Source organism: Brachyistius frenatus, unplaced genomic scaffold (genome assembly GCF_029030835.1).
Source record: "Brachyistius frenatus isolate BFR_SWC_R1_liver_20210118 unplaced genomic scaffold, ASM2903083v1 Contig_16, whole genome shotgun sequence".
NCBI lineage: Eukaryota > Metazoa > Chordata > Actinopteri > Embiotocidae > Brachyistius > Brachyistius frenatus.
This window is the reverse complement of record NW_027210615.1, coordinates 1,430,899-1,972,558: the sequence shown is the minus strand read 5'-3', so window position 1 is coordinate 1,972,558 and position 541,660 is coordinate 1,430,899. Positions and strand designations below refer to the sequence as shown.

At 40.9% G+C, this 541,660-nt stretch overlaps 10 protein-coding genes and 2 long non-coding RNA genes across 28 annotated transcripts; 6 read left to right on the top strand and 6 right to left on the bottom strand.

Annotated features, from left to right (window-relative positions):
• The first annotated feature begins 33,938 nt into the window (after window positions 1–33,938).
• On the top strand, window positions 33,939–100,108 carry hdac7a (histone deacetylase 7a). Of its 7 annotated transcripts, XM_069693912.1 has the most exons (27): window positions 33,940–34,170; window positions 34,824–34,879; window positions 52,679–52,747; window positions 74,097–74,287; window positions 74,414–74,504; window positions 75,141–75,255; window positions 75,366–75,466; window positions 76,133–76,255; window positions 76,447–76,556; window positions 77,424–77,525; window positions 78,240–78,408; window positions 78,931–79,136; window positions 79,809–80,012; window positions 80,737–80,968; window positions 82,324–82,457; window positions 82,676–82,796; window positions 83,206–83,255; window positions 83,840–83,947; window positions 85,815–85,870; window positions 86,628–86,715; window positions 86,880–86,999; window positions 87,077–87,174; window positions 93,478–93,596; window positions 94,007–94,140; window positions 96,398–96,479; window positions 96,821–96,959; window positions 97,067–100,108. In XM_069693912.1, exons 4-27 carry the CDS (start codon window positions 74,141–74,143, stop codon window positions 97,107–97,109), a joined length of 2,892 nt encoding a protein of 963 aa, XP_069550013.1. In that variant the 5' UTR covers window positions 33,940–34,170; window positions 34,824–34,879; window positions 52,679–52,747; window positions 74,097–74,140; the 3' UTR covers window positions 97,110–100,108. The 7 variants fall into 7 exon arrangements, with proteins under 7 accessions (XP_069550009.1, XP_069550013.1, XP_069550008.1 ...); XM_069693908.1 differs by lacking the exon at window positions 34,824–34,879 and having other exon boundaries at window positions 33,939–34,170; window positions 78,267–78,408; XM_069693907.1 differs by lacking the exon at window positions 34,824–34,879.
• A 5,354-nt stretch (window positions 100,109–105,462) lies between these two features.
• LOC138618271 (twist-related protein 2-like) lies at window positions 105,463–106,866 on the bottom strand. The gene has a single exon (XM_069693889.1). It carries the CDS (start codon window positions 106,403–106,405, stop codon window positions 105,764–105,766), a length of 642 nt encoding a protein of 213 aa, XP_069549990.1. The 5' UTR covers window positions 106,406–106,866; the 3' UTR covers window positions 105,463–105,763.
• A 5,192-nt stretch (window positions 106,867–112,058) lies between these two features.
• Window positions 112,059–116,979, top strand: lrrc47 (leucine rich repeat containing 47). Its single transcript, XM_069693922.1, has 6 exons — window positions 112,059–112,838; window positions 113,287–113,748; window positions 113,848–113,964; window positions 114,115–114,230; window positions 114,665–114,767; window positions 114,942–116,979. Exons 1-6 carry the CDS (start codon window positions 112,269–112,271, stop codon window positions 115,110–115,112), a joined length of 1,539 nt encoding a protein of 512 aa, XP_069550023.1. The 5' UTR covers window positions 112,059–112,268; the 3' UTR covers window positions 115,113–116,979.
• A 657-nt stretch (window positions 116,980–117,636) lies between these two features.
• Window positions 117,637–120,540, bottom strand: LOC138618291 (L-rhamnose-binding lectin SML-like). Its single transcript, XM_069693934.1, has 9 exons — window positions 120,455–120,540; window positions 120,253–120,285; window positions 120,098–120,157; window positions 119,847–119,982; window positions 118,749–118,858; window positions 118,606–118,650; window positions 118,337–118,469; window positions 118,042–118,145; window positions 117,637–117,895 (listed from the first exon to the last, which is right to left on the bottom strand). Exons 1-9 carry the CDS (start codon window positions 120,483–120,485, stop codon window positions 117,867–117,869), a joined length of 681 nt encoding a protein of 226 aa, XP_069550035.1. The 5' UTR covers window positions 120,486–120,540; the 3' UTR covers window positions 117,637–117,866.
• A 1,317-nt stretch (window positions 120,541–121,857) lies between these two features.
• Window positions 121,858–126,264, bottom strand: casp9 (caspase 9, apoptosis-related cysteine peptidase). Of its 2 annotated transcripts, XM_069693927.1 has the most exons (11): window positions 126,168–126,264; window positions 125,890–126,034; window positions 124,767–124,977; window positions 124,544–124,627; window positions 124,400–124,461; window positions 124,118–124,294; window positions 123,946–124,035; window positions 123,362–123,509; window positions 123,074–123,262; window positions 122,876–122,985; window positions 121,858–122,788 (listed from the first exon to the last, which is right to left on the bottom strand). In XM_069693927.1, the coding sequence occupies exons 2-11, from the start codon at window positions 126,019–126,021 to the stop codon at window positions 122,684–122,686; spliced, it is 1,308 nt and encodes a 435-aa protein (XP_069550028.1). In that variant the 5' UTR covers window positions 126,022–126,034; window positions 126,168–126,264; the 3' UTR covers window positions 121,858–122,683. The 2 variants fall into 2 exon arrangements, with proteins under 2 accessions (XP_069550028.1, XP_069550029.1); XM_069693928.1 differs by having other exon boundaries at window positions 124,118–124,225; window positions 125,890–126,213.
• Window positions 126,265–126,444: 180 nt separating this feature from the next.
• Window positions 126,445–132,569, top strand: dnajc16 (DnaJ (Hsp40) homolog, subfamily C, member 16). The gene is made up of 14 exons (XM_069693918.1): window positions 126,445–127,175; window positions 127,255–127,321; window positions 127,486–127,810; window positions 127,910–128,094; window positions 128,237–128,341; window positions 128,432–128,590; window positions 128,760–128,890; window positions 129,020–129,203; window positions 129,404–129,583; window positions 129,962–130,038; window positions 130,172–130,252; window positions 130,381–130,470; window positions 130,562–130,732; window positions 130,824–132,569. Exons 1-14 carry the CDS (start codon window positions 127,003–127,005, stop codon window positions 131,269–131,271), a joined length of 2,376 nt encoding a protein of 791 aa, XP_069550019.1. The 5' UTR covers window positions 126,445–127,002; the 3' UTR covers window positions 131,272–132,569.
• A 6,356-nt stretch (window positions 132,570–138,925) lies between these two features.
• Window positions 138,926–251,971, bottom strand: mtcl2 (microtubule crosslinking factor 2). 2 transcript variants are annotated; one of them, XM_069693899.1, is made up of 25 exons: window positions 250,654–251,971; window positions 245,208–245,309; window positions 244,673–244,795; window positions 228,933–229,082; window positions 184,099–184,161; window positions 178,596–178,763; window positions 177,537–177,690; window positions 176,560–177,133; window positions 175,311–175,608; window positions 173,722–173,943; window positions 171,341–171,475; window positions 168,802–168,924; window positions 167,685–167,915; window positions 167,234–167,350; window positions 166,847–167,014; window positions 159,110–159,262; window positions 158,301–158,417; window positions 153,147–153,211; window positions 152,842–152,989; window positions 152,099–152,689; window positions 151,428–151,692; window positions 150,895–151,113; window positions 149,005–149,429; window positions 146,176–146,304; window positions 138,926–145,517 (listed from the first exon to the last, which is right to left on the bottom strand). In XM_069693899.1, the coding sequence occupies exons 1-25, from the start codon at window positions 251,647–251,649 to the stop codon at window positions 145,383–145,385; spliced, it is 5,871 nt and encodes a 1,956-aa protein (XP_069550000.1). In that variant the 5' UTR covers window positions 251,650–251,971; the 3' UTR covers window positions 138,926–145,382. The 2 variants fall into 2 exon arrangements, with proteins under 2 accessions (XP_069550000.1, XP_069550001.1); XM_069693900.1 differs by lacking the exon at window positions 146,176–146,304 and having other exon boundaries at window positions 250,654–251,970.
• LOC138618292 (uncharacterized) lies at window positions 219,911–224,077 on the bottom strand. The gene is made up of 2 exons (XR_011310712.1): window positions 220,831–224,077; window positions 219,911–220,748 (listed from the first exon to the last, which is right to left on the bottom strand). It is a non-coding gene; the product is annotated as an uncharacterized lncRNA (long non-coding RNA).
• LOC138618293 (uncharacterized) lies at window positions 251,513–259,698 on the top strand. The gene is made up of 3 exons (XR_011310713.1): window positions 251,513–251,604; window positions 251,910–252,124; window positions 258,664–259,698. It is a non-coding gene; the product is annotated as an uncharacterized lncRNA (long non-coding RNA).
• A 5,367-nt stretch (window positions 259,699–265,065) lies between these two features.
• LOC138618287 (oxysterol-binding protein-related protein 2-like) lies at window positions 265,066–288,056 on the top strand. Of its 2 annotated transcripts, none has more exons than XM_069693923.1 (14): window positions 265,066–265,150; window positions 274,924–275,277; window positions 277,506–277,632; window positions 278,462–278,537; window positions 278,996–279,130; window positions 279,740–279,837; window positions 279,952–280,134; window positions 280,287–280,394; window positions 280,850–280,939; window positions 281,380–281,500; window positions 281,919–282,044; window positions 282,421–282,544; window positions 282,984–283,074; window positions 283,993–288,056. In XM_069693923.1, the coding sequence occupies exons 2-14, from the start codon at window positions 275,241–275,243 to the stop codon at window positions 284,093–284,095; spliced, it is 1,419 nt and encodes a 472-aa protein (XP_069550024.1). In that variant the 5' UTR covers window positions 265,066–265,150; window positions 274,924–275,240; the 3' UTR covers window positions 284,096–288,056. The 2 variants fall into 2 exon arrangements, with proteins under 2 accessions (XP_069550024.1, XP_069550025.1); XM_069693924.1 differs by lacking the exon at window positions 265,066–265,150 and adding an exon at window positions 270,725–271,108.
• Window positions 288,057–290,211: 2,155 nt separating this feature from the next.
• bsna (bassoon presynaptic cytomatrix protein a) lies at window positions 290,212–452,696 on the bottom strand. Of its 5 annotated transcripts, XM_069693892.1 has the most exons (19): window positions 452,415–452,477; window positions 451,798–452,217; window positions 417,348–418,047; window positions 378,537–380,120; window positions 334,862–335,308; window positions 325,619–330,973; window positions 324,812–324,853; window positions 324,079–324,249; window positions 323,200–323,456; window positions 321,541–322,477; window positions 315,310–317,815; window positions 313,906–314,403; window positions 312,798–313,153; window positions 307,662–307,758; window positions 305,987–306,118; window positions 305,423–305,478; window positions 303,265–303,408; window positions 302,088–302,181; window positions 290,212–297,141 (listed from the first exon to the last, which is right to left on the bottom strand). In XM_069693892.1, the coding sequence occupies exons 2-16, from the start codon at window positions 451,983–451,985 to the stop codon at window positions 305,438–305,440; spliced, it is 13,311 nt and encodes a 4,436-aa protein (XP_069549993.1). In that variant the 5' UTR covers window positions 451,986–452,217; window positions 452,415–452,477; the 3' UTR covers window positions 290,212–297,141; window positions 302,088–302,181; window positions 303,265–303,408; window positions 305,423–305,437. The 5 variants fall into 5 exon arrangements, with proteins under 5 accessions (XP_069549993.1, XP_069549994.1, XP_069549997.1 ...); XM_069693893.1 differs by having other exon boundaries at window positions 307,662–307,755; window positions 451,798–452,696; XM_069693896.1 differs by having other exon boundaries at window positions 316,147–317,815; window positions 451,798–452,695.
• Window positions 452,697–472,677: 19,981 nt separating this feature from the next.
• Window positions 472,678–541,211, top strand: LOC138618278 (helicase ARIP4-like). Of its 4 annotated transcripts, XM_069693902.1 has the most exons (26): window positions 472,678–472,760; window positions 486,033–486,192; window positions 518,420–518,663; window positions 520,452–520,585; window positions 520,867–521,040; window positions 525,779–525,999; window positions 526,360–526,542; window positions 527,182–527,315; window positions 528,314–528,510; window positions 528,711–528,914; window positions 529,011–529,149; window positions 529,244–529,421; window positions 530,078–530,296; window positions 530,897–531,015; window positions 531,242–531,366; window positions 532,171–532,270; window positions 532,383–532,588; window positions 533,316–533,491; window positions 534,121–534,317; window positions 534,459–534,655; window positions 534,754–534,843; window positions 535,193–535,288; window positions 535,452–535,862; window positions 536,734–536,823; window positions 536,972–537,067; window positions 537,224–541,211. In XM_069693902.1, the coding sequence occupies exons 2-26, from the start codon at window positions 486,081–486,083 to the stop codon at window positions 538,324–538,326; spliced, it is 5,145 nt and encodes a 1,714-aa protein (XP_069550003.1). In that variant the 5' UTR covers window positions 472,678–472,760; window positions 486,033–486,080; the 3' UTR covers window positions 538,327–541,211. The 4 variants fall into 4 exon arrangements, with proteins under 4 accessions (XP_069550003.1, XP_069550006.1, XP_069550005.1 ...); XM_069693904.1 differs by lacking the exons at window positions 472,678–472,760; window positions 486,033–486,192 and adding an exon at window positions 501,210–501,297; XM_069693903.1 differs by lacking the exons at window positions 472,678–472,760; window positions 486,033–486,192 and adding an exon at window positions 503,080–503,313.
• The last annotated feature ends 449 nt before the right edge of the window (window positions 541,212–541,660 follow it).

Sequence of the window (541,660 nt, the reverse complement as noted above, 5' to 3'; positions counted from 1 at the left end):
TATTCCCTGTTCACAAGACAAAAGGGAATTTCTCAAAACAAGAATGTATGTATAATGGTATATGGATATAAAAGATATGTATAAGCTGATACATACATATATATATATCTATATATATATACATATATATAGATATATATATATGTATATATATATATATATATAGATATATATATATATACAAGAGAGCGAAACATGGTTGCTTCCATGGAAGTGTGTATAATGTAGAGGATTTGAAGGCCACTCCTCACTCAGGTGTGTATGTGTGTGTATATTTCATCTTTCAAAAGACAAATGTACACACGCGCACTGAGAAATGTGTGAGGAGTCCTTCTATTTTTGCGATATGTGTACAGTGTGTGAGAATATGGATGGACCACAAGGGGGTGTACGTACGGGCTCTGACTGGGGGTCTAGTGCAGGGAAGCGCTTTCTCTGTTGGATTTAGTCATTTTTGGACCCGTGAAGTTTGTAGTGACATAACACAACTTCATGTTTCGTGGATAGTGATTATCCCCCCCCCAAAAAAAAAAAAAAAAAAAAAAAAAAAAAAAAAAATTGTTCGGCTGGTTAGATTGCTGCTAAGACAGTTCGAGCTCGATAGTTGGACAGAAACCAACTACCAGCTGTTGCCTCAGGGAAAAGTTTGTCTGACGATGTTGTGTACTTGGTGTTTATGGTGTGTGTGGCGTAAGCTTACAATCATGAGACAGAGATTGTTTTTGAAGCTCTAGGCATCACTGTGATTTCTAATCATACTAAATAACAGCATAAGGAAGCTAAAGAGAAACTTTTTGAAATAATGATTACTTCAAGATTTTCATTCCTAAGCTCATCTGATCAATTCAAAACTTATGAAATGGCTCGCATGATTGTACAACCCATTAGAGGTCATCGTTAAAGCTCACATTAAATGGCTACATTTTTAGATACAGACTCATCTGTGTTAAAACATTGATTGATTAATATCAGCCTTAAGTTTAGGGTTATTTTCAGGGTTTCATACTACAGATGGTAGCAATATATAGTAGTTAAAAAAAATGTACAGCCTGTTTAGCAATCAGATCCTTCAGATGCTCTTAACGGTGGGGAAGACATACAAAGCATGAGAACTAACCTTTTTTTATATTCAACATAAAATCAAGCCTCATACCTTCCTTGTCACATATATATATCATTTTAACACCAGCCACATAAGCGAGGTTTAGGATATTAATTTTCAACATCACTACATATCATATCATATGTTTCTGTTGACAGGGTGCATGCTCACCCCTCATGCAGGCCTGGATCACCCCCTTGTGGACAAACTTTGTAAATACCACTTGCTAAATCTGTACATAGTTAGAGATTAATGTAGGTAAAAATACTAAGAGAATTCAATTGTTGATGGCAAGATGCTCTGGAGATACGATGCTATATGCAATTAGGAGATGAACTCTTAAGTTGTATTAGACTAGAATGGACAGAGGCGGCAGTTCTGGTCGAGTTACCGAGTTGTTTCTGGAGCACCGAGGATGACTGACGGGGTTTTGTGAAAGCTGATATTTTTGGCTGAATCTTTTGCCAGCCTTCATTGAGAAAATTTAAATTTGACCAAATTCATATCAACAAAATACTCATTTGAAGCAGTTTCACAGACTAACACAGCTAAACAAACATTAGGAAATAGCTTAGATTACATCAAACTGGCCACTTTAGTCCCTAACAAAAGGCCAGATTTGAAAATCGGATTTATTGTGACTACAAAAGCTTCATATGATGAACATTCCCAGTGGTAGTTGTGATGAGCATTCCAACTGGCTAAAACTTATGCCCGATATAAACACAGAACATCAGTGTGAACATCCTAAACCCTCCGGCAGCCTTTCGAAGGCAACCAAAAGCTCCGTACGTTCTCACCAGCAGGTGTCCCGTCTGTCCGTTCCAAGCTTATGGATGTATGTCTTTTCTCTCTCTTTCTAAAGTCAATCGATAAGCTTTTGACAATTATACAGTATATCCATAGTATTTTTCATTTTGGTGAACATCTGATTTTTTTTTTCTTTTATTATTTTGTTCTTTTCAAGATTGTCACTTGTAATGTATGTCAGAGTTTGCTGTCTAGCTAGCGCTTGGCTTGCTGCGCTGGAATGTTGTTTTAATGAAGCAAAGATGAGCAAAGTGGAGCCTTTTCCAAGTGCACATGAACAAGTTCTCCGACCCTTCGTCCTAGATTGCAAGAGGGTGAATACCAATTAGTGAATATCGTGGCTTCACTTTCTTGTTTGGTCAGGGAAGGGAAGGGACACTGGCACTCGTCCTCCTGCCTTTTTTTCTGACAGAAGGAAAGAGGACTTGTCAGTGCAGCTGTTTGACACCTGGAGCTCTAACCTCAAGGGAAAGAACGTACGACATGGAAAAGCAGTCCCCAGCTCTGTACAAAAACCATCTGCTTTTTCAGAAGCAGGATGTCAAACACACTCAAGTAATCATAAACTAACACTGCCTCAACTGACTGACACAGGATTTAGCCAATGGCAAACTGTTGCAGAAACAGCATGGGCGTGCCTCTTCATTCATCACCCAACCATCTAACCGCCTCTTCTTCTGCAATAGCCAATTTACAGCAGGACTACTCTTCATAGCTTTAACTAAGCAGCCAGTCAAGCTCTGCTTTGGAAAACTGCGGTGCACCAAGGGCTGATGGGAGTATTTGGGCTGTTTCTCAATCTCAAGGATGGGTCATTGTTGGGCTGCGTTTCTGCTCATCAAATCCCGCCGAAGGACATTTTCGATTTCAAGATCCTTTGAATTTCCACCAAGGATAGAGCCGTTTGTTCAGTGACTCTTCAAGGAGGCGTCAGGTGTCCGGGTGTCCTCTTCAATGACTCGCACTCCGAATAAAAGGACTCTAACGAAGCAGTATGTGGCGATAATGCTCATAATGATGACGCACTAACTCGTCTGTTCCGTCATGTGTTCTCTCAATGCCATGAAGGAGTCGTGCCTGTCCTCCGAAGGTCCCTGCCCCACCAAGGACGCATCCTTGAGCCCTCCTTGAGAAACAGCCGGAGGAACAGGACACGTCACTTCAGTGTGAAAATGACGAAGCAGAAATGGCTCCTCAGTCCTTCTTTTTGATCCAGGAAACCTTTGGATTGGACCTCGAGAGAGAGAGAGGACTGTGTAGGATCCGTACGGAAGGTCGTAGGAGATCAAGACGCCGTGACGTGCTGTACAGCAGAGTGTGCCGTGACTGACTGACATGTCACCTCTTAAATCCAAAGCGTGACATTATCTTTTCTCACTTCTCTGTCTCGCATTGCAGCTTTTAAAATTCAGATTTTTAAAACAATCATTGTTTGTTAAAGACTAGTTGTTGAAAGACTTTTTACATTCAACATCAACTTCTACATCATCTGTTTGAAAAGGGATGCAGGACAGGGTGACGGGGAGAGAGGCTGCTCAGGTTTAAGGGTCAAACATCACATATTTACCGTTGCTATGCTGCTTCTTATTTCTTCTGATGGTATTGTTGTTGTTTTTTTGTATAATCGCCATTATTGATGGTAAATCAATTTCAGCTTGTACGTGGAGAACATCATACCTGCGAGACAGATCTGGCTTACACTAATTGTTAACATTGAAGCTGATGCTAGTACAGGCCATTAAATGAACCCAAACAAACGCTGAAGTCTCCCCCCCCACCACCCTTCATCCCCTCAACCCAGGTCAGCAGCTCCACCTCAGTAGCCTTACTTACAGAAACCTCACTCAGCTGGAAACATGTAACAGATACCTCAATCATTTACAGGATTACTTTTTCACAATAGCCTTTAAGGGAACCAAACATGAACTCACGCCACACACACTACACTCAAGCAGACACACACCACAACTCTCTCCTCAGCAACCTTTGCAGTGTTCTGTTTTTATTTGATTTGATTTTTTTTTAACTATACAGTACACTAGTTGCCAGTTGTCGTCGTGTAAAGAAGGTTGTCCAGTAGATTCCTGTTGCCGGTAGGCCGGTCAGTATACGAGTGGATCCCAATGTTTCTCAACGTTAACTGTCACTCTTGTTTCTTTCTGCTGTCTCGCATTGTTCCTAATCTTCTGCCTCATCCTGTATTTTCTGTCTCTGTCGTCTCTCTCCGTCTCAGCAAACGGATGACGTGCCGCAAAGCTTTGGCACTGCGTTTAACCAAACATACTACCTCTCCCTTCCGCACATATATATATATATATATATATATATATATTTATACATATATAAATATATATATATAAATGTTTTATTTTTTTGGTCGCAGCATGATTGTTTAATATAAAACATCCATTTTTATTTTAACACTAATTTAGAAGGGTGTTTTTTTGTGTATATGTACAGTGTATTCCTTTTTCTTTTCTTTTTTTAATCTCTTTTCAAATGCTGGATGATTTTTTTTTTTTTTTTTTTTACCTCAAGTCTCTATATATGCCTACAAAATCTTAAAAGTCACTTAATCCGAGACCTCCTCAGCTCCACTTTCTCACTGACGTGTGTAACTGCATGTTAAAAACTTTGCATGGAAGTAAGCAGCTGAAAGTGCCCAAATTCTTTTGATTCTTTGATGTTTGACAGGAGACTGACAGTTTATATTATTCTAGCAGCCAAAAAGCATTTCATGTTTAGTTTTTATCTGGACAACTTGGATCTGTGGAACAAAGACGCAAGTCAGCTGTTGCTTCTTTTGCCCGAAGCGTAATTGACCATTTACGTAACAGCTCGATAATTGCGTGCGGTGATTTTGGGTTACGGATAGACCTGGTAGAAGCATCCAAAAGAAATCAGCGTTAGAAATGACTGAGAGACATGTTTGCTCTGTTTACACAAAACATGAATCTCCATAAACTTGGTTTATAAACTGTTTGTAGTGAGATTACGGCGTAGACACGCACACAAAAGAATAGCAGAGCCTTAAAGGAATTTTTTTTTTTTTTTTTAAATCAACTTATTTGCTTTCTTTGACAGAGTTAAATAAGGAGATTGATCTGTCCACAAGTTTAACAGCAACACGACATATGTACACTTTCAACAGACGAGATGAAGCATGTTAATTAGAGAGATTGAAAAGCGACGGTCAGCAGATCTTGTTACGTCAGGGCAAATGGAGTCGAGCTGCTTCCAGTCTTTACTCTTAAAGTAACCGTTTCCTGGATGGAGCTTCATATTTAGAACAAAAACATGGAAGTGGAACTCATTTTCTCATCCATCTGTTGACTAAAAAAAACAAAACAAATAAGCGCATTAACCAAATTGCTGGACAACTCCTTTGTAGCAAAGCAGTTCAAATGGCAAAGTAGTTGAACTTAGTGTCAGTCAGCAAAACACAAAGACTCTGCAAGCTTTATCAGGGAGGCGAATTCAATGCGTGCTAAGATTGAGACGATTCAACATCAGCAGTTTGTCTCATGCTTCAGTTTACTGACCCGTTTTCAAATACTTTGAAGCTGCTCGCCGTGTTTGTCTCCACAGACCTACGAGTTGTTTCCTTGGCTTTTCTTTTTTGTTTTGTTTGTTGTTGTTGTTTTTTTTTTTTGTAGTTTTAGGGCTGAATCTGTGCTCTCAATCAGGCTTTCAGCTTCACACAACTGTCCGGAGAAAAGGGATGGAGGTCCGAGAATTCACACCGACTCAGATAAGGGGAGTCGTAGTCCGACTTTGATAACTGCTCTGCCCTAACATCCAAAATGTAAAAAAAAATAGCAGACAAAGCCTGGAATTTAACACCCAACGCAGTGACCCTCAGTAAGCTCTTGTTTTCATATTGTTTTCTCTAGTTGTAGCTTTTCTCAAACGTCTGATAAAGAGTTTGCAACATTGGGATCCCATGTTAGGTATTGTACATCCAAATAGTGTTGTTGTTTTTTTTTTTTTAAATTTTCCTCTCTTTGTTCAGCGGCCAGCCAGGTCTCACACCGCCGCTGCTGCCCGGCACCCTCAGCCCTCTGCCGTCTTCTAACTCTGGTTCTGTCGGAATCTTTCGTTTATTTGCTGCTCTCACTCAGCTCACTCAGCAAAGCAGGCCTTTGAATGCAAATGCTGCGAACGACACACAAAGCCTTTACTGATCACTCTTGTACGATGCGAACTCACGAATCACGTTTCCGGTCGGTGCGCGTGGAAGTTTAACGCTCCTCCGAGCTTCACTCATTCCCATCAGCTGCTGTTGATGGAAAGTTCTGGGCAGATTTGGAAACCCGCAGTTTCATTTAGCTCTTATTTGGTATTCTAACGATGCGGCTTGTTTTGTCGCATCGGCATATTTCCTGTTCCGTGACCTTTTTGTGAAAAACGTAGATGCATTTTACTTAGGGAGCGTGACATCACCGACTCACAGCAGAAAGTCCTTTGAAACGGATATTAGGAAGCTTGTTATTAGTTTGCACTTAAATCTGCTATATTCTGAAAACTCAACTGAGAATCAACAGACTGAATATCGAATTTATTGGTGGAGATCTCAAACGGAGGCGCCGTCGCCCGTGTTTGAACCCGAGGGAGAGCCGGTCGACAGCGAGTCAGCTTCTCTTCTGTCGTGACGGACGGACGGTTTTCGTTCTGTCGCTCTGATCACATTTTCTCTGCTACCTCTTTAACTATGCGCTTATACTCATACACACGTGCACTTACAGCAACTGCCCTCGCAGGTTGAACACACTCTCATTGACTGAAGAGAAAAAAAAAGAAAAGACAAAGACAAAATGAACGCAGGACACACACCCGGACGAACACGCGCACACTCGTTGTGCACTTCTTTCTCCCTCACCAGCAGTTTTTTGCCAATGATGCACTTGTGTTTTTGTCTTTTAAATGCTCTGCAAAACGTAGAAACATTATTTGTCATCACCTTTTTGTTTTTCTTTTTTAAAGAAAAAAAACAACCTCTAATCTCTATAGAAACACCTGGATTAGCCAGGCGATTAGAAATAAATAGATTTTTAATTCATCCAGTACATTTAGAAACGTTACATGTCTTTTTAAAAAAAAAAACGGAAAAAAAACCCTAAATGCACATATTGCTCAGCTCAGTTGTACCTTGGTGTGCCTAGAACCCACAGCCTTATTTTGGGACAATTATCAGGGGTTATAAACCAGAATACAGGACGATCTGTATAAGACAGTTTCAGTAGCTGTTTTTTTCCTCTTTATATCCACACATTTGTTGGTTCCTCCAGTTGTTGTGTTGCTGTTACGAGTCAGCGGTAGCTTGCATGTGGGAGGTGCACGCCCTCACCGGGATGCGCAACGTTGTTGTGTTTCTGCTGGTTGTGATTCATTCCGACCTTTTATTTATTCCCCCCTTTTAAGTGAGCCTACCTGGTTGACAAAAAATATTTAATTAAGTGTTGCTAAATCTCTTGGCAAACAAGAGTCTAATGAAACTTTAAATGTAATTTAATTTGACTTAATTTAAGCTCATGTTTTAAGAGTGTCCAGCAGACCGTGACCTCCAGTAGCGTGACGTATTCTCATTAGTAGGAGAACAAAAGAAAAAAAACAAGCTTAAATCCTAGTCGATCTCAGCAGAGTCCCAAGATAAGTACCTTTACCTTCACACATGCGCACCACCATGCAGTAAAACTCACCAGACCTCAGTGCTTCTAGCAGAAATGAATCTTTTCAGAACACACAGTTGCCAGGACGTCGCTGTTGATGGCACCATCAACGGCCCGATAGAAAAAGAAATAATGTTTTACGTACAGTACTTTAACCAATGTCTCTCTTCATGGTCAAAATCACCGCCTGTTTTTTTTTTTTTTTTTTTTTTGTTCTCCTTCTCTTTGAAGTTGATCCATTGTACTTTGATTACATGCATTGTATGTAGTAAAATACTGATAATGTTTTTGGGGAAATCAGAAATAAAACAGCTGTACATAATGATGCAAAACACTCCCCCCCCCCCCCTTGTTCCTGTGTCTGCTTTAAGGTTGGTTGTGTTTTTTATGAATGGACACGTGGCGAGAGTGAGGCTAAAGGGTCGGCTCACCCAAATAGTAAAGACACATTTTATTTCTCAGGCATGTACTCAGTTGTACAACTGAAAACCTGTAGTTCTGTCCCAGGTTTTGAGATATCTATTATAATCATTTTGGGATGTTCACATGCCTTCAAAATATCCAACACCCGGATCACTTTCCAGAAAGAATGCCTGCACTCCTTTTAGTAATCCACAAATTTCATTGTAAGCAATGTTTTGGGACCAAATACAAATGTTCACACAGAGATCTGTGGCTTATTGGGACAAAATGGGAACACAAATATTTTCCAGGAACGACACATTGTTTTTGTATAAATATTTACTATGCTGTGAACAGCACAAGTCAACTTACTTTCACCTCAATTGTATTTTGAAAAATGTTTGAAAAAAATTTGTTTCAAGCCCAAAGTATAAAATAGGAATTTCTTCCAATTTTATTTCATAGTAACAAAATAACTAAGATGCTGAGGTGAAATGTATTGGCGTAAAAGTATATATTTTTTCAATTTAGGAAATGTATTGGAGTAAAAGTTCGAACAATACAAGAACTCAAGTACTGTATTACAGTATTAATACTGTTACATCAGATATCACTGATATTTAGTTTGATTTATTGTTAATTGTTTGTTTCCCCACAGACCTTCAGACTTTCCTTTTATTCTTAATTGCAAAGTAGATTACAGTCATTTCTACTCACTGAAGTGAGTTTTAGTGTTTAAAAGGTGCATGAACATTTCTGTGATCAATAGAGGGCGCTAAGATGCTGCTGTAGCCGTTAGACTTTTATAAGGTGCCACTGTGTGTGATAATATACTTGTATCGTAGTACATTATTATTTTTATTGCTTCTTTAAAGTCGCAAATTAAACAAGAATTCTTTAATTTCATATATATGTATTGTTTACAAGGGAACTTTCAAGTATAAACCAATCAGCATTTAGAATTACTGAGCAAAGTCAGTCGTATTTGAAGAACAAACTTGCAGAGTGATGCACTGTTCAGCAGAAAGTAACGTGGCTTTCTTCACATAAGAAAGCACTAATGTGAAGATATACTAAAAGCTGAAAGAATGGAGCTGCTGAAAGCACAAAAATGAAATACTACATTAAATATGTGCACAAATAGAAGACAGAGTAAACCTCGGTCTGGCAGCTACTCTGAACTGCAAAGCTCGATGCTCTTAGTCAGGCAGAATCCAGATGCTACAAATCCCCTTTCTTCTCAGTGAGTAATCTTAAATACGGTAAGTGAACATTATGTGTGTGTGTGTGTGTGTGTGTGTGTGTGTGTGTGTGTGTGTGTGTGTGTGTGTGTGCGCGCGCGCGCGTTCGTCCTTTTTCTATTATCCTAAGATTACACAGCCACATCTATGATTTGTTTATTTTTATACAAACACCACTTCCTGCGAAACGTACTATTGAGGTGAATTATTGTTGCTATCAAATATAACTACTTCTCATTTGAAATCAATATTTAAAATGAGAGGTAAAAACATGTCCAATGTCCAGTGCTGCGGGATCATAGATTAGATACAGATATAAATATAGAGCGTGAGGAGCCGGGGGAGGAGGGGGGGGGGTGACTGAGCGGTCGGGCTGCCTGTGATGAGAGTCATCCAAACATCATTAGGACAATCTCCTCCATGTGACCTCTGCAGGAGACGCTTGGCATGCAGATCTGTGGACATCTTGGAAAGAGACAAACAAGGAGGGTAGTGAGAGAGACAGAGCACATGATGGAGGGAGGAGCGAGAGGTGGAGGAGAAGAGGCTGTGACTCGGTATCTTTTAAAGTCGATCACTCTCGTGGCAGAAATCAGGCAAAGTTTTTGACTCCTATCAGTTCTCTCCTTTGTTTACGTTACTGACACAACTCCTCATGGTTGGACGACCGTGTTCTCAGGCTTGAAATAAACTACAACCGCCATGAATACTTCCACTATATTGCACTCATTGTGGTTTTTTTTTTATAATAACTGCTTCTCCCATATTAAGTTCTCTTCTGACCGCCAACCAGAAGCTAATGGCTCACTCTGCATCGTGTTGATTGGCTATTATCTCACTGGCTTTCACGGCTCATATAAAAAGAGTAACAGTTATGGATGAGATGGAGAAGCCTGGCGTCTCCAGTGTTTCTACAGTCACATTCCACCATAATTACTGCACCCAGCCGTGTTGGGAAACAGCTCTGACACATACAAAGACTCGCAATGGCATGAACAGGCACGCACACGCACACGCACACACACACACACACATAAACACACTCACACACATAAACACTTGTAAAATGTTTTCCATATCCCTGCTGGCCTTCCTCAGTCACATCATGCTCATGGTGACCTGTTCAGATGTTCTTTACTGGAATATTACTGTATGGCATAACAAAGTGACGAATCAGCTCTTTGGAAAAAAATATCATGACTCTGGCAAACTGGAAATTCAATTTATTCTGCTGAAATAGGCTGTGTAAAAAAAACACAAAAAAAAACATGACAGACATGACTGCAGCTTTCTTTAACCAATTTGGTGAAGCATTATTTTTGGATTTATTTAGAAATATACTTCTTAGTCGACAAGGAAGGGGCACGTTTATTTCCGAATTTGGTTTTGGTCGCGTTTGAAAAGTCTCATTTTATATTTTTAGTTCTGCCAAACAAATCACATAAAAAGACCTAAACCAACAGATGGTTCAGCGACGTCAAAGCGGCGTGTGATACGCCCATCAGTCCAGGACATGATACTGTGTCGCCTTTCGCCTCGCCCAGGCTTGAAAAGTACCTGTATATGTCAAGAAGGAGGAAGAACGAAGCGAAGAGGTCGGGGGTGGAACAAACACAGGACTTTCACTCAGACAACCGGCGTTCGAGTTCGTGAGAAAGCAAAAGTCAACCTGGATTTCTTTTAACGAACGTAAATAACATGCGTGACGGTATCTGTATAAGTTACGTAGCGCACGTTAAGTAACTTACGTGACCTGTAACATGACTAATTACTCATTTTAACCCAAACCATGAGCTTTTTGTGAACCTAACCGAGCCGTTTCTGGTGCCTAAACCTAGAAGTCTGGAAACCCTGTTGGCATTGACGTATGTCCAGCCACTCTGAAGGACAGACCGATCAGCTTTCAGTGGGGGTGGCTCAGTGAGATCGTGTTGAATTCAATCACTTCTTTTTCTTCGCCGGTAGAGTTTTAGCAAATGTTGGTCAATGCCAGTTGGTTAAAGTTGCTCATAGGTGCCATAATTCTGATGATGGTTGATTAAAACAAAAAAATGAAACAGTTTGGGGTCCGAGTTTGTTACAAAGCAATATTGGCCCCATTTATCGGTCCAGCCCCAGAAGGTAATCACCTCCAGTATTTCTTACTTGTCTCATTTCACGTCACCATTTCCCAGCACTGTGCAGCTTTTCCCAGCGGAGGAGGAGGGTTTTAGTGAATAAGATTCTTGTTCCTTCAGCCAAGTGTCCGACATTCACAGCTGTTGCGGCAGACAAATGTAGAAGGGGTTGAGTTTTCAGCATGACTTTTATGTTTATGCCTCAAGTTTCTCACAGTTAATCAGGCAGGTTCTTACACGGCCTGCCATCTTTACGCAATAAATGTAACATAGTGCTGAACGGAGCGGCCGCCCAGGTTCCCTCGCACATAACTCCACTCTCTGTGGGGAATGTGAAACTCGGGACTCTTGCTTGTCTTTGTCCCTCATGTATTTCCATCGGGTGATTCACAGCAAGAAATCGTGTCAGAAGAGCCGGTGGACATAAAAAACCAGCGTCCGTGCACCACAACCTGCACAATCGAGCTTTATCTCTTTGAAGGAGCAGAGCTTGACAGAAGGAAGAGTCCACGCGAAAGACGTCGCACGGAGCGTCGACTTCAGGAACTGCATTTGCTTGCGTCATTTAATTTGAATGACACTGACATTTGCTTCTTGAATATTTCACCGCAAAGCTTTCGTTTTTGTTTTGCTAATTGGAGGCAGTGTAGCTATCTGTCAACAAAACACACAGCATTAGCATTTCATTCAGCATCGCGTCCATGAGTCTTTTAGCTCTGATGTTGGTCTCCACCGACTCCTGAGAAAAAAAAACAATCTTCGTACTTAGCTGTTAAATGTTTCACCGTGTTGCCCAGCCGGTTGCTAACTTTTAGTTTCTCTCCCCGTCGGTGGGACGGGTGATGGAGTCCTACTTTGTTGCTGAGAACCGCTGCGACTGAAGGCAGAGTTGTCACGAGCAGCGGAAACATGAAACGGTAAACTGAAAGAGGCCAAAACACTCTGCAAAAGCTTGAGGGAAATTGCAGAGTCAGGTGACTTTTATCCAAACGTTCGTCGCGCCTGCTGTTAACGACACGATTAAAGTAGTGCAGCTTCGATGAGCAAAAAATATGTTGTCAAGATATTTTCTTCAAGACTCCGACGGTCGCCGTCATCCTGGAGAGAAAAATCGGCGCCGATCAAGAGCCTCCATGATGGCATCACGTGATTGATAAGAACATTAACGTCTCTGCACAGCGCTGCGTGTCTTTTGCGCCTGTGCATTTTAATTGCTGAATTGTTGCGCAGCATGTGGCGGTACGGATGGACCCAGTGGTGTGTTTCTATTTACACATCCTGTAGGTCACCTTTAACATTTGTATTCTGCAGATAGTGTAGCTTTAAGGAAATCCTCTCTGTTTCTATTCTCTTTCCTTTCCGAGCACTTGCAGTCGTTCCACGAACATAAGGTCACCGAGGACGGCATCTTTCTGTGTCGACGAGCTTTCACAAAACTTCTCCTCCTCTGAACTCACTCAGACTGTTTGTTGTCTTGATGTTATAGAGGTGAAATTGAAAGTTTTGGCGGTGGACTGTGTTTTGAATCAGCTGACTTTTTTTTCTTTTTTTTTTTTTTTGTAACAGGAGAGAGTAAAGAGAAAACAGGGAGAGAGGAAAATGAGATAGAAGGGTGGAAAATGAAGAGGAGGAGGAAGGGAAGGAGAGGAAGAGTCTAGCAAGAATACAAGGATCATAGAGGGAAAGAAAGAGGCTGAGGAAGAGGAGGGGAGGTGTCGGCTGAAAACAGGAGGGTGGGGTGTTTAAAACAAGAAGGATCATGGGGTTACGATGGGGTGGGGTGGGGGGGTTTGCGGTAACATTGCTGACGCACATGTGAAACATGGAGGGGAGGGAGGGATGGAAAGGAATCTCTGGTTGGGATCACCAAACCTCGAGACGAGGTCAGAAAGCCACTGGCGACATGACGCGCGCACGCACACACACACACACACACACACACACACACACACACACACACACACACACACACACACACACACACAGTGGAGTCAGGGTTGTACTAATACCAGTAATAATAGTACTTTAATGGGTGATAATCATCGATGGTGATGTGATCATGAAAACCGTGAGGAGCGATGGAGCAGAGTGGTTGAACCCAAGACCCCTTCTCTTTCTCTCACTCTCTAATACACACACACACACACACACACACACACACACACACACACACACACACACACACACACACACACACACACACACCTTTCCTCTCCGAAGACATGATTAGAAAGAGTCGAGTGTTGTGTTTTTTCTCTTCGACAGCCCGGACAGACAGTAATGTGTGTTTGTGTGTGTTTGCGCATGTTTGTGCGTGTTTGTGTGTACATTCATTCAGACGTTCACCAGTGTGTTGCATAGTTCATGTTTTGGCTGTTTGTGTTGCTGTGTTTGCCAGTTTCGCTGAACCTTTCAATGTAAATGTCTCGCATACACTGTTTTATGTTGAATATATTCTGTGTTCACACACAGGTGCAGACGCATATGAGTGTTTGTTTGCGTGTGAGAGACTCGACAAGTGTTTTCATTTTAGCCCGGGTATGTGAATCAGTGGATCTCTGTGTGTGTAAGTGAGGCAGATATAAAGTATGGTATGTATACAGGATATGCATGTGTGTGCGGCTGCCTGCTCATGTGTGTGTATGTTCTGGCCGGCCGGAGCGTGGGAATGTGGTGAAGGATTTCTGTGGTATTTTTAATGTTTGTTATTAAATATTACCACAAGGGACCACGACCAAACCCCAGACACTCCTCCTCTGCTCTTCCTCGTCCCTTTCTCTCTCTCTCTCTTCTTCCTCCTCCTCCTCAAATAACACTGAAACCAAAAACGACTCACCGCTTGGTTTGAATAAATCCGACACTTCAGGAAAAGGCCAAACTATGAAAAGGGGGAAAAGTCCAAATATCCAGGGTAACACAAGAAGGCGAAGCTACGAAGAAGTGAAGAAAAGCCATAAAAAACAGCAGGTGGAGACATTAGTGTGGGAATGATGAACAGATCAGTTCACTTAGAAGCTGTGAAGGAGAGATGGAGAGAGATCTGTTGTGATTAGTGTCCTTAATGCACTGATTGAGGCTGACAGTATGGATCTACTGGAAGGGATTAAATCACACAGTTCAGTTATGAAGACGGACGGGCCATTTCAGACACATCCTTTCAAATTCCCATTTATTCAGGAAGCTCCTGTTTGAGTAGCAATTAGCCAGTAATGTTGGTCAATAAATTGCTCTTTGATTTCATTTCAATGTGCAACCAAGCCTTTTGGTCCTTTTCACAATGTGGTTGTTCTACGTATTGTTTTTGTAATTTTGCATTTCTTTTTTGGCTGTTTTGCATCTCTTTGTGGGGGTTTTGGGCCCCATTTTGGTCATTTTGCATGTCTCTGTGATCGCTTTGCAGCCTTCGTGGTCGTTTTGCATCTCTTTGTAATCTTCGTGTTCCTCTTTTTAGTTATTTTCTGTGTCATTTCTGTTGTTTTGCATTTCTTTGTGGTTGTTTTGCGACTCCTCGTACTCGCTTTGCACCTCACATTTGTTGTTTCGTTCAATTCAGTTCAATTCAATTCTATTTGTATAGCGCCAAACACAGGTTATTTCATGGCATTTAACACATTCAAATCCTTACAGCAGAACTTTACACTATTATACAGAGAAACCCAACAATTCATGCCTATGTTTCAATGTCGTTTTGTTTTGTGCCTCATCTTTGTGTTTTTGTTGTCTTTTTTCTCTTAATCTTGTTGTTTTGCCTTTCATCTGAGTTGTTTTTCATCTTTTTTTTCTCCCAATTTCTCCTCATTTAGATTGTTTTGTATCTCCTTTTGGTCGATTTGTGTCTCCCTGTGTCATTTTAATCTGGGCTCATTTAGGATTTTATCTAATTTTAGTACATTATGTCATTATGATTATTACATGCATGTAAATCTCGTCAAAAGTCAGTTGTCGTTTAACCATGAAGACAAAAAACACTAACTAACACATTTGATCATTCGTTTTCCATTTTCTAAGCTGTTTGGTGAATGTAAAATTATTTTCTCTAAATTGCTCATGAAGTTGGACTATTTTCAGCCCCGTGAATCACAGACAGGGAGTCAAAGTCAGTCGAGAAACCAGACGGTCGGTGATGCTGTGTTGGTCCAGTTGCAGCCATAAGAACAGATGCAGGAGTACTGAGGAAAGTCTGAGTAGAAAACAGTTGGAGTGTTTATCTGATCTGCCCTCCTCCACACTTTTGATCTCTCTACATGATAGCTAACAATGTAATAGTTGTAGCTGAGGAGATGATCATCTTTCTCTTTTGTCCTTATCTATCCATCCTGAGACTGACTGAAAATTACAAGACTCTTTCTTTTTTTTCTGCACCCCCTGTGTGTAAGAAGAAAACCCTCTTCATGAAGATGAACATTTCATCAGCTGCGTCCGATTTTTACATTTGAAAGAGTTCCTGACATTGAAAAGTTTGTCCAACTCTTCATTCCTCTGCAGTTTGAAAGGTCTGGCATTAAAACGACATCATGCTCTTTTGTTAGGAGAGAGTAGTTCAAGTTTTGGGTGGAGCTAACAGATGGAGGGCTACATACCGTACAGTAAACATCTTTTTTTACTTACCGAATGCAGAACTCATTATTTTCTCTCTTTCTCCTCAGCAGATCTCTTCCATCCTTAAACTTTCTCACCATCTGAGTCCGCTGTCCTTACCGGGTGGTGTTTGTGTTCTTGTGGTGAAGTGTGAGGTTTATATCCAGTAAAGGCAGATATACAGCAGATCAGAGGTCATATAAACAGGAATTCAGAAATACACTGCAGGAGGGGTTATTTTTAGATTTGTATGATGACTTACATTTCTCTTCTGTTTTCCAGAAAGTGGCAATGGAAATCTTCCAATGACATGAGGTAACCTCTCTGCTTCTGGCAAAGTTCATCTCATTGGAAGATGCATTTTTGGGACATTGCAGGGGGGCTTTCTGTGTCATTATATAGTGCAGCAGTTTATTTTCCTTTATATGTGGTGATTTTTTTTCTTCACTTCAATATGAGGACATTTAAAGCATGTGATGCTCAGGATGTTTTCCACTGTTGAATCCACAAACCTTTGACAGAAGTCCCCACATTTCCCCATCAGCCCCTGCTTTCCTTTATTTTTATTTTTTTTATGTCACTCATTTCCATCTGTTCCCAACTTTCTCCCTTCCACTGTTTGTTCCCCTCATCTCCAACTCTGCCTCTCAGCTATCTTTCTTCTTTCTTTAAGAAGTATGTGAGAGCGCAATCACGGAGACTCCAAGCTTTTCCGCACAAGCAGCCAAATTTATCCTTGTGGTTTTTTCGCATGTTTATTTTGGGTTTTCTTGAGGGACGACATATCTGCGGGAAAACCAAACGGCCCGGAGCGGGTGCTTTCCCTCTGGGGATCATGGAGGCGCTGGTTAAAATAGGAAAGTCTTTTTTGGGGGGGGAAATGGAATTAAGGATTGGTGAGCAGCTCCCGTGGGTCCCCCTTCTGTAAAAAAAAAAAAAAAGGAAAAAAAACAACAAACCGGGAGACATCATCACTCATTTCTTTCTTTGTTTGTTTATTTTTGTATTCCTCTCTTTCCACTCCGCGGAGCATGAGAAAACAACAATTTGGGCCTTGTTTTAGACACAATAGAAAAACACCACTTCCATGTGTTGTTCGCCATTTTTAATATCACTGTAATTTCCCCGAGCAATTAGCACGGAAACATCACATAATTATACAAACAGTTTTATTTTCAACAGATTAAACAAATCACTGCGTCTCCACCCCCCTGTCTCCTCTTCACCCTCTCTGCTTCTAGTATGTAAATCTCTACTGAAGGGAGTATTAATCTCTGTCAACGCTTTCAGAAACTGTTCTGCACTTTCCCTCATGCCTCATTTTTTTTCTTTTCTTTTCTTTTCTTTTCTTGCATCTGAACTCGATGGCTATCATTGTAGGATGTGTGTGTGGGTTGGGAGGAATTCTGGGATAGGAAAAAAACCTCCTCCGCTCTGACTTCTTGGTTTGACCTGTGTTTAACGCGCTGTCTGCCACGGCGATCTGCTACTACCACTGCTGCGACTGATGCGGCATTCGTGGAAATTGTTGGTCTGCAGGGTGGGCGACCTGCTCAGATTGCATTAAGAGGGGAGATGGTGGGCGAGTAAATTGTTTTGCTCACCCGGATCTTTACTGCAGAAGCCCTCATAATATCTCTGGTTGCTGATGTTGGCCTCAATCCAGCAGCTGTCATTGATATGATGGAGCTTCCTCCCTGCAGAACCTTTGACCTTTGATGATTCATTCTTCAATTAAAGGCAGTGATGTGACTTTTTCATCTGGTGAAGTATGGAAGCTTGCCATGCCACGAAGCTGTCAACACACCAAAAAAATAAACTTATTACTCCGACTTTCAGTGGAGACTTTTAATGTCCTATGATGAGCTAAATCTAGCAGCTAAATACTGCAATTTGTCAACATGACAATCATCATTTTACATCTTATATCGTCCCCTGTCATGTACTTACCTAATTGTTATGTTCTCAACTGGAACAAGCATACCATGACTACAGAAACCTTAAAATACCAATCACTGTAAATTCTGACGTGACAATATCAGGCCGCTCAAAGACAGAAGAGGGTCAGATGAGTCATGATTCATCTGTGGAGCTTTTATTTTTTCAAATATTTGAGAACTATATCTTTTATATTTATCCAATGAGCCCTATCCAGATTTTACACAATTACAAGTTACAAGACACAGGAGTCTTCCCCACGTAAAAATAATGTCAGGTTATCTGAACAGAAAGCGTTTGTCACAAACTGGGGGTTTAAAGTGAATGGGGATTTAACTTAATTCATGAAAATGGGAAATGTTGGATCCAACATTACAGGAGTTTGACCCACATCCTGACTCAGGATATCTCATCCTCTTCTGTTTTGATTTTGATCATCATTGTCCTCAAACTTTATGATATTGGACTTTGAACCTGACAGCTTGAAATTTGCAAAGAAGAACAGCTGAAAATCCCCAAATCCAGGTGTGCCAGGCTCGATCTGCCATATCCTAGAAGAGTCGTGGCTGTAATCGCTGCCACAGATGCTTCAACTATTCTGAGCAAAATCCCTGAATGTTTATGTCAATGTCATATTTTAGTTTTCATTTTCAATAAATTAGCAAAAATGTCTCACATTCTGTTGCATTATGTTGCATTATTGGGTATTAAGTCTAAATTGACGAGGGGGAAACATAGGTTTAATCCCTTTTAGTAGAGGTGTGCAACATAACAGAGTGAAGGGGTCTGAACACTGTTTGAATTCACTGTAAATGTCATTAAAGTATGGATGGCTAAGCAGCTATGTCCATCTGTCTTCAGAAAGGGTAATATTGATGCAATAATTTCCCCCTGTCATCTTGTCCTGTCATAGCTGATAATATTTGCATGCGTATATGTGGATGTAAGAACAACAATTTAGTTGGAAGTAGAAAGGGGATGTCTGTGGGTGGCAGCTGTTCTTCTGCTGGCATCGGCAAATAGTGTTGTGATGCAGAGTGGAGATATGTGGTGAACTAAGTGTGATGCAGTGAAAACTGCGGCTTAACTGTGAAAACTTCAGGATTATAATCTTACTTTTAAGACGAGGGAAACAGCTCTCTCCAAAGGTTAAAAATAGCCCTAAATACCACAGAAGCACTAAATTATTGAAATATTAATATAATAATAGTTTTACATGAGTTCTGGTTCACTTTTCTTCAGCTCTGTGTCCACGTCAGCACTGACCGCAGCTTTCGTCACTCAGCCGGTTACTCGGGTGTGGCTGGGCCTCAGCAGGCTGCTGTCACCGTGACTAATAAGAAGCATCTGCACATACGCAAATATAAACAGATGTATGGACTACTTTATGATGCACTGGAACGCTAGCGTGCACAAAACTCCTTATAGAGGAGGCACGAGTGTTCGCAGGATAAATTCCATGTTCAAAACATTGTTTGGATCGTGTTTGATATACAAAGTGGTTGTGTGAAGGCTGCAGCAGTGATTGGAACCAGAAACCAGGAGAACGTAGAATCAAAACTCCCAGATTGAAGAATCATAGACCTTCATATGGTATGATACGAGCTTCATCAGCACACTTTGAGCGACAAATGGCTGGCTCAAAGGTTAAAAAGAAAAATCCTTTGTCTTGAAGTCACTGTCAGGTTACCAGGCAACCAGCAAACAAGTGAGCGGGAAGTCACTGTTCGCTGCCAAGAAACCATCTGGCACATTACCCCCTTTTATCCTTCAAATAGATAAACAAGATGCAATAAGTCAGTCAGTGAGCTTTAGATGCGCTGGTAGGCCATTTTCTAGTCTTTATGCAAAGCTAACCTAAATACCATTTCAATGGAGTCAGTCTTGTAATCTTGTTATCTAACTCTGTGCAACATTTCCAAAATGTTGAACTTTTCCTTTAATGAAGTTAAACAAACATTGGCCCAAAAACTGAAACAACATAGACTATCTTTTATGAAAATATGAGAAAAAAAAAAAAAAAGTCTTATGTGTTATAACACATAACAACCAAGCTTGCAACATGAACCGGAGAGGAATGAGACCCCACTTTGTATTTACCCAAGTATGTGAAGAAAGAAGCTAAAAGTCAAAGTGAAAATACCAGCAAATACCAAATCTAGCTAAACCAAACAATGACACACAGAGAAAAAGGGCACGAAGGGGGGAAGTTGGCTGGATGTCAGCAGGTGAACTGAATCAGACTGACGAGTCAACTCTGTCTCCTGCAAGAAAAAAAAAAACACGGAGGTGGTAAGCATCAACGTCAAGGACTCGTCATCACGTGAGACTTTTTTCTCAGAAGGCATTTTGAGGCATCACAGAGGGGAACACACAGGTCTAAATAATTTGAATGAATTGAACTGCATCCGTTTGAAAGGCCTGATATTATGACTGCTGGCTCGCTGTCACACTGTCAGGGCTCACTGGTGAGTCCTCGTTAATGTTATAAATAAAACCTGTGCTTTTCTGTCTGATGATGAAAATGAAGTAAATTTGACAGAAAAGCCTCCATTTCAGGTGCTTCAGGCCCACTGGATCAATTCATCTGAACAGTCAACATGGTGAGATACATTTGTCTGTAACCACTGTATAGACTACAGCATGTGTCGCTTTGTTCAGAATAGGAGCCTTTGGAAGTCGTCAGATTAGCTCATCCAAGATTTTTTTTTTACTTTATCAAAATAAAATGTGTATTCAAAGTTTCCCCAATCACTCTATAGGCTGTTTAGCTGTTTTCAACATCTTCAAAACAGAGTAGAGTGCATTCTTGGAGTTCCTTTTTTTTTGCAGGTCTAGACACATACACAGATATAAGCATAAAGAAGTATCCCGCCTCACCTGAGCAGACGATGTGTTTATAAAGGGGAAGTGGGCTTGTCACCTCAGCTGGAGCTACTGCTGGGTAGACAGAACGGTGTTGTGTCAATCAGATTTTGTATTGATCTAACTGCATCATATCATTTCTCTTTGGAAACAGACTGGATTTTGGTTTCCACCCAGTCTATGTTGGTCAAAAACTATGCAGATCCCACAATGCACCCTGCTCTAGAGGGTTGTAATTCGGTGTGTGTGTGTGTGTGTGTGTGTGTGTGTGTGTGTGTGTGTGTGTGTGTGTGTGTGTGTGTGTGTGTGTGTGTGTGTGTGTGTGTGTGTGTGTGTGTGTGTGTGTGTGTGTGTGTGTGTGTATAGTCACGGAGTCAAGGTCCCCCATCAAAGAGGAAATGACTTCACAAGACTCAACGGCCTCTGCAGCGCCTCAGGGGGAAGGCTGGTATGTGCACACACATGCACATACTACAAACCTATGCAAGCATGCATGAATGTGCACAACAGGCTTCACACACAAATGCACAATCGTGAGCGTTAAGATACAAGCAAACATACAAACAGCAGGCGCTCACATGCTTTAAATACACACCCTCTGGCCTGTCACCTCTGAGGTTGAGTGCTCGGTGTGTTGTTTATTTTAGCCAGCCTGTCTGAGAGTTAAAATTGGAATGTTTCAGCTACATAAAACACTTCCTGTTTTGACGACTCCCTCACCGAACTGCTCCCTCAGTTAAACAGTCCCAGAGCACCACGTAATGACAGTCTGACACACGGGAAAACTCTGTGTGTGTTTGTCTCTAAATAAACTGTGGACGCTCACTCATGGTTATGTGTTGCTGCACGTCCATGTGTCTGCTCGTTGATGGCGGTGGAGGTCTTGGTTTTGTTTGTGTTACATTATTGCTTCTCTGTCTGCATTTTTTTTTTTTTTTTTTTTTTTTAACGTACATGTGTTTCCAGAAGAACAGGAAGAAAGCATTGTGCTGCATTTGAAGTGTGCCTCAGGGCAGACACTTTTATGGCTCTGGACTCAGAGTCCCCCTTTTTAGTCAATTTTTCTTTAGCCACAGCTCAGGACTCACATTTGAGCTTCAGGTCAGACTCCTGTGGGGCACATAAATGGGTGTCTTGACTCAATAAAACAACGTTAAGTTTCTCCAGATGCATCTACTTAAAAAAATAACCTGTGCAGACTGCATCAGGCAAAATATTATGTTGTGCTCAGGGTCACCGTGATGAGCTGAGTGACTCGACACAGAAAAAGCACGTTACCCTGAGCACACACCCACCACCTCCTACAGGTTAGACGTAGTCCAGGTTCTGTAGCTGCGGTGTGCTGATCTGGAGAGCAAAGCTGCTCTTAATTGTTGTCATGTTTCTCGCGCATCGATCTGCATTTACACTAGGAAGTATGACAGTCACGTGTCCTGGCACATCAGTGTATGTCCTGATGTCACTGACATGTGAGATAAAACAGCACACGTGTATTGCTTTGCTGATCACTGGTTGCTCATGTGTTTAGCCCCTGAGTGGGGCAATCGTATGGTGGTCCTGAGAGCTTGATGCAATGCCAACATCTTTAACCAGACACCACGAACACAGCATTCAGAAAAACGTGAGAAAACACAACTAAATACAGAAACAAGCTGCAAATACACAAAATACATCGACGTATATAAGCTGCAAGTGGAGACGAAAACAGACATGTTTCCATTTCTGGTAGAGAGTGTGAGGGTTTAAGAATGGAGGTGTTGTTTTCTCTTCTTTTACTCCTGGTGAGAACTCTGGTAACTGCATTTTGAATCAATTGAAGCTATTTAATTTAATTTAGTTTAATTTATTAATCCAGATGGAGTTTGTCAAGTCGTTATGAAATTGTAGATGCACATGTTGTTTTCTGATCACTTCTTGTTGAGAAAACAGTCACATACAAGACCCATTTAATAACTGTCCTGCAGCTTCAAATGATTTCTTATGATCTTCCTCAGTTGATAAAACTCAGCTTTTAGGATGAAAAGTTGTTAAAAAAAAAATGGAAATGTGACCATCTACAGTTTCATAACAACTTGAAAACCTGTGAAGATTGTGTGATTATGGTTGGAAGCTCCGGAATAGCTTATTTAATGGACCTTGTGGTGAGAGAACATTTCATTAATATCACCAAACAAACGGTCGTCCAGCTTTCAGCTCCACCAAAGTAATCATTGCTCTCAGATTTATTAAGAACGCAAACCTCTTTTTGTGTAACGTTTGCAATCAAGCTGTTATCGTCCACTTGTCCCGTTGTTATGATTCAAAACAGATAATCGTCTAATGGCAGAAATCCTTGATCCAGATGTTTAATAGTGGGTTTTGGCGAAATCCCTCCCCCGTTCTCTGTTCAGATCTCTCCCGACTTCTGCAGACATTCTGCTGACAAACTAAAGAAAACCCAAACTCCTGCTGAGAGAAGTGAGCTGCTGCAGAGACGATTATGTCTCTACTCTGTGACATTATTGACATTTGGGTGAGTGAAATTACAGGTGTTTCAAACAACAAAGTACACGCACACACACACACGCGCACACACACACACACACACACACACACACACACACACACACACACACACACACACACACACACACACACACACACACACACCTCCCCCCACTCACTTTAAACCACAACCCCACCACTGAGACAAACCTACATACAGCCATGCACTATAGAGCTGCAGGCTGAGTTTGTGGTGCTGCTGCTAACTGTTCTCATGATCTGCATGTTTGAATCTGCACACACACATGCACACAACATGCAAGAAAACCCTTTTGAATGAACAGTTTATTCTCACCCACAACTTGCCTTTTAGTTATCTCTCTCTCTCTCTCACACACACACACACACACACACACACACACACACACACACACACACACACACACACACACACACACACACACACCTCGCTTTACAACATTTTCGCTCATCCAGGCCCTACACCCCCCCCCCCCACCACCACCACCACCACACCCTCACAGACACACACAAACATACACTCCCTCTTCCCTTTCCCTCCCTTGCTTCTAATCCCTGCAGCTGTTGCTCTTACTCACACTGCTGCCTCCTCCAGACAAAACCTCATCTGTGCATGAATGTGTGTGCACGTGTGTGTGTGTGTGTGTGTGTGTGTGTGTGTGTGTGTGTGTGTGTGTGTGTGTGTGTGTGTGTGTGTGTGTGTGCGTGTGCGTGTCTGTGTAAGTGTGTGTGTGTGTTTAGAGATACGAAAAGCTACATTCTGAACTAAGAAGGAGGAGGGACAGAAAGAGCGAGGGTGAGATGTGAATAAGAGGATGGGAGATGGGGAGAGGTGGAAGAAAAATCCCCCTCCAGTTTCCCCCCCTGAGAAAAAGCCTCCGTCTTCCCCGTCTCTCTCAGACCCATTGTGTTCCCTCTTCACCTCCTTCCTCCCTCCGTCCATCCACACATCCTCGGGGTTCTGCGTTCGGATATCACAAATCTATCAGCCACATCTGGCTCCATCGTGGATGTCAAGTGGAGAGTTGGCAGCGCACAGCTAATAGCTAAATATATAACAGGGATATTACATCTCTGAAAGACGGCTGTGGTTTGGACAGAGTTCATTTCAGTCATGTTGTAAGTCAGCAGTCTGATAAAGGAGATTTGTTTCCAAATTCAAGTTACAATGACATTCGAAAAAAAAAAAAAAAATTCTGCTCCACTTGTTTTTTCTTTTTTGGCTCAGAAATATAAAATTAAACAATCATATGTATTAAATTCTGACTAAATACAGTTGGCTGATCACAGCCAATGTCCCAACAGATGAAGACCCCCAGCACAGCTTTCTGTCAACCGATTGTCCTCTTTGAAGGGACACTCAGCTGATTTTATATGTCAGTGTTAATTTACAAGCCATGAGCAGTACTACTCATTCTACAGTTGTAAATTCTCCTCTGTGGCTCTGAAGGAGCTTTGCCATATTTGAAAAAATAACCCCTGAAAATGTGGGTACTCGATATCACAACATTTGCAAAAGACGGTGTGAGTTTCAAACTTGGGGTAACGGGACAAGGCATTAACAGGCAGAGAGAATCTGAAATAAGATGTTGTTTAGTTGCAGTAGGAGGAGTGTCGGATCCACAGTATTTGTAGCTTGACCCAAACAGACAAACACCATCTTCCGACAGAAGCTTTGCTTCAAAATCCGCCCTCATTCATTTGATTGACACCTTTCATGCTGATGGAGCAGTAGCTTCCACAGCACAGGGCTCTAGTGAAAAATAAACTTCTGCTGTAACACTATGTCATGTCAGTGTTGTAGCCAATCAAATACATGCAATCACCCATTCCTGACAGATTACTCTGTAACGTGATCACTGTATTCTGTTTACTTCATGAGGGTCTCAAAAGACAGAATCATTTCAAATGAACCGTCCAGAGGTGTAAAATCTTTTGTAATAATACTGCAACCCAGTGTTCGGTGTTTAAAAGTCCGATTGGCCGTCAAACACATCAATCTAATGTGCCTCTATCAACAGAGCCCCTCGTATGTTTTCAAAGCTGGGTCTGAATGCCAACTAAGACCCAATTTACAGCTGTTATTAATAACAATTTGTATTTCAATATCTTGTTTAGAAAAGGGAAAGGGGGCAGGTGAACCAGCGGTACAGCGAGCAAGCTACTTGACTTGCTCTGACTCCCCCCTGCAGAGTGGTGAATGTTAGCTGAGTTGGCCAGCTACCAAAAAGTAGCCATGGATGCTAATTTCCAGCTTCATCTGTCTCTGTAGAATATCCTGAAACTTTTCTGCAACTGACATAAAGACTGCCGAGTCTTCCAGCTACCCCTAACTGATATGCATGCTGAGATCCAATCACAATATGGACCAGATAAGGAAAAGGTTGACTAATGTCAGATCAGAAGCCAGATACAAATCGCACAATAAACCCAGGTATAAACAGCTTCTAAGAGTCAGTATATATCAGCCTTTGGCACTTTGATTTGGACCATTTTCAATCCCTCTTGTACATTTACTAACTTTATAGAAGTGAAATAGTAGTGCCCCTGTGACAGATGTTCTTGGAACATTAACCTCACAATGCACAAATCCTCTCTTTAGAGTTAAGTGTTGTAAGCTCCAAATTCACAAATCTACATCACATTGTGATCATCACTCAGCCAGCAAGTCTTTGGGCTTCGTCTGTGTTTGAAATAACTTCAAAACTATACTTCTTATCTCATAATCCAGCTGGTGAAACTGTCTAAAATCTACTGTCCATCTGGTTTTGTGGATGACTATAAAATGACAGACAGGCTCAATCTGTCATTGCATAATTTATCTGTAAAATCTCTCTTAAATCAGCCACAGGTGCTGTTACATAACAACGTGTCATTTCAATGGACTACATCAAATGTGTCAACCAGAGGTCTGATTCCACGTATGCTAATGAACAGTAAATCTTAGAGTATGCATACACATTAGTTTGTCCAGCTGGTTGACACTATAGTTAATGAATACTCAGTGATCAGTCAGCTGCTGGATGTCCTAAATGGGAAATTGTTGACATTATGGTGTTGTGTAATTTATTACGTGATGCTGAATATGAGCTTCCTTTTTTTGTGTGTATTTCTACACCCTTTCTTGTTCTTTTCTGAGCAGAAAACTTGGAAAAAAAACAAAACATTTTTTTTATATTGACAGTAATTTCTAACTTTTCTTTTTCCCTCTATGACTTTTATAAACAGTTTTAATGAGCTGGACAGAATGAACTGTCCGCACAGCGTCCATAAGGCTTGTATACATCACTGGCAGCATCACATACACACTGATGTTTGAATGAAACCAGGCTTTATTTACAGTCAGGTGAGGCCACAAAAACAAGCTGTAAAACACACTGAAATATGACTGTTGAAGCAGACCGTACAGTTTTAATGACATCCCACTGTTACCATCATGCTAATTGCGCCACAAGTCCAAATGGGGCTTTACTTTGAAGAACAGCATGTTTAATCCACATTTGTGAATATCAACATTATTCCCCGGGAGACAGCTCCTTCTTCATGATGTCATCATGTAATAAATCCTTGATATGCCTCATTAAAAGTTCATGAAGGAGCGTATGGCAAGGTGACAGCAGCAATGGGTGATTTGGACACATCCTTTGATTCATAACTCACTCTGTCAGTCAAACATTTACTGTCAGTGCAGCAGCTCAGCACTCCTGATGATCTCATACGTGTTATATGTTCAGAGCTGTGTGTGTGTGTGTGTGTGTGTGTGTGTGTGTGTGTGTGTGTGTGTGTGTGTGTGTGTGTGTGTGTGTGTGTGTGTGTGTGTGTGTGTGTGTGTGTGTGTGTGTGTGTGTGTGTGTGTGTGTGTGTGTGTGTGAGTGTGTGCCCAGTGTGGTTCACTAGCAATGAAGAAAAAGACATGACCCGTGTTAGAAAGCTGCTGCTTGAGAGGCCAGAACCGCTCCACTTTACCTCTGCAAGACACACACACAGACACACACATGCGGACACACACACACACACACACACACACACACACACACACACACACACACACACACACACACACACACACACACACCGAGTCCTCGCCACAGCCATTCAACGTGAAATCCCCCAACATATGGATGCTATAAATTCAAACAGACCTATAAATTATTGCGCAACACATTTAAGTTTTAAGTGGAACTGTTCATGCTCCTCTGGGATTGACACCGGTTTTTATAAGACGTTCAAACCATAATTCTTTCCAAAAAGACAGCTGGCATGTTAAATCGAGCATGATATTGACGACTCTGACATCAGGGCTCCAACAGCTCTGTTACAACTTCTGATAAGAGGTGAGAAGTGTGGGCTCACTGTTTCTGCTGAAGAAGAAAAATAAGCTTCGGAAATGTTATTCGTATGAATGAGTGCATGATATTCTGCACACAGGATTTTATTCTTTACTAATAACAGCCAAACTGAACCGTGCAGACATCATACCAAAACCTCAGCTGGCAGGGACAAGATATTAGATATTAGTACACTAAACATGGACGTAAAACTCATGAAAGAGGGTCAGAAATTCAAAACAATTCACCTTGCCAAAGTTTTTCAGGCAGGACTTCAGTTTAAGGCCCAACTTCCTAAATTATGCGGTCTTTCAGCAACTGCTAATAAAACAAGATGACAAAACAATGTGTGTTGCTCTGCGTTGGGTAGGAAGTGAGTGAGTGAGTGCTGGGAAGCCGGGGAGTATTGTATGACATCTAACACTAACATTCTTTAAGTAGGTCAAGTAGAGAAGTGATTCTCAGCCTTTTCCATAAACCTACTGATGTAATGCTGACCTACAAAACAGCAGCAGCTGCTGGGATCAGGGGTCTGGACCCCATCTTACCCCCTCCTTCCTGCTCCTGCTCCTGCTCCTGCTCCTCCTCCTCTTCCTCTTCCTCCTCCTGCTCCTCCTGCTGCTCCTCCTGCTGCTGCTCCTCCTCTTTCTTTTCTTTTCTTTTCTTTTCTTTTCTTTTCTTTTCTTTTCTTTTCTTTTCTTTTCTTTTCTTTTCTTTTCTTTTCTTTTCTTTTCTTTTCTTTTCTTTTCCATGTGTTACTTACATTTATATGCAGCTTAAATGTATCCACATCATTGCATCATTGCATAGCATCGTCTTAATCCCAACCTTGACCAATTTGTTTTAGTTGCCTGATCTTACTTGACCATAACCACAGCAGACTTTAAGTTGACTTCCACAGCTGCCCGGCAAACAAACATGGATTTGTTTGCCTTCAGGCTGACAGTGTTGACTGAAGTTATGACCATTAAAGATGTAAGAAAAATCTTGATTTTTATAGATATATAGTACTGGGCCATCTGGGTTTCATTGCAGGAGGTTGGAGAGGAAGTTGTCACCCCTTCATTTAATCACCAGCCGGACACCAGGCAGCAGGTAAGAAACTTTATCACCCTTGCTGGTAATTTTTTGACACACAATCTGATGTGCGCTTTTAGCGACCAAGATTCAGGTCCATGGTGAAAACACAAATGTGCGTGGACCAATAGTCACAAAAATTAGTGTAACACAAGTGCTGATGTTGATCAGGCGATAGAATTTCCCCCTGCTTCATGTGCATTACTGTGCTGCATTCTGTTCATGTGCAAGGTCTCTGAACCTTTTGATTACAAGTCATTTATAAAGGTTATACAGTAATAGTGAGGCTTTCAGGAAAATGAAACATCCAATAAAGGCACGAGTATCCCCTTTTAATATAAAAATTTTGTCCGTACAGGATGTATTGATAAATATAGCAACTATTTGACAAACACAAAAACAGACATCAGTAAAACACTATTCAAGTGAGCAGCCGTAAGTAACTCCACGGTTTCAACAAAGAGCACCTGGAATGACAGCATATAAACACACTGAACACCAATACGTTTTACACCATTGGTAAGCAAAAACTCAACAATGATTTCAACAACAAAAGTACCTTAAACACAAAGGAGAAAAGTTACATCACCTCTGAACTCTGCACAGCCATCATGTTGATTCAGTTAAGGGATTGAAGAGAATTCCAGCCCTGGAAACAGAGATCATGCAATTAACTTACGTAACAGTGTAACCAGTAACTATACATTCAAAGTCTGTATCACTTTGAGTTATACCACAATAATCATTTGGTCCACTGTTGGTATAATAATATTGATAGTGCAGCTTTAATTTGGCCTCTCAGGCAGCACTTACTGTGTCCCACCATCAAAAAGATTGCTGGTTTACTTTGAGTTTTTACATTTCTTTTGTATGCAGACCTGTTTTTTCTGAGCAGAACAACGAGCATGGTACAAACGGCAGTCGACAGAAAGGGACAAAATTTTGAACTTGAGACTTCCACATGCTCTCATTTCATAAAATTAGAAATTTCTGTCAAAATGAAGGCCTGACCTCGGCTCATTTTTGTCTCTCCTGTCCCAGTTTTCATCAGTGTGCCAAATCTGGTTTAATTTCTTTCCCCAGAACATTTTTAGCAACATTTTTAAGAGCACAGTTTTCTCCATCAGTGGCAACTCTACGTGATTGACTGACCGACTACTGCCAGTCAAGTACTGGAGGAACTTTATCATATCTTTATCTGCTAGGTATGGTGACCACGTTGATGAATATGGGAATATAATCTAAAAGTCTGGACATATACTGTATGAAGATTCACATTAACGCTGTGACTGACAAGCCGATCCATTGTGTCTGAATTGTTCCGAGCGCTCAGGCCTCAGCTTTGTGTTTCTTCTCCTGACAGCTGGACTGATTAGTGAGGCTTAGCAGACGAGGCTGGTAACCAAAACAGAGGAGGGGAGGTGGAAACACACAACACAGCGTGCTCGCTCAATTAATCACTGTGTACAAGCATCACACCCACATCTGGAGACATCTCTCCACATGTGTGTGCATGAGCAAGAGACAGAGTGAGAACGGGAGTTATGTCAGGGAGAGCGACAGAAAAGGTGTGTGTGTGTGTGTGTGTGTGTGTGTGTGTGTGTGTGTGTGTGTGTGTGTGTGTGTGTGTGTGTGTGTGTGTGTGTGTGTGTGTGTGTGTGTGTGTGTGTGTGTGTGTGTGTGTGTGTGTGTGTGGTTAAGTCAGTGAAGTTGCTGGTTGTATTCTCAGGAGTGATGTAGCCAAAGGTGGATGAGGCAATGTCACCTTGAGGAAATGGAAAGTAACATTTGTGCAGGTCTGCATTAATTCACAGTGTGTGTGTGTGTGTGTGTGTGTGTGTGTGTGTGTGTGTGTGTGTGTGTGTGTGTGTGTGTGTGTGTGTGTGTGTGTGTGTGTGTGTGTGTGTGTATACTCCAGATATGTAGCTACCCACCCCTCCAGAGGGACCTCACCCTTATATTCAGTCATTTTAATGACAAACACATTCTCTGCTCTTCGACACACACATACATACTTTCTTTGTATTCTTTAACACACACACACATTCACATTCACACACACTCTTTATATTTGCCATGTATTTGACAGTGACGCACAGCAGTGTTTTATTTGGCCGAAATGAGACTCAGATGTGTTGAACAAGTCCGATAAACAACCTGCAGCGAGCCAGCCGCTTCATCAGGCTGCGTTACAGAGTGAGTGGAGGAGCCTGCGGAACTGACCTCGCGCTTCAAATGAAAGCAAGGAGTTTTATTAAAGTATTGCATCCTGGGTTTACTGTGGGACCCAGGATTACATGTGTTCTGGTGGGACTTGCCAGAAACAGGTCTGCAACCTATTTTGAGCCCCTACCCTGAGATTAAGAGACCTTGGAGGGGAACGCAAGAGGCCAAATAACGTTTGAATCAACTGATTCTCATCATATAAAACCGATGGAGCTCTGCATTCTGCATCCACACACTAATCTGAGTGATTTTGACTTTTCTTTGGATGCTTTAACAGAAACGTCCACTGAGAGACCTCCAAAATGAGGCTCAGCTTTAATTAGTGTTTTGTGCTTTTACAACTGGACTGTGAGGTTATAAATTAAGAGCGTTGATGTCATCTAACAAAATACTTTGTTTTCATTCTCAGCTCATATGGCTTTCTATACTCTCCATACTTAACTTGCCTCAGAACAACTTAAATAAATGCAGCAGTGAAATCTCACTCAGTATATGTCGTTATATCTTTCAGTGGAAAAAACAGCTCGCAAACATGCAGCGTCACTTAATGAAGTATGAGTATGACATTGTCTCAGGTGGAAAACCTTGCAGGTAGCAGGTTGTGGCAGACGGTTGCATGATGTGATAGATCACTGCTATGGGTGTGATTCAACCATGAGGTGAGTGCTTAAAGCAAGGCTCCGCCTCCTTCAATTATCCAAAATTGGGGGGCTAATGAAGCGTTTTAAAGATAGATTAATTATATATTGCAAAGTAATTGTGAAATAAAAATAGTTTATTCATAATATGAACCAGCAGGCATGTAAACATTCATTAAAATAGCTGTCAAAATGTATTTCTATATGAATACGTGTTATTCCTGTGTTAAGGGAAGCGGTTTAAAGTGTGTTTTGGCAAACAGGTGGCCTGAAGCTGTTCTCTAAGTGTTCGTTTCCATGCTATACAGCTGTCTGATGGTGCATTAATGAGCAACTGGGAAGTTGGGAAGTTCAAACCCTCTGAGTAGCAAAATACACCTGAACGCCTGTCGAACAAGGAATATCCCACGAGGAAAGTTGTTTTGAGAGCTCAGTGAAGTAGGCCTGATTTCACTTGAGCTGGCAGGGTTTGTGGTCAAAAGTGTACACAGTTTTATCTTGGCTTTCCTGTCAAAACAGGGTTCAGAACTTGCGGTTCAGTGTCTTGCCCAAGGACACTTCAGCATGTAGACAGGAGGAGGTGATTTAACCAACAACCTCACGATTAGTTCGTAACCTGCTCGACCATCTGAGCCACAGCTGCCCCAATATAGCCATTAATACGAGCATTATTTGGATTTATGACCACATACTTTGAGTCAATCCCCAGCTGCACTTTGTGGTTTGTGCAAATGTTTACAGCAGCATGCTAACAAGCCAAACATCAATATCGTAAAGTTTGAATGCAGAGTTGAAGATCTGAAGTGAATGTCTGTTTCATTTATCACTACACTGCTTCAGCTTGTACAACTGACATTATCCTCCTCTACATCTTATTTCACCTGCTTGTCTTCCTCTGCTCCACTGCACCATGAGGAAGAGGAGAAGAAGCAGGTGATAAGAGTTAATAAAGCACCATTTGCTTTTGAGAACAAGCCTTAAATGGCTCTCATAAACAACACCTATGACTTGACATGGGGAGCGGCTGATCAGTGGTGTTTTAGGATTTATTATTTCCAACACCGAACAACTCTGTATTTTCTTTGTAATCCAGAGTTTGCAATTCTTTGGTATTAATCAATAACCCTGTCACCCCCAACAGCAGATCATTGCAGTCAGCTTTAAGTGCGCGCAGCTTGTTCTTTTCAACAATTGCTTAATCAGTTCCTCCTCCTGCACTCAGATACACACACACACAAACACACACCAAGGTTGACCCAGAGGGGAGGAAATTGAATTAGCGGAGTGTAATGCAGCTCCTTGTGTGTGTAATCAGTGCAGGCTCAGAATACAGGGCCATTGTGAGTTACTGTGGTCGGAGCCCGCAGAGCCAGCAACCCCTGGGGGAAGCTGCCCTTATCACTAGATATGATTACAACTGGGGGAATGTGTGTGTGTGTGTGTGTGTGTGTGTGTGTGTGTGTGTGTGTGTGTGTGTGTGTGTGTGTGTGTGTGTGTGTGTGTGTGTGTGTGTGTGTGTGTGTGTGTGGTGGTGAGATTTGTGTAGGAGTCATGACTGACTGGTTGCATAGGGAGTGTGTGATGGTGCACAAGTGACTGTAACTTCCAAAAAACTTCTAAAATGATGCACACAAAAAAAGCTGCAAAAAACGTTTGCATTTTTCCCCTCATGAGATGCAGTGATGCACTTTGGAATTTTTGCTTCCAGTGTTGCACCTACAAAAATAATCCCAGCAGTTTTGACATTCCTTGCCACTGACGCCTCTCATCTTTCTGGATCTGCTGTTTTTATATCCTGCAGTACAGCGACAACAAAAATATGTGTGCTTTTTCTGTCCATCGTTTCCACTATCATTGTTTGGCGCAGGCTGCAGGCTGTGTTTTCCACCGTAGATGTCATTGTTTTTCACTGTCTGTTAATTATTTTTGTGCACGGTATTTCGCCTCCTCCTGATATAGTGTTTCCTGCTATTGTCTTTTTCTACCAGGCTGGCTGCCTCTGGACTCCAGCCAGCTGGTCCCTCCTACCTTAAAATACACACACACAAACACACACACACACACACACACACACACACACACACACACACACACACACACACACACACACACACACACACACACACACACTGTAATACACATATCTATGACTGTGAACACACACACACACTGTGCTCTCCCTTCCTCCTCTTGGCTCTTGAGAGAAAACACAAGAACTCAGTGATACGGCAAACCAACTGTGTGTGTGTGTGTGTGTGTGTGTGTGTGTGTGTGTGTGTGTGTGTGTGTGTGTGTGTGTGTGTGTGTGTGTGTGTGTGTGTGTGTGTGTGTGTGTGTGTGTGTGTGAGGGAGGGAGAGAGTCCACCAGTCAGCTCAGAGGGGTTAATCTCTCTCTCTCTCTCTCTCTCTCTCTCTCTCTCTCTCTCTCTCTCTCTCTCTTCCTCAGTCTCTCCCTCCCTCTGTTGCCTTTTGTTGCGGCCCCTCACTTTCTCAACACTTGGAAAGAGGGAACTGATACTGAGCCTGTGTGTTTGTGTGTGTGTGTGTGTGTGTGTGTGTGTGTTGTTTGAGTGTCCTCACCGCTCTCTGGATTGAACTGTACGTGAACATGATTGATGGGACTTTGTGACACGCTGAATGTTCACAACACAGACTGGTAAGGCTCTGCTTGGGAAAGTTTCTTATTTAAAGTGTCTGTCTGTGTGTGTGTGTGTGTGTGTGTGTGTGTGTGTGTGTGTGTGTGTGTGTGTGTGTGTGTGTGTGTGTGTGTGTGTGTGTGTGTGTGTGTGTGTGTGTGTGTGTGTGTGTGTGTGAGGGAAATGCTATGACAGGTTATTTGTGAATGTGGTGTATGTGCCTCTGCTTGTTTTCATGTTTTTTTTTTAAGACATGTAAAGATACAAAGTTGCTGAATGTTTCTCAGTCACTCGCTGTCTTCCATTCCTGTTCTCCTCCGTGTCCCCTCTCTCTGCCCGGCCCAAGTTACTCAAGTTACCGGCTTCCTCCTGTTGTTATGAGCCCCGTGGTTTCTCTGCAGCTCTCTGAGGGCGCTCCCACGCTCTCTCAAAGAGAAAGAAAGGAAGGAAAACAGTGATAACTATTTCAGACCCACAAAAGAAGTGGGAGAAGCATGCTTGGTGCCCCCCCTCTCCCCTCCTTCCAAGTCTCTTCTCTGCATCTACATGCATGCTTTTGTCCCTTTAACACTGAGTTATTTGGAAAAATGTGACTCCCTCTTGCATGTCTATTTGGCTACTTTTTCTTTGTTTTTTTTGTTTTCTGGACAAAAGTTTTCTCTTTTCTCCCAAGGTGGTGGGGTGGCTGAGGTGGTGAGAAAATTGGAAACAGAGCCACCCACAGTGGAAGTGAGTCAGCCTGGCATTTAGTGGTGTGTTGACTTTGGAAATGGCAAGGATTGGGGGTGGCGGTGGTCCTGGGGACAGAAGAAGTTGTCAGAAAAAAAAAAAATAAAAACAGAAAGTATTGATTTGTTCATGTTTTCTTCTGAGGGTCCCAGAATCTCTGCAAAATTGCGGAAAAGAAAAGAAGAAGAAACTGGTGATTGAGAGGAGAGTAGTTAGAAGCCAGAGGCTGTTTATAAAGGGAGGGAGCGGTTTGTGTCCATCTGGGACAATCCCAAGTGCTGAAAGCTTCTCCACCCTGATCCCAATCACCCCCCCCCGCCCCCTCTGTCTTTCTCCTTGTCTCTCTCTGCTCCTTCAGAATAAAGTGCAAGTAGATACAATTTGATTGCAATCTGCAAAATGCATCCAACTTGTTGCATTTGTGCTTTTTACAGACATAAGCTGCTTCTGTCTTTTTCTTTTCCTGACAACCTCTGTCGCTCTCTGTCTTCATTCACTTTTCTGCTTGCCTGCAGCTCAACTGTATCTGTCAGCAGGCTACATGAAGTCGCCCCTAACAACCATTTAAGGGGATAGGGATGCTCCTCTTTACACCAACCCGTTGTCATGCCAGGGTGTCAAATACTGACGCTTTTGTCACAGCTCGCTGGCGTCTCATACACATGCAAGGTGGCACAAAAACTACAGCAACCAACAGTGACGTCACTCATTGGTTTGTGAATAGCCATCATGAAGCTTTGAGTTCAGATTTTGGCTATCTTGCTAGTCCTGAGCGATTTGGAGCCAGAAGTGACCATATTTGGACCAGCTGGGGGGGACTGAGCGGTGAATACGACTCGATCTGATTTGAAACCCAATGAAACTACATTTCCCCCCCCCCCCCATAGCCGTAACCTGACTGACCACAGAGACTGTCACTCAAACAGACACGGTGCCCAAAACACGGCTTTTTGGAGCCAACCTCTAGTGGCACTCGGTGGTTTTGCGTCTTAAGGCACTTCCACATTGGCCTCATTTTTCAGACCCAAAAGCTACGTCTGCTTTTATATACAGTCTATGGTTACATGAAGATCATGAATTTTACAAGTATTTTTATGCAAGTAACCAAATAAATGACATTATGTACTTTTAATACATTATGTTACGGAAATAACTTTCTTACATGGACTCAAACACCAGTCTGTGGGGTGAAAGTCCCATTAATCAATCCACCCACGAACTCCTACTTATGCTGACTTCGGTCTTTCTACTCTGTCCCATGACCTCCTTCTCTGACCTGGGTGGTCACCATGCTGACGCCAAAGGGCAACCTCTGCATATCTATCTGACGCCAACGACTTTGTCAAAACTGCATTATCTGAAAACCTGGGAATGTAAACACCAATAGGTTACTTTACACCAAGTGTCCACTTTAAGGCCTTCATGGCCAACAAAATATGAGATGTTTAATATTAACTACTATAAATTATAATATAAACTAGATATGGTCTCACCATAGCTGCTACTTTAATCTCCCGCAGTCCGACATGCAACCAAATGCCAATGATGTCACACATTGGGTGAAGTTCAGGGTGATTTTTCTCTTGGCTTGCATGGACCGCGATGTCATGTTTAATACTTTATAACCAAGTATGTGTTATAGAAAGCTTTAGCCTTCAATCAGTGCATGCCAAATGATGTTTCCTGGCAGTTGAGTAGCTGATATTAACTAGCAAGTAGTAGTCAAACACTGTTGTGTCTCCCAGTGGAGAGAGGATGGCAGCTGGCAAACAAAGCAGCCAAAGAGCTGAGATCATAAAGAAATCAATAACATCAATAACAAATGCACCACAAGCCTGTAGAAAACAGTTTACACATGTTCTCCCCCTCCTCATCAGCCTCTTTCTATAATTATTTATTCATTTCTTACTATTTTTTCCACAGAAACAAACACTTTAAACCCTGGTGGACACAGCTCTATCAGCCTCTTAAGGCCTCTCCCTTTGTCTAGCCTGCTTGACCTCCCTCCTGCTCCTCTTCCTCCTCCTCCTCCTCTTCCTCTTCCCCTTCCCTCCCTCCCCGTCTTCCTCCCTGCACGCTGCCTGTGTACCCAGCGATAAGGGGACAGCGACGGTAGCACTTCCTCTCGCCACAGGAAGCAGGAAGTGTTGATTTCCACTGCAGCCTCTCCAGGCAAACTCTGCACTTGGTCCGCTGGGATCCTCATCACATGCACGCTTAAATGCAAGCAGCACACATTCACAGACATGCAATGAAATCGGGACACAGGGACAGAAATGTGTTGTAAATGCAACCTGTCTGCTTACAATGACACCAGTTTACTTTGCAGCTGTGTCCACTGACTGAGTTTGATGGGAAAGCACCTGGTAAGCAGCCCACTTTGTATCTGCTTGACCCCGGGCTTGGCTCATAGGTCAGAGGATGATTACCTAATTATTTCTCTAATCACAGTGCATGTTTTGTTATCCCCGTCTTTGGCCACGAAGGCTATGGGTGGCGCTGTTGAGCTTAAGAAAACACAAACAACCATTCATCAGCTAATGGATTCCAGTTACACTGCAAGGTGGGAGGGCTGGGTGAGAGCGAGAGAGGGAGAGAAAGTGGTGGAAGAGAACAAGTTGGGCATGTCAGGGTAAGAATAAATACCTAGTTTCCGTTGTCAAATTAAGATTTTTATCACTATGCTCTTCTTTTCTTGTTTGAGGTTTGCAAATTTGTGAAGCCAAAGGAGTGACATCATGATAACTTGTCTTTTTCAGAGATTTGCTGAAACAATATCTACTTGAAACAAGGCTAAATATGTCAGTACATGGCAGCAGTGCTGAGAAAATTACACTTAATTTAGGAAAATATTGGCAAAACGCAATTTCCAGTTTTCCAAGATAGTATTAGGAGAATATATTTCTTAAGCGCATGACGCACATGGTCAGAAGAGTGAGTGGAATTGTGGTGAATGGTTAATTTTTAAAGATGGAGGGAATTGTACAAGTAAGTGGGAACTCTGAAAGTCAGAGAGAGCAAGTTAAAAGAAAACAAGGACAGTTCACTTTTTCATGTGTGTGTCTTGTGCTTACACATCATATACATTATAAACTCTTGTGAAATCCCTTTCTATTGTAGAAAAGTAGTAAGTGAAAAAAATACTGATCAAAAATGAAGGAAAATGGTGGTTGGAGACTTTTGTCACTGAACAAGGCGGCAATACATTTTATGTGAGGATATATTATTGATCAAATGTATTAGTGATCTGTGATTGTCGAGGCTTTTGAGATGATCAAAAAAATAACTACAATGTTTTCCAGCTGTATCATGCCAGTGTGTAATACAACCATCAGTCCACTGTCAGTGTCACGTTTTGCCTGAAAAGTGAAAAGTACACGCATGTAGGACCAACGTGAGAGAATGAGGATCTGTCATGGAGGCCATGTGATAAAGTACAAAGAGTGATCAATTCTGGGTAGTAACGAGGTTGGGGACAGATGGAGGAAACAAACAGTCCGTGAGAAAGTCAACAGGGAATTTCTTTAAGTTACGCAAGTTAGTTACTTAAAATAAAGTATTTAATTATTCACGTATGCAAAATTGCCCAATTTTATCCCAAACCACAATCTTTTCTGAAACATCCCAATGTAGTGTTTGGTGCCTCCACCACAGGCACCTTACTTGTCACACCTAGCCAATGCAAAACGTGACTTTGAAATGGTCCTCTAGTGGATTGATGGGTGTATTACACGTAATGGCCTGATAACGGCTGGGCAATCTGTTCTTGGGATATGAATTGATGTTAAGATGTAATAGTTAATTTGCATTTTAAGTAATAAGTCATACTGGTTTCACTTTTAGTTTTTCAGTGATGGATATGGATGATGACAGACTCCAAGGATGGAAATATTAAACATGAAAGGAATAAAGAGAAAAGGAGGGAAATGTGACACCTGTGAGTATGATTGAGGAGTTAGGAGGAAGAGAAAGCAAAGAGACCAGAGAAAAGCTTGAAAGCACACCAAGAGATTTGGGCAATGAGGAAACATTGGAGATGTTAGCCTAAACTACGGTTGGGTCAGGGGTCAAGAGGGGTGAGGAGGTCAGAACAGGCCCAGCAGCTCTACTTAGAACAGGATATCCTGCGAGGAAAAGCCATCTGTCTCTGGCTCGCTCTCTCGTTCTGTCTCTTAAATTCCCACAGCGGGCACAGCAGAGAAGAGAGGTATAACCTTTCACCGAAAAAGCCCAGAGAAAACACAAGTTCATCAGTCATCGGTGACAGACAGCAGATACACATTTCATCTTCTCCTTCTACTGACAAACGAAGAGTGTATAAAGTGGTTCACAGAGTAGCTGTGTGATGTGTTCCTGCCCGTCGCCTGTTGCTGTTTTCTTCCAGCAGGAGCTTCAGCAGCCAAGATCCATTTCCCTGCACGGATAATAAAGTTTATCTGACTGTACCTTATCTTGAGCGGACAGACAGTGTGGGAAAATTATGAATCACCCCCTCCTAACAACAACTGAGCCCTGGAAAAACACAGGTTTATCCTTATTTATCTGAAGTGCTGAAGTGTCACTGAGCAAGACAGTGAGCTCCTGCCAGCTCCAAGTTGCTGTACCCTCACCGAGCCTGAACCTCTGCCCACTTTTGGAAGGGAGTTACATAAGGATGGACAAATTGTCACATTATTATAGGCAAACAGATCAGTTGTGTATCAGATGTGTTTGTGTGCTAGAGAGCAAAGAGGATGCCCTTTGACCCTTTAAGTGACATGCTAACTCCTATAGTGACAAAAATGTTTAAGCTCTCATAAGAAAACACTTTTGTGGTCTGTCAAGACTGATCTTGGTTTTGTCGCTCCGAAGGTGTTGACATCTCACAGCCTGCTTCTTTGTCACACATTGGTATGAAACCAGCGAAGAGGGCCACTCAAAGCCTCAATAGGGCCCGGTGCAAAAACCCCTCCACCCACACACCATGTGTCAGTGCATACGTTAAACCTGCTCACTACTCTGAAGTGCACACATCAAAATTTAACCAACAACAATATAATCTCCTTAAATAAATATTAAAATAACAGAATACAGAAAATCGTCAGATGATTGATTTGCTCATGTGTTGAAAAGGCAACTAGGTGATTATATAGCAATTAGTGACCTTTTCTGATTCCTGAAGCACATGTAGTGGTTGTATAGCCAAGTATGTCTACACAGTAGTGACTTAATTCACAGAGACCTGTACTGCTGGAGCTGGCAAACTAACCGCTAAATCACTTTAGCAGTTGGCCCGGCTGACGGCCATCAGTCAGTCAGCTCCTGCAGGCGCTCTGTAAAAGGTTTCTGCTGTTTGTTTACTTTATCTTGGATGTTGCTCCCCATTGCACATCATGTCATTCAATAAAAGGCTACAGATTGGAAAATAAAGCTGACAACCTAGAGAGTTTGCTGACAGTCAATTAGCCAGCAAGTAAATCTACAAATCACTGTCGCTCCACTGGATTACATTGGATATGCTGCAAAATCATGTTGTTTTAAATATTGGTGTGACCAAACTCGAGGAATTATTTGTATTTGCCAAGTTAATTGCTGAGGTCTGGAAATGCAAACAAATTACAAAAAAAAATTATTACTGAATCGGTCTGTCCAATTTAAAACATTTTCACAGCCGCTGGTGTCTCAGAGATACATACAAGGTGCCTCAGGTTTAGACACCTTAAACTACATGGTTAGGTTTAGGAAATGATTATTGTTTGGGTTCAAACAGTGGTTCTCAACTGGTCGAAGCTTAGGACCCACAGTTTTCCAAAGTCAGCAATTCTCGACCCAAAGTTATGAACTTTTTGAGCCACTCATTTATTTCACAAAGCAGTAATAGACAGTCTTCATGCATTGTTAAAAACATTTCATATATACACATCAATTTAACGAAAGTGCAAATAGGGCCAAAAAAATAGAAATAAAAAAGCATTTATTTAATTTGAACCCTGTTTCCAAATGCTCGAGTGAGATCTAACCACCAATGTTACGACATTAGTTTTTGGTCAATACTGTCATGGCAATAATGGCGACATCATGGGAAATGTATGTTGTTCAAGATAAAAACTAAGCAGCAGAGGTTATGTAGAGTTCAAAATAAAATTTAGACTTTTGTTTTTCCCTTAACGTTTTTTTTACATGCATACATCCATGAACCAAACAAAATGGCTCATTTTTGAGTCACCAACCACCAGTATAGAACCAGTTAAAGTAGGTAATTTTGAATGTCATGTACGTTTCTTTATGTTTGTACATTAAATATTTGACGTTACAACAGTAATACGAAACATGTTTTTGCTTTTCTCACGGACTCAAATGCTAGTCATCCGACTAAAAAACCTGTGTTTGTTCCATCCTAGTTCCTCGCTATGCAATCTATCACTCTTTCTACTCAGTCACACGACCTCCTTCTTTGACCCTAAACCTAACCAAATTGCAACCTGGCCACATTTAACCCAAACCATGATCTTTTCCAAAGACTAACCACATGGTTTTTGGTGTCTCAACATAAGGCACCTTTGCACACATCTCTTAAACACTAATCACCTTCACAAAACAGCAGTGTTTAATGCCTTTGAAAGAAGAATGGCTGGTCAATCTGCCTTTTCTTGTGTTTTACCTCCAAGTGGTTTAAATCATCTGATTTGTTTTCAACTTATCTGGTTGTCTGAGCGCACTTTTCTTGCCCCCTCAGGCTTGTTACAGGGATGTCAATAAATTTCCAGCAGTCGCCTGTGCGAGGACGGTCTTATCATAACAGAAAGAGATGATGGTCAAAAACGAAGAAAATGAGGTCCATTTTACAATAAATCAGAATGATGCTTTAAACACACACTCAGTTGGCTTAATATAGCTCAGGACTGCAATTGTGTTTGTTTGAAAATCTCCAACTTTGCAGGATGACAGGTTTCTAAAAATGCCCAGTCAACAAGCTACTTGTGAGTCCATGTGACTTTTGTTTACGAGCCCTGCCTCTCTTGTAATTGGGCATCCTGAATCTAAACAAACTGACAAGGTTGCCATCATGGTTTGGAGCAAAGTTGAATATCCATGGGTGTGACAGAATCGTGAAAATGATGCAGGAGAACACGGCTGAGGAAGATCCACTTGCACGGCTGAATCCTGTCGGGGGTTATTTTATTTGATTCATATTCATTTTTCCAATAAAAAAAAAATACCAGAATTACTTTATCGTATTGTGCAATATTCTTCAGTATATATCTCACCGGCTCAGAGTGTCAGACAAACACACCAATTTCTACCGGCTAATTTTTCCCCTCCTGTGAGAAGCTTTATGTTTTCCCCTTGTTCAACAGTTCTGCCAAAATAGTCATTATTCTCTCCACACACTGAATCACATACTCTGATTTTCTCACATTCAAGCACACTCTTAAGTGGGTGATATTTTCCGTATGGGAGCATTAACTTATTTATTTTCCTACCGACGGTTTTACTGCAACACCAGCGACAGACATCGTGAGAGGGGAGAAGACGAGAGCGAGGCATTGAAAGTGAGAGATGGGGAACGAGTGTGTGTGCAGCTATTTTTGGCCTGTCTGGGTGTTTCCTACGCACACTCGCGCTTCTCAGGCTTGTTGTTGTTCAGAATGGTGGGTGTATTAAGGGTGAGTTTTGATTTGATTTGACTTCATGTTTTGAGGGTTAGTATGTGTGTGTGTATTTGTGTGTCCTCGGGATTTTCCTGCGGTTGCTATGGTTTTCTCGCTGTGTTTTAAACAACTTGCCATAACTCCAAACATCCTCAGGGTGTAAATGATCCTCTGCCCTTCATTATGCACTCTGCTTGCGCTGTCGCTGGGGTTGACCTCACTTCACTTCCAATTTAACCAGATCAAACATCCGAAAGAGACTCTTAATTCATTCAGACAAAGGATCTTTCAATTTAAGTTCTTATCTCCATCTTTGCTGTGATCTTTCTGCTTTATGCCTGTCAGAGAGCTGCAGTTCAACTTTCTGTGTGAACATGTATGATGATGTTTTGTGCTATGTGACCGATTGTTATGAGTAATATTCTTCAAGTGAGTGAAATGGATGATCAGTCATTGTACAGACCCCTGGAGAAAAAGTCTCTCTGCTTCTTTATTTTACCTGTGAACACTGGTTCGTGATGACTGCACACATGACACAGTTGCTCTGTTGTGGAAAACGTTTCTCAGCGATCCATTGTGTTTCAGAGGATTGCACATGTCACCAAGGCTTGGAAACGTGGAAACATTGTGAATGTGCTTGTGCATCTTTAAAGAAGTTACAGTCTGCTTAGGTATGTGGGATTGTGTCTTGTTTTGGTTTCCATTTATGATTACTCATGATACAGCTCGGTATGTGTCATACACCCATCAGTCGTTAGATGATACCTTGTCAGTGCCACGAATTGCCTCGTCTAGGCATAAAAAGTACACACATGTATTACCAGGGTCCAAAGAGGAGATCATGTGACACAGTATAAAACTTGATGTCAAAACCTGTGTCAAAAGGTAGTTTGGGGGCAGTTAGATTGGACAAACACAAAACTGTCACCCCAACAACCGTTGTATGAGTCTGTGAAACAAGGATTTCGTTGAAGTAATGTAAGGTACGTCCATAAAGTGATATATTTAAGGGCGTTAAGTAACTACGTAATGTTAGTTATGTAAAGTTAGCTATTTTTTTGTCTGAACTTGAGTCAACTTATTTTTGATGTCAAGGTGAGGCAAAACGTCACACAAGTATCCTGAAATGAACTGATGGATGTATTGGGGGCACAAGGTTGTCTGATATCTAATGTCATTATAAGTGATACGCTCTATGCTGTACTGAGCTTATTCATTTATGTTGGCTTGAAATATGCCAGAGTCATTTAAAGATGCAAACATTAATCGGTGTTATCAAAACAACCATAACTGACAAACAAATTGATTCTAAATAAAACTATTGCTTAAACAAACATTCTTAGTTTGTGTCAGGATTATAGACTATTATATATGGTGTACTTTACAGTAATGCTAAAATACACATTTGTCCAACAAACTCCAATAGAAAGATTGTAATCCTGTTGTGTTAGTCCTTTGCTGGCTGATTATTTTTGGTCTTTGTAAATTATTCAGGGCTACAACTAAAGAAGATTTCTTTTGTGATTCATCTGCTGATTGTTTTCTCAATTGTTTTTTGACATAAAATGTCATAAAAATGAAAATTTCAGTCACAATTTCCCAAGGTGACATCTTCGATACGTTTTGTTTTAATCAACCATTCAACTGCCCAAATATATCTCATTTCCTTTCCCATATGACAAAAGAAAATCCGCAAATTTTCACATTTAATAATCAAATGAATTGTCAAATTAGTTGCAAACTTATTTTCCTTTGCTCATTGATGAATCGTCATACCTCTAAAATGATTAACTGAATATAACTTAAATGTAGTTTAATGTAGTTAAGCAGCTACGGTCAGTTTTTTATATTCACAACTGATCTCATAACTATCTGTCTGAGAAAGGGGTTGCTTGTATTGATGAGCCCTTAGCTGTAGCAACTGTCTTGCTTGAGCTGCTGTATTGTCTGTCTACAACAGGGAGCGCAGTAAGTGTGATAAATTTGGTTCTAGAGACTAGAGATTTCCAAGTAATTCTGGTCTCACAGGAAATACACATTTCTGTACTGTAATAATGTTTTATTATGTTAAAACAGATGACAAAACTTCAGATCCTGGTCTTCTGTCAGTCTGTAGTCACTGAGGTTTGGTTTCATGGTGCATTACTGCTCTGTAGCTGTAGCTGTGTCTGTGAGTTCAGTCTCAGGGAGGCTAACTGTATAATTTTCTACCATCCCAGCACTGCATATTTGTTACTTTAAATAACCCTGTAGCCTCACGAAAGTATGTGTCTCGATCTCATGATGATCAACTGTGACCGCCACAAGACTGAGGCTGACTTTTACTGAAAGAGATGACACACATGGAGAAAGAATATTTTCTGTCAGATATTGCAGGTGTGAAATTTCCAGCACTGAGAATAGAAGCAAAGAGAATTCAGAAAATTTCCGAGTTTCGTTCAGTGCTGCAGCTCACCACACCCTGATGCTCTCTTTCACTCACGCACACAGACTCACACATGTAAACACTCATAGACTCATGGTTTTGTGCATACATGAATATCAACATGCAAAAAAATGCACACACAGATCTCAGTTTTTTGTTTTGTTTTTCCTTTCAAATACTTTCCAGCCTTTTTTTTTTTTATTTTCATCCTCTTTGTTCTTGTGTTTACTCAGCCCGCTAAAGATAATAAATCTTTTCCTCAGCGTTGACCCCCCCCCACCTCCTCATATTACTCCCTGCCTTCACTTTCCCTTCTCCCTCTTTCTGTCTTCATCTGTCTTCTCTGGATTCCCTGCACTCCTCCCTCCTCCTTCTCCTCCTCGGCTTTCCTTTCTTTCCCATCATTCTCCTCTGTTTCTCCCCCTCTCCTTCCTTTTTTTCTTCTGGTGCAGCATTCCTCGCATTCCTGTTGGCTTCTTAAGGGGAAGGACCCCGCTGGCAGACCAAGGCCAAACATTATTACAGTGCACTCAGCCTCTCGCTCTCTGTTTCTCTCATCCTATCCTCCTTTTTACTTATTTTACCTCTCCGTTCACGTCCTCTTTTTCTCTTTCTGACTTTCCTCCTCCTCACTGAATCGTTTCAATCCCTTCTGCTTCCACTCCTTCATTCCTTCTCTCTAAAACCTCTATCTCCGCTAATTTTCTTTTACAGATAGCGTCTGTTGGACTTTAACTGTGTTAAAATAGTTTACTGAGACCACTGTCTCTTTTAATTAGTGGAAATAAGGGTCATACCCTTCTGCGTTCTGTAAAACACGCTCATTCATGTTTATACAAGCACATGTGCTGTGTTTTTCTAACAATGACACATTGTCCGCACATGGCAGATAAAGAAGCAGACACACAAATGTGCACAGAGCTCAGCAGTCAGCCGATTCACTGCACACGCACATGCACACGTACACGCACATGCACACGCACACCCAAACAGCCAGGCAGTGAAATGTCTTTGGGTACATGGCAGATTAACTTGACTGTACAAATTGAAGTTACAAAATGTGGCCTGACAATCACATTTTGGTACCAAAAAAAGCACTAAGACTCATGGGTAATACCCAGCTGTAGTGACTGGATACAGCACCCTCCACCTACTGTTCGGCTTTGTGCAGTCTGATCATCACTCTGTGAGGATTTCACTTTAGCTTTGCACACTTTTTTGTTGTTGTTTTATGTGCAGGATCATTATGTTGTAGCAGGAGCACATCTCTGCAGGTGGGAGGTAACTTTCTAGCACACAGGGGACCACATCCTGCCTCATAAAGTACTGACAGCAAGGCTACTTACGTCAGACCGGCTGCTTTTAACCATGTCAGTATAATTTACAACTAAACGATGACTAATCATGTGTCTGAAAACTGATTTTGGTTCCATTATGTTTGCACTGAAGCCGAGGTTGATTCACATTTTCCATGCTGACCACAGTGACTTTATAACAGTGTTGTGTCCTTTAAATTTTAAGTAGACCTATGATTCTCCATAAGCCCTCATATATGTAAGGACTTTTGCAATATTTTGAAATGTATTTTTAGTTTAAAATCTGAATAATCAAAAGATAACACATTCAAACAGGAACTAGTTCTGTAAGAGAAAAATCTTTAAACTAAATGTTGTTTGTGAAAAATAACAACTGACCAGTGCCGGACCATGTGTGTGTGTGTGTGTGTGTGTGTGTGTGTGTGTGTGTGTGTGTGTGTGTATTCCTCTCCCCTTGTGGGCGGTTGCCTGCCGTGCTGCTTTTCTGTCACCCTGTGGTTTTGTTATTTTCAGCTTGAAACCGGATGTGATTCAGACTCCATGGTAGATTGTGTAATTGAATGGACTAACCACACACACACACACACACGCGCGCGCACACACACACACACACACACACACACACACACACACACACACACACACACACACACACACACACACACACACACACACACACACACACACACACACTCATATATGCTTGCATGCACAGACACATGCAAACACAAACACATACAAGACACAGACAACTCTCACACCCGGTTATATAGCCGTGTACACCCACACAGCCAGTGTTTCTGGGAACAGTGCTGGGTTCCCCCCTGTTCAAAGAGGCACCCGAGGGTGAGCGAGCGGACGATGGAGCTCCACCAGCAGAAGACACACTTCTTGGTTTCAGTATCGGTCTAAACATCAGTTGTTGACCTGGCTGACGGCGAGATCGGAAAAAAGGATAAAAGGCACACACGCTTGTGCTCAGTGGAAACAAAAAGACAGTTGAAAGTGGGGAAAAATGCATAAATGTCAGTTTCTGACTCAAAACATTCAAAAAATGTAAAAAAAAATGCAAAACAGGGAGTAGATAGGGATGAACTAAAGTAAAATGACAAAACATACATACCTATGACAGATATAGAAAAAAAAGGTTTTCTTTTAAAGATTACAATTATGACTAATTACAGCAGCTCTTTGTCTATACATTGTTTATTTTTTTAACCTGTTTTACATGTAAACATTAGCTTTTTAGTATAGAGATAGTCATTACTTAAAGTTCTGGGTTTTTCATCGAGGACATTAACTGATTTTTATGATACATAATGTAACTTTGTAGATAAACTTAGGACGAGGACTTCTGTATCAGGCTGACCACACTGGAGTGTATTTCATGTTAAAGGGTGTAAGTGACTCAATGTATGTCTGACTTTGGAGCAGAAAAACTGATAAGACGACGGTCCTGCGTCAGTAACGTATGTTCTGTAGGTGTAGTGTGTGTGTGTGTGTGTGTGTGTGTGTGTGTGTGTGTGTGTGTGTGTGTGTGTGTCTTTGAACACCCTGCACACAGACAGGATGCTTCACTTCCTCATGCACAGGCTCAGGGAGTCCTGTGCTAGGTGGTCCAATAACTGCACGTACAGATTTGAGCCCGCAGTGTCAGAAAATTGTTCATGATTGACTGTAAAAAGTAGGTGGTACAGCTGCAGTGAATTACAGTGTTCATTCTCATTTGATCTCCAGTCTATGATTATAACCAGGAATATAACCAATAATCATGAGCTTATAATTTGACATTTTTACTTCTACTGTAGAAGTCTAATTAACCTGGTTAAAGATTATGTCAGCATACAAAGGTGATAAATGCTGCTGTACTTTCTACCACATCTCCAGTTCTAGAGCAACTGTTGACAACTGATTTCAACCACGTTACCACGGAGCTTCCTCCTAATGTCTTCTGTTTAAAGGTTTTCAGTTATTTTATAGTCGTATAATTTGGGATCTTAACTGGCAGCATAGTAAGTTACTGGAAACCATTTACACCAGGTTAACTGTATAATCATTGTAAACTGTAGAATTTAAGCAATAATGTATTGATACTGTATTCATAATCACAATAACGGTATTGATTATATAAAATAAAAGACTGTTCTTTTAAGATACAACGTGTTGACAACAAGAAACACAATACTGTAAATTAGATCATAGTTAAAGATTACAATATCACTTAAGTATATTGTGTATTCCATATTTACTCCACAATTAGTAAATATACCGTTTTGCTGGGGTTTTTTGTTTAATAATTACTGCAGTAAGTAAAACAGTGAATTTTTTTCCCTCTTCATTTTCTAACCCATTGTCATATTAAAATGTGTAATACACACAAAAGGATACTGTGTCAATGTTACATTTTGTCCCCTTTAGGCACAAAACCTACTGGATTAGGGGTAGGGAAAAAATAAATAAATCCTGATTTGGGTTAAAATGAATATTACAAAAGTAACATTTCATATGTCAAATAACATACATGCCTTACATTACATGTGTTACATTAAATCTACATTGCCTTTTTGCTCTCTCATGGACTTAGACATCGGTCTCTCAGGTGAAAGTCCTGTGTTTGTTCCATCCAACCACCCAGATCTGATTCTTATGTGTACTTATCATTTTCTACATTTACTCACATGACCGCCTTCTTTGACCCGTCATACATGCGTCTATACTTTTCATGCCCAGGCGAGCCGAAACATCATCCTGACAGGTATTCTGGCGGACTGATGTGTATATTATAAGCTTTGGTGTGGTGCAGGGTGGTGGAAGGAAGATCTACTTTGAGCATTGAGCAACCATAATCTGGCTTTCCAGAGCTAATCAAATGGTTTTGTGTCGGACAGCACACTATAAGCATTAAACACTTAGTTTGCCAACAATATTCTATAATCTCAGATTCAGAGAAAAGGAAAATATAATACATTTATTTCCTCTGAGCCACATGAATCCAAATTTTAAATGTACAAATGTTTCCTCATTACATGAAAATATGATGCCTTAATTCTAGATTTGGTAACTGTTCTACTTTTGCACTGGGTTGCATTTGTGTTTCTTGCTTTTGCTCAGTTTGACACGGTTTTCCTCCCAAGTATCAGAAGGTAAAGTACATAAATCACTGTCATCTCATTCATCTGCGCACTGTGAGCAGGCCTAGCCACAGATTCATGGTAGGAAGATGTTAGGAGGCAGACCTGAGAAACTCATGTGACTAAAAAGAAAGTTTTATTCACAGTTTAATCAAAGAGGGTCACATGTATCACAAACATAAAGGAAACAAAGCAGTTCAACTGCAAAGGCTTCATTGAGGACAAGTCCGATCTACATCACATGCACACAGCGATGTTAAAAGACGTGTTGGAGGTGGTCTGGTTTCTATAGGCTGCAGGAAAAACCGTCTTCATCTCTTCATCTCTCAGCTCACTGAGGCTGTTTCATCTTCTGCCAATATTCATTTGCAATATTGAAAACTGATCTGCTTAAGAAACGCTGCAGAACATATTTACAGTGTAAACCGGCCACTAACACATGTTACAGTATACATGGGTTGGTTTGTTTCATAATAGACGTGTATTAGCTTGGACTCCATACTGATTACTCTTTAATCCTCCACCACATGAGCAAATCAGGTTCAGTTTTAATCCCACAGATTAGATTACAACTCCACATAGTTTGGGTCATTCAGTGAATTCAAAGTACTGTAGCAAGAAAAGATGTTTGGACAATCAGTTTAACAATATATGACTTTGTTATGAGGCCCTTGGCCCCTATTTCAAACATTTCCTGTACAGGCTTTTTCCTCTCATGTTGTTGGGGACATTAAAATACTGTTCAGGAGCCCTTTCAGAGTCTCAGCTTCAGCCCCCACTGCAGATTAATTAACAAGTATTCAGGGTGTGTTAAAAACATCTTTTTGTCAGTTTTGTTATGTACATATATTACTAATTAATGTAATATATATTAATGTATTTTACCCAGTGAATATTTTGCACAACGTATTTAAACTAATTGGTACTATTTTTTCTGTTGTTGTCTGTTTGCTCAGGATTACCTTGTATTTTGATAAAACTGCAGATGAAGCACTGCTGGCAGGAAATCAAAAGGAAAAAGGAAACCAAATTAGGTTCAAAAGATTTTTGTTTTCTGAGAAAATATTTGCAGTCTGTTTAGATATCCTTTATCTTATGCCAATTTCAATGGGCACGCTTCCAAAATAATAATTTGTTTAGTGCTACTTAGCTGTATTACACATTATGTTAATGATGCATGGCTGGAATCACAGATTTTCTTACATTAGACAAACAGTAAAGGGGTTAATAATCGGTTAATAATCTGAACAGGCACTTGAAAAGAAGATTCAGCTCTCACACTCGCTGTTTACCTTGTGTTACAACCTCTGGAATTAATACAAAGGACAAATCATTATGAGTAGTAATAGAATATAAATTGCAAGTCAGCACTGGAAGTTTCAGACTTCATTTTGGAGGGTCACATGTTTCATCCTGACAGAAAAAAAAAACAAAAAAACTTCAGGGTGAAACACTGTGTGGCTGTTTGTAATTTTGGAAACATTTACTCATGACATTTTTTTTTTTAAATATGAAGCATCAGCACAAACTACTTGAGAGTGCGGTGTATTAAAAAAAAAAAAAAAAAAAAAAAAAAGATAGGAAATAAAAGTCCGAGCACTCAAGAGCGTGAAAATGTAATCTGGCCACATTTTTCCGGGGAACCTTGAAGGGCCCCTGAAGGGTGTCAAGACCTCAGAACAGCATCACTCTGCTCGGTGCTTCAACAGCACTCAGTTTGGTGCCGTTTTTGACAGCAGATGGAGCCACAGTGTTGACTCCATTATTTAATTCGACACAAAGTCCCCACTATGGGAAAACAAAGTGACGACTGTTGGACAAATTGTGAGGAGCCAAGCGCGGCGCGTGCGTCCAGAGGGAGCGAGTCGGTGCATGAAAACAATAGTCCTGAAGGTCCGTGTGAAGTCGAGGCTATTTTTGGTGAGACCCGCCTCGCCTGCTATTTCTGTCAGCAGGGGAGCGGAGGGGAGGGAGCGGGACTTGAAGGGGGCCGGACTTTCTTTTCTGCAACTTGTCTCCGAGTAGTCTCTTTTCTGTTCCTCCTCTTCTGTGCTGGCGCGACTGACAACACCAGCGGATCTCTCCATCACCTCCCGTCGGGTTTGGGCTCTCTCGGATGAACGCGGACTCGTTTAGGGCCCCAAATATCGGCTCGATTTCAGCTGGATTTACCTTCAAGTGTTTGGACTGCTTCGAGAGGGTGTTAGTGTAGACTGGCTCTGTCTCTTAAAGGTAGGAAACACCGGTGGTGGTGGTGGTGGTGAAGTCGGAACAGCTGGAAGTTCGATATGTTCTTTACTTCTTCAATGTTGTGCTGTTTCTGTGGGAGTTTTGCATGGTTCAGGAATGACATTGCATGTTGAGCTACCTGCGCAAGTGTTTGCTCTGTTTTAAATGTATTTAATTTAATCACAAAAGTTGCACAAAAACGCGCAACTCTTAAAACTTAAAATTGGATTATTCCCTTCATCTTTTGTCTCTATAGAGATGATTTAGCGGTATTATTATGAAGAAGACATTTCTTCAACTCCCATAAAATCACTAAAAACTCTTCATAACAGACGATGTTCCTAGAGGGATAATATAGAAACAGAGCTGTGATGAAGCAGGAGAAAGTCACTGTATCGCAACGTTTAAAACAAATATCTCACTTTTGTCCGTCTTCTTTAACAGGAAAATAAATGTTTGGTTGAAACTGTTTGAGGTCTGTGAGGGACAAACACTTCTTATAAGTCATTTCTCAGATATGATTCCAATATTTTATTTATTTATTTATTTACTTTTGGTCCTTATGTTTGACCCTAGTGAGCTTTTTTTTTTTTTTTTTTACCCAGCTGAACAGAGTTTGGCTAGAAACAAGAGGAGACCGATTATTTAAAACTTTTTAAAATGCAGGTGCACTACGTTTCTACCACCGGTATTCACTCATTTGCACGTGTGTGTTTTGCAGTGGTACAAGCAGGGCTGCCACACACCTTTCTTTGATCTTTCTATCCAGATCTGGGTCAAATATCAGACCTGTGCATCTTACATCACAAGAGCAGCTCAGATTGTGACCAGCTGCACACATCAGGTGGTCAGATCTGCTAATGCAGACCTTACAAAAAAAAGCTTTTACTCAGCTACAACTGTTACCTGCTTATGTTGTGCTGCCAGCGGACAACGCAACGGTTTCTCATTTCGATTTTTGGGGCTGTCAGTTGCCAGTTTGACCTGTTTTTCATTTACTGTTGGTTCATATGAGTTGCAGTCCACTCATGTTTTTTTTCCTTGTTTTTTTCTGTTTGTCTCTGCAGATGGAATCAGCACCTCTGGGGGCATCATAAAGACTGACGTACAGGACAACATATTTCATACAGTGGCAGGTTGGACTTTTCACCTCTAAAGAAAATGTTCTAAATACCAACTTAATAAGTAGTTGTGTTGTGGTTTGGTAATATTTTACTTAAAGCTCTTACAGTTGGGCCGCAGCCGTCAGCGCTCAAACATTCATGTGGAAAAATGTTGCCAGTCTGCAGTCAACCCCCTTCTCCCCGGCATCTTGTCTGCTTAATATCATTTTTTTTTTTACAGCGTACACACACATTACACAGTTTGGGTGACAGCACTTTTTCCAGTGCGGCACTCGGAGTGATCTAAGCTGTTTGATTCTTTGAGAAGTGCAATAAAGTGCAGAACAGGTGTTGGCCTAGTTGGAAAACACGTAACCGGGCTTCGGCACGCTGTGTTTTTCATGTGTGGGTTTTAAAAATGTTTTTCTGCAGGTCATGCAGACATGGAGTTTATTATGTGTCAGGCTGTCCTACAAAAATGTGTGACAGTTAAATTTAACACGAGCTATTTGATGTTTTGTAACACTGCAAAAAAAAAAAAAAAAAATCTGATTGCAGTTATATTCCTAGTTAGAAAAAGTTCATTATCAGCTCTAATTAGTTGAGCAGGAAATGTAATAATCTGTGTCTGGTGTCAATATATAGTACGGTTGTCGGATTCACTTCACTTTTTTAAATTTCACTTCCACGATTGTGTAATTTCTCGTCGGTGCAGCGATCTCCTCGTTTTAAAAGCAATTATTGACACAAATGACGCAAACATGAGAAACGTGCAATTATCCAAATTAAATCTAATTCTGAATTTGTTCATGGTCAGATCGTGAAATTGCCAGCAGCACTGACCACCAGTATGGTGCAGGATGTGAACTCAGGCTAACCCGCATGCACTTACTTCAAGGAACACCTGACAATGACGGGCATGTTAGATTAGCCTGGGTGCGCCGACTGCGGCTCACAGCTTCAGTTTTCTTTGCTGTGAATACAGTCTGGAAACTCGGGTCGTATTTAGTGTTTGCTCAGCCACTCTGAAGGCCGAACCAGTTGTCTGCGGTTAACTGTGTGTGTCCCACACCTCCTTCACTATGAGCGCGGCGTTAATATTTTTCAACTCTCGCCGACTCGGAAAAAGTCGCAGAACGTTTCGCATTCACAGCAGAATACACGCTCAGCACCTTGTCAAGCTTCTGCCGTTCATTAAGACTTTCGTGGACGAGGGCAGTTGGTAGTTGCCGCGGTGGCGGAGTGTCGGCGGTTTAGGCGCATGCCGATTGGTTAAAATGAAACCGGGGTCTACGCCCAGTGGGATGGAACGACTGCAAACAATTCCCCAAAGAGACCAGACCCATATTCATGCAGTGAAATTGGGTCTGGATCGCACAAAGATAACGTGAGATCACTTTTCTTTATATTCAGCATCAAATTTCAACTTCATGGATAATATTTCTCCATTCTGCCTCCCTTCACTATGTAAGGAGAAGTGTTACCGTAACTCAACTCGTGCTGACTCACATGGGAAACGTAGTTTCTTTAACCTGAGATCAAACTGTATTTGATCCACTGCTCCACCCATCAGAAACGAGCCACCGGGCTGCTGCTGCTTTGTGTCCTGCCTTTTAGTTTAGATTAGCATTCTCCTCTGTGAAGCATGCCTGTGTGATCACACTGTGTAGGATTACAATGCATGACTCTCTGAATGGAAGCCGGCTCTCTCTGTGCCAGGCTCCGCTGACTGTATGCTAACCGAAAGGACCCACTATGTGCCCTGTGTATGTGTGTGGAAAAACCCAGTGAGGTCATGGCCGTTGCTGCAGAGTCTGGTTACATGTGTGTTGTCCATGCAGGGCAACTGACACTGGCTCGCTCTGCTTTTGTCTTCCTCTCTAATCCCTCTCTTTCCTCTCTCTCTTTCAGACACACACACACGCACACACGCACACGCACTGTATAACCTCTCTTTAAATCATTTTCACTGTCGAGCATTGTGCCCTTATGCCAGGCATTTCGGAAGCAGGAGATTGGTTAGCAATCTGAGGTGGCAGCAGTCTGGACCAGATGTGTAAAACATGTGAAACCACCATTTTAAAAGGAAGTGGAGCTCAAACAGCCCTTTAAACTACACATACTGTGATAATAGATCTGCAGGCCACCAGGATTACATCCCACTTGTTCTGTAGTATCCTGGTATCTCATTTTTGTACACACATGAAAAAGAAATCAACAAGTGGAAGAAGTTATATCAAATATCTCCTGTAGCAATTACCTGCAGAGATAATGTACAATGCAGACAGGTTGCACTCCACCATGAAAACTCATGTCTTAAATAAGAACTTCCACATGTTCACATCCCACATTTCAGTCCTTCCTTCCTCTCTGCACACTCTAGAAACGAGCTCCACACACAGACACAGTTAGTAGGGTGCTTTTGAAGTCCAGTGGCGCGTTTGTTATTTTTAGTTTACATTTACTTATTTAACAAGTCATAAAACAGTTATTGTTCTCCTCATGAGTGAAAGGAATCAGGTTGAGTTCAGTGTATTTAATCTTTTTAAATCCTTACAGTATGAGCAGATTTTTCTTTTCATGTGCAGAAAATTGAGACTTCAACACAGTTTTTCATTCTCTTTCTGTCCAATTTCTAAATATTTGTGTGTCTTTCGCTCTGTCCTCTCTGGTTTAATAAGCAGTGTAGGGAGAGACTTCAGGGACAGACAACAACAGGCATGATTGTAATCGCTGCATTGGAGATCACATATCCTCTTCCTGCTCGTGGTTTCCAAACACTTTGGTCAGCTGATCTGGGAGCTTTTATTTCTCCCTGCTACTGGTTCCTGTTGAATTGGAGAGCTGACAGAGGAACAGTTAAAGGAGGACACATACAGGGAAGAATAATTTTTATTAGTAATAACATTTTCATTAATTATTGCAATTATTTAATAGTCAATTGATTGTATTCTTAGTTCATTGATTAATTATTCTAGCCTAAAAAAAGTACAAATATTGTAAATAAAACTACCAATAACAATTTCCCGAAGCTGACAATGATACTTTTAAAATGCTTGTTTTGTCTAACCAACCGAAGATATTCAATTTAATATCTGACATAATTTGATTTGATACATTTTTATTATTGTCATGCATGAACAATATGTCCAACCCAAACAGGCTTACAAGGAACTTTTACTTACAACATTTGGAGCCAGAATAACAAAAATAATTTCCAGTGACTCCGAACCCCTAAATGATTCAGTAATGTTCACTTGAGGAGTCAAGGTACCAAAGTTAACTGAAAGCTTTCTTGGATCATTTGCAGCACAAGCACGAGTGTTGAAAGGTAACAGTCTGACGTTTCATCCCGAAGAGTCAGAATAGGTAATTCTATAGAATAGAATAGAATATAGAATAGGTAGGTACTACCGGCATTGAGTTAAAGAAGTTTGAACACAGTAAAGTAGGTTTTTATTTCCACCTACATTTTGTTTTCTTTTTTCCCGACAAATACCTGCAGATGACTGTAGCTGGGTTTTTAAAGTTTTTTTTCGAAGCCTGAGCAACAAAGGTAGCCAACTTTTTTTTTTTTACAACTTTTCTGTCATAATTAGTATCATAGAAGTTAAAACCAGCCAATTTTCATGCTTGAAAAACTGGAACCAGTGAATTTTTGGGCATTTTTGCTTAAAATCAACAACAATAATCAATCAGTTATGGACGTTACTTGTGTTAATCTCTCTCACTTCTTGACCCCATTTTAACATTTAATCAACAGGTTTCGTCTTCATTGAGTGCAGAGCTAATATATCACTGAACAACATACGAGAGCGGTGTCACCATGGTGCAGCTACTACACTCTATTCGACACTACACTGGGCCCCTTCTTGATTTTCCAGTGTGTGTGGAGTTTTTGTTCCCAGCAGCTGCTCCCAGAACAGAATTATTTGTAGTGATCAACAACCTGCAGATATATTATGGTGATTTTGAACTCCAGGGCCCGTTAAAGCCAAACTGCAGCGCAGACGCAAGCTGTGCGGTAGTCGTGGTGGTGATGGTAGTAATAGTAGGTGGCTATTTTTGACCTGCTGAACAAATGGCTCGATTGTTCTGCCTCTAGGTGCATGAAATCACTTGATATGTCAGGGGTAATGTTATATAATACTCTCTGAGGGGCCCCACATGACTGTGTGTGTGTGTGTGTGTGTGTTTGTGTGTGCGCATTTGTCTACTTTTCATTTCTTTTAATTCTGTATTTTTCTCTTTCTTTGTGACAGTCCGCATATATCTACCGTATTTAGTTGCAAATGGCACAGAGAGACTTTGTGTTAGTGTATGCGGTGTGACCCGAGGTAACATCGTCCTCAACGTTTTATTACTGTGTCAAATCAATTCATGTTGTATTAACCTTTGAGCTGAAGGCCTCTCGCTGTGGTCAGCTGGGTAGCTGCTCTGTTATTGGCCTCCAGCCGCAGCCTGTCTCAACCCCTCGGGATGTCTCCCTCTCTGACTCTCACCCTCACACAAGCACATACACGTAGACGCTCTTAATCCGGCTGAAATTTACTGAAGTTGATGGCATTTTTTTTTCTAAGGATTTATTCCTGTGGCATTTGGGGAGGAAAAACCTTACATTTTCACCTCGGTCCCACCCACCGCTCCAGACCAGAAGCTTTGGATCTAAAAAAGCAGTGACTTACATTTTACCGTGTGCCTCTATCAAAGCAAATTTGCATTTATTTAGGATCACAGCATGAGATCAAGGCACCTAAAACTATGAAAATGAACACTGAAGCCACTGATACTGAATAAATCAGATCAAATCCGTTTTTTTTGTTTTGGTCTTTTAAACTGTAGGCCTCAAATGGTCAATAGCTCTTTAAGGCCCTCTAACCAAACCTCATTCAGTAATAAGACAATTTTTGGTTCACCTAATGCAAAAACAGAACAAACATTTGTTACCAAAGATATTTATGTACTTATAAATTGAGACTTGTGTTTCACTGATGTCGATCTGTCAGGAGGACCCATCATCTTGCACATCGATGACACGACGGTCGGATATCTGATACTGTAAAAGACCAGTGTGGGCCACATATATTAGTCTGGCCTTAATCACAAGCTTTCCGAACCAGACTCCTCATTGTACTTTGATATCGTCTGACCTAAAGCGTAGCACCGAGTAATGATTCGGCTCACATGCACTCCAGATCACCGAGGTGACTGACACTGACCTCGGATCAGATAGCGTGTTGTGGGCGCAGATGTAACAGGATCTCCTCTCATCTGGATAGACTCCTGACTTTACATCTAGCTGGGTGTGTGTGTGTGTGTGTGTGTGTGTGTGTGTGTGTGTGTGTGTGTGTGTGTGTGTGTGTGTGTGTGTGTGTGTGTGTGTGTGTGTGTGTGTGTGTGTGTGTGTGTGATGAATTGTCTCCAGTGACGTTTACAGCTTCAGGCTGATTTCAACCACTCTATGTAGTGGAGGAGGCGAACGACATGATACATGTTTATTTAATGCGTCTGCACTGGGTCGGTGTGTCTGGGTGTGTGTAGCCGTCAGGGTGTTATGTGGAGACGGGTTTCTCAGAAACTTCTCTGAGATGTTCACACAGACGGTGCAGAAAACAGACAACAGTCCTGCACCAAAACTGGAAAGAGTTGCAATAATCTGTGCAAATCACAACATATTCTGGGTGGAATATGTTTCATATTATAAAGGGGAAGCATACTGATGCATAATTATATGCTTGATATATGATTTATGAGCAAAAACAACTTAGCTTCTTTAGCTAATGTCTATTGGAGGAAATTAAATACTCAACAAGTATAGCACTTAATTTGTTTGTGGTCTGAAACATTTGATAAACCAGTTCATTACTCACCACTTGCAGACATAAGTCGTATTTGTATCATCTGGATTGTGTAATTACAAATGAGCTGCAAGTAATGTTTGTCAGAATTTCATTTGTTAATTTTTTTGGAGATGAATTGTTTCTTCTACAATGATATTCAGTTTAGTATCATAGAAAACAAAGAAAACCAGCAAATATTCATATTTGAGCTGCTGAAACCAGACAAGAGAACCAGACCCATTTTGTCTTAAGAATATGACAAACAAACATGCAATAGACTTTTATTATCGACTGATTGTTTCACATCTTCAATTGTTTGTGGAGGAACAAGCTGTCTTCACAAATGTTTCAGGATGGATTTGGGTTCGTCCATGGTTGTGTTGATGTATGGATATTTTTGGTCTGTCTCTGTGTGTGTGTGTGTGTGTGTGTGTGTGTGTGTGTGTGTGTGTGTGTGTGTGTGTGTGTGTGTGTGTGTGTGTGTGTGTGTGTGTGTGTGTGTGTGTGTGTGTGTTCATCCCTGACCAGAGTGCAGAGCATGTGCAGGAATGTTAATGTCTTCTTCCTTTGTTGTCCGTGCAGACAGCCGAGTGTGACGGTGCATATTCATGAAGCCTTTTTCTGGAACATGTTAACTTTTGCCGAGATAAAAAAAAAAAAAAAAAAAAAAAAAAAAATGGAAAAGAAAGGAAGCAGAAAGAGTAAAGAAATACTGTGCTTCTATCTCTTCACTGCTTTTGCTTCTATTCCATTTCATCTTATTTTGTAGTTTGGAAACATGAAGCAAATAAGAACACGAAGTACGATTCGGATGTCAGAGTCCTGTCAGCAAATCCAGTTACACACACACACTGAGGTTCATTAATGTTTTGCAACTGCAACAGGAACCAAAGCTGTGTCTCTGTTAGCCGCTCTGGCAGTCTGCCACCTCAACAAGTTACGTTCACTCACAAAAATCTCCATGTGAGCAGGTCATGCAGTCAAGCGTTGCATCTCGAACTCTGTTATAAAACAAGTGAAAAAACATGTTGGTGTTATTTAGAGAACTAAAATAGAGAAGAGAAGATGTTTGGCTTTATAGACTGGCCATATTGCTGGCTTGCCATATATTTATTAGATGGTCTTTTTTTAAAAATTATTATTATTTTTTATCTGATGTTATTGACTTGATCCCATCTTGAATATTTCTCTCTTCATCCAGCAGAAAACATATTTAAAATTGTGTTTACTCTGGACTACGTTTTGACATCAGTTTGAGTCTGATCTTGCTGAGTTGAATCAAACTGTGTCCTGCCTGCAGGGTATTCAGAGGCTTCAGCAGGATAAGCACATATCTTCTGTCGTTCTTATCTGCAGAAGAGCCTTTGCTGTAGATTGTAGGTTTTCTGTAGCTACCAATCTCTCCACTGCGCTCTCTACCACTGGCTATCATTCACCATTGTTTTGCTGACTCACTGTTTTCACCACTGATAACCAGAAACCTCATTCAGTTCATTTAAAATAATATCCCTTTTAGTGTTGCAAAGTATTTGTGAGGAAAGACTAAAGTAAGAGATGTGTGGCATTAGCATTAATTTCCCTGATCCAGTCTTGTGTTTCTAAGTGAGGAGTGTGTGTATTCTGTGTTGTCGTGGCTTGTAATGATAAAGGTGGACTGAGATCTGTGTGACTGCGTGCGATGTGTGTTAGAAAAGATAAAGGGGGGGGGATCCCTTTGAGTGAGCTGCTGTTGAGTGGCTTTATCTGCTTTGGGAAATGTGGAGAATGCGTTTGATGTGAAGGAGAGCAGGAGTGTGTGTGATGGAGAAGGAGGAGGCTCAGACAGATGTGCTGCAGGATTGAAGAAAGATTGACACTTTGAATTTTTGGAAGATTAAGTTCCAAAGGGTTCTTGAAGGTCTTGACTTTTACATCTTGTGTCAGCTAACTCTCAGGGACTTTAAAATATATTGTATTTAGATCTGTGAGAGTGAAAGACACTTTTCCCTGTGAAGATCCCCAGAAAGGCTGACCAAGCAATCTAATTTAAATATTTTCTCGATGATGAAGGGTTTCCTCCTGTTGCTCTGGGAGTCGCCCAGTACAATCAGTGTTGCTGTTGGCTGCTGAGCAGCTGTATTATATCAGCTGGAGGAAGCATTGATTTGCTTAAGGGCATTTCCACAGTGCTCGTTTCTGTCAGTGTCCACATTCCTGATATGTGAAACATTCCTACAGCACAGCACTGAATGCCCTGCTGCCTCAGGACGTCTGCGTGTTACCAATCATGACCTCTGACCTTCTTTAAAGGACGGCAACACGAGAGAAAAAAAAAAAAAAAGACCCACAACAAGCATTGAAGTATCAGATCTTTGCATAGAACAGTGGCTGTTCTGAAACCCAATTGCTCTGAGAAGAGAATTCAGTTTTCATATAAGTTGAGTGTCGGGATATTCCATATGGCATCGTTCACAACAATATCACAGTGGTCTTTTATATGATTAGAAATAAATCCTGTCATGATAATGACAACGTTCCGATTTTTTGGACACAATGCTTAAAGTGGCTCAACAATGGAGGAAAAAAAGAGAGGAGAAAAAAAAGAGGAGTGACTTCAGTAGTTTAGAAGAGTTTAATTACAAAAGACCAGATGAACAACAAACCACAGTCAGATGTTAGTTCTTACTTAATATCTGAAGGCAAACTGTTACATTTATACTGACATGAAGAAATACAACACCGATTGTATTGCAATTGTATGTTCTTCAAATTAGTAATAAATTATGTTTCAGTATTTTGTCTGGTCATCAAGAATATTTGTATTATTTATTTAAGCCCATGTCGACCATCCCTAGTTTAGAATTTAAAAATCAATCTCTGTTTTTAAAAGATTAAACGATGGTGCATTCATGCAACACAAATAAATACTTGTTCCTCACCTTTGTTCTGATTGAGATGTTGCAGAGCCATCTTATCAGATCACTAAATCACCTGTCAGTCAAACAGAGTACTCATTTTCTTGTCTGTTCAGTCCCTGCTCATGCTACCCAGTTCTTCTGTTTGGTCCAAACAAAGCACCAACAAAATCGATCACTTTTCTTTGTGCCAGAAGATGGCTCAGAGTGATACCTCACCTGATTGTGTAAAACAGTAAAAGAAGAACTGCTGATGATCCGGCCTGAATGAGTTAGATCAGAGCAGTGCACAGCGATTGATCGAAGTAAAAGCATGTTGTGTTTCTGCGTGTTGCGTTCAGGCTGAGTGGGTCTCTCCGCCGTGTTGTTGTCTGTGCAGCAGAAAGCAGATTGACTGTCATTTGTCAAACAGGACAGCACACCTGGTGCCTCCTCTCTGACAGACGGGCGTTCACATAATGAATAAGCTGTTCTGCAGATTCCAGCTTCCAGATTCCAGCTTTGGGCGAATTGCAACACCTAGTCAAGCGAAAGATGACAGAGACACAATGAATGTTTATGTGTGCGTGACCTGAGTGTGAGTTTTGTAAATGCTATTTTGTTGGCATGCAGACCCGGTGGAATCCTAGAGCACCTGTTTGGATGAAGCAGAACAGGTTGTAATGACTTATTTAAATTCCTCTTTTACAACCTCACACAGCATTCATAAATCTCTCTGAGGATGAAGAAACAGTTGCCAAATTTAGAAACATGTAATTCTGGGAATGCAGCATTGTGGCTCGTGGTCACCTGTCGAACACGAGTGTTGTCCAGGTGTTTACCTCGACTGAAACTAAAGCACCACTTCAAGTTATTAAGACTCCATTACACTGTAAATGTCTTATTTATTGCCAAGAATATACACCCTTCTTTTGATTATTATGCCTGTGTTTATTTTAATCGAGGCAATGTCATTTTGTTTACCTCATCTGATAGAAGAAGGAGGAAAATTTCCTGTCCAGAAGAGGGTTTTTTTTTGCCAAAAGAATAAATAGCATTTCCTTTAACTTCCACATTTGCAGTTTTAAGTAAAATGTCAGAACAACTCTTAGATGCATTGTCACAAAAATGTTGTACAGACGTTCACATTCCTCAAGACAAATTGCCATAACCTATATTTTCTGCAACTTTTGCATCGAGTGCCGTCATCACAACTCACATTGCGTTTGTGAATTGTCGCGTTTAATGACTAATGACCTCCGAAGCTAATGAAAGCTGTGCTTTGTGTTTGGTGATAATTTTCAAACGTTAACTTGCCAAATTAAGATGATGAAAATGTTAAATGTTACACCTGCTAAATCATGAGCATGTTAGCAAGCTAATGTTAGCATTTAGCTCAAAACACTGCTGTGTAAATCGTCTCGAAGCCGCAAGGGTCCTTTTTGATCTATTATTTTACTAATGTTGCATAAACGTGTTGATTGCAGTGGTTACAAAAAGTCTTTTGAAGATCAGTACATTGTTAATCAGGTCATATTGTTTAAATTAAGAGAAATAATACATTATACAACTAACACATTATCCACACGTTTCTGACCTCACTATAACAGGTTAAAACCAACTGTATGGGGCTGGCAAATGAGATTCTGAGATAATCAATTATCAAAGTATAAAGTGGAGATAACACTTCATGAACTATTTGTGTACTTTGTGAAGTACTTATGAACTAAACATGACAGATGATTTTGAGCTGTGATTTTCTCTGTACATTATGAGAACATCAATCCGTCCTCTCGCATGATGTCTTCCAGAGACAGGTGGATGATTTAGTTGCCACTGGTGTCCTCACTTAACATGTCATGTTTTCAGTTAAGAGGGTCGTCCTCATCGTGCTGTCCTCGTAACGCATACGCACGCACGCACACACACACACACACACACACACACACACACACACACACACACAGCACAGGGTCATTATTAAACTTGTTGACAGCCACACACACTACCATTTACACTTGAACACTCAAGTATGCACCACCACCAGAGCAAGACCGTAAATATAGAAACAGTTTGGCGACGTGTAGGCAGGCGGGTCCACGCACGCACGCACGCACGCACGCACGCACGCACGCACGCACGCACACACACACACACACACACACACACACACACACACACACACACACACACACACACACACACACATATAAACCAGAGTCTGGCCAGCTGCTATGGGAAGAGGTTTTGAATGGGAGCAACAGCTGTGGATTCCTCAGGAAGAAGGAGGAAGAAAGAGAGGTAGGAGATAGAGAAGGGAGCGAGGGAGGGAGATACGTTGCAGATGAGGTTGCAGAGTGTCAGAGAGAGCAGGCGATGAAGAGAGACATCAGTGATTTATTTGTCTTCTTTTATCAACCAGATTTTGACACTTGAGTATGACTTTTTCATATAATGAAAAAATGTAAATACCATTGCAGAAAAATCCAGAGTTTCCTCCGTGCAGAAACACATGTGATCACGTACATATGTGATTTTGCACGTAGGAAAGTTAAAATGTGAAAACATGTTGAAATCACATGCTGCACATGTGCTGCACATGTATTTTGTCCATGGGAAACGTGTGATTTTGGAACATTTTCATGGTGTAATGTGTGAAGCCCGTCTAGTTTCCCATGTGAAACCTACTATTCCGTCATTGAAAGAAGAGGAAGGATTAGAAACTTGGTGTCATTACAAAATTTGAACTCCGGCATGGATCACAGTACCACTTTGCTGACTGTACTTGTCTACAAAACCCTTTTTTATTTTCCTTACAAAAACATAGTTCCGTCAATTATGCACACGTTTAATAAATATATCAGTTTTAGTAATTATCTATGTTTTTCAACGTTACACACAGTTCAGTCGTTGCTCTAAACTACAGAGAGAGAAGAGACACAGAAAACCATGTGATCCTAACTGTCAGTACCGGACTATTCATAGAGATCCTGTGTTGCACAAGGCTCAGTTAGCAACATCCTTCACCTTTTACTCCATTTGATTAATAATCACTGTTTTGTTCTTCACCAAACGTGTATTATGATTAAAGCTTTCATAATCGCTCCTTCAAACTTTGCAGCAAAAGTGCTTCACAGGAAGTGATGAGTTTTACAAATTCAGATGAACAGATCATTGTTTCAAACGAATGAAAGAAGAACTGGGTGGAATCAGCAGGTGTAACAATCGCCATTGTTTGAGCAGACAGAGAAAACAAACAGCACCACCCACAGAAACGAGAATGTCATCAAAAAGAAAATCCAATGAGTAAGATGTTAAATTGCTGCAACCAGGTTTGAGTAACAGGTGATCGCTCTCAGGAACACCACACCATTGCACTTCTCCAAAACTAAAATAAGCCTCTGGAGGATTGAAAAAGCAGAAACAATCACTTGAAATTACCCCTGCTGAGAGATAGTTTCTTCAATAGGCTGTTAAGAAATAATTATAACCAATTAAAACACGACCGTGTGCCAGGATCACTGCTGTGTGTATATAGAATAAATTACACTCCTCTCAATGTCATTACATGAACACTTTAAAGGAATAGTTTTATATTCTGGGAAAAACATTTGTGGGATGTCCTGAAATGTTAAAATATTCCTTTAATAGTGTGCAAAGAAAGACTGTCTGAGCCCAGTCAGTCCCACAAACTATTAAAATAGATGAAACACAACTTAACTGGGTTGTCAATAGCTGACTTAGTAGTTTTCCATGTTCCTATAATGGGTGTGTTTGTAAGCATGTGTGTGTTCGTTACATCAGCGTGTTGCCTTCAGGGCTGCTGTTAGTCATTAATCTGAGTTGTTAATGGATGTCAGAGCCGTCAGCTTCTCACTAATACGTATAGGAACAGTGATTTGGAAGTGGGTGTGTATTTGAGAAAGGGTGACGCTCAGAGGCTGCTTTGGTGTTGCTGACTCTTACGTGTGCCCTAACGGGAAACTTATTGGCCCAAGGGCACTGCGGCGGCAGCGTCACGACAACAGCACGGGGAGCAGAGGGGAGGAAATGGGAGTCTAAACTGAGCTCTCAAACAGGAAGCCACCCCGGTTCTCTCATTGTTTTTTTTTTTTTAACAGACTCAACTTCCTGCCTGCCCGACCGCCCTCCGTTACCATGGTTACGATCCCTGTTGTTTACAGGATGGGTTCTAATGATCCCACAGTGGCCAGAGCTAACAGCCATCACCGACCAAAGTGTGACACTGACATAGTATGAGGCGGAATTTGACGACATTGTTTCCTAATTTTGCCTTAATTGTCTCAAATACATTTCCAGGCAGAATTTGAAGCGTGTTAAGAACGCTTCAGAAAGGCGTTTCTGTCTGTCGCCTGTGCACACCCTGCTAAATGCTCACGTGCTCCCTACTGGCAAGGTGCAGCTACTGTGTGAATGAAACGATGAAATCAACAGTTTGGTCCTGGACAGTCAACAAATCGAGGCAGAGAGGGAGGGGAGGAGAAGAAAGAGAAGGAGTTAAAGAAAAAGAGGATGTGGCCGACAGTAAAAGATGACTGGAGGGGAGTGGAGCTCTCTGTCTAATTATAGATCCTGCTGTGAGCTGGCTGAGACAGAAGTGCTACTGGGCTTTTCACATAGCCGGATATTTACAAGACAAACCCGGGTATGTGCATTTGACTTTATTTGTAGTTTCCATGCGTGCACATGCACACACGGGTGTTTCTCTGGAGATGTATGAGATGTGAATGAATAGGAGGATGAAACTCCTTGGATGTGTGTTCATGTATGTGGCAAACTGTGATGATCAGCCTAGTTTGGCGATGAGATCGAAGGGCAGCAAGAGATTCTCAACTGTCTGTCCCTCTAATTCTGTGATAGTGTCCTGTGCTGCTACACTTGTTTGAACAGCAGCAACAACACAATGCAGAAGAGATGTGTGTTTGAGAGCTCGCTGAACTAATAGACTGCAGAGCTGGATGTTTATGGAAACTCAGTGAGGACTAAAGAAACTGGAACCATGGTGCATTATACATCAACCTTCCTTTGTTACTGTCACACACACACACACACACACACACACACACACACACACGAATACAGATGCTTACCCCTCTTAAACTTTTGTACTCTGTCTTATCTGGTATCGCTGCTGTTTTAGGTTTGTTAGCACATGCAGGTTTGTTATGTGTCTATAACTATTTGGAGATTATCTTACAAATGATATCAACTGACATATCCTATATTGACGAAGACTGCCAAAATATACGCCCTGAAGTGGCCATGTCTAACACAGGGCAACCACATTTTAACTTTGGTTTAGTCCCACAAACTTCTTATGATAAATTAAAAAACGTTACATGTTTGAACGTATGAATCTTTCCATCAGGTGTGGTTTTGAGGAGTATATATTACTTATTCATAAATAAGGCTATTGTAATACTATTGTACAAACTTACTTCTAAAATGTACAAGTGTGTGATTTCTCACCAGTAAATGGAAAAGATAACCTTTGTTAGTAAGTATTTCAAGTTACGTCAGCAGTGGAGTTAGATGTTTTTTTGACCACTGCTTCTTATGCATTTGCAATTTCACCTTGGACCTAAAAATGAGCAGAGAAATATCAAATTTTGTCTGAAATTTATAGGGAACAGAAAGAAATCGCAGGGAGCCAAATCTGGGAAGTATGGTTGGCGGGAAACGTTGATTGTGTTGTTGAGAAACTTCCATGTTTTGAACACGTCGTGATGTTGGAGCCCAAGTCCACTGTTCAGGTCATTTGCAGCAAATCTGTTGACAGTCTGACCCTGTGGGACAAATTCACATTGCACAACCCCACGAATGTCAAAGAAACCCCACCTGGTTGTGCTCCTGTCCTCATGCACCTTCCTCGGTCCTGGACGGTGACGTTCTTTCCATTCTAGACACATGAACTCAAACACCTCACACGGCTCATTGCTACATTGCTGTCGGCTTTCGAATGCATTTCAGGGGTCTCTGTTGCTGATGTTGCGACTTTGACACAAAATTGTCCACTCTGTTCAGATTCATGTTGAAATCACAAATGGCAAAATCTTTGTTAACCAGTAAAAAAAAAAAAAATCAGATTTAAGTGTAAATTAAAGTGCAAATCTCCAGACAATATTAAACAGTACATCCCAGAGATTTCCTATCTGTATTGCTCTGCCATAATAAAAGAGACAACTGCCTAGAGAGGAAGGTTTAAAATGCACTTTCAGCATATTTATTTTTGGTTTGCTCAATAAGGAAGTGAAAATAGTAAGATTTCAACAATATAATCATTCCAACTGTACAATGTAGTATCCATTTATTCAGCGAATTTCTAGTATTGATCTAAACTGCTGCTGTATAATATCAGCTCTCTGATTTACTCAACGAATATTTTACCAGAAGACAGAAATTCCTCTCAAAAACATTTCTGTATTCTGTCAAGCTGTGATCTCAAGAGCACATCCTGCCCCTTAATTGCTACTGCTGAGTCTTATTTAAAGTTTTGCATATGGTCAGACATCTCGCTTGCTTAAGAAAATCCAGCCTTCACCCCGCAGCTCCGGCCGTGCCTTCGTTTGCTTTAAATGAAACCGGAAACGACTTCTTTGGCAAAGAGCTGAAAAGACACGCTCTGAACTTGGATCAGTAACGACACAGTGATTTGTCAAATGTCACAAGTATGTGCAGTCATATTTGAACTGACACTCCCAGGAAGCAAATCACATGTGGATCTTTTTATTATGCACAGTGAGTCAAATAAATAATACAAAGAAGTGCCAGGAGAAGTGTTATATTTCTTTTGGTGCTCACAGCATCCAAAGAATCTTTTCAACCCACGTGCACACACACACACACACACACACACACACACACACACACACACACACACACACACACACACACACACACACACACACACACACACACACACACACACACACACACACACACACACACACACATAGAGATTATAAAAACACAGATGCCTTTCCAGAGAATAATAGAATAGAGTCAAGGAAAATTGCTTTTTTTTTCTCTCATCTGTGTCTTTTATTTGGGGTTTTTCCCCCTCTGATTTAACAACTCTGCTTCTGACTTTTACCTACATTAAAGGCCCTTCATTTGCATCAGTCTTTTTTTGTGTGTGTTCCTACAGCCTCACAGACACCCTGGCGTAATGACATTTATCTACTGAAAGAAGCTGTTGCCTCTAAAAGGTGTAGTGTGATTCAGACACACTCATGCATGCAGTACAGTCAGAAGAGAAGAACTATATTTGGACGTGTAACGAGACACAAAGTGGTAGCGTCTGCTCCGCTGATTGTTGACTTAGCACGGTGTGTCTATCACTAGTGGCACTATGCTGGCTGTCAGCTGTCTGTCGAGAAGCACTCCACTTATCTGCAGGTTGTCAAAGATTGCTGACCAACTCGCTTTTCTTGTCTTTTCACTTCTTTCGCCCTCTTTTTTTTGCATCAGCTTTCCAATTTTTTTTTCTTTTTTTGTTTTCTTTTCATGGTTTCTGCAGCTCGGAGTTATTGTCCTCTCTTTGTTTTTCAACATCTGTTCCCTCCATGAGAAGGTGTGCAGGGAGAAAGGGACAGAGGAAATTACAGAGAGAGAACTTTGTATATCCTTGTCTTACCTGTAAAACCAGTCCTGACTGAGCTGTACCCAAGTTCAGTATAAATGAATAGAAAGGGGAGGAATCAGGAGGAAGGGATTACCCACAATGCCAGGCTGTGGGATGGACTCTTTGTCTTGCTCGGTCAGTTACACACACACACACACACACACACACACACACACACACACACACACACACACACACACACACACACACACACACACACACACACACACACACACACACACACACACACACACACACACACACACACACACACACACATTTAATTTAGTCTGTATGGAGAACATGCAGCCTACCTACCAACCTAATCTGTTTGATTAATCAGCACATTCCCAACTGCTTCTATGAGCAGACAAACGGTATCATACTGCACCCGTGGTGATTTCCATAACGACACACTTGACTCTCCCACACACACTCACACTCACACAAAGTAAACGTCTATCGCCATTGTTTCAAGAGGATCTCGCGGTTTTGTATGCCGTCATTCAATCCAACAGAAAAACACATTTTGATCTCAAATAACTTAAAATTTTGGCAGCAGTAACATATTGGAGTTCTTTCCCGTTTACACACCCTGAACAGCTACTGTGGGCAACGCTCTGTTTTAGTAAAGATGACATCATGTTGTCTTCATTATGGAACATATCCTGTATGTGCATGCATCCTTTTATCTTAATCCCTTTATGGCAATCTGCCAAAAAACGATATACTCTATGTAACTATACAGGCAGTTCAAAAATAGTTTTGATATGATGTAAATTTTAACAGTAAAATAATCAAAATTAATTTTTTAGAGCCCAACGTGTTGTTGTCAAATTTTGTGTGAGACTAAAACAAACAGATTAACAAATATGAACAGAACTGGGACAGTTCGACCTAAATTAAATTGCAGTTTTAAAGTTTTAAAGTTTAAATTGCAGTCTGTTGCCGAGAATCCCAAAAGAAGTGCGGTGAATCTTGTGAACTGTAGGAGCAACAGAACAAAAACCACGTTGCTGTAAATCCTCCTCGTATTAGTACTGATTAAGTTTTAAACAGGGCATCTGTTTTCTTAATAGTTATTTGACTTCCCTGACAGTTCTGAGCTGTCTCAAAGCAAACGTATCATGTTACCTCCTGCTCCCAAATGGACCTATTGCTTAATTGTATGTTTCTACTTGGATGTGCATGCTTTGTGTGTTATTCTACTGCGTGCCTTCCCAGCTCTGTTCGCTGAGAAAAACTGTGCTATTTAAATGAAATCAACATACAATCACAACTCCACGGTAAAGATTAGTTTTTCTTCTCTGAGTACAACACGCAGATGTAATGAACTGTAATATAATATCAGCTTTTAAGAGAACTAAAAACACTCATAGTACTTGGAGAGGCCCAGGAGAGAGACTGTGGATGGATTAAATGTGGTTGCAGAAGTTTAGAGACAAAATCACGAAATGTTTTTGAGACTTAAAGTCATGTTCTGTACATGGAAGCTGTGTTATTTCCATTCATTCTAAAATACATTATGTATCCACTGGGTAGCAGAGTTAAAGGGATTAGTTTTTATTATTTAGAAAGGGAAGGTCACTTTTTCAAGCACTGCGGAAGTATCACTAAACATGGAGTAACCAACGAAGGGCTTCAAATGTTCTTAATTATTTAAAATAGATAAATGTTGATTACAGTTAGTAATAACAGTAAATGATCAGTACACACTCTTTAAAGGTTTGAGTTAGCAGGAATCAATTGGGAAATGTGTCTAATAATGTGATCACTGTTTGCAAAGACAGAAAATCAGGGAGTTAAACGTCAATAAAAGCCACTTTACTTCGCTGTCCTTTGAGAACGATTGATTTCTTTTGCTAAGTGGTTTTATACCAACGCTTCTTTAAAATCATAAACAAGTTTAGCAACATTTGGCACTGCTGCGAATTTTCTAAACTAAAATTGTCAGTGATAATGACACCATGAAGAAGTGGTTGGGCTCTCTTTGCTCTCAGAATACTCTAAATTACCTCCAAAGTATAAAATCAACAACAGCAAGTGTGTGTTTGCTATTTATAACCCATCGGAGGCAGGGAAAGTGAGAGACACTGGTGTTCCAGACTGTGTGTGTGTGTGTGTGTGTGTGTGTGTGTGTGTGTGTGTGTGTGTGTGTGTGTGTGTGTGTGTGTGTGTGTGTGTGTGTGTGTGTGTGTGTGTGTGTGTGTGTGTGTGTGTGTGTGTGTGTGTGTGTGTGTACTGTAGCAGCCTTTGTTTCCTTGTATAAGCATGTTCTCCTCGCCTTTTTCTCAGAATAATAACCTTGTTATTCCTTGCTGTCATTCCAAAGAATATGTGCAGTGTGTGTGTGTGTGTGTGTGTGTGTGTCTGTTTATGCGCAGTGTCAGTACTCCTCCTCCATATTAGGAGCTACAAATGCAGAGAGACAGTCTGAATGCCGACCATGGCTGGAATAACAGAAATCGCTTGGCAACACACACACACACACACACACACACACACACACACACACACACACACACACACACACACACACACACACACACACACACACACACACACACACACACACACACATTACTATATCACATTAACCCAAATAGAGATTCTAATGAGACCACAGTAAGTGGTGAGGATCCCAGTGTGTGTGTGTGTGTGTGTGTGTGCACAAACGTCAGCTTGTAGGAACAACACCAGCAACATACCCGTCTGTTCTATTCTATTCCCTTTCACCCATTTCCAGTGCTGTTGTTGGCGTCGGGCCGAGTCTTTCTGTGAGTGACATTTACTTCACACACTGCGGCCTGACATCTGAGCGCCAGGCGCAGCAGCACACAGATGATGTCACATGAAGTTATTTCAAGGCCGCCTGCTCTGTGGATATGTGTGTGTTTAAATTTTGGGTTTCTGCAATAGGTGTTGCTCCAACCTGTTTGTGCGTGCAGCTGTGTATGAGTGTGCCACTTGTAAAGGTGTGAAAATTGACATTATGTGTCTATATGTGCTCTGAAAGCTTGTTGGTGAATGTGTGTTTTTGTAAGTGTGTGCTAACATGCATGTGAATGTCTGTATGTGCTTACAGCTGTGTTTCTGTGTTAATGTGAGTCACTCTGCATTTTTTGGTGCCGTGTGTGTGTGTGTGTGTGTGTGTGTGTGTGTGTGTGTGTGTGTGTGTGTGTGTGTGTGTGTGTGTGTGTGTGTGTGTGTGTGTGTGTGCGCGCGCGCATGTGTGTCATAGACAGAAACCACCCCCAGCCTTTTCCCAAGCTGTTCCCTTCCTGGATCCTGTTTTTAGCACCGGATGAGGCAATATTTCCCATTGACTCGGCCATGCAATGCAAATAGCCCCAACAGCATGCAAAGAGCATGGAAATCCGTGTGTGTGTGTGTCTGTTTGTGTGTGTCTTCATATCGGGCAGACAAAAACAAGCTTAATATTTTATTCACTGTATGTGTTTTTTTTAGATGCAGGATGAGATACAATAAACTATGCAGCTGATATAAATGCACTGAAGGTGCTTTCACACCGACATTGTTTGTTTGGTCTGGACTTCTGAACTTTTCAGTTTGTTCCAAACCAACAAAGCAGGTGTGAAAGGCGCCTCGAACAATGGTCCGAACCACAGGATCAAAATTTGGTCAGACCAAAGGAGGTGGTCTCTGTCTGGTTCAAACGGAACTATGGTTACCGAACCGTGGTTCCGTTTGAACCGGACTGAAACCACCTTGTTTACAGTGTGAAAACACTTTTTGGATGGTTCGGACTTTTGGAGCAATCACAGAAAGTTGAGGCAGGCAAAAACACAACGAGATACAAAATAGAAAGACGGAAAAGAACCGGAATGAAAATAAAAATGAGTACTGGTAGCACATGAAGAGAGGAGGAGACAAAGCATTTAATTGTAATTTGGTCCAATAAAGAGATATCAAAACTCGACTTTGGAAAAATGCATAAATATGACAAAACTTTATTATTTTCTGAGTGAAAAAATAGGTTACTAATAGTAATCTCATAATAATAGTAGTGTTGTGGCAACAAGATAAATCTGTTTATACATTTTCCTCCATTTAAATGGAAAAAGATGACAACACGCTGATGTCAGACGCATGCCCATAAACAAATCAATCAGTGTCACAGAATCGCAATGCAAAACCAAAATTAGCTGAATCAAATGTGTAGAATTTAACAAAAAAAAAAGAACTTCAGTCCAGACATTCATGTGTGAAAAATGCTCAAAGTTGATTTCCACCCAGTGTCTGTGCATAAAACCAAGTCATTTAGTTTAGGTTTTTTTTTCCCTCTCTTTTGGGGTTCAGTATCCTGGATGGGGCTCCTTGGGGTGGTTGCTGAAGAGACTAACTCTCGTCCTTTTTACCCGACTAAATTATCTTAGTAAGGAAACAACACTCCTAGTTATGGATGCTTTTTAACTGTATGACAGACCACCTAATACACTATTATAAGCAGCCGGAGTAGTTAAGTCACACTCGGAAGGTTTAGCATCGTAAGAGTTTGAGACATAATATACACAATTTACATTTTGCACCACATAGGCCGACAGAAAATACAAATAACAGAAATTCCCATTGGCTATTTTAACATGGTTAATTTCTGTGCTCATTTTAGGAAATGTTATGGCCATAACAGTGAATTGATTTTTCATTGAGAAATTGTGAATTTAGTAAAAAAATTGTTTACTTAACTAACAAACATCTGAAAGTTTCAAATTGAAAATATGGTTTTCTTTCCTTCATGTAAACCAGATTAGTACAGTAAATGTATGATGTCAAATAGCTGACTTTATGTGAAACTGAATGTTCATGGTGATTTTTGCAATGCGGTTTACATCTGCAAAGAATCTGTCACATGAAAGCATAGTTTTACTTTTTACATGTCATCCCCCAAACATTTCATTTTGCTTTGGACTTCCCATAGAGCCGTTGGGATGTTGGGATGAAGTAAATTTACACCCCTCTCCTGTCCTCTCCTCTCTCTCCCTTCATCACCTCTCTTTTCCCAGACTCCTCGGTGGCAGTGCCGGTGTCGTGCGCCACCTTGTTTCCCATGGACCTCAGGGTGGGAGAGCGGGGGATGCGCCCTGGTTCGGACACGGCGCTCCTCACCCCGCTGCACCCGCCTTTACTCCTCTCCCCGTTCTCCCCACAACCCCGCACCTCCTTCTCCCAACAACAACTGCACCAGCAAATCCGGGTAAAGAATACAAACATATCATCTCTGTAAAGATTAAATGCAGTTTGTATTTTCTTACACACCGATCTTCTGTGACCATTTGCGTTATGTTGATATGATATAAATATGTGTGTGTTTGTGACGTAGTTTAATATGGAACAGAGGAGGCGAGAGCAGGAGCACCATGAGAAACAACAGGAGCTGCAGCAGCTAAAACACAAAGACAAGAGTCAACAAAGTGAGTCCACACACACACAAACACCAAAATGAAACTTCACCTTCTCTGACATGTTACTACAAGTTTCAATTAACATTTAACGTCATTTTTTTGCTGAGCTTTATATAAAACCATTTCCTCGTCTTTAAAAATAATTATGGCCCAGAGTGCCGATCGTGGTCAGAGAGGAAAGTCCCTGCAAAGAAACCCTATTCATCCGTGTTGAGCAGTGTTACTCCACTTTCAAAGGTGTTTGCTTTGAAATGAGAGCTAAATATAACCTGACAAGTGGAGGTCCAACACTGGAGTTAAATATAGTTGTGGGTCTGGGCACATAAAGTCACTGGGTCAATATTGACTCGATCACTCCTAGCACCTGCTGTCACCTCTGTGCGCACACACACGCAGAAATAGAAGCAAACAAATGACCTCACATACATACAAATGCATCCATGCATGTATGCATGTCATACATATTTGCAGAAATTCCCCACAGAATTGTCTAGTTGCCTTTATGACATGTTTTAGTATTAGTCACTGATTATGTCTGGGACAAATCTGAATACATTTTTGGCTGGGATTTTTCTTGGTTCTCCTTTCATGCTGTTGTAGTTAGTCCTTCTGTGTTTTTGACTGGTTAGTGTTGTTGATTGACAGGTGCAGTGGCGAGTTCCCTCGTGAAACAGAAACTCCAGGAGGTGATTCTTAAGAAGCAGAAACAGGCGGCGCTGGAGAGAACTAACTCTCTGACTGCACCTCCCGTACCATACAGGTGACACAACGTGCACACAACTCTAAAATCTAAAGTTCAAACATGTCCGATATGATTATTTACCCGGGTGGTTGAACATATATTTGTTTTTGTGTGTTGTGTTTTCACAGAAATCTTGTCCCAGACCCGAGTGTGTCCTCTCAGTCTGTCGTTTCATCTCCGTCACAGCCTCCGTCTGACGGGTCAGAAGGGACGCCGCTGCGCAGAGCAGGTAAAACATCGGACACCCACCGCACATTTTGGCTTTACGAAGCTGTAATGTTCAGGACAAATATGATGAGGTTGTAAATTCAAGATACTGTGATAAATTACATCATGTTGTGAAAATCCAAAGACAATTGCTGAATAGCTTACATGCAACTTTTTCCTCCAATGTGACTTCAGAGGAGAGCATTTTTTTGTTTGTTTTTATGGTTTACGGATTTCTTTTCACTCACTACTTTATGCAACAGTAATCATATTTACATTAATCTGCAGTGTTACACTATGTAACCTTTTATGATTTTGATTTGAAACTACTTACAGTAGATAAACAGACTTTTCTTCAAAGCTAGTCATGTATTTTGCCCACTTACATTTACTATAATCAGTAAGTCTGTCTCTAATACCTTTCAATCCCTTTAAAAGACAACTTTTTTTATGTTGTAATACCTAATGTCCATTCATAGGATTTTTTTCATTTGAGATTGTTAATGTTATTAGTTGCACTTGCGCTTTTTCTGCTACGAAATGTTAAAATGTTTGCTGTGAACAGCAAGATTTCATTACCTGCAAACAAGTTCCTTGTTGGATTATAATGGTCAGCAACAGCAGGAGGTTTTGTTTTTTTTACATAATCACAATAAGTAACACTCCTCATGTTGCTCCAATTTGTCAGCATCTGAACCCAATCTGAAGGTCAAACACAAGCTGAAGAAACACCTCAACACCCGCAAGAGTCCGCTCACCCGCAAAGAGAGTGCCCCGCCCACCATCAAACACAGAGTACCCGACGCGCTGGGTAACCTGACACACACACTAACGCAAAACACAACATAATAGTAATACATTATTGTTGCTTTAATCTTTGATTATTTCAGTGAATCAAACGGAGGATTTTATTCTTACTTGTGTGATAACATGTAGTGTAATTAGAATATAATCAAGATGCATAATCATATATAAACTCCCCCACTGCCTGTCTTTCCCCAGACTCGTCTCCAAGCAGCAGCAGCACTCCAGTTTCTGGCTGCAGCTCTCCGAATGACAGTCTGCCCAATGAGAACGGGCTGCTGCCATCTGCAGGCGGTCTCTCGCATGAGGTCAGCAAAGAAACACACAAATGCATTGTGTTGTTTAGTCCATTGTGACTACTTATAAAGGAAAACTACCCGAAACAACAATCTCATATAAGATTAGAGAAAGAAAGTAAAATACGCAATTTTTAACATCATACTAGTCGATGTGTGTCGACATTTTGAGACGTAACCTCTTTGATAGAAAACTGGTTTGGGCAAATACGTTATAGTAGTTAAGAAATCATGATGAAGTTGGATAGATAGAGAGAAAGATTTGAAAAAAACCAAAGTTGAAAAACAAAAATGCTTTGCCTTAGAGATAGAAAAACATTGAAATTTTAAACAACTAATCACAAGCTTTGATTGAAAAAAAAAAAAAAAACTAGTTTCATGTACATTGGCTTTGGCGAGATGCTGAGTAATGATTAAATGTTTAAATCCATGACACAAGAGTGTGGGAACACTGCTTGTCAGCTGTTTATACATAATTCATTTAATCACAGAAAGTCACAGACAACAGAGCAACCTCTGTCACACCTGCTGTGGATGTGTGACTCATTACTCCCCAGTGTCAAGACACCTCAGGATAAACACCAGCTTCGGTTTCATCAGACCATACTGGTTTACATTACTGTAGATTTAGATTTTGTAAACACTGACATTTTGGCAGAAAATATTAAGAGAACACAGTAAAGACAATTTGTGTTTCTACAGCTTAGCAAAAATCAAGGAGGGGTCTTTATTTCATGGAATTTCTCTTTTTCTCATAAAACAAAATTAAAGATTTTTAGTGGAGAATGTAGGTTAGAAAAGTGAATGGGTTATGAGCAAAATTATTTTTCAATATAAATGTATTATTTTTTTCATAGTAATTATGTTTGGCATTTCCAGGCCCAGAAGCTGCTGCTCAGAGATGGCACTCTGGCTAACTTCACCATCCAGAGTCCCTCCACTCTGCCCACCATCACACTTGGACTACCGGCCAACTCAAGGGTAAACACTGATTTGACTATGTTGACACAAAAGTTTGTGTTTTTTTTTAACACAGTGAGTGCAAAACTTAACCTTAAAAGTCCCAAATTGTATACATTCAGATCTCCATTTCTTTTTGATTATAAATTAGGTCAATGTGCCATTTAAATACTGTGAAAGAGTCAAAATGCTCAGTCCACAGAGATATGTACACAGCACAGCCTGTATTCAGCAACCACGCTGTTTGGATGTTCCATTTTGGACTTCTGTAGTTTGTGATATCACAAACTCACGCTCTTGTTATGTGTCCAGCCTGTTCTTGGTAGAGCTCCAGCATGAAGCTTAAGAGAGGAGATTTAAACTAAATTGAGAGGATATTTAGTACTTGTTAGTACACAAAAATATCTTATGGATTTCAAGACTGAATATAAAACACCAGAAAACTGTAAAATATGAGACCTTTAAAAGTTTGCGTCACCATGACTGGAAAATCTCAGTCAAATGAATGAATGCACATCAAATAAAGGAGGCATTGTTCTTAAAAATGCTGTTTCACTATGACATTAATACTTGTGAAATGTAAGTAGCTTGAGAGTTTTTATCATCAAAACTTAAATCATTTTGTGTCATGAAAACAGATCAACTTCTGTCGCCACACTAAATATAATTTATTATCATTGCTTAATGTCAGATAGCGTGTTTTCTTCAGCTACAAAGTTGTTGAACTGTGTGCAGGCTGAAGTAGAGCTGTCCTCTCTGAAGGTCGGCCGGGTTCCCGTGGTTACCGCCGGAGGCTCGCCAGTCTTTCTCCCCCTCAGCAGAGAGGATCAGGCCGGGATGAACCCTCACTTGCCTGTCATCATCCTGGAGCCCTCTGGACTGGTACACACTCCACTACTAACTGGTGAGATCCACACACACGGACACATACTTGTATCACTATATGTGCACTCAGGCATACTATGGGGCTAAAATCGCCACGATTTAGGATGTTAAAAGAAGTTGGCAAATTAACCCATATGCAGTACTTTCAACAACTTGAAGCCACTTTGTAAAGCAGTGGTTTTGTGACGGTATTGTCTGAAATGTCAGAGCACCATCCAGTGGCGACATTGAGAACATACTTCTTTTTTACATCTGCAAGTAAATTACTTTGTCGTTGGTACATTTAAATTCTTTTCATCCACCACCATATATTTTTCTTTCATTTTAGTGGCTTTTATATTTAGTCAAAGCAATAAATAACTTTACACCATCTTACACATACAAAACAATACAAATCAGTGTACAATGCAGCTCAGGGAAATTTGCATTTAAATTTGCATTTATTTATACTTATTTGTGTTTAAGCATAATGTGTCTGCACATTTCTTGGCCCACATATCGTATTTCTTTTGCTCCTCTTTTGACCCATTTCTCCCACCAGTTCCAGGCCTCGACTCTGTTCCGCTACAGTTTGCGCCCCAGTTAGACCACCTGTCTCCGGGAGGCGCTCATCCTCACAAGCCGCTGAGCAGAACGCGCTCTGAGCCTCTTCCCCAGAGCCCCCGCGCCCTTCACACACATCTGCTCCAACAACAGCACAACACACAGCTACTGGAGAGGCTCAAACAGCAGACTTACCTGGGCAAGGTATCACTACACTCTGATCTGTATTAGTAAAAATCCTCAGTAAAAGCGTTTCCATGTTGGTCTTTTGCGCTCATACGTGTGACTCCCTTATTTCTGATTGATGCTGGAAGTGGGGTGAGATTTGGACATAGAATTTTGAAAAGTCTTGCTTAAATGTGGAACTACTACTGATATTCAAAGCTTTCTTGAGATTCTTGTAGTTAACCTTCTTACCACAACAATCCCAAAGTGGATCAACAATCTTAGATCTTGACACTACAGTTTAAACATTGAAACGCTGTTAAATTTTTGCATAGAGATGTCTTTTCTCTGACATCAAGCTTCACCAGCTTTTGCTAATTATGACCTCAAAGGCAGGTTTTTCACTAAGCACCTCAAATTTACACTCATCTTACCCTCACTTGTTAAGTGCACCTCGTCTCGGTTCAATATTGTCCGAAAAAATGTGTAAGTTGTAGGTTACTGTTACATCTCATGAGAAACATCAGCACTAGATCAACAATGTGCTGAGGTGCTTCTCAATTCCTCTGTCTGTATTTTTTCTACAAGTTTTACTCCATCATGCTTTCATCTGAATCCGATTTTTGTGATAGTGGACTTATATTTATCTGCGTTTTGCAAAATTGTTTACTGTCTAATAAAGTTTGAATGTGTGTGTATGTCCATGTTCAGCTGATGTCCAAGCCCAGCGAGAAGCCCAGACTGCATCAGATCCCTTCTGAGGATATGGACTCAGAGGAAGGTGGTGGGTCATCACCCACGGAGCCGACCTATCACAGCAGAGTGAGGGCGGAGTCTCTGAGGGAGGCGGAGCCAACAGCATCCAAGACCCATGAAGAGCAAATAAACCTGCAACATGCACTCATACTCAACCAGGTAATTTAAGACACAAATACACACTCACACGCACAAAAAAGCAGGTTGATGGAATACAACAGGACTGTTCTTCATCCAACAGTCCGGTAGATGGCGTCCTAACTCTTGCACTGATATGATCCTAGTTGCTATTGCAGGGTTTTGTGGTTTAACAAGTACTCATTACAACAAAGTGGTTATTTCAGAACGTTATGATGACAGGGTGCATGTACTGTAAGCTGAGCTATTATTCGTTCAGAGAATTTGTCAGTCACTGATCAGACAAACCACATTGTCAGGAGTCAGGTCCGGTTAAAGGAAAAGTTAAAAGAATTTTTTTTTAAAAAGAGTAAAAAAAATGGCTTCCAGATTTAGCAGTATACTTGACACTGACTGATCTACATTGTTCTTCATGGTACGGATCAGGTCAGAATGGAAAAATGAAACAATCTCAGATTTTATTGATATTAGGCTGCTGGAGCGGGTTCTGTGACTTCCATCACATAAAATCAGGATAAAAAATACATCACTTCGATAGAAAGTTGTACAGCTGCGTACCATATGGATGACAATGCAGCTAAATGTTTCTGCTCCAGAGTTTCTAACATGTAACTTTGTCTTCTTTTGTCTTCATAATATTGAACAATAATATAATGTCTACTATGTATATATATACTATGTATATATATATATATATATATATATATGACTTAATATGACTCTCCATATGTGTCACTGCCACTAGTCGTTGCTATGGGAACAGCAGAAGCAGCTTCAACAGCTGCATCGACAAATGGAGACCCTGGCAGTGCCCATGTTACGCGTCAGCAGCGGTGCCGGGGTCGGGAGTGGTTTGGGTGTCCATCGGCCGCTGTCACGTACACAGTCTTCCCCAGCCTCCACCTCTCTCACCCTGCCTGAGAAACCCCTGAGCCTGGCCGCACAGGACTCCAGCAGCAAGCCGCGCTTCACCACGGGTGAGTCACACATGCTTTAACAGTATTATAATTTTCGGAACTACATTTCAAATACTGGGTGAGTTGGTGGCTCAGGCGTTATGACACTAATCGCAACCTCCATAGTCTCATTCCATAATTCATAAACTACCCCCAGAAATATTCATCCTATCGGAAAAGAAATACATTTCATAAACTCACAGCAGCAACAGGAGCACCATGTGCTGACCAGCAGTGGTAAATGTCTCGGATACGACAGGAATTACTGTCCATCTGAAGGGTACGTCACGGAAGGATGATTTTAAAATGTGAACAATAAATAAAGAAGAAACTTAGAAACAAAAGAGCAAATTCACAGTACAATTAAAGCTGTAATTGCAAAAATACTCTGTAGTTTGGTTAAAGGCAAGTATAAAACTGTATAGTTTAAACATTGTAATTTAACATTCTTGGCCCTGTGATGGACTGGCGATCTGTCCAGGGTGAACCCTGCCTTCGCCCAAAGTGAGCTGGGATAGGCTGCAGCCCCCCGTGACCCTGTTCAGGATAAAGCGGGTATAGATAATGGATGGATGGATGGAATTTAACATTCTGGGGAATAGGCTTATTTGCCTTGTTGTTGAGCGTTAGATGAGATAATTGGTGTCACTCTTATGTTGCAGGTGTCCACCGTACTCCATAAACTCGCTGGTCTTACCCAGTAATCATTTCTCTTGATGAAACCACAAATTGCTGATCGGCAGATTTTTAAACATTAGATGGAACTTGAGCAGCTGTTCCCTTACTGCTTTTCACCTGTGTGCGAAACTAAGCTAAGCTAAGATGATTGCTTGCTGTTTCTAGCTAGTGCACAGTCAAAAGAGTGGTACAAATCTTCTCATCTATCTCTCAGCTATTAAGCGGATACACTGATTTCTCAAAATGTCTATTGAGGGCCCAAAAACATTATTTTCGAGGTAGAACTGGGTTGGCAGTGACAGAGCATTTGTTAATCCACATTATTCCAAAAATTTCAGTCCTTGGGATCATAAGCAATTAAAGTCTGAAAAAACTTTGTAGGTGTTAGTCTAATACTTGTCTAATACGAAGCAAATTAAAGAAATGATTTTAATTTTCTGTCCCTGTCCTTCTCAGGCCTCTTGAAGGACTGAAGAACTGTAAAACAAAATAGAAACCTACCAACATAGAAATGTTTCTGTCTTGGAAAGTTATAAAGCAGATATAAGTGGCAATAAAACCCCAAATGCCATAACTATGTTGATTATAAACATATGAAAAATAAATACGTGTCCAGCTGCATAATTTGTATAAAATGTTGATGTAAATTATTTTGTGTGTGTGTGTGTGTGTGTGTGTGTGTGTGTGTGTGTGTGCAGGCCTAGTGTATGACTCTCAAATGCTAAAGCACCAATGTACGTGTGGAGATAACAGCAGTCACCCAGAGCATGCTGGGAGGATACAGAGCATCTGGTCCCGACTACAGGAGAGAGGACTGAGGGGACAGTGTGAGGTACAACACGCAACACACACACATGATACTGCATCAGTAATGTTGCTAGGGAGGTGCAAAATTTGCTAAGACACTGTATAAATTATCCATATGTATATGATTTCTAACATGATGTCCTGTTCCTGGCCCTCAAGGCTGCAATGTAGGTGTGTTTTGTCTCTTTCTGCCTAAAATATTCTATATAGAAATATTTGAAGAGATGTTATATCCCCATACAGAGTATTCGGGGTCGTAAAGCCACTCTGGAGGAGCTGCAGTCCGTCCATACAGAGCGCCATGTGTTGCTGTACGGCACCAACCCGCTGAACAGACTCAAACTGGACAACCGTAAACTGGCCGGTATGCCACTTCTCCGACTGACGGATTTATAAAACTATTTTTTCTGAGCCGAATCGTGATTTGAAAAGAATATCCAGTGATCCGGATTAAAAGTGATCAGGAAGAACAATAAAACCAGTGCTCCAATTGTTTTACAATTCTGACAGTAGTTTTGTCCTCGAATTATGTTAATTAAATTAAGAAGATATTGTAAATTTGTGATGGAGCTACATACAGCCGCATAACAAGAGTTCTCTCATGGTCTAAATAATGTAATTGTAGGCAGGTTATTCAAAGTAATCACAGTAGCTTTTTGTTTTTCTATTAGCCCTAATAGAATTTTTTTTATTATTCTAACAAACATAAGAAAAACTTGTTTTGTGTACATATTTTTTTAAATAAATGAAGGTTTGTGTTTCTATTGTTTCAGGAATCCTCTCTCAAAGGATGTTTGTGATGTTGCCATGCGGTGGTGTCGGGGTAAGAGCAAACACGCATCTCTATTTGTGTTCCTAATTCTCCTAAAGCTCTTAATGAATGCACCACAATCCACCACAATCACTGCACTGATGAAAGATGATACTGTTTCAAAGAAAAGCAACAAAGAGAAGCGCAAGAAAATGACAAGAAAGACAGAAATAAAGAAAGGATAATAAAGAGGGAAAGAGAGCTGGCTCGGCCCGATGCTAACGTTCGCCTGACAGTCCGTGTCGAACCATGACAAGTCAGACTAATGAGAACAACATGTCCGTGACCAGGGATGAAAGAAATGCCTCGGATTTCATTGTCCGAGCCAGATGGACAGCCATGCCAGTTTGTGAACAAACAGAGGACAGAAAAAAACAGAATGGAAAGGAAAATTACTGGCAAATATGGATCTGGCATTTAAGTGACATTTTTTTCTCTTTAGTAACATCCATGCAAGAAAGTTTTCTTTCACAGAGTTTGTTTTCGAGATAGCCAGGATTTACTGAGCAATAAAAATAAAAGATAATATCACATTTATGTGTAAGTGTGGATATGTTTGTTTTAATTCTCTTCATCATTCGTCTTTTGATTGACAGGTTGATAATGACACCATCTGGAATGAGTCGCACACCTCCACGGCGTCACGCATGGCGGCAGGCAGCGTCGTTGAGCTGTCGTTCAGAGTGGGCAAAGGAGAGCTAAAGGTAAGAAGCTAAACGCTGCAGTCATTCAATACTTGACGTGGTACAGTGTCAAAGACTCAGACACAAGAGGAACACAAACGTAATTTTCCCCAGGTCACGCAAGGTTAGAAATGAGGAAGTGAATAGATTTCGTTGTCTCAACTCCCAAGTTTTCATTCCTTTTTTTTTGCAGCTTTAGTTTAGATCACCTGCCTTAGTAGTAATCATGACATCATGACAACTGAGGCATTAACAAAACTGCTATGTAGTCAAAGTCTGGTGTGTCAAACTCTGGAATTGGTAACGGATACCCTTGAAATGCTTCGGAAAGCCTTTGTCAATGAAGCAATGAGGCGGGCGAGGTGTTTTGAGTGACATTCCTGTTTAAGAGTGTCAGAACGTCACTGTCCAAGAACGAGAAAGGCTCATCAGTTCAGGAATCAACACCGAGTTCTACTGTGACGTCTGAGGGAAAACAGTCAGTGCAAACGTCTCGAACTGTGACGCGATGGCACTTAGGTTCGTCAACATCAAAAGTTTCTCATCCTTCATCTCATCCATCAAATTTGATGTGCACTCTCTGCTCAAGTTTCAACTCCATGTTGAAATTGCAAATGCACTTTTACTCCTAGTCAAAAAAACCATATAGCAGAGGTGCTGATTTTTATCAAGCAACGCAAACGCTACAAAAACTTGAATGTAACTTACTCGAAAGTTATTGCTTCCTCATTGCTACATGTGCTGCGTACTATTCATGCCCAACAAGAATAAATTTTTTGATCACACCTCGTATGTCAGCAATAATGATGGATGTAATAAAGGTTACTATATAGTTATAATATTAGAAGGTATGGCTATCATGATGTCAGTAAGTCAAAACTTACACAATAAACAACAGCTTTGTAACTTTGGAGCTGGTAGCTTCTTTTTGGAGTGGTTGTTCCTATACGTTAAAGGTCAGAGAGAAACATCAACTTCAGGCAAATCAAAGTTCCTCCCCTGCCTAAGGACTCTCTAACCACTTCAAAGATGAATGAGTTTGAAGGAAGAATTTTCCTGTCTCACGGTGGGCTCAATTTTCTTCCTTTCCTCTTTGCAATTGTTAAAAGTCCAGAAATAAACATGAAATGATTCTCTTTTTTTGTTATTCTAAATGGTCAAATGTAAACATTAGTAAAAAGAATTTTGTGGCTGGCAAGTTTAATCCAAAAGGTTTTGACCTCCAACAAAACCCCAAAATAGCAAACAGAAATCACCGCTGCACTGCACCACAACCACAGTGGAACCACTCCAGTACCTCCATTCCAGAAACTATACATGTTGTAGGCAGTGTATACTATACATACTAATTTACAAGGCAACATAAGAAGTATCACAAAAAGCATCTGTTGTGGTCAAACATTGCCAGAACATATAATCATCTGGTGTGTTCATGAAATTTCTTCTGTTACGCTTTTAGTATTGTCATGTGGGATAATAACAATGATTCACAATGGTTGACCAGATTCACCTCATTGGTTTATAAAAACTGAGATTGAGCTTCAAACCAAATCAATGCAGGGATTCAGGGTTATTTAAATGGAAGAATGGAAACCTACTGTACATCTATAAACACAAGGAACACTGATGGAAGCAAACTTCATGCAAAGCAGGAAACAGCCACTCTTTCTGTTAGAGACCTTTCAGTCAACCTCAAAAAGACACATTGTGAATTTTGGCAGGGGGATTGTGCAAGTAAGCGGGAGGTTTCTTCATTCATGTGCTCTTAATCTTTTACATTCCCGTACATCATAAAAACCAGTAAAGTAGAAGGATTGTATTTTCTTAACTTTACACTTAGCTCATCACATTCAGTGAAACACTAACGGCATCTTCCTCTTCTACACAGAATGGCTTTGCTGTGGTCAGACCACCGGGGCATCACGCAGACCCCTCCAACCCAATGTAAGTGTGTGTGTGTGTGTGTGTGTGTGTGTGTGTGTGTGTGTGTGTGTGTGTGTGTGTGTGTGTGTGTGTGTGTGTGTGTGTGTGTGTGTGTGTGTGTGTGAGGCAGATGCTCAGCCTGACCACAGTTAGTTTTCCTATTCTTACTGTACTGTCAGCAGCTTCTCCGTGGAGGAAGACAAAGTGGACAAAATTCAGAAGATAGTGTTTTTTGAATTCGTGTTGTTTTTTGTTTTTTTTTGTACTCATCTATCCTGAAGATAATCCTGTACAGCCACTGTATTGTTCTCTGTTTTACATTTTTGGCATGAAGTACTGCACAAATGTGAGGTCTTTAAGAAAAGAAAAGTAAATATGTTTTCCAAAAAATATTTTAACGAATACTGTTCTTGGGGAGGATGGAAAAACATTTTAACATTAAAACATCACCTTCTCCCCCGGTACACATACTGCAGATTGTTTCAAGCATATTAAAGAGCTTGCTACATTTCTTCTGTCGATGCAGGCTGGTTGTGATCAGGTCTATGTTGGGCAATACCATCTGCTACAGGATTCCATGCCGGTTTTTGTCAGTGAAGCTAGTTCTTCAATACTCCGGATGTGTGTTTGGAGTCATTTTCATGCTGCAGGATGAGTTTAGGACCAGTCAGATGCCTCCTGATGTTACATGCCTATACTAAGAGACATTCAGTGTTTTTTTTTCGTTTCTATTAAAGTCTTCTGTCTTTAAACTTCACACTCTGTATGTGTCTATTAGGGGTTTCTGTTACTTCAACTCTGTGGCCATCGCTGCTAAGCAGCTCCAACACAAGCTCAGCGTCAGCAAGATCCTCATTGTTGACTGGGTAAGATGTCTTATTGACTCTGGACTCATACTACTGCTGATGTTTATATAAATAAGGAGCCACTGTGAGACTCCTGTCATACTTGTTTGTCCTCAGAGCATATCTGTGAATTTATTTCCTGTGGATCTTCTAATTATTCTATTAATAATTCATTGCCTGGTCAGGATGTTCACCATGGTAATGGCACCCAGGAGATCTTTTACAGCGACTCCAGCGTGCTCTACATCTCGCTTCATCGCTATGACGATGGCAACTTCTTTCCTGGCAGTGGGTCGCCAGCGGAGGTGAGTGACACCCAGGACACTTTGTATCCAATAGTACCACAAGAATTAAATCCAACTAAGTAAAGCTTTGGGTTTAGGTCGGTTCTGGAGCCGGTGAGGGCTTCAACGTGAATGTGGCGTGGACCGGAGGACTGGACCCACCGATGGGAGATGCTGAGTACCTCGCTGCATTCAGGTACAACCAACTCCTGCTCTGTTCAAACACAAGCTTACAGGACAAGCGAGATGGGTGACAAATTACTCTGTAGGGATGAACACTATCTCATGATGCAACAAAATCTATATTTCGTGGTTCAGCTGGGTTGAGATCTTGTTACCACGGTGAATATGATTATAATTCACGTGATTGTCACTCACCCTTAGTACTCTTTATGGAAGTATTTGCGTTCATTACACTACATTACGTTCTTTAAGTTGTTACTCGTCTGTCTATTAGTTCTCAGATTCAATTGGCTACATTAAAACAATGTTGTTGTTTTTTTTTAACCGTTTTGCCGTAGCTCCTTTTCCATGAAGAATAAAAACAATTCAAAGTGTTTAGAAAATGAGCAAAAACTATTTTTCTTTGTTTCAGCATGCTGTGGAAGTTAAAACATATTGAAAGTCTTTAATTCATGTTGAGGATGTGGAGTTTAAGGCAACAGTCAAAAAGTCTACAATAGTTTTCCCACCACCTGTGATCCAGTTCTGATTGATCCGGATAAGGATATTCAGTGCTGTAATCAAACAATTTCCTTTTCACTGAGCCACAACAAACACACTAGCTGATCAGAGACTCAGCTTCACATAGCCTCTGACGTACTTCTTACGTAATTAATAATCCTTGTCATTTGGGCAGCATGTGTCTGGCGCTCCCTGTTTCCAATAACCTCAGATGTTTTACAGTAAATGGTCTCCAGGTCTTGTGTTTGACAGATTGCGGAGCGTTACTTCCTGCTGGTGGGTTGGATAATTGTCACTGGTGGGTGTTTAGCACCAATAAAGTTTCAGTCGTGTGGGCTTTTTGGTTGTCTGGTGCATCCAACCCCAAGGAAACCGCACGGTTACTGGAAAAGGAGGCAGAGAGACGAGGTGGCAGACATAAGGGGGGGAAAACTGTGCACATGCACGCAAGCATGCATATGTTTATATACAGTACAAGCATGCAACTTCAAACATACTCAAGAATGCAAATTGCAAAAGACCTGCCACCTTCAGTATACAGTAACACAAGCTCCTTCTCTGTGTGATTTATTCTCATAATCCTGTTTATTAGGGAGACTAAGGAAAACTTCTTTGATGGTATTTAGCCAAACACTGATTCCCTGCTTGTTTCAGGACTGGCACTGTGTGCATGATCCTGACCTCTGACCTTTATATGGAGCAAAGCAGCAGAGAGACAGATTTAACAATGGTAATAATTCAAAGTGGGAGAGGGCGGGGGGGGGGGAGTGCACCCAGTACCCAGTGTGTTTGAGATTGAACAGAAAACATTGATGGCAGTAACACATTCAATTTTACCCAAATCTAATCTTTTACAATTTTTTATTTGCTATACAAGAGAAAATGTCAAATATTCATTAGCCATCTGTTTGTATGTTGTCCTATCAAATGAGCAAATGAGATTTGATAGCCAGATTTAGATATGACCTTTTCTATAATGTGTATATTGTGTGTATTGAATTGCCTAACATGACGTTTTCAGTTCTCTCCGCCCAAAATATAAAATCTAATTTGGCCCATGGTGGACTGGGTCATGCTGGCTTCATTGTTTGGTTTTCATGGTGAAAGACCTCCCCAAAGTTTTAGAAGTTTTAAGAGTTTCTGTGTGTTTGCAGTGAGAGAGAGGTTTGGACCTTCCAGAGCTTGATATCATAATGAAATACAGAAAATTACTGTTTAGTTTCAAATTTAAAAAAGGAAAATGTTTAAAACATTCTCCAAAGTCAACAGATTTCAGGAAAATAGAGAAGGACGTGCCGCCTCAAGTTCAATGGTAATAATGCCGGTCAAATGGCCGCGTATTCAAATGTGAACCTAATGTAAGTTGTGAGGAATTCTCTATTTGATTTAATCTGCCTGGATGCCCAGATGTTGAGAGTTCACCACTTTAAATCTATTCAGATAATTGTCTGCTCCGTTGTAGAAAATAATAATAATGCTGATGATATAAAGTCATACTGACGTTACGGTGTGAGCTGAGTCGGGATTGACAGATTCCAAGTGAATGCTAATAGAAATACATTTGTACCAATGCAGTAAAACAGAAAAACAGAACTTGCCTCCTGCACAGATGAAAAAGAAATGTGGATAGAAGAAGAAATTCAACAAAGATGGTTGTCAACGGAGGTTTTTGCAATTGCATGGTTAGTGTCTCAGCCACCTGGAAGACAGATGAATAGTGCAGTTTAATTGTGTAGCCCACTGACTAGGCCTAATATTTTACCAATCATCAACCCATTCAAAGTACAGCTGACTGATAGTGGATTTTTAGGGCCAAAACTAATACGATATTATAAATTGTTATCAATAAATTCTGATATTAGCCAATATTCATACGGTATATATACAGTACATGTAAACATACTTTGTGAAAAGATTCCTGAAATGTGGTTATGAAACACTGACATAATTTACTACTATAATTTGCGAGCTCGTTCATGCAGTCGACTCAAGCTGCTCTGCATCATGTAATATAATCATCAAAAACGAACACACCCTCCCAATTTTGATGATCTATTTAAGCTGTAAAAATTTCCCCTCTCACGCTTTCGCCCGCCAACGACACTGCTGCCCTGCGTCAAGACTGCCGCATACACGTTCAGCCCCACCCAACATCCACCTGCAGCCACAGGGAGGTTCAGTTATTAAGTCATCACTTTCCAATTCCTCCAAGTAATTACATCTACAGGGAGTGATAAGGCCAAAGCCGAGACGCCAAACTCGAACTATGTTCTGCTGCAGCAATAAATATTTCAAATGTGAAGTTGTCTGACTGAACTATAACAATTGTGAAACAAAGCCAGCTCGTATATCAGTTTGTCACTTTAGAAAAATATTTTAAAGCCTGTATGACCAGAAAAGAGCTGTTAATATATCTGTATGTTTAGAGAATAGGTTCAAAATAAGTAAATAACTGTGTTGCACTCACTGAAATCATTTTGAGCAGTTTTAAAAGAAAATGTCTCGTGAGGATTGCTATTATTATTATCATGATTAGCCTGTCGGTCTACATAATCTCTTTTAAGGCCCTAATGGGGAGGTTCTTTGCCTTAACTACTTAAAAAGAGCATTTTTCTTTTTATGAAGTAAAAATCTAAAAGACCCCCACCCATGGCTTGCACAAGTAATTAATAAAGTTTTCAAATGTCTGAAGGCTCTGCGGAAAAAAAACAAAGTGTGGAGGCTGTTTTATGGAATGCATTTTATGGGTTAAAGTTTGTGAGTGCTTCAGCTTCAGAGGGAGAGCTTTGTTGCATTTTCACCTTATCCTTCACTCTCACCCCCCTTATTTTCCATCACCCCAAACCCTCACCACCACCCAACACACACACACACACACACACACACACACACACACACACACACACACACACACACACACACACACACACACACACACACACACACACACACACACACACACACACATTCTCGCCCTCTTCCTGTCCTCCCTTGATTGATCTTTAATAAGCGTTCCCTCCTCTCCTCCGCCTCCCCTCCTTCCCTCCATCTTTCCATTAGTTTGTCTGCAGTTTCTCTCTCTGGGGGGACCGTGGCAGCTTTAATGGGTCTACAGGGGAGGTGGGGTTGGGTTTTGCGGTTGTGTGTGTGTGTGTGTGTGTGTGTGTGTGTGTGTGTGTGTGTGTGTGTGTGTGTGTGTGTGTGTGTGTGTGTGTGTGTGTGTGTGTGTGTGTGTGTGTGTGTGTGTGTGTGAGGCGTGTTTGCAAGCTCTTTCTTCATGTCCATATCGTGAAGATAACGTTTAGGCCTGCTTTATGGATTCTTTTGGTGAAACAAAACTTAACACCACCGACATGATGACAGATTACTTCCGCTACGTGAGTTGTATATGTCTTTATGTTGGACATTTGCAGGTATATGCTCATTCTGGAGCATGTTTGTGTGTTTTATCTCTGTGTATCCTCATCTTTGTCTATGAGCTCATGTTGTCCATCTGCATGCAGTCATGACAGCGCTATGTGTTTGGATATGGGCATGTGTGCTTACATATGTGTGTTTGTGTGTGGATGAAGGGGAGGGAGGGAGGTCTCCAAAGTCCCCAGGCAGAATAATGAAGGTAAATGGATCCCAGATGGACTGCTTTTCCTCTTCTCTCTGTGTTGTCAATGACGTGAAGAGAGTGACAAGCCTCTAATGGGAAACAGACTCAAACAGTGCGGGTTTGAACTTCGCCGACAGCAACAAGCCGCAGAGGCTAGCCTCCCTCCACCTCAGGACAGCACTGCTTTCTTCCAAATAACAATAGCATCAAGGACATTTTCATCTGTGCAGCTATTAGAGCTGACAGAACAATATGACTTTGTCGAGCAGACGTGTCTCACTCGAGGCTATGCAGCTTCTCCAACAGAGAAAACAATAGTCCTTTGTCAGCTCTGTTCAGCTGCTGAGTCTGGGATCAGCCAAACCTTGGTTTCACTTGTCATGTTAATGACTTCTTTTGATTGGATCATAAATATTTGTCATCTCCAGTAGACTGCCCAGTTTGGAAATGCCCAGTTTGAGTTGAAAACAGCTACATTTCACTAAATATTAGGGACAAACAGATTAAATAAATCCATGTTAGAGTTTGTCAGTGACTTATTAACCACTGAATCAACTGAGGTGTGGGCTGCAACTGCTTGTGAAAGTTCAATCTCTATGGACACTGTTAAAGTGTGCTTTTGTCCGGCTTCTTCAAAGTATGTATTTCCTTTTTAACCTGTGTTCAATACAATTTAACTTCCCCGTGATGTCTCAGTGGTGTTAATACAGCAATGCAGGGGACGCTTATATGAGTATATTAGTTGCTGTTTTACAGTTACTCCATGTTGACTGCAGACTTTTTGCACAATAAGAACCCCTGGTTTTTAACCTTGAACATGTCCATACTGTGTTTTATATACGCTAGAAGGTGTATCATGAGTGAAATAAGCAGTCAACACCGTGGCTGAGCATTTCCACTTTGGAACTGCAATGAATCAGACAGCCCAGGTTTAATTTGTCACATACCTATTGAACCAATCTCATCAACTTGCAGGATGGGGCTTTCTGAGCTGCAGACAAGCAGTGGAGGGGTGGATAGAGACAACACAGGGACTATTTGCATACTTATACATCCACGGGTACTGAATGAAGGCAAAGGTGCAGAGCTACATCTAAGCCGCTCTAAGGCATTAGAGTTTTTTTCTTAGGAAAAAAACGTGTAACTCTTCAGAGTTCACAATTGTACCTTGTGTAGGAACTCTCTCTTTCTGTGACTAGAAGAACACATACTGTGCACATGTAGGTGTGGCCAACTTTTTAGGTAATTTCGTGAACACAAATGCAAGTTCATCCGTGGTGCCGTGGTAAAGTATAGGAGAAATGGATAATTATGTGTGTTACAGTTGACTTCAATCATTGACAATTAAATCAGCTCCTCTACAACCGAGATACTCCCGCCAGTGGAGGAGGTAGCAGCCTCAACAGTCTCAGCTGGGAGTGTCACGGGTTTTGAGGGTGTCGAGGTGTTGCATTAGAAGATTGCCTACTGCGTAATGATGTGGACGAACTGCCTGATTCACATCCAATTTAATAGACCAGAGTCAGCCTGATTTTATTATATGATTAACTGAATCAGAAGGTTGCATTTAAACAAAATCTTGTTTTAATTATTTATATAAGTGAGATTAAATACATCGGACATCCACCAAACCTCTCTGGGATTTTAGATACTGTAGGTCTGTTCATGAGCACACCACTGAAAATTGTTTTGTACACAAGTGCATCTTTACTGACACATTGTAGTGCAGTGTAGGTTCATGTTTAGCTACGAAAACAGCAACTCCATGCAAGCACAGAAAAAAGCTCCCTGCACTTTACCATAATGCAAATTCACTTGAATCCGCACATAGAGCAGCTTTGCGCCGGAACCAAAATAGGACACTCTGTGTTATTCTGCGTTTGCAAGTTTCCTGCTATTTTTTTTAGTTTACTATATACTTAAGATGCAAATGTGCAAAAAATAAAAGACAATACACATGTAATTTAAATGGTTGGGTTACTTTAAAAGGTACGTTACAGCCAGTAGATCACACAAAACTGCAGTAGAGCAGTCATTACATGACAAAACACAGCAGTCATTTCATCTACATGAGTAGTAAAAAGAGAAAATACGATTTTACATTTGGGTTACCTTTTAAAGACTAGTTTCCATTTGAAGCCGGTAGGAGCCAGTAGAACCATCTCTTCCCAGTCCCTAGAAGTGACATTCGACTCTTTGTGTGTGTCCCAACAGGTCTGTTGTGATGCCCATCGCCCAGGAGTTCTCCCCGGACGTCGTTCTGGTGTCAGCTGGGTTCGATGCTGCTGAGGGAAACCCCGCACCGCTGGGAGGGTACAAGGTCTCCGCCAAATGTATGCACGGTTCTCCACCACAGACTGAACTGTCTGTCTTCCAATCTTTACCTCAACGGCTTGTTTTTAGCAAGAACTTTACTTTGGGGCCCTTTGGGGATTCTGAGATATTAATAGATTATTACAGCTCCTGTCAAGCATGGACCAAAGAGCAGGATTGTGCTGTCTTCCGTGCCCTACTTCATCACTGATGTAACCATAATTATAGTCATTAGTAGTTGGTACGTTGCTGTGGGAGGATCTAAATGGTAAAAATATATGTATGTTTTCATAGGATATTGGAAATTATAGCAAAACTCTCTTTGGTAAAGCCAGCCAGTGCTCTGATGATTGCAGCTCACCTGCCAAGCTTTACTGGTTTTTGCATGGTTCCTACTTCATGTGAACATTTTTGTGTGTGTGCACCACAGGTTTTGGCTTCCTTACTCGCCAGCTGATGTCTCTAGCAGGAGGTCGTCTGGTTTTGGCCCTTGAAGGAGGTCATGACCTCACAGCTATCTGTGACGCATCTGAAGCCTGCGTCAGTGCACTCCTGGGCAAACAGGTATGGCATACTGGGAAATGCAGTTCTTTTTAGATGTTTGTTTCCGGGTCACCCGACATTGAAAGCATTTATATTCAGTGCTGAAATTTTTTCCAGGGTGAGCGGAATACTTAGGACCCGAGCACCGATAGTGCGAAAGCCCTATTGTTATCCAAGAATTAATATTGTTTTCGTTCCTTATTTTTCTCCGCAAAGAACTGCATTTTTGGCAGCTTTATCATATTTAAAAACTCATGAAAGTTGGTACACCCATCTCTCCTGGCGAAAGATGTCGTATTTTAGTGGAGTCGCGAGTGGGCGTGGCCAAAGGGCTCGCTAGCGCCCCCTACACAGTTTCCCCGGCGGCTACATTTACCTACATGCACGAAATTCGGTGGACTTGTGTATCACACCGAGATGTACAAAAAAGTTACATTGCACCATTACGTCAACTCAACAGGAAGTCCGCCATTTTTATTTTAGTCGCCATTTTTGGCGATTCACACATGTTGTACTTTAACCAACTTCTACAAATGTTGTCAGACCGACTTGAAATTTATTCTGTGCACTCTTAACATGTTTGGAATTAAAAGTTATCATAAGAATTTGTTTTCGTTGATCGGTGTGCCCGTGGCGGCCAAAAAGTGACCTAAAAATTATTTTTGGGTCACTTTTTGCTAAAGTATGACTTTTTTTTTCATAATTTGGACAACATGCTAATGTATGATTTTTTTCTAAAGTCATGACAAAGGGGGGGATTAAAACCCTAATCTTCTTGCTGAGAGGCAACAATGCTAACCACTGCACCACCAATCTTCCCAGGAGTTAGACAGCATTATGACAAATCTTTGGCTCACTGCAACCTATAACTCCACCGTCCACAAATATGAATTCAAATGTGACCAAAATTGCCGCAGACATTCTTTGGATAGTAGATATACGTGTTTTCAAGGGGGTCTGCAGTGATATTAAATATCTTCCTGTAATGTTTAGTGTATGCAAAACTTTTTCTGTGGGTTTGCAGGTTTCGGGTTTGTGTTGTAAATGCAGTCATACTAATACCAAACCAAAGGTCAACAATAATACAAAACAAAAACTAAAATAAAAGTTGCCACTTGAGGCATACATGTCAGTTCAGAAAAAGTTCATACTCCTAAAAGTGATTAAAAAAAATTCATACTGTATGTGGTCCAAAATATTCAAAAAAAGGCATGTTGTCCAAAAAGTGACCCAAAATTATTTTTTGTATGTAGTATAGCCAGGGCGATGTCGCTAAGTTTGATGTTTCGCCGTGACACTGGAAGTTGATGTTTAAGGTCAAACGATGTTCGAAACTCGCGTCAGGCACCAACCTTCATGAGTTTTTGAAGATGTCAAAGCTGCCAAGAAGAATAAGGAACGAGATTGAGAATTTTTTTTAAATTGCAAGTGTGAATATGCAGATCCTCACGTCCTGCACGTCGGGGAGCCAGCCGCCCCGACCCGCTGGATCCCCGACGTGCACCGTGCAACGGCCCGCATATCAGTGCTTGCAGTTTTAATTAGGAACCAATGATTGGGTTTTGAAAGCTCCTGCACAACAAGCAGGGGAACGAAGCATGGACTAGTTCGGCCCGGTATCATGACAAAGCCTGTAATATACCTGTCAGTCCACTAGAGGATACCATGTCAGCGTCACATTTTGCCTTGCCTGGGCGTGAAAAGTATTGGCGTGTAAAACCAGGGTCATAGAAAGAAGTCATGAGACAAAGTACAAAGAATGATAAAGTCCTGGTAAGGAAGAGGTCGCGGGTGGTTGGATAAAACAAACACTTAAACCGTGGAGGTCAGCGTTCGAGTCCATGAGAAAGCAAAAGTCAACGTGGATTTGTCTTAAGTAACATAAGTAAGTTATGGACATGATGTAATGTGTTTAACTTGAGTAATGTCAAGTATGGAAAATTACTTATTTTAACCCAAATCCTAATCTTTTCCTAAACTTAAGCACATTGTTTTTCATGCTTAAACCGAAGGCCTCTTACTTTTCACGCCTAAGCGAGTAAAAGCGTGACCCTGACACGGTATTGTCTGGTGGACTGATGGGTGTATTACAAGCTTTGGTAAGATATCAGGTTGACTATTTACCCCATTTTTACTTTCAGTATTTATTGTTATTATACAGTAAAGTTGGTTTGGTTAACAGTGTTCTGCAGAACACTTGATATATCCTCTCAATCACTTCTTTACCAAGCATTTGAAAAAAATTAACTTTCTCCATGGCTGTGGCTCTTTTCTGCAGGACCAACTGCCAGAGGAAGTCCTCCTCCAGAAGCCCAACGCTAACGCAGTCCGCTCCCTGCAGACAGTCATACAGATACACAGTGAGCAGCACTAGTACCTCTTTCAAATGTTCTTTGTGGTTGTTTCATTAAAATGTCATTTAATCCTTTAATAAATCCCAATTGTCATGTTCATTTTCTTGTCCTCTCCCCTCTTATTGCTGTTGTAATCAACACTTGACCCTTGGATATGATATTAAAATCCAAACAAGGTCCAGATTAGTTTGGTATTTGCATTATAATATCAGTAACACATGTGTGTGTGTGTGTGTGTGTGTGTGTGTGTGTGTGTGTGTGTGTGTGTGTGTGTGTGTGTGTGTGTGTGTGTGTGTGTGTGTGTGTGTGTGTGTGTGTGTGTGTGTGTGTGTGTGTGTGTGTTGCAGGTCAGTACTGGCAGAATTTGAAGGCCTACAGTGGATTAGTGGGTCTGTCGTACCTGGCTGCTCAGAGTCGAGACTGTGAGGAAACAGATGCCGTCAATGCTTTGGCCTCCCTCTCTGTGGGAGTCCTTTCCAACAAGAGGTACAGCACTCATTCATTAACACACATGCAACCACTCTTTCACCCTACATATTGACACTAACGGTCCCAGATCTCCACTCATGTCTGTTTTTTACACTTTCCTCCAGCCTCTCCGATGAGCCAATGGAGCATGACAGCGACTCCATGTAGGCGACCCCAACCGATCAACCTCACGAAGCACACTTTCAGGAATTGGGCCCCACCCGTAGCCTCAGATCTCCTGCGCTGTCACGTGAACCTGAAGGGGACGGTTTTGAATGACACTGAGCCCCGCCCATTAGCCTTCTTCACACACACACAAACACCCACCAACACACGACGCGGAACCTCTACAGACCTGCCGTTACATGAGCACCTCAATGCTGGTCACCACTCGGCTGAAGCCAGCAGCACTACCTGCAGCTGAGAAACCTTGTGAAACCTCACCAAAGAGCAGTCCAAGTTAATAGACTTTTCACATCTCCTGACTGACAACGGACATTGTGTATGTGTGTGTGGGCGTGGGTGTGTGCTCAGAGGTCCACTGCCACAGCATCGTGACCACAAACTTTTTGTTCAGACGTGGAGTTCAGCTCTGATTCTTCTTGAAGCACTATGTACCAGCAGCTGTTTCGTTGCCTTAACTTTGCCTTAAAGACCGACATCGGGTTCCAGAAGGAGACTTTGGATTATAAATTCTTTGCTCTTTGGTCACATTGCTTCACGTATCAGAGGAAGCAAACGCCGACCAAACGGGATGGAAAAATGACATTGATTGAACCTACTGTATGACATCAGGCGAGAGCTTTTTACGCTTGATGGATAAAATGCAAAAATATCAAACAAAGAAGAAGTGGCCACATCATAAAGAACGAATATGAAAAAAAAGACGCCGAGATTGTCTGTTTTAATGATGTCATTACACAGTTTAACCACTAAAGAAAGACAACAAAGAACTAACCAAGAGGGGAATGGATGAAAAATGAAGACACAAAATGGACAACTGTGGTTTTGTATAAACAAAGAAAGGGTGATTGTCCTTTGTTGTTTTGTTGCACTGTTCATTCCATAATGTGAACCATGAGAAATTCCAAAGCTCTGGGAAAAAAAAAAAGAAAAGAATCCTCTCTGTACATTATTTAAATATTTTTTTTGAAGATTTGGATGAAATGGTGTTTGCTATATTTTTCCCACTCTTCATCAAAGATATGACTCAGCCTTAGGACATGTATGGGCAGCAAATACTGTAGAGTTTTCTATCAAATTAATCTGAAAAGTAGGCAAGATTTTAAGAGCGAGACTATCTTTTTCACTGCTGTTCAGTGTCTTAGACTCACACACATACACAAACCTACACACGTGTACAAAGCAGTGACGAACTATTGATGTACCACTAGTATTGAATATTGTATATTATTGTTTGTTATTATTGTTCATTCCGCCGCGGCGCCACTGAGGACCATTGTATTGTTCTATAGCAGCAATACTCTTAATGCACTTAACGGACACCACCCAAAGAAACCTGCCTTAAAACCGCCTGCTCTCAGCAATTGGACTGTGTGAAAGCAACACAAGGGACCAGTACGGACATGTCGCTTTTAAAAGACAAACGTTTGAACCTGTGGATTAAGGTGAACATCACATATGCAGTCTTTTGTATAGTGTTTGAGCTCAGTGACCTGGTCTGAATGTTCTCTTTATTATGAAATGAGTCAGTCTAATTAAAAAACTAACGCATTGTGTTTTGTTTGTTGCTGGAGAAGAACTTGAGTGTTGTTTTGTTTTTTTGTTTCATCTGAGACTCTTCTCTGTAATTGTTCTTAGTAGCAACTTTTCTTGTCATACAATCAGCCTAGACAACGCCACACTGCAGTCCATCCTCTGAGCTTGTATTTGAAGTAGACGTCCTGTTATTCCGGGGTTTTTAGCGCCCTGCTAACGGCGCATGTAAGGGCTCTGCATTCCAAAGGTTTCTTAGTTTGGAGGTTAGTGTGTAGCAAAATAAAGCTTGTGTCTTAGACAGGATGGACCAGTTTAGCTTTTGATTACCAGTACTAATGTTTTTAGATTAGGGCTGCAGATAGATGAGTCAAATTTGTCTAATTTGTCACCAAAAAAAGTACAAATCTCTGTTATTTTAGAATTGAAACACTAAACTCTCCTGGAACTGAAAACTAATTGACTAAGCAACTCCTTACAAGTTCATTCTCTATAATTTGATTGGCCTAACAGTGCGATATTATTTTCAACTCTTCTGGTCACATTTAAAGACAGTCAGATTTTAAATGGAGACACGTTGTGGTTTTTGTTTGAAAGATATTTGCTGAATTATCAGCATTCAGGTAGAAAACTACAGGAGTGTTTGTTTTAGTCCGACCCTGGGCATCGCCTGCCCAACAGAAGGCCTCAAAGCTTTTACCTTAAACAGAAAAACAGCAGATACCAAAATCTAAGATTTTTGTCGCTGCAGAGGTCCCACTGTTGTTGCAGTACCGCTCTATCCCAGCAGGAATTTCGGAGAAAATCTCTCTTCTTGTTGCTCATAGTATTCTCAGCAGCAAGTGATCGCATCCAAAACAATATGCTGTGTCTGTCTTATACAACATGCCCAGCAGGTGCATGTGGTGTCTATGAAGTAAATGTTGTCTGATGTGTGTGAGTGTGCGAGAGAACGTGTTTGTAATTGCATGTGCACTAGTACATAATGCTCATGTGTGTTATGTACATGCATTTACACACGTTAAAGTGTTTGTGTGTCTGTCAGATACTGTAAATGACCTCTCCTGTATTATATTCCCAGTGGCTGTTTTTTGTTTTTTTTGTCTCATGTAGAGGTCAGTATTGCCTCAACTCTTAATTCCCTTTATTACTTATGTAATTTGTACCTTCTTCTTAAAGCAAGACACTGTAAATAGAAACTCCACGACCAAAATACACGTCACATGTGCCTTGATGCATTGAGTAGTATGTGTATTGGTAACCTTTAACTAACTGGACTTACAGTAACTCTGTATCTCTTAACATGACATTGAAATCTTTGTTTCATTGCTACTCTTTATTATTTACTTGTGTTATTTTTCTTTTAAATTTCCTACCATGTGTATGTATAGAAAGATTGTCTATTTTGGACTTTTTGTCATTTCCTCTTGATTAAAAAAAAAAAAATTCCAGTATCAGTTTGTTTGTTTATGTTTTTATGTTTCCTTTTTGTCCAAACATCATTTATACAAAAGTAGCTCTTTGCATATAGTGTATTCGGGATATAAGTTAATGTTACACTGACATTAGTTACAATACTTTTATTCTGTTTTTGTCACAAGAGAGCAGGAGGAAGGACCCAAACACACAACTCAGACATAAGGATTCAAGACAAAAAAAAACTTTACTTAAAACTAAATGTTGCAAACAGAGTTCAGGCCATAAGGGGGAAAAAAACACGAGGGGAAAGGCAGAGTCCAAAACATAAGAGAAAACAGTCAAAGATAACCACTTGACGTAGTGATGATTTTTACTTTATAAACTGGTAACTTGGAGAGACTGAAGGGCAGTGATTGGCTGGCTGGGTGATTGTTAAGTGACAGCTGCAGCTGATTGGGGAACTGGGAGCAGGTGCGGTGGGTGAGGCAGGCAAGGGAGCAATTTTAGGGAGAGAGAGACAGGAGAAAGGAGGAGACACACAGGGGACCTCTGGAGGGTAAAGTGAGAGACATGTGGACAACAGTCTGGTAAATATTTCATTGAATTGGGAAAGTATAAAGGGATAAAAGGAAATTATAATATATTGCCTTTATAAAGCTAAAAAGTTGTTGCCTAAGAGTTACATGATCAAAATGAGTACAACTGCTGAGTGATAGGATGTGATTTACAGATACTCAAGTCAGCTTATTTACAGCCTATTTTCAAGCTAACGTGTGCAGAATCCAATATAATTGTTAGTTCAATGAATATTTTACACTTGAGATCTGATATTATTGTCAACTGTACAACGAACAACAAAAATTAAATGTATTAAGCAATATCTGACAGTTCAAGTGACAGTCATTGTCTTGCCTGTAGGAGACGGTTATTTGCTCATCTACTTTAACTTTTTTACAAGAAACTGTACATTTATATAATTCCAGCTGTACAGTAAATTGTACAGGAATCGTTTGAGGTTAAATGTAGCTCCTAACAGGCTGAGTTAGAAGAAGCTCTTAAAAATTGGTGCCAAAAGCATGGCTGCAGGTGACCTCATTTAATTGACCTGAGTGTCCTCATGAGTGTGTTCCAGGGAGCTGATTGTTTTCAGCCTCTAAGCTCACAGGTCTAAGTCTGGCTTTCCCCTGGGGCGCTGGTGTTTCTGGGCAGCGCTGGTGGTGGGGGCAGCGCTGGTGACTCATTGTGCCAGGGTTTCCCTGTAGGCTGGGTTGTAACACAAAGCCATCAAATACGGCTGCCTCACCTCAGACTTCATTCCACGCCGTTGGACCCAAATGTTGTGCTACAATGTCATTGAACAGTGCTTTTTAAGCATAACACCAACAACACAAAGATCCTGTTTGATGATGATTAACTATGGATTCAAGGGACACCTATTTGGGTAATTTCTATGTTTTTTTTTGCCATTTAATTACTTACTGGCTTTAGCTATATACCTTTAGTTAATTTTTTATAAAGTAATATTAAATGGACACACCATCATGATGGTGTGTAATATCATATTCATCTTTCCTAGCCACACCACATGACATTAATGTGGCACTGACCCCAGCTGTAAAATCTTTAGTGATCAGTGCAGCTCATCATCCACCCTGAGAAGACACCTGCTGAAAACCTGAGCCCACAGAACAGGCAAACTCCTCCGGTGTGAGTGGAGGACGTTTAATAAAGAGGTGGAGAGAATAGTCGAGGCCTTTTGGATAAGAGGTGAAATGTTTTCAAGAACCTCATGCAAAGAATTTGTGGACTGAACCTTTGAGCTGTATACAGTATTGTTTATATCATTGTTCATCCTACTTATTTCTTGACATGTTCAGTATATCAGATTACAAGTTCACCCAAGTTAAAATCAATTAAAGTTGCAGCTAAGCACTGAGGGTGATCATAAACATATTTAAGCCATATCAATGTCAAAATCTATCCGTTTCTGTTTGTTTCTATAAATCGTCAAGAAATTAGGATCCAAACCTCTATTTCGACTGCTACTAATTTGACTTTAGTAATCTTGTGTCGTCAGTTTTAAAAACGTACCAGGGACCTACGGTGTTTCACCAGACAGACATTGGCAGACCAAAGCTCATGTTTTTATTTCCATGTATGAGGTCTTATAATAATGAAGTGTAAATCAGTTGAGTCACTGCCAAACACATTTATTTTGTATAACTTGACATCATGAAATATGGCCAGTTTACAGTAGTGGAATGTATCCGAGTGCATTTCCTCAAATACTTGAGGTACTGTGCCGTACTCAAGTCACTTAATGTTACTTCAAAAAAAAATGTTAGGGAAATATTTGTACTTTTTACTGCACTACACTCATCCAATAGCTTTAGTGTCTGGTCACTTTAAAGGATTTTAATTTTCTCCATACAAAACAAATTAGTTGTTTATAAAATATGATTTCCTCCACAGAACTTGTCAAAAAATTAACTTCCCTTCTGCAACCAACAACAGTAAAATTCTCTCACATTAATTTATCAATAATTACTCATAAAACATAATTTCATATTTAGTACTTTTATTTTTTTAAGTATCTGTGCCTGATTAGTGCCTGATCCCACTTGAGTGTTGATAATTATTAGTGTAGTTTACTAGTAACATTTTCATTTCATTTTATGGTAATGGAGTATTGTTTTACAGTGTGTTTACTTAAAGTTAAAGTACCAATGCAGTGTCATGTATCAAAGCTTTGGGGATTTTACTCTTGCTTAAGTCCGATACAACCAAGGAAACCTGCAGGGCCCAGCTGCATAACTGAAAAGATACAGCTACAACTTATAGTTTAGGCCCAAACAGGCTATAAATATTCCCACAGCCCTTAATTGCACATTAACATGTTCTTCTTGGAGGAATTAACTGTTCCTGACTGACCAGGCAAAGGCACACAGACCTCGTTAAAGAAAACAGAGAGAGAGAGAGAGAGAGAGAGAGAGAGCGCAGGGGAAGGAGGGAGGAAGGGAAAACAAGAGAGACAGTTTAACAAGAGAAACAGGAGACAAAGAGGGTGTGGTGGCAGCATAAATCTTTGCAGCATTCATCATCCAGTTTTAGCAAAAACAACAATAACAACGTCCAGAAAAGGGTTCAAGATAGTTTTATTTTTCAGACAAATATGTGCGCAGTATGTATCGGCATCTTATTGTCCAGGGATTGTTCTGCCTGTGGTATTCATAATCAGTCATACTGCATCAGTGCCACTCATTTTTGTAAAGCATCACACTCTATGTAATTCAAGTAAATGCTCATAGAAAACAAAGTCTGACCAATCTCTGTCCAAGATTGAAGTCTTGCTTTGACAACAGAGTCTCCTACAGTAACAGCTTTGATATACATTGCCATAGTATGGAAAGAAAACAACACAAATCCTCTTCCAACTCGACTTGTATTGTTAATTTCTTCTTAATAAACAAGATCTCTCTGTTGGTTTAGTTAATCCTCTTTCGCTATGTCACGTGCATCCTGATCAAGTTGTCTTTAATACATTCTTAAATAGTAATTTTTATTCAAAAGTGTGTTATCGAAAGTTTTCTTTTTGAATCAAAGTCAATATGATTAAAGAGAGAGCAGAGATCGCAGTCACTTTACACAGCAGCTGGAAAGACGGAAAGCAGACATGTTACTGCGGCAACCACATATATTCATTGAGAGGTCATGGGGGTCAAAGTAGGCACATTTTAATGTGTTTCAACAAGAATGTCGGACAATTTAAAATAATTCCCAATTTCTGCATTCAAGTAACAAGGCCATTAAAGAGGCACTGACTAAAATTTGAATTACACATTTTCTAAAGTGCCACAGGAGGTAGAGAAGCCATTAAAAATGTTATCTTTCTTTAAAAAAACAGAATAAAAATGTCCCTTGCCCGATTAAGGCACTCTTGCTTCCCTCAATTTATATAGAAAATGCAGAGGGGCTGTTTTTTTTTTTTCTCTTTGTTGGCCCAGAACTGAATTCTTTTCAAATGTCAAGTGTCTTCTAACATGTCAGTGAAGTTTAGCCTTCGCAGACCACACTGTGCTGACTGTGGGGCTCAGTGAAAACCTTCATAAGTCTTCACAGGAGCTGGAAACATTAGCCACCTCCCTGGGACACTCTAATGATAGGTTGCTGGTCTTCGTGCATTTTGGCAATGAAGGAAGAAATGGTTTGTCATGGACATGTACTGGAACTCAACAGCATGTGGACCCCAGCGCAGGTGATGTTATTTACATGGTGTTAGTTCTCTTCCTTGTAAAACAAAAATCAAGAATACAAGAAAACGGTATATCATTTGGTAATGGTGTTGACTTATGAAAAAAAACTAGTACCCAATACATGTGGAGAGTGGGTTCGTGCGCAGCGCTACACCTATGCATATGTGCACATTTGTGTGTATAAATCAGCTCTCACCTCCTCCATCACTCCCAGTGGTTTATGGGAGCCCAGCGGGGAGCCACATCAGCCTCCCCTTTGATGGTGACACGCATGATTCATGGCTTTTAGAGACCGTTTGTTTTCATTACGCCTCCTCGTCAGCTCGCTGTAGCTGTATCACGGTTTCGTGCAACGCAAGCAAATTTGGGCCAGAATGAGAGGAAAGAATTTCAAGAGGAGAGTTTTTTTGGCACTCGAAGAAACAAAAGGGGCTTGGTTTTGGCATGAAGGGGAGAAACTTAAGGCAGGATGACGGCTGCCCACGGCTACTTTTTCCACTGTCGTTTTGGGTTCAGAGGTGGTCAGGGATTCATAAAATGTCAGTCTTGGAAAATTGGGTTTTGAAAGGGTATGGAAAAGTCAAAGGTCCAATATCTGCCGAAACATCCAATTTTGTCTTTCCAGCTCTGACTTTCCTTCTTCCTCTATAGTTGTTTATATATCATACAAAATCTTACACACGCGCTATCCCACGGCAGAAATAAACTTAATTAAAAACACTACATGTAACGTTTAAAAGTGGTTAAAAGTGTGCATACCTCTGATCGTGACGATGGTATTGATGACTACAATACTGATCTTGGTTAAGATGATAAAAACAAGGGTGGTGATGTTGAGGAGGAAACCAGCTGTCACGCTTCAAAACCTGAGAAAGCTGAAGGGTCAGAGGGCTCCGGCGCAGTGAGCCGGGCTGTCATGTGGAGGCAAAGTTAACCATCAGGTTGATGAACAGAATGAATGTTGAAAGAAGACCGGCTGTTTTTGTCTGTCACCTGTCCTGGCCTCCGTTCTGATCGATGTAAACACAATACACGTATAGTAAAAGCAGTCATACCTTGAGCACAATGTCCCTGTTGGTATGCATTTTTTGATTGCTACCATTGGCAACCATGAGCAGTAATATCTGGTTTTGACAAAGCAAAACAATGGAATCCAAATATCCATAGTTACATCTGATATGTGGCTTAATGACAACGAAAACTACGACTTTCGTGAGGCAGTGGTGGCTTGAAAATCAGCTGCATCCAATTGCTCATATAAAATTATCAACATCTCTTCTCGTCTAGTCTTTTCCATTGAGGCAAACAAATGGCCTTAACTGAGGAGTGAAATAGTGTGAGTCCATTGGTGAGCAGACACAGTTCAGACATCTCCTCAGCCAACCAAGTAAATAATATGTCCCTGTCATGAGGAATTCATTGTATATTTCAGGGCTAGTGACCAGCAGACATGGTTGACCAGGCCCCCTCCATCCTCCAGACAGAGAAGGCGTAGCTCAGTCTCTCATGGGCCAGGTAGTTACATCCAGCAAGCTTCGAGTCCATCTCGTCACTCTGCAGAACCTGGTACAGAAAGTCAATGTAGCGTGATGCCAACTTGAGAGTCTGAATCTTGCTCAGTTTGTCAGAAGGGAGCGTTGGGATTATTTTGCGAAGTGATGCGAAAGCATCGTTTAGAGATTGTGTCCGTTGGCGCTCTCGGATGTTGGCAATGACCCGCTGGCCGTGTGGGTCCTCAAGGGTTGAGAGACTTCCGGGACTAGGACCAGGGACAGGAGAAAGGGACGGGCCTGAGGAAGGTGGCCGATGCTGAGGACTCGTCTTGTGTTTTTTAGGTCCGGTTGTGGTGTAGATCTGGATGTCATCCCCCGGCTTGCCCTTGCCGTCGTCTGCTGATGTGGTAACTGTGGTAAGGTGGTCCTCCATTAGTGAGCCCATCTGCCGTTTGCGCCTGGTGACCCCCGGTGTTGCTACAACGACGGGACAGGCATTAGAAAGCGGTCTTCCCGTGTTCTCCTCGCTGGAAGCCACCCCTCCCTCAGGGTGGTCATCAGCACACTGCTCCTCCTCTCTCATGCTTGGCCACGTTTTTTTTCTGTCTTTTCTCTTCTTTGCGTGACTGTGTCCTTCACTCCTCTGAATTTCTCCAGTTTCCTACAATCTGTGCCTCTCTACTCCCCCTCTCCTTCTCACACAGCTTTCCTCTGATGTGTTTGTCTTCAGGAACTCCCTCTGCTCCGTCGTGCGGTTCTCTGACCTTCTGCTGTGTTCGTCTTCTTCTTCTTCTTCAACCAACTTTTTACATTATTACGTCCAAACATGCCAAGCAAAAATGGATGACTATCCAGCACTCGGTTTTGGATTGCCACTGTTTTTCTTCATCCACACATGGAAACCTGTCAAAGATGTCTCTGTCAGTGTTTGTACGACAAACCAGCAAACCGGACTGTTTTCATGTTCCCCTCCTGAAGCAGCATGTGAAACAACAGCAACCTGAATCGGACTTTTTAAAGGGGGGGAACGGTGACGCTTTCAGCTGCCCACCCATCTGACTCACTGATTGGTCCGAACGGCTGTTTTTTCTTGGCAGTTGAGGTTAAGACAACAGGAAGAACGGATTTTAAGTGATTGGTCCGATCAAAAGGGGATGAGGCGGAGACAAAGGTGCGTCGTACAGCCAACCAAATCGAACCGTTGTGACGTTTTGCTCCTTCTCCCAGAAGTTGCCCAAGTTTATGGGTTCCAGATTTCTTCCAAAGCCAGTTCCTACCATCCCCCCCTCTTTCTGCCTGATTCTATGTCATGTCTTCTCCTCTCCACAGTTCAGCACCGCCATCGGTTGCTTTCAATAATGTTCAGAGGAAGGAAAACAAAAAAAGACTGTGAATAAAAAAATAAATAAAAAAACTCCACAAATGTTTGTTTTTGATTTGAAAGTTGGACAAAGTTCATCTACTGTTTTTCTGCCACATGCTTGTTCTTTCTGCTAGAAAAATTGTGAAATCATTTTTTTCAACATATAACATTCCAGGCAGATGGAGTAATTGTTTGAGAATTTGAGGGAAATGATTTTTTTTTTTATGGTTTATTTTCTGTTGGGTAAAAAAAAAAAGAAGAATATTATTATATAACGGAGGCAAGTCTGCAATCATTATAGATAAATGATGAATAGAAATGGCTGTTTATGATACTTGCAAAAATAAATGTGAAAATACAATAACAGTCCTTTTACCATGATAGGGAAACTATAAGACAATAAGATGTCATCAGTATAGGCAAGTAATAAAAGACCAAAAAAAAAAGTGTCATTCATTAATTTAGAAAAATTAACTAATAGTAAAAGAATTTTCTCAAAGGGTTATTGTTTGTGAAACAACAAAGACTGTGTTTTATTTTACTGGCAGTAACTTGGCTGTAGTTTCTAAACTCAGATCTGGAGGGAGGAAAGAGCTGGCATTCAGTCAGCACTGCAGCACTGAGGTATAATCACAGCATTAAGGAAGGAATGAGTGCTGTGAATCAGGGGGAGGTCAGTGGGATGTTTTGTTACTTCATCCACTGCAGCTACAACAAGATCACACCTTGGTCCGGGTCCAACGTGGGCTTCGCTCTCCAGATTTTCTGGGTGAGCCTCCAGCATGGCCCACAGCCACACCCCCACAAGAGAAGAGTCTATTGTTAGCGTTTTGCGTGTCAGATTTGAGATGCTTCTCTGTGATGAGAACACTTTCTATCAAACTGGTTCTTGACAGGAACAGTTTAGACACAGATCTGGAACATCTCAAAGTCTCTCCACAGTCAACTGAAAGGTGGCTCGAGTCCACCATCAGAATAGAAGCCCCTATTGTCTAACCACAGATGATTTCACCTCTCTGATGCACACACCACTGCTCTGCCTTACTGTGTTGCTTTCTGCCACAACAATTTGTTCTCATATGTGTTTATATAACCAGTATTCAAACACATTTTCAAAGAAAAGTTGCCAGAGTCAGTGATGTCTTCATCCTCATGTCCTCCTCCTTCTATAACCTGTACAAATCTAATGGGACAAGCCTCCACACAGTGTCCACGTGTATCTACAGTGTAACGGAGTTGTGGTCGTCTGCCATTGTAAACCCATTATAGACTTAGATGCTACTAACAAGAGGTTGTGCTTCTCTATTGCTTCTCTAGTCTTTGTGCTTGATACAGACGCGTGGAGCTTTGATGCTGCAACACTGAATGGAAAAAAAGATGCTAGTCAAAGAGAAGGTGGTGACCAAATCTAAGGATAGATTCAAGATTCAGTTGTTTTTGATTTGACATAATTTTGTTTACAAAGACATTTTTATTTATTTATTTTGATTTTATACACTTTATTAATCCCCGAGACGAAATTTCCTCGCTACAGCAGGGGGGAGATGCTGCAACAGGCTGCCACTAGCGCGGCGCCAGGTAACCTGATCTGAGGTGCATGTTTTTGGATGATGGGAGGAAGCCGGAGAACCCGGAGAGAACCCACGCAAGCACAGGGAGAACATGCAAACTCCGCACAGAAAGGCCCAGGACCGGATTCGAATCCAGAACCTTTTTTGCTGTGAGGTGACAGTGCTAACCACTGCACCATCAAATGCCCATCTGCATTTGTCAGTAACTTGAAGAGCTTGCACTGATCCAACAGGTACACAGCCCACCTGACCAATGCAGTGACCTTAACTGCAGCTGCTGCCTGGTGTTACAACTGCAGTCGTATCTTTCTGTTTTGTAACCATGACAACTCACAATATAGGGGCCCAGGACAGAGCATGGTGCAGGGGAGTCATTCATTTCCCTCATGTTCCAACCAGCCACTCCTCTTTCCACTGCACGCATGCACCTGCAGCATCTGCCGTGCTGACCAATTTAACTGTTCATAGGAGTTTGTCGGAGCGGCCTTACATTTCTTTCGACCTGGTTTTCTTCTGTCTCCTGAAACTAAATTTAACTCTCTTCAACTTAACTCTATAAATAATGGTTAAATAAACAGATATAGGTCCCCTTCATGTGACATCTCAGCCACACCTTCCAATTTGTTAATAGGTCTAAAGTACACATTCTGTATTTGTGTTTGTATCACGTGCATGCAAATGAGCATGCAGTAATTTAATACTGATGCAAATTTCTGCAGGCTGCAGAAATATGCTACCAAATGAGAGGAAGAAGACTGCTTGTCCATGTAAATATGGATTTAAATAAGACTTGATTTGTAGGTTTTTTTTTTTTTTTTTTTTTTTAACTTCACACCCACGGATTCACCTGTTCCCCTTTCCCAGTCATTCCCTCATCATTTATATCAGCCGTTTCCATATGCTGCCTGACAGATTGTCAGCCTTTGCTTTTAAAAGTCTTCTAGCTGAAGTGAGTTTATGCCTGCCTGCTTAGGTACCGTAACCTCCCCCTGTCCTGGTAAGCTGTGGATTCTCATGTTGCATGAGAACTAAATTCACTTCTAATTTTGTCTGCTGGACTTAATTATAATGTGTTTATCAGACCTTTTTCCACAGAAAATTTTTTAAAAGACAGAAAACCACAACAATGAGCTGAACGATTTCACATCATCATGTTAGTCATTATGAATACAAAGAAATTGTAAGGGCCGCATGAATTTTGAAAATCTGTAGTTTGAAGAGAGTAACAGTTTCTCAAACGTTATATGACATAAGTAGGCATGTGGTCATACTGATCAAATTAATACTAAAACAATCAGTCCGGTGTTGAATGACTAGAAGTATTTACATCAGGATGTCTGAGTTAATGTAACAATCAAACTCTACACAATGCTTTCAATTGTTGTTGAAATTAGTGTCCATAAACACTCCTGAGCAGAGACCGCTGTCAAAGTGGCCGAATCCTTTTCATGTTCTCCTTAAAGAATCCGTCGTCTCTGTGGGTGAAGGGACACCTGTGATGGATCAATGCTATTTACATATCACAGCTCCACTGAAACTATTCCTTGCTTGCTAAAAAATAAATACCTGCGAGCCATAAGAGTGCTGGAAAATGGATATCAGCTCTTGATATAAACACACATTTATTGGGGCAAGGTAGTGAGGAGGAGGAGATCATGTTCACAATGCTTCGTCTTGTATGGGAAGGCCCCCCGGAGGCCGACTGTGTCTGGAAAGAGGGGGAAGAACGCCGGACCTTGTCTGTTTGAACTGCATGCTCAAATGAGGACTTAGCATAAATATTTCCACCAAGAGAAATGGGAGAATGTTATCACATGCAGAGCTTGTATATACACACACAGCTGGCACACACATGCTTGAAAATTCATGGGGTAACAATGTGGCATGCATTTAAACAGAAACAAAAGTGAATCTCATTCTCCACGTGACAGCTATAAAATTGCCCTGTATTTGAACAACTTGGTAGATTGTTTATCTAACATCCAAAATATGTCAAATTTTACTCAAGTACAAGTTCATATTTGTTGCAGGGCTTGAATTGGATTACACAGTGTGTGATCAGTATAGTTTCTTCTCGTGGCTAGACAAATGTATTGTACATTTTCCTACTGTGTTGTCTTGTTCCATTTTCGAGTAACAATTATAGTTTGTGGTCTAAACACGGTTGGCAACAGTTCTAAATGTAAAAAAAAAACACACAAAAAAACATTGCGAAATCACCCAACCCTGCAGGTTCCCTTCTGTTTCACACTATTTTAGCTTGTTCTAGCTCATTGTTTTGGTTTCATTTTGAAGTACAAATAGCCTATACTTACTTAAAACATGAATAAACCAATGAGGCAACAGTAAACTCAAACCACCGCAACCACTCCTCACAAGAAATCCCTTTACTCCTTAAACTCCTGGTCCTGTGTTCTTCTTCTGGGTACTTATCCAAGTGAAACTTAATAATTATGGCTCTGCGTTCTCTGAACCAGTTTTGGACACACATGCCCTATTTAAAAAAAACAAAACAACACACAGCGTTTTCCAAAAATGTACTTCCTATTAAAGATTTTTTTCCCCTGGAAATATTCATACAAAATTTAAGAAGCACGTCTCATTTGGTGTGTTTTATTTGTCCAGTATAGTGACACAGTTTGGCAGTTGTTCACTGGGTCACATGGACCTGGAAGCTATGGCAGAAAAATACAGATTTTTCCATAATATAAAATTGAGGAAGCACCAGATGTCAATATAGGTGTGTCTTATCTGTCCAGTGCACAATTTGGCATCAGTTTGGAGTCTATGAAAAAAAAAAATATTTTATTCAACTTTGTCAGGAAATGTCACGTTTTAAAATGTTCCATGTTCTATGTTGGAATAATAATTTAAAAAAAGTTCAATAAAGTTGAGTTAAAAAAAACCATCATCTATTCAAATATTTATCTAAATTAAATTAAATGCACATTAGCTATCAATACAGATGTGCTACATGAGACCAATTTACATCATTTCAACCAATCAAAATTCAGACGGAGGTATTGAAAATTATATAGTTTTTTTTTGTTTTATTTATTTGTTTGTTTGTTTGTTTGTCATTCAAACGCCGATTTATTGACAGTCAAGCAAGAGCGAGGTTAGCGAGCCGTCCTCTTACTGCCAGCTCTCGGTGAAGCTGCGTAACAACACGCCGCCGGATCAAGAGTGAATGTTTGTCGGATATCAAACATAAAAAAACCAAACTTCACTGGTGTCCAGCAGATGGCGATGCTCGACTGCTGTGAAGAGACTGTAAAGAACTGCGTCTCCACTTCTTCACTCTGAAATGCGTTAAAACGCGGAAAACGTGCAGTGCAACATGAAGGTTACATGAGCTGCACCACCATCGATGACGTCAGGTTTGTGTTATAATGACAAAAGTACGAATGGCGAAAAGAATATCCCCTTACTTTGAAAAAAAATGGAAACGGAAGTTGCGCATTTCGTCGTCCGGCGAGATCCACGCCAGCTGGTAGCTATCCCTCGCAAGCATGGATGACATGGAGATGTGGCCCGAAGTAGAGAAAGCAGCGACAGAGAAGAGACGCGAGCTGGTGTTACAGGGTCTTGTCGTTGACAAGAGGATCTGCTCCAACGGGGGACTCACTTCCTCCGTCTACTCCCTCCTGCTGCTGAACTACCTGGAAGTGAGCCAGTGCCCGAGTTTGACAGCGATCCACGAGGACGTCCAACATCTGACAAACCTCCAGAGCCTCATCCTGTGCAGGAACAAGCTCGCCTCCGTCCCCAATGTCATCGGCAAACTGAAGTCTCTGAAGGTCCTGGACCTCTCGGTCAACGACCTCAAAGTTTTACCGGAAGGGATCGCCGAGTTGAAGGAGCTGAACACGCTCAACGTGAGCTGCAACAGCCTGCAGGTCCTGCCGGAGGGACTCGCTCAGTGCGCCAAGCTCTCCTTCATCAACGTCTCCAAGAACCGCATCGCCGGGTTCCCAGCTGATCTCTTCTCCGAGCGGCTGGACCTGCTCAGCACCTTGGTGGCCTCCGACAACTTGGTCGAAGAGCTGAGTGGAGACATTCACAAGCTAGCAGCTATAAAGGTGAGCCGAACTTCAGCCACAAACATGTTGTTTGCTGTCAACAACTACACAAACCGAACCACGTTCATCCACTCACGTCACGTCATCGTCAAAGCGCGCATTGTCCTCCACGATGGGGATGTGTGTTAAAACAATATAATTCCTTGGAGCGCATCAAATATACACCGAATTTAAGAGAAGCTGTCACTATTTGGAGTATATATCTTAAATTGGAGTTTCCGAGGTGTCTTGCTTGCTAATATGCAATACAGCACTAAATTGTGAGAATTTCAAATGGAGTTTGGAGGTAACCTCAATGCCAGAGAGAGAATAAGATATCCACCCATGCCTGCTTAAGTAATTAATATCATGTTTTTTTCCTCACGTTACATTTTTAGTGTTTGGGGATTGCTGATGCTCAGACTCAGCTCCTGCACCCGGTTTTATCTTTTTCATCCTGTCTTTGTAGGTGCTGGATCTCTCTAACAACAAGCTGAATGAGATCCCCTCAGAACTGAGCGACTGCTCCAAGCTGAAGGAGATCAACTTCAAAGGCAACAAGCTGAACGACAAGCGTCTGGAGAAGATGGTCAACGGGTGCCAGACCAAATCCATCCTGGACTACCTCAGAGGGAAAGGAAGGAAGACGCAGGGAGAGGATGGAGGCGACGGTGACGGAGGACGGGGCGCCGACAAGAAAAAAAGGCAGCAGCAGAGGAAGAGGAAGGAGAAGACGGCAGACGAACAGGAGGAAGAGGACGAGCTGAACAAGATGGTGGTGAAGGTTCTCCACATTTCGGAAGCTCCCACTGAACTCACGGTCAAAGTGAGCGCAGAGGTGAAGGACGTTCGGCCGTACTTGGTGTGCTGCGTGGTCAGAGGCATGAGCCTGAAGCCCGGGAACGCTCTCAAACGGTTCCTGATGGCTCAGGTAAGATCAAAACCTCCACGCGGGCGTTAACGGTGTGAACTCGCGACACAACCGAGTGAGTAACATCGTCACCAAAAAGAGTCCCGTTTGTTTTTCTAGACGAAGCTCCATGATGACCTGTGTGGTAAAAGGACCATCGCAACCATTGCAACTCATGATGTGCAGCTTCTCAAAGGTCCCCTGGTGTACGGAGTCAAACCACCGACCCAGCTGAAGGTACGCTCTGTTGTTGAAGGGTTGATTACTTTCACACTGGTGTTGGTGTTTTGTTCCGCTCCCTCGGCGGTACGTTCTGTTTGTCGCTTATCTTTAACAAAAACAAAAAAAAACATCAAAATTTCACACAAATACTTTGGTGTGCGTTAGATTGTGGCGCTGGGTCGGAAGGAGATGACGGCCGTGGAGCTGGTGAGACACCTCCAGGTAGAGGCTGAGGAGCTGAGGAAGCAGAAGAAGAGGCAGAACGTCACCGGCCTCCACAAGTCAGTACTGCAGCTTTAACTTTGTCCCAGCAAAGATGTGAAAGGTCCCTTTTTGTTAACGGCGAGCCGAAGGACTTCGTGTTGAAGACGCATATTTACAGCTTTTCAAAACAACAGCATCGAGGAACACTTGACATTACAGCGATACTTATGTGAAACTTACTTGCTGGGTTTGAACACCTGAGGGCGGTATACGCATGTCAGACCGACAGCCTTAGTCTGATTACTGCAACTTCAAACAACAAACGATATCAACACGTTAACCTGAACACAGTAGCAAATCAAAGGCTCGCATTATTGATCTACTATTCTGACCTGACGAGCTATAAAAGCACATTTATTGCTGTTCTTTGTCGAGGTACATTTGCTTTAGACCTCTAACAGCATCGTTTCTGTCAATTACTCCTCCAGTTTTTGTTGTTGTTTTTTTACAGATACTTACAGCTTTTGCAAGGCAAGTCTCTCTATCCGTGCCTCGTGGACGCAGAGGGACATGTGATCTCATTCCCACCGATTACTAACAGTGAGAAAACCAAGGTGTGTGGAGGCATTTTCTTCCTGAATATTACAATTGTGTGCTGCCAAACAATAAGACATTTGACTCGCATATTAACTCGTGTTTTGTGCCATGTTTTCCTGATGCAGCCTGCTCTGTTTGTTGGCGTCTTTTCTTTATAAAGCAGAAATAACGACTTGATCTTTCTTGCACAGATTAAAAAGACGACCAAAGAGTTGTTCTTGGAGGTGACGAGTGCAACCAGCCTTCAGACCTGTAAAGATATTATGGATGCTCTGATTGTAGTAAGCCTTTCTTCATCTCTTTTTCTATGTTGTGTAAGAATAATTGTTGCGTATTACAGCTTGGAAAGTATCAGTAAATGATGTGAAACTGGTGCATGAAATACGTGGGTGGACTAAGAAGTGGTGAAACTGTTCCTGTAGTGCATGAACGTGCACGGAGCAGGTTGAAGCAATAACCTTTGTGAGTAAGTACTTTAATTCACGTTGATTGATTTAACATCAGCTCCTGACTGACACACGTTTTTGAGACCACTGCTATTGGCGTGTCTGCGAGTCCTCAATGCACCTGAAACTTGAGCTGAACGCGCGCAATAAAGTTTGTTTCAAACGTTCGGGAAACGGAAGGAAGCAGCAGGGAGCCAAATCCGAGGAGTAAGTCTGGTAGGAAGCAACGATTGTGTTGTCGCGGTGAGAAATGTTTTCAACGTGCTGCGAGCACGGAGTTTCATTTTGGAGATCCCAACTGTAGCATGAATGCCACAGCTCAGGTCATTTGCGCCAAGCGATTTCCCTCGAATGCTTCAGAACGTCGCAGTGGCGCTCGGTGTTGACGGTCTGAATTTATGGTTCACAACCGAGCGTCAAAGTAAACCCTCCTGGTTTGCTTCTGACCCGACTTTTTGAGTCATTGACTGACATTCTGCCCCTCTTGAAATTGACCCGACTCATTGCTTCATTGCTGTAGGCTCTCTGAAACATTTCAAGGGTCTCCGTTCCCGACTTCCCGAGATTGACATCAAATTGAATGCGTATCCTCTGCTCGTGTCCATGCAGAAATTGCCAATGTGCCCGAAACTGCCGTCACAAAAAAATGTGTGTTGACGTTGATCAAGTGGCGAAACTTACTCATGAAGGTGACCACTTCCTGCCGTTCTGTGCACATCTCAACTGTTCGTTCCACCTTCGTATCTTGTGATATTTTGTCCCGAGGGTGCCAGTAGAGGAAAAGCTCATGAAAAGTAAGGAACTCAGTAAATGTAATGGCTACATTTGCCAGCAAGTAAAACTTTCGCAATGATCTCGGCTCTACAGTAAAGATGCAGAGGTTTATTTGGATTCATCCTGGTGATCATACATTTGCACAGCTGACTTCGTGGTAGTGTGTTTAGTAGTTGATGAGACACAAAAGATTTGAACAGATGAATTGACATTGTAAAGTCAATGTCCTGCTGCCAGTACGGCCTGATCCCGATCCTGATCCCGATCCTGATCCTGATCCTGCACGGTCTGTTCAAGGGAAACGGCTTACCTCATTCAGTTTTAAATCCCCCGCAGTGTAAATGAATGTTTTGCTCGTTCGAGGCGTTTCATTACTTTTGCACCGTGGTGAGGATGATACTCTTGCAGAAGGTTTTCAGTTGGAACTAAGAGGTTTTGGGGAAGAGACAAAAAGAAGAAGTGCGCTCACCACAATGTTGCAAGTACACAGCCAGACCTGGTGCAGCTTTTCAAAATCACAGAATTGCTTCATTGCTCAAAGTACAAGACAGTCAGACTTCAGAGTTGATCCTTTAACTTGGGTTCTGCTTTAAAATTGCTCAACTTTATCCCAGTTGTTACCGTTCACTGCAGCTCAATAGCATTGACGTGTCCCAAATCCACATGACATACCGGGAATGTGACAAGGAAAGCTGGCTTTGGACACTATTTTCCTGAAATTAAACCCATAAGGAAATGAAGGAGCAGCTATATGCCACATGTTTACACTAGAGCTGCGGTTGAGACAGAGCCTGAAAGATTCAGGAAAACAATTAAAACGTGTGAAATCTTGAGAAGCAGCATCTCTTTAAAGTTGAATTGGAATTTGAGTGACCTTCCACATTCACAGGTTGATTGACGCCTGACATCAGTCATCAAGAGTATTACTTCCTGAATGTTTGTTGTTGTTTTTAGTATATTACCAGCTTTAACCACATACTACAACACTTGTTTATAACACGTTATTTTTTTTAAGTCCTTTCACTTCAGATGGTGCAGACATTTTTTTTTGAGTGTGTGATCACGACAACAACCAACAGCAGTTTGATTTTGGTAAAATCTCACATTGGTAATGTGTTGTTTACAGACATGAACTTTTCTGATCAATGTACAGATGTTTGAACCACGTGTAAGCTAACAGTTTGCTAAATCCTTCTGCTATTTCCTGGACAGTACATGAAGCCACTCATCATATACTGTAATAATATCCTTATATTGTGTCATAAACTGAAGACAACTGGTCATCAACCGTTTACTTGGACTAGTCCCTTGTATGTATTATTGGCAGATGTCTTTGAATATTTATCAACGGACAGTATTGCCTTTTTCCCTTTAAACACAATGTTGAATTAGGATTTAATAAACCTCACCTCTGAATTAATTGGTTGTATTTTTTATGTAATATTCTGCTGATTTGGGTTTTCTTAGTTCAGCCATTGTAGCTACAGCTGTTAATACTAATTACACACTTCTTCCTAACAAGCTGGAAACAAACAGCATTTCTTGCTGTACTGCAGAGGATTTTGTTTTCAGGTAAACCAAGACCTAAAAGCTTTTATATAAATGGTAAATTTGTCATGCTTATTATGTTTTGCATTCAATCTAAAAGAAGACTTGAGCGGTATGATTTATGCTTCACAAGTTATTTTATTCAATGGAAGGTGACATGTCAAAATCTGGGGCAAAATGATTGTTCATTCGGAAGTAAAACTTTTAAGGACAAGTTTGAGTCAAAATATTCTGTATGCGACAAGACATTTTTTACACTTTTATCATTTTGTCTATCGGCTAGAAAAGGGATACATTTATTTCATCATTTCATTCACGTTTGTGATATGACTGCAGTTCAGTGTGTGTTCAGTGAATGCCCTTGGGTGCCAAAGGATCTGCAAAAGAACAGAAAACATTATATTTAGAATATTTTGTTTGTAGCAGAGGTGTGCTAGAAACATTATGTGGACATGCTTTCTCTCTGCATCATACTATTTCTCCACATTAATTTTATGCACAGTTAGCGTGAACAGTTACTTACATTCACATACGTAAGCCACCTCCAGGGACTTGTATGTGCCACCACAGGGGTCTCCAAACACTGAGTTGCTGGCTCTGATAGTGCAGCTGTTTTTCCCATTACAGCTGTGGATGCACAGTGACATGAGTGAATACAGGCACATTAGAGCATATTTAAAGTCGTTATCAAAATAGCCAACAAGCAGAATTTTTGTTTTATTATTTTCATTTCTGTGTTTACGTTTCTATTTGACTGAGGGAACCTTACAAGAATTGCAATTCTCTCCCATGCCAATAGCAAAAAGGCCCCTGCTTACCTTTCAGCAACTTTGTTAGTGGGGCGTAAGCAGTGCACATTTTGAATCTGAGAGGCAGGCCGTTTGTAGGAGCAGGTGGTCATGTCTCGGCGTCCATAGTCAGCACCGTAGACAAATATAACCTGCCCTTCATCTGACAAAAAAAAGAAGGGGAAAAGGCATCGTCAACAAAAATAAAAAGTAGTTAAGGTTTGTAGAGGCTAGATTAAACATGTTATAATGCTATTATTTTTTTTCTATATTGAAAAATCTTTCATCTTTAATCTTACCACAATACAGATGGGCCAAAGAGTTCTCGCATGCAACGATCTGAACTGTCAAGATAACATGCATCACATTAGACATCTCACAGTCAAGTGTATCATTTTGCAGCTTTGCGTCACTTTTACTTTCATGCAGACATGTAACTGACTTGCTGGGAAGCAGGTGTAGTTGGTCTCCACATATTTGTAAATGCCTTGGCAGGGATCAGAGGTGCGAACCACGTTTGTGTTGAACTCACACACCCTCTTGCCATCACACCTGTGGAAATGAAAGTAGGACAAACAAAAGAAACATTAGAATTGTGACTAATGCTTAACTATACTATGATAAATTAATAATGAACATTATTATGCTAAACTAATGCTTAACTATACAATGATAAATTAATAATGAACATTATTATGCTAAACTAATGCTTAACTATACTATGATAAATTAATGATGAACGTTAGTATGCTAAACTAATGCTTAACTATACTATGATAAATTAATAATAAACATTATTATGCTAAACTAATGCTTAACTATACTATGATGAATTAATAATGGACATTATTATGCTAAACTAATGCTTAACTATACTATGATAAATTAATGATGAACATTAGTATGTTAAACCGTTTATATTCAGTCTATGAGGCTAAATTAACACTAAACATTAGTATGCAGTTGGCATACATTTAGCATATTACTGATAATATAGATTTAGTACACTAATGCGAAACATTAGTATGCTAAATGTTGCCATGGCTAAGTGGGCACATGCTGACATGTTAATAACATGTTAAACATTGTATGAGTATTTTAACATGCTAAAGTTATATTAGCGAGTTATATTGCAATTTGCTGGAACATCTTCAAGCACATAAACTGTGCTTATGCTGAGCTTGTCATAGCATGAGTATTATAATGGAACAATGGGAATATATAGCTTAATGTTATTTATCTTATTACAACACTCCATAGCTAAGGATGCTTACCTTGTAGACTACAAGTAGCCTACTGTGAAAAAGATATACTGTATTATGTCAACAGACTAAGGTCATGTTGGTCAATGCCAATGAATCAGGTGATGAGTTATAGTGGAGACTGTTGAGAGGAGAGGTTACTAACTTCATTCATTGTAAAGAACTTGTTTAACCTGAGACTAAAGTTAATCTTTTTTTAGTGACATTAAAACATTAACCTGACCGAGACACACTCCCAGCAGTATATGCTAATGTATTTATGTAAATATAATGAGTACCTCTTCTTGAGGACATCCACGGTGCCCCTTTGAGAGCACTTCGTATTGACCAGCTGGTTTGCAGGCCTACCCTCACTGCAGGTTGTACGGTCTGCACGTCCGTACAGTGCTGCCTGCACACTGATCACTCCAATATCTGTTGCACACCAAAGGAGAAAGAAAAGAACAAGAAGTTTATGATTTGTACTGAGGTAATACTTTAATGTCTCAACACATGTCTGTGAACACAGACTTAAAAACTTCAGTCATACCACAGCTCAGGCGTTGGACATTATTGTTGTCATCACAGGTGATCGCTCTCTCTGTGGAAACTAAAATGACAAATATTAAAGTATAAGTTAAAGTCTGTTTGTTCTGTATGTAAAAAAAAAAAAAAAAAAACAAGAATTCTCCTTCAGATATTTACCTGATGTTGTGAGCAAACAAGCTGTCACGAGCACTGGAGAAAAAAAAAACATCATTGTTAAATTGTGTTTTAACTGAATGAAAGTAAAACTCGTATGGTTTTGCTTTGAAACTTTCCTTGTTAATATTTATAATAATAAAATAAACAGCTCATGTAAATAAGGTGGACAAATTCTTGTTGTAATTATCAGTTGTGTACTCACCCAGCGAGGTGCAGAGTCTGAAGCAGAGCATGTTGTTGTTGAAGATCCAGACTTAAACTGATACTGGTTGGGACAAACACGCTGGTATTTATTCAGGCGGGTCAAGAATTGATCAATAGCGTGATGCTACAAAACTGATTTCCGTCTATCTATGAAAACAACTAGCATGCATTGTTCTAAAGGTGCAACAATGATGCAGGCAGACAATGACTATGACTAAGGGATGACGATGTGTTTTCAAAAGGAAAAGGCTTTTTCAGTAAGACGAGTTAGATGACAAATGACTTAAGGTGAATAGGAAGTATTTCTGACCTTTAAATGACAGCCTGCATTGCAAAACTGATAGCAAGGTATAAAGTTACAACATTGTGTTGCAGTAGTAACCCTTTTCAGAGGTGGTTTTTCCACAACCAATCTCTGAACAGTGCAATGAGTCTTTCATATGACTTGGAAATCAGATTTTCACCATCATATTTCTAAAATGTATTTCGTTGAAGGAAGTCTCCTCCCTGTCTGTAAGGTGTATAGACCCTGCAGAGTCTTGCCTCAGTTTTTTTTTTTTTAGGTTATGTGTTAACATAAACATGTGCTTCATTTGCTGTTGTTTGACAATGACACGCCCTGTGACTTGTTATTTTCCGTGCAGACTTTCTGGAGCATTCTTATGCATTTACTGTAATATTATTGTTGGACTTCCTGAAACACCCCAAATTACCAGACATTAAGAGTCACTGCAATGGACCTTAAACAAAGTAATATGTTACTAAATATCCCCACTGTGGGATTAATAAAGTCTAAGTCATTTCTGATCTGACAGGATTCTTAAAAGCTCTTGTGCACATTTATTTTGATTTTAATCCTATAATTATTACAAGTGTAAAATAATTTAATTCAATTTTATTTCAGTTTTAACCACCAAATGACATGATACATGCTGCTGAATTATTGTATTTTATCCTATTAGCCATGTCATAAGCATGGCTACAAACATTGATGTTAAACTTGCCAGACTGCGCTCTCATGTTAGAGAACTCAATTCATCTCTGGCTAGAACCAGTCAGTGAAATCCTGGCACCTCAACTTCTTCTGTTTCCCATGTGTAGCCCAAATAAGGGGTTGTTGTTTTTTTTTACTTCCAAGCCGTTCCCCGATACTGGAAATTCTTGTGAAACACCAATTTCCTGGAATCGAATCTGCTGCTTGTACCAAAACAATATAATTTATCACTATTGGGATGTCTGCTTGAGATCCTGTCCTCTCAGTACCTGGATTATAAAGACCATACAAGTTTAAATATGATTTACACAACACTGTTTCTGTTTTTTGGATTAAACACTCTCAGTGTATGCAAATACCTGCAGGTGTGTTATGATCAAAGTAAGTCCACCCATGGCTTCAGGGGATAGTATTGCCAGCTTTTGAAGAAATCATTTATTGTAGGCAAGTGCAACAGACCAGCCAAAGATATTAAACACTTCTGCTCTCACTAGAGGTCAACAACCTTCCTCCTAATGTACATGTACTTCTACAGGAGGAAACAGAGAGAGACATACAGGAGTTTTTCCTACTCCTTTAATTTAACTCCAATTGGTGTCTCACATCTTGTCAGTAGAAAGTCTGTCCTTGCCTCACAAAATACTATTTTGAACACAATCGGTATATTAAACAGACCTAAAAATCAAATTAGGTACAAACTGCAAAAAATGTTCACAGCACACATTCTGACTTGTCACAGCAGGGGAAGCACAGATTGATCCATTGGCTGTACCAGTAAGCTATGACAGTGACCCAGCACACATAAAAGCAATCCCCTAAGTGAAATGCAGCCATCATTAAACACCTGTGCTTTTCTTACTGTCACAAGTAAAAATGTCTGTGTAAAAAAGGTCTATTATGGGCCCCTGTGAGTGTCCAGCAGTAAATCTTGGAGTCCCAGGCTGTGTTGATTTTCTGCTTTTGACAGCTGCTACATGACAATAAAAAAGAAACCTGAACAAAGTGTTCACAGAATGGAAACATTTACATTCCAAGATATAGAAAAGTTGCCAACAATGAAAAACACAGTGAGACACTACGTACAGTAGGACATAATAATTTCATTATCAGCACAGTAAAGTTAAAATTCAAATTCACACACCTTGCAACTCCGCAGAAACACGATGGCAAAAAATACAGTTGTACTTTATGGCATTGAACTAAACTAAAAATCCCTGAGTGATTTTCTTTCCTCTATTTTTGGGTTTGAAAGTAGAGCAGTTTGCGGAGGAAGTTAAAAGAACCCGGCATTTGCTTGTAGAGCCCTTTTGCAGAGTTTTGGGAGACTTCCTGGTTAACCTGAAAACAAACGAGCACAGTCAATAATCCGACACGTCTCTGTTTAAGTAAAAAAGCTCTTTCGCTGGTATGATAAGAGAAGCTCACCATCATCAACATTCTGACCAAGTCTTCCGTGGCGGCGTTTTCCTCGAGAACACGGTCCATAGTCTCGACGTACCACGAGCCTGACTGGGTGTCTCTCCATGAAACGTAACCTGGATTTGTCACATTGACACAGAGGCATTAGGGACTCACTTATTATTTCATCAATATAAACAAATGCGCACAAAGCCACGAACACACCAGGGAAAGTGGAGTAGGACACCAGGATGTCACTCGGGGTGGGCAGCGTGACTCTGGCGTCCGGTTCGTCGGACATGCTCAGAGAGTCGCTGCTGGATGACATCGGAATGGCGTCCGTCTGGTCGTCCGCTCCGCCGATGGACGGTTCCACCTCATCAGGGGACACCTCGAAGCCTGTGTCTTTTTCACCTCGAGGGCAAAAGAAAAAAAAATTCCCTGTAAGACCCCTTTAAGTGCAATTTACACAAGACTTGTTATTTATTAAAAAGTTTAGTCAGCATTAATTACCTCCTCCACAGGCCTGGATGAAGAAAAGTTTGGGTTTGCCTTGTAAAGAAGGACAATGCTGGCCGTTGAGGTAGTTTGTGATGTTCTGAACTGGGACGTGCTGTCCGTCCACACCGTAGACGGCGCCAGGGAAGCGGTTGTGTCTCACCTGGGAAGATAAACATGAAACATGAATTTAAGGAGATCCAGAGTTGTTGTTTTTTAACTGTTCCCAATATTACAATCAATACATAGATCTTAGATGTATGTATTAATCTAAATGTTGCCATTTTTAAATCACAATTAAAAACATTTCTCGATATACTTTCATGATTTTTAATTGATTTAGAGAATTTCAAAATAAACTTTTACCAAGTTTTTATTCTTTTGTATGCATTTTATATTTCTTCTATATTCCCATCTCTTAATATCTCTCTTTTAATTACTATCTTTTTGATCTTGTGCTGTTTTATGATCATATTTACTGTATATCATATATGTATATTTGTCTTCTTTGATTTTATCAATGTGAGGCACTCTGAATTGCCCCTGTGTATGAAATTCGCTCTACAAATGCTTGCTATGTAGACTGGAAGAGGTCTTACATCGGTCCCGTGGGACAGCATGATAACCACACAGCAGTCGTACTGTGAGTGGTCCTTCTTTGACAGAGCTGAGAGTTCATGCTTGATTTGCTGAAATGCGGAGAGAACTATTAGGATTGTAATCTAACATGCAGTTTCAGTGGCAGACAGCAGCAGAGGACATGATCCTTACTCTTTGTTTCAGGTTTGTCTTGACTTCCACGATGAAGTTGAGCGCCTGGAATCTTCTCTCCAGCTTGTCACAGTCGATGTTGGAGCCCTTGCGGTTGCTGAGCTTGCTCTGAGGGTCAAAGTCCACGTTGTTTATGATGAGGCAGTGACCACACGGCATGGCATCCATTTTATAACTCTGACACACACACACACACAGTAAAAGGAAGCAGAGGAAGCGCCATGATGCAAATATACCAACTGGGATTTAACAGAGTCACTGGGTAAATGATAAATGACTTACCTGAATGCTATCCCGCCGTGTTCTGCCCTGTGCCCTCGTTCTTATGTTCTCCTTCTCAGGTGCTGTGGCATAAATATCAGTATATATTAAGCATTAAGAACTTACCAGACTGTTCATGATATTTACATGTACTGCAAAGCTTACATGGAGTTGGAGTAGTACTGGGCCTCTGTAACGGATAGACAGGGACGGCATCTTTGCTTTGCTTATCAACATCCATTGGAGAGGCTATTAAAGAAACAAAGCTCACATATATGAACAATGAATTATACAAACGTTTTTATGTTTATTATAAGACCAGAGATGTATCTTTCAAGACAATTGGGGCATTAACACTCATTAAATATATATGGTATGATACACTTACAAACTGGGAGAGGCTGGACAACAGGGCGGACAGGCTGAGTGGGTGTTGCAGGCTGCAGCTGAGCTGTTGGAGCTCCGTTCTGTAGGATCTCAGCCAAACTGTGCTGACCGGTCTCTTGAAGGCACTGCAGAAACAACGGAAAGGCCCGACTCCCGCGGGTCTCTAAGTCCCGGACCAACTGTCTGGCCTGGTCCCGTCTGGTCCCAGAGCTCTGAGAGGAGACAGATACAGGTGGCAGGTGTGCAAGGCTGGAATGTAACTAAATACATTTGCTCAAGTATGGTAATTTAATCATATTTGGAGATAGTAGTACTTGACAATTATCATCTGATGCTACTTTACATTTACTTCCTCTCCACATATTTTAGATGTAAATATTGTACTTTTTACTCCAATACATTTATTTTACAGCCTAAGTTACTTTTCAGATGAATATTTAAAAGAATGGATAGTATATTAAGCTTTTAAAATACAACACATTGTTTCAGGTTAAACCAGTGATGTCCAACCTATTTGGCCTCTGACCTCTTACAAAAATCAAAAATCAAAAACAAAGTGTAGTTGGGGTCACATTTCAGATGTCAATGAGTTGTTAACAGCTGCACCAAATAGGGATTCCCCCCCCCCCTCTAAACTTCTCACGTGGTTTCATTTCATTAAATGTGCAAATGATCCAATATATTAGCAAAAACTAAAGATTAGACAAAAAGTTAAAAAAAAAAAACTGACAAGTTATTTGTGTATCTTCCCTCTCCCAACAATCATCTGACAACCCCTCAGATGTATCTGCTGAGCCTGTAAATAAAACTAGCTCCACCTGAAGCAGTGATAGCAATAACATGCTGCTGACACACTGATTACTAATCACATGATGTCATAGGCTATATAAAGATGTGTCAGTCAGAGGGACTAAAACCAGTACTGTTACTTTAACACTTTAACTACATTTTGCTGCTGATACGTCTGTAGGGTTGGGGTTAGGGTCAAGTAGAAATATTTATTCATTTCCATTTCACCTTGCTGTATTGGTACTTTTACTAAAGTACAGGATCCGGATATTTCTTCCACAGCAGGTGTGTTTTTGTACATCCCCAAAAACCAGAGCTTCAGTGCAGTGACCCACCTTTATCTCATCGATCATGTCTTGGGTGAAAACTCCTTTTTCCAGAAGGCCATCACAGAGTTTTGATGGATCCAAGTCTCTCACCAGATTAGTCCTGTTTCGCTGCAGAATCTTCTTGTGTTTTTCCTCCATTGTCCATTCAACACTAACAAGTAAACGCGAGGGAGACACGGATTAATCATAAAAAGTCCCGACAAATTTTTGACACAATTACAGACTCAGTTCGTATCCCAAAATTTGCGTAACGATCCTTCAGTCTCGTAAAGGTGAAACGATACCTTGTTGATTCTTTTCCGCTTTCTTATTTTTTTTTTTTTTTTGCTCGGTTGCAGGAGACATTTCCTTGTTTACATCACCGCCGCCTGTGATTGGTCCGCCGGAGAGCACAGAGAAAAAAAGGAAAAAAACTAGGGTGCGTTTAATTTGTATCACTGCGTGTCGCTGGCCGGGCGGCCAGCGTTCGTTTATACACCCGCACTAAAAACGGCGGCGCGGTAAAAATTAAACCTAACGCGCAGAAAAGAGAAGCCGGAAACCGTCACAGGACACTCAATCTCCCGAAACGACTTTCGACACCGAGCGCCTCCCCCGCTACTCCCGCTCCGCGGCAGCAGGTTGTCAGCTCGTCGCTGAACGCACCCTCCGTATTTCGCTGTCGTTTCGCATTAGAGACCGACGAGGATCCGAAGAGGAGCGAAACCTTCGGCGCAGATGTGGCTGACCGCGTCCGCCTGATGCGACGGGGGCCGCGGGGGCTGTTGCGTTGAGACAGACGGAGCTGCTGTAGCAACGCCACTAACCCTGATAGGAAAAAACAAACAAACAAACAAACAAAAAGACTTGAGTGGACGTTTTAATCCTCGACCAAGATCCAACGTGTCAGCACGATGATGCGCTTCTAGCTTCTGTGGTTAGCGTAGTATAATGCTTTCCCCCCCCCCCCCCAGCATCTTTAGCCGCCCGGCTGTTTTCACCAGTGTCCCCATGATTAACGAGGCTAACGACATAATGGAGAAAATGCTGCCTCAGATAATCAAGCTTTCCACCATCCGCGTGAACCTCCTGAATCCACTTTAAGTCGCAGCTCCTCTGACGCGTTTAAAAGTAACTGTGATGCCAGGGTCAAAGATGTCTCTGCCACTGGCCGTAGTTGTGGTCCTCTCCGTGCTGCTGGCTGGACCGACCCACGCAGGGCCTGAGATGGACCCATACAAAATCTTAGGAGTAACCAGGAGTGCAAGCCAGGCTGAAATCAAGAAGGTCTACAAGCGTCTTGCAAAAGAGTGGTAAATATTGTCTCATGGGACCAACTTGATATTTAAACCCTCATTAAAACTGCCAACTAATGAGCTTGCTCTTCTCAAGGCATCCTGACAAAAACAAAAATCCAGGTGCTGAGGACATGTTTATCAAGATCACTAAATCTTATGAGGTCAGTCTTTTTTTTTAATTTTTTTTTAATTCTAATTTATTACTGTGTTGTGCGTATGTAATGCCAAACGTGTGGTATCCTGTGGTGTGTGTGTGTGTGTGTAGATGTAATCTGGTAATATATTTATGAGAGGAACATGTCTTCTATATTGATATTTGCTCCAGATCCTCTCCAGTGAGGACAAACGTGCCAATTACGACCGCTACGGGCAGACTGATGACACCCAGCCATACGGAAACGGTCGCTACGGCCCTCGCCACGACAGCTTTTACTTCGACGAGTCGTTCTTCAACTTCCCCTTCAACAGCAAGAACCACAGAGACTTCGCCGACAGCAAGTTCACGCTGCACTTTAACCAGTATGTCAACGACGTGGTGCCCGACAGCTACAAGAGGCCGTACCTGATCAAGATCACCTCCGACTGGTGCTTCAGCTGCATCCACATCGAGCCCGTCTGGAAGGAGGTGGTGCAGGAGATGGAGAATTTAGGTTTGGAAATAACTGTCCAAAATAATCCAGCGGCCCTGGCCTCTGTTAAAGTGCACAGTTCAGAAGTGTGGCGTGTTTGTGGATGTGCTCTCTTTGCAGGTGTTGGAATCGGTGTGGTAGATGTTGGCTATGAGAGGCGGTTAGCTAATCACCTCGGTGCTCACCGCACCCCGTCCATACTCGGAGTCATCAATGGAAAAGTGACGTTTTTCCATTATGCTGTCGCAAAGGAGCACCTGAGGCAGTTTGTAGAAGACCTTCTTCCTCAGAGACTCGTGGAGCGGGTAAATAAATGCATAAACATTCTCTTACATGCATGATTTAACATAGGAAAACAGGTTTTTCAGTGCGCACACACACAGGTGGACAGTTCGGCTGCATTCACCGAAACGAGTGAAGCGTTTCATATATTGTTTTATATTTCAGGTCACTGATAAAAACGACCTGCAGTTCTTGAACAGCTGGCACGAGCTCAACAAGCCACACGTGCTGCTGTTTGACCAAGTGCCCGTCGTTCCTCTGTTGTACAAAGTAGGTTCTTGAAATGTGCCTCAGGTGTTGCAGAAACTCACTGGATCACAAACATAAACCTGTCAATCATGTATATTTGTGTCCCTGCAGCTGACAGCTTTTGCTTATAAGGACTACTTGCAGTTCGGTTATGTGGACCAGGGCCTATCAGAGACCGCCAATCTGCAGAAACAGTTTAACATCAACACTTATGCTCCGACCATGCTGGTCTTCAAAGAGAACACGGACAAGCCTGCTGACATTATCCAGGTAAATCAGAGCATTATTCAGCCTCTGAGAATGGAGCGGTTCCATTTCTTTCCTAACGGATGTTATTTTTGCCGTGACCTCGTTGCACACACGTTAATTGAAACGTCTCCTCACCCCCCTTCTTTTTTTTTGTATGTATTTTTTTTTTTGTAATGTCGGTTCTCTGCAGGCCAAAGGAATGAAAAAGCAAATTATTGATGAGTTCATGTCAAACAACAAGTTCCTCCTCGCACCGCGGCTCGTCAATCAGAAGCTCTTCGATGAGCTCTGTCCTGTCAAGCAGTTTCATAGACGCAGGAAGTAAGAGAGCCTCAACTCGTACAACGGAAATATGAAACCAAACTGACCGCCCGGTTTTGTTCTAATTTCCACATCTCGTTGGAGGGATTTAAAGCTCGGTATTGACTGTAATGTCTCCCCTGCCCTCAGATACTGCGTCCTGCTGATGACGGGGGATGGAGAGACCTTTTCTCTGGGGAACCAGGCTTTCCTCTCCTTTGCCTCAACAAACACCAAGGATGTCGTGAGGTTTGCGTATGTTTACCAGCGGCTACAGCAACCACTTTGTGACATCCTCATGCGGAACAAGGACAGTGCACAGTCGCCACCACAGGTACACTCAACAATACAACAGCCAGTTTATTGGAGCATCTGGAGTGTGTGAGATCAACTTTTTTTTCTCTCCCCTTATTGCAGTGTGTAGTTTTAACTATCATGTCACTGTCCGTGGTTTTGTCAGTGTATTATCATTTTGTTCTTGTTATGTGTTATCTTTTCCTCATGTTGTTTGGATTCGTCATGTTGTGTGTGCAGGTGGTGATCCTGGAGAGGCGTAACGCTGCAGGGAAAGCTTTGTTCAAGCCGGTTACCGCCTGGAACGGCAGTGAGGAAGACAAGCAGCGTCTTGTGGAGGAGCTGGAGCGGCTTCAGAAGGACCCGTCCATCCTCGTCCATGACGCCATGCTGCCCGAACTCAACAACGAGTTTGCCTCTGTATGTTCTCAGAGTAAAAATTGCTTCGCTGCGCTGCAAGCTGTGCAGTTCATATTATTTTATCCAAGGTTCTTAAAGGAGCAGTTTGTAGGATTTTAGTGGCATCTAGTGGTGAGGTTGCCCCCTGCGTTTGGTCTGTCCCTTCTGGGCTTCTGTAGAAACACGGCGTACTCTTTGGAAAAGGACCTGCTTCCTGTGTTGACATGACGGCTTATTCTAAGGTAACAAAACCTGAATTTTTTTGGTTTCAGGTGATTGTGCACAAATTAAAACATGATTATATTCCAACAATAGATTCCTATAAATCCTACGTACTGCTCCTTTAAATACCAACTTTCAGTCCTGTTACTAAACTCTAGTAATACCTTCACTTTATAGATGTTTGTAATCCGATGGATCTATGCATCGTACGATTATCTCTCTGAAGTCATCGATGATATTCTGCATAACAACTGGTAGGTGTAACTGATGCTTCATTTTATATCTAGTCGAAGCAGTTCCAGTTTTAAATGGCTGCCTCCCACATGTTGTGGAAGAACACTGTAAACACGAGGTGTAAACACGGTGTGTGCTGCTGATGACTTGCAGGCGTGAGATGATGCCTCTTCTATCCCTCATCTTCTCTGCCTTGTTCATCTTGTTTGGGACTGTGGTCATCCAGGCCTTCAGGTTGGTTCATTTACTATGTTACAATATGACACGGTGTACAGAAAGCTAAAGGAAAAGCCAAGGGGGGAAAAAACAAAAAGCATAATTTCCCCTCTATGTCTTTGGGATTTTTCTGTGTGTGTTTGCAGCGACTCAAGTGAAGATAAGCAGACCAAACCGAAGGCAAAAGATGGAACAAAAGCAGAAAATGGGTCATCGGGGACTGGTAGTACTTCAAGGCAAGCAGCAGTGCATTTTTTTTATTTTTTTTTTTACAGCAAGATTTACCATTATGTTCTTAAGCTCTGTGTTTTTACCGTTAAACTGTAGTCGGCCTCCCAAGAAGAGTTTTGTGGAGGTGACAGAGCTGACGGACATCACCTACATTAGCAACCTGGTCAAGCTGAGGCCAGGACACATGAATATAGTGCTGGTGCTCACCGACGGCTCCAAAAACATCCTCCTTAGCAAGTTCGCCAAAGAGGTCTACTCCTTCACCGGGTAAAAGTCCATTATATTCGCTTCTGTGTGTCTATTAAACTCATATTTATAGATTTTTCAGTTGCATTCATTCTCGTCAATACTCTTCCAGGAGCCTGACGCTGCACTTCTCCTTCCTGAATATCGACAAGCACAGCGAGTGGATGAGCACACTGCTGGAGTACGCTCAGGACGCCATGCACATCGACGCTGACGAGGACGACGGGGGAAACCGCAAGATGGACTACACCGGCTACGTGCTGGCACTTAACGGACACAAAAAGTACCTGTGTCTGTTTAAGCCCGTCTACACCGGGGAAGACCTCGACAGCAAGTCGTCAGAGGACGAAGGGGGCACCTCAGGGGGCAGGTCGAGGTCCAGTTCCCGTGACGACCACCTGCCGCGGAAATCCAACCGATCCCGCAGCCTATCCACGCTGCAAATCCACCACAAACTGGACCGCCTGGGGTTGTGGATGGAGAGGCTCATGGAGGGCACTTTGCCTCGCTACTACATCCCGTCCTGGCCGGGACTAGACAAGATCACCCCCGGTAAATAGACGGAGGCGGATGGACGTAGTGTTTATCTACTGAACCGGTTTCGTTCAAATGGAAGTTAGGCTACAGCTGCCTTTTTTGCACTGGAGATATTGAATAGATTTCTTTTGAGTTGGGTCCATATTACAAACCTGGCTTTAGTCCAACTACAGGTCTTTTACCATACCTCTAACACTCATCGCATGCCGTTTTCAACTGCTGTTACTCTCATTTTATCCAGGCAAACGCTGCTGCTGCTACAGCCTTGTGAAGAGAAAACAAAAATCACTGTGGCCACCTGTACTCTCCTGCTTCCATCAGTTATATTCAGTCGTACTTAAAGAGGCGGGATGACAACCTTTGAGTCGGGTTACGGTCTGTCACAACTAGTTTGCAAGACCCGGGGATAATCACAAGACATAATTTTCAGTCTCTCCAGGAAGACGTTTATAGTGTTGTACACTTGAAAAATGCCACAAATGGTAGTGTGACAAATTGAATAAAGAAAACGGGAAAGAGGAGTTTGTGGCGTGACAGTCGGGTTGTCGGTTTTCGGAACGTTACGCAAAAAGTCACCGGAGGTTTTCCGAATCGATTCGACAAGCAGTTTGGACGGAGTATAACGCCTTCATCGATGAATACTGTGAATAGAGATGCATGAAACTGTCATTAAATGTCTTTGCCTTTTTATGCATCTCAGCTCATTTCATTTTCTTTTCGATTATTTCCTAAATGCTGACTCGTGTGCAATATAGCGGACTGCTGTCATGACGATGCCTTTTACCCCGGACCTTGAGGCATACTCAGTGTTCTTCCTCAATCATGAGGTTGCAGAAAAAGAAAACATTTCATTGTTACGTGGAAACTGTCCGGGCTGTGCTTTAAACTGTACTTCACTACAAACGGGAATTATTTTAGCAGCCTGGGTTTATTTTACAACCTCAGTTAGCCAGTAGCTTCATGTAGCAGAGAGGCCGTCCGTCTCATCTTCTGAATGTTTTCGTCGGCCATTTATCGGTGGATGCTTGCTTTGTTCTTTCATTTGTTTTGTCCACATTAAGTGTAAAAAAAAAAAAAAAAAAATGTCATCCATATTATTTTGTTGGTACTAAGTGACGTAAATATAATTGCATATAAGTATGTCATTTGAAAGATAAGCTGTTTGTTTTACATTAAATACCGTAGTTTTCAGAGGTTTCTTTTAGTTCCCTTTTTTTTTTATTGGTGTAAAAAAAAAATGTCTAAAACTGTAAGATGTTTCAGTTGGTCTTCGGTGGTGCATTTATCCTCTTGTTGGTTATAATAAAAGGCTTTATGTTTATTACCTGAATTGACACGTGATTTTAACCCAACACCTCTCAGTCATTTATAAGGGCTTTAAAAAAAAAAACCACTATTCATCAATAGGGACCATTTGTAACATCTCACCAAATCCCAGTTTCCATACTTCTTTAGCATTGCATCTAATCTTAACTGGAATTGACAGATTTGACTGATGAGATGTATTGAATTTATGTGTTTTGTATACCGTCTTAAAATCTGTGTTTGCGCACACCATAGGAACTGCAATAGAAAAGATTTTAAAGAAGGCAAAATATGGTTGTTTGCAGTCACCTGCTGTTTTGCAATTATGTCACCACTTCCCTCTACTTTACACTGAATACTGCATAATATTGTTTCTTCACATTTAGACTACAGAGTAGGTTTAGTGTTGTGAAACAGCCCAAACAAGGCTTTTAAGCATACATTGACACGTACAAGCCGCCTCCAGGTACTCGTAAATGTCAAGACAAGGGTCTCCAAACACCGAGCTGCTTTCTCTCACAGCCGAGTGGTTTTTCTCATTTCACCTGTGGATGCAGAGTGACGTGGGAGAACGGACTTCAATGTGCACTGACGCAGGAATGTAGGCGTAGTTGATCTGCAGGTATTTAAAGGTATCAGTTGTAAAGATGTTTGGTTCACATGCAGTCTTGTCATTACACCTGCATGTATAATAAAAGTAATTACCAGCATTGAGGAGAACAACAAAAATACAGCATTGCACTCAATGCCCAATAAGGAATTAGTATTTCCTATAAAACAGTGGTGGACGTGACATTCAGCTCCTTTTTGAGCTCAGTAACTGAAGACAGGGTCCGGCTGGGAATGCAGCATGAGGATTAATACATATTAACAGGGCTGGAGTTACATGCAGGTAAATAAATCTAAACTCCCATCAAGGGGAAAGTGGCTATAAGCCATGTCCAGGTGCAGGGCTGAGGATGAGCCAATGGCGAGACAGTGGTGGCAAAACACGGGTGGCAAAGTGGTATGGGGATATGGAAATCTGTCAGACCTGTGGAAGTCATCCAGTCGCTTTCCAGCAGGTGTTTATGCATTTCTGCATGCAAAAAGCGTGCAGATGTAATATCAGCCACGTGCCCTCTGACCACTCTGGAGCAACTACGAGCAACCTTACTACCGGTTTCTGTCCTCAAAGGGCAGGTTATTTCCTCCTCTTGAACCACAGTTTCTGTGGGACTAGAGGGAGGTGTGTAAGACGCCCAAGAGAGAAGGGCTGCAGTAATGCAGGCAGTACTGCAGTACATCATCCACAAGATGGCACCTCACCCTCAGGAGTCATGTAGAGCAGGGAGCAGACTCTTTTTGAGCAGGGTTGTGGTTTCTCTTCTTTTCTGTCTATCCTGTTATTGTGCGCAGGTATTTATAGATTTATGATTCATATTATTTTTTATGTAAATAGGCAAAATTTGGAGATCTGCATCAAGGATTCACTACGACACGTAAAGAGAGTGAAGCTTCTACTGACAGGAAAGCTGCTAACAGTCAACTGTACGTCCACTTTCAAGAGAGATTGCAATATTAACTTTAACTTCACCACAGGTGGAGATGAACTGTAATTTACATGGCATTATTTATTAGTATTTTACTGCATGAACAATTACATCAGTGACATGAATCGTTCCTTTGTGCCAATGACCCGTCATATCTTTCATGATGTTGTCACAAGTTCAATGATGCCCTGAAGATGTGCGGCCTCAATGACATCATCTGGTTTTGAAGATTTTTTTTTTTGATAGCATTGATTCATTTATATTTTAATCAAAAAACTGATGCATCCTGCTCAACATTTCTAAATTTTAAAGTTTGAAATCACAAAAGAACAACTTTAGACATCCTCAAAGGCTTGCTTTCCCTTGTACAATTGACAGTTGTTGGCTAATAAGCATCTTCTCAAACAACAGGTAATAAATGAACGACAAAAAAGATAACTCGTATTAAAAGATAAATTTACAGTATTTGTTTTGTTGCTCTAAGTGTAAACTGCTTGTTTTCTGGGCTAGAATATAAAATCATGACAGACATAGCAACAGTAACTGGGGGTGGGCCTTATCGTATGATCATTCTCGTCTCTTGCCACTCCCTCCCATGTATTGTTGTACTCACTGACCTCTGTTCATTGAGCGTCTGCTATCAATACGAGGTTTAAGGCCTCTCGTGTGTTTTCCTATCTGCTGGTTTAATTGTCTGGGAGAGAAAAACAGAGCAGTCACATGCAGTTGAGTGAGGAAACGTCAGAAGGGACAGGAAGCAAATTATTTTTCACCTGCTTTTATTTTGGAAGGGCTTTCCTTTAAATCTATGGTTACTTGAGCTGACTCTGGTATGAGGTCAGATGGTTGCGATTTTACTTGAGGTAATAATGACTTGACGATGGTAAGTGTGTGTTTCATGAAGGGAAAGTCACTCCCTTCCTCTCAGGGTAGATTTGGCATTTAACTATATGTGTAAGAGAGATGATGTGTGTGCGTGCCTACCAAAGTGAGGACATTTTGAAAGTCCTCTTTGAAGGGCCCTTTGAAGGGCTGTTTGAGAGTTCAGACTATTGGTTTTAGAGTTAAATTTAGAATTGGATTAAGGCTAGGGTCAGGATAGGGGCTGGGGAATGCGTTGTGTAAAGGAATATCCTCAAACAGATAGCTGCACAAATGTGTGTGTGTGTGTGTGTGTGTGTGTGTGTGTGTGTGTGTGTGTGTGTGTGTGTGTGTGTGTGTGTGTGTGTGTGTGTGTGTGTGTGTGTGTGTGTGTGTGTGTGTGTTTACAGCCATGTGAAGCTAACACATCAGACCAGGAAGTACAAATTAATCCTCAAATCAAAAGTAACAAACAGTTAAAAAACAACAACACACACCTAGCAAAGTTTCAAAACTCAACGCAAATGTAAGAAGATACAGTTCAAAATTGGTAACCAATGTTTTTGCCTCGCTCCTCCACTTACAATCTTTGTCACCTTTAACATTCCGTATAACTTTAATTAAATCATTCACCATCCCAGTCTCATAGATAAGACAGATACAGGAGAACAGCTTAGTGGCGGCTCTTAAGACCGTCTCATGCCTGCTCTAATACTGAACAATTTTTGCTGGGTTTAGACTGTGTGTGCGCACACACACACACACACACACACACACACACACACACACACACACACACACACACACACACACACACACACACACACACACACACACACACACACACACACACACACACACACACACACACACACACACACACACACACAGATCCATATCTTCAACCTCAGTGCCTCCTGAGTCTGACTCTGCAGTTATCAAGATGTCCCATGCTCCCAGACTTCAGTTAAATCCACTCATTATTCCGTCCAAAGCTTCCTCTGCTGGGTTTAAATCCTCAGGCAGAGTTCAGTTTTGAGACAGTAGTTAAGAAAAGATTAAAAAAATAAGTTAAGATGAAGTTAAAGGTATGTTTGCATAATGTACACCTCTTGTAATCCCACAGCCTGAGTTGGTTGAACTAACAGGGGTTGAAACAGCCCCGGAGTTAAAGCTACATTTTATTTGACTCCTGCGGAGGGATTTGAGCTGCAGTTGAATTGGCGACTGAAGAAAATCTATGGAATTAACTGAAGCAGAAAATGTGAAAGAACCACTAAATCTATATGTGTTGAAATATTAATGTGCCCCGATTGAGTTGTGTCTGCAGTTTGATGAGTAGATAGTAGTGGTTTGGGATTGGAAATTGATTTGTTTAATAAAGATCTTTGATCTTCAGATCACCTTCACATGGAAGTACTCCGTGTACAGAAAGAAAAATCATTGTGTAGATTGATCGAATCGATTTGAAAGCTAAACATTGGACTGTTAGCAAATAGTACTTTTACAAAATTGCAGGAGTGAGCTCAAAACATCCAGAGATAGCAGAGAGCCAGTGAGACTACAGCCAAGAGAAGAACAACAACTATGCAAGCATTAATAAATAATAGAGCAGAATATTGTTTTTTTTAGTTCGAGCATTGAGCTCTAATATAAATAATATAAATACTGAAATAAAAAGATACTTTTTCTTTCAAAAACATATTGCTCACTTGTGTATGGTTGTATTTTATTTTGGATGAAAGAAACTGACACAGTAATCTAGTCCTTAAATAAATTAGCCATTGAATAGCTCAAACTACTATTCCTTCTATTGAGTGTTCAGTCAAAACAGGAAGTGGTCCCTTTGTTTTGAAATGTTGCTATACTGAGGTCACTTCCTGTCTGCCCAGTAGGACTGCCAGCATCCTTTTTCAAGTTGTTTTTACTTTTATAAGACGTGTAGAAGAAGAAAGAGGGCGGTGGGGTGAATTCAAGAGAATGAGACAGATCAAGTATCTCAGTATCTCTGACGTAGAGCAGCAACAGCATTAGTTAATTAAAGTGACTTATGAAGAGTTCCCTCCACACGATTTTCCACTTGACATTTTTGGAAGATCACAGACAAAAGCACCAAATCAGCAAAATCAGCGTTCGCTCAGTGCTTACAAATCAGCACTCGATCGCTATGTGAACTTTTCAAAAAGAACGCGAGACATGGGGTGAGGGGAAATAAGACACATCAGGTGTGTCTTGTGAATTTTCTCAGACAGAATGTGTTGAAACCACTTTCTCCATCACAGCTTTTATGTTTCAAATAGTTCTAAAACAATAACGTGTCGCGAAACTCTTTCTTTAAGAAATAGTCGTTCAGTGCAGTATCATGCCTAAGAAAGAAGAAAAGCATCCTACGCTGGTATCACGCCATTTCCCACTGTGTCACTTGTGTGTATTTTTCTGACATAAATTTACTTTGAAGTCCAAACAAACTCGTCTGGGAATCCTCCGTGGGAAAGATATTGTTGTCACGTAGTGTAAAAACCTTCATGACTTCGAGATTCCCGATCACAAGACCGCAAATGTTAAAGGACTAAAAAAAAAAAAATATTTAGTGGAGTTTGTAATTCTCAGGAAGATGTACTTGTCTTTTGACAGTCATGCCTAACCCTAACTGAAATGATGAACATAGTAAATATTATACTTGATGACAGATTGTCATTGTGAACATGATAGCATGCTGATATTTACATTTTACTCAAAGCCCCTCCTCACTGGAGCCTCTCAGGGCCTCCACCATGGCTATGGACTCTTTGTTGATCCCATTGAGGAAAAACTCTCTTCTCCTATTACATTTTCTTTTCTTGTCTGTCCTTCAAACCTGTCGGCAGGCTTCAGAGTCCCTCTTCCCTCACTTTCCTCTGTTTTTGTGGTACAAATAATACATACAGCCCGAGGTTTCAGACGCTCTGCTGAATTAGATTGTTTCACATTGTTGAGGACCGTTATTCTTTCTGCTTTTCTCTTCCATTCCTTCGGGCTTTTTTCTCTCCATCTCATCCTTTTTAAATTTGACTTTCTTTCTCGTTTCCTTCCCACCAACCCAAATTTGTAAAACGTGCAGCCACTCTGAGCCATATGAGGATTTAAGACAAAGGGATAAAATGAATACGGCCTCATAGAAAACACTAGTCAAAAACTGAGTTGTTTAGTCTGCAGTTTTGGCGGCTTTACAGGGAACGGGAAGTTAGCTGCTGCCTAATTATTTTCGCTGTATAATTCAAGCTTTCATATTGTTTGTGTTCTCCAAAAGCTGCAACCCAACAAAACACCATCTGTCCACTCAAACCTAATCGGCTGGGACACTTCTTAAACCCTCCTGTATTCTCAGAGATGATAAGCACTTTCACAGCCGAAGCTTGTTGTGACATCATTTTATTCTTATCTGCGGGATGACATTTCTGTCACCAACAACCTTTCTGGGCAGTTATGACCAGGGCAGCATGTCAACATGAGTGGAGTTTACTCCTCGGGGGAAGCGAGCTGTGGATCAAACTTGATCTGATTGGAAAACTGACCATACTACGTCCCGCCCACCGGTAATGGAAACCTGACTGGACTGCAGGCCTGTCAATCAAACAGAAAATACGTTATTGTTCATGATGGTATTATTTTCAGATGGATGAGCAGGAAACTAATAACAAGGAGTGAATTTAGCTAACAAAACTGAAATAACTTGTACAAATCTTTATTAGTTGAATGGGAGTCTATGGAGCCGGAGACTTTTTGGAGCCAACCTCCAGTGGCACCATGTGGTATTGCAGCTTAAGGCACTTCTGAATCAGTCTGTGGATCCTACACACTGCTCCTTTAAAAGTCAGGCTGTTCCATACCTTGACAACCAGCAACTAATATTTGTGAATGAAAGACAGGAGAAAACCTGAGGACCAGAGGGAGGAGGAAAATCATCAAGTTCATATGTACACATGACAAGGAAACAAAATGACGTTAAAGTCCATCAAACATTTATTTGTGAATTCTATGACAAACAGGAGGCAGTTATAATAGGCCTAACTTGTTTTACAAGCTACATTGCTCAGAAAGAACAAAAAAAAATCCCAGACCCCTTTAAAAATCCACATGGATCAAATTGTCCCCTTACGTCTTTAATGTTTGCTGCCATTTTTTTGTTTTTCATCAGCTTCAAAATGCACCTATGTACAGAAGAAATGCTCAAGTGTGGTCTATAAAGGGAGAGAGCTACATACTTCCACAGCGACCTGGGTCAGATCAGCTGTTGACATTCAGCTTTTCTCAAAGAAACAAAAAGGACAGAGTACAAACCTTTTCTTTTCAAGTAGCATTACAAGGGGACACGTTTCCTTTACTGTGTACTCATTTTATTTAGCTTTCATTGCATTCTCCTTTAATTAAAGAATTAAGCGTTATCAAAAAAAGAGACGAGTAGGTTATATAAAGCGAATATACAGGCAGTCTCGAGGCAATAGTTTAGCTAACATTATGAACAGCTAAGAATTCATGTACATATTCCCAGCATGTAAATATCATGTGAATGGTATGGAAAGACATTAAAAAAAGCTGGGAATAATCACATTGCTTTGACAGGCTTAGAGACACACAGGGAACAATAAGACTCATGGTTTGTGCCATGCAACCTGTAAGAAGTCCTCTGTCATTGGCTGGTGATGTTGTGTGACCTGTCCAACTGTTTTGTTAGTCGCTGAAATGCCTGAAATGACGTATAACCTGAGGGGGGAGGAGCCAATGTGACACCTGACAGGCAGGTGGAAAGGCTGTGGAGACAACTAACCAATGACATCAGAGTCGAGGACAGATTTGACTGCGCCACTGTTTGGACTGTTATAGAAAATATGTGAATGGGTTGCAGTACAGGTGAGATGTATTTCCAGCTCTGATATGCCACAGCTTGTGTTTGTTTTAATAAAAACCAAGTATAGTAGCAAAAATAGGAAAATAAAATGTGTTATTATTACTGTTTAGAGCAATAAAGTCCAAATTACTTAACGTGTGCAAATCTGTGAAAACATGAAACCATATTCCCTCTTTTTTTGCATCCTCTAATGTTACATAAACGCAGCAACAGTAGCAATTTCAAACATATGGCTGAATCTTCATGTTGTCTATTGAATCATATCGACTAAAACACAGGCCTGTCCTTAAATGAGCAAAATCAGCACAAAAGCATTCAGCTACAATGTAAAATCTGGTCTGAAGTTTCACCCATTTGGAGGTCTGGTCACAAAACAAACTAATTTCTGAAGTTCATCTCGACACTAAAATCCCTTCTTGGCTTGCAATGCATTTAATAGAGCAACAACAGAAGATGAGTATAAACACAAATCAGTCTGCACCTACTGCAAAATGACAAATTAAGACATTTAATCTGAATTCCAGGAATTGGGCATCATCAAACAGTAAATTTGTAGTTGGAGCCAAATATTTGCAGAAAAATAAAAGTATTATTTAAGCCAAGACATCTTTGTAGAGGAAAGGCACTAAAGTGACCTTCTCATATACAGTAAGACTCAATGACAATGGGTCTGAGGCCCTAGTACACAGTCATCAAATATATTCCAATGATCTATTATTATAAGCCACAGATACATTAATAGTGCTCTATATAATTAGATGAGGTGTCTCAGTTTATTAAAAAGTGTAAGAGGTAGAACAGAATCCGGGTAAAGCCTCTATCTAGAATTTTCGTTCCATGCACATCATCAGAAACTTCATTAGAAAAAATCCCTACATTAAGGTCTCAACATTTAAATCATTATTTTTACACAGAAATTGTAATTGATCAAAATCATATAATATTTCAGCTAAATAATGACTTGTGCCTGTTATTTTGGAGGAGTTCTGTTTCTTTCCAGTTTTGAAACTAAAATTACATTCATTTTTCTGACATGTTCAACCGGTTACATCTTTGAATTTGAAACGGGAAGAAACGTTTTAAGGAAAGATTAAAGATTAACGGTTTATTATGACAGATTTTGTAGCCTCGAAGTGCTTCTGAAAAGCAGGAAAGGTGCCAAGTCTAATAATAGTGTATGACAAAAGTTTCTTTGAGGTTTCAGACTCTTCATCCTGGTGTGTAGTGGGAGAGACTGTGGGACGACTGACTTATTATTGGACTGTGGTCACTGCAGGCAGGACTTTGGCCCGCCTTGAAGCTCCAAGTTGGTCTGCCTGCGTAATACTCTGTGCTATGTATCAGTCAGGCTTATTTTACTGCACAAGATGTTTGGACCACAGTGAATCATTTTTCTCTTACCATGACTCTACTAATGTGTCTGATCTATTTCCAGTATAGGTAATAACATGGTGGCTCCTCTTGTTAACACGCAGTATAATTTGTGTTATGCACTTAAGGAGCCAAGATAATGGATAGTATTTGTCAAAAGTCGGAAGTGTGTTATTAACAGTCTTGATTATTTCAACCCCATGATTTGAAAAACAAAAAAAACAAACATGGATGCCTGCATGAAACTGTGTGTTGGGCCAGTTTTATTGACTTCATTGTGTTGGTATGGTGAAATTCAAACACCATGTTTTTGAAAATAAATTGTCTTCGGCTTGATGTTGGCTGCCCTGGTCATTGACCCATATCTGAATTGAGGTTTGATCAACTGTGCCAGACCTCCACACTAGAAACCCAAAAATACTCCACTGAAAACCTTTGTTTGAAATCTTGACGTTACCATGTAGCTGTAGCTAAACTGTAGCTAACTGTGAGCATGGAACAAAAACAGCACATTTAGCCACATTTTGGAAGATATAAAATTGCCAGAAACATTATAAGTGTGTGATATTTAAAATATAATGTTGCTATATTTTTCCAAGTAAAAAAAAAAAAGGCATTTGCACATACAGGTCACTAGTGGTAAATTAACAATTAGTTCGGAGTGACTGAGCTGACTCGAACAGAAGACGCTGTGAAGACTTGGCATCCTTGAACACGAGTTTTGACTTATTGAAACATTAATGTTCATGAACTTTATACCAAAAGCACCAGTATGTACTTGAAGTGTTTTCCTTTTCTTTTGTTGTTGTTAAATATACAAAATGTATTCTGATCCAGTTAATTCTCCAGATGTGTAATGTAGCTAAAGACCTTAATGGAAATGTCATGAAATGTAAAAGGGAATGGATTTTGTACTCAACCTTAATGGCCGTGCTTTTTGGGACACTTGGAATCATGAGGTTATTGGTTTTCTGTGGTGTAATTAATCAGATTGCTTTAAAACTACTTGTATTGTAGTTGTGAAAAAAAAAAAAAAAAAAAAAAAGCACAGTCTTGTCCTATGGCAATCAGGCCGGTAGCTTTTGAAGTGGTGACTGGTTTCATGCAGTTGGTTTTGTACCAGCAGTGAGGGCCACAGTGGAGACAGACAGCAGCATTTAGACTGTGGGTTTTCCTCAGGGTGTTATTTAAATACATCCACTGTTACTGTAATGCCCTATTTTAAACTGCTGAGTCATTAAATTGGGTGCAGAGACCGAGGAACGGTGGACTGCTACTCATACACAGTGGAAGAGACATATTAAAATAGACGGATAGATAGATGGGTAGATGCCTTGTTAAAAGGCAGCAATCCCACAGCAGACTATACTCCAAATAGCACCATGATAACTAAATAGAAAGAATAGAAACAGGCTAATATATCAGCAAAAAAATCCATAAAAAAACAAAAAACTAAACAAAAATAATTTACTTTCCAGAAATATAATATAACCCTTGATATAAAAAAAAAGTTAATATAGTGTATACAATAAACCCTCCTACACCTGTTCACCATTTTGCCCCTCCTTCACTGTGGTACAGTACTTTATAGAATCTTTAGTACTGCCTGATTGTAATTATGTGCATAAAAACAATCTTATTCATTTAAAAAAAAAAAAAAAAAAAAAAAAAGGCCTGCTGGGTTTGTGTGTGTTTTAAATAGAGTCCAGTTTTGGTGTGAGCTGACTAATAGGCGATCTAACAGGCACTTTGAATATCAGTTGATTGATTAGAAAGAGAGTGACATGGCAAACAAATGAGATAGGAGAACAAAAATGTAATAAAAACCCTTTCAAATATGATTGTTTTCAATTTACAGTATCTTTTTCTATGTTTTCTATAAACTAATAAGACTCTTTGCCCTGTTACATTTTTGTCAGTCCACATTTTTAGTCTTTAACTTCTTTACCAGATATTTCATATAGGTGTGCAGAAATCCTACTTAAAGACATTTTATATTTATCACTGACGGCAATTTAAAGCTGTATAATTTAGTAAATCAACCTGACAATAGTTTGAAAATATCATATTAAATACTTAAAACCTTTCATGAAATTCTTACTTGAAATAAGTAAAAACTTTCAGTGCTTTAACTCCTGACTGCAGATAGACAGCCACAGCTCTTCGCTTGTAAAGTTTAAAATGCTACATTTTCGTAGGGATCGCACAGTAGCTACGCCATCGGTGTAGTACTAAAACAGGAGAGACGTGTGTGAGAGCAGAGAGGGGTGATGAAAGAAGTTAAAGGTGAATATTATTAAACTGTCCAGGGGACGTTAACATCAATAAACCAGATGGCTGACAAGTGAGAAACTGAATGTACAAACCAAACACACAGATACACATCTGGCAAAGACTCAAACTCTGAATCTTTTCTCTAATTAAAGGAATAGATTGAATCCATTCTCTTTTAACACAGTTCTGAGTTTCTGGTCAATGGTACTAATTTCTCCAAAGATAAGAGTGTTAGCAGTTTGGCTGTGACTGCACTGTGTCATTGATTCTTTAGTCAACTCTTCTTATTTGAAATGTAGAGTGTAGGGATGCACATGATGGGCCATTATCATGTTTAACTTATCAAAACACTTCTTAACTTTGTAAATCAGATTTCAAAAGTTCAGTGTAGATGAACTTGATTTGCTGTCCTTCAAAAAACAAAAAGGGAATGCATTTGATGTGTTGGTTTTGCAAACTAGTGGCTGGAAACTTAAAAAGAAAACTGGTATAAGAAGAAAAAATAAAGATTATTAGTGCATCTCTATCCAGTGCCACGTGAACTCTGCAAGGGGCTCTGAGTTTGACTTTGCAATCAATCAGGAACTGTCCCCAATCAGCGTGCTGGAGGACTGTCGAATGTGTCTTCATCAGATCATCGCTAAAAGGTTTCAGGAGGAATCTTGACATCAGTGAAGCTCTATCTTCAAAAATATGAACAGGCTCTCTTTTGCCTACTGAAACAGATTCAAACCAAAATGATAATTGCAATCGGACTCTGGAGGATAACTTCTTTGAAGTAGGTGTTCATACATCAACAAGTTTTAAGTCACGGCTACAATACCACAAAATTTCCCCAAATTTGTGGCCAAAGTTCTTCTGGGATTGCAGGAGACTGTAAGGTCTAAACAGTTCAGGTTTACAAATCAATAACAATAGTAGGAGGTCTTCTCTGAGATCAGTTTCAGGGGTCCGTTACTGGAGTCCAGATCTGGTCACGCTGGGATACCCAACAGTCCTTGAGTTCTTCCTTTTGCGAACTAATAGGAGACACTGTAAACTAGTCCGCGACTGAAGTAGTTGTGTACTCAAGATGTGGCATTTTCAGATCCAGGTTGGAGACGCTCGCTGGAATGTTATTGTGCTATAATCAATCGAAAGCGGCGTAATTTCCCGGCACAGCATGTGTTTGTGACAAGGTTCAGAGAGAAACCATCTCTGGAGAAATCATGGGAGCGCTCCACCAGACGACATCTTGGAGACTAATGGTTTCAGAGCTGCAAATGCAACGTCAAGATCTTCTGAGCTGTGATGGATGTCTGCAGTAACACATGCACTTATTTCAATGCATACTCAAACAGGTGACTGCATCATTTCTTTGCACCTTAGATATCTGTAAATCCAACTGCTCGTTCAACAGCATGGTGTCAGGATGTCCTCACTGAGTTGGATCTTCAGTACAAGGCAGACCACTTGTAGTACCTGTTATTGTTCATGTTGGAGGTGTTTAGTAGTTCCAGTCTTGACATCATCGTTTTACTTGTTAGACTCTCCTCAGTTCATTGTTATTCTTGTTTAAGTGTGTGTCTGTGTTTTCTGTCCTGCTGGTAGTTTGGTTGGATCTGAGTTGGAGTTTTCGTCCTCCCTGTCCTTGGCATCAGAATGGTTCGGCCCAAGACAAGTCGGCGTTTATGAATGTGTGTGTGTGGCAGTAGGTTTGTGGGGCAGTGTGTGCAGTGTGCCATCAGTGTGTGTTATGTTTGGCAGTGCGCCTGTGTGGCAGGTTGTGGGTGTGTATGTACACTGGGTGATGTGAGAGTTGTGGGAAAGTGTCTTCATGGCAGTAGTGTTTGTGGAGAATCAGTATTGCTTTGTGTGTTTGTGTGTGTATCTTTGAATGTGTTGTGTGGCAGTAAAACTGTTGTCACTCGTTACAGGCTTCCACCTTCTCTTCTGTTGCTGCCGGAGACTCTTGTGGACGGTGCTTGCAGTGGCGAGTGGCGGCTCTCGATGGTCGGGCGAAGCAGGGAGACTGGGCAGCGCAGTCACAAGGTGCATCCTGGGAAAGAGAAATATGTCCTTTTTAGCCAAACATGCCGGTATAAATGGTCTTTTTTCATATATATTTCAAACATTTCTGGTTAAGCTTTAAGAACATACCACTGCAAGTTAAACTTCTAATATTTTATCTGACTGTCTGAAAATGCAAACATGGTTTTGCCATCATTCCAAGAAGTCGTGACCTTTTCTGAGAGATATTTTAAAAAAAATGGTTAAAGCGGGTGCTCTCATTATGATGATAATGAATTGGTTTGCTTTGCAAGAGAAACACACAAGAACACAAATCCTCGTCTGTGCCTGACCCAAAACAAATTTCACCTGATGTCTACGACAACTGCTTTCATAATGTATGTATTGTCAAGTCTGTTGTCTGTTGAAGACTTTTTCTACCAATCAGCATTATAACTAGGTTATGCTCCACAGGAAATCGTTTGAAGACGATCCATCCTACTGGGCGTAGAGCTTGGGTTAATCTTAACCAATTAGCATGTGCAAAAAACGGCTGACACTCTGCCTTCACTGCAACTATCTACCGTGTCAATCAAATAATTTTACCCTGACAACAGCGTATTTTTAAAATAAACGCCAGAAGCTTTAAGAGGCACTGAGCATTTGTTAATTGTTTTTCTGGTCACAAAGAGTTGAGAAATGTTTACACTGCGCTCGTCACTGTCACCAGCCGTCCAATCACAGTGAAGGAGGGGTGGTAGAAATGCGCTACACCGCTGATACTGGTTGCTGGTTGGTCCGCCAATCGTCAGCCCGCCAATCACCAGTCCGCCAGGCTACATTATAACAGCATTACAAAGAAACATTAAAACTGCAAGCAGTGATATGCGGGCCCTCGCGTGCTGCACGTCGGGGCCGCCGGCTCCCCGAGTTGCAGTTTAAATTTTTTTCTTGATCTCGTTCCTTATTCTTCTTTAAAAAATAATAATTTTTTTGGCGGCTTTAACATCTTCAAAAACTCATGAAAGTTGGTGCCTGATGCAAGTTTGGAGCATTGTTTGACCTTAAACATCAACTTCCTGTGTCATGGCGAAACATCAAACTTATCCGCGTCACCCTGGCTATACTATATACTATATACTCTATACTCTAAACTCTATACTATATACTATATACAAAAATGAATTTGGGGTCAAATGTTTTGGACGACATGCTATAGTATGACTTGTTTTGAATATTTCGGACGTCATAGTATGACTGGACGACGTACTTTGGATATTTTGGATGACTGTTTTTATCACTTTTTGGAGTATGACCTTTTTCTGAACTGACATGCATGCCTCAAGTTACTTCTCACTGTGAGGCAACTGCTCTAACCGATGGTTACTCGATGGTTGATGGTGATTCAACTTTTAGTGAAGTTGAAACATTTGGAGAAATTGAAAAAGGTTTGCATACACTACACATTACAAGTAGATATTTAATATCACTGCAGACCTCCTTGAAAACACGTATATCTACTATCCAAAGAATGTCTGCGGCAATTTTGGTCGCATTTGAATGAATATTTGTGGACGGTGGAGTTATAGGTTACAATGAGCCAAAGATTTGTCATAATGCAGAACCATTGCCTGGGAAGATTGCACTGCACCAGTGGTTAGCACTGTTGCCTCTCAGCTAGAAGGTTGGGGATTCGATTCCCCGCTTTGTTATGGCTTAAAAAAAAAAAAAAGTCATACTGCAGCATATCATCCAAATTATGAAAAAAAAAGAAAAGTCATACTACAGCAAAAAGTGACCTAAAAGTCATTTTTGGGTCTCTTTTTGGGCAACGTGCCATAGTATGACTTTTGGGTCATTTGTTGGCTGCCACGGGCACACCGATCGACAAAAACAAATTCTTATGATAACTTTTAATTCCAAACATGTTAAGAGGGCACAGACTAAATTTCAAGTCGGTCTGACAAAATTTGAAGGAGTCTGTTAAAGTACAACATGTGCGAATCGCCAAAAATGGCGACTAAATTCAAAATGGCGGACTTCCTGTTGACTTGACGTAATGGTGCGATGTAACTTTTTTGTACATCTAGGTATGACACACAAGTCCACCGAATTTCGTGCATGTAGGTAAATGTAGCCGCCAGGGCATCTCTTTAGGGGGCACTAGCGAGCCATTTGGCCACACCCACTCGCGACTCCACTAAAATACAAAATTTTTCGCCGGGAGAGATGGGTGTACCAACTTTCGTGAGTTTTTAAATATGATAAAGCCGCCAAAAATGCAGTTGTTTACGGAGAATCATAACAATCGCTTGAATAAGAATAGGGCCTTCGCACCATCGGGGCTCGGGCCCTAATAATGCACCGTTGATAGAAATGGATAACTTAATTTGATAATTTGATCACATTATGCTCCTGAACGTGGCCAAGACCAGAGAGATGGTGGTCGACTTCAGGAGGAAGACGACGGAACATCAACGCTGTCTACAAGAAGGGGATGAGTCGACTCTTTTTCTTGAGGAATCTCCGATCCTTCAATGTGTGCAGAAAGATGTTGGAGATGTTCTACCAGTCTGTTGTGGCCAGTGCTTTGTACTTCGCTGTGGTCTGCTGGGGGAGCAGCACTGGAGCCGGCGACACCAACAGACTTAACAAACTGGTCGGCTCCATCATCGGCTGCAAACTGGACAGCCTGGAAAAGGTGGTGAAGAGGAGGACGCTGAGGAAACTATTATCCATATTGGATAATCCTGACCACCCTCTCCACCACCTGCTGCAGGGACAGAGGAGCACTTTCTCCAATAGATTCCTCCAGCTCCGCTGTCACAAGGACAGATACAGGAGATCATTCCTGCCCACTGCAATAAGACTGTACAATAACTCACCTCTGGCAAAATCCATCACACAACAATAACACCGTTGTCTGTTTTTCTTGGTTTTTTTAAACATAAAAAAAACAAAAAACTTTGCACTATTGTTTAGTTAGTTTTAATTTAATTATTCTATTTTATTTTATTCTATTTTACTGTATATACTGTGCATTTTTATATTTAATATTTTTTACTGTTATTTTATTTCTTTCCTGTATCTATAAATGCTGCTGTAGCAAAAGAATTTCCCCTTGGGGATTAATAAAGTAACTGACTGACTGACTGACTGACTGACTGACTGTCTGTCTGTCTGTCTGTCTATCTATCTAAAATCTATCTAACTATCTATCTATCTATCTATCTATCTATCTATCTATCTATCTATCTATCTCTCTCTCTCTCTCTCTCTCTCTCTCTCTCTCTCTCTATCTATCTATCTATCTATCTATCTATCTATCTATCTATCTATCTATCTATCTATCTATCTATCTATCTATCTATCTATCTATCTATCTTAAAAATCTAAACTGTATAGAATGCTTTTGAAAAATCAATGGAAGAGTTGAAGAGTACTTTCAAATTTGTAAAATGGGCTTAAACAAGCAAAACTACTGGTATGGTCCGCGTAATTTAAAAAAAATAAAACTGCATTTCCATGGGTCTCACCTCAATCCCAGATCCTGCAGCGACGGCGTTGCTCATCGTTTCCTTCACTCCTCCCATGATGTTGACCATCTCCTCCCCAGCTGTCTGCCTCATAAACCTCTTATTGACAATCCTGGTCACGTTGTCATTGCCTCCACCCACCCCAGCCAGCGGGTTGAGCCCTCCGACTGACACACACTCCGGCTTGGGCTCATCCACACTACCGAGGGCCCCTAAGACAGCGAGACCTCCGAGGGAGTCTCTTTGCGCTCTCTCCCCGGGCAGGGTGAGTCCTCCCGGGCTGCGGCTGCTGCAGACATTCCTGATGAACTCCTGGACCAGGCCTCCGTACCGCTGAGAGCTGGGCTCAGACCCGCACACTGCCGCTACGGAGGGCTTTCCTGCCGCGGGAGGCTGCCGAGCTGGGCTGGCAGTCTGGCTGGCACCTGATGCAAAACAGGGATCAAAGGCGGCTATTACAATGGAGAGGACTGATTGAATCCTGGAGGCATGCTTGCACTGTGGAGTCAATGTTTGCAAAATGTAATTAACAGGACTTTGGGTGATGTCAATGCTAGTTTAGGGATTTGTCTCTTATGTCTCTTATGGTAGAAGTTTGTGTTCTCCCTTTTCCATCTGGTGATGATTCACAAGTCTTCAAACAAAACTTCAACCACCTGGGCACTGATAGTTATGTTTAAAAAAACACTCCACAGATAAACATAGAACGAATAACAGTCCCTCAAAACAGGCATTTTTTGCAGTTTCAAGTTCAGATGTGTTCCAGTGTGTTTCTGTGATTGAGTGACAGCAGCTGGCAGGCCGAGCCCTGGCATCAGCAGGAGAATGGGCAGTCAAAGTAAACAATTTTGCATTGCAGCACATAATGGAAAGAGTGTTTAATTACTGCTATTGAAGAGTAAAGGTTTGTCCACAGCTATGTTTTTTACATTGCCCGTCTTATGTGTCTGAAGGAATGGATACACTCCTATTCTCTGAGAATGTGCTGCTGGATGTTCAGCTAGCAAGACAGAAAGCCAAAGAAAGGCAAACAGTGACTTTTACAGGTATGTTCATATGTCTAATGTTCTGCAGCTTACTATCTGATTAGTTATGTAGCCTGTAAACTGACTTTTGCAGTTCACTTTTCTCTTGTGGATGTTTGCTCAGCTGCTTATTCAACAGCAAGACTATACCGGTTTAAACGGTCTCCCATGCAGTGGATGAGACCGTTCCCGAAGGTCCCAGAGGGAAGTTTCTGGAAGCAGCTCCTATTTAAAGAATTCACTGTGAGCAGACACAAACTTTCTCTGAACCTTTGCGATGAACCCAAATTCACAGAAACTAAGAAACAGATGCTGTGTACATTCTGATCAAAACGATTAAAAAAAAAACTTTTTCCCAGCAGAAATTTGGGCATTTCATTGCAGAGAATGCACATTGATCACATTAAAATGACTGCATTCCTTTTGGGTGAGCTTCAGGTTCCTGTTGCTGGACAAGTTGGCTCACTGTCATGGCCATCGTTAATGGCCTGTGCTTTTTCTGCTGTTTGTTGATGTCACCGAGCAACCAGCTGGCACACCTGCTACTAATTAGCTAGTGTTTCCTGACAGCACTATCCGTCCCGCATAATTTGGTTTTAAAGTAAAACCAAAAGTTGTAAATAGGAAATATGCCTCGGTCCTTTTTGTGCTTTGATTTACATTTTTTTTAATATTTCAGGGAATTTTTTAGAGTCAAAGAAAGAGAATTTGATCGATAATTTGATAATTACTTTCTCCTTTCGGCGAGAAAGGAGAAAGTAATTATCAAATTATCGATCAAATTCTCTTTCTGCAGCAAGGCGATAACATACTAATAAGTTAAAGAAAATTCTCCGTTACTCGTCAAACACATGCAGTTTCTTACCTAGGTCACCCCTCCAGAGCGACTCTGTGCTTCCGGCGTGCTCCACCACGCTGAAGAGGCTGGACAGGCCGTCGGTGAGGCCGCTCAGGACGGGGCTGTCCCTGGTGGTAGTGGAGCGAGCCCACGCCGAGCCGCCTCCACCACTGATGGGTCTCTGCTGGAGGCTCCACAGGCTGCGGTCCCTGGGGGACGACGTCCCATCCAGTCTGGAGGTGGAGCCTAAAAACAAAACAAAATTCAAATCAATTCAATTCAATTTTATTTATATAGCGCCAAATCACAACACAGGTTATTTCATGGCACTTAACACATTAAAGTCCTTACAGCAAGACTTTACAATATTATACAGAGAAACCCAACAATTCAACAATTCCCACATAAGCTAGAAGGAAAAAACTCCTCAAAACAAAACAAAACAAACAGTTAGATAGCTCACTCTTCAGAAAGTGTACATTGAAAATGAATGAAGTGGGTTAATAGAGCCATAACAACATAACCTGTATTAAAATAAATGCTTAAAATGTTTGTATTACCTGACGACACTCTGCGCTGTAATTTTGGTGATCCGTACTTGGGTGAGCAGCACGGCCTATCGATGCGACTGTGAACTTTATCCAGTGATGTCGATATCTGCCGAGTTCGGGCTGATGCCAACGAGGAGGTGGTTGTTGATGAGGCGCGAGGAGACCAGGGTTTCTGTAACCCCGCCCCTCTGCTGCTGGGAAGGGTCTCGGTTTGAAGCCCAATGCTCACGTATTGGGCTACAGTCTGTGTGGACCTGGAGGATACTCCGACCGCCTGGGTGGACAAATGGATGTGATGGAGGTTACATGTTTCAGAGAAGGATAACATACAGAGTGGAGCATGCTTTCTCTTGAAGCTACAGTAGGTCATCATGTATTAGTATATGGCAAAAATCTTCATATTATCATGTAGTAGACAAAATATTTTCTTAAAAGATGTAGCATCTGCCAGTTCATTTACATTATCTTAACTTGTTTCCAGTATGAATCAGCTTATTTAAAGACATTTTTTTTTTAACATTAGACAATTCTTGAAACTTTTAAATTGAATCTTATTAGCTCAAATACATTTCCCGTACTGGCATTTCCTTTTTTGCAAAAAACATAAAGCAAGCCAGTTAGGATTCAAAAATAGACCACACATACTTTATAGGATGGAGAATCATAAGAAGAAGCGTTACCTGACTCCCAGGCTCCTTGCTGGATTTCCTTTCCAGAGATGAAGAGCGAATGGCCTGCCGGACACAGTTGGTCATCTCCTTCATGTCGTCACTTAAATTTGCCGAAATCTCCCCGATCTCCAGGCCGTGGAAAGCAGACGAGGACGTCATCCCTTCAACCACACTGCTGGTTGAGCTGCTGACGCTGTTATTGATGACACTAGGCATAGAGCTGGTAAAGCAGCCGCTTCTGCTCTCCAGCAGCTCTCTGTGCTGTTTGGACAGAGAGCTCAGCCACTGCTCATAAGAAGAGAAGGAGGATGCAGGTTGTTGATGTTGAAGCTCCAAGGTTTCAACGCCAGTGTCCGAACCGTTCAGTCCCAGGGAGGAGCCCCCATTCTGGGTGTGCTGTAGCTCCCTGAACTCCTGGCTCCGTCTCTGATGCTCCATGCGTCGCACCGCGGGAGGGCTGTAGTAGATCCGGATGCCGGTGCGGTCTGGAGCAGTGTAGCTCCTCTGCACAAACTCCAGGTCCAGCTGTGATCCGACTAAGCTGCTGCAGGAGCCGCTGGGACCGTCCCAGGTTTTATAGGTGTCCGCGATCTCTGGGGTCTGGGACAAGAGACAAAAGTACAGAATCTTTGTCAACACATGAATGAATCCAGTCTTTGATTCACTAGTTTTCCAAAAGTGATGTCAATACATAGAGCATAATGGGATAATATTATACTATTAATGATTAAACATTTTAAATAACTTATAACCTCATTGGTCAGGTAGGTCCAGTTCTTCCTGGTGATGTCACCCAGCTCTGGCCGAATAAAAAGAGGCGGGTCTGCAAACTGTATTTTCTCCTCCCGATTGGCTGCTCCATTGACCTGCGCTCCCTCCAGCTCTAATGCGGATTTGATCCTGTTCACAAATAAGTTGATAAGAAAAGAGAAGTTATGGTTCAAGAGTAATGATGTACCAGTAATAAACTCACTAAACAAACTGAGTTTAGTTTTGAAAAAATACATTTTCTCTGTGTATTCAAACTAATGTAAATACCAGTGTTTTTAATTGTTACCTTAGTGATCCTGTTCCATTAGCAACGACTAAGTCTGCAGAGGATTCGCCACTCGATGGCTTCGACTGTGAGGACAAAAAAGCCACAGACTGTCAGTGAAAAGGAAATTACTGCTTCTCACAGCTTATTAGCATTTAAACGACCTGCATCATCTGGAGCAAATTGCTCCTGCAGCGTCCTTCGTTTCTACATTAATGTTTTTTCACACCATAGAAGACATCTACACATTCCTTTCTTTGCCAGCCACTTCCTCTGCAGCTGTTATGACAGGAGGAATGGGAGACTTGGTCTGGTGTAATATATCTGCGTGGAAACACACACACTCACACCCAGATGGTAATGCTGAGTCAGTGTGTTTCAAACTTGAAGCCATTTCCCCTCAGAGGAAAGAGGCAGAATGAGAAAGAGAGAGTGTGAGGAGGGATGAGGACATCTGCAGATAATGTGCTTATTTGTCCAGATGCACTGCTGGATTTTCGCTTTCACCTGCAGCTCAAGAACCAGACGGCCTGGATGTGTACCGTATACTGACAGAAAGATAAATACATACTACTTCAGTGCTTCCCAAACAGCGTAGTTATATATTAGGGGGCTAGTTCCTCCATCCATCATCATCCATCATCTTCCGCTTATCCAGGGTCGGGTCGCGGTGGCTGCAGGCCAAGCAAGCTGACCCAAACTTTCCTCTCCCCGCAACATCTTCCAGCTCATCCTGGCGGATCCCGAGGCGTTCCCAGGCCAGCCGGGAGATATAATCCCTCCAGCGTGTTCTGGGTCTTCCCCGGGGTCTCCTGCCAGTTGGGCGTGCCCGGAAAACCTCCAGAGGGAGGCGCCCAGGAGGCATCCTGATCAGATGCCTGAACCACCTCAGCTGACTCCTTTGGACGCGAAGGAGTAGCGCCTCAACTCGAAGTTCCCTCCTGATGTCCGAGCTCCTTACCCTATCTCTATAAGGATGAGCCCGGCCACCCTACGGAGGAAACTCATTTCGGCCGCTTGTAGCCGCGACCTCGTTCTTTCGGTCACGACCCAGAGCTCGTGACCATAGGTGAGGGTCGGAACGTAGATCGCCTGGTAAACTGAAATCTTCACCTTCCGGCTCAGCTCCCTCTTCACCAACACGGTCCGGTGCAGCACCTGTTGTACTGATGCAGCCGCACCGATCCGGCGGTCGATCTCCCGCTCCATCTTCCCCTCACTCGTGAACAAGACCCCGAGATAGTTAAACTCCTTCGCTTGAGACAGGCACTCCGTCCCCACCTGGAGGGGGCAATCCACCGGTTTCCAGCAGAGAACCATGGCATCAGATTTGGAGGCCTCATCCCCGCTGATTCACACTCGGCTGCAAACCGCCCCAGTGAGTGCTGGAGGTCGCGGTCCGAAGAGGCCAACAGGACCACATCATCTGCAAACAGCAGAGATGCGATCTGGTGACCCCCAAACCCGATGTTCTCCTCCCCCCGGCTGCGCCTAGATATCCTGTCCATGAAGGTCACAAACAGGATCGGTGACAAAGGACAGCCCTGGCGGAGGCCATCGCCCACTGGAAACAAGTCTGACTTATTGCAGAGAATACGAACACAGCTCCTACTGTGGCTGTACAGAGACCGGATGGCCCGTTGCAACGGGTCTGGCACCCCGTACTCCCGCAGCACCCCCCACAAAAATCCCCGGGGGACCCAGTCAAAAGCTTTCTCCAAGTCCACAAAACACATGTAGACTGGATGGGCAAACTCCCAGGACCCCTCCAGTAGTCTTGCGAGGGTAAAGAGCTGGTCCACTGTTCCATGACCGGGACGGAATCCGCACTGCTCCTCTTGAATCTGAGGTTCGACAAGCGGTCGACACCTCCTTTCCAGCACCGTGGCATAAGCTTTGCCTGGGAGGCTGCGTACTACGATACCCCGATAGTTGGAGCACACTCTCCGGTCCCCTTTTTTGAAAATGGGAACCACCACCCCGGTCTGCCAGTTCAATGGCACTGTTCCCAACCCCCATGTGACAGCCCAGCAATGTCCAGCGCCTTCAGCATCTCAGTCCCTGCTTTCCCTTCTTGAGTCGTCGGATGGTTTGCCGAATTTCCTTGACCGAAAGTCCTTCTCCATGGCCCCCCTAACTCCTCCCATGGCCCCCCCTAACTCCTCCCATGCCCAAGTTTTAGCACCTGTGACCACCATAGCTGCAGCCCTTCTGGCCTGCCGGTACCTCTCAGCTGCTTCAGGAGACCCCTGAGCCAACCAGGCCCGAAAGGCCTCCTTTTTCAGCTTGACAGCTTCCCTCAGTTCTCGGGTTGCCGCCAAGACAGGCACCGATGACCTTCCGACCACAACTCTTAGCAACCACATCCACAATAGAGGCTTTGAACATGGTCCCCTCAGACTCCATGTCCCCAACCTCCCTCGGTATGTGAGAAGTTCTTCCGGAGGTGAGAGTTGAAGATCTCACGGACAGACGTTTCCAATTTACCCTCACTACACATTTGGGCTTGCCAGGTCTTTCCAGCCGACTCCCCCATCATCTGATCCAACTCACCACCAGGTGGTGATCGGTTGACAGCTCTGCTACTCTATTCACCCGAATGTCCAAGACATACGGCCGCAGATCAAATGATACAACTACAAAGTTGATCATTGATCTCCGGCCTAAGGTGTTCTGGTACCAGGTACACTAATGAGCCACCTTATGCTCGAACATGGTGTTTGTTATGGCCAAACCATGACTAGCATAGAAGTCCAGTAACAAAACACCACTCAGGTTCAGATCGGGCAGGCTGTTCCTCCCAAACACCCCCTGCCAGGTTTCTCCGTCGTTGCCCACGAGCGTTGAAGTCTCCCAGGAGAACTAGAACCCAGGAGTCGGGAGGCGCCGCCCTTTCCAGGACTCCCCCCACCGACTCCAAGAAGGCTGGATACTGCGAACTGCCATTCGGTGCATAAGCACAAACAACAGTCAGAGTCTTCCTCCCTGCAACCCGCAGGCGCATGGAGGCGATCCTCTCATTCTCCAGGGAGAACTCCAACATATCGGCGCTCAGTCGGGGGCTCGTGAGTATCCCCACTCCCGCCTGGCGCCTCTCACCCTGGGAAACTCCAGAAAAGGATAAAGTGAGACCAGTTTGCCTTAGCTGATTCCCCGGACAACATAGCTCCCAGGATCACTGAGCCACTCAAGCCCCTCCACCATGTTAAGGTGGCGATTCACAGAGGGCTGGTTCCTCTTCAAATATATATTTTTTAAATAACACATATCTCAAATAAAGCATAATAAATTGCATGTTTACACCAAAGGTTTGCACATTTATATTGCACCCGTTTATCAATATCATTGATATTGTAATGTGCGCAAGTCATAAATACGTGCCCTTCAGTCGCACTAAAATACACTAGCAATCACTTCTCCTATAAGTACTTTTAGGTTTTGTAAATATAATTACAGGTGCTAAAGCAATCTATTTGCATTTCACCTCCCAGTATTTTGCATGTTCAAGTAGAAATGGCCAATATTACATATGCATTCGGGGCAAACACGCAAAATGGACACCGTGTGTTAAATTGCACATTTGAAAGATGCAATCGTCACTGCATGTCATTAGTAGAGCAGCTTGGAGATTTCTTTGTTGGTGAGGTGAAGTTGGCACGTGCTAACACACGCAGACCTTTACTAAATCAGGCTCTCAATGGTCTAACTCTGGTCAAACAGACTGAAAAATGCAGTTAAGTGTTACACTAACTGGCCTGATGGAGGCGCTATGATCAATCATCAGACGTCTTTGAAAGGTCCAACAGTATAAGACAAGCAGAGTGGAGAGTAGATAAGATTTGTTGGGGACAGAGCACAACACAGACACCTTCGGAGAAACTGAGACGAAGGCTGAGTGAATTTAAAAGATGACAAACTACTCCTGCCAAGTTTCCAAAGCAGGACACAGTTATTAAAGTGAGTGAGATGGGATCACAACAGAGAGGAAGGAAGGAAGAGGAGGGAGATGGATGAGAAGGGGGATGAAGGGAATGATTGGAAAGGAAAGACGGTGAGAAAGGAAGGACAAAGACACCCTCACACTGTAAACCTAAAAAAAGAAAAAAAAAGAAAAAAAAAGCAGAGAGAGAGGGATGATGGATGAGTCCTAACTGTGCCTCTGGGTCTGTATTCGTGTGTGTGTGTGTGTGTGTGTGTGTGTGTGCGTGTGTGTATTTTGAGGAAAAGACCTTTAATGACCACTGACGTAATCCCTCTTCATCCCTTGCTGACATGTTGCCGCAACTTGGCCGTGACTGCGCTGCTGTATAATCAGCAAATATGACTGTGTTTTTCCCAGCGAGCTCAGCTCAACCACAGTGAGGCAATTACACCAGCGAGGGCGCTCCTTACTCACATCATGGTATTAACAGCTGTGTGGTCACTGTTAGCGTCAACTTGAAAAAAGCTGCTGTGTTCAGAAGGAAAATATGTGTTGCTACAAGTACAGGTGAGAAGATCCAGGAAGCCCAGTTTGATTAACAGATCCAGATGTCTAAACGCTACACAGTGGTAGGGTTGCACGGCATTAAAATGTATGCTTATCATACCGTGTACAAGAGCTCATTACTGGTATTGAAAAAAATGCTAAAAAAGGAGATATGCGCCTGCGCGGTGCAACTCCTTTCCTCCTTCACTGCCTGTCAGACAAAGCAGTGGGCGCAACACACAAATGCCGCAGAGAAAGCAAAGCAAAAAGTGATTGAAAACAATATGGGATAACTATGGCTATCTTAAAATGAGGTTCTCTTTGAGGATGGATATCCAGTTTGCAATAAATGTGACGCAGAGTCTCCAACAACAAACATCTTCAAGAATCGCTCCGTGCAGATCAAAGTTATAACTTTAATGCCGAACAAATGACGTGCAATTGTTTAAAAAAACATTGATCATAAAATGCGCTATTGAAATAATATTTCACATCTTGGCTCCCAACTCCATCTTTTCCAGCTTGGGGTGCTGACATCACCTCGTTTAATGTGAAAGCAGTTCTCGTTGAGCTTTCACACACCTGCAGTAAACTGTCAACTTTGATTTGATATACCTTCGATGTCCTCCTTATCTCAGACGTACACCTTGATACACTTTGATTCAATCATCCCCCCCCCCCCCCCTCCCACCAGCCCCCCGCCATACCTTCCCCTGTTGTGTAGTGGCCTCTCTCAGCCTCTGCTCCCACTGAGCTCTCTCCTGGCTGAACCTCTCCAGCAGCTCCAGCTTCTCTCTGCCCCAGTTCCTGTCTCCGATCTGAAGCTGGTTGGTCCGCAGGTCAGTCAACGGGGAGAGACAGGACGAGATGAGACGAAAACATCAAAGGACGCGGAAACAAGATGGAGGTGATGTGCACATTGTCACCCGTGTAAAAAACCCAAACATAACAAGTGCTCATATTTTCAAATCTCTCCATCTACTTAAGCCAGCCATTTGAACCTGCAGTGTTGAACCTTGGCCAGTGAGAGTAATTCCAAAAACACTGAAGACGTCCTTCCATCATAGATTCGGACTACTCCATCGCTACTGTTGTGTCGGTTTTGATCAATTTGGTCCGATAACATTTGAAATGTTTTAAAATATTTTATACCCATTTAAGTTAGCATAGGACTAAACTGGAAGTTGGCTGTCAGATGTTTCTGTTGCGCACACCATGCTCATAGAGGATGACCAGTATGTATCCATCTAGCCAGCACGAGAGTAACTCACCAGACACCGGATTCATAGACTGTGATTACAGAGAGACTGACTGTGTCTGGCAGTGGTAGATTTAATCAGCTTGTATGAGCTCGTTTAGCAAGAGCTTGAATGTAATGGACATTCGTTTATATGTAAAAGTTCTTCTTGAGTCAATGTGTCTTCACAGTTTGTTCCATCCATGTAAACAGAGTCACAGGTTTGTCCTGTTACGTTCCAGCTCAACTTGATCCACACTCACTTACACACACATTTACCTGTTTAGTTAGGTCCATCACAGCTGCGTAGGAGTCAGCCAGGAGGTGCTGGTGCTCCTCACGTTCCCTCTTCAGCGCCACCTTCAGGTCTGGAGGGTCCAGTGCATCAGTGCAGGGAAGAGCCGTTGCTGTTTTGCCTGCTTTAGTCTCGAGCTGGAAGGTGAAAAGCACAGCAGTCATTATAAATTTTGCTCAAGTACAGAGATCTATACATTTGAATCTTTCTTTTTTCATTAAACTGAAAGTTTTATGAACTTTATCTTGTTTAAATCACCACTGTTTGATAAGGCAGTGTTTAGCAGTAGCAAAATGAACAATTACGGATAAGAAAATATCACAGTGTCACCAAACTTTTCATTTTTTTCAGTAACATTACATATTAAAAACAGTTTCCATCCAGCACTCCATCCTCGCTCATCTTCCATTCTGCTGCTCGGAAGCAACAACTCTGCTTTCTTTTCAGCTAAATTTAAAGTTTAGTTCTTCGAGTTCAGGTTTGAGTTGAAGTTCTTCTAATTGTGTTATCAGTGAAATCCGAGAGAGATTGAAGATCTTTAATTCAAATAAAAATAGCATAATTTCAGAATATAAACACCCTTGTATAAGAGATTAAACTAATAAAAGCTGTGCATTGAAATCTCCCTTAAGCCAAAAGACACAACCATTACTGGCAATTCCATCTTTTGGATAATAAAGTTAACTTTGAATTTAAAAATACACGAGTGTTATATGAGCATTTTTAGTGTTGGAGCTGAACCAGGTGATACATTTAACTGCTTTGTATTCTTTGCTTCATTAAATCTATGAATACGAACCACATTTCAATAAAAAAAAAGTCTATCTGCAAGATAAACTAGTAAAGTTTACCGTATGACCTTATTTGTTGAGCGTTTGTTTTGTCTTCAGTGTTTTGATAAAGAATGGTAATAAAACATCACACCAGATAAATAACAAAGTCATAAAACAATAATAGCATATTATGCAGGAAATACAATATGTCAGTAAAAATGCAATACAAAGTCATTAGATAATAATAATGGACTAAAACGTTCAACACTTCCCCTCATGAGAACAAGTATCCAGGTCAAAATGGTGGAAGTACTAAAGTAAAATCAAAATGTCTCCCATATTTTCAGTGCTGCCTGCAATTAACAGTATTTAGTCTCTCCACCAACAGTTTGTGTCTTTGAGTGTAAACAACGTAGGACATTCATCATGACTCCAGGTATGACTCATTCAACCACACAGATATTTATGATGGGAAGTCCCGGTGTCTCTGTGTGCTTCATCTTTCTGTTGCTGTTTTTCCTCTCTGAATGCCTCCCTGCTATACTTCCTGTCTCCCTCTGTGCTTCTCACCCTCTGTCTATCTGTCTCACCTCTTCTCTGTCTCCTTGCAGCTTTCACACCTTCTATTTTGAGCCCTCTCACCCTTTTTTCTTTTTTTTTCACTCTCCGTGAATCTGGCCTGCTGTCACAGAGCCTCTATGTGGGATCACTTAATTTTTTTATGAGCAGTTCTGCTTTTTTCTTTTTCTTCTGTCTGAGCCTCATAGTTCAGACAGCCAACAACACCGGGGCCATCAATCTGACAAACAGGCAAACGCACGCACACAACAGACCCATCAATCCCCTCTGCCTCTCTCAGTCTGGCTCTGTGGCGTCCGTTCTAATGCTAATGGGCCCGTCGGGCAGCCAATCATAGTGTAACACACGCACACTTAACCCAACTCCCGTCTCCAATAGCAACACGCTATTTCTCGCTCATGATGAAGAGGCCGTAATGAGCCCCTCGTCTTAACGAGGTTTACTGCTGAGGCGGTGACAGGGAGGCCGTTTCACTGGATGACTGCCGTTTATTGGTGGATCAGAACCGCCTGGTTCACGACTCGCTGCTCACAATTGAGCAAGTTCAATTACTTCAATTCAATCAACTAAAACTTTGAATATGAATGCAGACGGTGGATTTATTAATTAAGTTCTCCCAGAATAATCCCAGCAAGAGACTTAAGGTCCTGACTGTTGAAGAATCGTTTTGGCATAATACCAAAAACTCAGACCGGAAAGACATTTTTTACATTAATCGTGTGGCTTTCCAGTTAATTTCTTCAATAGAAAAGCAGCTGTTTATGGAAATCTAAATTTATAGAAATACAGCCGAGCGTTACTAACAACACAGTGGCAACGACCGCCTGTTAGACCCAGAGGGGTCTTTGAGCGGAGTCCACTTACCATCATCTATTGTTTTATTATCATCTTGGCAATCAGACAATCTCTATTCTGATATTTAAGTATTTCCACCACTATTATCGGTCTCTAGTGTAAACTGTTGTGTAGTTAAATATCAAATTAGCAACGCCTGCAGTCAGATTTCCTGTTTATTTGCTTTCATAAGTGCTGACTGCTTGCTGAGCTAGAGCCACTATATTGTTAATACAACAAACTATATAAATAACATGCAGACTCTACACTAGTTGGAGAATCATTTTCAACACTGAAACTACAAATTAGATTTAAAAAAAAGTAATCAATGTGTATTTAATCATATGTGTGATCGATTAAAAGATGTTTTGTTTAAATAACTTTGATATTAAAGTAGTTTCCTGTAATTTAGGGTTAAAATAACCCTAAATTTACTCACTATGATTCAGTGGTTTAAAAATAAAATAAGTCCAAGGGGAGGCAAGTAGGCCTACTTTAAATAGAAACAGTGCACTAGTGTACTGAACTTATCTCGAAACGAAAGGAAAAAAAATCCTCATCGATGGCTCACAGTGTAGCATGTGATGTTCTGAGCAGCATATTATTTGCCTGCAGCAGGTTTCCGCTTCAGGAAACATCACAGTTGATGTTATCTGTTATCTGTTACCTCAAACCAGCCATCAGATGGTAATCTAGGCCAAGCAGCAACCACAACGCTCCTGAGAGACAACCAGTGTGCCAGGTTTATAAATAAAAACAGTCTAGATATTATATAATACATGGAGATGATACATATGGAAATATAGTCATGTAAATAGCTGACTGCATTAATGCTGTGAATCTAAAACTGAAGCACTGAAGTTTCATTTCAATCCCGTCTTATTCTCAGCTTCTACTGAACGTTCTCTAATATGTTTAAGTAATCATAAACAAATATATCGTCCAAAGGGATCTTTTCATTATAAAATAAATATGTGTTAGTGTTCATGAAATCTTAGCTTTAAAAAAAAAAAAGATTCTCACCCAAAATTACAATAAATTCAGCAGCGATGAGAAACAACTGTATTCAGAAGCAGAGGTGTATTGCTGCTTGTGGACGGCACCTGTGGCACACAAGTGCACACATGGCACGCACAAGGTTATATTGTAGCTTCTGAGGGCATGTTAACACTATAGTGGCCAGTTTACAGGCAATAACCAATTTAATTTTCCATCAGTTGATTTTTTTTTAAAGTCAACAATAGGCTATAGGCTAATTGTGCTATTTTCAACAACAACAGGTTCTTCCAAATGTTGTAAATCGAAAGCCTTGTTACGAAAAGAAGGGTTTCTGTCTACTGATGCGCTAGAGGGCTTTTGATTTTAAATGAATATACAGGGAGCGTTGAGTTTGTTCGAAAGCAGTAACCTTAACAAGGCAATCGGTAGCGGACTGAAGTGAGGTTTCAAGTTGACATTGTAAATCACTGAATACACCCTAAATCTCAATATGACAACTTTGACTATTCCATTTTTTTTTATTGGACCATCAAGCGCTCTAAAAATGTAAATGAATTTCATCCAGATCAAGAGAACTGTGAACATATTGTGTCCTCACTTGGAGAAAAAAAAGAGGTGGAGCTTTGTCGCGTGCTCACAAACCACCAGACCTAAATTTAGGAGGAGAAAAAAAAAATTGATTTAGCGTTGACTTTCTCAACGTCTTCTGTCTTCTGTCAGCAGTCATTCAGATCATTATTTTTCATCACCTAAATGAACAGGATATATTATGTTCAGTAGTGACAGAGACCGTTGAACTGATTCTGCATTCTAAGCCAAGCTAAGCTAACTGTCTCGGGCATGTAGTGGAGTGATGTCAATACTTGCTGAAACGAAGCAAAAACATCCAATGCAACTCTTTCTACCAAATAGTTTTAGTTGCCTAAAAGCAACCAGCCCCTAACTGGAGAGGCGGCAGATCAGAAAACTGGATGGTTACGTGTTATTTTAAAGTAAACAAACAACTCCGTTTGTCTTTTACAACCCTGAGTCGCACTTGCATTTGAATTGCGCGTTGTTATTGTGTCAGTCGTCGTCCTGCCTTCGTGAGTAAACTGGATTGAACAGATGTGATGAATGAGCGATGAGATCTTCCAGCTGCTCGCTCTGTCATCACAGAGATGGCAGGTGTTTGTAACAGGTCAGGAAGGAGAAATGATTGAAAAAAAATAAATAAATAAGGAGGCAGTGTCGTCCTGCATGCTTTCGCAGATCTGGATATTGGTTCTACTTGAGTGACGGTGTTTGTTTATTAGGCTGAACGGGAGAGATCATTTCCCGTCAAGCTGTTTGACAGGTAGGACAGGGTTGGAAATTGAGTTGACTCATTCAATGAAGCAACAGCTGGTCTGTGACCACACACACACACACACACACACACACACACACACACACACACACACACACACACACACACACACACACACACACACACACACACACACACACACACACACACACACACACACACACACACCCCTAGGGCAAATTGATGACATACTTTACAGTGTGCGTTATTGGCAGAGGAGAGATTGGTTCCTGCTGTGGCATCTGGGCCAGAGTAACGCACACACACACACACACACACACACACACACACACACACACACACACACACACACACACACACACACACACACACACACACACACACACACACACACACACACACACACACACACACACACACACACACCTTACAGGTCAGGGAAGAGAATGAGGACATTAAAGTTTTGCACAGATGTGTGTGTTTGTGTTCAGATTGACGGAATATGTGATAAAGTGCCGAACAGTCAAACATCATAAATGACACTCAAACGTGCTCGGACGAGACGATGAATCACACGTTCATAAAAACCTGCAGCGACGCTACGTTTAGGAAAAGTAGAGCATCTTATTTGTTTGTGATGCAGCTCTCGCCTCCTATTGGCGATCAGAAGACAAATGATCTGGCACCGCAGCACGAGGCTCGAATCTCTCTGATCATGACGATGATTAATGACTCAGCGTTTTGTGTGCGTATCTTTGTGTATTCTTGCGTTTCTGTGCTGTTGGGAACCAAAGTAGCTCTCAGGGAATCCTCCACTGCGGGAACATTCACTGCTTCATATACTGTACATTTGTTGTGCTTCTCTCCACCAGTTGTTCTTTATTTCAAGTCCTCATTGCATGAGGTTTACTATGAAATGCGAGTCATCATGTGCAGGATGTCACAGATTCTTTTAAAAGATTATTTGAAAATGAGTGACGATTCGTAAATAACTTTAGGCACATGGAAAATATGTTTTACCAAATTATGACCAGGAGTTATATAGTAACTGTTCTATGCGGCCCTCAGTCCAAGTTCTGTCAGGTTAGGCTTACAGGAGGACATATGGCTGAAAAGCTCTACTTAAAAAGTATGGAAAAAAAGCATTTTCTGAGACATATTTTGGTGGTTAGACGGTAAAATATAATAAGATAGTAGATAAATATCCACTCAGGGACCAGAGATGAGTACACATGAAAAGACCTGTTTAATTGCCCAACATTTAAACCTCTCTTTTATCTCTCCTTCCTCCCTCTCACTGTCTCAATTACTGGGCGGTAACACACAGGCTGTGTTCCATCTCAGAGGCTGTTAATTAACACGGTTACCGCCTCGGCTGCTGTTATGAGACAGACAGATAGACAATGGGAGAGGAGGACACATTAAAACAATTACTCATTGCCTGTAGATGAGACGGAGAGACGGAGAGGGGATAACAGGTGTGGATGGACAAAGAAACCACTTGACAGATGGAGAGGTAGAAACTAAACCCGAAGGACGTTATCAGTTTAAAAAAAAAAAAAAAAGCACTTGTCAAAAAGACTAATGGACACTTCAGAGAAGAAACACCGCAAATTATTCACGTTTACTGTACGTGTCCCACCTGGTGTGCGATAACTGTCTGGCTACATGTAAGCAAGGCTGACAGACTTGATAGGTTCTTTTTTTTTTTTTTTTACCTCTCCGTAGTGAGTGTATGATGTGTTCCTGCATAGATTTATTGAGTGGGACATTCTGCCAACAATCAACAAAAATATAAATGCAACACTTTTGTATGATAAAAGATCTTCTTTGCACATGTAAGGTTTAATTCTGTCATCTACACTGTCTATGCGAAGTTGCTGTATATTGGCAGGAATTGGAGCACGCTGTCGTATCCATTGATTCAGAGAATCCCAAACATGCTCACTGGGTGACACGTCAGGTGAGCATGCAGACCAAGCAAGAAATGTTTGTAGCTTCTGGGAATTATGAACAGATCTTTGCAAGACGGAGTCGTGTATTATCATGCTCTAACATGAGGCGAGTGAACAGCATGACAAAAACACCTCAGGATCTGGTCACATTATCTTTATGCACTCAAATAGCCATCGATAAAATGCTCCCAACGAAGACGTTGTCCATAGCTCATGCCTGCCCATACCAAAATCCCACCGCCACCATGGGCTGCTCAGCAACACAACGCCATACGCCCTGCCATCTGCCCGGTACAGTGTGAACTTGGATATATCCATGAAGAGATGCCAGACGGAATCAAAAGGTGAGCATCGCTCAGGTCTGTTACAATGACGAATTGCAGTCAGGTCAAGACCTTCGAGGGACGACGGGCACTCAGATGAGCTGCCCTGAGACAGTTTCTGACAGTTTGAGCAGAAATCTGTCAGTTGTACAAACCAACTGTTGCATCAGCTGTCTGGGCGGCTGGTCTCAGACATTCTTGCAGATGAAACTGCCAGATGTGATGGTCCTGGTTACGCATGCCAATTGCACCGTCTCTTAAAACATGTGTCATTGTGCTGTGTGATAAAACTGCATATTTTGGAGTGAGTTTGTGACCAGCGCAATAATCCTGCTGTTTAATCAGCATCTGGGTGTGTCACATCTGTCAAGTGGATGGATTATTTGGGCAAAGTTGGAGTGTTCATTAACACGGATTTTAATAAATTTGTGGACACAATTTGAAAGAAATAAACCTTTTGTGTTCATAAAAGAAGTTTTAGATATTTTACTTCAACTCATAAAAAAAGGAGATTCAAAACAAAAGTGTTGAGTTTATATTTTTGCTTAGTGTAATATTCGCACTACATTATTTTTTTTCTCCCTGTCCTGAATAGTTCTGCTCCATTCTTTCAGGTTGAGGTACTGATTGCTGTCAACATCTGTCTAACTACATGCACAAGAAGAGGGCAAAGATATTAGATAATCTGTTTCCATTAATGGACAACATAGTGGTTAGAGAATAGGAAATAAAACAACTTTGATACAGTTTGTGTGCTGCTGTTTTCTTCATTCATTCTATCAATAAAACTCATTTCATATTTCAGTTGACTAACAGACTGAACCACAGTCCACTTTCAATGCAGCAAAAAAGCATGTCGGATGCAACAAAAGTACATTTTTTTCACTTCAGTTTAGTTAATTGTTTATTTGTTGAAGATATATTTACAGCAGTACTTTGTTCTCCTTACCTGTGTGACGAGGCTCTTAAGTTCGGTACGCTCCACTTCCCATGATGCTTTGGCCTTTGCGAACTGCTGGGTGAGTTCCTGCGATCCTTGTCTCTCTTGTCGTAACTCTCCGCTCAGATCCTGCAGCGCCACCCTCAGGTCCGCCAAAGTGCTGCTCACGGCGCTCGACTAAAGAGAATCACGGGTAAGTGTGTGTGTGTGTGTGTGTGTAGGTAGGTAGGTATTTACTTTATTAATCCCCGAGGGGAATTAATAGTGTGTGTGTGTGTGTGTGTGTGTGTGTGTGTGTGTGTGTGTGTGTGTGTGTGTGTGTGTGTGTGTGTGTGTGTGTGTGTGTGTGTGTGTGTGTGTGTGTGTGTGTGTGTAAAAGTGTGTCACTCTTCCTACCTTTATAGTTGGGCTGAGTGGCTGTTCGTCTGCAGAGCTCCTCTTGTCGGTTTGGTGGGTCGGGCTCGGCAGGTTCTCCTCCTCCAGCAGCAGGTAGAGGTCCTTCAGGCTGTTCATCTAAAGAACCAATCACAGCGGAGCATCACCTGTCACCTTTTATTTGTACTTTTCCCTGTTCCTGAGTTATGTACAGTTTATTTCACATTTATTTACATTTACATTTTGTATCATGGTTTGGCTGATTAAAAACCTGAGATCACGTAATCCAATGTATTTGAGTACAATGGAAGACAAACTTTGAGGCTTAAAAATCATTACCTAAACCAAAAATAGATCATTGATTTTGTATACACAGCCTAGCTGCATAGAGTATAAATCAATAGTTCTGGTCAAAATAAGGACATACTGACTCTCCCAGCTCTGAGACATTTCCCTTTCCATCATTTCGTACCTCCAATACGTCTTTCCACTCTGTGTCCTTCTTGCAGCCCAGCCTCCACTGTTTGAGGAAGCAGCGTAGTTTGAGGCTGAGCAGTAACAGGGCCTGTTTGAGATGCTGGGACTCCTGCACCAGCAGAGTCCTCTCCTGGCTCCACAGCTTCTGCTGAAGCCGAGCCTGCAGGCCTAAACTCTGCAGCTGGAAGTCCCGTCGGAGCAGAGCCTTCTGGTGTTCATCCTGCAGCTGAGAGGGGGAGACACAGAGAAACAGAGAAACAATCAGAGAAGACTTAAGGTCAAAAGTGTTTGCTTCTAATGCAAAGAAATCAAAGAGTGTGTTTCCTCTTAAAAATCCATGTTTAAGGAAAGTTGTTTTTTTTCTTTGAATTTAACCACAGTGCAATAAATTGAAGACAAAAGTCACCAACATTTAACCTCTAAAAACATAACATGAGTGTTGTTGAGGACAGGTAGTCATTTTGTAGATCCAGTCTATAAATATGACAACATGGCACACTTCGATCACCAACAAGAATATTTTTGGATTTCCAAACGCAAATTTGGACTTGCATTTGCATTTGAATGCCACCACTGCATCCTACTATCTTTATGCCTTCTCTCTCCCGTAGTTTTGTTTATTGTCTCCATGCAGTTCTCCTCGCTTGTGTAGTTCTGTGTTTTCTTTGCAGGTATCTCTGCAGCTGCATGTTTTTGGTCTGTGTTTACTTGGTCCCACATTCAGTTTACTGTCTCTTGTATCTTAATGTTGTTCTTTTCTCTCTGTGCTCTCCCACCAGTCGAGGCAGGTGGCTGCCAACCTCTGAGCCTGGTTCTATCTGAGGCCTTTTCTTGTTAAAAGCACATTTTTTCCTCCCAACTGATGCTCAAGGGTGAATTGTTGAAAGTGTTAGGTTCCTCTCTATGATGTTGTAAAGAATTTACTCTATTAAGTGCCTTGACATGACATATATTGTCATTTGGCAATATATAAATATATGACTCTAGACACGAAGGTACAAGAACACTGACTCTACAAATAAATAAAGAAAAAACAACATTAAATTGCTGTTTCAGTGTGTCTCTCAGTTTTGTTTAATAGTTTAATTTATCAACTTATGCTACAAACCGACCTGTGTGAGGTTGAGAGCAATTTCTATCTGAGCCTGCCTCTCTTTCTCCAGCTCCTCCTGAGTTCCTTGAAACGACTCCTCTGCTTCGGACAGCCAGGCCTGGAGGTCACTGGACTGGGTGGGCTGCGGGGGGGAGAACAAGGAGGATGAGGAGAGGATGAGTCAGGGGGGTCGGGGGGGGATACAGAAGGAAGGGGTTGGAGAGAACAACCAAGAATTGTGGAAGAGAAAGAAAGAGCAGTGGACAGGAAACATTTGTAGGAAACAAGGAGGAGGGAAAAGTACAAGAAAAAGGCAGAAAGAACTACATGTGAGAAGCACATTACATGGTCGTTTTGTGCTACATCACCCTTTAAAACACCCTTCAGCTGTGGCACACTACTGTACGTCCGCACACACACACACACACACACACACACACACACACACACACACACACACACACACACACACACACACACACACACACACACACACACACACACACACACACACACACACACACACACACACACACACACACACACACACACTTCATCTCATGCACTCTCCCATGCCTCATTTAGCTGCTGAGTGAGTGCGATCCATCAACTCACCACTGTACCATTAATGTCCTCTTTCACCCTCCACCGGGCTCAGCCTCTACCCTCCATCACCCTCCACCAGGAGCACCAACCGGCCACTCGCAGCCTCCACCGTCAGGCAGAAAAACTACTCTGACCTCTGTTTCATCATGACTCCCTGCTGTGAGAAGGTGGAGGCTGCTCGAGGAAAATGTGCAACGACAATAGAGACTGTTGTACAGGAGACAATATGTAAAGCATGAGTGTTTAAATGCACTCTAACTTATAGTCTGAGAATAATTTCATTCATAAGCTCATCAGGCTTTTATTCTCTTAAAAGAAACTAAGTAAGGGTTAAAGACGTTACAGTTTAAAGCCAAAAAAGGTGATTCTGTGTATTTAAGGCACTTTTCACAATCCCTTTGGCTGAGCATTAGACGAGATCATTTCCACTCTCATGGCTGCGTAATGACTGAGGAGCTAAAGGTCGGAGATGATTCGCTCAGCTTCTGGAAGACTGGAGGCGAGTCTGGCTCCTTCCAAACCTCAAAAATACACCCAAAGGCACCTCTAAAGCTCACAACTTAACATGTACAGTGTTTAAACAGAAGACTAACAAAAATATTTCACCATGCAGTTGTGGTTTTATCATTACTTAACCATGGATCGGTGAATAGACTGCTGTTTGTCCACATATATTTCTGGGTGAGCTACAAAAAAAACATTTAATATTGCGGAATATTGTGAACAGGAATATACTGAATACTGAGAGTGTGTATACACTGTGTGTGCGTGTTGCTGTGTCACTGCTCTGCTCTATCTACTGTATAACATTTGACTTTCACTTCTCTTTCATTCTATTTTCGTCTCCCTCTCTCCTTCACCCTCTTAGATTTGGATAAAGATGCAGACACACACTCGCACACGCACACGCACGCACACACACACACACACACACACACACACACACACAGCCCTCGTTGCTATGGAGACACACCAGCAAAAGGTCAACCAAACAAAGGTCTTTTTTTCCCATCAGTCCTACAGCTGATGGTGAAGTCACTGTTTGTTTAAGTTTGTTTCCAATATGTTTTTTCTTGCATGAGTTCATCATCCCTGTAACACACCAGGAACTTCAGGCTGCAGCTCATGCATGGTTTGTCATTGCACATGCAAATATTTGGATACATTATCCACATAATGTGAGCACACACAGTACAAAAGTACATTAGGGGCCTATTTTCAAGGGTGAAATTAGAGATTGTAAGAACCAGATTAAGTAAATGTTAATACTCAAAGTTAAATGTTACGAGTTTAGGCTAAAAGTTCAAGTTTATAGCTTCATTCTTGACTTTGGAAAAAGCAGTTTGACAAAAAAAATAAACAAACAACAACAAATCGCAACACAAGCTCAGTTTAACCAGCTTTTTCCAGAGATTTTAACTGCATGTCAGGACTTCCGGATAAGACTCAGTTACCATCAAAGCTGTCTTTGAAGCTGTTTCTACCATAAATATATGGAAAAGAAATGTTGTGCTTTTTGTTATTGACACCTTACAATAAAACCAATTATTGTTGATGTGGTTCAGCACCACGGACAGCGTTCTTTGCATCCGTGGTGCTATCAAATATGTACTTTCATTCTGAATGAATGTTTTGTGACACATACAAGTGGTTATTTGATTAATTATTAATACAAAACTGTCAGTTTAGTCCCCTTCACATTCACTGTTAGTTTCCTTTGGTACTTCAACTTCATGGACAGACTATAAAAGGAGCCAGTTGAACCTTTTTGTTCGTTACCCTGAATGCTTTTGCAGACCAGATAAGATAGAAATTTGATATTAAAACATTGGTTTTAGGCTAAAGTTGCATTCTGGTTGAGATATTGTGTTCGCTGTCTGCAGTGAGAAGGACTAAGGCTGAAACTTCTCTATGTTTGTGCCTGTTATGATGTTAATGATTGTGTGACTTACCACTGCATCATCTGTCGTCTCCTCTTCCTGTTCCAGCTGGCCGGTTTCCTGCTTTTGTGACTCGCTGCTGTCTGATTGGCTGTTCTCCTGTGTCTCATCTTTCACCTCAGGCTCTGATTGGTCCCTATAATCAGGCTGCTGCATGCATGCATGGGCAAGTTAATGAGGAAAGAAACAAAGAATAACAAAAAAAAAAGAGAATCATAGAGGAGAGAGGGAGAGATGGAGGAGAAGTTGTAGGACAAAAACAAAGTGTAGGAAATGATAGAAAACAGGACAGACAAACACAACAATAAGAAAAAACAATACAACCAAAATGGCGTCCATCCATGTGAGAACATTAGGATAACATGAAAAACAAAAAAAAGAACACAATAATGATTTATGGGCCTCACAAGACGAAGAAAAGGATGTAGAGGAAGAAGAGTTTGGTCAGAGAGGAAAATGACAGAGTGGAGAAAAGAAAGAAAAGGAGGATGGAGGGCAGAATGAACGGCTGGGGGGAAGAGGGGAAATGGAAACGAGAGGAGGACGGAGAGGGGAGAAAAGACGAGGTAAAAATGGGAGAGAGAGAGGAGGAGACAGAGAGGGGAGAAAATAGACAAATGGGAAGAGAAGGAGTAAGGCAGTTAGGATGAAAGGTCAGAGCGAAAGGAGCAATGGAGCAACAAGGTGAGGAAGAGGAGATGAGTGAAGCCAGGAGAGGAAGGAGCGAGGGATGTGAGGTGTGCAGGGGGAAGTTAGAGGAAGATAGGGAGGAGTTTTAAGGAAATGATGAAGATCAGGATGTGCAAGAAGTGAAGAGGAAGGAGGTTTGAAAGAGGGAAGTCAAGTGCAGAAATCGATCGGTTATGGTGCCCGTGCAGAGAGAAAGAGGGGAGGAAGAGGGGGAGGAGAGAGAGGGAGGAGAGGGGAGGACAGAGCGGAGAGGTGTTGGGACTCAGAACCGGCCTCTAATGGAGTCTAAACAATGTTTCACTTAAAATTACGGATAATTTCATCATAGATCAGAGTCGACGACACAGATTTTATAAGAAACAATTTTCTTTGTACACCAAATTCCAAAAATCTCAATCTTTAATTTATTATTAGGTCTTGAAAGGCTTATTTTTTTTAAAACAATGAATAGAAGTTTCTCTTTTTACAACATTAATAAAGAAAAAATTCTGGACCCTCTTTGGATTTTATGTTGTTTTTAAAAAATTTTTTTTTTATTAAATTGTATAAAAATAAGCCAATCGCGTCTGCTGATTCCAGTGTGTTTTTATAACCATATGGGTCTCATATTAAATTTGGTTTGGACCTTCATATAGTCTAAAATACACTAGATGCTCAGACTGAATCATAAGTCACTGACAATCAGCTACAACCCAACAATTTCCCAGAGGAGCACTTCAAATGAAAAATGTGATTTATGAAGCATGATTGGAAATCATTTTGGAGCGAGCTCACTGCCTCATCTGCTGCTTTAAGAAATCAGTTTGGACAACTCTCTCAATCATAACGTCAGGTGCATTCACACACAGCTTCCTTCCTCCACTTTGAACGCACGATGGTATCACACAATATAGACTTTTTTTTATTTCTGTTTTAAGACTCCAAATTTTGTGTTTTAGTGGAATTAGAACTACTATTATTTGGTAGTCAACTATTGGTGTGATGCTACAGAATCCACCTAATGAAATCTTGAACAGGGACGCCAAACGTTGCAATTGGCCAACTAAGATTGAATTATTATGCCAAAACCAGTTTAAACAAATGTAACAATGAATCAGAGAAGGAATGATCCGTATTGCTCAGTCAGACTGGATGTAAACCCAGATTTTATGAGGAATTGGCACATGTAAATAAATGGTACTTCATAAGTTCTTAATAATAGCCTCTCAAACAGGCTCCATTTGAGGCCTAAAGCAGCATCTAAACACAGGTTAGGAGGCAATCTAACAGCATGCAGAGGACACAGGTGGCATCACATGGAGAGGTTTCCACTGGCAGCTCAAATCTGACTTCACTGTTTAATATTCATGGTGGTTGTTTTGTCTTTGATCAACAGGGCTGGCATAATTTCAGGTTCATCTAGAGTAGAAACAGAACAGACAAAGGAGGTTTTTTTTGTTTTGTTCGATTGGTGATGAGTCAGATTTGAGCGTGCAGTGTAAATTCACTCTTCACTGTGAGGAGAAAACAAAGCAGCATGTTGAAATGGGATTGGGAGTGTTGGTCAGCCAAAATAATGGTTACAACAAAAACAGAGAAATAAACTAGGAAAAAAACACAACAAAAAAAACAGCAAATATAAAAGCATAAAAAAAGACTGATAATAAATGAAAGAGAAAGAGTGACAAGGAGTGAGGAAGAGGAGTGAGTTCTTTGTAGTTTACCTTCTCCTCTGCCCCGTTTTGTCCATCCTGGCTGTCTCTAGAGCAGGAGACGGAGGTCAGAGCAGACGTCCCCACCACCTGCGTGTCCCTCCCCCCTGCTGGGGGTTTACCCAGGCTGTCTACCCGCTCCACAAAGGCCTGCAGCTGGATGTGGAGGGCTTGAAGCCTGCTGGTCAGAGCACCAACCAGAGGACGGTCACCCAGATCAGACAGCTCTGAGATCTAGGGCACACACAAATAACAGAGATTATACTACAGTCAGGCATTTCTGGTCGTGTGTGGGAACGACTAGAGCTGATAAATGATGAGCTGCGGGGCTGCAACTGCAGGTGGCCGAACAATCAGTGCAAGAAAGAGAGCCAAATCAAAAGATGAACCATTTCTCACTGAGGCTATGATGTTCTTTATCCTTGTAGCTGGTGGTCACACAAAACAAATAAGACATCAACTTGGGCTCTTGTAAACTCACAGCATATCATTGTTCATATGCCAAACATCTATAATTAGTCATTTCTGTTTTTCTTGGTAATGGTTGGCTGTACTTGGAGATAATATTTTGGTAACCATGGTGATATGACTCAACCTGGGCCAGTCAGCATGTGTCTGTATATGTTACAAAAAAGTGGGCCCAGGTTGTAAATTTGAAACAATGTCCTCTCTATAAAAATGGAGTTGCTTACTGTAAGATTGCTGTTTCAGACAGTTATCAAATTTTTCAAGGGTGAAAATAAATGTTCACAGTCCTTCTCAGTCTCACAGTTGAAATTCAATTCCATTCCATTTTGCTTGAAGATCGAATGATCTCTAAAGTAGGTCATGTCAGAGAATCAATAAAAACAAATGAAACGATCAAATTTCTCATATTGACATTTAAGATGTTTTGACTCATTCGTGACATCAGCTTGAACCCTCGTTTTGATCCACTACTGTTTGCCTTCTTAAAGTTACTGCATTACGCGTTAATACAAACACAACACTTCTTCTATTTTTTTTCAAATTAAAAGCCCTCTAGTATTTTAGTAGACAGAAACTCTTCCTTTCTTAATTTTTACTGTGAAACATTTTGAAGTATGTGCTGTGACTGAAATCGGACTGGAAACAAAATACATTTTTGGGAAAATCAGGGCAGGTCTTTTAAGAGTTAATGCAGTTCAACTGGTAGATTGTAGTTAATTGTACTAGTAGTTAATGTTAGTTGCAGGTCTACTGTTATTGTACATTCATTAACAATATAGAAGTACATATTTTATATCCATCACTGCATGAGGAGTATAGACTATTACCATCACCTTCTAACAATCTCATGAGTCAGCAGCGATGTCTCTGCATCTTAAGGACACTTTTGTTTGCAGCAAATAAAGTTCAAACTATCTAAAAAATGCACTGGAAAAAGATTTAGTCGTCAGTGGTGTTGTAATGTATGCAATGTAATGTTTAACTAAATGATATGCACATCTTCAGGGTTTCAGTAGATTTCATGGATTGAAATGTGCCACACTGAATATATCCAATAAATTCTTTGAAAAAATGAGTCTTTGTGGAAAAAAAGGATTTCCTGAGACAGTTTGGTCCAAACACAGGACATGTACCTGGCTGGGAGGCTGAGGTTTCTCCAGGTCACATGGCTCTGCCGCCTCATTGCTGCAGACCTTGTGATAGATGGACGGGGAGGAGAGGCAGTTCGACTCGGGGGAGGTCAGGAGCTGTATCGCCGTGGAAACCAAGCGAGCCTGGTCCCTCATGGCCAGCAAGGCATCATGGTCCTTCTGCCCCAGGCACGCAGGGAGTGAAGTTGTTGCGTCAGCGTTGTCCTCGATCTTCTTTCTTTGTTCCTTGATCTCGAGAGTGTCGTTCTCACCTCCGACCGGCTCTTTGCGGTGAGGCGGACTAATGGAAAAACAGAGAGCTCTTTCACCACTTACTGTCGGCTTTAATAGTTGAGAATCTGACATTGATCCTGACCTGAAAGTCACGCAAACAGATATTTGAACATCTATGATAACTGTGTAAAATCCATTTGCTGAGGATGATTGTGTGATACCACTGAACAGCTCCAGAACAGCTTCTAAATGGACCATGAAGCCAGATTGTGTTGTCAGTCTCTGTTTCCAAGGTTAAGAATCGCCTTTCATTCTCAAGGTGCAGTAGTTCAAAGCTGATATGAAGTGAAAGCTTGAATGGCTTCTTCAGTCTGTATTACTGAGGGCTGAGGTTGCTGTTTAGGTTATAAGGTTCAGGTTTATGCAGTGTGGTTGAAACAAGCTCTTCTAATCTTTCATCATACTCTTGGATGTCTGGAGAAAAACTGGATGTGCAATTTTGTCCGCTGTGCCAGGAGGATGAATCCCTCTGACTGTGGTGGTTCCCTGACTTTTCCTCAAGTGCTGACAAGAGGTCAATATATGTGGGTTTTTTTAGTGAAAGATCTAAACTACTGAATGGATTGTCATGAAACATGGTGCAGACATTCCCCAAAGTATTCCAGAGAATTAATTCTACTCTTTTCATCATGATAGTGAGATATAAATATAATTTAGAAACCTGACCAAATTTTAGAGCCTGATCAATCTACCAGTCTATCACGGATAAATTGGTATTGGCATATTTGTTGGCTAATACGTATCAATATGGAATTTCTTTTTACAGAACTTAACGTAAAAAAAAAGTCTCACAAAATGCTTATTTCTTTGTCTATAAAACACAACTATGTGCAGTAACCCGGGAGGAAGAGATACGCTTCAAATGTGAATCTCTACTGACGACAAATCAAAAACTTGGTCCTCAGTTTCACCTTAAAATGTTCTTAAAGTGAACTGGAAAAAGAAAATATGAAATTACCTGCTGGGGAGGCACTCAGCCGAGTCTCCAGCCTCTGCATCTGTCTCAAGAGCCAGTCTTAATGAAGAGGAGGAGGAGGATGAGGAGGAAGGAGCATGATAGGATGCCAGATCACAGCGCTGCAGGTTGGACAGAAGCACACGGTTTTCATACTGCAGCTTCTTCACCTTCCCGCTCAGTTCTCCAATCTGCAGCCTTGCCAATCGGAGCTCCTCCTCCTGGGGAGGTGTGTCTGTGCTGATAAGCACCGCCCCTTCCTGTATAGAGTGCACTGGACTGTCATTGAGCAGCTCGTCCGTGAGCGACATCAATGAATTAGTTGACAGTGCGGATGCTGGCGGTGGGAGTTCAGATTTATAGCGGTTGATCTCGTTCATCAGGAGTTTGTTGTGTTCTTCCATCTCGATCAGAGACCTCCTCAGTAGCTCCGCCTCCTCCTCCACAAACTGGAGGTGTCTCTGGAGCTCCATGACGTTTTCAGATGAAGCTCCTCCCCCAAACACCATTGTCCCTCCTGTGAGGCCAAGCCCCGCCCCCAGACCACCACCATTACCGGTAAGGTCTTGAGGGCCATCTAGGGATAAAAAAATTTAAAAAAAGTGAGAGATCAAGCAGTGATTTTAAAACCAGTAGCTGTTTCATCTTCGATCTCTTTGCTATGCTGCACTTACTGGCTGCTCACAATCTTATAATTTGTCAAATGTAGCAATAATGCTAAGACACTTACAATTTATCCATGTCAGACAAGGGTTTAGCCGTTAAGGTAAATGTTGCTGCATCATAAAGATAAGGTAATTATTCACTGAGAAAGTCTGGTGTCAGTCAGACTCTCCGGGTGAATGTTAATCACAGTCTTTGCTAACCAAGAATTCCCAGGCAGTCATGCTGCCTGTTGATTTAAGATCATTTGCACTTTCACACAGAGGAGCTACACATCTCTAACAAATTAATCATGTTTGACGGATGACAAGAACTACCTTGCGGCCCCTTCATGTCGTCCATCTCGGCTCGGAGGCCCCTGTTCTCCACCTCCAGCTCCACAATGCGTCGACTCAGCAGGTTGGCCTCCTCCTCCACCAGCTTGAGGTGGACTCTGATCTCCGCCTCGCGGGTATGGGGGGAGTCAGCGACCTGCGGGGTGTCAAATAAAACAGACGTGAGGAGGAGGAGAGAAACATTTACTCACCACCTGTTCATTCTTTTAATGTTTAATAAACTGCTTTTATTTACTTGGAAGTGCTTCTATTTTCTTATTCCAAAATATGTCACTTCTTCATTCATGTTCAGACAGGACAACCTGTCATATTTATGACTCTGTTAATTGGAAAAACAATATTTTCCACATCATCACATATTTAAATGCTCATCATTAACACAAGTGACTGGAAAAACAATATTGTTACAACTGATACTATTATGGGAAAATCAGTGAGTCCATTCTGCTTGGTGAAATGTTTTAATACTTTGTTCTCTGAATCCAATAAAGACAGAAGTTGGCGCACAAAGTGTGATTTTTATTTTTATGAAGTGTTTGAGTGGTTTTTAAAACAATACAAACGCCCCTCTGCTGAGTTTTCCCATGCAATTTTCCCAGTGAAAATATGTGCCATTTGGGTTTTATATGGGAACAAAGGGTGTGGATACTTGACTAACCATAACCGCCATTATAACCAAATGACAGTCGTATACAGTGGGTTCAAAGGCTAAGAAAAGATGGAAAGTGTTTGTATGGGGCGACTCTTGTTCAATTTCAGCTGGATCGACACTCTACCCTGTATCAACCCTCTAAAAGGATAAATACTGTGGCTAGTGGATTTTTCCGCTCTAAATCAGGTGAAATCAAACTTCTCATCTTTCTCCTGCCTTCTCAGAGTTCGGGAGCATTTGATTCTTTTATACCTTTGTTTACTAGCCACTGTCTTGTCAGTGCTAAATTGCTCAGTATTCACTGTGTGACTTTGACAAAGTTGAAAAACTTCATGCTCCTGCAGAAAATTGCTCTTTAGTGAACAGCTTCGTCTTTCTGTCCCTCTCACCTCCTCCACGGTAAGCGAGGCGTTAACGTCCCCGTACAGCGACCTGTACTTGGCCAGCTCCTCCTTCATGGCGTCGCTGTCCTTCACAAGCTTCGTCAGCTTTTTGCACATCAGCGCTGATTCCTCTTTGGCAAAGTGGAGCTGACACTTCAGGTCTGAACTGTCCTCCTGCAGTGACGAGACAGAGTGAAAAGAGAGTGTTGAGGTGACAATGGTACAGAAAACTGCTGCATCACAGGGAGGCTGACATGTCAGGCAAAGGGCTCTTTATTATTACCTGAGTCATTAATTTTTTTTTTGTTCAGACAATTGGGGTGAACAGAGACAAAAGCGCCACACGTTCAACAACAAACTGCAATAAACATGTTCCTCTATGAACGATGCACGCTTCCTCTAAATCAGGGGTCTTCAACGTTTTTCAGGCCAAGGACCCCCAAACTGATAGAGAGATGGAGCAGGGACCCCATACTATATATATTGTATAAAATTGTGTTTTATATTAAACTGGAGGAGTGCAGGAGGCTTGGAGGGACATGTCCAGGCTAATCTAACTCTGTGAGTGAACCGGTGTCCAGCTTGAGAGAGCTCCTGTGTGTCGCTGAATGTGTGCATTTCTGACTGAAAGATAACATCTTCTGCCTCCATCTATCCATTTGCAACAATATGTTGGATTCATGTTAATGTGTATTTAAAGACATTTAAATTTGTGGGGAAAAAAATAGGATCTGACTGGTTAGCTGTGTTGGAGCGTGTCCTCACTTAGATCTTAATAATGTTTGAATATCTTTTAAATATTCATAATTTCCAAAGGTTTTGTGAAACTCATTTGGATTGAAGATACCGGCAGGCAAGTGAAGAGCCCCCTCAGTCCAAACAGTGTAAATATAAAAAATGGTATGACAATCCATCATACTGTATATCTACATTCATTAAAAATGTAACTAGCTGTGTTAATATGTTTTATGCACCACAGAAAATATATGAAAAAAAAAACATGATTAAACAAATGTTCCATTTTAGAAATATGCCAAAATTAAAATGGAAAAAGAAGGAAGGTGATTAAATGGAAAAACACTGAGACACAAAGACGCACAATATGACGAGTCACATCTAAACTGTCGCTCTCTGGTAAGGACACACAAAGAGGGGAGAGGGCACCTGTCAGTCTGTCCTGGGACAGAGGTTACACAGAGATGGACAGAGAGCCTGACAGGACAGATACACACAGAGTGAGTAAAAGCTGCAGACACACGGACAAATGCAGGAGAGCAGTGAGGACACACTCCAACGCAGCTGACCAGTCAGATCACTGCGAACCTGCGACCTTCACATCCGTCCAGACAGGCAACTGGACAACGTTAAAGGTGATGCATATGAGGATTGAATTCTGTTCTGATGTTCATAAATTCAAACCACAGCAAAGGTTTTTTGACATCCCCTTGGCCATCATAGCATGCACTAAACCGGTTTGCTCTCTGTTGGTTGGACACAAGCCACAGTCTATTACAGTGCTGCAACTCCACTGGGATGAATTGGCTTTTCATTCTATTTAAAATTGCCTTGAACTTAAGAAATAATGACAAAGCTCCATTTGACTAACTTGTGGCTTTTCAGCTACCAAATGGTGAGGTCAGAGTCATGCTGTGTTTGTTCCTTGTTTGGCTCTTTACAGGAAAAAAAAAAAGAGAAGCACAATGGAAACAGAAAAACAGCAGCAAACACACACATTAGTGGTCTGCCGCAGACAACGTTTTTCATCTGAAAAGAATATTCACTAACTCACTGGGATACAGTTTACACAACTGAGACTAAAAGTGGTTCACAAATGACGGAGCAAAAATGATTACAGTAGAAGAAGCTGTAACAGAGGCACATGCTGGCAACAAACAACAGCTATGGGATAAAGGTAAATGCTAAAACAGGACGCAACACAGTGTAACAGAGTCTGAAGGTACAGGTAGGTAGATCTTACGTGTTGGCATTAACAACCATAAGCTGCAGGTCATACATGACCAAGTAAGGCTGTAGTTTAAGAATTTAACTTTTAATTTGTGTGTATGTTTTCTGCCAAATAAGCAGAGCTAATATAATGTAATATTTGACTTACATTGATCAGGTGACCAGAAATACAACGAGAAATAAATGCTAACATTGGTCTGCGTAAACAGGCAACGGTTTTCTACTATGTTACCCAAAAAAACAACCTTTAAACGCGATAACTTCTTGTTTTAGCTTGTCATGGTGTTTTTTCTGCCCCCCAGTGGCCAAAAACCACTGGAAGCAGCTTTAAACTTGAAATCACAAAGGCTATGCTAACATTTACATCCCTTTTTTTTTTTTTAAGGAGCTGTGAAGACAGAACTTTATGTAACTAATTCTATAATAAACAAATTCACCTTTTCTCTTGAAGTCAAATGGTATTCATGAATGTATCTCTAATCTCAAACTACTGCTGACCTGAGATGACCCAGAGCAGCCATTCCTCAGAAGCAGCTCTGTGGCTCTATTTGTTTAACGGCCTGTGGAGCGATTCCAGCCGCACTGAGCGAGGCGAGGGCCAGCGAAGTTTACAGCCTTTTATGGTATGTGGCTTGGAAGAGGAGCCTGGGCTTGCCTTAGCAGCCAGAGAGCTGCTGGTGGAGAGCATTACCTTCGCCGCAAACACCTTCTGTGGTGCTATGTTAGTCCGCGAGGCATTTAATTTGTATCTGGATAATTTGTTGTTTTGGGCGACCCGAGCTCATGCAGTTCAGCAGCTCTTTCGGCAGTGTTTGAGCTCTTTTAGTGATTTGAAATATTTATTAGGGGACTTTGACTTTAAAAAAATCGAGGAAAATGTTCAGTAGTTCACACGAGAGACAGAATGAAGAGGAGGTAGAGATTTAAAATGTAATGATGAGACTCGAGCCGTAATTCTAATGTAAACAAAAAAGTTAGTATCCAAAGATTGGAGTAGGTACAAACACCTGCAGGACAAGATGGAGGGCAGAAGAGTAAAAGATGAGAGGGAATAAAGGAACTGCTGATCTATGTGCCTCAAACTCGACGCAGCCTGTTTGGACAGATACGTTCTAACCCCCTGAGGAAATAGGTCAAAGACGACAGGAGACTCGCATAGAGAACAGAGTCATGAGTTGTGAGGCAGAAACATATTTATCAAACATGCAAGATGTGTAGGTTGTGATCGGTGGAGCCAGACAACCTTGACAAGTCTCCTTTGAACTCAGTGTTGTGCTGTGAATCAGCTGTTTTGGGCTGAGATAGTGATAGTTAACCATTTCTGTACAGAAGCTGTTAACTGACATGTTAGCGATGTTTGGATTTTCTGGCCTGCTCATATAAATTAAATATTTATTTTGTCTTTTATTATTTAGATTTAATTGGTTCTGATTCTGCTTATAGATTCAAGTTCATATTAAATCTTCATTCTGGTTCTTTTCACAACAAAAAGACAACTAAAACATCCAGATACTGTAAGTCCATAAACACTTATTTGTCATAACATCTCACCATGAACACACTGAGTGATAGCTGTTTTAGTTCTGTAGCTGATTGTGTGACATTATGATGCATTCACATGGCATGCTTTACGATGTTAGGTGGATTTCCTGACGTAAACACTTGACATTATATTTATTAATTTGCAGGGATTTTTTTTTGGAGAAAATGAAATGTCCTGACGGGAAGTGATGGGTGAAATCAAAAAGCACACTTGTTACCAGATTTTATATTTGTTAGTCAGTACTAATATGTTTTACCTGCCTGATCGAGGGGAAATAACCGTCACAGTTTGCCCACAGTACGAGCGATTGCATTTCCAGAGAGATGACAGCTGCCCGAGGTGATGCCGACATGAAAAACTACACATCAACATGACATCTATTATCTATATTTCACACTTTTCACTGTTACTGTCAGCTGTGTCTGTGGATGTGATTATTAATAAATGGAAGTCGAAATATTCCAGGCATGACTGTCTTCGACTTCACTATCATAATTAAGAATATACTAAATTAAATAAAGCGGCCCCACATTATAATCTCTGATGAGTAAACTTTATTGATGCCTTTGGAGAAACTGCTTTTCCAGTTTTCCCTTCATCCTATATTTCTAGCTCCTTCTCCTTCTGCATGTGTCTCTATCTCTCTTCTCCCTCTCTCATTCCCTCCATAACTTAATTCTGCAGGTGTTTCAACCAACACATCCTCATACCAAAAGCTTTGAGTCTTGCATTTTGGCCCTTGCCATCTCTTTTTTGAGACGAGAGGGTGGAGCTGAAGAGGAGCAAAGGGTGGATGTGGCTGAGAACCCGCTCACCTATACCAGAAACCTGACCGCACTCCAGGTATGTCAATCAAACCAGACACGCCCCCAAACATAACCCAGTTTGAGGCCTCATAATAAAAAAAAGAAGGAGTATATTTAGCAAATGAGACCTTAATGACTTGTGGAAAATATGTACTGACTTAGTATATAATGACAGACGTTTGTAGCCGGCACCTAGTGGCCCTCAGTGGTAATACACTTTAAAGGCCTTCTACATTGGCTCCACTATTCAGACCTGGGGCCTACATCCATTTTTTTTATACAGTCTAAAATCCCAAAATAACATCTATAAGCGTTTTAAGCGCCCTCTTTAGGACCAACATATCCTCACCTCTTAATGACAGAAAAAGGTCATTTGACCAACATATTCAGCGAACAATAATACACTAGTGATTAACACTTTTGCTAAAGTTAAGGCACCAAAAGTTCTTGGTTAAATTGACAGAAAAAAATCATGTTTTGGTTTAAAATTACTACATTTGTTACTTAAGTTACATTTACGTGATGTCCATTAAAAGTCTATTAAATACATTCCAAATCCATTAAATAAGTCAACATTGACATTTGGTTTCACACGGGACATGAACAGTGGTCTCCTGGGTTAAAGTCTTCCCCTGACCTACATACCAACATGGACTTTGTCACTCTTTATAATGCATCACTTGACGAGCTCCATTGCTGCCATCATGATAACTACGACCACTAGAGGTCACAATAAATTTAATCATAGTTGTTTTAACACCTTTCAGCAATCAATCAGTGCTGTTGTTTTCAGTATGAGAACGGGCTCATTTTCACCTCAACTTATTCGTCCCTTAAATAACTCATATTCGCTTCCTGTGTGTGTGTGTGTGTGTGTGTGTGTGTGTGTGTGTGTGTGTGTGTGTGTGTGTGTGTGTGTGTGTGTGTGTGTGTGTGTGTGTGTGTGTGTGTGTTTGTTAGATCAATGTCATTCTTTCTGCAGGTTCAAATGTCTTTGTTTGCTGCAACAGCACTTTGTTTTTCTTATTGATTTGTTGATCCATCTGGAGGAACCCTCAGCAGCAGTGTGTGTGTGTGTGTGTGTGTGTGTGTGTGTGTGTGTGTGTGTGTGTGTGTGTGTGTGTGTGTGTGTGTGTGTGTGTGTGTGTGTGTGTGTGTGTGTGTGTGTGTGTGTGTGTGTGTTTGTTTGTGTTACCTGGGGTCCGAGCTTCTTGTCAGGTTTGTTGTTGGGTCGTGCTCCTCGTTTCTTTTGGGAGTTCTGCAAGAGAAACACACACAGAGATTCTCATTAGTGAGACGTGACACCACATCGACTGTGAGCTGTTTCAATACAATGAAGGAATTCAGTCAGAAACAAATAGGAGAGAGCAAAGAGACAACCTGCAGCGGAAAAGAAAAGTGGAATTTAAAGTTGTGCAAAAACAAATACACACCTGACATTTCCACTTTTGTCAACCAATTCATTTTTTGGTAGGCTATATTTTTTTCATGTCTATTTTTACAGACACTGGAGGCTAAAACAATTTTTTTACACCTCAAAAATGTCTTAATTTTTAATTTAAACCTTTAAAACCAACACGTCATTGTGTTTTCATGGACTGACTCGGGAGACATCCATCACAAGTGGTTGAAAATGTCACAAAGCGTAATTGACCACAAACCAGCCTGTGAGCTCACCTCCATCACATCTGAGCAGAGCCATAAACCCATCTCAGCTTCTGCAGACATCAAACTATAATGATATCTGGGAGGTTTTTCACACATTACGTCTGGCAAACAGGTCATCAAATTATTAAATCTTTTGGAGTGCAGGCAATTTTTCAGTTTTTCCGGATTTTGAAGTCCACACTAAGGAATTGCAGGTTTCCCTAGACATGTGTGAATCTTGACAGCCCTCACTAGTTTATACCTCTTTAAAGGAAGAGGTTGACATTTTGGGAAAGACCCTTATTCACTTTCTTGAGGAGAGCTAGACAAGATAATCAATACCACTTTCAAGTCAGTATAATGGATATGACACTGCAGCCAGGAGACTAATATCCCAGTTTAAAATGAAGAATAGGAAAGGTGAAAACAGCTTCCCTCAGCAAACCTGCCTGCTGGCACCTCTACAGCTAACTAACAACCTCATTACTGTATATTTCCTGCTAAAGCCGAACAAACACTGAGGTGTAAAAATGACAAGCTGTGTGAGGTTATGAGCAGGAATCTTGGTGACTTCCTATAAGCTCAGATAACCATCTGAGTCTTATGACTATTGACACACCTCATCTGGAGCAAACAGCCTATTTCCCAAAAGTACACCTGTACACAAGCTGCTTATTTTTGTTATGATGATCCATTCAGCAAATATATTTAAACTGCTTACATTCTCAATGTTTCCATGTCTGTTCACCATGGCTGTCATTAACAAGTAATATCATGAACTGGTCTTCTTGTTCATCTGTGTTTGATGAGCTCATAAGTATTTTCACAGCATAATATCCGGAGTATATTTGTTGGTGGAGACTCTATTGAATTCAATATTGAATTGGATAAAATGTTACATGTGCAGCAGGAGATGTGACACCTTAAATACACCACGGAAACAGACAGACAGGTCTGTCCCTCATTCCACAGCCATAACACGGAGACAAAAAAAGATTCAGTCACTATTTCATACAGCAGATTTTCTCTACCTCTAGAGCTGAGCCCAGGATGTCATTGCTGTGGTGATGTTGATCATTCCCATGGTGGTTTTAATCACCGTGGCAACATTGATAAGAGCGTGGAGTTACAGTGCAGCTGTGAGGTGGAGGTACAAGTGTGAGAACACACACACACACACACACACACACACACACACACACACACACACACACACACACACACACACACACACACACACACACACACACACACACACATACACACACACCATCATCCTCTGTTCATCTAACTATCGGCCTCGTGCATTAGACTCTCATAAATCATCATCTTTCCTTCTCTTTAGAACCAGGACCAATCATCACACACACACGCACACGCACACGCACACGCACACACAGACGCACACACAGACGCTGCGGTGCAAGTAGCTTAGCTCATCTGGCTCAGTCCGTTTCCATGGAAACAAGCTACTCTCTGCAATGAACCACTGACAACAAAAGAAATAATTGGAGGGATGGATGGAAGAAAGAGGTGAGAAAAGCCGACATCGGACATTTTTTTTTACATTTAAAATGTAAAACGGTTTCCTCAAAATGTAAATTTAATATGTTTGAAGCATCATCAAGCACTGATGAATGGTCTGAATAATCCCTCTTGTGTCCAGCTGTAATGCAGTGCAGCATCAGCATTAAAAGTATTTGCTTGTTTGTCACATTTTTCTTTCTTCTTTGTCACTCTTCCCTTCACACACCTTCACCTCTGTGAACCCCATCATCCTCTCTGCCCAACCATTCTTCCTCTCATCCCCCTCATCACTCTTTCCATTATTCCCCAACCTTTTCATTTTTCATCTCTCTCTCCTCCCCCTGTCCCAGTATCCTAACCCACTCTAAGACCAGTTTATCAGCATGCAAACAGTCAATGAGTGGCTCTAAACTCGCTGATCAATAGGCCTGTCTGATAATGGAACCATTGATCGAGGCTGGAGGTTGAACAGATGTCGGAACTGTCGGATCAGGCTTTCAGATGAGCAGCGTTCGGTTGCAGAGGGGGGAGGTTAAAATGGGAATCTGACCTCTTGACTTTGAATATCACACATCGTTTCATTTGCACGAGGGTTTTTTTTTTGACTCGCCAGCAGGAGGAAAAGTTTCCTAATGGTACAAGTTGAAAAGTTGAGTTCAAAATATTGGAAGTGATGTAAAAACACCTCCGAAGATTTAGAAGAAGACAAAACTGATGTGCAAGCAAAAAGGTCATATTTACCCATCCAGCAGACTCGATTGACACTCAGCTGTCTGAACCTCCACTGACGTGCTCTGACTGAGACGTTACATAATATACAATACAGTTTAAACTGGCAACTAGACACCTGAACACCCTGAACCACAAAATGCTGACACAGTTTGTCAGACGCTTTCTTAACCTGGCAACCATCAGCCTGAATGTGTCTGGGTTGCCTCGTATTATAGGTAACATCCGCTGGCGAAGAATTGCCTGAAGCATCAGTTTGACATCTGAAGTGGGGAACCACTGCTTGAATGTGGTAAAAAAAAAAAAAAAGGTATGAAGGATGATGTTTTTAGCTAAACTTTTTATTTTACGTTTACTGTTATTTAACACTGAGACTGAGCAGAGTTCACTCACACCTCTCCTCTGTCCTCCTGCTTCCCACTCGTCCTATTTATCAAATCAAAGCACGCATCAGATCCTTTATCACTTCTCATACTACTCGAATACGGCGCCCTATCCTCATTGTTCCTCTTGCTCGTCTCGCAGGCACCCACCACTATCCATAGACTGTATACAAAAGTGGACATAGCTTCCAGATCTAAAATGTGAGAACAATAATGAAGTACCTTAAAGTGTAATACCACTGAGGGCTGCTAGGGGTTGGCTCCAAAAAGGCCCTGGCTCCACAGACTCCCATTCAACTTTTCTCATGAAATACAAAGTCATTACATTTTTTTCCTGTTATCTTTCACTAAATTCCCTCCCTCTTATTAGTGTTCTGGTGGTCCATCTGAAAATAATCCAGTCATTATTTAGATATTATGCCTCAAAAGGTGGTGTTTTTGGGGGCGTTTCTGTTTGATTGACAGACCTGTGTTGCAGTCAGTTTTCCGCTTATGGGTGGGGCGTAGTGTCCTCTGGTTCCCATCAGATTGAGACAGATTCTCCGTTTGTGAGTCGTTTCTCTAAATTCTCTAAAAGACCTGCTTTTCTAGTTCAATTCTATTCCTCGGAAGCTAGACTAGAAATGTGAACTCCTCTTTCTCACTTTTTCAAAAGCGTGCTTGGAAACGTTCATGACTTTTTAATGTAAAGGCGCACACACACAGCGACCGGAGCCTGGTTCTCCTGTTTCTGAGCCCGCAGGTCTCCAGTTACACTGCAGATAAGATAACACGCTGACTTCCATGTTATCTGTTAACATATTCAACAGCTTCTCCACCACTCCTCCAGCTGCAGCATTTCAGGATTTCTTTCACAATAAACCACACTGCTGATTCTATACAGCAGTGATGCTGATGGACAGGGAGATGGATTGGTTGGGGTAAACAGAGGTAGAGAGGATGACAAAGGGAGGGAGAGGTAGAAAAAGAGACAAAAGTGACTGGCTGACTGAACCGGTGGATGGAGGGAAACGGATCAGCACAGAGGGACGGAGGAAGAGACGGTTAGTGACAGAGAGACAAACAACAATGACGGCAGAGTGAAAGACAGATATGTTGTCATTCCTCCGTCATGGATGAGGAGTCACAGCGGTGTGTGTGAACTGTCCTCCTTTCCATCCAATCTGATCTGCGGCTCAACCAACCGTGACACACCGAGCTACAGAGCAGACCGTGATCAAACACCCCGACAGGCCTGATGAAAGGAGGAGAGTTAGTGGAAAATGTTGCTGTGGCGGCGAGAGAAAGGACGGGGAAATCGAACACGTATGATGCAACTAAACAAAACCAAAAACTGTTGCAATGATTTGACCTCTGCAAAGGTTATAAAACTGCAAACATGGCGTCAATGAGGGTTAAATACTCTGAAAACAATGATGTAACTTAGAATGATGCCTTTATTCTAAGTAAGGACAGTAGTAGGTATTATTAAAAAATGGACAAAATGTGAAAATACAACTAAACAAACAACTAAAAACAGACTAAGAGGGAAGTAAAACTGTCCTGATACGACCAGAGACAAAATATGAAACCCACAGCTGTAAATACTTTTGATGAAAATATTCAAAACTGCATAATTGAGATGTTACTGGAGCCAAGTAGGTGGGTAACAGCCTGGAGCGGAAAAAACAAACGCTTTTTTTTTTTTTTTTTTACAGTGATGAGGTTTTCTGAAGAAATAGGTTTTAACAGCCTAGTCAGGTTACGGCCCGTCACGCAGGTTAACTGACAGAAGATGCGACTGCTCCCAGAGAATGAGAGCTAAAGAGAGAAGAAGCGGCACAGAAATCAGATTTGCTTTCAGTGTACAGACTCACCTGAATCAACCAAGCGTGAAACCCTGAGAGGAACACAGCCGAGAGGAAAAGACTTCTAGTTTGAAATGGACTGTAAGGACATGTTTCGAAGTGCTCTAGTAGCTCCCTTTTTCTCACCTTTATAAGCGGAAGGATACTTTTTGTGTCTTCTATGGATTTGATTTGATTTGATTTATTTTGCACAAATTAAAAATGCACAAGATTTTGCAAAATAAAAAAAAAATAAGTGCAGTGCAGGGAGAGGCAAAAAAACCCAGTGGGCTTATTTGAAGCCTCCACTCGATAATGTTACAAATTTACAGTCATAGAAAAATACAACGTTTACATAATAATATCCCCACATCAAATACATGGAAACAACAGAATATAGGTTACAACAATCACAGCAAAAACAATAAAGTCAATATAAAAGCAAAAAGATGTGTATATGTTGCAGTTACGAAACAGAAGTTAAATGATTTTTTTTTTTTTAGCACCTTATCAAGCATTTAATAGAGGAACAGATTTTTGTCAGATGGGTGAGGCCATTTCATAATTTGGTATCCCTGTATTGAAAATTGACCTCTGCAGGTGAGAGATTTAGATGGATGAAGATACTTGACGGGTAGAGTAAGAGTGAACCTGTGAATTTGCTTTAAAGTAAGTCTTAAAACTGTTTGGGAATATTTCCTTCATTTGAGTATATTTTATAAATAAAAATAACATTTGAAAAACATTTATATCATAAATGGTAAGAATCTGTAGTTTCTGAAATAGAAGGAGAGATGAACTATGTGAATCTGATTGGGTTGCAATCCTAACAAAACGTTTTTGGAGGATCAAGATTTTATAGAGGATTGTAGGAAAAGTGCTTGCCCAAACTATGTTACAATATGAGGGATACGGATACATTAGATTATAACATTGTGAAGACAGTTTGTGGTGACTAGATGATTAACCTTCTTTATTATACCAATGGATTTATAAATGTCTTTGCTAACCCAGTTTGTATGATCTCTCCAATTCAAATTCTCATCAACAAGGATTCCCAAAAATCTTGCTGACGACACTCAAGGCATCTCCACAGACTGTATTATAATTTTAGATGAATTAAAATTCATCTAAACATCTTGTTACTATTACTCTTTTACAATTTTTAACCATAACCTGCCTCTAGTGAGGGTTGCACAGGTGATATGATTTTTTTTTACCAATGAAGATGACAACATTGTATTTTTTAATATTCAAAGATAGGTTTATTTAATATAAACCATGTAGCGTAGGCAGTTAAACCGACATTAGCATCCTTAATCAGTGAACTGAAATTTGAATAAGAGAGAACTAGGGTTGTGTCATCGGCAAATATTATTGGAGAAAGGATATTTGAGACATTCGACAGATCATTACTATAGATTAAGCTGCGTTTCATTGTTTAGGGTTTTAAACTGAGTTTCCTATAAGGTAAAAGCCAGTTTGGACATTTTAGCAGGACACATGGCTGCTGTAGGGATCGGACTTGTGACCTGGGTTTCAAATTCACATCTGGCAGGTACTGAAGGCTGTTAAAGGACTTGTTCAACATTTTGTTACTATTTCTTTTACAATTTTTAACCATAACCTGCCTCTAGTGAGGGTTGCACAGGTGAGCACAGGTTTTACTGCAGGTCTCTGTACTGACACAGTGCTACCAGATCACAAAGATGTCAGCAAGCAACTTCCACTAAAAAACAAAAAGTGGCTCAATTCTGTTTGTGGACAAATTGAATGAGGATGTTGTTTTAGTAACTGTATTCTCTTATTTTATACGTCTTTAATTTTACTTTCTCCTTTAAAGCACTTTGAGCTGTACAATATAGTGTATTAGTAGCCATAAAGGATGGACGGCAGATACCGCTCACTGAATCTGCTCAATGTCATAATAAGACGTTATAGCATTTACTGAACTGTGCCATTATACGTACATTTGGTCACCTAGACACACAGCAGGGAAGGTTTACTTGGTTTTTAGTCCTTAAATTGACAAACTGTGGAGACGGTCTGCTGTGTGTTGGCAGGAGTTTCCAGCTGGGCAGATGTTGCTTTAACACAGATGATGCTGGGTAATTAATTGGCTATTAAGGGTGCTGCTGCAGAGGCTTTTCAACAGAATCAATCCTCTTAGAACTTTCAGAGGGAAAGTAAACAAGCAAATTTCCCCAAATTGTTGAACTACTCCTATAGTACCTGCCTGAAAACTCACCCACTGTGTTGGCTGGTGTATTTTCAAGATCATTATGTCATTTTTAGCACAGGTAACAACTTTTTGTGACATATAAAGCTTTTGTTTGTTTCACAGCTCCTAATATGTGTGAATGGAACAGTTAGTGTGTGAGCCAGCTGTGGCCTTTTGCTTTGCAATAACTCCAGCATTGACAATTGTGTTTTCCTGGGAATAGAAACACCACAGTTTAAGCTCCGTTGTCAATACAAGAACCACAGATTATTCTGAAGAAAGTAGCATTGTATTCTCAAAGGTCGGTAACAAAGTACTCTCTTGCTTACGTGGCTTTTTTTTTTTGGTGTCATTTTAGAAAATATTGGAGTCGGGAGAAAAAGTATTTAAAGTCGCTGAAATACTACAGCAAATAATTTCCTCTGAGGGCAGAAATGAGATCACATTGTTTGGATATTGACTGAAAGAGTGTCTTTTTAGGTGTACACATGGAAAATGTGCGGATTTCTGGCAAGAAAATTGATTTATTTGAAGTGTTCGATGCCATAGACACACACACACACACACACACACACACACACACACACACACACACACACACACACACACACACACACACACACACACACACACACACACACACACACACACACACACACACACACACACACACACACACACACACACACACACTGTCTCTCTCTTGCAGGCAGGAGATCAGTCTCAGCATGAAAGAACAGGACATTCACGTCTCATCATCACCACCAAATGCTCTGGAACAAAGATTCACCACTACGCAGCGCACAATGGGTTGCATAACAAGAGTGTGTGTCTGAGTGGGTCTGTGTATGTCTGTGTGTGTGTGTGTGTGTGTGTGTGTGTGTGTGTGTGTGTGTGTGTGTGTGTGTGTGTGTGTGTGTGTGTGTGTGTGTGTGTGTGTGTGTGTGTGTGTGTGTGTGAGATAAGACTGGGTGGTAGTAGAGAGAAATAGAAGAGTGACAAGGGGAGAGAAGGAGATAATTAGACAGCACTGTCCCCTCATGATGCAGCTAGCAAAGCAAATCAGAGCAGCAGAATAAGCATCCACAAATCAATAAATGAGCTCATTAACGAGGATGGAAAGGTACTAAATCTTATTTCTTTTATCTCTCTGTTTAGGGAAGATAATAAACAGCCTGCATTAATACAGAGATTTTTGTTGTTGTTGTTCAAATCTTGTCATTTACTGGATTCAACAATCTTGCAACGTCTCTTACAATTGTAAAAAAAAAAAAAAAAAAACCCAAATGTGTGCTTGTAACATTGTAAACAGATCCTAACATCCTATTTATTCTTAGTCACACTTGATAACTGCTTTGACTTAATTCCTTGGATGCAAACGTAGGGTTAAGCAGGTCTCCCCGGTTGTCTGCGGGCAGAGCAAAGCAGCTCGGAGCACAACGGAGCACAGCAGATAAGACGAGAAGCAACAGCAGCATTTTCCCCTAAAATCCCCAGTCTGCTCGGCTCATTACGACACACTCACACTGTTTCCACACTCTGCGGCGTCTCTCGCACTTTAACACACATTTTGTGAAAACACTATGACACCCTGCTCGTGCTGAATTGGGACATAATCAGCCTGCTTGCTGTCACACGCCTCAAGCATAAAGCCCCTTTGTCTGCCGCGTTGTTGTCCTCAAGCCTGGACTGAAGCCCAGAAATGAAATAAATCTCAGCATTTTTCTTACACTTAGACCATGATGGAGGTTTTATATGTTTTAATAAATAAAAATGTGCTTAACATCAGCAAAACCATTCCGCAAACAATGGTACTGTTTTTTTTTTTTTAAATGTATTTATTTTAATATTTTTCATTCACAGGCTTTTTAACTGAGTCTGCTATTTAAGAAATAAATGAAAGATTAATGAAAGACAACAGCTGGCTAAAACAGAAGAAAAATATATTTCAAAAATGAAAAACTGTGGGCATCTAAAAATGCTTCACACCGTAGAAATATTGTTTTCATTGAAGACATAAAACCTTTCACTGATTGAATTGGAGCACCTGTGCAGTCCCTCCAGGAAATTGCGATATTGCGATCACAATAATGAACACAAATTCAAACATTTGCGGGAGCTTGCAAATTTGCTAATTTCCAGCGATTTATTCTCAAAAAATGTCGTCAACAAAGACTACGCTGAAAGCATTACAGCATAAAGTAGTCTTTCCAAACAAAACTTGCTTTATTGACAAAAGAACTCCTCATTTATTGCAAGGCGCTGCTCCCTCTCCTCTCACCATCAAAACAAACTGCATGCTAGCTAACTGTAAAAAACGGAAGTGACTGAGTTTGTGGGAAATCTAGTCTTACAATGGGAATAAGGAATATATTAAAACATGGTTTTATAGACACTTGCGGAGAAGTGTGTTAGACACCTCCCGTTTTTGCATAGAGTAGGCCAATGTGTTGAAATAATCATTTTGACTTATTTGTTCAATCACTAGATGCTAAAATAAAGTATAGAGAAGGGATATGAAGTCAACAAACTGACTCAGCAATGTTATCTACAAAGTTATTTCAATTTAAAGTTTATAAGCAAGCACTGATGAGGTAGTAATTATATGAGCGCTAGTAAGACTGGAGATGCAAAACCTCTAGTACTTAATTAGGTAATGGCCTGTTGGATTTTTTTTTTTATGAATTTAACTTTCAATTTGCAACGATTGTTGTTTTCTTTATCTTTCAAAAGTTGAATATATTTTCATGAGGACGACAGTGATACTCCACCAGTAAAGTGTTTCAAGGAACACTACAGGACAGGACTGATCCACAAAAGCAAAACAGATCATCGCGACCTCCCAAACAACGAAAGAACACCATAAAAACGGAGAAGGGAAAAATATCAGTGGAGTGTTTAGGGCTGATTGAATTTTCCAAAACCATCAAACTGTTCGGCTCATTACACCCCAAGACACCCGGGTCCCATGACGGCAAATAACCTGTGCCTAATATGATTTAAACTGTCGTTCTTTCTGCATGATGCCACAAAACGGCCTTAATCGAAAAAAGGTTCTGAGAAAAACATCTCGAAACAAACATCTGTAACACCGCAGCTTTTTAATTTATTTATTGGTTGACGTCAGTTTGGACTTTCTGGTCAAACGTAAAACAAAGCTCCCTTTCTCTCGCTTACACACAAGCACTCACAGTTACTGTGTCCCATCTCTGCTTGTACACAGTTATCTCCTGTGTTCACAAGGAAGGCGTGAAGATGATGAAGAAGCAGAAGAAGAGCTGGAAATGAGGAAGAGAAACATCAGCCCTTACATGAGGAGAGAAAACTGAAGCTGATGAATGAACAACCTAAAAGTGACTTCATCATGCGCAGACACAGAGGTACATGGAGGAGGAGCAGACATGCTGACCGAAAAATATGAATCTACCCGTTTCTCTGCGGTGCCTCTGGTTGTCTGGGAGATAAGGTCACGACCCCGGCTGACTGGCACAAATGATACAAATCAGGTGTTTGTTGTTTTTCCCCATGGTGTCTAGCAGACATAAAAACCAGTGATGCTCAGAAGCCATGTTGTTCGTATTGATTACGTTCAGGTCAATAAAGTCTTGTGCACAAATATAGAATTTACAGTGTATTTATTATTAGTTCCAGGACACCTTCTAAAGCTTCTTATTTATTTTCCTGCTGCGATTGTTGCTTGATTGATTCTAATGCTGCAAATATTACTCTATAGAACAATATTCATCCGCTTGTCTGTGAATTTTGTTGATTAGAAACACTGGCATTGAAAGGAGCCAGTCCAATTCACAGTTTATTTTCTTGGTGTTTAGAAAACAAAGGAAATTCATGGCAGCAAATCAACCCAAAGGTTATGATTTGTACTTGCAATTGATCTTTTATGGCCTAAAACAGTATTCTTTATTCCCTCAGTAAATAAAAATGCAGCTTTCTTAATATACTGTGACACTTTTCTTTTCGTTTGTTGCAGTTACCAAGACCAAATGCACATGCCTTTTCACCACCTCTCCTGGATGGGGCTGTCAAACATTGGTGTTAATCAATCGACAGCAGGTTTTAATGAAAATCATATGCTGTGCAATATAAACGATCTAACCCACCTGAAGCCAAGCTGATACGCTCCCATCCGGCTCATATAACACTACAATGTGCAGGCCGTCCAGCTGCAGAAGCTCATCTTCTTATTTCCTCTTCTTATTCTAAATATGATTAAATGCACAGCTTTGCAATGTCTTTAAATGTTCCCACCGTATATATATTTTTGTATTTTCAGTTGTGCAAATGAACTCTGATATGATGTAACACAACAGTGATTCAGCTCACATCCTCTTGTGTGTATCAGTGGAGCTAAGGCCAATAGAGTGAACGGTCATTTAGCATTGCATTAGCATTGCATTAGCACAGCAACAAAGAGCTGCAAGACTGATATATGATGGATTTGATACTCTGCATGCAACACCAGACTGTACTGAAAAAAAACAAAAAAGAGCAGACTCCTTCTTTCCTGTTTACTTTGGCTCTTCACAGACAAACACACACACACTCTGAAATATGCAAACAAAGGATCAAGAATCAGGGAAGACCAGGATGCAAGGGGAGGAAGAGGGGGATGAGGAGGAGGAGGAGGAGTGTTGGAAGAGGGGGAGGAGGAGGAGGAGGAAGAATGGATCAATTTAAAAAAAAAAAAAAGAAAAAAGGAAAGGAGGAGCAGAGGATGGAGGATTTGTAGTTCTTTGTTACCAGAAGCACTGCTCAGTTCCAGCCACTTCTGTTAGAGAAAAGCTTGAGTGTATATCTGCCAATGTGTGTGCGTGTGTGTGAGTGTGTGTGTGTGTGTGTGTGTGTGTGTGTGTGTGTGTGTGTGTGTGTGTGTGTGTGTGTGTGTGTGTGTGTGTGTGTGTGTGTGTGTGTGTGTGTGTCTCCAGACACACTGCTTATTAAGGCAATGTGTTAGTAGGTGACCTTGCGCAAATGAACACCCTTCAAATGAATGCTTTGTATTGCTCTGAATAATTAATATGTGAGCGGTGTGTTTTGTGTGTTTAGCTGCAACATGGCTGTGCATGATACATATTCACCAAATGTTTGTGTGTGTTGAAGGATTTGTGTGTTTTTTTGAGTGCGCCTGGCGTTGTTGGAAGCTGAACAGAGCTACGTCTGCAAGAACTGTAAGAGGAAGACAGGGGTGTGTGTGTGTGTGTGTGTGTGTGTGTGTGTGTGTGTGTGTGTGTGTGTGTGTGTGTGTGTGTGTGTGTGTGTGTGTGTGTGTGTGTGTGTGTGTGTATCAGACATCAAACCTCAACACCAAATGCCTCGCTCACCTCCTTCCTGTCATTTGTCCTCAGGGTCCTATTGCCCCAAATCTTTCATTAAAAGGCTAATGGTCTAATTTAATGTACAAGGCAGCTAATTTCTGTTTGGCTGCAGCAGGTTTATTTCTATTATCATCTTTTCCTTCTGTGTGTAAGTGCAACTTCTCCCTATGCAATACTGAGACAGCTTTCCGTATGTTCTGAATGATATTTGATGAGTAAATACCTGAATATGAAGAATCTGTTGTATCAACAAAAACATAAAGGCTGCAAAGGCTCATGGGATGTAAAAATGGATTGAGTTGGGGCAGATTGCAGTGATAGAAAAGATGTGTGTTTTTTTTTTTAATACTTGGCGATACCAAACCGTAATAGAAAATTTCAGCAATTTCTTTTTGGGATTAGTTTTTACATTTGGTACAAAGTGTCAACGGTGAGGTCTGAAGTAAACACGAAACTGAGACAGACACATCACACTTTAATATTTGATTGTCTGACCTCCTCGAGCAAGCAAAGGATGCAGCATCCATTTACATCCTCCGTCCACCCCCCTCCCAACCAATGCCTCAGCAACCACCGACCATAATGTGTTGCCGTGGCGACGGCATTTGCAGCCTGTCGCCACTGCACCCCGTTGGCAACACATTAATGGAAAGACAGAGAGAGGAAAAGGAGGGGAGAAGTAAATGAGGAGAGGATAGAGGGAAGGATGAATGATAAGAGGGTCAGAGGTGAAGAGGAGGAGGGAAGGTGAGAAAAAAAAAAAAAAACGATGGAAGAAGAGAAAAGGAAAAGGAGGAGGACAGGAAGGAAGGTGATTTGAAGCAAATCAAAAAGAAAGAAGGTACAGGAAGCCCAGACCCTTACAGTGCTCTAAACACAAGGCAGACTCACCTCTTTAAATCCACAAACTAATCATGACTAATGACCACAGCTCCTTCAGCTGCCTGTCTCCTCTCGTCCTTCTTTATTTATTTTTATTTAGTAAGATCTTTCTTAATGAAATCATTTACAGGCCTCGTCTGAGTGCAATCAAGTGAACTCAATTTACATAAACCTCATCAACAGCAAACAGCATATTGTCACTGTATATCATATGTGTGTATCACAGCTGTGGCCTGATGCTGGGCTGTAAACAGCGGGCCTGATAGAAGCAAAGACTTCTGGGAAATTACTAAATTATCGCTCCAAAGCATTTCAGTGCATCCTCATACAAAATTTACAGGTTTAATAACATGTTAATGTTCGATATTTCTCACTAAACCGTAAACTCTGTAACTACAATCAAAGCATAAGGGAAATAACATAAAATAATAAGGATCTTATTGCAGGCTGTAAAATATTTCCCACCTACACTTCCTTTTCTTTTACAAATTTTTCTTCCAGTTCTTTCCTCTTTGCAGAGAGAAAACACAATATTCCTTTGTGCATATGTGTAAATAATGATGGTAGTTTGAATGCAGGGCAATGTGGAACGAGCATAAACATGATTTAGTGTTTAATATCACTGCATATGTTGTCGACATGGAAAACCTCTTCCCCCTCTGGTGCTGCATATTACCATTTTTGTAAATATGAGCTGAGCAAAAAGTCTCCAAAGATGATTCATGGGTTTTTTTAGTCTACATTTCTCAGTAACTGAGAAATATTGGCTGAAGGTTTTTGAAATCTTTTTGGGGAAAAAAATATGTTCACAACAACAATGTATCTTCATCAGTGTCACATATTAAGGTGTTGCTCGTTGGATTTTGGAGGTTTTACCAAGTGATTGCAAGTAAATGAGTGAAGATTAATGGGTTTGGTGTTTGGTATGGCTGCCGTGATGTTTGGAGTAGTTTTTAAGGGTGTAGCCCAGGGGATGTTGGCTGATGGCAAGAAGGATTTTGGGTAGCTGCTTGGGCAATTAAGAGTGGTTATCATGTGTATCATTTTGATTTGGCACTATATGAATAAAAATTAATTGAATTGAATTAAGCTGACATGCATACAGTCATACCAAAAATTACAACACAGGTATATTTTGGAAAGGTTTCAAAACTTAGATAACAAACTAAATTATGTTGGTCCAAATCATGATCTTTTCCTAAACCTAATCAAACTGGGACTGTTTCAAAACATTAACCAAATTTGTATTATTGTTAACTTGTTCGACAAATGTTCGGTACGCCTGTCGCTGGTACATTCTAATGGACAAATTACTTATTGTGTCGTTTAGGTGTGAGGATGTGTTGGCCCGACAGAAGCCATATAAAACACTCGTATGTGTTGTTTTGGAGTAAGTGTAAGGTGACCTCGTGTTGTATTTTTGCTCATGAAATGTAAACTTTTCCTCATACTGAGTCCACAACAACACATCACAACCAGTGATTTCGAGCCACATTATCGAGCCCAACAAAAGGCTAATGGCACAGATCAGACGGCCTGCTGGCCTCCATCCGATGGGAGCTCTTATTTGCTGCTGATAAAGGATTTAGCCTCCACGAGTTAAACCGTGACTGTAGTCTCTGTCTTAAAACCAGTTCATTCCCTCCTTCACACTTTTACAAAATAGATGGTGTAGAAAAACACTAGCTTTTAATATTCATATTGTACTGCACAATATGCAGCAATTAATTTTTGATTAGAGTGGCATTAAAAGAGAAGATAGAAATTTAACCAACACTTCAGTGCTCCAGTGAATAAATAAATAAACTTTTAAAAACAGGTTGTCTTTTGTCAAAGTGAGACACTGAGGACTGTGCAATTTTAATTCAATTTAAGAAACTGTCTTTTCTTTGCTTCTGATTCTGCCAGAAGATTTTAATAAACATTGCTATTAGGAACTTAAACAAAAGTGTACCTGCATTAGTGCAATTACAGTATATATCAATGAGTTATCTGTTGTAATGAAATGAACTTCATCTGCCTTCCAGGCAAACGGATTCCAATATTATATATATCTAGATATATATATATCTATATCTATATAGATATATATATATCTGAACCATCTAGAATTGACTGGCTCTTCAATATTATGTGTATATTTACCAATTTACCATCTCGCCTGGTCACACAAGGGTTAAACATCATCTTGCCCTCACCCTCCCTTTTTTTCTCACTTGCAGGCACCTGAGCTGCCAACGAGTGTCGCCTCACAGAGTCACAGAGAGAAACCATATGTGAACGAGAGCACAAAGACAAACACATACACGAGCTTGTCCACCAACACAGAAGGTCTCCATCTGGTATGTGTGACAGTGCAAACCACAAAACAGTGCCCTTTTTGATCCTATAAATAGAGAGCATCATCTGCAGTTAACACCTCCCTGCTCTCCTGCAGCCGCTCCCTCTGTCTCACTGTACACTTTATGTTTGAGACGAGAAGCGGCATCTAAGCAGGTAAAACCTGAAGTCAACCTTATGCTCATAACATTAGAGCCAGGAGGTCTGGGCTGTGGTGACAAGGAAGGAAGGAAGGAACCAAGAAGCCCCCAATCACGGCTGTCCCTGGTGCAGAAGCAAAACATTTTAATTTTTTTTTAAGAAAAGGCAAAGGACGGACATTAACCATAACTGAATAAAACTCGGCATTTTATTATGTATGCAGCTCTTGACTAGGAGGTAACACATATGCATGTGCAGTAGATACACTCACAAACACACACACACACACACACACACACACGCACACACGCACACACACACACACACACACACACACACACACACACACACACACACACACACACACACACACACACGCACGACCTCCATATGGCCAGTGGCTTCTAGATAAGCGTGCTTCACATCTTTAATTAGTCCGGATGTCTTGTCATGTGCAGTTTCACACATGACACACACAAAGTCAAAAGTGATAGCTAGTAGCATATCAGAGTGTACTGTGTGTGTGTGTGTGTGTGTGTGTGTGTGTGTGTGTGTGTGTGTGTGTGTGTGTGTGTGTGTGTGTGTGTGTGTGTGTGTGTGTGTGTGTGTGTGTGTGTGTGTGTGTGTGTGTGTGCTGAAGTGGAGCGTGTATGACAGGTTGACTGGGTTGTCCAGTAATTGGCGACGTGAACTGCATCAATTATGCCTGTGTGTGTGTGTGTGTGTGTGTGTGTGTGTGTGTGTGTGTGTGTGTGTGTGTGTGTGTGTGTGTGTGTGTGTGTGTGTGTGTGTGTGTGTGTGTGTGTGGTGTGTGGGTGTGTGTGTGTGTGTGTGGGGGGGTGTGGGTGGGTGTGTTTGCCTTCTTGTCACATTTAGTTGTGAAAAAAAGTCTGCTGGATAAACGAAACCTGTAAATATCACATTACAGTTACAACAGTGACATCATAGCTCAATGATGACAGGTGCGTTAAGTGTCGTGAAATATTAAACACTTGTATAGCCGTGGATGTAACCATGTGAGAGGAAAAATGAAAAATAATGACTGATATTAAATATGCTATTGAACGTGTGGCTCCTTCATATGTAATTTTTTTAGAAGCCAACAGGAAACCATTGTGTGTTCCGTGAAAGCAGACTAAGTGAAGCCCTTTGTGCTTTGAATAATAATAGCCGAACAAAGGCCGAGTCTGATGGACATGTCAGGGCTCTGGTGACCTTTAGGCGTGTCTGACAGTTCAAACACAGGAATGGAGACCGAGCACAGGCACCGCACGCGCGCAGGTGATATTAGCATGATTACCAAGAAGGACAAAGCTGCGACTATTAGCGACCTTTGGTGGCTTCTCAATCACTGTTTGCAGCTATTACAAACTTTCACTAAAGAAAGGCAGCATTTACAGGAGTAAATGTAAATTATGGGAAATAAAATAATTACCCTGTACCTGCCAAGTGGGACATGAGAAGCTTCATTTCACTCCCTAATCTAAGTGCTAATCAGACAATTACTGATTATCTTAGTTTAGCATAAAGATTGTAAATAAGGAACAACAGATTGCATGTTATCAAAACATAAAAACACCCATCAACAAGCTCTCTAATGATACTGTTGTCCCCTGGATGTCCAAGAGCGTATTTCTCCGATGGTATTTTTTTAATATTCACAATTTTTTCACAAAGGTTTTTTTTTATTTTTTTTACATATATATATATATATATAAAAAGAAAATAATTATCCTTTCAGTTCTTTTCTTTCTAAGCCACTAAGTCAAATTTGGAGGTAAATGAGATGCACTAACAAGCAAAAGCAACAGGATTCAACGTGCCTCTTGTTTTTAGAAGAATCCTCAAATGGGCACTTATGGCTCCAAAAAAACAAGATGGTGACGGCCAGAATACCAGACTCAAGGCCTCAAAATGTTAGTTCACAAACCAATAAAATTACAATCAATAAATAATAATATATTTTTTTTAAAAAGCACAATAAATGTACACACACTTAACAATATTGCATATTTGTCAAAGTTACACAAGAGGGAGAACCCAAAGGGCACAACCCGAATAAACACCTGAAGGGCAGAAAGACAAAAGACCAAAACCATGACAATACTTTCATACCAGCTCAGACACATCCCCCTGTAGTGTCAGAAATAAACACATGAACACAAAAGAGAAATTGTGAACACGTCTTGTCTTTCAGCCTCAGTGTTTACTCCCTCCATCTTTCCTCCTATCCTTCCTTCCATCACAGTCCTGTAATCCTGGGCACTCAGCTGCTGTGACAGGAAATCAAACAGAATATGACAGAATGATTGGAGCCTTGACCTCGCTGTCTGAGAAGAACACCATGCTGTGACCCCGCCTTGTCCTCCAATAATGAGTCTGCCTATGGGAGCAACTGCTCAGCATATATACAGGACTTTGTAATGTGAATATATTTTGCATTCAGTAAATTAATTTTAAAGTCAGACCTTCTTCACTCACACTGCATACACTTTTTACTTTTAATGGTACAAGAAAATCTGTCTGATTTACAAGCTTGGTTCTTTTCATTTCATTACTTTTGTCTTTATTAACACATTCAGCACACTCTGTTTTAGTAGGATATATTAAAATGAAGGTCCCCCCACACACATTATAGTCCTTTTTTTCTTCATGGCTCACAATGCTGCTGCCATGATTCAGTTTACCCATTATGATCATTAAAGACCTACTTTAACATATTCTTTGTTGCGCAGAATGCAAAAATGTAGGCTCTTCTCATTCTGCTCAACTTCCCCCAAACTCCAGACAGTGTACCTCAAGAGTAATGCACCAAATCACAGACAGAAAGCCTTCATCATTCCTGTGAGAATCATTAATGATGTTTGACATCGCGTGTATAATCACATCACAAACAGGAGTGGAAGTGAGGAGAACAAATGTTCTCCACATGGCGCAGTTTGACCTGGTTTGACCCAGTTCCAGGCTTTTGTGGCCTGATTGTTGTGGCTAAAGTGACTCACACAAATGCTAATGCAGGCACACAAACCAACACAGGCATTCAGATGTTAGAGCTGGGAGTTAAGGGATAAGCTTAATGTGCTTTTAAAAGGCCATCTTATCGACTCGCTGCCCAGCAGAAGTTATTACAAGGGAGTGGGATAGGTTGAGAACAGACAACATCCCCTGTAGCAGATAAGCAACTCTAATTAACAAGATCATCATGGTGCTGTTGTAGTTTTATTGTGTGGCTGTTAATGTCTGCAGAGCAGATTTTCCACATGTGGTAATAAAGTTTAGAGCTGCATGTAGATTTTAAGGGGGAGAAGAAAGGAGAGTGAAGGGAAGGAAAGACAAGGAAAGCGAAAGAGAGTAAGAAAGTGGAAGACTAGGAAAAAAAAAAAGCAAACATTGTAGAGAATGAGGTCAACTTATGATGTAATTCAAAACTAAAAGTAAGCAAGCTATTAAAACAAACCTATTCTTATGTAGCATAGAAAAAGAGATGTGTGATGCTGCGTTGAAATGTAACTCATGAGCTCTTGGTTAAAACGTTGGAAGCCGTGCGTACCGTATGCTCAGCGTTCAAGTGGTTAAGTCGTAAAAACACTGTTGCTTGGCAACATTGGCGGTGTCTAGAAGTCACAGAGGCTAACAATTTAGCAAGCTAACGGAGGGGGGGGGTAACGTAATTCAGGAAATTCAAAAAGCACAGAGGGAAAAGTCTGGAAGATCAACATGTTCCTCAGACGCAAGCTATTATCTAAGTTATGAAGACAAACTTTACATGAATAAAATTACAATATATTAGCTTAACATTCAACAAAAACTGAACTTCCATGGCCTCTGTTATATCCTTAAACATCAGCAAACATGTCAAAAATCGTGAACTCTGGGCTTATAGAACATTGAGAATACCACGAGGGGCCGTTTACTTGGACTCTTCTCACGCACACGTGCATACGACCCCATTTGAACGCAGCATGAAACAGCTACGAGTTGGAGGAAGAGCACGGCAGAAACACAAACACATGGATTTGTCATGTAAAATAACAACTAGTTCTAATGCTGTCAAAGAACAGCGTGTCCAAGTTTTACAGTAAGCAGATGATAAAAACACAATGATCTTTCTACCTTTAAATGAACTACAGGCTCAAGCTTGTACCAGCGGAGGGTTCTTAATCCCACAACCGTGCGCTCACTTGTTCCATTTAAAGGCCAGAGAGTGTCTCTCCATCTCTGTTGCAATAAATTACTCTGGTGAAGCCTCTGGCAGAGGTTCAGACCGCGGAAAGGAAAACACACACACATCGATATACACACTCACACGAAACCACCTCGTTCTGCTCCACTGCTTCGATCCAATCTGAGCCGGGACCAACTTGGAGGTAGCCATTAATTTTTGACCTCAGTTTGACAGAATAACATGAACACACTTTACTGAGCTCTCTGAAAACTGCAGACGGAATCCCTGCAGTGCTCCGAGGACCTTAAGATAACTCTGGGAGTGAAATTACCACCAAACGCCTGTAAATCTTTACACTAGCTGGCCTGTCCGCACTTAACACCTAATCTAATTTAACAGGCAGCCAACGATACTGCAGACTTCCTATTATGTTCGATAAACCTCAAAAGGCTAATGATTATATAAATATGTGAACCAGAAATCCCCTGATGTCAGGTCTTAAGGTGGTCGAGCCAGATGAAATTTCTTGCTACCCTTAAAAAGGATTATATTTCATTATAAGACGTGGTCAGACAATGAAGTAGTACAGCAAAATTAATCCTGTTTGTGTTCGTAAAAAAATGTATTCAGAGATTTGGTGACTATTTGCAAACTTTGTGTACAACTGCTCCCGAACTAACGAAGTAACCGAGCTGCTAACAACTCACGAGAGCCCTCCAAGTTTTTTGCCTTTTTATCTTAATACTGTGCTGTTTACTCCTTATATATGTATTTTATTGTCAGGGTTGTACATCACATGATTCAATAGAGGGTTGAATAACAGGACAATAAGTTTATGTTTCATAACTGTGCACAATTTCTCTTTTGTGAAGCAGTTTATACTCAACAGCAGAAGGTTCAAAATCAGCTGGAGGAGATCCCAGCTAACGCGCTACTACAGGTTCCTCCCTTCTGGACTCAAGTAGTCTGCTTCCTCGAAGGTTAGCATTGACAGGAAGACTGAAAACGTACAGGCCAAACTTCGTCAAAGTTAAACTCAACAGAAAACATTTGTTGAAGAAAATCAGAGGCTTTTCTATCTGGAAGGATTTCACTGCAAAATGTCATCATTTAAAACAGCGTTTATCAGGCTTTTAGGGTTGGTTTTGGTTTTTCAGATCAAAAAATAATTTTCTAATATGGAACAGCAGTCCTCTGACTCATTTCATTATCTTTACAGTTAATTTGATCTCAGCTAAAACCTTGAAAATGCTGATGATACAAAGAAATGATAATGCTAAATAAATCTTAGTTGAGGTGCAACATTTAATGTTTGCATATTTGCAAATGCAAATTTGCATAATGCATGCCGGTCATACCAACATGTTTTGGTGCTGGTGGATGCAGATCACCAGCATTCCAGCACCAAAACATGCTGGTATGACCAGCATGCATTATGCTGGTCATGCTGGTCACCAGTTTTGCTGGTCTATGCTGGTTCTTCTAGCAGGGCCATTCATCCATCATCTTCCGTTTATCGTGGTCAGGTTGTGGTAGCAGCAGGTCTAGCAAGTCAGCCCAGATTACCTCCTAAACTGTTCCAACAGAGTGATTTCCTTTTTCTTTTGTCATCAGTTTCAGTTATGAGTTTTTGTCACTGTGACACACATTTGTCTCTTCTTTGTTCTGTGGAGTGTAACCCCCACAGAAAGCGTAGCAACTCAGTGAGAAACCTACGGCAGTGGGCGTTTAATTGTAGAGTGTTTTGTAATTACGATCACATATGGTTTAAGTCCAGGCTTGTTCTGTTGCCATGGGCGATGTTTGTGCTAATTATGAGAAAGCCTATTTAGAGAGCATCCAGAGCCTATTTTAAAATAAGGCCATCAGAACATTTATAATCAGTCTGATATAATTAAAAGAAGGGTGACTTGTCATTTTTACAACTCCATTTTCTGCATTTTAGCATCAGCATCACAGATGCCTCCTCAGACTGGACTTTCATAGAAATAAGGCTAGGCTGCCTTGGAGGCAGTGAAAGTGCTTCTCTGCAGCAGACTGAGACCAGGTTAATGATCTGTGACAGTGAATATTGGCCACTTCACCAGTGATGGTCTGGCCTTGTGCACTGCAGTAATCTCATAATTCCCTCCTGTAGTTGTGCTAACAGCAAACCCTGGCGACAGAACATTCAGTGAAACATGGTGAGCAGGTGAATCGAGGAATTCACAAGGAGGATGTGTTCTGTTCTGTAGCTGGAGAGGACAAACCTTCAGTATACTGACCTTCACAATAGGACACTTTCAAAGATAGTTTTTTTTTGTTTTTGTTTTTGTTTTACATCCAGGCAATTTCACTTTGCTGGCAAACTGTGATGCTTCAAGAGGGCACTGTTTGAAAATGTATTTTGAAGTCCAGCCCAGAAAACCTACAAGAAGAAGGTGTCAGTAAAGTACATCCAATGAGCTCATGTTTGCCAACCAGAGCCACTGGTTCTTTATTCTTTACGGTCCAGGTTTCTTGGTTATGCTTCAAAGACAGTTTGTATTTTACCCTTACACAACCAATGGTTTTCAATGTTTTAGATTACTACATACTGTCTTTATTAGTATTTTTGCATTTTAATGTGCAGTTTCTATGAGGCAAAATCTATTTTTTTTTTTTTTATAGAATGGTAGTGGAGTTACCAGTAGGACACTTTTCTCTTTGACTTTTAAGTCAGCATGAAGCTGCTCTGGTTGATCCTGTTTATTGACACTGCAGGAAATTACCAAATCCATGTTTCCTTTCTTTTACAGTGTCAATATTTTGTTGCAACCTTTAGAAGCTTTAAATACAATGTTCTTTTGTTGAGTTAGTATCCAACTCAAACGACATTTTGCTGTAAAATAGACATATTCTGGTAAGGACAGAAACTAAATTGATAACTCTGGCAAGCTGGAGCTTAGAGCTCACTGCCTCTTGAACTTGTTGAGAAGCGCTACATATCCATTTCCAGACACCAAATGCCATTTATTGTTTACAGAACTCATCCCATAGCTTACTTAAATGGGTCCGGTATATAAACACAGCCAATGCAATCCCACCAATGTACATCTACTTCGTCCTTCAGCAAGGATCCAAACCACGACTGGTCATATGTAATTAATTACAATGAAATAAAGTCCCACCATTCCAAGATACCACAGTCCCTTTACCTGTTAATGAATTATTCTATTGGCTAAATCAATATCAAGTGGTCCTGGTCCCCTGATGAAATTGTGCTCTCTATAATGGTCCACTGGTGTCCTTTACCTTCACACAAAAGGACAAAGATAAATCTCTCTAACTGTAGGATTACAGAGTCACCTACTCCACTGAACATGTCTGTCCCCCACACCTCACACACCCCTCTCTTCATTCTTATATACCATCTTCTGTATTTCAATCACCACATGTCTGCCTCACACTTTCTTCTTCACCTGTATTTGTGTTTCCATACTCATCCCACCTTCATCTCACCTCTCTCTTCTGCTCTTCATGCTGGCCATGTTTTTCACATATCCTTCATTCTCTTTCCTGAAATCCACTGAATTTTACATCAAAACATTCTCAATTTCACTGTCTCTGCTCTCGTGTCTCATTTTATTTTCTGTCTACATCTTCATTCTGCTTTGTGAAGACTCTCATTTTGTTTTAATTCAGCTCAAACATTGGCAAAAAGCATTTGAGTATGGTAACTCAACTGATTCAACACAGCTGTAATGGGTATTAATGGGTAGGAATTAAGGATGCTGTAGCGTAAGTGTTCTAACATTGTTTAAATGATGATAGCTCACATATTCTGTCACATACCAGCTGGTACTGTTTGGATATTTGGTGTTTCATATAATTGCAAATAACTTATTTGCTTTCTTTCTGCCTCGGAGAAGATAATTAAGATGTCATGAAGATGTCTTTTTTTCCCACCATTGTCTCGTTGTGTGAAGCTGAGAATGTTTCATATCGGTTTTCTGTACAAGAATAGCTCCTACTTTTTATTTAGTCCTTGTTAGATCCACCAGATGTCCCAAAAACATGCTGACTTGTGGAAACTAAAATCAGACACACTGAGAAACAGTCCAACAGTCTTCGAGGTCAGGCTCCTGTTCCTTAACAGTGATGCCACTCATATTTTTATGGTTGCAGAGCCAATTAGCAACTTTTAAAACTTTCAGATGTCAATCAAATCAAAACACTTATTTCTACAAGAGGTGCACGTTATTGGATGTTTTGCTAATCTCCCACATGCTGATATTTTCCAACTCTTTTGGCTAAGCCAGGTTTTATAAAACATGCCATACTTGTTTTTATGCGACATTTTCTTTCAAACAAACTTGTATAATTCCTCCTATTTAAATAGTTTGGGATAATCCTGAGATTCAATTGCAAATAGCAACTTTGTTGCACTTAGCACCATTTAGGACACTTGATGTAAGACACGGTGTCCCTGGTCCGAGTCAAGCATCGAGGCAAGAAGCCATTATTGTTGTGCATCCGTAATTTGTATGACAGCGAGGGTGTCACATGAGAGTGCAAACAAATAACTTTCTGATCTTTTTATGACCCCATTTCACACTGACATTTAGCAAAACCACATGTTTTGGTGCTGCTGAATGAGTTCTTCATAACCTCTGATTCTTCTTAATAAAAGTTTTTCATTAACTTTCTGGCATTCATACATGTACTTGATATCAAGCTAACAATATTGTACAAGCAATATTGCAATGTAGCTCTGTCACTGTGCTAAAAAATTAAGTAAAACCATTATTTGAGGGAACCATCACAAAAAAAGAGTCTGACGCCGCTCTAAGCTTTAGGTTCAGAGGATGCTATCTGCGTTTGTTTGGTGAACATCATCCGCACTTGACCGCAGCATTTAGATTCAATTTAAATTCAAAGTGAGTTAGAATTCAGGACCAAGCTAGAAATACCTTCATGGAAATTAAATCTTGACTCTGTTACTGCACCACCTATGCAGTCAATTGAGTTTTTAAAATGCAGCCAGGAGCACCTCGTACCTCTTACTGTATATATCCAATTATCAGTCCCTCCTGCCCACTCTGCTATAGGTCAGGTCACGCAGTAACAGTTTCCTCCTTTTTCTCTCCACTCCTCTTTCTTGACCTCTTATTCCTCACCTCTCCTCCACAGTTGTCTGTTAGCACAACGATTCTGGAAGCCATTTTTCTCTTATGGAGGTTACGCAATCAGACCCCTCTACCACCATCACCAGGCCATCACATAATAATCCCTCTATTTCGATCTCTTTCAGCCCGTCAGTCAGTGTGTGATTACATTAGAGCTCCTCTTCTCTGCTCAGCAGAGCTCCAGATTCCCACAACGCCATTCTGCCCCATTAAACCAACCAGTGATTGTTTCTGCACTGGATGACTGGTTAAGGCTCTCCACTGCGCTGCAACTGAATTATCACATCCTCTGTCAGTGAAATAGAAGAAAGCCAGTGCCATGAAACAATTATAATAGCTTTCTGGCATCATGAAAATATAATACTGATTGTAATATCCGGAAGGTTACAATGCTTTTACTAAACAAGTGCATCAACGTGTCTTAGATATGCAGGAACTGATAGTTGTACATATAATACATAATTGTTTCCCTAAAGCACCTGATAAGTATACCTGACATACATTTAGAGATTATCTGTCTGAATGTAACTCGATCTGCTGGGGAAACCGAGGTCATTACGCTCGCCCACCTGTAGCCGAAACCTGGCTCCACCACAGGCATGTCAATCAAACAGACACGCCCCAAAAATGCCGCTTTTTGAGAACTAATACCTAATTAATGATGGAATTATTTTTAGATGGACGAGCAGAAAACTAATAAGAAGGAGTGACTTTAGCAAATGACACCCTTTGACTTGTGGAAAAAATATTGATTTTGTCAGAGTGGGAGTCTCTGAAGACGGAGTCTTTTTGGAGCCAGCCCCTAGTGGCACATGGCGGTATTACAATTTAAGGGTTTTCAGCAATGGCCTCACTTTTCAGACCTGGAAGCTACGTCTACTCTTATATAGTCTCCATACAGTCTATGGGTGGAACCCACATGGATCAAAAGTCCTAAAATGTGTTCTGGATTAAATTTGACCAGCTACTAAGCTCCGACGTCAACAGATCCGTCTCCATGACAACGATCAGATGAGCAAGACCTGCGATTTGACTGAAAGCTGATTCTAAATGGACACAATTTTCCTCCTTCCTTTCCCTTGAGTTGGGATAAACTACACTTACCACGTTTGAGAAATAACTTTCATGTTAAATTATTGGTCTCACGTAGAATCCCTTTCTTCTGTTGTCAACATGTGCATTTCCTCTAATTATTTTTTCAGTGCGTACTGTGTATTTTTTTACAAGTTCCTTTATCATTTGAACAATATCAATCTGACAAACAGGTTAAAGACCTGAGTCGGAAGATTGACAGGAAGCAGGGTGTAAAAACGCTCAGAAACAGTAAATGTTAACAAACATGTTTGAGGCTTCATGTGTGCCTCGAGGGATTACTTTTCTAGTCCCTGGAGACCATTTAATAACTACAAGTCATCAATATTATTCTATAACCTGACCAGAGAGAAATGTATTTTTTTATATTTCAGTCCAAACTACTGCTGCCACTGTCAACCTGAGGCCTACAAGGAGGTTTTAGACGGTGATAAATGTCTCTGAATCTAATCAGTATTGATCCATGTCCCGGTAAAGCACTCGGAGCACACTCACACACAAACACACACATAACGGGATCAGATTTCAAGTCAGGTTTCAAACCAAACCTGACATGCCGAGTGCAGCGTCATGCAGGCAGATAAAAACATTTGAGTCCATGACAGGTCTTCCTCCTGATCTGAACAGAAAAGACTGTCGCTACTGCTCATCATCTTTTATATATTTACATATATATTTATATATGGTCATCAGGCTGATCAGAGCACTTGTACATAAGCAGATAAAGTAAATACAGACAGTAATAGATAAAAACTAAGAACAGTAGTTTCCACTCAGGCTATAAGTGGTTAAAGTTAATAGTATGTCAACTTCATGTTAAACTTACCTGTATCATCTATATTGTATTGAGCAAGAGCACATTAATTCTACAGCTAATATTACTTGTAAGGCTGGAAAAAGTTTAATCAAACCAAATTGGCAATGTAGCATGGCACAGAAAAATATGAATCAGTGTTTAAAAGCTTAATATTAAAAGACTTTAAAAAAAAATCAGTGAGAGCAGCCATATGGACAGCATCTAAACTTTCATGTTGACTTTACACAAGATATTTACTTTTTCAGGTATCAATCTAAGAGGAAATGTGAGTCTCTGTTTGAGGAACATAAAAACTTAAAAATAGCACAGATATTTTCAGGACACAATAAACTGTTTAAAAATGGCAGCAGGCCAAGAATTTGTTATGTTTATCCGCTAAGTAAGTTTTTCTGGACTGATTATATTTTAATCAAATATTAAGAAAATAAGCAATAAAAAAGGAGCGTGAACAACATTTAATGTCCCTCCTTCTGTTGATCTGCTGCTCATTAGAGAAACAGTGCAGATTCTTACATTTTACAACAAATCAAATGAAATCCTCTGTACAACAAAGAGAGACAGACGGCACGTTAACAATAGTCTGTCTGCAGCAGAGGTTAGATTATTGTGCCGTACGATTGTGAAAAAGTTGTTTAGGCTGAACTTTTTCCTGCCACATGCTCGCACAGACACATCTCTCCAAAACTCTCCACTTAACAACAACACAGGGAAAGGCAACATTCGGTGATTGTGCTCCGTATAGCAGGAACAAACTTCCAGGAGATTAAACAGTTGTGATTCTGCTTAATCTGAAGCACATTGCACATTACATCCTGAACTTGCCTCTATTTCTTTCCTTCTTTTTTTTTTTCAATTTAAAAGACAATAAGGGGAAGAGTTGCGAGCGAGGTGGAGATGGGGAAATGAAAAATCGAGTGACAGAGAGAAAGAGGAGAGTCAGAGATGAGGAATGTACCAACCGGCCTGTCAAAACATGACAGAGCAGTACTGATCCACACTAATGAGCACACCACAATAGAAATACGGGACTGTGAATTATGCAACGCAGGCCTACGACTATGAAACAGTGACACTGAAATAGGAGATCATCTTTATCATCATTTAAATATTCTCTTTGCAACAGGCCCAAGGCATCATCTTAGGTTTCTCTATTGTGAAGTCACTGCAGGAAGCAGGAAATAATGAGGTGACAACTGGAGAGACCACACAAAGCTAAAACAATATGGACAAGTAGATACCACAGAGATTGGTGCAACCACAAAATGACAAATAACCACAAAGTAAAACAAAAAAAGGCAACTGATAAACTAGTATTTCATGTTCCTTTTGACGATATATCACTACCTTCTGCATCACATGGTTAAAAACTCCAAAGCTGGTAGCCTCAGTTACATTTAGCATATTTCATCACAGTTATGTGATCCCAAGATTAAGATGAAACTCAACAGTCAAACTAAACAAACGGTTCATGTAAAATATCCCAAACCAATCATTTAACAATACATGAATCAACACGTATCTATTAATTTAACAGTAATATGTCTAACCCTGTCATGTTTATCATTTTGTAAAACAAAACAACCCCATTTACCCCAGTTACATTATTTTCCCGCATTTGTTTTTTTTTTTTTTTTTTTTGCAGGGGAGGGGGCGGGGGGGGGGTAAATGATCAGTTTTTATAGTACAATGTTCTCTCCGTTTGGTTTACAGATGCTGTGGGACATCCCAGCAGCAGGGTAACCATAGCAACACACATGACACCGGCAGTGTAGCCATGGCAACGGCGGTGCAGCCAGACTAGCATCAGCGGGAGGTGCCAGCAACTCATTTTCCACGTCTCCACTTCCACATCACAACAAGAGACGGCAGCGCGGTGATGATGTCACCCAGCCTCGCTGTGGAACCAGGAAGGGGACAATGTGAAGAAGGAGGCAGAAGGATAGGGGGGAAAGAAATGGAGAGGAATGGAAGGGAACAGAGAGGAAGAGACGGAGAAGAAGGCTGCGGGAAAGGGAAGGATCTTTGGACTAAACACACACACACACACACACACACACACACACACACACACACACACACACACACACACACACACACACACACACACGTAACCCGACCCACATGTGTGTTTTACAAACGACCTGCCGCTGCAGCCCATGTTAATCTCCTCGCTGTGGTTTCATGCTGCTGAGCGACGTCAGTACCCAGCAGAGCTCACATTCATCATGCATCAACAATAAACCTTCACATCTATCATCCATTGTTAGCATATAAACCTCTCAACCACTGCCAATAAACACTAACAGGGTGAGACGAGAGGGGACTGCTTCTGGCAATTTAATAATCTGAGAGTGGTTTTATTACATTTTAACCTACAAGATATTTGTTCAGCTTTCTGTCATCTGTTTCCGCACTGCATTTCCCAGCTGTCAATCCCACCGTGTGGGCGGATCCATCAGTCTTTTTTTTGTGGATTTCTGCAGTAAAAGTTTTAACTCCTTTGGAGACTGAAGTGGTGTCTGCTCATGACAAACAAGTTACCAAGACGATGAAACTTTCACCGTGAACAGTTATTACTGTTCTCGGGAACTGTAGTTTGACAAAATAATAATTGGTGTGTGCGTCATTTCCAACAAAAAAAAGACAGCCAAAAATCAACCAGGCCGATGTTAGCTTATTGCAGATGAATCCGTATTGGTTTATATATCAGTCCATATCATGGCTGAGTAACGACCTTCCACACTTTAATGGCACCAACTGAATTTTTTTTCAGTAATATCTGGCCTTGAAAAATACTTTGTCACTGAATAGAAAATGTTGATACCTATGCTACATCCACACCAACATGTTTCCAGTTTAAAACACATCATTTTTTTTGTTTACGGCGTAGTAAATCTGATTGGTGTGTGAGTCAGCAGTTAACATACAGAGGTATGAAATGCCGTTATTAGTATCAAAAGTCCATAAATAACAAGAAATTGCAGCAGAGAAACCGAATTTAAAAACTGTGTCAATGTTGTCTTTGTTGGCTGATATTTTGTAATTTTAACTTCCAAACATTGTTTTCTGTGAGCCTGAGGAATCCAGTATTAGCTCTGCTGTACTTTAGTGACTTAATAACAACTGGGCAAATGCTTGTGACAACAAAACCTTTGCAATGCATTTGAAAAAAACGGGACAAAAGTCAACAAGTTCACCCTAAGAATATTTTGTTGAGTATCGTTGCCTGTGCTGGAGGACTTATGAGCTCAAAAGGATTCAAATCTATTGCTATTGGAAAGGCTGCTTCCTTCCACTATGTGTACGTTCATTTGAAGCATTGTTTTAAATGTCCTGCTGTAAAATGTATTGAACATTTTACTGATTCTTATTGTGGCAGATGAAATGATTATTTACGGCCTCGTTGTGGCAGACTGGAAATCGACAAGCATGTGATTTGAGCGCTTGTAGAATCTTTGGCCTGCATCTTCTCAGAACACTATCAAAAGACAAACCTTGTTCATATGTTATATCTTTTGCAGTTTATAATTTCAGTGGTGTCTGAGGGTGTTTGACACAGAACCATGAGTTGTTTCCTCATTCTAATTTAAAACATGAAAATCATCCCAATTGGTTTTTCAAGCTTCTCAAAGCACCTCGGTGATAATCAGAGTGGACAAAGAGGAAACATTGGGATTCTGTGCACCGCTCGTGTACATAGCTTAATACCTTTCACCTGTAATTTAGTTAGAGCTGCCAGTACAGCGAAGGAATACCAATGAACAACCACATCGAGGCCGCTTCATCGATCATCCATACAGCATAAAACTCTGTGCATCATAAATCACAGCAATCTCTGCCTCTTGTCTTGTCTAATTGGGAAGACAAAGTCAAGTGCAGCGCTTTAACAGGGAAATAAAAGCTGCACCAACCAAAACCTGATGAACACGTCACCTTGACTATAGAGAATTTCATCTTATAATCAAGAAATCTGGTACCTGTTCAATAAAGATCTAAGTGAAGAAAAACAAGACACCATATGAGTTTGAAGAATTTCACATTATGAAATTGTACAGGGAGTTATGCTGAAGCAGAAAGATACAAAATAAAAGAGTACATGATGTTCAGGTTTGTTCCCACAGCTCCATAACCAGAGGTGCTCATTGGGGAATGTGTGGCCTTTTCACTTAGCAAAGTGTGAAGCCATTACATTCAAAGGCACTATCCTTTTAAAAAATTGAAATGCCTTTATTGATTTGGCTGTGGGCGAGCTCGGCCGCCTCCAGCCGGTTTATCTTTCCGACAGTGAGAAACCACAAACAGGCTGAAGCTGCGGCACAGTCTGCTGAGCAGATTAACAATTTCCAAAGAGGTTTCATTCATGCGACACCGGAAACATTCGGAAATGTCACAGTGCAATTGTGTTTCTGCTCAAATCCATTTCAGCACAGAAGAAAATCAAACAAACATATGAAAAATGGTCTGGCTCCATAGGATGTAGTAACATTTGTGGAACATTTCAAGACTTCAATGTTATCACACAGCCAGTCAAAGTCTGTAAAGTGTACAGTGTCCTTACAGATTTAATTTTGCATAAAGAAGTTGAGCTTTAAATGTGTTAGGACGGGTCTTTAAACATCAACATGTTAGCATTGTTATTGTTAACACGTTAGCCAGCTGATCTACAGTTCGTCTGTAGACTCTTGTGATTCAATCAAATTGTCCACTCGTCCACGATATAATGGACTATTGAGTGACATTTGGGGTTTCCACATACTTTTCATCGAGCAAATAACCAATAAGATTCCCATTAGCCTTCAGTGGGAAGTAGCAATTGTTAACATGCTAATATGCCAAACTAAGATGATAAACATAGTTCACCTGTCATTCTGAATATCAGCATGTCAGCATTGTTTTTGTGAGCATGGGACAGTAGACACTTGTGCTTTAGTCAGATTTGGTCACTTGTCCACTACATAGTGGAGAATCCAATCACAGAGTTGGTCTTTTTACATCACGTAACCTTCCTGTGTTTCCTTGCTCTGCTTTATTTTACTTTTACTTTTATAGCCCATCTATATACATGTTAAACTGTCGTAATAGGAAAAGCAGGTGTTAGTAGTAGTAACATTAATGACTGCTCCCTTTTATTCAAGTGTCCCAGTGGACCATGGCAATGGGACAGTGAGTGAGCATGCACAATACCAGGAGCTGAAGCAGCTAAATCAAATCCAGCCATCATTGATTTTCACCTGTGCTCCTCTCACTGTGACACATCACAATGTCTCGCACACTGAAAACTGTTGTTCTACGTGTAACCGTCCTGTTTGAACACAATTGACACGGAGCATTTAATGAAAAGCTTTGTCAAAACCAGAGCTCTATAGAACCAAGACGGAGCCACCACTGTATACAGGTCCCAGGCCGCTACGCTGTAGCTGTCCCTTAGACAGCAGAGCCCGGGTACAGTAGCGGTATAATGGTCTGCTGAGCAGATCACCGCTGACATCAAGATGTTTAATTCATGTATAATTCATGAGCTGAGAGCTGCTCAGCGTCACACTCTGATGCAACACAGTTGGGAGGCTAACACACACAAACACACTTTCATATAAATTAAATATGGTTAACACACACACGCGCACACACACACACACACACATTAACATATACACAAAGGAAAAGGAGTGCCTAATGTAATCTTAAAGCTGGATCTATACAGTCCATATATGAGGCAATCAATACATCATCACAGGATGCAGACACAGTATATCCGTCTTTGTCTCTCTGTACGTGTGTGTGTGTGTGTGTGTGTGTGTGTGTGTGTGTGTGTGTGTGTGTGTGTGTGTGTGTGTGTGTGTGTGTGTGTGTGTGTGTGTGTGTGTGTGTGTGTGTGTGTGTGTGTGTGTGTGTGTGTGTGTGTGTGTGTGTGTGTGTGTGTGTGTGTGTGTGTGTGTGTTATCTCCAGACACAATGATTCCCCACAGAGACCAGAGAGGGACCTTTTCAGCGAACTCCAGTTTGTCCCCACAGGTGAGATAATCTGCACTCCAGTCGGCTGTAAACCTTTTAAAGGGTGAACGAGAGAGAGCGATGCAGCATCCCTCCTCCCCTCCATCATCCATCTGCTCTTGTCTTTCCCTCTGTTTGTCTACAGTGTCGTTGTCCTCCACCGACTGGCTCTTAGGTGTCTGTCCACGCGCTATTTTCTTTTCATCCTTCTGCTCTCAGGCCAAAGCTATCTCACCTCCACCCATTTCCATTTACCTGCCCTGTGGAGTCATACAGATGCACCGTCTCAAGCTTAAGAGTGCATTTACTCTCTATTTATGCAGGTAAACACTGAAGGTAGACAGTCAAAAGTAAGGTGAAATCCTGAAATGCTTCTCACGCTCAGCCAGGGATTTGGTTTCCATGGTAATGCCAGTCCTGCACAAATTAATCAAATATTCATTACAGTCCTAACTGTTCTTTTCTTACTGTGATCTATTGCAAAATGTCTGAGGAAAATCGGTGACAAAGTAAATCCAACTAGACTAAAAAGGGACATATTCTGCTATATTAATGGCAGGAGCATTACTATATGTATATAATATATATAACTAAAAACTAACTACACTATTTAACTAAGTCCTATGTTTAAGGGTTGCCTGTGACTGTTTCAATTCCTGCTTTGGGATTTCTGGAAGTAAATTTAACAAGCAATGAATTAGTCATTTGAAATCACAATATAAGAAATTCATTCACAGATAAGTTACATATTGTTATTGTTTTTGGTTTTTGTAATGTTGGATAAATAAATCAACTTATCAGTACTGGCCAACCACAAGTAATAAGATAATTTATGATCAAATCGTTATTTGACTGGCCCAGTTTGACTGGATGAATACAGACTTGTTTTGAGCTTTTCTATAAACTTCACTGATAATTGATCGAGCCCGATTTTCACCTTTTGATATTTGCAGACTAGTTTCCACTCATGGTGATAAAGTGATAGTATGCATCTCACAATAATCTGCCTGCTGCCGAGAAATGTGGGAAAAATTATATTTGACATTTTCCAACATTTGTGCAGCAGGTGATCGAGTCCTTGTAGGGCTGCTTGATAATGATGAAATGTCCTTATTGTTCATGTTTATGTTTTGTTATGTAAAATGAAAAGCTCTTCAGGTTGAGGAAAGTTGTAGGTTTTACTAAACATTTTCAAAGAAAGTTAAAATATTTGTGGTAAGATCAAATAACCCTCGCAGCGCCAACCGAGGTGACACTTCAGAGAGATGACCTGCCAAGTGGCGATGCAGCCGCTGCTCAGAGTAATTTACTGGTAATGCATTAGCACTCAAATAAGGTGTCCTGAAGTCAGAGGTGTCCATTTTACAGCAGCTTTTAATGGCAGTCTTTTAATGATCGGAACTACATGTCAGATGACATTTTTTTACGACCTCTGGCACATCACTCCTTATCTCTTTCTCTGTTTCTGCTGTCTCCAACCTATAAGCACGTCCTCCCATTGATTGGACAACAATTTTGACAATAAATTAATTTATATCAAATACTTTACTGGCCAAAGATGAAAATGGTTCCACCTTAAGTTTCAAGATCTACTTTTTTTTTTTTCTGCTTTAGATCTTTGTAACTGTATATTTTGGTTGTGGACTGTAAAAAAAGAAATCGCCTTTACGTAGTGTTTACGTCAATGTAAATCCAGTTTAAGCATGAGCAGAGTGACTGTGCAAATAAAAAAAAAAAGAAGCTTTTTGTGGTGTTTTCCCCCTGGTGATCTCCCTGCAGAGATGCTCCCTCTCTCATTTATCCAGCCTCCCTCCCAGTCCTCTCCTTGTGCCCTTTCCTCCTGTGTGCTCACAGTGTTATTGCTCCCCAATCTCCGTCACCGACTCGACCAGCTCTCTGCCCTTCAGTGCACGGGGTGTCTCATGTTACAGCTATCGAGGCATGAAATTACCTCTGCACCCCCTGTGGTCCCCTAAAAGATGTTCCACTGTTGACGCACAAAAATATTGGCAGTAAAGGAAGGGAACACGAGGCGGAGGCAGACACAATGCTAATCATCTGTTTATGAAAGCATCATAGCAAAGAGAAGATGTGTTAGCGGTGTTCATCCTCTGGGCTCATAGGTCGTTGTTGTAATGGAATCTAGCTGCTGGACTGCATTGTTTTACAAAGAGGTGGTTCTAGTAATACCTAGTCTACCATCATTCAGGGCAAAACAGGTAAAACCTCTGAGAAGCATTTAACAACGCATTGTTTTCTCTCCATTTAGCTGTTTATAGAAACCTTAAACAATAATCACAATTCTGCACATTAATATGAAAGAAGGAAATTAATTTTGTTTTTATTTTTTTAATCTCTGAGTGGATATGCAATACGCAGGGTCCAGCTGTGAGTCTGTGTGCTGTAGCAGTGATATATTATTCTGTGATTTGCCCTTGTACTATAATGTATGTGTGTGTGTGTGTGTGTGTGTGTGTGTGTGTGTGTGTGTGTGTGTGTGTGTGTGTGTGTGTGTGTGTGTGTGTGTGTGTGTGTGTGTGTGTGTGTGTGTGTGTACGTGTACGTGTCTATAAGGCCTTTGAGTTCCCAAAGGACTCTCCGCTCTCCTACATTACAGTTTGTGTGAATGTGCGAGTCCTATAATGTGTGTATCACATGAACAAGTACAAGTATACATCTCTCTCTCTCTCTCTCTCTGTGTGTGTGTGTGTGTGTGTGTGTGTGTGTGTGTGTGTGTGTGTGTGTGTGTGTGTGTGTGTGTGTGTGTGTGTGTGTGTGTGTGTGTGTGTGTGTGTGTGTGTGTGTGTGTGTGTGTGTGTGTGTGTGTGTGTGTGTGTGTGTGTGTGTGTGATTTCTGTCTGTCCCAGAGGTACCCGTGAAGCTCCCATCGACCCAGAAACCCTTCTGGCAAGATTCCCCTCATCTTCCCTGACTTCCCTCTCCTCTGCTCCTCCTCATTTTTCTTCCCATACATTTTTTCCACACGTCTTGTGTTGCTCTTCCTCCCCCATATCTACTCTATGCCCATGCCTCTTTCTTTGTCCACCCAGTTTTCGTGTCTTTTCAGTCCCCGGGCATTTCTCTAGAGGTATTTCTCTCCTTTCATGTTTGACTTCTTTCGTCCTTTTGCCATGCTCACAATCTGTTTCATTAAATCAACTCTCCTTTACCCTCATCGTCCCCTTTTTTTCCTGTTCATATTTCTCTTCTTCCGACACTATATCACATTTTTAAATCACAGCCTTATCTGTCATTTTCAACCTCAATCTGTTCCTTCTTTTGTTCCCTTTATCTCCCCCAAGTCCTCATTTTCTCACCTGTCTCTGTTCTTATTCTTCCTCTGTACTTTTTGTTTTCTCTCTGTATCTCCTCTCTTCACTATCTATTAATTTGCTTTTCTCTGTCTTTATCATTTTATGTGTTTGTTATGCTATAATAACTCAGTTACATCATGCAGCAGTCTGACACATGTAACTCGGTCCTCTCACTTGCAGCAAGGTTATAATGATCTGTCATTCTCTCTTCCCCACCAAAGTTCACTTCTCCTGGTTCTTCCTCCCTTTGAACCATAAAAGAAGAATAACTTCTTCATGTGTGTGTGTGTCTTCTCTAACACACACACACACACACACACACACACACACACACACACACACACACACACACACACACACACACACACACACACACACACACACACACACACACACACACACACACACACACATATTGTCCTGCCTCTTGTGTGGAGTGGGTTTGTTACGTGGCTGATTTCCCTCTCAGTTCTTCTAAGACCATCTTCACTCTCATCAATCACTGTGACCCAGATAAAGCTTAAACCCGGACCACTTTGATGCTCTGACCCATTTAACAACACTCATGTCCCTGCAGATAACATGCAGCTTTCATCGAGTCCCTGTTGGCCGGAGAAGGAGTGTGACAACCTGTTTGAAGCAGAAAAGTAAATATGGAAGAGAAAATAAAGGACCAGGCCATGATTGATTTACATTGTACCTTTCGGTTGAATTACATTACTGTGATAAGTCAGATGGGATGAAGTTGTTACTCCCACTTCTATCTAGTCCGGTCCTAATTATTGCATAATGGCCTGATTGCAATGATTTGACCTGGTGCAATCTTTTGGCATAATTGTTACAATCATTTCCATCAATGTGTATAACAAAATCTGGATGAACACAAATGTCATATTTCCATCACTATTTCCACATAGTTTTCCACTGTTTGAGGTTTGACTGACTGGTGCTGCTTTAATGACATCATGTCATTGCACCCTCTTCTTCTTCTTCTTCTATGGTTTGATGGCACATGTGTGGAGAATTAGAGCCACCATAATCCTTGATTTGATTGTTGGTATCAGTAAAGTTGTTATTCATGTTATATCTGCCCTTTCAGTATGTTCAAATGTTTCTTCTTATGACAGTGGCATAAATTAACAGAAAAATGCATTTAAATTGTTTATTGCAAATATTTGTTTGTCAGTTAATTGTCAACTAAAATTTCACAGTTGTTTACATGTGTGTTCACCCACCTCCAAGGCACTATTTTGTGTCTTACTCTTGTCATATGCCACAACATTCTCATAATGTGTGTAAGTGTTTCATGTTATCTTGGTTCAAAAGAGTAAAATTTAAGACGTTAGAGTGAAATTGGGCACAGCAATTTGAATGAGTATATCAAATAAAAGACATCAAGAATTAATTTGTGATGGAAAGAAAAAGATTGTCTCTTCTTGTTTGCATGTGGCTCAGGAAAGTTTCTTGTCAAGCGGCTCTGAAAAGTTTCTTTTGTTTCGCTCTTATTTGCAAGTGACTCCTTTTGTTTTACTTTCCACATCTAATTGACGAGTCCCCTGTGTCCTTATCTTGTGACCTGCAAATCTACTCAGTATTCCCATAAGAAAGCAGATACAAAGGAAATGGGGGGGTGACTGTCAATTGTTTGTCACACTGTACAAAGCTGCCCTACGGAGGAGTGACGTGGAGCAATGCTGGACATCCTTTTTTGAGTGTACATGTATTTGCTCCTTCTTGCAAGAATAAATGTCCGATATGTTTGATTTTGAACCAAGCCTCTGAGTAACTTTTCTAACAATTTGATTAGGGCATGAAGTTTTAGTTAAGACGACAGCAGAGACAGTTCTACTGAACAAGTAATGCAGCACAAATAACCTCCATCCACCACTTCTTCTGAAAGGAGTCCTAACCAAGCAGAGACAGCAGCAGATTTACAGGGTTACCATTAAATCATCACACTGACTTTACAGCTGGACTGACCTTCCATTAACCCCGAGTCTATTTCACTCTCTCTCCACTACACTGAAGGACATCTCAATTGCATGTATTTTAAACATGTCCTTGCTGTAAACTTTACACACATGCGTGCTGGAATAAACATAAAACCCCTCCTACATTCAGATACACACACAAACAGCACTGCAAAGTCTCCCGGCTACCCTTGCCCCACATCCCTGAGTTGCCGCAAACAATAGGCAGCACTTCCTGAGAGTCAGGAATAACAGGGAACAGTTTCCTTCTGCAGTAGGAGGGGAATCAGTGAGAGAGAGAGAGAGAGAGAGAGAGAGAGAGAGAGAGAGAGAGAGAGAGAGAGAGAGAGAGAGATGAAGGGGAGAGAGGGGCATTTAAAGGTGCCTGATGGAGAGGCAACAGTCCAATGGGAATGAGAGAAACAGAGGTTGTTTTTCAAAATGATTCCCTCCAGTGCTGTTTCTTCAGTATTCAGTGGTTTGCTTTAAACTGCATGTTTTCTTATCTATTAAATGTGAAGCATTGCAGTGTAGTATTTTGGCAAAAAGTAATGTACATGCTATTGTCAGATTTTCAAAGGCTGTTTCCATCAACTTGTTTAGTGTATTTTCAAATTAAAAAAGATCGATAAAAACAAAATGTGACAAAGTGTATTTGAAGCAAAAATTGCTGATGAATCTGAAGAGATGAAAAAAATCAATGTGGTTTGATGAGGAGAATTTAACATTCAAACCCAATAACACGACACAAACATACATGTCACGTGCCTCATGTCGGATGCGTCTTTTTGGTTTGCTCTTTTAAATACTCTTGTTGCAACCTCTTCTTCTGCTATGGTTTTATTCATTTGGAGGTATTACATGGGCACAAGTCTGCCCCTAAAAAGGAAAAGCTCGCATTATATCTACGTCGTCCGAACTGTGTCACTTCTGTGGGACACCGGGTTGTTGTTATCTATACAAGCGCAAGAGGTCACTTCATTTTAAAATGTAACTGGGTCGTAATAAGCTGCTTGCACAAAAGACACAAAAGGGTTGTGTTTTTAGAGGAGCACATTCTTTTTTTATTCACTCACCAGCACATTGACCAAAAACAGATTACCCTTCTCCTGGTTGTCCTGTCAAAACCATGTGTCTCCTATACTTTAACTTTTCATGAGCTAGCTTCAGTTTTGTCACAGTGATCTAAAACATTTAAATTGGCAACATTTATAAAGATTATAAAAGTATTGTGAACAGCAACAACATTAATCCAACGAGCTTGTCTAAATGACTTTAAACTGAGATAAAGTCAATTTTTCCTAACTTTAACAAGTGATACTTCTCTAACTGTAACATACTGACCAGTTTACGTAGCCACAATGTTTTACATTTATTTGTAGATTACAAAGCGAGAGAGTCAAGTATATCCTGATCAGCAGCTCCAGGAGAAGATTTGGTGAAAGAGAGTGAAAGAATGCATACAAATGTCAGTTTTATATACGTGTATGTGCCCAAGTTGACAGAGTAACCTTATGTTCTTCAATGGACTAATTCTAAATCACCATGTTCACACACACGTGTACACACACACTCACACACACACACACACACACACACACACACACACACACACACACACACACACACACACACACACACACACACACACACACACACACACACACACACACACACACACACACACACACACACACACACACACACCTGAATGAAAGTGTTGAGTGACCTTCAGGGGGAACCTGGGATTTAAACACATGCAGAGAGGCAAGTGGAGGAGGAGTAAACAGCCTGACACATCTACATCTACCTGAGAGAGAAACAAAGAATGGAGACTGAAAACAGAAAAAGGAGCAGCAGAAAAAGAATCAGTGAATGACATGCCGCATTTTTCTCTTCACCCTCCAGTCACTGAGGATTTTTTTTTTTTTTTCAGTTAAGGCTGTTATCTCCTCCTCTACCAGCCCTCTTACCAAGTCCACACACAGTACAGTCCCCCTCTTTACTATCTCTCCTATTCCCTTTTCCCCCCTCAGTTCTTTATAATTTATCTCTCTTTCTTTTCAGTCTCTTCCCTCTTTGTTCTTCTTTTCTTAATTTCTTTGTTTTCCTCTTGTTTCTTTTATTCTCTTTTTTTTTTAGCAGAATAATTTGGGTTTAACCAGCCAACCACTCGGTTCCAGCCTCCCTCCATTTGTCTACCTGTCCTTCTTTTAACCTCTTCTGCTCTCTGGTACTCCTTTGTGTCGAGTCACCTTGGGGCAGTGAGGCCACAGCTGGAGTAAAAGCTTTTTTTGGTCAACTTCTACTGCCCTTCATGAACAAAGAACCACAGGGTTCAAGCTGGGAGCATAGCAGCAACTTAAAATTGATGTTTTGCTAGCCACAGTATGTGAACATCTAAAAATAAAGGACTTTTTGTCTAGCAGAGTGATTTGAGAAAACCTACATGGAATACTAGTTGAAATGCAGGTTTTTAACTGTGTACCTTATCGGCTTAAACCAGAAGCATGCTGTATTGTAGACTTCCTGGTTAACATTAGGCCGCTTAAAAAGTTGATTCTTCAATCTATCCATCCATTCGTACGAGGTAAAAGTCATTCATTCATTCTGCTTATGATATCCCCATGAGCACAAGTGTCACCAGACCCTTATTATTCTCCTTTTTGCCCTTCCAGAAGAGAAACATTTTAAAATTCAGCAGCATTGTCTGCGGTTATTATTGTTGTCTGTCTACACATCGATACTTACGCAACTGCGACTACACGAGAGGATAATGCATCGAGCTGCGGTGAAAATAAAAGGAAAGACGATGCTTGGTGGCTTTTGGCTTTGTTTTGTGTGCAAAGGTTTCACTTCAAGGCTTGTGGATGACAGACTGCTGACATACATAAGCCTAAAATTTCGACTTCCATTGTTCAAGTCCCTGCAAACTCGCCTTCATAATCTACCTGACCATCATTTTCTCCTCTAGTCCTCCAACCAATCCATCTGTCCAGTCGAGCCTCTTCACCTTCAGGAGACAAAACACTTGGAAACACACATCCTACCCATCCTACCGAACAGAGAGGCTCTTCCTCTCCCTTCTTCTATCCCTCCGTAACTATAACCCATTCCCCCTTCATCAAATCTGACCTTGCCTCCTTCAAAGGTCAAACAGCTGAAGTGGATCGATGGTTTTGGAGAGGGAAGGGAAGATGGCAGCCGAGACAGAGACAGTGAAAGAGATATGAGAGGAGGGCAAAAGAGGGTGTGAGTGAGAAGGGGAGTGAAGGCTGTGGTATGAAGGGGGAGAGGGGGAGGACCGGCGGGAGGAGGAGGAGTACCAGGAGGAGATGGACAGAGTAGAGAGAGAGAGAGAGAGAGAGAGAGAGAGAGAGAGAGAGAGAGAGAGAGAGAGAGAGAGAGAGAGAGGAGGGAGATGGAAAAAGAAATCCCTGTATCAGCATTCCTCTGTGTGTCTCTATGGGAGCAGCAGGGGGGATGGAAGGTGAGAATAAATGGGAGAAAGAGATGGAGAGCACATGAGCGACGGAGGAGGGGGAGGTGGGATGTGAGGGAGGAAAGGAGAGGAGGACAGAGAAAATTAAGAGGAGAGAAAACATCTCCCTTCTCCCTGTTCGACTTAATTGCCTTGATTACCCACAATAAAGATGCGTGCTGCGTGTGTTCGTCCCACATTTCTGCGTGAACTTTGAGGGATCACCACTGGGACCAAAATGGAGGAAGTCACCATATAAGTAACATTACTGCACCATCCGACTTCGCTCTTTCACAGTAGAAAATGTTCCAAAAGAGACATGGTTGTCAGTGGTGAGACAGGAAAGGCAGCCACAACGCATGTTCACATGAATTAACGTGTTGCCCGTTTGGCAAAGTTAAACTACCTAACCCATAAACAATGCAGTAAAATGCAGCTACGGTTAGAAGAGGCTGGCAATGCTCATAATTTGATAAGGTGCAGCATGCAACAACGGTGGCCGATGAAGTCATTTATATACCTGCATTTTATAATATACAACTGAAGTGATAATGTAGGCTATCGGCTAGATAGTAGCTTATAAACATATTCATTGCAGAGGGTTGAAAATGTGATATAACAAATATATAATATTTAGAATATATATAATAACGATTAAATACATATATAATTTTTTTTTTAAAAGTAGCAAACAGAAGCAGCTAGCATAGAGCCTTTAACATGCTGACATGCCAATACCAATATGCAACTTCTAAATTCGGCCATTGACAACATAATGTTAGTAGCTACGACTGAGGAGAAAGGCTAAATAGCCACTTAGAGGTTACGAAAAAGCTGAAAAATGTACTTCTTATGATGATAATTCACAACATACACCAGCTAACAATATTATTTTCTCGAGAATTTGAAGAGATTGGATTACACTTGTACATAAAATACACTTAACTGATGTTTAATATTTTTGTCTAATTGAGATTATTAGAGCGGTTTCTCTGTGTTTTTTCAGCTAATGCATTTAAACTTAGTTTTGCAGAAACCCTCTTCATTCGGGAGGTCTCGCCAGTGCACCGCAGATCTCTGCTTTTTAAAGAATATCGATATCAGTGCAGACTGTAGGCTGCAGCCGCCGCACAATCAATAATTCACAAACCTTACACCTGTGAATTACCAAAGCCTTCACGGTGTACTGCTGTCTGTGTGGTTCAAAGCCTTTTTATCCACCCTGTTTATCTTTTATCTTTTCTGTATGTATTTATGAGTATCTCTCTGTCGCATGATGTCTCTCTCTAAAAGTCAGTTCTCTCCCTCAATTTTTCAGGCTCTGGGATGAATTTGAATCCTCATGTTTGCACTGTATGATCAAAGGTGAGACAGAAAGGAGTGAGACATTCCTGTGCAGATGAGCATGCACACAAACACAGCTCCCTGAATCATGTCAGCTATGTGAAGAACTCCCTTCACTGAAGGGTTGGCATAACTCTTGCAACAACAGACCCAAAAACGGCTCATGAAACCATGTTAGACAGTCAGGGAGCAAACAGCCAGAGAAAACCTCAGGACACCAATCATCTGGCCGGTCAACACACTGATACCGGCTGGAAAATAAAAGTACATTTAATTTACACTCGGTGAGGCTTTGTAGTTCTACTTCAACACATTTATCTCCTGGCTATGTTTACTACTTTCCAGTTTGAAAGTGAGGAGAGTTAATTGCGGCATCTGAAGTAAAAGTCAATGCAATTTTGATGCAAAGAGAATCTCAGATGACAATGAATGTTTGGGTGGTCATCCATTACCATTCCTTAAATTACTCCAGACTTCAGTGTTTTTTGTCGAAGAAAAACCTTTGAAGTGGGAATTTACCATGCAGAAAAACACTTTTGAACCAACAGCTCCTCTTCTTTTTGCAGCTCTATACAGAACATACGATGCAATACACTGAATACACTCGTCAATAATATTTTCAGCATTTAAAACCAGAGAGAAAGTTTGAAATACAAATCAACTGGAAAAAGACGCCATCATGACATTCAGGTGCTAAACCTGGATCAGTACTTCCTGATCTTACACCCTATCTAACACTTATATGGAAAAGACAAAAGAAGAGCATAAGTGGTGAAAACATTGAGCATCTCTTCCAGCCATCATCCAGCCATCCACAAACGGCAAACTGGCAGTTGCATCCAGGGAACACACAGTCCAGCCAGACCAGGGCAGACAGACCCAGATCCCCTGCCAGCGACCCAGACCTCCATCCAGCCCTGACCCACATCAAAGGTCTGGTACTGAGCCAAAGCCGTGACCACCAGACCATCAGACATTGGGGAAAATGAGACAGCGAAAAGAGGCAGGAGATAGACAAAGGACAGGATGGAAAGACGGAGCCTCATTTTCTGCTTTTCACTCAGACTGGACAGCACACAAGGAGACAGTGGAGAGGTCAATAGAGCTTCTCTCAGAGCAAATCAATGTATTTATACTTTGTTTCCCTTTTTCAAAAAGAGCACAGCATCAACTCTGCTTTGTTTATTTCCGCTTCAGCTGGCCCTGACACCAATTTCTATTCTTCCTTTTCATCACAGTGTTTTATTGGCTACACTTGTTTTAACAAAACAAGTCCCAAGAGTGGCAGCAGAGTGGCAGAAAGGAAGTAGACACTAGATGAGAACAGGGGCTCTCCTGAGGCCCAGAGAAGAAGTGAGCACAGTAAACATTGTTTTCTTAACAGGGAGAAAAAGGACGGCTGGCTAAATAAGGATCTGCCTGACCCTCTGGGTTTAGACTGAATTTCAAGTCACGGCAAAACTCAAATAGCTGTCACAAAATGAGAAACTGCACCAATCTGCGGACCCTGACATTTTTTTTCAGCTCTAAAACAAATATGTTCTTCACCAGGCCATTTGATACAGCGAATAATTCACATATTTATTACCATCAACAACAAAAAACAGCATTTATCTTATTCAGGAAGCCTGTTTGGCCTGTCCTGACCTGGCTCCATGTTTTGGATGTCCTGGTCCTACCTTATCATTCTCCTGCTGCAGCACCTGCTTGGCGACCTCCAGGTCCTGCAGTCGGACCCTCAGCTCCTCGTTCTCCTGCTCAAGACCACTCCTCTTCTTCTCCACGCTGTCCAGCTGGCTGTGGACACGGATGGACACGTCCTTCGCCACCTGAGAGGGTGGAAAGGGAGGAAGAGGAGTTCATCTCAGTGTTTCTTAGAGTCAGTCAAAACACTTTATGTTTTTTTTAAATGTATGCAAAGATACTTTTTTGTACCTCAGTTTTCAAAAAATAATTTTCTCCCAAAACTCATTCTAAAGTGCATTAATGTCTTAAAACGTTCTTAGTTTGACTGTAAAGCCGTCAATAACCAGCAGTGAGGGGAGGGGCTTGTTGTCAGCACATTTTAATTCAAGCATTTAAGAGCTGAATCCAAGTAACATGTCTGCACAATTTATGTTTTCTTCTCTAAAAGGAAGCACTAAGCAGAGTTATGAGTATGTCTTGCAGTAAGCAGATCTTAAGTCGCCAGGGTGACGACAATAACATGAGCTGTCAGCAAGGGATATTGCTCAGGAGATTACTTTTTATGTTATTTATCTCTTTTCAGGTAAAAGGGAGAATCATGTCTCTTTTTTTTTAATTACTTTCCAGGCATCAGAGATGTTGTCGGACGACTGCCAGTGTAAACAGGACCAGTTAAACGCTGGTTATTTTTCACCGGGTCTGTGAAGTCTTTTGTCTATCAGCAGGATCCTTCTGCATGAACGATTCCGTGTGCGTGAGGAGGGAGCGATTTTTTTAATCTAATAAAGCCGAAAAAGATAATTAATACCCGTCTGGCAGAAACTGATCTTTTATACATAATGTGATCTTATGAAAGTCTGATTGTTTCCTCCCCAAAGGCAGCTATTCATTAAAAGTTTCTAATGTCAAAGAGTTGAGCTGACATCAACTCCTTGATGCCTGCAGCAGAAGGATACAAAAGAAGTGGTAAAAGTATATATATATATATATATATATGATATATGATAACGAAACTACTATCCTGTTGTTATTAAAGCTGAAATGATAGGTCAATTTATTAGTTGGTCAACAGAAAATTAATTCAATCAATTAAAATGATGAAATTCTTTGATTCCAGCTTCTGAAATATGGATATTTTCTGGTTCCTTTTGTCCTCCATAATAATAAACTGAATCTATCCTGGTTGTGGACTGTTGGTTGGGACCAAGTGGCAACCAACCATCATGTCACCCATTGGTTTGTGAGATGCTGTTTTGAAGCCTCAAGTTCAGTATTTCGGTTGTTGCCATCTTGTTTTTTTTGGAGCCAGAAGTGACCCTATTTGGACGAGCTGGGGATTAGCGAGGGGTGGATCTTCCTGAGAGTCAGAGGACACCCGCCCACCTATTCCAGAAACCCATCTGCGCCACATGCCTGTCAATAAAATCAGGCAAGCCCCCAAGAATTATTTTCAGACAGACCACCAGAAAACTAGTCAGAAGAAGTCAATTTGGCCAATGACATGATAATGACTTGTGGATAAACATTCCTTGCATTTGTATTTCACGAGAGAAGTTGACGCTTTTTGAATGGGAGTCTATTGGAGCCAAAGTTTTTTTTGAGTCAGCCCCTAGTGGCGCTCAGTGATATTGCTCTTTAAGACGCTTATGCATTGGCTTAAATTTTCAGACCCAAATACTACATCCATTTTTAAATACAGTCTATAATAAAAACCTAAGAGTCTAAATGACTAACTTGTACTGCTACATACAAACTTAACTTGGAAACAAACAAATCCTCAGATTGGAAAAAGAGGATTATGTTATTTTTGGGGAAATAATTAATCATGTCTCAAAATAATCAGTTAATCAACAACACACATATTAAGGCAGAAGACACAGATGATGATTTGCAAAAAAATAAAGTGTGGTCATATCTCTATTCTGTTCTATTTTTTCTGTAAATATTTTCTTCAGCTGTGTGACATTGAAAGTCACCACCTAACAGCAGTTCATGACCCACACAGTTTAAAAAAACAAAACAATTGCACTGGACAGATATCTGTGTCACGCTCAATCAGTGATCAGTGGTTATTAAAAAAGATAAGTATGTTTTTAAAAAAAAAGTGAAGAGGAGCCTATAAAGACGGTCATTCACTTTAATAAATATTGATTCTAACTTCAAACTATCTGCCTTGGCTCCATTGAAAATAAATTTGATGGCTTTTATTTTAATAGGCTGTATTAGATTTGATGAAATGAAACTTTAATGATTCCCATCGGGAGCTGAGGAAAATAATTTATCCAGTGATAAGAGGAAAAACGTCTGTGTTAAATCACTCACCCAGCTGCTCATAAATGTACTTAAACTCCATTAACCTCGATACTGATTTCATCTGCTAGGATGAGGGTTTTTGTATCTACTGATTTAAGAGTTTATATTGATAGATTCTACTCCCATAGCAACAATTACTCAGTTATTGATTTATTATTCACAGTCATTTTGCTAAATAAGAACCATGTATATTGAACTTCTCACCATCATGCAGTGGTGATAAATCAACATACAACCAACCACATCATCTCCTTTATTGACCAAGTATCAAAATATATAGAATATTTTCTTTTCAGTCTAAAAGCATACCTGGATACCTATACTGAAGTAATCACTGTGAGAGAGAGTAAATTTTTCGGATTGGTTATCAGCATAATTACTATCTTTCCTGTTTATAATCACATGTAAGTGGCTGAATGCATGCGTATTTGTTTGCTGTGTGTATTTAGTGTCTGTTTGTTTCACACTTTTGTGTCCCATAGCTCATCTGCAACATTAACACAGTTTGTTATTGTGTGGATTTACTGTGTCTGTATGCCTGGGTATGAATGTGTGTTTGTACGTCTGTGTGTGTGAGTGTGTGTTTGAACCGGTGCCAGTGTGCAGCTGAGTCCCACAATGCCCCTCTGTCCTGCCCACTCTCACTCTACCCAACTGCTCCACCACGCTCCAATTCATGTTTTAATGCGTGTAAACATGTTTGCATGTGTGTGTAGACTGTGTGTTTCTTCTTCACGCTGTCATTCAGATTCTCTCTTGTTTCAGCAAGTCCTAATAGTACCAATTGTGCTCTGGTACTTTTCTTTATAATGCCCTGTCGCTTTCTGCCATTTGTTATACTCCACTTCCTCCCATGTAATTATCAACTTTATTCAACCACCACTCATCTTCTGATCGTGTTACAACTGTTATAATTTAGTCAACAAAGGACAAACACTAAGATGTATCTCCTTATACAATGCTGACAGTGCAGCTTTTGGTTGTTGGATCAGAAAAAAAAAAAGACTGCACTGAACCAATCAAAGTCAGTCACACTGTAACTTTCACACTCGGATACCAATTCAGGGAAATGTCTGTCTCTTTAGCTGCTACATACTTCAATGTGTTCATTGAATTAAGTTCATTGTGTGCTGATTGCTAACTGTCTGTCTGCTGTTTGGTGCTGAGCAGGTAGGTTTTTAGAGGTTTTCCTCTGGAAACAGCTGCCGGCTATATGGCTGAAAATTATTCTGTGAGAACGGTGGGAGTGACTGAAAGTAAAGCTGCTGACAAAGCAGCTAAACAATGAGATGAAACTCAATATAAAGCTCTATAAAGGCGAGGAAAGCTGCAGATTCCAATAGTAATGCTACGTACATTGTGAAAATACTGATTATATCCAATTAAATTAAATCAGGATCTGTCCTTAACCTTAACTAAACTGATTAAATATAGAAATTATAACTGTTCTATCAACAAAGTTCTTCAGCCTCGCTCCTAGGAACCATCACATCCATGCTGACTGATAGATACCCCACTCGCTACTGATTGGTCAGGGCAAAACAAAACATCCACCCTGATCACAACACTGTACCAGTCAGAGTTTCACATCAGGCTCATATGCCACGAAAGTTACGCAATTTTAGGACTCAATGCCGACATTCATCATCAGCATTTGTGCATCACAACAGAGAGGAGTTCTTAAATCCCCTGCACCTTCATGTGGATTGTAAAGGTGATTGATCATCACTGTGGTTTTAATTTTCATCAGCGTATGAACATTATAAAAAGAAAACAGCTTTTATCAACACAATGTTTTCACCCCTCTTTCTTTTTGCCCTCCTCCTCGCCTCACTTTTTTAATGTCCTCCTCTTCAAAACTCCTTTGTCAGCCTTTGACTCCTAATAAATGCCGTATTGTTCTTCCATGTTAAAGGGAAACGTGAAGGAATTTAACGCCATTGAAGCTGAGCTTTTACCCAGCAACAGAGCTATAGGATGTAATTAGGATTCAGTCAGGGTGCTGCCGAGCTGGGTGAGAAAGTGTGCGTGTGTGTGTGTGTGTGTGTGTGTGTGTGTGTGTGTGTGTGTGTGTGTGTGTGTGTGTGTGTGTGTGTGTGTGTGTGTACATGTGTGAATGTGTTAAAGAGGGAGTGTGTGACAGAGGGAGTATGGAGAGAGTGAAAAACACCAAACCTACAAGAACAGAGCAAACAAGGGTTTTTTGACACACACACACACACTCTCACACACACACACACACACACACACACACACACACACACACACACACACACACACACACACACACACACACACACACACACACACACACACACACACACACACACACACACACACACACACACACACACACACACACACACACACACACACAGGGCAAACAGCCATGTCATTCTTCAAGTGGCAGTTAGTCATCAAAAGGATCTTTTTCATGACACTGTGTGTTTGATAGCACTCAACAACTGGAGTCTTGTTCTTCCTGTTATCCTCCTGTCTGCACTTGGACTGCGCGCACACACACACACACACACACACACACACACACACACGCGCGCGCACACACACACACAAGCGCACGCACAAACACACACACAGACGCACGTAAAGCCTCGCTGATAAAATCTACAAGGCGGGAGGTCATTAGGGGTGACCGTTATGGAAACAAAATAGCTGTGTGCGCTTGCGTGTGTACAGTTGTAATAAACTTTATAAGGATTTAATATCAAATTAGGTATTGAACTCACAAAAAAGGATATTTTTTCACCCCTCACTTCTTGATGGTCTGTTATAGGACTGAGTTTAGCCTTTCGTATAGTGTTATGGTGAAGGTTGAGGCTAGACATAGCTGTGGTGGTTGGGCTGGAGAAGGCATTCTATCAATGAAGGTGTTAATGAATGAATTGTAAAAGTTAAAGAAAAATGCATTTCTAAGACAAAAAAAATTGAATTTACTTCTTCACTTCCACCCTTAAAGAATTCTGGTCTTCAATTTATTTTACTGAATAATATTAAGTTTTATAAAGGTTCTCCCCGATGTAACAGCACATCGGGTGCCCAGCAATGTTAGTGTGCTGTATTTTGACAGCTGGACAAACTCTTTGACCACAGAAGATACGTTCGCTCCTACCACCAACCTGCAGGCTGCTGCTAACCATCTTCTCAAACCCCATCACTAAGCTCATTAGAATAAGTTGTAGCTTAAAATAGAAGGAATAGCAATTTAACGTGCTTACAACAGCTCACTGTCGGAAAGTACCCTAACAGAGAACTGAGGTAACACTTTCATCTGTTTAACAAACTCCAGAAAAAGGGAAACTGCTAGCCAAGTTCATTCTTGATGTTTTGTGGGTAGTTTGCCAGCCAACAGGAAACCAACTGGACTGAAGACCAATATGGAGATCTCAAGTGTATTTGCATATGTAATGTATAATAACAGGAATGGTTTGAGAAGCTAGCCTAGTGGAACAGACCTAAATTTAGTACATGAACATATGGGTCTGGATACCCTCCAAATAGTCTCCAAACATTGCATCCTAATGAGCGTAGACCTTGGCTTAATTAATCAGCATTGTCTACCATATGTGCCGAAGCTCTGTCACACTTGGCTTCAATATCATCATACTTAGCCACCCACACTGATCACTGATTGGTGGCTGCGCAAACTAGAAAACTGAAGGTGTGACCAACAGTGTGGCAGAGCCAGCTATTGAGGAACATGAGATAAAGGTGTTGCCTTGGCTTCCAAATTCCCCAGATCTCAATCTAATCGAGCATCTGTGTAATGTGCTGGAACAACAAGTCCAATTGCTAGTTCTACTTTACCAAACCTAAAGGAGGAACAAGCTGACATCTTGGTACCAGACACCACAGGACACCTTCAGAGAGCTCATAAAGTCCATGCCAGGGCCGATGGTCCTTTTTGGTGCATGAGTGTAATCGCACTAACAAATGTATCCTCTTGATTCAATCTGCTTTAAGTGCTTATAGGAGCAGTGGGAGGCAACGGTACAAAGCCTGGGGACAGCTCCAGTCCAACCCGAGCGATGACAGAAAAACTTCTAATACCTGCTGAAACATGTACATCTTCTGGTGTGGGAGGCAACAGGCAGACCTGAGAAAGGCTTCAGTCAGCCAAATTAATTTACTTCTCCACTTTGGTATTACCAACTTCCAAAAAAACAAGCTCAGCAGTCGTTGTCCTTTGAGGTTTTTAAAATGTAATTTGTGGCTGAAAGCATTTTTGCGGTATTGGTTTCTCAAAGATACAGAACACATTAAAAAAAATTTATGGTTGAATATATGTAGGAACCTCAATTATATTTAGTGGTGCACTGTCATGCTGCTTTTAAGAGTGTTTTAGCTTCCTGTAGTGCTTTAGCATTTCTGTTGTCAAGTAAAACAGGAACATAATCGTATATTCTGATGCAGAAATCTGACAGAACCAATCAGTCAATCAGTAGTTTCATTTACCTCAGCACTCTACAGTGGTTCAGCCTGTTTTTTACTGTGTCACAAATCACTGTGGCTTCATGTTGGGGAACGATGACTCTACTAAAACTGAGGTCTCGTAGTCAGCCTTGGAGGTGAGTGTATTGTTTCTTTAATGAGCTATGAAATATGCTTACAAAGTGCGACTCTTTGTAGAATTATCGACGGTCTATTGTTTGGCTGAACCCGTCAGTTTATCATGGAGGAGGGAAATGCAGAATCAGCTTGTACCTGCACAGACCAAAAAGGTCTGAAAAAACACCATTCAATGGTTCTTTAAAGTAGACTTTCTCTGTCTACATCTGGTTTCAGTACATACAATATCAGAGATGTATCACTTTGTGTTGCAATTTATTTTATCAATAGCTAATGAAAAAGTAACATATTTCACATTAAGATCCAGTGACAGTAGCAGCACCTGTCTGAGGTGCCAGTATGTGGATTCACCTATAATATATCTTATTTTAGGACACTTTTGTTTTGTGTGTAAAGTCTTTATCTGCGGTATCACGATATAGTCAAAAGACAACCACAGTACTAGATCAGAAGATCAGATTTCCTTTGGAAATGTTGCACAATCAAGTATAAAGTTAAATAAAATAAATTATCTGAAAATTGTAATTGGGTAAATAATATGCATTTGGTCATGTGAAAAATGTAGTACATCCAATGAAAACTGTTGGCTTTTTTCATGTTTGGACAAGCAAACATTTGGTACTCTTTGAAACAGTGGTTATCAACAATGGTGATCTACTCAAACAGATGAATCGATGACTGCAGGCTGCCTCAGGGATTGGGCAACGGAGGGTTATGAAACGGCTGAGTCATGAGGAAAATGCAGAGGTTTGAAACGGACAGCGCATGCATGAAAACCTTCAAACATCTTGCAACTGAAGGAATTTTGCCTGGAATAGTGGTCAGAAATGTCAGACAGCTGATGTCTGAGATTTGTAGACAAGTACACAAAACATCTACAAGAAGATATTTTTGCAATGGGGGGGCGATGCTAGCTTCTGATGCCAATGGTGAACTTACTTTTTCCCAAAGAAGAATATTACATCTACTGATGTTTTTGTTGAATAAATTAATAAAGTTGCAAATTGTCTTTGTTGTTTACAGCTTTATTTGCAGGTATTGTACCAAAGAGGATCAAATGTTTGCTCACCGACACTTGTAAAAAGAAACCAACAGTTATTTCCACAGGATGTACTTACTTTGTGATGGCTGTTAGTGTTATGTAAGACCCTCCATAGTTTCACATCAAAGGCTCTTAAACTCCTGGAAGATTTTAGCAGCTTGCATGGCAGCTAAGGAGAAACTTTGGCTAGCTAGACAGATCACACAACTTCACACTGTTTATAAAATACTGAGTGTAAGACACATTTTTGGTTCTCTGACAATCTAACAAGACACAGATGTTTATATTTTTTATTTCTACACTGAAGGCAGTTCATCACTGCTGCTTTTGTATGCGCGATGTCATCATGTACAGCCCTGGACCTGAAACATGGTACTGATAACTTATGAAAAAAGTATCGCTGAACTTCCATCTACCCATAACTTATAATTCGTGCTTTTAAGATTCAAATCCAAAGAGGGAAAAAAGATGAGAACATATTGTAACTTAGGACTTCTCAAAGAGGCTACCAGTACCAAAAAGTTAGCCCTGATGTGGATGCTGTTGACCTTTTTAACATTCTGGTCTCCCAATCCACTTAGAGGATGTTACATCACAAGTAGTCTGCTTGGTGTCTATATATAAAGCCGTTATGTGTGAAAGAGAGAGAGAGCCAGTGGCGTGACAGCCGTTCCAGTACAGGCTGTGATCCATCTATCTTTGGAGAGAGGCACGGGCAGAGGGAGGTGACAAGAGAGGCTGATGAAATGTGATGAATTCCCACAATTCCCAGCACGCCGTTTGGCGGCTCGATAAGTGTGACCGCACCTCCAGTATCACCAACAATCATGTCATCCATCCATCCATCCATCCATCCATCCATCTATTCATGTATTCATACAGGCATTTATCCAGAAGTATCAGTACTTTGTGTTATAGTAGTAGTAGTATTGAAGTTGTAGTAGTAGGGCGACAAAAGGTTTCAAAATCTTTCAGTTCTCTTTTAAGTTAATTGTTCAATCGATAACATGTCAGAAAATAGTAAAAATGGTCCTAACTGGCTCAAAGGCAATATGGTGATGAATTCATGCTGATTGTGTTGTCAACACTCTAAAACCAAAACATATTCAATATTCAATCAATATTGATCCAGTGATTGTTTTGATTGATTAATTAATAACTTAAAATATTTGCTGATTGTCAACCTTTTGCTAATTTCTTGTAAAAATAGCAATCAGTGAATCAACTAATCATTTCAGAGCAAGTAACTGTTTCCTAATTCCTCGACTGAGCAGTGATTAGTGGGTGCTATCAAAACCCCCAAAAAATGTCTGTTCAAATGTCATCTGCAAACAAGGAGGTGGGTCATGATTTTTGACTGGTTACTGAAATACAAAAAAAATGTTGTAGTATAAGCGAATATTATCAATCCCTTTTTCCCCTGCAGCGCCTAGTTGTAATGCGTTACTCCCATCATAAGGGGGCGGTAACGCACCTGAAGGCCAACCGCCACTAAACAACTTAAGGGGAAGAAGAACACGTTGCTAAAAAGGCTCCAGAGCTTTGCCAGGTTTGTGGCCTTGTGAGATTAGATGCCACAGTGCAAACACAAGAACGCTAATAGTCTAATTGTTACAGGCGACTATTGAATATTAATTTTGCTTAAGAGGTCTATCCCTCCGCAAACATTAGCATACCTGGCTAAAACAAGCATTATTGCCAAGAGGCAGGTCATAAGTCAATTAAATTATTTTGTTACGTTACAGGTCACATCAGAAAAATACCCAGATGAGCAGCCCAGATGCCAGTATCTCTCGAGTTTAGAGTTACATTAGTCGCTCTTAATTTGGTTTTGGGTCGTTTACATTGTAACTGCAGCCAAACTTGTGTGAAATAATGTTACTTTAACAAAAAAATATACAGAAAATATCAACATTAAAGCTTTAATCTAACCCCTGTGTTTCTTGTCAATCTGTCTGTATCTATTACTTAGCTATTATTTAGCTTTAAAACTTACAAGGGTTATGTCAGCACAAATAAAATTCTATGTGAATTTATAGAACTAGTAAAGCTATACTGGACCAGATTGAGCAAATGGAGACTTTTAAGTCTGTAGTGCTGTGAAGTGGTATCAGAATCTCTAATGGAAGAGATAATCAATACATGTAACAAAGATATGTGTATGTTGTTGAATACTGACAGATACTCGGTATCTTTTACTAAAGCTCAAAGAGCAAAGGCATCAACAGCATGGCACACACACTGATTCTTACTGTCAGGAGGGATGTACAGTGGGACACTAAACAGTGCTTCCTACCGTATGACACATGGTGAGACAGTGGGGGTTGGGATGTGTGTACATGTGTGTACAGTATGTGTGTGTGTGAGGAAGAGGAAGAACTAAACAGAGTCCAGTTTTGTCTCTCTCTCTCTCTCTCTCTCTCTCTCTCTCTCTCTCTCTCACACACAGCACAGAGCATATGGAGATGAGGCTGGGAGCTGGCCCTGTTCAGATAAATGTACCGGATACTTCTGCTTCCCGCCTCTAATCTAATGACTGTGTGTGATGGTGTGCTTCTATCTTTGTGAGGACCAGTTTGAGAGTAAGGCCTTGAGGTTGATAAAATGTTCTCATCCTTCATATGCCAATGCCTTTACCTTTTTCAATGTCAGGACTTTGGGCTAAAAACGTGCTGTTGTGAAGGTTAAAGCTATAGATGGCAATGAATGCAGCATTCACAATAAAGATCCTCAGTTAAAGTAGTATATACTAGGTTTACGTCTGATTGGGGGAGGGAGGAGGACTCTTAAGCATGTTATTAAACCTATAATATCATCTACAGGAAGCAAAGACACACACTCAACTAGGCCACAACAACAGATGGTGTATATACACTATATTATAGGTGGTATGATACTCACTGGTGCTACTACTGGGGAAAAAACTGAACTAAATGAAAAAATAAATGAGACAGAAAGAGGAAGGATATATAAATAGGACAGCATCAAATCGTTAAATTGTCTATATATATAATATATATAATGTTGACATTACCGCAAGCACAGATTGAACAGGTGCCATATGTAGCATAAATATTGTACATAGCACCATAAAGCTGTCCTGATTATAGTGGCCTGTGGTCTCTCCTTATTTGGGCAGCCAGAATGAAGAGTTCAAGGTCCACTGTCTCCAGGCTCTGTGCTAAGCTACACTAACATCTCCTCAGTCCCTCTGAAGGCCTGGAGAGGAAATCTTATTTTTCTCAAACAGCATACTTGCCCAAATGTTGAATGAGTATGTCTCTAAAGAGCAGCAGCTTTAGTTTAATGTGCTGATAATATGATTTTGTTTCCAAATTAAAGTTGTCTTTTAAATATCATACTTGTTTTCTGGCATGAAGCGAGCTGAAAAGACCCACTTGAGATGCCAGATATAGTCCGCCAGTCAAAATGCAGAGCTGATAGTCTCTGAGAATATGGTAAAGTACTGCTCTGTTGACATCATGTGAATCTTAACAACTATTTCCTGTGTGTGTGTGTGTGTGTGTGTGTGTGTGTGTGTGTGTGTGTGTGTGTGTGTGTGTGTGTGTGTGTGTGTGTGTGTGTGTGTGTGTCCAGATGTCTTCAGCCTGTGGGAAAGACAGTAATGTGTGAGCAGTACAGGAAATTATGTCAGAGGTTTTCATGGAGACTCTGATGACTGTAGACCCCCCTGAATCTCCCACTACACACACACACACACACACACACACACACACACACACACACACACACACACACACACACACACACACACACACACACACACACACACACACACACACACACACGCCACGTGCAAGCAGACATCCACAAGACTTCTAAATTGACACAAATAAGAGCATGTGATGTGCATAAGGAAATGTTTTTTGTCACCAAATATTCATGCGACAAACACATTAGCACAAAAACTTTTTTTTTCTTTATTTGAGCTTTTCTCCATCTGTATGTATCACTTTCAGCAGTCTTCATACTTTACATAAAAAAAGAGCTGAAGGCTACGAGAACAGCGAGACAAACAGAGAGACATAACAAGAATACGGACAAAGTAAGAGAGGAAGCGTGTCTGACAAGAGTTTGTGTGGGTGTGTGTGGGTGTCTGCATTTCCTGATTTCTTTGCATTTGCATGTGAGTGGGTCATCAAATCTGGAACCTGAAGCACAGACAGCCTTTAAGCCAATTACTTTTGTAAAGCAGCTCAGAGTCTAGCAGCTCAGCCAGTCAAGGTCAAGTTGGACCATGAATCGCAAAGTAGTGGGCGTGTCCAACACCAGCACTTCAGCTTAAGTAAGTAGTGCATTTTGTTATAATGCAGAAAAAAACATCCACATTTGTCTAAGTTATCAACACAATCACCATCTCATTTGGATTTCTTCCTCATGTTTCACCACATTTACATGTTGTGATTTGTCCTCGTTGCAAAGGAGGCTGATTTCTTTTGAAGTTGGGAAAACAACAACGCTGAACACAAAAAACATGTATGCGTGTATGTTCTAAATATTACACAAGATCCTTCTTTCTCATTGCTTCTGGCTTTTGCCATCACACAGTCAGTGGTTCCGCCTTTTTTTGGCCTGTGACCCCTGAATAGAAGGACATGTCTACTTGCAACCCCGTGTAACAAGTTACATACATATCCATGAGCCCTAGTCCAAAAAGTTCAAACCAAAGTATAAGTTGATTTGGGTAATTTTAGAAGTTACTGTTTGATAGATATCTCGCGGAGCCTTGTGGACTCCCCACATCCAGGTTAGCTAGCTGGATGTTATCTAATGGAAGGACCATCAAAGAAATGTTCTCTTTTCAAACGGTACTGGTGGATGAAGCAGACGGCCCTCAAGCAAATGTTTACGTTCCATTTAAATGTATAGTGTCATGCTGCATTTCACTACACAGTGAAGCATCATACGGTTAAACTTATTACACTATTTAATGCGACCCCGTGTTGCATAAATAAATACACTGGACTTTAACGAGTCTGTCCTGCTGGACATATTATATGCTGAATGAGGAGAGCATTGACCGCAGCATAACTCATTTTTAACTGATAGATCTCCTGTACAAATGTTTCATGCTAAGACTTTAGCATACACTGTGGAGCATTATCCAAGATGAGGGGATAAGGATTCCAGCAAAACACTTGTGCCAAGAGTTGTACATGGCCTAATTCAAGAATCAATGCATTATTTTATTCCATACTGGGAGTAAACCTGGTATTACCACACACAAATGTACAGCGTGAATATATCAGTCTGGGCATGTTTCATTGAGGATTGTTTCCAGTGGGGCGTAGACCTCGGGTTTATTTTGGAGCAACCTTTAACCCATCAGCATATGACAATACCGAACTAACCATGTTTTTAACCACAGAGGCCTTCCTCAGGTCTCAGTAAATGACCACCGCAGTCTTAACAGCCTCCAGCTTCACTTCCTTAATGGTTGCCAGCATTGCAAAAACTATTTATATCACTTTATCTGGCTTTACCACAGCCGACACTGTTGGGACTACAGTTCAAAAAACAAACACTTGACTGCAACGTCCTCACACAGCCACTCCCACAGGTCGCTCGTTGGTCCACCGTTTAGACTGGCTGATCAAGCGTAAATGCGAACAGGGTTTCCAGACTATAACAGCTAGGACTGAAGCTGTAAACATATTTTAGGTCATGTCTTTTACATGCGTGGCTCCCACTCTGCCCCAAAAAATAATGCTACAGCACTAGCATTTAGCATTACAAAAACTGCTGTCTTGTAGAAAGATGATTTGAGGGTTTTTTTATGACTTAGCAGCACAGTTGGAGAGTCTCCCAATAACCTCATGTTTTCTCATAATGTAGTTTTTCCATTCTAAATTTGGAATCCAAAGCTTATAGAGCTGCTACACTAAGTAGCACTGCTCAACTCTTTGTAGTCATTGTTCAGTTTTTTGTACTGCTATTAAAGTGACTTTCCAGTGCAGCTGAATCAGAGTGGAGTCATAGATGCAGGAGTGTCTGTTGTTATAAAGCTGATGATAAAGCTACCAGAATAAACAGAGGAGTGACTGTAACATTAGTAAAAGCTTAGCAAGGGCTTAATGCATGCACCCACACACAGAACAGCACGGTGTAACTTGACCTGGCGTCTGAGTCGGTGGCCCTGGCGGCAACATGGCACAATCAGCCATGTGTTGAGAGAGACTCCGAGAGGTCAGGTTTGTCTCCCAGCAGTGTGTTTTTCTCAGCTTTCTGTGTTAATGATACCACTTTGCTGATGCAGTCAACAGATGCAGACTTTACTTTTTTTTTTTCTCTCTCATCTCTGACAACACACTCCCTCTTCTTATCCCAACACAACAACTGGCTACTAAATTCAAGTCAGGCCTCCATTCAGATCAACTAATCCTCCCTGAATACCTTGTTTCCCCCCTCCTCTGTTTTTGTTTTTGTCTCTCTCTTTGACTTCTGTTAGCTTCTCTTCCCTCTTTCAGTCTTCCTCTCTGCATTTTCCTCCCTGCTTTATCCTCCAACTCTGATTGGCTGATTTGAATTTTCAAACATTGAAACCCCCCCCCCCCCTTTCATCTCAGCAGCACACGCATGCTCACAGACCCAGGATGTATGCTCATCCTTTTCCCTCCTTCCGTCCATCCTCACTTCCCCTCCTTCCCTCCAAAACAACCAGATGGTGAGACAGCAGCTGAGAGACAGACAGCAGCAGCAGGCGGAAAGCCCTCCGAGAGTGATATCACAGTCTCACTCTCACACGCACTCTCGCTCTTTGAGGGTATAAAGGCCTCATTGTGTCCTCCTTCGCATGGAAAATGTCGGAGGAATCCTGCGAGCTTGACGGAGAGTAACCATAGTCCAGGGCCGGCGTGACAAAATACACACTCAGAGGCTTTTGTTTGTGTACAATCCCCCTTTATCAGGGATTCCTGAACTGACTGGGACGACTGGTGTGTGAAGGGCACTTGTAAGATAGAGTGCGTGCTGACATGTATTTACTGTATCTGTGTAAATGTAATCCTTAGTGGGGGTTTCTTGAGTGAGCGACTGATCAGTTTATTACCATTTGAGGTCAGTCAAATGAGGGAAAGCCTGACCCAACCAGAGTCCTGTGACTCTAACAGTGTGAGAACTGTCTCAAAATACAGAAACTTCATCCAAAACAAAACACAGCACATACAGTATACATGCATACATGTTAGCCATGTTCTAGGTCTTGCTTCTTGGGAAACAGTGGTTTGTTATTTCCGCTGCTGTTTTTGACTAACATATGGCCATATGTACGTATTGTTTGTGTCCTTTTAATGCAAGCATAGATTAGAGTTCTCGCACTTGCAATCAAAAAACAAATTAACAAAGTAAAAACAAATGAACTGAGGATAAAATAGTTTGGATTGCAAACATGTCAGGTCTTACAGTTTTGTTGGTTTCAGCCACAGACATCAGACTTTGAAAAATATAAATGGCGAGTTGCGAGTGGGCTAATAAATATTGGAAATAAATTCAACAATTCCTCAGGGAGTGATTTTTGATTTCTAGAGGACAAAGATTTCTCATAGACACTAAATTAGCTTTTCACCTAATAAACCAGCTTATAACTGTTTTGTTTGAGTATTTTGGAGTAGAAACTCGTATTAAAGACAAAATAGCTTATCATGCTCACACTTGACCTCATTTTGCAACCAAACTACGTCAGACACTTCAACATCAATAAGCCAGCTTACAGCCACACTACAGCTCACTCTTTATCCTCTTTATCTCTTTATCTTTCACACATACACTTACTTTTACGTCTTGCTCGAGTGTTCGTATCAGCTCTCCATCCACCTGCCCTGTTTGAGCCACGCGGAGGGAGCGCCGCTCTGCCTTCCTCAGCCGGTACTGCAGGATGCGGCAGGTCTTGTTTGCCTGCAGAAGGGAGGTGTCAGCAGATGATAATATGTGTCATGTGTCTAAGTCCTCTTTGTTACTCTGCTTCACTTTATTGTGCCTGGCAGCAGTCATTACAAAACATGCAGCACAAAAACACATAAAAGAATGAAGCAAGGCTCTTTTGCTTTATAATTCTACATCTTAAATCCACCCATCTTCCTTTAAGGGGTCATTTTGCAGATCTATAATGAGCCTGGATTTGCGTAGCACTTCTTGATCAAAGGTGACATTCAGGCGATTGATTATCTATTGTCTTACTTGCCTGTTTCAAAGCATTCTGCAGCCTCTGCTTGTTTTATACATTTACATTTCCAAACCAAGGTATCAGAGAAAATGAGACCAGATTCAGTACATCTCATTTAGCCAGTCTATCTGCCTCCACATGTACCTGCTCCAGCTGCTGCCGTAGTTCCTGCAGCTGGTAAACATCCTCCTCCATGTACATGTCCCTCATCTCCAGCATCTCAGACCTCAGCTCCTCCATCTCATCCTGGAAGATAGTGAAGAAGAGAGTGTTTATAAGTGAAGCACACACTTTATAATAAAATATTAAGAGCCAATTACTCCTCTAATATCAACCTGCGGAGAAAGAGCAGCTGTTATGTGTTGTGGAGTATGTCTGACTGAACAGGTGACTGTAAGTGTCTGTCAAGATCTGACAGCATTGTATGCACATAAAGTGTATCCTTCAATGTTTAATATGAGTCGTTAGAACTTCAAACATCTTCATCATAAATGCAAGGCAATCATCATTGTCATCACAAAATCATTCCATTAAGCTTGTCATGATCCTAATCCATCCCATCAATCACCTCTCGCTGTCATTAGCCACCACATCTTCTTCATCCTCATCCTCACCGCTGCAGAACAACTAAGAGTCTTCTTAAAAAGAACTGCTGAGTCCTGTTCTCTCCCATCAGATAACCAGGGTCATCAGAAATGGAGATTGACGTGTTGTAAACTGCAGAATAGTGCACATCGTAACACAATATGATGCTGTATTGGCTATGCTTTCTCTCTCCTACCCACAAGGGAGCACCGAGGAGGTCAAAGGTCAGGGGTTAGCTATTAGTTTCCCTTCGAGGAAACTCTTAACAGTCCCTGAAGGGGAAATGGAGTCTTTTGAAGCAGCAAGCATGAAGGGCAAAGGAAAAAGAAATTCCTACACTCTAAAAATATGGAGTAAAAATATGAACAGCAGCCAAACTCCACTCAAAAATAATCCTGATCAAATGATTAATTTACAGCAGTGTTGTTGTCTACCCCTCTTTAGACATATGAACATGAATTATTAATTTCAGCCTGACAGCAAAAATTGCATCATCCCTCTGAATCACATTTAAGGTGCAGCTCTTGTATTGGCACGGGTCTTCAGTAAAGTTTAACCACACCTCATTAGAAGAAGTCTGGGTCACTTGGCTTTATGGGACAGCAAGACAAAATCTCTCCTATGTACTGTGTGTGTGTGTGTGTGTGTGTGTGTGTGTGTGTGTGTGTGTGTGTGTGTGTGTGTGTGTGTGTGTGTGTGTGTGTGTGCGTGTGCGTGTGTGTGATGTGTACGCATCATAAGCAAAAGGAGTCTGAGTGACTGTAGTAGTAGTCGTAGTAGCGCTGTCATAATTTACTACAGTGGAGAATGTGGGTCAGCTTCTGCGGAGCTCCAACTGTAGCAACAACAAGCTCTGGGGATGCGTGCGTGTCTGCGCGTGTGTGTGTGTGTGTGTGTGTGTGTGTGTGTGTGTGTGTGTGTGTGTGTGTGTGTGTGTGTGTGTGTGTGTGTGTGTGTGTGTGTGTGTGTGTGTGTGTGTGTGTGTGTGTGTGTGTGTGTGGAATATGAAAGCAAGACGGGGAATAACAGTAAGCAGGGTGTGCCTCAGTATCTACTACCACACTGAAATAACTGTTTGGATTATATAGACTAACAATTTTGGGTAAAGTGTGTGTGGGTGTAATGTGCAGCAATGTGAGTGTGTGTGTGTTTGTGTGTAAGCAATCTTGTGAAAGAGATTTATTGATCCAGCTAAAAAAAGACTGCAGCAAGAAGCAATCTGCACACCACTGACCATCGCTGCACATCTGCAATAGAGGAGAGAAGGTGGAAGAAGGGGGAAAAGGTGGGAAGAAAGGGAAGGAAAGGCCAAAAATGAAAGAAAAAGGGGATGAAGGAGAAGGAAAACAAAAGAAAAACAGAATACCCAATGAAAGAAAAAAGACAAGAAAACACAAAATAGAAAAGAGGGGGAAAAAAGGAAAGAGCAGGAAAAGAAATGGAAAGGGGAGAGAAAGCAAAACAGGGATGGGAAAAACAGAGCATGAAAGAAATGTAGACGTGGAGGGAGATATAACACGACAGCAGAGAGTGAGGAAGTGAGAACACGAAACCGGGGAATCACAAGTTAATGTGGTGAGAGACTGAGACACACAGAGAGAGAAGAGGTGGTCCACTGACCTGCTTTTCACGGCTAACTAAAAGAACAGGGAATATTGTCTCAGTCGTGTGAGCAATCAGCCAGTCAGGAGACGAAATCAACCAATTAGCTGCCATGTTCTTGAGCCAGACGGGTTCATGTTAGAAATTAGAGCGCACGTACATCTGCTGAGCCGTCCTCCCCACCTGTCATTGGACTTTGTTTTTTTGTAATCATGTTCCTAGAGCTCTGAACCCAAATCATCTGCAGTTAAATTCCTGAAGCACATCTGTTTACACAAATTCTGTAGCTGTGGGCATTATCAGTGTGTCACCCTTTTAATGAATGAAAGAACACAACAAAAAACAAGCGTACAGATGTTCCAGGGGGCAGGGGAAACAAGTTTTCACTGTTAGCTTTCCCGATTCCATTGTGGATCATTTGAAACAGCACTTCGCAGTACAATATGATGTAGTGTGCAGTTCATTTGGTCAGTATCTGATTGTTGAGTCTATTTTATCTAAAGAAAAGTATGGAAACTTTTAAGATGTCCAATGACAGACACTTCTTTGTTTTCATGCCAAGAATTTAACTTTCTGTACAATAAACATGAGGCTACAACTAGGAGACTGCAAGCTTAGCTTAAAATGAAGCTAAACTAATAGGGGTATATGCGCACATATTGTCCTAAATAGATTTTATTTGTGTCATAGGGAGGTGTCATAATGGCCAACGCTCCCACATACATTTAGCCATATTTAGATAGAAATAGCCAATGTATTAGTATAAACTCAAATACAGAGGAGCGAGATGGGTTTCATGTTTGTTTAACCAGGCAGTAATATTGAGTTAAAAAGGAAGAAAAAAATGTATGTCTGTCACATGTACTATTTCTTCACAAATCATGTATTTTCATTAGGTATTCACATTTCAGAAAAGGAAAGCAGCCATGGGCTCAATTAAAAGTCATTTTGTAACGCATAAGCTTATAAATGGGAATTCTTAATACGTCAAAGTCAGAGGACTGCCTTATACAAGCTAGAAGACAAAAACAAATCACCGAAGGCATCATTACAAGCACTTAATGACAGTTTCTGTACCTTAATTGGGGCTCAATGTCAAAGTGATTCTTTGCTATGTAAAATATTCTGAATATAGGAGGATAGTAATACGGGGCTGAAACAGTCATCTATACAAGCTGCACAGATGATCATCTGTTGACTTAAATTGCAGTCACAGGACAGACATTCCTACACATTAAATCCAAGAAAGACCCATCTTTGTGACACTCTGTCGGGCCCAGCTGTAACATGAAGCCAGCAGTAAAGGCAAAACATGTGGACTTGAATGATGATTCAATTATTTGTTGAACTTAACGGTGAGTGAACCCAGCTTTATCAAGGTGTGTGGGTGGCATGGAGCGACTCGGCTGTGTTAAACAATTAGTCAAACTGTTGTGAGCCTGGCACCTGAGGATAAGTATGCACTGGCTGTTGGACGACATATCAGTACGACTGCATGTATCGTAGAAGGAACATTTGACCACATATTCTGTTGTACCTTCAACGGGAACATTACAGAGGTATAAAGTCAGAATTAATGATATTCCAACAGCTGCAAGCTGTCTTGATCTCCTACAGTAATTAGTGAATGGGAGACAGTGGCTGCACCAGAGAAAGAGTCTGCATATTAATATGCAGTACATGAATCCGTCATGAAAGACAGACAGGCGAGAGGCGTGAAGTATGAAATAGAAAAAGAACGAGCATTAGTGGGAAAAAATAAAGAATGAGTGAGATTGAGGATTTAGGAGAAGTCGGAGAGTCTGACACCTCGGCAGCATGTTCTTTAGATCCTCTGATTACAAACCAGGTGTCCCTCAGCTGCAACAACAGACACTACAAGACTTACAGTGCTTCACTGCTAAACCTCCCATGAGGCTTTGCCATGGTCCACTGAGGTAGCTCCATTATATGATGTCCTATATTCTGTCAGCACAGTGACAGAGACATACTGTATACGTGCACCCACGAGGAGGATATACATTAAAAAGAACAGGAAAGGAGCCTCTTGAGTGAGGCTTTTGAATTATTTTTTTAAGACAGATTTTAACTCAAGAAAAATCAATTGGATTTTAGAGGAATCGCACAAGTAATCAGGGTGACATCTTCAACTTGCTCATTGCTCAATATGTGCAAAACTCCCAGATCTAAATTTCCAATGATATCAAAGCTGATAAACTCAAATAAGAAATGTTAGAAACAGCAAATGTTTTCTTATAAATGCCTTTATGTAACAGATTGATTAGACACATTGATTGTCATTGAATCAACAAATGTCTTTCAACACTAATCAGGACAGATCAGGTTAATTTTCAGAACAGGTTAATTGAATCACAGTTTATGTGCATCATGGTTGGTGCTAATTGCAGCCATTGTGCTAAAACAAAGCAAATATGTCAACATCACCACAATGATCAGTGGAAAAAAAACATCAACCATGTGACTCCTACAGAATAAAGATCTAATTTGGGACTAAAGCAAGAATCAAAACACCCCAATAGTTAGAGAATTCCCACAGAAAACACAGGGTGGTCCTTGTGCTTAGGCATTTGCTGCTGATCAATGCCCACCCCCAATCAATCTCTGACAATTATTGGCTTGTCTGGTCACTGCCATTTAGTGCTGGGAGACATGCTCCCTAATCTATCCCTCCATTAATCAATCACTCTCAAGGCAGGATGGATCAGCTTGACCGGTGGAGCCACGTATATTACGTTTCACCACCTGCAGGCACATTGTAGGAGCTGAGAGGTGCCCTTTGTTTCAGAATCTAGTGACATAAAATCACACTGTGAGTAATGCAGCGACGTTCTGGTTAATGCTTTTAGGTGTTTGACAGAAACATATATAGTGATTTTCACTATAAGCTTCAGTCACTGACAGCCTCCTTACTTCCATCATGAGGGCAGGAGAAAACAACAAATAACACCATCTGCCAAGTTATACTTAAGAGCCACTACCTGCCCAAATATCCACCAACTGTTTTACAGCAGTTCACACTTTAGAAAATGTGCCATTCTGGGGCTACAAGACAGCATGTGTTGCTCATGTGCCACCAAGGGTGCAGACTCTCTATTTACATCAGCATCATCCTTGTAGTGAGTGGCCATGGGAGGCATCCAAAGGAATCTCTACACCCTGGGAAACAAGTCAGAGTGAACTGGTGAATAAGACAAACAGATTTCAAAATAAAACACCATGATTTGGACAGAGAGGGTTTGTTTGGCCTAAAGCAGGAAGACGGTGTCCCTGATGGAGGATCTGCTCTCTGTGTTTGTGGCAAAAAGTAGGTAGGTGAAATAACTTCCAAGAATATAAATCTACATAATGATAGCTGACACTTCAGAAAATGTATTGAACTTACTTTGAGGTAATCGTTCTCAGATCTCAGCTCTTCTATCTCCCTGACAAACTCCTCCTGCATGCCGTCCATGAACTCCTCTGTGAGGTCTGAGAAAGCCAGAGATGTGCTGGCAGGCACCCTGCTGTCAAACGAGGTGACCGATCGTTCGTCACCGGGGGATATGCTCCCTTCCCCGGTGTCAGTGCCCAGGGAGAGCCGGTCCTTGTAGTCCCTATCCGTGCTGGAGCAGGTGGTCTTAGCTTGCTGGCTAGCTCTGTCCGCCAACGCACCATCCCTGAGTGGCTTCTCGGCGTCCGGCCCGCCGCCCCGGCTGCTCCTCGACTCGGCGTCGCTGCTCGCAGCGTCCGCGGACAGTTTGTTTTCCTCAGAGGCGCAGTCCGATAGCTCAGAGCTGCTGTCGGTCGGGGAGAGCTTCCCGGGGGCGCATCCGGAGTCTTTGGATAAATCATCGGATCCAATGCTGGCGTCCGACACCTTCCTCCGCCCGCCGGTACTCTTAGCCGCCTTGGATGCGGAGCTCTTGGACAACGCGCCGCCGGAGAAGGAGGATTTGCCACCCGGTTTACCACCACATTTCTCTGCTTTGGCGTCCTTTCCAGCGAGACTTCCCACGGGGCTGCGCCGGGAAATACGGCTACCCAGATGGATGGCTCCCGGCTTGACGCTCAGGGTTGGCGTCCCAATCCCTCCGCGGATCTTCGTGAGCGACCACCCGGGGACATCCTTCGGTCTGGCCGGGGACGGGGCCCGGTTTATCTTCTTCTTCTTCTCGCCCGGAGGCTGAGCGGACAGCATGGCAGAGAGCTCCGCGGTTTCAGGCCGGGGGTTCGGTTGCTGCTGACCGGGCACAGCGTGCTGCGCCTGGCCGCTGTCCGAGCTCTCCGTCCCGCCTCCGCTTTCCATCTTCTGCCGGAGATGGAGTCTCCGTTCCTTGGGCGAGGCGAAGAAGAGGTGAGTCGGAGAGTTATGGACATCAACCTCCTTTGTTTTTGTCATTCATTCCGTTTAGGCCGAAACAAGAGAAACAGAAATGAAACCTCCTATTTGGTGAAACAGGAGGCAGAAGTTGGAGCGTGAATAAACAATTGCAGAGCAACAAAAGGAAGAGATCACTCCTGCTACAATGGGAGCTTGTAGCGCAACAGGACAAAGCAGGAAGCAGAGTCTCAAAAACTGCCAAAAAAAAATCTAAATATAATCCAGTTTTCCGCTGTGTGAGTAGTAAATTTATAAATGACCCCGCTTTGTTCCGCCAGATCCTCCCCTCCTCTCTTCAGGATCCCTCTGCCTCGGTGAAACAAACCAGCCGGTTCCTGCTCAGAGGAATTGTGGGTGAGAACAGGGAGGCGGTGTGCTGCACGGTCACTCTCTCCCTCTCTCCGCCCAGATAACAGGATGAAGCTCTGGAGGAGAGGGAGAGCCTCGTTTCTGCAGCTCTCTGTCGCCACCACTGCAAGACATGAGAAGAAAAGTAAGTGCAGGTAAAATAAATTCATGTGTATGGACACCAGGGGCCATGCAAGGCATTTCAAATACACTTTACTTCCGAGGATATTTCCATACAGGTCAGTGGACAAACAGCATGTGTCGCAGGCAGGAAATCCACTTAAAAAATTATAGACAGGTTCAACTTCTGTAGCTTCAAACCCTGAATTCACCTGAGCCCATGTGCAACTTTTGTCCTTAAAGAGTCTTTTATTTTGGTTAAAGTTCAGGACTCTATTTAAAAACGTTTTGTTGTAATCCATTTTTTCAAAATATGAAATTCAATTAAATTCAGTGCAGTACAACTTTATTTCCCCTTGTGCCACCAAAATGAGTAGATATACAGAGGCAGATATGCTAAAAGTAATTAAAGGCCATAAGGTTAAAATGAACTATATAGGCCTATGAATGCAAATAATAATAGTCTTTTATTTTAGTTAGTCTTTTCTGTCAGTACTGCATTGAGGAACTATAAAATAAAGATTTCTGCCATGAAAAATATGAAAAACATACTTTATCTGCTGAAGATAAATTACAATATGCAGAGTGGCAGTTTTAACTACGTGTGTAATTGGACAAAAATCTATTCAATAGACAGACCCAAACACAGCTTTTCTCAGCATGATTAATTCATATGCTTTCTGTTGTGGGAGGTCAAAGCAACACCTGACTCCATGCAGGACCTTGTGTGCACATGCCAACACTGTACAGTGCAGGTCTCAGGTAACCAGTCTCTCCATCTCCTGGTCAAATATCAGAAGAAAACTCATAATTCCTGTCATGTCTCCTATCACATCATGCATACCATAGTTTTATCACATAACATTAAAAAAAATTATGCTGTGACGTGGGTGATTTTGGTGTTGACATTTTCATCATCATCTTCCACAATCTGTAGCTATCCCTGTGTCTTTTATATCTCAACTTGTCCATCATCTTTACTAGATTGTATTGACCTACACATTGTCCTCCTGCTGCTGGCTTTTGCACCATGTAGCTCCTTTTCCACATAGCTGTCCATTATTCTATCATAAGTAATCATTAAATCCTAGGTAGCAATTAATATCCTTAAATTCTCATTTACATGTAAAGACAATATAAAAGTGTGGTGAGGCTCTTTTGTCATACCTGAATGTAAAAAAAGATAGTATGAGTCCGTATGAGTCAGTATGTAGACAGTATGCGATGCTGAAAGGCTGTAAAAAGCCCTATATTAGCCTTTCATTGGTCCTCATAAAGCCCAGCACTCTTGATCCTGAAGTACATACCTGTAAATATGGTCTCAAAATGGTATATATCATGTACATTCTCCCAGGCAGCATGTTTCTTGACACGATACAAAACGACAATACGATGCGATGCGATACGATACAACGCAACACGATATGACGCAATACGATAGGATATGCTGCGACACGATATGATATGATACTCCGCGACACAATACAATATGATACGATATACTTTATTGTCCCCATTGGGAAAATAAAGAATATGTTTCTTAGAAATAATGTTATGCTATGTCCAAAATGCACAATGCTATTTGTGTGCCATAAATAGCAAGGTTTAAATAAAAAAGAGTCTGCATTTCACATATAAATTTACAATACAGTCCAACACTTGAGATATATTGCACAAATGAGGCTTTTTTTTTCCATAGCTTAATAAACTAGCAATGTATACAAGCTTAAAAACAAAATATTGCACAGCCAGTCTATGTATGGTACGGCATATTGCATATTGCAGAGCATGTAAGAAGCATGATGGGTAAAAGTCTGTCTCTGCAGTATTTTCTTTAAGTGACATGGAGGTTATGTCATCTCCAGCCATTAACAGATGCTTAGTTTCATTATTAAAGCTAAAAAAGCAGAGCAGGATTTCCTCCACTGTACCAGCATAATCTCCAATGATAACCTTATGCATGTTTCCCTCTCCATGTGTTGTGTTTCCTCAACAACTGTGTGTACCCACTCTCACAGACAATGATACTGCACCATAACTTCAGCCAGATGAGCAGCAGCAGCATTTTCTCTTCATGTTCACTCTCTGGTGCTGATTTTTGTCTCTCCTGCGGCTGTTTGTGAAACGGCAACCGTCATCTGAGTGAAGTATCATCACAGATCCAATACATGTCGATTCAGTCTGCAGTGTGAGAATCACACTCTGTGAATGATTTATGAGCAGAAAGTCCAGAATGGCAAACACAGAATTAGAGCAGTTAGACTAGTTTTTATTTCGTAAGGATCAGTATGATGAATGGCAGTTTGTCAGGTGCCGCAGTAGAGGGGCGCGTTTAATACCTGACAGTGTTCACATGCACCATACTAATGTGATTGTACTGTGACAATAATGCAAATAATGTAAGGCTCAAAAATAAATCTGATTATGATGAGAGACAGTCACATTCAACTTGAGAGTTTACAGGGTTCTCAGTACATATTTTTCACACATTCAAACCCAGCTTTTGAAATGGAAAATCACACTGTGAAAAGCTCACAAGTGTGTAACATTTTACTGGATTGTCTTGTGTCCCATTTGGTGAACACTGAGGGAAACGGGGCCACCTAAAGTTTTTTTTTTTTTTTTTTAAACATGGTTTGTCTTGAACACAACCTTAATATCTATCAGAGATTTATTGGAGGAGTCGCAGATGGCTTGAAGTTGAAAAGAATACAATTATTTGACATTTGATCCCTATCTGACAGCCATCTATGGCTCCTACAGATTTATTGAATGCTCAGGTTTTTGCCAGTCTTCCAAATCCTCTCCCCAAATTGGATGAGGGAAAAAAAATAACCTCGACCTTTTACTTGCCTATCTCCCTGGCAACTCTGTGCACCACCCTAAACACAGTTGATGTGGGCACATCAAAAGCCTGTACTCAAAATGTCCATGTGTCAGCCAATAAACAAAACTGAGGACTTCTAAATGATGTGGCCAATTGTGATCTCTGTCCACATGAAGAATATTGAGAAGACCTTTGAATGCTGCTGTGGACATCCTGAAGTCAGCCCTCCACATCCATAAAACCCAATCCCAATCTCCACCCTAAAACCTAAAGCCATGAGTGTGTAGATTGGGATTAGGCCTGTAAATCCAGTCCATGCTGGGGGAAAGAAAGTCTGAAACAGTTTTTTTTTTAATCATACTTCTAAATACATTCACTTTGTCACTTTCTTTTTAAATCTGAACTCACTACAAAGATACAGCTATGAGCAGGAGGGCTGTATTGACATCATTCATGGCCAGGGACCCTGCAGTGGCAGCCACAGAATTACATCTAATAGACTGCGCATCTTAATCCATGTTTCAACACAGCTACACGTCTGCTTTAAAGGTCTGACAATGTTTTGCAATGGAAATCACAGCATAACAAATATTCAGTAATTGTCTACATCCTTGATCTTCTTTCACAGTCTTTTTTTTTTTTAAACACTGATTCATTGTTTTAATTTAGCCTTTAACCAGGTGAAAAAATGTGTTGTCCCAAAGTACTTACATGAGAAGAAGTATGTACAGAGGAAGTGATTCATGTTACATCTGTGGTTTGTTTTGGCAATAAAAATTATTAGAAAGCTTTGTGTGGTTAGCAAGCAAACAAGCAGTTTGGCTTTGACAGAAACAAACTGACTCAAACAACAAAGAGGAGAAAAGAGAATCAAGAAATCAAAATGAAAGAGGATCAAAGAAAGACCTTTCCAATAAATTAGACCTTTTTGAAAATAGACACTTTGGATTGTCACAAAACGAAAAGCACCGATGTAATTAATGACATGAATAATGGCACAGTTCCATTAAGTGCCCCAGTAAGTCATGACAGTGAACTAGTATACATAATAGTTGGACCGCACATAAGTGGAATGCAGCCGCCATTAATTCTATAGAAACATATACTTGTGCTTTCCCAATATGTCAGAATGTCTGCTGTAAAAAAGGACTATACAAAGACCTTGAAACTTAACTAGCGATTTGGAATTGAATCATCGTTAATTTAATTATCTTTAGATGTGGATTTCCTGCTGTGACAAACTAAAGTCCATTCCGTCATGTCAGGTTATTGTTTCTATTCTGCACATTGTAATTCTACAGTACACCCTTATTAAATATCCAATTTAACATGGAAATCGTAATTTGGAGTAGTAGAATAGATACTTGAATCATTCATGAACAGCCCATCTGTTGTTGGTGGTAAAAGGCATTCATTGAATAATTAAGCACAGCACAAACAGTGGCCATTTTGGCCCTCACAAAGTCCATCATGAAGTCTCCTCTGCTAATAATCCTATACAACACACCAGGTAGCGTTTAGCCCATTCATTAAATGAATTACCCATTTTTGCAATGGTAAAACTTCTTGTACAGTATATTTATATAATATTATTTGTATATTTATATTTTTAATTTTTTTCCACATTTATTTGGGCATTTATTTAGATTTTTGTTTTGATAATTTATCTATGCAAAATGTTTTTTCTTACATCTTCAACACAACCTGCCAAAGCTGCACTTTTCTGTAACTTTTGCAAACATGTTTAAGCAGATTTATTTTTTCGTTATCACATAGCTTTCCCTTGACAAAACTGATCTGAGATTGAGGTATTTTCAGTGTGGAGCTGTTTAATGGGAAATTCCACTGTGCCTGCTTCTATGTCTCTGCTCTGCAGTCTGCTTATTGAAGCGGTGTGCTTATCTATTAAGCTATGTAGCATGGCTACAAGGCCAAAGCTACACACACAAACGCGCACACACGTTGTCATCTACAGTCTCCCTGCTCTGGGCACCCTACTGGTGTGGACACAAGGATTCCTCTGTCAGAAAACAAACTAGTGCGCATGTTATAAGCCAATCATATTTGCATTTAGTGAGAATCAGAGGTGTAGCTCCATTTTTTTTAGGTGTACAGCTGACACCGGCACATGCACTGTGAAGTTGTGGCTCGTTTTTAAGGTTGTGTAACTACTGTTTAAACGGTGGACATACAATAGTCAATAATGTATATTTCTCTCACTTTACTAAAGTTAACTATATAACCCTGCTATTTTCAACAGGCATTGTGGATTTCTCATCTAAAGCGTGATTGACTTCAGTCACAACACATTCCTGCAAATGTTTCACAATAGAAGCCTAACTAAGACATGAAGAGTTTCTATCTATTGAAACACTTGAGGGCTTTTAATTTTAAATGTGTGCAAGAAGTGTTGAGTTTGTATTAACCTTCTGGTATTATGGTTTTGACCAAACAGATGACAGTGCAGTCATGGAAAGATTTTGCAAATAAATTCGTATGTGTCCTCTGATGGAAAATCCCCTTCAAGCTCAGCATTTTTGTCTTTGTTTCCAGAGTAAGCTGGAAGCTGAGGTCCAAAAATGTAAGTACGCACAAAATGTGGAAGACTTCATGTATAAACAGTGCGTACGCACTAAAACTTTGCGTTCGCTGGTTTCCACGTACACGATGGGATGTATAAAATTCTCATGAGCCGTGAGAATGTGTGGGCCCTACCGCAAACTCCTGTCGGCTCTGTAACTTGGTGATTTTAACCTGCAAAGCAGTGATACTCGCCAAATATTTCAAAATAAAGTTTACACTACAGATGAAATGCCCTACTCATCGTGCCAGCTACAAGATTGTGATTTATAAAAGGAATATTGCTTGTACGTGTGCATGGTACAGTTTTATAAATCTGAAGATATTTTTGCGTTTTTGCAGTTTTTGTGTGTACGTACACTTTTAGTGTGGATCCCACGCACTGTTTTATGATTATATACACCCTGGTCTGTCCAATCAGTACAGTGACTTACATTGTATTTAGTTTCTTTTAATTCACCTACGTACAAAAACAAAAATACACCTTTCCATCGTTATTCCATCATAGAAGATGATAAGATAAGATAAGATAAGATAAGATAAGATAAGATAAGATAAGATAAGATAAGATAAGATAAGATAAGATCATTTATTAATCCCACAGTGGGGAAAGTTAGTCGTCACAGCAGTATAGAAACCCAGTTAGAAAAAAAGGTGCACACAAGAAAAAATACAAATATGTATACAATAAAAATAAGATAGATTTAAAGAATTTTTTTTGAAAAACTAAGACCAATGAATAAATACACACAGACACACACACACACACACACACACACACACACACACACACACACACACACAAACTGTATACACAAAAATAAATAAATACAACTTGGGATGAAAAAGAAGTTTGCTATGACAGGTGCTACATTATTTTAGGCTGGTGTTGAACAGTCTGACAGCCGTCGGGACAAACGACCTGCGGTAGCGCTCTTTCCTGCACTGAGGGTGGAGCAATCTGCCACTGAGGGAGCTACTTAAAGCTCCTACAGTCCCATGGAGGGGGTGAGGTGTTGTCCATGATTGATGTCAGCTTGGCTAACATCCTCCTCTCACCCACCTCCTCCATTGATTCCAGAGGATTGTGCAGAACAGAGCCAGCCCTTTTGACTAGCTTGTTTATTCTCTTCCTGTCTCTCTCTGTGCCTGCACAGCCCCAGCAGACCACTACATAAAAGATGGCAGACGCCACCACAGTGTCGTAGAATGACCTCAGCAGAGTCCTGCAGACTCTGAAAGGCCTCAGTCTTCTCAGCAGATGGAGTCGATTCTGGCCCTTCTTGAAGAGGACATCTGTGCTGTCCGACCACTCCAGTTTATTGTTGAGGTGAACACCCAGGAATTTATAAGTGTCCACAATGTCAACGTCCAATCCCTGGATGTTCACCGGTGTAGTTGGTGTTGCCTTCCTGCGGAAAACAATCACCAATTCCTTCGTCTTGCTGGCGTTAATCCGGAGGTGATTGAGATCACACCAGTCGACGAAGTCAGCATTGACCTCCCTATACTCCAGATCGTTTCCTTCTGATACACGTCCAACGATGGCTGTATCATCAGAGAACTTGTGGATATGGCAGCAGTCAGTGTTGTACCTGAAGTCTGACGTGTACAGGGAGAACAGGAAGGGGGAGAGCACTGTGCCCGTGCTGCAGACCACCACATCAGACACACAGTTGTGAAGCCTCACATGCGGTCTATTGGTGAGGTAGTCGATGGTCCAGCTTCCCCCCTAGCAGTGATGGCTGTATGGCGTTGAACGTGCTGAAGTCAAAGAACGTGACCCTCACAGTGCTGCCAGTGTTCTCCAAGTGAGAGAGGGATCTGTGCAGCAGGTAGATGACCGCGTCCGCCATACCGATGCCTGCTCTGTGAGCGAACTGCAGGGGAGCCGAGAATGATCCTCTCCATCGTCTTCATCAGGTGAAAGGTTAAGCCTTCAGGTCTGAAGTGATTTAGCTCCTTGGGGTGTGCAGTCTTGGGGACTGGAACTACACAGGAGGTTTTCCTGTTGCCTTCCTCACCTTCACTCTCCTCAGTTCCTTCCTCAGCTGATCAGACGTGATGGTGAGAGGGGGAGTAGGGGGTGGCTCCTTTTGATCCTGATGGGAGGAAGTGTTTGACACCTAACTAAGAGTGGAGTGGAGGTAAAAGGTGTGAGGAGGGTGACTTTGATGTCACGTGGGGGTAGGGGGGAGACTGCCAGAGAGGTTGAGCTGTGGCCTGCACTGTGCTCTGGAGGGTGGGGGAGGGAGTAGGGGGCAGAAACAAAGCTGTTGAAAAACAGGCCCATACCTGCACTCCAGATTCTGGGCCCCTCCCACCACCGCTGCTGTGGCCCGTGATGGTTTTGAGCCCTCTCCAGACCTCACATTCAGATTCCTTCTGTAGCAGTCCTTTCCTTATTTCCCTTTTTAGTTCCTCTTGCACCCTCTTCAGCTCCTCGCTATCCCCAGACCTGAAAACCCTTTTCTTCTCGTTCAGCAAGGCTTTCAGCTCCGGGGTCACCCAGGGCTCATTGTTAGAAAAACACCGCACCTTCTTGGTGGGCCCAGTGTTCTCAACACAGAGAGTCATGCAGTCTGTGATGCAGTGGGTCACTGAGGCCGACATAGCACGTCCCAGTCAGCGCCTCACTGGCCTCCTCAGACCATCTTCTCACATACCTGGTGGTGGGGAGTTGTTTGTTCACCACGGGTATGTAAAGAGGGAGGAGATGAACCAAGCTGTGATCTGAGCGACCCAACTGATAGACGGTTGAAGAGCTGTAAGCGTTCTTTGTATTTGCATACAGACGGTCCAAAGTTGTATTGTTCCTGGTGTTGCAAGAAACAACAAAAAATTTCAACCAAGAAAGTTAGAATTTATAAATGAAAAAAAAAATACCAAAGAACTAATGAAAAAAAATACATAACAAAAATTTCCCATGATGACCCTAACTTGTCTTATTGTCATGCACCCTTCAACAGCAACCATTATTACTTTCTTCATTCTCAAGTTCAGAACCTGACAAAGGTTTTAAGTGACACTGACTGGTGGGGGGTCTGCAGTATGCAGCTATATATATATATATATACTTTTAAGTCAGCACTCTGGATGGTATTTTAACCATTGGTAAATTACATGATACGATGATCAGTAATAGACATGAACATTCAGTGTTTTATAAATAAGGCCCCTGGTCACTTCACAACAAGAACAACAAACTGGCACCATGACACCTCACATCACCCCACTGTCCTCCAAACCTCAATGGAAGACCGGAGGGAGGCAACCCAGCACACCAACCATTAAATACTCCTCAGCACTGAACATATTTCACTAATTATGGGTGACAAAAACGCCATGATGGGCCTCTCACTGCTGTCCAATCTGTGTACTGGAGTGCATGATTTCTTGTCTGCTTTGCTGAAAGTAAAAAAAGAAAGATAACAGAAACTTGCTGTCCTTGCAATTTATCTTCAGTCCAGTAATTGGAAAGCAGTCGGTGTGTGTTGGTGGTTAAGAGGACGAGCTGCATCAGCAGTGTCACTGCTACAGTGTGGTTGCTGACAAAAAAATACATATTTATTTTTAGCATATACATCTGCTGTATTTTTATTATCTCATGTTGTACATTGTTTATTTTGCATTCTTTGAATGTAGTTATTACATATGTTAATCTTTTCTACATATTTGACCACATTGCTGTTGAAATAAACCTTTTGGGGCTTTCCCTCAAAGACTGAAGCCACTGCAGCAGTGTTGTCAGCCTCAACCGATTATTTTGAACCCCTCGGTGACATTCGAAGGGGAAATCTGTCTTTTGTAATTAAAATGAGTCTTGTGTGGCCTGCTTTATCTGGAATAACAAGTTTCTCCTCAGCTGTCCCTCCCTGCAGAGGACAGTAGATGGCCTACATATGATGACATCAAATCACAGATCTCCTGCTGACACTGCTGGATCTGGCCTGGGGCTCATCAAAAGTTTGCAGTACGAGTTTTCTCATACTCCTGTCATTGCTGAAAACCATAAAATGAGCAGCAGTGCAAACTTTAATTAGAACTGCAAGCAGTGATATGTGGGCCCTCGCTCGCTGCACGTCGGGGATCCAACGGGTTGGTGCCGCACGTGAGGGTCCGCATATTCCCGCTTGCAATTTTAATTTTTTTCTCGAACTCGTTCCTTATTCTTCTTTAAAAAAAATTTTACTTTTTTGACAGCATTAACATCTTCAAAAACTTATGAAAGTTGGTGCGTGATGCATGAGCAAAGTTTCGTGAGGCTTGGAGCATTGTTTGACCTTAAACATCAACTTCCTGTGTCGCAGCGAAACATCAAACTTAGCCGCATTGCCCTGGCTATACTATATACTATATACAAAAATGACTTTTGGGTCACTTTTTGGATATGCTGTTTTTTATTATCACTTTTTGGACAACATGCTATGGTATGACTTTTTAAAAAAAAAATATTTTGGACGACATACATGTCAAGTATACAAGTACAAGTATGACTTTTTTTTTTCATCACTTTTTAGAGTGTGACCTTTTTCTGAACTGACATGCATGCCTCAAGTGGAGAATCGAATGCAGCACTGTTGCCTCTCGGCCAAAAGGTTTGGGGTTCGAGCCCCCCTTAGTCATGACTTTTTTTTAAATCATACTATAGCATGTCATCCAAATTATGAAAATAAAGGCATACTATAGACGACATGTATGACTTTTGGGTCACTTTTTGGCCGCCACGCCACAGGTACACCGATCGATGAAAACAAATTATTTTAATAACTTTTAATTCCAAACATGTTAAGAGTGCACAGACACAATTTCAAGTCGGTCTAACAAAATCTGTAGGAGGAGTTTGTTAAAATATGTGTGAATCGCCAAAAATGACAACTAAATTCAAAATGGCGGACTTCCTGTTGAGTTAACGTAATGGTGCATTGGAACTTTTTTGTACATCTCAGTGTGATACATATGTCCACCGAATTTCGTGCATGCAGGTAAATGTAGCCACCGGGGTATCATCTGTTTAGGGGGCACTAGCAAGCCATTTGGCCATGCCCACTCACGCCTACACTAAAATACGAAATTCTTTGCGGGAGAGACACATGTACCAACTTTCATGCATTTTTGAATATGATAAAGCCTCCAAAAATTCAGTTGTTTACAGAGAATAATAATAACACGGAATAATAATTACTTGAAGAACAATAGGGCTTTCGCACCATCGGTGCTCGGGCCCTAATGATGATGATAGTTTTACAAGGCCTTATTATTTAGCCTGGTATCACGTCAATACATGTAATACACCTGTCTGTCCACTAGAGGATACTGTAGCAATGTCATGTTTGGTCATCATTGTTTTTCCAAACCTAACCTTGAGTTTTTCAGGCCTAAAGGAGGCAAAATATTATACTGGCACAGTATACTGTAGTGGACTGACGGGTCTATTACACACTTTGATACAAGGTTGCATTATTGATTTGGTATTCAGCCGCAGTATCTACTTGAATTTCATTATATATTCATCTTGTATTCAGAGGAAGATCAAAGTCTCCTTCTTGCTGAAGTGTATTTGGGCAAAACAGCAATTCATGGGGTGTTTTGATGTTGCTCAGCCTGTTGAGAAATGCACAGCTTTGTTTTTCTGTGCAATGAAAACCAAGCTATTAGACGTCAGTAAAATAGTGTAGTGTAAGTAAAGCAGTTATGCTGGTTCAGTACTGTATCGTTAGGCAGCAATGATGCGAAGTCCAACGTGAAGAAAGGTTTACCTATGTTCTACCTCTATCTAGTGGTGAACAGGGGAAATTTCAGTTAGGGCCTCAGGATGAGATAATGTGTGTGGGGAAACAACATCAAGGAAGATTTTATTTGTTTTCTCTTTTCAGGAATCTTTTAAGTACTAAAAATGTTGGCAGCAATTGTAATTAGACTTACAGAGTAGTAATGTAACTCGCAGTACATATGTTGACGATCCATTTTGTGAAAAATTTACAAATATACAGCGCCACTATTGTTACATTCCCAATGTCCCTTTTGGTGTATTATGTATGGTGGTGTGAGCATCTGTATGTACAGTACATGACTGGGTCTTTGTGTGTGTGTTTGTGTACAAGCAGTACTCTGTGTCCCACTGTGAGCCTGAATAGAAAGCATTTTCTCCTCTCCCGTTCCCCTCCTCCTCGCCTGCACTTTCTCATCCTATGCTCTGTTCTCCTCTGTTCTTTTCTCCTCATCCCTCCATCAGGGTTGTTATGTAAGTCAGGGAAGAGAAACCCACTGCTTGTCTGTCTGATGCTGCCTTCTAAAAAAAAAAAAATTCTTCTTGAAGATTACATTCTATACAAGTTAATTTTGTATTCTATAAAAAAAAAGGCTTTTGTAGAAATACTATGTACTTGCTCTTGTTGTTCCTTAATTGAGATCAACTGTAAAATAGTGTGGGCTGTTCTATAATGTATTGAACCTTATACTTTGTAACTTCTATGTTTGCTTTATAAGTTCTTTCTGTTCTCGTTCACTCAAAATGACTGCCGACTGCTAATGCAAAACAGGTCAGCTTCTGTTCTGTAAATTGCAAATAAACAAACCTGAGATGCATGACTTCCTGTGGTTCTGATTATTTTTCTTTTCCTACAGGAAAGGCCTATGAGTTGCTAACAAATGTTTAGAGAACAATTGGAAAAGCTTTATTACACAAACAAATACAATCAAACTTTCATTGAAAATCCAGTCTGTGGGCGTACTGGAGATACTCTCAATGTACTGTACACCATGTGCCTAATTCTTTCTCATACCTGTGTTCTGCAGGCTGCCAGCTGTATGAAACATATCAGTAACTGACAAGCTCCATTATTGATGAGAGCGATAACACACTCTGACTGAGTTGATCATCTCATCTCATAAACAGGGCTTGAAATGAACACCAGCTATCCGAAGGCTTAATCTCATAATAGCTTTCAATCCGAAGTAAGTAAATTATTTGCTTTTTAAAGAGCAAATTCATGATCCATCTCAAGTTTTTCCTTTTCAGAAATAGCACCATAAAGTTGCAAAATGTTAAATACTCCCACAGAAATGCTGTCTTACATCATTTCAAGCAATAACTCAAGTGTCACTGTTTGCAGTCATCATCAAATTCAGTTGATCGTCTTAAGAGATATTGAGGGTATGTCTGAAATATGAAACTTCCAAGGTGTGGGGTTTAGTTACCACTTATGTTACACAATCAATGTTGACCCAACAAATGTGTTAAATAATTATTATCCTTAAAAGATATGTGTCGTGTGGCAAGAAACCAGACTTTATAGGCTATATCCTATGAAACACAACGTTGTTTTTTTTTAACCAAATATTGGTAACAAATCTATATTATTTTTTTGACTCTGTAATGGAAACTATTAAAAAATCGGAACAAAGTTGCAATTTAAAAATAATAACAACTTCAGTTTTTTTCCCAGCCATCGAGTTTGTATTTTTTTTATTGGTTAAGCGCTCTGCATGTGTTGCATCTGATTGGCTCCGGACCACGTCCATCATTCATCTAACGACGCCCCACACTGCCAGCGACTTCCGCTTCTGTGTCAAGCCTAAACACTAAATTCCTGCTTACCTCTCCGGTCTTGCCACAACAGTGAGCCTGCACACACCGCCGAGGTAAGACGGCAGACATTTCAGTGCCCTTTCTATGGTCTTTTGTTTCGTTTTCAGTTGTGCAAATTTTGCTGCGCCTTTTCGTGTTCAAAGCTAACTGTGCGAGTCAGCAACCTTTTTTTTTTTTTTTTTTTTTTTTTTTTAAAGTAGCCCGCCCGCTAACGTTAATGCTAGCTGTCAAAAAAAAAAAAAAAAAAAATCTCCCGGACCTCCTGTCGGCTTTGACGGGTGTGTTGGTGAGGACGAGTACACCCATTTATACAAAATAAAAATCACGGCTCTCGTTTGACGTCGTCGTTGGGTTTAGTGACGTTTTCATTTGGCAAACTACGTAAATTGCGAGAGTGTGCGCAGCTGTCCCGAGCACAGCTGAGATGTTCTCCACGTTCAATGAATGTCCCCCTGTCCGTCTGTCCCTCAGTCCCTCACCGTCTGACTGCAGACACGAAGCGGCGCATTGTCTTGGAGGGCTGGTGTACTGCAGGTCGTTGACCTACTGTCTGCTGTGACACAGCAGTGTGTTGATGTGGGGGACACTGGACACATCCCTCAGAGACAGACAGTAACTCCGCTCGTCCTCTGGAAGGGTTTTGACCACCAGTTGCGAACTTTGCGTTATTTAACCCAAAAAACAATGCAGACACATTGTTGTGTACATAAGGAACTGAAACTGAGTTATTGATCCACATAATCGGGTAAACGTTATTAGGACATTGGTTGCAAATGATTTTTTTATTTTTTTAAATTTTAGATTAGGTTGTCGATTATTTTCAAAGTCAACTGATTAGTTGTTTTGACTTTTAAAATGTCCAAAGCCCCGAGCTGCTGCCTAAAGTGTTTTGTGTTAAATATTCACATTTAACAAGTGTAGGAATCAACTCAAATTGTTTTATCGGTAGTAGATTAACGGAAACCGTCTTGATGACAATTTACGTAAAACATGTTTTGAATATGAAACATTTTGTTGTTTTTGTGATTTGTTGGTGATTATTGTGAAAGGTAAAGCTTAATTAGTTATTGATTAAAAATAGTGATTAATTTAAAAAAAAAGGTTAATTGTTCACCTATATAGTATTCGTAAAAATCCTCAATAATTTATTCCATAATTGCAACTATTTCATGGTAAAAAAAAAAAAAAAAAATTTTTTTATTTCAATAACATTTAAGGTTTTTCCCATCCTTGATGAAGTACACCTGACTTTAAAAAAAATTAAAAATGAAAAAAAAAATGCTATGCTTGAAATACAGTACAGGGTCCAAGAGACAGACACCTGCTGACTTTATTGTTACATAATGAGACACCAGACCTATCTCTCTCTCTCTCTCTGGTGTTACAGTCGCTGTCATTTCGTCATGTGTCTCCCTCCCTAAGGTGCCTTAATTACCCCCGTAGTTAGTTGCTATGGCGATGGTCTCCATTTGAAAGGGATGCACTGCTCTGTACCAGTGAGCTGCCTTCCTCCCAACAGAACAGCAGTGAGGCGGTTACGCAAAGATGTGACGTTGTGTTTGTCGATTTCAAGGTTGCCTAGTTAAGCGTTTATTTTATGAACACCTTAAGGGATATTTCCGATGTGTAATGGTGTTTTTGAGATGTCTGTGGTTCGAGTTAAGGAAATGGAGAAAGGAGATGTTGCGAGGCACGTCCTAAAGGCCGGGTTTCAACACTGTTGAGAGGAATGTCGTAGCAGTAGGACCAATGAACACCAAAGCAGCAGTCACGTGAACTACTTGTCAGTAGAGTTTTATTATTTTAAGCTGACATTTACTTTTCGGCTCATCTACCATTTACAGCTAGACATGAAATATAAAAAGGGCTGTGAGGTGCAGTCAATGTGGGAAACTAATTGCAGTACCTTTTTAATTTAAGTGTGTTTTGCTACTTGTTCAGTTTTTATTTTTATTTTGTCCATACTGTTCCATCAGGTACTGTGTGAAGCATTTAATATAAAGATGCTTAAAGGTTTACACTCACTTTTGCAAACACACTATTGATCTTTCTTTTTGTGTGTCTTATATCTACAGTGTGTTGCCCCATGGGGGATAAGCCAACGTTTGAGCTAATGCTACTCTAGGCAACCATCTAGGCAACAGAGAAACAATACAGAGTGTATAATTTATGACTGAGCAAGGGAGCCAATCAGGAGCCTCTCTTATACACCCCTATTGTATTGCTTTGCTCTGCTTTGATTGGCTCATAGTCATAGGGAATACAACTATAAGAAGAAGGCTGCTGCTGATGCACAATTATGTCAGAATACTGTCATGATTGACCAATATTGTTGTAATAAGTAATTCAATATTGAGCTATTACTGTTTTCCTGCAAGTATTTCTTAGCTTCTGTGCTTTGTCAGCACCGTATTAGCTCTATTTCTATGAGAACTTCATTTGAGGTTATCCACAGCAGTACTTTGGTAACTTTAAAACATTTTGATTTGGCATGTGTGTTGTTTTGCTGGTGTTCAGTACATGAAACTATAACATTTACATAAAATGGCTATAGTGTCATTTTTTCCCCCCTCTTTAGGTGTATTTTATAATTAGCCTTTGATTTAGATATGGGTGAAAACGATGTAGTTGTGCCACAGTTATTGCTGCAGCAAACAAATGATGTTTCATATCCTTGTACACTGATGGTGATGGCAAGCTCAAAAATCTGAACTCTGATGTTTTCCTTTTTAGTGACACCAGACAACTTTACTAGACAAAGTATTTTTTTCATCTTTGAGTCCAAGTGGACATTTGGGGCAACTTTTGAAGAAATTCCATCTGGGCATGTCTAAGATGTTGTATGTAAAAGAGTTGTATGGATTTCTGTACGGACATCCTGAAAACATAATGTCTCTGGCCACGGCTGTCGCGAAGGCATAAATATCCAGGTAAACCAGATTTTCCCGGCCGAACCAGCCACATACCCGCGCAGTTGTGAACAATGCTGATCACAAAACCTGCATTCGTGCGTGTGTTTTATATGAAGTCAATTAGGAGTGTCGCTGTGTTTATTTTAAAGGGTGGACGCATTAAAGAGGTTTCGAGGCAAGATGCTGAGCAGGCTTTGTATCGTGAAAGTGAACTCGCGTTGCAGGTATTGCTGGAACGTGCTGAGTCATACTAAGGTTGAATGCCAATTTGTGTGTGTGAAACTGTGTGCTCAGCATCCTGCACAGTGAGGTAGTGTTTTGTTCCCAGGGGCTTCACACTTTCAGTGTTTCTCATCATCCTACTGCTGCTTGTTCAACTGGTGGAACGATGTTTGTGTGAGCGTTTATATCAACTTGTGTTCCCTGGCTAATAGGCTATTTGCTAACTCAAGCTTAAGTGTAATGTATTAATAAACACATAAGCAGGGTTCCCACTGGTCAGGGAATTTCATGGAATATCGGAATTTTCTTTGGATGTTTACATTTTACTTGTCATTTATCATAACATAATGTTTTCTATGTAGTCCGTTTTTTTGTTTTGTTGTTTGTTTGTTTTTGCGCGTTATTTCAGGTGTTTCCGTATTTCATATTTGGTTTTATCCTGTCAGTCCATCAACATGTGGGAAGCACTCCAGTAAATATATACCTTTTCTTGTACCTGCTTAAGAAGGCAAACATGCCAGCAAAATGTAGATTTCAGGAGCTTCGGCTATCAAATCATGACTTCAACATGAGGTGATAAAATTCGACGACAGAAAAGCAAAATGTAAAGTTTGCAAAAATACTACCGATCTGTCAAATATGGGAGAGATAGCCCTGCGTAGCCACGCCAACATTCAGAAGTCAGCATGCTTCAAGTTTCTTGTAAAGGTGCTTAGGCCTAGTTGTGTGATCATAATTGCAAAGTAGGTTTAAGCAGTGAAAAGTTTTATACCAAAAGCGCCTGTGAGCTTGAACATTTATGGTCATTAAAGTCATGAAATGTCATCCTCTAGGTCAGTGAAAGTCAGATCATTTGAATGGGAGCCCTGCATAAGGAGGGCTCAGTCTGTTGTCAGGGTACAGTGACTCAAATCTTTGAATATATATATATTTCTAACCTTCTATTTCTTTGACTTTTAAGGTGCTCTGGTTAGGAATACCAGCTAAATAGTAGCCATGTTAATACCAATGTTGTGTGTTTGGGTGGGAGAGTGTTTATCTCTTGTGTGGTTCACTGCCTCTGTTGATGTGCTCACACGAGGCCAAATGACTGATGCCTTCTCGAGGCAGCATGAGTCTGAGCTCTTATCGTCTTCTTGTTTTACAGAGAGAGGGGATGAAAATGTTTTGTTTTCTCCATTATTTATCTCTGAAGTTTCCTCTCACAGCTTTATTCTCATTATTTCAGCTGCACCAGTGTGTGATTTAAGCTGATGAGCTGCAGTATATTGCTGTCCCACATTTTTTATTTTCATTCTGCTGAGCAGTCGGTAATGTGGGCAAGCAATGCAAGTCCTCCCTCTGCAGACCAGGATAGATGTTGTTCCTCCTTCTAAATCGCTCCAGTCAGTGGATGCACTCGACAAGGTTAGTCTTGTGATTGAAGTCGACCGAATTCGATTTCATACTTGTGGTCGTACTCTCATAAAAAGTCGTTTGTAGGCTATTGACCCTATAAACCCTCCGTTGGTCTTGTGATATGTACTTCCATTTCCTGACCCTCGGGCAGCTCTGGTGTGTCCCATTACAGATGATACATAGGAAGTTATGTTCTCAAGGAGCAGTGAGATAGAGCAGCTTTATTTAAATATTGCTTTGTTACATTTTGGACTAGTTGTTTCCTGCTTTTCAGACATTTTTTCCCACATTGTCAAGCAGTTTTTCTGGGCTGTAATACACAAAATCACTTAAAATCTTGGTTTTCTTTTTCAGTTTTTCCTGGTACTGTTTTTGTAATTCGATTGATTAGTTGTTTTTCCTACACCAGGTTTTTTCTGACAATAAAAGGACCATTGTACAGACCAGCTCGACTCACTTATTTGATAACTCTTGGCCTAAGACAGTCAGTCTAACACCAACTGATGTACGAAAAGCTGCAGCAGTGTTGATGTGACGTAGGAGCTCAAGATAATTACCGAACAGTCTTTCGGTATCCAGCCCTGTGTCAGAAACAATAAGAATAAAGTGGCAAAAACATCATCCAGCAACGTCTGAGCTAAATTCATGAACTTTATTTCTGTACAGTTGATTGCAGAAGCTGTCTTCCGGTGTTGCACTACTTCCCAGATAGAGAGGTGCTTGAAGGACAAGGCACCACTTCTGTGGGACACTGTTTTGGCTTTAGTTTATCTAGAACTGTGTCGACAGAGCAAACAACCCCCGTAACACTCACACCTCTATAACAACTCTGTCCTCAAAAGTCAACTCCTGGTCCACTATATCTTTACAGCACCCACAGCAAAACGCTGCCCCGTGTCCAACTCCCTCTTCACACAGCGGCCTGCCTGTGCTTCTCCTTCCCACTGCGCCCGCATCCTGCCGCCGCCTCTCAGACCAGCGGGACAAACTAAATCGTCTTTTTGTTGGTGATATTAAATGGTGCTGTGGTCCGTTTCACAGTTTCTCCTCTCAGTGTTCATCTTACTGTGTGCGTGTTAGTGTGTGAAATAGTTTCATGGTATCTGTTTCACAGGCTGCGGAGGTGTGTCACCACCCATGGAGGTTAAGTGTGTGTGTAAAGAGAAAGATAGAGGTGTGTGTGTGTGTGTGTGTGTGTGTGTGTGTGTGTGTGTGTGTGTGTGTGTGTGTGTGTGTGTGTGTGTGTGTGTGTGTGTGTGTGTGTGTGTGTGTGTGTGTGTGTGTGTGTGTGTCAGTGCAGCACTTCGTCTGGCACGGCAGCAGCTCTCATTTCTTAATGTCTTTCTCCTCGTCTCTCCGTCCGTCCATCTCAGTCCCTTTCTCTCCTTGTCCCTGTGGCTTCGGATGTTTTTGTCAGCCCTCGGAGGACTGCAGAGACAGAAGTGACTAGGCTTTTGAAGGGAACAGTCCCATCCATCGGTAGGTTTGTCTTAAAGGTTTTAAATAATTGGCAAAGAAAAGCAGCACTTATTCAAAACTGCACTTATGTCTTGTATTGTGGCATTTACATAAATGTTTTTTTTTCTTTCTGTTTGATCATTATCAGCTGTTAAAAGTCTTTTCAAAGGTTTCTTGTATGAAACACATTTTCTTTAAAAATTTGAACTTTTGTTTGAAAATCGTATTGTATTATCATAATGATAATTAACAAATGATGTAATTAAAGATGGACGATTGATGATATTTTGTGTTGTTCTGAACTGAAGCTATGGTACCGGGTCTATTACTTCTAACTTTAACAACACTTGCGTGGAACAAATGTGGATCAATCCTCATGCTGACTTTGTATCGGAGAAGCGGCCTCGTTTGTAGCGACATCTTTATGAGAATCTGGCTTTCATTTTAGGCAACAAAAAAAAACAAAGTTATTTAACAACTATTCCAAGTGATGAAGCATGTTATTTGATTTGCTCTTAATATTTACAAAGGAAAAAAATAGGTCAGACCAAAAGTGGATGAATTGAATTAACGAGTCCATGATGTAGTCTGTGATTTTTGTGGTCAACGAATTGTGTGCAGTACAACCACAGATAAAAGGAAAGTTGATATTATCGAGGTGAGGCTGCCTTAACCCCAAAACCTTTTCTCTACTGTCAGATACTTGTGTTTCTCTGTCTTTTGTCTACTTAATAGACTAAGGCCGCCTCAGGTTGGGGTTATTTGTGAAAGGCTATTGTCCAAGTATGGGAGAGTGTGGTTGAAGTGTGTGTATGGTGCCATGTCTGTCATGGTTATGCAACAGCTCACAGGCGTCTAGGACAGAGCGAGTGATATGCTCTGACAGCCTGTTGCAGCCAATCGGAGAGCTCTCTCGCTCCCTCTCTGTGTCTGTGGGTGTGTGAATCTATTCAATTCATCTGCAGAGTTATGGGATACAAAAGGGAATTCATTCATTCATTAGAGTAATTGAGATGAACTGTTTCGTCCAGATTGATTCCCAGTTATTGCACTCATTCTCAGGTCCCGTTTCTATTCAAGCATACAAACCTAATCATTGAGATCTTAATGCCGAATGTGCCTCCTGAACTGTGCTTCAAAGCTTTAAGGAGCAGAGACTGTTAAAGATCTCAGAAAGGCTGACTGCAGCCTGAGGGTAGTAGTTCAACCGGTGGTTGTTGTACTTTTCCTCAAGTGTTGCCTCATAATCAAAAGTAATGTTCTTATGATCTGAATAGTTTCTGTGAGCTCTTTTTCACAATGATGTTTTAAGTATGTCTGCTCTTAATTGGTTGGGAACGGAGCGTCATCTATGATGTGGTAATTCAGTGTTGTCCTGACTGCAGGCACTTTGTAAATTGCTGGCAACGTGATACCTCCTGTTGCGTAATACAAAATAGGAGTTGTCTTCTGGCTCTGAAACTTGATTTTGTCTCCTAACTGGAAGCAATATGTTATGAGATTGCGTTTAAATTGGCTTTAATACAGTCAGATCAATGTAAGGTGGTTACTGAGGGGTTCCCTGTTCGAGGAATTGTTACTAATAAATAATATTTTACAACGGAGGCAGACTGCCATACCATAAAACGTTGGATAAATTCTAGCCAGATTAATGATTTATAGTATTAATGCATCTCTAATTTAGAGGACATAGGGGACCTGACCTTTTAACAGTAGATGTATAATTAACTGTAATGTGTCCTGGTAAAATACATTACTGCAGGACCTGCAAGCCCACAGTTTTGTGTCGTCTGTTTAACAGAACAATGTCCGTTTTTGCATCAAATACTTTATTGATGACGGTCTCGGTCACCATAATGCCGCTCACTGTGTGGTTTTTCCAGCCTCACAGTCGTTACCCTCTTAGTGAGCCGCAGAGTAGATATTCATGCTGCCTGTTTTAAATCTAAAAAATGACAAGGTAGCTGCGTTATTGTTCTTGGTCTGAATGGATATTATCGGTCATGTGGACTAAGCGATAAGCAAAATGGTGAACTTGTAATAACTCATGCAAATCTGTCTTTCAGCCTTCTTAGCTCGATTCAAAGATGTACAGGAAGGCATAACTTGCGCTTGGTTTTCAGCTGTGTGGCAATGTGTTGACTCACACAGGTAACACAAGTCCAATTGTCACATTTTATATTATAGGGAGTTCCCTAGTTTGTGTGATTGTGAGGCCACAGGAAGTATCCAGCCTTGTCGTGTCGATCTCTTGGCTTGATATCATCTGCTGATAAGGACTCGATTCCCTTTTTAAATGGAATAGGTTTGTGTAAATGCTTGTAACGTAATAAGAAATGTAATTTTTTCATAGATTCCACAGGAGCCAATCTACTGTAACAGAAACGTGAGGGGTTGGACATTAAATTTGCTTTTTAGAACAGTTGAATACCAGCTTGTCATCTATTCTGTCCTCCTTATCGATTGAGGCCGAAGTTCATTTGTGTGCTGAGGGCGTTAACTACAGCTACTCTGGCAAAGGTAGAACCCATTGTTTGTGTCGAAAAAGACAGATAGCGGAAGGGAAGGAGAGAAAAAAACAGTTTTCTGTTTACATTCAGCATTTCACCCTCAGAATCAAACAGCTTTATGAAATCAGATGCATCTTTTGGGAGTTAATTGCACCGCAGGTATGTAAAGATTAACAGTAAGTATGTGCAGTGAGACTAACTTTCTGTATCACACATCAGAGCAGCTTGATTTAACCATTTTGAATGGAATAGCAGACGATGTTCAGTGATGTTGTTGAATAAATAGTTGTTCCATGAATTGTTTTTCAAATGCTACGTGGCTGTATTTAATGTCCTAGGCTACACTTAAAAACAGCTGAGAGGAAGGAGGTTCGTCTGAAAGCTCTGACGAGAAGGGAAACAATGGGAAGTTGTTCAGTAGGCTCGTGCGACAACAAACTGCACATTACAGGTTTATTATTCGGCATTCTGAAGGTCAGGACGAGCTCGAATCAGGCGAGGAAAAATCTGCTTTGACTCCTGCTTGAAGATGAAATAACTTATTGGATATCATATCTTGGCGTTAGGGGTGGTGAAAACTTTGTGATGGTGTCGAGCCAACTGGTCAGCTACTGCTACAAACAGTGAGTCAGTCTCTATGAAGGCTGTGTCATTTTAATGAAAATGTTCCATGCCTGATTTTCTTGTATGATGTATAATGAGGGTTATAGTACAGAGAAACGAGCCGTTAAAATGTCTCCATGAATGATGTTCTGTGACACTGAACAGTGTCGTAAAGTGTGTGTGTGTGTGTGTGTGGGGGGGGGGGGGGGGGCTGCAGCCCATCTCAGCTGATTTTGACTGCGGGGTGGACAGGACCCTGGACAGGTCGCCAGTCCATTACAGGGTTAAATGTTCGCTCTTGAAGGCTCATTTGTTCGGTTTGTTGCTCGGTGGTGTCCTGATTATGTAACTACTGGACTAGAAAACTCTCTGTTTGCACTCGTTGGGCCATGATAGACAAGACTGTTGCTCTGACAGACTGAACATATTTTCATGCAGGGTGCCTGGATAGCAGGGAATGGCCACTGGTATTTGTGTGCTGAAATCTGAAATCTTACAACTGTTGCATGTGGAGGTGCACTGTTGTTCTACATACGCAATCTTAGTTTTGTTTAGGAAGGTTCAAAGGTTCAAAATCACGGCCTGTATTGGACAGCCTGTTGTTCTGTTTCACACAGATGATGATGATGATGACGGCGACGATGGTGATGACAATGGCGATGATGATATTGATGTCTCCAACTCCAACTCAAGACTTTTTTTGTTTGTTTGTTGTCTCTACAGGTCACTAATTTATGTTGGTCAACACGGCTAAAGAAACTGAACCCTGAAATTAAATCAGCCGCCGTCTTGCTGATTGTGAACTAAGAGCTGATTGGCCCTGATCGGCATCTCCTGGTGCCACCTGTCAGCGTGAACCTGAGTTTGGGACACCATCTCAATATTGAAAGGAACATTGTGCTGTTGCCGTGGTGACGCTCCAGAGGGACCTTGATCGACAGGTCTCCCTCCAGAGGAAATCTGCGGGCCGCCACCAGAAGGAACATGTGCTAGAAGTTGAACATCTGTCCTAAACGAGTGGTCAGCTTTCACTCCAGAAGATGAGCAATGAGGATGAGTTCTTCGACGCCGTCACAGGTGGGTGTTTGTCTCCCTGTTTCCTTCCATTTATATCTTGATGTGGGGGCTTCTAGCAGTTTTGCAACGAGAGGCTGTCCGTCCTAATTAGATGGTCTGTTTTGGTCTTCGTCATAGAAGCATAATACCATCCACTGGAACCTAACCTGCCTCAGTCTGATGATTAGTTCAATAATTCAGAGGTCAGCTGTCTCATGGTAATAATGAGTAATGTCAACAACACATTGGAGACGGTGTGGTTCATGCTTCTGTTATTTGTATTATTGTTAACAAAAAATGAGAGTAATAGACACAACAAAAAGCAGTTAGTTAAATTTCACTGTGTTTCTAGATGATTTTGCTTCGTGTAGTTGTTCATCCACAATTTGAGATTTTTGGGAATTCCCCAGACTGTATAGGGACGAACTTTTTTTTTCGAGTGAAGTCCCTGAAGTTGAATGAGCTTCTGTGCAGCAGGTTGAGCTGCAGTGAATGCTGGGATATCATGAGATATAAAGAAATGAAGGAACACATTTGACTGTGGTAGAATCATTAGTGTGGCCTCTTGTGTACATCTATCACCTTGAGTGCCCTTGTTTGAAGGGCTGACGGGTTGAGAAGCAGTTTGTTGTTCTCTGTCAAAAATCAGTGATTTGTACCTTCATTATGGTGTATTAAGTCTTTTGCGTGTAATTGTTTCTTGGCAGATACGAACAAAAGAGTGCGTGTGAGCATGTGTGTGTCTCCGCCTGTCTTTGTGTCATTATTATGATCATCTTACTAATCGGAGACAGATGCAGAGCGGGGTGGATGCATTATTCATTTGTACACATGCACCGGGTCATCAGTCATCAGCATCAGGTGGCATCCAGCTTGACCTTCGCGTCCGTTTTATTTCCTTTATTGGCCTTCAAATTTGAGATAATAGGTGCTAACTAGGCTTTCATAAAATGCATCAATACTTTGCTGTAGGGTTACATTTTCACAAATGAATATTGATCTGTAAACTGTGCTTAAAAGTGTGCAGTGTTATGGACAAGAAGAATAACTTTGCTATTGGCCTGCTTCTAGGTTGTTTTATAGCAGCTATGGAGACGTGGAGGACATTTTTAAAATGCTGTCTATATTATAAATATATGGAGGTTTGGAAAGAGGATCTGGTGGCTCCGGCTGTGTGATTGGATGACACTTTTCCAGTGTCACAAAATGATGGGAGCTCAAACATATGTTTCTTATTATTACTTATTCTCAGTCTGAAAATATTTACTAATAATTACTGATACCAGTTGCAGATCTTTATTTAATAATGATGATATCAATTCTTGTTTTACCAAATTTCAGTAGCTTACCGTGTTCCTGCTGGGTTTGTGTTTGTTCAGTGAGTTTTCTGGGCCAGTAGTGCTCATTGGTTGGACTTGAAGGTTGATAAATGTGAAAGTTGGTTTCAGATCTTTTTTTTTTTCTGCCCAAAATAGTACACATGCTGCTGACTCATGTTTCTCCATCATCAACACCCGACAAAGCCCTTTTTGTGACATTGAAAACACACCTTTCACCTTTGACATAATCCTGACAGCTGAGTCAGCACGCCTGCTTGATGATTATCAACTGTTTGGTCTATTTTAAGCTGCTGTTAAGACTCCACCTCGGGTTCTCCCCATCTCCACCCTGCAGGGTTCACACACTGTGTGAGCATGTAAGGTGGATGGCTGCCATTGCTGCTGCAACATATTCACACAAACAAGTTTTACTGTCATTGGTCTGCTGATGTTAGTTTGTTTACCACAAATATAAATAAGACTGATCATCAACAACAACACAAATTCAAATATAACAGAATTAAATTATGTGGTTTTTGTGGCGAGAATATCTGTCGTGGTTTCGTACCTCCGCATGACAGTTTGTTGGCATTTTATAGTTAATTAGACTTGGGTATTTTGTTTTAATCTTGAAACTTTGGAGTTGTGATTATAAATTGGAAAAATGGAGAGGAGCTTTTAAAGTGTCGCACTGCTGTGTCAGTGAAGAAATTATTTTGGGGAAACGGCTTCAGACAGGAAGTTCTTGAATGGTGTGCAAACTTCTCAGAAGTCTGTGATGATCGAATGTTGCAAACAAAACACTAGTATTCAACCCAAAATCAAAGTCGGCCATTGAAACCCATTTGTGCCCTTTTAATCACATGACTGTTTACCGTATGTCTGCACAGCGGATTGACTTCATGATGTTCTCATTTTTTCCTCCCACAGGCTTGGATTCGGATGAGTCGTACGAGGGGGTGTCGGAGGCCAGCTTCAAAGATGCCCAAGTGTTTGACGGCAGCAGTCAGAAGAACAATGGATCAGTACTGCAGAAGAACGGCATCAAGAAACACAGGTACTGCTGCATTCCTGCACCACATTCCTACCTGGACGCAGCCTATTTGTAGGTTTGTAGCTGTATTGTGTCTCGTTTAGAAAGTGTTTGAATCTCCTCCCGAGGCTGGAGCACTGCTTGTAATGAATGGGGTTAAAAATCATCAAAAATCACAGTTGTTTACAAAATCCATTAACAACTACATTTTAAACGTGTCGTTCAGTTAATTACTGACATCAGTGTCTGTAGATAACTGAACGTTGCATTGCTTTGACAAGGAGATGGGTACACGGTAATAAAATGTCGGAATTTTGTCATAAAATCTTGATAGATTTGAGGATCTTTGTTTCTAGATGTTTCTAAATGGTTATGAAAGAGAAAAAACAGAGGAGCTGTTTTTACCGCTGTCAGTGAGGACTGACTTGGTTGATGCATACAAAAAAGTATTTTGCTTTTACTGACAATTAACTTTTATTTATTTCAGGGAGTTTATACAGAGTGGAAATAGGAAAGAGAAACATGAATCTCTTGTATTCTTGTAAACAGTTCTCTTTTCAGCATTCCTTTTTTAAAGATTATTTCTGGGGCATTTAAGGCCTTTATTAGCAATAGAGAGACAGGACATTTTTTGGGGGGAAGAGTAGAGGAGTCCGGCCAGCTATGAATCAAACTGAGGACGTGCTGCTCAGGGCAGGTTTTCTTATGCTCTCTTACCACTCGGCTATCAGACTATCTGTGTTTGGCATTTATTTTCTTCTTGTCGCATTTCTATATCTTCTGCTCCACCAACAGACCTGACACAGCAGACGATACCCTTATCTACAACTTTGTTCTTGCTTTTCATTTGCAGGACGTCTTTACCTTCACCCATGTTTTCCAGAAACACGGTCAGTGTCTGGAGTATCCTGAAGAAATGTATCGGACTGGTAAGAACACACACAGTGAATGACAGCCTTAACAACCCAACGGCAAACACAACGCTCAGATGGAAACTTCAGTGTTTCATGGGATCATTTTATGGCTTCTTGTAGAATACGTTCATACCGTACATATTTGTTTTCCCTCTTAGAGATTTGTGTGATTTTGATCAGACTTCTTTTTTCTTTAAAAAAAAAAAAATAAAAAAATTCTTAAAACAGCTTTCGAGAAGCTTCATGATGGTTTTATTATAGATTTGTATATAAAATAATAATAATATATAATGTATAATAAAATTACCTTTAGAACTATTATTCATAATATATTTTAGAAATGTAATAATGCGGGCAAGCAGTTTCTGATGCATTGGTTGGATTCAGAGGGATCAAGTCTGACAGCATCTAATAAATGATTGCATTCAACATATTCTGTCCGCCAGCGTTCAACGGTGTCCTGCTTTTCACAGGAACTGTCCAAGATCACGATGCCCATCGTGTTCAACGAGCCTCTGAGCTTCCTGCAGAGAATCACAGAGTACATGGAGCACACGTACCTCATCAACAGAGCCTGCTCGCTGTCCGACTCCATAGAACGCATGCAGGTCAGAGACGCACACGGACACGCTGGCTTTCTGTCACCTACAGCTCCACTGAGCATGCGATGTCCTCAAATCAATGAAGGGACTTCAGATAAATACACATCTCGCTCATTTTCAAGTTCACTTACTGCATATTTGTCTTTTTTGATAATGTGTCTCTTTGTGAAAAGTTTATTTATATATATTTATATATATATATATTATATATATATATTTATTCATATATATTTTTATTTTTTTAATATATAAACTACTGATAACATTCAATTTAGCTCTTACTATTTGGTGCACTTCATATCGTAAATAAATACACCCCCGCAAATAAATTCTTAGTATTTGCAGACTAAGTTTTTTTTGTTCACTAAGTATTAGAACAACCAGTAATCACTAAACAAACCCACAATGTATTCATCCAATTAAAAAATAACAATGAAAATACAAAGCAACCAATGAAACTAACAATGAAACTGAGCTGGATAGAAAAAAAAAAAAAAAAGCCTGAATACTCACTGAGTTGAACATGCACTAAATGAATAAAAGCTACTTGTTGTAGGTAAACACGCGCACGCACGCGCACACACACTAATTCGACCTGTAATTGTTTGTCTTCAGGCAGTAGCTGCTTTTGCTGTGTCAGCAGTTGCGTCTCAATGGGACAGAACTGGAAAACCCTTCAACCCTCTGCTGGGAGAGACCTATGAACTCACCAGGTACACGCACACGCACGCGCACGCACACGTACATGTTAGTTTTGACAGCCAACCTGTCTTAATTCATGTTGGTGTTACTTCATGGCCTCTCTTCTTCACCGCTGCCTTCTACAGAGAGGAGCAGTCTTTCCGGCTGGTATCCGAGCAGGTATCCCATCATCCTCCAGTCAGTGCCTTCCACGCAGAGAGCCTGGCCGGGGACTTCGTCTTCCACGGCTCCATCTACCCCAAACTCAAGTATTGGGGCAAGAGTGTTGAAGCAGAGCCTAAAGGGACAATCACACTAGAACTGCTCAAGTGAGTCATTGAACATTTTTGTTTGTTTTTATCGAAACATTTTAAGCCAAAATGAGTTCATATTTTTTTCTCCTCCTTTCCTCCCTTATATTCTACCCCTTTCTCTACCTTCATCCGTACTCTCTGCCTTCTCCTCTGCTCCTCTCCTCCAGGTACAACGAGGCGTACACATGGAGTAACCCTTACTGCTGTGTACACAACATCATCCTGGGCAAACTATGGATAGAGCAGTATGGCACGGTGGAAATAGTCAATCACAGGTATGTAAATCCACAGAAGGAGCTGAACTACACCCGCGTTCAAACAAAGCCGACATACGTTGCCCACAGAGCTGTTCAGCACTCCTGCCACACCGTTTACTCTGTGACTGCAGCTTGTTTACTCTCTGTGTAGCGTTTCAGGCAAACAACCACCCTTTTAGCCTTTATTTATCCAGGGAAGCGCTGCAAGCTCCATTTGTGCCACGCTTCATGTAATGTTCACACAGTTGCACAGATTTATGGCAGGAGCTGTGGAGCCGACGCACACCGTTTACTGTTGCAATGAGACACCATGTTTGTTTTATGGCGTCACTGCATAATCTGTATTAAAACCAAAAAAAGAATCCACATCCAAGAATTATCATTTAATTGAACTCTCAGTCGGTTCAATGTGATTCACAAAAAACGTGGGGAGATGTTAACTAGTTCTTCTTCTCTCCTTGTTTCTCCTGCAGCACCGGAGACAAGTGTGTGTTGAATTTCAAGCCTTGTGGGATGTTTGGCAAAGAGCTGCATAAAGTGGAGGGATACATCCAAGACAAGAGGTTAGAGGTCACCTTTATATTGTTACTTACAGCATGAGTCTTGTTTTTCTTTGCATTTAAACTTTCAAAAGTTGTCGCACTCATTTTGTTCTTAATTTCCCTTCTGATTTTACTTTTACTTTCTCTTCTCCATTTCTAAAACGTTTTACTTGTTCCTTTTCTGTCTCATCTCCATTGTGCTTCTCTTCTTCTCCTCCCTCTCTTTATCTATGCATCTTTGTTCCTTAATCTTGTTCTTCTTTTTTTGTTTTGGTCTGCCTTTTGTCCTTTCTGTAATTGTTCTTCACCACACTCTTTCCCAATTCATCACCTTTTGTCTCATCCTTCCTCCCCCCTCCCTCTGGTTGCCTCATGTTGCCCTTCTTTCCCCCCATCCTTCTTCTACTTCTTCTTCTTCTTCCTCCTCTTTTTTTTCTTCTTCTACCATCTGTTGTGTCCAGTAAAAAGAAGCTCTGCGTCATCTACGGGAAGTGGACGGAGTGCATGTGGAGTGTGGACCCTCAGTCCTACGAGGCCCACAAGAAGTCCGAGAAGAAAGGGGAAAACAAAAAGCATAAAAATGTGAGAACTTAACTTTACATATAAAGACAGTATTTTATTGCCTTTATTGCCTTTATTACACTCTGATTGCTATGGAGTTGTTTTCCATCACCGCTTTCTAATGACTTTGGGGGTTAGTCCCATTTATTTCCCTTCTGTCCTGATTGCCTGTTGGTGTCCACAGCGTACTGTGTGGTCTCATCCAGGTAAACCAACAGGCTTGTGTAGATCGGTGCTCAGGTTTTTAGCCGCTCCGCTTTAGTCTCCTCATTTATTTTCAATAGCTGCAAAACGCATGTAGCTCTAACTGTGATTATAGATGGTAACTGTATGTAGCTACAGGATTTCCACAGTGATGTAAGATGCAACGTGCCCCTAAATATTTTAGTTTTCATCTTTTCAATACACCAGTAGTTACAACGAGACGTGTCCTTTCCAGGAGGAGCTTGAGGGAGCGGAGAACGACGACGCAGACGACATGCCCGAAGTCCAAGAGACCGTGTCTGTTGTACCAGGAAGCACTCTGTTGTGGAGGATAGACTCCAGACCGGCACACTCTGCTACAGTATGAAGATAAATCACACACGCGCACACACACTGGTGCAAATCCTGCGAGTCCCACTTGACATTATGCCGCCCTGATTAAACACTCATCACATCCAGAAAACCTACAAACATGAAGTCCGTTAGACAAACACGCAGTTAATAGGCTGCTGTCGTCAGTGGATTTACACAACATAATGTTGATACTTGAGTTTAAGTGTGGCTGAATTAAGAGGACATTTACACACACACACACACACACACACACACACACACACACACACACACACACACACACACACACACACACACACACACACACACACACACACACACACACACGCGCGCCCCCTCTCACCCACTCAGCAGGCTTTTTACCATTTCTCACCCTCCCTCAGATGTACAACTTCACAAACTTCGCGATGTCCCTGAATGAGCTGGAGCCGGGCATGGAGGCCATCATGGCCCCCACCGACTGTCGCTTCAGACCCGACATCAGAGCCATGGAGGCTGGCAACATTGGTAATTTGATTTCAAAGTCTTATCAGAGTCTCTGTTTACCTGAACATTTAGTGTGTTGTTTACCAGCAGTGTCCTGCAAAATACTTTTCTAAACTGTAACTACAATCAGAAGTTGCAGCTAATATCTAGAAAATTTTCTCAGTAACAGGCAAAAAAACAGAAACACCTCACTATGATGCCGCATCAAAATATGTGCCCGCAAAAATGTCTTGAATGATTTTGAATGGGATTCAATTAATAGGTAATAATCAGACATTGCTGCCACCTGCTGGATGTTTGTGTCTTTGTGAACTAAGTGAGTCATTTAAAGGTTTAAAGGAAGATTAAAACAACTTTAATATCCTGAAATAAAAACTGTATTTTAGCACAGTCTCTTTGCCTTGATCCACAGATAGTTCAAATTTCAGATCTGTTGACTTTTTTTGTTCTTCCCCTGCAGATGAAGCCAGTAAGGAGAAGGAGAGACTGGAGGTGAAACAGAGAGCAGCCAGGAAGGAGAGAGCCAAGAGTGGTGATGAGTGGTCTACCAGGTAGCAAGCACACCATCACACATGCAGCCCAACAATCGGTGCCGTCCAGCATTTACGACAATTCATTTAGACATACAACATTTTTACTGACCAGCACGATGAAAGCTTTTAAATAAGAGGTGAAGAAACACCAACAACCTGTTGGACTTTTATATTAACTTTGATCAAAGGTAGGTCTCCTTCAAAGAGACAACTTTTGGTTTGAAGTGTCAGTAAAAAGAAATGAACAGTGAAACTCACTTTTACTCTCGTTGCTCTTTTGAAAAAGCAGTCCAATGTATATTTGTCAACTTATTTGACCTGTATTTGTAGAGAGAGGCTTGTCCCACAAGCATTTCTTTTTTGATGGTGAAGTTACAGAGGGCTACCAGAGGTTTTTTTTTCAGGTGGCGTTGCAGATTATTTGTTGAAACTGATGCACAGACGGTGAAATGGGAAGAGAATAAAACACTAATATTCCCAGTTTTGGGTTGATGTGAAACTCTGCAAACCCAGATACAATTCTTCCCTCCTCTCCTTCTTCAAGTCGTCGTCGTCGTCTTCTTTTTTTTTTGTCAATATTAAAATATTTTTAAGAAATTTGAACAAATAATAATGCCAACAACATTTCCTGTTGGATTTCTTGATACGTTTCATCCCCAATTTGTGACAGTGTTACATAAAATAATAATAATAATAATAATAATAACAACTGTATGAATAAAATAAAATTCATAATCGGTGTAAATTAAGCAAGAAAATCTCTCAAAAATCAAACGGAGACTTTAGAAAATATTTAAAGAGATTCCACAATTTAAAGGATAAATATCTAAAGTAACACAAACAAACAATTGCAAGTTTTTGATAAATAAGAATACCAACAGAAATATAAAGTCTTGTTAAATCTCTGCAGAGTTGTAATCGGTCTTTGTCTTGTAGGTGGTTCCAGATGGGCACCAACCCGTACACCGGCTCCCAGGATTGGATCTACAGCGGTGGATACTTCAATAGGAACTACCAAGGCCTGCCTGATATCTACTGAAAGCCTGCTAGCCTTCATCCTCCTCCTCCTCTTCTTCCTCGTCTGTAACCCGCAATGACCCGCCTGTCATGAACTGGAGAGAAATGATAAGAACACGCGTACACGCCTTTACTCCCACCTTCGTCATCCTCATCCTCTTTAAACGGACCGACGCCCAGCACAGATCGGAAAGAAGCCAAACGCTCGTCACTCGGCGTCAACAGGCTTCAGTAAAGGTGTTTTTTTTGTTGTTGTTGTTTTTTTCCACATGAAAGCGATCTACAACCTTCACATCAGTCATAAACTTCTTCAAGCATCTTGTCTGATTCCCCCAGAGAACAGCCAGCTACCGTCTCTCTGCCCCGCCATCGTTTAGAGCACAATAACCATCTTCTTCGACCATCCCAGCGGCAGAGAGTCGGTAACGGTTAACAGACTCGCAGGTCCACTCTGAATGTTTAACCACTTTACAATCAAGTTCTCTGAGGAACTGCTGGCCACGCCTCTGGACAATTTAAAAACAGTCACACACGTGTCATAAATGAATAAGTGTGAGTAACGCCGACGTTATAACTAAGATGTAATAATCACATCGGTAGATTGACGGACATCAAGTCAGCGGAGGATATCGGGGATGTGAAAGCTCCTGTGACTGAAGAATGATACCGAGCGTGCTCTTTCTTTTTCTTTTCTTTTTTTTTTCCTTTTGAAAACTTTTAAAGACACTCAAAATAAACGTCGGTAACATATAACTCTTTAAGGTACAACTTTATACGCACTTACTGTCAGTTCAGTTGGTCAAGACAAATCAAATGCAAGCATGAGCGCACTGCTGCCTGCGTGTCCCTAAATAATTTAGTGTCCGCTCTTACTTTCCTGTGAACCTTCCAGTCGAGGTGCAGGGAATAAATCACACACAACCACTAAAAGAACAACAGATGTTTCCTCGACAGCAGAGCAGAATGTGTCAACCTGGGATCAGAAAAGAAATATGTTCCCTGTACTTGGAACCAGATGAATGAATGCAGCACAGGTCTAAACGAACCCCGTCGCTCGATTCTCAGCCTGTTCAGCTTCATAAAAGAAAAAGTAGAGACCTCCGACCTTTGACCCACATAGAAGCCGAATGTTTCCGATCAGCCTGGAGAAGTGTCTCTCTGTGCTGGCTGCCGAGTCCGAGCTGAGGTTCACTGTTGTTCAAAGAGGCTTCACACAAGTGCAGAACATTTTTATTTGATCCTTTCTTATCTCTACAAGGCTGAAGATCGATCACGGTCGATCCAAATGTTGAAGCCCGTTTGTGTTCACAAACAGAAGTCGGGGTTTAGCAGCTGAGCCCTCAGATTTAAGTTAGCCGTCACCTTGACCAACAACACGAGCCTGCTGACGGAAAACAAATCGGGACAAAATAGAAATCCGATTTTTTTTTTTTTTCTTTCTTTGTAACAAGTGAGATAAAACAAACATTCTGCGCCTGCTTCTGCATGTAAATGTGATCCTGGACGACGACGTTCCCTCCCACGTAGTTAGAAGTCATTCTTCAGCGGTTTTGACTTTTTAAAAGGGATATTTAAAAGCCAGATTCAACACAACCTCCGTCTGTGATCAACTGCGGGTGGGTTCGCTGTGTGACGAAGAATTAGAAAATATGAACCTTATGTTATTATTTATCTCACTGTCATCATAGTATGAGGTAAAGAAGAAAACATTATTCATGTCAGTGTAGTGTAACGTAGCCGTAGATATTCTGCTCTGTGGGGAGATCGGACGGATGGATTAGTGAACGGGCCTCTCAGGCTCGGGGTCAGGAGGTCAGGAGGTCAGGAGGTCAGGGGGTCACTGGCTGTCACCTGCAAAATGTCACTCTAACAACTTCAGACCAACACGAAAGAATAGAGAAGCTAGCAGCCCACAGTGACATAAAACAATCAGAGAAAAGACTGTAAATGAGACGTAAATGACCACAAACTACAGCGTTTGTAGTCTTCAGTGTCTCTCCACATTCCTGTACACTCGTCTGTGCCCGGTGGGGTTCATCGTCTCATCCGCGTGTTCGTTGGAGCATCGCCTTTTTGTTCTTGTGGTAAAATGGATCAGCACATCAAACATCGCATTCACAATTTACTGAAAAGAAAGAAGAAAAAAAAAGCTCGAATTTCTGGAATGAATGTTGGCACAAACATTCGGTAGACCGGGGAAGGACTGGTGAGAGCGCCCCCTGCTGGTAGAGGTCGAGTATTTTGGAGCCTCATGTACAGACTTGGGCAGTTTTCGTCCTCCCCACATTTTTCGAATAATGCGAAGATCGCCACCAAAAAGACGAGTGACAACATTCGGACTCCATGTTGTTCCATGTTCCATCAAATAATCATTTAATTCCTGCTGAGCACGTTTTCATTCGGTCTTAGGAGATGAAGATCAGACAGGAATGGATGATGGATGTGAGAGATGCTACTTTCAGTTTATGAAATATTAGTGTTGATTTAGGTTTTTTTTTTTTGCTAAAATTATGTTTTCAAAATAAAAGCTCTTAAACATTGCACTACCTAGAAACGGAAACGATTTTCATAAATGTATAATGCAGAAGTTACAACCCTCAAATCTGCCGATTATCTCCACCAGATCTCATTTTACCTTCAGACCTGTTTGCATTGTAATTCTCCTCCAGTTTGCTTTGCCTCAAATAACACGGCGTGACAAATCGAACCTGCCGAGGTCAAACCCTCACCAGTACCTGTGAGTTTCTTTGATGCTCCAAAATCTTTATTTTCCTGCATTTGGTTTCGCTGCTGTTTGAAATCTTGTTTCCATCAGTGCATTTAGGGGTTTCATTTGTAAAACCGAGTCTATGCAACTTTCACACCTCGACATGAGCAGCACCTGTTTGACCTGATATTGTACAGACGCTTTACATTCCCTGAGTAACGCACACACACACACACACACACACACACACACACACACACACACACACACACACACACACACACACACACACACACACACACACACACACACACACACACACACACACACACACACGTCTTCAGCTCCTCAGCTTCAATAGTCAGATATATCTCTTAATATTGACTTTGCCTTAGTTATATTCCAAATTACTGAAAAAGATCACATCCCGTTGAACTACTTGTTGTCACAGTTTAACTTTTTGTTTGTGTCCGTTTTAATGCTTAGTGCCTGGTTTCCCAATTTCCTGCCCCCCCCCTCCTTTTTTTTTTTTTTCTTTTCTTGTTTTATTAATGTGTATTATTTATGATTGAGGTTTTATGAAAGAATTGTTGATTTTTTTTTTTTTTTTTTGCTTATGGAGCTTACTTAAACATGAATCTGAACAGGTTTTTTTTGGTGTTTGTTTTAGAGGACCAGAGTGTCTGATCAGGGCTTGAACTAAACAACGTTCACCAGCTGAAAATCCCAATTTAGTTTGGTGTCGTTAAAAAGCTCTTCTACAAACACTACTCAAACGCTGGCTATAAATGAATTCAGCAGTCTTTGTTATTTTTGACTGTGGAGTCATTTAGCTGTTAAAATGGTCCAAAGCGGCTTTTAAACAAATGAAACGGTCCCATTCTTTAGAGCTGATTCAGCCTCTCGTACGCCACTGACGCTCCGTCCTCTGACTACTTGTAGGTTTTCTGTTGCTTTGAGTTTCAATTCTTTCAATGAAACATGTCTTCTGTTGAATTTGATTTCCCTCGGACTGTTTCGCGGTTGTCCATGTTGTTCTGTATATTTGTGTACAAGCGTTGCACAGAGGTAATCACACGCAAAATGGGGTATTATTTTGTGCAATTGATTTATTTTTATAGTATTTAAACCTTTTTTGTTGTTGTTTTTTGGACATTGTATCATGTTTTATTTTGAGGTCGGGGGGCTGTAAAGGGTCGAATCCATACCGTGGACACCTTGGTAGATTAATGAATGGGCGAAATGTCTACTAATAAAATCCTAATTTCACTTTTGACCACGTCTCCTTTTTTTTTTTTTATATATGAAATTGACACTAATTAGCGTCGTGTTGCTGTGCAGTGGTTAGCACTGTCGCCTCAGCGAGAAGGTTGTGGGTTCGAGCCCCGGCAGGGGCTTGGTTCGAACTTGGTCGGGGCGCGGGCCTTTCTGTGTGGACTTTACGTGTTCTCCTCATGCCTGCGAGGGTTCTCTCCGGGTACTCCGGCTTCCTCCCGACATCCAATCACATGCGTGTCGGGTTAATTGGTGATTCTAAATTGCCTGTCGGTGTTAATGCGGGTGTATGTCCGTTTCCGTCCGTCTTTCTGTGTTGGCCTGGCGACCCGTCAGCTGCGATCAGCTCCAGTGACCCTGTTCAGGATAGAGCGGGTACAGATAATGGATGGATGACACCATTGAAACGGTATCATACGAACATAAACGGTAGATTAAAGAGATAATATCGGGGTTTTTTTCAAAGTTTGTGTTGACGATGTCATTTAAGAGGGATGATTGGTAACTCAATCAGAAGCGCAGAAGGGAGACCTTCAAGTCGTAGGGCACCGTCTTTGTCGTCCAGTTCTCATTCATACATCGACGGTAAGACATGCTGGTTGAACCTCCAAAACAGAACCAGCATTAATACATCTTTGCTTTTGCTGCTATCAAGTGACAAAATGGGCGTGTTGAAAAACGTCTATGGGGAAAATAAGTCCAATTTAAACGACGCTACGGTAGAGCTTTATCTCATTCGGGAACTTCTGTTAGTACACTTGCTTGGATAGTCAACAGTGCAGTGTTTGCCTAAATCACACTGACATTCTTCACCGACAGGAAATGACTGTAACATTCAGAGGCATCACCTGCAACCATATCCGCGGGTTCATATTGATCATGTGACTACTCGCACAAAAGTATAAGAACGACGACCCGTTTGTACTTACTCTGATGACGGCTGAGACGTGTAGGCATGTTTTTAACCGTGATAAATAGCCATGAGATATTAAAGGCTTTTTAATTATTATTCTTGACCTGGCCTCAGATTTTTTTTTTTTTTTTTAATACATTTTAGAGTAAATAAACACAAAACACTCTTAAAATTTTAAGATAACTTTTTTTTTTTTTTTTTAAACCGGGCTCCACAATTCCGTTTTTCTTCTGTTGGAGCTCGGTCCATTATGGCAGGGGTAGAGAAGGAGCTCACAAATCAGGAGGCTTGAATTGTCTACTTGTTTGTATCTATGGACATCTGCTAATGAGCACAAAGTGCAAGTGATGCTTGTGAGAATCTCTCGTGTCTTTAGTTTTGCAGCTTGTTTGTTAACAGTTCTGGACAACGTTTGAGCTGATGATGGTACTAAATACAAGATCAAGCTTTTAACACGTAATTCCCCCTGAGGACAGAAAGGCGTGTACTAAAAGAGAAATAGTCACATCAGGTAAGAGAGACATTTTTTTTTTTGATCTTGTAAACCTAACATTGAAAGAAAAATAGATATTCAAAAACACAAGACAGATCAACATTTGTTTACCCCCCAAAAAACTTCAAAAAATGTGATATTTACAAAATCAAGGATTGCATGAAATGATTTGAAACTGAATATACCTACAAACAACAACAACAACAACAACAACAACAACGATCCAAGTCTAAAAGAAGAGCACACACAGCTGTTTTTGTTTTGTCTTTTATTTATTTTTCCTGATTGAAATGTATTGTAAGGTCATAATTTGTCATTCATCACATTACATGGCATGATGCACCAGGTCTACTACACCCATTTACAGGAGGAATACACGGAAACATACACAAGGTTTTACAATGGGGAACAGGAAGTTTAGCTCATTGCACTTACAACAGTGAATGGAACACTTTGTAGTCGTTTTTAGGCTCTCGACTTTTTTCTGTATTTTATTTTCACCCTTTTCTTCATTCAATTGGGTTATTTGATTACTTTTTTCTTTTTTTTTACACATCTCCATTGTCCAATTCACCCCTCTCTCTCTCTCTCTCTCTCTCTCTCTCTCTCTCTCTCTCTCTCTCCATCTCCATAAAATGATCCGTCCGTCCCGAAAATTACATGGAAGCCAGAATATTTTCCCCTTTTTTTGTTTTTTTTGTTTTTGATGTCATCTCATTTTACAAACACAACATGTATAGAAACTCTACACTGACCAATATGTTTTTATGTTTTTTTTTTCTTATCCGAATACAACTTTTTTTTTAATGAGTTTTAAACAGTCCACACGAGCCAGCCACATACGTACACAATGCAATCTGTCACTTATTAATCAGATCAACAACTGCTCTTGTATGTTATGTCGTTTTGTTTTTGTTGGTTTTATCCACAAAAAGCACAAGTTTGGGCAGGGAGTTTCAGGCTTGCATACACTCCAGCTTGTGGCGCCGTTCGGTGTGCAAACACCTCTCTCGTGCCTCTCGTGCATGTGTGTGTGTGTATCGGTGTGTGTATGTTTTGTGGCATGTTTTTGAGATTTACATGTTGCACAGGACACGTCCTTCATGGCATTTACATGTTGTTGTTGTTGTTTGTTTGTTTGTTCGACGCGGACTCTGGTCGCTTCTCATCTGGTATTTACAAAAAAAGATGGCAGCCCGTGAGGTGGGAGGTGAAAGGTTGGAGAGGTTCAAAAAGGTCAAGGGATGGGAGGGGTGGTTTGAGGTCGGGTGGGGGAGGGGGAGGTGTCCAGGTCATGCACTTGTCATTTTTACTTTGATGCTTCATTACAGGTGAAAGATGAACAGACGCTCCCTGATGGTTTTACAGTGAAAGGTGGACTTGGTAGCTTTTCTTCCTCTTTTACAACCTCTCACCCATGAAAACATTTACTTTTTATATATTTATATCTATATACTTTTGTGTTTTAAAATCTTTCTCGGGTCCTGCTATACATCAACTGGCTTCATGACCGACAGCGAGAGCAGTGGTGACAGTTATACTACACTAATGCTCTGCACAAGTACTCCAGGCTACCTTTTTGGTTAAGAACACACACACATACACACTGTCTGGATTTCCCAAAAGCATTTCCAGCTGCATTTAAATACAGTTGACAGAGAAACTGCGTTTTTAACCCTTTGTGGCACTTTTTTTTTTTCATGGCTGTATACGATTAGAAACAACGTCCTCCTCACAGAAACACCTCATTCAGCGTCACAAAAGGCCCAGGTCGTCTGACTGTGCGTAAATGCAGCCTTATTGCTCAGATGCATTGTGTCAGATTCAAAGATAAGTCAAGCCTTTTGAGATTTCACCTCTGTTAAAAACTATGCATGGCTTCATGTCTGTTTTCTAATAAACACAAAAGATTGGTTCCAAAGGGTCATTAAAAAAAAAAAAAAAAAAAAAAAACCACGTGAAGTTTAGCTCCTAATATTTAGAAAAGAAAATGTTGATTTTGCTGTTAGCAGGCATATTTTATTCTCTATTTGGAACACAACTCTTTGAGTTTAAATTGTCTTTATTGTTGTCTACATTTGTGCTTTAAACACCTCTGGAAAAAAAACAGGCTGTGGCTTGGTGGCTTTGCCCACTGGTGATTGCTGTGGTCTGAATAGAAGTCCATTGCGTTCCTGGATATAAACGGACACCGTGCAGAGTATAGACAGAGACCACGACTGGCTAGAGGGCAGTAACAGGATGGCTTTCTTCACTGACCAGTATTGTAGTATAAAAGCCCTTGCTGCTATGCATATTTAAGTCACCTACAGTGGCTGTATTCACACAGGAGCAAAAAAAAAAAAAAAAAAAAAAGAATAAAAAAAAAAAGTGACATTAACACGTTTTGACACGGCTTTTGTTATTCACATGCTCCTGGCTGTGTGATTCAAATATTACTGACTGCCTCTCGTGAACGTCCACGTCAATGCCCAAAAAGTGTTCACAGTCCGATTTACTGAGCCTGCACGAACACCTCCAGGATCTTTCTGTTATCTTTTGGACATCTCTGTCGTGATGCTGCATTTAGTGTGTGCTTTCCTGAGGCAAAAGTGATTGAGAATTATTTTATTGAACATTTCATCTTTTTAAAAAAACGTCCAAAAAACATACGACATGCAGTAGAGGAAGTTGGTATTAATTTGGGAAACTTTCAACTCTCTCGTATTACTCGTTCTACTTTAAGCTCTCCGGGTGGAGTCACTGATCTGGTGGCAGGGTACCGGTGATCTCTCCAGTGAAGTGATGTCTGTTTGGGGCCACGTGGACCACGTGGATGGAGCAGATCCAGACAGAACCAGAATAATCAGATTCTTAATCCTGCGGCTGAATTCAACTTTAAAAAAAGGGAGGTGCAAAAACTCGTGCAAGACAGTTCATTTCACTAAGCTTTACGACTTGTAATCTTGTCTATTGAAGTGGGCCAATGAGAAATGATGGATGTATAATTCAACAGTGTTTAAAAGATTTTGAACCAACCAATCACGCGACACCTTGGTATTTCTTGTTTAACACATTTTTTACAAATTTGTTCAGAATTTTACCGATAAAATCAACAGGATGACTTGTTTTTTTTTTCTGTTTTAGCAAATTGAACAAAAAACAACAATCACAGATTTAAAAAAAAAAAAATCTGATCATTAAGCTTCTGCATGAATCCAGCAATAGATAATATCTGTATAAACATAATTTCTCACTTTAATATTTCTACATATTTTAAATCTAAATCTCCTTTCTTTCTTTATGCCAGCCAGCTTTATATCCCCTCTCTGTATGCTAAAATAAATTCTTACATAGATGAAGTATTTGATAAATGTTTCACAAAAAATATATATATCCTAATTTCTTTTACATATGTTTCAGTGACTCAAATAAGATTTGTAAAGGAGCTGAGAGTTAAGGGATATTTTCAGACTGAATAAACCACCTTTTTTTAATTTAGAATTTCTATAAATAGCTTCTTTACAACTGCCTCGCTGCTGCTGCTGCTGCTGCTACCGAACTGCTGACTCCAAAAAGACTGAAGATACATTTGCAGATAACTTTTGTTTCTGAGGTACAGAGATTTATGCTCCATTTGCTCATAAATCTTATCTTTTAGCGTGTCGTGGCAGTGCACCTTTAAACACTCATATACACACGCGCACGCACACACACACACACACACGCACGCACGCACGCACACACGCAAACATCAGTGCACAAACTCACTCTTACACCAGTAAATCAATTTCAGGAATGCTCTGAGTAGTGCTTCACTCGCAGCCGGCAGCAGTTTCTTTAGACAAATATACATAAATTTCACATTATGTATGATATTTATATATTTTAACCTCAACATTCTTGGCACTTCAGTCTGTGCAAAAACAATAACTGCACAATCAGGATGCAAATTACTATAAATTCTTGGTCTGGTCATTAAACAGAAAAAAAAAGAAAGAAAAAAAAGAGGAGCTTTTCTTCTTCTTCACACCTGAGCAGACATCAACCATATTAGGGAATATATCCAAATCTGTTTCTTATACTGTTTATATATATATATGTATATATATATATATATAGTCTAAATGTATGATACTTCTATATTTTTCTATATATAAATCTCTGGACAACTTTTCTGTGTGTACCCCTGCTTGAAGCAAAGCAACTCAATATGGCCTATAGCTGCTTGAATGCGTTCATGACAGCTGGGATATTTCACTATTCCTGCAAACTGTTTATTGTACAATATGTTTGTGGGCATATCTGGTTTGATCGACATGTCTGGGGTGCAGTCAGGTTTCCAGGAGCGGGTGTAGTGGCCTCATGTTCTCTGTTAGATCAAGTCATACAGATCAATATGGTCACTTATTGCCTCCAAAATACCAGACTCGAGTCTTCAATCAAAACGGCAATACACAAACCAATAGGTGATCTCACTCTGGGTTGCCATTTGATATATATTTTTTCAATGGCAAGCATTTGATAGTTTTTCTATTTCAAATCGTTTCTTCTTAACGGGACATTTGATTGAAAATGAGCCAGCAATGCTGCCATCTTCTCATTCCTTTTTTCAGCTACGAAGACACACTGGTGCAATTTCCCAGCTCTCCTGAACCCATCAGTGGCAGCAGAAACTCCCCATTTCAAAGAAGAAGGGACCCTGAACATGCCAGGTTAACAAGCAAATATCCGAAATTACAGGTAACCTATTTTATACACAAACAAATTCACTTAATCGTCTTATTTTGATTTACAACAAACATCAAAACAAAGCAAAGATAAGATTGGAATAACTTCAGTGTGATGAACAATGACTGTGTGACTTTTTTTTTTCCCCCCTATTTGTGTGTTTCGCTCTGCCTTTTCCTCTTCATGCTGCCGCTTTTTTTTTTTTTCCAAATATGATTCATTGCATAGAACGACTGGAGATGAGAGGTCGCCTCTTCTGCCCACCATATTTGTTGTGGTTGAACTCGTGTTTGTCTTTTCTTTTCCACATTGGACGATGGTTGTTAAATACACGCATACAGAACCCCCACACACATACATACAAACAGTAGGAACAGAACAATATAGAGGTGACTTTGAGGTTTTTCTGCGCCGGGCAGCATGCGAAGGTTCCCAGCGAGCGTTCACACAGACAATATACAGCAGAAGTTAGTTGGTTGGTTCGTTTTGCTTGAAGGCCTCGCGATGTTTGGCCTGACAGAGTACGTTTTGAGTACCGAACCACAGATCCCACAATGCACTGCAGGAGCAACAGCAGGGAGAACACTGACCTGAGAAGTTTCCATGACAACTGACAGTCTGAGAGAGAAGTTTTTGGGGGATTGGGTTACAGGTCTGGACGCCGCCACGATAGAAAATTAAAAGTAAAAAAAAAGGCGAGTGACTTTGTGACACAACCAAGTGTGTTATTTTTGGTTCCTCAGTCACATGAGCGCTGATATTTTTTCTTTTTTTCTTTTTGACACCATTTTGAGTGTGCTTTCACGTGCGCTGTGCACATTTGACAGAGTGAAGACACATGCTGACACACACTCGTGTAAAGGAGGTCGGCGGAGCTTTTTCGCAGACTCCCAATAAACGTCCATCTTGGAGTGGTCGTAAGAATCACATCGAAACCCAAACCCCCGCAGGTGATGAGGTCGAGTCCAGTACTGCTGCAGTATGTGACTGGTCTGCTTTTCAGTGCCTCTCTGCTGGCCTGCAGTGCTTTCAGATCAGACTCCAGCTGGCTAACGTGAGCAGTGTATCACTCCGATCCACTCACTGGCTGATTGACGACACCAATGTCTCACTATTGGTTGGAGGAAAAGATCTGGGCGGTACCAACCTCGTGGTTGATAGGTGAGCTCCTGCTCTCTGGTGTATTAGTACTGCAGAAGTACAACATTGGAGTTCTCTTTGTGGTACGTCTAAGTCAGACGTGAGCGGTACATCAGTGGTAAGTTAGACAGACGGAGGTAACACATTTCTATTCCACCAACTCTTAAAATGACACAAGATTGTGCTCTTTACTCTCTTAGCTCTTAATCTATTGCTTTTGTTATTATTGATAGTAAATAAGAGTCAGAAAATTGACAGAGGGGGGCTTGATGAAGATAACAAAATATTACAAAATAAATAAATGAAAAATAATATCACAAAAACAATTATCAAAAACAATGTAAATTGAAAAAATATAAATTAATCTCTCTGTGGCCAGTGTTCCAGCTGATATTATTACATAAAAAAGGGTGTGATGAAAATGTGTTTACAGGATGCAGTAAAAAAATATGCCACTTTTACTTCAAAATAAAACATTTAAAAATGGTTAAGGCGATATTGGTAATCTGCAACATAAAAACCAGGCAAATAACAAAAATAAATTTGAAAATAAATAAATAAATACAACAGAAAAAAGTGACCACCACCTACAACAACATGAGAAATATCTGAGAGCCAAATTTTGTGGAGCAGTCGGAGACACCCCATTGCCACGAGCACGGCAAGTAAACGTTGTCTTAATGGCTTTGTAATGGCTGAAAAACAACCCAACCATATACTGCTTAATTCTGCATAACAATACCATAACAAAAAAACACCAAAAGAAAATAGGCCCTTATTCCCGTAGCCAGATCCTTGTGTGTTGCTTCAGTAATCTCTCTTCTTTGTTATTATTTACGTCGTCTTGCTAAAATGTGTTTCCCAGTGTCTTTATGGCCTCTGTTAAGTAACGATGAACAGTGTAAGGTCTTGGATATAAAGTTCCATGCATTCCAAATTCCTATTTTTTTAATTTTTTTTTTTAAATCCACTATACACTTCTTTAAAGACATGGCAAGTTGTGGATTGTTGGACAAGGGATTAGAAAGAAAGAAGAATCAGCATTCAAGAAACGCAGAGGAGTGAGGAACAAAAAATGTTTTAACAGTTCCAATCTGGAATGTAGATAGAAACAGAGCAAACCGTGGAAAGAAACGCACGCCAACACACTCGTTCCGTGTCGGCTACATCGTTATTAGTGTCTTATTCATTCAACATGACATTTCCAAGACTCTTATCATCCTTCCTAACGTACGGCGACGTAACACGAGGTCATTTAGTACCAGAAAAACCTGCAGAACGTCAGGCGGGTTTTATGAACTTTCCCCCGCTCTTGCTTTACTTTGAGAAGAGATAGAAAAGAGGAGAGAGAGGCTGGTTTCTTGCCATTATTTCTAGCCTGAGCACAAGACTGTGAAACCAAGGATTCCTGCATGCCACCACACCTGGAGTAAGGCTACCATTTCCTGTACGCTCTGAGCAGGAAGAAGCAGCTCTCATGTAAATGGTGGAGTTGTCAAGCATATGGGTGTAGAATTGCATCAGCCCTCTATTTCAGGGTAAATCCACCAGGAAGGCTGAGGTGGTACATGGCCTCTATTGGTTCCACTTGTCTTCAACCGCTGTGTAGATCTCAGGTATAAGTAGAGCTCCCTCCGCTGGCACGACGGATGAGCAGCAAAAACAAAACCCCCAGTTGCTGTGTGACGGAGCGGAGATGTGGCTAACTGCTGCCGCTTGGTTCAAGGGGCTCTGCAATGTTTGGTGTTGAGTCTAACTCTTTGGCTGGGGGTGCTGGATGAATGAGGAGAGTCCTTCTGAAGGTGGATGTTGGCTTAAACTTGGAATGATCTAAAACCAACAAACAAAAATAATAATTTGGTCAAAATATTGAACACAACCCATTTATATGTTCACAAAGGTCTCTGTACATTACAGCATCAACAATAGAGGTGCTGTAGAGGTGCAGCCACCTGCTACTACTGTTCACATATTCTTTAAAATATGCAGCAATAACACTCGTATTTATAATGTGAAGACATCGTTTAGCACACGGCAACTTCTGTCCTGACGTGGAAGAACAACAGTTGGTGTAGTTTGTGTGGAATATTCAGACAGAGTTGATCTAGTCAAAGGCCTGTACTAGGAAGCAGCTTCAACATATCCAGGATATGTTTGCGTTATCTGGCTTAACTAAGCCCAACAAACTTAATCATGCTAAGTGTTAAGCTCCAAGTTAACCAAGGGTTTCCCAACCCAGCTATGACCATGTTCACATAAAAGGTTTGCAGTTTATGAACACATGAACAAGTGAGCTGGCAGCAGAGAGAAATATGTTACAAATGAAGAGCGAACTGTGGTAAGTTAAACACAAATGCTGGAAGGACATCTGGGATAAAAATGCATAAGTTAAGAGGCTAATGCCCCATCAGTAGGGCACAAATAGATCTGACTACAATTACATTCAATTATAGTGTTGCTTAGATGTATTCTAATGGCATGTGCGACAATTTTAGCCTTATTCTTTCAGCTGCAGCCTCAGCGGTATCTGACTGGGGACCAAATCAAAAAATAAAAACATGATTCAAAGGCTTACTTTCATATATTGTAATTACAATAAGTACAAGGCTTTAGTGTTTTAATCCAGTTGTGCTGTAGGATTATATCTGTACACAAAAACAAAATATAATGGAATCAATATTATAAATAAATAATCATCAGGAAAAGCCAAGTTGGTTTGTTTCTCTGAACATTTTCAAAGAGAACTGATTGGTCAGTAGGTGGTGGTTTAATAGGTTTTTATCTGGTAGCTGCTCCAGAGCAGGTTAAATCAGCAGCATAAATTACCATGTACCATGGCAATGTAGGTAAGTGAACCACCATCGTAACCTTGAAAACCTTGAGTTAAACCTTAAATTACCTAGCTAATCCCAAATCCTACAGCATAGTCCAGGCCTGAAATATGTTTATTCAATGGCAACACAAACTATAGTTGAGAACAGGGAGTTCCCTTGTGTTTTAAAGATGCTTGTGGGTTATACGTTGCACATTATTTATTTTAAAATCCTTTTTTTTTTTAATCTACTCACATGGTGTCCATAGAATTGTCATGATGCGAAAATAAAGCTGTCCACTAGGTGGTGTACAAGACTGAGAAATGCACTACTCGCAGTATGTGAGTAGTGCAGTATGTGCACAGTATGTAAACAGTATGTAAAGCAACTAAACTGGCGTTTTCAGCAAGAATATTTAAACATATTTGAGTTATCATGCTCTGTATCTTCAAATAAAAAAGAGGCCTATTCTTTGTTAACAATAGAGATAGAAATGCCTTTGATCTGCATTTATCTTTTTAAATCAATCATATTTGTGCTGTCTTTAGCTCCGAGGAGGGTTCTTACTGAAAAAAAACAATCGCTATCAGAATTTAACACAAAGTCCTAATGAAGATTTACAGAATGTTTTCTGTTCAATAAAAATCTAGTGTCACAGACTGGTGTTTGCGGCACATTGGGAACTTTCTTCAGTCAAGCATGTGTGTCTGGTTTGTGTACTTCATCTATTCATCACAGGTAGACTCAACCCTCACATCTTCCTGCTATTTATTAGGTGCAAAGAACAATAGTGATAGAAGAAAAAAAGAGTGAGAAAAGTTATCCAATTGGCAGGAAACAATAAAATGGATCCAAAATTTACCAGTACTTCAAGGGTTTCCATATGTTGAAGTTTTTCTGGCATGAACCAACTGTACTAGGCAGTAGGAAAACAAGGGCAGAAATATTCCTAACTCAGCCTGTCAGCCTGTGCTGCCACAGCACCTGTGGGAATCCAGAAGGAAGGATGCATGTTACGCTGCTGCTTGAAATAACACAGGAATGAAGTCACTTGTACGAGCTAGCACTTCAAATCTGCCTCACAGCTCTGAGCTCTGTGATTTCCTTGCTTTAGTATCTGCTGAACAATAATTTAAAAGTACTTCTGAAAACTGGGCACCAGCACCTAGACCTCTTCCCTACTTGAGGCTTTCAGGCCGAACAGAACAACAGGCAGCTTCAGTGTACATGTAGACATTGAGGTAATAATCAACCCCAATGCAAAACAGTGGACTCCAGGTTCACTTTCATCCCAGTGTCCTACAAAGTTGCCAAAAGTCCTGCAGCTACACTAGCTATGATAGATTGTTGCATAGAACATGTGTGTATGGGTGTAAAAACATTTATAAAGTAACCATAAAACAAGGAAATATAAATGTCAAAACAGAGTTTATTCATTTTTTGCTGAGGCTTTTGAAGTTTTTGGGATCCGATAATCACACTAATTTTGTTTGCAGCCTCCATGAACTCCTGTTCCCTTGTGCGACCAGAAACAACCTGCTACCCAAAATGGATTTGTGCATCATTTTTAGAATCACTGCCTTCCGGTTTTTCTTTCCCACTGTGCCTGACCCAGATTAACTGCTCCACACATGCTGCGTATTTGTATGTTGCCCAGCACCACACTTAAACTGTTCCAGTGAACACAGACCCCCAAGGTCTAGTACACACACACACACACACACACACACACACACACACACACACACACACACACACACACACACACACACACACACACACACACACACACACACACACACACACACACACACACACACTAAGACGTACACACACATTCAGTGACTCATTTCAGAGAGAGGAGACTGAGATGGAGCGAAGGACAAATACACTCCATGCTGTGGGCTAAAGTATATGGACTCTGTGGACTTTGGTTCATTTGTCTTGATTTGTGCTCGACCACCATTTTAATACTATATTAATGGTATTGTACTTGTGTGAGGAAGGACCTTTCCTACATAAGTCTGACACAAACCTCTGCACAAAGTGAAGTCCATAAAAAAAAAGGTTTTCCCCCATCAAACACCTTTGGGCTGAACCTGTCTCACAGTGGGTCATGCTAACATCAGAGAATGACCCCCCCTGATGCTCTTGTGGCTGAATGGGAGCAAATCTCTGCAGCCCGGATCACTGAGGAAAGCCTTAAGGGTTTCAGGTGACAAATAACAGTGGGTAGTGTTTGAGTGTCCACATACTTTTAGCCATACATTGTGCAAAAAAAAAAAAAAAAAATGCAAGGATGAGAGAGCAGTGAGACAAGCAACAAAAAGACAGGGTGGAGGTGAGAGTTTCTCAATGGGAGGAGGAGGGAGGATGAAAATAGGAATAGCAGAGACAGAACAAAAAAAGGGGGAGATTTATACAGTAATCGAAGGAACAAGACAGGACATGCAGAAAGAGAAAGCAAATGACAAAAAAAAAAGAGAGAATCCTGACAGAAAATGAGGAAAGACAGCACAAAAGTGAAAATGCAAAAGTAGAGGGAAAAAAAAATGTTTGACAGCAGGATTAGAGTGTGAGTAGAGAGTTTCCTCTGCAGCAGTCACATGAGGCAGTTAGTCAGTGCATGACTGCACAGCGCACACACACACACACACACACACACACACACACACACACACACACACACACACACACACACACACACACACACACACACACACACACACACACACACACACACACACACACACACACACAGAGTCCAGATTCAGTATATCAGCCTTTATGGCACATATGCAACACTATGAAATTCACCAGCCAACATCAGTACCTGCCCACCTCCCTCCGCGGTACATTAAAACTGCCAGAGCATACAGCACCAAGGCAAATGACTGTACTTTGAAAGAAAAAAAAAACATATAACACATTTTCTGACTATTGCTGCTTCTATTTTTAGGGCCTCAAGTCACATCTCCATTCAACAGAGCCAGTATTTGATGGTAATTTTCATGCCCAGACCTAATGTGGGAAACCATTATGAATTCTTATCACTCCTAACATGTGAAGCATCTTCAGTAGAACAGTATAAGAGTCCAGTCATCAGTATTTCACTACCAAAGTTTTGCACCAAATGGAATCCATTTTAGTGCATCAGTTTCCATCAGAGGATTCCCAAAGTAAATTGAACTTAAGTTCAACAGAGCCGATATATGCTAGTAACCCTGACTGGGATAGTTGACTGCAATCATACCAAGTTATCACAGCTAATTGTTCAGTGATCGGATGAATGTGTGACACGTTGAACCTCTAAATACTGACTTCCGATCTTTAATAAATATGGTATGTTAAAGAGTTTTTACTGTAAATCAGAGCTGATAGCATGGTGACGTGACCCAAACCATGTAGGATGAGGTTTTTCTTCTTTAATATGTTTCAATCACACTTCTCCCTTTTGTGTATTTTTTTTAATTTTGTTTTACATAATTAGAAAACCATTTTTATACATTTTCACTTTGAGTTGTTCCTCTCACAGGTTTATATTTAGCCGAAGTCTTCAGCTGTTCTTCACACCTCTGAAATGTTTCTGACTTCCTGTGATGCTGTCATCAAAGTGAAGCTAAACAAATCCCCAAATATACCTTGACAATTTTTAGATGTTAAAAGGGATCAAAGTGCAATGACATCAGAACAGAGGTAACCAATCAGGAACCCGGAGACACATCTCAGTCAGTTAGGCTCAGTGGGTTTAATTTCTGAGCAGCATTTTTATTTTGGTTCTTTGGTTCATCAAGAGGAAAAATGAGCTACTAGCCTGATTCGGATCCTATTTGGAGTCATTTTAAAGATCACGGCCGTTTTTTTGGACTTTTGCTGCTTTGTTTCTGTCAGGGTGGACTACAGGCTTTAAAACTTACAGAACAGTGATTTTAAGTGAGTTAGACAAAGGTAAAGGTAACTTACTGTCTGGCCTGCCAGAGAGAGCAGCGCGTTCTCTCTGCCAGTGAGTGCTCAGGCTCGAGACATGAAGCATCCAGAGGATTCCAGTCCTTGTTGGCTGAAAGAGGAAGCAGCGGCATTTTAGACAACGGTTTGCACTTTAGTAGAATCAACTCTCTGATACCTGGTAACGTGGTGTCAGAGAGTTGGTGACACATATTGAATGTATTTATTGAAATGTTTCAAAAAAAGGAGCAAATCCAACTTGTTTGAAGTCCTCAGTATTTTACTTTCTTTGAAAAAAGAACATCTACTTTCAGGCTTGAGACGACCAAGTTCCCTCACCAATAGTAGACTGGACATAGAAAGAAAATTTGCAAGACTTTTGTTTATTCTTTGCACACCATTCACTAGTTAAATAGGGCATCACCTCATCATCTTGTTAAATCATGAGACATAAAGTGGCCATTATTTATTTATCAGATAGACTTGACCAATAATACACCACTGCAGGATGTGAATAACACAAATCACTTACAGTAATACTGCATGAGTAAGCTATATCGATTTGTTTACCATTATTTTCGTAGACTTTTCAAATTTTACCTCATGCATTGATGTTAAATGTCAACTTGTACTTTACTTGTATTGTGGAATCTGCCATATTTCCACCTGATTTACTGAACATATTTGTATTATTTGTATTAACATGTAAATAAGGGTTACCAGAATTCCCTTTTAGTCTTGGTCTTTGTAAGGCCTGTTGTGTAAGAGTTACAGTAATTGCTAGTTTCCCATGAATTATTAGAGTTCATGAAAATATTCTAGTTGCATATTTCCTAAAAAGTAAAACTTTACTGAAACAATCAAACAAACATCCATGGCATGGCCAACTTTGTCTGTTGTTTAAGATAAGTAAACCAGATTTGATGCATGTAGGGTGTCAATGCTAATAAACATTCATTTTTAACCCTCATCAATTAACTCACGTATGACATAAATGTGATATTTATTTTGCAGCCAAATGTGAAGCTCCATCGCTGCAGCAGCTGATGTGATTCATCAGGTCGCCTGGCTGATGGTGAGCTCATTACTGCAAACATCTGGTGAGTGAAAACCTGCAGACTGCTGGCCTTCCTCAGCTCCTGACTAGACACACTGGAAAGCGTTTGCAGGTTAAACGACGATTTAAAGTACTCACCAGTATGCTCAGCTCTCCTCTCTGTTCCCCTCTCTGTCCCTCGCTCCTTCCTCTCTCTCTTTTAGTGAAACAAAAGCAGGGGGAACTTCACAGGTTTTTCTGGTACGAGGCCTCATGAATTATTTTTCTGGCATTTTAATAGTCCTGCAAATACACGGAAATATTTTTTTTAGTTTCATATCAAAACAAAAAGACAGCATGTCAAAACTCTAGAGTTACGGAAAGCTTAAATGTTCAAAGCTGCGTTGATTCCGATTTTTACATTCTGTCAGCGTGCAGGCCCAGTCATTAAACATTAAAGGTGCAATGCCTGTCTGTCCCTGTCCTATTTATTTTTCATTGTTCCGGGATTAAAAATGTTTTTTGCTTTCATGTCTTTAAGAAGTCTTTAAGAAGTTCAGTCTCAACAAAATCAAATACCACATTAGTTAAGTCTGAATCAATATCAAATCTAGACGAGGGTGGATCAATACGTTCTGAGAGGGTTCCTGTTGCGTGCGAACGATGCGCTGCACTGTGTGCGTGAGGAAGGTATAACCCTGATGAGTAAGTGTTACAAATTTCATCATCTGAACAAAATCAGCACCTGAGTTACACATGCAGTGGTCCAGATGCGTCTGCGATGGTTTACGCACATGAAACTTGAGCAGAGAGCGCACATTAAAGTTTGTGACAACTCAGCGGAAAACAGAAAGAAGTCACACGCAGCCAAATCCAGTGAGCAGGAGAGGTGGGAGGGAACGACGATTTTGTTATTGTTGGTGAGAAACTTGTGCCTTTTCGATGCATATTTTCCCTCGCACATTTCAGAACATCACACTAGAACTCTGTGCTGACAGTCTTGACCCCGGGGGATGAATTCACGGTGCTCAGTACACGGTGAATGGCAAAGGAAACCCAATTGTTTGCGCAGCTGACCTGATGTGCGTTTTTGAAAAGTGACGTTCTGCCCTTCGGAAACACAAATGACACTCAGATACCTCGCACAGCTCGTTGCTTCATTGTCGTACGCTTCCTGAAGCATTTTAAGGGTCTTGGTTGCCAATGTCCAGTTTGTCACACAATTTGACATGCACCCTCTGGTCATGTCCACGGAGAAACCGCAGACGCTCCGGACCAGTACTCACAAAAATGTGCAGAATCAGGTGCTGATTTTGATCAAGCAATGAAATTTACAAAACGTACTCATCAGCGTTATACCGTTCTCCTGCTCCGTGCACGTCACTCTGCCGCACATCGTTGGCACACAACAGGAGCAGTCTCTGAACTTAATGATCCACCCTTATTTCCCTGGTGGTGGCAGTCAGTAGACTGTATGTGCCCTCGACTAGACGCCCTGACATCACAATACTGTAAAGCTAACAACCTGCTGGTTGATATAAACAGTGTGTCAGAGTGGGAATAAGTTGTCGTTGTCAGTGGTAACTTCTCACCCTGCACATGCAGAGCACCCAGAGGGCCAAAAATAAAACCCCACAGACAGAGAGGCAAGCACACAGACGCTCAGACAAAACACACTGCTCACACACTGCTTTAGGAACACACAGCTTGCTCTGAGTAAACCACTTTAAGCCGCCCACTCTCCGCTGCCTACGAGAGTCAACACACAACACGCTGCAGCGATCTGTGAGCGTCCCAATAGACTTTGAACTAGCAGCATCTCAGATTTATTTTTGTGCTTAATGTTTGAGATGCACTTGTTCACTGAAGAAAGTCAGAAATGAATTGTTGACCAAAAATACTGCTGTGTCTGATAATTACCTTGTAGTCTGACAAGCAGGAAAAGTATATATATATATATATTTTTTTTTTTCAGATTATCACACTGTGACGAAGCACTCTCTATGTGGAGTTCGTAAATAATAACGAGTCTTCACCTCAGGTAAAAACAGGACAATAAATTAAAGTGAGTTAATTTGCAAATTCTCTTTTCTCACTGCTTGCGGGAAGCTGGTGGTGCAGGTGTAAAAACATCCGCTGCAGCCTTTTCCTGTAAAATAAAGATTGTGTAGGAAAAATAAATTGTTGTCCAGTTTCCTGTTTACAGTGGTTCTTCTTCTATGAATTATCTACTGTATCCTCTCTCAGTCTGACTTCGCTCATGACTCGTTTAGGATTTATAGTGGCAAAGGAAAAAGTAAGAAAAAGAAATACATACCTTAGTGTTAGCATCTCAGAAGAAGGAGGTGAACTTCTTGCCAAAACCGGTGATAGCTGGAGGAAAGTGGACAAAAAAAAGAGCTTAAATGAATGTATCAGAACTGGATTTAGTAGAAAATGTGAACACTCTTATCAAGGTACCAACCAGACCTACTACCCATTAGGTTTTGTTTCAACATGTGTGGCAAAGCTTCACAGCAGCAACTGCTGATATGATAACAATTAAATTGTAGTTACAACACTGTCCTATCAATGAGACTGCTGTTGAATGAGAGCATGTCACTTTGTAGTTTGGGTGATGTGAACTCTGATGAGTTAAAGCTGCTCCTTTCATTTGTTTGACTGATTTTCCACTTAGAAATGTTAACAGCGACTTTAAAGAGAGGCCCAGGGGCCTCCGCTGCCTTGCGGCCCCTCTGCCTGTGTGTGGTCGGACGGTTCAGGATCTATCAGTGAGTTATTATCTGCGGTGAGCAACACAGTAATTTGAAAAATATATTTTCTCAGCCAAATCCCTTTTTAAATATGTGCTGTCTGTTCACTGCTGACTCGTTTGTTGTACCTTCTCCCAGTTTGCCGGCCTGCTCAGCGGCTGCTCCAGGCAGGATCTTGGACAACATGCCGTCCCCCTCCATGCCAGGCTGACCTGCTGCTGCGCTGCCGATACCTCCAGGTCTAGTAGTTGCCTTGGAGCCTGGACAGAAAAACAGAGAAAGGCGGACGGGGGGAGGATGATGGAGTTGAGGAGAGAAAAAGCAGTGAATTAAGACAGAACAACGTTCAGAGAAGAAGAGGAGTCAGTATCTGTGCAGGTGTAATATTAAGCGGCATCTGCATATATATATATATATGTATGTATATATATCTATATATATATATATATAATGACATCTGGTGTCAAGTGCTGCTGTTGTACTTGTTCACTGTGATTTCCAAAAGTAATGCAGTAGAATTAATGCATCACCCTTCACCCCCGGTTGAATTTTTGCTTCTCTACAAGTCGTCTGATTCATTCGCTTGCCTGCAGCTTTTTGGCTTTTTGGGTCATTCGGTCTCCTTGAATAGACCTACAGTATGTCGGCGTCCAGTTTGCTGATTTTCTGTCTGACTGAGCTCGACCTGCTTTTTATTTGGCATAATTGAGAAGTCCAACTAACCGGCAGCATCCAATGCTGATTTATAGTCCTCAGTGGAAAACTGACTATAACTAAAACCTCACCGAAACAATTAACTGAAAAACAGACTGACTGGCTACTTGGATAACTAAGTGAATATTTCACTATAATACTTGCTGCCTTTTGATGTTCCTAACTGTGCAACCCAATTATCACAACAAGCAGGACAAAATGGATTACATTGTGGGTTTTTTTTTAATATATATTTCTAAAATAGCCTGAAAATAATATCCTGCAAACAGTTAACACTTCATGTGTGTTACTGGACAGGGAAATATCTATGGCTGGAAACTAATAAATATTGTCATTACTTATTTATCTAAATAAACAGGTACCTAAAAGAAAAATAGGAAAAACACAAATGGTCTTTTCTGTTAAAGTAATTTCTCTAAAATGGGTTGTTTTTTTTAAAATTTTTATATAGGAAGAGTCTAGCTAATATTGTGAGTGAGTGGAACCAGTGATTTAGTTGGCATTTTTGCTTAAAGATTATTTAACCAATTGATAAATTGTCAAAATTGTTGCCTATCAATCATCTGTTAATTAAATCAGCTAATAGTTAAAATTCTGGAGAGACCCTGCCCTTAAATAATGTCATAAATATATATATATATATATATTGATGGTAAAATGGAACATAAAGTGACATGACAGTGAACACACTACCTCAACACATTCATTTACCACACTGCTTAAAACAAGAATTGTGTCCTGCAGAATTTCCCAGAATTCCCTACTACATACAGACTGGCTGACTGCCGACCTACTCAAGAAAGTAACTGAATTACTTAATACCAAACTACATGACTAACTCATTATACATACATGTCTTGGCACATTCAGGCTGATCTACAACCATGAAGTGAAATCCCTCCTGTGTGTTTTCCTCTGTGGGATTATGTGCAGATTAATCTCAGATTAGATGAAACAGCACAAGGTGGTTACATAATTTAGACATAGTGAGCAGCAGCTGGCAAGACGTGGGAGTGGTAGGAGTCTCTGTGTTGTGTAAGTGTGTGTGTGTGTGTGTTTGTGCATGTGTGCGTGATGAGTGTACAGTACCTATGCCTGTGAGCGGGGGCTGGGCAGCCTTTGAGGCCATAACGGGTGCTGCTTTTGCGCCAATCGCTGTTGCCGGAGGTGTGTCGATCTTGGTCTGCTGTGAGAGAGAAAGAGAGAAAGCTCATCATGTAGGAACACAAACATGTCAGTATTTACCCTCCTTTCACAGTAAAACTGTTGGAAATTGAAAAACAGTGGGGGATGTGATCACAATGCTGGTAGCAGGCAGGGATGAGAGAGACGCAGGATTCATTTACTCAAATAAAACCTGAATGAGAGAGTGAGACAGTAGAAAATAAAAATAGAGGAAGAGGTGAAGACAGACAGAAACAGAGATAAGAGACGGAGAGACAGAAAGGAGACGGCAGACAGAGCTGCTCCCTTGTTGTGTTGTGTTGTGTTGTGACAGCTCACTGAATGATGAGTTTCAACAATGTCAGCTGTCAATATGAGGATTCCTGTTAAAAAAAAAGAAGAGATTGCTTCTGCTCAGAGGGTTATTCAGAAATATATATATTTATATACGTATGCAAAGAGAAAGCAATCGACCACAGCAGACAGGACTTAAGGTGCGAGCTGTGCAAGCTGGGTCAGTGTACACTGAGAGGCATAACCGAGTGGCCGGGATCAGTGTACAGGAACATTTATGCCGAGTTTGGGCGAGAAGTCCCTGAGTCCCAGTGGGACACACCACAGGGAGTGGATGAGAACAGCAGAGCTCAGATCTGGTGGGATTTGAAGTTCCAGACAGAGAAGCAGCTGCTGGCGAACCAACCAGACACAGCAGTGGTTGGCAAGGGAGACATTCATTATACAGTATAGATTGCATGATGACGTGCACATTTAACTGATTTGACCATTACCACAGTTCAAATATCCAAAAGATCTGAGGAGAGCTGAAAATCTATTTAAATGTATGTTTAGATTTAAATCCAGAATTTATAAGCCAAACTGTCAAATTGACAGTTTCTCCCTTACAGAAAGACCAGATGAATTTCACATGTGCAAAAATGAATGTGACCACATGACACGTGATTATGCACATGTGAAACAAGTATCCTGCCCATGGGAAACAAGTGGTTTTGGAACACATTTGGAATGTGTGAAGCCCATGTAGATTCCCATGTGAAAATCTTTTCATGTTTTCCCCATGTTATCATTGCAATATCTGGTAAACGTGTCATTAATGTGATCACATGTGTACCATGTGGAAAACATGGGAAACTCTTGTCTCTTTTTTCTGTAAGGGCTGATAGACTTTGTATCTATTAAATACGTATTTCATACTTTCACTTTAAACAGTTGGCATTTGCATCCATTGTTGTAACGCTACAGACTCCATGACTGAGCCAACACTATCCGATGATGAAGACCATGAGATGCAGTTTAAAGCTCTGGAGAAAAACTAGTAAATGGACCAGAGTTTAGATTTTTAAAGGCTGAGTCAAGTAAACATTCAGGTACAAATGCTTGTATTCATTCTGCTGGTGTAGTCAGTCAAATCTGCCTTTACTGTCACACGAGGAGCATGAAGAGTCAAAACTTTAGCTGTAAAGTTTAGTTGAGCGGTGTGTGTTTTGACTCGCGGTAGACATTTACAAATGTTTCCCACAGATCCTCCATATTCCTGTCTCCTTGCCTCACCTCTTCTCTGTCTGAGCGGACTGGTTTGGGATTGTAGATTTCTGCTGTGTCACTGTGAGCTGGGACAAAGCTTTTGTGTTGCTGTGTTTTCAATTTTCAGCTCTGCACGCAACATCTGAGGACTGAACTACAGTGGCTGAGAATAAGAATAAGAATTGCTCGGGGTATGATGCAGACCAGACTGTTTCTGATATCCATCACTGTAACAGCTGGGACTATCTGAACACAGGAAATATGATCCAGTATTTGCTCTTTTTGATCTCCCTCGTTTTTATGTTCTTACTTTGTGTCCTCTGTTTTCTGTAAAGCTCCCTGTGCCACTGATATTAAAAAAAAAAAAAAGAAGAAACACTGCATGAATAATCCTGACATGACAGACATTAGGCTGCTGTCAAATTATCAAATAATATTCTGCATTTGTTTCCCACAGATGCCAGTTTAGCTGCAGCAAACAGAGGTCGTGCATTATGATGCACATTGCTGCATACAGCATTTCATTATTTACAGCCACTTAGTCAATGTTTTTAATTACACAATGGACCAAATATTGGAGGCCCATCCTTATGAAGCGCGATGGCCTCCACCCGAACAGAAGGGGATCCCAGATGCTGTCTGAGAACGTGGACTCTGCACTGAAGAAATGACACGGCGGCACGGTAGGACATGTTGCAGCAACCCCTACTCCTCTTGCCGACGCCACTCTCCAAAACAGGACTGGTACACCTTCTTTTATTACCACCATCATTTCCTACCACAGATTCACTGCAGCACGCTCAGTATCACACCCAGCTGCTGCTAATTATAATAATTTGATTAGAGTTCCTCTGTAACATCCCTTACTATCTGCAAATAATAGCAATCTGGCAAACTTTGGTCTTTTAAACATCAGATCTCTTTTATGCCATGATTTTATTACCTATAACAAACTGGACTTTTTTTTATTATTATTATTATCACTGAGACATGGTTATCTGAGGGAGACTGCAGTCCTCTGATAGAGGAAACCCCCCCTGATTTTACACACCTTCATCAACCCCAGCTGTCAGGCAGGGGAGGGGGGGTTGCTGTTATTCACAGAAAATATTTTAAATGCACTCCCATCTTATGTAGTAACTTTACATCTTTTGAACATCTTGGTTTTATGGTCAACTCAAAAGCACCTGTCATCATTTTAATAATCTACAGACTGCCAAAGCCAAACAGTATTTTTTTATCCACGAGTTTGCCGAACTCTTAGCTTATTTTATGTCACAGTATGACAAAATTCTTATTTGCTCGTTTTGGTTATTTGTTTGGTTTTGTTGTATTCATTACCTTTATGGTATGGTCTTTTCTTGCCTCCTGTTTTCTTAAATGTTTACCAGTATTGACGTTATGTTTGACTATGCTTTTCTTCTCTGTAGAGCACTTTGTAAACTCTGTTTTTAAAGGTGCTATATAAATAAAGTTAATAATAATAATAATAATGTGTTTGCAGTCTGAATAATAATCAAAAGAGAAACTATTCACTGTTTATAGTTTACTGTCAGAGCTTTCAGAATAATTTCCAGGATCAGTTCCTGCATAATTTGATATCAGGCCGTATGAGTTATTTCACTTTTCACTTTCCCGCTGACCATACGACAATGCAGCAATATGAAAATCATGAGCGACATTCAGCAGTGAAAGCACATAATAAATAATTTTGGGATGGTAATAACTGACATGGCGACAGTGGCTTTCTGGACTTGGAACAAATTCATATATTTACTAAAGATAGAACAAAGAGAATCATTAAACTATCTCTACTTTTGCGTTAAATGTCAGAGTCACATTTTCACACCCGACTGGAAAATAGATTTACATGGATTTTTGATTAGGGAGTAAATGCAGGGTAAGAATAGATTTTTGCAGGGAGACTTTTGGAGTGCCAATTTCTTGAGCGTCTAGCAGACAGTGAATCAGCTACATTGAGTTATCAGCTGCCTCTGTGTTAATCACAGTGTTAGATAAAGCCTGCCAACAGATGCACAGTCAAATTTTAATAAACTATCTGAACTGGAAGGAGATGGAGCACAATTTAATCTCTGGGAGCACGGAGGGAAGCAACGGGTGAGCGGGAGGACAGGCTGAAAACTTGGATAAACTGAAGGATTGAATGACTGACACAAAATGGTTTGGTACATTAAAATGACAAAATAGGTATTCAAAAAACGGTTTCATCATGATTGTGAAATACATTTTTTTTTAACCTCACAAGACAAATAAAACAAGCTTGTTGTATAAAGATTACAGAGTAATATTTCCATAACAAAAAACTGAGAGACAGGTGAATCTATGACGAATAATACCATCCTCTGTGGTAATTTAGTCCTGCAAGACAATGGCTGTGATCCAAATGGTCTACTTCCCTCAGTACACTAAGATATAGTACTCTTACATGTTAGGACTCTTCACTTGTACTGGTGCTTGAATTTCGACAGGGTAGTGTTGTCTCAAACTGCACACTGCCTGTCTGCACTTACCGGAAACAACTGTAACATCTGAATGCATCACCTGCCTACACATCTGCCGGCTTTAACTGTTTTTACCAGAAAATAAACGCCTCTGTTCAATGAACACAATAAACACACTGATGCCTCTATCCAGCGGTATAGTGGTACTTGGTGTGGAAACAGTGAATTTCGGGAGCAGGACCACACCTCAATCACTCCCCCACTTACGGTTGTACGTCTATAAATACCTACCCACTGTACGCTGTATGTTCTCGTTTTCCATATCCCATCCTCCCTCCCTCTTATAAAGTTATTATTACTTATTATTATCATTATCATTATCCTTCTGTCTCCCTCATAGGTAACATGGGGATCTGCGAGGTCCAAACCGCTAACTCTCACTTTAGCTCTGTCTCCCTTAACCATTCATCACCACTCTAAATGATCAATAAAACATGTATACTCAGTATTCGAGATTGTGGTCCGTGCTCGTGAAAAAATACTTTAGGTTGTTGTTCCCTCCCTTTCCTCCTGCCAAGATGGCATCCGTTGAGTGTGGAAAGTGTCCAGCTTTTCACACTCATTTTTTGGACCGTTTTGAGTGCACCATCCGGGTACTTATAGTGCACTGCATGTTTCCATACTTGTCAGTGTGCACTCAAAATAATGAGTTTTAGTACGCAAGTATGCCAATTGGAACACAGCTCTTATTGCTACCACAAGAAGGATATACAGCATATACCATGCTTCTCTTGTTTCACAATTTCAATCACAGATCTTAAACTTAAAACTGATTATTTTAGATCTGAAAGGAATGTATTTCTAAATGTCAATAAACAACATTTTAATTGTATTGTAAAGATATCTGGTTATTTTTTTGTTAAAAGAGAAAAAATAACCATATTCTTGGTTTCATTATCATTCTGTCTCTTTGTCCAATCAAAAAGAAACAACGTCTGCAAATCCTGTTAACATCCTCAGTTTCTCTTTCTGAGGCGTCTTCTCTCCGGGTACTCACCATGGTGGGTGTTGTGGTTCCTGTTGGACCTGTCTGTCTGGCCTGGCCCATTGGTCCACCTGCTGGTCCCATCTGCCCTGGCTTGGCCTGGCCCTGCCCCATACCCATGCCCATCCCCATGCCCATGCCCATGCCTTGTCCTGTCCCAGCAGGGGGCTGCTGCTGAGGGCCGGTGGTTGCTGTGGTACCGGGCTGCCCCGGCCTGGCCGCTGTTGTCTGGGCCTGCTGTTGGAGCTGGGTCCTCTGTCCTTGAGTCCCATCTGTCTGGGAACCTGGACCTCCCTGTCGGCCTAATCCTGTAGGCCCGCCGGCGGAGCCCTGGGCCCGGGCAGAGCTGCTGCCAGACCTGGAGGAGCCTGGATGGAGAAAAAGAGGATGGATTTTTTTTTTAATGAAAAGTTTGTTCTCATTGTTCCAAAATTAACTAACTAACTAACTTCCCACAAAACAAAAACACAGGACAGAAATTCGTCAGTCACATTTTCTCCCAGATAGTACAAAACTAAACAGAATATCAGAACAGAATATAAGAGTTCTGCTGATTAAGGACCTGGAATATTTAACTTACAGTTCCCCTATTTTCATAATAAGATTTCAGTTTTTATTACTGTACACAAGCAGCAATTGACAGTAGAAGCAGTATTTACTGCTATTTTATTGCTTTTCTATTATTCTATTATTATCTTATTGCTTCTGTATGCTGCTGTAGCGAAAAAAAATTCCCCTCGGGGATTAATAAAGTAACTACCTAACCTAACCTAACCTATTGAGACGATGACATGCAACAAATGTTGTGAGCAAAGATCAAACCAGTGATTTAATGAGTACACTGCTAAGACCACAGCCACTGTGCTGCCTTCAGAGAGAACATTTACTTCAAAAAGTTACGCTTGATATAATTAATTAAAAACTGTTGATCCCTGAGGGGATGGTTGATTCTAAGAGACCATCATAATCACTGAACAACAGGGGTTATTAAATATTTCTGCCTCCTACTTTGAGGGTCTGCCACAGTTTGGGAAATGTAGTTTAGGTTTGTGGGGTACATTTATGAAATAAAAAGTTTGTACAAGTTTCTATGTCAGGCGTGAAGGTGCACTCCATGTACCTGGTGGTTGGCCCTGCATATCTACTGGCCCCTGGGACTTGCTGCGGGAGGACCTGTGTGGGTCTCCCTGTCTGGAGGACCGTTGGCCATGATGGTGCCCAGATGGATCCCGGGAGTAGTCCGAAGAGTGGTACGCTCCAGACCTTGACTCACCACGCCTTCCCGATGATGAAGATCGTCCTGAAGGGTCGTGGCGCATTGATGGGTCTTTGGGTTGCCCCTTAGATGACCTCGTGGACCTTGGCTCATCTGAATGACGTGATGAGGACGAGTGGCGGCTAGAAGTGCCATGGTGTCTCTGGTCACGGGATGATGAGTGTCGCCCTCCATGGCCATACTCATCCTGGGGCCACAGGTCCTCCTCAGGAGGCTCATCGTAATCATGGTAGGTGTGTTTGACACTGTGCCGGCTCCTTCCAGACGAGTGGTTGCCGTAGTGTCGAGAACTGGAGCGTGGCTTCTCAAACCAGTCAGTTTCTTCCTGGCCCAGATGGTAGGCTTTGGAAACCGAGAGCAGATCACAGTCAATCTCCATGTCGTTTGGAGACAGCGGCATGCAGGCTGAAAGGAGGAAGAAGGCAGGAAGAAGAAGACCGACAGCATGCAAAAGAAAAGAGTAGGTGGGGAGGACACAGAAAGAAAGGCAGAAAATAAAAATAAAAGTTTTACAATCATGCAGTATACACTCAACATGTCAGCTTCACAAAATACAAGACTATATCAACAAGATAAAAGAAACACTGCAAAACAGTCTGCTTGAATTTAAATTTTAAAGCAAATGACCTGGAAGAAAATTAATGCTTCACAAATTACTTTAAACAACTACCATGCCAAGCCATTTGAATATTCCTCCTTTTAATTTTTTGACAATGAGTTTGGTACATTTTTGCAGTGAAACAATAATACCAGGCCTCTTTAAAAGACTGAGTTTGAATATTGAACTGACCATGAGGGATTGTTTTGCAGTGTACAGAAAGATTTAATAAATCAAAACACATGTAAACAAAACAATAATACCAAAGACATAATTAAAGATAGAACCCTGTAAAGAAAAACAACACATCTGTGGCGTGCAAAGACCTTTCAAGTGAATCAGAGTGTAGCGAATGACGACAACGACCACGCCGTAGAACCATGCGAGTATTGAACAGACAGACGACTGGACGAACAGGCGGAAGGACGGACAGGCAGGCAGACAGACAGACAGCAGTCCACTGATAAAAGAGCTCCAAGTGACTTTCAGGAAGAAGAAAACATCAGCATGCAATGACTATCTCTGTCTGTCTTTTTAATTTCTGTTTCGCCTTACTAAGCCTAGCCTCTGGGTGGGTGGGGGACGTTTAGATAAACGATGGGGCAGTAGTAGGTAGTGAGACTGTGTGGGATTTTAGCTCCCACAATTACCTTCGCTGTCTGACACAGCACAATGATAATCGTCTATAATGTATGTATCATCCGATTTGTAGACGTGGGTCCGGGGAAGGTCCCGTATGTGGTCTTGAACGTCTGGCAGCGAGTGGCTGGAACCATATTGGCCGTAATAGTAATGATATCTACTGCTGCTTTTGTCATTCGGGTCGGGACCTAAGCTTGAAGATCGCCCAGAACCCATGAACCTCCCCAAGGGACTGAGTGGGCTCTCCTCTTCAGAGTACTGCCGGGTTGGGTGATGTCCCCTGTAGCCAGACCGGTAGGAGCGGTCGTCCCTTTCATAGGAGCGGCTGCGATACCCAGGATAGTCCCTGGCTGAGATCTTGTCCATGCCATAGCCGGTGGAACGGGAGCGGCCAGTGGAGGTGTAGTAAATCCGATCGTCCTCCTCCCCCATCATGCCGTAGTATCGACTACTTTGAGTGGAGCCACTGCCGGTGTTGTAAGCACTCTTTTTAAAGCCGTAATCCTCAATCAGCTGGCGCCCTCGAATGTGGGAGGAGGGGTAAACCCCACCTGTCGCCGAGGAATAAGAGGCCAGGTCTGCCTCTACATCCCGAGCCTCCTCAATGGGGGAAAACTTGGAGATTTTTTGCTCCATACTCCCCAGTTTTCGGTGCTTGCTGCGCTTGGAGGACATGACAGCAGGAGCCAGAAGGCTTCTGGAGGTTGACGAAGGTTTCTGTACCCCGGAGCGGATGCTGCCATGTTTGTAGTCGCAGTCATAGTAATAGGAGGATCCCCCACCCATGCTAGCGCTCACGCTGCTGCTGCTGCCCCCTAGAGGTCCGTGCCTGTAGCTGCTCTTACCCCTGCCGTGGTGGTCGTATAGCTCTTCCTGCATCGCTGATTCCTCCTCGGGTGCCCTGCCGTAAGGGGAACTGCCAGTTCCCCCACGCGTCGTGCTGCCAGTGGTGGTGCTGTGGCCGTGGATGTCGCCCAGGTAACGCCCACTGCCGCCATGATGCATCATGTCTCCTGTCGTTGTGCCCAGCCCGTCTTTTGCCGTCAGCTCGCTGACGTCGTCAATCATCATGTAGTTCCTTGGAATATTTTGCTCTAAGCCAGGAGCCCCATACATCCCATCTGCTGTGCTGTAGGTGGAGGGACTGTCTACAGAGTGCCCATAAGCATTGGTAACTGTGGAAGTGTACTGTCCATAAGAGCTGGCTGTAGTGTTGGTATAGCCATAAGTATTAGCAGTGGTTGTTGTGTACTGGGCGTATGAATTAGATGAGGTTGACGTATACTGGCCATAGGTGCTGGGGGGCATTGTGGAGTACCCACCGTAGCTGCTGGAAACTGGTGCTGAGCCATAAGGCCCATAAGAGCTTGCCATGGTTGTTGCTCCAGAGTACTGACCATAGGACGGCGCTACACTGGAATAGGAAGCATCCTGCGCTGTGGTGGTGACCACAACTGTAGGGTTGCTGATCGTCTCATAGTTGGTGGGCATCTTGTGCTCCAGATCGGCAAGTGAAGTCTGCCTAGGTCTTCCTGGATGAACTGTCAGGATATCAACTTGGGGTTGCCCTGGGTATGGGGTGGTCTGGCTGGGGTAGGAGGACACAGCACTGGGATAGGGTGAGCTGTGGGTGGGGTATGGGGGCTGACCGGGTGGTGCAGGCCCAAAACCTGTATGCCCTGGCTGAGGCTGAGGCTGAGGTGCAGCTGGTAACCCCATATCTGTCTGGGGGTATGGGGGCTGAGCTTGGGGATAGGTGTGGGAAGGATAGGAGGTTTGAGACTGGTAGGATGGTCCAGGAGGGGGGGCATGGCTCTGAAGGGGTGTGGGCTGTGGCAGTGCCTGGGACTGTGACACTGTTGGGTAGGGAGGCTGGTTGAATGTTGAAGACTGGTATGGCACACTTGATGGTTGAGATAGTCCTGTTGGCTGGCTCTGGGGGTACTGACAGGAGATGAACGATGAGGTGGGTGGGTATTGGGCTGCAGTGTTGAGGTCGCTGGTGAACTGGCTGAGAGGGGCAGTGCTCGGTCTGTTTGTTAGTAGCCCATTGGTCTCATGTGATGCAGCGGCAGCTGCTAAACGTAGGTTGTTCAACTCACTATCAGACATGTAGTCCCTAGTGTCCCCCATACACCTCAGGTAGGCAATATCCCTTCTCTCCCGCTCCTTGACCAGTGTCTCTTTCCTTTGGTGGATCCCCAGCTCGAGATATCTCAGCTTAGCATCAATCTCTTTCTCCTCCTCTTCCAGTTCAGCTTGCTGTTTTCTCAGCTTGGTCGACTCTTGCTCCACGGCCTTCAGCTCGTGGGTGAGGTCTTTGAGAAGGCTGGCCTTTGCGGCCAGGCCGGACCTGGAGCTGGGCTTGAGGCTGGGCACAGAGGGCAGGTAGACCTGTTGGAGGGCGGGCGTCATCATGGGCAGGTGAGCTGATGTAACAGTCTCCTCTGGAGGAGGGCTGGGCAGGGTTCGCTTGACCTTGCGGAGCAGTGAGCTCTGCTGTAGGGCTGCCAGCTGGAGAGAGAGAAAGAGAGGGAGGAAAGGATGGGAGAATAAGGGGTGGGCAAAGAATCATGGAGAGGGATGGGAGAGGTAAAACAAACAAATGGGGGAGTGTGGAGATGAATCAGTGGGATACAATGGTAAGGAAGTTAAATAAGATAGAGATAGACGATGGAAAAATGGTAAAGGATAAGAAAGAATTTGACAGGAATAATGGACAGGGATAATAGGAGGGCAGGAAATAAAGGACAAAAATGAATTAGGAAGGAAGTAGGTTAAAACATAGTAAAAGATGAATATAGAAAATGAGGAATGAGAATGGGAATAAAAGGGAAGACAGGGAAAGGAGGAAAGTGGAATAGAAAGGAGTGAGAGATATGGAGGGTTGCAGGCAATAGGTAAGGTGAATGAGAAAAAGAGGGAGGGGTCAAAAAAAGGAAAGGTGTTAGAGGGTGAAATATGGTGTGGGTTAATGGTGGGAGGAGAAAGTTGAAGGAAATGAGAGGACAAATGTGCACAGATGAATAGAACAGGAGGAAGAGGGAGGAAAACTCAAAAAGAGAAAAAAGGTCAAGGAACAGAAGAAACAAGGAGAGGACGCAACCACAGGGACATACAAGGGAGACAAAGGATACATAGACAAAGAGACAAGGACGACAGGAAACAAGAGTGGAGTTTGTGTTAGAAGACATACAAAAACATTCAAATTAGTGGCAAATTTTGATGCAGTATGCCATTGATCCATTTGCTACTAAAGCAAAGAAATAATAACTTTTTGGTAACATTTGGCTGAGTTGTTGCTTTAAGGATTTTGTGATTCATGACAACATTTTTCTTTGATTGAAAGTGAAAAATGTCTGCCCATTTTTCACGAAAATGTAGTTATTGCTTATTTAATGTTTTATTTTGTCTTTTGTTTCATTTTGTTTTTCTATTTCTCCCCTTTCTTTTCCTTATTACTTCTTGGTCTGGTTTGTCTGTTTACTAATTTGTATTGTACTTTTCATTGCATTAACATATGTAATCTCAAGTGCCGTGTAATTTATAGTTTCAAATCATGTTCACTAAATTCACTAAATAAAATAAAGAAAAGGAAGGAAACACATTTTGAGTGGAATATTTTTTATAATTAGTCATAACCAGGCAAGTGAATAATTTTGAGGCTGTTTTCACTGCACTAATACAGTGGGTCTGCTTCAAACTAAACAGTGGTACAGTTACTTTGTCACTAAAAATGTATCAAGGAACAACAAAAGAAGTGGGATGTATAATGTGACAATTTTGGAAATTAATCTTCTGGAATGAATCAGCGGGTTTGATTATTGATTTAAACCGTATATTTTTACAGCCCAATATGGAACTAATAATAAACACATGTGGGCTGCCTTTTCTCTTGTAAAAACCAGCCAAGTACTTGTATCTTTTTCAGATGAGTCAATGTTTTCCTGTGACTGATCAGTGTCTTGAATGATATGACCGCCACAATGAATGTGGGTTCGTCTTTGTTTTTTTACTATGTGTAAATGATGTATGCTTTTTCCTAACAACCATGTTAGCTGCCTTTTGAATTTGTGATCATAGTGTGTCATGTGTTGTTTATCATGTCAATCTGTGTGGAGGCGGCAACATAAAAAGAAATCCCCTCAGGGACTTATTAATCACATAATCTTGGCATGTAGGCAGTGAAAATACACTCACACTAACACCTCAAAGGCTTCGGAGGGAAACTAATGTAGAGGGTGACAAATGTATATATAACAAAGGGGTTAATCATCACTGTGTTTTTATATTTAGTACAATGTGACTCAATGTTGATGAGGAAGGAGGACCATTTTACAGAAAACTCATAAAAATTGTATTTGGTCATTTCCAGGCTGCATTTAAAGTAGTGGGTATTGTTAAATTTATCTTGCCTGATGCTACAGACATTTGGGAGTGACATGATAATGCAACAGCCAATGAGGAGGGGGATTACTCTTGAATAATTGTAAGACATGTTTAATTGTGAGGCAGAAATCCCACCGAATGTTACATCTCGCAACACGGTGGCTTCAATAAGCTTTGGTAACATAATGGGTGAAGAATCTTTGAACGTAAACCAGTATTACACAGTATAGAGTGTTTTTCCATCACTCAACATTAGGTAATACAGAGTTTTTTTTGAAAAATCTATTCACTTCTAGAAAGTGTCTATTATAGATTTGCAAAGAACAAAGACATTGTCATTGTAATTATAATTAATAATTAATAATCTATTTATATGATCCTTTTAACTGGTCTTAAGATATGGTCATTGTGATAGAAACCCGTCATGTACCCTATAATAAGGGTAAAGTATACAGCTTCCATTTTGAAAATTTATTGCTGCTGCTTTGTGAGCCAGAGAGCCTCCAATGACATTTAAGGAGTTTTTAATGCACAGAATTACGATGGTTTTACCCCTAGCTACACAATCAGATGTAAGTGCTTTATAGTTACATTACAGTTAAACTTAGGTATTAATTATGCAAATGATACCAGAGAGAAAGTTGCTCTGTACCATCATAAATCTAGTAACAGAAGTATCAACTAGTTTAATAATCATTGTTGGTTTGTGGGCTGGCTGTTGACACCTTCTTACACTGGGTTTCTAGAATAAAGGCCGAAAATACCACAAGCAAGCTCAACAGTGGATTCCACTTTACATGTTACTTTACATGGCAGCTGTTGTTTTGTAAGAGTGCGTGTCAGTTGTGTCTCAAATGGGGAACGTGTTAAACTTAACAAGGTCTGTAAAGGATGAAGAAAACAAAACAATCCTAACATCTGAAAAACCAGTAACAAAGGGAATTAGTCATCATAGCACATAAAGCATCCATAGAACTCAAAAATTTTAAACAGGGGCAACATCTGATGAAAGCCATGATTTCAGTCAAGTTATTCAGTATTCATTCAGCATTAATACCGTTGGCAAATTTTGACAATAATAAACAACATAAAAGTGAAACTATTGTCAACAGCAGAGATAATGGCTGTGCTTTGTACTAGGGATCTGTCCAAGGCTGTTAACTATTTGTTGATGATGTCTCCTTATTAGTTGATGATGTTTCTATATTTATTTATCAAATGTGTATATTTGCTTTGGATCAATGTTTTGTTTGTATCTCTAGCCAGCATTAAGAGCTGTAGGATGAAGAATTTCAGATATTAAAAGAAAGCAAAGCATTTAGCCTGAATGGTGTTTGAGGTGGTGCCTCAGTTTCATCACACAAATCAAGCACACAACCAACATGTGTTGAGTATCACTGGTCTTTGGGTAAAGTTGTGGCAATGCCAGTTGTGATTACTTTCTTAACCATCTTTATTTTTATCATTTTATTTTTAATTCATAACTCTATAGAATATGGTTTTAAATAAAATAAAATATAGTATGTGGTAATCCAAAAATAATTAGATATAAGAAGTCATTCTTGAACTAAGCATTAAGGCCTTATGGCTGTTTTAGCCTTTTAATTGCAGCTGTACTTTGCCTCAGTAGCTGTCGAGTTTACCACAACTACCATAGCTACAAGCACTGCCTACTTAACATATTGTCTATTTATTGCTATGTTTTACTCTATTAATCATGTTGCGTTTTCGAACAATCTCCATTGTTTAGATGTTTTGTCTTGACTGTACTTAATACATTTTAATTGTGTCATTCTTCATAATTCATAACGTATAAGGAGCGTGTGTCGGCCTGGTTTGAATGACTTTACCTGGCTCTGGAGTGCTTGTTGTTGATACAGGTTCAGCCTGGCCTTGGTGTGTTCGTCTGTGGTCGGGCTGAGGGGCTTGGGGTCTGACATGGACCTCTGGGTGCTCTTGATGGGTCGGGGCATAGAGGGGTGTCGCTGGGGAGACTCGACTGTGTAGGACTTCTGCTGAGGTGTGACGTGGGCCTTGTTCAGTCTCTCGCTTGACAGAGAATTCTCCAGCAGGCGGTGCGGGGACACTGGGGAGACGGGAGAATAGAGGACCTGCGGGGATTTTGGCACCGTCTGCTGCTGCCGGATGATGCTGGAGATTGATTCATTGTGGAGGTGATTGTGAGGCTGGTAGTTGATGTCGAGTGGGTCAGGGCGGCGTCGCTCAAACTTGGCTGCATTTGCTGCAATGTGCTGCTGCTGGCGCTGCTGTGTTACAAGGTCGGCAGAACCGGACTGTTGTGTTCCGGTACTGATAGAGGAAGAATATGGACTGACTGTGGTTGGTACAGTGAGCTGGGGAGCTACAACACCCTGTGACTGGACTTCTGGATCAGTCTGGCATGCTAAAGATTGTCCTTTCTGGGTTCGCTCTGGTCCGGAGATGTAGTGCACAATCTCTACTTTATTAGGGTCTGGTACTGTCACATGGATCGCTGGGGAGACTCTTCCCAGGTGCTCCACTTCTGTCTGGCAAGACATTTCCCTGATGGTCTGGATGGCAATACTTGAGGAAACCATCTTGGATGTGTCGGTTTTGGTGTCAGTAGCTGCAGTTGTTGAAGCGGCCGATCCGCTTCCAGATGCATTGGACTCTGAATGTCGGGAGAAACGGGAACGTCTTCGGCGGACCGGGTGATCTGTCTCAGCCTTATCCTCGTCGTCATCTGTCTGGACAGAGCAGTCGACGCTGCGGCCACGCCTCCTGGTGCGATGACGCATCATGTACCTGGGGATGTCGGTAAGAGAAGGAACAAAAAGATGAAAGAAACAATAATTAATTTGTAATATTGGCTGCAAATTAATTTTTCGAACAAAATGGGTGCCAATTAACTCGTTTTTAGATACCTGCAGGACCACTCTGTCAAGTCATCTAATAAATCGTTTATCATGTTAATGATGTGTCTCTATTGGTTTATTAAATATACATTGTTGATTTTGATCAATACTTTGGTCACTACAATGTAATTTACAGGCTGTGAGTATACAATGTTAACACATAAACACATACTGAAGACAGCCTTTGAGTTTGAACATCAGCAAACGGTGAATGGCATATCAGATATTTTTGTGTTGTAGGATGCTGTTTTCCTTTGAAACTCTCAGGAATGAGACATTGTTGTTCTGTAATTTTTTTTGTAAATTATTCATAACGCCTGCATCTTCATCTCAGTTTGTGTATTGTTTTTTTAATTACTGAATCGTGACGAAAATAAGAAGACCATCAAAGTAAGCTTTGCCTAAGAAATGCACATACACACACAGACACACACTTCTATGTACATCTTTAATGCCATCACCTCAAGTTCTAAGCACAAGCATTAGTCCATTCCACACACACACACACACACACACACACACACACACACACACACACACACACACACACACACACACACACACACACACACACACACACACACACACACACACACACACACACACAGTTACCTCTCCTCCCCGTCTTCGTCATCAGTCTGCACGCAGCTATCCACAATCCTGCGGGGGGAGCCGTAGAACACCACTCCATCGCCGTCCAAGCTGTCCCTGCTCAGCCTGGTCATGGAGCTGTGTTTCCTCATGTTGGTCCTGGTCTCCATGTGGTCCTCATGGCTCCTCAGACATATCTCTGACGAGGAGTTGGGGAGGGAACGGGAGGCCATCTGAGAGTCTACGTAAGGGTGCAGCGGCTGTCCGTTCATATCCAGCTGTAGAAACAAAGAGGGTTTTAAGGGTGTCAATTGTTAAAAGTTCTACCACCTCAACCATCCTCAACTCAACAGAGAACGAAAAGACTTGCATGTAATTGCACCTCACCGAGTGGTTAAATTACTTACAACCAGGAATAAAGGAAAATTAAAACAAAGACTTAAAAAGACATAGGTAAATACAACTAACTAGTATTAACCAGTAATAGTAGAGTCTAAAAATGTAGCTCTGTTAAAATGATTTAACATGTCACTGTAACGAGAACCTGCCTTGTCTTTAGTTGTTTCTACGCACAACAGTAAATGTAAAAATCAGTTATGAAGTCAATTGTGTTAACAGCCATTCTTTTTTTCTTTAGTGCAAAGACTTGATGCACAGATTATTTTACAGATGAAAAAAAATTCTGACATCAGCAATGCGTTACATAATAGAGAAAAAAGGAAAGCGTCAAGCAGGAAATAGAAAACCAAAACTATATTAGTAAGAGTCTCCCAGTACCATATTGTGTAACTTTCTGTACCCTAAAATTCTCAGACAATATTGTCCAAAAGGTGAAGCCTTCAACATGTAGTACGTCACATAATTTATAAGCCATCTACGTGGGTTCTTCACTCCCCTCACCTGCATGCTCTGAGCTACAGCAGCTGTTTTCTGTCTCTTCTGCTCCACAAGCTGCTGCTGGAGCTGATGCTGTAACGACTGGATCTGGTCTAGCTGGGACTTCTGCTGGGCCAGCTGCTCCCGCTGGAGAACAAGTTGTTTCTCGCGTTCGTTCTGCTGCTGCTGTAGAACCTAAAAAGAAAAGTGTTGGTGGGAAAAGAAGCAAACGTGGGAAAAAACAGAGAGAGAGAGAGAGAGAGGTGAGAAGGAATGGGTTGAGAGGAGGAGAAATGATGGAACAGGAAAAATAAAGAGGAAAGAGAGAAGGGGAAAAAATTGTGAAATAGAGAAAAGGGATAGAAAAGGACAAGGTTGTTGAATTTTGGACATTGGATATGGGATTATATTCATTTAAAAAATGCAACCAAATTGCAAGATTACTGACACTAAATGTGACATGGAGTTATTCTTGTGCTGATGGATTAGTTTTAAAAATGGTTCCAAGTTAGTCAAACTTGTATATATTGCAAAAAAACAAGAATGGAAGCGCAACATAAATGAAGTGCAGCATGTGCTGGTAATTGCTGTTACCAGTCTTATAATGTTTATAAGAAAATATTGAATGCATTTTCTTGGTTGCTAAAATGACAGGCTGGTGCAAAGACGGAGTCAGGTTTTTTTGCTTGTACTGTAGGGTGAGATGCTTATTAAACATTCCGTTTCTAGTTCATTTCATTGAGAAAGGCTTCCACACCTGTTTAACAGAGTTAACTTGAAAGATTTTCAACTGCTTGTTCTATTAAAAAAGAAGAAAATTGTCATGTTAGCCCTTCAATTAGCGGTTAACACATCTTCACAAGGCTATTAGGAGCTGAGAGAAGCAATATATTCAAATGTGCACCATTGATAATTATATGTTTCCAACATAATTGAATCATTTTTTCCTTTTTTATATTAATGAGACCAATAAATGGATCAAAAAAACACTTTCCATTTTTTTTCTGAATGTAAATCAGACCATCAAATGAAACATGGGAAAACTTTACAAAAACAATTTGAGCATTATCATTTCGTAACACACATACTACAGGCATGTTCATGCACACATCATATACAGGAAATGTCTAGAAAGAAACAAAGCATGCAATTTCTAGACCTTTGTTACTCGGGCTAGATGCAAACATTTTTTTGAAACAAAAAAGTAATCAATTATTACATTAGATAGCATTTTCTCTAATAACAAAATTTGAACACCACCTTTTATAGGGATATTTAATGGTCTCACTGGTCATAAATATTGACATGCACTGAAAGACAGGCACATAATGTATATAGAATTTGCTATCTTTTGGATGATTTGGGGGGAATAATACACCTTGCAGAGCAGGTCTAAATACTGACACACTGAGCAAAAGCAATTTAAAAATACACCACAACTTACACCATCACAAATAAAGAAAAAAAACATGACAACAACAACAAAAAAACGAACCATCCAATGCCAAAGCAATAATCACACAACTACCAAACTCTCCATTCCACCTCCTGTTTCTCCCTCTACCTGTTCCTTGATGTTCTGCAGCTCCTGTAACTCTCTATGCACCAGAATCTGCTCCTTCTCCCTGTGCAGTTTCAGCTCTATTCTTTCCCGTTCCAGCTCATCTTGCAGGCGCAGTTGCCGGATTTTCTCCAGCTCCACGCGCTCCCTCTCCATCTGTAGGAGCTGCTCCTGCTGTCGGTGCAGTCTCTCTGCCTCGGTTTCACCCTCCTTGTGGATAGCGCCTGGTGGAGGGAAGGGAGGAAGACCACCTGCAATGGTGGGGGCAGGCGGGCCTGCTGGAGGTTGAGTGTAGCCGTGGGTGTGTGATGAACCTGAGGGTGGGTATGCATGAGCTGCAGGAGGAGGTTGTTGTGCCTGCTGAGCAGTTGCTGCTTGTTGCTGTTGTTGGTTGTACAGGTGTGCCTGGGACAGGTTTATTGGTTGCTGTTGTTGCTCAGTTGGTATGACAACTGTACCTGGTACTGACATGACCTCTGATGAGGAGGAGATCACTGTGGCACCTTTCCCGAGGTAAACTGGTTCATCCTGGACTGTTGAGCTAGTTGTTGCCATGGAAACAGACACTAGGGCCCCTAATGGTGCAGAAGTTGTTGTTGTACCAGCAGTTGTGGCAGTAGTTGACATTGTCTGGAGAAGACCTGGTGCTGGGTAACGGACGGGAGTTTGTCCAGCTAAGGGCATTCTGGGGCTCATCGGTAGTCTGCTAAGACTTGAGAGGGGCACTGGTGTCATGTTGGCAGAGGGGTATGGCCTGTAGACTCCCCTCAGGAGTGGGCGAAGAACAGAGGCAGGCTGAGTTGTGATAGGGAGTGTAGAGGCGATGGGGGTCTGAATGGTGGAGTAAATCATCCCATCAGAGGATCTGATTGCAGCAGGGTACATGGCTCTCAGACTTGCCTGCCTGGCATTGATAAGGTTGGTCAGTGCCTGACTGTGAGAGATTGGCTTCCCATCTAATCCAAAGAGGAGGTTTTGTCTCATGCCGAAACCTGCTGCAAATCTGGAGGCCCCAGGCCCGGTTCCTCTCCCCAAGCCTCCAAACTGCATCAGGTCTGGGTTGCTTCCATATCGATCCATGGAATTGAGAGCTGCACACATCCGGCTGATCTCCCTTGCAGTTGTAGCACTATACTGAGCCAAGTTAGCTTCTTGAAAGCCAGCAATGTCACGAGCAGAATATCCATAATCTGAACTGATGTTTGACAAGGAATTATATCTCCTAATAGGCAGTGTTTGGGCTGCAATGTCTCCTCCATGCCGTAAATCTGTATAAGAACCATATTGCATCCCAATATAACCCCCATAGGCCTGTTTCATGGCAGTTAGATCCATGGCCAGGTCTCCTGAGGGTTGGAGGTGTGGTTCCAGTTTAGAGTGGTAGGACTGTAGTCCAGCTTCAGCAAGGTTTGTATCAGACATTGAAGGCTGGAGCCTTCCAGGAAAAGGTAATGTGTAGGCCTTTCGTCCATCCATTGGGTACTCATGGTATGTTACAGGTTGTTGTTCTTGGTCAGACTCGTAGGTCAGAGGTTGGGCAGATGGAGGCATTATGCCCTCTTTCTCAGAGCCACCAACACAGCTTCCACTAAATGGAAGACGGTAAACAACATCACAGCAAGCTGGTTGGTTGTCAGGTTTAATTTGGCCTCCTGTCAGATCCACAGCATCCTGTCCTTCTTCTACCTTCACTAGCTGAGTCACTGCCCTGGTTGGCTCCGGGCCTCCATCCATCTGTACTACCATACTATGTGGTGATTTACCTCCTGACATAAAACCAGGAGGACTAGGCTTCCCTTTCAGCTCAATGGGACCGGCGCCATACAGCTCAGGGTTAATGACTGGTGACACTGCACTGACCACAGCTGAGGCAGTGCTAGTCTGGCTGACTAGCAAGTCCTTTTTGAGTAAAGGTGGGATCTGACCACTAAGGTTGTACCTGGCCAAAGCAGAGGCCTGATGCTGATGATGTTGCATCTGATGGTGCTGCTGTAACTGGTGTTCAAGGAGCTCTTGTTGTTTCTGCAGCTTCTCTTGTTGTTTTTGTAACTCTCTCTGTTGGATACTGAGGTCTTCCAGTTTGGCATCAATTTTTGGTATTGTTGGGTCAGCTGGAGGTGAAATTGGTGGTTTGTTCTGGGAAAGGCACACTGCCGAACCCATACCCTGACCCAGATCAACTCGGTTTTGATGGGGATCACCATACACTGTTGGCTGTTTTGGCTGGGACATGAACATCGACGCAGCCACAGTCACACTCACGGTGGTTGGTGTAGTGATCTCCTGGGTGTTCAAGTTCATAATCAGTGGCTGTACAATCGTTGAATGTCTGCTACCTTCTGATCCACCATGGTATTTCCTGCTTTCTGTGGCTAAGGAGGTGAGATCCATTCCCTGGTCAGTCATGATAATAGGAGCTGATTTTGTGACTGTTCTGAGGTCCACAACACTTCCACCTTGGATCATATGACCCTGTTCTACTCTAGAAGTACCCGGGACTGTAGATATTCTACAGAGGGAGATATTATCCATTGACATGGACCCTCTGGTGTACGTGCAAGCTGTGGTGACCATACTAGTTCCCACATTTACCTTCTCAACTCTTTGTGTTCGATAGAAGCTGCGTGTAGGAGACTGTTGGTAAGGTGGCGTGTCTGGAGGGCTCTCACATGGGGAGTAAGAGTCAAATGTTGATTGGCGGCTAAATCGTGTAGGTGAAGATAGAGGGGAAGTAGCAGTGTTGACTGTCATTGGCCTAGCTGGGCTTGGAGGTGGCGAGTATGGGGCATCCTGGGAAGCTTGCTGTCGATAGAGGCGTGGGGAAACTGATCGATGTGATGTTTGGGTTCCCTGAGCCGTCACAGGAGATGTCGGTCCAGAGCCAGATGAGTCCATACGCAATGCAGAACTGAAAGTCTGTGTAGAGAATTCGGCTGTAGCCCTTCTGGAAGGAGAACGGGTGGGACTCTGTGTTGGTGGCGATGGAGAAAGAGGAGGACTGGTGCTCCTGTAATAAGTAGTATACTTGGGAGAACGTGGCTCAATAATTCTTTCAGGAGAAGATGTTGAGCTGTCTCGCACTTGGACACCCCTGGTCTCCCCTACTCTTCTAGTGATTATTTCTCTTTGACTGTAGGCTTGGGTAATCTCTGCGATCTTGCTGCATACACTTGAGACTGTAGCTGAGGATGTGGCGGGACTTCCAGTGTGTCTGCGACATATATCAGACTGAGTAGACGTCATAGTGTGGCTTGAACCAGTCTGAGAAATAGTTACTGCATCTCTGGCATAAACTCCATAAGCTGCGATAGTGGTGGCAGCCACTGTTGGAGTTATTCCATTCTTTCCTGCTTGGCTTTTGATCCTGTCTTTGTGTCCATCCTTTGCAGAGAAGTGCTGAGTTACTCTGACATCAGGGATCCGTCCTCCAGTTTCAGCAAAGGAGACAGGAGCTGAGATCTGAGTGGGGCTGGTCCCTGGAGTCAAGAGAGCATTGCTTTGCTCCAGTAGCTTCGCAAAGGCTGAGCCTGTGTCTAAAAGCTGTTTGTCTGCATAAGTGCTCTCGACCTCAATCTCGACTTGCTCATCCGTGGCCTGCTGCATCTTGGTGATGTTCTGAGATGTTTGTCGGATCTCCTCATAAATATCTGTTTCTGTCTCTGCTGCCTCATTGTCATATCCGGTTTGATCTTGCTCATATTCATACTCATCATCGTAACTTTGTCCATTAATGTCTTCCTCGTAGTACTGCCCGTGTCTTCCATGCTGCTGCTGTTGCTGCGGTTGTTTCTGAAGCATCTCTGCCTTCCTCATCATCTCCTCATAAACCTCCTCAGCACTCTTTAGGGGTTTGGAAGTTGAAGATGGTGCTGTGGTGGTTGTTGTAGTCGATGATTTATCTATTGGTGAGTAGAGAGACATGAAGGTAGGTAGATTGTACTCGCTGCCTGACTTGTACAGTTTGGATTCGTATCCCTCAGCCTCAGAGTCCAGACTTTGAGGGGAATATTCAGAAGCGGAGGAACGATGTAGCTCTTCCATTTCTGCTGCTTGTCTTAGCTCTTCTGTTGGAGAAGCATCTTCAATTGGTGAGAGATTGCTTGGTGGTGTCTTGGACCTTTCCCTGCGCCTCTGAGCCCTCAGTTCCTCCTTATCTCTCTTGGTCTTTCGTGCTGTGCTTCTTATTCTTTGTTGTTCCACCTCTCTCATCTTCTCCTGCTCTCTCAGAAGTTCCTCTTCCTCTCTCAGTTCATCCTCTTCTGAAGAGTCTTCAATGGTAGGAAGGAGAGGACCGTGAGAGCGGTGGCGTGCTTTCCTCTGCTGCTTGGCCTCTTCCAGCCTTTGCCTCCTGCTTGGGCTGCTGTCACTGTCTTCCTCCATTGATGAGATGGAAGTAGGAGACTGTCCCGAGCCATATGAAGATGAAGTGGGTGGCAGAGTTGAGGAGTAGTCACCCCGAGAACGCTCCTCGGGAGATCCTGTCAGGCTCTCCATCTCTAGCTCTGGTTCACGATCAAGGCTTAAGTCATTTTCACTGCTGAGGTCCATGTCTCGGCTGTAGCTATTGGTGTTATTGAGTTCAATGGTTTTGAAGCGCCTCAGGCCTCCTTGTGATGCCATCACATCTTCCTCACCCTCTTCGACCGAGCCTTTATAGACATCGGTAGAGGTCTTGGTTTCCTCTTCAAAACTGCTGGAGTGGTGCTGAAGGCGTCTCTTCTCTTTCCCGGAGTCAGAGATGATGTGCTTATGGTGGCTTTTCTTGGGTTTCTGGTAGCCATATCCCTCGTCTTCCTCATCATCATCTTCCTCCATCTCATCCTCCTCCTCATTGTCTTCATCAGCACTCATCTCCATTATTTGTCTCCTCATGAACTCCTCATCAGTCATCTCTGTGGGCTCCGCCTCCTTTTCCTTCTTTTTCTTCTCCTTCTTCTCCTCCTTCACTTCCTTTCGTTTACTCTCCCAGTCTCCTCCATCTTCTTCTTCCTCCATTATGTCCTCTAGTTCCTCATCAGAGTCGTATGCGTCTGGTGGGATTGACAGGGAACGTGGGCGCTGCTTCCCTCTGTCGTCCAAGTCTCTGTCTCTGTGCTTCCTTCCTCTTCTGTCTGCCTTATCTTCAGAGAGGCTCTTCTCCAGCAGTGGCCTCATGGAGCTTTCTAGCTTGGTGATTTCAGAGGGACTTGGTGGGGAGCCCCGTCCACTGATTCCCCTCTCACTCAGCTTCATCTCCTCCTCTTGGATTAGACCTGTAATTTCACTGTGGGAGCTGGAGATGCCATCAGAGGAGTAGCCGGTATCACTGAGGCTCTGAGGGCTGCGTGACAAGTCATGGGTGCTGTTGTTTTTTGTGTCCTAAAGAGAGAAAAATAAATAAATAAATTCATTAGATTTGGGAGAACTGTGGTACTTAATTTAAGTGTTAATTCATACAGAATGTGTGAATGTGCAAACTTTGATATGCTGGTTAAGCACATCAACCTTCAAACAATTTAAGCCCACATAAAATCCGATTGCGATTTTAGCTATAAAATGAAGGATTTCTGTCTAATTTTGACGTAAATATAAGTTAAAAATGGGTAAATATCTGAGGAATTTGACTGAAAAATAGGTCCAAATACACGACCTAGATGTATCAATTCAAGATTTGTCTGACAACTGGACAGTCCTAAAGTGTTCAATTTTTAAAACATGTCATTATTTTGCATTCAAACTGTTAGTTGTAAATATATCTCTGGTCAACATTCTGGTATTTGAGTTTAAAGGAGAGGTTGAGCCATCACACTCAAAAACTCTCTTGAACTACATGTATAGCTACATGTTTTGCTAAAAAGTATTAATTATAGTGCAAGTTACAGATTAGCCAAACCTTCACTTAAAAATATCCAACAGACAAATAAGTATTCAATGGGGAACATCTGATTTGATTTATATGAACTTTAATTTTTTTTTACAGATTACAGAAATGCCATCCTATTTGATGTGCCTTAAAGTGAGTGGGCTGAAATTGAATGCTCATAATTTATCCCATAAAAGTTGCTTAATTGCGAGAAAAAAACAACAAGATTGAATTTGTGTAAAAGGCTGGAGGTTCTCACAATGGATGTTGAAGTATATGGGAAAACACAGAAACAGAACAGCTACATGTAAATAATGCGCACAAGTTGCAGGTTTGCCCTTTCTATTTCTTTAACTGAATAAACTGTAATACACGTGATGTCCATTGACTGTTACGTCTTCCTTTTAAACACAATCCTGTACTTTGACTTCAATACCATTGAGTCGAATTACAATTTAAATACGTTATAAAGATAAATCATAAACAATAAAACTGTAACTTAATTTTAAAACTTTGACATTGATCTGATTTCTAAAGTAGTAAATGTCAAATAACATAATAATACAGCATCAAGACAAACATGATTATACAGTTATCATAATGTGACTCAGTTGTTAAATTTGTTAACAGTTCTTTGAGCCATTGATGGAAGGAGGTTAGTCAAACTGTGTTTTTTAGGAGTGAATTTTTTATTTATTTATTTTTATTTTTTATAATGATCTCAAAATAAGATGATAAAGTTAACATGGCTGGAACTAAAAAACGACTTAAAACTCATTCATCAATGGCTCTGTCACAGATGTCTGGTAATAACATGCCAAATCATAATCTCAAAGGGACTAACCTGGTAAATGAAAGGGGGATGGAAGAAAGAATACAAAATAGATATAAATTATGGAAATCTTTTCGGGAAAACCTCTTACGATGGTCACAATACTTCAAAGACTATAATCTGAGCTCTCTGTACTTTAATTTCTTAGCTGTTCCTCAAATGAACAAGGTCTACAGTGTCACTGAAAAATTCTAAACCAGCATTACTGGAGCTAAGGGCCTCGGAGGTTTAACATATTCATTACATGCCAATCTTTATACATATTTTAATGGTAAGAAAAGGCATTTCATTTGTTCTCCTTCTGTCTTTTTCTTTCCTTCTGTCTCTCCCACAGTAATCCATGAATGACATGCTGCCACTTGCAGCCACAAGCATATGGTGAAGAGAGAATCAGTGACATGCTTTCCAAACAGCCATGGACATCCAACTCTAAAGGAGACGGTAATTGGTTTCAACTTACAACTCAAAGTAACACCACAACTCTGCTTCGTGTAAAATAACCATCTTTTTTATACAGGGGGATTAGCATATCAGGGTAATTAGCCAACTGAGCTCGACTACAATCACCAATCTGAATAAAAATATGGTCCACAAAAAATAGGCATTCATATACAGAGACATTTTGTGAAATAAATACAAACAACAAACATGCTTTAAATGAGGAGTTAAGTAGTATAAAAGTCAAGAAGTATAATGACCGGACTGAGCAAGAAACACCACAGAGAAAAACAAAATCACGGGAAGTAATAAGAGCTCTTTGGAGAGAGGATAAATTCTACAGTGTAGCAAAAAGGAGGCAGGGCCAATACAACACTTCAGCAAATTGTTTCCATAAACATATTAAACTCCATTTCATCCCATGCTATTGTAAATAAGCAAAAGATGGCAATATAAAGTGTCAACTTTGATGCTTCTCACTCGTCACTGTCGTCATGAGCTTTGTGATTTAAAAAATAATCACGTAACTATAAATAAAACAAATAAAAGACGTATCAGCAAGAATTCACTATTACAATTGCGTCATGAGTTACATTTTAACTGAAAGAAAAAAAACAACTTGGAAGTGTTTTTTTGGATCAGGGACCAAGTAAAATATTTTGAATTCATAACAGCAAGAAACAGGCAGAAAACAATCTAAAATATTCATAAGTAAATAATGGGAGATTTGAGTCCCAAACATACACAAAAAGCAATTTCTTTATTTCACGTGGAAAAAAGAGGCCAGCAAAAGCTCTCTTGGAAAATGTCTGTTGTTCTGGTGTTACATTTATTCTCCGTGTGACTGCTGGTCAAACTACTGTAATAACTCACATATCTGTTCTAAGAAACCTTTCAAGTTCATAACTGTAAACAATTATGTCATGTAGGCCGACTTCACAATAGCATGAATGGCCTCAAGATGCCACCGTGATTCATCCATGAAGAAAAACATCGCCTTAAATGCAAGATCCCCTAAACGTAAAGTGGTAAAAGACAGTTTTTAGGTTTCAGACAACAAAAACTTCCCAAGTTATGCTGACAATGTACAAGTTAACTTTAGCACTTTAGGATCAGGAAGTGCTGAATCCAGTCTAGTTTTTAGGGAGTTAGAGGAGTGTATGTCTTTTTAGCCCTCGAGTTCCAGCTGCTCTCCTGCTTGGCCTTTAGTCTGGTACCAGACCTCTGAATTATTATCTGCTCCTCAGCTTGGCTCCGAAATTCAAATAGGTTTGGTGTTGTGCTCACTGATGGCTGTTTTCACCAATTTGAAAAACAATCAAGCATTGGAAGCTTTGTATGGGGGTTCAAGCTACCGACATAGCAAACTTGCTACTTTCTATATTCATAAATATGGCAAGATGCATGGAGGAGTGAAATGACTGACACTGCAGTTACTGTGCTAACTACAAATTGTATTAATGATGAATCGACTGCTCAGTTACATCCATCTTGAAACAAGATCTTGGCTAATGTGAACGTGACGTCAGGCTGAATGAATGAATGAATGAAGAAGTGAGATGGCACATTAGTGCAATAATCAAGCTAACCTAGCCTTCATTCTACTAGCTTTAGAAAAACTGTCTGAATACGGTCTTCAAGAAGCTCGAAGAACGAGAACGAGCAAGAAGAAGAACAGGACTTTGGCCTTTTGAACTCTAAAGAAAGTCCATCAGCATTGATTGGAAGTCCATCAAGGACAAAATCCTGTAGACCACACTTATCTGGTGCTAAAAAGGGGCAGGCGTTTCCACTAAGCTCATGAAGGTTGATGGAAAAACAGCATGAATGTAAAGCAGGGCGGTGCTGAAACAGCCACACATTAACACATAATGTAACCTGCACGTGTGCTGTATATACTGGTACAAAGGCCTGTATGTTGAACTATGGTCACCACAGAATACTCACTGAAAAATAATCAGATTTTTGTATTTTCCTTCCATTGCACATGTTAGTGCCCTATATATTTGGTACACATTTCATTAATTGTAAAACCACTTCACTGTTTGTATCAACTTGTCGTCATTACCCATAGTTCAACATATAGAGAGGCAGCCTGGGCTACAGCAGACTTTATAAAACAAATCAGACTTACATCATAGTGCCTGGACTTCTTAATTTCCTTGATGGGTGTGATCTGCTCTCCTCTCTTCTGTGAGGGCTTGGTGTCTTTGGCAGTCTGGTTGTCAAGCTCCGTCTTGGGCTTCTCCTCTGTAAGTTTTGGCTGTTTCTGGGTCTCCATGGTCGGTACAGGTGCCGTAGATGGCGTCGTGGTCTTGGTGTCGGTTGGTTGTTTGGCAGCCATGGGCGCAAACGGTCCGCCAGTTCCCGCCTGCGGTTTCTGCGGCTGGGCTGGCCTGGGTCCCTGCTGATTGGTGGGTTTGTGGAGGGGGCTCTGCTGACTGGTTGGCGTCTGGTGACGAGGCGAGCCCATTGGCTGATGCTTGGGAGATGGATGAGGGATGGGAAGCGGAGGATCGTCGAGACCGCCTCCGGACATCAGCCGCTGGGTCTGGCAGTTGAGACATAACCACTCCTTTTTCTGAAACACACAGAGGACAAAAAGCAGGCACTTAATGACAACCAGCCTTTTCTCCACAGTAGGATGGTAATGTTTTGTTATGAAATCATTGCAATAATATATTTAATAAAACATATTTGTAGACACAATAATTTTATCAAAGCTCAAGTGCATCTAAATTCCTTCCTGTCCATTGATAATGCTTTGGAAAGGTTATCTCAAAGAATCAAAACTAAGCTGGAAGGAAAATTTCATAATAAAGCATCATTGGGCACAATAATACAATCAGGAAGGATTTGTTTCTAAACAAATCACTTTAAATGTCAACCTTTAAATGTTATGTTACTGGCTTGAATACTAGAGCCTCGTCATAAAGTCACCACTATATTACTACTAACAGTAAAGACTGCAGCAATGGGCAGCACCCAGGTGTGTGTGTGTGTGTGTGTGTGTGTGTGTGTGTGTGTGTGTGTGTGTGTGTGTGTGTGTGTGTGTGTGTGTGTGTGTGTGTGTGTGTGTGTGTGTGTGTGTGTGTGTGTGTGTGTGTGTGAAACATCACTCCATTTAACCCAAACTACTCTTTTCAGGACTCACATTAAAATGATGTGTTCTCATTCAACTTCTTCAGTTAAACAAGACCGACAACTTAACACACCGATTAATAGTCGTAACATTCAATATGTCGACTCCATTTAAATAGCAGAATGCAGCAACAACTGCACACACAACTGCGCACACACACATTTACGCACGCACATGCATGTATTGTGTACACTCTGAAAGTCTTATTTCCAGACAGAGCTATCAGAGTTGCAGCAGGCCAAGCTGAGCTGACGCACGTTTCTAAAAGGCCAAGTCACTCTGACAGCTCCTCCTATTTTCATCTCATCAGCTCCACTCACACAAGTTTCACGCAATGTGAGGCTGAGTCACAAAAAAAAAAAAGACACACACACACACACACACACACACACACACACACACACACACACACACACACACACACACACACACACACACACACACCATATAATCTTTTTCATTTGTTTGCTGCAACTGAACCAAACTAGTTGCATGAATTATCTGCATACATGACATTTAAAGAATTACTACAGCACTTTTAACCTTCTTGAGCCTCTTCTGAAGTAATGTATCTGTATTCTATTTGATGATATTTGAGGACATTTTTTAAAAATATGTGTTAAAACAAAACAAGCTCAAGATACTTGACTAAATATAAGCACTGATAGTCACCATAGTGAAGAAGATGAAGAAAGAGCTTCATCTACAGACACTCTAATTGAATTAAACCTGCAATCACTCGTTCTTTTGGCAACTTAGTGGTATTGGAAACAGGTTGTGAACGCAAAACTGACTCTTCACCTTTCAAGGTGATATTGGGGAACAGTTGTCATTTGTTTGGAGTCATGTTTTTGGCAACCCGGTGAATGCATTCTCCCTGCTTAGGTCTTATAGGCAGATATTCCCTCTGGAGATGGTAGATACAGAGCTAAGTAGTGCTGGGAGCTTCAAGTGTTGTGTTACCAATTGCTAAGTGCTCTACTATGTTTGCCAGTTAGTTGCGAACAGTGTCTGTCTGCCTAATGGTGCTGAGCAGTTGGGGTTCAAAGGGTTTTTAGAGCAGTCTGCTGTGCTTTAAAATGGCGCTCAAGGACTCGAACAAAACGATGAGGTGAAACTCATTATACAGCTGTGTGAAGCAGCGGGGAGCTGCACATTTTTTGGGAGACTGTCCTCCTTCAAAACAAACAAACCCACAGGTCTTTTGTGCTAGCAGTTTTATTGCGACCAACAGTTCAACTTTAAAGCTGAGCGACCTCTAGTGGTCGTACAGATAATGATAATCTGCGTTCAGTTGAGGTGTATATGACTTGCGTTTTCCCTTTTTTGGAGAACGTGAGTTGGTTGGATGGTTTAATGGGTGCAAGAGACCAGTGTTAACTACCCTTTTCCATCCATTGTTACTATTGCCATGACGACAGAGGTTGCATAAGACAGGTGCAGGTGACTAATGTTCGCTTCCTTTTTCAAACCAGAAGTCAGGATACATTTTTCCAACCCCATTTACTGTTGAATTGACAATGAAGGTTGTGTAAATTTAAGGAAGTTGTAACTTAAGCATACATCACAGTTTGAGTAATCATTTTAACCTCAACCAATATCTTTCCAAAAGTGTTTTTTGTGCCTAAAACTAACCAGGGCTGCCAATTTACGAAACACTCCTGTGGGTTTGAATTTGAGGGTAGAAACAACCGACCACGGTCATGTGGGTTGGAAGACGTGTTGATTTTTATGTGATCATTTTCTGTAGGGTTATTATTCAAGTGTTTTTATTATTCACAGTCACGATCAAACTGTTTGACCAACAGGTGATCTCTGGTAGGAGCAGGGCAGAAATACTACATACTTTAGTAACATACTGCAGAGTAGAGGGTTGCTTTCAATATATATTTATAATCGCAATCAAATAACGTGCTGATTTAGCTGAGAATTATCTACTTTCTCTTCTCACCACCTACCGCCACCACCTTCTGTTTATTATCTGTCTGTCTCTCTCTATCCAGGACAGCTAATGCTGTTTGGGGCTGAAGAGTGGCTGTATTACTCATGTAATGAATAATTGACAGATGCAGCCCTCCCTCTCCAACACGTATCTGCCATCTCTGTACTTTTCCACCCGCTCGTCTCTTCCTCTCCACACAAACCTCTCTCTACTGTAACTCCCCTCTCCTGCTCATTCAGCCTTTAATAGCTCTCCTTCCTCTGGAGCCTCCTTTATCTCGCTCCCTCTCTGTCTTTCTCTCAATCCTTTTGAGAGTTTATCTGTGATTATGTGTGTGTCATACAAAACACTGCATCTCCCTCTGAGTCCACAGTGACTAATGCTGTTTTGGGCAGAGCTTTCTCTTTTAGAAATCACCACATTCATTTCAATGTTTTTCTTCCAACAAAATACTTTCTGCTTACAAACTAAAAATATTTCCAAAAAAAAGGAGCTTTTTGAAGCATATAGAACAAAGTAAAACATATTTGAGAGATAGAAAACGAGCCCAGGTTGGATATATTTACTTGATAAACGCCTTCAACAATGATCAAATTAGCTGATGCTGAACTGATGATCTGTTGACTGACTTACTATTTCATCACAAAATGCAACTGATTACACATTACTGTGTGTTTGTGTACACCCCCTGAAGCTCTTCGCTGTACAGTAGTAGAGGACACGACTGTCGAATCATTTTTAGTGAAGTGAACTCATTCCCTCCTTTTCTCTGAGAAAGTACATTCAAACCTTCAGATAATATGACATGTGCATGTTTGTGTGTAACTGTGTGTGCGTGGGTATTGTCCTGCAGAGTAACCCAGCAGTGGCCACTTAACCTACATAGCACAAACAATCTGGCCCTTTTCTCCTGCTGTCAATACCACTCACTAAAATGCTCCATCAGTCCTAATTCTCTTTGCAGAGCGCTGCCGTTTTCTTTTCATCAGTTCGTTTCATTCTGCGGCATATTATGCATTCTGACTCTCTCTCACTTTAGGTCTCTTTCTTTCTAAGTGTCTGTCCTTTCAAACTGTGCTGAGCATTGTTGGATTTATTTTCACTCTACCTTCCAGCTTTTTCTGTTTCCTTTACACTTCTTTTTGTCATGTTTTTCATTATTTCTCTTTTTCTCTCTGTTTTGTGCTTTTGTTCCCTCTTAACTTTTGACGCTTTGTAACAGAAAAAGCAATGGGCGCGCCTTTTGTCACATCTCTTCCACCACTGAATTTAATTCATGAAAAATCTGTAGGAGGAACTCACCACTTTTTCACCATGTCTTAGTTGAATGGAGTACTTACAATTACATATCAATGAAAGTGACTAATTTATCGAAAACTGTCCCTGAGAACTAAATACTCCAAAGTGAAGGGTTTCTATTACCTTGTTTCTTTCTCTGTCTTTTGTTTTCCTATTTCCATTCTAAATGTGTATGTATGTGTTTTCACCATGTGGCAACCCACCATGACATCAACAGTGGTTTGTGAACTGCTGTTATGGCCGTTGCCATCTTGGCTTTTTAGAGGCAATTTAGAAGCTTCTAGACCCAAACAATTTAACAAACTAGCAGGTGGGAAACGTAATACATACTAAGACATAATGTTAGAGGGAAAAGATGAGGCCATTGGAACATCAACATTTTCCTCAGATGTATCATTAAATTACAAAGAAAAAGTCAATACAACTAAAATTACAATATACAATGAATTACCTTAACATTCAATGACAATTGAACTTCAATAGCCTCTGCCAATTCTGTAAGCGAACACACGGGGCGTACCAATAATTTTGAGTTCCAACATCATGAATACCACAAGAGGGCCACGTTCATATGGGCTCTTCTTGTGAATACAGTAAACACAACCTCATTTAAATGCAGAATTTGTTAATGGTATTACACTGCCCGGAGACTATGTCCAATTTTATACACAGTCAATGACGTTCACGTGTAAACATCATCTGACTGTTTTGGTGGTATAACCCACTTAAAATGCATATCCTGGTTTGGAAACCCTGGATTACGAAGAAGGTGCCCACTCACCTCGAGTCACATACTGAAATATGACAATAGATGGAACGGTGCACTAAGACTTAAGCGATATGGATGCTGGTAATGACAGCAACAATCTTACTACTTCACTCTCAACTTCTATACTGGCAGTAATGTTCGGAAAAAACATCAGAGCATTAAAATTAGGTTCATCTTAAACTACTGAGGGATCTCAGTTTGTACATGTTCATATTCATATTATAAGTGTGATTGCTTCAAAGACACCTCTTCCTGAGTCATTCTCGTGTTTTTAATGTCTTTCTGTTTGACTTTTCACACATTTGCACCTTCAGTCTCTCACGTTTCTCTTTTCACTCCAGGATAGTTAAACTTCCTCTGAGCTCTTACCCTCCCTCTCGTCTCTCTGCCTGTCTCATTTTTTTCTCCCTCCAACAGAGCGAGGGCTATTTTTTACCCAGAATGCCATTGTTCTGCTCAAGCGCACACTTCTCTAGCACTGACTGCCGCTTTAGGCTGCACTCTGCTGTGGCACACATATATAGTCATACTTACGCAAGCACAAACACACATGTAGACGCGGGGCTCGCGCCAGTGCGAAATGGAGGAGGTCTGTGTAGCTGAAGGATTACCAGAAGGAGAGAGGGAGGACAGCCAGAAGGAGGAAGGAGAGGATGAGGAGGGAAGCAGAGGGGAGAAGCCCAATGGGCAGAGGAGATGAAAATTTAGGAAATGAGTGACAACACATGTGCACATGAGAGCGTGCACATACACAGTAATGCAGCTCAGCCTCGAGGAATGTGGTTCCCTGCTGAGTCTGATGTAAGTGGCTTCAAGTGGGGGAAGAGGAGAGACGAGACGGACATGTTGATATGTTTAATGGGAATCCCAGTTAAAGTCTCGATTCTGTTCACTGGCAACAGTTTTTCCAGGTCGTGGGGTCAATAGTGCATACAAAATTCAGGACTAGCAAGCCAAAAGGCCTGTACCACAAAGCAGGATTTGGAGTTCCCTCGTAAAGTAACTTCAGTTTTGAGTCCACTTCTTACCAGGATACATCGCCATGGTAACTTATGCTGCAGAACTAAGAGCTTCAGAGGAGACTAAGTTTGAGATAACAGATTAAAACATAAAAGCAGCATAAAAGCACCTGTTGACCAATCAATTCTCTGAGAAAATGGCATCACCAATCTTGAAGATCATGTGGAGCTCTGTGTGTGCTACCCAGAGAGCGTCTCTGTGGAGGATAACGTGTTCAGAGACAGACAAACCTCTTTGGCTTTCCCTGACAATTTTTTTATTTCACAGATATAGATTCTGTTTCATAAATTACTTTTGTATACTGATGTCATCCAACAACAGAGACTGAGAGAAACACGAAAAAGCCTCGTAATTGCTACTCATTGCTTTGAAAGGTTTTATTTATTTGAGCCCAGGTCGGTTTGACCCTGCCAAGGTTGCAGCTGAAAGTATAAGGCTAAACTTGTTGTCCACGCCAAAAGATTACACCTAAGCAGTAAATTAATGGAATACACTGTAATTATAGTCAGATCTACTTGTGATCTAATGATGGGGCAGTGATATTATAAGCCAATTAATTTGCATATGCACACAGTCTGAAAGGTTTTTTTGGCCAGCTGTCCTACCTAATTTTTGCAGCTACAGCTGTGCTGCTTGTAGCCTGAACGATGTGTCTAACTAATTTGTATTTTTCAAATATATTAGGCTATAGTTTTGTAAAATATGCCCCTGTGCTGCCAGTACACTTGTCCATGTTTGTGATTGGTCAGAAGCTTCAAACCCCGCCCCTTTTTTGTGAACTTTTTTAATAGCTGGATTGGGTAACTGTCGGCTGCTTAGCATGATAATGTGACTGTCAGGCTTAGTGTAGGCAGATAACAGAACAATATCCTGTATATGTTGAACCTGCTCCATAGTCTAGGCCTCTGCTGATAGCTATCAGATACGTGGAAGAGGTTGGAGTACCGTTTGTGGTGTGGGGAGGAGGAGAGGTGGTACTGATTGTCTTCTAAGTAGGTAAAGCTGCCCTCTTGTCGTTTCGCCATCAGATCACCGGAACCAGATTCCTCCCGGTGCTACCAGTCCAGTCCAAGGCTGACCTTCAGTGACACTTTATATTCCACAACACAACTCTACATGGCACAAATGACACAAAGCCATGCGTCCTCACCATCATCATCATCATCATCATCACCATGACAACCACACAGTAAATCAATATTTCTGCAGCAATATTTCCACCTGAGGTCAAACACTCAACTGAGCCAATTAGAGCGCAGACATGTTATGATTGATCGCTGACTGGGCCAATCAGTTCTCTTGAAATGTAGCCACAGTGTTTGCTGAGCTGTGTGCTTCCTTGTAAATGTAACAGACTGTGAGAGAACAGCAGAGTGCACACATGAAGGATTGTTTAATGTCTATCTGCGTGTCCCCACTGTAGCAGCACACGTTTCCTCTTACAGCCATAATGAGCACTTACTGTAGACACAACAGTGCATGGAGCCAACTGCTGAAATCAGCACGCTAACATGCTCATAATGGCATGCTGGTGTCCATCAGGCGTTCTGTTTACCCCTTAACCACTGTAGTTTAGCATGCTAATGTTTGCTAACTATCACTTAGCACGAAGTAACACAAACTACAGATGATATTTTATATCAATCCTTTTGCAGAAATTGGTGAAAAAATAAACTAGAAGACAAATATTTGACTTGATGATGGCGCTAAAACGTTCATTAAAAGATCTTTCTTAACCTGAATCTTTTTACAAAATCTGCTTAACAGCTGTCTTATGTTTTAAAAGTTTGACTGTTATTTTGCTTCATGAATTTTCTTGAAGTTTTGTGCAGCGTGCGAGGGCCGGCATATCACTGCTTGCAGTTTTATTTAGTTACAGTTACTTCTTTCAAAATAATTGCATTACTTGACCAATTATTTAACCAATTACTCAGCAAAGTAACTTTTGTCTACTTCAGTTCTCTTATTAATTCACACATCACCATATTACTTCAGTGTTGCTGCCAGCCTGCCTTTCTGTCCTGGATTGTCAGAGGTATCGGCTGGTTGTACATGCAGTGGTGACACGTGTATTTACTGTACATGTACGTTACACTAAGCACTTGTACTTTACGTTAGTTCAGTATTTACATTATATTTCACCTGCACTAGATTTTGGAGGTTAATATGTCACTTTTTCTGCCATTTGATACTTTGCTGATTATAAATTGTAATGTATTATATGGTCAACTTTGGCTCAGATGGTAGAGTAGGTTGCCCACTAATTACAAGACTGCCAGTTAAATCTTTGGCTCCTCCTGTCCACATGCCAGAGTGAACAAAGGCCGAGGACTAAGCATCAAGTTGCTCCCAATGGCAGTCCAGCACCTTGCAGGACATCTCTGTTGCCATTGGTGTGTGAGTGTGAATGGGAAACATTGTAAAGCACTGTGTAAACGGCTTAGGTAAAAAGGTGATATATAGGTGCTGACCAGTTACGATTTATTATATATATAACAAGTGGCTCCCAATTTTTTGATCCTTACAAACAAAGCTGTGTTTAAGATGTCTTTTAGTTATTGGCAATTTTAGCGATGAGACAATTCCCACTGAGCTTCTCCGATGAATTGTTTTACATATCTGAGCTAGGCCCAAAGTCATATTATTAATCACTGACTGTGTAACAAAAACAAAGTAAGTTACTTATCATCATTTAATTACAACTTGATGGATTTTTTTTCTATTTTCAATTTTCTGTTGTCTTGCCAATAAAGTTAAGTGAATTAAAGTGAACCAAGTTCAAATGAGAAAACAGATAAATTGAAAATGAAAAACTTCAGCATAAAATGATTTGTTCTGCGATTAATCTCAATGATGTTCCAACACATCCGAGATGAGAAAATGTCAACTGCACGCAGTCTGTTTGTTTTTGTTTACAATATCGCATTTGGAAATCATGTACACTATAAATGTATGTCAGTGAAAGAATGTGAGGGCTGCGGAGCGACTGCTTTTATTTAATGAAGTCTTGACCTGTGCGCTAAAACATATACAACACACCAATCAAATGTGTAGATCTGGACATGCACCGTTAGACTTAAGAGGGTGAGACACAGACAAGTGAGGGGAAAGATATATATATAGGAGGAGAGGCAATAAAAGCAGGAGAGAAACTACAACGTATAAGAGAAAAGAGGAGAATCACTTCAAGGAGAGGAAGTGGAGGGGAAGATAAAGAAGACAGATGAAGCTTGAGGAGGAGAGAAAGAGAGGGTTGAATTAAAGGTGGAGGAGAAGAGAAGAGGAAGGATATAGAAAATGAATTAGAGAAGATGAGGAAGTATAGAGGAGAAGAAGAGACACTAGAGGAGAGATAGGAGGAGGATGGATTACAGGAGCAAAAGGAGAATCTCTTTCTTTATTCTGCTTATGTAACCCAAACAGGTTTCATTTCCATTTCACAGATATTTTAAAAATCTTTTCTTCACATTTTTTTCATCACAGTGGAGCCTTTTTAATTATGTAACCTGGTTGTGTGAGAGGCAAAGGAGTGGGCACAGGGCTGTGAATGTGTGTTTATGTGTACACATTATGTTTTATTGCCCACATTACACCGTCACCTCTTCCACTTCCTACCTATTTCCTGTCTCCTGCAGGCTGATCGGCCATTCCTCACAGATCTAATATAAAAACCTCAGACAAGGTTTGGATCTGCCCGCCTGTCTGAATTTACAGCTGCCATAATGATGAATTCTGATGTTAGCTAAAACTATGACTGTGACTAGTACAATCTGATTACAAATTAACCCTTCTGCGGCATCTGATGCTGTTTTTTTTCTAATTAGTGAGCATTTTCAAGAGCCTTGATACACCTAAAATAACTTTACCACAAAGAAGCAGCAAGTATGAATCACCTTATATTGGCTGATCGTATAACAAGAAGCCTGGCAGAACCATGTCTGGGAATGAACACTGAAGGAATTCGAATACAAAAATAAGGTTTTGGAACATTTTGCATCTTTGTGCCTGACTATTGCTCACAGCTTCAGTTTTCATGGCTGTGATTATAGTCTGGACACACGTTCACTCTCTAGACTGTATAAATAATGGTAATCTGCTGTCTTGGAGAAAGGACGCAGCTCAGATGGCGTCTGTATGATTCAAGCTTTTCCTCATTAGAAGGTGGATTCAATACAACAGCAGACTTGGGTGCAGGAGACTGTCAGTAATTTGGGAGACACCCCTGTGAGTTGTATTTGAAGGTAGGAACAAAAGATCTGTCTGCCATATGTTCTGCTCTGTAGGTTTTTTTTGGTCTCATTTAACTGAGTTTTTTTAGTGCCCAACAAGAAATATTCCAGTACATACACGGAAACAGCACTACAGCACTGGGCTCCAACCACAGTCTTTCTTGCCTCTGAGCAGCTCCGGTGGATACAGGTTAAGTGGCATCCTCAACACTGTTTTGGCGTTGTGCTTGTGATGTTTTCCTGCCTGGATTTACCCAAACAGGCCAAAGATTTGAACCAATGACCTGACTGCGACAAGCAGGCTTAGAGATGGAAGCTTTTGTGGTTGTTAGACCGACACAGACCAAAAGCATGCAGGGGTTGAGGGTTTGACCCGCAAATCTGTCACAAGAGCTAATTTCAACAGGCTCACACTCTCATTGGAACTGACTGACACACACACACACACACACACACATGCATGCACAAACTCTTACAGGGAAACACACACTTGCATAGAGTGTGCTGTTATGTATGTGTGTGTGTGTGTGTGTGTGTGTGTGTGTGTGTGTGTGTGTGTGTGTGTGTGTGTGTGTGTGTGTGTGTGTGTGTGTGTGTGTGTGTGTGTGTGTGTGTGTGTGTGTGTGTGTGCGTGTGCGTGCGCAGACTACAGGGATCAGGGGATTTTGACTCCTGCAGTAATAGGATGGCATCCAGCCAGCAGTAAAACAGAGCTGCTGCAGGCCTGGCTATCTCTTTACTCTGTCAACAGGGAACACGAAGGCAGACAAGTCAACTATCTTCTTCGACTGCTTCATCAAGCATGTTTGTGTCCTTGGAACAATATTAAGCCCCATAAAATGACTTTATTATATCACACATAATGATAAATATTTTCTAGATTAGGAATAGATCAAATTACTATAATGTGAAATGGCTTGCTGTGAATTAATGCCAGCTACGATGGTTTAGAGTAGAGAGCTTTTCAGCCTTGTTTAGTTTATTGTTTTTGCTTTAAGGCATTTATAGTATATGGTTTAGCCTCTGCACTCTTATCAACTGTCTCCAGACAAAGCAAGCAGCCATTTACAGCAGGCAAGCTCTTTCAAGTCCAGAGTTTACAAGCTGCCAAGAGAAAGGGCAAAGTGAGCCACTGGCTGGAAAATGTTGCAGGTGAAGACGGAAGAGTGACTGCACGGAAACAAATTTAATGGTAATGTTGCTCTGTGATTAATGTGGGGACAGTAAGTGTTCGCTAACATGTGAGAAACAACTCAATGCAGCTTTTAAAAAGAAAAGACAAGTGTATGCTAACTTCAAGAGAGACTGCTTGCAGAAATAAGTCCTGTCTGGAGCTACATCATAAAAAAATCATTAGGCCTGCAAAGTGGAGGCAAGGTTTTTTTTTGGTGGGTTTTTTTGGGCTAAAATGTTGAACTCGAAGCTACTAAAACCCAAATACCATCATTTTACTTCATTTTCTTTCACTTGAATAACTTAAAAATAAATGCTATGCTATTTGAATCTGTGTTCTTGACTCATAAAGTGACCGTACCAACATTTCTAAAGGTGCACTTCTGTTATGACACATGTTGAAGATACAAGTCCTTTTTTTTGTTCTTTTCATCAGAGCTGCCACCTAAAGCACCTCTTTGGGGACTCACAAGTCTACCAAGTTAAAGTTTCTGTGCTTCACTCTGTGTACCCAGATTTGAACCTCCTCGTCAGTGGTGGGGGAGCTGCTGGGTGTTATTAGGATTTAATTGATCTGGCCTTGGTTTTAGTATGAGAAAGACTGCGGGCTTTGAAGTGCTGAAGTGTGTACTTTGAAGTGCAGGAGTCGGTCCTCACTTGGACAGGAATGTTACGGGTAGGGGAGATTGCTGGCTCATCCCGCAGGGTGAAGAAAAAGACACGATCAGACAGATGTGAGGAAGGGAAGTGGAGGGGAATTTTTTTTGTGGAGGGCTTAGAGGAGAGGAGAGGAGAGGAGAGGAGAGGAGAGGAGAGGAGAGGAGAGGAGAGGAGAGGAGAGGAGAGGAGAGGAGAGGAGAGAGAGGAGAGGAGAGGAGAGGAGAGGAGAGGAGAGGAGAGGAGAGGAGAGGAGAGGAGAGGAGAGGAGAGGAGAGGAGAGGAGAGTCTTCCACTGTGAGATGACTGAGTGCGATGGAAGGGGAGGGATGAGGAGGCTGAGAAATGGAAAGTAAGTGGAGGTGGGGGTAGACATGAGAGAAGCTGGAGCGCTGCAGGGAGAGACAAAACACAGAAAACAGAGAGAATGATCGAAGGGAACTAAATGAGAGGGTGTTGAAGGTAAACTGAAAGGGAGAGGAAAGTAAGAAGCTCTCAGCTCTGGTTTGCTTCTGTTCATTCCAGCACACTAAAGATGACTCAACACAGGCGAAATACAAAACGGCAGCAGTAAGATGTTCTACAGAAACTGAATTCAGTCAAGAACGGGTTTTCAATGCAGCAGAATTAATAGTGAGGTTTGTAACATAACAAAGCAAGTTCTCACTGGAATAGTTTGCAGTGAGGATAGAGAAACGTAGTTCAATAGCTGCACATATCAGTACACAAACCAATAAATGTCACTAATGTGTATTATCTTGTGCTGCTTTTGTATCTTCATTTCATTTGGGAAAGAAACATGTAACTAGGGATGTTTTAACACAAAACCAACTTCAGGTGTTTTAGCATAAACCCAAAGTCTTGTCCTAACCTGAAAATAGTCCACCATGTTAGCTTTGCACCTCCCTCCCTCACTTCTCCAACAGTTGAACTCACAATGGACTCAAACAGTATTTAATTTGGCGCAACATAACCTGAGAAACCACCTTTTTTTTTATTCCACACACTCTTTCCTTTTCCTAATACAAAGGATTTTGTTAAATTGTTAGTCTCTGTGACTTCTAGACACCAGCCATGTTGCCGTTGCCTAGCAACAGTATTTTTAACGACTTAACCACTTGAACGCTAAGCATATGGTACACACAACTTCCCATGTTGTAACCACAAACTCACTAGTTCCATTTGAAGGCAGCATAACTCTTCTTTTAGATATTTATGTCTGTTATGCTAGTAGCAGCTAACATAGCCTTGGACTGCTAACTTTAAGCAGAGCTGAGGAGTATGCTGCTGAGGTCTGGTAAACTCACTCCTTTCTAACTCAATCAACAGGTATTCTTTTCATCTTTTTCAGACTGACGTTGACTCAACTGACATCACTTGCGCAGCTGCTGCTGGAGCCACAAAAGGCTTTGTACAATATTTTTGTCGCATGCAGTAGTCATCCCTCTACTCTAAGGCCTGTGAACGACTTTCCCGTGTAAAATCGGTGCACTTTCCCTTTAACCAAAGCTATAACATGTCTCATCCCCCTTCAAATGAGCCCAAGATGTCACACAAATTAATATTTAGGCTATGTTTCTTTAAATTCATACAAAACACTGTTTATCATCATACACAGCATGCTGCGCAAACAAGCTCTATAACAAACGATGAAACTGTTACCCATCCCCTTTTTTTAAATCACAACCCACATTTCTGAACTACCAGTTAAGTTTCCAAGGCTGTTTTAATATTTTATTCTTCACTTTTTCATTCTTTTGTGCTAGTTTCTGTTGCTGTTGAATGCTACCTCAAGAACACCACCGCCCATCAAATACTTGCAGGAGAGAAAAGAAGATATTGGAGTGGCACAAGGAGGGCAAAGGGAGTAGTGCACAGAAACGGCCTGAAAAGGGAGGGAGGCGGGGGGTCGGGGTAGGGGGTCGGGGATTTGAGGAGAAGATGAGGAGGCATGAGGATAAAATGGAAGAGGATGGATCAGGGAAGGAGAGGAGAGGAGGAGGAGATGGAGGGAGAGGAGAGGAGAGGAGGAGGAGAGTGAAGGAGAAGAAAGAAGAAATCCGAGAAGTGAGCAGAGATGCAGGCAAAATGTCAGAGTGAAAGAGGGAAGCAGCAGGAGAGGATAAGGATATTAGTGAATTAGAAAGAGAGATGAGGGGAGGATGAAGGGTGAGGACAGGAGAGAGGAGAGAGGAAGAGAAGAGAAAAGAGAGGCAGATTCCAAAAATGTACAGTGAATTAGTTCTGCCTCATGAAACTGGCAGTTCTGGCTGAGAAACGCCTTGGGGCCAGGATTTCTGTATGTGTGTGTGTGTGTGTGTGTGTGTGTGTGTGTGTGTGTGTGTGTGTGTGTGTGTGTGTGTGTGTGTGTGTGTGTGTGTGTGTGTGTGTGTGTGTGTGTGTGTGTGTGTGTGTGTGTGTGTGTGTATTCTGGCTTTTGTATTTGCATCAGTTGGTGTGTGCGTGCATATTCATATATATTGTGGATGTAAGGATGTGTGCTCGCAGTCCTCGCTGTTCTTGTTTGTGCGTAAAGAGCATCACTGCCTCCCCAGAACAGAACTGATGCGATGTTGACATTTAGACAAAAACACAAGCTCCATCTTTTAAAAGAGCAACTGTGAGAGTGAAGCTGAAAGAGCTGACAGGGTCAGACATGACTGCTCTTGCTGCTAGGAACAAAAGAAAAAGAACAAAAAAAACATAAACTGTACCTGTCACATCAAAACACCTCACTTCATCTTCAACAACGAGCCACTCATTCTGATTTCCAGTGGATGAGCAGAGGCATATAATTGGCCTGAAATCAGAAACTGGGTCTAATTAATTTAGGAGCTTGATGAATTAAAACATAAGAACAAAATTAAGTTTTTCCCAATCGGCAGTGAGGTCTCGCTTCACCCAGAGAGTTACTAAAGAATAGATTTCCTCACCATCAACACTATAAAAAATTAAGTAAAAAGAAATTCTAGGTTCAATGATGCAATAGTGCCCGACATCTGTGCGATTCAAGATTTCAGAAGCTCACTCAAAAAGCTGACACTCAGGGGTGCAAAAGTGCTGAGAGGGTGTTTCAAATACAGTTCCACACTGATGAGGAGCATGAAGGCTCAAAGGATCACACGGTTGTGGTGAGACTTCTGTCTGTCAGTCACTTGGAGAACACAGTACAAGCTCTCTGCATGTACAGTATATATATATAACTGCAGCAGTTTTAATCATTTCAAAATGCTGTTGGTTGGGTTAATTGTAATAAATGGAGAGTAGAATAATTTTGACAGCAGCATGCAAACACACTGTGTGAATGGATTTTTCATTTACTGTCACTGTGGCAATAATAAATAAATATATGCCAAGTTACTGGTGTCCTCACATAACCAAAAGAGTAACGCCTCCTTTTTTGTATTTGAAGTCTGGATCTCAGCGGTAATGCAGTATGCCTGCACACAGACAGACACACACAGGAACTGAGTTTAAAGGTCAGTGTCATCCATCCTTCACTGCTGACTCACCTCCTCCATCTTAAGCTCCTCTGACTGTTCTCTGTCTGAGTGTGTGTGTTTGTTTTGACCCTGACTTACAGCGTGCTGAGTCAGCCTCTAAAATTGCACATGTGTCTTTTTGCACGATGCGCAGCCAAAAAATATCTGGGTCAGTCTGAACTCTGCCATTTGTGGGATTCAGTGTCTGGCACAAGGACACTTCAGCAGTTACAGCCTTATCCATGTTGCAAGAACTTCAGGTGAGAGTACCTGTTTGTTTCAACAAAGTAACACTGAGGGTAATGTTTATTGTAATCACAACATTGTGATTTGACATTGTCTTCAACATGATCACATATTTATCTTCCTTATTTCTGCAAAATATACCTAAATAGTAGAATATAACAAACTGGTCTCTGAAAAAAAAATAATCACATTTATATGAATTTGCAGCATCAAATACATTTTAAAGGAAATTTAATCCTGACAGATTATTTTTTGTAATGAGGAAATATTGTTAATTAATCTGATGGCAAATGGCAACATTTTGTTATGTTCAGTTTTAAAAGTAAAATGTTTATGACAACATATTTTTACAGAAAGAACTTGTAGTGACTGCAGCTTTGTTTTTATGGTTATATTTCAGCAGTTCTTATGAAAGATTACATAACTGTTCATGTTTTACTGGCCAGAAAAGTAACATTGTGATTCCTCTGTTTGGCCTTCAGACTGTGTGAGAGGAGGCCTGAATCAGGGAGCATACAGTGCAAAAGAAGTGGCTACAGCAAATCTGAGGAAAAACAACGGAAATTAAAAAAGATTTGTTTCCCAATACAGCCAGCACAAGCATTATAGTGATCATTTCTGCTTCCCTTTAAGAAATGCCAGCTCAAACCTTACTAAAACATTGATCGGTGTACTGATCTGTGAGACAATAACAATGCTCATGTCTTTTCAGCTGCTCAGTCACAGGAATCCTCAGACGTCAGTCGAGTGTCATGTTGCATTGAAGCTCAAAAAATAAAAAAAAAATTAAAAAATATATCGGAGTCTGGTGGTAACATCGCTGTATACACTGCAAGCACTGTTGTGTTTATGTGTGTGTGTGTGTGTGTGTGTGTGTGTGCGTGCGTGCGTGCGTGTGTCTGAACTGCATCTGAAGTGTGATGTTTGGAGCGATTGACCTGAACTCACCCAACATTACCAACAATTCACCCTACAAATACTCCACCAGTAGCACACATGTACACACACAAACACACACACACACACACACACACACACACACACACACACACACACACACACACACACACACACACACACACACACACACACACACACACACACACACACACCTAAACATACGAATAAGCATGTAAGTCAATGTATTCAGTCACCAGTGAACACAGTCTCACACACCAAGAGAACAGAGAACTTTACCCTCCAATCCAATGAGACGTCTCTGTCGGCGCACGCTCACAGTATGCAGTGGAATCATCCACCTGCTCAGACAGACAGGGGATCCACATGAATCACACTGAAGCTGCTGTGTGCCTATTTCTCCCAAATATTAATTTGTTTTGCTTTCATGTTCAGTGTCTCTCAAATTGTTTCTTTTCCTTCTGGCAGTATCTTCCAATCTCAATATTTAACTATCGTCTTCCTCTACCAGTGTTTCAGTGGACAATAGATGTTCAAAATGTCTCTTCCACCCTCTCTGAATATATATTTTCCATTATTATTTGTCCCCATTTATTGCAAAAAGTATCCCTCCCTTTCATCCAGTACTTTCACTTGTATGTCTGGGTTTGTGACTGTGGATTCACTGGCTGAGTGATCTGCAGTAGCTGCAGGGCCAAAACAATCACTACATGGTGATTATTTGTCATCTCTGGGCAGTGATGACACTCTGCCTGTCTGCCGCTGCGGCTCAGATAGGCATCGATTAAGTGTCAGTGTCAATCCTCTTGCCCCATCATTTGTTCATTTTACACAGAGCAGAACAGAAAAGGCTTCACTAGAAAGTGTTGTCCCACTGCTGCAAGGGCAGCCAAGTATGGAGATAGTAGGAAAGATTGATAGACAGAGAGAGTCATTATGAATGGTCTCTAAAGCAAAATTCCACTTTATTACGGCTTAGGTTTTGTTTGCCTTGCTACAGAAATGTCTGATGGGCCAATGAGATAGATAATCAGATTGTAAAGAAGCAATCAGGTTAGATTATCCACGTGAGATTTTATTGACTAACCTCCTCTAATTGTTAAAAGGTGTTTCTGTTTGTCTATTTGTGTTTTGTTTTGATCGGAAGAACTGATGAGGGGAGTAAGCGACTGTTCACCAGATCAATAACCAATAACCATTAATTCACAGACTTGCAGGAGGACACTTGACTGAGTGATCAATAGAGAGAAAATAGCAAGAGAATACAAGAACTGATCTGAAAATACACACTGAGGAAAAACAAACATATAGACTGACTAACACATGTTACATACATGTTATATGTATAATAATTATATGTGTTTTACAGTGGTACATACCATACCCCGATTTGCATATTTTCTTTCTTTGTTTCATCTGCAGTAGATATAAAATTAATTGGTTGGAGATACCTTGTATATTCAGCCTTGCTTAAAACAAAACTGGTAGAATAGAATGATTTATAATGTTTTTAAAATCATGAGAGGACAAAGAATTTCTTCTGAAATTCAGAAGATTAATATGAAAATAATACAAAAGCCAGCCAAATTGCATTGTCCAAACATTAGAAGAAGATTCAGCTAAGTCTGCACATACACAGGGAGCTCACCCCAAAGTAGCTACAGTCTGTTTTCATGTAGGTCATAATAATTTATGAGAGACAGCACAGCTGTAAAACATGGTGAAGGTCAAAGGTCAGATGGAGGAAACAAAGCAGGGAGGACGGCAGCAGAGGGGGAGGGGATGGAGATGGAAAGAGGGAAGGGAGGTGGAGGTTGGATGGTCAATGAAATTAGAACAGGGGTGTAAGTGGAGAGTGTTGAGACTTGCCTTCGACTTTAATTTAAAATAAGAGACCACCAGTTTTAAATTATTTTTTAAATGAAACAAAGACACTCACTCAAGTAAATGTATGTCCACTCTGCCTGCCATGGAGCATGTGAGATATATTGAAAAATTCAGTCCCGTTCCTTCAGTCTCCCAGACAGAATCAATCTAGTGCAATAACCCCAATCAATGGTCAGAGGTCACATGTATTTTTACCTTATTGAGTCTCCGGATGAGCAAATTACCAGTAAAATATATTACTTTTCAATCCTGCTCTACAAATAGTGTGCCAGCTACAGTAACAATAGCACTGTGCGAACTGACTGAGAAACATTGTAGCCAATAGCATCGTTGTCTTCTCTTGTATAGCCTGGAGCCATAAAGTCGCTCTATCAGGATCTTTTTTAGGACATGGTAGAGGAACAAATCAGATATTGGAGTTTTTGCCTTTATTGTTGTTGAAAGCATTTACAACACAACTCTTCGGCATTGTATTATTAATTTGAACCGGTTAGTTTGAAGTAGCCAGTTGGATGTATAATCAGTTTCCAGTTGTGATGATCGTTAATACGCATGCTAAACAAAGCATCAGGGTTGAACATTAAGAAATTTCCCCTGCTCAGCAGTTAAACGGCCTTATAGAGGGTCAAACTCATACTTGCATACATCGTTCTGCATAGTGAGGGTCCAACAAAAAGCCAAACACATTTCTGAATGGAGGGGAACTTTGAAGGAAGACTTAGGGAAAGACACGGCGCATTAGCTCTAACATATATGTACATTGATAACAAGAAAAGCACCAACAAAACCACACACAAATATGCAAGTGTATATTTAAAACCTTCCTAAAGGGTAAACATACAAACATAAATCAGACATTGTTGGTCCCTGCAGCTGCAGTGAAGACACACAGAATTAGTTATATAACAGGTTTCTTTGAGGTACAGCTGGCTCGAAGAACATAGAAGAGATAAGATAGATCATAAGGAAAAAAAACAACCCCCCTATGTTTTACTGTTATTAACATCATACAGGCACATGCCAACACACACACACACAGCATTGCACTACGCTGTTATTTCTCTATGTCCTTTGGGACAATTCACTGTTAAAGCTACCTTCAACCCTCCAGGAAATATACTACGTTTCAACACACCAGCACAAATACACACATACACACTCCAGTATGAGACATTTTATTGATTAGGACCTGAGAGAGCTGATTGGTCAGTAACAGGGCAGAATCCACTCCCATTGGACCGAGAAGCCTGGGGTGTAATCTGATTTGCTAAAGTGCTCCGGGGGGTCTTTTCTAATTGTTTTATGCTTGTGTGCACTGTAGTTTGTGTGTGTGTGTGTGTGTGTGTGTGTGTGTGTGTGTGTGTGTGTGTGTGTGTGTGTGTGTGTGTGTGTGTGTGTGTGTGTGTGTGTGTGTGTGTGTGTGTGTGTGTGTGTGTGTGTGTGTGTTTGCTTGGGAGTCAAGATTAATTTACCCTCCAGTCCCTGGGGAGTCACAGAGATAGTACACCTGCTCTTCTCCCTCCTGCGCTTTCTGTTTGCCGTAAAATTCTCTCTGGCATTCTGCTTTTTTTCATACTCAGTTTAAATCTAATAATTTGGTCCACAAATATAATTTTTTATTATTATTATTATTTTTCCACTGAATGTCAAGATTATTTCTGAAATATCATGTTTTTTTTTTTGCTATTTGTTATCATTTAGCCGTCAGTGCTGCAGGTAAATAGCTCAAACCACTTACATTCATGTTTATTTTCACAAGTTTTCCCTGACGTAATTCTACATAACTTAAGTCTGGTATGTTGCTAATGATGTCAAACAGTAAAAGTAAACAGTAAAAACCATATCACAAAGAGTTAAAGTAGTCTAAAGTGGTGGGTAGCACACATCCCTGTCTTATTCCCCTTATTATAGCTATATGCATTTTTTTCTGCAGACTTTTTCACCATTTTAGACCATAAAGGTCCCATCAAGACAGCCATTCAACAAGCATTAAACCTCAGAAAAAAATCAGACATTACCGGGCTACAGCTAACAGTATTAACATAATAAAGAGGAAAGTGCAGTATCTATTGAGGAAGATTGCACTCGGAGCCGTGGGCAAGTCGAGAAGTTGATCCGTGTCACTAAATATAGTGATTCATAATAAATATGAGCCTACAATAGGAGGTTTTTTTTTTTCTTTTTCTTTTACATCTGTCTCTGTTTCTCTTTTCTGCACATCTTTCCCTCTTCATCCCATTCCTCTAATTTCCCTATCACAGTCATCTCTTTTATGTCACACAGAGAATGAACCAACAAACAGGCTGACTGCGAGGCTGTCTCTCTCCAATATATATTTGAACAGCTGTTAGAAAACGTAGTAAACAAGGTTATAATTTAGCTGTGACAGGCTGGATAATAGACAACACACTGATTAAAAAAACCTGTAAAGTAGACCTGCTTCTTAGTGAAATTTGAATTCCATAAAAGCAAATTAATAAATGTCAGAGCTGTGTTAGGTGTGTTTTTGCACATGATTGTAGATGAGATTAGATTCCGTCGGTGTAATAATTAAATATATAGAGCAGCGCTGTGTGGCTGTGAAAGTCTCACCTTTACTGTGAAAAAAAAACACTTGAAAAACTCTTAATTGCAGCAACAAAACAGTTTCATCTGAGCTCTCATTTTAGAGGAATGAAGTCTGACTCAAGTCCAAGTCTTAAAGTGTACACGTCTGCAGTAAACAAGTGAAATAGAGACAACCTTGATCAAGGCCATTGTTAATTGAATGTACAGTATGTGCAGAGGGACTAAGTATGGACTCTTTTTGTCATGCTTTCAAGATCTGGAGAGATGCATCAAAGTAACACAGAACACCTCTGACACTGCTAACTCCCATCTTTCTTTGCCATCATCATCACTAATGTGTGAATTCATGTCAGAACAGAATTATGCCAACAAATCACATGACTCGTGAAATGACTGCTCAAAATTCAGATGCATCAGCTCGAGGTCCAAGCATTGTGTAAAATCTATACATTCAGAGTTCAAATGTCAGACATTTTGTGACATTTTCTGTCCACATTGTTAAAATAACATAAGCGTTCAAGCATGTGAATATTTTTACTTCTAAAGCTGCATTGTAGAGCAGTGACTGTGTGACACTCCTGTTTGTTTGTGATAGTTACAGAATATGTCATCATACATTTAGGAATTTAGTATTGAAGATAAAGGCTTTATGTAACAATCATAATCAAGCCATCTCATTAAATTTGAGCCAATAATTTGACCAAATATTCATCCGATCAGCACCACGGACAGAGACAACATATACAGTGCAATGACCACAACTGACCACCAGTGAGGCAGACTGCTACTTTTGATATGAGAGCTGTGCGGGATTTACTGAAGTCTAAAATAATGGTACTGCTACGTCTAATGTGGTGATAGTTAGTCTGTTATGGAGGGAAAATAAGGGGATATGGTACCACTTAAGGATCATAAAGAAGATAACACAGAGGGAGAACGAGGACGGAACGAGAGGTGATAAGGTGGAATAGAGAGAGGGACGAGGAAGGGGAGGCAGAGAGAGATAGATACTGTAGAGAGGGAGAGAGAGCAGCAGCAGAATACAAACCACTGAGCTGCTGGTTGCAGCTGGATTTTTCTAGTTCTACACATTCACTCTCTCTCACACACACACACACACACACACACACACACACACACACACACACACACACACACACACACACACACACACACACACACACACACACACACACACACACACACACACACACACACACACACACACACACACACACACACACACACACACACAGTGGTGTTTCCATCACCTCAGAGGACATTGCAGTGACTTCCATTCATTTCCTGGAGACTTATAATCATAACTACTACTTGTGTTTTTGCTCATAGATTTATAATGGTTGTCTTTGACAAATTTCACAAAAGAGAATCCAATCATTATATAAAAAAACAACAACATTAGAACAGATAATGGCATTTATGATTCTTATATTATTTCATTTTAATAACAGCAGCCCTGAACTAAAATAACACAGACAATTAATGTGTTCTGCACACAAATCAACACATACATTCATGTATTTACATTAAAACATGATTCAATTTTGCCTTCTGTGCATTCTCAGTCTCTCCCTGTTACTTTCTCTATCCTTTCCCTCGCTTTTTCAACCCCCCTCTTCATTATGGTACAGTCCGGTCCTAACCTTTTCCCTTGTTCCCACCTCCCTCTCCTTCAGCCATCCATCATTTTCCCTCTCCTCTTTCCCTCTCTATGTGTTTCTTGCTTGCTCTCTCATGGTGTTTGTGAGAACCAATATTGCTCAGATGTGTCACCGTGAATGCCGTAATAGTGTAGGCGTGTGTGTGTGTGTGTGTGTGTGTGTGTGTGTGTGTGTGTGTGCGTGCGTGCGTGCGTGCGTGTGTGTGTGTGTGTGTGTGTGTGTGCGTGTGTGTGTTGACTGGCGGCTCCGAGCCAACATCAGACAGTGCGTGCATACATAGGGACACAAACAAATATACACACACACGGGTCTTTACACACCATCATTAGTCATCACGTCTCCCACTGAGCTGAGCAGGTGAACAACATGCTCGCGACAAAACTGATTCAACGGCCCACGTCTGAATTCCATGAGGACAGACTTTATCTAAACATGTGCATATGTCAGTGTGTGTTTATATATTTATGCTCTTTGAACCATTATAAAGAGACTACCGACCTTTATGTAAGTAACTCAGGTGTCTTGATAGATAACACATAAAGTACAAATGGGTGCATTATTTAATATTATATCATAACACCTTGGAGTGTGCTTTGGCTCCGATGGCTACTTATCACATGCAAAAGAGAAGCTGTGTTCATAATCTTTACTTCTCATTTTTACACAAAGTACCATAATAATTCCATTTAATTCAATTAAATTTGATTTATATAGCACCAAATCACAACACAACAGGTTATTTCAGGGCACGTAACCGTAAAGTCCGTATTACAGAACTTAACAACAATATACAGAGAAACCCAACAATTAAGCAATTCCCTGTTAAGCGGCTGGGAGAAAAAAAAAATCCCCTTTTAGGGAGAAAAACTAAGAAGAAGTAAAAACTCCCTTTTAAAAAGAAGAAAGCTCAAACACAACCAGGCCCAGTGGTGGGCAGCCATCTACCTCGACCGGTTGGGGTGAGGGGAGAGCAACGAGAGAACATATTAATGTGTAATAACACTGCATCAGTAAACTGGAACGAATGTTACTACCAGTCTTCAGCAGCACGGTGCTAGATACTTTGGCTGTTTCATCTTTGCTCAAAGCTTCAATATCATACCGGCTATACTTGACCATGAATACCATTCCTTCACCTGGTAAATCCAAAGACTGGCCTGTTTATTAGCTATTTTAACTTCAGAAGGCCTGCTGTGGACTAGAGTTGTAAATTAGCCTTTCAGTACAAACACTAAACACAGTGGTGCTTTTATGTAATTGTATGGTGCAGTTCCAATGCTATTATTAGGTTTTTTTCCACGTTAAATATAAAAACTGATTTACTTAATCACTTCTATTTGGGAGTTTTTTTATATTGCCTTTTAGCTTCCTGCACAGACGTTTCAGATTTCAATCTTTTCTGCGGTTCAAAGGACTACCTCTCCTCCCAGGTGGAGTTTGAATTTGAAATATGTACAGGAAATAATGACTTTCATTGACAGCAGCACAGCATTTGATTAAAAAAAGAACTCAGAGCAGCAAAACAGAGATGACTGTACTTGGTCAATTTAATTAGTGACTGGCTTTTTATTGGTTTTGCCCCCGTTTTCAGTCATTGTGCTAAGTTAGTTAGCTGCTGAAGGCTTCATATTTATTGTAGCGACACAAGAATTCAAACAGGCACATTTCTAAATAATTAAATTTAGTTTTTCCCCCTCTCTCTTATTTATACACGTTTATGTGCATTAATTTGGAATTATTATGTAATTTAACATGTTAAGAAAAGCATATAAGATTTACATTTACTGTTTCACTCATCTCTGATGACTGGTAGGTCTTTATAAATGTCTATAGAGAATTAAGAAAATTATGCTTTAAGTGCAGTCTGTTCATCTAAATTTTCAGTCCAGAAATGTCTGCATTAGCATGCTTAATCACATGAATTCTAATACCAATGAAGCAACAGAGAGGAAAAGAGGGAGAGAGAAATCTGAGTGGGTAGAGGAGAACAGCTGGAAGGAAGGAAGGAAGGAGGGACGAATGGAGGAGGTAATGGGGCAGAAAGACATCAAGCTTCAGGCTCGAGGGCAGGACGGCCAGCAGAAACAGAAAACACCCCCACAAACACCAAGAGAATGGCACAGCTTGCCTGGGAATCATCCATTCAGTAAGCTGCACAAGGGGGGGGGTGAGGATAAAGTAAAAATGGATCGGGCTGGGTATACCCTCCAGTTTGTCTCTTTCTCTCCCTCTTTCATGAGACGCCTCCCTCTCTCGCTCAGTATCGCGACCTCTGACCATTTCTCTCTCACTGCTAAATTCTCTTGCTCGCTCTGTCGGGCTCGCGCTCTGCTTCACGGCTGACTCATCATCTATAAGTCATTCCCTTGATTTATCTCCTCTCAGTCCTTCACTTTCAATCTCTCGCTTCTTGTCTCCCTTCGTGGCTGCCTGGTGTTTTCCTGCTTTTTTTTTTTTTTTTCCTAATCCTCTCTTTTTTTCATACTCACTCTTTCTTTTTTTTCTATCAGTCTCTTGGTCTCAGGATTGCTCTGCTTCTACGTCAAATGTAGTCATTAAAGTAAAATAACATCACGCATTGCTTTGCAGAGCAACAAACTCGGATACTCCATGTCTCCTCTGTGTACATCTAAATGTACTGTGTGCACCCTGGACGTAAATGTGTGTGTGTTTGCGTGCATACGATTGTGTCTGTGGTTGTGTACAGAGTCTGCAAGTCAAGTGTGCACACATTTATCTCCATCCAAACACACATAAAGCTGGCCTGAGTGGCGGTCTGTTTACATTTGCATGCTCACATCTTTATCCATGTCTGTGTGTGTGTCACATCTTGGTGGCTGTCAGTGTCAGCGACGGGCAGCCACACATAGCGGACTTGACAGCTGATTGGCAGACGGACCACCAACATTTGTCATGGCAACCACTGAGGACATTGTCATCCTGTCAGGGGGAGTTTATGCAGAATACTCAAGGTATTAAGCTTTTGAACTTGTGTTTTATAATGTACACTCGTACTTGTACATTAGCCTATAGCTTACTGACAATAATGAATCATTACTAAAAAATATATATATATAGCAACAAGGACAGGATTGCTTGTTATAGTTTCAATTTCAAAACACAAATAGGTTTATGTGCGAGAAACATTGCAAGTAAGTGTGTCATGATCTAAGGGGTTAAAAACAATTTAAAATATGTAATGAGAAATGAATTCTTGATCTTGAAAAACAGTCCAGTCTAATCTTAGAAATCTGGGTGTCATATTTGATCACCACAGAAAATGATTTTGGCCCATTGCATGGCTAAACTCAGGTCTTTTTGTATCCCAAACTGAGTTAAAGATGATCATCCACGCTTTCATATCATCCACCTCTCAGACAGTCATCCCTGGACCGTCTACAAATGATCAAGAGCGCCGCTGCAAAGGCTGTTAACCAAGTCCAGCAAAACGACTTACAGTACACCCATCTTATAAAACAGCTGAGGACTTATATATTCAAACTGGCTTTTGTTTCACTTCATGCTGCCTAGTATTTGTAGCTTTTGTGTGCTTTAAAGGATTGTTCTTACATATTTTACTGTTTTAAAAAAACATATTTTATGAGTAATACTTTCTGTTTTTATACAATTTTATTCTTGTGAAACCCTTCCAGAAATTTGCCCTTTAAAAGTTGCCATAAAAAAATACTTACTTTTACATTTGTACCGTTTTATTTTGTATTAGAACTAAAACTCTAGTTGTGTGTGGTATTGTAGTCAAAGAAGACAAAGTGCCCTAATAACTGCACTGCCTGTGACATCAACCATGTGCCTTCCAGTAGTATCTTTGAGTAAACTATTGAATCCCCACCAGCTAGTGACCCTCTGCTCTGCTAAACACTTGTTTATTCTTTGGGTATCATTGGACACTTCTGCAAAAACAGCTACTATTTTCCTCCCATTAACCTGTAGAGGATCGATTTAATTACAGAGCACCTCCAGCTTTTTGGAGCTTAACTTGTTTTATGACAAATGGCTCCATTGCTGGTGGTTACAGGCTCTGATAGCATTTAAAGGTTGTTTAATACTTGTTCAACACCACTTCTTTCTTTGTCACAGACTTGAAACTGCTCTCGTATCTTCTCTGGAACTGCATATTGTCTCATTATATAAATGTGAAATTGTGAAAAGATTGGCATCTGTTGTAACAGCGACAGCCTGCATCTGCTGCTTTGTAAGGCTTTTCTAATAAAACCGGCTGGGGTAGAGAGAGAGACAGGAAGACAGAGAAGGACAAGTGAAGAGAGCAGAGACAAAGTAATGAAGGAAGGAAACAGAACTTCTAATTTTAATGTAAAGAAGGGTAAATGGTGGTGATGACATGAGTGTGGTCTCTCATCACTTGTCGTAATTTTGACTCATCATGACCTTCTTCATTCCAGCAGAAAATCAGAAATGTCTCCTTATGAGTGCAATGCAGTCTGATCCAACTATAAAACATTTCTAATCAAGATCAGTGCAGCTTACATAGTTAATAACAACTGCAAATTAATTAGGAAAATATACAGATTCATGTGGTGGTAGCTTCAAGGTGTGGCAAAACTTTAGATGCACATCTTTCATATTTGTTCTTTCATGCTGCAGGCAGTGAAAGGTCAGTGTTTTACTGTTCGTGTTTAGCATGTTCTCCTGAATTTGTGTTTGCCTACATCCACATCACTTCAATACTTATGTTGTGCTTCTGTAGTCTTGCATAGAGTGCATTCATGATTCATAGCTAAGACACACTGCAGTCATACGTGACTTGTACACTTTGTACACTGGACTCTGGAACCTAAGAGATATTTTCCTTTAGTTTTTTTTTCATTTTCAGCCTCTTCTCTTATCATCTTGCATGTTAATTTTAATATTTTTGTTGGCAAATCAATCATCTCTAATCAATAGCTGTTCACATTCAGTTTAGATTCTCATTGTTCAACTCTGCATCCTCAGGGTGTCACATTTCTAGCACCTGAAATGAATCAGTAAAAAAGATGTAAAAATTGTGAATGGACCCTGGTGGAGAACAGAGAGGGGTGTGAAGCACAGGTGCCATTCATCAGCCCTGCTTCTCTCCTGAGAGACAGTCACAGAGCCAGAGAGTGAAAATAAAGCGTGAATCAATGTTCTCTCTGTCCATCACGACCCTCCCCCCCAAAAAAACTCCACCTCCCATTCACACACCGGCCCACATGCACATACACACAAACTGTAGGAGTATAAAAGGTGCTTTGACGGAACAAATCAGAGTGGTTGTGATAAAAAGACAGGTGGATGGGATGTGTGTCTGAGTCATTCAACCTTTTCACTCGATAATCAATGTGAGTCATGACTGTGTGTTTGCGGATGTGTGTCTGTGTGTGTAGTGGGTTTCCTTTAAAGAGTAGATACATTTTTATAATGTATAATTCTGTGTGTTATTATGCATTCAATTTTTGACAAACAAATAGACACGACACAGAGAATTTAGCTTCATGAGTCATTTTTCTTTTACAGACTTTAAAATGGCGTGTGTGTGTGTGTGTGTGTGTGTGTGTGTGTGTGTGTGTGTGTGTGTGTGTGTGTGTGTGTGTGTGTGTGTGTGTGTGTGTGTGTGTGTGTGTGTGTGTGTGTGTGTGAGAGATAACATGTAAAAGAAAGGCAGATCAACGTGTTTGTCTTTGATATGAACACATCAGAACCCCGGAGAGAAACAGAAAGAGCTGTGGGGGCAAAAAACGCAACAAGAGGCTTTGCTTTTTACCTCAGCGAGACCCACGCAGTATGGTAAGTCCCTTCAAGTTACAGTGGTTGCCAAATTTCCTGCTCTCAGAGCTTGCCTGTTGCTTCAGTAAAATTTATACCATGGTCAGGGATCCCAGAATATCAAGAATTCTGCTTTTGCTAACGTCTAAACAACCATTCTACTTATAAAATGTCACTTTTAGCTTTAACACAGAATGTTTCAGGCTATAGATCCATCAGTTTCACCTGAGCCATGCAACCTGTCATAAAGACTTTTGGCATGTGCATACTCTGACCCTCTGGGTGTCCCTCGCATATCTCGATCACTGTTCTTCCAATCTGCATTCCAACTTGGTGGGTGTGTTGCTGGGGACCAGAGGTTGTGTGTGTGTGTGTGTGTGTGGGGGGGGGGGGGGTCACACCACCTAGCTGCAGTTCCAGAGAGCATCGCAGCAGATGTAGTCAAGCTTGTCTTCACCTTCGTCTAAAGCAAGTTATTCTCAAGAAAGCCACCCTACAAGTACGACAGTCATACTCCTAAACAGGCTAACTTGAGCGGGCACTGTCCTGAAACTCATTAAATTCTCAAGTAATGAGATTAATTGATCATGTGCTTTTGACAAGCTGTATTTTATGTAATCTAAAAAGAATCCTTGTGCAGGGATTGCATTCGTTCTCTATTAAAGCAGAAAAATGTTATTGAATGTTTTTTTTTCACTCCAATTCACCTAACTTTTCAGGATTATATAGTTTATAATAAATATCAAGGGGACTCATAGTTTTAAGTGCACAAATGCTCTGACTAATTCTATCTCTATATGCTAACCTGACATCTTTGACCCAATATGAGCTGTTGAATGCAGCAGAATGCACAGGATGACAAAAATGCTGATGAGCCATTTGTCTGTGATCGAGGCTTTAGGATGTGAAAGCCACGTGTGAGCCGTGATTTTCTGTCTTTCTGCTGCATCAAACTGCAGCGCACAAGAGATCCATTTTAAATTCGACATACTGTATATTTTTCAAACAGAAACCTCCATTCCAGCTCTGAAACCTCCGGGGATAACAAGCTCCATGTCACTATAAGGCATTTTTACTCCAGTCAGCTATAATGACTCGAGAAGCCTCAACTCCTCAGCCTACTGCTCAAAGAGAATCCTTCATTAAGGCTTAGCAGTGGACTCAGCTCCAGTAATGGTAGTTTTCTTTTTTTCTTATCTCATCCGTGCCCTCAAGCTTCATCTTGGTAAAACAGCGCTCATCTTGTTTTCTATCACTGGCAATTGGCAGAAGTGTTACTCTGGTTCTCCATTATGCCTTTTCTTCAGTGGTTTTGATGTGTGGTGGGTCTCATTTTGGCTGTCAAACAGGTCTGAGATCAACCTCATTTGGTCCTGAATTTATCTCACTCTACTGTCATGGCTTCAGGAATAAAGGCTGCAGATTTTTCTCAAGGTTAGTTTAAAGTTATGCTGATATGTAACATTTTTTAAACTCTCTACAGATGTATTAAATTGAAGCACAAGTCAGCATTTTATTTTAAAAAATTCAATCATCATGGCAATGCAAGTGTAAATACAAATCTATTTGAAATGTTGAATAATAATGAAGTTTACAAAGACGTATTAATGTAAAGGAGATGCTCAGTGTGATGGACGACTAAAGTCACATTTGTTACATAAGTTACAATTTAACTTATGTAACAAATGTGACTTTAGTAAATTCCTGTGTTTGTTCCATTCAACCACCTCCAACCTCCTTTCCATGTGGACTTCATCCCCTTTTATACTTCACATACACGATCTCCTTGTTCGATAGTCATCCATGTACTTCTCACGCATTGGCGTGGTAAAACGTGACACTGACACGGTATCCTCTGGTGGACTGATGGGTGGATCACATGCTTTGTGAAAAAGATAATGGTTGTCTGAAAGTTCGAACACAGCATAATGATCAGGAAAAAATGGTCAGACGTACTGTTAAGTACACAATACATGATTTGTGGTATAGAAAATGGAAGAAAATGTGCAAAATCACTGATATTGCCCTCCAAGTAACCACGGATATACATTATGTGGACACTCCTGTCGACTGACTTTTGCATAATTTTGCTCAGGGGATGTTTGTCATGGTTCAAGCCCGGCAATTCGGTTCCAAATCAGATTATTTTAGACAATAGTGTACGTCCAACTTTGTATCAAAAGTTCTGTGGAAGGACCATTTTGTTGTAGAAGAACTTGACTAGCCTGTTAAGTGGTCTGACCTGAGCCTTCTCAAACAGCTTTGAGATGAACTGTAATGCTCATCGTAAGCTGGGCCTAACTGATGCCACTTTGGTTGAATGTGAGCAAATGCTTGCAGGATGGTTTTCAAAATCTTTTGGAGTGATTTTCCAGATCTTCATGCATATTCTTCTCAGAAGTAAATGCTGCAAAACATTTTATTTAGTCAAAGTTTCATTTATGTGTGTTTTTAAATCTCTAGAATGTGAACAAAAAACAAACAATCTTGCTTCCTGTTCATTCACGCTTTTTGTCCCAGTGAGGGAATTCCCATCTTCTCTTCAGCAGTATCGTCCCTTCACCTTTGGGTTTTAACTAGTTCAGAATCACGTTGTGCTTCCGTGGGAATCTCTTTTGGCGTGTGTGAGGGGTGCTCTTAATCAGCCGTGTAGCCCAGGGAGGGGGAACAGCTCTCCTCACTGACCCATTTAAAGGCAACATGGCGGAGAGAGAAGTGAAAGTAGGGCAGGAAAAATGCAAAACTTTAAAGTACTGCAAGGAGGCAAACAAACGGACAACACCCACCTACCTCCTCAACTCCCTCGAGATCTGCTGTTGCTATTGATCTGTCTCTTTCCTGACACGTTATACTGTCCAGAGATCATAAACTAGTTGTTTCGGTAGTGTGTAGAAGTACATCCCTGAGTGTCACGTTGAGGGTCTCTCAGGGAGGTGCTACTTGACGGCCCCCAGGAGGCCCATTCTGCCTCTACTTTAAAAATAACATTACTGCCATTGACTGCAGGAGGGACAGTAATAACAGCCTGACTATAAAGAAGCAGTGTCACACATATGTGCATGAATAGCAGACATGAGACAAGAACTTATCCTCAAAGGATTTACTCCTTTTACATGCCCACAGGGAGGCAAAGTGTTTGTTGAGGTGAAGATAAAAAGCTGCTGGATTAGAGTGACTTACATTTTAAAGTCCTTCTCAGTCAGTCACACAGCAAAATGTTTTAGCTGGCATAGCCCCAGAAAAATATCGACTCTTTAAAAAAAAAAAATTAAGACATCTACCCAGAACTATTTATAGAGGATGTCTTCACCTGCACTCCTGAAAAATTTAGCAAGACACCTTTAGGAACAGTGTGTTTCCCTGCAAAGATCCCCAGCCGCACCTCTGCGGTTATACAGAGGGAACAAACTCACTGCCCTCCTTCATATTCTCTCCTCCGTACATGCTTATCTTTCCAAGTTGCTATGCTGCACCGTTGCCACTCGCTGCATATCTGTATATCTAACCTGGATGGGAGCATGGAATAAGTCAGTGTAAACAAGTCTCTGATCTTGCTTGTATCACTTAATACCTTTAAATTATAGCTGAAAATCTCACTTTGTTGCTTATAAAGTTATAGTGTTACGCTTATGTAGGCTTATTTACAGTTTTGGTTGTGCTCAGCTGTACATCTACAAAATTATTTAGCTCTTCGATGACATATGAGCTCCTCCAAGAATCGCCACATCAACATAGTGGAGGAGTTTGAGGTTCTCAGTGATCCTGGGAGCAGTGATGTCAGGGCCATTAGCTCCTGGTAGGGTCTCCCAATGCAAAATGCTCCCAGGGGAGAGGCCAGACTAAGAGCGATTCTAAACACTCTGATGATGAGTACCTTTTGGTGTAGCTCTACCTCACCTGGACAAGGGTGACATGGGCACCGTCCAGGAGCTAGACCTAGGCGGGAAGTTCACGGGCGTACTGGTACTCATGAGGCCCAGTTGGGCACAGCCCGGAAAAACAACATGGAGCCGTCACCCTGTGGGCCCACCACCAGCATCGGAATGGGGTGCTGTAGAAGTCAGGCAGCCGACAGAGCAAATGACCTGCTACCACCGGGACCCGACCGCAGATACAAAAAAAAAAAATGGATGGATGACACATGAGTGTTCAGTCTGTGATTTCAAAATGTTATTTTCTGTTAATTGATGAAAAGATTCTCGTGAAAGAGTGGAATTGAAAGCATTATATTTCTTTAATGTCACACATCGGTGAGAAATTGAAGTAAAAATCAACAAAATGCTTTAGCAAGCTTAAATAGTGCCATAGTATATCTCTGCCTATGTCTCAAGGACTCCTACGGTTATCGGGCAAAAGTGTGTCTGTTTTTGTATGTGATTTATAGCAAGCACTTTGTTTCCAGCAGGGAGCTTTATATTTACCGAAAAAGTTCAAGAGAATAGGACAAGTGAGATAGAGAGAGATGACTGTTTGAAAAACAAGTGACTGAGAGAGAGAAGAAAAGTGACGCAGCTGTAACTCAACCACACAACGAGAGCTGCACACGACAAGAAGGTAATGAGGAAGGGACAACTATAAGGGAAGGGAGAAAAGGATGCAGAGAGTCGAGGAAGAGGAGACAGATGAAGCAGTGAGGAAGGATGGACAAGGGTAGGAGAAAGGTAGGAGGGTAGAGGAGGAAAAGGCATCATAGACCTGCAAGAGAAAAGAGGAAGAAGGTACAAAAGCAGTCTGAGGTGCAGGAGAGACTCTGCGATTCAGGAGAGGAAATCAAATGAAGAGATGAGAGCAAGAGGGGTGAAATAAAAGGAGGCGTGTGCATCTGAAAGAGAGAGAAGACACGTGAGGGTGCATAAATGAAGCAACCTCAGAAGACCCCGAATAACAACAGACTGGGAGCGCTTGATTTACATTACAGTGAAAAGCTGAGGAATAATTTGCCATATGTAAAGTCTTTTTCATTCAGAGAGTCTTGTAGGAACAATAACGGCTGTTAAGCAGCAGGTCTTCATCAGTCTCTTCTCATTAACAGAAAGATCTTAAAATGGCACTTGCCCCGCCCACCTTACGAAACCAAGTGAGACAAACCAGGCGCTTGGCTTCAGTGCACGTCATCTGAAAGTATTTAAAGAACTGACTGTGCACACGATGCACACGATGCCAGGCACAGACGTCACTCTAAAAGAAAAGAGTTTGAAGAGTTACAGGAGTTTGAAGTCTGCATGGAAGGCACCGGTAAAGGAAAAAAAGTTTCGGGCAGCATTAAAGAGTCTATACAGTGGGGTAAGACCTGGGTTGACGTTAGGTGAAATTGTCTATTTGAGGTTTTTAAAAGACCTGACGGATTCAGAACAGAGATACATGAGCACATAAGTTTAAAATCATTAAACTAACATCAAATAGGAGATCAAAAAGTTCAAGATACATTTGTATACTGAGGACGTTTCACCATCATTGTGAATCATTTTAATCCTCCTTATAGAGCTCATTATAGTGATATATTAGCATAATGTCACACATCAGTTAGAAACCTGCATATTACAGGGAGACAGCAGAAAGCATACGCAAGAAAATGTGTTTTAAGATCCAGAAATCCAATAATCAAACTTCTCCAAAAGTCTTTTGTTGCTCTTCAACATGCCCAATTTAACGTTTAGGAATGATGACACTGAAATGAAATCGGAATGACAGAACCTGCAACAAAGAGTCTGCAACAACTGAATTCTTCTGCCGCCTCTCATGTAAATAATACATCGCTTTGAACTCCTTATAAATTGCGTCCTTAATGATGTCAGAATTTCGATTTTGTTTTTCACTGAAGTTGTTTGACAAAAAGGCCCTTTTGATTTATAAAATCAAATAGTTACTCGTTTCTTACAATGCACTGTAACTTTTATTGTTGTGTTCCTTATTTTTATTTTCTATTTACCTCTTTAAATTATTTTGCTTTTACATTTTGTATTATGTAAAGCACTTTAAACTGCCTTGTTGTTGAAATGTGCTTTACAAATAAATGTGCCATGCCTTGCCTTTCTAAACTGCTGCATAAATCAAGGTATATTATACATATTTATCCAAAATACAGCTTGGCATATTAGAAATCTTGCATTTTTTAAATTCTTATAGAATTTATTCATCAATAGGAATAGGAATATGGTAAATAGTCATCAATAACTAGTGAAGTGTGATCAAGCTTAAAAAATGTCAGTTTTGTCTAAGACATAAAGCTTCTGTCTTTTTATACAAACATGAACAGAAGAATCTTCTGCAAGTGGAGTCACGATATCCCTTCATGAATACATTACATTTTCCTTTTAACAGCAAAACCTGCATCTCAGTGAGGGATTTTGTAGTCATAAAGGTCAGACAAACCGAAGGCTTTTTTTTTTTTCCCGTGACTGTCGTGATTTTGATTACTAATTTTGACAAGCGACTGGCAGAGAATTTTTTTTTTTTTTTTTTAAAAAGCCACCAACACATGCAAAAAAAAGTCACTTGCCTTGCAGGTTTCTGAATGCATATTGTATGATTCCTTTCAAAAGGTGAGTTAAGTTTGGGTCTGCTGAATAAGTGAAGAACTTGGACAGAGAGAGCAGTGGAAGAAAAGGGAGCAGGGTTTAGTTTCCTACAAAGATGGGAGAACAAAGGGGCACAAAGGAAGGTGATTATTTAAAAAGAGGGGAGATAAAAATAGATATAAAAGGAGTAATGTAATAAAGAGAAGAGCAGGAGAGAAGTAGTGAGAGCTGAAGACAGAAGGCTATTTTTACACTCAAAGCAGGACAGTGATCAGAAAGTTGCCAGTTTGAATCCCACCTGGGAAAATCTGGGTGGGAGGGAGAAGATGAAAAAAGGAGGCAGAGAGGACGAGATGAAAGGAACAGATGGAGAGGAGGTGGCTGGACGGAGGCTGGGAGAGGAGGAGGAGGTGGAGGAGGAGGAGGATAGCAGAGGATGGCGAGCCGTTGTATTATTAATTGTATTGAAATGTCCTGAAGTGCAGGAGCGAACCGCCCGTCCATTAGGAACTCTGTCGCTGCTTTTATTCTCTGTTTTTGTTCCAACTTCTCGCTAAATATGGAAACATGACTCATTCCAACCTTGTTTCCTTCCCATGACTCCTCTGTCCTTGTTTCTAGCCCTGAGGTACACGGCTGCGAGTCTTTTTCATGCATGGCAGTCATTTTGACTGATATAAATTGTTAAAGACCAATGCTGACACCTGAATTCTTGAACCAATTGCATGATCAAAAACTGCAGTATAATCAGTCTTCCTTGAAAGACTCATGGATATGCTCAAGAGAGGTCATCGCCTCTGAATTGGTTTGATTACTTTTACATTGCTTTGATTTGATAAGTAACACAACAGGAAGTCTTGGACAAATTTCTATGGTTACAAAGTAAAATCCTTTACAGTGTATAGTGTTGGCTTACGAGTGAGGTGCAACTTAAAATATCCAACAAACAGACACACATTTACATGCATATACACACAAACTGACAGGGCAGTGGCGTGTTTATGTGTGTGAGAAAGTGGGCGTATAGTGTGTGTGTGTGTGTGTGTGTGTGTGTGTGTGTGTGTGTGTGTGTGTGTGTGTGTGTGTGTGTGTGTGTGTGTGTGTGTGTGTGTGTGTGTGTGTGTGTGTGTGTGTGTGTGTGTGTGTGTGTGTGTGTGTGTGTGTGTGTGTGTGTGTGTGTGTGAGGGGGGGTTCTTGCACAATGTGACATCTGCTCTTTTCTGTCCGTACTATTTTCAGATGCTGACCAGCAATTCAGCTGAACAGACCGTAGAAATTGTTGTGGGACACGCAAACACGCACACAAACACGCACACACGCACACGCACACGCACGCACACACACACACACACACACACACACACACACACACACACACACACACACACACACACACACACACACACACACACACACACACACAGTGCCTATACGCCCACTCTCACACACACTTAACAACGTACATACCAACTGGATTACATACATTATACTCACACGTGCACATTACGATGCTCTCTTTACCATGTTAGTCAGCTGTAATTTTACACACACACACACACACACACACACACACACACACACACACACACACACACACACACACACACACACACACACACACACACACACACACACACACACACACACACACACACACACACACACACATTGATAGGTTGACTGCAGAGCCACAGTAAAGTGGAGTATTGTGACTTGCACATCACAAGCTGATGATGAGGATGACTTGAATCGATTTTGTGCCAAGTGTGTATTTGTGTGTGTGCATCAAGGTTTTGTTCTGTGACCATGTAAATCTGAATCAGACATGGTCATCATCCTGCAGCTGCAAAAATTAGTTTATGACATTTGCTTGTTTGGTGTTCACTAAATGTCAAACGCTGAAACATTATGTAGCTTCCTTGTCTTTTGTTTAAAGTTTTTTTCCATGCTGTTTCCTCGCCCCATTACCTCTCTGGGTGTTTGCTCACTGCTCATCAATTTACAGATTGTTATTCTCTTGTTTATTTTACCCAGTGGACTGGAGAGCGGGTCAAGCAATAAGTGGAGATAACAGAGAGCAAGAGCACAGAAAAAGGTAGGGAGACCGAGAGGAAGAAGAAAAGATGAGAATAATGAAATGCTGTTGTGAAAAAAATTAAACAAAACTAAACTCTTCTCCTGTAGAGTTGCCCCAATGACCCCGATAGAGTAGACAGCAACCTTTATAATGACCAATCAGCTCTGTGGGAACTCCACACATGTACAAACACATAACTAAAGACATACACACATAGAAACTCATGAAATTACCCATTTTAACCTCTTGGCCATTTGCATGAGGCAAAATGATGTGTCTGACTGTGAGAGTCTAAGTGAGAAGAAATTAGCATAAAATGGTTACTATAACGGCAATCATTGTGTCTTATGGAGAAATAATTACTTCCACTGAGATCCTAACGATATGACTGGCAACATCTCTGCTCCATTTTACTGTGAACAGCCATGATCTGATTACATAACAGCAAAGCATAATAAAAGCTTTGTGACAAATCGACCCGGTATCTCGTTAAAGCATCAGTCCACTAGAAGACACCATGTCAGTGTCACAGTTTGCTTCTCCTAGGCGTGAAAAGGAAGGTGCCTTAGTTTTAGGCACCAAAAAACACATTATTAGGGTTAGGAAAAGATCAAGGTTTGGGTAAAGATATGTATTGTTACATATGTCACATATATTTTGTAAAAGTACATTATTTAAGTTAAACACGTTGCATGATGTGCATAATTTCAGATAAATCCAGTTTGACTTTTGTTATCTCACTGACTCAGACACTGGTCTAACGGATGAAAATCCTGTGTTTGTTCCATCCAATCACCCTCGACCTCTTCCCAATAGGGACTTTATCACTCTTTGTACTGTGTCACATGACCTTCTTCTCATACGCTGTTCATACAGGTGTGTGCTTTTTACGTTTAGGCGGGACGTTTTACACACTTTGGCTTGATTCATGACTGGACAAATATACAGCGATGCCTTTTTTGTGGACAGTTGTATGCTGCAAGTAAATGTTTGGCTTGCATCTGCAGAAACTTTGAAATAGCTCAGATTCATCTGTAAGAGGAGTTAAAGAGAAATTGTGATATTTGTATTTCTACTAATCATGGCCTATTTGGACACTGAGTCATGCAACTCCATCAAAACAATAGGAATCTTGACAAAGTTTTCCAAATAAACCAAAGTATCATTTGGGATGCTTGTCTCCAAGTACAACTAACAGTAAACACAGAGAGCAGCTCCAGGATTAACTATCAGAGACAACCACATACAGTATAGATGCAGATTTAGGGTAACAAGCAGGAGCAAGTGTCAATATTGGCCTTTTTGTGGAAATAATTATTGTACTGTTGACTTTATCATAAGAGTTGATCAGATGTATCTGAGTGAGTAATATTCAGACACAATTCAGACATACAAACACACCTGAGCACACTAAATTACTGGATTTGAATGCTTTCCCTGCACACACACACACACACACACACACACACACACACACACACACACACACACACACACACACACACACACACACACACACACACACACACACACACACACACACCAAATGTGCACAAACACAACTCAGTAGATTGAATGTCAAAATCTCTAATCAGTTCTACTCAGATGTGCAGAGTGCAGCAACAAACGTAAACACACACACACACACACACACACACACACACACACACACACACACACACACACACACACACACACACACACACACACACACACACACACACATTCAGAGACGTGCCCAGGTGTGCTGGTGCAGTTATCCTAATAATTGTTCTGACAGCAGTGGTGACAGCTGTGGAAGCCTGAGTGACAGACTGGACAGAGAAACGGCCTCATTCACTTATTCACTAACACCTGCTTATGTAGTGTTTGTTTATGTGTGTTGCTAAGTTACATTGATCAGTATTTTTCTTATTTTGAATTGAGTATTTGATTTGACAATAACTCAGAGACTGAAAGGCAGAAAGAAAGATGGATGTAAAGTGAAGATGAGGTGAATAAAAGGAGGCAGAAATTAAGATGAAACGTATGCAGGAGAGAGGGAGCAAGATGAACTGAGTGACTTCTTACTTTTCTTTTTCAGGAGACACAAGTTCCCCCTTACATATTTCATCTGCCTCGCTATTTATATAGATATAAATATATAAAAAAACCTTGCCTAAATTATTGATAAATGAAACAAGCGCAACCTCCATGTTTCTCTCATGCAGCGCTCCCCTTCTACTCAAACTCATTTGAACCGCCTTGTCAGACGCATTCATTTTTCAGTAAAGACACCAGGTTGTATTCTGTCAGTGCATCGAGTGACCTGTTCACAAAAACAGACTCAAAGTAGACAACTTTATCTTCTGACAGGATGTGAATTTAACTCCAATTATCTACATTATGATGCTTGATCTGTGGGGTTTTCCATTTATAGCTTGTTTTAATAAGGTTTCTCATTATCTAAAGTCACATTTTAATCAAGGGAGGAGGCTTCCTGGGTCAAGAAAGAAACATCATCTGTGTACTACCCATTTTTATACAACTATTCTGAAGGGAAAACCTGCTAGTTGCTGCTACAGGTGCATGTACCATTTGCTGCCTTGAGCTAGCAGGAGGAGGTGGATAAACTTGCTTCAGCTTGCTGGGCAGATTTGTCTCTTAAATCTTTGGTCACACTGTACAGATAGCAGCTACTCCTGGCTGAGATGAGATCACATTGCACGCCAAATTTCATTCATTTTTTTGATCACACTCCGATCCCCTTTTTCTCCTGTTCCTGTTAGGATATCCAGATACAGATCACATGATCAAGCCAGGTGTAAACTGGGTCTTTACATAACTACAAAAGAGGCATATTTGTTTGGTAAATATGTGCATTCAGTGTGTACATGACAAGTTGTAAAAGGTAACACTATAAAACCTGCACACATTATTTTCTGAGGCAAAGTGTTGAACTGATGTAGAAATGAATGAAGGTTTGATCTTTCTGCTACCACAGTATGACAAGAGTTGTTAAAGAAAACATTGCATATACAGAACATCTGTGATATCATCGCTCCTTTCTTGGCAGCGTTCCCTCCCCCTCTTTGCACCACTCACTTGATTTTTTTTTTTTTCCCTTCTACTTTTTCCTTACTGTTCCACTTACTGCCTTTTGTATGAGTGTGAGTGTGTTAGTGGCTGTTTTCCCTCTGGACTGGAGGCTGCACGTGATTCAGCTCGACATGTCTGGTTTCCTCACAGCCTCTATTCCAGTTCTCTCCCTCTCTCTCTCTCTCCATCTGTTTCCACCGCTGCTTTGCTCTTCATCCCACTTTAAATTTGTCTTTTTATTCCTCTCCGTGTTCCCCTGATTGTCTTGTCATCCATCTTTATTTCAGAGTCCCTCCACATAATTTTCTACGATTTTTCTCTCCTTTAATTGTCCTTCCTTTTGACTCCTCCTCCTCTCTCTGCACCTCTATTGCAACTCATTTTTTTATATGCTTCTATTGATTAATTCTCTATCATCTTAGTCCATGGTCTCTGTCCATCCTTTTTCCTGGCTTCTCTGGGTCTCAGAAGTTAGTAGCAGTGGAAATGAACAAGTATGCTGTGTCATCGTCTTTTTGAATATATTGCGTGAACGAATTGCATGTGGTGGTCGTTATCACTTTTCAATCCTTCTATCATCTCTTTCTCAGCTTTGTCCATCTCCTCTTTCTGTTTCATTCACCTCCTGATAGCTGCAGGCCTTTAACCCACATTGGACACACACATACTGTACACAAGCTCTTCACATAGTAAGTCCTCTTTTGATCTTCATGTTTGACAGCTTTAATGGTCATTTCTCACAGTCTAATTAACATTTTGACCCATTCCTTTTTTCCTGGCTGTGTGTTGTGTTGTGAGTGATAATCACTAGTAGAGATAGCTATATATAACTCTGTATGTATCTCTGGGTTTATCTTGAGGCAGGCACAGCGTATTGCAGTACAGTGCAATGAACAACAGTACTCCCCAGAGACCCTGAAGGCATCGTGCCGCCTCAAAGTAAATACAACACGAGTCTTTCTCAATCTGACTGACTGACTGACTTGACACACTTTTCTGCTTCTTTTCTTTAATCTGGTTTTTCCATCAATTCTTCTTCCCTCTTCCTTATAATTTTACTTCCCATATGACTTCCCTCCTGCACTCTACACACTTCTCTCCTTTCTTCCTCCATTCCTGACACAATTCATCCATTACATTCACTCTGATTTCTTCACTTTCTAACTTCCTTACATACTTATTAGTCTTTTTTTCTTCCCCTTTTTCATCACTTTCTCTCCTCCTTTCAACTCCAGGCCCATGTCTAGATCGATAAAGGTGAAGTGAGCCTTTACACCTATTTCATTGTACCACGACCAGAGGCACTTTGGTGGAATGAAAGAAAACATAACTGTAAAGAATGTTTTTAGATAATGCTTCTCTCTGAACCTTTCTTATTTCTGCTTTGCCCTTCCTCTGTCCTCAGACTTTATTTTTCTGTCTCTCTTCCCTCTGTATGTTACTTTTTCCCAACCCTTTACTCTTTAATGCTTTCTTCCCATCATCTATCTCCATTTCTAACTCTCTGTACTTCCACCTCTGAATATTTGTCTTTTTAATTCCCCCTTCATATTTCCTTCTTGCTCCCTCTTCTCCCTCATCTTATGAACCAAGAGGTTTATAAAACTCAGACCTCACCCATTGAACAGATACTGGACTATTGGAGGACATGTTAAATTGTCAAAGTGAGACAGTGACTGACTGAAAGTGTGTCTGTCTTTTGGATTTATAAGAAATAAGCACCAGGTTGACATTATGGCCCAGGTCAATTAAATGGTCTGTTTAATTAATTATTTTACACTGGAAGATAATGCAATTCTATGTGTTTGACAATTTGTACTTTGAAATATATTTGTGGTGGGAATATATTACTATTTATCAATACCTTACAACATTTAGACATGTGCATAAGAATACATTTAAGCTGCCATGACTTTAAAAAAGCTGTCATCAAGGCAGTTCTGGTTGATTTAAATGTTTTGCTTGTTATGTTGCAGCTTGGTAGCATGTGGCATGTAGCATTTTATTTGCCGAAGGTGTTGCTAGAAGTATTGCTGATCTGGGATTATTGCTGCCTGTCTAATGATACTCATGAATGACCCGATGGTTTAATACATCAAATTTGGCTTCAGTATGAATGGTCACAGTAGATTATGCCACAAATAAGTGAAGCATAAAATCCTGAATGTTGTTACAATTTTTAGTAGATGTTTCTGTGCTCCAATTAGTAGGATTACTAATCTCTGTTGCGGAAATGTGTGTCGTAAACAGTCTACCATAGCTCAAGGGGATGGCAAAGGAGTGGCGAGTCAACGGTTTTGCATCTCCCACTAGTTACTAAAATAAATTACATAACAAGCTATATAAAAGACTAACAGCATCTAGTCGTGTCCCTGATTGCATGTTTTGTGCTTTTAGTAACTTGTTCCTACTTGGTCATATTTCTGTTAACAAAAGCCATATATATTTGTGTTGTAAAATTATAGTTATTATTATCAAGGGAAGTTTGTTTGATAATATTTCATTAGTTTAATTGAAATCAATCAGTCAATGAATGCTCCTGTGAATAATTGTATTAAAAACATCAAATTACTGTAAATGTATGGACTGTGACTAAACCAAGTTCACTTAAATCCAAGTACCAAGGAGTACTAAGGTGCACCTTGTATATAGATGTATATTTACAGTATAATATTGAAAGGCAATAAAAACAGAAACTGGGGAGATAAAGATCAAAGTGAGAGATAGAAAGATTGGCAGAAATATTGAAAAACTGAGAATAAAAACAGGATTAATAGAGGCCGAGTTGGTGGTATGTGGGGAATTACAGATGTATTCAGATGGAACTAAAGAAAGGGAAATAAAATACAACTTAATAGCTATCATGGAAAGAAAAAAGAGTCTGACAGAAAGTAAAATGGCAAAAAAAAAGAGTAAAACAGAGATCAAATATATACCTATAAACACTGATGATGATAAAAGAGGAAGAATTGGGGAAGGAGAGCAGATTCCTCTGGAAAGAGAAAGATGAGAGGCTGACATCTAACTGTATCCACAGTTAAGAGGAAGAGGGCCAACAGTGGAATGAATAGCATTTTCTATTTTCGCTGAATGGTATTGATTTTCTGGGAGATGACTCTGGGTGTGTGTGTGTGTGTGTGTGTGTGTGTGTGTGTGTGTGTGTGTGTGTGTGTGTGTGTGTGTGTGTGTGTGTGTGTGTGTGTGTGTGTGTGTGTGTGTGTGTGTGTGTGTGTGTGTGTAGCTCTTGTAGTAACGTATGTGGAACAATTTACTGACATACTTCTTTAAATACATGTATATGTGGGAGACTTTGTTTGTAGATCTGGCTGCATGTACAGTATGTGTGTTGCTCGTCTTACCTCCACCAGATGCGGCGTGGGGTTGAAGCCACACAGGTTGCACACTTGGCTCTGACACTGCGTACAGGAGTTGTAGTTCGCCGGGTCGGAGCTGCCAATGTTCAGCTCTGTTTTGCAAAGAGGACAGTTCACTTTGGGCTTCACAGGCTCTGGAGGGGCCACAGGTGCTGCCACGGGCTCCTGCTTCTGCGGCCCTTTATGCAGATGAGCAGGTGTTTGCTGATGTTGCTGTCCTTGCTGTTGTGGTTGTTGTCCCTGCTGCCCCTTTTGATGATGAGCGGGTGATTGCTGTTTGGGCATCTCTTGTTGATGTGGCATGGTCTGCTTCTGGCTTGGCGCATGTGGTCCACCCATGGAACCTCCCATTTGACCGGACGCACGAGGACCTCCCATTTGACCTGCTGCATGAGGACCCCCCATTTGACCTGCTGCATGAGGACCTCCCATTTGACCTGCCACATGAGGGCCTCCCATTTGACCTGCCGCATGAGGGCCTCCCATTTGAGCTGCCGCATGAGGACCCCCCATTTGACCTGCCGCATGAGGGCCTCCCATTTGACCTGCTGCATGAGGGCCTCCCATTTGACCTGGCGCATGAGGTCCCCCCATTTGGCTTGGAGCATGAGGGCCCCCCATACCGAATGGTTTGGTGCCGGGAGCCCCTTGTTGTTGCTGCCTGCTGTCGGGAGTTGCATTGCTAAACACCACCTTGCCTCGTGCAGGGCTTGGCTGAGTGGAGGCAGTGGGTAGAGGGTCAACGTTGATCAGGGTACTGGCCTGATTAAGCAGCGATGCTCCAAAGCCAAACAGTTTGGTCAGGCCATCCTGGGCCGGAGGAGGGGCTTGACTCTGAGGTCTGTGGGCTGGGGAAGATCCAGCACTTCTGGTCTGGTCATGGTGCCGCGCCATAGGCTGGTGCATTGGAGAACCACGACCCAAATCCGGCTGCGAGGGTGCCTTCGCCAAACCCGGGAGGGGTACAGCACCAGGGTGGGGAATCCGAGGACCCCCTGGCTGGCTGGGGCCTCCTGTGGGACCTCCTGGAGCTCCAGGACCTCTCTGGGAGTATGGGTCAGACCTCATGCCCTGCTGAGAGGGCCCTGTCTGAGACTGGGGGCCACCAGGGCCTGGATGTCTCTGTAAGCCTGGCGAAGAGTGAGGCTGGTTCTGGGACCCTGGCTGTGATGAAGGGTACGAATGGGGTTGAGACTGGGGATACTGCTGGGACTGGGGATACTGCTGGGACTGGGGATACTGCTGGGATTGGGAGTACTGCTGAGACTGGGGATACTGTTGGGACTGGGAGTAGGGTTGAGCCTGACTGTAGGGCTGAGACTGAGGCGGCTGCGGTTGCGGCTGCTGATGCGGTTGCGGCCGCTGGGTGGGCTGACTCTGTGCCAAAGGTTTGGGCTGTGCTGCTGCTGCCGGCTGTGCTGGCTGAAGTGCGGGCTGCTGAGGCTGGACAATGGGTTTGGCTTGGTGGGACGGAGAGTGAATTTGCTGTTGGCTCTTCGAGCGAGGCGTGGTCATATCAATGCCAAGAGCTCTCTGCATCTGACAATTCAGACACAACCATTCCTGGACCTGCAGACAGGAAACATATGGATAAAATGTTACTTCATCATTTCCAAAATTCAGTTTACCACTTGGAAAAATCATGTAAGGTTGTCCGTATGACAATATCGCATATATATTTTTTCTTTATGAGTTTGGTCCAACTCTTCACTGGAGCTATATTTTTGCTGAGTGACTGTATCAATGAACTGAATGGAAATATTACAGACGTTTCATACAGCATTTTAGACACAATTCACAAAAATTCAGCCTGTCACATCCGATGTCTTTGGATCACCCACCACTAGAAATTAAATCAAGTGTCTGTGGGTTTGAACAATGCTTGGAAGAGCAACACATGTGCACCGAAGGGGTCATTAAGGTTGAAAAAGTTTGCTTCAGTACCGAGTCATTCTTTTTCCCTTTCAAAGCTGATTGCAATTGATTACTTAAAATGTCATTGCCATCTCAGACAGGATGCACCAGTGCACCCTTTTCATCCGGACCACATGGACGCAATTCTTTCATCCAGCTTCAAAGGTGTAGATGATGGAGAAACTGCATATGGATGCCACACATATAATGTGCCCCATCTTTTTATCCATGGAAAATGCACAAGTGCAGAGAGAATAGTGGTAATCAACCAGAAATAGATGAAGTGAGAGGTAAATCAACCACAAATTGACTGCAACGCTGAGTGATTGCCGAGCTGTAACTGCAAACCTGAGTGAAAAGCATTGCATCTCTCACAGACAAACACATAATTCCACGGAGGAATGCACACATGCACTTACAGAAATCAGGCATGGACACAAGTGAGACACACACAGTCAAACGAAATCAAACATCCCTCAGCATCTAAAAATAAAAATAATGCATCACCCTCCTCCTCCTCTTCTTCAACACTCCGCCTTCCTCCTCTTCTTCCTCCAGATGAGAGCTGATACTCCCTTGTGTCCGGACCTTGCTTGGCTCTCTAATTTCCCCCGACTGCAAAAAACACACAGCTCCTCTCTTGGCTGTGTCAACCTGCTCTCCTCCTGTCTGTCCTGCTGTAGCTGTGCATCCACCGCGGCGATCCAGCTGCCATAAATAGTGCTATTTTAGCTCCTCTGCAGCCAGAGCAAAGCTAGTAAATCTCTGCATGTTTCTCCCATCCCCTTTCCTTCCCACAATGCAATGCGCAAATGTACTGTGTCACCCCTCCCGCTATCCGTGAATACCCCCCCTATTTTTTTTGCGAGGTGCTACAGGACAAGGTGGCTCCTTGAATTTTAAGGGAAGATGTGGACACACAGGGAGAGGAGAGGATAGAAAATGCTTGCATCAGTCACGTACCCTAAATAAGCATTTCCTCCCACTGTGTTGTCCTAGTCTGCTTTGCTGTCTGGTTTTATCTAGTTTGACAGCATTACTGATCCCATGTTCTCTTAACTCAGCGGCTACAGCCATTGCTGCAGCCTGACAGCCTCCTTTCCTCCTTAACATATTCTCTCTGTAACTGTCCCTCCTATCATCTTTGCCCCTCTTCTCTCTATTTTGTCTCTTATACACAGCCCTTCTCTTATTAACTCTTTCCGATTTGCATTGCTTTTGTCTTTATGCCATTTTCCCGTTCCTCTTTCTGATCAGGTTGAAAAATTAGGTCTCGTTCTTTGGATAGCTAAAGCGGAAGGAGATTTGAAAGTATAATTTTTCTGTACAGGCTCCTCCTATGTTGTGCTGCCATAATTACATCTGATGAATATGGCGAGAAGGAGATGAAGATAAGTAGATAGGCAGAAAGAGAAGGAGGGGGAGCTAGTTTTAATGAGTCCCTGTCTACCCCTCTGCTTTATAAGCTGCATCACAAGAGACACTTGGAGGAATAAGGGATACAGCAAGAGGTGGAGGGATGGGAAAGAGCAGGAAGGAAATGAATAGAGCAAACAGTGGAGGGAAAGGAGTCAGCAGTTTTTTTAATCCAGGCAGCTCTTCAGCTCTCATCATGTCAAGCTTAATCAACAGCACGGCAGCACAGAATCCCCACTTCTGCTTCACTGTGGTTAAAACTAGTGAATACTTTGGAGTATCATGGCTAACAGGTGAGCAAGAATGACATTGCTAATTGTTTGTGCCGGGGTTGACGGGTTCGTTTGCCAAATTGTAGCCAATGAGAACAGATTTTCTCAGTCCTAGAAAGTGTCAATCTCTGTTGTAGGAAGTAGTTGAAAAGTGCTCATACTTTGTTCCTGTTTATTGGGGTGGCAATAGAAAGACATCAACTTCTAAAACCAGACAAGTGGAAAAAAATAAAACCCAATTTTTTTATTTTTTATTTATTTTTATTTTGGGTGCACTGACCCTTTTCAACAGCTGCCAGCAATTTCAGCAACTTATTAAGTATAATAATAATAATAATAATAATAATACATTTTTATTTTTATAGCACTTTTCAGGACACTCAAAGACACTTTACAGGTTAAAATGATCAAAACAACACAATAAAATGTATGAGTTTGCACCATTAATTATGGTGCTTCTTCTCTGTGAACTGAGAATAAGCGTGAACTGTAGCACCTACTGAAATTATGCATTTTATCTAGTATAATCAAATGATACAAATTGGAAGATTTTCTTTTTTTCACTTTTTTCTCTGTACCTTATACAATGAGCCAGATTTTAGTCACACAAGGGCAACAACAGGTGTAAACAAGCCGGCAGTAGGGTCTCATGCACAAAGGGTCTATGTGTTCCAATATCCATACACTATTTAGTATTACAAAGGAAGATTTAGTATGTCCCAACACATTGGGAAATTCAGTACGCCAAAAACACCAGGATGTCATCTGGTCGTATTTTACAGTATGCAGGGCAGCATGCTTCTCTGGATATTCTGACCCACAATCCTATGCACAGCGGAAGACACGTCATATCATCTGCGCTTCCAAGAGAGTTGGTGGCACTAATGCTCCGCCTAGTCGCAATTCACAAAAGCAAGAAGAGGCATTAAAAGAAGTGTTGCGTTAAGTAAAGCAATTGTTGCAAATTGCATTGTTTCTCCTTTCACTTCAAATGTCACGCTACGGATCGCGTCAGATACGACATGGAGGGTCAAGGTTAAAGGCACATTATTATTACGAAGAGGTATGTCAACAATGTATGCATACTGCATGAAACAGTACATACTTTGTAAGGGTAACTGCAGTATGTACAAAAAGTAAAAATAAAAAGTATACAATTCAGAACGCAGCTACTGCGTCTCCAAGAAAGTCATCCGCCATTTTGGTTCATGTGGTGCAGCAGTGCAAGTGCAAACGGAGGGTTTGTTGATTAATCCAGTCTCAACCAATCACATCACTGGTCTCATTGATCTGAAACAGGCACAACAAAAGCAGCTCAAAAAGTGGGAAAAACACAAAGTGTCTGGATGGTGCAGAGAAGCACGATAAGACCACACAAGATCTGAAATCTAGAGCCATAGGCAGATGGTTTTGATTTTTTTTTAATATCAATTACTACACTGATGATACATAATATTAATAAAAAAATATTTTAAAAAAAGTGTACAGCATGTGGAGTAGAAGGCTGAGATCCAGTCTACATTTTCAACAAAGTAACCTTGAAAAGTGCAACAGGAAATTGTATATTATAGTCAAGGGATATATTATATGCACTCACATAGACCAACATTATGAAGCCAAACTTAGATTTGCAGTTTTTATTCAGTTACTTCTCACTTAACCTTTAACCAAAGAGTCCCACTGGGATGAAAAATACCCTTTTCAAAAGAAAGCTGGGCAGGAAGCAGGATGCAGGAGCTGCAGATGTAACAGCTGACAAGTAATGCAATAACTAACCCAGGAGGGCACCGCTATAGGTGAATCAATGGAGATGAAAGACATTTACCAATGTTAAATAATTCATGGGGGTTTGTATACCAACTGAAAAATCCCAAATCTACTACTATAATTATACTATATGAAGTCATTATTTATGAAATAACTACTCCATCCCCTAATAATACAGCAGCCTACATCCTGAGACAGAATGCAGACAGACATCATCTAACATTGTTTATGAGCAGTCACCAACATCTGACCCTTCCAAAGCCTTCAGGCTCATTGACGAGTCCCGACCCCTTGGTTGAAGACCGCAGCTCTGACAGAGACTGATAAGCCATGTCACAAGACAGCTTTGACAGATACCTCGAAGCCTCAAAATGTGCAGGACTCATCTCAAGTTCTCCCGTCTGTGTGTGCTTCACATTTTCTCCCAGTCAGTCTGCATGCGGTGTGTCGGGGGTCGGTTCAGGCAATTTTCAGGCCCATGGAAGTTATTACAAGACTAAATGGCTGCAAATATCGTTTCTGAAAGGAAGAAAATGAGCCCTGACAATCTGCAACACTGCTGACTTGGCACACTCCAGCAGGGGGAAATGTAAAGGAGCGGGAAACCAATGTACCGTTTTCAGCAAGGAGGAGAAAAAGGTGGGGATTTTCATTTAAATAAATTCTGTTCTGCTTCGGGACTTCTTATGTAAACACATGGAAACATGATCAATGGCCTTAAATGAAGAACGTGCTTGTACTTTTACATGTCACAACTGGTATTACTGAACTTAATAATATCATTTTTACAATTAACCATTAAAAATTGTCCTTAAAATTCCCACTTGATTGTTCTCAAACAGGTTCAACAGGTAAAGTGGTATTTTAGCATCCTTTTATATGTAAATATTATATGGAAAGCTTTTCCAAAATGGCTGCTTTTCAGTCACACTGAAAACCTCTTTGTGCTGATGACAAACATATTTAGAGGAACTATTCACAAAATGGAGGAATCTCTCTTTGGTATTGCAAAAGCAGGCCTATTTAAAGCACATCAACAAAGCCTCACACCAAACAACAACACAGGCTGTTTCCCAGTGCTTTCCAAAATGTTATAAATATGAATAATATGAGCCTGATCTGATCACCAATGGTTAAAGTCTGGTTAATACAAGGTAACAAAAACTATTGTAAGCACACAAACACACTTGAGATTATGATAAAACATGTTACACAGACGTATGTACAGTATGAGACTCAGGACGCTGCTTTTCAACACACACAGACACTGAGGACGATGCTGCAGCCTCTCATCTCCAGCTTACTGTAAGAAGCTCAGCTCTCTTCAAACCTGCAGGATCCTGATTCCCTCGATCACATTTCTGTTTTCCTCCCTTTGTTGCTGTCACTCTTATTTCTCTGCAGACACTTCTTCAATCACTTGTTAAGGCACACAAACATTCTCACCTCCACACGCACACACACACACACACACACACACACACACACACACACACACACACACACACACACACACACACACACACACACACACACACACACACACACACACACACACACACACACACACACACACAGACGTCTGAGCTCCTCTTGTAACAACCATTAACCTGGAGGTCAGGTTTATCTATTCAAGAGGCTGAGCTCTGTCAGTATTTACTCTCTATGACACACACTCACGCACACACACACACACACACACACACACACACACACACACACACACACACACACACACACACACACACACACACACACACACACACACCCGACACAACTGGATTCATTTCAGCAGGGCTGGAGGCGTTAAAAAGTTGAACAGATGTTGAAACACAGATACAAAGATATATTAATGAGGATCACATCAGACACACATGAAGCTGTTAAATTAATAGGTAAAATGCATTAAACTACAAAAAGAGTTTGGATGTATTTTATGGAAAATATAGAGTCAAAATGGAACTGAATTAAAAAAAAAAAAAAAAAATTCGGCTATCACATTTTAATGATGAAATTATAACCTAGAGAATGGTAGTTTTTTCTCCACCTACAGCAAAATATGTGAAGCAGTACAATTGCACATTTACATGAAGTTATGATAAATAACTTTGTAGTTTACCATCTTTAGTGCACCACTGTGGGGATTTTGTTCTGCACGTTTCTTGTCAGTTCAACTGTCAGTCATAAGAAGTGGGCAGGACTCTGATCTCTCCTTTGTGATGAAGAAGGTTGAGTAGGAGCTTTACTGTATAGCTTTAAACTGTATATTGAAAGCGGAAGCATAAAAACACACCGCTTAGTCTGTCCTAAAGACAGCAGATGAAGAGCAAGCAGACAAGGGAAGTACATATAAAAGACCAAACAACCTGCTTACTGTTCGGATCACTGCAGTGTTAAATCGACTGGCTTTACAGATTAGAAGAGTGAAACAATTTATTTGAATGCCAGCTGCCATATCCGTTGGTTGGAATATGATACAACTTTACTTTTAAGTATACAAGGCAAGTGGAAGTTCACTGTGACGCTAGAGTGTTATTAACTAGCCTGGAGACAGAGAAGTGGGAGAGCAGAGGAGGTGGGAGGATCAAGATCCAATCAAAGAGCTAAAACAGCAGAGAGGAGGAAATCTATAAGGCCTTCTTCCTCTCCCTTTCTCATTATCCCACATCTCCATATCTGTTGGTTTTTCTGCTACTATCTTCTAATTAAAAAAAATAGCTAATGTGAAGTTGACTGAACAGGCTGAACGAATACTGAACGTTTTACAGAGGATACAGTTCTGTACTAAATGAACTAGGAAGTAATAATACAAAATAAAAACAATCTTAAGAACAAAGAAATAGAAGAAGAAATACTGCAAGTCAATCTCTGCTGTGGTTCAATATTGTGCAGGTGAAAAATACCTTCATCTTCACACTTTCTCTGTTAATAGGGGCCTTTATCTCACTTACACATACTCACTGTTTCTCTGTAAACCCCAGACAAACAAACAAACAAACAAACACACACACACACACACACACACTAACCTTTTAAAAGGAACCACCGTTCTGTCATCAGGAGGGAGGGAAAACAAAGAACTCTGACACTTTAGGCCTTGACGACAGAATAAGCTATTTCCTGTGGCTGTCGCACGCAAAGTGCAACATGGATATAAACCCAGTCGCACTGAGCAAAACACACACATACAGCACACTCACACACACACATACATACACCAGCTGTCAGCATAAAATATTCATGCCACAGATCTCCGAACGCTCTGACTATTGAACAGGTGTTACAGACGCAATGTGTGATTCACCACATCGTCAGCAGCGACACTGGCAGACATTTCACTTTTATATTTCCACCAACACAAGCAACTTCGAACTACATCCCAATAACACTCTCATCTAAATTCAAATTTGCAAAATTTTTCAGGAGAGTCATTTGGGAGGACATGTATGAGGTGCTCCTTGGTCGTCCTGCGGCACACGCACACACAACCTGGAAAGTGTCCAGTGCAACCAGTCACAGTCCAGTACTGCTGGCAGCTGCCGGAGTGTTCGGATGACAAGTGTCTTTATCAAGGGCAGCTCAACGGATTTAATGGATCCTCACGAGTAGAAGTACGACCACCTCCCATCCAACAGTGATATCTCCTTTCATTTGACCAACCTTGGAGTAGTGAGGACATTTGAGTCTCACATCGTTTGTGCTTCACAATTATAGCTCATTGCAGCCATATATGATTTTCTGATGCATAAACTGGATTGTGAAGCAGGGCTGAAACAAGTGTCCCAGCCACCTACCCCCACCACTCTGGGTTTGTCTGTCATGACGTTGGTCTTTCTGCCCTCAGTTTGTCCTCTGTGTTACTTCCTCGACCCATCAGAGGTTCCCAATTTTTGTGGCTGGGTCTTTAATCGCGTACTTAAACTTGCCATTTTGAGTGCATATGTCATGTCATGTATTGAAATGTGCAGTATACTGTAAGTAGCCGCATGGTGTACTCATACTGGGCCACAAATTGAGTCTAAAACGCTGGACACTTTTCACCCTTAACAGATTCCATCATGGTTATGTGGTGAAAAGGGAGGGACAGCCAACCGATTTTGTGGCAGTTGAGGAAGCTGTAGCGGTTCCGAAACTACTTACTATGCAAATATAAGTCATATAAATCGACACCAAAGTGTTTTATTTTTACCAAATCCCACTATACTGCTGTTGGTTAGAAGCCAACTATATGTCTATTGTGTATGTGAAACAAATGGCATGAAAACACGTTAATTTCTCTGTAAAATAATCAAACAAAGTCAGAAGATATGTTGGTGATGCGTTGAAATGTTATGGTTATTTCCAGTAATTGCAGTTTGCAATTTGAGACTACATTACCCTTAGAAAATTCACCAACTACACAAGTACACTAAGATCTAAATGTACTGCATGCGCGTCTGCAAACACTGCCGTGGTACTGCTATCGCTGCAGCGGCAACATGTTGCTACTCACTGCATTTTCTTTTAACTGTGACCCCACTGATGTTGCCACCAAAAAATATATGCTTTGTAGCATATAGCATGTAGCAGAAAAATTCCATGTCCAGGTTTTCCCCTCCGTTGTTGCCAAAATTCACCAAAGAAACACTGAGCCACATTTTATATGTGTGCACAAACACTTGTATGGACTCTAGAACAATGTTTTATAAATGAGGCCCCTCATCTAGTATACTGTATGTACTACCAGTCTGCAGCTTCTAATTTACCACATTCTCATGTTAGACAGTGTATTCCGGTTTCCATTCTTTTCCTGTCAGCTGTTATGTTGAACCTCTCCTGTGTTGGAGTTCAGTTCATTGTGTTTTATTTGCTGGTTCTGCTTTTATACCCTGCAGCTTGCAAGAAAAGCTGGATTTTTTTTTTTTTTTTTTGTTCCACCTGCTCTCTCTGGTGTAGTGCATTTGGGTCCCCTCTTCCTTGGAACTGTAACATTGTCACTATAAAGCCCAAGAATAAATGGAAACCCATGCCAACATTTTCTAGTTTTAACTGAGAATAGAATAAACATGGAGAGCCCTCCAGTGTGTGCAGGAGTACAGTGAGGAGAAAGAAATCTTCAGTGGGAGTAGAGAAGCTCTTACTTTGTCATGCCTGAAGGGCAGAGGAATATTTTGTAAAAGGACTTAATATAAAACAAGTAACTGGATTATAAGAGTGGGCGACATGTACTGTGATAAATGTGTCAACCATCAAGGGTTTTTGCCATAATTTACCATCACTTATACCATGATAGAGGATTCACCCACCCATGTATTGAAACATAATCTAAAAATATAGATGCTTTTTAATTTAAAACTAAAATTGCACTGTTTTTTTTCCTACATCCCACCAAGTTGGCACAAACACTAACAATACTGTCACACTTTTTGTCTTCAACACAGACATTTGTCATAACAAGAAATAGCAAATTGAAATAAGATCACTTTGCTTGTTATAAGCAGGACTTCTACGTTGAAGCTGTTGTCTTCACGGTAAAGTAAAACTGTACCTGCTCTATAAAACAGTGGGGGGATGAAACATCACAACAGGATCAGAGGTAGAGCATGGAGCTGCTTCTGAGAATTATAGTTATTGAGATTTTTCATTGCACAATTTCACTCGCCATGGAGACACTGCGGAAGGCCTTTTATAGAAATATCAGTATGTTGTGGTTACAGCTTGCCTTTCGTACACAAAAGTGAGCCTGAATGAGCTCACAATCACCTGTATTTGGCTCGGAGTGGCTGGAAATGTACCGTAAAGTAAATGAAGCCCACCTCAGGCTTTAGAAGCTGTTTGTGGTTTGGTGTTGTGGTCTGGGCTGAGCTGCTCACTCTCTCTGTCAAAGTCTATGCATACACACATCAATATCCACATTTAGTGCATTACAAAGCCTCACATGCTTAAGAATTCATATGTGCTTCGACATAGTAACGTACTGTACACAGCTTTTAATAGATCTGTCTGTGGGCAGCCTTTGAGGCCAAAGTGGGCGAAACAAAGGAGGGAAATAGGGATAATACAGAAATGCAGGGCAAGACTGAACATTAGTGGATGAGTGGAAATTAATATTGTGAATCTGAAAACTGGTTTTAAATATGTGCGATGTCTTCTAATTATGTCTTACGACACATGCAGGATTGGAAATGAGCACCCGCAAATTTAGCATGCGTGGAATTTGCTCAACCTACCAATTACAGTGATGAGTAAATAAAAGTAACAAACAAAAAAAATGATATTTGTGACACTCCAGATTTAATGAGAATATGGTCAATTTTCAAAATAAATCACCATGTGCAGACTCCTGGATATAAATGTCATCACTACATCTACCTACCAGTCTTTCAAGAAGGAGAATAAATGTCATCTTGCTAACAGGCACTACATGTGAAATATCATTATGAAGTAATTATAAGGATTCAACTTTTTTTAACAACTAAATAAGAGATAACTGTGTTAACTCTAGGCTAAAGCACAAACAAATTTAACTTTAACTAGCCTTCTGTCCAATTTAAGAAGCATAGAAATCAAGGAAACATTATAAAATCAGTATATCAACAAAATCTGACAGACAACACACTTTGCTTCTGAAAAGCTCATGGTGGGGTATGAAGCCATGCAGCATACGGTAAAAAACAAAGTCCTAGTCCCGTGCTCAGTGGAGTCTAACTGTATGATACATGTGCATTAAGAGTTTATGCATAGTAAGAAGAAATGCCCTTTATAAATAATGGATTTAAAACAGTAATGACGACAGTATATAAGAAGGGCAATACAAGACAAGTACATTTAACAGGACCTACTGGGGGCACACGTGCACTCATTGTATGTTCCACGTCTGTCTTGACTTGGTCATTGAGGGAACAGTCTGTCTAGCTGCTCACAGTCATGGCAGCACACTAATGTACTGATCAATATTCCACACACAGAAAGAACATTCCAGGAAGTATTCCCATGATGAAGAGATTCTGCAGCTAATTATGGAAACACACTCACATACAGTACACACACATTTATATTTCTCCTATATTGACATTCTCAAGCCAAAACATAACATTGACCACCACAACTACAGAGTCCTAACCCTGAAAAATGTCAAAAAATGTCCTCTCTTTCCAAGTATGTCCACACCCTCAAGGTCTAATACGAGTCCTTAGCAAGATAGAAGCTTTGTATTTGTTCAAGAATCGAGTGGCACAAACTTAACCAAATTAAATAGGCTTTCTGGATGTCAGAAACAACAGACGAACAAGGTGGACTGTGACACGACGCAGCCTGCATGTTTATCAGAGAACAAAGGAAAGTCCATATTTTACACTACAAACATCTTAAAAGCAAAAAATAATGTTGAAATAAAACCTGAAAACTTGAAAAAAAAGACGAGTAAAGGTAGATGTCAAAGAGGAGATAATAACAGATCCACATGTAGCGTTATTATAAATAACATAAAGGCTCTCACATATACCACTACAGTACATGCATCAGACTGATTAAAAAGGGGTATAGATTTCTTTCCAGCTGCAGTAAATTGGTTGGGTGTACAAAAATAAGTATATTATATTACATTTGAAAAATAATTGCATTATGTCGACATTTTGAAACAGTAGGAAAAACACAGATGTAGAATAACATGAGATTTAATAATTGATGAATCCCATTTGGCTGCATTGGTTTCAGGGTCCTGGTGTTGTTGATTGCTCACTCACACTGTCATCGCACTTGAACAGAAAAAAGACAATAGTAATGTTATTATTAACACCTGCATGGATATTTGTTGTAAAAAAAAAAAAGATAATTACCTTTTTTTTAAAATGTCGTTTTTACAAAGCCTCCAAAGTTTTGGTACCACTTTGTGTAGTTATATTATAAATTTGATGGGATGATTTATTCTGGCATCTAACATGTGTCTTTGCACTGACAACAAGATTGATGGCATCAAAATCCCAATAAACTAAGAAGTTCAAAGGGAAGACTTTGTAAGTCTTTCTTTGACAGAAATAGAACACTTTGATAGATTAGATGTTTAGGATTTTAATGATATTGTATTATCAGTTTTAAAGAATGTGAACAAGTATTGATATAGACTAACTGAGACATAGCATTTTCAAAACTTTGGATCATCATTCATCATCGTTAATTTTAAAGAATAAAGTTCATTTTCTAGAATAGAAACTGGGCTATTATTCTGCATCCTTGTGCGAAGTGCTCATTCATATCATGACAGTTGTTTGTTTGGTGATGATAATGGTAACAATGATGATAATGGTGGAGGTTGTGACAATGCTGCCAACCTGGGCTAACTATGTCATTTTGTTTGTGTTGTTTACATAAAAGAGGCAATCAGAAAGTTCTGAGACTGCTCCTGTTCGCACCAATGGAGTGCAACACTGTGATGTGCGCAGAGCAGGGGCAAGATATAACCTTTGTGAGTAAATATTCAAAGCTATGTCACCTGATCAGCATCAGCTCCTGAGTTACAAACAATTTTGTGACCACTGGTACATGTGCATTTGAGATTTCACCATTGACCTGAAAGACATTTCAAATTTCTGCTCAAATCTTAGGGGAACAAAAGAAAAGGTAGTAAGGGTGGTGAGGAGCAACAATTGTGTTGTTGCTGGTAAGAAAGTCATTTTGAACATGCATATGAGCAGGCAAATTGCCATTTTAAAAAAACAAACAATGAGCCATCGTGCCTCAGTTCAGGTCGTTTATGCTGAATTTTTTTCCCTCAGAACATCACAGTAGAACTCGGTGTTGACAGTCTGACCCTGGGGGACAAATTCACGATGCAAAATCCAGTGAATGTTTGACACAAAGTCTTTGTGTGCTCTCTGCTAAAGGTCATGGGAGAAATTCAAATGTGCACATACCCACGGTCATAAAATCCATGGAGCTCAGGTGCTAATGTCGATCAATCAAAGTAATTTGGAATACCTATTCATTAAGTTTGTTGCTTTCCCTTCTTGACTATGGCTATGCACCATTCGAGCTCAACAGAAACAATGTCGAAACTTTTTGATTGCACCTCAAATATCTAACACTAGCTGGAGAGACGATTGTCTCTTTCCTTAAGTACTTGCACGATGACTGACTCCCTAAAGTCCCAGCACTATGACACTTCTCCAACTTTTTGATTTTACACCTCGTAAAGATTTTGAATCACTTAAATATCAATTTTGTATTTATATTGGTGAAATGCTAATCTTCCACTTGATATCCTGAAATTCAGCACTTATTTTGTATGCACTTTTTAGAAGGTCAACCCAGCACTCCAGGTAATCCTTTCTATGCCATGTTGCCCTCCAGGGACAAACATTTCTGATTCCAGTTCCTGTAACTTTGTCCAAATGCTTCTCTGTTGTCCATACTACAAACAGCATAATAGACTAATATCAATAGACTCATTCTTCATAAAGACTACATGTTGTTATACTCATGTTTCTGAACTTGCGGAAATGGGAGCTATCACATGTCAACATCCATGTTAATATATCTGTGAAACCTTGAGTCATGAGATTGTTTCCTGCAGTTGGATTAGGTTATTTTAATTTCAGGTGTCTCTGTGTAGTTGATGAGCCTCCTATAAAAAAAAATCTGTGTATTCCATTAATGCAGCTGGAAAATGGTTCACTGGAGTGAAGACACGAACCTTGAAATGTAACATCCTAAAACACACGGACAGGCTACTACTTCATTCAAAATCTAATAGCACTGCAGGTGACAGTTCATTCTCTGCTTTGTCCTGATGAATGGAGTACACACACATGCATACACATACACACACGCACACAAAGGTCTATCTCAGCATGATTACCATCAGCAAGTTGCTGGCCAAGAGAAAGTCATAAAACACTCTCACCTCTCACTTCTGAAGCTGTGCACCAACACACACACACGCACGCACACACGCACGCACGCACGCACACACACTCACAAGGATGTCCATTCCAATTTCATAACTCATTTTCTTATCATGCCGTCTCAGTGCACACTGCATTAGCACAATCTCACTCATAAACACACTCCCTATGTCTACCCTCACTATCACCTGCGCACGCGTACGCACGCGCGCACGCACGCACGCACGCACGCACGCACACACGCACACACACACGCACACACACACACACACACACACACACACCTCCTGTGCCATTCATCCATTGCCTTCCCTCACTGAATAACCCCAACTGCTCGATTGTATTGACCACTATCAAAGTATAATGCATGTTTCTTAATTAAAGTCTGCCTCAGCACTTTGAGCCCGATCCAATATGATCACAGCCTCCATGTGAACTCTAAGTGAGTGTGTGTATTATTCACGTACACTTTTAAGTATAGACAGATAGAGTTAATCTTTGATTTAGGCTTATGTAAGGGTTGGATATAGGCACTTAGTTGTAATGGTTACGATTACTGTAAAGAGCTCAAGACTATATCATGTCAATGGCTGTCTTCGCAAAGATGTAAGTACAAATGGTTTGTGTGTGTGTGTGTGTGTGTGTGTGTGTGTGTGTGTGTGTGTGTGTGTGTGTGTGTGTGTGTGTGTGTGTGTGTGTGTGTGTGTGTGTGTGTGTTTGTAAATGCACAACTTGTGATTAAAAGCCTGCGTCTAAGCCTGTGCTGTTAGATCAATAATAGATTTGAGTCTGACTGAAAAACAATACCGTGGGGTAGAGCGATGGATGGATGGATGGATGGAGGGTTGGATGGAGGTAAGAACTCATAAAGCATTTGGGGGCATTTGCAAAATAGAAATGCATATCGTTAGAGTGAGCAAAGTAAGATATTGAATAAGAGAAGGAGAAGGGTGTAAGATTAGAGGGAAGAGAACAGAGTATGTGAGAAAGAGAGTTTTCTCACAGAGACTAAAGAAAAAGATATAAGACTGAAGAAGCATGGTGGCTGATGGCATTTCAAAGCATTTTTAAAAGAAGAGATAAAGAAAGTTTCCTTTTTATTTGCAAAGCATTCATTACACACAAATGTGCATGTAACAATATGTATGTGTATGACAGTTTACCACCTTGAAGTACTCGGGGACTGTGGTTCAATAAGGGAGACACAGAACCAGTATAATTGTAAATATATCAAGACATAGACTTTGCCGTTGTAGATTTGCATATAATAGAAGAATGGACCATCAGCCTTGGCAGAGTTCTGCACTTTCCGAATGCTCTTCTAGTTAGTGTATGAATTATTGAGTTATGGCCACATTGATGTTTTGTGAGGTCACAGTGACCTTTGACCACCAAATTCAAATCAATTCATCCTCGAGTCCGAGTGCATGCTTGTGCCAAATTTGAAAAAAATTCCCTCAAGGCGCTCCTGAGATGTTGCATTCAAATGGACAAATGGACAGATGGACGGACAGACGGATGGACAATCCAAAAATATAATGCCTTTGGCCACAGCTGCTGTGGGCATGGAGGCTTAAAAAACCCACACAGTGCCTGTTTTATTCTGTGTCCAGGTGCACCTACCTAAAAACTAACAGCAGAGGAGATGTGCCTCAACTAAGAGACAAAGATAAATGTTTTATTTTGGATGTTCACGAAAGTTGTCCAAAGTGGCAGATGGTAAAAAGAAAATGTAAACATCCACAGCTGTACTGTCTCTCTTCGGCAGGAGTTAAAAATGACTTTTTGACTAATGAGGGAAAAAGAATAGACAAGGAGAGAGCAATGAGCCGGAGAAGACCAGAGTAAACTTAACTTGGAAATAATTAATTAAAGAGAACTTTCAAAGTTAAAGGGGTTCAGAACTAATAATAGAGTTTTAAGCAATGTCATCCTGCTACATACTTGGAAAAGATCCAAAGATAGATGCTTTAGATCTCACAGGAGAAACTTCCGAAGAGCAACAGCTATAGGAAAAATGTATTCAGTCCAATCTGCACTGTGTAGTGGGTAAGCTATGCCATCAGTGAACAGGTTTACATCACATTTATTAGAGATGCCCCCTCTCCAGTCATTCATCTTCAACATTCCCAATGGAGATGGGATTTGAATTTTTGAATGTTGGAATAGTCATTGCAATTAAATTGCATGGCGGGTCGGCTCCCCGACGTGCAGCGCGCGAGGGACCGCATATCCCTGCTTAAAGTTTAAATTTGTGTCTTGTTTCCTGTCTCCAGCAGGGGGCGCTACGACTATGAGCAAATATTACCATACAGATGTCTTCAGAGCGGGACTGTTATCAAAGATGTAATGTTTGAGGAAGATCGGAATATGTACATAAAATTTACAGTCACTTGTAGTTTCATGGCGAGACGCTGAAAATAGCCACCACGCCACAGGCACACCAATCGATGAAACCAAATTCATGATGCCAAGAGACTTTTTGGTAAATCTCGGTGTGATACATCTGTCCAACGAATTTGGTGTATATAAGTGAAACTAGGTACCAGGGCTGCAGTTTAGGGGGCGCTAGCGAGCCGTTTGGCCACACCCACTCGCAAAACACATATCAGATGTATCGTCTCACCACGTTGGATGTATGTGCTGCGTTTTGTGAGGTTTCAACCATCCTTTGACCTTAAACATCAACTTCCTGTGTCGTGGTGAAACATCAAAGTTTGCCACATCACCGTGGCGACGCCCTTTGACGATAAAGCACGGGCTTCTCAATATATCATCATCAACATGTTAAGGCTATTCTTACCCGAATTTAGGTTCATGTGATCAACCAGCTCAACGAAGCATGTGAAAGCATGACAAATTTTGTTTCCAGTTGCCAGCAAGGGGCGCTTTGACTATCAGTGAATATTACCATACAGATGTATTCAGGGCCGGACTTTTATCAGGGATGTAACATTTGAGGAAAATTGGAATATGTACATAAAAGTTGCAGCAACATGTAGTTTCATGGCGAAACGCTCAAAAATGCCGACATGCCATGGGCACACCGATCGACAAAAACAAATTCTTTGAACAACTTTTCATCTCCCAGGTGTTAAGATAGGACAGAAAATGTCCAGGTCGGTGTGTCAAAATCTGGAGGAGAAGTTTGTTAAACTACAACAGGTGTGAATAGCCAAAAAAAAAGGTGACTAAATTCAAAATGGTGGACTTCCTGTTTAGTTGAGGTCATGCTGCCAAGAGACTTTTTTATACATCTCGGTTTTATAAACACATCAACAAATGTTGGTGCCAGTAGGTGAAACTAGGTGCCAGGGCTGCAGTTTAGGGGGCGCTAGCGAGCTCTTTGGCCACGCCCACTCGCAAAACACATATCAGATGTATCGTCTCACCACGCCGGATGTGTGTGTCACGTTTCGTGAGGTTTCAAGCATTTTTTTTACGTTAAACATCAATTTCCTGTGTCACGGCGAGACATCAAACTTTGCCGCATTGCCATGGCGACGCCCATTGACAAAATCGAACAAAATTCTCAATATATCATAAGCCACATATTTAAGCTATTCTGACCCGACTTTAGGTCCATGTGATCAACCAGCTCTACGTAGCATGTGAAAGTATGAAAAGTGTAATTTTGGGTTGTCAGCAGAGGGCGCTATGACTATAAGCAAATATTACCAGACAGGTGTCTTCAAGGCGTGGCCGTTATCATACCTGTAACGTTTGGAGAAGGTCGGTCCATGTACATAAGATTTACAGAAACTTGTAGTTTCATGGCGAGACGTTTAAAATGGCCGCCACACCACGGGCACACCCATTGACTAAAACGAATTATTTTAACAACTTTTAATCCCAAACATAAGAGTGCACAGAAAAAATGTCAAGTCGATCCGACAAAATCTCTAGGAAGAGTTCATTAAAGTACAACAACATAACAAAATGGCGACTCAATTCAAAATGGCGGACTTCCTGTTGAGTTGACGTAATGGTGCAATGTAACTTTTTTGTATGTGTAGGTGTGATACACATGTCCACCGGATTTCGTGCATGTACGTAAATGTAGCCGCCGAGGCTTCTCCTTGGGGGTGCTAGTGAGCCATTTGGCCACGCCCACTCATGACTCCACTGCCAAAAATGCAATTTATTTGTATGAAGAATAATAATAAGGAACAAAAATAATTCTTTGGATAACCTCCGGTGCTCGGGCCCTAATGATCGTTCCTTCTTATTTCCCCTGGTTGCCTACTCCCGTCAGAGGGTGCCAGTAATTCACCTAAAAGCTTTTTGCCAGCTCGCATTGCTACCAGGCTCCGGAGCCCTGCAGGTAAAACGGTGTGACGCTGCAAGAGTAGATGCGACGGTACGAACAAGAGAAAAAGAAAAAAAAATTATGAATAGGTGCAGTGAAAACTATGTAGGTAAAGGTAGCAGATCATCAGTTTACAACAGTTATGAATAGTCGATTAATAGTGGAATAGAAATGCCCCTCCCGGATCCCGAACATCTAAGATTTTACATGATGTATATATGTCCCCAACATTAGTTATTTTGTGGGGTGTTGGAGAAAAACACTTTCATTTTTCAGACTTTTCTCAGAGGAGGAAGAGTGACCAGCTAAAAGAGTTTGATTAATTGGTTTAGCATTCTAATTTTCTGCTCTGATTAGATTCCTTTGATGACTTCAACAAACCCATGAGGCAGACATAATATTGAGGACATTGCACCAAGGGGTGTCTGAAGTCTTCAAGGGAAAGGGGCCGATAAGACACCTTTCCACGCAGGGAGCCAGCCAGACAACCAGACGGCACAGACCTGTTTTTCAGAGGTATGACTGTGTAAACGAGTCGTATCACCTTCACCTCAAACAGTCTTATCATGCAGTGACAGCACCCAGCCATCCTTTTAAAAACCTCCTACGGCCACTCTCCCTCTCCATCAACCACCTCTCTCTCCCTCTCTCTCTCCTCTTGTCCTTTTATCTACGACCTACCTTCCAGTGTGTGCATGTGTGTGATAGGAGTTGACATCAGTGGCGTCTGCATGTGTTTGAGTCAGTTTTGGTGAGCGAGGATGATCAAAAGTGCGCAGACATACACAAATATGTGTGTAAGAGATCAGGGACGCAGAACAGAGCAGAACATTCAGCAGGAGTGCGACTGTGTCCTCAGACAACTACTGTCCAGGTAGCTGACTGGCTCGTGACAAGACTGACTTCCCTGGACATGGGACATCAAAGTAACTGTCAATGTTTCTTTTAACCATGACCTTGTCCATTCCCTCTCCTGATAACCAAGTGCCTTATTATTGTAACCATGACAACAAAAGTCCCCGAATTGAAGGGAGTACATTTGATCCAAACCACAATATTTCCCTTAATCAAACTAAGACAAAAACAGATTTACTTTGCTATTTCATGGTTTTAGCAGGCACAAGCAAATAATATAATTTATCCTTCAATTATATCGCTAGAAAGACTGAAGTACTCTGCATTTTACCACTGGATTGTTTTACAGCACTTAAGGCATACTGCGTCACAAGCAGGAACTTTTCTTCCAGGACAGACAGAGAAAAAGTTGAGTTCAGTGTCAACTGCAATGCCAGATAATAGAGGGAATATATGTCCCAAAAAAAAGCCCAAAAAAATTAAAGCCAATTTGCCAGTTAATCAGTAAAGAGAAACAACTATTTTGTCCCAGAAAGTAAAAAATGGACCAAATAGAAATGAATGACACCAAATTTGTAGTCTCACTACATCTGAATCAGTGTGCAAAATGGCCACATCTATCTGATCTCTATATTTCTTTATGTTCAGTTAGTTATTTTCAGAGTGGGTGTTGTCTGTCTGCGTGCCTTCCGAGCATCCGTGAGTATGAGCAAAAAATATCAATCATTTAAAGCATCTCATTATAAATTCCTCCAAACTCCTGGGCTTGCAGCTATGTGAGGGCACGTGTTTTTAGTATCAGCAGATGTTTGCATTTGTCTGAATGCCTATATGTTTGCTTTTATAAATGTTCATGTATGTGTGTGTACTAATGCAGACTTGTACTAGTGTGTGCAGGTGTGTGCTGCTGGCCCGGGGCCCCTCCCTCCCTCCCTCCCTCCCTGTGGACTGGCTGGAGCCTCTCTGCTGCTCTGTTCTCATGGTTAATGCATGCGGAGAGAGAACCCTCATCCCACCAGTTTCTCCCCTTCTCTCTCCATCTTACCCTACTTCCCCAGAATAGAACTGATCCTCACCATCCATTCCTCCCCCATTTCTGGTGCACACCTCAGAGAACAGGTTAGAAAAGCAGAGAGAGAGAGATAAGTTAAGAGAAAAAGGGCAAGATGATAAGAGGCGGGAAAAGAGAGGAGGGGGTGATAAGGGGAAAGGAGGGCATATATTAAAGGTAAGGTGGAGAGAGAGAGAATAAAAGGTACAGCAGAGGGGAGAAAAGCCTTCTTTGAATAAGACAGTAGAGAAACTCTCTCATTCATCCTTGTATCTGTCTGGAACTGTGCATGTGTGCGTGTAAAAATATCAACTACTGACAAAATGCTGAAACAGCGTAAAAAGATAGCAACCAGTTCTTCCGTTCTTAATTAATTAATCATTATCATAAATTACTAATAATGTTGCCCTGTTCAAACTGGCATCAGGTCAGAAAATACTTCTTTGTGCATGACATATTTTGTCCTTTGATTTGTCATCTGATGCTCAAACTCTTATACAGCTATTACAATCTAAATAATGCATTCATTGCAAATATATACCTTCTCAAATACTTCAAAATCTCATTATTGTGACAGATTTCAGTAAGATTTAACATTAATTTGACTTAATAATTGTGAACCATAGTATCTTTGTACTGAGGTAACATTCAGCTCTATGATCAGCTTTTGTTTTCCGTTTCTATTTATTTTTGTTTCACCGGTAGCTTCCTCTGCCAAGTAGCCTCGGCTTTAACCAGTGCCAGGTTAAAGAGGCAGAACAGGCGCACACACACACACACACACACACACACACACACACACACACACACACACACACACACACACACACACACACACACACACAGAGAGAGAAAACACAGGGCCCTTATCACTGTGATACTTCCGCAGGGCTATATTAAGAGATAATCCTGAACTGGCCTTACAGTGACACACGCATTTCCAGTAACCCCTTTCTGCTATTTAGAGGGAAATTTATACAATGACAACAAAACGGACTGCAGGCTGTAACATTGGTGTTTGCTGTAATCAAAGATTTCCCCAATGCCAATAAACATCCAGAAACAGGGAACTGTTCTGCACCTGTTTTTAAGGCCTACCTTTTGTCCGACACTGGACCTCTTCATTTAAAGCCCACCACTGTCTTAGCGCTATTGCCCGTACGAATGTCGTTTAGGTTGGTTTCATCCTAAGCAACATCAATAAAGTCCCAACTTGTGTGAAGAACCAAATCACTTCTCCGTCTATCTGTCATCTGTAAGGAAACAAGGTTGGTTTGACAAGCTTGAGCAGACTTTCTAGAATCTGGTCGCCCAGCAAAAAACAACTGATAACCAAACTGCCGACCACAAGCATCAACTTCACACAGTTAAAACATCGCTCGCTGAGCCCCAGTCCAAGCTTTCAGATCTGGAAATTGTTGACAGAAAAGGATGGGAAAGAAGTACTGAGAGATTTCATCTTCCACCTGATTACCAAGCTGCTAGGGGAGGACAACTTTATGAAGCATAGAAGAGCCTAAAGCACCCAAAGGATCCAAACTCCACATGTTAATTGCACAAATGCCCCTCGCACAGGATTAAGAAAAGGTTCTGCTGCTCGGCAGACGGCCCTCAGTGGAATACGGAAATCAGACCATCTTCATCTCTGACTTCAACGTGGAGGTGACGGATGAATGGAATCCAGCTTTTGGGAAGAGCTGCAAATGCTGACAAACAAGGAGCTTATGCACTCTGTATACTTCCTTGCCAGAATTTATGTGCACCACCAAAGGCAAGTAAAAGTATTCAGCAACTCGTTAAAGCCACACAGCAGAAAGGAAAGTCAGGCCTATCTGGATTTCACAGCTCCAACAGGCACCTTCAACAATCACAGCTAAATGTCATCCTATTCTGTAAGTCTGCACCTTTTCACCCAAAGTTCATCCACAACTGACGCTAGCTGTAGGTTCGTTGTGGTAACTGGGCACTTTAACTCACTTCCTGTTAAATGTGTATGGGCCAAACACAGACAACCCAGCCTTCTGTTGTACAGGCAGTTAGATAGGGTGTCTGAAATATGGAGAAAGAAAGGCATCCGAACTCCAGTAGGTTTGTATATTAATGACCAATTCACATTTGTTCAATAACAAACCAAGTTCAACCTTCCAAATTCACTTCATCTTGAATCCACCCTGACCCCCCCATCCTTTCTATCAACATCTATTGATCACTTGTTCCAGGACAGAGAGCAATGGCAGTCTGCTGCTGTTTTGTTTATCTGTTGCTTTTGAGGTATTCCTAGAAGCAGGAACAGAAATAAACCATTTCCAGAAACTGTCATTTGTATGCATAATACCGAAAAAACAAAACAAAACAAAAAACAGGCTCAATAACTAGACCGAAGTAAACAAAAGAGTGCAAGCTATGAGTGAGCTCTGTGAAAACAGACAAAAAAGAGATCAAAGACAGTGAAAAAAGACTGAAGGAAATGCTCTCATTATTTATGTACGTTAGTTATGTTGCCAGCATTTGCCTGATTTTGTGTTACTGTACATGCCTGTTTGTTTTCTGTGTTTGCATGTACAGCGTGTGTCCCCCGGTGGCTCCGAGCATGCTGTTGCCATCGCGGTTTCTCCCAGCAGATTTCTCCGCCTTGATGTCCGGACATGCCCACGGAGCTTCACACATGGGGACATAAAGCATCGCTCGCCATCCCAGCATACAAACACACACAAACATGTGTCACAGATACAGACACTTTTCCATTGGCAACAGTCATGTTCGTCTGTCAGCGTGTGAAAGAAATGTGAGGACTCAAAGTGAAGCTGAGGTAGACAAACGGGAAATAGAAGAGTTACACCAAGACTGCAGATGATTTAAAAAGTGTGCTCCTGTGCAGCTAATTTGAGAGAACAGTGCAGTAACACAGGCAGGGTGAGAGGTGTTCGTCCCAACGGGGCCTCTCACAGCCAGAGAGAGTCGGGCAAGGATAAACGTGTCCTACAAAATTGTATATGGAATATTTGTACATGTAGAGCCCATTAATAAAGCCTATTGGCAGGCCATTATATATCTTACGCTACTTATCTATCTGGTATTTTATTATTCTAAAGCCTGTTTTAAAGGCAAGGCCTGTGATACGTTATGTGTTTTATGTTTTAGGAAAAAAACAGAAGTAGTTCGATAATACTTATCATATTACAAATGGAAATGAGTAAAAAAAAAAAAAAAGGGTCTACTTCATCATTTACTTTATGTACTGTGTACTTAGTTTCATATGGGATATGCTTTTGTTCTTGATTTATAGAGTGAAACATATGAAAAAACTTCTAGTAGATACATCTGCACATTAAAAGGTAGGGGTTTTTGTTTATCTTTCAATAACTGAAACTGTTCCAGTAGCCTGACTGGCTAATGCTTGTGAGCGAGGTAACTAAATTAGTGTACTGATCTGCTGCTCTTATTCCTCCAACCATAAGTCAGCTTTCACATGATTTTGGTGACTGCCCAACAGGGATTTAACAAACCTTTTTTCTCCATTTAATATTCCTGATCTGTGTGAAGTACTCATGACGAAAACACCAGTTCAACAAAATATATTGACTTACTTAATCGCATAAAAAAAACATTAAAAAAAAAACGTTCCCGGGTGTGGAAAGGCCTTAAACTTCTAGCTTCAGATGGAGCAATAATCTGATCTACTTGACCGGCTTAATTGTCTCTCCAAAAGTCAAACTGATGAGAATTACACCCGACCTTTTGTTTGCAAAATGTGAAATATGTGCAGCCAGAGAAAAAAGGTCCATGTCCATAATGTATCCATTGTTATTAGCTAATGAGCAAGTCAGGTGCAGTATACAATTACATACACCTTATCAGCTCGCTCCACAGAGGGTTTGAAACAGCAGGCCTGGTAAAGAAAGACCTGATGAAAGAGATGAACACTGGTGCGATTCCAAAGTCGCTTGTTTTTCGGCTGGATTATAATTAAACTAATTAATCCCTTTATCTAACTAATCAAATTAATCTTTTCATTGAGCCGTTCTCTGTCAGTACAGAACAATCGACCTATCGGCTCCGGTTACAGTGAGGAAAGGTCCTCTGGTTGGTCATCACATCCTTTGAACAGTACGTGCTGATACCATATGCAGGTAGAATGACACTTAATATGGTCATTTATATTCAATATATACCTTCCGCTCATCATGGAGATTTGCTCATAGCCATACTTTATGAGAGTGTGTGTGTGTGTGTGTGTGTGTGTGTGTGTGTGTGTGTGTGTGTGTGTGTGTGTGTGTGTGTGTGTGTGTGTGTGTGTGTGTGTGTGTGTGTGTGTGTGTATACTGTATATGTCTGTGTGTGCATACACTGAGCTGTCAGTGCAACTGGAGGCCTTCAAATAGGATTTCAGCTGCTTGGTGGAGGTTTATGCTGACAGCGGGGCTTTTGATTCGCCGCTCACTCATGGACAGCCGTGCATGACAGACCGCTTCCTTTTTGAGGGAAAAGAGGGAAAGGGAGGAGAGATGCTGAAGATAAGTGGAGTGAGAGAGTGAGAGGCAGACAGCAAGCTAGAAAGGGCGGATAAAAGGTGGAAGGCACATTAGGAAGCGAGGAGGAGGAGTGAAATAGGGACCTCAAATGCCAAGAAGGAAGGAAGACTGAGTCAGAGTCATGGATGGAAAAAGTCTGCTCCTTTTCTAGTAGTTAGTTGAGGGGAAAGAAGAGGGAGGGAAAAGAAAATTTCCAACACTGCTTGGAAATTGCTTTTCCAACATTTTAGCAAAGTGGAGATGTAGTGTCAGAAAAGTGATTACTTTCACCACTTAAAATGAAACTTAATTGCATGTCTGGATTCAGGCAATCACTTTACATTTTCACTGGCAGCGGCAACGCGCAATGACAATTATAAATTAGTTGTGACTGGTTTTTTTTTTTTGGTCTGCCGTTATGATTTCACCTAAGCCAGTGTTTCCATTAGGATTACTGCTATTGGTTGGGAGCTTTCAGACAGTTCAAACTGAGAGTTTGTCGTTTACATTTTGCCTTGAAAACAACAGGCTACAATGGTAATAAATGTGCCTTGGTTTCATCCGATGGAGTTATTCTGGAGCAATTCTGAGGACTTCAGCAGCAGTATGTATTTGCATTTGTACTATGATAACGAGGTTTCTGTGGAAAATCCTGTCAAAATAAAAGTCCTTCACATAAATTCAATTTCAGAGCGCACACTGAAATATTTTTGGGAAACATTTGCATGCAAGAATTTTTAATTGTATTTAGGTTAAGTTTATTAAAAGGTACTTTTGCCTTGTTATTCAGTATCTGATATTAATGTTCTGTAGAGACTTCCATGTATGCTCTAACATACATAAAAACTTGGGAAGCATGAAGTGACAGAAGCACACAATTGTCCTGTGATGAGCTGTCACCGGGCACTATGTTTATCTCAGTACTAGGTGTTGTCTGAATTATAATCATTATCCTCCGTCTCCGGTGATGAAAATACATCCTCACATTTCGGTGACCGTGGTCGTGTCCGTCATTACGGAGAGAACCGTGGTTGTTTTTGTTCGACCGGTTCCATTCCTCTCGGGGGAAATTGCCATTAGGATGATAAATATATTATGTCGTTAGCGAGAAATGTAAGAGGTAATTACCAAAGTGTCATTCAGGTAACCTGTGTCATTAGTTTTTTTTATTATTATTATTATTATCAGCGGGACTGCTATCAGGAACACGACGGCCACCATTGAAGCCCCACACACACTGCCGGGTGTGTATACTCAACACATTGTGGATTTGAATTTGTCTCATGGCTTAGCTGGCATTTCATCTATTTACACGGCACTATTGAATTAGATTTAGACGGTAAATTATGGTTGGATTACAGAGAATTACTTTCACAGACCATGACAGATTATTGTAAAGACTTGTTCCCGGAAACTTTACCCAATGCACCTGCAATGTGTTGTTGTTCCTCTGCCTGTTTTAGCATCCATTATTACCTTTGGATGTGTATTTTTAATAGATTAATCTTGAAACTGGAAGTGTGTGTGTAGTGTGCTCCTTCTGGCCACAATGCAGAGGTAGGACATTATTTGGCTGTAAAATTACTTTTGAGTCTGTGCATGGAAGTTTATCCACCCATTTGCTTATTTGGAGCTCTCAGTAACTCAGAGCGTTCATCCATTCAAAGAACAGACTCAGATGTCGATACATGATGTCAGCAGTGTCGGTTTCATGAAACATTCACTTTTTTGCATGTATCTATTTATTGAATCCTTCCAGGAAATCGCAAACGCAATAATTAACGCTAGCCAGCAATCTTCACAATATTTGCAGGCGCTTACAATTTTTCAAAATTCTCTGTGACTTTTCCACAAAACATTTACTGAACAGACACTCTGCTGAAATTATTATGACATAATAACCCATCATTTATAATCAGCAAGGCTTTGCTCCTTCTCCTCTCACCATCAAAACTGCCTGCAAGCTAACTGGAAAAACCTGAACAAGCAGGGAAACCAGGACTGATAGGGTTGTTGAAAATGTGGTTTTATCATGGGAAAAAGGAATGTTAAATCATTTTCTGCACTTCCAGCTCTAAGAGACTGCCCTTTTCTGTGCAAAACGTAGGCCTATGTGTTGAAAATATATTGATTATAAAGCATTTAAAGCTTTATAAGTTTATATCTTCGATCCAATTTGTTAGTTTCTTTGTTTTTACAGAAACCACAAAATAATTATTTTAATTTTCTTTTCCAATAAAACATTACCAGAAAGTTATTTTCATAATGTTTAGTAATTATTTCCACTAACAGTTTTTTTCTTCATTTGTCAGAAAAGTTGTCTTTAAATGCTCCCAGGTGGAATTGTGTATGCATGAGGATTCAGCGCAGTATATGTGAAGTTCTGCTAATGATGGTAATGTTGCCTTTTGTAATTGTGCGCTGTGGGTATTAATTGGGCATGACGACGGACTGAAATAGAAAGTGAAATGGACTGGAATGTTCCCTGTATCAGACATCATCTATGGTGAAAACATCAGATGTCCCCAGTCAACTACTGTAATGGTAATTTGGTCTATATTCATGAAGCTGTCTGCCACTGCTGCTGTTTTGTTTTTTCTTGTAACCTCTTCTGTTTCTCTTTTTCTCTCCTCGTTTGTTTTCACTTCCTCTCCTGCTGTAAATGTCGTTGTTAGTGTCTCTCGCCTTTTCTCGCACTGTAACACCTACTCTCTCTCCGCCTTCCTCTCATACTCATTCACACATTGTCATAGCACAAGGCAAACAGTGAGAGATTGAATACTGAGAATCAGTAATAATGCATCTACAGTCATACAACCAGAGGTCTTTGTCTTCACCAGACAAACGACAGCATTGAGTTATTTGTTTAAGTGCCAAACATTTTCCCGACAAAGGATCTCTTTCAGCAGCGGGCATGTTTACTGTGTTGCCGTAGAAAGGTGGAATACGTGTGTTTTAAACGTCGACAAAATGTCACAGTTCAAGCAATGTTCACAAGATTGCTTGAATTTATTTGCCATTTTGCTAAATTCTTGTGATTCATTTTGCAAATAATGTACTCAACAGACACTCTGCTGAAAGTCTGACAGCATAAAGTAATGTTTCCGAACAAAACTTGCATCATTAACAAAAATAAGTCCTCTCTTACAATCAGCAAGGCTCTGCTTCCTCTTCTCTCACGATTAAACCACAGGTGACTGGTTGGTTTGTGGGAAATGTGGTATTATCATGGGAATGTGAAATATTTTTAATTAGTTTACTTCCAGCCATAAGAGACTGCACGTTGTATTTTTTTTTTTTTTTTTGCATACAGTAGGCCTGTGTGTTATCTTAATCTTATTTGAAAAGAATTTGAATCCTCTGTTTTGACCGCAGATGTAACCTTTGTCTTGTATATTACGGTCACATATTGTAATTTCTTTTTTTTTTAAAGCTAAGTCACTTTTGGGGATTTTTTTTTTTGTACCTTTAAACCAAACCATCAGGATCTCCACCTGTCCCTGTTTGTCGTTCCTCTGTTTCCCCGATCACCCTTTTCCTCATGTTTCCTATCTCTGTCCCTGTTTGTTTTTGTCTGTCGTGTGTTCTCTGTTCTGGTGTCTGGATGGTGTAGATTCATTCCACTGCCCGCCTCCCGTCACCTCCCACTACCACGCCTCATTCAGCTGACACAGCTGGTTGTCATTCCAGTAATCACCACCTGCCAGTATATCAGGAGAGAATAAACCTGCGCTCTATCAAGTCATCTGCTGTGTGTGCGCATTTGAGTTCGTTCAAACACCACCTCGTAACAATGGCTCTCAAAGTTAAAAAAAGAAATCTAAAAAAAGATTAGTAAAATATTTCTGTGATGTGCATTGCAGAAACTGCAGAAATTATTATATTACTGTTTATCAGGTTGTTAAATGTATTTCAATTTTTTTTCCCCAATTCTCACAATTTTACTGCAAAACCTCCCTCAAAATTCTGCAAATTACATCACAAATCTTGAGAAAAGTCGGCGCAAAATTAAATATTTTGGATCACAACACTGCAAATCATGGAGGGACTGTATGTATGCCGGTCGTTTCACCCATGTGAGATGACACCTGACACAGGGTGCCATCACCCAAACTTATTTCAGCTAGAACTAACAACGATATATCAACGCCACCATGCCTGCTTCATATTTTTCCTTTACTTTCACTTGATTTACTCTGAGCCATTTGCATGAAAAAGGCACCTGCAGATTGTGAATGTCTGCCTCATTTCATCGACTGATTGCAGAAGCCGGATGAATAAAGAGAGAGAGAGAGGTGTGGAAGGAGGATTATGTGGACAGATGGATGAGATTTTACCTCCGTCACCTTCTCAATTTATTGTTCTTTCTCTATTTCAACATGAAGTCAAGATGGAGGGATAGAGCCAACAATCAGTGAGTAAAGCATCCACATGGAGGTTGTACACACACCTACAAGGTATTTCTTACAGCAGACTCTTTTGTTGTGGCAGCATCAGATCAAATAAAATCTAATATTTGAATTTTTTTATATTTTATTCAAAAATTGGTGATCAAAGCTAAATCACTGCAAAATAGATCGAGATCCACACCCACTTTGATCATGGTTTTAGCCTTAACTGCTCCCCAAGAAGTAAAACCTTCTGTTAATGCAGTACCGATCTGTATCTAAGCAGTACAGAGGTTTTTACTTGTTACTTTTTCTAATGAGCCTTCAATTATCAGTAAATCACCAGTGACGGATAAATGTTTTTTAATCTGCAGTCACAGGAAAACTAAATTTTAAAAAAATGTGTGTGTTACTGATCACTGAGCACAATGAAGTCACACACAATGTGGCAGGCAGGTGCTTTGATTAGAGAGGAGGGAAGAAAGAAGCACAATCTACAGATTTCACCGAAAACGAATTGATCCAAAGCGCACACACTCATATACACATACATACATACATTTCTATCAGCAGCCCTATGTGCACGCTGAGTCTAAAATTAGTACGCAGTCTGTTGAATAACACACAGGCTACAGGGAGGAAGACATGCTGCCAAAAGATTTAGCTGAGCGACAAGAGGGAGATAGATGCAGGTAGCCGAAGCCAAGTCGGTGTTTAAAAGAGTGGCGACAAGAAATCAAACCTTCATGACCTTTTTAGTTCCACTTATTTTACGTTACGTTTAATCAGCTGTAGAAATTAACTGTTAATTATAGATGACACTTGAATAAACAACTGGACAATTTTTTTTTTTTTTAGCAAAAGCTGCAAACATCTGGTGATGGCTGCCATTGCTCATATTTATCTGCAAAGTGCTGTGGCTCAAAAGCCAACTTTCTGGGAGGTAAACAGGTTCAAGTAGCCGACTAACAAGTGCAGGTAATCAGAGTGTGGTGCAAAGAAACTCTCAGAAATGAAGTATGAACATTAACTAATATCTATTTCTATATAACCAGTTGTCTATTTCAAAATATGTAAACATGTCAATTTAACTGCTATGATACAGGCCTCCTTTTACTGTGAAAGTGTTACTAGTCTGGGATTTATTTTCATAGTGTTCATAGTATTATAGTTATGTGTTATTTATGAGGATGTACTGAGTAAATACAATTTAAGTGAGCAATGTACAAAGTAAAAAACATTATTGTAATGCCACACGTAATGCAAGAAGTGGTGAATAATTTACAATAGTTTCTCCTCAAGGCACTTTGGCTAAGTGCCTAACAAAAATTACATGCATTGAATTCCTTACACTAATTGAATTAAGTCACTTGTATCAAGATATCTGCAACAAAAAAGTTCAAATAAAGTGATCGATGCATCAGTTTGTGTGACCACAGGCTGGCTGATCATGCATTTTCATGCAGGCTGATCTCATTTGACATAAAATGACATCATTTAGCCGAGAACGATTAACATGTTGAAAAAAATAAAAATAAAAAAAAATAAGCAGTACAGAATCTTTTTGTCAAGGAGCAAAGTGGAAATAAATAAGTTGCTCATTTTTCAAAAGTTATTGATTTATTTCCACCAGATATTAAGCATTCAGTAGGTAACTTCACTTTTCCGGCATTGGTTTCTCGCTAAAGAGTTTGAGCCCTTGAAAATATTGTACAAATTACAGAAAGTTTTGCAGTGTACGTAGGTGTGTGTTTTGCCTTAATTGACAAATGTCTCAGGCAAAAATGGTCAGTTCTCATGTTTGTCTCTTCCTCCCACCAACTCAGCCTGACTCCAAGTTAGATTATTTTAGGCAACTGATAAAGATCAATGAAGTAGTAGGGCTGAATATTATGTTGGTACAGATAAAAAAAATATGTGCATAGCACGACTGTCAAATACTAAAAGATATTTTGCCAGATTTGTAATCTTGTCTAATTACTTTGATGAGAGAGTTCTTAAATTAAATATTTGGAAATATTTTACAGTCCATCTGCTTGTGTTTAAACAATATTTTACAAAGTATGAAGTTTGGCTTCTTTTGGGAGAAACATGATCACATTTCTCACAGTAAGATCATTTCAACTATCACATTTACACCAACCAAAATCAGCCCACAGGTTGTATTCCTGCAATAATTTCTGCCTCCGTCTCTCTGCAATCAAAGAGCCAGGGTTTATCTGTAATATACAGTAGCTGTCACATTAGTTATATAGTAAATGTTACACTTTTACATGTCTCTATTACATGAGAAGATATCAATCGATATGTGGCCTGAAATCTAAAGATGAGATGAGGTTATAAATCTTTGTTTGACTAAAACTGCAACCCACGGATCAAAAACTCTCTGGACCTATTTAATTTATTGTTTTCCCAATCTAATCTCCAGAACATCTGGAAAAGGGGACAGCCTGCAACACATCTGCAAATAATTTCTATGCTCTGTATTCAGACGTGAACCAACACGTCTCTCCCAGGTGTACTTTTTCAAGGACTGGATACCACACATAAATGAGCTGCAAATACATGTCGTGTGGGTGTTTCAATATCCCTCATCCATATTCATGAGAGCTGCAACACTCTGGGTTTATCCTTTTAAGGCGCTAAACTGACAACGCCAGCACACAAAACATCAAATGAACAGGGGTTCATCTAGTTCATTCCAAGATGCTACTAATCCATTTTAGAGAGAAAAATACTACCTGTAATTTTGCAGTATGCATTTCTAAAACGCAGAGGATTCCAATTTTAAACATGAATAAGTTAAATTGACTCGTATCTTTAACTGCAAAATACCTTCATGATTTTGTGATAAACATTTATGACCAAACTGATGATCTGGAGTTAAAGACAAATCACGCATGTGTCAACATTTGTGCTGTTCACTCTGTAAAACTACATTTGGCTTTGACCTCGATTCTAATGCTATAAATGTGCTAATGTGTTCATAGTTACACACTAATGTTTAGCACATACATTTGCCAAGTTCACAATCTTAATTAGGGTATAACTTAATGTTAGCATGCTAACCTTTGTTAATAGGCATTTATAACAATGTATTGCTGAGGTGGATGTCATTGGTTTTGCAGGGTTTTTTGTCAAAAACCAAAGTACTGGACAAATCTAAATCTAAAGTTTTGACCTGCTGATGGCACTGGATAAAAAAATTCAGGGATTATAAAAGGTGTATTATTTCAGATTGAAGGAAATTGGTAATTCTGCCATAAACACCATAGAAATCCTCAGAGTAGTTATTGAGACATTGCCTTTGTATGTCAACCTCTGACGGTGTTAAAAAAAAAAAACAAAAAAACAACAACACCAAAGTCGTTAAGAGTGATTGTCTGGAATGTTTCACCAACATTTCTTGACAATCCAACATCAAGATGTTGATATATTTCACTGAATTAATACAATTTTGACCTGTCTGTGGTGCTGATAGAAAAATCAGAGGATCACTAAAGTCAGTAGGATTCATCCTCTCAGCACCATAGATGGCTATCCACCCGATCCATCCAATGGTTGTTGATATATTTCAGACTGGATCAAAGTGGTGGACTAACCGACCAACAGACTGATATTACCACCCTAAAGCACTGCAGCTGACATGATGTAAAACCCTTTTTTCAGTGAAATACGTGCAAGACAAGTGTTTTATACTGTCTAACAGAAAATTTGCATCAACATACCTTCAATAAATTTGTAGTTTGGAGTCACTGTACAGTCATCACTCTTTTTATCATTGTGAATTTTCAGTATACTTCAACCTACAGCAGTTCATGTGATTTCTATATGTATCCAGTCTCTCTCATGCTTCTGCAACAAATTCTTAATTTACCATTTTGAAAATAATTTTGATAGGTGTTTTGGTATTTTGATTTGTCTTGCAGAAAGAGTTCTCAACATATCCAGAGCATGATTTGTCTGTTAGCTCCCATGTTGTACTGTATCTTGTACTGTATGTTTAATCTTGTTTCTGTTTGCACGCAGATCTGTGACATGATACTATAATCTACTGTATATACCTTTTGGTAATTCCTCAAATCCAGTGGCTCATCACTAGACATTAAGGTCAATTAACACCATGAAAGCCAAGTTTCATAAATGCCACCCTTCCTGAATTAGACACATCGATAATAATCTCTCTCTGATTCTCATCTTCGGCTGGATAATTGGTGTCACTCTCCTGGTTTAGTCCTCTAACTGTTATCTGATGCAAAAGGTGTCAGGACGTAACAAGATATGGACGCTGGCATTGCTTATTAGATTGCCAGGACGGGTAGTACATTGATTAACTACGATAATGATAGAGGAGACTGAGGGAAAGTATTCATCTGTAATTCTAGACAGTACGAGGTGATGGGCCCTCAACACAGAGATGTAAAGAAAGTGGAGAAATTATCATTCTATCATTTTAATAATAATATAATAAACTTTATTTGTATAGCACCTTTCATGCAGGAAATGTAGCTCAAAGTTCTTTTGTTTACCTCCTTTTGATATTTTTCAATCTAGAACTATCTTTTCCTTCAATCAAGTCAGTATAGTTAAAACATGAGAAACAAACACTTTTCAAGGACTACATGTGTGTCTTTGTGTTTGTTAAACACTGAATGAAACGTACCTGATTGTTTATATAAAATAATCTCTTTGGCTCGCCTGTCTGCTAAATGTTATCTGATGCAAATTGAATCAGAGCATAGTGCGACAGATATGGAGCCTCGTGCTGTTTAGATTACCAGGACACACAGTACATTGATAATAATGGATCATTTTCAGTTTAAATTTTAATCCATAGCTGCAGACACAACAAGGCTGGAGCCCTGCCACGTTGAACTGAAGGAAGTGTTTGTAGATATTTTGGTGGGGGCAAAACAGTTTGTAACATTTTTAAAGTCTTTTACTATAGTTCTTTCCTCTGAAAATATAGATTTGAAATGCTCCTTCAAATGGATTGGGACTCATAAGTCACCACTTTAAACATGAAATTTGTCATCATGACATCATCACTCTGGGTAAATGTTAATGAAACAAAATCCCCAAAATTTGTTTGAATAATTAATACTTGACAATGTTTGCATTGTGCAACATAAATTGGGATGGAGCATAATATTTAAATTGGCACTTATTAATGTGTATTCTTATCACCTTATTGCAAACTCAATGACGTAAATAGGCGTACGTGACATGCTAATACGTATTAATCTCATATAGCCATTGGGCTAAGTCTCCTTAATGTTGTAAACCGCATTGCAGTAACAAGGTTTGCGGGGTGGCGGTTTATTACATTGCCAGGATTGAGGGAACATTGATTAACAAGGACAATGATAGAGAAGATAGTGAATCTTAATAGGAGCACAGAGCTAATCCATAATTCATACCAACCCAAACAATAGCAGGACCAGTGCATTAATCTGCACAAGATGGAGGGATTGGTAATCAAATTCAGCAAAGCTTTATGTGCAGGAAACATTTGTGAAAAATCTTTTAACATAATTTTTGAAAATATATCAGCATTTTACCTCTTTGCACCTATACAGGTGTGTGCGAGATGAACAGAAAAAGTTTTCTTTTTTAAACCAAGGTGATGATTGGGTTTTATGCTGTTGTGTTATGTTTTCCATTTTGGCCTACAGGAAATCCCTGTGGGTTCCCTCAGTTAATTAACATCACAATTTATTGCACAGGCTTCATGCATGAATTATGTTGAGCCAAGTGGGAGTGTTTTGATGTGTGTGTGTGTGTGTGTGTGGCCTATGTTTGTGTGTACAGTTTTTAGTTGGAAGCTGTTGTAATGAGGGTATTTTCTTAAAAGGTCTGTTAAAAGGATTCAGGTTAGAAGCAGGTCTAGTTTGTAGTGAGTGGGAATGCATTATGTCAATGAGTGTCCTCACAAAGATAGAGAGATGTGTATGTGTGTGTGCTCGTGTGTGTGTGCATATGTCCGTCTGTGCCTATATAAATGTGATGTGTGTACATTTGTGTTTTAATCTATCACAACTGCAGCATAAATCCCTAAATCAGAGACTTACCATTTCCCTCCTCTGTGCACTTCATTAGCATTATCCACCATTATTAACCTGTAGTGCTCACTCTGTCTCCAACTCTTTCTCTCTCTATCACACACACACACACACACACACACACACACACACACACACACACACACACACACACACACACACACACACACACACACACACACACACACACACACACACACACACACACACACACACACACACACACAGGACTCCATGTACAAGCATGTGTACATGAGCAGAGATCAAAGTTTGGTCTTAAAGATAATCCTACATGAGCCAACAGGAGCTGCCATACTGTAAATACAGTAGGCATATCGCAGGCAACCTTCATGGCATGCTGCGCTAAGAATGACTCAGATGTTTAAGTTAAAACGGACTGCTAAGAATTTGGGGGAAACTCACATCCTGCTGAATGCAAGCACCAAAATCATCCATGTTTTACCTAAATATTGTTTAAGCACTAGCACCAACTTAACTTCTAATTCTTTTAAAAATGCTGTGTATAAGTAAAGAAAATGAGAAGGATCCTTATTTCTGGAAAAAGGGCTGTGCATTTAATCATACAACAATCACAGACAGGATTTTAGCTTCTAACCTAATAAATTAAGTATGTACACGTAATAGAATAAAATAGAAAATAACAATATTAGTATAAAGTGAGATTGCACAAACATATTGAACAGAAACTATTACTGCACATAGAATGGCTTAATTATTTTAAGTCTTTGATTTTGTGCAGCACTTTGGGCATCTGTTGTTGTATTTAAATGTGCTATATAATTAAGTTTGACTTGACTTGACATGGTATACATAGTACGATAATACTAAGTACCACTAATAGTGAACTGGATTTCACAGTTACTACATTAGACTAATTCTTTATAATTTTCAGAATGTACAGTACGAATCAGAAGAATACCACAAATAGAAAATTTAGAAAAGACTTATAATTACCAGCACAGTATATCAGTGTTCTACCCTTGGATATTAACAGCCATTTACTGTGCTAATTTGTTAGCATGGAGTATCAGGGTGAATGATGTACCAGGTACACATGGACGATTCTGGTGCCAAGGCAAATGAAAAATGTGACACAGCAACACAGCCACAGTTGTTTGTTTAATCAAGCAGAGTGTTTATATTGCTATCTGTCAATGAAACTCCCCTGGACCTGACATCGGTGTGGAATCAATGGGTGTCAGCGTGGCTAATATATCAGACGTAGACTAATGCTGATGCACCCAGCTAGTGTGGTTGTGTTCTCTGAAGGCTTTCTTGTGTTCCCAGGGGGACTGAGGTTGGGTTTTTGTCACCAGATGCTGGAACCCATCACCAAAGGCAAGCATAAACCTCCTCCCTCCTCCTCCTCCTCCCTCTATCCATCCACCTCTGAAGAACTTTACAGTCACATTAATCGTTCCTTTCTTTATTTACTTCTCCATCTACTTCCCTCTCTATTTCTTTTTAAATGCAAAGTAGTGTAGTGTTTGGCTTTCTGTCTTCACGTCACCCGAGTACAGTACAAACACAAACACAAACACGCACGCACGCACGCACACACACACACACACACACACACACACACACACACACACACACACACACTATCATGACCCATGTGTCTTGCCACGGCCCAATAATAGAGATTCTGGTAGAGCCTCAGCAAGGAATTACTGCCACTTGCCGACTCCATACACTCGCTGTCTATCATAAACCCACACAGACAACCTTCAGGACAAAGTCCCCAACACAACCTCTATACCTCTATACTATTTTCTATTTTTAATCAAATACATACATAGATTTTTGGGAAAGAATAAATTTGTTTAAATGGATTTCCACCTGGCATTTCTGCTCTGTCTCTGTCTCTCTGACCTCGTTTATCTCCCTCGCCTCAAACCATCTCTCCCACTTCTTCCATCGCTTTCGCTGCACTGACTCGTTCACTTCATCCACTCACTTCAGTTTAGTCTCATTCAAGTCAAACATGCATGATTGGCACGAAAAACCAAAGGAGCTCCTGCCAAAGTAAAACCGTCTCTATATCTTTCTGTCCTTCCTCAAGTAGACTCAAGTAGCACACCAGACACAATCTTTATCCAATCCGTCTCTGCTGGATCATTTCCTCAAACATTCACACTTTATTTTTTTTCCCTGTTGTTTGGCATTTGAAAATAAAACTTTGACTTCTGGCTGTTGACAGGGTTAAATTATATCCATACCCAAACACTTAATCTCACACTATAAACCATTATAACATTTCTGCAGATGGAAAACTATAACACTCTTCCACACACACACACACACACACACATGCAGACACACAGCTCTGTGTCAAACTTGACCTACCTCAGTGAGGTGAGGGTTGGGGTTGAAGCCACACTGGTTACAGACGGTGGCCTTACACTGGGTGCAGGTGTTGTAGTTGGGTACAGCCGGTGGGTTGGACAGCTCTGTGGTGGTGCACACTGGGCACAGTTTGCTGCTCGGCATGGGCGCGATCTGTGGCACCGAGTAGGGAGAGGTGGGCGTCACGCCGCGGTCAGGAGACACAGAGGGAGACCTGCCTGTCCTGGAGCCACCCGAACCACTGAAGTCGACTTGGAGGTTTCGACGGGAGGCATGCTGACCGGGACTTTGACCAGCGTGGCCTCCCATGCCGGATCCAGCAGGACCGTGACCCATCCCGTGGCCAGAACCTGGACCATGGCCCATGCTGGACCCCTGGCTGGACTGCATATGTCGTGGGGAGGTTGGACTCTCATGGGTGGCCAGGCGGTAGGGTTCACCGGCTCTGGACCCAACTCCTCCACCAGTGCCCATGCCTGCTCCTATTCCTCCTCCACCCATTCCTCGTCCCATTCCCCCTATCCCTCCTCCTCCCATGCCTCCCATTCCACCTCCCATTCCCCCTCCCATACCTCCCATTCCTCCCATGCCTCCTCCCATGCCTCCTCCCATGCCACCTCCCATTCCTCCCATCCCTCCACCTCCATGGCTTCCCTGTTGCATGCCAGGTTTGGGGCTACCCATCGGACCCATCGGACCCCTGAAAGAGAGGGACAAATCAAAAGAAAAGACAACTTTAAAACTCAATTGACAACTTTACAAATACTGGAAAACTATAAAATCACATTAGAATTTATAATTAGAGGGTTAAATAGAACTGAGGTTCATTCACCCTTCACAACAATGATACCAACACGGAAACTCTTTGACTGTGGGTGACTAATGACTGCTGTAAAGCAATACTCTGTGTTTTTTAGGAATTTAACCAAAACTCCAAAAATATAAGAGAAATGGGATGAAGGTGTGTCTGCTCAACAAGACCTGTAAATGCTAGCACATCCGGATAGAAAGCTTACTGAGTTACTACAGTAGAAACCAAGGGTCAATTCCAGAGACCAGAGGCATTTCACGATGTAATGCTACATGGGTGGATCAAAACGTTACAAGATTGTCTCTGTTGCATACAAACGCTGCACAGTATCGTGACGTGCGCAAAGCAGGGGGAAGTTGTAACCTTCGTGAGTAAAAAATTCCAAGTTTCATCACTATACCAACATCAGCACCATAGTTACACACGTTTTTGCGACCACTGGTCTGAGTGCATCAGCAATTATAAGGTTAGGCTTCTTTATTAAGGTTATAGCTTCCCCCGCAGAAGCAGTACAGATTTTTTTTTTTTTTTGAAAGTCCAATTCACACCCAGCACATTCCATTTTGTTTATGCTCATAGGTTAGGTGGGTTAATGGTGGGTTAGCTAGCTAAAGCTGAAAAAAACCTGATAACAACAGTTGCGACTTCTGCCAAAACTGATGGTTGTAAGCTTACTCCTGCAAACTGCAGGTGTTGTGAGAGAATAGAAAGCTTGACTATCATAGTTAATAAAGTGTGCAACTGTAACATGCTTTCTATAGCTTTAGCACACAGATCCTATCAGACTAAAACATGTTCCTTGCCAAAGTCTGCATATGAAATGGTTTGTGTCAGTGTTCATTTAAATTCATTCAAACAAATTCATTGCTGAATGGTTATAAATTGTTGCTGGGGAAGAGAAAATGTAATACGCAGCAGTGGCTGATGCCACCCAAGTATTTAATGGAAAAAATACCATGTTTTATTGAACGCATTATTAAATGAATGAGCACTACAGGAGAATCCAGCCTGATAATTGTCACCGTATTCTAACAAATTCAATTATCTCCTCACTGCCAGAGAAACAGCAGCAGAGAAGACATTAAAAACCAGCAAAATAATTACTGATTCATTCACTATTGGCTGCCGAGAGCTGTGGAAGGACCTCCGAACATCCACAGGCATCAACAAATTAAAGTGGAATATAAGAGAAAGCGAAAGACAGGCCACACGCACACACCAATTCATATTTCTACTGCGTGTTAAAGGCGACATGCACACATACACCTAGACATTCATTCAGCGCAAACTCCAGGCAGGAGGCACAAACACACACTCGAGGGGAAGCACATCGGTACAAAACTTTGCCTGAGGGCAATATTGTTATTATTGTTATCATTATTAGAAGAAGTTGAGGCTGAAACTAAAATATCTTTATATTTATTTCTCCTTTTTTGTGGCTGGGTTGGCAAAAACTCAACATGAGCTGTAAATAGTGTGTTCCTTGTGTTTGAAAAAATTGTTTCTTCAAATTCACACCGTGATTCTGTAGTAAACATCTGAAAGTAAAATTTGACTTACATTTCTTGACCTATTTTGCAGCATGTGATTGACATATGGAGTATTTTTTTTTTTTTTTTGCTTGCAAAGATTTACTAGGTTCTCACTCAAAGTCAAATTACTGCTGACTAAAAAGCTGAAATTCCATGACCTATAATGAACAAAGAAAACAGGCTGCAGTTGTGCTGAGCAGACAGGAAACAGCGGCATTTCTGTTGAAAACGAGCTGACTCGTGCCCTACTGGTTCCGCCAATCGTGCAAGAAATGAAATACATGTCTAAATACTGGTTGCAGAGGCAAAGAATTTATCTAACAAGAACCCAAATTAACTCGCAACCTGATGAGCTACATTTTCAATTTCTGTCAGTGACCACTAATGTTACCAAACATACACATTGACAATACCCAACTAACATTATGGCTGCATGCATGAAAAAATACTACATTTTGATAAATGGCAACTAAAATTTTAAAAAATGCCCTGATATTCCATGACTTGGCCAAAAGAAATGATCAAATTCCCTGACTAGAAAGGATTTTGTTTAAATTCTCTGATATTCCTTGAAATTCCCCTACTCATGGAAAGCTTGGATTTAATGATTCCATAAATCTCAAATTCTGTACATAATTAAAATGAATTCAGTTTGATTCATCTCATTTTAGTGTCCAATTTTTTTTATTTTTATTTTTAAATCTGCACATTAACAAAAGTAACTGACCTAAAGCTTTCCCTCACAGCATAAAAATGTGACTTTCAAACTTCAGGGTTAGTAATCCCCACAGCTGCTGCACACCTCCATCTTTTTTCTGTGATTGAGAGTGAACATGTCGGCTCTACACAGGAAATGCTTTTGACCCTGTTGCCGAGTGAATAGTACCTCTGAAACAGCTGTGAAATAACAGTTGATGATTGTAATGAGATGGTCGAGACGATCCTCATGCACAGTTTTTTTTTACCTTTGAAAAAAAAACATCTGTCTGACAGCTCGTTTGCAGTTGGAGCTGAAATAACTTTTGAAAGAGCTTCTAAACAAAAACTCTGTCGATAGTTTTTTTTTCCAAGATGATACGTTTTTGAAATCATTCAAAGGGGTGTTTGTTACAGAACTGAATTTCCTGTTTATCCTCTAATGAAGTCCTAATACAGTCTTAAGCAAGTGAGAATAAGCAAGCAGAACTACCCTTACAGAAAAAACACATGAATTTCACATGTGCAAAAACTCATGTGACCAAATACATGTGAAACATCTATTTTGCCAATGGAAAACATGGTTTTGAACATTTCCTTGCATAATGCATGAAGGCCATGTAGATTCCCTCATGACAACTTTTTCACATATTTTCCCCACATTATCATAAACATGTGTCATACATGTGATCACGTCTCCCATGTGAAAAACACGGGAAACTAATGTGTTTTTCTGTGAGGGTACCTGGTTAAGGTCAGAGAAAGATCACGTATAGTACATTGGTAAAGTCCCTCCATTCTGCTTCTCCTGGATGTTTCACCTCCATTGTGGTGGAAGATTTATGTTCAGAGTTTGGCAGTGTTTTCAAACGTATCTGTAAAAAGTAAAAAGATTCTCTGAGCTCACTCAAAGTCAGGTTTGTTGTTTGAAAGTTTGAGGTGTGTATCTGCGAGCAGGATTGATGACATCAAGAAGTGGTTTGGAAACCAATTCCGATCCAACAGGTGACTTACGCACGTGTGAATCTAACTTTTGCAATGAAAAATATTCATACAGTCTGGTAAGAATTACTGACCAGATAACTAAAGTGTTTTTTTTTAACACACAAACCATATCAGACACAATTTATTATTCAAAGTGTGACAGGCCTGGAAGGAAACTTTAAAATAAAAACTGCCATCTCCAGTGACATCACACATACACCTACAAAACCTAAAGCTACTGCTAAAGCTAAACTAAGCTATGCTACGCTATGATATTCCCGACGCCGTCATTGACTGAAGGAATCGAGGCCTGGTGTATCACCAACTTTAAATGGTTAGTGCACACAGAAATTGGAAATGTTGATTTATTGAGCTCCAGTGTCACAATGGAGACTGAAAAATGTTCCAGTCTGCTACTCCTTTCAATGAAGGCTTTTCTTCTTGTGGACAGTCTGGCTGTAAGAAAACCTCCCTCTGTCTCCAGATTATTTTCCCCCCTTTTCTATTTTTAATTCATTCTCCGTTGCAGTCTCTTTTAAACTTTTCTTTTTGCTCACTCTCTACTTGCCTCCATGTCTCACTCTATTATATTTTCCACCTGCACTCACTATGGCCACTGATTATTTTTCTTACTTTGTTGAATCTCTTCTTTTTCCTCTCTCGACATTTTCATTACCGCTCTTGAAAAGAGAAGTGAACCCTAAGTGTTCCTGTTTGTCCTTCTTATACCAAGAATATCAGTCAAAGACACTCTTGTGAGTCCTGAACCAATGACAAAAAAAAGAAATCGATCTTTGCTACATTACTATTGACATCAGGAGCCTTGTAGGTCAAAACCTGAGTCAATTAAAATGAATCATGTGTAGCTCACTAATTATGTGATTTTCAAACTTTTTAAAACATATTTCTGTTGAATGAAACTCCTTCAGTGTTCAGCAGTGTTGCTATTTCAATTTGGTTGAAAAAGTTCATCTGTGGAAAACAGTGGATTAAACAAAGACTAACAGTTGGCTTTGCGGGGCTGGAGTGACGTCTGGGAAACAAACAAAATGTCCTGATTTTGCTGACTGCACACTACAAAGGCTCACAGGGGCAAACAAACCAAAAGCACAATCACTGCGCAAACGCCCTAAAACACACACAGCATTACAGGGGTCGTGTGAGCGTGTCTAGCAGTGAGTGTCAGTTGCTGTGATTTTCATGGTCAGTGTGCGTCGGTGTGTGTGAATGTTTGAAGGGGAAAAGAGTGACTCAACAAAAACCTAAAAGCTGCTCTGATTCACCTAGCAGAGACGTTGAAGGAGACGCGATTAGAGACTTAAACTGACAGAGGAACTGGTAATGGGAAAGGAGGGAGAACATGAGCTATAGCACGCTCAGCGCAAAACAGTATTTGCCCAAAAAATGATTTTGAATGTATTCTGCTACTAACACATGCACACTGTCTGAAATCAGACCCCATTTATTTTATAATGCACAACATTTACTGCACTATATATTTACTGCATTTATAGCATTTTACTTGAGCATGTAACTATATATATTATATAGAGCACTAAACCTTCCACAATTGAACAGTAAAATATGTCCATGCTGGGCAGACCTCTTTTTGTTGCTAACTATCCCACAATGCAAAATACTGCATTTTATAGATATGAAAATTGAAGCTGAGTGAAACAGCAGCTGTCAGTGACGCTGCACAATGATGAACATTTTTTGTTTTAAAATCTCAAATGTTTGACCGTGTTGGATGGCATGACTTTTACAAGTAATTAAAATTGTTACATTACTTTCACATTTTTAACAGGGTAACTAGTAATCTGTAACCTATTATATTAGACTTTTGGTATTAAGAGTACACCAAAATTATAGTAGTAATTTAAGATAAGAAGAAAAATAACAATGAAAGTTACTTGTTTTCATTTCCAGGAATCACTAATTGTTGTAAGTAATTAAGGCTGACATCGGTGACAACCCAAATAATAGGAACAGTCCTTGTCTTTGTGTGTTTATACACTTTGCCTCTGCGTTGCACTGGGGACATTTATCACTGTCACACCCAATCTTTAATGGCCCAATATGCATGCTTGTTCAGTCAAAGTGATTTCACCCACTCCCATTATAACCCTCCATTTACTCTCTAATCGTGGACGAGGAGGATAAAGCCTGTCTGCCAATCATACATAAGTGGCACTGACGGGGACGTACGACTACAGTAGGGAGGAGAGTAAAAGAGAAATGGGGTCAAGATGTCACAGTAAGAGACTGTCAACATGAATGGTCCTTTTCATAGACTGGACTGTTGTCACACGTTTTAGGAAGGCGTAATTAAATTGGCACATTTGTTCAGGCTTCAGGCTATGTTTAACATCCATCATTGTTTCTTTAATGACTATCGATTTATCAAGTGGATTTAGATTTTCATTTTTTGTCCTACAGGCTCCTTAAACATATTATTGTGGACAATTGACTTAAATTGAAAAATCAGATAAACAGGAGAAAGGTTAATTTTGGAAAGCAATATATTCTAAGTGAAGAACCTAATTATCCAACAATGTTACTTTTTTTTGTGCTATTGTAATTATTTAGTCATCGTTTGTGTAGATTTGCCATTTTGTTCATAAAAACTGCAGATTAAATATATATATATATTTTAAACAATTTCAGAGCAACGTCTAGTTATCATTTCTTGTTGTGGAAAAAGTATGTTTCTCATTAGGATTTTATAATCATTCGGCTGAGGTTGTGCCCAAAAGAGTTTTGGTGCTGCATCCAAGCCTTATATTGGTAACAGTCTGTAATATACAGCATTGCATATTGAGTATCATGGAACCCAATGAACCAGTTTAAAAAACATGGTTGATGAGATCAATTGCTGCACTGAGAAGGGAGGAGGATGGGTGTACTGCAGTCGGCTGCCTGACTGTTTTTCATTTGCAATCTCAGAACATCCCCAGAGGAGGTGCTTTTACATTTTATTGATCTTCGCCTTAATATCCTTCTCTTCTAGTTGTTATCCGGAGCAAACAGAGATTTGGGTAGGATTTACCTGATCTTATTCCCCTTAGATGGGTACATTCCTTATCCCACCTCCAGACCTGCAGCAAAACAAGTCTATTCAGGTTATTGGTGGACCCAAACTAAACATCTATTTCTATTTCTTCCTCCTCCTCCATTTCTGCCTCCATTTATTCCCACTCAGGGCTGTTGACAGAATCACTTTTGTACGGCCCATTTATTTCCATCTGCCTCTTCTTCTCTCCACCTCACCTCCCATTATTTCTCTGTCCTTCCCTCTCCCCCCCCCCATCCTCTCTCAGTTCCTCAGACATATGCATATTGTGTTTTTGAAGCACAAATTGGTTAATTGACTTGATTGGAAAATTGTTGTTTTGTTTTTAAGGCACTCTTGCCCTCTCATAGTCGTAATTTTGAAAGGCAAACAAACAAGCCAGCTTCCAACAGAGAGTTGCCTTGTTTGAACGTGGTTAGCTTCGTCACAGATCGTCTACGGTGAACGTTTGGTCAGCATGCTGTTAGCTTCATGGAGCACAAGGCTTTGTGATATTAGCTCATAAAGGCCAGCTTGTCTCAAGTCAAACTTTTCTTCTTTGTCTTTTCCTAGTGTCCCATTATTTTCATCTTTTTTAAATGTCTCTCAAACTATGCTACAGATTTTTGGAGCACAAGTTAGAAAACCGGTTTTACGATGCTTAATTTAAAAAAATTTTTTAAAAAAAGGCAAATTCTTGTCTATGATGTGCATGTTCTAACTAACAAGCTGACAACGCAGAGTCAACCTGACTTGCTGGCATTTGAAAGGTGAGCTTTGACTCAATGGAAAAAGAAGCCATATGGCTCACAGAGTGTCAACTAGTTAACAGCCATGTTCGAGCAGTTTGCACGTTAGCGGACTGCCAACTTTTAGCTGGAAACGCTTGGAGGTTTTTTTTATTGTTGTTGTTTTTAGCCTAATTTTACGACTCCATTGTGCCGCCCCGCCAACAGCACCTGAATAAAAACGTACTCGTAGAACTGCAGTTTTGTCCAGTAACCGCTATTTATTTACTTATTTCCTGTGCAACCTTTTCATTTGAACTCAGGATGAGAGTTGCGCGTGCATTTTTCTGTCACTGGTCACGCTAATTTGTCTGTTGCTGTTCTGCGCGTTTGTGTTTCATGAAGGGCGAAGCTATGCCTCACTCACACAGACGTGCAGCAGCTGTGCAGAGGGTGGACACAGGTGAACGTTACTCCAGCTGATGAACTTCACTTGTTACTGTAAAAAAAAAAACCACGCATTAAAATCCTAGAGTTAAGCTGTCAATGGACAAACCTCGACCTCAAGGTGCTGAAATCCAGAGCAGAATATCAGCATTTATAAAACACATGAGATATAGCAGACAATCTAAATACATGTTGCTTACTGAATGTCAGGTGGTCTCAGGACTGTGGACCGTTAGACAAAACCCATTGTTTCAGAACACATGACAGAAGATGTGGAACATCAAGGATAAATTTCAGACCTTAACCCACTAAGGAAGTTCTTCAGCCTCAGTTGCTCTTGCGAGAACACTCTGTCTATTGAAACCTTTGATTTTCAATAAGCCTACATTGCATCAGACTCCAAATACTCTTGATTATGATGACTACAAGTGGTGTGAAGGGACCAGGGATTCCAGGTCAGCGAAGAATTTCCACCAAACTCTTCACCGTGTGATGTTAATATTGTTGGATATTTTATTGCTACAGCGTAAGTAATAATCATTCAGGCCCATATCAGGTAAATATGTAAAATAAAAGCCAATCCATCATCAGTTCTCTTTACTGCTTTCCCCTGGGCCAGAGAGCTGAACGACTTGGCAGCTTCTTGCTCCTCCAGCAGATGATTCAACACAAGCACACCCTGCTAATAGCTGTTACTATGGGCACCAGGTCTACTGGGCATATGCAAACACACACTAGATACATGCATAGGTGGAGGCGAGGAATGAATAAATGCACATAAAATTAAAAACACGTATGTACATACAGTATTTTGAATTTAATTTAAATAAGAAATGAAGCTTCATTGATTCCCATGTGGAAGGTGGGGCCTTGCAGCAGCAAAGTATAACATCAAAACAATCATGTGGACAACTGGAATTTATATACACACATTCGTACCAGTGCCTGTCACTGTTCTAAAGAGTGACTGGGCAGCTCAGCAGGATATTTTCTGTGGTTTTGCCATACCTATGAATGAGGGAAAAGAGAGGGAAAGGAGTCAAGAGCAAGTCACTCAGAGGACGTGATTGTGCAGCTGAAGGGCTTGGACCTGCCTTTTTCAATCAAACTAAAGACCACATTTATATCCGTTGCATACGCACAAAACAGGGCCTGAAAAAGGGGGGAAGCCACGCCCCACGCAAAAGTCGGGGTTTCTAAAAACAAACTTGACTGTAAATAGTGCACCTGTCAGCAAACTCTGACTCATCCGTACGCATGTTTTGGAGACTGGAAAAATTGGCGACACAGACGGTGAGGTGGTGAATTGAAGCAAGATTGTAGAAATTAAATGTGACAGACAACTTGATGCGTATAACGAAGCCTCTCACATTTAATTTCTCTTCATATCACATCTTTTTTGGACATCGGTCCACTTTTGCTCATCACCTATAATTATTTAATTCTGCTCATTATATCATACTCCAACACGTTCCTTTTCACCGCATTTACATTGCAAACTAATCAACATCCTTTGTAAAAATCCAAGATAACATCAGGTTTAAGAACTTCAGAACAGAGCGTCAGTTTTAAATTTGTTTTCTCATATTGTGCACATCGTTTAATGCAGTTGTTGTGTGTAGAAGTGCGCTCTCGGGCACACCGATCACAGTGTCATGGAGACATCGCAGTGGAACTTCAATCACTGCAGCAGCAACATGTCGTCCCTCGCTGCATTTTCTTTTGTTTTTGAGTCCACAGCTGTGACCGCCGAACAAACACATGCTTCATATCCTCCACATCGTCCACAAACACCTCGACTTCTGTGTCGGAAAAATTCCAGTTTTCCTCTCCGTTGTTTACACGATTAACCAAAGAACCACCGATCCACATGGGTAACTTTATATGCATGAACCTATTATAATACGCTTTGCATCGACCACTTATGGTTGAATGTGGGCGTGTTGAAGGCGGGATGGGAGGCCGATCTACGTGCGCACATTTCCACGTGGATTGTGGATTTGTAAAGGGAACATTGTACAGGAAATAATCATTGAAATCTGGCTTTTGTTGGGGTGAAAACCAGCACTGTCTTCACTCTCTGTGGTAGAAATACACGTTTAAAAGCTATGATGTAGGAGGTGATAAAGCCCACTACCCCGTCTCCACTAGTAGAACTCCTTGTTCTAATCAGATACCAAATACAGACAATACAACAACTCTCTAAAAAGGATTCAAATCATACCTAACCAGCTTAATGTAATATCAAGTGATTACTCCTTGCTGAAAAGCAAAAAGGCAGCAAAAATAGCAGCAAAATAACAATAATGAATTTCATGATCTTGCTTAAACTGACATTATGCCTTAACAGCTGTGTCTCCAACACATTGAAGCTTAAAAGTACATAATCTGGTGTGTTAGAACAATCTGGTATCACAGCAAAGTGTGGAATGCGCACACTCGTAAAACATATCAGTGTCACCTGCTTTAGGCAAACAAAACCATGTGGAAACCCATTGTGGTTAGGGTTAGGAAAAAAGCTTCAAAAAACAGGTTGACATCTACCAGACTTGAGTGTCATCCTTCCGTGGTAAAATTGTGTGACTTGCGGTAACAAGCCAATCCTTCTACTTTCTAACAACGACTTCAGCAGGTTTTTCTACTTCACTGCCTCAGTCGAGGGACATTTATCACATGACCTGCCTCCATTTACGTTGTACATTTTTCTCTCTTTTTTTTATGATGCCAGGGCACGCTTCCCTTTAGTGGATGGGCGATGTATGACACACTTTGCCGTGATACTGGGCTGGGTAGGAATGTCAAATCAAAAGACGGTGAAAAGAAAGAAAAATCCTCTGTTTCACAGAAGAAAAGGTTCTGTTTCGTCTTTAAAATCAGTCCTATCCTATGCAAAAACATACATGCATAAGTACTTTCTAGACTCACCCACCATCCCTAATTTAAGTATGTCTATTCGTGTTAACAGATGTAGCTCAGATATTTTTGCAATTATAGTCTACTGTATGAAATAGCTTGAAGGCTGAGCATGTTTGAAATTTCATATACTGCCTAAGGAAGTATTTAAAAAGTAGTTTTTAAGCACTTTGTAAAGATAAAGCTTTGTTATGTAACCAGGGAGTGGCAACACTTCAGCACAGCTATGCCATTCTTTGTAATGCACATTCACATTAATACTCATATACACACACACACACACACACACACACACACACACACACACACACACACACACACACACACACACACACGTGGAGGCACGCATCTTAATATCCATGTACAATGTACACATTTATGCACACAAATGTACGTTGAAACACGCTCACAGATGTACAGCTACACTCATACACACACAGACCGTACTAACAGCACATGTACTGCTGGCAGTTAATGTAAGGCAGCGCACAGTAAGAGGCTTTCCTGCAAATGACTTTGTAATGATCCCACATGGTGCAGAGTAAAGGCCACAAACACTGGCCTGGACTTAGACATAGAAACATTCTACAATGCTTAATAATTAATTTTGCTCCCCAATGTGAAAGTGATATCAACACCTCTGCCAAAAAACTGACACTTAAGAACACTGTAAATAAGCCTTGAATAAATGTGAAGTGTTCTCCAATTATAGACCACTATGGCAATTAATTCATTATACATCAGTTATCAATTAACTTTTAGTGCAGGTGGCGCAGACAGCAAGACCTGCTGCTGATTTTTATTCAAATGTAAAAGATGACAATATAATAAAATTGTGGTTTTACAAGACAAGAAAATGGTTTTAGCAACACCGTGGGCATAAAATGTATTATTTAAATCCCATTCAGTGTGGTGCAGTGTAGGCCCCTCCCACCAGCCGCCTGATGGCTGCGCTTTGATTTACAGCCAGAGAGACTGGAAACCAACATTCGGAGCATTAACTGTACTCCACAACAGCCAGGTTCCTGTGTATGCACGTGCACATGCGCGCGCGCGCGCGCACACACACACACACACACACACACACACACACACACACACACACACACACACACACACACACACACACACACACACACACACAAACTGTATTTCATAGTAGTGATACTCAAATCAGCCAGCATGAATTGTTCCATCTATTCATATCTTCAGCTCATATGTTTCAAACCTTGTGATACTTTCTCCACAGATGCTGTAAATGACTACTACTGCTGTGTCACTTAAATAGAAGTGTGTAAAATGGTGTGAGGTACAAAGACAAGGTTGGAGTGTGCATTTATACATTTATGTACATGCAAAGTGTATTTATTGTTCTCGTTTGTCTGTGTGTAATGAATGCATGTATGTTCCTGTTGGTGCTAAATCTATTTCCAGAAGCCTTCTTCCACATGAACAGTGTGATCAAATGAGAGTTAGCTACACACACGCACTCACATACACACACTCACACACCTGTCTGCATTTACCTCTCTGTGTGAGAACAGGCTCACAGTGTTTTCAGCAGTTAGAGATGCCATCAGCACCACAGTCTGTAATAGACTGTTCATTATGAACCATACAAACACACGGAGACTAAGTTGCCTGCACCTATGCCAAGCGCTTGCAATCACATACACTCGGCCTGTGTACAAATGTATTCATTTTTTTTCTCCCTCACACACGGACACACGTAAACACGTTGCCTTGTCTTTCTATCTTTGTGAGGACCGCTCATTGACATAATGCATTCCCGAGTCCTTTACTCTGACCTTAATGATCACAACTAAGCGCCAAGCCCCAACCCTGACCCTAACCTGAATCTAGTTTTAACTTTCACGTGAAAACCAAGTCTTAACCCTCAACAGAAATATGTGGGATCCTGCATTTTGCTCCCCACAAATTTAGTGGGCTCCTTCGTGTCTGACACCACAATTATAGCGGAGCAAGTAACATCGGCAGACAATTCTTCTTCCAGGTTTTGAAGAATGAAAACGCGGATTAGATTTTGAATATTATATCTGTCTGGCTGACTGTCTCTCTGACAAGCTGACTGGCTACATGACTCACCAACCCTGCTGGTTGGTACATTTGGTATATAGTACTTCACCGGTCTGATGTGGCTGTCTGCTGTCCAGTTGGTCAGTGAATTGAGTGATTGATTGGCCAGCAGAATGACCGAGTGAGGGAGTGAGTGATTATCCTGCTAGTTTATTGTCTGACAAAGTGGCCGACTAGCTTAGTTAGGATCAAGTGGCTATATGACAGGGTAGACTTACTGAATGAATGGCTTATATTCCTACCAGCTGGATGACTGACTGATTTACAAAGCTGACAAACAATCCTTAAACAGGAAAATGTGAGATCACTGGTCATAAGATAAAATGTTTGGAGAATACTGGTAGCCAAACAGATACAAAGCATCTCACATATAACTACAATATCCACTGTTTGATTCATGATTCCCTCTCCCTCCTCTTGTTTCCTGTCTGCCTAATTTACCCTCCACTGTCAAAAGGTAAGGCAAAACTTAAAAAATCAATAATAATAATTACATTTTTGAAATTGTACATTCATTCAGATAAAAGTCTGGGATGTGGTTTTGCTATAACAAGGGAAATGTATAAGTTAGCTCATCGTTTCACACTTTAAAACCAGATAGGCCATATAGATAAAAGGAGCAGTCAGGGGCATTGGCAAACACTATTTTCTAGAAATTACATAAATGTAAAATAGATTCGCGCCATGAAATACATTAAGGACTCCCTCCCTACAAATATGCAGCATTTCCAAAACACAGGGGAAAAAAATGCTGTAAAGGGAACATTAATCAAGATAGCAATTTATCTTTGCAACACAAAATTAGGAAAACAAATAAATGTAAATGTATTTTGTAGAAGACAGGAAATTGGTCAGTGACACATTGTATGGGTTGCCTCACATCATCATGGGTTGCGCCAGTGCGACAACTTCCATAGCAGACAATAGGCAGATTTTCACATTTAATGGATTTATGATGGATTTATCTGTGGATTAAATAACTAAATAATAAAACTAAACTGTATAATATTGGATTCTTTGATGAGTTAACTGTTGTTTTAACTCTGTCACTGTTTTAGCTGCAGGTTTTCTGGCTGATAAATGTACTGGTTTAGACTGGGTGATTACTTCTCTACCTTTAACAACTAACTGCCTGTCCGAGTGAATGAGCAGCTACCTGACTACCTGAATGACTGCCTGAATACCTTGTTGTCTGACTGACTAGCGCACTGCTTTGGTCGGCTCAGGTGCTGAAAATGAAAGCAGCCAAATTCTGACAAATGGAGGCTGGTGTGAAAATGATCAAAGGGAAAAAGTAGTGGGTGCAGGAGAGACGAGAGGAGGGGGGAAAGGTCTCGGGGAAGAATTACTCTGCTTAACATGCTGCTCCACACTTGAAACCCTCTCCTTCTGACTCAGTTTCCCTCTCCATACTTCCTCACATTTATACATATTTATGGCCATGTGAAGGTGTTTCCCCACTTGTTTTACCTGGTCACTGAATTTAGTCTGATGCTCATAGTTAAATCAATTTCTATGTAGCAAGTCTCTTCAGTAGTTGACTTTACGAGTGTTTATTTGTTGAATCAGTCTATAAAATATGAAGTTATAAAGAGAAAAATCTATTCTAAATGTAAATGGTATATAATCTGTGATCAGCTTTTATGCATGTGTCGAAATTGAAATGGAACGACACAAATATACGTTTCTAACAAGATAATTTCTTTCTACATTTTGAAATAAAATGAATCCACGGCACCAAGGGTTTGAAGTTTCTCTCACTGCAAAGTGAACTTTTAAAACACCCTTTGACCATTTCTTCTGCACTTTAATTTAAAATCTTGTCAGCAGCCTGTTGCATCAGGACAAAAGGTGAATGAAAGCATAAAAAAAGAGAGAAAAACAGAAAGAGGAACGAGAGAGGAAGGATGGAGCAAGAAAAGAAAAAAGTGAAGAAAGGAAATAAACAGGCGACGATATTGCTGCTAGTCTGAACTGAAAACATATTCAAGGCTACGCTTGGCATCTCAGCAGAGGTTCGAGCATCTTTACCTATAGTGATGTGATGCCTTTCAGAATAAATATGAATACTGTACAGCTATGTGTCCTCACCCATGTTGTTGGACTAGGAGCAATATTTTTGCTAAATGTAATCCAAACACACACCTACTTCTATACTGCTTTGTTCATATGAGGAAGCAATTAAATCAAGTTAAGATAGCTACCCTAAAATTGCATTTTATTGGATAGATTTTTTTTTTTTTTTTAATTTTTTTGGGGATGTGTAACAATTGAAACCAGCAAGGAAATGACTAAATTGGTAAACAATCAAAATCCAAGTCTTTACTTTCAGTCCAGAGACACAATATGAAAGTCAGCATACCAAATAAAGCAGGAACAGAGAAGGCGTGAGGCAAAAAAAAAAAAGAAAGCGGAAAATAGGTCATATACGAGAAAAAAATAAACTCGGAACAAAGACTGGGTGGAGAGCTTGACTGTGAAGAGTACAAAGACAATCTGTCGGGGAGAAGAACCAGCAGGGTTGTATACACACAGTTACCTGATTGGATAACAAGACACAGGTAAAGAAACTGGCAGGAAATAAAGCACACTGAAGGTGATTGCTTCCCAAATACAACAGGAAGTGATTACACAGAGATGTCAGAGGACGCCTATAGCTGAAACTTCATCTTCTTCATTTCATTCGGTCTCTAACAAACTGCTTTCAGCTCAGTTTGATGTCTTTTATCAGTCAAAAACAGAAGGACAAAAATAACATTTGCATATGAAATGTCTCTAATACATAGCACACTATATTTTCTTTGTCTCCACTCTTTCTCTCTGTTTTCCTACTCTGTTCACCTCGTTCTCTTTCTTCCTCCCTTCACAGTTTTTTTGCCCTCACTCTCCTCTCCTCTCCCCATCTATGATCTTTGTTTACAGAGCGGCTTGTTTAGCCCAAATAAGAGTCATTTCATAATTACTCTCATTAAGTCAACCAACGGGCCCACGAGCAGATCAACAAACACAAAGGCAGCAGTGTGTTGTGGGCAAGTGAGAAAATCACAGGAACAATCAGCATACATCCAACTCATAATTCATGGACACAATGAAGGTTTGATAAAAAATATTTGAGATTGAAGTGAAAATAAACTCAGACATGCACACACAAGGGCCAGGAGCACCACATCAAATGAAACTTAAGCCTTATTAGAATTAAGAGCAGCATCAATAACCATAATATTGAGAGAAACTCAAAACTTTGGTGTAAAGTATAAAGTCAAGGATGTCCTCTGAAAGCTTGACGGCTCATAAAGATGAATATAATTATTTTCTCTGGAGTTTGATCACTGATAGACTAAACTTTGTTGAGTAATGCTGACAAATTCAGCTTGACTTCACTGGCAGTATCTGCAGCTATTTTAAATCACTAAAGTCCAAGTCACCTCATAGATGGTGGAAGTGACCACTTCAAAAACTGGATTTAATGTGGAACACAGAAAAAGGGAGGCATTTAATTCCCAAACTAATTTTGAGGATCAAGAGTTCTGCACTAGTCCACATTTTCTTTTGACTTAGATACAGATAAACTAACTCTGCCGTAGACACACACACACACACACACACACACACACACACACACACACACACACACACACACACACACACACACACAGTATATTCTGGAGCAGTCAAGTGTAGAGGGAGGTAAATCCTCCAGTGGACCTCAGAGAGAACACTCTTCCCCCCAAGCGAGGACTGACCAATGATGGATGGATGGATGGATGGATGGATGGATGGATGGGTGGGTGGGTGTGTGTGTGTGTGTGTGTGTGTGTGTGTGTGTGTGTGTGTGTGTGTGTGTGTGTGTGTGTGTGTGTGTGTGTGTGTGTGTGTGTGTGTGTGTGTGTGTGTGTGTGTGTGTGTGTGTGTGTGTGTGTGTGTGTGTGTCTTATATTATGAGTTAATCTCCTCCTGCACAACATTTACACTATCCTGTGACTTTTTTTTTCACACTGGCAGTGATGACAAAAGGATTTATTGCTGAAAGAATAAAAAAATTAATGCACCATATATTTTTCATTAAGGGGATAGTTGGGCTCATCATCGGCCTTTATATTAAGTAAACACATTGTGTTTTCTCCAACTAACCTAAACCAAATTCTGTGAGCGCTTAAATACAACTGTAAAATATGAATTTTGCATATTATGAGTTATTATTCATGTGGATATTGCAGGAAAATGTTGTAGTCAGTGACTATTTTCAGAAGTAATATTTTAAACTACTTTACAATGTTCCCTCATCATAACAGACTTAACTAGGACTAATTAGTCATTTTCTAATCAATAAGCAACAATTACTTAGCCAGGCTCTGCCAGACTGTCCCTCACAGCTTTAGTTTTCTTCGCCATGATTTTAGTCTGGAAATCCTGTTCCCATTCATGTTTGCTCGGCCACTCTGAAAGGCAGACCAATCAGTGACCTGTGGACGTGGTTAAGTGCAATGATGTTAAAGTCAAAGCGTTTTTTGTTTTTCTTTGTAGTTGCCGTGGTAATAAAGTTTTGGCGCATATGTTGGTCACGGCTAATTGGTTCAAGGCAGCTCCAATGGTTTCAAAATTAATTTGAGGTTTACGCTGATTAGGATGAAACAACTGAATTCACGCTGTGAAACAATGAATATAATTTATTTTAGAGGTCATTCATAATGTAGTAATTTTAATGCTCAGTTTCTATGGCAACCCGGCCCTTCATCACGCATTCACTGCTCTGTTTCTAATAATACCTTGTGTGGTACCCGTTATATTTTCCAGAAATGCATCTTGTTTTTCTTTGCATTTTACAACAATGCTTCTCCTGATCAACTGTCTTCCCTCCTCACTGTTTAATATTTGTCCTCCCATCTTGTCCTCCACTAGCAGCAGCAGCAGCAGGCGTCATGCTGCGTGTGTAATAAAAGGATTAATTTGTGCTGCTCAGACTCAGAATGGCCAATAAATGGGACAGAGGGGTATAAATAGAGTACCTCACTCCAACAATTTTTATTTCCTGACACATATTGCTGCAAAAGAGGCAAAAAGAAAAAACTGTTGGAAAAATTCTTCACAATCATCATCAACCTCATCACCATTGGGGTGTCACTTTTCATGCATCTTTGCTATGATTTGGCCTTTAGTCTCTCTCTGTCTACTATCTTTTTTTCATTTACTTGCTGTTGGTGACTGAGCATGACAATTTGAATGCACCGGGATACTAGCTGTTGAAAACTGAAATAGTAACGTGATGAGTAGATGCTGACTCAACGTGATCAAGGACAGCAGTTCAAGAGGAGAGTGTAAGACTCACAGTGCTGTATGACACATGTGGTACTCCACTTTATTGACCAAACTGTTATTTTTTTCTCTAATGGAGCTGATATCGCTCTGAGCCCAAAAACGACATCTGAAAACTACAATTATGGCCTTGGAGCAGGTGTGCGGCCATTACTCTGTTTCTATTGTTCCTGTATTTAACCGCCCTGCACCCACAAACCGTTCTCCTTAATGCTGACTTGAAGCAGTATAGGAACTTAATCTGGCTTTTTCTCTATACAAGATTTGGTTGCATTCAAAGAACATCATCCTGCTTCCTAAAGGTGATCATGGAGGTGAATTACTGCCATTATAAATTAGTTTCAGAAGTTAACTTGCAGAGCATGGGTTTGTGGGAAGAGACTGGCTTGGTGTTTTTTAGCACCTCAATATTGTGCTTTTTCAGTCATATTCTTTCACTATTAAGCTGTTTGTTCATGTTTTTTCATTTTGAGTTGTATTTAACTTTAATTTAAATCTGTTTACGTCCCTTTTTATATGCCAAGTCCAGTAATGCAGGTTATTTTCATCCAGAACATTTGCTTTTGTTTTTTTTCCTTCTATCTAATTCTAATAAAAATCTGGTGTGTGTTTTCTGGAATTAGAGGCCTGGAAGTCTGCAGTACAACCCTAAGAGGCTGGTGGATTAAATTTGAAATAAATTAATTAATAAATAAAAAGAGCTCTTTAAAAAACAGATGGGAAAAATTGTTGCCAGAGTGAAAATGGTGCCATTAGGCTTTAAGTTTGCAGTGAAGTATGACTGCTGATCAGCCAAGAGGCTCACAGTGGCAAGCACAACTTACCAACAAGCAAATTTCACTAATCAGTACACTGGTTGGTTAAAGGCTCAGGTGTTAATATTGATTGTGGATCGTGGATAATGCATTACCCTGGTTACAATTTAGGTGACCATCTCTGAAACAAGATTATAATTGAATTTAACTGAAGTTCATGAAAATCAGCGATTTATGAAGTTGCTGTGTGACAGCGAGGATATGCAGCCTGTCCTTGGCAGAGCGACAACACAACAGAACTGCTGAGCCACAATATGTCCTGCTGAATTTACCTCCCTCTTTCTCCATCTCTCTCTCCTTTCTTTATTCTGCTCATTAACTGTCATGCAGGACTGTCAAACAGAATCAGGGACAAACAGGCACACTTCTCTGGGAGGCCTTCAGAAACATAGAGGTGTTGTACCAGAAGTGAAATCGAGCTGCAGGCCTCGAAGACAGCTGCTCACTTCACAGCACAAACACCCCCAACATTTGTCACTTGTAATTTTTATTTGGTTTCAGTCCTTGCCTTTAGATGCTTCTTTTTTTTTTAAGGTTCTATCTTTTTTTAACATCAGATAACAACAGCTAAAACCATGTGGAACCAAAGGAGTTTGGCTTCTACACTGTATTCATAGAAAGTCTTTGACTGATTTGAAAAAAAAAAAAAAAAAAAAAAGGAAAAATTATAGTCTTTGCTTTCAGGAACAATGAACATTGAGGCAACCAGCCTTCATTTTGTGTTTTTACTGCATTTTACATATTTTGAAACAACAGATATCGCAAAGCAAATTAAAAAAAAAACTTGGCAAATTTAATAAATGTTGATGATCAATATGAGTTAATGTCATATCTTTCCCATTGGCTGTTGTCTAAGTAAAACTGCATTAAATGATAACAAGCTGTAAGTACAACACAGACTTGTCATCACATCATCATATGGTAGGAGTAAAAAAGTAAAGTTACTGGCCAGAAAAAAAGAAATCAGATAAAAGATGCTATAAAGCTCCATAAAGCTAAGAGGGCAATCTTACCTGGAAGCTGTTTACTTTTCTCAGAATTTTTGTATATAACCATAAGCTTGTAACTTTGACTGACAGATGCTTTTACACAGATGCTGATCTTCAAATCAGGACAGTTGTGTGTCCATCATCTAAGTCTTGGAAATGCTCAAACTGCAAAGAAAATGAACAGGGCTTTTTCTTCCGTTACTGCAAAACCATTGACTACTATGAATAATGACAACACTGCTCATTACTGTAATCTAGTCTCAGATCATGCTCAGCTTATTTCATTAAGTGATAATGTAAAAGTATAGTGATATATACCTACAGTTTTTAACAGCATGCTGAAGTGGCTAAGTGTTTGAGGGTATTTTAGTACAATTTGTAGTACCTCATACATTTTAGGAAAAGACCATTAACTGAGTAATTCCACACTACTGGAAGCTGTAAAATACTTGTGACAGATGCAAGCTGCGTTCAGGAGGAGAAATATGGGCCTAAACTTCTGTGTTTTGGTGAGGGACCATAAACTTAGCATTGGACCGACTCCGAACTCATACAGTACATCTCTCTGACGTGCCCCTCTCTCATCCTGCTTCTGTTTTTTCAATTTTTTTTTCTCTTCCCTCAGGTCGCTCTGTAATTTTAACTCCCTCGAGATACGTCATTGTATATCAAAACCAACTGTTGGCTGTTTATCTTTTGGGGACACATTTAAAATGTTTCTAAAATTGAAGACTTTGAGAGTGAGGAGGTTTTTGTTTACCCATGCTGGAATAGGATTGGCTCATTATTGGATTAATGTACACAATCAGACAAGTCGATGCGATAACGGGACCAGAAGCTACAGCTCCTTTTGAAGCTGCCGAAAAAAACTGCTCACAAACCTTTTAACATATCGTCTGAAGTGACTGAAATTCAAAAATCCCATTTTTTTCCTAATTTCATGCTGATAACAATAACATCCCATTTGAGTGTCTTTCGCTGTGCCAAACCCCCTACTGAGCCCAAATGACTGCAGGAGCAGAACTACACTGAAAATTAAACTGTGGCATTCAGAGGAAACTGTCGCTCTGTTTGGTTTTGTCAGCGAACAAACACAAAGTATGTAATAACTGCTGCTTTTGAAATGGAGAAATAAGTTAAGGTTTAAATCTTATTTGATCTTCCTTAAACTCTGCATGTCATCACAATCTTGTATTGACATCAAATCACTCTTTTAGAATCATTAATCCATGTTTATGAACAACACTGGTTTAGGAGTCCTGAGTTTTGTAAACTGTTTCTGCTTCTCGTGAGAAAAACAACTTTTTTTTTCTTTTTTTTTTTTAATCCGTTTAATGCTCCGTAAGAAACAAATGGAAAAAGGTTCAAACTTACTAATGACAAAAAAAAAACACCCATTCATCAGCAGACTTTGCAATAAAGGAAATTAAAAAAGGCTAATGTGAAATGAAACGCACACCGACACACACTGTAAAGTCAATGCACTATATTCACCACAGTATCAATACAGGTAGTCTTTACTGTCAAGTGGCGACGACATAATGAGAAAACACGGTGTGACCTTCGCTAGTGCAGAGGGGAGGAAAAAATGCCACAGCACAGCATAATATTCTCTGACAAACAAGTGAAAGTCAGAGGAAATGTATTCTCAACTGAAAGAACCAGTGAGTGTAGGCGATATTTAACCACAAGTATGGACAGAAAAATAGACCTGTAACAATAGCATTCAGGAAACCTCGTGTTATCGGAAAGGATACTGTAATTAGTAAATATCCAAAATGAGCCATATTTACATTCTATTTTCTAGATTTACTATTTAGTATTTCTATTTACTATTTCTAACAAATGTGTACGTTCAAAAAATTACAACATGAAGCTGACAGCAATGTTAGCGTGCAGAAAACTATCATTTTTAAGCATTGTTTTAATGGACAGCTGCTATCTACAGTAGAGTGTATAGTGAACAAACTAGGTGGGCTAATCACATGGGGATAGATTAATAAACACATTTATTGACTTGATTCCCAAATAATCAAGATAGACAGGAAGTGTAGAGGAAAAAATCAGGGGAATGACATGCAGAAGAGGTTCAGCCAGCAAGGAATATGTGCGTCCATGTGGTATGTGCCCTGACGACCCGACTATTGGGTGATCCTTTCAGCTTCTACAATGTATTTTTAGCTAATACTTTAAACCCAATATTATGGCAAATTGTGTAATACACTCCCCAGTCCACTAGATGGGAGTGAGTGAGGGTCATGTCTTTATCTCGGGCTGACAAACCATGTGGTTAGGGTTACCAAAACAAACGTGGTTAGGGCAAGGACAACAAACCTACAATGTTAGGGTTACACACCAAAACTACATTTCTTAAGAGAAAACCACGTTGCCTTCTCCTGGACTCAAATCCTGGCCTCCTGGATAAAAAACCGCCAACTCTCTGGCCTCCCTATAAGAGTTTCATGGCCTTTGTACTTAATGTACTGACCTCCATCACATGATGTTCATCACATGACCTCCGACAAATGACCTGGCTCAGGTGATGTGCATCTCCTTCTCTTTTTGGCGCTTGCGGCAAAAAGACACGCTTCCCTCTAGTGGACTGGAGGATCTATTACATACTTTGCCATGAAAGTGGGCTGAAATTTATTAATTAATTATCATCAATTCATCATTAAAATATACCATTTTACATTATATAATTTTGTTAAAAAGTTCTGCCAAAGTTTTTCACGCTTATCCTGGATGCTTACGAATTGTATTTCAGGCAATTCCCAAAGACTGTTGAACCAGCATTTAGACAAAATCAAAGGCAATAAAAGTATTGAAACATTAAAAAAAAAAATTAAAAAAAAACATTTTGGCAGGTCAGCTACACCTGTTCATTAGTGAGAATTAAGCACTGGTAAGGTAAAAAAAAAAAAAAAAAAAAAAAAATTATGCAAAAAAAAACATTTTAATTCAAGTCACTGCACACACAAAGAAAAGTTGTCGGTAAGTTAAAGAGAAGTTGCATAGCACTTCATATGCAAATATCACAGATGATAAATGAATGATGTTTATGTTTGCATATGTGTTTCAAAGGAGGCAAGAGGTCCTTCAGACACAAATGTTATTAGTTTGGCAGGACTCCAACAGCAGATGTATTAGCTGACATACACTACAGACACATCCACGCTCAGTATGTTGATGTCACTGAACACTGGATGTATTCTTCAAACTGTGATTTATTTCTGCTCATTTTACAGTCTCAGGTCATCCAAGTCTGATGTTTGATGAGAAAAATTCTCCACAATAAACGAGCGAAGGGACACTGAGCACCTGTACCCGGGTAAATGTCAGGTCATGTTGTGGTATGTCAGCCTCCGTCTCAGTATCGGGGGAGTTTGCTCTGACCACAGCTTATTAATCGTCCCGTCGTGTTGGTTTCTGGCAGAGACAGAGTAGCTGTGCAGTTCGACTGTTGACCCTGCAGATGTTTGCAGCGCGCCTGGACACAGCTCGCCTTAGAGCCGATCAATTTGTTCACACCAGAGCAAGGATTTCTTGGCAGGGTAAGAGGACCTCTCAACCCGTCGTTAGATCACATGACACTGAAACGCTATGCGAATCCAGTCGTTGTGAAATTCCTCCATGAGTGAGAAAGGAAAGTCACAGCACTTACATTGTCATTCTGAACACCTTCCAAATATAATGCTAAGCTGCAAACCTCCACTCTGCATCTCACTAGCAGGGGATATATTGTCACATTTTTCCATTTCGCCTCATATGGGTCCGGTGGGGACGATGAAAATAAATGATATTGCCTTTGACAACGCAAGTATTTATAACTGCCTGCCAAAAGTGTCCCTTTGTGCATCTATTTGTCTTTTGACTTTCTACATAAAATACAGGAGAACTCTTCATTCTGGTCCCTCTAGACTAAATTAGTGCAAAATGTAAAAAGATCTCATATCTTTGAAATACCTTGTTACATTTCCTTCACCATAGCTTCCTCTAACTGCTGCAAGCTGTTGAAAAACATACATTGTCCTGGATGATATCTGGTGTGAACTGACCAGAAATGACAGCAGCAGTTCAGCAAGCACGCAACCAAGATGTTTGTGAGCAGCTGGCGTATTCACACTGCTGGCCTGTTTGGGGAATGATCCAGTGTCATAAACCATCTACATGGCAGGTATGAACAAGGGCGAAGTTTTAGCAAACATCAAATAGGTCTTAAGACATCCATGTTGTAGTCTGTGGTAGTTTTATTTACCTCAGCCAAGGAGGTTTGTCTGTTCGTCAGCAGGATTATGGAAAAACTATCAGCCTGATTATCATAAAACCTGGTGAAAGGGTGTAGGATGTGCGAAGGAGGAACCCTTAAAATTTTGAAGCATATCGGAATCACAGGGTGGTTCTATTTTCCTGTTTGAATTTAAATAAAAAAAAAATAAAAAAATAAAAAAAATAAAAAAACGTAAAATGGGTTTTAAATGATCTGGAACATGTGTAACTGATCACAACCTATCATCTTGAAAGCCTAACTCTAAATATTTTAAAATACTATTTAACTGTTTTACTGCTGCAAACAAACGATCCTGGTGAGATAGGCTCTTAATTATGCAGTTTAAATTAGTATTAAGATACATGAATGACGATTAAGAGCTGAATGGCCCTTTTTTTGGCCTTGAAGGGCTAATCAGTAAACTCCGGACAGCAGGGATTTCCTCTACGGAGTAAAGTAAAAAGGCAGATGTGTGTATTGAATAGACTTCCTTGGTCCTGAAACACAGGAATTAAGTAAATGATTTACTTAAATATAACTATGGTAGTGTTTTTTTTTATATCCGTTTGGTCCAGTAGTTGAGCCCAGATTAACAGAAGTCTTTGAAAGCTCTGTATGACCCTTTGGTAGACTCCGGACGGACACTGTTTTAGGACTGAATACCCCAACCTGACAATATTGTGCAAACATGCAGTGCCTGCTGAATTGTTCAGGCAGTCACTCACTCTGCTCACTACACAAGGTCAGGGCAGACTGTACTGGTGTCTGCTACAAATCCCTGCAGAGTCCTGGAAGGGGACGCAGCACTCTAGGACTCAAAACCAAAACCAGGAAGCCACAGTAATCTGGACTTTTGATCCTCCATTTATAGAAACTGAAAGGGTGTGGCAACTTCTAAACCATCTGATATTTAAGCTAGGCTCTTTATCCAGATCCTTCTGTGTAGCCGAGTGGAAATGTGGCTTTAAAAAGTTGGCAGTTTCCATTTAATGGCAGCAGTCAGAATGGATTCAAGACGACTGACTTTTATATCAAAGAAGGTGGCAGTGATTAGCATTGTCGCCTCACAGCGAAAAGGTTGGGGGTTCGAATCCAGGCCTTTCTGTGTGGAGTTTGCATGTTCTCCCTGGGCCTGCGTGGGTTCTCTCTCTCTACTCCGCCTTCCTCCCACCGTCCAAAAACATGCACCTCAGTTTAATTGGTGATTCTACAAATTGCCCTTAGTGAATGGTCTTTGTTCCTGTCTGTCTCTATGTGTTGGCCCTGTGATAGACTGGCAACCTGTACAGCATACCCTTCCTTCGCCCAAAGTGAGCTGGGATAGGCTGCAGCCCCCCCGTGACCCTGTTCAGGATAGAGCGGGTATAGATGGATGTATTACAGGATATCTTTGAATAAAAATTGGTCACATGGCACACGAGCCATCAAAGTGTGTCAGCTTCCGGGTTTGATTCCACGTTATGTGGACCACTGCAATTAAAGGTTCACTGTGTAGGATTTAGGAGGATCTATTGGTAGAAATGGAATATCATGTTCATAATTGTGTTTTCATTGGTCTATAATGACCTGAAGCTGAGACTCATTGTGTTTTTGTTAACACAGGATGAGCCCTTCATATCTACATAAGGAGCAGGTGCCGTGCCACAGAGCCCACCATGTTTCTACTGTAGCTCTGAAGGGACACCTCACAGCCAGATGTTACTCAATCTTTGTATTTGCGTTAGTGTTTCCAAAAATGGCCCATACTGTACCTGTTTCTGGTAAACCCATACTTTTTACATTCAATATCTTCACAAACCTGAAACGTGCTTTGTAGGGCTCTGGGTATGTTTTACAAATAAAAAAACTTCCATGGCTTAAAAATTCATCAACAAAAAATTGAAAACGACCTTCTTTGCTGTTCATACTTTCTTTTCAATAGTTTTACACATCTAATTGGCAATGTATATGGGAAATAGTTTGGGTCACTGGGCATTTTTTTTTTTTACCGAGGGTTACCACTGAGGAACATCAGCAGTAAGTCTGAGTGGTGGAGTCACATCAAGCTCTTTTAATTTATCCCTGCTTTCCACATTAGCATGCAGCTAGGTAGCTAGCAAGCCATGCAGGAAGATTATATCAAAATTTGAAAGGTCTGATTGGTCCACTGTTTAAAAATAGCTGACAATTGGCATCTTGCAGACAGTAGTCTAAGTGCTTGGTTTAATATTTGCAAAAAATCTGAATGAGGTATGAAAAAAAAAAAACATTCACATTTAGTGGAGGAACTATTAAAGTCTAAATTTGAGTGCTGAATTGTAGTTGTGGTTTTTGTAATGGCAGTATTGTGTAGTTTTGAGTAGCATGTTGTAATTGCTCTTTTTACACTCTGGATAAAGTCCCAGCCTCTCTACTGGGACAAGAGCTACAAGTTTGGTCACAGGTGAGTGAGTTCAAGTGATGGAAAAGGCCTGTGTATGTATAAACACCAGAACAAACCCCGACACATTCACTTTGTGACTGCAGTAGTTTTGTTTCTGTCCGTTTTCAATCTCTTTGTTAAAAAGATCCATCAGATAATTCATGACCCGGCCAGTGTCTTCCCTGTGATTCGGCAGATTTCACCCCTCATCCTGCTCAGATAGCCGTGTCCTTTCTGTTCAATCTATTTCTGGGTTTTACTCATAAACTCCAGCGACAGCATCTATTTGCTGAAAACTAATACTGTCTTGGGCTGTGATATTGTGCTTATTGCCATCTTATCTCCAGATGCAGCCACCCAAACGCATTTAGTGTTTTGGAGGCTCCTACAAATATGGCCTCCCGATAACGGGGCGTAGCAATATAGAGAGAGCCTCTGTCTGTCTCTCACCCACACGTTCACACACAGGCAATTTGTAAAAATCACACTTTCCTACAATGCACCCACACACAAAAACAGTCTCACTTGTGTTTTCATTCACACTTACTTCCTCACACATTTGCAATAACATTTGGAGGTTATTTGGAGGATGACTAAGGTGAAGCCCAGCTGCAGTTTGCGAACCATTAGGCGGTTAAAAATGGTGACAGAGAACCTGCTCACTTTCCAAATAAGAGTTACAAGTTGACCTACAATCTGCAACTGCAACTCTATGTTTGAAATCTCACAATAAAAGAGTGAAAAGAGAAAGAACTATTTTGATAGTTTTTTGTTTCTGGGAGTGTTTTGATAAAAGTGTTTTTTCCTGTATTTTTCCTTGTCATTTTATTTCTGCTCTGGTATTGAAAGTAAAGAAATGAGGGATGGTTTTGAACCCTTTCCCAGCTGTTGGTGCATTCATATACACTCTGACATCTGAGATTTTTTTAAATGTGGCCTGAAAACAGAAACCTTTGGTTCAAGAAATGAACAAATTAAAATAAGTTCATTTGCTCATTGTTAATTTTCCATGTTTGGTTTCTAAAAAAAAAAAAACGTTTCCGTGACTAGTTTCTTGTTAATGTAAAGTAAGAACTACAGGCTGAAATAACTATTTCTATTTTAGGTACAAAATGGAGCCGCCAGAGGAATCCAACAGCAAGTCATAGATCCTTCGCCAAGAGGAAGATGATAGAATATTAAAATTTTGTTTTTGCTTAAGCTGTTGGCAGGTAACCAGCAGATTCAGCAATCAGTATTGAAATACACACATAGTCTTATTTATTTGGCATTTTTGTTGTTGTCATATGATAGCAACATGCTGAGTTTTGTCTTTGATGTCATGTTTAGAGTCTCATGGTTCTGTTGGCTGCCTGTGCTAGGTTAACTCTCCAATTTATTTACTGACAATAAATCAAATCTATGAGTAATATCAAAAGACTTCACTTATAGAAATGAAACATCAGATTCACAATTCTGCAGCTCTACAGAGCGTTTCCAGCTCATTACTTTGGTTCAATGACATATTTAATGTTCAGTATGGTTTCATCTGTGCATCTCATCAACCTCTTTTTTCATGCAGCAGCAGCAGCAGGCAGCTGATGAACCAAACAGATAGCTGATGAATACAGAAAAACATTCATATGTAGCAGGGAAGAAAATGGTGAATATTGGATTTATGTTTATCAAGTGGTCAAAAGCATATGGAGCCCCTGAGGGGGTCATGTGCAAGAAAAAATATGAATGTAAAAATTCAGAGATAGATATGTCAGAGCTGTGTATCTGTCAGCTTGTTGTGTTTTTTTTTAACCCCCCAAAATGCAATAATATGTCTCTGTTATTCATATCTGTAACTTATATTGAATGACTTTCTCTCCATAAGAAGGCCTGTTGATAAAGTTGACAGTGATAGCAGGTTCCAGTTCGGTGTTTTTTTCTATTTGATCGTGGTTTCCTGTTGCAGCAACACATTTTGTGTTATTTGTGTGCAAAGAAAAGCGATTCAACCACACACGTACACTATAATACTCTATGTCACCAACAATACATCTGTGATCATGATTCAAAGTGAAATGTTGGCCTACATTTACTCGGTTTCACACCCAATAATTTTCAACCTCACCAACAAAAGGCTAAAGGACAGCCTGTAATCAGCCCATTCAGCAGATCACAAACTGAATTGTCTCAGCGTTTGTTTCTCTGCTGATGTGGTAAAAAAAAAAAAAAAAAAAAAATCACATCACTCTCAGCTAAAAACCCTCCATAACAAGCTAGGTTGTACTGTACAGTGACGTTGAATGCTGGGTTGCTGCTTTTTTTGGTGAAAAAACAAAGTCACACATGCGCGCACACACACACACAAATGTCCTTCATGCATGCCTCTCTGGAAAGTGAAAATTGGTCTCAAGTGTGCAAGAACAAGAAAAAAAAATACACCCGCCAATTAAACAGTCACACTTTTTTTCTCTCTCTCTCCCCAAAATATACACATATGCTGGTTCCTCTCTCTCACTTATACAGGGCTTCATTACAGTACAAGTGTAAAGGGAATAAATTGTGATGACTGCCAACGGTCGCAAGTCATCAAGCAGCTCTTCACAGTTACTGGTGGTATACACAAAACAGTGAAGCAATCATGCACAACACACAAACACACATTCATGTACACGCGTCGCAGCCTATGTGTGACGATCAGGCCTGTAAACATGAGTGTGAGTTGAGTCAGATGTAACATGAACACGTGATGCCACAGCGAAGGAACCGTCGGCTCCATATGTGCTGTAGATCTGAGGTGCTCTCTCTCTCTCCTTCTGTGTCTTCGCTATGTTCTCGCTCCTTTTTACCATCTGGACAGCCGCACTATCCATCCCCCCTTTTTACCTTTTTACTCCATCAATGTCCCACTTTTTCCACCTCAGATCTTTACCACACTCTTTTCTAATTTACTTTATTTTAAATACAGCATTGTCAATTCCTTTGAGACTATTCTGCAGTGAAGATTTGCATTTTCAAATTTCTTTTTTTTACTTTTGTCCTGTATTTTTCTGGTAGGTACTTGCTGATTCTTCATATATGTGAACACTGCTTTTGGTCGTAGGCCTTCCACTTTTGTAACATCTGCCCCTGTTAGTATAAATGCCACTCAGGTGACTGATGTATCATATCCAGGGGATAACAGTAGTGTGCTAATAACTATGTCTTCGACACAGTTCCCTGGTAGCTGTGTTGATTATGACGAGAGCAAAAGAACTCTTAGGGGGTGACTGCATTGATGATGGGTCCCAACAAAACAACACAAGGCTGGACACAGCCTGACTTTATGCCTTGCAACATGAGGGGTGTGCATACTTCATGCATTCACACAGAATGATGGCACTGGGAGGTGTGGAAGTGTCCGCTATTAATTTGCCTTTTCTTTTATCCTAGCTCTTATTTAACTCTATTTGCTTGGTGTTACTGTTATTATGACTATCTTAGATTTTCATCTTTTAATTGCATCTCATTGTCTTCAGTCTTAATCGTGTTTTGTCTTTATTTCACTACTTACATAATCTAGTTTTTATTTCGCTCTATTTTACTACTCTTAACATTATTTTGGGCTTTTATATCTTCCATCCATCCATTTTCTATACCCGCTTTATCCTGAACAGGGTCACGGGGGTGCTGCAGCCTATCCCAGCTCACTTTGGGCGAAAGCGAGGTACTCCCTGGACAGGTCGGCAGCCTATCACAAGGCGGCTTTTATATCTTTTTAATTATATTTTTATCATCTCTATTTTCTAGTGTATATTGGTCTAAAATGAACACAATTGTCTTCTCTGTTTGTCTACACCTGTCTGTTTTATCATCCGTCTGTCAATCATCTGTGAAGCATTTGAACTGCACAGACCTGTATGAAAGGTGCTATATAAATGAGGTTTAATTGGTTAACTGATTAACTCCTTTTACCAATCATTCATATAAATGTACAAATATCTAAAATCATTGAAGAACTTAATCTATCCTCTCATTTAGTCTGATGTAAAACTTTACAGAAAATATGATTAAACTGACTCACAGTAAGCTAAAAAGGTTTCAAATCTGGTTAAACTATCTACTACTTGGCAAAATATATAATTATTTTACATTGCTGGCTGTTCCTGAACCCTGTCTGGAAAACAGTTTTATTCACCTTTGGATTCATCACTCCCCTGTCACTCTTTTCCTTCGTCTTTAGGTTTTATCTCGTTGTATAGCCAGCTGCACTTGATCTATTTCCACCAGCTTCTATTCCCTCCTTTCTTTCCTCTTTCAGAGGGAGCTCTCCCTCTTCTCCCCCCTCACTCTCAGTATCTGTCTCTCTGCTTATCTGTAGTCCCATACAGCACTGAGGTTGTACCTCACTGTAACGGCAGAGCCATTTATAGGCTGCGGGTTATTGGTCGAGAAGGGGAGTGTCGAGGGAGAGAGGGATAGAGGGGGGAGGGATTTTAATCAAAACAGCAAATGTGTGATATATTTTCAGGTGCCCAATGACATAACTGCATTTAAAACACAACAACAACAAAAACAAACATCTGTTCCATACTGCATATGGCATTGTGTCACTGTAAAGACAAGCATAACGCATTTTTTTTATCTTTGTCTCGAGTCTCATGAAAACATCAAAACCAAATTTGGTCCCAGAACTATTGAAAACATCAATAAGCTCAATTATTACAATTTATTTTGAGGCAGTGCTACTTACACCGCCCTGCTGACTTGAATAGACTGATGATTGGTTGAAAAATGTACTCCAAACAAAACAAAACAAAAATCTCTTTTTTTCAGATCGACAGTGCACAGACATGGCAGGAAAGAGAAAGGAACATATTGCTCGTTGTGCTCTGCTCATAAGATTTGTTGACGATGAAAAGTATTATTTAAGATTGGTAGTCTGTTCCTTTGACACTTCGCTTTACAGTGGAAGAGAGAAAGAAAGGCAAAATATGTAAAAAGATTTTTAAGACATTTGGGTGAAAAAGAGAGCGAGAGACTAAAGCCACAGACGGGTGGAAAGCAGAGGAAATGAGGGAAAGGGGAGAAGAAAGCGCAGCATCCTCTTTCCTTTTTAAAGAATGCAAGTGTGCAAAAGATATAGAGCGCGAAAGACCAAAAGGAAAAGAAGGGGAGAGGGGGAGGGGGCGGGGGCGGGGTGGGATAGAGAAATAAAGCATGTGAGAGTGCAGAGGAGACTGGGAGCGAGAGAGAGAGAGAGATAGGAGCAGGCAATGAGGCAGAGCAATGCAGAGGAGGGAGGGAGTGTGTGAGAGAGTGTGTGAGAGTGTGTGTGAGAGCGTGAGAGAGAGAGAGGGGGGGGCAGGCAGGGGGGACAGCACACGCTCTGCATGTGATTCAATCTGTTCACATGGCCTTGTATTACGCCATTACAAATACATAATGTGAAGAGCAGCCTGCTCCAAAAACTGCCTTTTTATTCCAAATGATTTTGAAGTGCGGGCGGGAGCTCTGAAAGCCAGGAGTGCAAAAATCGGCAGAAAACACACAAAAGAGCCAAAGACGAGAACCACATCACGGTGAATCCCCCAAACTACAGTAATTCCCCAATAAGGCATCAGAGCATGTTCAGCTATGTTGTAATTTATCAAATGTGAACTGAAGCCGTCATCTGCTCTGAGTCCCGGTGTTATATAACGATGGATAGGCCTGCGCTCCTCTCTGCTCTCCTCTCCTATAGAGGCATGAATCAAACCCAGGATGTGTCCTAAATAGAACCTGCACACGCAGACTTCAGTGCGTGTAAGCCAGGTGTAACCGGTATTATTACCACAGAACGTCAACCTGATTAGGTCTCTGGGCACCGGCTTCTCTGCAGGAGGCTGTTATGTATGAGGTGCTACAGGAAACTGGGATTCCTTGATATTGAAGGAGACCTGAAAATGTAGCATCTGCATTAGCTGATCGCTGCATGTCAGCTCAAGTTATATTAGGACACATTGCATGTCATGGTGGCGTTTTTATGTGAGAACAGGGTAGCACATACAACATTTTTGAATGAGCTCTGGTTGTATATGTGCATATGACATATAGTGTCTTATGGCATTGCTCATATTGTGAAATGGTATTTTAAAGCTTGCTTCCTATCCAAAGGCCTGGATGTTGAACTGGGGATATATTGATAATGTCAGCATTGTGAGATTAGAAATAGGATTTTGCTTACTTTAATTGGGATAAACGCTATCTTTAATATTCTCTTTGTCTCATCTAATACATCATCTGATCATTCTAGTTGTGTAGAATAAATTATGAATGTTTCATGTTTCATCCATTATCAATGCTGCGATTGCTTTATTGAAAATAGTATAAAAATGAGATATCCCCAAATTATCAAGGCTGATGTACTGAGCAGATAATATAATGTATGTTTATGCCACAACATGATAAGGTTTTAGGTACAATATGCTTTGATTTGGTATGCTGTGGTATGGTATGGTATGGTATCTCGGTAAGCAAACCGAATCTTGCCAGAAACGGGAAACGGTGGCGTTACTGATAGTACCAGTACTACACATCATCAAGCACATGCCTACATAGCCAGGCAAGCCCCTTCACGTACAAACACACACACACACACACACACACACACACACACACACACACACACACACACACACACACACACACACACACACACACACACACACACACACACACACACACACACACACAGCATCATCCCCTCGCCCATGCGGAAACAAGCGAGAGTATGAAGGCACTTCAAGCTGGATGCAGCTGCATCCCATCTCCAACATAAAACACAAAAACGTGCCACTGTCACGTTTGAGAAACGACACGCATAAACAATAAAGCTCTCCAATGATAATCGAAAAAAACGGGGGAGCTCTCAAAGACGTGTCCCATGCAACACACTACGCCAAAGCCCAGCCCGAGCCGAGGAAGGAGGAAATACTATTACAGCAGCACATGACACCGCGGAATGAAATTATTTCAATCCGAGAGCAAAACAGCAGCCGTAGAGGCTCCGTGGTGACAGCCGTAGCGTAAAGCACACGGGCATGGTGATTGTAAGTTACCTTAATATGCAATGTCAAACCTATTTTGGGAAACCACGGCATGTTACAATGAGCCAGTAGTGTTCAGCGGTGCAGTTCGCTGCGTTTCAGCACCGCGGACAGCACCGCTTTTTAATTTCAGAGCCTGACGCGGGCTGTCACTCCTCTCCTGGTAATAACGCGCCATTATTTCCTCTGTTGATTCTTACACAAGAGAGGGAAACACTTTGTAACACCCGCTTAATCCCATCGCTGTAAAACCCCAATAAATCAACATCTGCTTTGCTGCTTTCTATCACCCGTTTCCGCGTTAAAACACAGCGAGATGGAAGAGGAGCTCCTTCACCCATCTCCACCGCAGCTTCTCTTACCTTGTCATTCCCATCCCGGGGCCTCCGACTCCCATTCCACCCCCGGCAGCGGCTCCGTTGACGGGCTTCATGTGCTGTCCGGCCCCCGGTCCTGCTGCGGGTCCTCCGGGCATCACCGACCCCATCATCCCGGCGGCTCCCGGCTCCCCGGGCTGCCCGCCGCCCTCCATGCTCGCTTCGTTCCCCATCTCGGTCTCGGCTCAGGAGACGGGAGGGAGGAGGAGAAAGGTGTCAGGTCAAATTGGCGGCGTCGCCTTTACTTCTCTATGTTGCCTTGGTTTTTCTAAACAGTCAAAAAGAATGAATGGAAAAAAAGGGGGAGAGAAAACTGAGAGCCAACTCAGCGCTGCTCCTCCATCACCGCCATCATCACCCTCGTCAGCTTCAGCACCAGTGGGCTGCCTCCTCGTCCTCCTCCTCCTGACGTGATGACGGGAGCGTGCAGTACGGCCACGGCGAAGGTGATGGGAAATAAAAGCGTGAGGGGCGAGAGAAAGCGAGATTAGATTAGATTAGATCAAAGTTAAATGAGTCCCATGAGTAAAATTGGGTCGCAGCAGCAAGATTAGGACACAAGAAGCAATGCGGAGATAAATTAAAAGTGGATAGCTCCTGACCTCCATGTTGGTGATCATCAAAAGGGGGGAAAAAGGCACTGATAAGAAAATTCAGTGTTTCTCAGAGAGTATTAATTTCGGTTGTTTTATCCCGGAGCTCCCATGAGCTTTTTTATTAACTCGGCTATCACATTCAAGTATGTCATCATAAAAATGGCCAACTGATATATGGCTCTGACCAATCAACCAGTAGAAACACAGAAAAAAAAAACATGTATTGTGTGTATTTACAGAATGGAAGATGTGTAAATGCAAAAATAAATGTCACTGCGCATCACTATCTATCAAGAGTACAATAAAACACATGATTATCTCTGTATTTGATCCTAAAAAATACTTTCGTGATCAAATTAAAATGCATTCATAAAGCTGTGTGAAGTGCAAAGCCACCGACGGGGAGATGCGCTTTCTCGCTGTCGACGCTGAGAAGTGTGTGTGAGGGTGGGGGGGGGGGGGGGGCAGAGTGAAGGAAGAGAAAACGGGGGGCTGCGTATGCGTGCGCGTTCACGTGACCATTTTCCACTCAAAGAAGGGCATGACGCGTGACGCAAACGCGCAGAGACGTCAGGATCGACTGCACCGGAGCATCACGTGTCCAAAAAAACAGCCCACGATGTTGCACACCTGCTGGGGACTCATCGTTCATTCAGATCAAAGTGTTCCCTGGTAGCACACGTTAGTGGTCTGAACATTTTTTTTTTTTTAATTTGACACATTAAAGGCTGATTACGTCATTCTGGATAGGTTATTGCTTTCTGTGGGTTGTAATTATAAATATAAAAGATATATAAAACACCATTGAATCAGAAGCTATTTTAAGCTTTTGAAACACGGGGCAATAATACAACAATGTAGAGGTTTAAAATATCCAAAAGAAAGATCATTTACAATGCTGAGACCGTTGTCCATTTGTTTCTGTTGTGGTGAGGAGGATACCTCAAAAATGTGCTTCAGCATGTTCAAGTGAAATTTGAAGTGATTTAGTGATTTACATGTTTGTTTTTTTTGCCATTTTTAAACATTTGTTTCAAATGTTTTTTTTCTCCAATTTCTTATAATCACTTCATGATTGTCTGCCACCAAGGCTAAAAAACTGATCAGGCAATGTGGGCATGATCTGGGTTTCTCTGCCAGCACTTTGAGCAACTCCAGAGGGTTGTTGAAGCAATTGGGGTGGTAACAAAAAAAACATCCTATTTATGAAGAAGTAATGTTACTTTTAAAGCAGATATTTATTCTTGTTGACTAAATTAAGATGAAATATTATTTTCTTCAGTTCTCCAAAATCAAACGCTAAGACTGTCCTTTAGGTCCCAGAATTACATTTTATATATTTTATTTGACTTGCAACTATCCTGGAATAATATCAGTTAAAGCAGCAGAAGAATAGAGGACAAAACAGAAAAAACGTAAACATATTTAGGAGGATGGGAGATTTTGAGAAAAACTAAAAGTGAGAAAAGAGGTAGTAAATCTATAGAACAATAACATAAAAGTCTGTAAGATAACAGCCTCTGAGCAGCGTCTCACACCCGCCGCTGGGAAAAGGTCCACTCTGTTCTGATGCCAATTATCTCCCTCTGAGGCCAGACTTTATAGAGATGAATAAACCCTGCCAGCTAACTTCAGCGCTGCATGTATACTGGGCAGTATCTCTCTCAGCACAGAGGAAAGAGACAAAGGGGGGCTGCAGCTGCAAAAGATGAAGAAAAAACAATTATCCTCTAAGCTCAGTTTGGCCTTTACATTTCACCAATAATGCTATTAGCTATTCATATTTTTTCTCCTTTGGTCACAGTTTTTTTTTTGTTATTAGTTGAAGGCTAACGGGGCAAAAATGGACAGAAACTTGTTTACATTTAAAAACATGTCAAGTTATATTTTCAACATTTACACAGGGCTAAACAAAGGAAAAGAGATTCATAATAGAAGTGAATAAAATCATTGAAAAACATTAACAAAAATGTCTACCCACATCATCATTAATATTGCTTTATATTATAGGGAAAAGTCCCTTTAACTGTACCAGCATCTTTCACAAGCCCTTGCTGTGAAGGAATGGCCAAAAACACAACAGTGACATGTGCAAATTTTGTACTCAAAGTGGTTGCCTGCATGAATACAAAGACACTGATCCTGCAACCTTTAACCTTTCAAGGCCCTGCATGGTCAAGAGCCAGCAGTCGATGTCGTGGTTTAAAAGTACAACTTGAATAAACTTCACATCACCATTCGCTACCATTAATTAAGAAATCATTCAACCACACAGACGAACCACCAACTTTTAATCTCACTGCCAACTCTGGGTTTTGGGACTTAAAGGACCAAAGAACTGAAGTAGGTCACTGGGCAAATGAGCATTAAGGCAGCAGACAGAAACAACCAAGAGAAGAAAGACTTGCTGTACAACTTGTTCATGGTCTTGTGACAGGGACTACATTGCTAAACACACACACACACACAAACAAACAAACAATGACTCCCTGCCACTTGCTGTGAGTCCAAGGGGAGCAAAGAACTTAAACTACTTGAATATAGTTTTAGTCTCAATTCTTGTGATACATTTAATGTCATAATATGGTGTCTGCTTAATTAGATTGTTGTATCTTACTTCCTGCCTAAAACATAAGACACTCGTTAACAATGAAAGGCTTCTAGAGAAATGGCCAAAAACAAGGTTGTTTTTTTTCCAGAAAGAGAGAACAAAAGTTAGGAGTTAAGCAACAAAACTGAGCCGCTTAAATGTAGCGATTTGTTTAAAGCAATTCATACTGTCACAAGGCTGGACAACAAATGGGAGACTCAACACACAAATCCAAAGAGAAAAGAGTGTTTACTTAAAGTAAACTAAGCAACTTAGAACGAAGTGTGGGAATGTAAGGTATCAGTAATGTAAGCATGCGTGAAGAGTGACCGTAAGTGTAAATTGAAATAACAATAGCCAAAGGGGAAGTACCTTGAAGTGCAATACTGCTGACAACCACTAGATTCTGGCTTAAAAAAAAATCCCCTTGACTCCCATTTCACAAGGGTCAACTTCACACCAGAAATAGAGTTAATTCTTTATTTTTCTTGGTGGTGCACTGTAGTAAGCGTACCAGTGATCAATTTGAAATTGTTTGTTAATGTACGTCCACTGTTAACACAAAGTATCTAAAGTAGCAACACTATCCCGTATGGATTGGTCTGTGTTTCCAGTGAGCTTGTTATCACGCTCCCGGGTGTGTTTTCAGGACGTGAAAGGCAGTAATCCGCCATTTGGAAGGTCCTGGTGCCAAATGAAAACAACTGCACCAACAAGAAACGGAAACTCCAGACTTCAAACCAACAATGAAAGCGAACCACTGGGTTTACATGACACTGCACGACATCCATCTTTATGTACAGTGTGTGGGGAGAACCCAGCTAAGTACAGAACTATGCAAAACAATCGCCATACAAGTCTAAAAAAAAGTTTGGTTTTGGTCAAAGATCTCCATTTCTTTGATGGCACCTGTGGCAATAAGCAGTAATTGCAGCTTTTATACTTCACTTCTCAAACACCCAAATAGCGTGACTCAGTTGGCAGATGCAGAGCGAGTCTGTTATTCCGTCTACCCTCTCTGGCAGAAGAACAACCTCTGCTGGGTGATAGAAAACACGTCACTAACTTTGCACCGCTTGTGATTTTTCCTTGAACTGTCACCACGGACATCCAGCTTGTTCACTTTGTAATACTGCAAATGAAAAAGCTACATCAGTGGGTCACAGGATCAATCACCACTGCGTTATCTCATTCAGTGATCGTGACTCAACAGCAATTCAAATGAAACTCTTAAGATTATTACCTTAACAATAATGCTAGTTTAAACACTTCAGAAAAACAGTTTATTTGTGTTCACAGTGAACAGGTTCAGATTGTCGACCGATCTGGCTGCTGATTTATGTGTTGCATTCACAAGCACTGCCACCATTAATGCAGCAATAGATGGAAACTGAGCACATTTATGCTGACGGTGAAAGCAGAAAGCGATTGTTTTAAGGTGTGTCCTCTCCGACAAGTGAAGGTTGTCTGTGTGAAGCTATTTCTTAACTTTGAGAAAAGCAAACTCAAACGTAGTGATTCCGAGCAGCCTCAAGTCCAAACCAAGTGTGCATGTGGGGAATACAATTCAGTTAATTTATTCAACAAAACAATAATTATTTGCAAGCTTGGTACTTACATAATCAAAAATCATTGATTTATGGCATTGTAAAATACTTCTTTCACAAATTACATTGATTTGACACAGAAGGAAAAGTGTATTGCAACACTGTTTTGAGCCACAGGTTTTAAGGCAAATGGTACATATTGGCTGACCACTGTAAGCAAAGGCAATATCTAAACTGACTTAAGGAGGCTTAGAAAAAACACAAAACACCAACATTTGTCATTTCTACAGTTCCAGACAAATAGCAGGAGTCCGAGCTGACTCTTTTTAATCTGCAATCATGAAGTGGCTGATGAATTGTTGATTCCAACATTCAGTTTCTCAGCCAGCTCCAGCGGAGAGTCCTGGCCGCTCAGGAAATCTGCAACACAGGAATCGATCACTTTGACGCGACTGTGGGGGCAAATACTTAGGAGATTAAAATGAGCGACGTGCCAGCACTCCACTTCACTCTGAGCAACAGGCCAAGGCAGGGAAACCCAATTGATCAGCTGTGAATGGTTGATTGAATGATTGATGGGCAGAGTAGACCTCAATCAGCACTTTCCCTGCCCGAGTCCAGAGGTAGCAACAGAGGAGGCTGTTCACGTCAGTTATCTCCTTCAGGGTGTCTGCCCTGCCTTTCACTGCAGTGTTCCCCCACAAACAATCCACTGAAATGGCACTAAAAGCACCTTTTACTTCTCTTATTGACTAGTTCATAGGACCATTCTACCATTTTAAGTTTGAAGTTGTGTTTTCAACATTTGTGTTTCCTATCTTTAATAGAGCCACTGAATTACTATAATATAAAATTCAACTTTGAAATAAAAAGGTAAACAATAACAGTAACAGTAAACATTTCTCTGATTTTATTTTTGAATTAAGCTTGTTAGTGTTGCAGTGATGCAGCTGTAACTTTGTTTTCATACTGTAAAGTAGATTAATGACAACCAGAGGCTGCATGGAAAGTAGGGGGGAAAAAAACAACACAGAAATCTAAAATACTGGGATATAAAAATGGTTATCTGTCTGTAAAAACAAAAAATTGCAAATTATGAAATTGAACAATGTAAACACACAAAAAGTATCATAATACAAACATCATTCTCTGAATTAATTCAAACAGTGGGCTTCATAATCTGCAGCACGTTTAACAGTGCGGGGCAAAATTGTATAGAATAAAAAAAGATCATTTTGTGTGAAGATTTGTTCAAATCAGTTTCCAGCTGTAGCAGAAAATACACCATTGATTTACATCTGTCTTTAAAAGCTTCCAATTCAGTGCCCGATCTCCCAACACTGCAAAACAACTACATGAATTACAAATTCCATTATCACCAAGACAGAAGCCCTTGCCAACTGCTAAGCTAGTGGACCTGAAATAAATTAAGTATGAATTTGAAGAAATTTTGGAAGGTCCTTCAGTAGAGCAAGCAGGTGTTAAAACTAAAAGTTAGCTGATGTGCACAGAGATATAGTGCTAGTGAGCCAAGTCCTTGAACAGTAACCCAGCACAGTGCGACAGTAACAGGAAGTGACACAATACACTTACCCCGACATCATACATGACATGCAGGATCCAGGTGCTTTCCGGCAGCTGGAAATAGTGACAGGTGGTTAAACTGGATAAGCTAAAGGTACGCTCGGCTCCGCTTTGATGGGTTGTTTCACTGTCAGGAAACTGATGACACTGGGCTTTCAAAAGGGTGACGCAGCAGCTATATTTCTTTTGTTAAACTGCACTTGCAATGTGAAAACCAAGGGCCACCGGTGTTATGTTGAGATGTGCCTGACTGCTGACAATTAGGCGATCTATGAATCACTGGCTTTCGTCTGCACAAACCTTTGGCTGTTTTGTCTCAACAGTGTCAATTTCAGACATTTGTTGATAACCAAAGCTTAATTATGTGATGCATTACTCAGCAGCAACAGTTCTGACAAACAATGCATGCACCCCTGAACACTCAATATTGTCCAAAGATAATGCTCTGTAGCTGTAGACAAGACCAAAACAACACAATACTTACCCACGATGCTACCATAAGGCGTATAAAGGAATGTAGATAGCGCTGGTTTAACTCAGATACAAAAAATATGACTGCTCTCAGCGCCATGCTTCCCTACTTCCTCATTACTGATCACATGCCAATGACTTCCTGTTACTGACTTCCTGTTACTGACTTCCTGATACTGACTTTCTGATACTGACTTCCTGTTACTGACTTCCTGTTACTGACTTCCTGTTGCTGACTACCTGTTACTGACATCCTGTTTCTGACTTCCTGTGAGTCTCAAAGTGACCAAAACAAACTACAGAATTCCTTTAGAAAAACACACACAATATTTCTAATGCACCAACTTAACTGTACCAGAACAGAGACACTTAAGATTCAAGTTTAACACAAATTAAATGGTTTTAGCACAACATATTTGATCAACTTCTGACACCCCACATTCTTTCATCTGCATTTAAAAATATCCTTTTCGTGTAACTATCTGAAATCCTAAGTCATGTTTAAAAACACATCGACAAAAAAAAAACAGATTTCGCTCCAAGAAGCATTGAGAGATAAATCAAAGAAACCTTGTAAACATCAGTTTTGTCATAAACTGGAAACTTTCCCTGTGATTACAACCAACAAGACAAGTGGACTGAATGGTTGTTTACCTTTCAAACAACACATGCTGAGTTTTAAAATGAGACTATAAAGGGAAAAAGTCTGTTTTCTTTGGACTTCAGACTGCTTTGCAGTGAGTTTCAATGAGTTTAAGGGGAGAACAGAAAAAGCTTCTGGTTGTTTTCCTTCTTTCCTTCCTCCATCTATAGACAATTTGAGTAAAGCTGTTATGTCAAATCGCACTCATTTTTGGTGACAAAGAAATATGTACACTGTTAAATATTTCCAAAACCACAGGCATGACCTCTGGTGTAAATGCAAAGTATAATGCAGTTACTTGCTCACTGCAATAATAAATACTAATACAGTGCAAGAAAGAAAAAGAGGCTGTTCTCTCTTCCCTTTACTCATTCTCTTTCTTCTCAGTTGCATTTTTTTGCCCTGTGGAAGTCACGGCAGAAAAAAATCAAACAGCCCTTGCTGCTCATCTCAATGTAACGTTGAGCACGGCATCAATAATGTATTTAACTTGGCGCTAAAGAATGAAGTTTATGATCCTCACAGAATTTGTGCCCTTATTTGCAAAAGGCTGCAACAGAGAGAACAATCATTGACTCCTGCCTCCAATTTTCTCAAACTATCTACACTTGACAAAAGACCTTCACCACCTCTTTCATCCTCTGAATGCAGAGTTAATTACTGTAATGTGTGTGACAAGGAAGATTCGGTGCTTGTCAGCATTTTGCTCGGGCAGCTTCCCACCGTGTCCTGCGGCAGAGCATCAGTGATGATGATGATGATGATGATGATGATGATGATGATGATGATGATGATGATGATGAAGTAAAGGTTGGAGTTAGGCTACTTTAATTTCAACCTGATTATTGAATACCGGTTTAAAATTGCACTGTGTTCATTTAAAAAATGTTACGACTTTTGACTGAGTACTTTACTTTACAGTAAACTTTGGGCTACTGTTACCCAGAATGGTCGCAGCCATACGGACAGAAAAACGGACAGCCTTGACGTGTTATAATGTAAAGAAAAGTAAAATAACCACTGTGTTAGCAAGCTCTCCTCTGTGCAACATGACATGTATCACGGCTGTATGCCTATTATGTGTCGAGTCTACCCAGATGTTTTAAGGTGGGTCGGAGGTCAAACCAATAGACGACAGATTAGAGAGAACAAATTTTAGTGGGAGAACAATGGTCTGGGAACTCAGTGTAGAAGGGGCAATCAAAATGCTCTGAAACTACACAGAGCAGTTGGAAGCTTTATCCTTCATGGATAAGTATTCAAAGTTATTTTTGCTTGATTGAAAACAGCACTTGAGTGACACATGTCACACATGTGTGTTTAGAATGTCCCCCAAATTTTGTGTCAAACTTGGTAAATCGGCAACTGAGACCCTTGAACGCTCCCAACCACCCCTACTTACTGTATTTACTGACACAATATTTGATGTGTCCTTCCTGCTCAAGTTTCAGGTCCATGGTGAAATTACAAATGATCACATGCCAGTGGTCATAAAAACAAGAGTAACTCAAATGCTATTTTTAAATCAAGCAACGTAACTTGTAATAGTTACTCACGAAGGTAATAGCTTTCTCCTGCTCCATGTGCATCATGGTGCTGCGTTGCTTTTGCGTGCAACAGGAGCAGAACTAAACTCTGAACTGTTTGATCCACCCTCGTATACTAAAGACACCAGAACAGCATAAAACAGCAGCAGCATCTACCTGCAGCTTTGCCTTGTTGATCTCTATAGACATGGTGCTGTACTAATAGTGGCTAGCAGATATGAGGCTTAAACAGACAGTTAAAAAAAAAAAGGAATATCTTGGGGTAAGAATTTAGCAGTAGTTTATCATTTATGCATGTTGGGATGAACTTAAGGTTCAAGGAAGTAAGTAATTATTCTAATGGGGGAATCTGAATGATACTAGTTTAATGCTTGTATTAGGTTCACCATAAGGCCTCTCAACAAGACTCTATTTTTATACAAAGCAACATATGGCAGAGCTGATAAATGAACAACCAAGGTGACATGTGATTTCCTTTTCACCCGCCACACACACACACACACACACACACACACACACACACACACACACAAAGATGAAAGAGAGGGGCAAGTATATAGACCTTGAAACAATGGATGCTTCTGATGGTTACCAAATATACATACAATTCAAGTTTAAGATTTTCTCAGTGGATATTTTCTGTTATTTTAGCAGAAAAAGCACTGATGCACCTGCTAATATTAATTGAGCAAAGCAAGAATCAGCAGAATTACACATTAATGGAACGTGTAAAGGGCTCAAAACGGCAATTAGAGAGCCCTTTCACACTTGGCAGAAGTAGCTCCCCGTTTTCATGAATTGCATTGTGGGACAGCAGAGTCCATAAACAGATCAGTGCAGGCTAATTCTGTGTGTCCATATTAAGTATAAGTAATGTTAGTATGCATACTTGTCACATTCCCAATGTGAATACACTTAAAACCTGCTTGAGAAATGAATGCGATTAAGGCGGAGCAGTATTACATGGTGAGCAGCTCCATCTAGTGTTATTATGAGGGCGACACAAAGGGAAGCCTCACACTATGTCTGAAGGCTTACCTCTCTCTGATTGTTTACCTTTTTTAAAGCACACATTTTGTCTTGCTACAGGCTGAGCAGCACGAGGGGGCTTCGGATACCCAGTTGTATTTTTTTTGTTTTATCTCAGGTACCCAAAACCAAAAAAGAATAAAAGCAATGAAACTCCTTTTTTGAAGTTTTTCCTCTCAAATTATTGAGGCTTGTTATCAGAGCCAGTCTTTCTAAGAAGGGAAAGTAAAACAGAATTTCGCTGGATCGCTTCTTCACTTGTTTGACATGTCATAGACAGTGTTATTTGATTTTGAGACGGTAGTCCTGGGTTCTTGTTATTTTGCCTTCTACAGGCTAAGAGACAGAGATATTTGCTTTATTTTGAGAGCATAAAAAGACAGAATTATATTTACTTCAAGTAGTTCGGAGTTCCTGCAAAAGTTTGAAAAAAAAAGTTCATTATTTTCAAAACTAAAATTAAAAAAAATATAGATGATTTTATCTTTTTAAAACTGAAACACTTTCACAGTCAAATTGTTGTTGCTAACACTGAAAGAAACGACACTATTCTGTTGGGCAGGATTTGAACCAGCAACCTTCTGCTTAGGGCATTCACATCCCTGAGACACCTGCTTTGACCACTTGTCTATCAGACCACTTCGCTGTGTTATGAATACCATCGTTTTTTGTTTTGTTTTTCCATTCTTACAAAAGCATATACTTTATTCCATTATATAAATTGTTCTCTGCTGCCACCGTCAGGCAATTAAAGGTAAATGTGTGGTAGTTCAGACAAAAATCTAAGAAATTAGTCAATATTAAATTAAATTTGAATATTTTGTCAAGCATAAATGAAAACAAAAAAAAACAAGTTGAATCTTTTCAAGTCAAATTAACAATAAAACTGATTTCAAAAAGCCTTTTCACAGTCAAGTATCTAAAAATAGTTTCCTTAATTGTAAGGATGGACTTAAGAAAGTACCACTTCAAATTCTGCACCTCTTTGGTGGGACTTGAGATCTCTGAAACGAAACGACGTTCGTAAACCGCGGAACCATCTTCACAGTGCTGTGAAGAAAAAAAAAGCGGCAGAGAAAGTAGCTCATGTGACCATAACTTCGTACGAATCCGTGAAGTGGATGACGACACTTTTAGCGGAGAGACATTAGAAGAAGTGGAACAATAATAATGGGAACAAAGAGACAAGAGAACACAAATAGACCTTTCTTACAGCAGACGTTTTAAATTTGTGGTGATGGCTGCATTCCAATTACGGGCGGGTTTTGTGCATGTAGGTTTACTTTAATGACTTACCGGGACATGTAATGGAAATGCGCCAGTATGTATACACCTGTGCCTTACCTACTGTGACAAGTAAAATGTTTGCCATGAAAAACATATGTTGCAGTCACCATGTTGAGCTGCCTGTTTACATCACCAAGTCGTAACCAGTTGCTATTGTTGTGTTTACCTTTTTTTTTTTTTTAGATATGTCTGTTATATGTTATTGGATGGATATGTTAGTATATATTTCTCCTCCAATTAAATCCTCTGAGTGTCTTTACATTTTATTTTTTTTAAAGATTCTATTTTTCTCTTCCTACTTTGAGCCAGCTCCATAAAATGTATTAGACAAACCAAAATTAAATTATGTGTTAAATCAAATCTCACAAAACTACATATTTTTATTGATTTAATGAATTCAAAAAATTATTTCACTGAATGAATGTAAATGTGGGCAATCTGCAAAGATAACCGCATTTGAATTCCAAATGTGATTTATTATAATTTAATAAAAAATTTCCATCAATAAAAGAAGAATAAAGCACAATACATTTAAGCTGTACATCAAAGTGAAAGCACTTCTGTCCTGTGATGATGCGTGTTAAGTTTGTGTCTTATTGGCGGTTTGCTAGTCAACAGAAGCTGGGACCAATTATCAAGGTCTCAAAACCATCATAGATGAAGAAAGATCGCCTGAGAGTGACTCCAGATAAGAAGAAAGTGTGTAATAGAGAGATAAAATGAAAAATAAGGTGAGGGTTGAGCTTCAGTGCTCAATTTCCTGCATCATTTAATGTTGTCCATCTCTCCTTTTGCTCCACAGACATCTAACATCAGTCACACAAATACACAGACATGGTCTCACAAACACCTTGACTTCGTCTGTGATGATGTTGTTGTTGTTGTTTTTTATATTATACTCTTTAGTTTCTGGAGAACAGAGGAGAGGAGAAACAGACAGAAGAGAGATAGGAAATGGATCAGTATAGGAGAGGATGGACAAAGCCATAAATAAATGAGAGGATGACAGTCAGAGAAGAGTAAAATATTAACCTTTTGGTGGCTCTTCGTTCATGGAAATTTCCACAGCACTGTTGTGGAGTGTATATCAGGCTCGTCTTGGCCTGGCTGAGTGAGAGTGCTGCTGATCAATGTGTTTCATAAGGAGAGCTGCCAATAATCAACATCACCAAGATAGATTCCTCCTCTCACTTCTCAAAGTGACCCTGAATAAACCCTTGTGAAACAGAAGGGCTTATTCAGGAGAATAATAATTCATGGAGAAACTCCAGTTATACCACAAATAGAAACGCATAGGCCAGCATTTTAAAATACACAAAACATTTTAAAAGTGACTGGAATTCACGCACCAATCACAGCTCACATTATGTCACTGACATATTTATTTATGTGTTACTGGTTAAAAACAGTTGTGTGCTTCCATTAACAGTTGTTCTAAAATCAATACATTTGATGTACAGTGTTAAAGAGATGTTCATCTCATCTTCCTCAGCCTCAACCCACTGTTAAAACTAGATAATATGGTGCTATGTAAAGCACTGGCCAATAGAGGGCCCTATATGAAAGACAGAGGGACAGTGCAGTGCATGCAGTGTATAAAGCATACATGTTGAGCCACCAGCCTATGACTGTGTGCAGCACTCCATCGCTGACCAGTTTCATAACAGTGCATTAGGTCTGTTCATTGTAGACTAGAACATATTAGGAATGATTAGAACAAACAACACTGAAAAATCATTACAAATCAAATAAACTAGATGTTGAATTGGACATGCAGATGTTGAGTTTGTATTATAGTTGACGCACTGTTTTCAAATGAGAAATAGTTACTATAATTATGTGTTCCAGCTTCATTTTTAAAACAGAACTCCTAAATAAACAAAGTCATAACATCTTATGTTTGAGTCATCAGTCCATGCTTCACTTTCTTGCGCAGTTCTGGTTACAAAGCTAACCAGGTAGTGAACAAGCTGATCTGAATCTACTGCCTGCCTTACATCTGGACCCAAAGGTGGGGTTTTTATTTCAACTTTAATTCATTGCACACAAAATGTCTACAACTAACTGGACTTATGACAGCCATGGCTTTTTTCCCCAGCAATAATACCAAATTGACATGGTTTACTCCAGTTTGCTCATGAGTAAGTCAAAACAGGTGTAATAACAACACCAACGAGGCCTTCAGTCAAAACTACCAATGTGGGAGGGTCACAGAAATGCAAGCCAAGCACAACATCAGTCCATGTCCAAGATTTTAGGGCTAAAGCACAATCCTAAATACATTTCACAGACAAGCATAATTCTTATTTTTGCCAAGTTATAATTTTTCTCAGAGCTGTGTGGGCCTGTTCAGTTTGTGCTTGATTGCCACCTGTTCAACACTTGTTTGCAGATGGGAGAAATTAAACCAATTTTTTTTTAATCAATCCATTGACAATGATGACATTAAGTAGCACACTTTTCAGCTTCAGTCTGACTCGACGTCTAATCAGCCAGAATGATTGAGGACGCCTGTGTGGGTCTTTAACTCAAGACACCTTCTACATATTTATGCTGTTTATCACAAGAAATTTCATTAAGTGCATAATGACTGAATTAATTCTGTGTTTTCAGGCAAACATTAAAACAGATTTTACAAATCCAAGTGTTGCAAATTGGTATTTAAAAAAAAAAAAAAATGTTTTATTCATTAAATTGTCAAATCATTTCCATTTAGTTTTTCATGAAAACAAAGAGGATTTTGAAGACCCAAGTAAAAACAAAACAGTTACAAAACTAGCCTATACTAATTCATAACTGGTAATGTTAATAACACAATAAGCAAAACAAAAACAAAAAAACAACATAAATTGGAAGTTCCTTAATCATTTGTAGTGTTTCACCTTTTCTCTGCAGCTTTTGTAGGCTACTACCTCTGGTAACCCAAAACAGTTAAGGTGCTCGTTCACTTCCGGAACTTTCGTAATGGCTTTTTGTGCAGAGCGCGTGCAGGGGACCAACAGGACCGACCCTCCTCTTTGAGCAAGAAAGCGATGAATGAGTAAAAGCGGCCAAGCCTGCCCTGCATCTCATTACGCTTCTGAAATAACAGCTTTTTGTACTTGGAGGGACTCGGCGCAGAGACGCGGACGGAAGGTGAGAGACACATACCGACTTGTCAATGTTTTCTTCCTGTTAAACCACCTCTTTTGTTTTTGTTTGCGGTTTTTTTTTTTTTTTTTGGTGCGAGAATGCGGAGCGTCAATTTGGCTCCAGACAATAGAGGAGCACGTTGCACTTGTGCACCTCCGCTTCCTCTTGTCTGCATTGCTGTTGCAGCCTTCCTTCCGTATTCTGAAACAAGCAACCACGCTGCTTTCTTTTCTTTTTTTCTTCTTTTTTTTTCTTCTTTCTTTTTTTTTTTTCCCCATAACCACCCCCAGGGAACGAGCCGGGACCGGGACCGGGACCGGGGCGGAGATGAAACCAGCGGGACACAAGAGCCGCAGACAGAGTTGTCACATCTGCGGGGTTCAAAAGCCTCGCAGAAATGAATGAGCGGCTCATTTGGGGCGGTGTCACCGAACAGACAGTCCGGCTGTCAGGGTGAACCTCACAGGGAAAAGGCTTATGGAAAGACTTATGGAAATTGAGGCGTGATTTATAAGTTAGGTGCTTTGCATTTTCATAAAAACTGAAATCACTTACCTGTCATGTGCAGTTTGTCGTTGAACCCTTAAAGTTGTTTTCATTTGCCAGAATAACTGTGTGAACTCTCTATGCTGGAGCCAAATGAAGCGGTTGCTGCAGAGGTTAAAGAGCAGACGGTTAGTCTCGGCTGCTTTCACGTTCAAGGCAACCGGCTGACGTTTGTAGGGAGGACAGTGGCGGAGTCAGCTGGTATCGCAAAGATCTGAGCCTGGCAGTAGCATGGAGTGGAATGATCAATAATGTAAAGTCCTGGTAGCAATAATTTGTGTCTCAATGCAAATCTGTCACTTTTGAGCTGATAATGTGTCAGCGGGCTGCAGAAACCGGACTGGTTCGGAAGTCCAAATAGGAGATAGCAGGTGTTTGTGTGAAACCGTCTGGAACTTGACCACGTTAAAGTATTTTCAGTTAAACTAGTTTGAATTGAAGATGCTTAACAGTAATTGCAGGACACAAGAGCTGCAGACTTTGGGTTTGACTCTTCACTCTGACTTGAAGACCTGAAAGCAGCAACATTGGCCAGTCTGAACAAATATAATCAAAATCAGAGCAGCAGGACGGCGCTATTATGTTTTAATCCAGCCAACACCATGAATGTATCATGTCACTTGGATAACAGACCCGGTGCCTGTTCAATGAAAATTGTTTTGCCGGCACAGAAGCCAATAAAGCTATCAAGCTTCCAGGCACGCTACCCGGGTTTCCACCTGGCACCCGTATTACCCCACAATGCAATTTGACAATCAACAACTCGGGGGTTTTCCTCACTGTGATGAGGCGGTAGATATATGCTTTACACGTTCGCGTTGACAACGGTTTGCGTCGCGAACGTTGCTGATCACATTCTTGCCTCCGTGCTTTGCGTGTTGATAGAGGACTCCACCAGAAGGCACACCAGAGAAACGAGAAGATCATTTGAACAGAGACTGAGAATTACTGAGAACCGAGTTCACTGGGGGACAAAACGCGCCACCGGCACCGTCCCCGCTCTGTATATCCAGCATTTTCTACCGAGCTCGGCTGTAACGGTTTCTGACGTGTTTCCGTTTAGTTTTGCAGGTTCCCGACCCTGTCGGTTCTCCATACTGCCCCTGCACCGCTCCTACCGGCCATGCGTGTATCGCGTCTTGTGGAGATGCTGCTTTAATTTCAGGACGCGCACAACTAACGTTCCAAACCGAAGCAGGACATGTGATGCCGCCGTTATGCGCACGCCGAAGCATATCTGTGGCCTAAGATATAACCCAAGGGTTGTTTTTTTTATTATCGTTTTTATCGTAGATGGTGCATTTTAAAATATATTGTCATGATCACAGTTCAAAATGAGGTGAAAGTGCTTAGTTTTTGTCAAACAACAGCCACGGGTGCCGTGGTAGCGGTTACCATGGTTACCGTGGCCCTGAAACCTTGGTGCAACCATGACAGTCAGAGATGGGGATATGTAGCAGCAGGCCACAGAGACTTCTTTCAAACTTACCACTGCTTTTTTTCATTGTCCCACTTATAATCTACTGCTCCAACCGAAGTGACATCACTTAAGCCAGTTTCTCAAACCCCGATTCTGACTATCTGCTAATTGGCACTGAAAACATTGAATTGTGTCTCCAAATGAAAGAGTTGATTTATTGTATTTTTAAGTAAATGGCAGTTAAAAAGCAGCAAAAGTTGTTTTAAAGGCAGCATATCTGCTGTGAAAAGGCTTGATAGCTTAAGTTGACTGACTTGTTGGAGCTGGGGAGCAAAAGTCGGGCCCTTAAATAATGAACAAACGCGTCACGTGGCTGCAGAGCATTTTGGTCATGTGAGGTTTTTGTGTGTGTGTTGCCTCTAGAACAGACAGACGTCTGTATGACTACGATATGTGTGCAAAATGTCACTTTTAGACAGAAACTACTGATTGTTTTTGAGAGATCTGCAAAAATATTTATGGAATTAATGAGTTTTTTTTTTTTTGTAATGCTGCAAAGGAAATGCATTATCTATCATCTCTGGATAGTTATTTATGAGAGTACACTTAAAATTAGTAACAGGAACCTCCTTTACATTTAGGTGGTATATCGTGTGTCTCCTTCTGAAAATCCTTCGGTATGCTTCGCTCTGTCTGAGTTGGTAAATCTGTCCCACGCAATATGCTGCAGTCAGAAGTCTTTCTTTTTGGGGGCATATTGTAATGCTGAGCAGGCATTTTGGTTCCAAGTCACATACTGTATCAGGTTGAATGACCCGTGGCAGGAGGATCACGTTGTAATAGTCTGATTTTCAGACTTTTCTGTCTGCTTCTGCTTTCAGTGTTTTGTTCTTTTAATCTGACCTTGGATCAGATATCTACCGAACCACTTCAGCCAGACGCAACCTGAGCCAATGAAACCATCTTACTTATTTTTTCTCTTTAACTTTTGTTCATTCTTTCTGTCAGCCTACATCAGAACAGAGACCAAAAAGAAGTTGTATAAAATGTAGTGCACTTGAAAAAAAATCTTGAACATGCACTAACTGTCCATTAAAAGATTTTGTTTTTTCTATGGACTCTTTGTGATAGAGATACAATATGTAAAGGTTACAGTTCATATTCGCTTACATCAGGATGTCTGCAAGGGATTCTTTGAACTTGTGATATGCTGGTAATATTGAAAACTTTCCTCAGAGAACATTTGGCTCAAGGTTTAAGATTTAAGTGAGGCTGCCACCTTTAGTGCAATCTCCCAAAGTTGTAATTTCTTTTCATGCTTATTTCTCATTTTGTAACTGGTTCTTTATCCAACTCGGTCCTTTTGCTCAGGACTGAAGAAACTTATGTTTGCAGACTTGGTTAACCTGATTTCCGGTTTCAGAGAAGGTTAGTTGGATTTTTGTTTCGGTCTAGACCTAGATTCTTGTTTTAAGTTTTAAAAGACAATCTGCGGCTCTCTACTTTCCATCCCTGGGTTCGTCCTTACATCACTGCGTCAGTCTGTTCCTGCTAACAAGCACAGCGGGCGGCAGAGTACAGGAACACTCCACTCAAAACAGCACCGGAGTGATGGGAGGAGGGAGGAGGGAGGAGGGAGGATGGAGGAGGGAGGATGGAGGAGGGACCCTACTGCCGACCTGCTTGACATTTATGCACAGTGATGGCGGTCGAACACCAGAGGAGATTTCATCTGCTTGTCTCAGAGAGGGGAAGAAGTGAACACGCACAGCATGATGGTATAGGTGGTGATGTCAATTAGACAAGCTGAATGACAGATGAAAGTTGGAAATGACCCCACGTTACGAGAACAAAGACATGATGTCGCCTATATTTCACTTCAGTTCTTACTTTATTCTTGTAGTAAGATTTTTAGTTCTAGGAAAGAAAAATGTGTTTTTAACAGTTTGATACACAAGGAACAAAATCACACCAGCACGGAACACGTTTTCTACTTTCTGTGTCATGAAAGCCAAAGCACCTGAAGTCGTTTATTATTCATCACGGTAACATTTAGGAGAATATTCCGATTAGGATCAGTTTTTCTAAACAGAAAATCAAGGAGTACGATAAATGTGTCTGTGAGCTTAGAGGAGGGCAGAAAGGGAAGTCAGACCGGTGTGGGTCTCCTTCACCCACGTTGCTTCTCCAGCTCGCTGTATCCTCAAGCAGCAGGTGAGGGTTGAAAGCACCAGCATCTCTCTGACCTACACTCCTTGGAAAACAACAAGATGGAGAGCGCTGGATGGCAGGCAGAGCTCTCTGACTGACCACAGCTTCAGAGAAGACCGAAACATCACAGCAGGGCGTTGAGATTTAAGGAGCGATTTAGCGCCCCCCCCCCCCCCCCGCCCCTTTATGGCCAGACAATCTAAATCACTGAGGCAGAAATGGAAGGAGAGACGAGTGGAGGAATGTAGGGCAGCTGAGACGCTGACCTGCACCGCTTCTCATGTTTAAGTAATTCATTTAAACTAACATGAAGGGGTTGGATAGACCGCTGTGTGCCTGACCTACACTACTCTACAAAAATGTAATGTTTAAATCTTTAATAGAGAAAGAAATATCTGGGAAATTGTCAACAACTTCTACTCTTCCCACTTGTGTTTTCCTCTCACACGGAGACGGATAAAGAAAATGAGAAATCTTTGGAAAAGATGGAAGCCGTGTCTCTGATTCTTCCTGTTAAAGGTTGGCAGTGAGACTAAACAGTCACTAAATCAAACCAAAGTCAATCTTGACACATGTTTTGGGTGAGCAGAGCTCTGGTGGTCTCTGATGAATCCATGCTGCTGACCAGCAGCAGTCAGTCTCGTCTGTGCAGACCTTTGAGGTAACAAAGTAAAGAGAAGCTTTGATAACTTGCAAGCTTTGTTGTCGAAGTACACGGCACAAAACAGATGTGGTTTAAAGATTTTTTTTTGAGAGAAATGTCTGGTAGAAATACATCCTTCGAATACACAAACTTTGCGACTGTAAAACGGAGCCAACAAGGTTGCTGATTGACATTTAGCAAGCGGTTATCAGGCCTGTCTGCTTCTAGAGGTTATTTTCCTCTTCATCAAAACCTATTGAATAAAGTGAAACACTATCCCAAGAACAAAAGACCATCGAGGAATAAACGGCTCAGTACAGAGAGGTCAGAGAGCTCTGGTGACTGAATGCATCTTCTCAGCTGGCTAGCAAGTTAGCAGTCAGCTCACCACACTTCTCGACCTGCGCGTACACATTACGTACCCAAACTGCTAGAACCAGATATTCAGCATGATGAGGTCTTTACACATTCAGCAGATTCTGTCTCTGTCTGCTTGTTGAAAACAAGTCCAGTATTAATAGTCAGTGTTGTGTAGTTGTGATTTTTTTTTTTTTTTTTGCATTGTGTTTGCCAGTACAATAAAGAAAGGAAAGTTCTGAGGGCACATAGACGGATGAGTTTTACACCTCGTGGCTGTGTGTGGGCCGCTCCCTGTAGTAAGGAGAATGACTGAACATCGGCATCACGACTGCTTCTGCTTTAATGGAAAGCTTTTACCGAGCTGGTGTTGTGGAAAATCCCTCACGCTCCCGATACACTCCCTTCAGGGCCTCATCCTGCTAAACTTTGAATGATTTAACACCGTCAGTCTCAGGACGTGCTCGTTCCTAAGTTTTCCACCCAGAGTCAAAGATTTTATTGATGAGTGTAAACCTGTTTGGATCTGTCAGACTCTCAGTGCTGGGTCTCTGAGAAGAAGGAGCATGTAGGCTTCATGGACCTCTTTGGTTTTTTTTCTGCCTTTGTAAGAGCCAGTTGAGTTGTAACCTGAGACTAGTCGCCGGTCCCAGTTGTATTTTATAATCCCTCTTTTATATATATTTTCTTTTAATAATCCTCTCAATGTTTCTCAACATCGAAACAATGAACTCTACTACTGAAGGAATTGCGTCACGTCCATTCGTTTTAGAGCTGACGATTAACCTAGTCTTAACAAATAATCAGCAGCTATTTTGAGAACTGCTTAATTGTTTCAGATATTCTTTTTTTTTTCACAGTTTTGTTTTCAACCATTTTTATTGAAAAATAATCAGATCAGCCAATAACTAGTAATTGCAACCCTATTCAGTTTGCATGTTGTTTATGTTGCTAAATGGCTGTAAATACCCGTATTTGAATTGATATGGACAGGACGCCATTCAGATGTGCCAAGTTCAGAACATGTTGTCGTTGAAGTTTAACACAAAACAGGGCTCCGTTGTTGCATCCAAGATGAGCTTTTCAGTCATTTTAAACTGCAGCTGCAGCAAACACTTATTTTCATTATTGATTACTCTTGTGTGTTTTTTTTCTTCTTGAATTATTGTGAAATATTCAAACACAATGAAAAGTTGCACATCAAAATTTCTTGGATCCCAAAGTGACATCTTTATAAATTTCTCATTTTGTCCATCCAACAGACCATAACTGGAAGAGATTCAGCTGACCATCATGTGTGACCAAGAAACACAGTGACTCATCAGATCTGAGAAGCTGCAACCAGGTAGTCTTTTTTATTATTATTATTTATTAAAAACTGACTGAAAGAATCAATTGACCATCCAAATATTTTCTGATTTTGATTGAGTAATTGATGAATTGCACAATTGTTTCAGATGTAGTTCAAATACACCTTCAGGATATAGGTCAGGCTTATAGTTTTAGGTCAGGATCAATTGTTCTGTAATGCATTATGTCAGTGGCAGCCCTCTCAAATATAGTATGATTATTGTGTGTTTCTGTGCGACTGGCAGTGTTTGTGTGTGTAAATTACAGCTCTGCGTGTGCATACACGTATCCATGTTGTTTTTGTTTGAACGTATTTGTTGGTCAGTAATGTCTGTTTGAATTTTTGAAACATTGTCTTTTGAGAAGCCTCTTATCTAACATGTGAAACTTTAGGTCACTGCGTCCACCTTTGTATATTGTAGATCCACCAAAACAAAAAGGAGTGACAGACACATTACATTTTGTTCTGTGTTAAAGCTTCTTTAAGAAGCTGTTGTTTCATGTAGGAACTCACTCAACTAAACTGCTGTGTGACGATTATTCAACAGCACTCCTATTCAGAACAAAAAAGTGAAAAAGGAATATGAATATCACAGAATTTTCTACTTTGCTGTGTAAGCTGGTGTTTGTGATGCAGTGACTGCAGGTTGTTTGAATGCCACACAAGAAGCATCTTCTCTCCAAGGGCTTCTTCTTGTTGCCACCTAAATGTATCGACCAAGCGATGACCCAAAAGCTTTTTGCTTTCGACTCTCCTCCTCTTGAGTAGCTGAGTTTCTTAAAACATCAGGTGATGCGACGTGTCGTCAGCGATGAACCCAGGGTCACAGGATGTTTTCAGGTCTTAGATCATCAAACACTGTAACCCAGGCGACCGAGCCTGGGGTGATCAGTTCCAGGCTCGTCTCCCAAGTGGTGTGCTACACCATGGGTCATCCTTCCTGATCCACTGCTGCTGCAATGTTATTTTCTACAGCTTCCATAATGTTCTTGGGAGCTCCTCTCTCCTGATGTTGAGGAGGCTTGAGTGACTGATGAAGAGACTTCTTCACCTCAATGTGCTTACAGCGGACCTCTGTCCCCCCCTGATGCTTTCTACATTCTTCTTCCTGTTAAAGATATTTGGCCTTCTTACCCTCTTGGGCCTCGTCTGTCAGGTCTTCCCTGCTGACATGAGTCCAAACAGAACCACTTACTTAGAACAATCAGATGTTTGGACCTAATCTGGGCTGAGTGTCGTCCTTGCAGCGTGTTCGCGACACTTAAGCTGCTTCTTTTCATCAACTTCAGCTGCCAGTCACGAGCTGAGGTTAGCAGCCCAGTTGAGGCCCTGAGCTCCGCCTTAGGTTTTTCTGCCACTCTGACAAAGGCGATGCTTTGCCTTGTGGGGAGTTTATATTTGCTCTGCTGGATTCCAGTGCCGATGGTGTCGACTACTGCCTTCAGCACCTGGTCATGGTCCTACTTGTACCTCCATTCTCTCAAAGCTTTCAGGCAAGTCTTCAACCCTTTGGTCTCTTTGTTCCATGTATGATTAATGTGGTTACACATTACACAATTTCAGTAACGCGGTGGCTATTACATTTTTAACTGTTGTTTTTTTTCTGTATAAAGTGAAGTAATTAATTAAATTAATCACAACGTATAACTTTCAATATACCGTGCATATAAAAGAGTGTATTTAGGTAATATTTCCATTCTTTCTTTCTTTTTTTTAAGACATGAAGGTTTTAAAGTGTGTGAAACAAGTTTAAAAAGAAGACTCACTGGTGTTCCCAAAACCTCCCAAGGTGGCATTTTCAAATTTCTTCAAAAAATCTGTTTAACGTGAAAAAGAAAGAGGAAAATCCTCATATATTTGAAAAATGTTTGTGCTAATTCAATTTTCATTTGATTAACTAATGGATTATTGATATCAAGTTTATGTCAGAGCAATAAAAGGCTGCATAGAGGCAGAAGACAAGAAATATGAGACATCGAACATGGTTCAAATATTTAGCTGAGGTATGAACAAACGCCTTTAACTGAACAGCAGACGTGCGTCTGTTTAATTAGAAATGTTTAATGTTTGTTCTTTTTGGTTGAATCAACCTTCATATTTTTTAGGAATAGTTTGTTGTGCCCAGTTTTCTCTGTAGAATCATGTTTCATGTCCGATAAACCTGAGAGAGAAGATGGAACTTGGCAAAGACAGATGGGAAATATCATCAGATTGGTTTTCTTTGAATAAACATGTGTTTGCTTGTCAACGTTGTTTAAAAAAGATTATTTTTAGTGGAAGGGAAACGATTACTGTAGAGAAATCATTTCTGCTTGTGATGTAACACAATACAAATTGATTACTGTTAATCTTCTGAATCATCTGTACATCTCGGACGCCACAGACACTTTAAAATGTGTTTTGCGCATATTGACAGAATATTTTCTCCCATCATATTATTATTGTAGGAAACGTTTCCTTCCAATCACAGAATTTGGGCATCACTGGGAAATCATATTGGAACTGACATTTAACGTTTTAGCTCTTCAGAGTCAATCCAGTGTTTGTTTTTTTCCCTCTTCATACTGAAGCTGTCAAGCATGTTTTTACAGCAGTTGTCAATGGAGGCAGCAGTAAAAGCTGCCTTGTAGGTAGCACACATAGCTTCAACAGAAGGAGTCCCTTCCCCTTCAATGTCCCCATGTGCACCTTGAACAAACCCAGTGATCCCACTAAACGCTGCCTGATTGGCTGGAAAGCAGCCAGGAGCATCCAATCGGAGGTCATCTTGCCCTGATGATTTCTAATCCCTACTCTGCTGCTGCTCAACCCTTCCCCCCCTGTCAAGTGCCGGGACCCTACTCACTGCATGGAAATATTGATCAGGTGTGTAAACTGCTACAGTGTTTGTTGATGATTGCAGACACCACAACAAAAGTATAAACCATGTTTTAACTTAAATTGTCTGCAAGTTAAATTGGAAAGGTGTAATTGGTGTCTCCATTGTTTGCCTTCGCAAAGCTTTTTAACAAGACGTGATCACCGTTGGCTGCACTTTCTTTCTGGATTTTTCACCTTGTTTTCTTTCTGCAGGTTAAAGGGAGCTCAGGTGGTTGGGGATTTGATATGACACCCAGGTGGGATTGGCCCAAAGGGTTTATACATTTAAAAATATCCTCTGAGGCAAGTCAGGTCAGCATCGTTCAGTGATCCAGATCACTAATTTGTGTGTGTGTGTGTGTGTGTGTGTGTGTGTGTGTGTGTGTGTGTGTGTGTGTGTGTGTGTGTGTGTGTGTGTGTGTGTGTGTGTGTGACGTCCGGGCCAAAGAATTAAATGGAGGCTAAACCGAAATAAACTTGGACACGTTTTAGGTATTTATAGGCTCAAAGATAGAATTAGAAAAACTGTGTCTGAGCGGGTTAAAATTAAAGTTGGTAGGCTGCGCTTGTTGGAGGTAAGATGCTTCCAGTTTAGCTCTGGCCAAATTTAGATGACCTCTAAGACATGGTTCTGTAAGTGTGTGTGTGTGTGTGGTAGCAAAGGCTTTCCAGTTTATAATTTTATCTATTATTATTTTACATCTATTCTTTTTTTACTAACTGCATAAAGACGTGGTATATAGTGTCTAGAATTTGTTGCATAGGTTTTAGGACAGTCATCTATAATTCAACGTGCTAACATTTGCTAATTAGCTCTGAAGACAAAGTACAACTGAGGCTGATGGGAATGCTTTCATAGCTTTCAGGAAGGAAATGAGGATGGCACAAAAGAGCGGAAATGTTGAGGATCACCAAATTCATCCTGAGGGGGTCATAAATGTCTGCAGAAAAATTCAGGGCTGTCCATCCATTAGCTGTTGAGACATGTAGCTCAAAGTCACAAGTGTCAAACAAATGGTGGCACAGGACAGAAAGTACGTCCTCTGTACAGAATTTTAAGGCAGTCACTCTTTATTATATTTGATATATTTCTGTCAGGACCAAAGCTTACTGATGGACTGATGTGTTTTGAAAAAAATCCCCAAAAATGGTTCCAGCGGAGTTTGGGTGTCATGTACCATTTTGACATTTTATAGATAAAGTATTAATTAAAAAAAACATTTGAACAATGTCTACATTGAGAGTGAAAATAATAGTTAATTGCATCCCTTGTGGTTATCTTTCTATGAACATGCAAAATGTGTGGTCAGCATGTCAAGCCCACAAATTATACCATTTAAAAAGTCATGAAAAGATTTCCCTCCACCGTTTGTAGATTAAGATCTGTGTGTGGGGTGTGATGAACACTTTAGATAGTAAAGAGATGGAAAAAAAAAACCTTTCTATCTGCACTAACATACCTTGGGTAAAGAGCAGTGTTTGTGTTTTAGAAATACTGTGTGTGTGTGTGTGTGTGTGTGTGTGTGTGTGTGTGTGTGTGTGTGTGTGTGTGTGTGTGTGTGTGTGTGTGTGTGTGTGTGTGTGTGTGTGTGTGTGTGTGTGTGTGTGTGTGTGTGTGTGTGTGTGTGTTTGGATGAAAGTAACCTGACCCGATTGGTCAACTCCCTTCCTCCCTCCGCACCACCACCAGGCTTCAGTATTGTGTAAATCTGTTACACAAGCAAGTGGATGTGATGCAGATCTTCTAAGTCTGTAAGCCAGTTCAATATAAAAGGAAAGTGTTATACAATATCGATTTTGAGAGCCATAAACCGAAGCGTTGGTGGTTTTATTATTCTTGCAAATGGCCTGCATTTGTGAAACGGGCGCTGCGAGGTCCGCTGACGGCAGTGAAGTGCGTCATCAGTCTGTCGGGTTGTTAATGAGTCTATCCAAGGAGGACACTGATCTGTTGTTACAAAAATATCACTTTTTTTGTGTGTACTCTCCCAATCATGTATAATTAGAGCGGAGCCAGGGTCAGTCATCTTCAATCTAAACTATAAACCGAAGACTCTGTTGAGCTTTCATTCTGTAATTTATTCAGAGCCCATTTTAACAATAAGCCAGTTCATCTTCGGAGAAATTTGACATTTGGAAGTGATGGTGCCAAATCAAGCTTTTTAGGAAAGTTCGAATTGATGTTAACACTCCCCTCTCCTCCCTCGTTTAAATCTGCCTTGAGCTCCTGCTGGGTTTATAATGAAGCCCTGGTACACACTGTTCAACGCTGATGACGTACGAATCCAAGGTATGAGACCATTGTGTGTTCGTGTGCTGGCTCTTGTACCGTTATCTTTGTGAGACCCGTTTTGAGTTTCAGTGTTTGGACATTTTTGGTCCCCACGTATTTAAAGGAATATTTGAGGGTTAAAGTTAGAATAAGTTTTAGGTTAAGAGCCAAGGAAATGTATTATGTCTGCAAGGGTCCTAATGTGTGTGGCAGTACAAGTGTGTGTGTGTGTGTGTGTGTGTGTGTGTGTGTGTGTGTGTGTGTGTGTGTGTGTGTGTGTGTGTGTGTGTGTGTGTGTGTGTGTGTGTGTGTGTGTGTGTGTGTGTGTGAAGTGGAGTTGGATAAGAAACAGGGATTTTCAGGCTTTCAAGTTCTGAGAAGGACGGAAGGAGAAGTAAGAAATTAGAGGGTGTATGTGTGTGTATATATAATGTCCTTGCATCTTGACGTGCATCTTGTATAACTTTTTTCCTAGTAAGCTGAACAGTGCCATTATTAGCCAGATCTTATGTAAGCCATCTTATGCAAGCAGCTGTCTTGTCACTGCCCCCCTCCTTTATCATTCATTTGTATTTCTCTCTCTCTCTCTCTCTCTCTCTCTCTCTCTCTCTCTCTCTCTCTCTCTCTCTCTCTCTCTCTCTCTCTCTCTCTCTCTCTCTAAGGGGCTTTTAAGAGGTAATTACAGGGCATCTTTGGATGCCTATGTGAAGTCTGAAAGTGTTCTATATTTTGCCCATTGAAGCCTCAGTTGGCACCATAATCTGCGTAAAACTGCATCTGTGCCATTTAGCCGTAAAAGGAAAGTGTAGAGCCTGTATGTTCTCCACCGCCACTTAATGGAAGTGAACTAGAAGATAAGGACCAAAGTGTGTTAATATAAGTTGTATTACGTCAGAAACAAGGCAAGACAAACAACTTTTACTACCATTCCTGTTGCTGTTTTCTGGTAGAATTTCCATCCCATTGACGTCCATCTCCTCTGTTGCTCACCAAGAACCACTTTCTTGTTACAGGACCTCAAATTGTCCATCATGCAAAAATAAGCAGTTTTTTCTGCAATGGAAAACAGCTCATGTTTTGTTCAGGCTTTTGTTGATAGTGAGGAGAACTTAACTTCCCCCCAGAAATGGTTTTACAAGACGTCAGTGTGTTTTCCCAGAAACTGGAGTTATTTCTGTTGTGTCCATCACCAACTAGTGGATTAGTCATTTGGGACAAGATGCCACATATCTGTGGTGATGTCATGCTGGTTCAGGCTACGATGTTGTCCTATTTTGGTACTGGTGATATTTAGGTTATCTTCCCCCCCTGCCCCCTTTTGTCATAGGGGTGTTTTTAGGACATCAGACAGCCCCCCTCCCCCAACCTCTCTATAGAGCCCTCCCTCTCCCAGATGTTCTCCTGTCTTTGTCCACTTCTCCCATCATCCTTCACCTCTTTTTTTCTGTAACCCCCCCCCCCCTGTGCTTTTTACATTTTTTTTCCCCCCATCCGCATCCTGTTTATATTCACAGGATTTAAATTGTTTCTCCCTGTCCCAAAGCTAATGCTGTACTTCACAACACAATGTCGACTGAATCAGGCGTCCTTGGAGCCCCTCCTTGGCCCACTGTGAGAGGTTATGTAAGGAATGATTGTGTAGGGGCTCATACACAAATGTTTTTTCTTCTAAACATTCAACCTCCTGTATACTTGTAAGTACTCTCGAGAGTTTGAACAGTTGGAAGGTTTGGAAGTTCACGGTTGTAGTCTTAGCACAAATTAAAATGTTTTTCTGTTCTGAAGTAGAAAGACATTTATTCTTCTCACTCTTCTTGTTGCAGCACTAAATAGGAAAAGAAAAAAAAACCAAGAGGAGGTTGTTTTTTTCTTTAAATAAGAGTATGTTTTGTGATGCGTCATCCAGTTAAAATGAATTATTAAATACGATTTAAAGGTTCAGTTTGTAAGCTCTATTGTCAGAAAATGAAATTAAATCATGTTTACATTAGTGGATAGTCACCAAGAATAGTTTTTTTTTTTTTTTTTTTTTTTTTGCCGTAGACTGAACCTTTCATATATACATAGAGAATGGGTCCTCTTCCACTGAGTTTCTAGGGGACAAACTAAACACTGGATCCAGAGAGGACCTTTCATTTTCTTTGAGTTCGCTGTCATGGTAGATTCTTTTACATACTTGGCAGGGGAGGATAAGGCAGAGGTATTCAGTTGGTATCTGCCACTAAATCCTTCACACTGCTCCCTAAGATGTAATCATTAGGCCTGGCACATGAGGACTGTGGTGTGTGCAGTAACTCTTCAGCGCTGCACAGCTACGGCTCGTTCATGAGTTTCCCTTCGATAATGGTCATGAGTAATCAAATGTTTGAGGTCCAACATGTGATTTGTTGTAACCAAAAAGCAGGCCTGTGATTTTTGGTTAGCCTCGTTCAGAGTGAGAAACACAGATAGATAGAGTGAGTGCGCACCAGTAAAACACTCCCCTTCACCTGTTAAATGATCACCATGATATAATTAGGACCTACACTGTGTTTCTGCTATGATTATATAGTGCAAATGAGATCACAGAACCTTTCCTTGTCTGTTTTTTCTGGGAACCACACATGGCATGGATGGAAAAAACAGCATTGGTTATATTTTCTAGATAACTAATGTTCCCTTGTGTTTTGCTATGTTGAAGAAAGTTAGTTGTGGGTTATTAATTGCTGTGTTATAAAGTTATTAAGAAGGTTACACAGTTAATTCGGAGTTCCCACTCGATATGCGCCATCATGGCAGTTTGTAGAGCTCAACGTTGTAAAATGGTAAATACTTGATTGTAATATGCGTCCTGGGTTGCGTGATAGGTTTCCTAATAAATAGATACACCATTTATTGTAACACCCCGCTGCTAAAAATGTATGTTACACAGGATTATTTGTCATACTGCTCAGCACTATCAAGGTATAGCTCCAGCATTAACATTGTTTTATTAAAAGCCTAAAGAAGACAGTAAACGACATTGTCTAACAGTGATGCTGAGTGTTGACTCACATTTCACTGCGTTGGTGTGAAAACTGTCCTGTTTAAAGTAAAAACAAAAAGAGTCACCCGTGACACACCCTGTGGAGCAGGTAGGACGGCAAGACTTTGACATTTGCAGATGAGCTTGAGTTTGCTATTACAGATGATGGACACAACAACATGAACACCTGCCCAGAACAATATAATGCACTCCAGTGCAACAGCTCTGCAAAAAATCTTACCCCCCTGAAGCTGCTTTTCAAGGAGTTGTCCTCACCTAACCCAGATTGGAGGCTATGATTTGTGAAAACTGATCTCAATTTTAATGTGGGCCGATGTTTTTGTACTAATCCTTCATAGTGTTGAACCAATAAGCAGTCTTGGGAAAGGATAAAAACTTAAGTTTCATGATATTATTAGCGGGTTGTTGCACTGGATTTCATTATATTTGTACAGGTGTTTCCACGTCCCGGTAGATAAAAAGTTTAGTGTCAGTTGGGAAAAAGAAGGAAGTGTCTAACCCACATGCTCGACCAACACGAGCATGCTCAGAGTAGAAGACATGTACTGTATGTTATATAACAGTGATTTTTTTACAGCCTGAAGGCCTGACATGGACAGAATAGTTTGGCCTGCTTTTACATAAAGTATGATGGCAATGAATCAAGTGTAATTTGGCTGTATTTAACTTCCAAGTTATGTAGGCTAATAACAAGCTGAGCCATATGGCTGCTTGAGTTTCATGTGACCTACTTTGGAGTATATGTAAGTGTAAGTCATGTCAGGTTACTTTTTAGGGAAAGTTTTTTTTTTTTTTTTTTAACAAGACAGATTCTTCAAAGTGCCCCAGATGTTGTCCCGTTTCTTTTCCGAGATGAGAATCTGTTCTTCATTTCATTTGGTATGTTCATGTTCTCAGCTCACAATTCCACCTTTTTAATGTACTCAAAGAAGTTTTTGTTGTTGTAGTTTAGTGTTCATAATCATCTGAAATGACTGTCCAAGTGCAGTCTACTTTTGGAACAAGGATGCTTTTGGCAGCGGGACATGTGACATGTCAACACTAAGATAATTCTGTTTGACTATTAAATGGTGGTATTTCACATTCATGCACAAACAGTATCTTCTATATGGACCAGTGATGGGAACACAGACAGACTATATAACTCTGCCAAAATCTGCAGCCACCCGTTCCCTGGCATGTCATGTTACATAAGGATGTCACTGATCCCAAGTGCTATATGTGCTTGTTCCCAATTTACTCTTCCAGCAGTGGCTAGTCTGTGGTTGATAACTGTGTCATGGTTTCTGATGCTTTTTGAGGAACCAACCAAACAAGGAAGGCAAATTTTTTAATCCTAGTGTGTGAGATTATAGAGGACACTTAGATTCTATGGACACAACACACACACACACACACACACACACACACACACACACACACACACACACACACACACACACACACACATAAGCAGAAAGAGAGACTTACTTGTGCTGTTAAATCAGGCTCATCAAATATCATTAAACTAAAACCGTCGCCTCGGACAAGGCTGATGAGATGCATGTGTTTAGCATCATCTTTGAGATGAGGGACATTGTTTGTGCTGCACGCCCAAAATCAAGCTGACTTAGTCTGGCCTGATTACTGATCTGTGAATGGACCGTGTCTTCACTCTAATAACTGTGGTAGACTGATGATCCGCTAGCTTCACCTGCAGAGTTTGGCTGTCCTTCATCTTAACGTATTTTTTGAAGAAGTTCTACACAACGTTTTGACTACTGTAGTCGACATGTTTCTGCTGTTCACACTGTGGCGTCTAATCTTACAGCCCCGCACAATTTCACCTGCAGAGCTCTGGAGGCTGGTAGCAACGTGTTCTCCTTCTCCTTGTGTTGTTCACTGGTAGTTGACAAACAGCTTTTAGGTGCATTACCCCCAATTAACGCACCACACCAGGCGCCGCTAAAAAACTGAGAAATAAGGAAAAATGATAATCACTTATACTGATCGTTTCTTTAAAAATATTTAAATGACAATTAAAAAGTTCCCAAATCATGACCCATTCCTATTAGATTCCTCACAACGGTCCAACTGTGCCTATTAGTAAATGGTAGTATGCTAGCAGACTAAACTATGATGGTATTTACAAGGGGCCATCACCACCCCCACAACGGAGTGCAGCACAGTCATGCACATGAAGCAGAGGGAAGCAATAACTTTTTTTAAGTATTCAGAATAACATTGGCTTGTTTAATCGCCTGTGTTACCTGCTGCTCTGTTTTTTTTTCTCAAATTTTAAACAGTTTATCTCCAAACTACTGAAGTTTAGTGATGTTTGTTCTTGACGATGCTTTCGTCGTTCCGGCTGGTCGCGGGTTCTGCTCTTTCTCTTGTGTTTATTCCACTGCGACTTCAAGCCAGCTGCCTCTCAGCCACCGTCATTCACTGGCCTGAATGTATCTCTCACTGTGCCTAAGTGCGCACCTCTATTCCTGTGACATGATTGGATCAGCGGGAAGGACACTTGGCTACGCTGCAGCGGTTATAGTTAGGAATGACTCGGTCAATCGCCACCGACCAGTTCACTTCTGTGCATGCTACCCAAGTGTGGAATTATTTCAAATATTTATCCGATTTTAAAAATATTTCTCTGGAGGAAAATTATATCCCAATGATTGTTGATATTGTTTATCGCCCACCCTATCAGTAGCATCAGCGTAAATGGTGTCGCATGGTTGGATTGTCACCCAGAAAGTCAGTGGGTTTTGCAAGAAGTCTGATTCATACAAATCGGCTGAAAGCACAAGGTCACATCCTTCTCCATCATTAATCAGTTTCATTTAACCGTAGATGTGAACTGTTCGTATAACTCGTGTTTAGAAACAATAACTCTGTCTTGTGGAGGTTCAGTGCTGCAGCAGTGATTGCCAGTGTGTGGTCAGTGGGCGCTTCACTCAGTTTCACAGGAAAATAAGCTGCAGATCAAAGAATGCAGCAACAGTACGATAATTATTTTGTTTACCACCTTGCTGCTATCGTCTCAACTGCGCTGTAGTATTATATATTTTCCATGTGGGTATATTTTAATGAAACAAAAAAAGCTACACACCATTTAAATAGTTTCTGTGGTTATATACACATTGGAGAAAGTTCACTGGGTCCTTGGTTACTGGGACTTCAGCCCAGTAACCAGTCCATGTGAAGTGTAGCTCGGCTCGATTTATGATGCTTATAAACCGCACTGTTGGTCCAGTCATTCAGCTTGGCTGGAGTTACCTGTTGTGTAATGTGCTGCTGTGCAACATTATAGAAGGTGAGCTGGCAGGCGGTCAAAAGTAAATCTAGCTGTGATACTCCTGCGTGTCTGGTCTCATCTAAGTGGGAGTGAACATTATTTAAAGCTTTTGTTTTTTTAATAAAGAAAGGCAACCACGGTGATAATTGTTGTTTATGGTGGTAAGTGTATGTTGATGAAATGGGATTTATATATTTTGATCATAATCTTTTTCAGTAGTTTCGCAGACTTTCTGTATTTTTCTTAAAGTGATAAGGACACTTTACGTGGTGGTTATGATTCTTGTTGTTTGTTGTTTATTATGCCATAAAACAAAAAATAAACTAAACTTTCCTTTCACCAGTAATGAGGGGCCTGTCTACTCTGTGGTTTCAGTGTGATTGTTTTGTTCTGGTACAAAGAAAACCGTGTGAGTAATGTAAGTGTAATTTCCCGTTTACTGAGAGATGATGCTTTAAAAGCATCCCAGAAACTCGTGAGCGCTCTTCACATCTTCGTGTGTCTCTGAGACACATTTCCTTTTGTCCCTCTGCTCTGCTGTTCTCTTTCATCTGCAGGTCATGATCTTTTATTTTGTTACACACTCTCTCATAAAGGGTCTAAAAAAAGATTCTGTCCTCTTTTTTTTTCATATCTATTAATTACAGTATTTGATTCTAGAAAAATATAGTATCTCTTACCCTTTTACCTGCAGGTTAATCTCACCCCATAGTTGGTTACCATACCATGCAGATCGGTTGCAGTGATGTCACATGTCCATTTGATCAGGGACCTTTTTTTTTTTTTTTTTACCTGGCTGAGAAGTTAACATGAACCAGACTATCTCCTTTGTTTTGAGAAACAAGGAGGTCCTTTGACCTTTTTACCCTGTACGGGTGGGTTCATGTATTTACTCTGATCTAAATGATGATAAATTAAAACATTAAAGATTAGATTAAAACAGAATATGAGTGATGAGTGCAAAGACAGGAAACAACTGTTCAGGAGAATTTGGGTATCATTTAGCTACTTGTTGATCACAAAGGTAAATGTTCTGTTATCTTATCCAGTTTAAAATGAAAATCATTTCAAGTTCAGATCAAGCTGGCTAATTCTAATATAGAGCTGCATAATGTGTGTGTAACTTGTGTTAATGATGTAATGGGGACAAATATCTGTAAATCGATGAGACTCGTCTTCTCATCACAAAAAGCTCTCGTTTGTGGTAGAAAGTTCTCACAAAGTTTACATTTATTTGGGATCTGGACTTGAAGTTATGTTTCGAATTATTGTTCACAGTTGAGGTCAACATGGGTAAAGGATTAGGCACGCAGGCTCCAAGAAATAATAACTGTCTATTCAATGTGTTTGCAAGTGACAAAAACTAGGTCCATAACCTTTGTGACTCATTCAATTGGTTTCTTTTGAATACATGTTACCGTAGGTCTTCTTAAGGTACTAAAGTTTTCAAAACTTGTTCCTTTCTTTGTCTCTGACTGGACTGAAAGTCTAAATAAATGTCTCTCACCACCAGATCGAAGATTGTGCTCTCAATCAGCTCCCATACACCATCGCTGAGATGTTCTCGTAGGGAGCTGCCACAGTCAATTTCACACAAGTACATAGTGTCCTATTTTAGAGAGGACTTAGTGAGGAAAAACAAAACAAATTCCACATCTACCGGAGCCTCCTTTTTTTGCTGTTGTCCGTGTTCACATGAGGAACTTCAAACTGTGCTGATAGACAGATTTGAAAAGGAACAAAGAGTTATCATTTACTATACTTAAAAAAAGTTGATAGATTTTTGTGTGTGTGTTTACAATTGTTCACTCACACCTGTACTATTTGTTTCAGGTGTGTGAAGTGCGGCCATGCTTAGGTAGCAGCAGCCTTCAGGTCGGGATGTCTGATTACGAAGATGAACGTCTGAATGGGAGGGAGGAGAGTGAGATCTGCTACATCAGTGATGAAGACAGAGACAACGATGGAGATGACGAAGATGAGGGGCTATCTGGTGAGTCAAAATGATGGACCAGTGCCATCTCACATTGCTCTTACTATGTCAGTGACCCCTGACTTGTGGCCATTTAGATAAACCATATTGTTGTCATGACACTTTAATGAGAAATGAATCAAAATGTTGCTTGAAAGGTTTGTTTTGCATCAAACTGAAACCTTCTGCGGAACACGAGAATTCAACATAAAGTAGATCAAAACAGCTGACAGGCTAAACTTAATGCATACGCCGACAGTCTATATCAGTCATAACATAAAAATCTAAGTGTGGCGTCTAAATAATATTGCAATAAATTACTGTAGTATATTGTAGGAAATTGTAAGTCATATTAAAATGTTAACTCATTGTTTTGTGGCTCCTCCAAATACCTATTATTTCTCCTATTTGTTTTGACAATTGGCATCAATTCCAGACAGGGTTGTTGATTAGCTTTCCCAGAGATCTTAAATAAGAGCACAGATAATATTTGGTCAGATAAAGGCTTATTAAGAAAAGTCTCTGTCAGACAAATTAATGGTATTAAAGGAGCACCACCCTCTCTGGCAGTGCAGCCACTCCCGGGTGATGGAAAATGCATCGCTAACTTTGCAACGTTCGTGATTTTTACTGGGAATGTCGCAACCGTAACTCAGCTCGTTCATAAAGCGTTCATCACCATTGTGTTCCTTTATTCTACTTTCAGCACAAACAAAAGCCTCTACTCTCGCTACTCTGTCATCTGCATGACATATATTTGCATTTAAGGACACTAAAAATGTCACTGTAGTCTCCACATGCATGACCAAACCGGCGTTCCTCAGCTGCCTCTGGCGTTTTCGCCTCCTTTAGGAGACAAAAAACTAAACTCTCATGTCGTCTTCTCTCTTTTCTTCTGTTGCCAGTATGTGTTACATAACCCAATGAATCATCTATTAGTTCTCATAAATGCAGAGTTGTACGTGTGTGTGCGGTGGTGTCTCAAGCAGTGTGTTTTTGTGGCTGGGAAGTAAGATTTAAACTTTGGTTGGATAACTTAAAATTGTGAGTTTGCCCTCATGGAGGGAGAAAAGTATTTACACTTTTTAGGGTTTACAGAGGAATCAGAAAGCACGTTGTTAAATTGTCGTCTCACGGTTCGTAAACTAAACATACCCAAGTAAAGTTCCCCTCATACTCTTGGTGCTTCATCAGTTAATTTCCATTAGAATAAACAAACCAGGCTCTGAAATATTTAGATGTTAATGTAATGAGAGAAACAAAGAATGAGGGATTAACTGCAGGAAGAACAACTGTCCTTGAATTTTAAACCTAATTCTTCCATTTTATGTGTGTGTGTGTGTGTGTGTGTGTGTGTGTGTGTGTGTGTGTGTGTGTGTGTGTGTGTGTGTGTGTGTGTGTGTGTGTGTGTGTGTGTGTGTGTGTGTGTGTGTGTGTGTGTGTCATTTTGTAAATCAGGATGTGTACAAGTACAAATGTGTCTGTGTGTGTTCCCCGTTCCTTGTCTGTTCTTTGGTTTACCACAGTGAGAGCATACACAAGTACATTATGAAAGCTAAACACCCCCCTGTGTACACGCAGACACAACATCTGTATGCTTTCCTTGACTTTTCCATGATGTCCTTCTTAGCTGCCTTCAACTATTCATATCCACTTGCTGTGTAATGGTATGTGCGTTTGTCCCAAACCTTTCAGTACGCGATGTTCGGTTTGCGATGAAACTTTCTTGGTTCGACACTTCCTGTAAACCAAATAATAAAAGATGTTATGTACTTGTGCTCAAGGAACAAAATGTTTCCAGACTCTGGCGATCTTTAGGTTTCTCATCAGTGAGTCATTGTTGGATAACCCTTTAATGTGGCAGATTGCTTGTTATGGCTTCGGCAGCACAGACCTGCGAACCTGTGAAGAACTCTTAACACACACACACACACACACACACACACACACACACACACACACACACACACACACACACACACACACACACACACACACACACACATACACACACTTTTTATTTCCTCTGCTGAGCAAGCACACCTCCTTCTCACTTTGCTCTTGTGCACAGAGTGTACATGTCCTGATTACAGCAGTAGTACTCTGTTAGATATTGTAATGGTGGCTGCAGTTACATAGGCTGTGTGTGTGTGTGTGTGTGTGTGTGTGTGTGTGTGTGTGTGTGTGTGTGTGTGTGTGTGTGTGTGTGTGTGTGTGTGTGTGTGTGTGTGTGTGTGTGTGTGTGTGTGTGTGTGAGAGATAATTGAGGATGAATGAGACACACACAGAGAGAGCGAGAGAAAGACGCGCACACACACACACACACACACACACACACACACACACACACACACAGAGAGGGGTGATGGTGATGAACCATTAATCACCCACCAAAAAGGTTTTCAGGTCCTTGTGGCTTTCTGCTTAGGCTTATAAAATATTTTTACCACAACAGTTGTGCAACACTTTTTATAACTGACCCAGCGGAGCAGCAGAGCTGGCAGAAGCCCTGAAGTCTACAGATTTGGATCTGGGGCTGTGAAGGTATTTTAGGAGTGAGAAAAGTCCTGACGGGAGAAAATGAAACACTGCGCTGCTTTTGTTTTGGCCAAAGACTTAATTTGACAAGCTCATCCTTATTCTCCCAAAAAGAAGCATATGGATGCTTTATGTTTTAAATGATAATTTCTGCATAATATTAAAATGACTATTAAGAAGATTAAAGAGTAGTTTAGATTAAGAGTATCCATTTTGTGTAAAATATATTACATTTTAATGAAATGCTTTTTATGAAACACAATACCATCCTTCATCCAGATAAATGTTTTGGGCACCTCTGATCTGCTCATACTAAATTTCAAAATGCAAATTTTTGCTTGAAACCATCGATACTGTAACTGTGACAGAAACTAAAGCCTGGTCATTCACTGCCTTTGCGTGATCGATTGTTTTCATGCAGAACTGATTGAATGCATAACAGATGAAAGACTTTTGATATTTCTGTTTTTCAATCTGTGCTCAGCACCATAACTCTTCCTCACAAGTTTGATTTAAGTTGTTGTAGTTTTATTGTTTTGAATTCTTGCTCATTACAGTTTAAAAAAACAACTTTTTGTTGAGTTTGGTTTAGATTCTGTTTAGGGCCTTAAACTATCCGAGCACATGCTGTATTTGACAGGTTACAACGTGTCCTGAACTTTTTGAGCCTCCGTTTAGGGAAGTCTTGTATGCTGAGGTGATAACTCGGATTAGGTGTAGCATACAACACTGTTTTTAGAGCAAATCTTGGAGCTTGTTGTCTTGGCAGGTGGTGGAGTGAGTGAAAGGCTTGATGGAGAAAAACACACATTTACATGTTTATCTCCCCCACTTTGCAAGTCTATTTTGCTCGTGTGACATCATCACCCCCCCGCCGTCTCCTGCGTCTGTCCCACGGTTACCATAACAACTGTCACCACGAGTTACGACGGTTTCCTCCTCCAGGTTCAATATCCCCTTTTTTCTCTTTCTCCTTGTATATTGCCAATTCTTCCTTTCTTTGTTCTTCTGTTTCCTCCTCATCTTTATTGAGCTACCTTCATCCTTCTCCATTAAATATCAATTTTGTCCCCACATTTAAATTAATTCATCTTCTAGCTCTTTGCCATTCTTCTCCTAACCTACAGACCTGTCGGTGGACAGGAGGTGATGCTTTTTATATTCTTGGTTCACTTTGTTTTTGTTTTTGAACTGCTGAAAGTTAGGTCAAGTGAAATAATTAGTTTTCTGTCTGGAGAGGTTGGGGTTGTCATGGTGATCACTACACCTGTACATACAAATTACAAACATGTGCAAAATTACACTTTCTGCAGCTATTTGCAAGTATTTTTAGCCAACTTGCCTTTGGGGATCTCATAACTATTTCAAAGCACGTGTAAAATTAAGTTTTATGATTCAAGTTTATTTGCGAGAAACAGCGCATGAGTGTTTTAAGTGCTGTTTTCCTTCTGCTCAAATTTTTCCCCTCATGTAGAGGGGAATACGCACAAATAAGATAATGAATGGGAATGGACTATGACTATAATAAAAGGTGAAATTGGACATTTTCCATACAAATTATAGCGATGCAGACAGACAAGATGAGGCCGGGAGAGAAGGTATAAAAAGACAAGGATAGAGAGATTTCAGTCTACTCTTGGTGGAGGTATGTTCTCAGTTATATGGGAGACCTATATGCATAATGTGACAATACAGAAGTATGTCAACCATCAGAAATCTTAAGGACTGGTATCTTATGTGTTTTTAAGATGTCTTGATCTCATTTCAAAAATAATGAGCAGGTTGATTTCTGATGCTTTTGGATTATTTTTTTTTTGGAATGTTTTGCATCAACATGAAGTACCTTGATTCTTGAGGTTTTACTTTTCTAGATTATTTCCTGTGTTTGTAAAATACACAGTTCCCCTTTGGCTGCCTTGTTAGTTTAGTTTCCACTCTTGACACACCCAAATAGTCCTAGGAAGCAAAACGTACACCCAAATGTGAAACCGAAGAAGAATATGTAGACATGATTTTATTTATGAGTCTGGAACAGGTGTGGTTCCAGACTGAACACCATGATACATTTTTCACAGTATGAAACAATTACTCCCAAATATTTAAAGAATAATTTGAATACTGTCGACAGTTCTTTAAATCACATCTAAACAAGTTTTGATTTTTAAAATGGCCTTTTGCAAATGGATGCATGCAAAGAACAACTGTAAAAATGTATGGACCTAATAATTTGCAAAAAGAAATCTAAAAAACATTGAACCTTGAAATGCATGACTTTTTTTAATAGAAAGAAAAAAATATAGAATAATTTATATATTTGAAAACATTGTGATTGCCAAACCCTGTGTTTTACACAGAGCAAACAACGTAAAAGGATCTGATTACAAAACTGCAATTCCATCAATAGAATATCCTCAAGATTAAAACCTGAAATGTACTGCATATAAAGTAAGAAGTTGTAAAAAGTGATTTAAAGGATAATAATGATCTGGTGCGCCTGAGCTCCTCTGACAGGTCATTCCAGTGTCTGGGCGCTCCGACAGAAAAGGCAGGTTCTCCTCAAGTGTTAAATCATAGACACAGGAGCTGAAATATCATCTGGAGCCTGGCTATGAAGAGCCATAAAAATAATCAATAAAACCAATTTGATAGCCCGTGTAGTGATGCCAAAAGGCGAGTAACATGTTCTCATTTACTGGTTTTAATTAAAAGTCTAGCTGCTGCGTTTTGTTGTAGTTTAAACCTGCTTGAGTAATTCATGATTTATACCTGTCATAGGAACCTGACAGTGGTGAACAGCTAAACGTGTATGATGTAACTAGGAGGAAGCGTATGAAAGGTACCATATCAGGAAAAAGTATTCAATCCCCACCGCTTTCCTCTGTTCTCTTATTTTAGTGTGAATCTCCTACTAAATTATGTTATGTAACATAAAACAAAGGCAACCAGAGTGAAAGACAAAATGCATTAATAATAGTTCAGTTATGAGGGACTCGATGTGAATGAGAGAATACAAGATTTTATTGTCATGTTCAAGGACAAGAAGGGAAATGGAAGGGATGTGAGAGTCTTTGCCGATTAATTTTGATGTCATCATATTTAAAGTGGGGGAGAGCAGTGTGTAGTACAGGAAACCTCCCTGGGGTCTAGGCACTGAGGGTGGTAGAGTTAATTGGATGAATTCAATTCAATTTATACTGCACCAAATGAGTCCTAACAAGGAACTTAACACTGGAAGGTCCTGACATAGAACCTTTCACATAATAGACAGAAACCCAATAATTCAAAGATTCCTGCATGAGCGACAGCTGGATGGAAGAAAACTCTCTTTAACGGGGGAAAAAAACCTTTCACAGTGGGAAATGGTTAGAAACCTCTGAACGAACCAGGCTGAGGGGTGGGCGGCCATCTGCCTCGGTTGGATTGAAGGGAGAGCAGACAGAGAAAAAAAAAACAGGGCAGGAACATGTGACAATAAACATTTAGTCGGTTGGGAGGGGGGGGGGTAGAGGAGAGGATTCTGATGAGCTCGACCTGGGCACTGGATAAGAAGACTGAAGGGGAATGGGATGGAGAAAGGTTGCACCAGATCACCCTGATGTGACACCTGATGCAGAAGACGAGAGAACAGACTTAAAGTTTGACAGAAACCGAATGATTGGCTGATTCAGATCCTGGCGAAATTTGATTGGTTTACCGAAATCGCTCAGGTGATTAGAAGAGAGAGCGAGAGAGAGAGAGAGAGAGAGAGAGAGAATTGAGGATGAATGAGACATTAACATACCACACTGTCTCACACTGCAATGCTGCGAGACATACCAACCCAAAAAATGTGTTGTCATATTGATTTCATGATATAAATTATAGAGGAGTAATGTCGTTAAAGATTTTTCCATAACATCAACCCCTATTCTGAGATGTTCTGCAGATTAAAGCAGCCAGCAGCGTTTTTACAGCACAAAACCAAAAATGATTTATGCAGAGGCCATAATATCTGCTTGAAAAGCACCTTTAATCAGTGTGATCCTTTGTAAACTATCTGACAATTTTTCGGCTGATTTAAAAGAGGGATGAGCCTTCAGCTGTTGGGAAGCACAACAGAAAACACAAACAGACCCATAGAAGTAGCGGGAACACACAGACGAAGAAGAAGAAGCGAAGCCATTCATCAAAAAGTCACATGGAGAAATGGACCTGGGGAGGTGGGACTCGGCTCTGTTCAGCTGCGTGGTGCTGCAGGGATACCTGTTTTGGGTCGTGTGTGTGTGTGTGTGTGTGTGTGTGTGTGTGTGTGTGTGTGTGTGTGTGTGTGTGTGTGTGTGTGTGTGTGTGTGTGTGTGTGTGTGTGTGGGCGGGCGGGCGGGCGGGCGGGCGTGTGTCCCCGTCCATGTTTGCGAGAGTCTTATGAAAGATGTGACTAAACCTTATGACAGCCTCATCTGAATAGCACGGAGCCAATAACATGCAGCACACCCCAATCTGTTAACATGCAGCACACACACACACACACACACACACACACACACACACACACACACACACACACACACACACACACACACACACACACACACTGACTCCAGAGAGCAGGAGAGTAATAGTCTGTTAATTAGCCTGTTGCTCCCCTGCCTGTGTGTAGGCGTCGGTAAGCGCAGCACACTCGCACTCGCTCCCGATCAAACTGAAGAAAAACAAGTTAACACGTTTCCTCCCACGAATGTTATCGACACCTGGTGGTTTAATCAGCGACAGGACGCATCACCTTGCCGTCTTCTTCCAAACTGGACGAGTGAAACACCAGGTAGTGCCCTTTGAGATGGAGATCGTTCAGGTATTTCTCACCTCCAACATCCAAAGAACAAAGGAAGTGAGGACGAAGCGTCTTAAGAACAAAGTAGGAACATCACGGTCTTTAAGCTTTGATTAAACCTTGAATCAAAGATGGTCTGAAACCCGGAGAATTATCACACAACTCTGCAGCTCTACTGAGATTTTTAGTCCCATTTATCTCATTGTTTTGTTTTATGGCACCTTTTTTTTTTTTTTCCCGCTCAGCAAAGAAGCTCAGTTAAACTTTGTGTAGGTTGCCCGCTTAGCATCAAAGTTTCAGACTAACTGCTGAACTTAGTGGAGCCTTTAACAGAGACATGTTTTTATAGGAGGCAAATCTAAAATGAAGGAAAATTCAACTTTTGTCAAAAACTCTATTCAAGGTCAAACTCTTATTTAAATCAGTCTAGCTGTCCCAAAGTTCAACTTCAATGTTAATTTTATACGACATACAGAGAGATCGAAATATTGTTTCTCACAGTCCCACAGTGTGCAAAATAACGAGATAAAAAGAGAAAAGTATAAATATGTAACAATAAAACAGACAATCACCACAGTGACGCTTAACTGCAGTATATATAAGTACAATGTAGTGCAAATACGGTCCGTAGTGCAACGGTTCAGACTTTATGGGGCGATGGGGGGGAGAGGAGAGCGAGTTCAGCTTCCTGACGGCCTCATGGTGAAGCTGTTCCTCCTGTCTGGAGGAGCTGCACGGAGGCTGCAGTACCTCCTCCAGAAGGCAGGGGGCTGAAGTTCACACACCGTACGTAGTTAAACTCAGCTCAGGTCAGTTTTTCTTCTGTGCATCTACAGTTATTAATATTTGCCACTGCTAATTTAGGAACTTAATGCTGTACATGTCTGCGTCTTGTGTAGACTGTGTAGAGGACTGCGGCTGCTGCTATGCTAACTTACTACTTTCACGATGCTGTTTTTTTTAGAAATTGTTAGAATCAGTCAGCTGAGATGCAACAAAAACCCTCATCAGCTTTCTTGCATCTTAAAGGGGTTTCTCAATAATTAAATGCCAGAATACAGTTTGGAGATGAAATTATTTAATTTTTTAAAGTTTCTTTTTAAAACTTCCCTTCAAAGTCTCAGAAGACATTATACAACTGCTTTGACAGTCATAGTTTTCACCGTGTTACTCATTACAAGTAAACTGAAGTGTCTATTTAAAACTGTTGGATCAGGAAAGATGGTCGATATTCAGTTTGCAGCTTTAGAGAAGAAATACTAATGAACTGCTGGTTACATAAACTTATTTCAGTATGTACATATATTAATAAAATCACTTTTCATTCTCCAACAGAGTACCGAGACAAAATTATGTTCTCGGATTAAAAGTAAGTTTAAAAATTGTGTTTGTTGGGAACATGAAAAATAAAAACACATTTCATAACATCATCTTTTGTGTGTGTGTGTGTGTGTGTGTGTGTGTGTGTGTGTGTGTGTGTGTGTGTGTGTGTGTGTGTGTGTGTGTGTGTGTGTGTGTGTGTGTGTGTGTGTGTGTGTGTGTGTGTGTGTGGGTGACCTGATTAAGGGCTCCACAGAGTGAAGTGTAGGAGGTGATCAGTAACACCAGCTGGTCTACATACTGACACACCAGACTGCCAGAGCCGTGCGTGCGTGGGTCCGTGCGTGCGTGCGTGGGTGCGTGCGTAGAGGCTGGCTTGATGTCAAACTGATTGAGTTACAATAACTCATCAGAAAAACCACCTGCTCAGTTTTTTTTATTGTGCCTTCAATGTCGACTCAGAGCTGCTGTAATATAAACTCGTGTTTTCTCATTTTCATTACTCATACTGATGTCACTGACATGGATTTATTTATACTGTGATGGCGACCGTCCCTTTTTAGCTCCAGTCAGAGCGGCGACTCCTCGGTCAAAGTGTCTGGCAGTCTGGAGAGTTTTTAAGTTTGAGCCACACAGATTTATCAGGCAAAATCCACCAATGTTTAATGTATTATTTCTACTATACAGCTTTACTCCTTTTAAGAGTGTTCCAGCCGCAGTTTATGCCCTTAGTCTATTAACTCTTTTGTATTTTATATTCAAGCAGGAATAATTGTCCTTAATTTAATGCGTTGAAACTCTTAACTTTTGATCTAACGATGCTCCTCTTCTTATCTTTGCTCTGAGTCCAGACTTAACAGATATAAAGACCTGCCACACTGAAATATTTAATACTTGAGCAATTTAAAAGACATCACACAAATGAAAAGCCTTTCTCATTTTGCCTTTCCAAAAATGTGCTCCCTTTAAAGGATTTGCAGCATTTATTAGAATGAATAAAACACTTTAGAAAATACTGTAAAAAGTTACATGAAGCAAAATCTCAAAGAAAAGAAAACTTTGGGTTACAGTTTTAGTTTCCTAACACTCTTCTGTTCAAGGTCTTAAAATGAATAAAATGCCACACGTAACTTGTAAATTATGACACCGTGCTGCTTCAATAACTTAATTTTGTAGTTATTCTGTAAAGTCAAAGCTCTGGTGTGTGGAGACAAGACTGTTTTTGTGCAGATTTGCTTCCATTCCTGCAGCCTCGACCAAACTAACCTCATTCAACTCAGGTTCTTCCAGACGAGACGAGGCGGGTCGCAGCGACACCATAAATGCATGATTTAAATATGTCTTCCCAAAGGAGTCTTTCTGGTCGTGTTGCCATGTCTAACTGGGGAAATATAAGGCTGTTGAAACAACCCTCTGTGCCAAGTTTAATTTATTGTTTTGGGCTGCAGCGGCAGGGCTCCTAGAATTAAAAAAGATACAAAGGCTGATTGATTTGACTGAACACAATGAAGCACTAACTAGAAGTACAGGACCTGCTGTGTCATCCTGACACCAGAATGTGTGACGTGTCTCGAGAGTTGGAAAGAAAGAAAAAAAAAAGAGGAGATAAAATAGAAACCGACCAAACTCATCAAAGCAAACTATGATGATGGAAACGCTTAACATGCCAATAAAATTGTTGGATCTTCCTTTGTGACAATTCTTTGTAAATGTGGTGATTTTAAAATGTTTTGATTTGTTTAATAAAAAGTCCAAATCGGATGTATTACCCACTCGGTGATACCTTGTACAACGTGTTTATTTGAGGGTGGGGTGGGTGATTGACAGGCGGATGTCGTCGGTCACGCAGATCACCAGAAATGAACTCCACACACAAGTGAAGGAAGGTTATGAAGGCAAAAAAAAAACAATGTGTGCTGTTCAGTTTAGCACCAGTTTAAACAGCACTCTTCTGAAGTTTTTCCCTTCCAATTTTTTGAAGTGGAAATTTAAACCTCTGCAAATCCATTTAGTAGCGCTGTTTTTTTCTCCTCCTGGTTTCTCAAGTATTTCATCAGAAAAAAACAATGTATTGTTCCTGCTGTCTTTCTTTTAAAACCATCATTGAGAAATGTGAACCTGTGTGTCCTTGCATTGCTCTAAAACTACTTTCATTTTGCCAAGATGATAACATCAGCTAAAACTGAAAACTGACTCCTTCGCTACTTTGAAATTGACACTTTAAACTTCCTCCTCAGCATTTCAGCGTTTCTTTCCTGTCAGCCTCAGTAATGAACCCTGCCTCTTGTTAAAAGCTTGAATTAAACGTTCTGTAACGGTAAACACAGATTTGATTTGTGTTTATAGTTCAAGTGGATCTTTTTCTTGGCATCACAACTCAGACCATTAAACACCAACAGTACTTTGGTGACTCCACAGAAACGGTCGTGGTAGGTACTGTCAAGTGCTCGTCACCACCCTCTGATCCCATGTTGTTTCTTACTGTGTGGCCAGGACTGACTGGCATCATGTCTGTTTTCCAGTCCTCGACGGTCTTAAAGGTCTTAAAGGCTTCTCTCAGTGGCACCGCAGAAGTGGTAATAATAATGGAGGCCCGAGCACTGCTCTTTAACGTTCCCCACCCAGGTTTATCCCTCCGGTCCGCATCATGAGACAAAAGAACAAACAGCCAGAAGGCGGGCTGTCCAAAAAGTCCTTCAACCAATACGACCATAGAGATCGATTATTTCTACCCTTAAATACGACCCACAGGAGTGTTTCCTGACTTCGTACCCCTGGTTAGGTCGAGGCACAAAAAACAATTGGTTCGGGACAGATAAGGGTTTGGGTAAAGACTGTCGTCATGGCAACAGTAAACTTTTTTTTTTTAAACATTTTTTTAAACTGTTCTAGCTGGTGGTTGGAAACAGGAAGTAAACAGCGGTGTCTCAAGTCTTCTGTTGTAGGGAACCATCCACCCAACCCTCCTACTCCTAACAGGTAGAAACGTACATATAGACGTCACCTAAACTACGTCACATGCCACATTGTTGTAATTTATACAACTATAACAATAAGCTGCTCACACAAAAGACCGATGGGGTTGTTTTCCAGAGTCTCAGGCCAGCGTAGCTTCTTCCCGGCTGTATCACACTGCTTCTCTGATCTCTCTCCAAACACTCTGCCTTTACATATCTTTGTCGTCTCGATCCAATGAGGATAACGGGGTAAAGGTGAACATTTTCAAACTGCCTCTCCTTGTGAAGTCTTCCAGGTTGTAACTTGCAAGAAGGAAGAAAGAGAAAAGTTCAAGCCCTGCTCTCCTTTCATACCTCCGCACACCTGGCCTACTGCTGCGTGAAGCGGTGGCTGTCCAATTGTCTGTTTCAGGACTTTACAAAGATCGTTGGGTGTTGGGACGGTTCTCCGTGTGTTAAAAAAGCGACAGCATTGTGATGCGTACTATGGACGGTGAGGCAACAGGCTTATTTTGTGAGTTTTAGTCTCGTTGAGAGTTAACATCCACCTTTTGTGTGACTGACTCTAAATAACCTGTCGCTTGTTTTTGGATCGTCTTCATCCACTTTGTAGCAAAAGTATTTCCACATACACACAACATCCTATCACCTCATTTATCCTCAACAGCTCTTCGCTTTGAAGTTTGGTGATCTGCTGCTGTCTGTGCCGAAACTATAAGGACGTCGGCTGTCCTCAGCTAGCTCAGATGATCGGTTTCAAGTAGCTTTGTTTTGGTTGTTGGTCGACTGTCGTGCAATATAATATAATGACAGCATTTCAAAGTTTCTAATTTTCTTATTTTAGTAAATGTTGCATTACTTTCCGTGTTCAAAATATTTGTATCATGCAGCCACACTTTTGTTTATAGATTTAAATTCTTGATATAATGTTTTAATTAGCTCAATGTTAATCAACTACACAATTAAAGTGCTGCTTGAATGGTGAGGCATCAGTAATGGTAACCCATCATTTGACTCTCATTTTGTCATTTTACATAATGAATACTATTATTTTTAATATTTACATGTAAATGTTTTAAGTACCTTTAACTGATTGTTTTTCTGATGTAAGTTTATTTATTTAACCCATGGAAAGCATCTCATTTCTTCTTTCAGCTGTTGACAAGGCAGAGTACAAAAATGCAAAATAATGTGGTTCAAATGTCATCTCTCTCCTTCGCTCTCCTATTGGTCAATATCGGTTATGTAAACAGTGAAATGGGAGCTTTCCTTTTCCGCTGGAGGCGGGGCTTGATACCAGAACTGTGGTAGTGTGGCAAAGGTGACTGAGTGTGTGTGTGTGCCAAGGGAATTCACATGTTGCCAGGCAGTCCCTGTTCACTTTGCTGCTGTCACCTCCTCCTCTTCCTTTCTCCTCCCCCACCTCCCTGCTTATCTCACTGCCCCCCCCCCCACCCCCATCCCCTCCTCTGGCTGCAGAGCAATGTGGGTTAGTGTATATGGAGCCATGTGAAGCTGAAGGGCTCTCACCTTACCACCCTCTGTGTTTGTGTTTGTGCTTCTGTGTAATTTGATCTATGAAGGATAATCTCACACCATCAACATGCGTTTAAATGGGTCCTTGGGTTTATGGGATTGTTTTTGAAACAGCCCCTTTCCTCACCACTATAGATGTGTCCCTATTTCCTCCTTTACATTGCTGTCATTGACTTCCTTGTTTCCTCTGTTCCACTTTGTTCTGTCTTTAGATTACACTTTATTTTGTCCCTCTTCTGTCAACTCTTCTCTTTTGCATCCTCTCGTTTATCCCTCCTCTTCCTCCTACCTTTCATGAATCTCTCCCTTCATCTCCGTCTCCTCAAGCCCAGATTACTTTTCCCTCCTACTTTTATTTACACTTTTTGTCACTTTAGTCATTTCTGTCTATAAAAGCTCTCACCATCTTCAGCATTGATGGGTTTTACATTTAGGTGTCGCTGAAATTTACTGTTTGTGGCAATCGGCGTGTTTACGACGTGTTTATTGGCGTTTACGATGTGCGATGCTGTCCTGCGAAGCCAAATGAGAATTTTCCAACGCGTGCGCTGACCAAAAACTAGTACCACATGATTTTATTCATCTTCGCTTCCCTCGTTTCATCCTTTTTCTCCCTATTTCTTTGTCTCATTGTCTTAGTTGCCTCTGCCTTTTTTCTCCATGTATAGTTTTCCTCCATCTCTGCAAATACATCTGCATCATACAAAGGTTTAGATCAGGGGTGTCAAACTCATTTTAGTTAAGGGGCCACATACTGCCCACTTTGATCTCAAGTGGGTCAGACCAGTAAAATCATAGCATAATAACGACAATATTTCTCTTTGTTTAAATCATTGGTGAAGGTTTTTGGATGATAAACCCTATTTTAAGGTCTTTCTACAATAAACTAGAAACATAAAAACCAGAGACTCAGACATCAGCCCACTGTTTATCTGCCTGGGCTCTCCTCTGCAGATTCCCTCGCTTTCACAAAGCGAGCAGCGAGCGCTGCTGCCTCCGGAGCAGACGTCGCATTTACGCTGTTTTTGAAGCAATTACTGGATCAATTAAAACAAATTACAAAACGTTTGTACTAATAAACCTCCATGTTCTCATAGAAATGCAATTTATGTCTTTCTCTAATTTTCACACTTAGCAAAGTCAAAGCTTGACCCCCTGGCGGGCCGTATCCGGCCCGTGGGCCGGCCGTATGTTTGACACCCCTGGTTTAGATGGTTTTGTAATGACATGACAGTTGGATCTGTATTTGCAAAATAATTGTTGCATATTACAAATTATGCCTCCATTATCTTAAATAATGAGTGATGAATGTACGAATTAGTTTTTGATGAACAAATTAAGTAAACTAAGAGTCTTTAAAAAAAAAAAATCTCATCATTTTGTGTTGATCATTTATTTCAAATCAACACAATTAAAGCTGTTGTAAATCATCAAAGTGATCATTTCTGTATTCTTTCACTCATCCTGATCTTTTTTTTATTAATTGCCTCACCGTCTTTTTCTCTCGTCTTTCATTGGTTGAACTCCGTTACCTAAGGCAGCTTCTCTGGAGTGGGCGTGGCTTGCTGACGTCACACCCGCTCCTGTTTGTCATTTGCCCAGGGGGAGGAGAGAAGAGAAGAGAGAGGGAGGAGGATGAGGAGGAGGAGGAGGAGTACGTAGACAGGAAAAGCAGCACAAGCGTTGACGGGGGGGAGCTGCTACACACGGCAGGCCCGGGCACTTTTCAACGACTCATTGTTTTGTAATTGTCCCAATGGCCTTCTGTCCTCAGCAGAGCGCCCGTAAAGCTGTGAGACGAGGCTTGAAGTTGAGAGCCTCGCACACACTTTGACACACGCGGTTCAGGCGGTGGAAGTGGAGAGTGTGTTGGAAGGAGCTGGAGGAAGTTTGGAAGAAATTGTAAGGAGGAGGCATGGATCTCTCACCAGAGTAGGAAACAAAACAACTTGGAGCCACATGACATGGGTGAGTCGCTCAAATGTCATTTGACTTAGTAGCTGAGTTTGTGACTGCTCCTCGGGCGGGGTGACAGGTTGTTGTTGTTGTTTGGTTTTTTTATTTCACCACTGCTCTATTTCTTATAATCTGTCTGTCCAGATATCTCATGTCTTTTTGTGTCAGTGTATAGAAGGAGGAGGGGGAAGAGCTGTTTCTGCCATACTGACCTATATATGGTGCAGTGCCAAATCTTTAGCCAGGCCACTCAGGCACAGTACTCAGACGTTTCATAAGGCATGTTATGAAATAGACACAGGAGTTGTCATTGTTCCCCCAAAAAATGATCCTTCTCTGGACTCCCAAAGATTTTCATATCAGCGTATTTGGATACGACTTTTTGTGGGTAGTATTTCCTGTTTTTGTAGAACCGGTCATAAAAACCTGAATTACTGTTCCGTTATCAGTTTCCTTTGATTCGGCATCAGTTTTGGCAAATAAAAGGTAGCTCGTAGCCTTTGGTTAATGAGTCATTTAATCCAGGATGAAGTGTTTCCTGTAAATTTTCATTAGTGTCCCCTCAGGTGTGTGGAAAAAGTGTAGCACACTGGATTAATTAACTACAGACACCAGACAAACCTGCTGGTGGACACGTTGTATTGAGATTAAATGTAAAGTTGGCCTTCGCCGGTGTTTGACAGCCTCCTTTTAGTTAATAATCGCAAATAAAATCACTGAGATATATTGATCTTTGAGACTTACAAGTAAGAGGAAGTACATTTACACATTTTTTGACTGTTGTGAGGTGTTTAAGTAACTCCTGATGTAACAATAGTGAGGGAGGTTTTTTTTTTTATATTCAGCATTCAGTTATTGGACTATCAGTGTTTGAGTTTACTGAGGTCATAAGTGTGAGTTGATCTCATTTAGCAACATGTAGAGGAACATCAATTTAACATGTCAAAATGTAAGGCTTTTTCTGCTCTTTTGTTTTCTGTGTATTTTTTAAAGCCTTGTTTCGACCTAGTGACTCTTAAGATGACGTTTTGTGTAAATGATCTTTAAAATACAGCTTTTGCTCACCAGAAATCTTTTAATTGTATGTTTATTTAATGATAACCTTTTAATTTCTAGTATACATGAGTTTCTGAGTGTATCATGGACCGTGTGAATATTTTGAAGTAACTTTGTCGGTGTTACAGAGACCTTGAGACATATTTCTGCAGTCTCCTCTGTACCCTTCATTCTGCTTCACACTGGGGTTAACAGAGCCCTGCTGTATATGTGTGTTAAAACAATCTCATTCATTTCTAAGTGAGAAGAGGTAGGTAGTGTTTGTGTGTGACGATCTAACTGGTGTCGTTGTAGCATCCATGGATTTGTGCATTTGTATAAAATCTATTAACCTGATTGGTTTTAACTGCAGATCAGTCTCACATTTGGACATGTGGTTGTGTGCACTTATATTATGTGTCCTCTGATGTTTAGACCAACAAATAAGCTGTGTTGAGGTCTTTAAAGCTGATTGTCTTTACTGAACCAACAAACACAAAAAAAATAATGCAAGTGTGCCTGCCTGCATCCATACACACTCTGTATTCCTAAGTGTGTTATGAGGGTATGTTTTGTTTTTTTTTTTTTTGGGAAGAGGGGGAGGATTGAGGGATGAGCAGCCGTCCTAGTCCCCCCTTAGCTGGGCCCCGGCTCCAGCAGGAAGGGTTATGTAAGTTTTCAGCTGCCAGCCCTCCTGCCTGCTTCTGCCTCACATTCCCGTTGTTTTTGACTGGAGAGGAGCAAGCAGAGCGGCGGCCACTAGTCAGTGAGTCAGTCAGTCACTGAGGCAGTCGATTTATAGAGCAGCCGAGTGTAAAACAAGGCTGAGAGGAGGAAAGATACACTGCCTCTTTACTTCTTTTTCAAAGTTAAAATTTTGTTCTCCTCCTGAAAGAGGAGGCGATTTTGAGGGTGACAGGGAGGTGGAGGAGACCAGCTCTTGTCTTTACTCTGTAACCATGCTGCTCCTGGACGAATCAGAGTCATTCGCAGGTAGGTGACATCAGCAGCTTGACCCGGGTCTGGGTGGGTGAGGGGGTGAATCTCCTGACCTCCAGGAATATGGGTAGAAAGTTTACAGGAATAGGAGAAATATAGAGGAGGTGCATGAATGCTTGGAGACAGAGCGATGCTTCGAGATGAAGCACAGAAAGCTTCAGAGATAGTAGTTTATCTGATGAGATCATGAATGCTGCTGCAGGGCTGCAGAGGTACATCCTGTTCATAGAAAGACAGCATGAATGGGAGCCAGAGAGGAGATAAAAGAAACAGGACTTAAATACACAAGATGGCCAGAAAAGTAAACTTCTTTGTTTAAAAGTACCTCAGAAGTGTCAAGAATGCGCAGCAGTAGTTGACCAGCGCTTAAGTTACTTAACATGTTGTGTAACACTGGATCTGTAACCTACCTCCTTCAGCACGAACAGTCTGTCTTCTTATGTCTGTTTTATTTGCCTATTTCTTTGGTTTCATCATATTTTACTGTTACATATTTATACATATACATATTTTTATTCACTTTACTGTCCCTTGTGGTCCGACCAGTCTATCTTAAAAGCCGGTCCACCGCGCCTCTCTCTCTCCTGTTGTCTTCTCGGCCCGCCCTCCCATTGGCTGTTTCTACGGTTACTTAAACCCAATGCCACCGCGTGATTGGTGGATGCGGGAAGGATGGGGCCATGCTGTAAGTGCAAGCATGTGGAGGCAGGAAAACATATGGTTCAACAGACCAGTGGGTTAGGGGGGTAAGCGCGTGAGGCGTGTGCCAGGGCTGTCTGCACTTTGTCTGGAAATATCAACCTAAAATATATCGAGTTTTTTAACGTGCTCAGTGTGGTTTATTTCTTCGTGTATACACTCAGGGACTGCAAATGTTTAGTGAAATGTTACTTTACCTGCATAAAGTGGTGAATGATTATTTTTTTATCAGCACTGCTAATATGACAGAAATAAGTGGGGGTTTTTTTAAATTAATTTTATTTCATAATTTTTTATGATAGTTTGATTTTAAGTGACTGTAGTGCCATTAAATTACAACGTAAAGTTACATCCTTGATGAAATACCTTTTTTGTGCTTGTCTCATTGGATTTGATATGAAATTATTAGTAAAGTGAAAATCGGTTAAAAAACGGACTTTTAGCCTTAATTTAGGGTGCTTACATCACGTCAGATGAACTGTGGGTCTTCTTGTACACACATATATTAGGACATTTAAATAAATAGGAACATTTGCATAGTTGTAAATTGAGATGGGCTTTCAGAAGGTGAAACATGGTGCTGAGGTCAGGTGACGGACTCCACCAGTGAAAAATTATCCAGTTTGGCCCTAAAGTGTGCGTGCGTGCGTGCGTGTGCGTGTGTGTGTGTGTGTGTGTGCGCGCGCATGCGTGCGTGTGTGTCGGACATCAGGCAAAGAGAGACTTCTTGTTAACCCACAAGTTACAAAAGCTTTTAAAGTTCGTCTTTCCTTGGGTCACAGTTGTAACATAAAAACAACTGCTTTTTAAAAGTGTCTGAAAAGATCATCAGGTCGTTATGCGGGATCCCGCAGGTCACTCAAGGATTTAGCTTTAAAAAAAACCTGACCTTGTTTGTATCGGTCTGGCTCAGGGTCCACCAGAGGTGTTTTCGGACCGGGGGAACTTTTTCCTACTTGTAACAACTGTTTGTTTTGTTGCCGCACTGCAGGAACTGAGGACAATAGCGGCTCTTAGAAGGCCGTATTTTTCTGGCTCGTACGTCGGGGTAGACGCTCTCCTAGGAACCCTGAGTGACGTAGGAGTACGTAGATTGGTTGGACACATGAGCCAATGCAGCTTTAACAACCGCCATTTAAAAAAATAAGTGGACAAAATGTAATGGATGAAAACATAAACTCTTAATTTTTGGATTAATAAAAACGGAACAAAACAGAAAAATGTACCCTTGTTGTTGTTGTATGTCACACAGAAGGGATTTTGATCTAACAACCAGCTGGTTTATATCATTTAATTGTTCCCACTGGCGGTGCGATTAACAACCTTTTCAGTTCTGCGAGGACTCCCCAGTGAGAAGTTCCTCTGAGAGAGTCCCAGAACTGTTTGGTCCACAAGCGCCTCCTGTTCCACTGCGTCGGCCTCTCGCTGGATCGGCATTTATTTAGAAAAACATTCACAAGGATCCTTTCTGGATAAATGACTATGTCTACATGCTCGTAATTCTTGGGATTTCTCTGGGTGCTCGGCTCACTGTGAAAAGAGACACTATGCCTTGTCATCACTGCGACATGTCGAATACCGATAAAGGCTAAAAGAACACACTGTTCTCCCTCATGGCTGTGGTGGCACATCTTCCTGAGAGTACAGTTTTACCGTCGGTGACGAACTGTCAAATTAACCCTCTATTTGGTTGTAAGTGTCCGCAGCATGTCGGGCAGGAACAACCTGTCCTGGCCGGTCTGAAACCAGGAGCACGTGTAGTCTGGCTGCTTTTATAACGCCACAGCACGGAGGATGTCGGCTTTGCCGGGCTTGGCCACATGGCTCTCATTTCCACTTCCCTAATGTTCTCTTTGTTAAATCGTTTCTTTTTTTGTTTTTTGATCCCTGGGCTTTCTCTTGTCAGATCATACAGCCGCTTTCTTTGTTCTCCTTTCATGTACATTTGACCCTTTTTTATGTTTTTTCTTTTTTTCATCTCGCCGCTGCACACTTCCATTCACTTTGTTCCCCCCCTTCCCTCTCTGGCTGGTTCATTTTCTTCTTTTTGTCCCTCCCCCCTGCTACTTTCTCTATACATGATATATTTAAGTGCAGCTTTCATTCCTAGCTTTGTTGTTTCTGTTCCTCTGCTACACTGCTCTGTTTTTCCTCCATCCTTTCTCCCTCTCTTCCCCTTTCTCTCCCTCTCAGTAAATGGCTGCAGTGCTGTATAACGTTACATTACAGCAGTCCTGCGAACATACAGTGAACATCACGAGGGCAGTGCCTGTGCTGAGCCGCCTGCATCATTTCACAGGGAAATATCACTTAATTGCAACGAGCAACTTTATAATAAAGGATTCCTCTGTGATCACCTGATTGGTTTAATATTTGCTATCAAAGCTTTAATATTTAAGTAGCCACATTTCTCGATATCTACAGGATAAATTGATGTTCCTGAAATGATGCTGAAAATGTATCAAAGATGGCAGAGCGTCTTACTGATGTGTATTAAGAGCTGAATGATGAAGTCCATGATCAAGCTCTTACCTCAGCTTTGATGCGGAAGGTTGTTATGGGTAACCGTAGGTTGCAGAGGCTTGCAGACACACGCGCCTCCCGATGGAGGACCAATGTGCTTTCAAGACCTGAGCGCCATGCAAGGTCTTCACGTTGTCCAACTCCTGTTGGGAGATTGGTGTGAAACGAAAGAGAAAAACTCCAAAATGTGATACACGAAATAAAGGCACCGTTCATAAGGAATTGCAATGGACAGCGAAATACACAACGCTTTTCTACAGGCATGTTTTTCTACACTTACAGATGCTTTTTGAGCTTATTACAAAGATGAGGGTTATTTATCTGAACAGCTAGTTTTAGGTTTTATGAGCCACTGCATGATCTGTCCAAAGGAAAGCGCCACAAGCTCTATATTGTTTGGCTTGTTTTTATTCTGCAGTTGTTCTCAGCAATTGAAACGGTGTGAATACCCCCGTTTGCTTCCTCACAGAGATAACTTTGTTCAATAAAAGATCTTCACCATGGTCCTCTTCACCAGACACAAACAGTCAGTGAGAAAGTTGAAATTCACAAAGGCTAGCAACAGGTTTTATTTACTAATCATGTTACGCTATCCTGACTTTGCCAACTACTACTCGCAGCTTCAGTCTTCACTGTAATTTTAGTTTGGAAACCTTGTTTGCATTAAGGTCTACTCACCGACTCCAAAGGGTGAGTCAATCAGCAATCAGTGGGGGTGACCAAGTATGATGAGCTAAAGTAGTTCCAAAAAAGTGTTTTGGCCCACAACGTACATCATGTGGTGGGAAATTACGCTGAGTACTTCAGGTGGTTTAGCATCTTTAGGTCGTTAAGATGCAAAAACTGGAAACAACTGCTATCTGTCTTTAAATAACTGGTAAATAATATTCTGTATATCACAAACCGAGCCAACCCTGACCCCGTCAGTCAGCGGGTATCGGAGCTCCACTGCCATCAGCTTCTGATGATTTGTTCGTCGCAAGATCTGCAATTGCAAGCTGCATCCCAGCTCAGTGAAAAAGAGCAAGTTTAACCACAGTCGACCATCAACAGTAAAGATCAAATAATGCTTGACACGCATTCAAATGTCAGTAGAATATATACTGAGATCTATGTTACAGGTTTGCAGAGGTGTAAAGGTTTTGGGGAGGTGTGGGTTTAAGTAGGTGAGATTCCTCCGAGGGTGCCGAGAGGCTGAGAAGTACACGCTGTGTCCTAAATGCTGCCAACAAGGGTTTACGTAACAGGCTATAGTGTGACCGGTTCACTGATGAAGGGCAGCAGCATCCAGACGTGTGTGTGTGTGTGTGTGTGTGTGTGTGTGTGTGTGTGTGTGTGTGTGTGTGTGTGTGTGTGTGTGTGTGTGTGTGTGTGTGTGTGTGTGTGTGTGTGTGTGTGTGTGTGTGTGTGTGTGTGTGTGTGTGTGTGTCAAACAGCCCGTTGTCCTCAGCAGCAGTGACACACTGGCCTTCTCTCTCTCTCTCTCTCTCTCTCTCTCTCTCTCGCTCGCTCTCTCTCTCTCTCTCTCTCTCTCTCTCTCTCTCTCTCTCTCTCGCCCATTGTCTCTTCATTTTTCCTTCCTGTTTGTCTCTCAGCGCTTCAACGTTTCTTGGACACACACACACACACACACACACACACACACACACACACACACACACACACACACACACACACACACACATGCTGCCAGCGGGAAGGTTTCATAACTCACCTGCCTCGCTCTAATAAAGCAGCCTTAATAACTCATTCAGGGCAGTTGGTTATATAAGAGGTGTGTGTGTGTGTATGTGTGTGTTGTTTTTGCGATATTAAGAGACTTATTAGTCCGAATATCATTTTCTTTTCTTTCTCAAGACAAGAATAAGTTAAATCTTGGTCTGTCTTTTGGAAACTGATTTTTCTTTTTTTTTTTTAAAGTTTCACATGTAAAGCCTTCACAGCATAAACTACGGACAACTTCTCAACTACAAGTTGTGTTTTCAGTCCTGTTTTATGTGTGGTTAAGCTCAAAGGATGTTTAAAAGTCCTAACTCATTTTGATAGGGAATCGTTTGAGTAAAATTCTGCCATTTAAAAACTACAACAACAAAAAAACCACTTTAAATATATCTGACACTTTTGCACGACTTTTCTTTCTTTTTTTTTTTGCTTTTTTTTTTGCTTTTGTGTCACAAACTGCTTTATTTGCTGATTCTAATTATTCTAATTTGCCAGAATTTCTTTTTTTGAGTAACGTCAATTTTATTGCCAGGTATCAAAGCAAAGCGAGTAACAAACCAGTCGGTGTCACGTTTTGTCTCACGAGGTGTGAAAAGTGAAAGCATGTCTCAGCAGGGTTGAAGAAGGAGGTCCTGTGACAGAGTACAAAAGGTGATAAAGTCCGCTTGGAGAAGAGGTCAGTGGACACACGGCGTTCAAGTCCTTTTCTCCATCAAACCAATAGATGTATTATCCTTTTTGTCTTTCATTTTGTTTTAGTCTTCAACTGTGTCCCCTCATCATCCAAACAGTCTGTCCCTCTGGATCACTCCGTCCATCTGTCCCAGCCGTCATCCTTAAATCGTCGCTGACATTTCTCTTGTTGCTGTAACTTCGGAAACAGTTGTAAAATTTAAGAGAACAGCTTGAACCCTGCGAAACAACAGGAACGTGGCGGAAAATGAGCACCCAGACCGAACTCGCGCATACGTGTGTTTACACACACACACACACACACACACACACACACACACACACACACACACACACACACACACACACACACACACACACATCACGTGTGTCTTAAAGTCAAGATGTTCTTCAAACCTCATCGTGTTCGTTGTGTGTGTGCTCTGTGTGTGTGTGTGTGTGTGTGTGTGTGTGTGTGTGTGTGTGTGTGTGTGTGTGTGTGTGTGTGTGTGTGTGTGTGTGTGTGTGTGTGTGTGTGTGTGTGACGTGGTACATCTTTGTGTGTGCGTACAGGACGTGTGGTTCTTGTGAACATGCCGGTTGTGTAACAGCCAGAGGCAACAGTTACATAAGCGTCCCTTCTTGTCTGACTAGCCTCGGCAGCAGTGCTGGCCTGTCTGTCTGTTAGAAAGCAACTTCGTGTGGGACTGAGACTGTGTGTGTGTGTGTGTGTGTGTGTGTGTGTGTGTGTGTGTGTGTGTGTGTGTGTGTGTGTGTGTGTGTGTGTGTGTGTGTGTGTGTGTGTGTGTGTGTGTGTGTGTGTGTGTGTGAGAGAGAGAGAGTTTGTCAATGAGTAAGCTAATGGGACTCTTCATAAAGCAGGTCGTCTTATTGTGCACAGCAGCCTCTCCAGGTGGAAATAACCGAGCGCTGTTGTGTGCACTCGTAACACAACCTACTGACCTCGTTAACACATTTATCTTTCACCCATCTCCATATTTATCTTTTTGAGCCCTCTGACATCTTCACACTTCGTCAAACCGGGAGCTGCTGGTTGCTGTCAGACAAGACCGGCTTCCTGTTTTGTGACGTCCGTGTTTTTCCATCACATTTTAGTTTGCTGGGAAAATGTACTTTTGTGTCTTTCTGCTCCACAAACTGGGTATACATGTTCAGCTTTAAATAAAAAGGATGCATCATTGTCTTATGTTTAATCATCTAAACACAAGTATGATTCAGTCAGTTGACAAAACCTCATCAATAGTTTAGCCTCCATTGCAGAAGAACATTGTAATGTAATATCAGCCTTGTCAAAGTGCCATTTATCAGTCAGACAGATGTAATTGCATCTTGTAATGGCAGCAGCACGCTCGATCTCTCCAGCCAGATATTCGGTGTTTTAGAAACGTACGTCGGGAGGCGGTTACGGAAGGAGGAGGATCAGACGTGTACCTGGACGAGGGGAGAGGAAGGAAGAGGTGTAACATGGAGATAAGGGAGGAGAGGAAGTGGCAGATGAATAGAGAGGAGAGGTGTGGAGGAGAAGCAGGAGGGAGTGTAAGTTCAGAAAAGTACAGGCAGGTAATTGAGCAGCAGGAGGATGAAGAGGAGGTGGGAGGAGAAGGTATTGGCAGGTAGAGTCGAAGACTGATGAGAAAAGAAAGTAAGTGGAGGAGGTGGCGAGAGAGGTGAGAATCGGGAAAAGACACATGAAGATGCAGCATAGTGAAAAAACTAAGAATATGTGCATGAGTAGCTCCGTATAGAACAATGATTGGATAAAACAAATGTGGGCTTGAAGATTCAGTATGTATATTCTGGCTAAACCAAAGCCAGTTTTTCATAGACAAATAAAGCTTTTAAAAGAAGTAAATCAATTAAAGCTGATTTCACCTGAATGTTTAGATTTCCCACATGTATAAGTTTGACCACAATAGTTTATATAGACAGAGAGCATGGCTGAATGAATGCACAGGAAATGCAAATGAGCTACAGCAAGAAATTATAAAAATAGAAAGTGAATGACTCAATTGCAAATTCCATTTAAAACTACTTTTCTTCGATTTCTTTAAAAAAAAAATTAAAAAAAAGTCTAAATTAAAACACTTCAAATTATACATGAGAAATACTCAAAATATGTACTTTGGAAAGTACTAGGGGACGACCAATAGCATCAAACACGGTGTTATTTTCATCCAAACTAGCGGGTATGCAATGCTAGTTTTGCTCGTGACATAAGGGGATTTAATTTTTGCTTTTTGCCTCCTACTCCACCTGGCATTTAAAAATTCAGACGTTACACAATTCCTGTTTTGGTTCCCAAAAAACATGTTGAATAACTACAAGAGAATAGATACTTGTCTGGTTCTCAGTACAGAGACATTTTTCTCCCTGAAAATGTCCAGCTCAAAGTTTCAGGACCTATTTTTTGTTGTTGTTGTGAGAATGATTAGATAATAACTTTGATGATCAATTACAGCAAATTCTGTGTCCGTCTATCTCCGGTCTGCTTCCTGGAATCTCCCATGTGTGTTGAATAACCAGCCTTGTGACGTGGAGGATTCTCCGCTGTGTAGTAAATATCCTCCGTCATCCGCAATCAGCTTATGTAGGGAGCAGGCGGAGGGCAACAGGTCATGACACAGACCAACTTTCCACTTCCGTTTATTTATTTGATTCAATTTCTTTTCAGAAATGAGTTGTGTGTGTGTGTGTGTGTGTGTGTGTGTGTGTGTGTGTGTGTGTGTGTGTGTGTGTGTGTGTGTGTGTGTGTGTGTGTGTGTGTGTGTGTGTGTGTGTGTGTGTGTGTCTCAGCTGTCTGACTTCATAATTTATTGATGCAGATAAATCGAACACAGGTGATGGATATCTGGCTAAGAATTGGATTGAGGCTCCATGTTCCTAAAGAAACCCCAAATTGCAGACGTGAGGGCATCTTCAGTTCTGTCAGTGTGGAGTCTTGAGTCGGGCAGGAAAATGTTAACAGATGACTTGACTGATTACGATCTTTACTCCTGTTTTGAGCTCAGGGGGCCAAGACATTCATGCATTTGTTCTAGAGAAGTTTTTTCTTTTCTTTTCTTGGAAAAGCTAACAGATTACAAGAAATCTGTTTGTATCACCAGCTTTTCCGTTTGACCAGAGCCAAGAAAAACAGCCTATAGCCGGGTTTGAACTGACTCAGTGGGGGTTAAAAGGGTTTTCATACTTAAGTGAAAGGTGTCGGACCACAGACTCACATTGTGAGGTCTACATATATGTTACACTGCTCTTTTTACATGTTATATATATTTATTCTGGAGGTTTTTCTCTCTAAGGGATGGTCAAATATTTGGTTTCCCTTTTTATCCCTGTAGTTTTGTGTTTAAATCTTTCCTGTTTGGTCCTTTCACTCTTTACGACACTGACACATCAGCAACACACACACACACACACACACACACACACACACACACACACACACACACACACACACACACACACACACACACACACACACACACACACATCATCACATGGTTGTGGTGCTATGTTCGTCAGCACAGTTTGAGTTTGAGTTATATAAACACTTAACATATACATAGTCGCGGTTACATAACCTTGTGGTTGCAGAAGACATTTCCCCCACTCTGAGACACACACACACACACACACACACACACACACACACACACACACACACACACACACTCTCACACACACACACACACACACACGAACACGAACCACGACTGTGGCCGTTGGCCTTGCATTCTTTTGAGCCTCATATCTCTCAAGTACATGTTGTGTTGTTTGTGTGAGGAGCAGCGAGTCTTTAACCCACAGGGGAGCGTCCAACCGAACAAATTAATGGCTTAGAAAATGTGCTACGGGAGCTGTTTACTCTGTGACACTAAACTGACTCCTGATGATTCAGCGTTTCATCAAGACACTTAATTACATTGTCTCGCTGCTCGGTGTGTATCTGTCACGACGGAGGTCCAGCTTTCAACTGCTTCCATACTTTGCTTCAACTCGTTTTGCCTACGTGCTGCCAGAGTTTGTCATGCTTGCTCGTCCTGTTTGCATCTCCTGCTCCTTTGCGTGCAGGACATATTCGTTTGGTTAGGTCGCCTAGCAACAGTTAGTTCTCAAACTACAATTTTGTAGCCTGACGATAACACCTCCGTCGGCCTCGTACACAAGTCAGGGTTTCCTAATGAGGTATTTATACGAAGTTAAAGTGGGAGGAGCCACAAGTTGTTCTGAACCTACAAACTTGTTGTCCGATCGTGCTGCTGATTTCTGAAGACAAAGCTAGAGATGAAAGATTAGAATTGGGGTTTCAGTCTGTTGCAAACACGGATTGTTTTGCCAAAAAAATGCAAAGATCAACGTATTTTCAAGGAGTTCCAGGATAAGATCTGCTCAAACCTTCCAAACTCCCCTCAGAGGGTTCAGTATCTTGTCTCGAAGCTGATTTGCCTGTGTGCTTTTGAGTGAATATATTTTGTCTGTCGAGGAAAAGTTGTCTCTATTTCACTTGGCAACACACACATCCAAATGCTTATCTACCGACTAAATAAAAAAGTGAGGTTCAAAAAATAATTAATTTATTGAATGTGTGAAAGTTCTGATATAGGATCGCTGTCAGCCCCAACCACCCATCAGGTAAATCTAGAAAGGTCTTCATATATTACTTGCACCTGACACACAGTATAATTTGATTTTCCCTACTTGGACAACTTTTCCAACCAACAAACTCATCTAAAAAGTGTATATTCTTCTGCAACTAAAGCATATTTTAATTTATTCTGGTGACATTTGTGTATGTTTGTAGAAGTACTGATGAAAACAGGATTAAATAGGACACTAGTTTGGAGAGTTTACTTCGTGTGAACAGCCAACTTTGCCTTTGTGTGATAAGCTGACATAACTGGACTCCCTTCCTCCCTGTTAGTGATAATTAGTGACGGTCAGTGTTGTGAGGGGTCTGCAGTCATGGAAGAGGGATGTGAGGACTGCACGATGAGCACTTTGGCAGGAGGTGCTGATTAAATGCTGGGACTCACGTGATGAGTGACAAGAGGAGGAGTTTTGATGCAGTGTCCATCCGTATGACATTACGTTATATTTGTGAGTGTCTGAGTTAATGCAAGCTATTTGGATTGGAGCAAAGCCAATTTTGTGTCATCGCATTGTTTGCACACCATCCAAAACGTGTGTCTTGTGTATTTGCTTAGCGTGATTCAACAGAGGGTTTCAGTTTCCTGGGTCGTCAGCGGGGAGTATTGAACATTTCATCAGTTATATAATCTAGTTTGTGCATTTGTGCCTGCGTGTTGTGTAACCTGTCTGGCCATAATGCGGCAAGAGTCTCCCCGAAGTGTGTGTGTGTGTGTGTGTGTGTGTGTGTGTGTGTGTGTGTGTGTGTGTGTGTGTGTGTGTGTGTGTGTGTGTGTGTGTGTGTGTGTGTGTGTGTGTGTGTGTGTGTGTATATGTGTGTGTGTTGAGGCTCTATGCATTTCATGAACTGTTATATAACTGTTCTGTAAGGTAGAGTTGGAGGAAGGGAGAAACGGGGTAGACACTAAAGCTGCAACGATCAGTTGATCAACAGAAACTTTAATCCTTTTTGGTTACTTGTTTTTAATAGAAAATTCTGAAAGTTTTCACTTATGTGTGAACATTTTCGGTTTTTATATTTTCTTTATCCTCCATTATAATAATCTGAGTATCTCTTGATGGGGAGAAAGCAAGGCATTTAAGGCTTTACCTGGAGCCCGGGAAACACCGGTTGACTTTTTTTTTTAAATATTTTCTGACCTTTTTAAAGAACCAAACAACTAATTAATTGACTAATTAAGAAAATAGTGGACAGAATAATTCTAATAATAGATAGTTGCATTCCTAATAGATTGCACTGCTCCTATCTCTCGTGTAATGATAATAAGTAAACCTGTGCCAGAGCTTTTTTTTTTTTAAAAACGGACTATAACTCACTATGTTTCTGAACTTTACTTCAAAAGCGTAGAGAAATCTCAGCATCTCTGGTGTCTGCAGAGTTAAGAAATAAGGTTGAAAAATGTTTTCATTTATTCTTCAGTTTAATATCCTTCAGTTTTATATCACCGTGGCGGGTTGTGTTTTTATGACTTATTGTTTGTAACAGTAAACGGGACATAAAAACATCCAATTAAACCCAACCCAGAGATGAATGGGCTGAAAACAACAGAGTTCATTAAATGAGTCCCAATTTTCTGCAATAACTGCATAAATTTAAAAAAAAGTTAGAAACTGGGTTTTTGTGCCAATTCTGAAAACTTGTCACACACAACATTGTAAAATTTCACACTAAATGATTGCTCTTCTCGAAACGCCCTGCAGATTCTTTGTTTTTATTGGCCATACTAAATCTGAAGGGAGTTGTTCTGTAGGTCGAACAGTACTCTAAAGCTTAATGCAAAGGTCAGTATGCTACCATGGTCACAATGACAGTGCAGAAATGCTTATGTTTAACTAGTGTAATTATTGTTTAGCAGGTTCTCTCTCTTAGTTTTTGGATTCGGCATGCTAACGTTTGCTAATTAGCACTAATAATAAAGTACAGCTGAGGCTGTCTTTAGTTCTGCAGATATTTTTGTTACAAACCAAAAGGAAATTTTGACCTGATAATCAGCAAAGCTTAAAGTTCATCACAAAGCACAGCATGTATACAGTTTATTGAGGAGATGTTGTGATATTTCACTGGACAAGGGTAGACTTTGACCTGCTGGTGACACACAACAGGGAAAGTCAGCAGGATTTGTGCTCCGGTAACCATGGAAACCCAAACTTGCATCAAAGCGGTTGTGGGGAAATTTCTTGATCAACACAAAATGTAAACCCTAATGTTGGCACAAGGGGAAGCCTGAGGGATCATTAGTCTTCATGCTACAAGGAGTGTGAATGTTTCTGTAAGGTTTCCTATTGGGTTACTTCAGTTGGGACCAAAGGGAAGTAAACAGCAGCTGACTGACACTATCTTTAGGTTAGACCTAATCCTAAATAAACACGCGGCAAACTTGCGTGAACCCTGCATCCTGACATGTAGACATTTATTTAAATAAAAAAGACTAATGAATTATGCAACTTTACCTGGTCACGGCATTCGTTTTGATGCTTGTCCAGATGCAAATTAAACATTTCAAAGCATGTTTTGTTTTTAAAGTAGCTCTAATACTTCGGGATCTGACTGACTTTGTTTACCCTTTTCTCCGCCAGTACCTAATTTGATATCGCAATTATTGCAGATAAAATGCTTTGAAACACCAGGCTGAGACGCTTGAGCACACACTGAGACACACAGTAATTATCGAGATGAGCTGGTGTCATTAGCAGCCAGATCAAGAAGTTATCACATGGATGGACTGAAGGGGCGTTTTATGTAAGTTGTTTTTCAGTTCGCAGTGAGCTCATCACCAGCCTCCATGCTAAACCCAGGTGTGTGTGTGTGTGTGTGTGTGTGTGTGTGTGTGTGTGTGTGTGTGTGTGTGTGTGTGTGTGTGTGTGTGTGTGTGTGTGTACGCTCGCACGCATTGTGCACGTTCTCATATTGTGAGAAACGCGGGTTTGCCAGGTGTCATGCAGTGAACATGTCTCATATGCATTTCTTGGTGTGTTTATGTTCAAACTGAAAATGTGTGTGTTGGCAGCGTGTCCCTGTTTGTGCAGTCATCCCAGGAAGATTCTTGGCTTTTATGCATGCGTGTTGGCTATTGAAGTGTTGATTAATATTCTTATGTGAACACTTGTCGTGTGTGTGTGTGTGTGTGTGTGTGTGTGTGTGTGTGTGTGTGTGTCAGTGTTTGTGTCCTGTCTTGTGTTTCGTAAGCCGTCCATATTTATGATCCAGCTCTTACATAAGCCTCGGATCTGGTTCAGTGTGTTTCTGGCAGAACTGAGAGAGAGAAAGGAGGAGGAGGAGGAGGAGGAGAGAAGACGAAGAAGAAAGGTGAAAGTGGAATACAGGCAGATTGAGAGGAGAAGAAAGAGAGAGAACCAGAGCTGAAGACAAGTTTACAAAAACATTGACGAGAACAAAACAAAGTTAAAGGTGTCAAACAGCACCGTTTTCATGATTTTATATTGAAGTCTGTTTTGGCTCAGAGAGGAATCTTCTTCATGCTGTTTTGCAAATTTACTTGAGTTAAATTTGAATACATTTGAAAACTTTGACTCCTCAGCAGACTCTGGCTCACAACAACAGCTCAATAAGGCAAACCAGTTTAATGCAAGTTTGCATTTCAGACACAGTCATGACTGGGAAGATGTCCGAAGCTCAAAAACATGCACTAGTAAGAAAGAAACACTGCAAAGATTTGTGACATTTAAGCATTCAAACAAAAGGAAATTTACCAATTATTTTATTAAATCCTTGATCTCACACACATACGTTATCTCACAAAGGAGAAACATTAAACACTGATTGTCTGTAAGCTGCATTTTGTAATGAGCAGTGTTGGCGAGTTTGTGATTCATCTCCCGCCAATCATACTTTCAATCATAAAATCGGAATATTTGGTGGTACCCGGCTACTGTCTGCCCATCTGTTGAAGTGCTCTGCCAGGTCGCTCTGCTGTGCTGTGATTTTCAAACGTGAGACGAGTGTTGCGTCCACACCTCAGGCAGAGCCATCTGAACGTGGACAAATACGTTTACCTGCACAAAACTGAACACTGAACAGATCAGACTGGAAAAATCACGCAGTGCTCATCCAGTAAAACGGGCTGGATGCTTTGCTAATAATTTCTTTATATGTGTCACTGGATGGGGCACTTCCTGGTACTGTATATTTAGGGCTTAGTTCGTTAAGCTGTAACAGCGAAACTCTATTTCACGCCGTTTCCCCTGAGTCATCAAGCATTTATAAAACACCCTGTTACACAAGCCTTTTGTGACCGAGCAGACACGGGATTTTTCCAAATCAATTCAGAATCTGTTGTTGAAAGTTGGTTTTATTTTTGTATATGCTACATTTTTCGCAGCCGTAGAGGATTGTCAGTAATGTTTAAAGTGTTTCTTGGAAAACTTTATTTGGGGCACATTCTTGAACATCAGTTGTGTAACTTGTTGGTTTCATATTGCATCAGATCTTTATTGTGTTAGCACGGCGCACACTGTAGTAAGCTCCGTCATTATGAAGCACAACATGGATCTAAACACTGTCGTTGAAGATTGAACGAGTTTTATTTTTCAAAGCAACTTTGAGAGCATCTCCACCCGACCGGGCTTTACTTTTACTTGACAGTTGCATCATTTAATTTCAATTTGCATTTAGCACAGTGAAACCATTTTCAATTCATTTGTTCAAGCGTGAGTTTTTGGAGTTCGTAAAGGTGATCCAGAATTCCGGGCGATAAGAATCACAGCATACATTGTGTCCCCTGACTATATTTGCAGGATTTCCTCTTTTATTCCACTTGAGTTGAGATTTACATGCCCCGCTCTCGTCCCCCTCCCACAGACAAGTCCCACAGCGCCTCCTTCAGCTCCGAGAATGAGGCTCAGGGAGGCGACCCGGCCGTGTGGCAGTGCACCCCTCCCCCATCTACCTCACCTTCGGCGGAGACGCCGGCCCACCCTTCGTCCTCCCAGCCCGCGTCCAGACCCCACTCCAGGCCGGCGAGCCAAAGCCCATCCCCTCCCTCCGCCCTGACGGGAACCAAGAAGAGGAGCTCCAAGCCCGCACACATGAGACGCAACATCAGGTACTGAGCTCAATGCCTTCGCTTGCATTTGAAACATGGTTTGGATGAAAAGTTAAGACTATTTAAAAGAAAGTGATTTCCACACATACCAGTTATTATCAGACCAGATTCTCTACTGATAATCCCTGACCATTAACCACATATATGATACATACCATACATGTGTGAAACAGCGAAGAATACAGGTGTTCAGATATCTGATTAATCGTTTCATCTACTTTACATTTGTACAACAAGACAGAGTTTAAAACGGATTTTTAAAAGTGACTCATTGCTTGTCGAGCAGTAACCAGTCAGCCTTGAGATGAAAGTGATTATTACACAATTCCCTAAGCATGTTGCAGCTGAAGGGCAAAATAAACTAACATTCGCTCAGCTTACTCAACAGTTATTGTATTTCTAATAACACCCAGTGTTGGCTGGATAATAGGATTTATCCTATCACCACTGAGAATGTTTTTACCTTCAACTCCTCTTCCCTCATCTTCACATTTCACTCTTGTTTTGAAAGACGCAGGCCAATTACTGATGCAATCTGTCACTGATTATACATATGCTCAGTCTGCAGCTTCGAACCTCCAAGCGGCCAATAAACACGATATAGCTCAACCCCAAGTATGCTGTTGGGTTTGCATAACAGCATCTTTAGAATAATATCAAACATGTGTTTGAGATGCAGCTCTGGGTTTAATTCCTCGACTCAAGTTCCCTCACTAAGATTATGCAACTGTTACAGTAAATACGTCGGGCAGGAATAATGGTTTTATAACCATTTGTTATCCAGAATTTTAGTAATGAGTAATTTTTTTAATATCTGCCTCTCTAAAATGACTCATTTATGCACTTAGTGGGAAGCAGTTGCAGAATGAAACTCGTTTTTAATCATCAAACTGCAATTTATGCTAATTTGGCAGCCGAACTTTTTCCGACAATTTGCCAAAATCACCCGACATAATGTTTTGTTCATTGTCTTGCCTTTTATTCAGCTACTCTTTTTAACGTAATGGAAGAGGGAGTGGTCAGAATTGTCGTATTGACATTTAAGGTGTATTTATTGATTCACAACATCAACTCGAAGCCTCATTTTAATTTTGCCACCTTTTGCCTTACAAATTCAACACTTCCTGTTTTTGTTTCAAATTAAAAGCCTGCTAGCTATTCAATACACAGAAACATGTATTTCTTAACCAGACTTTTATGGTGAAACATGTAAGTGTTGTGATAGATTTATATTGTTGACTTTATTCACATAAAGTGAAATATCTATCAGTATCTATATCTAATAATTAAAATATCTACGCTACATTATTGACTATTGTGTATAAACTTTGTAAAAACCACAGTTGGTACACAACCTTAGAAATGAGCCACAACTTAACAGTGCGTGTGCTTGTGTGCTTTGGTACTTCAACAAAAATCACTTTACACCCCTGGTGAAAGTGGTTTCATAATGTCTGCTTAAACCAAAACCTAAAGCCTAAAAATGCTAAAATGGGTGACAGTTGTCTGCATTTATAGTTGAGTCACGTATTTCACAATACACAGCTCACTTAGTCCCTTTTTGATACCTGATGAATATGGACTCATGCAGCTTTAAAAGAAAAGATATTATTATTGTAATTAAGACCTTCTGAATGTGCTTCTCTTATAAGAATGATTCATCAACATGTGAATGAGAGTACAAGGGAAACCTGCATGTGTCCCCCAGCATTTAATAAGTGTGGTGACAGCTTTTATAAATACGCAGCAATACTAAAACCAAAAATGTATTCTTGTGTGTCTGTGTAGGAAGTTACTGAGGGAGCATCAGCTGGAGGCAGTGACCAAAGCTGCTCAGCAGGAGGAGCTGGAGAGGAGGCGACGTCTGGAGCAGCAGAGAAAACCCGACTTCCCCGGACCACTCCTGCCTGAATACACAACTGGTGAGAACAAACACACAACAGGGCTTATCGGCTGGTCCATCAGACCTCCATCCTGTACGTCAACATAAGTTTCTGATGCCAATCATTACCCAACGTACTGTATTGTGTAGATGAAGCCTCCCATTGTCAATAAGTTCTCCCAAGAACAAACTTTATCACTATTTTTTTTTTTTTTTACACTATTTCCTCTTTATTCATTTTTTAAATGTATCTGCACCTACTTTTTCTCCCTTTCTATGTTTCCTGCTGATCTGCTGCATCATTATTGTCCCTCTCTCCAGGCGATGTGACAAAACACGTGTCGGCCTCCTCGGCATCCGTGGCATCGCAGCAAGAAGTGAAGTCGACCAGACAGGAAGTGATCCGTGTGCACTCCAGCAGCGCGGGCATCAGAGAGGACGAGAGCAAGACTTACGAGCCCGCTTCCGCTACTACAGAGCACGCACACAAAACAGGTGAGACACACACACACACACACACACACACACACACACACACACACACACACACACACACACACACACACACACACACAGAAGTACTGGTAATAATGGCGAGCAACATCAACTCTGTTCTGGAGCAAGTTGTTTCCGTATTACCTGAAGTCTTTGTCAGTAAAAAACAAATAATGTTTCTCTGTTTCCAACTCCTTTGAGTAATTTGTATTGATGTGTTCATAAGCAACTGGGAAGTGAAATCACCTGAACCTTTGAAACTGGGAATTTCCCACTTGGGAAGTCTGAGGTTTTTAAAAGCTCTGAGAAGTACGTAGTAACAACTAGAAGTGGTAACAGCCTTCGTGCACATCCTGTACTTTGTTGCCGTTACTTTGCTGGCTGTTTTAAACGTTATGTGCTGAAAACGAAATGTAGCGTATAAATAATAATGACCGTCTGAACTCCAATTCGTCTCGGTGATGGTCTACATGGGTGATGACGCAGGTTGTTTTTCACTTTTATGTATTCTGAGAGCAGATTTCCTGAAGGCTGCCATGTTGCCTCTTTGTTGTTATCATGTGATCGTTCTCAGCTGAGAAGTCGGAGGTTACCAAATCGTAACTTTCCCACTTTCCAGCTGCCTGAACGCACCATATGACTCAAGAGTCATTTACCTTGAAGCAAATTAGGTGTTTTGTTTTATGTTGTAGATGAATCCTTGAGGAAGTTTCTTTCAGTGAACATATGTCCTTTTTAGTGTTTAGAAGAATATTTCAAAGCCGAAAACAGCTGTACCTCACTAAGACTTGTGGAGAAAAAGAGTTTCTAAACGAGGTGCATAAAAATCCTCCAGGAGCTGAAAAAATTAGGATGAACATCTGGACAAACTGTTCGTTAAAGTCTGTGCTGTCAGAACAAAAAGAAAGTTTCAAAACTCTAAATGCAAAGAGATACTGAATTTCATCTTCCTGAAGAATTCAGACATGCTGTAAAATACAGCCTCCTCATGTCAACCAGCCTGTATTTAAGTATGTCAGTGAATGCTGATGGAGGAGTTCAGTCGCTGAGGAGGTCATGGAGGTTCGATGTCTGTGGGAGGTCGTGAAAGCAGATAGGGACGCAGAGCTGTGAAGTTTATTTATTACCCTTCAGCCAGTTGTATATTCTGAGCTGCTGGCGTAGCAGGGCACGGCCTTAAAAAAGACAGATGCTAATTCTTGAGATGCTTGAACAGTGTGAGCTTTGGTGCAACGTGTGAAGAGTCTCGTTGTAGATGTCAAGCATTTAGACAAAGTTGCACCAACTCTTTTAAGATCAAATTTAAATTTAAGGATATATTCACTTTTTTTTTTACTGCAGAATTTAGTCAGATCTGGTTTCCCTTCATCAATCACTACGCCTAACTTAGTTTTATCAAGAAACCTGGAATTTTTGGGCTTTGTAAGCTGACAGTGAAAGGGCAATTATTTCAAGCTTTAAAAAACATGTTAGTTCTTCAGCCTAAGCTCTCAGGACCTCCACTGCTTAAAAAAACACGCCAAGTTATGCTTTTAATCAGGGCTGACTGTCTGGCTGCACCAGAAGCAGGGGGTTGAGCAAAATGAATAAATAAACATGGTCTTTCGTCTCTATGTTTGAAGAGACAGATTTAATTCCAATTTCAGACATGAATCCGTCAAAGTCTTTTCAGTTTTCAATGACAGGTTTCCGCTTAAGGACCGGATTGAATGGCGCTGTAATGATGATGTGCGATATTTAGCATCTGCTACACAAGAGGTGCTACCACATGCTGGATGTAAAGAGTTTTAATGGGAACTGCAAACAGATAACATGAATGAATGAATTAGTGTGATTTTCAAGGGTTTTGTCTCTTTTATTCTGCACCAAGAATAGGAAAAAAAAATCCTTAATGAATATATTTTTATCATCTGACGTAAAAAGAATCATCTCAGCAACCGAAAATCTGCCTCACTCACTGTGGTTAATGGATTATTAAATTGGGTTTTTGTCTTTTCTGGAGCATTTATGTGACATGGCGTAGCATGATTGCTGTCATGACTGCTATAGAAAAGTGACTCAGCTGTTTTATAATCTAAATTGACAGCCCATTCATGGAGTGACGTGTGAAAGGGCATTTTTAAGGTGGCGTTTACTGTCCCATCAGATTGTCAGATTCGTCAGTACGGAAGCCAACAATAGGGTTGTATAATACACAACGAAGTTAGTGCCGCGAAATGTTTCTTTACAACACACATAAATAAAGCGGAACTGACCGAAGAATAACTCTTGACGTATGAGTGAGTTTCCAGCTGTGTTAAGATGTTCGAGCTTTAGGACACAAATGTTTTTCCTCCTGTTTAACATTCCTTTATAACTGCATACTGTCAGACTTTTCAGCTGCCCAGTTCAACCACAGGCCTTAAAGCCAGTCCACTGGTGGAGTTTGAGGTCCAGTACCTTTCCCAAGGACACGTCCTGCAGTCGCCTAGGAAACGTCATGCAGTTGTTTGTCTTCAGCTGGTGGAAACCTCACATCTATAAAGCATCAGTCTCTGGAAGATTAAGCAGAGCAGCCTCAAAAGCCTCATGACAGCCATGCACTTATTAAATTACACACTCTTTTTCAAATTGCTTTCTGAGCCCAGGGGTTTGGAAATAGCCGCGTTAAAAGGCCGCATCAGTTTTGAATTTCCAGGGAAAAAAACTTGAGGATTGTAAAACAACCCAAATGTGAATGAGGTTGTTTACTCGGCAGCCACAGCACAGCAGATATCTGGGCTGATATTCATCTCCGAACTTCTCGGAATAATCATTAATCATTAATACATGAATACATTGCATTCAAAATCACGTCCATGAACTTCAAAAAACGAAGTACTAGAAATACCAAAGTCCTGCTGGTTCTCTTTTGTGACTCATTTCAGCCTTCTTGTTGTCTCAGTAAAAACAATGTAAAGGAAGTTTCCTTTTATATCAAATGACAATCACTTGATGTTCACTTGCCATAAAAAGGTAACTCTTTCTGGGGTGTACAGACTTCATGGCTGTTTTGGAAACCGTTAAACTAAAAGTTTAAACAACTGAGGTCAAAATTCTCCTCACTTCCTGTCGAGCTTGTGTGTGCGTGTGCGCGTGTAGCTGCTTTAAAAGTGGAGGGAGTTTTCATAGATTAGCTGCCATGTGCATCAGAATATTTAAAACCTTCACAGGGTACATCACGTACCGTTCCCTTATTGCCCGAGTGCACTCTCTCTCTTGCATGCTCGCACGCACACACAAACACACACACACACACACACACACACACACACACACACACACACACACACACAGACACACAGTCAAGGATAAACACACACACTCAGTCGGGGATGAACACACTTATTTCTGTATTCAAAGAGAAGGCGAAGGCAAACTGCTGACACGCACACACACACACACACACACACACACACACACCTGCAACACACACAAATGAGAGCGATGGAGTGAGATGGGGAGAGCGAGAGGAAGATGGGGCAAACAAATGAACAGAGATAAATAATATGTAGATCTGAAAGCTGAGGAAGACAAAAGCGAAGGAGAGAATGGAGGAGAGGAAGAGAGATGAAAGGAGTGTCTGCGGGGCAGATCAGAGCAGGTCTGTGGAGCAATAAAGCCGGCTAATCCTGGTTATGAGCCAGAACACACACATATACACACACACGTAGCAAACACACACACAGACAAACACACTCACACCACAGTGGCACGGTGACATTTCTAGTTGGGGTTGCATAACCAGTCTCCCCCCTCCACTCTAATCCTACTTGTATAACCAGCCATTCACTGCAGTTATATAAGCTTTCTCTCTCTCTTTTTCACACACACTAACATACTGACACACACACACACACACACACACACACCCACACACCACCTCTTCCCGTCGTGCCCTTACAGGCTGCCAGCTTGTGTAACTTTCACCACATGATACCGTCCTCTCTTTTTGTTTCAGATATGGATTTTGGTCTTTGCGTCACACACACGCACAAACACACAGTGACCTCGATATTAGTTGTAATGTTGCACAAGTTGTGACCAATCACCCAAAGACATGACATTAACATATCAAGGCCAATAAAAATGTGGGAATTATTAGTTGAGTGTTATTAGTTGAGTGTTTTCATTTTCAAGTTTCTCGTTCACGTGTCTTTTCGGGCCTCGTTCAGACTGCCAGCACAAATCCATCTTTTGTCATATCCAGATTGTATCCAACTGATTTAAGTCTGAAATGTAAAAAAAAAATTCTAAATCGGATCCAAACTGTCTTTGGAGGTTTGAAATGCAATTTTAATCAGATTTCTACAGATGCGTCTCAGTCTAGACGCTCTGCTGGCTCAGACACACAATGACGATTTGAGAAACAAATTTGATTTGCCTGCAGTCTGAACAAAACCTTTCCTATGCGTACCTTCTTCTTCTATTATTCCTTAATCAAATTTGTGAGGTTTTTCATCAGAAGGTATTTAAAACCCTTCAAATACTGTAGTTAGTCTAGTAAGGCCTCAAATTCAAACTCATATTGTAGATCTCTGAAACAAACAATATGTTTCACCTTTACTAACTTAAATACTAAATACGTCTTTTTAGTTTGTGTAGTAAAAGATACTTAAATCCACAAGGGAAAGCTGCTGCGTTACTGCTTAATCATCTATTGTGAATGTACCCCCCAATGTTTCTCTTTCACCGTCCTGTCCTTCCACCGTCTGCTCAGATGTCGTAGATCTGAGCTCGGGCGAGGACGACGCCACCGTCCACGTCAGCAGCGAGTCCACCAATGAGGAAGAAGAGAGCGAGCCGAGCGGCGCGCACGCCAACGACGCCCTCAACCAACCGGACGCCCAGGGCAGGGTGCTGGTCAACCTGAACCATCCCGATACAGACAGGGACATTTTCCTGTTGCCTCAGCTGGCTCGAGCAGTCAAACCTCACCAGGTAATGACAGCTGCATTCAAAATATCTCAAAATGACAAAACGAGCCAAAGGTTTTTTTCTTTGTTGTGTCCAAATCTGCTTTTGATGTCAAAGTTGTGCTGGGAATTTCTTGAAAACATGTTGAGTGAGATTTTTTTTGCATCGGTTTTAAATAAAAATCACCTTCTCTTCCCTTTTTATCCGGCTTCCTGCTCCAATCTGTTCATTTCATTGTCTTCTTCCTCCTTTCTGCACCACTTTTATTCAATTCAAACTTTCTCTTGTTTATCCATCTCCCTCCTCGTTCTGCTATTTCTCCCCGTTTCCACTCGGCCCCATCACTTCCTTTTCCACCTCCTCCCTTGCCGCCTCCCTCCTCAGATCGGCGGAATCCGTTTCCTGTACGACAACCTGGTGGAGTCGGTGGAGCGGTTCGGCAGCAGCAGCGGTTTCGGCTGCATCCTCGCTCACAGCATGGGCCTGGGCAAAACCCTACAGGTCATCTCCTTCATCGACGTGCTGTTCAGACACACCCAGGCTCACACCGTGCTCGCCATCGTACCTGTAAGCACCTGATGTTGGACTAACAGAATATTGGAGGGTTTGAAAGTACTCAGATGGAAACACATTTATCATCAGTGTAGTTTATTCTCTCCACAATGAATCAAGAGTGTGAGAATAGTTGATTTTATTAAGTTGATTAAATTCAATTAAATCCAAAGATTTGAATGAATAGATTTCAGCATCTTTCCTACAAGACTTCATGTTATAAAAGTATCAATAAAAGTATTAGTGAAGATCAAAATCAGTCAGGAAATGGACATGTTACTGAATTTATGAAGGTGAAATTAAAATGTGCTGCAGTTCACAGCTCTATTCGATAGTGGTTCATTAATCAGTCATTTTTTTATTATCTGAGTAATCTGTGAATTGTCAGAAATAGAAATGCCCGTTAATGATTGAACTAAACTAAGCAATGTCTTAAAATGATGTTGTTTTTTGAGCAAAAGTAGTGTTAAATATAAAAATTAGGTGACACAAAATTGAGAAAATTGTCTAATTTGATAGCATCGCTGAAGCTCTGTGAAGTGTGTTTGGTCAAACAGTTGATGATTATTTCAGGACTAGATTAGACATGAACAGAATGAATACGGAGAGTAGAAGACAAGAAAATAATTTTTGCCTCTTTTCATTTAATCCCAGGTGAACACATTGCAGAACTGGTTGTCGGAGTTTAACATGTGGGTCCCGCCCCCTGATGCGTTACCTCCAGATACCGACCCCGCCCTGGTGAGGCCACGCACGTTTAAGGTCCACATCCTCAACGACGAACACAAGTGAGTAACAGGAAGAAGAGCTGAAGAAATCCTTACAGCCAAAACATGAACAGGATCTTTCTTGGGTAGATAAAAAGGACCTTTATTGATTTTTTTTTTTTTTTTTTTGTATTTATTTTTATATTTAAAGCATCAAGGAAGAAAAAGACACTAAAACAAAGCTGCAGGTTCTTTCTTCTTCACACACAAAGCAGAGTCAAAGCAGAGAGAAAACTATCCTTCTATCCGTCCTTTAAAAAAGACAAAGCTGACCTTCTGGCCTGCTGCTGCACTTAATCCTTATCTGGCTCGTCCTTTCTTCCATCTCTCTAGTACGATCTTTCTCAACAGCTGCTTCTGCTGGAAAGATTCTTAGATTTGGGGATTAGGGACGGAAGTAATGCTGCGAGATGAGCGTGCAGCTCATTGACGCAATCTGAACGTGACACAGTGACCTCCTTCTGTCTTGTAGCGCAGTTACAACATATCTGTATATGCTGTATACATGCTGTATAAACTGCTAAAAAAAAATGAATTAATAAAAAGTAATTAATTGCTCCTACTTTTGTAGCACAACTCATCAATAATTGTTAATCATTTTGTAACTAATTGGCACCTTATTACAACAAGAATTATTGATTATAAAGCAAAATAAATTCTCTTAAAAACAACATCATCTGTGCTAACTATGCTTGTTTTTTCTTCTTTTAACTCATTGCTTTAATTAATATATTTTACACATATAGTTAAAGGTGCTACAAACAGTTTGAAACCATCGCTGAGAGAATGTTGTATTTTACTTTATGTGCAACTGGGTTGGTTTAGTATAATGCGATAAATGTCGTCTTTAAGGAAAACTTTTGGTTCTTTGAAGCAAAAAGACAGTTTGTTTTACAGTACGTCATTCTGTCCACATGAGGCAAATGATTGCAGACATTCGTCTCTGTCAAAGGAAGTCATTGTCTCAGTTTTGAGAAACTCAAGCCGTAACCAATCGTAATTCTTTCTTATGCACCCAGGAACACAGCGACCAGGGCTAAGGTGGTGGAGGACTGGGCTCGGGACGGGGGCGTGCTGCTGATGGGGTACGAGATGTACCGCCTCCTCTCGCTGAAGAAGAGCTTTGTGGCTGGAAGGAGGAAGAAGAGCAAGAAAACCGCAGGACCCGTCGTCATCGACTTGGACGAAGAGGACAGGCAGCAGGAGCTACTTAAAGGTACGGGAGATCGGGAAAGAGGATGGAGGTCGCATGGGAGAAAAAAGGAGGAAGGAGCTGAAGGAGGAGAACAAGGAGAGACAGTGAAGGAGGAAAAATATATAGAAAACTGAAATGACCTGTCATGTTATAGGAGCACCAGTGTAAAATCTCATTAAAGCATATGTCAGGTGTAATAATCATCAGCTGTCCTCTTCCAGGTATTGAGCAAGCTTTGGCCCGGCCCGGCCCAGACGTGGTGATCTGTGACGAAGGGCATCGCATCAAGAACTGCCACGCCAGCACGTCCCTGGCTCTGAAGAACATCCGAAGCCGACGCCGCGTGGTCCTCACCGGCTACCCGCTCCAGAACAACCTGATCGAGTACTGGTGCATGGTCGACTTTGTCCGACCCGACTTCTTGGGTATGGAAAACGAGTGTTTTATCTTTTGCTGACTTTAGCATCACAACAAGATTTGGATGTTTTCCAGGGAATCTTTACACCCTGTGTGTATTTCAGGTACGCGGCAGGAGTTCAGCAACATGTTTGAGCGTCCCATTCTGAACGGGCAGTGTGTGGACAGCACGCCTCAGGATATGCAGCTGATGAGGTACAGGAGCCACGTCCTGCACAGCCTGCTGGAGGGTTTCGTCCAGAGGTAAGAGTCGGTATCGCTGTGCATAAAACAGCAGAATTAATCATGTTCTTCATATTCAATGAGGCAATAATACTGTAACTTGTCTTCAATCCAGGCGAGGACACGATGTCCTGAAGGACCAGCTGCTGTCTAAGGAGGAGCATGTGATCCTCGTGCGTCTGTCTCCCCTGCAGAGGGCTCTCTACACAGAGTTCATGAACCGCTTCAGAGAGGCAGGAAACTCCGGTTGGCTCAGCCTCAACCCCCTGAAGGCTTTCTGCGTCTGCTGCAAGGTGAGGAGTGAGAGCACGTGTGTGGGAACTCTGCCTGGATACAAATTTTATATTTTAGGTTGTTTTCCTCAGACGTTCGGTCTGTACTAGATATGAAGATAAAATTACCATCATGATCCTTTTTTAAATCCATATTATACAGTTTCTAAAATCAAAACTACTTCTACAAATGAGTTCCTGTTGCCTTGTTACTACACAAGTTATTATCTAAGTCAACACCATAAGGATTGATTTTAAAGTGCGATCTTCAACGCACCTTAAAATTCAGTTCTCCTCTGCCTTACGGCCCATTTAAATTTACAATCACAAACCCCTCTGCCTCAATTTGTAACTTTATTAACTGAATTTAATGTTGCCTTCTCTGTATACGAGTGTTTTATTATGCTAAGAGGTATTGTTTTAATTAACTTATTTAAATGATGTCCATATTTTACGATTAAACAGACATTAAACATTGCCTATTTTGTTTTTACGATCTAGTTCTGTTATGTTTATTCCATATTTATTGATGAAATCTGTTTTATTTGCTGTTCAGTTTAATCTCAGCAAAATTAGTGTTCTCCTTAATGAATTCCCAACAATCAAATAAAGGTTGAATAAGTTGGTGAATTTTTTTATGTTTGTTTTGCTAAATACAAATTCATGTTGTTCTTCAGATTTGGAACCATCCAGATGTGCTGTACGAGGCCTTGCAGAAGGAAAACCTGGCAAGCGACCAGGACTTAGACCTCGATGACATCACCTCCACGGGACACGCCCGATGTCCAACCACACCCAATCAGAAGCCCAAGAACCTGGACAACCCAAACCCCATTGGTGGACTGAGCCTCAACCAGCTACAAGAGAAAGCAAACCAGGTCATCACTTACGAATGGGTACGTTCAAAGACTTGATTACTAAATACATGACATTAAAGTAGTTTGGAGCGCTTTTAATGCCATTCCATTTTTGCTTTTGCTTCCTGTAACATAAAGCTGCATCATGCAAACAGTTGTTTTCAACCTGAAACACAAAGTTGGGTTGTAAGCAGCATATGTAAGCAGATTCCTCCTTTTGACTCTCTCTGTTTGTCCAACTAAAATGTTGGTGGCAGTTCAGTGATGTCACATACAGTTTGATCGAGAGAAAGATTAACATAAATATAAAATATTCTTTAACCCACAATGACCCGGTGCTAAGAAAGCTGGACTTAATTACATGGTATTATGGTAAATTGCGAGGATTCATTTTTTATTTATTTGTTTCTGAATCTTTGAACACTTTATGAACAGAGTTGTATTTGTCTAAATAAATGGAAACTTAGTGTTTTCAGTGCTGTAGCTCCAAAAGTATGGATACATATGGACATTTTAATTTCTGAGTGATATATGAAAACACTTTTAGGATATGTGACCTCACTTCTTAATAATGACATTAGATTTCTTAAAGAAGACTCATCTAGGATCAGTTTTAACAGTGTCTCTTGTTTTGGCCAGGCGAAGGATATCATGTGTGACTACAAGCCCGGCATGCTGGAGAACTCCGCAAAGATGGTGCTGCTGTTTCACCTGATCGAGGAGAGCGTCAGGAAGGGAGACAAACTTCTTGTCTTTAGGTAGAAGATTTGTATTTTTTTTTTTTTTTCTGATTGATAGTAAAAAGTACTTTTTTTTTATTATTATTTTTTTTTACTTAACAGGTCGAAAAAAGGTTCTTTTTTTTTTTTTCCCCTAAACCAAATTCTCTCAGCCATACTTTTTGATTTGGTTGAACACTACATTTATTATTGAAGTTGTAGACGTGATCTGACCTCTTGTTTCACTTGTGTCTGCCTCCTGCAGTCAGAGTTTATCCACGCTCACGGTGATCGAGGATTTCTTGGCCAAACGACCGGTGCCTCCGTCGCCCAAGGCAACCAACAAAGACAGACCGAACCAGAACTGGGTCCGCAACCTCAACTATTACAGTAAGTAATTATTGATTATGATTCAAAGATGATAGTTTGAATCTATAAAACTCACTGAAGGCAGGACAAGTACAGAAGTAGAAAGGTTATTTTGAGCACACAGACAGATGACACATGGTGTAAAACAGGTGTGGCTCAGTGGAAGAAAGCAAGATGCTTTACATTTTCCGTACGATTTATAACTTATTAAAGAGAAAGAGTGCTATCTATGCCAAACTAGCTTGTTAACATGTTGAACTGAAATGATCCGTCTGTCTGTTCTTCTTTGGGAGAGTGTATTTCTGACTGCCCTGATTTTGTTGTTCGCTCATGCTACTACTCTCATTGATTTACAATGAGTGCTGCCACCTGCTGGTGCTTTTTGATAACAGACAGATTTGAGATAATACACAAGCATTGATTCACTGCAGCTGTAGTTTTCATGTTTCTGTTTCAGGAATATTTGTAAGATTTTTTTTTTTTAAACAAAGATATATGAGCTTTATCCATTACCTCAGTGTTGAAAGGTCGGTTAGCCAGCAACAATTTCATCTCTGGGTTACTTACAAGACCACATGGAGAATCATAATCAAACTCGCAGGGATAAAGTTAGACTACAAAGTGAAGCTTTTTCAAGAATCCACAGTATTTCTTTTGTATCTGCTAATAAATGAGCAGGTAAAGAAGTAAAAAGGATTCTATAAAATGTGAGTAAACCGGTGAAAACACAGGGAATAAAATCAAATTGTACAGAGACTGACGCAACCGGCTAAGCATCACGGCACGCTCCATGTTAACTCTGTTTTGTTGTGTGATATTTTGAAGGACTGGATGGAAGCACAACGGCCTCCGAGAGAGAGAGGCTGATAAACCAGTTCAATGATCCCTCCAACACCTCAGCATGGGTCTTCCTGCTGTCAACCAGGTAACACACACTTACACAATAATATTAATGTCTGAGAATGAATGTTAGAGGCTGAGGTCTTGAATCGAGATAAATCGGGCGTGACCTGATTGCTGATCTCTGTGGGTCTCAGGGCTGGTTGTCTGGGTGTGAACCTGATCGGGGCGAACCGTGTGGTGGTGTTCGACGCCTCCTGGAACCCGTGTCACGACGCCCAGGCTGTGTGCCGCGTCTACCGCTACGGGCAGAGGAAGCCGTGTCACATCTACCGACTGGTGTGCGATTTCACGCTGGAGAAGAAGATCTACGACCGCCAGATCTCCAAACAGGGCATGTCTGGTGAGTTGGAACAGCACAGCAGAGTATTACAACGGTGGACCCACCTGCAGTCAAATAACTACAAAATAACTCTCCCAAAAAATATGTGCACGACAGGTTTATAGGTACAAAAATAGGAATTTCATTTGAAAATCCTTGCGTTAGAGCGATTTCTGTTATTATTATTACATATAAAGAACATTTCCTGTGGGATTCATACTTTAGGTACACTTTTTGGTGCATTTTTTAATATTTTTAATTGACCTTTATTAACTCATTAAGAACCAAAACACACACCAGAAAACCAGGAAAGGAAAAAGGAAGAAAAACTATAGGACATTTAAAAAGCCTTCATCCCCACTGGGCTCAGTCCAGGTAACTTTCACTACTTTCATATGACAACTCTGTCAAGCATCTGTCAGTAATCAGACTGACTGAAAACCCCTGTCCAGGCTCCTCTGTGCGAACAGACCCCCCAAAAATAAGTAATCAGATCCGAGTTGAAACCAGAGCGCTTCTACTAAGAGGCTCCTGCCTGACAAAGTAAACTGTCTCAAGTGTTTGCTGTAAGCTTTGACTTCTGAGACAGACACATTGAGGCCACTGATGCTTTGGAGAGCGTCACTGGAAATAGAGACTTTTTTTTTTTATTGCCTTCATACATGCTAAGATAATCCTCTTTTCAAATCATCCATTAATTTCAACTTGATGTTTTTTCGAATATTTTTTTCTCTTCTCCCTCCCTCAGACCGCGTTGTGGATGACCTGAACCCTGTGCTGACCTTCACCAGGAGGGAAGTGGAGTCTCTTCTTCATTTCGTGGAGGAGGAGCTGGACCCCTCCCTGGTCCAGCTGCGGCCCCAGGACAACATGGAGAGCGTCCTCAGGAAGGCGCTGCACTTCCACTCTCACCTGATTACTAAGGTAGCTGAACAGAATGGACTTATTATCCTCATGTGCCATCCAGAGGCGATTAGAAGTAAGACATACAGGAATGTTCAGCAGGCTTTGCATTGTTCGCTGTGGTCTTGTGAGGCTGAAAACTAATTTGCTCATGGCAGGTAAGCAAGGAGGCTGATGATTGACAGCTCACTGCTAATTTAATAACTCACTGGCTGTCATTTCTCCTGAATGAAAATTATAAATGCCTTCAAAATGTGTTTTTTGGGGGGGGAATAAATTTGATGTAGGAACTAGGCCAAGCCGTGGCAATTACAGTTTTCTTTATATTTATAACAGTTTTTTTAATAGCTTGTCAGGTTCTGGAGCTTGAGAGGTGGTGAGTCATCTGGTAATTAAACCTGCCGCCACTTACAAGATTTTAAGCCGGCTTTGTGGGGCAAAGAATCTCCCACTTGGCACGTTCGTGTGTTTTATTGCTGCAAATTTAGATAAGCTAGTAAATAAATATAAAAAAGCACTTACATTCACATAGATGTTGGGGAAATATTTGAGGTTTTTCACAGTGAAGCAAGATGTCGTTGTGCTCCTCTTCCTGATGAAGGAAGGTGAAGAGTAAAACACTCATGACGTCTCTCCCTCGTCCCTTTCAGCAACCATTCCCCTACGAGTCCCTGCTGATGGACCGCAGGGAGCTGAAGCTGAGCAACGCTGAGAAAAAAGCTGCTAAGAAGGGCTATGAAGAGGAGAAGAGGGCCTCAGTGCCATACACCCGCCCCTCCTATGCTCACTACTACCCCGCCAGTGACCAGAGCCTCACCAACATCCCCGCCTTCAGCCAGAGAAACTGGTCAGTGATTCACGACTGCAAATATACAAACCAAAATCTTGTTTAGTTCATACTATATACCATATTGTTAAGGGTATATAACATGTAAACCAGCCTTGGAAATTGAACACAAGTCACTGAAAAAGTAAACTCTCTGTTTAGGCGCCCTCCCACTCATTCTGAGGAGAAGCCGGTGGCCAGTGTGCGGCTGGTCCAATCGACCCCAGTTCCTGGCGGGGGCCAGGTGTCTGCAGGCTCTGCTCCAGGCAACAAGTCTTCGAGATCCAGCCTCGGAGGCTTCCCTATGAAGTGCCTGCAGAAAGCCGGGGTGTTTGTACAGAAAATTGTCACCACCACCGGTAGGAAAATTGAGGATGCGCTGCATCTGTAATAAACCTTTCCCTCTTTATGTTAATAATACTCTCAAGGTGAACTTGTCTTTCTTGGTTTCTTTTAGACATAGTGATTCCAGGCACCAACAGCTCAACAGATGTCCAGGCCAGGATCAATACCGGAGAGACCATCGATATCATCAGGGGTACAAAAGGTGAAATAACCCTTAATTATTCTCTGAAAACCTTCTGTGTGTTGGATGCAATAATCAATTAAATGCTTATTAAAAATATTTGTCCAACTTGCTGCTTTTCTTTATCTTGCATAACAGTAAACAAAACATATTTTGTGTTTTGTGGTGTTTCTCAGACAAAACAACAAACATATTTGAAAGATTGTGAAAATAATCATTATTTTAAACCCTATTTGCAGATACATGTTGCAAAAGCTAAAAGAACCATGACTCTTTATTTATGAAGCAAGTCAGAGGAAAAGCTATCAATTTGATTTTAATCAGCTCGCTGTGTACTCATAATTTCCTTCACCTTTTTTTTTTTTTTTAGGGACTTACATCAGGACGTCAGATGGCCGAATCTTTGCCATCAGAGCAGCTAATAAGGCCAAGACGGTGGAGGAGGGTACAACAGCACCACCCAAAGGTAGGATGATTCAATTACCAGAACTGGTAAAAGTCTTGCCCTCAATCATATTTACATTCCACCTCGCAGACAAGCCCTCTGAGGTTAAGAAAATGTTTAAGTTAACTCGTGTAAATGCTTAACTTCTCCTCAAGCGAATATCAAATCCTTTGTTTCTTCTCAGACCTGCAGGCCCCGCCTCAGGAGGTTTCAACCAATGGCAGCAATGGCTGCGAGTCACCTGACCGCAAGCAGCTGGTACCCTCCAGGTCTATGCCCCGCCCTCTTTCACCTGACAGCCCCGACCTCATCAAGGAGCTGCAGCACTACACAGGTGGGACAGGAGCTGGGGGGTCAGCAGGCTGCGGTGTTCAGCCAGAGAGGGCAGCAGAAAGCAGCGGGAGCAACCTGCCTTCCACCAAACTGGTTCAGACCAACGGCAGCAGTGGGAGCAGTTTTACAAGTGGAAATGTGAGCCACCGTGATGCCTCTGTGACTAATGTAATGCAGCCCAACATGGACGCCACTGCCGCCCAAGACCTGAGAACAGGATCCAAGCGCAAAGCCTCCACCCCGACGCTGGATGAGCGAGCCAGTAAGCAGCTTTTTAAAATACGAGTGTTTCAGATCAAGCTACAGGCTTTTTGTCATCTTCCACCTGGTGTGACTCTCTTCTCTCTTCAGAACGCAGAGTGCGCCGACCAAAACAGTAAATCGACCATTATATCTGAGCTCTGACATTTCTGGTTAAACACTGAAACGGGGGTGTTTTTTTTTTTTTTTACCTGCGACTACAGCTATATAATACATAGTAGGTACATGAAATTACAGCAGTCTCTTCAATACAAGATTATGCTGCTCACAGTCAAATCATTTTATGATAGGATGTGTATTTTTCAAGCAGTGATGGTGTTTTTGAAGCTCTATTTGTAGTCTGACTTACTCTGCCTCATTGTCCTTGACTCATATTCTGTGATTCCTCCCCGGCCCCCATCTCTTGAGGGGCGGTAATCACCATAGCAACCAGTGGTTCATCAGGTCAACACAACTGTTACTAATAATAACAGTACCTTGGCACCCGTTGTGACACTGGCTCTAGACTTGTTACCAACCTGTGCTGGCTGCTGTCTGACACTGGTTCAGAAGAGTTTTACCATATCTCCTTCCCCCAGTGAGACAGTGTCACCATAGCAACCGGTCACGCAACAAGTGATTGGATGTTTATACTGCTTCTCTCTCAGTCCAATATTAATCACAGCAGGACGTATCAAACAGCAGCAGCTGCATTTGCAAACTTAACATTTTTTCAGAAAGTTGTTTTTTTTGTTGTTTTTTTTACCTCCCTGCTATTCCCATTCCTCCTCAGTCTATCTATCATTTTTTCTCTGTCTTTCTGTTAATCACTAATAATAATTTGTGTTTGTAGAGACTCTTAAACTTAACTTGTCTTTCTTGGTCTCTTTTAGACGTAGTGAGTCCAGACACCGACAGCTCACCAGATGCCCAGGCCAGGATCGACGATGCAGAAACTATTGACGTCATCAAGGGTGTAAAAGGTACAATCCCCCTTTTTTTTATACTCCAGAAACCATTATGGCGGTGGCCACAACAATAATCTATTTCTCCATTGTGAAAATTGATGCTTTTTGTCTTACATGACAGTAAACTAAATAATTTAGTGTTGGTTGCTTTGTTTTTTTTTAGGGACCTACATCAGGACGTCAGATGGCCAAATCTTTGCTGTCAGAGCAGCTAATAACGACAAGACAGGAGAGGAGGGTGCAACAGCACCACCCAATGGTAGGATGATTCAATTATAAGAACTGAGATCTAAAAGTCTTTCCCTCCATCATATTTACATTTCACCTCACAGACAATAAAATATTTTTAACATTATTATTTTCTTTAAGTTAACTCGTATCTAAAACGAATATCGAATCCTTTGTTTCTTCTCAGACCTGCAGGCCCCGCCTCAGGAGGTTTCAACCAATGGCAGTAATGGCTGCGAGTCACCTGACCGCAAGCAGCTGATACCCTCCAGGTCTATGCCCCGCCCTCTTTCACCTGACAGCCCCGACCTCATCAAGGAGCTGCAGCACTACACAGGTGGGACAGGAGCTGGGGGGTCAGCAGGCTGCGGTGTTCAGCCAGAGAGGGCAGCAGAGAGCAGCGGGAGCAACCTGCCTTCCACCAAACTGGTTCAGACCAACGGCAGCAGTGGGAGCAGTTTTACAAGTGGAAATGTGAGCCACCGTGATGCCTCTGTGACTAATGTAATGCAGCCCAACATGGACGCCACTGCCGCCCAAGACCTGAGAACAGGATCCAAGCGCAAAGCCTCCACCCCGACGCTGGATGAGCGAGCCAGTAAGCAGCTCTGTGCCGGCATACACTCCTCGGCCCCTCTGACCTCACACGGCTTCCCCTTCACTGGGGGCTATGGCCTCCCACCTCTGGGCCTCAGCTCCGCCATGCTGGGTGGTTCTCTGGGGCACCCGCTCTTCATGGGGGCGGGCTCACGTTACTTCCAGCCCCCCCACACTCAGCTGGGCGACCCCACTTACATGTACCCTGATCTGTTTGGCTTGGGCGGAGGCAGCCCCGTCCCCACCTCCTCCTCCAGCTCTTCGGCGACGACAACCACCGCTCCCGCCGTCTCATCTTCTTCCTCCTCCTCCTCCTCCTCATCATCTTCCCTTCCAGGAGCCCTGCCGCCGTTCATGCTGAGCCCCAGCATGGCCGGCATGGCTGGGATGCTCCCACCAGGCTTCCCCCTCCCGTACAGCGCGTCTCTGGCCAGCCTCTACACGGGCTCGATGCTCCCAGGTGGGCTACCGGGTCTTGCTGCCACTCCCGGGCCCGCTGGAGCCAGTTTCCTCTCGCAGTACCCTCCCACCGCCGCCACCAGGTCCTCCTCATCCTCCCCTTCCTCCTTCTCCTCGTCAGCAAGGTCAGAGGGCCACCGCGGCCCGGTTCTGGTGAACGGCGGGGATGTCAGCAGCGTCAGCAGCTCGGATGATGACGACGATGATGACATAATAGAGGTGAGCCGACAGTGACGGAGGAACGATGGGGTTTCATGAGAAAGCTTTTAGCAATCGTAATCATCATCAAAATAGGATGACACCCTGTTTACCGGGTTTCAAAGCGTCTGTGGTCACGGCCTCGAGACAAACGGACAAAAACTTTTAAGGTGACGACAACTGAGCCCCTTCAAGTGTTTCCTCTGGTCATCTCTGCTGCCTTGGAGAAATAGTGCGAGTGAGAATGAACACAACCTGGACACAGAACGACAAATCCTGAGATTGAAAAGCTCCAGCGTGAAGGAGAAAATGAATATCAGAGGACTTTGGGCTTCCAAGTTGTTGTTGTTTTTTTGTGTCCAATACTGGCATTACAATGCTAATCACTGAACTGAGTACTGCTGAGTGTGGGCCTGCAGTGACCACAAACGGCCACTAGTTGTACTGTTGACTTTAGAGCTTCTAGTTCTGCAGCTTTGCTAAATGTCAAGTCTCTCGCTTTCAGCTTCTTAAAAAGACGACAGAAGAGTGGAGTTGCTTTTAGATAATACGAAAAAAAAAAAAATAGGTTTGACAGTTAAGTTAGCGGGTAGGAACATTTGTTAAATAACTGAAATGGTATTGTTTGTGAATATTGCTGCTGAATCTTTCTTGAAACGGTAAAAAGAAAAGGTTAAAAGCATTTTTGATCGAACTTAAGACTTCACTGCCAGGACAGGGGTATTGTACAATGTTGTTCTTGAAGAAAACAAAACAAAAAAAGACGGGATCATCTTGAATTATTGAGGAAACAGTTGAGTCTTGTGGAGGTTGAAGATATTTAATGAAACTTTAAAACTAATGAAAGAATGTACGCTTAATCAAATGCCTTTACACCAGGCCTTTTTTTCTTCAATTTAGGCATCAGACGTGGGAAGATCTGATTTTTCCTTTCCGTGTGTGTGTATTTTATATTTACGTGATCTACCTTTTGAAGAAAACGATTGCCTAAAAGCAGCCAGGTGAAAACGAGAAAAAAAATAAAATAATAACAACTGTGTCCTAGTGAGGTGTTGTAGCGGAGAAACAACCAACAGAAAATGCCTTTTTGCCTCCATCTTTCTGAATGTTAACTGTGAGAGAGGAGAGGTAAAGAGAGACAGACAGTCACTGCGGCTCTCTGAATCTCACCCACAGTCTTACTGTAGCCTAGAGAAAAACGATGCAAAACACTCACTCAAGCCTATATATGTATTTGTACAACCCCAGAGGAACTGAGCTTGCATCCCCCCCCTCCGAGTTTTGGTTACGCTCGTGTCGTTACTGTGTTTGACTGCGTGTTGTGTTTAAGGGTTACAAAAGGAATCATTTAAAAAAAAAAAAAAAAAAAAAGACGACATAAAAACTAGTGTTACTCTGTTTGTTCTGACGCAGATTTCACCTCTGTTTGTTTGTTTTTTTCTTTTATTCCTTTCTCTCTCTCATCTCGTTTTGTGAACAGAGCTCGATGTGAAACCAAACCAGTTTCTTGTGGAGAGACGGTGTAGCTTTGCCAAAACCAAGAAAATGCACATCAGAAACCTCCATCAAAGAGAATTGTGTCTTAAGAGACCAAACAATGCAGAGCAGAATTAAAAGTCCACCACGGCGACACAGCGGAGACGTACATATCCATCACTACGCTGTGCCGCTCTGTGGAAGAGACACAAATCTGTCTGCAGACTGGTTGAAAGCTGGGAAAGCTTCATCGTGTGACCAAGTTCCCTTTAGATTAACCATAATTCTGCTGTTCCGGTTGATCCCGTCCGATCAAATGAAGCGATCGGCTTTAGTCAGCAAACCTCCGCTTCCAAAACAGCCGCAGCAGCAAGAGCTTTAAAAATCACTTTAGCCGAAGATGAAACATCAAAGCTCCTCTTCCACCTACTTTTGTTCTTCATACTGAAACTGTTAGTTTACTCATGTTTCTTTTTTTTTTTTTGCTCTCCTCTTTTTACAATGTTTTCAATTTACCAAATTAATTAATTTATGACGGTGCATATTTATTCATTTGTATTTTTATTTTTGTACAATGTCTTTTTTGGGGGGTTTCCATTTGTTTCTTCTCATTATCTTGTCAGATTTTTATGATCATATTAGTAATTGTTACTACAAATGGGGCTTTTGTTGTGTTTGGTGTTTTGTTTTTCTTTTTTTAAGAACTGACGATTAGCCAGTCTGACCCAGCGCATGTGAAACTGTGCAGAACTTGCATGTGGACCAACCGATCAGTGTGTAACTGAGCACATTAATATCCAGGATAAAGTATAATCATATCCAATAAGCTCTTTGTGATGAAACATCCAAAAACTTCAGCATATTACTGAGCTGTGATGAAACCATTTCCTTATTTATATGAGCTCAGATACAAATGTAAGTGTTTAATCTGCATATGAGCCATTTGTGTGCACGTAAACTCAATCACAAGTCCTGGGTCAGAAGCTGAGACGGTCAAGCCACTCATCAGCTGAAGAAAATAATGATATCAAGTGCTTTTATTTCTTTTTCTTTAATGGATCATTACCATTTCATCATAATTGTCCATCTGTCGTCCCCATGATGGCAAACGAGCGAGTTTCCTCAGTGCTGAGCTGTTTGGTCGTCAGCTCGCCGTTTGCCGCGCCGACTGACTGCTCTTTACTTTCACAGCTTTCTACTTGAATTTACATATTTATTTATACGAGTCGACTCGGTCGGACAAGCCGAACAGACTGTCTGAATTCCATTTTAGCCGGGGAGAAGATAAAATCTGCTGTCTTTGAGGATTGGCTCCAGTCAAAGCCTGTTGTGTAGATTATCGATGGATAATATGTATGACCTTGGATTACTGTAAAATCCTTTTTTCTCTCTCTCTTTTCTTTTTTTGAAGTTTGTAAATAAAAAGAAACATGTTTAAATAATAACTTTTCCTAATTTCTTTACATCAGTAGTAGTAGTAGCAGATGTTTGCCTTTGTCACTCCTACACACACACACACACACACACACACACACACACACACACACAAACACAGGTAACTGAGGGCATGACAAGTTGACAACAAATTCTAAGAAAATAGACCAGTTTTACGGATTTACAGTCTCATGACAACAATATAGTTTGCCTTCCTGTGAAATATAAACAATCACAAATTTATGCAATTTTAATCAACAGGATATTACATTTGTCCTAAAGTAACTGAGCATTGAAGGCTTATTGTCAATTAATACAGGTGGAATCTGAAATGAGACTTGCAGTAAGCAGACAGCAGAATCATTTAAAAAAAATAAACTTTACCCAAAAGCTGCACGGCACTTGGAGAAAACAGTGATTTACCTTTAAATTTATTACCTTTATTTGTATTTTTTTTTTC

Bases quoted from the DNA above. Each gene is read 5' to 3' on its own strand.
- bsna (XM_069693892.1), bottom strand. From the start codon at position 451,985: ATGGGGAACGAAGCGAGCATGGAGGGCGGCGGGCAGCCCGGGGAGCCG. The intron at 380,121-417,347 runs GTAGGTCAAGTT...TCCTGTCTGCAG, and splicing joins CCAACCCTCACCTCACTGAG to GTCCAGGAATGGTTGTGTCT. The intron at 323,457-324,078 runs GTGAGGGGAGTG...TTGTTTCTACAG, and splicing joins CTGTAGCTCAGAGCATGCAG to CTGGATATGAACGGACAGCC.
- dnajc16 (XM_069693918.1), top strand. From the start codon at position 127,003: ATGCCAGGGTCAAAGATGTCTCTGCCACTGGCCGTAGTTGTGGTCCTC. The intron at 128,891-129,019 runs GTAAGAGAGCCT...CCCTGCCCTCAG, and splicing joins CAGTTTCATAGACGCAGGAA to ATACTGCGTCCTGCTGATGA. The intron at 130,733-130,823 runs GTAAAAGTCCAT...ATACTCTTCCAG, and splicing joins GAGGTCTACTCCTTCACCGG to GAGCCTGACGCTGCACTTCT.
- LOC138618271 (XM_069693889.1), bottom strand. From the start codon at position 106,405: ATGAGAGAGGAGGAGCAGTGTGCTGATGACCACCCTGAGGGAGGGGTG.
- LOC138618287 (XM_069693923.1), top strand. From the start codon at position 275,241: ATGAGCAATGAGGATGAGTTCTTCGACGCCGTCACAG. The intron at 280,940-281,379 runs GTTAGAGGTCAC...TGTTGTGTCCAG, and splicing joins GGATACATCCAAGACAAGAG to TAAAAAGAAGCTCTGCGTCA. The intron at 282,045-282,420 runs GTATGAAGATAA...ACCCTCCCTCAG, and splicing joins GACCGGCACACTCTGCTACA to ATGTACAACTTCACAAACTT.
- LOC138618291 (XM_069693934.1), bottom strand. From the start codon at position 120,485: ATGCTCTGCTTCAGACTCTGCACCTCGCTGG. The intron at 120,286-120,454 runs GTGAGTACACAA...TTTTTTCTCCAG, and splicing joins CAGACTCTGCACCTCGCTGG to TGCTCGTGACAGCTTGTTTG. The intron at 118,651-118,748 runs GTCAGTTACATG...TTATCTTGACAG, and splicing joins CTACACCTGCTTCCCAGCAA to TTCAGATCGTTGCATGCGAG.
- LOC138618278 (XM_069693902.1), top strand. From the start codon at position 486,081: ATGTCTGATTACGAAGATGAACGTCTGAATGGGAGGGAGGAGAGTGAG. The intron at 534,656-534,753 runs GTAGGAAAATTG...GGTTTCTTTTAG, and splicing joins GAAAATTGTCACCACCACCG to ACATAGTGATTCCAGGCACC. The intron at 535,289-535,451 runs GTAGGATGATTC...GTTTCTTCTCAG, and splicing joins TACAACAGCACCACCCAAAG to ACCTGCAGGCCCCGCCTCAG.
- mtcl2 (XM_069693899.1), bottom strand. From the start codon at position 251,649: ATGACAAAAACAAAGGAGGTTGATGTCCATAACTCTCCGACTCACCTC. The intron at 177,691-178,595 runs GTGAGAGGGACA...GACACCCCGCAG, and splicing joins CCTCGCTTACCGTGGAGGAG to GTCGCTGACTCCCCCCATAC. The intron at 149,430-150,894 runs GTAAGAAACTGC...GTTTTGCATCAG, and splicing joins GCTCTGGAGGGGTGACCTAG to GTGCCAGCCAGACTGCCAGC.
- casp9 (XM_069693927.1), bottom strand. From the start codon at position 126,021: ATGGAGGAAAAACACAAGAAGATTCTGCAGCGAAACAGGACTAATCTG. The intron at 124,628-124,766 runs GTAAGTGTATCA...TTTCTTTAATAG, and splicing joins TGTCCAGCCTCTCCCAGTTT to CCTCTCCAATGGATGTTGAT. The intron at 123,510-123,945 runs GTAAGACCTCTT...TTATCTTCCCAG, and splicing joins TGCTGTCCCACGGGACCGAT to GTGAGACACAACCGCTTCCC.
- hdac7a (XM_069693907.1), top strand. The intron at 85,871-86,627 runs GTAAGTGTGTGT...TGTGTCTATTAG, and splicing joins GCAGACCCCTCCAACCCAAT to GGGTTTCTGTTACTTCAACT. The intron at 93,597-94,006 runs GTATGCACGGTT...TGTGCACCACAG, and splicing joins GTACAAGGTCTCCGCCAAAT to GTTTTGGCTTCCTTACTCGC.
- lrrc47 (XM_069693922.1), top strand. From the start codon at position 112,269: ATGGATGACATGGAGATGTGGCCCGAAGTAGAGAAAGCAGCGACAGAG. The intron at 113,749-113,847 runs GTAAGATCAAAA...TTGTTTTTCTAG, and splicing joins AACGGTTCCTGATGGCTCAG to ACGAAGCTCCATGATGACCT. The intron at 114,231-114,664 runs GTCAGTACTGCA...GTTTTTTTACAG, and splicing joins AACGTCACCGGCCTCCACAA to ATACTTACAGCTTTTGCAAG.